Here is a 506558-nt window from a genome sequence, read left to right as displayed (position 1 = left end):
CAGTCTTTTCGAAAGCTGTCTTCAATATAAATCTTAATTGTCTCGATTGTTATTGTAAGCCAGGCCCCTGCAATACCAACGATGGCCACCAGAGACCACTGTTGTCTATACTGAAACCCCTCCTTCATAGTAGGTGAGTGGAAAATATGCAATACACCCTGATGTAGTTCAGTTTAGCAGTCTGACACACAATAGTGTTTTTTTTTTTTACATGTTATTATTTTTAATGAATGTACCTTCTCTTGAAATGACTTTACATTATTCAACTATATGTATAATATATAGTATAAGAACATTTTGGTATTAGAGAAACAGTGTAGTATCGTGAAATGTGGTAGGGTATGAAATAAATAGAAGTTGTTACCCTGCTTTACTTTTCCCATGTCAAATGATAACCTGATTTCTCTCCTGCAGGAGTCCATCTTACATTTGAAAAACAACCATCTGCTGCAGGGAAGATGCAAAAAATGACCACATCGACAGCAGCCTTGGAGGAAACCTCAGCAATCAACGTGAGTGAGACCAGTTACTCATTACATCTACCAGTGTTTAATCCCAGTTGGAATTATTATTATTATTATTTTTGCGTATTCTAACAACACTTTTCAGGTGTTGACAAAATTTACAAACGTCTCTGCTAGCAACTACATTATTTTACTGTGGACTCTTTACCTTCTGCAACGCCCCCTTGTCTATTATGTGATGACCTCCTCGCTCGCAGCGGCTCCTGACTTGTCAGTCATGTTATCTTCATTCAGAGTTCCCAGGACTGACACAGCTTCCACTTGAGATAGACCTAAGAGCCTGCTGCAGGCTCTTGTCAAAGTGGAAAAGAAATGCAGAGGAATGCTTAGCGGTTAAATAATACTCACGCTGTACAGTAGAATAATAATATCAACACCGCATCAGTGATGTGGCTGTGAGTCATCCTATTGCTCATCTTATCATGTTACAGTGCAACATAATTGCAAGTACCACTATTGTAATATTTTCTAACATGAAGTAAGTTTAAGTTAAAAGTAATATGTAATATGTGTAGTAAAAAAAATCATAAGAAATTAGATAAAATGTGATATTAACGGCACATTATCGCGGTGTATTACAATCTGTAATCTGTTTGTATTCAGAGGTCATATTTTCTAAGGTCAATTTAGTAGAATATAATTTTAGATTTAGATTTTTAGATAATGAATTTTAGATAATGTTAGAGTCTCATTAAAGATCCTCTATATCACGAGTATCTATAACTACGACCCGGGGGCCACATTCGGCCCATCAAGTGTTTGAATACGGCCCGCCTGTTATTTCCAAAGTATTTCATTTAAAGTCAACATACAACCTGGCATCATGGCTTGAGCCAACCTTTTGATGGTTGAAGTAGCTGTTTTGTCGATTTCGTTATTTGATGTTGTCTCCTGAAAAAAGGGACACAAGCACATAATAATAATAATGATGATAATAACTATGAATAATAATAATAACAGGCGGCACGGCGGACGAGTGGTTAGCGCGCAAACCTCACAGCTAGGAGACCAGGGTTCAATTCCACTCTCGGCCATCTCTGTGTGGAGTTTGCATGTTCTCCCGGTGCATGCGTGCGTTTTCTCCGGGTACTCCGGTTTCTCCCACATTCCAAAAACATGCTAGGTTAATTTAATTGGCGACTCCAAATTGTCCATAGGTATGAATGTGAGTGGGAATGGTTGTTTGTCTATATGTGCCCTGTGATTGGCTGGCCACCAGTCCAGGGTGTACCCCGCCTCTCGCCCGAAGACAGCTGGGATAGGCTCCAGCACCCCCTGCAACCCTTGTGAGGAAAAAGCGGTAGAAAATGAATGAATAATAATAATGCTCATTAATAATAATAATAATACTGATTATTATTTTTAATGATAATAGTAATAATAATTATTATTATTTTAATTTATAAGGCACTTTACATCAAATAAATGATCTGTGCACATATTTTTACAGATACAATAATTCCAGGTGAACTGTTACGTGTAAAACATATAGTCTGGTGCCCCCGTCAATTTTGTTAAATCAATGCGGCCCGCGAGTCAAAACGTTTGCCCACCCCTGCTCTATACGGTGGGTGCTCCTCTGTTTCCAAGGACCTACTGCGTAAACGCTAGTCCAAGATCCTCTAAATGACAGGAGTGCTCACCTGTTTTCACCCCTTTGTAGTCCAGGCTAAAATGTAGCTGTAGGATTTACATACGTACAGTGACAATCGTCACGCTCTGCCTGCATTGGCCACGGATACAAGGCTATGGACTCCACTGAGTTATGGAGAAGGTCCTCCTATGTAATAGTGCTCTGTTATATTATTACAAAAACAGTCAAAGATCCTGTAAATAACAGGAGTATTGTGCAAAAACACAAGTCAAAGATCCTCTGTATGAGTGGATTTGGCCCATTGGACGCCACTAGTCTAAATGTTTCCACTGAACCTTCTCCGCACCTTCAAGGTGTATTTGACTGATGATGACTGCAGGTTCTGGTGTGCATATCAGTTGAAGATGCGCCTATTACATGGATTGTCTCTCTGGCTTCCATCCCTGTAGTAAGTTTCTCCCCCTCAGTGTCCGATATTGATAAGATTGCTGGGCTTTCTCAGGCTTCCACAGCCAAAGGCCACTTGAGGAAGGACAACAGCCAACATGACTGACATTGGCCCCTCCCCCTCGTATTGCTGATGACTCAATACAGGCTGCATGTCATCTTCATCTTGGTCTTTGCCGGGTTAGCTTGGTTTTATTGTCATATCTCAATTACAGCACTGCGGCTTTTGTTTTGGAAACGGGCAGCTCATGAAGATGTTAGGAAATGCAGCAGATGTTCGAAGAAGCTTTAAATCAGCTGGAAAAGGTCCTAATTAGAGATGGAGATGTCTGCTGGGGTTAGTTGGCTAAAGTTGCTAAATGCAACGAGAAGCAGACTGTGGAGGAATTGTCACGCTGAGTAAACAGCCACAATTTGTATTACACCAACCATCTGTTACTTTTATTCCAACATCCCATTTCTCCTCCTAATTAGAAGCTCCTTACCACATTTTAACTTCCTCCTTCCTTGAGTACTTCACAGTTAAAATGCAGTTCCCATCCTTCACCACAGCAGTAAATATTTCACAATATGTCAGCTACATCCTGTCAGGTTTGGACAACTGGTGGCCGATACTTCTTATTTTTATACCGATACGATACCAAGTAAAACAGAGCTTGGTGTGATAGAACCAAGTCCCATAAAGCCCAACAGGCAGAAACAGAGACCGCTTGTTCAAGGGACCGTTTGGAACTGGCTCACGATGACATGACAAGATGTCAACCAAAAAATATACGTAAGAACACCGCCACCGGCTAGCACGTGTTACCAATAGTGCTTGAAAAGAACAGATTGAACACAAAATGTCAAACCGCATAGAAACTGTCGTAATTTTTTGTTGGGCCCAAATGAAATAACTTATTTAATAACGTACCTGAATATGTGGGCGGGTCCACACGTACAAGGCAGTCTTAATACACATTCATGTTTTTATGATAGGCTAATATTAGTAGCTAAACTTTGTCAAATTATTATATTATATTATATTATATTATATTATATTATATTATATTATATTATATTATATTATATTATATTATATTATATTATATTATATTATATATTAATTCATTCATTTTCTACCGCTTTTTCTCACGAGGGTCACGGGGGTGCTGGAGCCTATCCCAACTGTTTTCGGGCGAGAGGCGGGGTACACCCTGGACTGGTCGCCAGCCAATCTATATTATATTATATAATATTATATTATACTATATTCTACCGCTTATCCTCACGAGGGTCGCGGGGGTGCTGGAGCCTATCCCAGCTGTCTTTGGGTGAGAGGCGGGGTACACCCTGGACTGGTGGCCAGCCAATCACAGGGCACATATAGACAAACAACCATTCACACTCACACTTACATTCACATTCATATTCTATTCTATTCTATTCTCATTATATTATTATAATTATAATATTATTATATATTATATTATAGGCTGACAACAAACATAGCTATAACTCGCCTATTTTGTCAAATCCAACTTTGTTTGCGTCGCTCTTACCTCCCTCCCTCACCACAGTTAAATCTAAATGTAAAAAATAATAGTCATAATAGGAAGTATAGTAAAAGCACACACTTTGGAGTGGCCTTTTATTGTGGCCAACTTAAATCACACCCATGCAATAATCATTCTGTGTACTCAGCATCCTTGATATGGCGCTCCTGTGAGATGGATTATTAACACAGACATTCAATGTTTGTCTGTGCTAGCATCACAAAAAGACTCTGCATAAAGTCAAAGAAAAGCAAAGAAGGAAGTAGATTTGCACCGTGAACGCTAATTACGCTTGCTAATCTTCATCCTGGTCAACAATTAGAGCAGGAGGAATGCCTGCTCGGTGTTTACAAGGAGCCCCAGCCTGGGTTATTTTGGGGGATGCCGGCCCAATCAGAAAGGCCTTATAAAGGAGAGGTTCTCTGCGGGCGGGTGGAAAGTGGGTTATCAGCCACAATGGCTGACGCTCCTCCATGGAGCCAGGTCGTTTGCATCTAGTCAACACCTCCCTGTCCTTTTTACCGGCACCCATCACAAAAGGGGACGCTTGGCTTTTCCCGGCAAAGGTCAATGTAGTGTCCAATCAAAGCGACGTCTTCAACTGGTCTGTTCTTGCCACGCTTCTGTTGGCCTATGAAAATAATGTTCGATCATTATTGCGCGGAGCAGTGGAATATTTTCAGCACCAGATGGAAGGTTATTAGCCCACTTTTCTGCTCTTTTCTCTGCCCTTCTCCTCTTTCCTCGTCTGGAGGAATGTTTTCCCAGACTCTCTTTTCACCCTCTGCGAGCACTCTGTCTCTCTGTGGCCACTCACTTCATTTGTCTTCGCCAGGATCAGAGAAAACGCCGAAAATCCAAATAATCACCGCACCATGAAGTAGGAGAACTCTTTGAGACAAAGTCGGGATAACAAGATGACAAAGCTTGTTAGATGAAACTGACCACTCCGTGCATCTTACCTTTGCTAAGTCTACCAGCGTAAAATTAACTGCAGGAAAATATGACTAGTTAAAGTTACAAAAATGTACTCAAAACAAATCATTTTTTATTGGTAATTTATTAAAATTTAAATAAAGCTATTACATTAAATTAATAACCTGTACCACGGGATATTTAAATATTTATATAAATAAAATTAATATTGTAAAAAATATTTTGCCAAATTTAAGTAATCATTTTATAATAAAGTCATAATTTAATTAATTTACAGGAAATAGAGAATAGCAGTAATGGTAGTACAATAGTAGTATTACTTATGTGAGGTAAAATGGTCATTTTTATGAGGAAGATGCATTTTCTAAGAACAAATGTTTAATTTAGTCTTAAAAAATGCTTACATTTATTCCATATGTTATTTTATTAGACTTAAGTTGGATCAGTATGAGGAAAAATAACACAAATTAAGTCAGCAACATCAAAACTTCTTTTTTTTCCATTCATGAATGTAAATAATTAGTAGGTCATTTTGGTAGTCCTAATGAATTACCTGTATATATCTTGGCAGCCAAAAGATGGCGCTGCAGCCGAGGTCCAGGCTCTGCTACAGTGTAGTGCCCAAGCCAGGGGGATCCTTTTGGGGTTGAGGTTGTTCATGTTTGTCAGTGGCTTTTTAAACCATCCAATATCCAGAGTGTGAGGACAGATCTGACTTGATCGGTCTAAGCTAACCACTGTCAAATTATGCATTGTTGCCGCTACCAAGCATGCAGGTGTCCAACGAAGACCTCAAATACGTTGCGTTGAGTAACGAGACACTTAATGATCGACGGTTACAGCGACTGCAGGCATTAGGGGGGTGGGGGGTAACATGTTCCATAAGGAGAACTGGTGGCTGGGATTGAATGAAGACCATTTTCTCATCTCTCTCGCCTCCTCCCCTCCCTCTCACGCCAGACCCCGAATGGCACGCAAGGCCCCCTGACCACCAGCGCCGCAGCATGGCGCCAAGGGTGTTCAGATTGTGTGTGTGTGTGTGTGTGTGTGCACGCGTCGGGCAGCTCAGAGGGCCGGGACCCCGGATATGTTGTGGAAGTGTGTAGTGGACAGGGGCCAGACAGGACGCGACCTTCCGAAGGAAGCTCGAGCCGCCCAATAGGCCGAATGGCTATCAGTCAACACCTTTTGTCCCACCCCCATGACCGAACACTTCAAACGCACAGGAGGATTAGCCCTGTTCTATTTCGCTTTCATAAAAATCACTGAAAAATGTTCAGTAGGAAGACTCTAAACTAGGCGTGTCCAAAGTGCGGCCATTTTTGGCCCACTGCCTGTTTTTAATGAACATATTCTGAAAATAAGAGCTATGTTATTAGAGCTAACACCAGTTTGCTATGGCACCTGTCGTGTATCGCAAGATTTATGGATGCTTTGGTTTGATAGCTTAGCTGGTTGGTTTTGTCAATCGTATCAAAGTGGAAGCAATCTTTCTGTACGTGATCCTCCTGATCTACACCTCTAATGTTGGATAAGACATACTTTATCTCGCTCCCATTTAATCCCAAAATGTGCCCCAGATGTGCACCGGTCACCTGCAAAGCAGCAGGACACGATGACCCCCACTGTAATCTAGCAGGGACACTTCCATGACTCCCAGTTCATGGTACGAGCATGATCAAAGTTAACTCCCCTGCAGTCTGTCCACTGGCTACCCCGCACCCTCGGACAAATGACTCACGGGGTCAGGAGCCCAGTTCCGCTGAGGGTGGAGGCCAAGGGCCGGAGAGTGACCCCGAACTGATGCCACTGGGCTCTGAGTCTTTAGGCTTTCAGTTTCTCCTCCCTCTCACTCATGACTTATCAACATATGCCATGCGGAGGGGGGGGGGCACGGTAATGAAAATACGTATTTCTGCGGAGAAACCAGTGTCTATAAAACACCAAAAAGTTCACTTTTATTAAACAAAGTCATCTGCACGCGATGGGACGTATAACAGTTAAAGCACATAAACATGCAGTCAACGTTCCATGCAGCATTCTGCCCTTCAACACAAAGAAAGAAAATGTTTTATATGAATAATAAGCCAAAAAAAAAGCAACAAAGACAAAACCAGCTAAATTTGGAGATGCAACAAAAATAATAAATAGTTGACTTTAATAAGCATATGGTCCATTTTCAAACATCTGGACGAGACATGAAGTGATTTGGTTAAAGCACATAAACATACAGTAAATGATCCGTGCCGTATTCAGTCCTTAAAATGAAAACACATTGACACCAAAAACCAAAACGTCATTTGTTTTTATGAAGGGCATCATTTAATTTACTATTATTTTTCTCAATGTAAACATCTTTATCATGAGAATTTAGTACAGGTTGTGAAAAAAACACACAATGACCTTAAGTGTGAGCTACAATGGTGTAAAAATGTAACACAAATATAAGGATAAATATATTTGGCTGTCATTTGGATGAGAATTTAGTACCAATAGACAATAAAGTAATACTTTTATCATAAAAACATGCAACCGGAATGAGGAAAACCAAAGTCCCCTCAGACGAGCTGATAACACGCTTTAGTGTTGAGTCAATGTGCGGACTGGGAAAGAAATGGCTAAAAGGTGCAAATTAACAGAGCTGTCAGTGGTTCCTTGAAGTGAAGTGAACTTGCCGATAAGCCGAGTGGCTGGTTGAGGGAAAATGACAGGCCCCGTCGAGCCATCTGGACCTTGTTCCCCTAAAAGAGAGGCACCAAATCGGCCACGGTGACGCAATAGAAAAATAAAATAGTCATGTGATCATTTAGTCATAGTTTTGTGCTGCAATGTGGCTTTTATACATGTTCACCTTTCACTTCTTTTTGCAGGGTGCCATCTTCTGACTGACTCAACTCCCCTGGAGGGTCTTTGGAGCTCATCCCGCTTGCAGGTAATCACACATCATTCTTTCATGAGGCACTGAGTGTTCAAGGGAGGCCGTGCGGGATCTCCCCTGCTGTTTCTACCAGCGATACATCCTGCTACACGTCGGGAAACATGACAAGTGCAGTTCATTGCACCTGAACACACTCCTCTGTCCTCCTCCTGTATCTGTGTGGACATCATCACATCCTCCAATCACATCCCATGAGTACAAGATAGTCGTGCCAAGCAAATGACATCATTTTTTGGTAATGGTTTTATTTCATTTGAACATGCATCAGATCACAATTGAGTGCATCACATGATCAGTTGACAGTTCCACATGTCCAAAAGGAGTAGGAAGAAGCAAAGCTTATTAAATCCTACCCCTCCATCTGTTACTTTTACAATCAGTAACTGTTACATATGTTCACTTCCTGCCTTTCTAATATAATTTATTTTTAAAAATGTAATTTAATTTGATTTAATATTTATTTAATTTGTATTACATTTTTTTATTTTTTTTTTAAATTTTATTTAATTTTTATTTTAAGATTTATTTTATTTAATTTTTATTTTAAGATTTTATTAAATTTAATATTTTATTTTTATTATAATAAAAAAAGTAAGGTGTCAATACAAAAGTCTTATTTTCTGTTATTTTCAAAGGCTTTGTAATCAGAAATTGGCCCCGCGTCATTACCAGCATATTCATTCATGCATTTTTATTGCATTTTGTTGAAATGTAATATAACGCTCCTATTTGCATGAGAACTCCTACTTAGATGAAAGGTGTGGTTAATGTACACAAATGTGATCTACAGCAGTGTACCATACAAACCTAAGTATTAAGATATGCCTTTATTCGTCCCTCAGTGGGGAAATTTGGACATACTAGTATTAGGACATACTTGGCTTCCTGCAAACAAAAACCCACTTTTTTTGGTCTGTCCCAACATCTTTTTCATGTATACTGTGCAAAATGAATGTGCATGCGTGAGAGGGTATTATCAGTGTGGTTGCACTGGCTGAAATGATATCCAGAGCCCGGGACATCAAACACCAGAGGCCGGCTGAGTTATGGTGCATCGATCGAGGCGGAGAACAAAGCGTGGTTAAAGGGGATGGAAACAGTGGGAGAAGGAGATAGATGACGCAGCCTGCCTGCCTGGGCTCTGCATCACATTCTCTTTGGGGATATGAGGCTCTGGGGTTTATGTCAGTCAGGATCTGGAGGAAAAGTGGCTCCCCTGAGGAAAATGGAGGAAAAAGAGAGTGGGATGCGAGGGGGCGGTGGATATGTGGGGCACCAAGGCTCTGCATGATAGGTGACATGAACCAGGTGCCCCTCTGATCCAATTGAGGCACGTCTCCCGCCAAAGTGAGGGTAAATGCGTCTCTTGAGTTGCACAGAACTCGGCACACGCTGGATGTCAGTCCGATGTGTGTGTGTTTGTTGGCTTTTTCTTTGGCTTTCTGCGAGACTAAGATGTCTCTCCACCAAGATGCCACCATGTCATATACCATATGTGCTGAAACTCATGAGAACATATTCCTAAAAAATGATCACATGTGTGCATGATGTGACACAAGATTTTTGCTCTGTATCGTGGGAGCTCCGTTCAACAAGATCAAAATGACAAAATTCGATTCTCCGCTTGGACATAGGTGGCATTATGTGAGTGTGTATGGTAGTCCATCTATATGTGCCCTGCCATTGGCTGACGACCAGTCCAAAGTCAACTGGGATGGGCTCCAGCATACCCCTGCAACCCTGGAGGATAAGTGGCATAGAAAACAAGTGCATCACATAATCAGTTCACAGTTCCACATGTCCAAAAGGAGTAGGAAGAAGCAAAGCTTATTAAATCCTACCCCTCCATCTGGTACTTTTACAATCAGTAACTGTTACATTTGTTCACTTCCTGCTTTCCTAATATAGTTAAATAAATAAAAAAATGTTGTTGTATTTTTGTTTTAAATTTTTTGTGTTTTTTTTTATTTTATTTTTGTCACATACCGAAGTACGAGGTGATATGACCATCCAATGACATAATGGGTACCATAGTAACCGTCAATATAGTGATATATATAGCACATCATGACTGGTTCAAGACTCTTCATCCTTGTATTTAGCAAACATCAACTGCTTGTATTGTTTCTTGAATTGGCTCATCGTTGTGCATTGTTTGAGGTCCTTACTCAATCCATTCCATAGTTTGATTCCACATACTGAAATGCTATGGCTTTTTAACGTAACGTCCTAGCATATAAGTGTTTCAAATGTAGTTCTTCCCTGAGATCATATTTCTCCTCTCTTGTAGAGAAGTATTGGATGACATTTTTAGGTAATTGGTTATTTTTAGCCGTATGCATTATTTTAGCTGTTTGAAGATTAACTATATCAGCAAGTTGAAGTATTTGTGATTTTAGAAATAAGGAGTTAGTATGTTCTCTGTAGGCGGCATTATGAATTTTGACTTGAAACCTCACGAAAGCCCAGTCAGGCAAGCGTCAAACAATCAGCTCAATCAGTGTTTTGCTTTTTGTGTCTTTTTCTGTGACACTCCAAACAAAAGCGCGCTAGAAAGACTCCAGCATCACTTATTACTAAAGTCACGGTGCAGTTTTTTATTGTATCGAACATTTTACAGTGGTTAACTTCTGTTTTCACTGGTAAGAATGCTAATCGAGTTGAGATAGTGATCCCCTCTGTTAAGTCTCTTTCCTAATTCCGACAATTGTATGACCGTTAAGCATATTAAAGGTTTTATTATGGAGGCAGTTGGACACTGGAATGCAATATTCCTATGGGAAAAATTTGTTTTGAAATCTGAACATAGTTTAAACAGGGTCTTGAAACAGACTTTACAGGCTCCACTGTTCAGTCTAAATGTGCCTGTTTTTCTTGACGGGCACGCCCACATTCAGGTGCTTGACGTCTGTTTTTCTCAGCCTTTTACAGTGGTGTACAGGCACATGTCCTGATGGTGATGAATAACCACAGCCTCCTTGTTATCTCCACTTCCTTGAAGAGTTTCAGTCAGAGCCAGATGTAGCTATTCATCTTCATTTATCCACTCATTTTGACCAGTGGGCCATTCAAACATCTGCAGGAGAGATCATGTGAGAAAACAATCTAGATGTGTCAAGTATATTGTCACCATCACGCCTGCTCTAAGAAAAACAACGGAGAGTTCACATTATTCACGTCAGGAACGGCCCAGACGTCGCATGACAAAATACGTGCCTAAAGATTTAATTTCCTGTAGTCGTATTAATGCTAATGCATTTTAGATGTAGCTCCATGAGTGTCGAGGCTGCGGAGATCGGACCTTTGACGCCAGTGTAAATGTCCTGCCGGCCTCTTATAAAGCGACTACTCATTATATCCTGAATTATTCAACACAATCCACCAGTGGCAGTCTTTTGGAACCTCCTTGGTTAGAAAATGAAACTGCTCGCATTTGAGCAAGCATTTTATTAGAAGATATCTGTTGAAAAGGAACTTGGAAATGGTAATACCTCGTTTATTGTGGTTAATCGCTTCCAGACCCGACTGCGAAAAGTGAATTTCCACGAAGTAGGATTTCTTCATTTGTGTAGCTGGAGCATAGAAAACCTGTTTACTGCCTTCTACGGTTTTTAACATCATTAGAGACCTCTAGACATTATATAACACCCCTATAGTCACCTTTACACTTATGTTCCTTGATGTGATGTGTACTTGAAGAAGTATATAGAAGTAGGAGTATAGATTTACTGTCCCCTGAAACGGAATCAACACACAACCTTCATTGCCAGTACACCACAGTGTCAATATTTAGCATGAGCACCATTGTTATGAACATGGAATTCACCAGAGCTTCTCTGTTCCACTCCTCCATGATGACATCACAGATAGTGCTGGGGGATGTTTCACACACTGCACTCGTCCACCTTCCTTCCTTTCCAATTGAGTATTCCCCACTGGTGCTCAGTTGAGTTCAGGTCCAGAGGAGACTGACTACTTGGCCATTCCAACTTTAGCCCTTCTCATCTTAGAGGTGTGTTTGGGTTCCTCATCATGTTGGCCAACTGGCACTACTCTGAAGTATATTCTCTTAGGAAGAAATATTGTATTAAAAATGTTGGGGTGTACTAGCTGTTGAGAACATACATATACATACATATCCCCGTCAAGACATACATGCTGTATAAGGTTGCAATATGTCGACAGGAAGTGCGTTGAAGAGCAACAGTGGCATGTTCAGACTGCAGTAACGAGCAGACCAGTAAGGAAGAGAGAACCCAGTGTGCGCTGGGTGTGTGCATATGGCACACCTACCTTCACAGTTTAGCGACATTGTGCAGCACTAATTGATAATAAACAGGTCTCGGAGCAGCCGATTTTCCCTTTTATTGCTTTTCCAGTCCTGTTAATGCAGAAATGAAATACATTGGTTACTTCCTTCCTGATTTAGGTGCTAGGGCTTACTTGGCTGGTTTCAAGAACATACCTTTTGTTAACGGGCGGCAGCCCTGGCCAAGGGGGCCTTTCACGGCTGTGTCAATACCAGAGACGGAAATCAGGTCAGGTGGCGGCCCTTTTGAAGGACATTTTCATTGGAGATGATTGTATGACTGGGATCATATTGCTAGGTTCTCTTTGGTTGATGTAGTGCAGGGGTCTCAAACAGGCGGCCCCCGCCTTGATATGAAAATTTAATGTTAGTGCGGCCCGCGCAAGTTTGATATGGATGCTGTATGGTATCATGTACCCAGAAAAAATTATTAAGTTTGATTAATGTTCATGTTAAAGGTTAAATAACTGTTAATAGTTATCCTCCCTATCCGTGTGGAAGTGGTAAGTTTTTGGCTATTTAAGTTTAAAGGAAATAACTTGAAGGCTACCGTTTAGGTCGCTAGCTCTCTAATTTGCGAGTTAGCATGTGTCTCAAGACCCTGCAGTTGCGCAATATGTTGTAAATAAAAAAAGTATAAATGTGACTATAGTCGTGTTTTGTCATGTCTACAGGGCTCTAATAATGCTTTGTTAATTTTAATCTGAAAAAAATAATTTGTCTACCCACCAACTATATGTGGTTTCTTAAGTTATTATTTGCCGTTTTATTATTATTATTATATTTATTTATTTAATACTGATTGATTGATTTTCTTCATTCTTGATTTGTTTATTTATTTTTCATCTTATTTTGTGCAGAAAACTAAAAATTAACATATTTGAGAACAGTGGAATGTTTTATCAGAGCTTTTATTGTAGAAAATCGGAACCAAAGCACTGAAAAAGTTTGTATATTTTTTTGTTTTTAATAAATGCGTTGTTTTTTTTTTGGAAAACCTGATGTGGCCCAGCCTTGCCCAGACCCTAGCTCCAGTGGCCCCCAGGTAAATTGAGTTTGAGACCCCTGATGTAGTGTATTACCGTATTATGGTAAACCAGTGGAACCTTCAAAGTCAAATGCTCCTGAGGTCTAAATGAAAATTTGGGGTCAAGCCTTGAAGATCTCAGCAAGCGTCAAAAAATTAATTATACCGTACAAGATCTCAGTTCAGCAACCATCAAAGAATTAACTACATATGTTTTGCTTTTTATTTGACTCTGAACGTATAACATGTGCAGTATTCCAAATGAAGGACCGGCTCCAATTAGGAGTGTTAAGAGACGAAGAACACACACACAGGAAGTGACGTCAAGTAAGCAGGCTCACATTTGAAGCAGGTTTTACTGTTAGCAATGGTTAGCTTCTTATTAGAACAGTAAAGAGACACGAGCGCCTCATTAACCTCAATTGAGACTGCATGTTTTAAGAATAACAGTGAATAATTCAATTTTTAAATGTGACTTAAAGGAAGGAAATCCTGTTTCTGGACTTTCTTGCTCAAGAGTGACCGAGGAACATAGATTCCAACAGGAAAAAAAAGTACCAGCCATCTATCCATATATTTTCTATACCGCTTATTCTCACTAAGGTCGTGTGTATGCTGGAACCTATCCCAGCTGTCTTTGGGCGAGAGGCAGGGTGCACCCTGGACTGGTGGAAGTAGAGTACAGTCATTGTCATACAGTTTGGAGGGACTGAATGGATGCAGCACGCATGAATAAATGCAAACAATCAAATTCCCAAGCTTGAAGCGCAGTGCAGTCAACGTAATAGTGGAGACATTGAGGAAACGTATACGGTATAATATATAGCAAACCAGCAGGTGGCATTTTCTTTTTGCATTAGCCAACTAGTTTGTGTGAAATCAAGCATCCACATTGCGGCCTTTGTCTCCGGGGATAGAGGTTGGTGGGTGAAGTGCAGGAGGGAGGGCCAGGAGCGAATTCTTGTCCAAACATTCTGCACGCGGATTTGTATTCATTGCACCCCTGCTGCTATTGATATCATTACGCAGGGCGCACATGCTGAGAGGCGGGGGCTGGGACTGGCAACGGGAGGTCACGGAGCTGCAGGCCCTAACGAGAAGTGACACTGGCTCCAGGTCGGCCAAGCATCCACCGGATTTCAATGGGAGCCGCACTTTCCCAGTCAGCGAATTAGATCAAAGATCATTACCTGCTAATCAAAACACATGAGCGTAAGTAAGGGGCTTCCCTTCTGGAGGGTCGAGATAGAAGGGCAGACAAAGGAGGAGACAGAGCACCGACTACTGGACTGGATGGCCCCCATGAAAATGCTGCACGCACCCGCCCCCCCCACCCGTACTGTTCCCACTGCCTCCGGTAGGGAGAGGGTCCCAGATGAACAGAATCACGATACACAACTTAATGTTTACATCCAAGTCTGTTTGTATTTGGAACTTGTTTCACACGGCAGACTTCAGCCTTTCCCATGGCCCGTAGTCTTGTTTTGGTTGCTAGCCTTCTGATAGCTCTTTAGCCAAGACATGATGATAGGACACTTGTTCAGATGACAGCCTCGGGGTGCAGACTTGGGGTGTTTCCACACTTGAAGATGAACTGCGGTGTGTTTCCACTGGTAGTGCGGTTTGTTTGGTAAATTTGTGAGCGTGATCATCTGAAACCTGGCACCGTTTGATTTTTGTAAATATTGAAATATTTGAGTTTTTGTCAAGCTGTCCCTTACTTTATGTCACCCGCATTGTTCCATTTAAGCATCCCAGCACAAGCGGGCTAAGGGGGTGGCCACCGAAAACCGTGGCCCCCGAGGCAGAGGCCTGTCTGTCTTGAAATGTCAAAACCCCTCAACCAACGTGGGACATAGCGAGAGTGAGGCGAGTACAAAGAAGGGGGAGGGGGGTTTGAGGAGGGTATTTTGCTGCTGCTGTACTCAAGTCTCCATGGCCCATTAATCGTTTGTTTGAGTTTCCGCTCCAGCGAGCATGTCATGTCTCCATTAGAGAGGGTTTGTTTCTTCTTCCTGTCCGCCTCTTGGCAGCAGGGGGCTCTCACACATCTCATTTGGCAGCGCACTGCTGTCTGGTGCCAGGCAGACTGTCCTGGGTGGGTGTGTGTGTGCATGCGTGCTAATGTGCATGCTAACATTTCAAGGGCTACTCATCCTCTCTGCAGATGAACATTGATGCTAATCAAGTTCCTCCATTGTGATCGGTTGGCTGACGGACTTGTCAGTTGTTCAAGTCCTCTGACTTCTGCAACTTGTGGATTACCATTAATTGGATTACTTTGCTTGGTTGTGTCTGTTTGGCCGCAATTATGTTTAAAATAATGAAACCGACCTGGCATCTGTAAAGCTGAAGTTTTACAGTGGAGTTAAAAGAAAACAAACTTTCTTTCTATGAAAACTGCATTATTATTATTATTATTATAATACAGACAACTTTCCCGTCCAACATTCCAGCCAGTCTGCCAACGGACTTACCGGGCGTAGCGCCGACGTAGCTGCTGACCCTCGCTGCCATGGCCTATCTTGATGTTAGTTTGACCTTCGACCTAAGATTATGCTGTAGACATCAGCCTGCTGACCTGTCAAATGGGCCCCCCTTTATTCCCCATGACCCGCCGCTCCTTCACCTTTTAAACTGAAATATGGCCGCCTAGCCTACAGAAGCCAGCCAATTAGGGAAGAAGAAATCAGAGTGGCACAATGAGGCGAGACTAATAGAGTCCTCTTTATCTGCCGCCCGCCCGTCTGCCTGCCTGCCTGAGTGACTGACTGACTGACCGACCATGGGCCTGCAGCATTAATAACCAAGCTACTGTTTTGGAGCAAAGAAAAAATATAATTTCAACATTTAAGCTCACCAATCTATCATAATGGTTGGAGATGATCAATGTTGGCTTTCTTACTTTTATCCAATATGCTATCATTACTGAGCAGCTAAGAAGCCACTGGATGCATTTCGCATACTGTATGCAAACACTCAAATATACTGCAAATTATAAAAATGCAGTATATAATATATGTATATGTGTCACACCCTGTAACTTTAGGCTTACATGTCTGTAAAATTTGAGCAAGTTGGGTAGAAAAACATGGCCACCATCAAAGAAAATGTCATAACAATAACAACAAGAAACCATACAAGCAGTTGATGTTTGCTAAATACAAGGATGAAGAGTCTTCAACCAGTCATGATGTGCTATATATATCACTATATTGACAGTTACTATGGTACCCATTATGTCATTGTATGGTCATATCACCTCGTACTCCGGTACGTGACTAAAATTAATAAAATATAAATAAAACAAAAAAAACCCTTAAACTATATTCGGAAAGCAGGAAGTGAAGAAATGTAACAGTTATTGATTGTAAAAGTACCAGCTTTGCTTCTTCCTACTCCTTTTGGACATGTGGATTTGTGAACAGATTATGTGATGCATTCAATTGTAATCTGATGCATGTTCAAATGAAATTAAACCATTACCATTAACATACAGTATCTTAACTTTAAGTCGCTGATGTGTCCAATGATTACCTGCATAAGACCTCAAGGATGACAGTTTTACATGTTAGCGTGTATGCACTGATGACTCTATTGTTGTACATATATCATCCCCTCTTATTCCAGTCATACCTCTGCTTAAATGAGTTTGTGGACATACAAGGTGTACTTCTACTGCACTTTACCTTCCATCTTCCTCCCTGTACTTCTTTCCGGGTCCCGTCGCTTTCTCTTTCCACGTGAGCGACTCCGAGCAAGTGTTCACATCCCCTGAGCAGCATTGAGGACCATTGTCTCAGTTTAAAAACAAGGAGGACCATCTTGGAGGTGTTTCCCTCAACGATTTGCCGCACATTTCAGTTACTTGTTCGATGGCGGCATTCTCTCATCCGGCATCCCGGGGGACAGCAAAAAAGGGCCACCAAAGGCCGCAGAGTGTCCTGTTCCTCTGAAAAATGGGGACAGAATCAATAGCTCACTAGAGTGGAACTACTGTGGCCTGTAAGCTGCAATTTCTCACCTTGTCGCTCTTAAAGACAGAAAACATTTCATCTTGGGGCTGATATCTGTTTTCACTTTGTCACTAAAGTCCTGACCCATTTTCTTTGGCCATCTGATTGGATGATAAACGATTGTAATTATTCAGCTGAGCACGGCTATGGTTCTATATGCACTCGCTCATCCTCAAATGTATCTGAAATGTCAGATAAGAACATCACGCTGATGAGAAGCAGGCTCGGGGTATTTTTAACCTCAGGATCCACTTCTGTCCATTGACCAAGATAATAAAGATGGACTCCAGCAAAGATTACCAGCAGTTCCCTGGCAGCCCTCTTCATTTTTCACCACGCTCAGAGGTACTTTGTTAAGTACTTGTTAAGTGTGTTTTTCTCTGTGTACACAAACATCACCCTGGTAATGGCGCTTAATACTCACAAAATGACAAGATGTCATCTTCCGTTATGACTTAATGAAGGGTTTAATAACTGACATAACTCACTACGGACTGGAACTCACTCTTTTGTGGAATAGCGAATGACTTTTTGCTGTCCCAAGGGAGATTCCAGTTCTGTTCTTGTCATGCACCACGGGGAACTTGTGCATGACAAGTTTGCACTTTTTACTGCCACACGGCTGACATCACCTCTGCTCCTCGCTAACTTGTTTGCACGCTAGGAGACTGTTGTGATCATTTTGGCTAAATAATAGCCAAAAATAATCCTTGAGATGCCGCTCTGACCTTAAAGCTGTGATTGGTCGGCTTTATATCAAATGTGCAAAAATGTATTTAAATAATCTTACAATTGTAAAAAATCAGGCTCACTAATATTATTTAGCATCTTCTTTCTATTGTCTTATATTTTATGGATTGACGTCCGTCCATTTGGTAGCAAATGAGACCGAATGACAAAGTAAATGTGCCCTGCGATAAAACACTTTTACACTGCCAGTGAAGCCCCTCTTCAGCTAGAGTTTCATCACCTGATTCATCTCCTGCAATAAGTGCTGCCCTCCTCCTACTACTTTAAATCCTTCAGACTTTTTTTTTTCTTTTTTGATTAATTCCCCCCACCGACTGCACTTAGAGGCTCTCAAATCAAAGTGCAAGTGCTCCTAAATCAGTCATGTGACGGCGGTACTGTACGGCGGTTCCAGGGTCTTTCCTTTTGTCTCGGCCTGCCCAAACTTCAGAGTGAATTGGAAGGTCAAGAGGGAAAGTGAAAGAGTTGAAATAGTGTTACCGCTTAACCTTGACCTTGGGATTGCATTTGTCTAAATGTGTGTGTGTGTGTGTGTGTCGCTACAGCTGCCCGACTCACCACTTCATAGAGTGTTTACATTTTCCGAGAGGTCTTTATCTCCTCCAGGCTTTGTGTGAGTTTATACAGCCAGTACGCACACACACACACAATGCATGACCCAGCGTATGAGCCTCACACTGAGTCAGTAAAGGGAGAGTCCTGTCACACACTCATCCATCTCAGCTACATTCTGGGCCAAAGCTGGGCCTGAGCGTCTCCCTCCATGACAGCCTAAACACAGCAGAAGTGGGTTACCTACAGTCTGGATCAAGGGTGGGAAAAAGAATGTATAAACAATGCTAGCAAAAGTACACACACACTGTGAACATCTTGGGAAGATTCTCACTAAAGGTTGCATCGGGGAAAGCGTGTTGTTCTGCAAAACAACATAAAAAAACAGACAATGTCCCGTCTCTCATCCCCAGACCCGATTATCATGACTGGTGTCTGTCTGTTGTCCTATCAGACGGCTGAAGTCCTTGGTGTGTCCTTTCAGAGTCATCCATCTTGATAGGTTGCTCTGTTGAGATATGGAAACCATGGGGTGTCTTCCATGACTGTTACTGTCATCCAGGTCATGTGGTTCGGTACTCGGTTCTGGACCAAGGGGCTATTTGTCTTGGCCTACTGGATCTTCTAAACAGAGAATGAAGCTCAGAAGAATGACACCAGTGTTACCAACACGATTGGGTGTGTCCTTATTGGTGGTCAGAATGCTTCGGAAGACATGCTAGCACAGTGGTCCCCAAACTCTGCCATGGAGATATTTATGTGTTGTGTACAAGACGCCATATATAAACAAGGGTCCTATTAAAATGACCGCTGACGCTGTGAAGGGAGGACTACCAACAACACACTTCCTGTCTTCATATTAAAAGCGCATCACATTACACCCTGCCTGACTGCATGACCGTTTTGTTTCCCAAGTGTGAGAAAGACCGAGACCACCAGCATTATATCACTTTAGCCTCTCCTAGCTCTGACAGGCTTGCTTTCTCTCAGCCTCTCTCTCTCTTTCTAAGAGTGTGACCTTTTTCACGTGCATAGATAAAAAAGTCGTTACAAAAACCAAACAAGCTGTCAGCGATAAGATAAAAACAGACCTGATTTATTTTATGCACAAAAAGGTGTTTTTCTGTTATAGTTTCTGTGCAAACTTATCAGACTACAACTATCCATCCATTCATTTTCTTTGGGGTCTTGGGTCATGGGGGTATGCTGGTTGCCAGCCAATCTCAGGGCACGTATTGACAAACATTCACACTCACTAGTCTCAGACAACAAGTAATCATATTTTTTGTTCATGTCTTTTTTTCCTCAACATTTCTCTACAATTCATGCAATGCTGGCTACTTTTCAATCCATTTCAAAACACAAATACATCATCGAGAACCCTACTGTTGAGATATTGAGTGTTTATCCCTTCCATAGTCCAGGCGACTCATTTGGAAGCCCATCTCCAATGATGCTCTTTTATCGACGGCATCAAGCCACACGTAGACCTCTGTGGAGACGCTGGTGGCGAGGCAGATAAAGCAAAGGGCAAAGGCGGCGGCGGTGCTGCTCGGCGAGGGGGTGTACTTTATGGGTAAGCTGGCATGCAGTCGGACCGCAGAGCCTCTCAGAACATCACGCATCGCACACCTCGCATTTAGGGGGATCGATACGTACCACAAACAGCTCAGAGGGTCTCTTGAGAATCATATTGATTTTAGAGCCTTGTTCTTCTTCTCCAAGCATATATCTTTGTGATTATTAGGGGTGTAACGGTACATCTTCATCACGCTTCGGTGCGTACCTCGGTTTTAAGGTCACCTTTTGGTTCAATTTGGATACAGCAAATTGAAACCACACACAGCTTAGCTTTGTTGAATCAGCTTGAATTATTTTTAAAATGAAACTTTTAGGGCTGCACGGCGGACGAGTGGTTAGCATGCAGGCCTCACACTAAATCCCACTCTCGGCCATCTCTGTGTGGAGTTTGCATGTTCTTTCCGTGCATGCGTGGGTTTTCTCCGGGTACTCCGGTTTCCTCCCACATTCTAAAAACATGCTAGGTTAATTGGCGACTCCAAATTGTCCATAGGTATGAATGTGAGTGTGAATGGTTGTTTGTCTATATGTGCCCTGTGATTGGCTGGCCACCAGTCCAGGGTGTACCCCGCCTCTCGCCCCAAGACAGCTGGGATAGGCTCCAGCACCCCCGCAACCCTAGGGAGAATAAGCGGTAGAAAATGAATGAAACTTTTAGTCGGTAATTCTCTAACAAGTACAAATCCATCCATCCATCTTCCTCTGCGCAGGCTTCTTTTCTCCTCGGCTGCTTCGTCCAGCTCCTCCCAGTGGATCCTGAGGCTTTCCCACAGCAGTTGAGAGACACTTGTCCTGGGTCGGGTCTTTCCTGAGGTCTCCTACCAGTCAGACATGCCCCTGAGAGGAATCCTGATCAGATGCCCAAGCTACCTCATCTGGCTCCTCTCAATGCGGAGGATTCTCCCAGATGCTCCTCACGTTACATCTAAGGGAGGACCTAGCCACCCTATGGAGGAAACTTCTTTTGACACCTTGTACCCATGATCTTGTCCTTTCGGTCACCACCGAAAGCTCATGACCAATAAGTGAGGGTAGTGTTTGGTAAAGTTAAATATGGCCGCTGCCGTGTAAGGGTGGGCTAAGCTAGGTAAAACTGGCTTGAAGGGGCTCGGATTTGCTCTTGCACCCGTGTAGAAGACGAGTCCCCGAGCTGTGTATCATTCTTCTTAGTACATTAGACCAGGGATCCCCAACCGCCGGGCCGGGGACCGGTTCCGGTCCGGGGCGCATTTTCTACCAGGCCGCACAGAAATAATAAATAATTTATTAACGACTCACTGTCTCCCATCTCACCTAGATGGGACCATCTCGTCTCAACGAAACCAGCTCAGGCCTACCACTGATTCAGCGGGTGAGTTATATTTTCCCTGCACTTAACATTGTCGTCTTATTTTATATTTGCTGTATTTTCTGCCACACATTGCTGGTTCATGAAAAAAAGACCCAAATCACACCAGTCCGTGGTGCAAAAAAGGTTGGGGACCCCTGCGTTAGACTGTTGAATTTGAGTTATCGTTTCCCAGACTTATTTGGAAGCATTAAATATGACGAACCAAACAGCTACAAAAACTTTTAGTAGGAACATAGATCGACCAGTAAATTGAGAGTTTAGCAATAGATTAGCAAATCATGTACTACTACACCCGTCTTGATTATATGACCACATATGCAATGAACCTAGATTATCTGTATAAATATGTTGCTTTTTCTTAGTACAGCGCCATACGACGACATTATTTACAGCTTTCGTCATGACAATGCTGCCTAAGACGCATGCATGAAAAGTCATCTTACTGTTCCCTAATGTGATGGCCCCATACTGCTGCCTCCAGACATATTGACTCTCTATCTTGGCACGCTCTCTATAAAGGTACACTCGGGTCACGCGGCCTTGTTGCACCCTGCCCCCGGGTCCAGTTCCTCTCTGCAAGAGAGGTATTGATTTTGCTGCGGTGACAGAACTCCCCCTGTGGAGTCTTCCTCGAGAGCAGTGCTGCTGCGATGGCAGTCTAAAATTTGTATTGTGGGACGTCCTCGTACAAAGGCTGCTGTTTGGCAATCATAGTGGACATCACGCTGGGGAAAGATTTACTAATGTACCGATGAAAACTAGAAACATTATCGCCTGTACAACAAAGATAATCATAGTACACATTTTATTATGGACACAGTTTGAGCCTGAAACACATTTTTCCTATTGGAAATGTTGTTTTGGAATACAGAACAGATTGTGTTGGACTTTGAAGGCTCCAGTGTGCTCCATGTACGTGGGGGCTTGGGAAGTCATCGCTGAGTTCTTCCCATGGCCCAAGCAGGTAGAGATGTTTAAACTGAAAGAAACCAGCATCCTTTTAGATCTGACACAAGCCAAAATGTGTTCCATATGGAGAGACGTCTAACTAGGTGGACGGGAGACGGGAATAGTCCTTTTCTCTCGTTTGGCTCGGTACCCACTTGGTTTTGTACCTGTAATTCCCACAGACTGGGCCAGGAATGGATGGAGCCTGGCGAGGGTGTCTTATCAGCTCTAAGAGACAGCTGGAGGCCATTTTCCATCCGGGCCCAGCTTTGACATTGAAATACTGATCCTGCTCAGGCTGCCCGGGAGTATTAGGATGGATGGGATTTCTGCAGCGTTCACCATTTATTCATATTCGATATTATTATATTTTTATGCCATAAACTCAGGAACAGAATCTGTCAAAAATGCTGTCAGTTTGCAGCTGATGAATGCACATTTTTGCATTGAATTGGACTGGATTGGTACGGAACGATTTTTCAAGCAAGCTAGCTTGGCTTACGCTGTCATAATTTAACTTTCCTGCATGTACGTTCCCATAAATTACTGAGAAATTGATTTGGCCTCCATTCACACTTGGCTTCTCAATATTCTCTTACTACATCACTGGTATCATTTTCTTGAAGCAAACTGGCTTCCAGTCTCTGCTCTGTTCTAGCTATCTCCCTTCGGGGGAGTTTTTCCTTGCTTATGTCGCCAACATGCTTGTTGTGTGATTTTACTTTGCCGCTTAGAAGTGTTGACCGGCTGATATTTCACAGCATTAACTGTTAGTTAACATTTAGTTATTCTTGCTGTTCATTTTCCTGATCATAATGTTTCATTGAATGAGCATGTGTTATTGTATAGACCAGGGGGATTCAGGTGGCAGCCCACGATGGATGGAATCAGACCGTCTCGCCAGCTCAATTCAGTTTTGGAAGAGACAAACAACAGAGCACTCTTGTCATAAAAAGAATCTTTGACGTTTTTTTCCCAATTTTTTGCAGTAGATATATTAAAACCACAGAGCAGTCCAGTGTGCAGTAGCACTGACAGTATAGACAAGATTAAAAAGAATACGAATGTGAAAGCTAAGGACAGAGACCATCTTCACAAATCCTTCTTCATTTTTGTGGTTCCCACCCTATCAACACTGAACCATCCCCGTCTGATTCTCCTGGAAATCCCTCACCTCCGTCCAACCTCCCCTCCATCCCGGAGGACTCTGGCCAGGAGTGGTGCTGAAAGACTGAACGTGAGAGATGGAAAGGTCTTTGCTTCCATTTCAGCGCTCCCGTCCCGAAGCTGGTGTCTGCCAGCTGGTGAGGCAGGGGGCGTCGGCCCCTGTACAGATGCAGCCGTCCCATCACGTTGATGCATGTCTTTGGTGATATGGCCAGCGTCTTTACACGAAGCAGAAAAACGCTTTATCTGATGGAGTGCGCCATTCCAGACCGACTGCAAAGCCATTGGACCACAATCCCCAAGCTCAGGAATCAAACCCACACCACTGGAAATAGGCCAAATAAGTGTTTTTTGGACTTTATTGTATCTGCCAGCCAGAACAGTATTAGCATTTGCCTGCTTGTGTACTGGCCAGACGCTCTGCTGATTGAAGCCTGACTTTAAACGTCTCTATTACAAAACTTTTTATTTACCTCTTTAAGCTGAAACAGAACATTCTGTCGAGAAGGCAAAACATGCAACACTCTAACAATGGAAGCAGATGTTTTTTGGACGAGATGGATCTGATTCTTTTGAAAAAAAAAAAAAAAAAAAAAGGCTCTTTGTGCCGGGAGCTCATCCATCTGCGGTGATCCGTGTTTCAGTACATCTTAATAACGTAATCCCCCCCTCCCTCGTTTTTCTAGCCCCAGGAATGCTCTTGTTCTTGCAGTCTTCTACTTTGTCATATGGGGGGCACCCACTCTTTGACTTGTTTCGTGGCCCTGACTCATCATTTCTTTGAACCAATTTCACTTCAAACCAGGCTAGCTAGCCAACCAAAAGAAACATTAGTAATTGGAATGCTAACACTTAAGTTCAAATAAGGATTATCACATGTTTTAGAATTGCACAATTCAACATGTCCAAAAAGTTGTAGGTCGAGTTCAGCGGTTCTGAATCCCTTTCAGTGTCTCTGCAGTTTCTGATAATTCTTTCATATCCTCTGTTTAAATATTCCTTAATCGATAAATCAATCATATGAATAAATTATGACTAGGTATGTCTGATTTTGGCTTATTTGCCCAAAACCGATATTGTCCAACTCTTAATTTCCAATACAAGCCTATGTATTAAAATTGCCCCATGCATCCTTCAATTTTTCTGTATTCTTGCTGAAAAAGTCACCCGTTATTCAGGGAGACCGTGTTTATTTGTTCAATGGTTTCTATGAAGGCTGGACTCTCATTGTCCAAATAAACCAGCAATGTACCTGGGTGCAGTTCCATCCATCTTTCAGGCTTTTCATTTATTATACAACCATTAGTTTCCTTCTGGCATATCACCAGACTTTCAACTGCTGACCATGATAACTGAAGCCGTGGCCAAAGGTTCCAACTCCTCCCTTTGAAAAGATGACCCGTTCTTTAAATGTTTAAAGAGCTTATTGCATCATCGCTCCTCGCCCACACATGCATGTTTGGGGTGTCGATGGTGGTGGGGTGCGGGGGGGCTGCTTGATGCACCCGGGCTGGGAGTGCTAATACATCATGTGTTTAAGCAGTGGAGGGGAGGTGGAGGTTGTTCAGGGTTAATGACCGGCTCTTGCTCTCTTTCTCTCTTAGTGGGTCGAGCTGGCGGCTCTCGGCAGAGGATAAAACCGGCGGTGTCGGGGGCATCTGGAGCGCAAGGGGTCACGTCGCTCACTTCAAAGGAGGCTGGGAGTCTAGGTCAGTGTGTTTTTGGCCATGGGGGTGCCGGCAGAGAGCTGAGGGGTTGTTGGAGGGATTGAGAACAGGATCATGAGGAGTAAAAGAGATGAAGAGGCCCGAGTGATGGTGGGAGACAGTGGAAGACAAATAGGAGAGAGAGGGGTCAAAAGATGGGGGAGGGGAGATGGACGGTGAAATTGGAAGTTATGTTTTTTTTTTTAATATAAGTCTCTTAAGTCCCTCTTAAAACCTGCGTTGACCACTGGCTTTACAAATTAACCACAATGCAACAGGAGTGACTACAGTTCCGTCGGCCACATCAGAGAGTCACAGTCTGCCTGAAACGTGTACGCAGCAGGACTGTTCCAAGACGCTGCTTCATGTTCAAAGACTAGATAGGACAGCTCTCATCGGAGGGGATGATGCAAGATCCAAAGTATTTCACTCTTTTTTCTTGTGCAAAACAACATTCAAGACACAGTGAAGCAAACGTTTTCCAAAAAACTCCAATAGCGTTCTGAAGTAGCAGACAAAAATCGAGGATATAATATTCAAAATTTATTGGAGGTTTTCTGGTATATACAGGCATATTTACAAAGACATCCTTGTGTGCGCAAAAATCAATACATACTGAATCTCCTGTTCCAAAATTACAATGACAAAAAAAACGGGCAATAAAAAATGGAACCGTCTATCTTTGATACAAACAAGGTGATAGCTGACAAATAAATACTATTGACAAATAACATTCTACCAACGATAAGCACTTGTCCACCCGTGGTGCCCTGCTGCTCTTACAGAATCATTTATGTAGTTCGGTGAGAGAAGTGCCAGTTGGGAACACCGTTGGGAACAACCCACAACACAGTAATGGTCTCAACTAAATTATTGGACTAAACGTGCCTTTCTGTATACTGCAGTTTGTTGTTAATTGCTGGATTGCAGTGCATTGACTTTGCAGGACTACAATGTCAAACCTGGACACCGGGATGGAGTCTCTCTGTTAGCCTGGACCCTGGTTCGAAATCGGCGGTATTTGATGGCACAGTCTTCCATAATCTTGTGTGTGTTTCCCACTAGTATTTCCAGGTTAAGTTTGGTTTGGTCAGTGGCGTCATTAGGCCTGTTTTAGGGGGTTTCAGCCCCCCTAAAATCTGACAAATTTTATAAAATAGGGCAAAAGCAGGCTAATAAGCAAGCCGATAAGCAGGCTAATACTAGCTTACTACTACTACTATTAGTAGTAGTAGTAATAATCAGAAGAAGAAGAATGATGATAGTAATAATAATAGGCTAATTAATAATATAATAATGATTATTATATAATTGATCACTGTCCACTGGACAGAATGGTTGCAGAGCTTGAGCAGCGGTTTTGCAGTGTAGATTGTGTGTACTTGGGAACATTTAATGGTGGCCTAAAACAATTGAGTATCTCTACTAAATCTGTCCAAAAGTGGGAAAGGTATATCCCGGTTCTTGTTCCTTATTTGTTTTTGGGATTTTTTTTAATGTCTACTACATTCATTCATATCCTGTGCATCTCCAGGGGGCTAAGCCCCCCCTGTCCTCAGAACCTAGTGACGCCCCTGGGTTTGGTTAAGGCATGTTAATTGGAGACTCTACTGTAAATGTCAGTTTAAATGGCTGTGTGTCGATACGTGCCCCGTGATTGACTGGCCGCCAGTACAAGCTGCACCCTGCCTCTCATCCAGACGTCAGCTGGGATAGCCTCTGGCTCAAGCCCAAAATCCATCCAAACAAATGTGATGAGGTCGTTCTTTGCCGTAATTCAGTGGTTATTTTCTGTCATGCCCCCAGTGGAGGACAAAAATGTTTTTGCGCCCTCCAATTTGAAATACTATTGAGAAACTGATCATAGATCATAGATTTATTTGTACTGTACTGTTACTGACTGAATTTGAAACCGAAACCAGCATTGGCGTGTATTCAAGAGTCAAATTGCATTCGGAGTACAACAAATTCATACATGGTGGCTGGTCCGCCCCGACAGTTCACCGCACCCTCCACGGAAGTCTGCCCGACGAAAACCATTTGTGGTGCCCCCTCTGGGTTGTGCTCAAAATGCTTGGATAGGCATGCTAGCATACATGCAGTACAGATACAATCAGATATAATCATTATACAAATGGTCAGTGAATCACGGACAACTAGACATTTTAGTCAACATGTCAACCATGTTTTTCATAAATTATCCTCACGAGGGTCGCGGGGGATGCTGGAGCCTATCCCAGCTGTCTTTGGGCGAGAGGCGGGGTACATCCTGGACTGGTCGCCAGCCAATCACAGGGCGCCATGTTCTTTAACCAAGCCAAAATTTGATCGACATGTGCTTGACAGTCTCCTCCTCACCAAACGCCCTAAAGTTACGGCGCCACTGTGTGGTGTATTTGTCAGGAATATGGTTCAGTATCAGTGTCTTCGTGCATGAACTGCATGCTTTGCACTCATGCTTCATTTTGTCAACCATGGGATAAAACTGAGCCAATGTAAATTGGAGGCAATCATTTATCTAAAAAAAAAAATGTCTCAATGGTGATTCAGCTAACAACCCCAAAAGTTAGTGGCCATTTTGGAGTTTCGGAGAGTGCACTGAGCTGTGGGAGAAATTTGAAGTCAATCCGACTTTTTGGGGGTCACCCTTCAGAGTTGAATAACAGCACCTCAATTTGGTGTATTTGTCACCATAATAATAACCAAGCAACACAGGACGGGTGCACGTTTTCACACACTTAGATCGTTTTGTATCCGGCGGCTGCGGAGTAGAAGAGTTAGCTTAAACAAAGATATGCTGGAATTGGGTGGGATAGTTCACCATAGAAACCCCATTTGCTTCTGAAGTTTCACCACAAAGGAAGTTGGCAGCTTTGAAAAGAAACTGAGAACCTGGACTCATTGAACACATAAGGAAAGTCCCTCAAGACATGAATATAAAAAGCAATTTGTACAACGCTACTTTCAACATGGCGACCTTTTTTGGAGTCTTTTTGGAGTCACTTATAAGTGCAGAGAATGCCGCCATCCTATGATCACTGAAATGTACAAATATTAATAGAAACAAAAAATCCTGCTGTTTTGTTTTGGCAAGTTCTCTTGACTTCCTTTCCTAAGTGGACCCTTTAAATGCTCCCCTAGCTGTTGTCGTTCCACTCTGGCATGATGCTGACACTATGTACCGTGTGGTACTGATGTGGCGATAGCGTGCGCGGGATGCCGTGCGCGTACAGATACTCGTTCCCCTGCAGGCCAGCCGTCGGCGACTGGATCCCAGCGCCAGGACTGCACTGGCGGCCCAAAGTCTGGTGCGTCATGGAACTCTGATACATGGCTGCATGGTGACCGTCGCCCAGCTGGGGCGAGGCGTGGCTCCCCACCCCGCCGAGTCTGGACACCAGAGAGCCTGACGTGAAGTGAGCCGAGAAGTGCTGGTAGGGCAGTCGCTCCATGGGCTGCATGGTGGTCACCGAGCAGCTCCCGTAGGGCGACACTCCGGCCCAGGTGTTGCAGCTGATGTCCTCCAAGCTGGGAACAGTTTCGGAACCCTGCGAGGCGGCGGCGTACATGCAGGCCTGTCGTTGGCTGGACTCGTTTCTGTAGGGGCCGGCGCCCAGGCCCAGGCTCTGTGCGTAACCCACCGGGCGGTAGTAATGGTCGTCCTCGCTGGACGAGCTCTCCAGGTAGGATTTTTTGTAGCTGTGCTCACCCGAGTGGCAGTCGTCCTCCACTGCGGCTGGAATCACAAACACGGATGTCAAAAATCACCTCAAATAACATCAGTTTTGCGTCTTATATGCAGCTAATGTTTACCCATGGATACACAAAATAAACACAAGTTAGCATAAAATGTTACATTAGTAATCAACTAATTAGTTGGGAACCCACAAATAACCTCTATGGTACTTCATTCAAGAGTATTATAAAAATAGTATGCTCAAACTCTTTAATTTAAAAGTATAATAAATCTAAATTTAGCATATCAGTGTTTTCGTGCATTATTAGAGACCCGCTTTGTTGACATAACATGGAGAGACTTTTGCCTCTTCTAAGCTTCATATTTGTCTCTTTACTCTCTCCTGTACCTTTCCTCTTGATGCAGTGGTACTCCTGGCCGTGCTCATGGGGCAGCGGATACGAGCCAGACTGGGGCAGCATGTCCTGCGAGGTGCTCGTCACACCGTTATCACACTGGGAGTACTGGGAACTCAGGGCGCTCGGGGTGGCCAGGCCCTGGACTTCGCCGCTGAAGGGACTCTGGCTGGAGCCCACCCTTTGACGCACGGTACTTCGAGGTACGACTGGGTAGTCCTTAGTGCTACACAAAAACACATGGCATTGTCAGTGCTGAATATTCAATGTTAGAAAGTGTTTGTTATGCAAAAAAAGTCTTCCTACGGTATGGAAGGATGCAGTACTGCAAATAATCCAACTCCAGTGTTACTTAGAGTCCACTTTATATCGAATTTACTACTAAATTTACATGTGACACATTTTTATTTTTATGTTGCATTAATATATCAGTGATACATTGTGAGGTTTTCACTGCAACTGCAAGTCATGTTGCCGGCTACAGTGTCCATGTTAAAAAAAAAAAAAAAAAATTGGAAATGACCGTTTGGGTGGATTAAGATACTTTCCGGGCATTATATTTCACATGCTGTTATAGTACTTCATGTGAGTGTTTTAGATCTAAATGCACAGCCTCCATCACTCATTCAATCATTTTGTGACCCCCTTTCAAGTGTCAAGCTCCCTGACTGATTGTGTGGTCTGGACCCTGATCAAACCTTGAGTTGAAATAGAGATGAAAAGCATTTCCAATCAAATGTTCTGCTTCCCTTTCATGCTAGTGTTGTGTTATGTTAAAAAAAAACATACTGCAATCTGGCCCCTGAATTCACACATTATTTTCTACAGATCTGGACTCATTTTTTCTGTCGGTCTGTACAAATGTTATGCAAAGGGGTGCACCGCTCCTCCGATTTTTTTCATTGGCTGACCCATAATGTCTGTATTAGCTGAAGCAGGGAGGGACGGGCCTTAAGTTACAAAACCAGATTTCAGCCTTTGAAATGGTGTTTTGCACACACTCCATCTTTTATGCTAGCTGAATAATATTCAAATATGGACACTTGTGTCTATATACACGTTCTCGCACAAGTTAAAACACTGCATCTTAATGCTCATGGAAGCAAGTCGGATGTTGGTAATCACACTGGCGTACTGTTTCATTTGACATCTAAAGAAGTTGCAGAAGAATGAAGGTGATGGATGGGTCATAAAATGTTAAATCTAATGCAAATCCAAACAAAACATCTGAGAACAATGCTTAGTTTTGTTTGACATGGTGAACCACAATAATATACATATTTTATAATATGATACTCTTTGACTATGGTATTGATTATGACATGATTGTGGTGGTTACCTAATATATTGCCCTGTGTATCACAATATAATAAGTATATAATAATAATAATAATAATAATAAGACACCCACCTTTGCATTCTGGACATGCGATGGAGTTCCATATCATCACTTCCCCGAAAGCCCTTAGCAAATGGGTTGTTCTCAATTTTAAGTTGGGTTATCTAAAAAAAAAACAAAAAACAAATAAATACTCATTTAATCACTTTTTAATGCAATTTACCCATTAATAAATAAGTTGCAATAAATGATCTCTTCACATCATTACTATATTTCCTATGTCTGATGGATCGGTGCGTTGTTTTTGGCTGATTTGATTTGATTTAATAGAAATTCCCTCCAAAGGTTGAAGACCATCCCTGTGGTGTCGGGTCAGTGGTTTCTACCAGATAATTAACAGTTTCCACTTTTTCCTGACCAGACTGGAGGTTTGTCTGTACGGTGGCTGACACCTTCACCAAACCTCGTAAAACAAACAAAAACAAAACAAAACAAAAAACTCCCCTGTTACTTTTTCAGCTTAGAATTGACATTGGATACAACAATATCTATGACAGACTTTATTTTACAAAAATGAAATGCTTGTAGTGTAATGCAACAATATCATTGTGGTTTGTAATTACTGTCAAACAATTGAGAGGTGTTTCTGACATTTTGGTAACTTATCTAACCACTTGAGAGGCAGTCAGTATGGATGCAGTGCAGTTCTACACCACTGAAAACCACAATAGGGAATAAGGAAAAGAAATGCTACACTGGAAAAACTTCATTAAATACATCCTGAAAAAAGAAAAATTATAATATATTGATTTATAATTACACTATTATGTTGAGAACCTTATTATTATGAGTAGTATTAACTTAATAATGCAGGTAATTGCATGAACTTATTATTTTTAAATTCATTTCAATATATTTTCTGCATTTATTAGTTAACCAAAAAAAACACATGGAAGAAAAATGATAAAATGACTTTGATAACTTCTGATTTCTGATAATTTCTTTTTTCTCGTCCCCTAACAGAACAACACAGTTGAAGTCCACCATGAAGTAACTATCCATTGCCTGGTTGTCTGCCTTTGGGGACCTTATAGGACATTTCTATGGAGTTCATTGTAAGTACTGTAACCCATATACCATGTTAATGCACACCTATAAATTGATCCTGGAAGACGAGAGTGAAACAAACTCAGTGGCGTGGAGTTACCCCAGTGGAGCAGAGAATAAGCGAAGGCGAGTGGAAAAAACAAACAGTTTTTATCAAAACTATCCAAGTCCCGATGACAGCAGCGCCGCTACTATCAGTGCCAGCTGAGGGGAATGCAATAGATGAAGCTGAGAGGGACGCTTTTCATCACAAAGATGTGAGTATTAAAGCGGTAAACTATGTTAAATGTCGCTGACTGTTCTTACTAATTACAGTAAAAGCACCAGGAGGATTTCAAGGACTTTATCTAGTTCAGGAAATAGGACATTTTTCTCATATTCACACTTGATAGAAGATGATAAACATTTCAAATTAGAAATATTTGATGATATCCTTCATGGGACAATGCTGAAGAAATGACACTACAATGGAAAGTTTGTATTACAGTGTCCACTCAACACACATTCACAAAATAGCAGGTAGTAAATATTTGTATATACTTATGTTAAACCGCACATATACATAGTTTTTCTCCCTGGGGTCCTGTTTGTCTTTGGTGTTAGAAGGTCTAAGGTGTGAATGGGGAGCAGGTTTGTTACTTTTGGTGTTATTGCTCTCACACTTTTTCAAATACTCATTACAGAAAGTTCAACATGGCACTTTAATGAAGAATTGCTGCTCATGCTCGGTTCTGGGCTGTAAGACTTTTCACGTATACATTTTAGGAGCGTAAATTGTATTTGTGTAAGTTACAGATGTTTATTACATTTAGCACTTGTTCCGCTATACAAAAGGATACATCTGTTTAATTACATTTTTACACTCCATTTAAAAGTAAATGGCAACAGTTATGCCGATTTATTACATTTTATTTAAATATCATTTTCAAATAATGGGATCAACTTCATTTTTAAGAGCAATACACTTTAAAAAAAGAAGTTGTAATAGTGACTGAAATGTCCAAATATTAAGTCCATTCATGCAAGTTAACAGAATATAGATAATTCTTCCAACTAAATTTTTAAAGATGTTGACATTACTTGAAAATATTGATGCACATTGCTGCGTTTTTGTTGTTAAGGCAGTGTATTATTTTTAAGGGTGGCTTTAAAAATGGTCATTTCATTTCCTAAATATTAAATAATATATATATAATAATAATATAAAATAATAATAATATTAAATAAATAATAACTTAAGAATATTGATGCAAATTGCTGCGTTTTTGTTGTTGAGGCAGTGCATTATTTTTAAGGGTGGCTTTAAAAATGGTCATTTCATTTCCTAAATATTAAATAATATATATATAATAATAATATAAAATAATAATAATATTAAATAAATAACTTTAGAATATCGATGCAAGTTGCTGCGTTTTGGTTGTTGAGGCAGTGTATTATTTTTAAGAGTGGCTTTAAAAATTGTCATTTCATTCCCTAAATATTAAATAATCTGCATAAACGCACCTCATTGTTTGGGCTATGTAATATTTTGTCCAAATAAACCAAAACAATTTATAGATGAAGACAAACATCAAAGTCCGATACATATTTTACAAGAGTTATCTGCCATATTTTTCCAGATGCTGCACTTTCTGGTCACAAAAGTTCCTTGTTTAGTAATAAGGAATCCAACTTTGACCCCCCCACCACCACCCCTTTTAAAACAAGCTGGAAAAGGGGGAGTTTTTAATTACATCTGTATGCTTGTGAGCACTTTCATTAGCTGTGAAGCTTGCAGGTGAAGTGGACACATGGCAGCCTGCACCACATGACTCATTACTATTAGTGCTGTGGCAGATGTTGTTGGCCTGTGTGATTATTAGACCCGGGTATCAGAATACTCACCCTTGGGGGAGGGAAAAAATAGCCGTGGGGGTTACAGTCTGCATGAGCCCCCCCTCCCCACCACCACCTCACTATCGGTCCAATAACATCTTAGAAAAATAATGAATGGGTTCTACCGAATGCTGCTTCCTGTTCCCGGAGAAGTAAGACGGCTGCTGATTGGCTGCAGAGACGTTATGAGCCCCACAGTAAAAACACACGCGGCCACGTGTTCAAATGAGCTATAACAGACGCTGTTTACGCATATTTGTGCATTTTTTTTTTCCTCCGCATGCACATATTTGAGCAAGGTACATAAATAAGCACTGGGCTGCACGCAATCCGTCAAAAAAAAAACAACTCATGCAGTTATTTAAACTCTTAATAATGTAAATACAACATAAAATATTATCGCATGCAAAATAGCAACGAGCTATTTTATATATGACTGATGCTGCACAATTCTGAAATACTTCATTCACATGCCAGCTTGCATTTTCATACAATGTAGGCATTTTCCGAATAATAATTAAAAAACTACTAATTTAAATTACTAAATTAATAAAAATATTGGATTTCTTTCAGCCACTTCTGTCTTGAATGCATTTTTAAACAACGCCAAGCAAATAATAAATCACTAAATGATATAATAATCATAAGAAGAAACATAAGAAGCTTATTATTAGCCTTATTATTTTTTCCGTGTGCTGATTTCTTCCAGTGACTTCTTAAATGAACTCAGTTGCAACAAACCGCAACTTAAAACATTTTCTAAAGTGAAAAAAAAAACGTCAAGCAAATGGCAAATTATTAATCGAGAACCCCAAAAATAATTTTCGTTTTTTTTCAATTGTTGGTGACTTCTTTTGCATAATAGATGAGTGGGTCAGGTCGAAGCCATTTCCCATATATCCCGTTTTCTTTAATTCAAATTACGCTTGCCTTTCTTACAACAACAAAAAAAGGCCCCCAAAAAGAAGCGAGTGGGGTCGGGCTCACCTTGTGGTTCTGGTAGGACGTCACGGCAATGAAGGCCGTTTCGGGGAAGACGTGGGTGCAGAAGGCCGTGTTCTTGGAGCCGAAGCCGTTGTTCTCGTCCGCTTTGACGATGTGGATCCTGGGCTGGTACTTGTGCATGGAGTTCAAGATGATCTGGGGAACCAGAAGCGACGTTCGATTAAAAAAAACGCTTTGCACGTTTAAAGATGTGGAAAATGCGGATAGTAGTTTGATATACAATACGTGTATTGTATATGCCTAGAATCACATACAAAAATACTAATATTTATTCAGTAGTGCTGAGATAAATCGAGTCGGTCATTTAAAGCATAAATCAAGTGGATTAAATCATTAACTTATGTAACTATTTACTAAATTAATATATAAGCTTCCATTAGATTTTCTCACTTTAAACAAAATAAACAACAACTGGAAGTTTATTTGGTTTAGTACCAAAATATCCGATCCTTAATTTGATGTCAAAAGTAATAAACATATATAATTTTTATTTTTAAAAAAATGTTCAATAGTTTTTGAACTGTGACTCTATAAACATACATGGACATCTTTCTTACCATGTCAATACAACCGAGCATTATTAACTTAGCTATAGAATATAGGACTATAGAATATTGCAACGGTGGAGCCAAATATGTCTCTTTTGACCATATTAAAAAAATATTTTTATTTTTCCTGCTGACATTAAGTAAAACATTACAGAATTCACGGTGTTAAAAATAACAAAACAATAAATAAAATAAATTATTATTTTTTATTAATAAATAAATAAATTAAAATAAAAAAAAAACAACATTTTCTAGTGCACTTCATGTGGCAAGAGCCAATGCCAGCTGGCCTTCCCATAAAAAAAAATATGATGGCTCTCACGGAAATACATTTAAAAATATGTGGCTTTCACGCATGCCTCTCTTAGCCAAAAAGGTTCCCGACCCCAGTGTGTGCAGTATACGTAGAACCCACTGATGTGTGGCCAAGCTGTGACCCAGGGGCTATTTGCGTAGCCCACAGTTTGTGTTGTACTTTTATTCCAAATAACACAAAAGATTATAAATACAGCAATTTGTAGCAACTCCTTAAACACCAAAGCTGAGCTCTGCTATATTGGCTGTTTTTCCTTTTGAACATATTTGACATATATTGGACTGCTTTTAGCTTGCGTTTCGCATGTTGAGCAACCAAAGTGGATCCTGGATGCTTATTTGCAGTGGATAAAGTTGACACCATGCATTAGATGGTGCAGGCATACCTAATGAGGTGACCAGTGAATAGCAATGCTAGGTCTATATAAATACATATTTACCATTCTGTAAATGACTAAATCCACACAGAACTTATATATTTTTTACACACATGCAGTGTGCGCCTATAGAAGAAGTTGCAGGGTGTAGGCCTTGCTGTGTGTTTATATTGGAGTGGCAAAGTTGGGACTCTGATGTGGGTTGGACTGGAACGCAAAAAAAGGCAGAAGTCATCCCTTATTATCATTAAGTACCAAGGGAGTCAAAGTGGGAGGGGACCTGGAATGGAGTGTACCAGGGCCCCAAGCATCGGGGGGAAAGCCCTGCATGGGTTTTTGTAAAGTTTTGTAAAGTTGTAAAAGCTAACATTAGCCTTTTTTCAATACATTCTCCTTTCTTCTGTTGTTTATAGATGAAAGAGTTGTAACAAGAGTTGTAACAATGACACCTTCTCTTCTGCTTTTTTTTAATCCAGTACTTAGGGGGCTGGGATGGGGGTGGTCCATCAGAGGGCCTGTGTATGAGCGCCCAGAAGTTGGTGCTACGCCCCTTAGCTACTATCATTGGTATCAGGAGCAGAGGCCTTGTGGGTCTGAACCCACAGTGGGTGGTCCTGTGGAAACACACCCGGCTTCCGTGCACACTGAACTGGACACAAGGAAGCCACACTTAGCGGACCGTGCTATTTTCCCGGGGGGTGAAATGTGCATTTAGCAGTGACATCTAAATCCATGCAGCGTTCTGGTGGATGGTGGACTTGTTGCGGTTTTGGTTTGTGCCAAATATCTTTGCAAACCTCATATTAGCAGAATGCATGCACAGGAAGAGGGCTTCGAGAGCTTGGAAGCAGGAAGCAGGTTAAATATATCAGCACTTTTTTTAAAGCGACAGTACTACAAACCTATAAATGGAGTCTGGTTGTTCATTTATTTTTATGCTGGGTGGTAATAATGACGACGGTTTCATGTCTTATTGGTGGAGCAGCTGGAACATTAATGTTATTATTTCTTATTGACTCATGTCTTCCTTATAGTGGGTAAAGAAATCAACACTTGGCGCTAAACAATGCTAAATCAAGGTATTTGAACTTAGATTATACTTCACTACCAGTCCATTATTCTTAGATTTGTCATTGTTGTGTCTTTCTGAAGAAGGCCTAAAATGGCCTTAAGGATAAACTTCATAGTGCCACCTGTTGCCTTGTCACCTTCAAAGTTAATTACACTTGCCAACCATCGGGGGAGCTCTAGAGCAAATGATCTGGAAATAGTGCAGCGGTTAAGACGCAGCCTGCACGCATCTTGGCGTGATGTTTTTTCTGTCCATGGTTGCTAACTTCATTGCCCAAAGTACATGGCTGCCGCTCACAAATATCCAGTTTGTGCCCTTTGCCTGAAACTACTGCAGCATGAAATGCAATCAAGTCCAACTATAGAAATGAATAATGGAGCACTATTATATCCGTCTATGCCCTCCATGGTTCAGTCGGCCCCAAAGACAGGCTTGTGGGGTCATGTGGTGTCTGGGCCGTGCAGATGCTGGAGGGTCATGACTGCTTGTGTGTCAGTGAAAGGCAGGTACAAAAACAAGCCCTTGAGATAACAGATAGGCCCGAATACCAGCGGGAGTGAAAGGGGGGGCAGGGAGAGGCTTATAGAGAAAAGGGGGATGTTTTTATATTTAAATATAAAAAAAAAATCAAGACGTTTCCTGAGAAGCTTATGTGTGGTCCATTTTTACAATTAAAGCCATAAAAGAAGGTTTGGATGAGAGGATGAGAGGACGCCATGCAGGCCTCTGGTCATCGTCACTTAGCACAAAAGGCAAAAAGAAAGAGGCCCGGAGAGGCGACATGCTTGTGGGAATCACTTTGGAGTTACATAAGGAAAGTTTTAGGCCAGGTTTGGCAGAAAGGAGACGGATCGGGAAGGTTCAAATGAGTTCAAAAACAACATGTGGTCCAATTTAGTTTCACGAGAGAGCAAAATAGACTTGAATGGTATTTCCTTGTAGTTACCTCCACTTATAGTTAGCTTGCTAGCTGGCTGTTTGTTAGCAGTAGAAATCAAAGAGAATGCAGATTTGGTTTCAATCTGGTATTGATTTGGTAGTCCATCTGACGAATTGATATGTTTTTCAGTCATATTAATTATGATCGCTAAAGCGTTGACAACAGATTTGGATTAAATTTGGTGTGAAACCGACCTATCATAATATAGTGTAACTGAATATGAATTTATATAAATGTGTTGAGAGCCTATTTGGATTCAATTTGGTGTGAAACTGACTTATAATATTTCCATACAGTTTAACTGAATATGGATTGAGTTTTGATCATGATCTCTGGAAAGCGTTGAGAGCAGATTTGGATTCACTCTGGTGTGAAAATGACTGATCCACATTTGATTTACATGATTATATATATAATCTAGCTGAATATATTTGCTCATGATATGGGTTTATATAAATGTGTTGAGAGCCTATTTGGATTCAATTTGGTGTGAAACTGACTTATAATATTTCCATACAGTTTAATTGAATATGGATTGAGTTTTGATCATGATCTCTGGATAGTGTTGAGAGCAGATTTGGATTCACTCTGGTGTGAAACTGACTGATCCACTTTTGATTTACATGGTTTGCCATATAATCTAGCTGAATAAATTTGCTCATCAAGGTTTTTAAATCATGATATGGGTTTATATAAACGTGTTGAGAGCATATTTGGATTCAATTTGGTGTGAAACTGACAGATTGATTAACTTTTGATGACATTATTATCTGCATTCATATCGGCCGTTTGAGATAAGATTTGGATTCAGTTTGGTGTGAAACTGATTAACTCATCAACTTTTGATTGACATTATTTCTATCTAATGAACAAAATATGTTTGGTTATGTTTTTTTTTTTTTAATCCCGATCTGGATTTATAGCAGAAGTATTGAGAGGAGATTTGGATTCAAATTAGTGTGAGACTGATTTAGCTACCATTATTTTTTTATATACATACTGTAACTGTTTGATCACGTTAGTTTTGATTGTGATCTGGATTCATATCCAAAATATTGAGAGCAGATCTGGGTTAGATTTGGTGTGAAACAGACTCACTGCTCCACCATGGTTTACACTATCAGGATCTGGATTCATATTAACAAGTTTAGAGGAGATTTAGATGTGCTTCAAACTGGTCTAAAAAGATTTTTTATTGATTAAAAGGGATGTTTTTTTATGGCATACAAACTAATTCCAGAAGGAGTGGCGGACTACAAAAATTGACCCTTTTTGGTCACCCATCATAATTACAAATTTCCCCACTGAAAGACGAATAAAGGCATATCTTAATAATAATAATAATAATACTAGTCATGGTTTATTTGCTTCAAACATGAACCAGTTAGATTTAAGAAACATGATGTTTACACTTTCACAATTCATCATAGCTGAAAAGTATAAAGAGTAATATTTGGCTTTGCTAATTGAGCAATATTCATGTGAATCCACGAATCCTTGTTGCATGGAAACCATACTAAGAAGAAGAAGCCATTGCAGTGTACATGTTGTACTACACACTGCCTCCATGACTCATTGGATTAAGATGCTAAGCCTCATTGTTTCCTTGCGGCTTTGCAATAATCCCCAATGAGATCTGTGCCACTCGCCATTGCAAAAAAAAAAAAAAAGCAAACCCTAATTGGTATCCATCTACACCATGCAACTCGCTGCTCTACAGTCATTCCAAATATTCCGTCCAGCTGCACCAACACAACCCATGGAAACATATTTCCGGCCATGCTGCATGTCGTTTATGAATCCCGGAGGCCCAAGCCAGCCATGCAGGAACCAGAAAAACAAATCTCCGTCCCCAAACATTTACAACACCGCTCACATTCCACCCGAGGTGCTACGTGGATGCATGGCAGCTCACTTTTTTTTTTTGACAGAACATCAAACTTATTTGATTTTATAACGCAATCGTGGTAATGACACAAGAGCGTGACCTTTTGCTCATGGAGTTGAATCAAGTGTCAGCGTTAGCCTATGGTGCAGTGGAAGCATTGCAGCTATTTGCTGTCGCCCCCATTACTGTTGTCCCCGTAATGAGTGGCTGCTAAACTTCATATAAGCTTTGATGCCGCTCATTAGCATTGGAGAAACGGTGATGAAGTAAGTGTGTGTGTGTGTGTGTGTGTGTGTGTGTGTGTGTGTGTGTGTGTGTGTGTGTGTGTGTGTGTGTGTGTGTGTAAAAGACAGGAATTGCAGATGTTTAAGGGCCAGTTAGTTATTAGTGTGGATTAGAATAATGACTTTCTTAGGAAATGGCTAACAGGCCCACTTTTTTTTTTAAGTTTCCTCTTTCTAATGCTAGTGGACTTCAATTAAAGTCCATTTAGTGACAAAACCTGGTGATCAAGAGTTTCCACAATGTGTTAATTAGGTTTAGTTGGGGGGGGGGGGGGTATTTAAGCCTATTAACTAATGAAGTCATCTTCTGCTTTGTTAATCAAAATGCCTTTTTTTCTCCAAGACATTTTTCAATTTAAATTCAATATTAATTCAAAAGGAGTTAGAAAAATATATTATAACTCTAAATACGTTCATAGACAATTAGATCAATATATACTACAATAATATACAATAATAATTAAAAAGTGTCATCTTTATAGTGAAAGAAGAACTCCATGAGGCAGTGAAGTAATAGCAATTGGAAATCTTTTTTAAATAATTAATGTGAGACCCAACATATCCATTTCCGGTTCGGATATATAGATTACTCCATAATCATAAATATATATGGCCTAGGCACCTACGTGTCCGAACGGGTCCAGGTGGTTGTTGGTCAGCTTGAGCTTCTGGAAGGAGACCAGCTGCCGCATCCAGTGCGCCCCTGTGGCGGGTGAGTCCGGGTGCACGTAGAGCCTGCCGGGCATGGCGGGCTCGGCCTTCCCGGTCACAGACCTGGGGAGGAGGCAGAGTCACACAGTTACACATATATTGCACAGTTATGCACATAATATAACTTTATTGTAAATGTTTACATTCTAATTCTAACACACTTTAAAAATGGAAGGAGTTAAATAAAAATATATACATAATTAAAATAATTATCCTACTCAACCATAATGTAGCAGGACAGAAAAACATTTACATTATTTTGTGTGGTACATAACATATGTCAAATAATACTAATAAATAATAATAAATGATATAATAATGTATTTATTATTTATAATAATAAATAATAAAATAATAATAAATAATAATAGTCAAATATGCCTAATGTGATAAATATACATACCATTTATTATCAGCAAACTTGTACCGATGGTCGTCTGCAGGGACTACATCCATCAAGAGGATATATTTGGTTTTGGGATTCAGGCCAGTGACTTTCACTTTAAAACTGGGGAACATTCGCCTGAAAAGAGAGGGGGGGCAGTTAAATATCACACAGACAAATGTACCTGTACATTTTAGTACAAGTATTACGGTATAACATCGCTTAATCAGGGCGAAGTAAACACGTGGAAGGGAGTCCTTAAGTACTTTACGCGCATGTGCACAACATACAAATTAGAAATATTGATGGTGAAAAATACACGCCGATGAGCCACGAAGCTCTTCACCATCATCACCATCACAGTGCGTGTTCCGCAATGTGGGGGCAACCTGTGGAGTAGAGCTTGTGCGCAACAGGTTGTCGGTAGACAAAATTCCTGCTGGTGCAACAACACTTCACTTTTTCAAATTCATATCTTATAGCGAGTTCAATATGAATATGCCTTTATTTTTATTTTAATTTTTAACAAGCTACAGTTCCTGACAGAAAATATGAATTGTCTTAAATGCTCTTGAGAATAATAATCATAACGGCCACTTAATAAGGCACACTCGCACAGTCAAATATGATGTAATACAACAGCTACATCAACAAGTGTGCACATTTATCACAAACACACACGGACTGTCTTAGTACCTTGCGAGAGAGGACTTTGCAGCATCACCAAAATATTCGAAACCATTGCAAGCTACAACAATATGAAACACGACCATGCGTAATTGATGCCAAGCATCCCCAATGAAGCCATGGCTCTATTTCCTCACCTCCCAGCTTTGGTGATGATCATCTCGGTGCCCACCTCGTGGAATTTCACCCAGAGTTCCCTCTCGTGGAGGTACACTTTGATACCCTCCATGCCCTTCAAAATAAAACATGATACAATATTTATTTTGGACAGCAATTGAATTATTACATTAATGCATTAGCAAGTACCCCAAATTATGACAATATATGTTGCTTATTCAGCGTACTTTTTAAAGCACAGTATTCATTTATTACAGATGAACATGTTTGTTGAAAAATCTTCTAATTCAGTTAGTTTCCATTAAAAATCTGCTTATTTTTTTTTTACTTATTTTTATCCCCATGCAATACCAACCTGCTGGATGTAGGTCGCCTGCGAGGACGGCGACTTGCCGGACGTCCCGTTGGCTTTCTCGGCTTTCCCCTCGCTGGGAACCTCTCTGGAATCAGAACCACCGGGGGAGGAGGTTTTCAGGCCAAAAGTCTCCTCCGGCTCCGCCATGACTCGAGACCCTCAGAACCGCTGCAAAGACCACCACCATCACCACCACCACCACCCAACAAAATGAGATGCACAGGATATGTCAGCACTTGCATAGCAAACACAATAAAAGTCTTATTTTGAAAGGTAAGGCACATAACGGTCCATACATGACAAGAGGGATACTTTCCCTTCTTTTATTTCTACTGTTTCACACTTGAAGATGTCTGGTTGGGATTTAAAGGATCTCTCCAATGCATAAAAACATAAATAGTGTATCTTACCCACAAGTTATAAAAACGACGTCCTGTTGATTCCTCGCTAAAAAAAACAAACAAAAAAAACAACCCCTCAAATAATCCAAACGAGCGTGCAGCTTCTACGAGGTATCTCCATGAACTCTTTTGTTCTCATATAGAAATACTTCCAGACAGACAGCGACTCCCGGTGGACCTTGTGCCCAGTACGAAGGCTTCGCTGCACGGCTACAAAGAGCTGCCCGGTGCCTGGTGGTGCATTTTAGGGCTGGTGGCGCTCTAGTGAGCCGGGGCGACGGGTTGCATCGAGCTGCATTGGCTGCGTTGGGCTGAGTCCCCCGGGGAGAAGGTCGGTCACCTCCTTCTTTGCTTCGCTCTCCTTCCTTCGCTCTCTCTCTCCACGCTCCTCCAATGAGCGTCCAGCAGCGAGCCTGCCAAGCGGAAGTTGCATCCTCTATACGTAGACTGGGAGGGGTTAAAGGGGGGGATGATGCATGGGTGGAGGAAGAAAATGCAGATGGATATATAGATATGAATTTCATATGGACAGTTCATTAGGTACACCAATGACATTCAATACATCCAAAACTATGCTTTGGTGGTCTACGAGAGCATTTGTGGGGGGGGGGGGGGGGGTGCAGGTGTACCTAATGTTGTGGCCAATGTAGCATATCTTTCTGGTAAATATTCCAACCCTTAACTGGATGTGTTCTACAAACTCCACATAATAATAATAATAATATTATTATTCCATCAAATGCAATGCAGTGGAGTGCAAGGGATGTCACCTCCCCCCCCCAGGATTCTGATAAGGCTGAATCCACATTAAAACCTGATATCCACGTTTTTTTTAGAACCCAGAGAAAAAAGGACCCACGTTTGAATCCATTGCAGTTTAGGCAGTTTAGTCGACAATACTTATAAAAGTAAGGTGATTCACCACTTTTAATATCAGTTTTATTCATTTTTAAAACCTAATTACAAGGTGAACGTTAAAATAAGTAATGATATGGTAAATATATATGTTATTCTATGTAAATGTAAAAAGTTTTGACGCATTTAATGACTAATTTTTAAAATAGTTTAAGTTTTGAATGCAAAAAATTGTTACTAATTTAATGTGTGGCATTTGGAAGTCAATCTGCATGGAATTGCTTCATTTGGTGCAAAAAGTGGAATAACATTTTATTTTTCTGTGTACTTGTTGAGACGTTCACATGTCTGCGTGTTTTTGGTGGGGCGATGACATGCAAATTTATTTAGGTTCTATAAGAACACCTTAAATGTTCTCTGTGGGTCTGCTGAAGTACGCAAAGTAATCTGATTGAAGCATCAAAGTATTTATTTTTATTAACAAATTCAGCGTCTTGAACATAAATAATCGATCACTGATATGAAATGAAAACGTGTAGTTTATTACAATAAACGTTATTGGCTCCATAGCTGTGGGGGGAAAGTTAACTTAGTAATTTAAGGTAGCAACTAAATAAATAACCATGCTGTATTTTCTTTAATGGATGCAAAAATATTAAATAAATTTCGTTTTTTACAAAAAAAAAAAAAACTTCAGCCGCCTCGGTACACAAATTAAACTGTAACTTTTGTTTTTATTTGTTTTCCAACTTTTGCAGCTTCGAGTGACTGTGGCAAAAAATAGCGCCGTTGAACGTCTCATGACACGTGCGCGGATTTTCTTCAAACTAACAAACACACGTCAACAAAAAGTCTAATTTAAAAGTAATTTGCTACAACATCACCCTCTACAAAAAGCTACACAAAGCTTTCGCACATTTAAATGTGAGTTAAAGTCTAAATGATCATCTTATTTTTGCTGTTGCTTTTCAACAAACATCTTTAAACCAGAGAACCATTCCAAGGCCTCGTTTGTGCGCAAAACTTCATCTGTACTACTTAGCGTTTAATCCAAAACGAAAATGTGCCCGGAGGACAGTAAACGCACCACAGAAAGACCAACACATTCTGCTGACCTGTGGCCATGCAGGCCCGCCACCACACCCTCTCAGAGTACATTAAAAAAGTATATTTCACAGTTAGAACGGTCTTGAAAAGTGTGGTGTGGAAATAACAAATAAGCCTGCAACACATTGAAGCAAGTAGCCAAAATCTTGTGGTTTAATCTTGTGGTTTATATGCAACACACACACACACATACACACACACACACATACACACACACACACACACGGGTGTAAATAGGTGCTCCTACTTTGTGGCTGTCCACTGCAGACGACTGTGTGGTCAAGATTCATGGAAGAAAAGTGAGACAAACTGACATGTGGACCAATAACCTTATTCAGTGTTGTTTATCAGGTGGGGGGCTACATTTAAGAGAAAAAAACACTTAAAATGCATAAAAATTCCTAAAAAATTCTGAAACATTTTTCTGCTTCTGATAAAGGTGGCTATTTAAAGTAATAATAAATAAGAATGCCCTTTTAGCTATTTTGCCCCTATTTTCTTTAACTCTGCAGTTAAGTGTGCTGGGACTTTTTTCCTTCTAGAACTTGCAGCTGAAAGTTAAATGTGGTGGTACAAAACGGGGGATAGACCCCCCCCCCACACACACACATTTAAAGTGGTAAAAGAGAGACAAATTACCTTGACTGATAAGCTTTTCATCTATTGTTTTGCAAAAGTGAGCAGCACAATTCTTTTAAAAATGTGCAAAATTGTCAATTTTTTCCGTTCTTAATTTTGCATCATTAATGGTGGTGATACAAAATGTGAAAATAATTTTTTATTCATGTAATTTTTTCAGTTTTTTACCCTGCTATTTTAATGGTAAAATGTGAAAAATAATGCACACTTGTGTAGTAAAGTATGCAGGCGTTAAAAATGTACATTTATGACATTTTTCTCCAATTAATTAATAATTAGATATTGTGCAACAAATTGAAAAAAAAATAATTATTGTATTTGTACTCTTCTCTACTATTTAAAGTACTTCAAACTAAGGGAAATTGACATTTATGCATTTTTTTTCACTTTTTTAGCAGCCAAGTGTGGTGGTACAAAACAGACTGCAGTATTTTTTAATAGTAAATAATACATGCTTTGTAATTTATGTATTTATTTTTTAATTTAGCTCATTGACATGAATACATTTCAACTGATAATTCGTTCATATTTACAAAATTATTCCCATGAATACGTTTTATTCCTTTACATGTTCCACTACTATCCCACAAGTGTCAATTAGCATTTACAGAGCACCTTGAATACACCACCAGTCTGATTGTTTTCCTCCCCACATGGACCCCAGCCCAGCTGACCTATGACCTTCTAAGTGACTTCACCCTTGTTCTACTGGAGTAAGACCAGGATGATAAGCTATCTGTGCCTCCATGGCAACAACACATGGCACTAAGGTACACACTTACACACGTATACATGCATTTATGTGTACAAGAGGTCTACTTTTATAGGCCCGAGCCGCCGCAAGCTACAAGGCCCAGGATCGGGCTGGGAGGGCCTTTTGGCGGCGGGTGGTGAGGAGCTTGGGGCTGACATGTTCCTGCAAACAATCACATCACACACACGGGGACCCACATTCCAACTTCCTGATCAAGCCAACACCACCACCACCACACACACACACACACACACACACACACACACGCAGATGCCCTACCCCCTATTGGGCTAAGTCTATATATACTGTATATATATATATATGTTCAAAATTGATTTATGTCTACTTTTTAAAGTTAACAATTCTAAAAGGTGTAATTTTAATCAAATTGAAATTATGTAATAATATTAACAGAAAAAAATGCTACAAATTTGCACCCACGAGTCTGCGTATGTATATTTGATGTACTCTGCCGCCCTCTACTGTCAATGCTATGCAATGACAATTCCACCAATAAAGGAAGAGTCCACTTTATGACGTCTGGCAGACAGGATCAGAGCGCTAGGCTAGGATGGTTTGGCCATTTGAGCAGAAGGGATTGTGATTATATCGGTAGAAGGATGTTGGCGTTGGAGCTGCCAGGGGCAAGCAGAAGGGGAAGGCTGACCGAGGAAGACAAAAAAGGACAGGGCAAGATAGGAACACATGAACCGCTATGGCGACCTGTAACGAGAAAAGCCGAAAGTAGAAGGAGATTGAATGAACGTATTTAACCTTAATAGTCCATATTTAACTGATATTTAAGACAAAGTATTTAGGACACATTGAAAAATTAATCAGATATCAAAGATAAAGTCGTAAATTTACGCGTAATTTTGTCAGAGGGAAAATAGGTCTTGAGCTAGCAGATTAGCATGGCTAGCCCCTCTCACTTCCGCCTTTCTGCCCCGCCACATGCCCAAGGTCAAAGGTCACATAAGTTCCCCTTTTTATAGCTGTCTCAGGCAATGCCTGTATAAAAAGTTACTTAAATCTCGTAATAGTAATTTTTTTCTTGTATAAAGTCTGACATCTCAAATTATTTTAATACTACGCCGTAACAGACTAGCTGAGACAGCCATTAAATGGGACCTTTGGCTTTGGGGGCAAAGGTAATACTACTTTTCTTTTACAAGAAAAATTGTGCAGTTAGTTCTGGTAAAATTTTTTCCCGGATAATTCATTAATGCAATAATAATTGTAACATATGTGAAGTTGTCAGTATTGGAACATTTCCTTGCACATGTCATGTAACTAACATGCAGAAAACTATAGGACTGTTGGCGTGCAGTGACGCACACATGCAAAGCTAAAGACCATGGGAAGCATGTGGTGTGGTCTCCTCTGTACCTCCACAGACCTGGGGGATGCGGTGTGGGCCTGCGGGCCATCACGTCTCACCTCGCTGGGGTCAGGGTGCCTTAAACCTCAATATATTACGACTTCTCTGTCAGATCCGCAAATGTATATATGGAATGGTTTCTTTTCCTCACGTTGACGACGTCCAGGAGGGGCCTTGAAAGTGGAGAACTGGAAAATGAACTTATGGAAAAAAACGGCTTTGAATCCAGAATATCCTGTTACATCAGCGGAAAGGCGTTTTGCAGGTTACCCTAATTTCCAACTAAGAAAGTCCCTGAGATGTTTCTTCAGAGAAATACATTCATTGTGGACTATGCATCACAGCATATCATAACAGCCCTAAATTAGCTATCAAATACGCCTCCTTGTGGCGATGAGCAGAACATGCAGTGACATCAAAGCTTTATAAGTTGTGAATTTCCCTGCATCATCATTACATTTATATATTATATATTTAAAATTATATTTATATTATTATTATATTATGGGGCAATTTCTTAAATATTGTTGGATACATTCCATGAAAAATAATGAGTTGCTATCCCTTTTTGGCTCTAAACTTGACTTTTTTTCAACCAAAATCCCCATCAAAAAATAAATATGCCGTCTTTGGGCGTGGCTACCATGTCAGGGCAGCCAGAAGGCAGAATATACTGGAATTGGAATTGGAATTGGAAAGTTAGCACAGGCAACACCTTCAACAACCATTTTCAACAGAAATATAAACATATTTTACTATATATTATTAAAAAAAATAAGGTATTTTGTTACACTTCCTGTCTTGGTCTTTGTAGTCCACCTTTACTCATTCACACCTGACTCTGATTTATTTGCCCTAATTCAGTCCAGCTGGTTGGTTTGCTTCTGTTGGTTCATTGTGCTTTATGCACGTTTCCTGTTGCAATATATTTAATTTTGTTTAGTTTTAACCCTCCAAATATCAATTAGAATGTGTTTTGTTTAAAATATCCCAGTTTTGTGGTCAGATGGATGAACTTTTGAGCAACCAGGTGGCTTTTACCTGAAGTGGGAGGGGCCAAGGTCATTTGAGTGTGGCTCTGTAAGACTGTCTGACTGACACACGTGTGGCTTCTGCAGGTCATCACTCTTCATGTTGAAGAAATGATGATTCCCAAGTGGGAATATTCACTGGGTTTTTGGATTTTTTATTTTTTGCTGTTGAAACCCACCCAAAATTGAATCGAGACCATCAAGACCGCTTCATTGACAGTTCCAGCCAACCTGCAACAGGTAAGACAATACTTAGCAAACACACACTACCATGCTGCAGTGAAGTCATGCCTGGCCTACCTTTTTGGGGGGGGGGGCTGCTCACAATGTCTGCTCACTATTGACTAACATGTGACCTGTGTAGCTCATTATGTTCATATTATCAGGTCATATTATCAGAGTGTGTCTTCTGAATGTCTTATATTGGTATTTTTAGTTCATTTAGCCATTTCTATTTTATTCTTAATTTTTTATTGGGAGTGAATTGGTACATATTCGAGTTTTGTCATGCTTGACTTGTTTTGTGCTTTGGAGTGTGACCAATGTTGTGCCGCAAACTGTCTATTTTCAGAGATAATAAATAGCGCTGCTACTTATATTATTAACGTTTGCGTGCATTCAACAGATTGGTGTGGGTTTTTTTCCCCCTCAGGTCTGGGGAACTCTGCTGATGGAGTCATGTTTTTCTTTTTGAAGTAACCAAAATGTACTTTGAGTGATAGAAGTTGTGTAATGTGAGCTCAAAGAGGTGGAGTGTTTGTGTGTGGATTACTGCATTGCTCAGAAGCAGGGGTTTGTGCACCAGCATACTTACTGTATACTCTGGGAATATTTGCTCCCATCAGGGTTTCATGGTGCCGATTCTGATACCCATGATCTATATGATAGAGATTGGCCGATACCGATCACATGGATTAACTGTACATATTTCATTGTATTTATGATGTGTGTTATTGGCCAGGGCTGCTGGCAAATAGGTAATTATTACAAATAAATTTGGGGGCGGATTGCCTTGATTTTTGTACCACATGGTTTGGCTGGTCCTGTGACTTATACTCCGGAGCGACTTACTGTATACATGTTTGTATATAGCTTGTGTGCCCGTATGGGCTACGTCTTTCCTACTGAAAATTTACAGTGTAAAAATCAAGATATAAAGACAACAGCAGTTGCTTATTGCCAAAAGAACCAGTCGGCTCTGATACAGTAATCATTGTCACCTTTTTTATTCACCGTTTTGTTCCACCAATTAGAGACCAGAGTTGCATAACGTGACATGGTCATTGTCTGTATCTGTGCATGTTGGAATTGACCCATGTATTTTAAAGCTTTGCATGCATGCCGCGAACAGCGTTGGCGTGCGTCTGTCAGTGTTTTTGCATTGAGCGCTCATCTCTAATGTGCCACCGCTGGTTGTGTATGAAGTGAGGCTGATGTTGGAGACCATTAGGGTCCTTGAAAGGAGCGCTGGCTGTCTTCTCCTGCTCCACACAGCTCATTTAGACTTCCAGCCTAAAGTAGTGAGAGTAAACGCCTAAGCCCCCCGCCCTCCTTAAGAAAAAGGGGGATCCTGCGGCTGCTATTTAAGAAGCCCCAATGAGTGAAATGCACGTGAGGAGCCTGTTTAAGTGGAAGACCACCATATGCCACACATGTCGTTTTCCTGTACATCTGGCCGCCTGCTTGGAGGCCTTACAGATGTCACATGCAGATGTGGTATAATCCTGAAAAGACGTACATACATTAGCAATTGGTCTGAGTCGAAATGGGCATCAAAATTGATTAATCACTCAGTTAATCAGTAAAAATATTTTTGAAGCAATTGAGGCAGCATGGATTGCGTTACTTGCCCAAGTTTAATCAATGTTATAATGAAGCAAAATACATATGGCATCTTATATAAAAACTACTCTGAACTAAAAAAAAAATACTCACGAATATATATATTATAATAATAAACAAATAAGAGTCCAGTTTCAATTTCCGAGCCACAATGGGACGTACTACTTGTATAAATAAGTTCACAGCACACATATATAGTAAGCACAATATACTGTATAAAGTATATATTATAATATACAGTAAAGGCAGACATTTACATAGAATTAATACCTATTCCATTACACAGTAGTTTTACAAATTGAAAAAAGGTTGAATCTCCAGTAATTGCACTTAAAATATAAATAAGTTATTTATGTGTATATATTTATTATTATTAATTAATTTATTATTTATTATGTGTGTATATATGTATATATGTATATATATATATATATATATATATATATATATATATATATATATATATATATATATATATATATATACACACACAATGAATATACTGAGGAGCTAAACAAAATAATAAATTAAACATATAGCACATATTTAAGTATACTGTATAGAAAAATATTTAAAACGTTGACTGTTCAGTCATAATTATTATATACAATTAATTTCACATTGCTATAAATCCAATTTTTTCTATTAGTTATCTTATTCTGTGACCTAAAAAAAAACCCATGAAGGTAACTTCCATGGTTTTACAGGCAAATTCAAATAAAAGCAAAAGACAGCATTTTTCAAATATGTCCGTGAACATGTCAGGACGGAGCAAAGTGCTGCAGGGTACGGGGTATCATGACCAGGAAGGAGAAGAAGAAGCAGTCACTTTGACAGCAACAGCAATGGAGACATGTCACCCGGCGACGTGAGCACGTAACCTCATCCTCGCAGGGGGAATTTATCACTTTGAAACATCTCACAACACCAAAGTTGCTTTTACTCCTGCTGGGCTTGTTCCCTTCAAACAGCCAGACAGGGTGAAATGATGTTTGCACAGCACCTTGACACCTCGAGTATCGGTGTCACCGCCTGACAGCGTTGGAGGGCTTCACTTCACTTCCACTGGTGGGCGGATTGAAATATCCCAACACCCTCCTCCTTACATCATACCAGTTGCTCTCAAATTATTTCATCGATTGGTTTATTCAACTTACATTAGTGTTACTTGGGGTGTTTTGGCCCACACTTTTGCTTGTAGTAGACTTATTTGGACACTAGAGGGGGCTACCACTCCATGCAAGGCCTTGATGCTACCTTGCAGACCAGGACTGTTCATTGCATTGCTGGCTAATATAGTCGAAATTAAGTCATACTGTAAAGTCAGGAGAAAACAAAGATCGTTGATATGACATGAGGGCTTTGCTGCTTTTAAGGAACTACTTAAGATTCTCTACACACAAGACAGAATTAATTCTCATACTTTTCATAACTGCATTCAAGACTGGCATGATGGCCAGAGAGCTATGTTCCAATTATAAACTGTATAAGGTTCCTAAAATATTGTGACAGGGCAATAACATAATAGGTTATTACTTATGCCTATAAATATATTTATTTAAATCGTGCAATAAATATTTTACAATAAAAATAATATTTGCAAAATTCAATTTTTAACGACCTCTCATGGCCCACCCGCAGTACCACCACTGCCCACCAGGGGGCTGCAGCCCACACTTTGGGAATCCCTGCTCTATAGGACAGGAGTGCTGTTGTTTTTAATGAGCGACTGCCACACACAAATCAAAGATCCTCTATACGACACGAGCTCTCTACTTGTTTTAGTAATCTGTAAGGTGTTGTTAGTGTGTAGATCAGACATTAGATAACGTAACATATTTTTAACATAATCTTGCATCCTCCAGCATGTGTACAAATATGTCATCAGTATCATGAGCAGCATTTCCATCATTGAGATTATGCTGAGAATTCCGGCACTAGAGAATAACAGTATGTGTCATCAGATGTTCTCATCTTTGCGGATTCAAGTTATTTTACATTCAACATGCTGTGAGCACCGGTGGTACTGTTTAGCATCCATCTGCCCTTGGGTGCTCCTCTAATGGCGGCTCTGCTTGCTCTCATTAGAGCTGTTATCTTCTGGCACTACGGTATGTTTATCCAAGCACACATACAGGTAAACGCTGAACTAATATAACATACTGTGGTATACTGTACTATAGCATGCTACACTATACTATACTATACTATACTGTACTGTTGCTCTATGCTATGCTAAACTGTATATATATTTGATTCGTCGCCTACATACAGTGTCATGTATAATCTTGTAGTGGTACGTCCCCTTGACAGTCACGTGTTGAAAATAATTGGCATGGTTGACTCAGGCTGCCACTAGATGGCGCCACTGACCCGTCACATCCCGACTACACAACCTGTTGGACCAGATCTGGCGGGTTGGAGTCGAAACATGAAATCTGGCAGACAAACTCACTGATTTTTGTCTGCGTTTGGAATACTTGTGTATTTTTCTTGTGTGGACTTCCATTTCTGGAGTGGACCCGTGTAGTTTGTGTTGGAAATATTGGACTACATAGCACACAACATGAACAGGTGTGCATCAAGTGTCTATCTTTGGCCTTCTTTAATTAATTACATTGTAGGCCTTGGAAGCAACACTTTTGATTCCAAACATGTAGAAAGATAGTCATGCTTTCATGATATTATAATGCATCATATTGCATTCCTGGGATTATTTTACTCTTCTTGCCAGAGTCTAAATATTAGGCATATTATGGCGCAAACGACAACCGCCTCATGATTAAACACTGCACCCCCCTTGACCGTGTCAATCAAAACTCCACCGGGGGGCGCCGTGCAGGCAGACGCCCAGCCGCCCGCCGTGCAATAAAACGGCAGATATGCGCAAGGAGCGGGGCGCCAGGTGAGCAATAAGGCGGCCATCTAGCAGCGCCAGCCTCGCTGCACATTAACTAGACTGCATACAAATAAAGATGGCTACCTGATAAACTCTTGACTCCGAGGCGGAGCAATTAGGAGAGGAGCTTTTCACCTCCAACTCCTGTTTTTTTTTTTAAACTGTTTATAGCGATTTTCCCTCCTTTTTACACCAATAAACCTCCGCAGTGGTATAGTGAGATTATGACTTTGATTGTAGCAATTCATATTTGCACTGCAGTTTTTTTTTTTGCGCAAAACACTTGAATAATGACACGAACACGCACAGGTAAAAAGAGGACATTTCAATGTTTTATTGAAACTTTCAAGAACACGTTGTTGTAAACTAGACAGAAATCCGATACAACCCAAAGATAAGAAACACAAACAAACGAAACCTTCATATTTTCTTTAGAGATTATGCGGCACTTGTAACGACCAGGTTTACAAATTTCCATAAGAGGAAAAAAAATCCACTTTTTATTTTCTCCTACTTAAACACTTGTTTTGCTTTTCTAAAAAAAAAAGTTATTAAAAAAAAGGTTTTCAAGCCATTGGTGCGGTGCGTTCGTTGTCGCATTGAGAACAGTAGCACTTCACACACTCTCACGCACACACACACACACACACACACACACACACACGCGCGCGCACACACACACACTCAGGACAACAAGTGAAAAATACAATGGCACATGAGTGTGAATAACTAGCAGAGTGGATATTAAGGGAGGAATAAAATCCATATTTTAAGTTTTTTTTTAAAAAAGAAGAATGAAGTTATAAATGTAGATGGCAACAAAAAAGGATAATAGCCCACAAACTATTATTATTATTATTATTATTATTATTACACAGATATATTGACAATAAATTAACAGAACAGAACCCTAGGACAAACTACTTTTTTATTTACACACAATATGAAATAATTATACATAAATATTTTATATTTCCATATGTACATGTAGAGTCAATACTACCTTTTTAAATTTTTTTATATTTTGAATTGTCTGCTTCCCTTTGCCTGTTGAACATCATGGCCTTTTTTTTTGCCCAGAATTAAAAAGATTTAAAATATATATATTTCCAATTAAAGAGATGTATTTTTTTAATATTTTGAATTTTATAAGTTTTGTTCTTATCCAGATTTAAAAAGCTAAAAAAAAATATTCATAATCCAATTAAGCAGATGTTATTATTTTTGTAAAAAAAAAAAAAGAAATAAAACTTTAGAAAAGTTAAGTGTTGGGTTTGTTATGAAGTTGCCAATGGAGGAGATAAAGGGCATGCAACATTACCAGGCCAATTAGTCAATGGATTGTACAACAAATACAGCAGTCTCTTCAAGGTAGGTTATGTTTAGCCGTAGTGGAAATGGTGTGTAAATTCAGAGTGCATATTGGGAAGTACATAAAACAAACATTTTGTTGTGTGTCTGTGTGTGTGTGTGTGTGTGTGAAGTTAGGAGACAGCAGCAACTTAAAAAAAAAATTGTCTCATGACCACTTTTCACTTTCAATACTTGTATGGTATTCAAAATGACAGGTTAAGTGTTGTTTAATTTAAAACAAGAACAAAATACAGATGTGTATTTAAACCAAAGTGCATTTCAGAAATTAAAACAATTCCATGTTTTTTTTTCCTTTAAAAACCTGCATTCATCTGTGAAGTCCTCCTGCTCATCATCGGAGACACTTTCCAACATTTGGGACGCCTTGAAAATGAAGATAGTAACTAAAAAGTGTAGTTGAGTCAAGGGGGGGCGTCCCCCTTAAGGCGACCCGCTTCTTGACCTGTCCTGGTGCGAGTCCAGTCCACTGACCAGGCGTTGGATGCTCTGCAGCTCACTAGCACCCTCTTTCTCCGTGCAAATTTTGGGTGACACCGAGCGACTTGTGCGACTCGTCACCTCCGACGTGGAGTCCAGCGTGACCCCGCCTGCCGACACGGGGCTGGACGGGATCAGGACGTCCCCCTTTAGGTCTGCCCCGCCGGGGGCCAGGGAGGGCATGGTGGCCGTGGTGAGGAGGGTGCTGTCCGGTACCGTCATAGGGAGGGAGTAGGGGTTGTACCTGAGTCGGGGGCGCACCGCGTTCAGGAAGGGGTGCCGGTGCACTGAAGAGGACGATGAGGAGGATGAGGCGGCTGCGGCGGCGGCGGATGATGCTGCTGCGGCTGCCGCCATGTACGTGTAGGGATAGGGGAAGAGACTTCCAAAGGGCGACATGGCCAGACCCTGTGGAGGGGGGCAGACCATAAAGTACATGTTAGCACAGTCTTGGGTGGGCAGAAGAGGCATCAAATATGCTCCAGAAAAACACTTTTGGGACTGGGGGGGGGGCAATTGTATTGTGGTCTTTGAATGGAGGCCATCCTTTGAATCCCCCTGATTTATAGTACTGCAAAGTACAATAGATTACAACCAACATTGAACCATGGCATACTGGATCAGTGGTGTAGCGTTGTGTGTGACCAGCTGGTAATCGGGGGCGGGGGGGTACTACTTTTGCTACTTCATACATCTCCATTACTCGCTGTCTTTGAGAGTCGTGTGTTGTTTACCGAGAAATTCTGTCCAAAAGTGAAAGACACCCCCCTTACAAAGAGTAGTTTTGGAATCAAACTACCAACTGACAAAACCCCTAACCGCACTTTGAGCTGAGCCCCCCACCGTGGTGTATATAAGCTGTACTTGAATGCACCGTATCCTGTTGGCATCGGCACTTTTTCAGATAACCTCTTACCCTGACTTGAACTGCGTCGCTACATCTACTTCCTACAGTTCGGGGATGTTGTTGTACTTCTCCGTGATGTCTACGGTACACCACACCCTTCTGTAAAGTGTCGTGGGAATCTTGTTTCGAGTGTCATTGTGTTTGCGTACAAACCAAAAATCATAAGAATGTAATATCGGAGTGGTTATGCATCGTTCCCTCGCCCCTATTGTCCCGACGCAAACACTTTACATGTATTTCCTGTGTTTATTTCCTATGTTTGTTATTATACACGTCTTAGTGGCTGTACTGGCGGAATGACTCTGTTAGGAGTGCTAACACTCGAAGGGGTTATCGGGGGCAACACTGCAACGGTCTTGCCCCCAGGGCCTGGCAACCTGTGCTGAGCCTCCGCATGGATCAAAACAAAGCATGTGTGCCGTCTTGCGTACACAGTCACTGATTTTTTTCATCAGCACATATTAACACACCCACAGGTTAACACACAGCAAATCTGGTCCCGTAACAAAATATCATCACCCCCCCCCCCAAGCCCCAGCCCCAAAATGCACAGCAGCCTATGTGTGTAAACAGCTTTGCCTTAAGTTCAAGAATTTTCTAATGCGTATTAAAATTCCTCACGTCTGCACTCGGGAGACGCGTGGAGCGTTAAAATGGCGAGCGTTTTAGACGTTGAAGGTGACAGGGCGGTGTTTCTAATGTTTTGGTCGCAACAACAAAAACAACACAAACGTTTGGACACGCTCGGTCATTCAGGAACTCAAACTCACTCCATAATTATGAACAATTTAACCTTTCCCCCAACTTTTTCCACATGATGCCTCATCTTTACATGAAGACATAGTTTGTGGTTTTTCATCACAGGTGTACCCCATGTGTAGTAATATAGATATAGCTTTTATTGCATATGGCTCACGATGCATCGTGTGTACCCAAGGACTCGTTATTCATGTTTTATGTGAATTTCTATGAAGACAGGATGCTTTGATACCATATTGGATCTCATGGTGCAGGTGTACCATGTACGCTAGCACACCAACAGTCAAATGTTTGGACACATTCTCATTCAACAACATGACTGTGTGTGTGTGTGTGTGTATGGATTTAGTAGAATAATAGTGTGGCTTGTGATTATAAATTCTGAATATTTTCTTGTTAAAAAAAACACAGATTTTGGGAATACATGTAACGTTTTACATGACGTGTCTCGATTTCTTGATTTCCTGAACTAGCAATAGATCAGTAGCCTTACACAGGTGTACCTAATAGTGTGACCAGTGGAGGAGCCACACATTTTTCACTGGGGTGTCCAAGGTGAGACCATTACTGACATATAGGGGTGGCAATACGTTGATGCCAGTGGGGTGGCCGAGGCCACCATGTCCCCACTGGGTCTCTGATATAACCTGCCAGCCAAGGTTTGGACACTGTCCAGCTTATGACTTGCAGTGTGTGTTTATGAAGTGTCTTCATGCAAACATACAGCATAGCAGGTAGACATAATATTCATTTATGACTATAATTTCAAGATATGCATTTTTTTTTGCAGGTTTACCGCTCTATATATTTAATACAGTGCATTATTTGGCATGGACACTTGTTTGGAAACTACAAAATAATTGTGCGGTGCACCTACTGCCATAATTTCAGTATATTTTCTTGTAAAACCCCACAAATGTATTTGATAAAAATAGACGGTGCTGATGTACCTCCAATTCTGAACTTGACTATAAATCCTAGACTGCAAATGCACCCCCCCCCCCATCGGATCTAATGAGATTGTGCAGGTGTTCCTAATGTCACCCTAACCGTGAATATTAAAGCATATTTATATAAAAACATAGCAAAAAAAAAGCACGCACCCACGTGTTCTCCATGCATGCAAAATTAGCATAAGAGTACATCTGGGGGGGCTGACATGAAAGGGGAGCAGGGGGCATGGTTTACCTGCGAGGCCAAGACGTGCTGCTGCAGATGGAAGGGCAGGCCCGGAGCGCCAGCCAAGCTCTGTGGGGAGGAGGCCATGCTGCTGGTGTCCATGCTGCTCACCCCTCCCGTAGACACGGCGGCCAGTAGGGGTCCCATGCCCGCGGCCATATTCGAGAAGGCGCCCCCCATGTTGAACTGACTCGGGTGGAGGAGAAAGGGGTGCGCGCCCCCTAAGTGGTTGAAAAACTGCTGTCCCGTCAGCCCGCCCGGAAATCCGAAGTTGGGCAAGTGGCCGTGGCCCATGTGGGCACCCTCGGTCTGCACAGTCAAAGGCACGAAGGAGTCCTTGCCCAACTGCCGGCAATCGTCCTCCTTGGCCGGCTCCAAACTGGGACTCTTCACGTCTTCCCCGGAGCGAGTGGTGCTGGAGATGACAGTGATGGGGCTCTGACGGGAGTCCGCCCGGCCTCGCTCAGTCCTCGGGCTGCCGTCGCGGTTTCGCCCGATGGGGTCGCCGCCTCCTCCGCCGAACAGGTGACTCTTCACCGGGCTGGCTTCGGGGTCTTTGCCGTCCTCCGTCGTGGTGGAGATCTTGCTGGAGTCCGGGCCGTCTTTGACGTGTCCATCTTTGCTCTCGTCGTCGCTGTCGTCGTCGCTGTCACAGAAGTCTATTTAAAAAAAAAACACAAACAATTAACGATCTCTTAACACCTCGCTAAATCCCCACTAATCCAACAAGTGTAATTAGTTTAATTAGAATTACAACAGTCATCAAAAGTCATCTTCTGGGTGAAAGCCTCTCTTTTATGTCCCGTAGCGAATTCAACTTTTTCAACAACTTGTTACAATTTGACCCAGTTATTGAACGTATGAAATAATACACACCGGTTAAAGATATGCAATGTTTATCGTTTGTGTTTTGGATATCGTTAGATTGTGCAGAGGTACAAAATACCATATACGATAATACAATTCTCAACCATTGTGAAAGTGTAGCGAATATTTCAAAAACACTTTACTGAATTTTGTATTTGCGCATTTATTATGTTCATTGAAATCCTTTTTTTGTGTACAGGCCTACAATAGTGTGTGTACTTGTACTTTATATTGTACTACTACTGGAGCTTATTTGCAACGGTTTTATATATTCTGTAAGACTAAAGAATCACTGGAGTGTAAACAGTGCGCATGCGTAGCAAGGAGGACGAGCTGTAATGTGTTTAATGAACCCCCTGAACCCCCAATTCTAGCACGTCTAGCACTTAAACGTCGTAGTGGGCTACTTTTTCCAAAAGCACACCCACACGGCTGAGTACCTTTCAGGTGTGGGGGGCCCACGGTCGACACGGCGGGGGAGGAGGCCTGGCCGAAGCATTTAAAGGGGGCCTGCTCTCCCGAGGAGTCGTCTGAAGCTCCGTTCTCCTTCTTCTGCTGCTCCTCGTAGGAGCGAATGGACTGCAGGGCCAACTGTTTCCTGCACACAACATTTATTCGTCACGATTAACGCCCGAAGAGAAAGAGAGGTGTGCTGCCACTGGGACCCACGTCCATTCCCACTGCAGTGGTGGTGATGCTGATGCTTATAAAAGCCGGCTAATTAATTAAATATGCTCCATAGAACAGGAACTTTTTACAGCGAGCACCAGCATCCACACCCTCCGGGTTCATTTTGACGCTTTGACGCGTTTTTAATGCAACCAACAGGGGGATTTATTTATTTATATATTTATATATTTTACCTCTTTTCCCGCCGGCCGTTGCCTGTGTCACGGAAGCCTTTGGCAAAAGGGTTGTGGTCAATTTTAAGCTGAGTTATCTGCAAAATAGAAAAAAAATGTGTAATTTAATGTTTTAGCAGCAGTTGAAGTAATCCCCCTCACTTGCCCCCCAAAGGGGGTCACAATGTGGAACACTTTCTTTGATTTTTAGCATACTCATAAAACAAAAACAGGCACACACAAGCTCACATTTTTTCGTATGTGTGTGTGTGTGTGTGTGTGTGTGTGTGTGTGTGTGAACCTTTTTCTTTTTTATTATTTACACCCCCCATCTGAAGACGTGTTACCATTGCAAACTGGTGGAAGGAGGCGCCATCAACATTTCTCAGATATCAAAGAGTCCAGATGATTATAAAAAAAATGATTTCACATGTATCCCCACGGAAGGAGTGTGTGTGTGGGGGGGGCAACACACACACACACACACACACACATACATACACACACAATGCAACCACGCAGCGTGTAGTGTGACACGAAAAGCCTTTTCTGTTTCTCCATTCATGCATGCTCGGAGCCTTCTTCTTTTTTCCCCTTCATTTCTCAACCCCCTACTATTTTTTTACACATGCAGCAAGTGTGTGTGTGTGCGCCAAATCCCTTCCACGTGATTAAGAAAAAAAGCATGATAACCTGCATCACGTCACCTCCTGCAGGAGTATCTTTAATTTTTTATGACAACAAAACGACACTTAGTGTTGAATAGCTGCATGCAACAAGCAAAGGGGTAATTTTCTCAATATTTCCTCATTCTTACCCCCCCCTTTTTAGAATTCTCAATGATCGTCCTTACCTTGTCGTTCTGATAAGCAGTCACTGCAATGAAGTCTGTCTCCGGGAACACGTAGGTCCTAAAGGTGCTGTAGGGCAGCTTGAGGATGTCGTTGGCCCTAACGATGTGAAAGCGAGGCTGATATTTGTGCATGGAGTTCAGTATAGTCTGCAGAAACACATTACAAAAAAAACAACAAAAAAAAAAACATAAAAGCACTGCCTTTATGTCATTTAAATCACTTCCTGTTGGGTGGAATTGGAATTAAAGTCAAAAATGCATGCCACGAAAATATAAAATTACACTGGATTGCATTGCGAATTATAATATTAACCCCACAAGAAACATCAAACGGCATTTTTTTTAAACTGCCTGATATATTTTGAATCAAAATATCACATTTTGATTCCCAAAAGTTCAGCATAAAAAAGACTGCAAAAACAGCACAACATTTGTAATAAACATTTCATATTTTACCCTCTCATGCAGCAGCCAAAACATTAGAAACATCTTTCTCCATCATGCACTGCACATTTTTTTTTAGAAAAACTGCATCATATATTTTCATTAAAATTATCACATTTGACCTCCCTAACAATACCGCTAAATTAGACACCCCCAAAATATTAGAAACACCTCTCTATGATGTATTAATATGTAATATGTAATACCTAACCATGATGGAGCATGTCGGTGGATGCTGCACATGACATAAAACATTTGAATGACAATGTAGATAAAGAAGCTAAGCAAACATCGGAAATGACCCGGAAATGTGTGTAGTGAATTTCAAATTAAAACCCCAGGATACACGTGCAAAATTCCATGTCCATTTAAAAAATATTAATTGGATGTCACTGATATTATGGCTTATGGTTAAGTGTACGTTAAGTACAAAAAAATATTTGAAATTATATCTAAATAGAGCAGGTGTACCTAATATTATGGCTTGCAGGGGTAAATTGAATATACGGTATTTTTTGTAAATATTAAACACATCCATGACAATTCAAGCAGGAAAAGGCAGTTATATATGAATATATACAAGACAGTTATTATGTAAAAAATAGTAAAATTGACATACATTAGTAGAACTTACAAATCCATGCTTGTCGGAGATGTTATTGGTCAGCTTGAGCTTATGGAAGTTGACCACTTTGGACATCCACTGCTCCCCGGTGGCGGGGCTGTCCGGGTGGATGTACATCCTCTTTGGCATCTCCGGGTCCGCCTTGCCCGCCACCATCCAGCGGGAGTTGTGGAACTTGTACCTGCAGTCGTCGGCTGCCACGATGTCCATGAGGAGGATGTATTTGGCCTTCTTGTCCAGGCCTGTGCACCTCACTTTGAAGGGGGGGAACATCCTCCTGCAGGGGAGAAGCACATTTTGCAAAGCGTCAATATCAGTCCGGTGTTTTCAATTCTTTAGTGGGCCTGCAACTGCAGCCATTTTATTCGAAAGCAAAAGTAACACAGCTAACCGCTCCATTGAAAGTGCAACAACGACAGGAATGATAGGATTATCAGGAGAAAATCAGTGTGTGTACACACAGCAAAGCAGGCTTAATTACTGCAATACTCCAATATTTATTTACACTCTTATTCTAACATTTTGTCCTTTTTCTTTTGTACCTCAGAAGCAGGACATTTACTTTTTAATTGTTATGCTTTTATAAAAGCTCCCCAGCTATTTGAATTGTAGTTTTAAACCCACGGAGTTTTTGTAGGATTTGAACACCTTTTATCAAAAATAATTCCCACGGAAGACACCAAAGGAGAGAGCTTTTCACCTTCCAGATTTGGTGATCACCATTTCGGTGCCCCTCTTGTGGAAGAGCTCCCACAGCTCCTTGGCTTCCAGGTGGACTTTCGGGTCGTCCTCCACCTCCTCCTCGGGCTCCAGGCTCTTCAGAGGCCGGAGGTGCGCGGCTGCTGCGGCTGCTGCGGCTGCCTGGTGGCCCAGCGAGGAGAAGTGCAGCCCGGAGTCCGCCGCTCCTCCCATCAGCTGATCCATGATCGGCTTGCCCAAGGCGCCCGGCAGCGAGAGCGAGCCGCTGGGAGGCAGCGCCAGGGCGGGGAAGAAGGGCGGCTGGTGGCCCAGCATGGCGCTCATGGCAAAGTCCGGACCCCGGTGAGGTATAAACGGATGATATGCCATACTCGAGCCCTGGATGACTGGATCTCTCATCAGGAAGTTCATCCAAGTGCTTTGCAACCAAGTGTGGACGTGGGCTTGGACTTGGGAGAGTTTGGAATAAAACAAGAAGAAGACGAAGAAGGAGGAGGGAGGAGTGGGATATTCTGAAGAAGTCCTTCAAACTCGCAGCGATGACGATGATGAGGATGTTCTCCGGGTGGACTTTCTTAGAGTTTGACGCTCATTCGGACGCCTCCTCGCCGGTGAGTGGAATCAAACCAACTCGGGTGCGTCACGGTGCATTCTTCCCGTTCACAGCGTCGCCATTCCCGGTCACAGAAAAAAAAGAACGCGTCCCTCCCGGTCGGCTTGTCTGGCTTGGTGGATGGCTTCTCGGCGGCGCGTGGAAATATTCCCCTCCTGTAATCCTCCCTCCTTGCGGCGTCCTGCCGTTGTCCGTTTTTTCTTTTTTACGCACTGCACTCAGTCATGCACACGCCAGGCGTCCTCGCTCCTTTACTCGCATTTCTGGGAAGGACGTGCGCGGAGAAACAAGTCGTCCACGCAGCTTGAAGAGAGAGAGAGAGAGAGAGAGAGAGAGAGGGAGAGAGAGAGAGAGGGGAAGGAGAGAGAGTGTGGTAAGGTCCCGGCTCCGTGATTTTCCTAGCGCCTTCTGTGGCCCACGGGGCTCCACGCAGGATGGATGTGTTGCAGCCAACTCCCTTTGATTGGCTCTTTGACGCTTTCGGACCAATTGTGAGGCTCCATGGGGGCGGGGTTTTAACAGGTCCGGGTGCAGGAGGGTGGGGGGCAGATCAGACTTGGGACTTAAAAAAGGTGTTTGGAACCTGGAAGAAGAAGAAGAAGAAGAAGAAAAAAAAAACCCGAGAAAAATGGCTTTGCTTGTGAAACCCAGCTTCAGTCACAGTCGGCCAGCCAGTCAATCAGTCGCTCCACGCGGTGTGAATATGTCAACATGCAGCTCCGCGAGGCGTAGCGGGGCGAGGAGGCGAGCCAAGCCGGGGGAAGCGACGCTCTTTCCCGGCTGAGATGTTCTCACGTGTCCGGCTGATTCTCGGAGCCCGTCATTTATTTCCAACAGCGGTTTCGACCATGAGTTCCTATGTGTGCTTTTGCACAATTTAACCATATTTGCGCACGATATGCAGCTATTCCATGAACAAAAGCACCATTTCCTGTTGCGGAACAAATAGGAAGAGGCGCTAGATGACAAGCTATAATGCTGTCTTACTCATCATTGCATTCTGCTTGTGCATGCGAACATTTCTCCCATTTGGGCATTTTATAAATGTCACATTTATTTATTTTTTGATGTTTTTATATGCACATTTATAATTTTTAAAATAATGCATGTCAAACAAGTCATTGATTCTCCACTTGTGTGTGTGTGTGTGTGTGTGCATCAGCTATCATCTCTGGCATCAAAACGGCAACAGATATTCTGAATCATAACCAATCAATCGTGCAGGCAAATATAGAGCACTTCCCGGCACAACTGCTCTAGAACAATTCAATTTCAAGCATTGCATGGCAGCTCACAGTTCTATTTATCATGTAAGAAAAAAAACAATGTTATCTGCATGCAAATGTTGCGCTTATGTGCTGTTATTATTATAAGCGCGTCCTGCCCTGCTTTTTTCCCCCCTCCCCTCTCCCTACCCGCTTATAGTCACAATATTTATTAAAAGGTTAATCCACGGCGCGCACGGATGTGAATAGAGCCTTTAAAGATTCTAATGCATGCCGGAATAAGTCTGGAGTGAGTCTAAAATACACATACACACTATCTTCACCTCTTTAAAATGCTATTTACTCTAAATTCACAAGTAAACTAAAGAGCTGTGACCATTCGTTCACCTCGGACAAACACAGTTTAGTCTCAAACCTAAGTGCTCCCTTTTTTCCAACAATAGTGCACATTTTTTGCATGAATCTGATGAATTTATTTAACCTAAAAAAAAGCTGCAAATTCATTCCAGGATTTGTCATGTGCACCACTGTTAAGAAAATACTAAATAATAATTGTCTTAGGGAGTTGTTAAAATGTATAATAGTGTTAATGGATTTTTCATTTAGTGTAGATTTGCCATGTCATGTTTGACAAAATGACTCTTATGGAAGATTTGCACTTGTGTATGCATGCATTCATATATGTGTGTGTGTGTGTGTGTGTTTACCAGAGGTGTCCAAGGTGTGGCACTCTGATCTGGAAGCTCATTTTTATTGACACGTGGTATATTCTAATATTTAAAAGTTGTAATGTTATGAAAAAAAATAACGCTACATGATATGACACTAATAGTATTTATTTTGACAGGTTGGGTGTTTCTATGTAACTCTTTGGCTAGAGTGTGTGTTAAGTTTTTCTGTATGCCCCCATTGGAAGGGGGGGTATATTATTATTGATTTTCAGCAGAAAACATCACTATTAAAAAAAAAACAAAGAGTTACAGTTCCATGCTTAAAGTTACAATTGAAGTACATCAAGGTCACACCTGCACAATTCAACATGTCTGAAAAGAATCGTAATATTTCAACCTGCCGCTCGGTATACTGCGTGAGGTCCCAGGGTCTTCTTTTTTCCAAACACCGTCCTCCCATTAGTGGCACATTTCAATGAGGTGTCATCAAATAGGAAGGCAGTTGACAGAGCGGCAGCCTCTCAGGGCTCCGTGCAGCCTGGACTTGGCTTCATTTGCTCAGCAAGTAGAGGACGGTCAATACGCTGTATAAACTTTTACTGGGTTAGGGCTCCCAGGGACCTGGAAATGGCAATAAAAAGGCTCGCCTTGATGGGCTAACTTTGTCAGCTCTTCGCCTAAAAAAAAAAAAAAAAGTGTATTTAGATCAGAGTTGTCCAAAGTGCGGCCTGGGGGCTTCTTGTGGTATGCAGGTAGTTATATAAATGGCCTGTGGCAGTACAAAAATACTACTCGAAAGAAAAAAATGAACACGCTTTGTCACTTATAGTATAACATCTTAGCATATGTATTGCTATGTCGTTATGATGTCATGAAATGTTACCGCAGAGGTTAGCACGGTTAAAACGTTGTTTATTCCATAAACAAAAAACAGGCCAGGGCATCGTGAAAACTGACCAGGGAACCCCTGCCTTGAAAAGGCTTTCAGGAATGCAGCGGAAAACCAACGCAGTCCAAACATCTTACCAAAAAGAGCCAGCAATGACAACGATCTGGCAACTAGCAGAAACCACAGCCAAACTTAAGCGGCACGCTAATTGCCAGTGACACAGGTGTGCTCTCATTCGATTCCAAACCACAAACAGAAATGCCAAAAAGGGAACCCCAACCTAAAAGTCCAACCTGCCTGGACTAGGTGCCGATGCAAGTGGACTGAAACGGCAGAAAAAATTTGCAGAAAAAAGTGAAACTCCCAGATCCCAGATAAATGATGAAAACGCAACATCCCTGCTAGCAGTTTCCTAGCTGGATTGCCCGCATCCATATTAATTATTAGCATGGCTACGTTGGACTATCATTATTATATTTCAGTACATGGCCCTTGATGGACAAAGTTTGGACACCCCTGATTTAGGTGATCTGACTTCCAGGATTGCAACTATTCCCACTCGAGGTTTCCTAATCTGTCAATTGGGAATCCCTGTGCTGAGGTCACGGCGTTATACGGAGCCTACACACACAACGGCCATACTGTGCAGGTTCATTAAGCAAAGCTTCAAAGACATTCCTGGAATTGATCACCGAGCTGCAAGTGATGTAATGTATGCTGTCCTGTTTATTTGCAGATTGTTAATGATAAGCAAGGACAGACTCGGCGGCACCGCTCTCCAGTCTCGGAGAGAAACCCCCTTTAGCTTATTCGACTACTGTAATTGAGTCCAAACTTCCTGACTGAACACAAAGCCCCCAAAAAAGGTGGGGGACAAGTCCGATTGACGGACTAACGCAGGGGAGCTTTTTCCGACGAGGGCCGCAGCCATCAAAACTGCTAAATCAAGTCCATTGTAGGTCAATAAATGCAAAACATCCACATCCACAAATGAGTGCAATATGTAAATATTGTAATTGACAGTGAATTGTATTTTTACAATAAGCCCCCAAAAAGAGGGCACAAGCCTATAGGAATTGATCCACGGAGGCCCGAGTTGCTGCTGTGGATTGTACAATGCACTTTCCAGAATCAACACGTTTTAGTCAATTGCCTGGAGGATTGATAAACTCTTTACCTGTCGATACCTCGTCCACATGCTTTTTTTTTTTTTTTTTAAGTCAACCCTTGCTGGGGTCAACCCCTACGCTGAGCAGTTATAGCTATTGATGAAAAACAATTTTAGTTAATTAGGGGATGTGTTTATTGATGAGTACGCTGCAGCAGGCCTGAGACGGACAAGGAAAATCGTGGCGTGTCGAAGAGATCCCACGCTCGTAAGTTACCACCTCAAGAGGCCACTAAAAGGAAAAAAAAAAAAAATCACTGATGCTTCTTAGCGGGAAAACAAAATGGAGGCTTTGGAGGATGATATATAGATTTAGTTGTTTTAGCAATGTTGCGATGATCATATTTAACTTGAACTTTAAGTAGTCAAATCATGGAAAAGTGGAGCGTCGCCTTTTTTATTTGCAGATGCATCTTTGTTAGCAGGCTTCTGCTTCATTATGATTCTGGGAATTCCATCCTTATATTCCTTCTTTCCATCCATCCTAGGGTTGCGGGGGTATGCTGGAGCCTATCCCAGCTACACCCTGGACTGGTCACCAGCCAATCACAGGGCAGATATAGACAAGCATTGTTTATACCTGTGGGCAATCTAGAGTCCCCAATGATCCTAAAGTGCATGTTTTTGGGATGCGGGAGGATAACGGAGCATCCGGAGAAAACCAATGCACTCATGGAGGGAACATGCAAACTCCACACAGAGATGCGTTGAACAATCCAATAAATTTCTGTAGCTACAGCTTTATGATCCTCAATATAATTCCAAACCATATGTCAACTTTCTTCAAAATATCATTCAATTTAAAACATTTGTACGCTAATCCAGCTAACTGTCCTTCTATTGTTTTACAATGTCAAACATGACTAATGTATAAAAAAAAGGCCATTTGTCGAGTTGGGGCTTCAGGCTATCTTTAGATGAACACAACCCACTTTGTATTTGTCAATAGTCTCACAGAGACAGCATTGTCGGAACCTTCCCTATTCACATGGACCTGCAAGACAAACACTGAAGTATGCATGCCAGGCCAGTAGTGGGTGATGTCACACACAACAGAGCTGTCTCCTGCGTGACATTCATGTCATTTTAGTTGGTTAAGTACAGTAAGTAAAGCGACTCCCCTCAACACAATAGCCACGTATACATGGACCCAAATATTCCAATTCCATTCAGGTTATTTGCTCAAACGGAAAGAATGTAACCTTTGTATACACCTCATTCCGAAAGAAAAGTGCCAATCCGAATGAATATATAATCAGATTCACGGGGGTGGAATATTCCTTTCCCCAATCCGATTGAGGTATCTTGTACCCGCTCAATCGGAAAGTTGTCAGACTGTGTTCTTCTTTCTGGTGTTTTTCTTCTTCTGTTGTTTATTGGTGGTTGGCAAGCAGCTTTCGTGTGCATTAGCGCCATCTGTGGAACAGAATCTAAACCCTTCTATACGCCATTCACAAGTCCAGTTTTATTAAAAAAGAAAATACATATCTATATAAAACATGTCCCGAGTTTAATTATAAAATATTAGCAAGATTGAACTTTATCTTTTCCTGTTCCCGTGTGCGTTCTTTCAGCGAATGCTGATATATGACGTAACACGCAGCTCCAGATGTTCTTCGATTTAAAAAAATGGAGGCGAGCAATCGGCACTGGACTGCTGCGGAAAGTTTGTTTTTGATTCAAACTAAATTTCAAGACTAGACGAACGAAAAACTGTCAATACGGAATTATTCCAACAAGTGACAGGACAAACTCAAAGTCGGTATCATGTGATGTTGGTGTTTACGCTTTACTGCGCATGCCCCATTGACTATTCTGGTTGATTGTAGCGGCGCATGTAGACACGCGATTGGAATATTCCTTTTCATGTATACCATTGCTTTCGGAAAGGTCATTCGGAAAGAGAAAAACTCCTCATGTAAACATGGCTAGTGTGGTGGATTAGTACAGTATCTGTTCAGTTTTGATGGAATAATGAAGATTCGAAGTGAACTTCTGCATGATGTTGAATGGTATCGCATGTTGTCGTCGGGCTGCAGCCCGTCGCATGCGTCCTTAATGGTTTCTAGCGCACGGCTCTGCTCATTATCACCTGTTGCACCACAACGGTGGGGAATATACGGCTCGCAAAGCAAACCAGTCCAGTGGCATGCATCACCTCCACAGTGTAATGCGAGGGATTTGTCTGCTCGGCCCCCCCATAAACAGCCGCCGGCTAGAGGCGGCGAGATCGGGACTGCGAATGCCTTCAGATCTGGACCATGTGTCAAAAGTCTTTAGGGCTTTATGTGCCACCAGGAGATAAACATCACCCCTGACGCCCTCCACCTTCTCGGTACACTTTTAACAAACCAGTTTTGCATGCTAACAGGCAAAGCGTAGCAAATGAACAGCAGAGGAAGAATCCTGAGGTTATTTGTCATCAAGTTAGCGCTGTGTAAATACACCTCATGGGGAGCATCTGTGCTGGGGATGCTTTTGCTTTAGCTTGGTGCCCTCATGTGACGTTCTTTTAGTCTCCACTGGCGTCGACGAATACTATGGTCTGGCTTCTTATTCCTTAAAGTCGCTGCTCACCCCCCCTCTTTGTGCCCTTCAGTCCATCCTCTCTATCCTCTTTTAAGAGGATAGCGGTATAAAGCAGCACATTCCTCTTTGTCGTCTTCTGGGCTAAGAGGCTGGGGTGGCTTCGCTCTCTCAGGGGTTAAGTGGGATAAGTGTGTGGCTCATGTCAAGACCACTGCCCCCCAATAGTTTCGGGAAAATTTGCAACGGGGTCAGATTGGATTACTGTGTTTTGGTATTTACATGGAGACACACAGGAGCTTTGAAATGGAAAACCATAAGCGGAAAGACAAGTGCCACGCAGTCTGAAAGGCCTGGGCAAAAGAAAAGCAGCCCTGGTTTCCTCTGATGGCACAGATGAATGCGACACACAGTCATGTTTTGTTGCTAGGAGTCGTGGTTTGAGGTAAAAATGAAGCTAAAGACTCATAAAAATGAAAATTAGGTAACAAACATGAATCAGTAAAATACTTTTTTACAATTTTTACAGTGTGACCCAAAAAGCGACCCAGAATCAGGGTTCGTGTCTGGTTAATATCTGGTTAAAAACCACACATGTACAGTGGTCCCTCGCCAGATCACCGCTCTAACATCGCCCCCTCACTCTACGGTGGCTTTTCGAATATTAATTAATTAATTGCCACCGTAAGTGGTTGATTGTTTACTATCATTAGTCCAAAAATATTAAAAGACATTGTTATTGTCGTATTCCCGTCACTATGCATCAATAATGTTACATTGATGGGACATGACGTTCGATCACATTAACTTCACACTGCATGGAGTCAGCCATGACATGTCTGACATGATAGAGTGAAAAAAAAAAATTTCTCCTCCCATCCCGTGTGGAAGTGGTACGATTTTGGTGTCTTAGTTTGTCCTTTGTAGCTACTCCGTTTGAAACACTTAAAGTTAGAATAAATAAATTTGGGGTTAGTTAGATTGCTAGCATGCTATGCTAAAAGAACTAGCTGTCTTCTGTCCCTGTAGCAATCTTGTAGCCTTCACATTACAGTTACAGCAAAGTAACAGCAAAAAAAGAATAATAGTATATATAATAAGTGTATAAGTATAATAAGTGTAAAGGTGATTATAGGGGTGTTATTTCACATCTACAGGGCTCTATCTAATAATGGTAAAAAGGTATTCAGAAAGTCATAAGCATGTTTTTTTTAAAGAAAATATTGTCTTTTAATATTGAATTGTACTTCAGTAGCATCATTAAAAGTGATAAACGAGGGACGACTTGTACAGGATATTCCAGGACTCACATTTTAGCAGGATTTTTAGCTAAATATAATTAGTATAAAACTGCCATTTTGGCAAATTAGCAAAGCATCATTAAATACATTTTTCTTTAAAAACAGCAGAGCGCTTGTCACAAAGAAAATGTTTAGTGTTTTACTGCAGCAGGTTCCATATTCCATATTTCATTGTGTACACCGTAAAGCTTGGGATAGAATAGCTGCAATATTGAGACATTTTTATTCATGTATTTATTAAATAAAGCACTTTCGATCTTCTTTCTGTGCTGCAGCTTTCCATAAGTTGCCCGCTACTTTCTTTTTTCTTCCTCCCCCCCCCCCCCCCCCCCGCCTCTTGCTCCTGTTGAAACTTGACCTCCAGTTTCTGGGTGAATTAACGGTTTTGTCAGTAGCGAGAACAACAATTTTTTGAAGTGTACGCGGCGAACTCAAGCGGCGGCAAAGTTGAGTGCGGTCAATTGAATCTCCCGCATGCCTCCGCGCCACGAAGGCACCACCATCCCCCCAAACTACTTCTCGTCCCAATGAGTTAATCATAGCTTTTAAATCAAGAGGTCCGTAACTGGTGGAGTGTGGGCCATATATGGAGCATCAAAGCATTTAATCTGGTCCTATGAAATAAATCCAACCTCAGTATGACCACAAATGCTAATATCGTATACTGTATATATTTATTTTTTAATTTGTAATACTAACTGGTGGGATATCGGTTCCCCACTCAACAGGTTCACTTGGTTATGCCGTGACAAAGTACGCTTTTAACCTTTCCAACCCTCTTAATAGTCTATTAAGCGAATGGGGAATAAACCCTAGCAGATCCCCGTTATATACACCATGCACACGTTTTTAAATGTCCTTTCTTTAGATCTCTTATGAGTTAAATATGACTCACTTTCAGAGTCACCTTCTCCCCCCCCTCGTTTTTCTTTCTTCTTTACTAGCAGTGTTTAGCGTTTGCTGCTTTTTCATGTTCAAATTGCATGTCCCGTCAAGAGACTTGTGACATTTGAAATACGATGCCCGGCCGTATTTACCAAGCGAGACAATACACCAAAGCCACATGAAAATCAAAATAAGTCGGATGCGGTTAGAAGCCGTGCCCTCATTTATTGAATTCCTACACAGATGTTTTGCATAAAGACATTTTCAAGGGGGTAATGAGGAGGGGAGGAGGCTATTTGGACGTAAGCTGAACCTGGGCGCCTATTTTTTTTTTTTTTTTTGTGATTCAGGAGTGAGGGCATGGAAGAGGTTTGAATGTGTGCAGCTGCTGCATGAAGTTTTACCCCATCAAAGCGTTTTGCGTGTGATGAATTGATGGTCATTTGTGGTCATGCTCGCCTTCATGGCTCCCTTTTGGTCTCCATGCGCAACAAGCATTCACAGCAAGTTCACTTCAGTCAGTAAATCTGCACCATGGATGACATCAGATCGGCCTGCCTTTCAATTCGGATCCTGTCGTTTTGAGGATCTTTGGCTATAGTGTATTTTTACAGTAGGTCTTTAAAGCACATAGCTTTGCACTCGGTCATTAACAAAATTTGTCATATAGAGGATCTTTGATCGAGGGTGCTCTTCTTGTACAGAGCAGTGGTTCTCCATTGATTTGACTGTGGGACCCACCATCATTGTGCTCGACTTGACTCAACATTGAATGAAAAGACAGTACACTTAGTAGTAGTACACGACAATACTGTATGCCTGCACAACAATACATTTTTACACACAAATATGTATGAGGAGTCGAATCAGAGCAACAAGTTTAAAAATAATATCTCAGGAACAGACCTCGGTCGCATCTTTTCCATCACAAACCCAGAACTGAAGGAGGCTACCCGTACTTGGATGAATTAGTTTTTCAGCGTGTGGTCATGTGACCGCTTCATGCTCTCCTTTGCTGGTAGTACCTTGCTGCACACAACACACAGATGTTGTTGTTGGAGAGTTAGCTGAAGCAAGGCTACTCAGCGTATCTTCGGGTTGTAGATTCGGGTGTAGTTTTGCATGTATGTTAGTGTGTCAGCGTTATTTTGATCGGGCAGGTGTCCGTGTTGATGACTTCCTGTTTGATCGTGCCCTGTTGTCAGGAGTCGTTGGCTTGTGCCACTCAAGGTCGCCATATTGGCAAACTAGCGTTTTTGCAGTGGAGTCCAGACCCAAAAGTGGGTCACAAAAAAAAAAAAAATAACCCAATGTCCTCGAACGCACCTCATGTTCTTGTATGTGCTCTTCACCTGCTATGACGCCACAAGATGCGTGTCTAAAAGTTTGAGTTTTAAAAACAATTCGGGTCACTGTGGACGATAGGTCCCGCAGTTGAACCACTGACACACAGAATCTGTGGACCAATTAGCGCTGGCACATTTGAGTCTTTGACGAGCATCTTTCAGTCGGTCGATTAAAAAACCATCCGAGTGGGCTTTGACGTATAGAGGATCTCAAACAGCGGAGCGCTCCTGTCATAGTGAGGCTCTTCGACTCAAGTAAAACCGTACACTCCAATAAATCTTCTCGTGGGCATTTGATCTGGTTTGGTTTGAGGTTAGCTGTGGTTTGTGGAACTATAGCGGTTATAATGAAAGCAATAAAAAACATGAAAGTAGAGCCTGTTAGCTTCTGTTGCGTTGTAACCGTTTGACTAAACTTCTCTGCTCCAAAGTGTCATATCTGGCCGCGCTGTGCGCTCCGCCAAACGGAACAGGACACAAGCACTAACCAACCAATTAAAATCCGATTAGGAAACATCTTAGTTAGTGAGAAGAGAGGGGGGGAAAAGCCTGTGACCTTTTCCTGGCTGGGGTCAGCCACCTAATAAGATCCATGGCCTATAGAGAAGCTGCAGACCTTCACAAATGCTCCTGGCGACCGAGTGTGGCCCCGGAGACCTTCTTTGGCGGACATCGCGCTTTAATTGGTCACTGTATTTCAAAGAATAAGGTGGGATTCCAGTTAATTAGTTCGGGGGAGTGGACATTATATGATGCGGGGGGGGGGGGGGGGGGGCGGTTTGTTAGCACGGATTTGGAGTCCAGGATCAGCTTTTGTGCGCGCCAAATGAGAAGTGAGTAGCGCGGTGCCGATACACAGTGCGCCTGTGTGGACTGGCGACAGTCTCCATTCATGGGAAAAACTTAAAGGAGCCCCGCGTCATCACAGGACCTCATTATCTCATGTCTGCGAGCATCTTTTGGCGGCGTGCCCTAATCAAGACTGGCACAGACCTACTTTGCTGCACAACTTTTGCCACACACACCCTTTTTTCCGACTTTGCGTGATGTGAGGCGTTACACCGGGGGTCTCAAACACGCGGCCCATGGGCCAAATGTGGCCCGCAGGACACTAGTTTGAGGCCCCTGCCTTGATATGAAAGTTTAATGTTAGTGTGGCCCGCGCAAGTTTGATATGGATGCTGTATGGTATCATGTACCCAGAAAAAATTATTACGTTTGATTAATGTTCATGTTGAATGTTAAATAACTGTTAATAGTTATCCTCCCTATCCGTGTGGAAGTGGTAAGTTTTTGGCTATTTAAGTTTAAAGGAAATAATTAAGATATTTTAATTAATTAAGATATTTGAGAACAGTGGAATATTTTATCGGAGCTTTTATTGTAGAAAATCGGAACCAAAGCACTGAAAAAGTTTGTATATTTTTCTGTTTTTAATAAATGCGTTTTTGTTTTTTTTGGAAAACCTGATGCGGCCCAGCCTTGCCCAGTTGAGTTTGAGACCCCTGCGTTACACCATCATGCGCTAACCTGCATGGGATGGGGCGTATCATTGCCAGCCGACGCTACATTGTACATGAACTGTAAATAATCTTACTCTTGACCGCCATTTGGATGGCAAAATGCCATATAAAATAAATAATAAAAAAATTACAAAGCTAAATAAATTCTAAACAAACTGCTACAAATGTTGCTCTTTATGAAAATAATTTACTGTTGTTTTGTCTTAGAGTGCTAAATGCACTCATTGCACGCTGCATGTTCTTATTGCTACGTAATTAACAAATTAATGTTTACCAAGGAACCAAACTGCAAACATATCGTTAAATTTTTACTTAATTTCCTCAAGAAACATTACATAAACTGGACAAACTCCGTGCATCACCGAGCGGGGTCCATAAAACATTTATTTACCTGGAGGTGTGTGCCGCAAGGACTGCTAAGAGAGATGGCGTGGAGAGATTTACACCTGCCTCCGTGCTCCCATGGAGAAGAAGCCTATAGCCTACAGAGATGGCCCACTGGAGCCAGCTTGTCTGGGCCTCTGCTAGACAGACCCCCCCCCCCCCCACACACCCCCCTCCATCTCCACCACTCATGCTCTCACTCCCTCCCCTTTTCCTTCTTCCTCCACTTCTGTGTGGATTAAACAACGCCATAAAAAATGACCATCAACGCACACACTGTAAACAGATTACTCTGTTGGTTGCCTGTCGCACTAAACTGCAGCGCCCGGGGCCGAAAGCCATGCACCCACCATCAGGTCTCTTCCCGGGACAGTTCCTGGTCATGTCATGTCTTTTACCAGCATTTCATGTCTTGTGATGAGGTGTTTTTTTTTTAATGCCACCTCCTTGAAGTCACTTGTAGTTCTGTTTGTTTCTGTATCTGTATAGTCATGTTTTTATGATGTACTATTTCATGAAGTCATTTTTAATGATTAAAGTAGTAATAAGTCATTTATTGATTGTAGGGTTGGGGTTAGATTCCATGATTTGTAGTAGCCTTCTTCTGGGTTCCGATCCAATTTACATTTTGAATCAGTGCTGCGGATTCTGTATAATATATCAGAATGCAGTCTGGTCTTGCGGTGTAACTTTGCCCCTTTTAATGAATTGTAATCTTATAATCAAGTATAATATTTAATCATTGACTACCTTTTTAAAGGAGGGATCAAAGCAGCAAAGGTAAATGTGGTTTTACAAGAAGGAGGTTGTTCCTGTACGTGTTTACTATTCATGTATTCATCGAATATTATCCACGAGACAACAGCCCTTCACTTGCGTGGTCACGGTGAGAGCATGGAGGAGTGTCTTCATGTGGGATAAAAAAATCCCCCTCCGCTGGAACCAAAAAGTCATCTCTGCGCGCTATGATTTGTGCAAAAATAAAGTCTTCACATGGAGCCTGTTTGAACGCGGGGGCCTGCAAATCATCAGGCTGTCAGCGTGCAGATGCTGCCGCGCTCCTCGCTGACTTTTTTTGGATTTTACATAGCATTCGCTCGGCCCACAAAGCAACGAAAAAGTTGATCCTATTGGTACTTGGGTCAAAGGGGCATGCTGGAGCCTATCCCAGCTGACATTTGGCGAGAGGCGGGGTCCACCCTGGACTGGTGGCCAGCCAATCACAGGGCACATATAGACAAACAACCATTCACACTCACATTCATACCTATGGACAATTTGGAGTCGCCAATTAACCTAGCATGTTTTTGGAATGTGGGAGGAAACTGGAGATAAACCACGCATGCACGGGGAGAACATGCAAACTCCACACAGGGTGGAATCGAACTCGGGTCTTCCAGTTGTGAGGTTTGCGTGCTTACCACTCGTCCGTCATGCAGCCCTTTTTGTAAACAAAGGTGAATTATTTTCTTCTTTTTCTTGATATGCTCATAAGAAGCAACTTTTATTTTTATTTTTATTTAAATCACACATAAATGGAATTAAGTTGTACTAGATGTAAATCAATAAATGCCAAAGCGGGCTTATGAGTAACGCAATAGTAGTTTTTTTGTAGTATAATTAGAAAATATTTGAGTATCTTGATGATTTTTACTGCCGTATGTTTAGCATCTATTATAGAATTTTGTATTTTCTCCTTAGTAGTTTCCATTGCTTAATATAATAAACAATATTCATTAAAAGTTCACTAATTATTTTCCACCAAGACAATAGCGCTATGCTTTATCAACTATTATGGACCCCCCCCCCCCCCCCACCCAGAATAAGCTTCCTTTTAGCTTTAAATCCATAAAACAATCTATTCCACATATAAGAAGGAACCCAAAGTTTCAGCACACAAGCATGGCTAGCATGATTGATTCTTTGCTGAGTGAGCAGCAACAGTTAATGGAGGAGCTTTTAGCTTAAACACCGATATGTAGTTGACGTCTCCAGCTGTAAATTATCTCCAGATAGTTTTTATTTTATGATTTTGTTGTAAAAATAAAAAAAATCAGCTCATATTGATTTTCCAGTAAAGAGGCATCCTGTCGTAAACACTTTGGTAGAGAATTCAAATCATGTGCAATCATTCAGTCATGTAGCATCAACCTTTCGACATGTTGTTGTAGTAGAAGTGGGGGTGCGTGGAGGGGGGGGGCACATTTCGGAATCATACAAGAGCGCCTCCCGTCTGGTCGAGGCCTTGAGGGAATACGAAGAGGAAGCAGTGATTTCCAAAATGGCTCGGCCCATTGAATGACAATAGGCAGCCTCCTCGCCTCCCTCGCTTTTCTTTTGCTGCCTTGTGCGCCCCCCCCCCCAAAAAAAAACACAACACTGCGGACCGAGAGGAAGCGTGCAGATGTGATTTATCGTGATTTATTTCAACCCAGCTTTTGTGATTGAAATCTGGACAGAGACGGAGACAGATGAATGGTCTCCGCCAATGTGGTGCTCGTCTCATCTGATTGTGTTGTCTTTTTATCACGTTGGGTCAGGAGTTGGAATAACGGTCAGAGATCATATCGGCACAGAAACATGCTAAAGTCGACGCCCCCCCCCCCCCAAAAAAAAGATTTACCCAATGATGAGCCATAAGACACAAGGAAGACAGGCTGGCTGATGTGATGGTTTAATAGGATGTTGCAGCCAAAGTTATGATAAGTCGGAGTACATTGACACACTTTTATTATTTTTGTGTTTTGTTAGTTTTTAGATTTTTTTGGGGGGGGGGGGGGGGGTTGGGCAGGGTCAACTGCTCTTAATATTTTGAAAATGTGATATTTGAAGAAATTTTAATCAGGGGCGTCACTAGGTTCCGAGTACGGGGAGGCTTAGCCCCCTGGAGATGCACAGGATATGAATGAATGTAGTAGACATTCAAAAAAATCCAAACACTCCAAAAAAACAAACAAGGAACAAGAACCGGGATATAACTTTCCCACTTTTGGACAGATTTAGTAGAGATACTGAGTTGTTTTAGGCCACCATTAAATGTACACAAGTACACACAATCTACACTGCAAAACCGCTGCTCAAGCTCTGCAACCATTCTGTCCAGTGGACAGTGATCAATGATATAATAATCATTATTATATTATTAATTAGCCTATTATTATTACTATCATCATTATTCTTCTTCTGATTAATACTAATACTACTACTAGTAGTAGTAGGCTAGTATTAGCCTGCTTATTGGCTTGCTTATTAGCCTGCTTTTGCCCTATTATATGAAATTTGTCAGATTTTTTTTGAAAAAAAAAAAAAAAACAACAAAAAATATCAGATTATTTAGGAGGGCTTATGGACATTTTAAAGGGCCTGCTTTTGCCCTATTATATGAAAATTGTCATTTTTTAAAAAACAAAAATCAATAAAAAAACAATCAGTAAAAAATATCAGATTATTTAGGAGGGCTTATGGACATTTTAGGGGGCCTGCTTTTGCCCTATTATATGAAAATTGTCAGATTTTTTTGTAAAAAATAAAACAATAAAAAATACAAAAAAATCAATAAAAAATGTCATTATTTAGTGGGGCTTAAGACCCTCTAAAATAGGCGCCACTGCTCTAAACGTATGCATTCAATCTTCAATAATTATTCCTCCAAGAAACTAGCGCCATCTTTTATTGACTATTTTGGAGTTATTGCCCTCAAATAGTCTTCTCCTGCTTGTCGATTATTTTTTTTTTCCCCTGCTCCAATAAATAATTCATCTGGCCTCGATGGCCGGCATGCACAAATATCTCGGTTACAACCATCCTGGGAGTATAAGGCAGTACAAGAGCATCCTTAATAAACAAATAGAAGGAGCAGCTCTGGTTTCACTGGAGGGAGAACAACAACATGCTGTCTTTCTGTGGGCTCAAGCTGCATTATTACTGGTGATGCTCTGTATTAATTATTGCCCTGAACAATCACATCATTACATGTGCTTTATGACATGCATATTCAGTCTGATGAAGCACATTAATTAGACATATCGACTACATGTATGCTGGAGACGAAACATGATCCAGTTGTGATTCCATATCCCGGCTCCTGTGTGTGTGTGTGTGTGTGTGTGTACACCAAACTCCTGGAGATGTTCTTGTCCCAAAACACAAAGACCACAGTCTCTCTTATTTTTCCCAAATCGATTTCAGGGCTGTTATGAATACACTTAATCCTGTTTTGGACCTTCAACTACCGCTTCAAAAACACTTATTTTTGGTCAGTTTAGACAACAGAAAATACTTTTTTCCTGAAGTTTTGCCCCGTTGCCTACAATTAATGGTGAAATGAAGTCATTTTCCGGCTTTAGTGGCGGTATCGGAACAGTAACAGAAGTGGGATGCTGCCATATTTGGTCAGTTTAACACCCAAAACTCAACTGCTCCTGCCCTGGTGTGTTGGAAACCACTGTTGTCGTGTGTCCTGTTATCCTATCTATGTAAATGATGCTATTAGACAATGAGTATTTGCAGTATATTTCCGAAATGGATATAAGTACACGACAGTATACGAGCCTGTACGCGTACCTAAATAGCGAAAGTGTCGTATTAGCCGCATGTGGATGTTTGTGGGAGTGTTTCACTTGTAGGTGTGTTCGGGTCGTCTGTGTCTCTGCTGCAAAGACTCCCCATGTATGAAATATTCAAGGTCCGGTGAAAATTGATCTGCTGATCTGAAGTCTGTTTCCCTCTCCCAATCCAAGCAGATCCCGGCGGAGCTGTCTTAGCACAAGGAACCCGATATCACGTCAGCCAGATGACCAAGTTCAGGGCCTGCACACCTCCTCCTCCATTTTCCCTCCTCCTGCTGATGCTGGATGTCGGATCAATGGAATCCCGCTGGGATACACGGGACCACACCCACACGCTCAGTAGTGGACTCTTTGTGATTGGACGCCGTTGACCACCGCTTTGGCTTTCATGCAAATTGATGAAGGTAATTTGAGCCGATTAAGTGCAATTTGATTTGCGTTAAGAGCCCTTCCTTCCTTCTGCTCCCTTTTGGCTAATCCGAAATGGTTTTGATTAATAGTTTGGGATGCGATGAAGTCATATGATCAAGTGCACTTCAAAGGAGTGGTGGAGCAGCTGTTTGTCATTGGAGGAAGGAAGCACTGATTTCCTTCTTCGACTCGCAAGTCAGACGTGCTCCTTTTTTATGACAACTCTCCTTGACTTTAATCGATCCCACACTGTCAAACTTTGCATGGATGTACTGTCCTTTTGTCATTTGACAGCTGAACACGAGCTAATATTTAAAACTGATGCACCGAACCTTTAGTTACGCTACATCCATAGAAGATGACACTATCCTCTCTGATGGGCTTCATACTGATACTGATACTCATCATAAAACTTTGCAGAGAATAACATTCTTGCTACTGGATGACTCAACAATGTACACCATTCCTGCTTAGGTGTCACTGGCCACTTGTTGCTAGGCAGACTTCATATAGCTCAGTGTTCAAGTGTTTTTTAATATTTTTTTTTTGTCTTTGAACGTAACTTTTCCTAATAACACGGTTACAGTGTGTATCAAATGTTGTCCTACTATTACAGAGACTAGTTAGGCAGACTAATCCTTATCCTAATCCTGGCCTGTCATTATCTTTTTGTTCGTAAAAATAGGTAAAAATAGGTAAAAAAAAATGGCATATTTCACACATGGTTGCAAATGGTCATTAATCATGATTAATACACTTGAAAACAGATTAATCTGATTTAAAATGTTTTGTCATTTGACAGCCCGACATTGAAGTAAATGCAACAATAGCAACAAAGACATAGCAAGTAATAGAGAGCTCACTACTTTGTATTAAATAGAATAAATATATTGGGGGAACAATCTGAGGATATAGAATATAATGTAGAATACAATATGGAATACACTGTAGAATACAATATAGAATATAATGTAGAATACACTGTAGAATATAATGTAGAATACAATATAGAATATAATGTAGAATACAATGTAGAATACAACCCATAGACTGGATGCCGCGGGGCACTGCCTATTAAAAAGCTAAACACTGCTCTACCCACTACTGTATTAAATATAAAACACATAGGGGGAGAAGAAAAAGTCCCTTTTTGACACCCAAAAACCAAATCCAAAAACGACCTTGGCAGTCACCATTCTGTCTGACCTCGCCTCGTTGTTACGTGCCGCAGCTCGCGTCCACCAAAAACTCCACCTTACGTCTTCAGAGCGCCCGACGCTGCGGCCTGACTCAATGAAAAAACAATCTGAGGAAACGGGGAACAATCCGAGACAGGCTCCAGCGGGCCGCCATTAAAAAAAAAAAAAAAAGCCAGAGAGGCTGCCTCTCCTCCCTTCATGCCTTTTAGCTTTAAATCTACGGCTTGATGAAAGATCAATGAGCCGACCGGGCAGCCGCCTCTTGCGCTTGGTGTGGAGCGCTATATGCCAGGAAGCATGTTACAAAACACCAGGAGGAAAAAGGGGGAGAAAACCCCTTAAATGGTGCCAGTACATTGTGAGTGATTAGTGGAATTTTGTGTGTATATACGTGTGTGTGTGTGTGTGTTATCTCACAAACGGCCGGTCAAGAAACGTTGAATGTTTCCAGCCCATGGATCATATTCCAAGCTCATTTTCTCCCAAATCTCTGCTTATACCTCTTTAACAACTCCCCCCCCCCCCCCACCCCTTTCCCCCTTCCCCTTGCCTCATCCTCTGGACGCTCCTGTTCTGATGTTCTGGATCTCCTGCAGGAGTAATGGACTTTGGCGCTAACATTTTTTTTCCCCTTGTGCGAGAGACGCTGCAGCGGCAGACAAACAAATCACACTAAGTCTCGGTTGGCAGCGTGCTCAAAGAGGAGCCCTCTTGCCAGGGAGGAGAGTGCAGCCATTTTCCCAGGGAGGGGGTGAGCACCAGGGCTGGTCCTTATTGAGGCCCCGGAACGCAGACACCTCCGCCCCTCCTGGCAGGAATGCACACAGCCCCTCTGGGAGGAGGAGGAGGAGGAGAAGAAGGAGGAAACAAGCTGACGTGAAGAAGGGAAGTCAAATAGTGAGCGAGGGGGAAGAGAATGAAGGAGAGGAGTGTCTTGGCCCGCACGGAGTCGCAAACGCACCAATGGTGGCTCTCGACACACAGCTTGTAACAAAACAAACATGGCATTAGGCGGCTTAAGCGCTCTTCCAACTACACAAATGCGACGACGTGTGTTTGTGGTCACCTCCCTTCACTCAAATCCATTCCAACGTGATGATGGCTCGTGAGAGATGACAGCAAAATGTGTCATTGGATGGTAAACCATTGCGCCCATGCCAAAAAAATAGGACCCAAACTATGTATACAGTTTTCTGTTCAAGGCAGGAGTCCCTCTGGGCTAGCCCCCTATTCTAAAACTTCTAGTCACTAAAATCAGTTACATTTATTTTTTTTGTATATAATACATATATTAGCCAATGCTACACAATTCTACCTAGCAACAAGTGGCCATCCCCCCTGAATATGACAAGTAAAAAATAATCTGTTGCTGTACTTTGGTGATTTAGTGATGACTCCTAAATGGTTTGTGTGATTTACAACAGTACGGATGTAAGATAAATATGACTTAAGGCAGTCAGGACTGCTATTTTTCCTATTTAAGTGCTTTTTCCACACACAAAAAAAATCCACTGGTTCACCGTTAATTTACACACACTTCCTCCAGACCTCAACATATGTTTGGGTCAAAGCAAGTATTACATGTATCCTCAATTACCGGGGACGTGGAATATTCCTGTAGACTCTCCCATGGTCCAAATGTTTACTTTTAAGCACTCTTCTTCTTGGTCTTCTTAACGCGTCATCATTCCAGCATGCCGGCTGCCGGCTTCTTTGTGGTTGTATGTCAATGCAAATAACATAGTCTGTCAGGTGCAGATTGGGGTTCGGGGGTTCATCTGCAGTTCACTTGAGAGCATTCCACGCAATCTTTGCATTTTTATTCACCCTTGCGTGCCCCCGTTGCACTTCTTCACTTGCCATTCCATCTTTATCTTTCCGCTTTTTAAAAACAATTATTTCTTCAACGATGACACTTTGACATGCATGTTATTCCTTGCACTTTGATCAATGCCCAGAAGTGATGTTGCAGTACAATGCAAGGCACGTACTGTACCAAATATTATGATCGCTTAGCACGTAAAGGTGCAGACGGATATTTGGAAGATTTTAGCAGATGTTCCTTTGCAGCCTTAATGTATCACATTTCCTCAAAGTAGGGTCATTTTTATGTATTTATTTGAAGTAAGGCATTTAATTGAGAAGAGGCCTAGTGTCATTCTTTAAGTAATTGTAGAAACGCTAAAAAAAATCTCTTTGATGTGAGGTGTTTATTTCTTGAAGCGGGTGTCACAATAGTTGAGGCACGGCGTCTATTCAAGAGGAGGCAATTATTTGAGGAAATAACAGTCGAAATCCACCTTTTGTGGTGTCTAAAAACTGGCATGGACACACACTAGGAGGAAATGCATTTAAGGTGACGCTTGAACTCTGGAATCAGTCATTTCATATATCAATAGACAACAAAACTTAGCTTTTTTGGATAGCATACATGATCTACCTGCTTTCAGTCTTTCATGAGGGGGTGTCGCTGTGGGAGTTTAGTACTCAAAATGCTATTTTCTACTACCGTGTGATTTTAATGACTTTTATGTGACATTTTTTAAAATATATTTTTATTTATTTATTTTTTTTATGTGACATTTTTGACAAAACTTGACCAAAATAATTTAGTAAAATTCCCCAACTCTTATGCAGGCACTTGTACATTGACTTAGCCTCTCACTGGAAAAAAAGAGGTTGAATTTGAAATGGCACTGATTAATGCACATGAATAGATGATTATTTTATAGGTAGGCCTTTTCAAAGATATCCGGTTAATTATTAAAGTGGCCATCACTGCAGTAATCCACCCGACAAAAGAAATTAGGCATTTTCGAAAATTTGCGGTGCAGATACTTTATGGCATGCGGCACTCACAACGAAATCCATATTTTTATACTGATATCTACTGCAGGATAAACTTGCAGGTTTATATTCTTTGTATTTTGTATGTAATGTTGTTCATCTATGATTAGCATATTTTTCAGTTTTTTTTAAATACATAAATATTTATAATGGGACACAATGAACATACGTGCTTTTCATTGGCCTGGTGGTACTGTACAATACCAAAAGTAGACGGGAAAATTATTCACAATTTCAACATTTGACATTTACTTTTGTTCATTCATTCATGCTGGGATAGGCTCCAGCACCCCCGCGACATTTAGGTTTATTTTTAAATTTAAAAAATCCTCAATTTTGTCTAAAGAGCATTTGCCTGCTTCCATCTGTTTGTCGGATCCCAGCAGCTAAGTCCAACTTATTGCAAGCACATGTGACTCGGTGTACTGTGTGTGTAGTGTGTGTGTGTAGTGTGTGTGTGTGTGTGTGTGTGTGCATGGCCACAACCTACGCACCCCTCCAGCCCACTTAAGATAGATCCCCGCCTTCATGACTAGAGGCCCGCGAAGAGAGGACGCCTTCAGGTGTTTGCATGCTACAGACATCAGGTTTGCACCTCCATGCCCCCCCCTTTCTTACTGTAGACCCCCTTTGTATCCTTTGGGAGAGAGGATGTGATGCTGCTGTTGTCGTGGCGATGTACTTCAAAGACGTCGGGGGTTTTGGAGGGGCATTGGGGGGGCGTCAGTCATGAGTGAGCAGAGGGCAGAAGTTGGTCAATGGCGGGGATTTGTCGTCTAATAGCCCCTCTGGGGGGACTTAAGTTCTAATTTCAGAGGTGCTGAAAGTAGGATTTTATGGAGTATGCGTGTCCGAGGGGTTCCTCGTTGTTCCACATGTTTTTTTCATTACGCTGCGTCTAATTGCAGAGATAATGGAGGAATGACTTCGAGTGTGTCTTAAAAGATGAGCGTTTGTTGCCTTTAATGTCTCAATGTACGGTACTTTCTAGAAAACATAGGCTGTGTTTTTATGTATTATGAATGTTTTCTTGAGGTAAGGCATTTATTTGGGAGGTGCAGTTGATGAAACTAATTGTGGAAAACAAATTAATTGGAGGTGAGGTGTTTATTTCTATTTAAGGTGAGTCACTGCAGTTAATTGAGGCACGGCATCTATTCGAGTGGGAAAAAAATATATTCGAGGTGAGGCGTCATAGTCTAGAGCCCCGTTTTTTCTGGGTTTCTCTATAAGAAGAGTTGAGCTGAGGCGTTTAAGTGGATGCCAACTGAGTCTTATAGTTGAAATTTCTTTTTTATTGGTGGTAGGGTATTTTTCTACATTTTTTCTCTGGGTTGCTGTGCTGTATAAATTACACTTTCAAAGACGTTTGGAGGGAAATCCTGCGAGGAGGAAGTTTTACCTCTGATACAAACTCCCCCCCCCCCCCTTGTTGTATTGAAAGCAATTGTCGCCGTTTTAAGTGTTTTGAGTGCACAAATAAAGACCTTGCCTCTAATAAACTCCTAACAGAGGCATCCCCGGCTTCTAGTCACATGATTAGATTCTTTCTCCCCCATTGCAATTTGTTTATTGTCAGTGATGATGTCACCACGGTGGCACGAGTAAATCCTGTCCACGTTAATATTGACGTTCCCTCTGCTTGTCTCTCCATCAGCAATAGATTTAATGGTCACTTTCTGCATGCTTATTCAGCACCGGGAAGGGAAAGTGGGCCTGGAAAACACTCCGAGAGCCGAGAGACAAATAAATGGAATGAAGCTAATGAGATGCATTGACTAAGTTGAGAGCACATTTTGTTTTTCGCTTCAGACGTGTGGACGAGGATGAGTGCAGTGTAAGAGGCGTGAGGTCGCTTCAGCAGCGAGGCTGCTTTTTTTTTTTTTTTTGAAAGGCTTGCGGTCGGACTGGTTTGTTGAAAAGTCGCTCCTCCACTTCCTGTTTATCTTTCTTGTATCACCTCAACTTCCTCCCGGCCAGCGCATGTCCAAGTGTCTCTTCTTTGCTTACCTCTCTTAGGAAAACCTCTAATCGGAACGTTGAAATCCATCTCATGCAATTATTCACGGGACGTGTTTGCCTTGGCTGCCAACCAACACCAACCTCTCCAATTGGAGGGGTTGGTGCAAATACTGTGTGTGCGTGCGTGCAGATGTGGCGCCTAATCACAGGTTCCATCGCGCAGAACACTATTCTTTACAACCATTTCAAAGCATCCATGTGTGTCAATGTGGGGTTAAGTAACTTCAACATGCAGGTTCCACGCCGGAGTTGAATAAACACGTATTGCTGGAACAACTACCATGGGTGCTCCATGGAACGCAGACCTCCACCCAGGATGTTTTAATCTTATTGACTAAAATAATCTGTGAAAAGGTGCACCGCTTACTTTCACACTTTGATATCCTGCCGTGTTGGGATGAATCCAGCAAAATGTCGCTATGCTCACTAACAATAATAATAAACACTTGGAGATATTTAATTTCTGGCAATATTATACAATATTTTCTACATTGTATTTTCGGTCCCTGACGGCAGCGAAATGAAAAGAGAGCTAAAACATTTCATCTTGTCCTTATTTGGAGGCTTTCTGGGAAGGTATTGATTCCAGTCAATTGCAGTAATTAATAAAAGGACGCCCAAAACCTGGAAAAGATAAGTATACGGTTTCAGGTTCCCGTTAGGAAAAACACAACTTAAATGGAAACATTATAGCCCAAGCAAGCACCCTGCATAGATTTAGTTGATGTAAACAAGGGTTAAAGCTATCAATCATTGCACAATGAATATAGTTTTTTTTTTTAATTATTTAAAATAATAATTAAATTTCCATGTGAGAAAGAAAGTAAACCATAAAGTATATTATACTTGGATATAACTGTTAATTATGTTGGATATAACTGTTAATTGTATAATTATTTTTTGCAATTGATCACAATTTAAACAATACTTCTTATATTGAAATACAACAAACTAATGAAGTAAAAAATTAAAATATAGTACATAATTTTTTGTAAACAAAATATTAAAATATAAATATATATTTGAAAAAGACAAAGAATTTTTATGATATAATTATAAAATTACAGTATATAAAGTTTTTTTTTTGTCGATGCCGTTTGATTGTTGTGGTGAATACGTCACACACAGAAATAAGCTCGACTGGAAGGGTCTAGAAACGCGGAGTGCAAAGGTCTTTACGTTTGCGGGCTAGCTCAATGGAATTCTTCAAAGTCCTTCCCAGAACCTGCCCTTTGTGTTGCCAGTTATCTTGACAAATCTGTCTCATGGCCCCCGCTTGCCGAGATAAGCCTCATATCTGTGTATTGTTATAAACACACAGCAAACTGCTAGTAAGGGAAGCCCTTTCAGACCCTAATGATCTTAATGAGCCGTAGGAATGTTTGCTTGCAAGTTGAAGGATTTCTTTTGACTCACTTTCTCTTGTCCTCCATCTTTTTTTAGCCTTACTATGACAGTGTTTTCTTCAAAAGAAAACACTAAAGTGAATATATTGTGTAGTTCCTTGGACCAACAGTATTTCATCTTTGTCCGTTGTACATCATAATCCAGGGGTGGGCAAACTTTTTGACTTGTGGGCCATGTTGAGTTAACAAAATTTTCCGGGGGGCCAGAGCATATATTTAATACACATGCTTATAATTTGCATTATTTGTCTAATTCTATCTGTACAAGTGTTATACTATCAGCTGTATGTTCTCATGTCCCTTTTTTTCAGGAGTACTTTAAACATCAGTACACATCAAACTACAAAATTTAATTTTTTTTTCGGAATAAGACATCCGATTTGCAAGTCATATTGCCAGCTTGGATGTTAAAACTTGAAATACGCAACTGGCGGGCCAGATTCAAATGCTTAGTGGGCCGCATGTGGCCCCCGGGCTGTAGTTTGCACTCCCCTGTCATAATCCATATATTTAGTTCATACATGTGTCAAAAATCATTCTTTGTCATTCTCTTCTTATTCCACTCAGTCGCCACCTCCTGACACTACTTAATCAATGCCTTTATTATTATATTATTATATTATATTACAGACCGCACATCAGTTTGTTTTTGCACTAATCGCCAATTCGTCTGTAAATTTTTGGCACATCAAGCCGGACAACCTGTTTAAAAAAAAAAAAAAAAAAAAAAAAATCCAGATGATGCCATCCACTGGCGTGACGTTTTATCGTTTTTTATTGCTTTCACCCTTGAAGCATGCAATGCTCCGCATAGCAGGTGTCGTACCGTGACTGTTCAGGTGTAACCCTGCAAATTGCCCTTCATCTCCACATTCACCCTCACTTTGAACATGTCCGCTCAGCATCTACACACACACACACACTCTGGCACATTTTGGGACTGACCTATCCTGACAGGCTATCCTTATTTTATATCCCTAGCCGCGGGCAGCATACCATGCACCAGCATCAATCATACTCTAAACTCTGCTTCACCATCTTGTGCATTTGTTGTCTTTGTCGTCATAGTCCACTATGGACATTTTGTGCTTTGATTTTCGAACTCTTCTAAATCGTGACTATTGCAGCATAATACTGTGAAGTTTTCATCATTCATGCATATATTTATATATTTGGCTTTCTCAATGACTTCCACACCAAGAAACAGCCTCTTTATAACTATTCTGGTGTAAATCAGGAACAAATTGGGCTTCTTTTTCGTTAGTTTTCTAATTCTTACACTGCACTGCTCACTGTTGCGTCGTCGTATATTACCACTACCATCGTCCGTGTTTTGCTGAGAGATGAAGTCCATTTAAAGGAAAACTCAGAGAGCACGATGTGTATTCATGCGTGCGTAGGTGTACTTGTATACTAACGACTCCGAGTGTGTGTTTGTGCAGTCTTGCGTCTGGCCGGCCACGGCCACATCTGTTTGTCATGTTTGCACTTAAGCGCCTGTAGGAGCCACCATTCTAAGTGGAGACAGAGTCCTCTCTCCCTCCTAATTACATTTGTTCTTTAATCCATTTTTCTGCCCTCTTCTCTTCTCTCCTTGTTTACGTTGTCGCTCCGCCGGGCTTTGGCCTCCTCCTTTTGACCAGCAGACAGTGACCTTTCAGGGGATGCCAAAAGACTGTGTATTAAGACGGTGTTAGCCCCTCCTTCACCCTTTCACTACACACACACACACACACACACACCTCCTCTGTCCCATCGTGGCCCCCCAGTATCCCCTCAGGCCATCTCCGTCAGAGCGGCTAATGGAGTTAGCCTAATGTCTGCACAGCGCCAGTCATAAAACTGATTTGAGACTGAAGGCTTGGTGCCGAGACCACCACTCTGCTTCGGGGAAAAAAAAAAAAGAGCGATGGGAGTGAGATGTGAAGAGTGTGTCTTTAGTGGAGGAGGTTGGCGGCGGCGTGGTGCGGGCTGGCGTAGCTAAGGCAACTGCAGACAATCTAATTGGTATTGACATCCTTGTCTCGGAGGAAATTTGACATCTAAGGGCAAATCATTCTATTTAGTCGCCTGAATAGTCTGTGAGGCGGGGCACGAGGCGCACAATTGCGCCGCGGCGTTGTTCGGCTCCTCATGTCTGGGACGGCTCTGCCACGCAACAATCGATTCTAATCCGATCGTGGAGGAGCAGCAGCAGCAGCGCCAGAGAAAGGGAGTTTAAAAAACCAGCAAGAAAATCAAAAGGTCTGTTGGGATCATATTTAACAAGAGCGAGTACAATTGGGGCGGCGGTCCGTAATGCACTTGTGTTGCGCTTAATGTATAGAAAAGCCCGGCTTGGTAATGGTGCTGCAGCCAAGGTGGCCAGGCTTCAAAGAAATGTGCTTGCTTTAGCTAAAAGACCGCCAAAGACCTTCATTCTCTTAGAGCATCCAATATGGCCCCCGCTCAGGAAACACACACACACACACACACTGATTGTATTATCCTCACTCCCCTGAGAAACTCATCTCATCCTCCGTTTTCGTTTGAGTGACTGACCATCAGTGGAAGTCAAGTGAAGTGGTGCTGTCCATCAAAGGTACATTCTGCCTTGTTTTGGGGTGGGTCCAAAGTGGAGTGAAGGTCCTCCTTACGCTCCTGACTCTGGTGGCTTTGGTCCATGACATGAATGCATTGTTTGTTTTGACACAGTCGACTGGTGGCAATGGTGGCAAATGTGCATCAAACTGGAAACGTCAGCACTACTCTTGAAGGTGTCATCGTATGTCTCAGATGTCCCACAATAGTGGATTGGAATTGTGTTGACTTAAATCTAGCTTTGATGCTAAGATGCGACTGAGAACGTGCACTTGTGTGTCTCCAAGGATGGCTATTGTGACCTTTACAGGTACTCTCCCGTTTACGGCATTTCGAGTTTTGATGTTTTGTGGTTATGTAAACACTGCCATTCATTATTAATATTGTACAAGAAGAAGGAGTACTGCTAACATGAATTCGGCCGTTTAATGGTGCTGGTCACATGGGCATAAATGGGTTAAAAAAAATGACCGCTACCACCCCCGGTTTCACTTCATGTCTGATCACTGTGATAACCCATTTTAATAAACGCACCACACCAAATTTCAGCTTCTCTGCTGAAGTGAGTCTCAAACACGAGGACCCCATGCTGACCGTCTCAGCGGTCCAAGGTTGAGAGAAGAGTATCACGTAGAGGGGTCGCTACACTAAGAGGAAGGATGACCTCACTTTTGTCCTTTTTAGTTAAAGATTGAAGTTTAATCTCCAATTCTAGAGATTTCTATTTAAAATGTCTAAAAGTGGAATTGAAATTAGACATCAGACACAACGTCGGTTGCTGTGAATAAAAACATAATGATCAAACGTACAGCTCCCATGTCTTACAGACAGACAGTTACTATTTTAAGATGTGTAGTGAAGCCTGATTTAAAAAAACAAAACATAAAAAAAACCCCAAAACAGGCGGTGGGCGTACACAGGGTCATCTAGTGAGGGCTGGGTCAGAGTTGGTATCATCCATGATGTTCCTCCATCATGGGTTCATAAAAAGCAGAGCAAACAAGTGACGGAGATGATCGTTTCTCCCACGTTTGGTTCTGATAAACCACTGCAACAACATTAAAAAGCATTCAAAAGCCAAAATCAAGCTAAGTGGGTCAATTTGTTTACATTTATGACTACTGTTGCTTCATTAGCAATCCTAAAACAGCTCATGCCATGAATCAAAGACAAATAGATTAAAATATAAACTCTCCGATCTTTGGTACATGAAGAAGAAGTGTTTGCAGGTTTGGGAGGGCGTGCGTGTGCAGGAGCGTACAAGCATGTGATGAGGGCGTACAGGACGGAGCTGATGGCTGCAGATATTGTGTCCCAGACACTTAAGTCATAAAAGTGTGTCGTCTCGGAGCCCCATGGCTGTGCAGGGCCTCTTGGTGCCTGATGTTATCAGCGGTGGAACAGTGGCCACTCTATCAGGACAGCAGAGTACAGAGGCATTCCTGTAACACTGGTGGGGGGGGGCGAGGTGGAGGTTGGGGGCTGGAAAGGATGCGCAGACGGGAGCGGGAATGGGAGGCTACTGGACGTTTGATGAGTGCAGACTCAAATCTTATGCACCAATACAAAGTCAGCAGACTCACATCACCCAGAGAAGGTTAGCAGTTAATGTATCTGCATATAATATAAATAGTGAATATGCAGACAGTAATATGAGAGTATATAAGCAATATTAAGTATTGTAAAAAAACTTCAACTGACAGTAAAAAAAAAAGGCTTCACTACACATCTTAAAAATAAAGCTAAAGCTTCCAACTACTTGTTTGTCAGCTACAGCCTTGGGACTGTCATTCATTTTCTATGATGATTTCTGTATTACACGCATGCTAACATGTCTCCCCAAGTATTTGGGGGGGGGCACTAATGTCATTTATGCCACTTAGCGTCCATTAATGAATGTGTCTCTATTTTACCTGACAGCGTGTCCCCATGGATCTATTCCAAGCAGTGGCCCCCAGTAGCTTGCATACTCATTAGGTACCAGGGGTGGGGTGGGGTGGAGTTGGGGGTGGGGGGGTACAACAGAGCCATATGGAGAGCCTACAGATCTGACAGGTTACATCTTCAGTAGCAGACCGGTAGCACCTCACTATCCCATGTCGTGCCAAGGTCAAAGGTCTCATGACAAAGACTCGTCGGGGCTCGGTGGTGTGGTACTCCCCCCCCATCCCACCCCCACCCCAACACCACCCTGGCCCCTCTATGCCAGCGATTGTCTCTAGCCTGGATTAGTTTTTGTATCCTGTTACAGGCTTTTTATTCCCGTGGAGTTGGGTTCAGCGTGGCGCTGCGGGCCAGCAGGGCTGCTGAGAGCCTGTTGATTTATGTCTTGCTGAGTGAGACAAGCAGGTTCATGTCGGAGGTCTCCGGGCAGGCTAGTGGGCTGTGTGTGTGTGTATGTGTGTGTGTGTGCTAGTGTGTTTAAGTGTACAAATGTGCGTGTCCGGGGCGAGTCAAACCTCGCGGCTGGGTGCCGTTGCGGCTTGGAACGGCTTCATTTGTTTGACTTGCGTGCATGCCTGAGGGCTTTCGCCGCTTTTAAAAATAATGACGGGCTCTTGTGTCTAACGGCTGCCGCTGACTGGCCTGGAAAGGGGCGGGGTCAGCGATAGTATTTGACGACTGATTGACAGCCCGTTTTGCCAAATTCTTGGCTAAATTGATCATACCGGCTCTGGCAGCCGTGTCATGGTTATTCACACTATAGGTGGAGGATAGTGGCACGGGTGGGGTCACTTGCTATCGCCATGTTAGCCTATCATTGAATTATAATCTAATGTCAAAGGAACAACCTAAATTACATGCCAATATCAGGTAAAAAATGTGTTGTTTTTGTCCTGCAAACGTCATTTTTGCTAAAATCCCATTTGACGCTTTATTACCTGCACATCATCATTTGTATTTATTGGTATCATTTAATGACATGTGTCCTAAAGTTAAAAAAATAAAGTTGAAATATTACCAGAATATGGTTTGATTTCAACAAAAAGTTTATTATAATGTAACTATAATATCATGTTCAGGGGCGTCACTAGGTTCTGAGGACGGGGGGGCTTAGCCCTCTGGAGATGCACAGGATATGAATGAATGTAGTAGACATTCCAAAAAAATTCCAAAAACAAATAAGGAACAAGAACCGGGGTATAACTTTCCCACTTTTAGACAGATTTAGTAGAGATACTCAATTGTTTTAGGCCACCATTAAATGTACACAAGTACACACAATCTACACTGCAAAACCGCTGCTCAAGCTCTGCAACCATTCTGTCCAATGGACAGTGATCAATTATATAATAATCATTCATATATTATTAACTTATTATTATTACTATCATCATTATTTTTATTCTGATTATTACTACTACTACTAGTGGTAATAGTAGGCTAGTATTAGCCTGCTTATTGGCTTGCTTATTAGCCTGCTTTTGCTTCATTCTATAAAATTTGTCAGATTTTTTTTTGGAAAAAGTAAAAAGAAATCAATGAAAAATAAAAATAAAAATTAATAAATATATAAAATTATTTAGGAGGGCTTAAGAGCATTTTAGGGGACCTGAAGACCCCCTAAAATAGGCCTAATGACGCCACTGGTCATGTCCTTGCATTTTACAATAATAAAGTGATAATAATCCAACATGAATTGAAGTATATTAGATTAATGTTATTACTAACTTATTTACCATCCCTAATTGTAAAAGCGTTTCAGGACTCGCTTCGGTATTTTTCCAACCAATCATTTGGTTTGAAAATGAGATCCAAGCTGCACTCTGATAATCAATGTCTTAACACAGCCTGGCTTTTACTTATTCATCCATATCCATATATCCATAATCCTTTTGAAATATGATGTGGCGATGATGGAGCTGCGTTTATTCTCGACGGTACATTTTGGACGTTTTCAAAAAACCGGAGCATCTGTCCGCTGGCCGGCTTGCTGCGGCCATCTGGATACGGCGGCGACCGAGGGAGAAGATGTTAATGCACTTCATGATGAGAAAGGAGACCAACACCTCTGACCTTCCTTAGCCTTTGACCTCAGGAGCCGATATGGAGCCAGTGATGCTATGGGTTTCCTATATCTAGCATATGCTTTGGCCCGGCCCGATGCGTTAAAAGAAATTCTTCATTTGCAGCCCGCAGTTTTATATAGCCTCGGCTGTGTTGTAAAGATATTTACTTCACAAGCTTTCTATTTGATTGGAACAAAGAAATTGACATGCATATCCATACGTCGTTGGCGCTAATGCTAAACACGGATTAGCTACCTGGGCAAAGCAGTATCAGTTTGTTACGACTCATCATGGATGCCCGATGTCGCCCGCCCGCTCGCTTGTAGAACATTTGACTTTCAAACCACAGCTGCACTTCCGAGAAGAGCCACTAGGGTGAAAGAATGGCACGAATGTTGGCCCACAGGCAAAGACTGATCACTTTTCCACGCTGAGATTCAATTACAAATTAGAGTGCACATCACCTCTGACCTTCCCTTCCTGTATCGCCTTGTAGCTCGGGGCATATTTATGTGGGAAATCAGGGGGGAAAAAATCAATAAATGAGCTTGATGTGTAAAATGAAGCTTGGATGTTGACATCTTTTGAGAATCCATCTGAATTAAACGTGTGGATACTGTTCATTTTTGAATTCATATTGCTTTATTTTTGTGGTATAAACAACCACCCACACTTAAACATGTGGACTATTCCAAGTCCAATTCCATTTAATCAAGCATATATTTGGAATAAGGGAGGAAGCCAGAGTACCCAGACAGAGATGCCCAAACGGGGGCAAGAACTTACATCTTGCATGCATACCATATTACAAAAAAAAGTTGGCATATTTAGCAATTTTGTGAGAATATATGGTCTGATGTCAAGTCAAGTTTATTTATATAGCCCTTAATCACAAAAGAGCCTCAAAGGGTGAAGAAAAATTAACAAAAATCTAAACTCTATGAGCGTAGCCTTCTAATATTACAAAAAATGTCAAATTTTTAGAAAAAATAAAATCAAATAAAATTAAATATATTGTAGTATGATGAACTAGATACTAAATGTGGAATAAAAATACTTTATTTGAAGAATTTACATTAAAGACATTGACAATAAAACCGTAAAGTACAAAACAAAGTGTACACCTGGCAACCAAAATATTTATTATTCCTTCCGGTAAAGGCCTTAAAGTTGAATGTGGACCCAAATCGATGAACGTACTCTTACGTGATCACAAATTCTGCTAATGAACGTCCTTCTAAGACAGACTAGGTGACGTATATCTAGCGTGTTAGCTAAATGAAGACGTGACATCAAACGGTGATAAATAAAATAGTAAATTATCGTGACTGCTTCCGCTTCGGCACCACGCGCAAAAAAAAAAAGTCCAGGATGCATTCCCAGTCATCTGACTGCGTCCCTGTGCTAAACATTGACCTTGCGACCTCTGCTCATGACCCCTGACCTGTGATGTTGACCCCTGGTCCAGGAGGATGGCTCTCTTGTATATCTCAGCTGGCCGTCTCCATTGACTACCTGCCAGGCACCTGCTCTGAGAAATAAAGCCAAGGCGAATGTCCCTCTGGGGAGCCCTTTTTTGGTGCGGGGTGGGGTGGGTCGACAACAAGGCCCTGGCCTCATGCGGCCCCCCTCGCATGTGAATGGGCTTTGAGTGTCCTGGTAAACCAATCTCCCTAATTATCTATTGAAAGAACATTCTTTTCCTTGCTACTTATTTACCTCCATTCCCATTGGCTGAAAGTAACGTGGAGGAGTGGAAAAAGAAAACATCCAGACAGCCCGAACGTACAAAAGACTGCCGGTCTCTTCCTGGTTTCATTAAGGTTAATTGCGGGTCAAAGGGAGCAGATTGGGGATATAAATCCAGAATATGGGGTGCGGGTCAGGGCAGTGAAGAGATATTAAACATGAATGTGTGCATTATGCCGCAATCATGGCCGATGTCGGGTCACATGTTCACTTTATCATTACAGGGAAGCATGAACAGAGCACGCGTCTCACATTACATAAGATTTTTAACTGTCATGAACGTGTAACAGGAAGTTGTCATTTTGTGCTTTTTATTGCCTGAGGTCCAGGAGGTTTTCACATTATGGTTATGGTTTAATGCAGGGGTCAGCAACCCACGGCGCCAGAGCCGTATGTGGCTCTTCAGCCTCTTCGTTGTGGCTCCCTTGGCAATGCTCAAGTATTTTTTTTTAACAAAAATAAAAAATATGCATCTTTGTCATTCATTCATTTTCTACCGCTTTTCCTCACGAGAGTCACTGGGGTGCTGGAGCCTATCCCAGCTGTCTTCGAGCGAGAGGCGGGGTACACTCTGGACTGGTGGCCAGCCAATCACAGGGCACATATAGACAAACAACCATTCACACTCACATTCATACCTATGGACAATTTGGAGTGGCCAATTAACCTAGCATGTTTTTGGAATGTGGGAGGAAACCGGAGTACCCGGAGAAAACCCACGCATGCACGGGGAGAACATGCAAACTCCACACAGAGATAGCCGAGGGTGGAATTGAACCCTGGTCTCCTAGCTGTGCGGTCTGCGTGCCACTCAACCACTGTGCAGCCTTGTTAAATCTTGTTGAAATTAAAAAAGATTATAAGATATTTTTATCTAGATAGATTTTTTGAAATTACGTTTTGCGGCTCCAGTCTATTTTTCTGGAGTTAGCCAAGGGGTAATGGCTCTTTTGATAGTAAAGTTTGCCGACCCCTGGTTTAATGCATCTTGAACATGCACACAATCGCAGTCCAGTCCCAGGTTACATCATAGGGATGTGTGAATGGAGAATGCACCCCATATTTTTCGCATTTTGAACAGTCACAAGTGTAAAAAGAAGTTCACTGCTGTAACTGCGTTCTTGCTCTTTGGTATGTGAGGCCCAGGAGTTCAGTTACTTTAATCACCCACATGCGGGGGAAGTGTAGAGCTCGGCTTTTTTATATCATATTTATTCCCTCCCTAACAAAAACTGTTTAGCAATCCATTTTTACATTAACTGTGCAATAACTGTGCAATAATCCATGCAATAAACCGTGCAATAACATGCAATAATCCTGTAGCTTGATCAACATGTACCCAACTGCAAATAGTGTAATAGTGTAAATAAGTCCTTGATTTTTGCACTTTGCACATTTTGCACTTTGCCGTTTGGTGCTGTAAACCCGGAATTTTTCCTTGTGGGACTAATAAAGGTATTTTTAAAAAAATCTTATACAAGTGTAAAACGATGTTACATTTGCAATTTTGGTAATGGTTTAATTTCATTTGAACATGCATCAGATTACAACTGAATGCATCACATAATCAGTTCACAGTTCCACATGTCCAAAAGGAGTAGGAAGAAGCAAAGCTTATTAAATCCTACCCCTCCATCTGGTACTTTTACAATCAGTAACTGTTACATTTGTTCACTTCCTGCTTTCCTGCCTTTTTGTACTCACTCGTTTGACACACGAAGCCTAGGAGGTCAAACTGTTACACAAATGTAAAAAGGAAAACTCATGAAATCTTCATGCATTGCAATTTTAAGTGTAAAAATAAGCTCACCGCTCTTAATTTCATACCTTTCTTGTCATATCGGAGGCCTAGAAAATATACAGTAGGGAGAAATAGTGAAGGCATCTCCCCTTTTACTACATTAGGTTCTTCATTATGCTCTTGTTGTACTGAGCAGCCAGGATGGAGACATATTGGCTTTGTCCCTTTTATAAGCTGTCTAAAAAAATTGACCCAATTCGGGTCCCGATCTTAAATAAAGGACTTCCTGTGGTAAAGGCTCACCAAGCTGAATTCTTCGGAGATATGCTTTCTTGCATGATTTGCCGAGTACTCGTTAAAGGAACTTCAGCTGCGTTTTTTTTTTTTTTTTGTTAATGTGGAAGTTCCACAGTGCTGTTTATGCATAATGGGCCATGTTATCTCAATTAGAGGGTGTTTTTATTGGACTTGAGGTTCATCATCAACATCTTCACGTGTGCTTTTAGAAGTAGCCAAAAAAATTAGCACCGGAGCGTGAAGACGCCTTTAGAGTTATTTTCTCTGAAAGTCATTTTTTCCTCTTAGACTAAATACCATCTGTGTTTTTGCGCCTCGTTGTATCAGGAGCACCATTTCACCACACTGATGCAAATTGTCTCCGAGGGCTTTCATGCTGTGTTGCGTCCATATTTCCAGACACACGCCAGGTCAAGAGCGAGTAGATACCAACTCAAGAGGAAGGTCTGTTGGGCTCTCGGCCCGGTTCTCGCAAAGCACTTGAGGCTCGCATGCAGTCGCCATGTTGTAGCCCCCCGGGAGATAAAGTTAGACTGAAACTAAATTTAGCAACAGTCTTTAATGTCTGACGTTTGTGCTTATTAGTTTTTATTGTCTTAGCATGCAAGGCTCTGTGCATAAATCAAAAGCCATATAAATCAGCGTGTTATGATATTTACACCAAAAGAAAACATATGTTGTTCCATTCAGAATAAGTGGTTCTGCAGGGAGAACGGAACCTTTCTGCACCACGTACTGACCTCATGCATGATCTTAAATTCTATCATTATGCAGCATTCACTGAGAGATCATGGAACAATTCACAAAACACTGTAGTTTACTCAACTGCAGAGAGTACAAGGGCTTCATTAGAATGCAGTGTGTCATCGTTTCCATAGCATAAGACAAATGTATCGTCATCCCTTGTTGATCACTGTTAATTGGTTCCGGAGAGTGATGAGGTTGACACAGGAGCTGCTGTCAGCCACTCTCTACTCTGTGGTCTTCTTGTAGATGACAAAGTGGTTGGTGACAATACCGACACACTTAGAGCAATTGTTTGCGGCATTGAAGAGAAAAGTACATACTCATGCTGTTCTGTTGATATAATCATTTTTTTAAAGTATGGGTTATTTTACTCATGATTACTATTATAATTACTATTTTAAGGATTATATATTATATTATATTATATATATTATTTATATATATATTATATTATTTATTTATATTATTATTATATATTATATTATGTAATCATTAAGTAATTATAATTACTATTATAATGTATATATATTATTTATTATTATATTATGTATATATTATATTATATTATTTTTAATATTATTATTTATATATTATATTATTTTTACTTTACTTATGTATGTATACATTATATTATGTAATCATTATTTAAGTAATTATAATTATTATAATGTATATATATTATTTATTATTATATTATATATATATATATATATATATATATATATATATATATATATATATATAATATTATATTATATTATTTTTATGTTACATATATTATATTATATTATTTTTTTACTTTACTTATATTATGTATATATACATTGTCTTATATAATTATATTATTACTATTGCTAGTATTACTATTATAATTATAATTACTGCCTGCTTATTGGCTTGCTTATTAGCCTGCTTTTGCCCTATTATATGAAATTTGTCAGATTTTTTTTGTAAAATAAATAAATAAAATAAAATAAAAAAATAAATAAAAAATATTAAATTATTAAGGGGGGCTTAAGAACCGCTGAAGCCCCCCTAAAATAGGCCTAATAGCGCCACTGAATTAAATCAATGCTACTGTTGATTTTGTGTGTGCTTGCTTGTGTCCAAATGATTCACTAAGTGTTGGAATTCCGGTCAAAGTTTTTCTTTTTTTTCTTTTTCATCTTTCATGTCAGACTCACTTCTGTTGAAGAGGGATATATTTTAAAAAGCTTGATCCTCTCCATGCTTTGTCAGAGCCTTAATGAATCCCAGTCCTCTTGTGCAATATTTCAACTTTAGGAGAAAAAAAAAAGTGGATTAAAATCCATTTTCGGTATTCGGCGGCTAAGAAACACTTGAATGCACGTCACATTCCCCTTTTGCAATAAATGCATTCCAGTAGTCACCCGAAAAGTGTTTGTTATGTTTGCTCACAGGAGGAATCAGACGGTGTTATTATGCTCTCACTTTTAGCTGTGGGACACTGTCTCGCCCTTTGACCTCCTCCAAGGGCTGCATGGGGGCTTGACAGAACTTCCCTCTCCGAGTGTGTGCAGACAGAGGTGGGGTGTGAGTGATGACACTGCCGATGTAATCCCGCTGACATCTGCTTTTAATCTGCAACATGAAAAAAGTCACTGCGTTGACCCCTATAGACAAAAAAACTCATCCTCTGCTCCTTTCACCCCTGGAGACGCTGCTCTGGATCAGGTTACGGCAGGGTTTCCACGCCAGATTCACAATCAAATGTACACAAGCGTGCATGTTCATCATGAGGGGGTGAAGACTTGTTAAGGCTGCTTTTGGGTCCGTGTTGCGCTCGCATTTGAGTGTAAGTGAAACAAACCATACCAGAATTCACTCGCATTTGGCTTGTTTTTGTGCGCTTCGATTTATAGATGCTAATGTTGACGTACGAGCAGAGTAAACCCATAAGAGTTCCTTTTAACGGAACCAAACATGACAAGTGTGACTTTCCAGTGTTGTTCAGATTAGGGGTGTAAGAAAATATCGTTTCGGCGATATATTGCGATACTTCGTTCCACGATACTGTATAGATATAAGTATGATATGGATATTTTTAGGCATTTATCATAGACTGTATATGGTATTTATTCACTTGCAGACATGGCAAAGGTTCATTTCAAATTTTAATTTAAACCTCCGATCGTTAGGTGGCAGCACTTACGTAGTCAATTAACGTCTTCACGCATAAACACAGTTCAACATGGCAGAATGCGAGCACATAAAACCCGCCCCTGCGGCGTACAAGGCTGAAGTGTGGACACATTTTGGATTTCTACACAAAGTAGGGTGTGCAGAAATTGACAAAACCTATGCCGTTTGTAAAATGTGTCGTGCCCGAATAAAGTATTCGGGAAACACGACAAATCTGCGAGTCCACTTAGCGAGACACCATGACCTGCCGCTAGTAACCAATGTGAAGGTTCTTTTGTATGCTACAAAAGTAGTACTGTGATATTGCAGGTATTTTGTTTTTCAAATTGATATCGCTATTTTGTTAAATAATGGTTATTTCAAGCATCCTAAAAGGACTTTTTTACTGATGTTAGTTACTTTGTTGCACAAAAATACTATTCTATTGATGGATAAGTCAGGGACTGTATACTCTATGTATACATTTTTTCACAGCTAATAGAATGTGAACATTTGAGCAGGATCTTGAGACATCATTTAATTTATTTGTTTTTTATGGGTTTTTTTTGGTAAATTTAAAGCTGGATGTTAAAGCTTTATTCATCCAAATGCTACACTTTAAGTTTTTACAAAGGAAAGTTTGTGATACATCCTGTTCTAATGGAATAAAAATGTGTTTAGTAAGTGCATATTGCTGGTATAATTCAGTTTTTCCAGGAAATAATCTTTAACTACAAGAAAAACAAAAAAATATTGCCTTGTTAACAGTATCGTGATATATCGTATCGTGATAATCGTATCGCCAGATTCTTGCCAATACACACCATTAGTTCAGATGTACCTGTATCTCACTTTTTGCTTCATTTTGTGTTGCAGTAAAGAAAGTGCAAAGCATAAAACTGCTGGGATTTAGTAGTTAGTTAGCAGCACTAGTTTGTAGCCTTATTTCCTATTCGGACCGAACCACGCCTTTGTCCGCTTACGTATTTCAGCAGGAAAGCCAAATGTTCCCAAGCCATATACGCTGTTACACTTCCTGTCCCTCGTTTAATGTGTACCGTGCGGGGACTTGTTACGCTTCTGTACCAAACTGGATGTGCTGATCCCGTATACATGTACCGCCGCGCCCCGACCAGGAGTATTTATCCAGGAGTAATTGAGAGCAAAGCCTGGCGCACCAGGCGGATGAGCTGGAAGAAGGATGTGGGTGATTGAAACATGGCTGCAATTTGTTTTAACTGGCTGTAGGAATAAGCATGGCAGAGCTCTTTAGGGGCTGGCTAGTAGTAAATCAGCAGCCTTTGCTCCGAGTATTGTCGGTTCATAACCTCGCCTCTCACTCTTGATCTCCCGCTCACTCCCTTACACCTCCCTGGGGTGCGTTTAGCCAGGGAAATGAGCTTTTCTTCCCTTTATTTGACTTCCTTGTTTCTGGCTAACTTTGTGCAACTCTCTCTCCCGCAACCCCCCCGCCTGTCCGTCTCCCACATGTGTGCACACACACTGTCTCTCTCCTTGACCCATGTTGTGCAGGACGTGTAACTGTTGATGTGTTGGGAGGACAAGGACACAACACAGAGATGCATTAGTGAAAATCACTTCCTCCTCTCAGCCCACAAAGAGGAAGTCGTGTAATTTGTCTGCTTTCTCTCCTGGATACACATTTAAATGCATTATCTTATGGCGGCGCCACACAGGACACATGTTGTTCTTCTAGCGTGCATTCATGTCCAATGACCGAATGGTTGATTCTACAAATGTACACCTTTGGTCCAGGCTTCCTTATTTCTCAGTATATTGCTGAGTGTTCACGGTAATTGTATGAAACTTTAATTTCTGAATTGCAAGGTGCAATAGAACAAGAGATTTGCATGGATGTTATCCATGCAAATCTCAAATCCTCATGATTTGGTCTCATTGACTGCCATTTTAACCAATATTTGGATGTACTCTAATTAGGGATGTCCCATTGGCCCGATATTGCCATAAAAATGTCATGTGTAATTTAATAATTTTGTAATGAAAAGGGATATAGCCCATTTAGCGCCACAAGCAACATGACTGTTGCCGTAAGAGTCAACACGTAGCTTGTTGTTCATATTTGATGTCAACTATTTATTCTCCACATTATTATTATTTATTACAACACGGGAGCCAGGCAACAACATTTTGTTGGCAATTTCACTGCTGTGTTTTTGTGCAATGGCAATATAGGAAGTCTATCTATCCATCCATCCCTCCATCCATCCTTCCATCCATCCATCCATCCATCCATCCATCCATCCTTCCATCCATCCTTCCATCCATCCTTCCATCCATCCTTCCATCCATCCTTCCATCCATCCATCCACTTAAGCGTGTTTGGGGTGGCAGGACGAATGTAGAGGCTTTTGAAAGCACCGCTAATGGTGAGATTTATGATGTAATACATATCAAAATGGGAAATCTACAGTTGGACAATATCGTCATCGGATATTGGCAAAATAAACAAATATGGGACATCCCCAACTACCATCCTAATCGGCTCAAATATATTCATATTTTACATTTATAATAGTTTTAGGACCTATTGTTGTTCTGGAGCTTGCGTCACTTCTTGTACAATCTCACACAAACTTCTGAACAGGAAGTGAACGTATAAGGTGGAAATTAGCAGTCTGGATTATTATGTGTCATCACATGACCATTTTTTTCTTTATGTAGTTCATGAATATTTAATGATTTTAACTGGTAGTATGCGGTTTTCTTGAGTCCTCACTAATGGAGACTGTTTAATGACAATGTTTGAATTATTAAGTGTAGCCTACTTGTGTCGCATCTGGATATACAAAATACAACCAAATGTGTCTTAATGTGTAATTATTGGATGTACTAATACATTTTATGTTTGGTTGTTTTAGCGATGACATAATGACAATACACTACATGGTTGTAATGTTGCTATAGCACGCTACTTCCTGGTTCATGGGGGTATTGTTGATGCTGTAGAATGCACATACGGAATGTTGAATATAAATTCCTGTTGGATCCGCCCCTTTATCCAGACCCTCACCAAATCGGCCCTTCCTTAGTCCATGTGCCACCATTCTACAAAGTATAACACTGTCAAATGCGAAACCACCTACTGTGGTTACATCAATAGTTACTTATTAATACCCCCAGCTGTATTAATGCCATTATGATTTACTGACAATTACAGAAAAGTGTCTTAAATTGCTTTATTTGGGTATAATAATTGTGTATCCTGCTTGTGAAGGTGAGGGAACTGGGCATGTAAATAAATAGAATTTATTTATGTAAAAGGATCTAATAATGATGCTGAATAAATACAGAAGAAAAAGTAGTACCCACACAAGTGTGTACTTCATGTTCTCCATCACTTCCAATCTTCCCCTTCCTGATCTTTTACTCCCGGCGGAGGTGTGATTGGCTAGCTGAAGCATTTGCTGGTGCACACACACGCGTGTTACACACTGCTGCATCCCAAAGAGCTGTGGGTCAGTACTCCAGGGTTGGGGGTGGTGGGGTTTACACAGGGGGGGCCAAAGGTGTTAATGCTACATGCTTTAAAGGGCTACAAGATGTCTTCACTTCACCTCTAAAAGGCACCCTGGGTAAAAGCTGGAACTAATCTGAGAGAGTGAACCAGAGGAGAGCGCCATTGGTGATTGGATTCAGAGCCCGGCCATGCCTTTGTGGACCAAAACGTGGTCCATTTATTTAGATGTGGTGTTTGTTTATCAAGTGTTTACAAATAGGAGCACCTTCCACTTCCTTGCGATCAACGCAAGCCTGATAAAAGCACGAACTGTTGCACTTAAAAAAGTTCACTGGATTCTAATACCTTTATTAGTTCCTGTTTAACGCTGACCCCCTAACTGGTACACCTGTACACGATAAGATCAATGCAAGGGTGTACCATTGGCAGAGTTATTCATATATTAGCCATATATAGCCATATCTACAAAAATGGTAACATGGTGCACTTGGAACAATGGCAATTAACGAGAGAGAGATTGGGAGGGGTCTGGATCAGTAATTTGTATTGCAAATGTTGATCCAAAATTGGAGAACGTCATCAAGCCAGCAGGAAGGTTTGGGGGGGGCATTAAACAGTAATTTAATGGGCGTCTACTGTAAATAACTTTTTTCCCATTTCAGTTGGTTTCGGAACGTAATCATATTCAATATGAACTAAACCATTGCCATATCAATATGTATAACTCAGCCACTTTGAGATGAAGTGCATTTTAATTTTATTTTGACCATTTCAAAAAAAGTTAGTAAATGTACTAAAATTTTGTCCATGATTTTTATATTATTTTGTCAAAAGAAATTTTTTTTTTTTTAATACAAGCATGGTTCAACTGGTTTGCTGTCTAAGGAAGTCAAACAGGAATTTGGGTTATATTATGCACCTAGACCTCTGAGATGGGCAAGATCACTTGCCTTTGAAGCAGGAGTTCATAACATTCAAAGAGAGAATCCATTGAAAGTTGTATTGGATCTGATAGTACATCCATCCATCTTCTATGTCGCTTATCCTCACTAGGGTAGAGGGGGAATGATGGAGCCTATCCCAACTGACTTCAGACCAGAGGCGGGGTGCACCCTGGGCTCGTCACCAACCGGAGTACACGGAGAAAGCCCAGGCACGCATGGGAAGAACATGCAAACTCTACACAGAGATGGCCAATGGCGATTCAAAGGTACGGCACAGTGAGTGCTTTTCCCAGATCTGGTCTATTCTGTATCCAAAAGTAATCCATATGCACGTTTGAGAATGTTAGCTTGGTAATGAATGAAAACACGTTTGCGAGCAAATCAATTTTTACAGCCTTTGCGTGTTTATAAGATACTCTGAGGAAGAAAACCACAATAAAGTCGCGGAGGGCAGGCGATATTGCGGTGCTGCGAGGGATGCACAATGGAACGCGTCCAAACGGCTAATGTCACCTCCACAAATATTACACTTTGGGAATGGGAGTGCTGTGTTTACGAGGAATTGGTTTGATTAAAGCCAGTGGAAATGACAAAACGCTCCATTTTGAATGCATGTACACAAACATACACACACATATACACACACACACATAACATGGGCTTTGCTTCTCCAGCCGAGGGAAGTAATGAAAACAAATGGCAGAGTTCTTTTCCCGCTGGGACCCGAGGAGGAACTTAGTCATCAAGCTAATTTTATTCTTGTCTGGCCCAGAGACTCCATTTCCTCTGGGTGTTTTTACAAACGCCGGGCTGCACCACGCCACGGCCCAGTGATGGATATGAGGGCCTGATGACCGGATGGCAGATGCTGGCCCTGTAACTCAAGCTCCAAACACTCACTGATGACCCCTTGTGCTGCACACCATCCCACCCCCTGCAACCCCACCTCCCTCCGCTACACATAAGGTGTCGTCATTGCAATGTTCAGGCTTCATCCGAGGATGCACAAATACGGTTTTTAAGCAAGCATTGGCAAAAAACGCTATTGGAGTTTTTTGGAGTAGTGAGTAGGCGCTGTATTATGTCCATGTTATATAGACATAATACAATATACAGTACATACATATGGCGCCCATACTGAAAACGTATTTGGGTAATACATAGAAATTTAATGCATTTGCTTACTGCAATTTGTTCATTTTTTTCATAGAAATAAAATGAAACCACCATTAAAAAAAACGGCAAAATCGCACAAAGCTTTGGATTTAAATCTGTTTTATAAATATGAACGTGGCTTTTGCTTTTTTCTGTATGAAGCCCTCGGTGGCAAAAGTATGGCACCTATCGTTGCGATGTAACATTTCATAATTTCTAAGAGATAAGCAAAAACTATTTGCGTACCGTAAACAAAAGTATCATTCCACATGACGAAATGTCACATTCTTAGTAATACTTACTACATACGACCAATTCTTGGAATTTATGTCAAAATCTAACATAAGGCAAAGTCTTGTGCAGCCATCTTTGTGGAACACACTCCACAAACATAAGGGTCATCCTAAAAAAAAATCTCAATTCAACCACGATATATTTTGACATACATAATTGTGATAAAGTTATGATTTTTCTGCGTATCATTCATGCAGAAAGCAAGGTTTTATTTCATCATCATTTCCATGCATTAACTCCACAACTTCATAAAGTCAACTAAATAAGAGAAAAAGTCGCTTCATGTTGCTTTCTGTCCAAATCCTACATATTTGAAAGCACGCTAGCTGTATTGTCATTTCAATTTTATCATCAACGTAGAACAATGAGACTTTTCTTTGCGCAGATAAATTATGAATGCTAAACTGAGATTTTTTCCTGAAGTTGCAGCCTAAGAAGGCAAACGGGCGGGGAAAACATGTCACATTGCTTCATTTGCTTAGCTGGATTAGCTGGATCAGTGTTACATCGTGCCATCATCGCTCGCACCGCGGTCCCATCTTGCAACATGCCACAGATGGGCGCAGGGGACACTTGGGACGCGGTGCAAAGAAAGCCAAATGGCCTCTTGTTCCCGCTCCTCTGTTAGCAGCCTCCATTCCGTCGCAGCCAGCATGGATTATTCAGTGAGCGTACCCTTTTAGCCGCGGCTGTGGCCTGCGACAATAAAGAACCTTATTGTTGTTGATTTGTTAGTATGCGACAACTTCCATGAGAGGAGGCTAACATTAAAAAGCAATTAATATCCGGGAGCGCCGAGGAAAAAGGGGCCTCCGCTGGGAGCGACGTTAGCCGCGGCGTGACCTGAAAAAGCAGGAAAAACACGGAAAAGATGGCTTTTAGTGTGACTTGCACCCGTCTCCTCGGATAGATGACTGACAGCGGGGGGAGCCAGGGGTAAACAAACGCAGTTTATGATCAGCATAATCAATGTGACATCAGCACAGGAGGATAATGTGCAGCTTCTTCTTTTTCAAATAAAGCGACAACTTGTTCCTTTGCCATCCTGAAGGAGATTTTTCTTGGGCTTTTACCACCCGTCAGGAGAAGCCTTAACATCAGAGCGGGACATCAGCGGCACCCACTTTAAAAGCAATCTAGTATGCATTTAAATTGCCAAGTGACAGGTCTTCTCCTTTGCTTTATTACAAAGAAAAAGCTGCTTTGGCCTTCTGTTTCTCCACTTATGAGCTCATCATAAAACCAGGAAGTCGGGGCAGGAGATTAAAGGTATCTCACGTTACTTGAACATGAAACGACAGATAAAGTAGAATTATATGCAATGGAAAAAGCATGCCAGCATCCTCATGAGTATTAGTGTTGTTGTTTTTTTTACATGCATGAGACTCTGTATGTTCAAAAAAAGACGAGGGGTAAATTACCAGCTTTCAGCACGTGTACCAGTGGCATCATTAGGCCTAAAATGTTCTTAAGTCCCCCTAAGTACCGTATTTGTCTGACTATAAGTCACACTTTTTTTCATAGGTTGGCTGTTCCTGCAACTTATACTCCAGAGCGACTTAGAAATGAAAAAAATGTTTGTTACATACATAAACACTGGACACCTTTTCTGTTCTTGTTTATTTTTTTGTGTAGCTGAATAAGCATTGTGTTAGCATATCTTACACCTATTCAGCCTGTTCTCTATTCTTTTATTGTTAGAACTTGCCTTCCAAGAGGACGTAATGTCTGTTTTGGTCAAGTAGTTTGGAAAATAAATTACCCGCAAAAAATGCCACTCATACTCCAGTGCGACTTATGTATGTTTTTTTCTACCTAATTATAAATTTTTGGCCTTGTGCGACTTATACTCCAGAGCGACGTATAGTCCAGAAAATACGGTAATTTAATATATTTATTAATAGATTTTTATTTATTTATTATTATTATGCCTTGTGATTGGCTGGCCACCAGTCCAGGGTGTACCCCGCCTCTTGCCCGAAGACAGCTGGGATAGGCTCCAGCACTCCCCCGCGACCCTCGTGAGGATAAGCGGTAGAAAATGAATGAATGAATTATTATTTTTTTACAAAAAAAAAATCTCTGACAATTTTCATCCATTAGGGCAAAAGCAGGCTAATAAGCAAGCCAATAAGCAGGCTAATACTAGCCTACTACTACTGCTAGTAGTAGTAGTAGTAATAATCAGAAGAAGAATAATGATGATAGTAATAATAATAGGCTAATTAATAATATAATAATGATTATTATATGATTGATCACTGTCCACTGGACAGAATGGTTGCAGAGCTTGAGCAGCGGTTTTGCAGTGTAGATTGTGTGTACTTGTGTACATTTAATGGTGGCCTAAAACAATTGAGTATCTCTACTAAATCTGTCCAAAAGTGGCAAAGTTATATCCCGGTTCTTGTTCCTTATTTGGTTTTGGAATTTTTTTGAATGTCTACTATATTCATTCATATCCTGTGCATCTCCAGGGGGCTAAAACCTGAAAAAAAAAATACAGTCGTAGTACAATAACAATATCAAGAGTTGAGGCAAAACCCATTGTTTGTAGCTTCACATAAAAAATATAGTATAAAGTATAAAACAGTAGACCTGATTAACATAATCTAGCAGTAGGGTGGCCCTACGTGTCAGAGAATCATGGTAGCCACTCCCCCACTCTTTTTTTTTTGCAGTGCCCCTTGAACAGTCCACTACAAAGGATGGGTGTTTAGCAACATGTCTGAATACTTGTGTCTTCCTCCTATGCTGAGACATGGCACAGGAAGTGTGCCTTTTTTGTCCTCCTCTCAGCTCTCCATCCATTCAGCGGCCTCAAGGATAAGTAGTGGAGGAAGGCATCACTCGTTAAAAAAAAAATAAAAAAAAAGGAACCACTCAAACCTTTCATACTTCCATTACAATCAGGAAGGAGGGAAGAGGAAATCAATGATTGTTGTTTCTCTCCCCAGCTTGTAGTTGCTAACCGCCAAGGTGAGCGTGTACATCTGCAATGGTAGGCCACAAAGAATGACTAATTGTGGATTACAGAAGGGTCAAAGAAGGGGCAGCCTTGTTCATGTGAAGGGTTACCCACCGTACCATCTATTTTTTGTCCTGTCTAACCTTTAAAGCAACACTATGTAATACTATGTTGTTAAAGAGACAGCGTCAACATGTTGTTAAAGTGTAATCATGACAGTAGCATCACTATCACTGCCATGGTAACGCTGCCTTCATTATCGGTGAACCAGCCAGGATCCGTTTTGCTGTTTTGGCATTAGCATCAATGCTAACATTATAGCGCAATGATGGTGAGCCTGGGACAGATTCTATGTATTATTTTTTTATGGGCAAATGTGGTTAGGAATAGTTTCATATTGGTCTTGATGCAACTCTACATCGCTATTTCAAGAACAAAAATAGCATTATTGCTAATCTGCTGTTGGACCAGGCAGGACAACACCTGTTGTTTTGGTGTTGGCATCAGTGCTAGCGTTATTTCTCAAACTGCCGCTCATTAAAATAGTCCTGAATGTTTATTTCACGATGTTACACAACAAGAGTTCTGGTGTTGTGTTGGTGTTAGTGTCAATGCTAATCTTATTGCTCATCACCCCAAATAATATTTATTAGCTTAGCGTCCATCCAAACTCCATTCAGTGGATGAGGGTGTCCAGGTGTCATGGTAGCTACATCGTTTCTGCACTTTATCATTCGAGGAGGGCCTGTTGTGGGGGGGGTTATCTCTGGCCAGTTCACTTTGAAGCACTTGATCCTCGGTCATGTCTGCCATTTGGGGCTCATTGTGTCATGGAGGGGGGTCACTGGGAGGGCAGCATCACCGGCTGCTGCTGCTTTATCTCCTGCGCCGACGCCTTCATCGTCATATTAGAGGTTGTGGTGTGCACGCGGAATGGACGTATGGATGGATGGATGCGAGGAATTCATGTTCATAAACGGATACCTCCGTAATTGTTTGTGATGTTTGCGTTAGTGATCAATCCCTTTGGTAACCCCTCCTTGTTCCTCTCCACATCATCTCCACTTACTCCTCCAGGTCATCTCGGTGTTGTCAGCTGGCCCCAGCATATGTCTGACATCGCCGTCTGTCCCCTCTTACACTTGTGTCGCCCGCGTCGGTCGGCCGGCGGCCAGCGTCAACATGTAGCGACCACCTGATATGTTTGCACGGGGATTCTGGGGATGAACATTAGCGTGTTTGGAGAGCGGAACATCTGGTGGTGGGGGGGGATTGATGTGGAGGGGAGGGGGGAAAGGTTACAGTGTAAGGATACCATGGCGAGCCCTGTGTAGAATTCCTTCCATCAGATAAATCAAGACACTGAGCCACTGGGAGAGAGGAGAGGGATGGGGCGGGGGGTAGGAGGGGAGGGGCTGGGACTTTAATCCTGCCTGCTTGTGCAATGGTGCAATAACTGTGCTTAACTTCTTTTTACATTTTTATCATTAATATATTCAAGTTCCAATGTGTTTTACTGGAAATTGTAATATTAATTCATTCATTTTCTACCACTTTTCATCATGAGGGTTGCGGGGGTGCTGGAGCCTATCCCAGTTGTCTTCGGGTGAGAGGCGGGGTACACCCTGGACTGGTGGCCAGCCAATCACAAGGCACATACAGACAAACAACCATTCACACTCACATTCATACTTATTATTTATTGTTATTATTATTTATTAGTTATTTCCTTGTCAGATTTGCTGGTCGAATCACATGATTCATATCGAGGGTGCAGTGTTTGTTTTGCAGTGATACGACGGGAGAGAAAGTAACGCAGAGCAATCAGATTTTTTTGAGGCGACATGGTAAACCTGTACCATGTAAACATGTACCGTGTACCACACTGTGTATTGTGTAAGCAGTTAGCACAGTTAGCTTGTCTTTTGAGCCCCCAATCTCCATGAGCACATGCCCATCACCTCCACCCGTCTGTACCCTCCTCTTCCTCCTTGTGCCGCTGAGCCAGCAATGACTAAACCTCACGTCAGGATATGTAAGACGCTCTTCGGCGGAGACGTATCTCTCAGACAGAATGCTGTCAACGCCAACACCCGAGTATCAAGGGCATCCACGCAACCTCTTCCTCCTCGCTGCTGTGTTGTTTAATTATGCTGCGTGTACGATTGTCAACATCTTTGATGTGGCGCGACGGTTGGCAAGCCCAACTTTTGACTGGCTGCCCTGAAGACTGCACTGCTTCATGCGGTGTTGACGCTTTGTGTGCGCAGCTACTTTGATGATGTGGGGGGGGGGGGCGCTAGGTGGAGGTCAGATGGCAGCCACACTCAACTGGCGGCCCGTGGCCAAATCTGGTCACATAAGACCCGCCTCCAAGTTCAGTTTATACCTCATTTGCAAATAATCTGAAGCGCTTCTGGTGTAGCATTCATTCAAAGGGAAGGATGCTAACAATAAAAGATACGTAGGATGGGTACTTATCTCTTTATATTATTATATGCTCATATCAAACGTTATCCCAATGTCACCAAGCAAAATATAAATTTTTGACCTGGAATTACTATAAACTGAATGAACCAATCAATTAGCTTTAATATTTAAAGTGAATTAACATAATGAAGTTTAAGTGTACAGCAGTAGTGTAGGTGTACGCGAGTGTAGGGAACCATTGATATAGAGGATCTTTGACGTGTTAGACAATTATTTGTACATACATAATGTCAATAATAATGAAGCAAAGCGCTCTCAGTTGAAATTCCACAACATTCTACTAAAATGCCCCCCGTGCTCCATACTTGTGACCAGACATTCTGTGAAATATGTTGACTATTTTTGGTGGGGAATTTTGTATCGTCATTAGCAAGTGGAAATGATGTTGGTAGGACCCCTGGGATGGATGGCTTTGGGCGCCGGGCCTGAGAACAGTAGCTCATTCACTTCTCATTGAACAGCTGCAAGCACACACGTCTCTTATGCATTTTGATATTTTCCACTAATTACACTGCATCTTTTTTTTTTTTTTTTTGAGAAAATCCAACTGGATTCTCAAAACAGGCTTTGATACCAACATGGGATGAGCTTTTTCTTCTTCAACCCTGAAAATGTCATTTTTCTGCTAAGGCACAGTATCAATACAGACTGAAATTCTTGACTGCAGTATCATAAGAACGTGGGATTCTATGTAACTCTGGCAACTAATAAGCGTTTTCATGTCAAAATGTGAAGTACTTTATCATTTCGGCCTCTCATCCACACGGAAACGGCGTTCTGGGTACCCCGAAACAGTATTCTATGAAAACAGCATCTGGAAATGCCATCTCATAATCGAGCAATATGCTGCTGCATTACATCGATTTCGCCCAGTGAGGCGTTCCTGTCTGGATACAACTATTTCGTAATCTGGCACAGCGTACATTTTTCATAGAATACTACAAATGTTCAACTAGAAACTGCAATATTTTGAGTGAAATCCTACTAAAGTATACCGGGATCATGGTGTCTGGCTTCTGCTTATTACAGTGAAATACTTCTAGTATTTACTAATTTTACAAAATACACAACAGAATGGACGCTAATGCTGCATTCAGTCTTTCCTAAGTTAAATCAGTTTGTTAGTAATTGCGATGAGATTTTTGCACAAAATCCTTCAAAAGTCTGGTGATAAATATTTCCAAGTGAACATTAAATTATTCTTCAAAATCACACGCTTGCCACTCGGCATTATATTTTTCATACAACACTAAAACCGCATGGTTTTGACTAATTGCAGTGTAAAAATGTTCCATTATTGTTTTGTAGAAAATGTTTGTACAATATTATCATACTTGCCATAGAATCCCAACAAAATTTCTACTACAAACAACACAATTGTGTACAAGATACTAGTAGGTATAAGCTTTTCTATGTACAGGTAAACCTAATTTTTGTACGAAATGCTACCAAATTCTCATGAAAACTGGCTTTACATTACAATAATTTTTCTGTACTTGTCGGATTAAATCCCGCAAATATCTTACAAAATCCTACAAAAATCTCGTGAAAACAGTGGAAAAGCATGCATTCTTACTAATTTAGCACCAGGACGGGCATCAGGAGGCCTACTTCACACTTTTCCTCGACCAGGAAGTAGTTGACAGCTCCTCGTGCCCCAGCCCTGCTGCCGATTCCGCCGCTTCCTTCCCCGCTAGCCTAGCTTAGCATCAATCACTTGGCTAGACTCGCAGAGCTAGTGCAAACCAATTTCCTTAATGCTGATTGCGCTGTAAACTAACTCTCCTCGCCAGCTCTGGCTCTCGTTCGGTGAGGCTCATTCATTCTCGCTCGCTTCATTTCCTTCCACGGCTTCCTCTCGCCTTGATGGAGCCAAGAGTGAAGCCGCCTTGCTGGGATAGATGACCCCCAGAAGACTCAGATGGTCTACTTATAGTTCAGCCACTGCTGTTGTCAAAACCGTTATTTGTTGATGCGGATACATTCCGGCCTGATCACGCTTTCCTCAACAAGAGGAGCGTTTCATCGTTCTCCACATTGGAGGCTTTTGCTGACACAGCATAGTGAGTGGATCTGCAGAGAGCTTCAGCGAGAGACACCTCCCGCTGAGGCATGAGAAATTCCTGACATGTCTCTCAGCTCTTGGAGTCATCGTGGACGCAAGAGGAGGCCAGCTATTTCTCACCTTGGCCGTCTTTAGGCTTCAGTTCACGTCGATAGCATTTACTTGTGGGCGGTCACTGCGGACCGCCACCATTCCTCGCTTTAGCACCCCCAGTGACAATCATACAAAACTAAACATGTATTTTTTATGAAGCTTTTTTTCAAGAATCCTACTCAGATCAAATTAAAAAAATAAATGCAAAATTTTTGTACAAAATCCAAAATATTCAGAGGAACATGCTACCATGTCATATAATAGTCATAGTCATAAACCCCTAAAAATAAGTCAGTTTTCTAACAATCTTTTGTTATTTTTGTGCACTAAATTCTCATGAGAACATGCTACCATCTCAAATGAACCAATGTTTTTTCACTTCAAATTCTGCCAATAAGAGGCTAACCTGTTACATCATTTAAGTTTTTTCACGGCTATACCAATAATTTCAGTATTTTTGCACAAATTCCTGCAAAATTCTCATGAGATTTTTCATAGAACGCTACAATAAGTTGCCTTTAGACAAGTTGCAATAATTATTTTGCAAAATCCCAATAAATCCTATGAAAACAGGCTCCCATCACAAGTCGTAGGGTCGTATGGTCCTGTGTTTTTTAGTTCTTTATTTTTATTTTAATTGGTTTTATTTTTCATACATTTTTGCTGCTTTGCTTATTTGCTTATTTTTAATATTTTAATATCTATTTTACCATTTTATTTCTTATTTGATCTTTTAGTTTTGGATTAAATTAAATTTGTACCTTTATTTATTGTATTTTATTTTTACTTTTTATTTTACTGGTCTGTGCAGCACTTTGGAAACTCTGTTTATAAAATGTGCTATATAAATAAAGTGGATTGGATAGGATTGGACAATCTGCGACTTTTCATAAAATGCTAAAAATAAATGTTTTCTACTCATAACTGCAACCTTCTTTAGTGAGATCCTACAAACCTTATCATAGAAGAGGCTAACATGTCACATGTTTTTCATCCAACCCTAAAAATAAGGCAGTTTTCTACAAATGCCTGCACCATTTTTGTGTAAAAATCATACTAAATTCTCATTTCAAATAATATTTTAGAATATATTAACAGCATAAAAAGCAATAGCATTTACATGTGTGCGCCCACAACAGACAGCCCCCACTCATCCCGCCGACAACAAAACAAAAGTATACTTCCAATGTCTTCCTAAATCATTTGAATCCTTCCTCGGTAGCGTCTTGTGGAATGTCGACTTGGAGGAAGTCGTCGGGCAGCGAGACCACGGGAGCCATTTGCTCTCACCTCGGCCGTGTCAAATTATGGGGATGTTGCGCTACAAATCCTCTGCAACCACACACTTTAACACCACAAGGGGCTTTACATTAGATGCTGACAGTTACATCCTGCTCTGTTTTTAAATGGAAACACATCGTTTCTCACGCAGGCACTCGTAAGAATTCAATACAGAAAGTCTGCCTTTACCAAGATGATGCTTTAATTTATATGACATGAAATGAATGCCAAAAGAGTAAAAAAAACACTTTAATTCAATGCTGACAAACAAGATTGTTAACAAAACAACACCATTCTTCCTCGTTTGACGCCTAAGGAGCTACTTCATTACCGGATTGCGTTTATTTTGCTTCTTGCACGTTTGCATCCTTCCCTCTATTCCTCTAAATGGGTGGCAGGTCTTTCCCAGTGGAGAGATTGATGAAGTGCAGTAGGCCCGGGGGTGGTGGGGGGGGATTCGGGGGGCGGGGGGTTTCACAGAGAGGTAGTCCCCTGCTGGGACTTTTCTCTCTGGTCCACTGAGCGCCGTGCACAGCCACACAGGATACATTTGTCAATCTGCTGCTGGCTCACATACATGGAGACCGCCGCCGCCGCCGGACGACATACGGGCGCTGAAGAAATCATAGCTGCCGCATAGCTGCTCCTAATGGCTGGTACACGATGGTTCGGGTTTCAGCCTTGCTCCGGGCCCCCGCCACTGACATGCTGCTACATTATGTTTAGCCTGTGTTTTATTTGGCTCTCTTTGGTATGGTGGAGTGGAATAGGAAGTGAGGAGGAAGGAGGGGGGGGGTTATGCACAAAGCAGAAGGAGGGCCACTCCAAAACAAACAGTAGGAAGCTTGCCGTTAGTGCACACAAACTGCTGCGTTACGTGCAATCTGGGCCACAGATTGTGTGTTTTGTGCCAGTGGAAATCTCAACAGGTTCACCCCCCACACCCCCCCGTGTCATCGTTCCTAATTTGGATGTTGATGTAATGTAGAAAACCTTGCTAAATTTGTTTTTTTTCTTACCTTTAGCAAAAAAAACCAAAGTCCTACATAAGTTGCATGAAAAGCAAGAAAAATCCCACTTGTCATGGTCACCACAAAACCTGTCCTCTTCAATAGGATGGAGTCGAAAGGGTTGCCAAATGTGGTTATATTTGCTATTTTATGAAGGTAGCAGGTGGAATTAGGCACACATCGTATCAAGTTGTCGCATGTCTGCCATTGTTGAGCTCATCAAGCTTCCATGCACGTCCACCGACACCATCCAACACCACTTTATGCAGCCACGGAATGCTGACATGTGAGGGGGGGTGGGGGGGTTGATGCCTGGACTGCATGGCGACATAGTTGGAGGGATTCCATGAAGGAAAGCCCCCCCCCCCGACTCCCCAACACACACGCATGTACTCACAAAGGTATACCACCAGCAGAGGGGGGTGGGCTTGGCTTGCCCTGACAAATTACCCACATCCACGGCACTTTGGTGTCTCAGCATGGGGGGAAACTGGACGGCCCAGTAGGAGGTGGGTGGATAAGTGGAAGGTCAGGGATTTAAAGCGGAGAGGGCAACCAGAGTCCATGCTGTCTCTTGCAGGCAGACAACTTTTTCACTTCAACACCCAAATTAGACGCAAGAATGTATCATTTATTGATATTTATGACCGCAATTTTATAAAGTTTAAAGACTTTACATATAAAGTCATAATGCAGAAAAAAAAACGAGCAAACAAAAAACACTCCATGACCGTTTTTGGTCATAATTTAATGAAAAATTGTATCACTGATGATGTGGATGAGGAGGGTATTTTCTATTTTAATGAGGATTAAGCGGCATAGAAAACAAACCAATGTTGTTGCCACTTTCTCACATTCATGTTGATTTCCGATGGACTCAAACTGTCCTACCCGGGTTATTGCCCCCCCCCCCCCCCCCGATTCTGTTTCATGCCTATTCTTATGGCGACACTTATTCTTTGAGGTGTTTTAGAAGCAAAAATGTATCCCCGGGTAAGTGCAGACTCAGTCTTCATCCCCTCCATCACCACATCCTGTGCTTGATGGCAAGAGGAGCGCTTGTTTTTGTGTGTGCGGACACGCTCCTACGGAGCATCAAGAGGGCCCATTGCTCCAGACTGCCGGCGAGAGGATTAGGAGTCTGGAATGCAAGACACTCCTTGACCCCGGCGCGACCTTTCCGACTAAATCCCTTGTCCATATCTGTCCCTCATGGGTCATGATCCAATTGGTCGCCCCCTTTGAGAATGCTGACCCCCCGTGCACCTCGCCGCTCGGTCTGCGCCTTTGGTTGTTTGGTGCAGACCTACTTTCGGAGATAAATATCTCGATCTATCACTCTTGTTCTGCCTTCCCACGTGTCCGTGTACACCTGAAACATAAATGAAGCATTCCCCTCTTCTTTATCGGAGGAGTGGGTGGCGTTCCATTTGCGAGCATGTCGACCAAGAGTGACGTTAATGGAGGCGGAGAGGAACAAACACATCAGAGCGGCGGGTGAGTGGCAGTGACACTGAGCAGAAAGATGGGTGGTGGCAGTCGCTCCCGTCCCGCATGACATGGCTGCCTTGAGAGATGAGAGACAGATGGGTGTCCTGCTCGCTGTACGCAGGCCTCTTTGAATAAAATATCACACTAGTGATTAATTTATACCTCATCTGCATAGCGCCGAGCGGCAACCTTATTGTTTTCTTCTTTTTCTGTCTGTCCATCCTTCATGTCGTGCACTTGTTGGAAATGACACGCATTGTTTCATCCCTAAAAGGAATCTATCATGCTAGCTACATGCTAGGTGGCTGTGGAGCTACTGAATCATTCATCATGAATTATTTCGTTTCGAATAAAGTTAGCGTTTTTTTGTTGTTGTTTGAGCTTGATGTGTGTCAAACTCAGGAAAAAACGGTTGGCAGTTCGATCCTCGCTCCTTCCACCCAGTCACTGTCACTTTGGCTACGGATATAGTTTACCACCACGCGTGTCGGACTGGGGAGTGGCTGAATAATGGGTTCACTTCATTGTGAAGTGCTAAAATCGAATCCATTATTATTATTATTACACAATATCTGTACAAAAATAACACTTTAAAAGGGCATAAGACAGTCAAAAGCGATCATTTTAACTACCGCAAAGCATGCCGGGGAACGTGTGATCCGGCCAATGTCGATATAAAATACTGTAGCTTTTACTGGACATTTGAGAGCACAATGAAGAGGTTGCCAGATGGGATCTACTAATTCCCAGCGTCTTTTATTTCCTTTGGATTAAAGTTAGCGGTTTTTTTTGTTGTTGTTTGAGCTTGATGTGTGTCAAACTGAGGAAGAAACGGTCGGCAGTTCGATCCTCGCTCCTTCCACCCAGTCACTGTCACTTTGGCTATGGATATAGTTTACCAACACGCGTGTCGGACTGGGGAGTGGCTGAATAATGGGTTCTCTTCATTGTGAAGTGCATTGATACCCTAAAGTGCTAAAATCGAATCCATTATTATTATTATTACACAATATCTGTACAAAACTTTAAAGCAATCATTTTAACTACCGCAAAGCATGCTGGGGAACGTGTGATCCGGCCAATGTCGATATAAAATACTGTAGCTTTTACTGGACATTTGAAAGCACGATGAAGAGGTTGCCAGTTGCTGGCTGCGGAGTTAAGGTTTGAGAGATCTCACAGATCCTCCTCGATTGATTAATTATGACTTGTTTTCATGTCGTGCATGAGTGCAATCAGTCCGCCCTGAGTCGCCTTGTGTTTATGCTTTCTGTGTCTGTGGAGGGACACGCGTGCCTCCCCCAGTCAGGCGTCCAGCGTGTGCACCTGTCTCTCAGGGTCAAATAAACAGCTGTGAGGAGCCCGCCAGCTCCTTCAACGCCGGCCCTCACCTGTGTCACATCTGCCTGCCAGCGCCATCAAGGTGCGTCAAAGGTCCAATCTGGCATCTCTCCACCCGTTGGCGCCACGCTGCACCTCGGCCGGCTGGCACGCTCGCCTCCGCCGCCCACATGCTTCCACCTCTTTGCTCCTGGAGGCGTCTGCCACTCACCTGTCATTTCTTTCATCAAGTCCTCGCTCCACAACCCCCAACCCTTCACTCCCTCACTGGCCTCTTTAAAGGCAAAGGAGGGGGAATGGTGACCAATTCGGGCCAACTTTAAAGTCTGGCAACAAGTGAGGATGTTTCGTCCCTGTGCGATGTGTGGAGAGAGAGAAGAAATTGATTTGGGAGCTTGGGTGATTTAAAAGTATGAGTGTGTTTAAGATAAAAGATATAGCCGATAACGAAGAAGCGTACATCAAACACTTAAACTGTTTGTCCTTGAAGTGAAAACCCCCCAAATCAGATGATTGTGTTATTTATCGCCTCTCTGCAGGCATCATCAGTCCTCATTCCCCCCTCCCCTTTGCACAATAGACAAATTCATACTTTAATAATGATGATATTAAACATTGCTGCCTGTTTCTCCAAGCACATTTACCGTCACACTCATGCCTGCTGAAAGAAAGAAAACCTTTTGGCCCTCAGGGTTTTATGTGACCCCCACACTTCCAGCGTAGAAAATGATCAAACATCGCAAAGGTCTTCAGAGGTGAAAAACATCACTGACGACAAATTTGCTTCACTTTGCACGATTACACACAAAAGCAACAGCGTGGTTTGCTTACATTCCATCCTGGTGGTGCCGTTTCAGCACAGGAAAGCGACACTTACCTTGGAGGAGCTGTTTGTGTTATCTTTGGCCTGGTTGTCATGGCTCAGTTAAGTTTGACACGGCATGGTTTGGAACGATAAACATCGATGTGGTTCGTTTTCACTGCCGAGTGTGTTGGCAGGATGCTACAATCTGTCCATCATTGATGGAAAATAGGCGTGTTCTTGGTATTTCTATTCCATAAACCCTGCAATGTCAAGCTGTATCGTGTACCACAGTGTGCCAAAAATTGACATAGTGAGCGCCAGTTATTTTGGTAATATTTGACAATGAAAATGCAAAAAATATAATCCCTTATGGAGCTCAACCAAACTGTACTTAATGGGATAGATGGGATTATTTTTTTTTTAAATGAAGTATGACATCCTGGGTTACAATATGGGGTCCATTTTTGTTTGTTGAGGTGCAATCCACGGAAATTTACCCAAAATCAATTATTAATTAAAAAAAATAGGAATTAAGTGGTAAAAAATCTAACAAAACAATTGAGTTTCATGATAATTTTATGGTATTAAAATTATTTTTTTATGTTTTTAAGATTTAGGGTAATTTCACAAGAAGTTGAAAAAAAATGGAAATAAGGTCATACTGCGTGAATACATTCAAAAGTCATAATTTTAGAACAGCAAAGTTTGTAATTCCATCTCCTCTCCAGGGTGTCTAACTCTACCATGATCCAAGAAAAAGGGTGCGAAAATGTGTTCCAATTAGGATCAGTTAATTTGGCACCCTCTGGTTTGCAGTGGTTGGTATCCTAACGCAAGAATGTTACACAATTACTTTCCAAGCTTTTCACAGTGGGGGGGGAAAAAGTGTTCCAAACTACACAGCTTCATTGGAAATACGGCTTACGAGTCTCTCCTGCATGGCAAATCTCACAGGAGCTGTGGAGAAGCTCTTGCAGCTATCAGTGGTCACCTCAGCGGCTGAAATATTGCACAAATAACCATCAAAGCGGCTCTCTGCGCTGGCCGGCCCGAGACAGTAAATCCTGGCTGCTGAGGGCCAGACAGTGATTTTGTTTCACATTTCCGCCCAAGACACAGGCACGGAAGAAGAACATAGACTAGATGAAGAAGGAAAGAGGAGAGAGAGCCCTTGGCTGTGGCCCAGCTGTATCAGTTGGGCTTTACTGCCACGTGGCATATGGTACAAGACAAACTGTCAGCGTCCCCCCCCCCCGCCTTTGCTTTGCTTGGAGTTGACAGGAGCAGGAGCACGTTTGTGTCCCAGCAGCAGGCATCAGGCGGGCTTAGTGGTGATTTGGGAGGAAAAGGGGAGAAAGGCAAAGCATCATGCTGTGTGGCGAGCCGCTGATGGCTCCGCATGGCCGGATGAATGAGGTGGCGTGGGGTTTCATGGGGGGTGCTTACGTGGTAGCTGCAGGGGACAGCGCAGTGCCCGCGATTGTGAGGGAACTGCAAATTGATCAAATTGTGGAGGCAAGACTTTGGGCCTATTATCTGGGTCATGTCAATGTCTCTCTGGTCACCATTTGGTCACAAGGGCAAAGTGGCGGTATGACTGTGTGCGTGCTGAAGAATCCAAGCTTGAAGGCCTCAAAATAGATGTTTTTTTTTTTCCTTCAAGTGTCTTCACATGCCTGATGTTTACACCATCTCTCCTTGCACAAACACAGCCACCAAGTATCCAAACAGATTCCCCATTTGCACCCGAGTGATACATCCCAACACTTTGTTGTCAAAGTGGAGCTAGGAACCTTCACTTGTTGCCTGTTTTTTTTTTTAATATTTCTGTTTTAAAAAGTTGGTCAAACTAAAAGTAATGTTAATTTCAGACTTGCTTTATAGCGTACCGCGCCTTTACACTTGTACAATTCACCATGTTTGAACAGGATGTAGGTCGATACATAACGTATAGCATGCTACATGTAGCATATCACATAACACAGCCCATAGAGACGGCAGATACTTTAATAATCCCCTGGGGGAAATTCAGGTATCTCTGAGAAATAATACATGATAAAATCAGGCATCTAGTTCGGATGTCTCCCTGGTGGGTGTTCTGGGCATGCCCAGCCGGGAAAAGGTCCCGGGGCAGACCTAGGACACACTGGAGGGATTATGTCTCACAGCTGGCCTGGGAACGCCTTGGTGTCCTCCCAGTGGAGCTGGAGGAGGTGGCCGGGAACCGGGAAGTCTGGGCTTCCCTACTGAGACTGCTGCCCTTGCGACCCGGATCCGGATAAGCGGAGGAAAATGGATGGATGGACATCATAAAAACCAGGATGAGATAAAAAGACAAAAAGTGCCATAAAAACATATACCATAATAATAATTAATTAATTACAATAATTAACAATAATTAATTGTTAAAATAAGTGCACTTGGAAGATACTCAGAGTGCTAAACCACATCCTCCATCCCAGTCAGTGTTGCCATGTCCTTCACTCACCTTGCCTCCGGTGCAGCCCACACTGGTGAATAACGCAAATTAATCCGTGGCGGTCGGTAAAGGCCATTGGCGTGAATTGGCGTGAATTGGCAGCCGCATTTCCTTAGTCCACCCCAGGGTGGCTGTGGCTACAAATGCAGTTTACCACCACCAGTGTGGCACTGGGGAGTGGATGAACAATGGTAATGGTTTAATTTCATTTGAACATGCATCAGATTACAATTGAATGCATCACATAATCAGTTCACAGTTCCACATGTCCAAAAGGAGTAGGAAGAAGCAAAGCTTATTAAATCCTACCCCTCCATCTGGTACTTTTACAATCAGTAACTGTTACATTTGTTCACTTCCTGCTTTCCGTAATAAGTTTTTTTCAGCAGTTACTGATCACATAGCTTAGCATTTTATTACAGAAAGAAAATATATGATAGTAAAGTTAATAGTTTGTAGCTAGCTTTGAATGTTTGCATGCCGCAGTGGATGAGTTCTTGCCGATATGCATTCTGACATCTCTAACTCATCTCGACCCCCCCCCCCCCCCCCCCACCCACCCACCACGACTATCAGTAATGATCACTGAGCTGAGCCGCGATCAAACATGACTTCCGAGGCGGCGTATCGTGGCTATTAGCCTAGCATGGTGCATGATATGCGTCTTCTCCCGATCGCTGAGGGGTGCTCCGCCTTGACATTGTGGCGAAAGGGGGGAGCGGGCATGCACATGAGGCAGGGGCGCCGTCGTCGCTTGTCAGTGTGCTTCTGTCACAGCGTTTGGAGTTTGACTCGTTTCCCCGAGGTGTGCTGTCACTCTCGCTGGCTGCTAGCAGCTGGTAACCACAGACTGTCTGTGCAGCCCACCAAGCAGAACTGTTGGGTCCAGTTGTATACAGCATTGGACCAGTAGACCCCTTTCTTTGGCATACCATCCATGGTCGGAAGGTTTGTAGAGGTGGGCCTACCATGCCTCTGGGGTTGTCCAAGGGGTGACCGCCCTGGAAATGGAGACCCAACGTTCAAGGTATGCCTCAAACCCAAAAGTCCCATCCGGATTAAGGGTACTCTTTGTAAAATTCTGTGAAACATGGTATTAGAAGTGGGATGGTTCTGTATTTGTCGATTTTGCCTCTCAGTAGACCTCCCCAAAACCAGGATACTCCCCTACAAAGTTCTTCTAAGGTGTGTCATATGAATTGACCCTGCTCAACGTATGCTTGAGTTCACAGAACTCTTTGTCATGGCGTTCTGTGACAAATGTCGGACCTTTTGAGGCCTTCAGACGTTTGTCCAGTTGAAGTACTCCGAGGACAAGTGACCCTTGTGCCCTTTGACCTTGGAGATGGGATCGGCACAATGTAGGATTAGAGACACTTGCACGGCGCGGGCCATCCGAGTAGACCGATCATACGGATTGGGTACAACGGTTCTGTGGCATTTGCGTCAGAGGTGAGATCCTCAGCGATGTGTCGTTCGGAAGGACCATGGCTTTCTGGTCTTGTTTGACTGTGCAATATATATTTTTAAAATTTGCGTTGAGGGTACTCCTTGGGTTTTGTGACAAATGGTGTCGGAAGAGAGGTGGTTAGCCACCATGTGAGATTTGACACACAACAAAAGAGCAAGCAAAACCAGCTAATATTTTCAGTTGCGTTGACGGTTCCATTCTTGTGTATGTGTTTACTTCCTGGTCTGTATCCCTCACAGCTAATGTCAAACAGCTTTTGATGAAAGCAACTCCTGAGGCCAGCAACCAAACATCCCGATTCCTTGTAAATCAGCGGTCCTCATATTAGCTGTTGAAGGCTAAATGGCCATTATGGATCCTCAACACTCTGACATGTTGTGACCTGCCTCCTTTGGTGAGGTATGCGGCTCTGTGTGTGGGAAACACACACACACTCATACACACGCACACATACACGCGCACACATATACATGCATGGCGGCTAACTGCTCCGTGTGTGGGCCATGTTTGCCACCACTTAGTGACAGGTCAGACTCCCATGGTGTGATCAAACAGCAGACACAACTCTCTCCAGTTCCCACAACACTCCGCCTGGTGGAGATTGGACAATAAAAATAAAAGTGCTGGGCTTTCATCACAGGCTTTGAGCCAAAGCTCCGGCCTATTCTCGCTCACTCCCCAAATGTAAACTGTGCTCGTCTGTGCGTTCGACGTGGCGCTAAGCAGTATATACAGCCTAGACAAGAAAAAGAATATACTCTTTAATGTGTTTATGCTTCTATTTGAATCCAGATATTAATATTTTAATACATCTGGCTTTTGCTTATAATGTTTTGTGCGTCAAAGATGCTCAATGAAAAGCAAGAAACGGGACATTTGTTGGGAATTCATTTAAAATCATGAAAATGTGAAATCCCAACCTATACAATTATTTTCATAATGGGTAAAAATAATCAGTTTAATATTAAAGCTAGTATTTTTGCTATACAGTATAAATTTACAATATAGCTTTTATGTACACTTTTCTTTGTCTATACACTTTATTTTGGTAATATTATGACTTTCTTCTTGCAATTGTCGTAATTATTGTATATATACAGGGTATACTGTAGATGTATATATCCTGGAAGTAGTTGTCATGGTTACAACAATGCCAAGTTTTTAGATCTTGATGAAAATATAAATGTAATATAAAAATAAATAAATAAATAAAAATAAATATATAAAATAAAATTTATATAATATACATAATAAATAAATATAATACATACTATATAAATAATAATAATAATATAATAAATAAATAAATATAAAATATAAATACTGTATATAAATATAATGCTCCTAATGCATAAATGGGATTAATCCATGCCGCCGCCAATGTCCGATATTCCCAAATGTCACCAACAGGGCCGTTATGGAATTATACTGTCGGAGCGGAGCGCCCTCGATGACAATATTGTGTTGTGTGTCTCCCCATCATGCACTGGGAGCACATGTATTCTGATTTGTGCAAACGGTACTGATTATCCACATCAGACTTGAGGCCGGGTCGGCAGACGGCCAGTCCGCCGAGAGGTATTGTAGTGGGGAAAAGGTGGAGGCGGAGGATGGTGGAGTGAGTGGGGAAGTTGTTATCTATAGTGCCATCAGCCTCGGCCCCTGCACACCACTAATGGAATTGTCCTGCACCCCGGGCTGTGTATTACCATAGATCTGAGGATAGTCTAGTGATTTAATAACGGGCCGCTTTCTGACTCGCTTACAAACGCAAGAACATTAAGACAAGTTCAGACGTATAGCAAATAAATAAACACAGGGTTCCTGGAGGTGTGTATTCAAATAAATGCTACCTTAACTTGGGTTCTGTCTCTTTCCTGTTCTTTTATTGTTCCATACACTCCCAAATATTGTGTACTGTTATAATGATGGCAGGAAGAACGAAAATGATACATTCTTTGTTGCTCAAGGGTAACACAATTTAGACCAAGATGTCGCTGCCAACCACGGATAAGACAATCCACTGCAAACTAAAATATCTTTAAACTAAGTACTGAGTAGATAAATTAATAATCTTGAAGCAAAATATGACATTTAGCACAACATATAACACATTTTAACATAATATAATTCTCTGTAAAAGGACAAGAATTAAACCAAGCGTTGCAATAATGCATATATTGTTAAGCTATGAGGGCTGCACAGCGGTCGAGTGGTTAGCGTGCAGACCCCACAGCTAGGAGACCAGGGTTCAATTCCACCCTCCACCCTCTCTGTGTGGAGTTTGCATGTTCTCCCCGTGCATGCGTGGGTTTTCTCCGGGTACTCCGGTTTCCTCCCACATTCCAAAAACATGCTAGGTTAATTGGCGACTCCAAATTGTCCATAGGTATGAATGTGAGTGTGAATGGTTGTTTGTCTATATGTGCCCTGTGATTGGCTGGCCACCAGTCCAGGGTGTACCGAAGACAGCTGGGATAGGCTCCAGCACCCTCATGAGGATAAGCGGTAGAAAATGAATGAATGTTAAGCTATGTTTATTTTAATAATCTTGAAGGAGGCATTGAGTAAGTATTCTGCAGCAATCATAGCACAACAAAGCATAACATGTAACCTAATACCACCTCCAAAATATTAAACTAACTCGACAAAGAAGTTAAAAGTCGCTGCTAAAATGGATTTACACAGGGTTATTAAAAATACCTTATGCAAAAGTATATTATAAGGACATTATGTGTTGACATTATACAGTATGCATTATGAATCAGTGCAAATCCGACTTAATGCATCAGTCAACAACGAGGTGTTTCCACTATTGCTACCGAGGATGTTAACTTCCACCATCTACATGGAGCCTCATTGCTGTCCACTATACCTGTGTGGGCTCGGGCCGGCTGGCGGGCAGGCGACAGGCCTCTGGCTCCACATTATGAGCTCCTGGTCCATGGTGCCGTTAGCTCCACACACACCTCATGAAGTTATAGCAGGGCTGAGGCTGTTGGGGAAATGGCTCCCTGTAGATCGGACAATCTTGGCCACACACACCGACAGACAAACACACACACACACACAAGATGAAAAGGTGCATCCAGATTCAAACTCAAAGCATCATTCAATCCTCAAAGAGGGAAGAGGAGAGTCCTCCCATCCCATGCACCCTAAATTGGAGAGGTGGGCTAGATTGATGCCTTATCTGCAGCCGACTGGGTGGCTGGCTCGAGCCTTACTGTCTCTGTCGTGGTAAACACACACACACACACACACAACGTCCCTTTGACCACCCCGGAGCACTCGTTGGCTAACTCTTAAAAAGCCCAGGCAACACAATTATCTTTTATGACCTGCCAGAAAATGTTGGATGTGGGAGGCTTTGGAGGGTCCACGTTGAGGGCCTGACGGAGGAGAAGGTCACAAGGAAGTTGTCACCACAGACTCTTTGCATCACTCGGACACCTGAGTTAGTCTGTTTTTTATCGTAGTTGCTGTCGATGTGGCTTTTACGAGTTTATTTTTCATGAATATAGAATAATTAGCGATAAGACTAGCGACATAGTATTTGTTTGGTTTCACTCCTAGCCAATTCTGAGCTATAGATAATCTTATCAGCCTCGATATTAGTGGCTGATAATATTACTGTAGGAATATGGAACACTGAACGTGAAAAACACCCAACTGCTTGTGATATTCAGCATTCCTCAACTTAATGCACGTCGACTTATGTTGCTTTTGTGGGTACTGCTGTGTCGTGATACAAAGTGTTAGAATTGAGGATAATTTTAAAAAGAGCACCAGAGTCTTGGCTCTAATTTCGTAGACCTGGCGGAGGCACGGTGCACCTGCCCTGTGCTGAGCCAAAGGGGTGTGGCCAGCTCACTTTGGAATTTTCCACTAGCGTAAGTGGTAACAATGGTGCAGAGAAGGCGTTAGAGGGTTTAACACAGCCGAGTGTCCTCTTAACGAAGCAAATGAACGCCTCTCATTGCCTCGAGCGCCTGTGTCAGGTGGCCGAGTCCTCATTCATTTTGCACCAAAGTGATTTAGTTTTTCGGTGTGGTTAATTGCTAATGTCGTCAGTATGGAACCGTGTTTTTATTCCTGTTGCTAGCTGTGACCCTATAGAGAATGGAAGACACTAACAGTACATGAAACAGGTCGTTTGAACACACCTTTCCCAACCCTGAGTCAGGGTCGGCGTTTTCAAGACTCTTACCAAAATTGCTTATTCAAACCTAAACTGTAATTCTTCAGTGACTAGATGTGACGTAAACAACACAAAACACTGACATAGTGCATTTACACTGTCATAGAACCGTGACATAGCGTGTATATACAAAGTTCATGTGCTATTTAGCAAATGTACACCTATACCAAAGATGTCTATGCTTAAAAAGGATAAGACTGCAAACACTGCAAACTAAAATCAGGTAAAGTTGACAATAGGGGTGTTATATCATGTCGAGAGAGCTCTAATAATGTTCTAAAGCAGGGGTCTCAAACTCAATTTACTTGGGGGCCACTGGAGCTCGGGTCTGGGTGAGACTGGGCCGCATCAGGTTTTCCCAAAAAAAACAAACGCATTTATTAAAAACAAAAAAATTTAAAAAACTTCGCTTTGGTTCCAATTTTCGACAAGAAAAGCTCTGATAAAAACATTCCACTGTTCTCAAATATCTTACTTTTTATTTTTCTTCACAAAATAAGATGAAAAATAAATAAACAAATCAAGAATAAAGAAAATCAATCAGTAATAAATAAATAAATACAATAATAATAATAAAACGGCAAATAATAAAAACGTAATAATAAAAACCACATATAGTTGGTGGGTAGACAAATTATTTTTTTCAGATTAAAATTAACAAAGCATTATTAGAGCCCTGTAGACGTGACAAAACACGACTATAGTCACATTTATACTATTTTTATTTACAACTTATTGCGCAACTGCAGGGTCTTGAGACACATGCTAACTCGCAAACTAGAGAGCTAGCGACCTAAACGGTAGCCTTCAAGTTATTTCCTTTAAACTTAAATAGCCAAAAACGTACCACTTCCACACGGATAGGGAGGATAACTATTAACAGTTATTTAACCTTTAACATGAACATTAATAAAACGTAATAATTTTTCTGCATACATGATACCATACAGCATCCATATCAAACTTGCACGGGCCGCACTAACATTAAACTTTTATATCAAGGCGGGGGCCTCAAACTAGTGTCCTGCGGGCCACATTTGGCCCACGGGCCACATGTTTGAGACCCCTGTTCTAAAGTATATTTAGATGGCAGTAAACAGGTTTTCTATGCTCTATCTATGAAAATATTCAATTAATAAATAAGTAAGTCTACAGTGTGGACATTTGGAACTAATTAAATGTGGAAAAAGGAGGGATTACTGGTCGTAATGGTGTTGTTGTACGGCTTCCATCTAGCAACTAAGGAATCGAGAGGAAAGGGGAAGTCCTTTCCTCCCAGCCTCGCCTCAGACACCTGGGATTTCAAATTAAAAACAATACAAGAATAAAGCCAGCACCACAATATAGCATAAGCCCTGTAAAGTACACTTTAACTGAACATAAATAACCTGTAATTAAGTTAGCAATTTTTAATATCTACCGTCTATCTTACAAAAAAAAAAAACAAACAACAAAAGAAATGAAGCAGACAGTCGCTTATTGCCGTGTTCAGAATCCATTATCTGTGTTCAGACGTGTACGAGGTTGTTATTATGGAGGTGGAGCCTTTACCTCCGTTAACGTGTCCGGAGAAGCTACAAGAATGTCAACTATCAATTCCCTCCTTCCTCATCTCGTTAGACGGGAGATAGATGCAACTGCTGGCTCCATGGCGTCCATCAGAGGGCCATCAGCACGCTGTGCAGACAGCAGGAAGTCAGGCGTGCTAGAAATCCAACATTGAGGAGGACAAGGGCTGTGCAGATAAGATGACAATAACTCATAGCAGCTTTTAAGATTTGAAATCATTATTTGAAACGCTATGTGGCGAGGGATGACTCTATCGACTTATATCGATTTTAGTACCTTTTAAATTCAATCAATTATCATCCAGCTTTAAGGCAGGGGTCTCAAACATGCGGCCCGCGGGCCCAATGTGGCCCGCAGGACACTAGTTTGAGGCCCCCGCCTTGATATGAAAGTTTAATGTTAGTGCGGCCCGCGCAAGTTTGATATGCATGCTGTATGGTATCATGTACCCAGAAAAAATTATTACGTTTGATTAATGTTCATGTTAAAGGTTAAATAACTGTTAATAGTTATCCTCCCCATCCGTGTGGAAGTGGTAAGTTTTTGCCTTTTTTAAATTTAAAGGAAATAACTTGGAGGCTACCGTTTAGGTTGCTAGCTCTCTAGTTTGCGAGTTAGCATGTGTCTCAAGACCCTGCAGTTGCGCAATATGTTGTAAATAAAGAGTATAAATGTGACTATAGTCGTGTTTTGTCATGTCTACAGGGCTCTAATAATGCTTTGTTCATTTTAATCTGAAAAAAATAATTAGTCTACCCACCAACTGTATGTGGTTTCTTAAGTTTTTATTATTTGCTGTTTTATTATTATTATTATATTTATTTATTACTGATTGATTGATTTTCTTTATTGTTGATTTGTTTATTTTTCATCTTATTTTGTGCAGAAAAATAAAAAGTAAGATATTTGAGAACAGTGGAATGTTTTATCAGCGCTTTTATTGTAGAAAATCGGAACCAAAGCACTGAAAAAGTTTGTATATTTTTCTGTTTTTAATAAATGCGTTTTTTTTTGGGGGGGGGAAACCTGATGTGGCCCAGTCTCACCCAGACCCTAGCTCCAGTGGCCCCCAAGTAAATAGAGTTTGAGACCCCTGCTTTAAGGACTCTCAAAAAAAGAAATGTAAATAAAGACAAAGTCTTAACGCTACCATGAAAAGCTATTCCCAGTTTCATCCCAGTCGGACCTCCCTGTTTAACAACGAATATAATAAGAAATGGGAGCATTGTGCTGCGTTACGTGACAGTCGTGGCACAGATGCTGTCGGCGGCTTGTCATGCTGCGGCCCATTGTGTTTATCATGGTCATGATCAGCAAATGCTCCTGACCTTTAGTTGCTCTCCACTGGCGACAATCTTTCCAGATAATATCCCAGATATCAGCAAAGCCGGGGCCTTCACTGAAGGACCCTCATTGTAGTGATGTGTGCATATGGAGGCCGTACCACTGCAGGGGGAAGCGCCGGGTGCCCTCGTCGGCGTATCGCATGGGACAGGCGGTGTCACACCAGGGCCCTAACAGGCTCACTGATCGTGCCTGTAGAGCATAAAGATATAAGGGGACAGTCTGAGTCCCACGTGTCCCCGGGGTCCGAGTCTGCCCGCAGAAGCTGGTGTGCCTGTTTACCATCTTACCGGGCGCCCCCGCGGTCGGCGGAAGCGCTTCTATGCTGCACGGACTAGAAATGTCTTGTGAGAAGGGGCAAACGCGCTGTGAAGACGAGAATATGGAAGCTGACAGAAATAAACGCGAGGTTGGAGGAGGAGTGGGGGGGGTGGTGGGGGGGAAAAGGCGAGGATGCGGCGAGCGACGGGGGTCCCAAAGTGCTGAAGAGATTGTGCTGGCATGGTGGCCAGAGGCCTTTCTACTCGACGGGCAACGCCAAGCTCGCCTTCCTCCTGCTGAGGAAGATCGCTGTGTGCTGGTGCTGCGGCATCAAACACATGCATTGCTTTCACCACCAGTGTGTTTACCTGCGGTGTAGGCCTGGTGCCTTACATTACAATCCTATAGTTTATTGTCCTACTTGTCCTACCTATTAATGCCTAGTCATGCATTTTGTATGTCTTCCTGGACGGCAGGCTTAGTCTTCTGCTTAGTCGCTACACTGTCATATTTTTCCAGGTTAAGTCACAACAATAAACATCAATAAAATAATAATACATTTTATTTGTATAGCGCTTTTCAGATTACTCAAAAATGCTTTACAGTGAAGAAAAAAACTTTTTTTTTTGTCCAGCTGGTAGCTGATTCAATCTTACATCCCCGTTGACCAATCAGAAGAAGTGGGCACATGTTAGCCACACCCACTCAGGCAGGAACAGGAAGTAAAACAGCTATTATTGTATTGATAATGCAATAATAATGTAATCATTTCACATGACTAAATGACATTTGTGACTTATTTATCCATCCTTCCTTCCTTCCTTCCTTGCTTCCTTGCTTCCTTCTTTCCTTCTTTCCTTCTTTCCTTCTTTCCTTCTTTCCTTCTTTTCTTCTTTTCTTCTTTCCTTCTTTCCTTCTTTCCTTCCTTCCTTCAGTGTGTGTTGTCGTCTCTTCATCATGCAGTAGTCCAACCTTTTGAAACGTGGTAATAGTGGATAACTCAGCTACTCCATAGATCATTTTTCCTTCCTTCCTTCCTTCTTTCCTTTCTTCCTTCCTTCCTTCCGTGTGTGTTGTCGTCTCTTCATCATGCAGTAGTCCAACCATTTGAAACGTGGTAATAGTGGATAACTCAGCTACTCCATAGATCATTTTTCCTTCCTTCCTTCCTTCCTTCCTTCCTTCCTTCCTTCCTTCCTTCCTTCCTTCCTTCCTTCCTTCCTTCCTTCCTTCCTTCCTTCTTTCCTTCTTTCCTTCTTTCCTTCTTTCCTTCCTTCAGTGTGTGTTGTCGTCTCTTCATCATGCAGTAGTCCAACCTTTTGAAACGTGGTAATAGTGGATAACACAGCTACTCCATAGATCATTTTTCCTTCCTTCCTTCCTTCCTTCCTTCTTTCCTTCCTTCCTTCTTTCCTTCTTTCTTTCCTTCCTTCCTTCCTTCCTTCCTTCCTTCCTTCCTTCCTTCAGTGTGTGTTGTCGTCTCTTCATCATGCAGTAGTCCAACCTTTTGAAACGTGGTAATAGTGGATAACACAGCTACTCCATAGATCATTTTTCCTTCCTTCCTTCCTTCTTTCCTTTCTTCCTTCCTTCTTTCCTTCCTTGTTTCCTTCCTTGTTTCCTTCCTTCCTTCCTTCCTTCCTTGTGTGTTGTCGTCTCTTCATCATGCGGTAGTCCAACCTTTTGAAGCGTGGTAATAGTGGATAACACAGCTACTCCATAGATCATTTCAAATGCTGAAATAAGAAGACCGTGTCTAAGAGGAGCAGCTGGTGTCCTTCGATTACAGACAATGTATTTTTTCCATCATTCTATAGTGCAATATTATTGTCGTAATGTATATGAAAGGAAAAGCATTGAAGAAGCTTTTGTGTCTTCTCAGGTGCCAACATGCTTGCTCATGTGGGTTTTTCTTTCATGTATGACTCGCACGGTTCTTGACCCTGCTCCATGTGTAATAAAGCGTTGAGATCCTTCTACATTCTGGCGAGGCCGGGCCTACGCATGTTAGAAACAACTAACGGGAAAGAACAACAATACGATATCCACAGTCTATCCTACCATCTCCTGACATGTATTTTCACCCAATAATCGCCAAGTGTTCAAGTAGTTCTCCAGAACGGATATGTAAAGTTAAGGCCGCGTCTTAGACGGGATCAGTCTTCATTTCCTGGACTGTGAGATGTTTTCAGATGGAGGTGGAAATGAGCAGTCTTCCTAAAAGCTGAAGAAATGTCAACACATCCGGGATTAAGCGGTGTGGTGTGTTTCGGCCGCTTGCGCTCTGCAGACAGTTGTTGGTGGACACTTTTGACAATGCCGTTGCATCGCATCTGCAATGATGCTGATTTTGGTGTCTGCGTCATGTATGTTAAAGGTCCCGTTTAATATGATCAGCTATCCACATGGAAAAGGTTTCAGGTCAAAAGGGCTAAGTCGTTTGTGCACTTTGTCCGTTTTGACATATACGCTAGCCATGTATACATGGACCCAAATATTCCAATTGCATTTGGTTTATTTGCTCAAACGGAAAGAATGTAACCGTTATATACGCCTCATTCCGAAAGAAAAGTGCCAATCCGAATGAATATATAATGGGATTCACGGGGGTGGAATGTTCCTTTCCCCAATCTGATTGAGGTATCTTGTACCCGTTCAAACGGAAAGTAAACAGGGTGCATTCTTCTTTGTGGTGTTTTTCTTCTTCTGTTGTTTATTGGCGGTTGGCAAGCAGCTTTCGTGTGCATTACCGCCACCTATGGAACAGAATCTAAACCCTTCTATACTTTATTCACAAGTCCAGTTTTATTAAAAAAGAAAATATATATCATGTCCCGAGTTTAATTATAAAATATTAGCAAGATTGAATTTGATCTTTTCCTGTTTAAATTTATCCCGGGTGCGTTCTTTCAGCACATGCTCTGATAAGAGACGTTCTTCAGTTTTAAAAATGGTTTTTGATCCAAACTAAATTTCAAGACTGGATGAAGGAAACAAATTCCAACAAATGAAAGAAAAACTCACGGTATCACGTGATGTTGATGTTTACGTCTTACTGCCCCATTGACTATTCTGTTGGATTATAGCGGCGCATGTAGACGAGAGATTGGAATATTCCTTTCCATGGATACCATTGTTTTCGGAAAGGTCATTTGGAAAGATTCCATTCGGAAAGAGAAAAACTCCTCATGTTAGCACTGCTGCTAACAGTGCAGCCATGTTTTAACTGCAACTCAAGCTGACACATCTTACACCTGTAGCTAAGTGATGGATAGTTAACCACTTTATTTCAAGACGTGTAGCAAAGCCTGTTTCTGGCAAAGTTTTGGCGATACATCTGGGGCCCCAATTTATCTAGGGGTGGGTCCTAAACCACAAAGAAGGAGGTTTTCACCTTGTGACATAATGGAAACAAGGCACTTGAAAGCAGAACTCTTCCCTGGAATTTGAATTGTATTACATGAGGCTCATGGAATTTATTATATATCGCATTATTTAACATTTGCATAATCTGGGACGGGAATCTGAGTCGGTAGTGATATCTTCTTGAGCTTACCTCCATCCTCCCTACCTCCTAAGAGTTTTTAGGGGCACAGCAGAGGTTCAGGGACAGGGTTAAGGGAAAGCGCGGCGGCGCCGATGCAGTAAAGCGATTCTGATTTGTGCCCGCCACCATCAGTGTCACTCTGCTCAGCTTGTCAGTCCGCCGCAGCGTCAAAGCCGGCGTTGCGGGACTGCTGTCACTAACAGTAATAGATATCATTTCAAAAGCATCGTTCCTGCCCATTGTGTCTGGCTCACGCCACTGGCTGGGGCCCACCTTGGCCATGCTTGGATGGGCCCAGCCCCGTTTGCGACGCACACAGGGGGGGCTCCGGCGCCGGGCTTAACTGTTGGGGTCACAGCCTCGCGATATGTAGACGTGCACGGATGGTTAACTCGCTAAATGTGTTGATATGGCGAGAGAGAGAGGGGATGGTTGGAGACTCCGCGGGCCTGTCTGGTGGGGCACTTTTACATTTTAAGATATTTCTGTCTCGGTTCTTCACCGACATTGCGTGTAGGCGCCCTTCCACACATGCAAACACACTGGGTCACATTGTCCTGCCACGCCAATCAGCGCCTCTCCAAAGCCTCTAATAGCCATTAACAAGCCAGCCGGTGGTGCAAAGAATGTGACATCACAAATGTCAAAACGCATTAAGCCCACATTAAGTCAAGACTTGATTCGAGATGCCCAAGCTCTCTGGCGCTTTGTGTGTGTGTGTGTGTGCTCTTATATTCCCATGTCTGTACAAACATGTATTCAGTGTGAGAAGGCATGTTAGAAGGCAGCCTGGTTTATCCTTCAGTGTCGTCACTACACCATCCACTCCAACGCCCATCATAGAGTCTACTCGGTATGTAAACATGCCCCTCATTTATTTATTTAGCTTGTTAGCATTTTGTTAGAAACTAATGAGTGTCATACAACAATGCCTTTTATTGCAAATGTTGATCCAAAATTTGAGGATGACATCGCTGTGATGCAAGAGTTGCCATCACAGCAGTGATGTAAACACACAGCAATGGTCAAGCGCAAATTGTTTTGAGAAGCAAATCGCTTCCCAGCAAGTCGCCGGAACTATTTTCCTCCGTAACGTAAATTCGCCAGAACAAAAGTGGGGGAAAAGTCACCATTGATGGGAATGTCATACAACATCATGTCAATATATTGAAACTATCCCTTAAAATAAATCACAGCAGTGTATTTGGATAGGATGATTATGACGCTATCACAGCCCAGGTGAATAAGGTTAAATAAAGGTTTATTTTTGCCTCCTTTACAGTACAGTATATATTGTAGCTACTATACCAACATTGGTGTATAGCGATAGTACATACAGTACATACTGTCTATGTACTGTATGCAGTGATGTCCAGGATAAAACTATTATGTGTATATGATCATAAACAGAAATAATGGCAACATTTTAAAACCAAACGTCCCATACTGGACATGTCTCATCAAGTCAGACGTGCATACACCTCTGATATACGTACGCCTTTGTGTTAGCGCAGGTGTTGATGGGTTCGCCATTGGTGTGTGTGTGTCTGTGTATTCACTGGCTTATACACACGAACAAAAACATACATAACAGGTAATGTTTCACACCCAAAACCACAACATGCATTCTACTTTTTGATGAGGGCTTTAATTTGGCTTTTTAAAAAGTTGCACCTGCCGTACGCATCCGTTTCTTTTCAGCATTGTGGTACACCTATTTGCACATTGTCAGTCTTTGTCATGGAAGGGTGGGTCGTTTTCTAAAGCCTGGACATGTTTTATGCTTTGGTAATGGTGCGATTAGGATGTGTTTGGCATTGGAGACACACACACACACAGAGGCTGGTGTCAAACAAAACACACAGAAATCTGTGCACAAATACAATCTGATGGATGCAATGCCGTTTTAGTTTTTTCCATAATGTTCCGTGTATGTTTGGGTTGGTGTTCACTTCAAAACAAAAGGTGAGAATAGAAAATACATTCCTACGTCCAAATATTTATTCCAATGCGCATCGGAGGGTTTCTTGCTCTGCACATATATGTACCATCCATGCACCAAGTGTTTTGTTTTTTTCATAATCCAGCTAGCAAACTCACATACAAAGCAGCTCTTTAGCATTAAAGCTACAAGCACTTTCAAACTGTCTAAATTGATGAAGACTATGTGGACAACACATTTCAAATATACATGGCAACGCTTATGGGATCTTCACCATCAATTTTTCTACAAAAATCTTCCAAGGTTCCATAAAATGAGGTCAGGTGAGGAATTAACTTAGATTAAAATTGATAGACGGATGAGTAAGAGAGAATGGAGATCAACACGGTGCTGACAAAAAGTGCTTACGACGCAGTGCCACTTCGCCTTAGATGCCACCCCCCCCCCCACTCTGCCTCCATCCTTGCCCAGCCTCCTCCCCCCGCCCCCCTTTCCATGCTCTCGTCAGCTAATTATCCAGAATTAGAATCTTCTTTCACACCAGTGGTGTCAGGCTGCCTTAGCTTGATCTGTCAAGGCCCCTCATGACGGGGTGCTAAACTCACGACAGTTGATGAGTGCGAAGGCCCACAAAGCTAATTGTAAGTGAAAAGCTGGACAGCACTGATGGCACAAGGAGGGGAGGCGGGGGGGGTTGACTTTTTTTTTTTTTTTAAGGATAGCTGAAGGAGGGATGTTTGCAGGTGGGAAGAGGGTGATGATGTTTGATAGCCAGTCGACCATCTACTGTATATACGTCAGGAGTACTTCATTGTTTTTAAGTACCTACTACAAAAACACGAGTCAAAAGATCCTCGAAATGACAGGAGGAGGCTGCTATTTTTAAGGACTTGCTGCAAAACCACTAGTCAAAAAAATATTATAACATTGCTGTTTTATGTGTGTGGTAACAGGCAGTGTGCTAGCATGAATTTGAAGTTGTGCGCAGAACAAATATGCACATTAGCACCGAATCAATTAGCATATCAAGCCTTCATGTTAAGCATTCCCACATTGTGAGGTGAGAGACAAACAGGAAAAATACAGTATAGTAGTCTATCTGTGTAGTGGTTAGCGTTCTGGACTTTGGAGCGGACAACTCAGGTCCGAATCTCCACGAGTAAGCGTCACCGGTATTCGTCAGGAAGTGCAACCGGAATTTAAAGGGCTCCAGCCAAAATGAGTATGCGGATCAAAAAAAATTTGCTGTGGCGACTCCGTAATCATGAAAAAGCCGAAACAAACAGTCTATCCGTGCAGCATGGGAGAAAGTTAGCACATGCATACAACTATGGTGTGTTCAAGGACTGTCAGACAAAGTGGGACGGGTTGCCGCATGCCGAGACACACACTAACATTCATTCATTCATTTTCTACCGCTTATCCTCACAAAGGTTGCGGGGGGGGGGGGGGGGGTGCTGGAGCCTATCCCAGCTGTCTTCGGGCGAGAGGTGGGGTTACACCCTGGACTGGTGGCCAGCCAATCACAGAGCACATATAGACAAACAACCATTCACACTCACATTCATACCTATGGACAATTTGGAGTCGCTAATTAACCTAGCATGTTTTTGAAATGTGGGAGGAAACTGGAGTACCCGGAGAAAACCCACGCATGCACGGGGAGAACATGCAAACTCCACACAGAGATGGCCGAGGTTGGAATTGAACCCTGGTCTCCTAGCTGTGAGGTCTGCACGCTAACCACTCGATCACCGTGCAGACTACACAATAACATAAACATGCAAAATGTTTACAGAATCCCCTGTATAACAGGAGCACTCTGCTGCTTTTAAGGACCGCTACTACTAAAGCACTAGTCAGGAGGTTGGGGGTTGGGTTTGCTTTAAGGTGCCCCAGAAAAGACGTAGTCATGTGTGAAGAAAACAGGTAGGTGTGATGAAGGACAACAACAAATTCTTCCTTTCGGGGCATGTCGGCTGACATCTTCCTCATCAGTGCTCATGGCCCGGGACCACCTGACAGCGCTATTCCGTGTGTGCGTGTATGTGTGTGTTTGTACATATTTAAATAGAATGACTTGCTTGTTGAGTGTTATCACTTGCTGCAGTGTGCTTGAAGCCACTGCATGTGTGAGTACTTCCATCCCAGGAGCGGTAATATCATATTTTACAAAGCAGTGTTTATTTGTCAAAACTGAGTCAAAAAGCTTTTATTTTTTCATATATTTATTTATTAGTCTTTGTGTGCCAGCTGGCCCTAACCTCATCTTAGGTTAAACGCTCCCATGCCAGGCCAAATGAAGTGTGTCACCACCACAGCGGTGATGGCGGTAGTGGTGAGATGAGGCATGATGGTAGCTTGTCACCTGTCTCTTGGGGGCATCTGGATGTCTGAGGGTGTCACAGTCCACTCTTGTCGTGCAGTCACTCCACGCACTCGGAAAATATTTTTCCAAACACAGATGGTGTTTTGTCCAGTGATGTTAACATTGTGATATGAAACAAAAATACTGGAACGCCGTATTCACCTTCATTTGGGTAAAGACCCACATTGAAGAGCACCTTTGTGTCTCGGCAATTAAGTTCACGTTCTGTCTCAATTTACGGGTCGATCTATGTTCCCACCATCACCTATGGTCATGAGCTTTGGGTCATGACCGAAAGAATGAGATCGCGGAAACAGGCGGCTGAAATGAGTTTCCTCCGTAGGGTAGCTGGACTCACCCTAAGAGATAGTAGGGTGAGGAGCTCAGTCATCCGATTCTCCGAGATTCTATCGAGAGCAGTCAGTTGCGGTGGCTCAGGAATCTAGTCCGGATGCCTCCTGGACGCCTCCCTAGTGAGATGTTCTGGGCATGCCCAGCCGGGAAAAGGCCGGGGCAGACCTAAGACACGCTGGAGGGATTGTCTCACAGCTGGCCTGGGAACGCCTTGGTGTTCTCCCGGTGGAGCTGGAGGAAGTCTGGGCTTCCCTACTGAGACTTCTGCCCTCACGACCTGGACCCGGATAAGCTTAGTAAAATGGATGGATGGATGTTCACATTCTGTGCTTAGCTTCTTCACATATCATCTCAATCATATTCCATCCATGTGACAATGTAGCATATCAGGATCCTGATTAGATGTGCGGTTGGGGTCCAAAAACCAGTCCGTGGTGTTGATAATACATTGTTGTGTTAACGATTAAAACACTTTCTCTTATAAACCCGCTGGAGCAGTTGACCTTTCATTTATGTGTTTTTGCCGCAAAAGCTTTAAGAGGCAGACGGCAGGACTCAGCAGTCAGCCGACAGCCTCCACTCCAGCGCTACTTTGGAGTACTTGAGGACTGGAAACAGCTTTTCTCCAGCTCGTGTAGATTTGTGTTGATTAGGCAGAGGAAGAGGAGGTTTGGAGAAAGTCCATGTCGGAATAGGCCAGGAAGCTGTTTGGAATTGGACGTCCCTCTTGTCATTACCCTCCAGCCCTTCACAAAGGGCCCAAATCTCCCAGTGCCTTTGAACCTGTGTTTGAAAATGAAAGACATGTCCAATGGAGGGTCCTTTCTTATTCTTCTGTTTGCAGCAGACAAGGGTAGAGAAAGGGGGAATGGAGGATGGGGGGGGGGGGGCGTGGGGGTGAAGAGCTTTACAGCCTCATTTTCACTCGTGCTCCTTCATTTTCTTCCGGGCTTGAGACACTTGATTTTTGTTTACTACGTTATACATATATAGAATACATTATTTGTAAATATATATATAATGTTTTATTCAACAATGAGTTCTAAAAAAACAATAAAGGTGACTATAGGGGTGTTATTTAATGACTATAGGGCTCTAATAATGGTTAAAATTATATTCTGAAAGACTTGAGCATGTTTTTTATGCTCTAAATCGAAAATATTACATTTATTAACATTGAATCCTATTTTGCGGAAATTCACTTATCACAGTCGTGCCTGGAAGCAATCAACTGCGATAAACAAGGGACGACTGCCTTGAATGCAATCATACTGTACATGAGAGATATTTTATCTTTATTACAAATCTTGTTGCCACACAGGCAGATTTCTGTGGGGGAAAAAAATTCCTGGGGTTGGCAGTGGATGAGGAGGGAGGCGGGGGCAGGGGGGCAAAGCATGGCCAAAGGATAAGACGAGAAAGAAGGGCTGTCTGGAGCCAGCTGCTGGAGAGGTTAGTTGGAGATTTCCAGCCATTAACCCCGGGCCGAGCCAGCTTGGCCACTTGAGGCCGGCCCGGAGCCCCGCTTTGAAAGGGGGACAGAGGGGCTTGATCTTGTGGGGAAATTGTTTACAAGTGGTGACCCTCGACTGCACAAAAGGGGCCCGAGCACAAGAGAAGAGCGGTAGAGAAAGAGCGAAATAGTTGAGTGAAAGAGTGAAACAAATCTTCCAAAGAAAGCATGAGGGCAAAAGTGAAAGAGCGCAGAGCGAAAGTGATTAAGGATGGACCAATAGGAAGCTTTAGGCGGGTGCTGTTGATGATGGGGATGGACGGGGGGGGGGTTGGCATGCAGTGATTTTGACACAATAAGTGGAGGGCCTATTGGGATGGAGGAGGAGGAATGGGTCCGGGGGCGGAGGCTGGGGGGGGTAAGGGCAGCTCTCATTCTCTTTTCAAAGGCAGGATAAACAAGGAAATGAGTCTGTAATCATTTCCAGAGATTGCCTTCCTCCTTTGCTTCTCCTCCTCGACTCGCCGGTGTTCATTAGCGGCCACAAACCGATTAAAGACTATTTCATTTCCAGTGAAGGGACAGACACTGAATCTCCAAAGTGCGGCCCCCTCTCCCGCTTTGTGGTACCTACTTGGCTCTACTCACTGGTGACGATCATATAATTGAGGATCCACGGTTAGAAATGATGACGACGAACGCAAATGCTGTTGCTCCCCTTTTCTGCCGCCCTCAAAATCACATCTTCGATAGCACTCCACGGTCTCCACTTGGCTGCAGCGCTGTGTTTTCTTGCTGCCCTCAGTCTCCTCCTGGATAAAATAATGTCACAATGATGCCACAAGCGATCTCCGCTTTACTGTTGTGGTCCATTTTTTTGCCCCCTTCAGTCTTCCCTTGGATAAAATGCCTCTGTCCTAAGTCTAATGGGTTCATGTGTTTTACCACAGCATTTAATTTCTGCCCTCAGTCTCCTTTTGGATCATTTTTTTTGTTTCATAGTACGCCACATCCTGAATATTACTGCCCAAAAGGATTTATATTGGTAAAGTATTTAAGCAAGTTAGTTCAATAACTATTCATGGCACACAACTGGATGTAGCAGATGTTTATCTTTCACAGGAACCCGAATTGACAAGCTCTCATGGTCTGCCATTGATCGAATTCATCTTTCCTGCTGTCCACTTGGGTTAACAACATAGCTTTGTGTAGTCTTTTTTTCTTTATGAAGTAGTGTGTGTGTGTGTGTGTGTGTCCACATGAACATTGTGATAGGTGGTAATCCAGGAACCATGCGGCGCCCATTAAGAAGCAAACAATGACATTGCAGGCCCCCTGCCCTTCCTGTGAGATCATACAGCCGTTGAAGAGCGATGGTCAATGTCATTACCAGTAAAGAAAAAAAATATATAATATTATTATAGTATTATTATAATTATATAATATTATATACTATTATATTATATTTTATTATATTATATTATAATAATATAATTATATTTTTATTATATATTTTTTTATTATATTTATATTTTATATTTTTTATATTTTATTTTATTATATTATAACATGATATTATATATATATATATATATATATATTATAATTATATATTTTTTTATTATATTATAACAATATAATATAATTAATATTATATATTAATGTTATATTATAACATGATATTACATATGATATGATATTATAATTAAATCACATGTAAAATACAAGAATCTACGAGTAAAAGCTTTTCACGTTCCAATATTTAGACAAATTCAATTGAGTTTAAGTTGCAGCGCTGTTGCGTTGCGGGTGCAATTCCACACCACCCTCAAAAATAAACATATTTGATATAAAACATAATACCTTAATACCTTGCTGTGAATCTTCATCAAGGCAGTATTTACTCTGCTGTGGTTGCTGTTGGCCTCTTTCATTTAGAAAGTCAACCAGCAGCCTTTCAAATGCGCACAGAGACCAAGCATCAAGGCACAAGATAAAGGAAGAAAGGTGAATAAATCAAAAGGAGAAAAAAAAGCAAAAGGGCAAAAGGCAGTCTGGTGTGATAGAGCCCTGTGAAGAGTCTCAGCGCAGGCCCTTTTTTCCCCATCAGGGAGGAAGTTATTCAGGGTTTTATTGGTTTCATATGACACGACAGAACCTTTTTAAGATGTTGTAGACGCACTGGTAAAAAAGGCGTCTGCCCACCCCTGCATTAAGTACCCCTCTGATCTCGGCCATATTTATAGGCACTGTCTTGTGTCACATGGCTTCCATTTCTTCACTTGTTGCAGGGACCCCCTGTGGCGGCTTTTACAAGCTCAGGTATGAAAGGGTCACGGGCACCCTTGACAGTCGCCCAACCACATAAAAAGAACATAATTAAATCAAATTATATTTTTCCCCTCTGTGACTTTGTGCTAAAAAAAACATTTTTGTCAGAAATATTACCTCGGTTGTATTCTCTGTGTTCTTCACCAAATAAAACAATATTCACACAAGATTCCTCCCAGTGAATACAAATTAAATATAGAATGTTCTTATATTGGTCATGAAGTTTTTTTTGTATCAATCCACTAATGGAACACTGAAGATACATTAGATTTATTGTGCACCTCATCCACCGTCTAGACTTTATGTGTAGGTCACAATTTAATTTGGCGCATACTTGCGTGTTCGTACCAGTACTTCAGGTCTCAACATGGACACAAATGTTATATGAGGCATCCATTGCGTCGTTCACTCAGACTTTTTTATGTGCAGGTCACTGTTTTATTGGGATCTTGTTAGAATTTGCGTGTTTGTAGCAGGATTCGTGCATTCAGGGCCAGCAAAACCTTCTCTGCTGGCCTAACCATTACCAGAAGAAGTGGCCTACATTTAGCATCCCATGAAATTGTATTATTACCAATCGTATATTTTCATTTCTCGTCTGCACTGCTTCCAGTGGTGATGGTGTGCATTAGATATGTTTGTCCAGTCAGGTTTCGGTTTGTGTTGCCATATCCGTGAAGTCGGCCCAGGGACTTCAGACTCAGGAGCGCTGGTCCACATCACATACACTATTAGCGATGGGGCGGGAACTCCAAGCTCTCTTTTCATACATATGTATACTGTATGATCAGAAAGTTTGACACATTCTAGACCAGGTGTCAAGTCCCCCATTCTGTCGATCCTTCCCTCCATCTCGTCTCCCATCCATCGTCCACCGTAAGACACTGCGGTCTCCATCTTGGCCATGTGTTGCTGTGTGTTGGTTTTAGTGGGCCCTAAAAACACACTGTTAAACACACTTTAAGGGTTCCTAAAAGCATTTTTTCCCTCTTGGCGCTTTGGCACTTTAATCTACGTACTATTGGGTTTCACGTGCAGCACCTGGGGAGACAAATGAAATAAGACGTCTTCGTAGAGTCCTTGTAAAGGAGGGGGAAAAAAAAAGGAGAGGCCTAATCAGATTTATTGTTTTAATCATAGACGGGACATGTCGCCTTCTCTTTGCTGTGATCGCTTTATGACCTCTCAACTATCCAAGCAGGAGTTGCGTCTTTAGATGTGAAGGGCAGAGATTAAACCCTCAGCTGCCCTGCTTAATCTCTGCGGCTGCTGCTGCCTTTTTTTTTTTTTTTTGTAAACGCCCTTCGCCACAGTTGCTGCTCACGTCCCACAAAGTAGCGCTTATCATTGCTTCAACTTATTGATGTATTTCTTATGGTTGGCCTTAAAGCATTGTATGTATTATAGTACCATAAATAATTGAACTAAAAACCAGAGGTGAGAGAGAGAAGTAAATATGTCCAAGTCCAAGTCAAGCCTGAAGTGAAGTCCTAAGCTTGACATTTTGGAGTCCTTCCAAGCCGTTAGTATATAGTAGTGTCTCCCAAATAAAATACCATGACCTGGTAATTTGTCAATGCAAATGAAATGCGTGAGAAATGTGCTGTAAAATGTTTAAAATAAATATAAATATAAATATATAAATTCATTTCATTAATAAAAATCATTCATAAAATGTGTATAAATATACAAATAAATAATATAATAAATATAATAATATAATAAATAATATAATAAATAATAATTCATTCATTCATTCATTTTCTACCGCTTTTAAAAATAAATATATTTATAAACATGTTCCACGGTTAGGCCATTGAAAACATTTTGTCTTAAATTGTCAAAACTGTTCCACACCAGTCCTGTAGGTGGCAGTAAAAAAACCTGGATCTGTGATTTTTTTTTTTTTTTTTTTGCTTACTCTTGCCAACACACACAAAGGAATAAACTCCCTAATAATTACAAGTTGTTTTGCCCCGGTTGTCTGACTTGGACATTAGCGCTAAACCAGCTGTTGCGCATCCTTCTCTGTAGTTCAGGAGGAAGGGGGCCAGGTCACAGTCGGGTCAAATCCAAACATGACAGTCTCCGAGAGAGAGAGAGAGAGAGCTCACCCTCGCCTTCATCCGATTTGCTTGTTAAAATGATTTTTATTACAACTTCTCCACTTTTGAAGTAAAGCCAAAGGAGTAGAATTGCTCTTATCTTCTTCTTGCCCATTTCCTCCAAAAGGGAATGTTTGGTGCAAGAGTTACAGGGAATTAAGAGGTCATTTTACGTACTTTATTGGTAGACGTTTCAGTTTTGATGATGCTATTTCTCAGTCAAAGGACAGTTCGGGTCCCCTATTATAGTAAAATGGACTTTTTAATGATGTAGTAACAGTAATATGCGTCCCTAGGGCCGGTTTATGAGCACCAAACGTGAGAATAATCAGTCATCTCCTTCACTTGTTTGCTTCACTTTTGAGGGAAGAAGCACTCCAACAGTCCCAGTTGTGGCTTTTTGTTATGTCATGAAAGATAAACTTTCTTCACAGACACCCACCACTTTGTAAAAACTGTTTTTTTGGTGTAAAGCTCTGCCAAGTATGAGCAGTATGTGTTGTCATTGTTTAATATTTACATTTGTTTCATGATGTGAAACATTTAGACGTGTGAGACAGATTTCCCCCCTAAACTTAATAACTGGTAAAGTGGCAATCAAGTGTTTGCGATAACTTGCAATGAGTCTCATGCAGCGATATAGAGAGATTTTGGCCCAAAAAATTTGCAGAATTGTTTTCCAGCATGAAGCACCTTTTTAAGGTCATACCACAGCATCTCAATAAGATTCAGGTCAGGAACTTGGACTGTTTTCAATCATTGTCCTGCCGCAGTGGCTCTCACTGTGGTTTGCTGGAGTCCCAAAGTTTTAGTAATGGCTTTATAACCTTTTCCAGGTTGATAGACCTCAATTAAGCTCAGCTATGTTTTAAAGGAGGGGGAAGGACTCTTTCACAGGCCATGTAGGTTTGGATGTGATTTAAAAACCTTCTGTTGTATTGTCATTGACTAATATGTACATTTGTTTGGTGATCTGGAACATTTATGAGTGACAAGCATAAAAAAATAAAAAATCAGGAAGGGGGCAATCACTTTTTCCCAAAATAAATGTAAAATCCACAGTGCAGACAAAGCAGTTGCTATAATGACATCCTGCTATTATATTTGCAAAGGAATTGAAACACTGCTTTTTAAAAAAAAAAAAAAAAAAGGGCACCATTTTAAAAAGATTGAGGAACATTTCAATTTTGCTAGCCCAGATTGAGAAACGTCTTGAGTGGATTGTGGCTACAACATGCTAGTAATGTAGGAATACCATCCCGACAATGGAATCCAATCAACATTGACAAGCCATACTGCTGCTTTAATTTGGGGTTTGATTCATGTTGATCATCTCTCTGGTCAAGAGTGGCCACATCTGTGCTATGTCGAGCTGTAACTGTTGAGCCTTCGTGATTGGATACGGGAATCATAATACCGTGGGCACTTGACTAGTGTATGAACAACCTGTACTGCGGGGGGCCCCCCATTTCAAAAGTCCAATCAGAATCGTTTTTGGAAGCTAAATAAAAGGGGATTAATCCTCAGATGATCATTTCTAAAGATAGATTAGATGCACCGTATGGCAGGCGAAGGTAAGATTAGGCCATTTGTATTTATCTGTATTCTATTTCGTGGATGATGATACATTAATACACAGTAAATCAATTTAATTAGCGTGCGTGCAATTCCCCACACTTGATCAATATTTCTCCCCCGACAAAATGTCACCTGTTATTCTATTGAGACGTGACTGGGCAGTTTGGCGGAGGTCTCGTTTGCCTGTCAGTGATCTTTGTAGATTAGAATAGGCTTGATCAGATTAGGGATTGTTTGGGATAAACGTTCAGTATGACGCCGGAACTCATCTACGCACAAGAGAGCCTCTGGTAATCCATTACCAGTTTGTAGGACGGGTACTGACTAATATGTAGTACATGTTTTGGGTCTTGTAAAGTATCCTTGGCCACTCCGTCACCTTCAGCCTTCACATGAAGAAACCATACAAATCCATACAAAGATAATTTCACAGCTTAAAATAGTGTATGCTATAGACTGAACCAGGCAAATACTGTATATTTAATTTAATTTAATTTAATTTAATTTAATTTAATTTAATTTAATTTAATTTAATTTAATTTAATTTAATTTAATTCTATTTTAATTCATTTATTCATTCATTTTCATTTTTTTTTTAATTTATATTTATTTATTTATTTAAATGTAAACCGATTAATATATTATTATTATAGAATTGACTAGTATAGTTGACTGACGATTCGTTAGAATAGTTGACTGACTATGTACCTCGCCGTCGACTCATATCAAAATGTCACGTGATCAAAGTTGTACCATTCTGGCTCCATGGGGGGTGGCCACGGCCCTGCTGAGCAAACATTTGAGCAAAAGGATGACAGTAAATATGCCAGAATTAGCTGCAATAGGTACATTTCATCTGCCGTCCTCAGACAGGCGCCAAAAAACACCCATTTAGAAATAACACCACACATTAAACACTCATTGGCCAAAATGTGCGGGGAAGTTGGGAAGATTGGACAAAGATACAAGGCTTTTTGGGAAAGGGTTGAGTTTGTGTGAGTTGGGATGATCCATCCTGGTTTGTATAATTTATGTTTTGACTGAAAGGTTAAAGGACATGGAAAAACCCGCCATGTGTCCGCCAAAGATCACTTTCTCTCACCAGCACGAATGACGGCGGCCATGGGTAGAGCACGGATTGTTATTAGATCGCGGCGGCAAAGAGCACAATTTCCCATGAGCGTCCTTTGCTACCTGATCTGTGCTAGGAAATACAGTACTGCATGGATGGATGGATGGACCCCCCCCACCCCTCTTCCACCGCTACTGCTTCTTCTCACACGCAAAAGCACATGCACACACACTGGTATCTGTTAGCCTAGCAAGCGCCTCCATTCACATGGAAGAGGTTTGTCTTCCAACTCCAGGATGAGGTATTAGCTTTCCCCTTGTGGGAGCGTTCTAATTAGGTAATTGACTGATGCATAAAGCAGGTGCATGTATCCCTTACAGCCGGCTCGACCTGTTCATTATTAAACACTGACCCTCTCTGCCACTCGTGCCAAAGCTAACGGTGAAGGGGAGAAAGTGGCCGGGGATAAGGGACACTTCCTAATTACACCTGCCGGTTACCTGAGCACTCATGCACATTGAATGCCGCTCTAATTCCTGCCTACTCGGCTCCATGTCACCCACAAGACTATTATGAACGTTAGCTTGCAAAGGGGGTTTGGTGGGAAGTTGCGTTGAAAATAGAGTCCTGCATGACAGACCGCAGAATGTTTCATCACAACAGTTACAGGCAAATGAAATCGGAGCTACACCCGAGCGAAGGAAAGGAGAAGCTGGCCCGAGCGGGCAGCACTTCATTCTGACACTTTGACACCAGCGAACGCATCGGGTTGCCGTGAAGGCCCGTCGTAGCCCAAGTTATTCACATCACCAAGCCAAACGATACAAGATATGGATTGATAGCGGAGACAACAATTGATTCAAAATGTGTGTGTGTGTGTGTGTGTGTGTGTGTGTGTCCGTACAGGATAGCAAGCTGCAAAAACATGACCCCCATTGCCACTTTATTAAATGATGACAAAATACAGCAGTTTTATCGCATACGTCATTTTTTTTTTTGCAGTTGTGAATCAGTCGTGGTTTGGGACACCATGGACAGATTACAGCCTGGAAATCCTTTATTAATCTTCATCATTAGTCTTTGGGTGGTTTATTTGGTCATAGGGCGCACACGGAACGATGAAAAAATCTTTCTATGTCCTTTCTTTCTCCTAATAAGCAGGGAGTATGTTGCTTTGGTGAGGCATTCAAGTGCACTGTGTATTTCTGAGTGTTCTGCTGAGTGGTCAGATGCAATATATGTCACCATGGTGCCAAACAAAGTGGCAAGTGTCGGAAGTTTGACAAAGATGGTGAGAAATACTATTGGCTGTACTAGAATAGGATTTAAAGGTTCCTTTGTTAGCGCGAGTTGCAGGGGGAATGGTTTAACAGAGACACGTATGGACAAGAGTGGAGAATCTAAATTGTCCATAGGTGTGAATGGTTGTGCTCTGTGATTGGCTGGCACCAAAGTCAGCTGGGATAGGATCCAGCCTACGGGTGACTGGTTAGAAAAAAAAAATGGATGGATGTTCAATTTGCTACAGTTTAAGTTCAATTCGATACTGAGGGAAAAATATAAATAAAGGCGCACAGAAACTATTATTTAGAGCCATTTTGTGTGCATGTACTGGATGGCAATCGGCAAAAACACGACACCCCCCCCCCCCCCCCCCGCCTCCCCTGCCTGGGAATGGTCCATTTTAATTCCGCCCGATACACATTTCATTTACAAGCACGTAAGTTACCAACGCTTTTAAGACAGACGTTTGGACTCAGGCCAGCCCCGTAAAGTTTTGCCATCAAAGACCGTAAATTGCCTCATACTGTTAAAATTGACATTTCTATCATTTTAACTTGTGTTCTGTCATCCTGTGTAAATGATGGATGGATATAGATGTTGAACAATACGTCTACTGTCTTGTTGGATCTTATTTCAACATACTTAAGAAAGTTCCATTGAAGTAAATCATATACTCACGCTTCATAATCCAACATGGCCAAAAAGGAGCAGGTAGAAGCCGTGCTCATCTCTTCGACCGTTTGTTCACTTCCTGTGTTGAACATTTCATTCTCGCGAACTCCGTTCTTGTGCCATTGCGGAATAAATGAGAAGTGATCATTCAAACAAAACGATCTCAACTGGGTTCTAATGAATGAGATATCTGATGAAGACAGATTATGATAGCACACCACTTCCCGACACTGATGGTGAGAAACCAGGAGAGGGCCGGGCCGACCTTGCAATTGGAGACCAGGGGGCCGGTAAATAATACGATGGGACATTTGTGTGAGCACCGACACCACGGCTTAGCTGAGCTGAGGTAATCATGGACGCTCATCAGCTATGATTAAGTCAGATATTTTAGCCCCAGGAGGACGACTGCTTAGAAGGATGGACGGGAATGAGTGATGAAGCTCTCACTTCACAACCAGCGAGTGAGTGAGGGAGTGCTAATGTTAGCCTGTATGTCTGGAGTGGCCAAAGTGCGGCCTGGGGGATATTTACGGACCATAGCTTGTTTTTTTCTGTACTTTTACATCGTAAAGTACAGTTAAACATTAAATAAAACAAACAGCAAAAAGAGGGTCGCACGGTGGACAAATGGTTAACATGTAGACCACACAGTCAGGAGATCGGAAGACCTGGGTTCGATTCTCTGCTTGGGTTTTTATCCGGTTTTATACTCCGGTTTCCTCCCTTAATGGTTTTGCTAGCGACCAAGGATGATGAAGCAGCTTGGGTTGTTTACAAAATGAAACATCTCTATGATTGGTTGGAAAAAGTTAGAACACGCGTTTTATATGTACATTCTCATCAAGGCCCCGCCCATCATCCTCCTCAGTCACCTCCAGCATCACGACCAATGCACCAAAATCTATTTCCTATTAGGCTTATTAATAACCGCTACGGTGTAAATATCTGTACTGCGATGGGGATGGATGAGGTGAGTGATGGAAGAAAAGGGGACTGATTGAGATGGCGGCAGTCGGGGTCGAGGTCACACAACGTACATCCTCAAAATCAATTTTCACACACTCTTAGTTTATTGGGAAGCAGGATGACGGATGTGTGTGCTGGACTTCCTGTAAATTAACTAACAAGTTTTGTAAAAGAAGGCAGGCGGTGCCAACTCATTTAGGACAAAAGGCGGACTGAATTCTCAACTGATCGCCAGGTAAATGAGGAATTACGTCAAAATCAGTCCCATTCCACTTCCAAAAAATCAGCTATATGAACCATTACACTATCAGAGACCATGCTGCTTTATGATTACATTAAAGGTAACCATTTATGATAATGGTAATGGTTTAATTTCATTTGAACATGCATCAGATTACAATTGAGTGATCACATAATCAGTTCACAGTTCCACATGTCCAAAGGGAGTAGGAAGAAGCAAAGCTTAAATACTACCCCTCCATCTGGCACTTTTACAATCAGTAACTGTTACATTTGTTCACTTCCTGCTTTCCTATTTTATTTTATTTTATTTTATTTTATTTTATTTTATTTTATTTTATTTTTATTTTATTTTATTTTATTTTATTTTATTTTATTTTATTTTATTTTATTTTATTTTATTTTATTTTATTTTATTTTATTTTATTTTATTTTATTTTATTTTATTTTATTTTATTTTATTTTATTTTATTTTATTTTATTTTATTTTATTTTATTTTATTTTATTTTATTTCACGTACCGAAGAACAAGGTTAGATGACCATACTATGACATAATGGGTAACCATAGTAACCGTCAATATAGTGATATATATATATATATATATATATATATATATATATATATATATATATATATATATATATATATATATATATATAATTAGCTAAATAAAATACCTAAATAAAATCTGCTTCTGCCTACTCCTTTTCCGATGTGTTGCAGTTCACGTGAAAGTGTGTCATTTTTTTTTTCCCACGATATCTTACTAACTTCTGCTCATTCAAATGACATTAGCAGCTACTGCCATCGTCCAACTTCCACAACTTTGCATCTTATCATAACACGGCCAAAAAGGTATGAATAAATAATCATACTCATCCTGTCTAATTGCCCCCCCCCCCCACTATCCGAGTCCCAGCCCACTTCTCGCTACAGTTACCAGAAGTGTAAGACAGGAATGTGTCCTGCCTCAGCGAGAAATCCCAAAGTGCTTGGCGAGTCGGAGCTGCTAATACAGCTAATGCAGTAATGTACGGGCCCGGGCGATTAATGAGAGCGCTCCGACTCTGACATCTCAGACACCCTAATGTTGCTGCAGCGTCTCTCCGGCTGTGCTTTAATCCATCACTGGACGCCGTAACCCAATTATGGCCTGACGCTTTACTCCGAGGCACCCCCTCCTCCCCCCGGGCTGGGTCCTTCACACACGTCTGTAAAAGGGCAAACGGGCACGCGCACACACGCAATATAAAGATAAGTGGCTTGGAGTGTGATGGGACAACACAAAAAAGGATGTTTGTGTGTGTACGGATACACCTATCAGGAACAGGTACATGATACTGGGATTGTCCGACAACAACCGTGGATGAGTTCTTTGACTTGCAATTCTCTGCCAGGATACTCGGGGCAGAGTGAGCAAGCACTACTCTTATTGACTAGCTATTTAGTTCCCTGTGTAAAAACTTGTGAACAATGGTGACTGAAGCAGCATCGAGATACAGTAGTTGCTGGAGCTGGAACTCATGTTTTTTTTTATTTTTTTTTACATATTGTACAATAGAGCAATACAGCAAATAAATGAGTTTGTGTTGGTTTAGCCATAAAGGAAGCTAATATGCCAAGGATTAAGATTAAAATTAAGATATTTATATATTCGTCCCTCAGTGGGGAAATTTGTATTGCACAGCAGCAAGAGTACAGTCAGTTAAGCAGTACAAAATACACAATATAGAAAAATAAACAATATAAACAACCCAAGTATTAACAAAAATCAACAGTTTTTCCCAGAGTTATATACAATACAGTATGTAGATAATATGAAACGAGATGAGAAATATAACCAGTCTATACACTGAGATCTTGTTAGAGAGTTAATATGAGGCATTATGGAAATACATCACATAGAACTTAGTATATTGTATTTAGAGCCCTTAATATTGCACATGGAGGTTGATCAGATATTGCACAGTGAATGGGGTCTGGAGTAACTATACTGACTATAAAAAGCAAGTATTACACAGATGTACATAGTGGTGTAGAAGGATGGCGTTATCTGCAACAACTGTTCCAAAAGATAAGCAGTGCCCAGTCGAGTCTTTTGCGCTGCTTTCTGTATTCCATTTGTCATCCCTATAAAGCACTTTTCTTGTTATGATTGCAGTCATGCTAGCAAGATGCTACACTAACATGCTTCATTCCCAGAGGTCCATCAGTGTTCAGTTTTAGCTCGGGGAGGTGGGCGAGTGGAGGGATCATCGCTGCATTTTTCATAAGACCCCCGTGCAACATTTATGATTCCCCCACCGAAGCTTCTGAAACAATACTTGACTGCTTCGCCGACCGTGTCAGCCGCCCCCCCGCCCCCCTCACCCGCGACATGAGACTTACCTGCTACTGAAGGTTCTCCATTTACTGCAGGGAAAGTGGATGTCGGACGTCCACAGCCTTGCCTCTCACTTCCTGTTATGTCACACACCCAGTAACCGAGCTGTCAATCAAGAGATCTACGAGCAGGCCGTCCTCTAAATCAGGTGCATTGACTCCTGAAGAATTACTGGAGGAGCCTACTTCAATTAGCCACTCCCAACAGCAAATTAACTTAAATGTAGCCGCTCAATAAAGTTGGAGACAATCATTTGCATGTCAATGTCGCTTTTCTCTCAAGGCCAAACGTTCAGCTGACCCGTGCAAATCCCAGGATTCCATGCATTGGCTGTAGTACCAATTAGCCAGAAAGCTAACATAAAGACAAATGTGCTATTTATGGCCAAACATTCAGAACAGACGATAAATATCACGGGAACCCTTTTTGGCAACTTTATGTATTTTTGGTGTTTATTTATTGCAGCATAATATGAACTTTTTATATATATTTAGAGATGTTATATTGAATTCTACATATACAATATATTATTATGTATGATTCCATGTACTGTAATTATATTATGATTTACTGTCATAATGTATGATATTTAATTTTCTGGTAACAAAAAAATAAGATTTAGATTTACTCTTTTGTGTTTTTTTTAGATTTATATTAAGGTTACAATAATAAGGTTTCTTGTACAATATACATGTGATTAATTTATGGTTTATTATTCATTTTTTAATCAGAGAATATTTAGTTTTGTACAATTTATTGTGCATTCCTTTAAATTGTAGTAAAACTAAGTAGCTAAACAAAATATATACGTATATATTTTCTGTATTTTTATTTTAGGGAATTCCTGGTTTAAAGATGATTTTTTTTCTTTAATTGTGGGCAACTTGTTTGATAAGCTTTTTGATAATTAGTCATGAATTATCGATTACTATGTCTTTATATTTGAAGAATATTGACTTATTGTGAATGGAGAAAGTGTTTTCTATCTTTGAGTCAACGCACCAAAAATTGGAGAAAAAGCAAAGTGTTGCATTTGTATTTTGCTTTTGCATAATTTGTACAAAAAAATAATTACTATCCACAACTTCAGTTGCCTATTAATTATAGTGGAAAAATGTGCCTTTTAAGCTGTAGTGAGAATAAGTTCCCCATGCTACATGACCTTAATCAAACTCCTTGTGACTTGCCGACTATTTTTGTCGGGGATTTTTACTGTAGGGGGAAAAAACCCCGGAAAATAGGATGATCTAAGGCCTGGGAAGAGTTGAATTGTGTCAATTTGTAATTTTTTGTGGTGGGTTTTTTTCCTTGACAAAATGTGCTAACTAAAAAGGCCTTGAGGTGGAGGTCATGAGAACAGTAGACGCTGGAGAGAGCATGTGATGAGCGAAAGCTGCAGCGGGTGATAAACAATGAAAGACTCATCATTTTTTGCGTATGATGCTGCTGGAGAACATGATTAATGTTTTTCCTCTGCAGCAAATGATGGAATCTGCTTGTGGAAGATGAAGTCTACTTTCCCAACTCCACTGTCCCCATGTCCTCCACCTACCAGCCTGTCAGCCCCCGGGCGTCTTCAGCATCAGATGTCAGCTTCCTGGAGTCAAAGTAAGTCAGACAAACACGTATACTGTATGCCGGACCTCTGAGGAGTACCTTGCCGCATGCTCAAGTGCTATAAGTGCCTGGGAGTCGTCTTACAAGAAACACTTATTGCATTTTGTATTGAGCATGATGTTATGAAAAATTAATATAGGCAATGGTGTGCCTTTGTCTCCATATCCATTCGATGTGTGTGTGGACCTCTGAATCCATCTGACACATTTACATGCTTGTGAGAAGTCACGTGCAAATGCGGTTTCTGTTACTGTATCATCACATGCAACAAAAAAAAAAGGTGAGGCGTCCATCTCCAGAGACTTTTTGAGAGTCCATGCAGGATTCCCAGTGCTCGGACTTCCTTCCATTTACTGCATTTTAAGTCTCTTATTCCCAATGCCGAGGACACATATTGACTGGACTATTGGCAAAACAGTAGTGGAACAAGTAGCCAAGTAAAACAATACGGAGTGGGAGCGGAGACGGGCAGATAAAGCGTAAAGCGTTATGGTGAAGGATAACCTTGCAAATACATCAAACACTACTCTACTTGTTTGTTTACATTTGGTTCCGTTTAAGAATAAAGAACAAGAGTGGAACTTTAACAAGGGATTTGTTTGCTTGATTACTAGTATTATTAGCATTATTAAATTTCTTTTTTCATTGTATTCAGTTTAAAAAGGGCCGCACAGTGGTTAGTGGTTAGCATGTTGGCCACACAGTCAAGATGTCAAGAAGATCTGGGCTGAAATCTCAGCTGGAGAGTGGAGTTTGCATGTTCTCCCTGGGTGTTGGTTCTCTTCTGGTACCCATTCCAAAAAAATGCATGTTAGGTTAATTGGCAACTCTAAATTGGTATAGGTATGGTCTATATGTGCCCTGTGATTGGCTGGCCACCAATCCAGGGTGTACCCCAGTAAGCGGCATAGAAAATTGATGGATGGACGGCTTAAATAAAAAATAAAAACACAATTTAGAAAGGGAAATACAAATATATGTTGACAAGAATATATGGAACATAAATTAATTTTCCTTTGTGCATAAAAATAGCTTTAAAAAAAGTTAAAATAATAATATCCGATTATTTTGGTGTTTTTTTGTCAGGGTTAACTTTAAGTTCCTTCCTTCAGTCCCTTTCCCGAGCCCATTTTTACCCCTCCCGTTTCATTTCATTAATCCCAGTAATGCAAGCAACCTGTACCCTTCAAATTGTGATGGATTATTTTGAAGTAGATCAAAGAGAAAATCCCATTAAAATGGATTGTGCATGAAAACACTGTTCGAAGCAATTTTCTTAAATATCTCATATCAGAATTTTGGTTTTGGGCAAGATTAGGGGATTAGATTTCTTTTAAAACCATTTTGATCGTAAAAGAACATTTGCTGCTTAAAATTGCTGTTTTGTATGTTGTGTATTCCCCCCCCGTCCCATGACTTTAACATCTGCGACGCGCCCTATGGGTTGTGCTCAAAATGCATTGAACGACCTGCTAGCATACATATAATACAGATATTAACAAAGGTCTGTGGTCTTTAGACAATAATTAGTAGCACAGAGAATTTGCTTGATGGTAGCCATATTTTTCAATCAATCTTGCTCAAATTTCACGGATATGTGCTTGTCCATTCCCTCAAGATGTGTACCAAATTTCATTGTGATCGGTCAAAAAACCTCGAAGTTATAGTATGTTTTGCAGTGTGTGTGTGAGAAATTTCAAGTCAGTTTGTCTTACGAGTTTTAATAACAGCGCCACTGTGCAGTGTAGTTGTTGGAAAAATAATAGCACACACAACACAGCAGGGGTGGATGTTTTGGCAAATTTTCACCTTTTTCTGCACAGTGGTTCAAGAGTAGAAAAGTTGGTTTCCACAAACAAATGAATAATGCGGTATCCTAATTCCGTCATATACCTGTCATACACACACAGGACCCCAGACGACGTATCACCTGGAGACCATGATGACGGGTTTAGTAATTAAGTGTGAATTTTGAGGCATTAAAAGCAGGAATTAACAACAGGTGGATCCAACACTAAGCGGCCGCTTTGCTTAAAAGTGTGTTAGATCATTAACGACAAGGGTCAGGCCTGGAAGTGATATTGGTGTGACTCCAGGGAGCGCTGCCTCGTGACCCCGGGCGGACTCATTTGGTCCAATTTTTGGTGACCAAAACAATAAATCTTCATCCCATTCACTGGCTTCCACGGCGTCTTTGACTAAAAATAAGCATCACACCCAAAGCCTGTTGGACGTTGATGGATGGACCGTGAACTCCTGACCCTATAAAATGTAACAAGAAAGGCTACTGCAGGCACAGCATGGGGCGGGTCAGGGGTTGCGATATTGAGTTAGCAAACACAGGTTTTTGTTCTTGTTGCGCACGTGTGCGAGTGTGACTCCAGAGAAAACACGTACATGCAGACCAAAGAGTGAAGAGTGTTCATATAGGTTGGAATTGGGAATTTGGGAAATCATACAAGTGTAAAAACAAGTTAACCATTGTAAAACTGTGTCCAATCAACATAACAAATCACAATGCATATGGTGATGTTGTCATCTTTAATGTCTTTAATCCTGTGTATATTCTTCTCTTGGGCCTCAAAAAGCTAAAGAAAAAGTATATCCGGATTTCATCCCTCCATGTTGACTGAATTGTGGTTTCTGAGGTAGACTGATGATGGTATTTTGTCCTACTTTAGAGGCATATTTGGGGGCAATAAAGTATTTTTGTTTCCAGTGCATTTTAATAAGCGGTTATAATAACATCTGTTGCATTGGCCAGCTGGTGAAGCCATTTTTGTGTGGATCGATACTAAAATATCGATATTTCCAATCCCGGCTATTCATGCTGTACAACTGATTCTCAAATCAAAATATTGTTTGATACTTCAGCCATTTGAGGTAGTGTCTGTCAGAAACGTTTGTCTGCTGAAATGATGATGAATCGTAACTGGAGCCATGTGTGAAGTATGAACAAAGTTTTAATTGTTATAGTTATTAATAATGAACTCAAATTCCAGTAGTCTAGGAACAGAACTTGCTCGTAACCCAAGGACCCAAGTGAGTAGCAACATAGAGTCAAGAATGATGGTGGCAGTGTCATGGTGTGGGGATGCACGAGTGCTCCTAGCATCGGGTAGCTGCGGTTCATTGAGAATTCCAACATGTGTATCCAAGCTTCATTTCTATAGTGTTGGGCCTTAAGTGGATACACTGCAACATTTATTCATTCATTTTCTACCGCTTATCCTCACAAGGGTCGGGAGGGGTGCTGGAGCCTATCCCAGCTGTCTTCGGGCGAGAGGCGGGGTACACCCTGGACTGGTGGCCAGCCAATCACAGGGCACATATAGACAAACAACCATTCACACTCACATTCATACCTATGGATAATTTGGAGTCACCAATTAAACTAGCATGTTTTTGGAATGTGGGAGGAAACCGGAGTCCCCGGAGAAAACCCCGGAGAACATGGAAACTCCACACAGAGATAGTCGAGAGTGGGATTGAATTTGGGTCTCCTAGCTGTGAGGTCTGTGCGCTAACCACTCGTCCGCCGTGCAGCCACACTGCAACATAAGAGTTGATAAAATGTGAGGGGTGAACGTAAGGACATGGCGCCTGTCCTTACCTCTAAGACATCCGTAGACTCCTTTGGAGTAATCCTAATAACATTCTATCCTCGTCTTCTCCCTTAATGCTGTCCACTCACTACCAGGTTACTTCCACCACAGCGGACATGGCTTAAACACAGCTCCCCTTCCCACTCATTCACACCCTGAGGGTGAATGCAATAGGTCAACACCGTGTGAGTTGTAGCATCTCGCCTCTCGTTTCCTACAGTAGCGCCTCTGGCACCGGGAACACCGTCGCCTGTTCCTTCCTCGTAGGACGAGGGGGCACGTGGACAGAGGCACCCATATATAATAAACATGTTCACTGTCAGTGAGAAGACGACTGCCTGGCGTCGTCTCTGATGAGGTGTCGGGCCGACGTAACTTGGACGAGCGTCAATGTGGAGCGTAGTTTGAATATGTAAAGTGCTCCGAGGCAAGGCAGAGACTCTGCAGCATTAGCACACTCGTCTTGGCTCCGTGTCTCTGGGAAAAATGAAGCGCCGTTTTTATATTTGTATAATCACATCTAATATCCATACGTGTTGTGTTGCCGTGGAAAATGACACAGAAACGATATGTTTTTCTAATGCTATTGATTGCACATCATTGCTCACTCAAGCCTCTCAAGGCCAACATTAGCGCCACGGCTTCCTTGTTCCGTCTTTAATTGATGCTGGATATTGCTCCACTTTCCGCTCCTTGATATTAAGAATGCATATTGAACATAGCGGGGCTGCCTTTTCTATCGTTTTAACGGGTACGACTGTCCACGCCGGCACGTAGACGGCCGACTTAAGAGCTTATGGATTAAAAGAAGGAGGCTGTGTGGACCGTATGAGTGCTGCAGGAGACATTAGGAGCTCTTTGCAGCCCTACTGTAAAACATTACGATGGAAGAACATCAGCAGCAGCTTCATTTGCTAACATTCGGTATAGATCTGAAACAAAATTAGATACACGTGCGCACTTCAATGAAGCTTAGTATAAAACTTATCCTTGCAAAGGCAGTTTTTACTCTTGTATTGACTCTCACCAGTGGAGGTACCAAACCTTGTCACCTTGAACGTACACTACTGCTCAAAAGTTTGGGATCACTTGCAAATTTCTTTGTTTTCCAAAGAAAAACACATTTTCATGAATTTCACAAACAATATTTTCCATTTCACAAACATTTAAAATTAATCAGATGATTTTCAAAGGAGGATGTACATTTTTGCATAGAGGCCTACTATCAACAACTGTCAGTCCTCTGCATCAATCTCCTGGTATAAGATAAGATAAGATAAGATATGCCTTTATTCATCCCTCAGTGGGGAAATTTGCATTGCACAGCAGCAAGAGTACAGAATCAGTTAAGCAGTACAAAATACACAATATAGAAAAATAAACAATATAAACAACCCAAGTATTAACAAAATCAACAGTTTTACCCAGAGTTATATACAAATACAGTGTGCAGATGTATGGCAGTATGGCTGCTAATCCAAGTTCATCATTTTATAAGGATAAAAGATTATTAGAGAACCCATCTAAAAATCTAAACTAAAACTAAAATCTCTTACCATGCTGTTAACTACTCCCTTCAGAGAGCAGCACAAACTGGGTCTAACAAGGACAGAAAAACGATGCACAACTGTGCAAGAAGACAAATATCTGAGAGTGTGTAGTTTAAGACAAAGACGCCTCACAGGTCGTCACCTGGCAGCTGTACTAAATAGTACCCGTCAAACACCAGGGTCAGTATCAACAGTGAAGCGGCGACTTCATGATGCTGGACTTCATGGCAGGATTGCCAAGAAAAAGCCATATCACAGACTGGCCAAAAAAAAAAAAAAATCCAAGTGATCCCAAACTTTTGAGTGGTAGTGTACATGATGGAGGAACTATACACTCCAGGTCAAATTGTTAAGGCCAGGTGAAAAATTGCAACACTTTACATTCTGCACTTTTGGGTCTTAAGATTAAGATTCCAAGAGAAGAAATGAGCCTGAGACAAAAAAAGGTTTTGAGTAAGAAATATATTGTAAACAACCATTAAAATGAAAAAACGTTCATCATGTGATCAAAAGTCCAAGACCATAGCTAAAAATAAACCTGATTGGCCATTTGCCATTTGACACCCCTGCACAAACCGAACTTCCATTAGCTCCATAGAAGGGAATTGCTAATCGGATCCTCTGACTTAGGCTTTTTTTTTACTTGACTTTTTTGTTCCATAACCTTCCGGATCTTCTAAGACGTTTAAAATGACGTCTTACTGAGTCCAATCTCAGCAGCCAAACAATCCGACCACGTTCAAGCTTTTTTCCCTGCTGACTTATGAGGAGTAATCTTGAGATTGATAGGTGTTGATATCCAAGTGTCATCTGGTCATCTGTCTATGAAGTTTGTAAAAAAATATAATTTTCCAAGCCAATTTTGTATTTGATGATGTTATCTTGTGCAAGGGGGAATCTAATGTTGTATGAAGGAATCAAAAATGTCTCCTGTCCGTCTAACCCTCGCCGTCAGCTGTCCGTCAGCCGTCAGACGGGCAAGCGAAGACGAGAGGCGAGTGGACAGATGTGTGGCCCTCCGTATTGTTTGGGTTTTTATCAGCTTTTGTCCCTCAGCCCCAGCAATGATTGGAGGGACGGGTGCCGCGAGGAAGTTTAGCACATGTGGAAGACGTGTGAAAGCCTGACAGGGCCTGCAAGAGGCAACACGGACACCAGTTATGCCAGGCGCACACGTTGATGTCGCATTAGAATTGACCTCAGATGGCTCTAAGAATTCCATCCAGAATTCCAACAGTGCTTTCTGTCAATTGGAAATCCTATTTATTTGAATGTATCCCCTTTTAATTGAGGTCCTTTCCTGATCTGTTATTTTCTAATCAATACCCTTTGGGTGTCTCCCCATAATGTTTCCACAGACAAGTGTGTTGCTCTAATAAAACAGTGAAGATGCAGTGTTGTTGAGTTTTGCAAGGACTTTGAAGCAGATTCCATCCGCCTGCTTCGTGTTGCGTGCAGGATACGTCACCATTTTGGAGCATGTTTGTACCGATTTAAGGTACGTTTAAAGTACTTTAATTAAACATTGCTTTGTTGTCTAATACATTTTGGCGAACCCCCTTTCACAAGACTGACCCATCTGTCAAATGTAGCTTTGTGTTAAATAAATATAAAATGTCCTCACCTTTTTATAAAGCAACATGACCGCAGGCGCGTTGATCACACACTTCTCCGTGAAATGTGTCATCATTTTGGCCACAAATGAAATCAGGTCACCTAACTTGTTAAGTTATAATAAAGGTTGCTTGTGTGTGTCTCCAGTATACGTGATGATTTTGTGTGTGTGTGCGTGTGTGTGTGTATGTTCCTGAAGGGCATGAGTGCAGTAATGATTTACTAAATGTCAAATGAACACTAGTTGGGAGAAAACACCATGCAGAAGCCGCGTTGGCTGGAAGCTCTTTAGCATTTCACGCCCTGATTGTGAGATAGCTCCTTTTTCAACAGCAAGCAGCAGCACGCCTGTAGAATTAGTGCCCAAGGAATCAAGCCTAGCGGTCACTTTAAGCTGCAACACTTTGCTCTGAACAATGAGCTTGAGTGGATGTGAATTCCAACAAGCTGCAGTTGTTTTTTTTGTTTTTTTTTTTTAAGGCAAAAGAGCACAAACCATCTGCGCAATAATAGCTTTTATGAGTTGTGGTCTCCTGGGTCGGGCATCACTGACGGCGACAGCCTGATGTGAGGCTGAGAGCTTGGCTGTCCCTTCTCCACGCTCTCAGCCTCATCCGTGGGGTCCACAGAGACCACCAGGAGAGGCCAAGAGAAGTCTTAATCACTTTCCCCTTCCTCTTCTATCCTCTTTTGCAGCTCCAGGACTGCTATTCGCACTCTGCCCCCGACACCATCATTTATTTATCCTCCCCTTCTCAAGTGTTGTTTTCCATTCAGCGGCATGATTTTTTCACGACGTGCGAGGCGGGCGGAGGGTAAAGGGCCCAGGTGGCACCAGTGGCAATTTATTAAACCCAAAATGGAACGGGTGCCCCAGAATAGAAGACAGAAAGACGAACGGTTGTCACGCAGCGTTTGGTAACTCCTTGCTCTTACCTGCTATGACTTGACCACCGCCAAGGCGACGTCTCGTGGATCGCTGGAGACTTTATGTAAATGTGGGTTAGCATGATTGGCACTTGCTGTAAGAGGGACGCTGACAAAGGGGCGAGGGTTCATGGCTGTGTGACTTGTGTAGAAAGAAATCCAAGATGAGTGCCTGTCCCTGCTGTCTGGCAACTAGTTACAATCTAGAAGTGACAGTGGCTCTTGTTTCCGCTAATGAGAGCAACCTACGACATCCTTTCTCCTCCCTTGACACACACACACACATGTCACCATGGTCTCACCTGATTCGTCACAACAGCCTGTTGGAAGGTTGGGCTGCACGGTGGATGGAAATGCAGTTTTATCAGAATGTTTTGCATATGGCCAACTACATCAAACGGGTATTTGCGATTACAGTAATAGTTACCAGTAGACATACTCCCATCCATCAGCCACTGATCATTATTGGCCGATTTATGTGAAAAATCAGGTGGTCGGCATATGCCAATGAATGCCTTCCAACCCTGATCACACAATCTGATCAGTTGTTGTTGTTGTTTCAGCATTTGCTCTGAATGAAGGAATTTGACAGCCAAAATGGAGGACGACTGTATATACCAAACCCATCAGAAGATGGTCAGAAGGAAAGGCGGCATTTGCTTCCTAACAGATAAAAGGTAAGAACACAAAGTAATACAAATATTAAATAAGTGGGACTACAAAGTACTGCTATTTGAAAACAATTTCAAGACTTCAAAGAATTCTTTTGTAAACATTCATTCATTTTCTACTGCTTATCGTCACGAGGGTCGCGGGGGGTGAGGGAGCCTATCCCAGCTGTCTTTGGGCGAGAGGCGGGGTACAACCTGGACTAGTGGCCAGCCAATCATAGGGCACATATAGACAAACAGCCATTCACACATACCTATGGACAATTTGGAGTCGCCAATTAACCTAGCATGTTTTTGGAATGTGGGAGGAAATCGGAGTACCCGGAGAAAACCCACGCATGCACGGGGAGAACATGCAAACTCCACACAGGGTGGAATTGAACTCGGGTCTCCTCGCTGTGAGGTCTGCGCGCTAACAACTCGTCCGTCATGCAGCCATTTTTGTAAACAAAAGTGAATTATTTTCTTCTATTTTTATTTTTACTTTTATTTATTTTATTTTCATTTTCATTTTCATTTTCATTTTCATTTTCATTTTCATTTTCATTTTCATTTTCATTTTCATTTTTATTTTTATTTTTATTTTTATTTTTTTAAATCACACATAAATGGAATTAAGTCGTACTAGATATAAATCAATAAAAGTACTAGTATTGTTCGAAGATAGCCGTAACATTACTATGTTTACATGACTAGGATTATCCTGGGACTAAGAAAGAAATAGCAATAGTATCATACTAAACACTAAAATCATTTTTTTATAAAGTATACATGCACGGATACAAATGGCACTGCGTTAAATAGTGATTAGTTTCTTACTTTCGTTCACGAAATCACTGAAGATATTTCCTTCCATGTGGTTTCAATGGAAGCCACATGCTCTTACAACATCATCCAGGTGTTGAGGAACATGTCACGTTATTCCATCACTGAGCATATTTCTACTAGTGGGATGTTACCTGAGGTGTAAAATCCAGTGCTGGAATGTGGTTACATAAGACTTACTTTATATAGTCGCCTTGGGGAAGAGTTCGATTTTTTATTCTAATATCTATTTAATGGGAGTTTTCCTTCCCAAAACGCTGGCTTTGAATAGAGTGCCTTCAGCTCCTTGCAATTACCATGGATGTTAGCAGTGGGAGGAAGAGGGAGGCCGTGAAAGGCCACTGGTGATACATTGCACAACTATACTTTTTTTTTGGTTTTTATCGTTGGAAGTGAAAGAAGTCCTGCCAACATGTTTCTCTCGTGGATGTCTGAGATGAACATGAGTCATAACGCCGCATTGTAAAATCTATGCTGCAGATCTGGCTCAAGTAACATGCTAGAACTTAACTTGAACTGATTTTCCTCATTATCCCCAAGTTTTCTTACTTCCGCTATAGAAGTTGTGTTTTCATTGGCCACGATTTGTCAACGGTCTTTGATTTATGAACTTTTATTATGATTTATATCATAGATGTTATTCCAAGGATATAGCTTCTTATTGAATTTGGATGCAGAAACACTTGGTTACCTTAGTTCCTTGATTTAGCAAATATGGGTGTGCTTACAATTGAACTGTAAAAGCGGCCACCATGTTTATTCATTCATTCATTCACAACCATTCATACTCACATTCATACCTATGGACAATTTGGAGTTGCCAATTAACCTAGCATGTTTTTGGAATGGGAGGAAGGGGAGGAAACCGGAGTACCCGGAGAAAACCCACGCATGCACGGGGAGAACATGCAAACTCCACACAGAGATGGCCGAGGGTGGAATTGAACCCTGGTCTCCTAGCTGTGAGGTCTGCGCGCTAACCACTCGACCGCCGTGCCGCCACCACCATGTTTAAAAAAAAAAAAAAAAAATTAAGGCAGGCTTCTCTACTCATCTTAAAATCAAGGTCTAACAACTATCAGTCAGTCAGCTACAGACACGGAAGCTCTGCAATAGAAGTTCCTTACACAACCCACTTGCTCATATCATCTATTTTGTGACACACACACACACCGTGCTTATCTCGACTTGTGTGTACAGAAGCAGAAAGCAGACAGGTGTTCTTTGACAGTGTTGCTTTCCAGCAGTGTGTGAGTGATAAGACAATTTATCCAAAACAACTGTTGTGTAGTAAAACAAGCGCCGCGTGTGTCCATGCATGTGTGTCTCATCTTATGTTCGGAGAGGGGGCTGGAGGTTAGATTTCATCTTGATAGCAGGGGCCGCCATGGAGGAGGGCCAAACATATGTTCCGAGGGCCAGGGAACAAAAGCAATGACACGTTAGCCTTTTCACGGAGATGACCTTTCCGCCGCTGCCGATCCCAGCCCCGCCGCCTGCCGCTGTCCTTTTGTCTGCCAGCTCGCCCCGGGCCCAGCTCGAGCCCAGCGCTAGAATTTCTCCTCATCTCCCCAAATCTCCCTTGACTAAATGTCAGGATTACATATTTCTGTGCGCGCTCGCACACACACACACACACACACACACAGGGATTAAATTAGTGCGTCTATGCATGTATACACTGTGTGTGTGTGTGTTTTTATGTGTGAGAGGAGGCTAATGAATATGCATTAGTGTGTGTCACTTTGCTGTATGGATGCTTTTATGGAGCTTCCCCTTGTTGACTACACCAGATGCCTAAATATCTTTCATCTAGCTAAAATTTTGGAAAAAATGGTGTAATAAAAAGGGGGGATTTTTAGTTGGAAACGAGGGAAAAAACATTCCCAATGCTAATAATGAAAGCTAGGCTGCCATGCTAGCTAACAGCATAGGTTAGCTTAATAATGTTTCCAACCCTTGTAGTAAATGGCTGAAAAGACTAAAAACAGTGTTTTGTTTTGCTACGAGTTTTTATTTTTAAGTTTTGCACTTTCCCAATCATCTTTCTTGCTGACAATGAAAGCTAGGCTGCCATGCTAGCTAACAGCATAGGTTAGCTTAATAATGTTTCAAACCCTTGTGGTAAAAGGCTGAAAAGATTAAAAACAGTGTTGTTTTGCTACGAGAGTTTTTATTTTCAAGTTTTGCCCTTTCCCAATAAATATTAGGTGCTAATAATGCGTGCTAGCTTGCCATGCTACACTAATTTAAAAATGGCACCAACTGTTGTGTTGAACTATGAATTACAAAATTAAATAATAACTTTACAGTTTTCTTTATTTTCCCACATTATCCCACATTCCAAAAACATGCTAGGTTAATTGGCGACTCCAAATTGTCCATAGGTATGAATGTGAGTGTGAATGGTTGTTTGTCTATATGTGCCCTGTGATTGGCTGGCCACCAGTCCAGAGTGTACCCCGCCTCTCGCCCGTAGTCAGTTGGGATAGGTTCCAGCACCCCCCGCGACCCTCGTGAGGAAAAGCGGTAGAAAATGAATTAATGAATTTTCTTTATTACCAGTGATGTTTGGTGTTAATAATGCTAACTAGGTCGCCTTGCTATGCTAGCGCATACACTACTTTAAAAAGGAGGCCCACCGCAATTTTTTTTTAAAAATAATAACAGTATTTTGTGAACTGAGTGAGTGAAAACATTTTCATTTTTAAAAACACAACATTCCAATGACATTTGCCGTTATTATTGCATGCTAGGTTGCCTAGCTAACAGTTGACTCGAGCAGAACCTCTCCCACTTCTGACCAGAAATTGCACACAATTTACAACTTTGAATGTGCTAATGTCATGGCGTGTCTGCCATGACATTGGGGAAACAAAAGGATTAAGAATGTGTCACATGAAAGTAATAGCATAGCTTTTCTCAAGAACGTTAGTAGCAAATGTTGGACGATATGAAATAGCTAACTGGCTGCAAATGAGTTGCTACCGCTAATGGCGCTCTTGTTGATATAAACATCTGTGCTGATAGATGTTGCCTGTGTGCAAGCAAGAGGCCATTCTTTGTTTCTGTGTCCATAAAATTTCATTTAAATAACCGCAGGCGCGCTCTATTGTTCTAAACTGGAGTGGCTATTCCATGTCTGTGGGGGTAGTGGGGCTGATGTTAATTAGGGAACAATGATTTAATAATTCACGCATCCTGACACTGTTTTCATCAGCCTCACATCTCAACTTCACAAATCTGCATTAAGGGAAAAAAAATGTTGACACTAGTGTGGCAATACATAACACCATGAAACAAAGGTTGCTATAAATATCTAGCGGTGATGCTAACAGATATGGGGCAGCGCAGTATGATGGTGTGTGTGTGTGTGTGTGTTTGTGAAGGGACGTCACATCACACTGTCAAGACAGGCCCGTCCTTTCCCTCGTGTACTCGCCGAGGCTGGCACTTACCCAGTCCTCCACGGGCGCCAGCTCGCAGACTGGTTCTGAACTGGTTCCCTCACTTGGGGCTAGCCCGGGACCAAACCCTGCGTCTCCTCTAATTAGGGAAAGCGCCCATGCACGGGCATAACGAGCTGATGAATAATTAGAATTGGAGGAAATTGTGCAGCCAGGGTGGCAAATCTGGAGGGACAAGTGCTGAAAACAAGGCAAGCGGCATTAAGTCCACAGTCAGTCAAATCTGTGAAGTTGGCCGGCGGCGTTAACACTCGGCCTGTGTGAAGAGGAATAAAGCTCCAGCGCTGGTGGCTCGCCAAGGCCATAGTCACACCCCTAGGGCCGATTAAAGGAAACAAATAGGAAGTGGGTGATAAATGAATCCATAAATTGCCCAGTGATGAATATGAATTCTACCATGCTCTTGCCATGCGATAGCACTACGTTGTCGGGGAAAGGTGATAGAATGTTGTCTAAGGCGGCGTGTCAGACTCCTGATGAATGATTGATAGGCGTGTTTGGCTGCAGAAGATGTTCACGCTTCCAGGACTTCATGCAAAGACGACGTCTGCCTTGCGCTTTGTGGAGTTATGACATTTGGAATGACGTGAAGCTGACTAATAACAGGAAGACATTTTATAGGCTTCATCGTGATGATATAGTGCTGGTCCTATAATGCACCCCGTTATTGGCGCCTTTTGGAAATGTTTGGAGGGCAACTGTTTTGGAGTCAGCTGTTATAGGCTCTGATGGATGGGAACTGTTTTTCGGGCCACAGGAATGTACGGCAGGTCACATCATTAGCCACGTATACATGGACCCAAATATTACACTTCCATTAGGGTTATTTGCTCCTCATGTGCCAATCCGAATGAATATATAATCGGATTCACAGGGGTGGAATTATTCCTTTCCCCAATCCGATTGAGGTATCTTGTACCCGCTCAAATGGAAAGTTGTCAGACTGTGTTCTTCTTCATGGTGTTTTTCTTCTTCTGTTGTTTATTGGCCGTTGGCAAGCAGCTTTCGTGTGCATTACCGCCATCTGTGGAACAGAATCTAAACCCTTCTATACGCCATTCACAAGTCCAGTTTTATTAAAAAAGAAAATATATATCTATATAAAACATGTGCCGAGCTTAATTATAAAATATTAGCAAGATTGAACTTTATCTTTTCCTGTTCCCGGGTGCGTTCTTTCAGCGAATGCTGAGATATGATGTAACACGCAGCTTGAGACGTTCTTCGATTTAAAAAAATGGAGGCAAGCAATCGGCACTGGATTGCTGCGGAAAGTTTGTTTTTGATTCAAACTAAATTTTAAGACTGGACAAAGGAAAAACTGGCAATTCGGAGTTATTCCAACAAGTGAAAGAAAAAGTCGGAAATCGGTATCACGTGATGTTGGTGTTTACGTTTTACTGCACATGCCCCATTGACTATTCTGGTTGATTATAGCGGCGCATGTAGACACGCGATTGGAATATTCTTTTCCATGTATACCATTGCTTTCGGAAAGATTCCATTCGGAAAGAGAAAAACTCCTCATGTAAACGTGGCTATTGACTTTGGCGGAGGTACCACGGTCTCACAACCAGGTTGTAGTCTGCCTCTTGCCCTTAGGATCCAGCCTCCATGTGACTCTGAACAGGATAAGTGGTATAGAAATATTAGGGTAGGTATGTACTATATGTAATGTTATGCCATTTTGATGGTTTGATACATACTGTACACGATTCTGAGCAATACACTTTGTCTGTTTCCATATTTGCACCAAAGGCTGCCCTCTATTTGTTTACAGAGTAGATGTGTACTGTGTAGGAAATCTGATAACAAATACAAGTTGTTATACACCTAATTGGGCTTTTATGAAGGTACAGCAACCCTGACACCCCAGGGTGTAGTTTGCTTGAATAGGCTCCAGCCCAGGCTGTATGTTCTGAGGCATCCATGAGACAATGCTGACTCATCATTAGATGGAAGTGACCATTGCGGCAACGTTGTGTCGTTAGTAGGCCAACATTTTGATTGACACAGTCGGGGTTGTCCCTCACACAAACATCTCTCTCATTAGCGCGTATGGGGGGGGGGTCGAGGCTGGCGTGAGAGGTTGTGGGGGCGGGGGTTGTGAAAAGCAGTCCCCGGGCATTTCGATGGGGCGAGTGACGAGGACGTCCGAAGGGGTGAATCCAAGGACTGCACACAGTGACGATTCCCCCTGACAGCCAACATGGCCGCACAGCGTTAATTAGTGCTGGCCTTCCCCAGTCACCAAGGTTGTTGAGCACCGTGGGTCATTTGACACTCTTGCCGGCTTTGCGCTTGCTCTTTTCTCTGCCAGCTGTGCCACTTTGTTGGCAGAGTGGAATCACGCCGCATGATGACGACTGTGATGATGCCGGGGCATCAGACGTGTGACTTTCATGTTTTCACCTCATGCTTGTTGACCTGTTTGTTTCGTCATGTGCTGCCGGTACCTGCGATGAGGTGTGGAGGCGTCTCTAATCAAAATGACTTCAGCGCTCATTTGCTGCTACAATAATAACGGTGACCAAGGTTTTATTTCATTGGGATTGTGCCCTTGACGACACCTCTTTCATACAGGCTGGGCTATAAAGCTCTTGGCAAGGCAGAAGCATACAAGAAATCAAATATACAGCCATGTTACAGGCTTGAATGGGGGGAAAACAGCATTACAATAACAAAAGGCCAAGATGATTTCATAGGAATAACAATCAAGAGAGGCAAAAGTCAAAGGAAAGTGTGTGCGCAAGGTCAGTGCAGGAACAGGTTTGACAATTTGGATGCAACTCAAAGGAAAAATACAGCATTTGACAAAAATCTTCATAAATGTAAGCATTAAAGAACTCTTCAACTTTTGGTAGCGAATCAGGATGTAGGCGTCCTTAGGAATTGTAAACAAATGTGGCTTTGCTAGCAAGTACACAGGAACAGAGCTTGGCAGACGGCGGACCACTTATCTGGCGAACAATCATGCCCATATAAGGAAGTCTGGCCATCTGTGATATCACAAAAGAAGCAGTTTTACAGCACCTTTTAAAACCGAGCGTTTTGAGCCATCCCATGCTTCTCTCAGAGTTGACTTCCATATGCGCAAACCTCGTTATCTGAAACTTTGGCATGGTTTAACACCGGAATCCAATATTCTAAATACATTTATAGGTCAGAAAAGTGGGAAAGCATCATTGGACCCCTTTAAGTATGGCAAGTTGCAACACGGAAGCTACCTTTCTGCATCCTTCATTGTCAACATAGTCAGTCACATACATACGTATATTCATTCATTCATTCATTCATTCATTCATTCATTTTCTACCGCTTATCCTCACGAGGGTCGCGGGGGGCGCTGGAGCCTATCCCAGCTGTCTTCGGGCGAGAAGCGGGGTACAACCTGGACTGGTGGCCAGCCAATCACAGGGCACATATAGACAAACAACCATTCACACTCACATTCATACCTATGGACAATTTGGAGTCGCCAATTAACCTAGCATGTTTTTGGAATGTGGGAGGAAACCGGAGTACCCGGAGAAAACCCACGCATGCATGGGGAGAACATGCAAACTCCGCACAGAAATGGCCGAGGGTGGAATTGAACATACGTATATTGTATTTCCATATCAATTAACTTCTTTTTACACATTTTAGACTAGAACCTATGAACTAGAACTATGAAATAGTTTACATTAGTTTTGTATTCATTTGAATTGTAGACTGTGTTCATTAATGTAGGATTTGCCTTTACTTTCCGGTTCTCTGCTTAGCTGAGCTTATGTTTCTCAAACATCTCCATAACATGTTTATATGGAAAACGTAATAAGCGGGCAGCCGCTGTGCAATGTGAGGCAGAAAACTGGAGCAAATCATGCAACCACAAATTTGACTTTTCCTCCGTTTTTCGACCTTCCAACTCATTTGATGGCAATATCGCGTCTTCATCATTTTGATCAGCCAATATGGCCGCTGACGACGTAGGACGGGGAGGTCAAAGCTCGTTAGGTGGACCCATTAGTGCGTTTAAGGGTGTTCTTAATAGAAGCGTGCCTATTGAGGAAGGGTTTTTCAGTTTCCGTGCAGCACGTTATATCATTAGCCGCTAAAGGAGGGCCGCGCCGTGTCTCGGCATCTCTGCTCCCATCCACCTTTCCACACACATTAGTGTCCCCATGTCACATTTCATGTGTAGCGGAAGGGAGAACACGCCGGTTCCCCAGCTGAATGTGGGCTAAGGGGAAAAAAGCCCAGCCTTGGGCCATCGGCGCAAAGGAGAGTTGTGGCATTAATGGTGATGAGTAGTGATCACAGACTCTGGTCATTAGACTAATAGGACTGTATTCAAATTAGCCAGAGATGTTGTTCTTTTCTCCCCCCTTCTCCTCTTGTGTGTTAAAAAAAATACACATTCTGCTCTCTCTTCATTGTTTTAACAAAAGAACTAATTGAATGAGGCGTTCCCTCCTAATTAATAATTATTTTCCCCCTGTCAAGCGGAAGGATATGTTTTTTTCCTTCATTATTTGACATGTTGTGTTGTTTTGATTGGGCTGTTTTTTAATAGCCGGGCAAAAGAGCAAGCACATCATTCGAAAATAACGAGAGATGTAATGAAATGCTGCCAATTTAAAGCCTCCAAATCCATATGGAGCACGTCTGTAATGCAAGCGTGTGTGTAATTGAATTTATAATCATTGAAAGGAACTTGAGCTACGTATAAAATATGTAGTACATCTTAGTTAAGGACCTTTTAACAGATTTGGACTTCTTGCTCGTGTTACCATTACGTCGGAGAGAGAAATATATTTTTATCTCTAATTATCGGCCCGATATCGGCATAGAAATATGATATCGGTATCGAGATCTTCCCTTTAATGAAAGACGATGTTTGCAGAGGTCGCTGTGTTATGCAGTTAATACTGTATACTGTATATTTTAGTCCAAATATATACTATTGACTGTTAACCATCCTAAGCATTTTGCTGTGATCAATAGAGATCCAACTTGTGGCTCATTTGGGGCCCCTGACTCTCAGATTGGGAACCCTCATCTCGTAAAATCCAAGACCAAGTAGCCAAAACATGTAATAACATACATAATGATGCAAATGTACATCCAGTGGTGTCTAAAGTCCAGCTTGGGGGCCATTTTTTGTTTTTTTTGGTCTGCAGCATATTTGTATATTTTGTAAACCAAAATTAAACACAGGCTACCTCACTACATATTAATAATGGAGGATTAGAAAACATTGAAAACAAGTAATATGCCATCTACTATTGTATCGGACCCAGCAGCTAAAAAATACCAGTGTGATCACGTAAGTTGAACGCTGCCTTAAATGACCCACTGCAAATTTGCACTTCATGGACATCAACTCTCACTGAATCTTTAATGTGTTGGTAGGCTGAGTGCCTTCACTGGCATACGGTATTGATATAGCGCCCTTCTTTCCCAACAATGATAAATAAAGTCCATTTCAACCGAGAGGATATTCCGAAGTGATGGTTATCGTCTCTGCAATGCCATCAGGTTCTGTTAGGACTTCTAATGCCACACATGGCTTGTGTTACTGCAGGTAAGAGCGGCGTAAAGGTCTCCACAGTCCGTCCGTGTTTAAGCCGAGTGTGTGCCGTGATGATGGCCGACAGGACCGCCCGGCATCGGTGTTCATCAACACCGCAGTGCCCTTGGCGTGTTCTTCCCCAATCTAAACCTTTAAAGACCTGAACCAGCTCTGGATTGAGGCTCGAGGCTCTGGTGTGATTTTGCAGGCTGACAGTGACCCTGGCAGGGATGGGGTACTACCTCTCTGGTGCTCTCTTGAAATGTCCACAGGGATATGGACAAGAGGGGGGCATATGGGTAAGGGGTCAGTTTATATTGTGCCTCATTCATGCATGTGGTGACCTTGCAGGCTGCTCTGCCCACTGGGGAGCACGAGGGAAGGGGAAGCGGAGGGTCACGATCCCTGCGGTGCACGTGTTGGACGCAGATGCTAACGCAGCCTGACGAGGCTCTATTGGAAACATATTCTCCGGGCCCTCGCCACTTTTCCCCCTTTTTTCTTTTTTTCTGTTTTTTTCCTCCGCGATGGCTGACCTTTTCCCTGACACTGAATTGTTGTGCCCAGCACCATAGGATCACTGTTTACGCACCCTGGGCCAAAGCCTCGGGTGAAGAAAGCACGCTGCCTACACCGCGTAAGCACAAACAGACACACGTTTCACCCGAATCCTCTCAATATGAGCGCTCCTTTGTTTCTGCAAATTGTTATTATGCAAGGTCGCCCAGGAGACGACTGTGCAGAAATGTCTGAATACATAATCAACAATGTCTTATTGTGGTCGACCAAAGGCGGAATCGTTGTGTTTTTCAGCATCTGGGATGTGATTCTGCATCCTCCGCTTTGCTGTCTTGCACCAAAAGCCAGTGTTTGAATATGTTAGTTCTTATGTTTGTTTACAGCGGGGATATTCGGCTAAATTGTTCCGGGAGACACATTTTCAGAAAGCTCATAGCCAGCGGGGGCGGCCCTCTCTCTTCACTATTATTCTTACTTGCATGACGCTTACATAGTCAAAAATAAAGTAATGAAGCCATATTATTGGCTCTTATTAGGAAACGTAAAAATATCAATTTAAACAATTGAACATAAGTTGCAGGTCTGATGTCGCTAATGCCCGTGTTGAACAGGGCTGCTTTTCAGCGTTTTCTTTTGGGGGGGGTTAGGTGCATGAAGAGGAGTACGCAGGATGCTCCAAGCGCCTCTTTGCCGTCCCATCCTGTAATCTCCCATCTGGAATGTGTAAATCACAACTCTGTATACGCTCAACACTGCGACCCTGACAGATTTATACAGCACAAGCTTGTGTTTCTTGGGCTCTCGAGGCAAAGAAAATGTAAACTTTTTGAAACACTTTATCACAGTGACGAGCCCGCTTTCAAAGGTTGAGGATCATAAACACTTTGGGTGAGAAGTCCGGTTTGTTTTTCCGGGTTTTGGGATTCATCTTTACAAGACAGCGACGCCTAACAATAGCACAGCATTTGTTTACAGGAGATACTTTGGAGATTTTTGACACACTCAGTCCATTCTTGGCAATATTTATATGCTTTTCCACCTGCTGCTTGTCTGGTGTCTTAACCATGTTTAAAGATCTAATGCAAATGTGTCAAAGATTGTCTATGCGACAAGGGCACTGCTGTTCTGGAGGGAGTACAGATGAAATCATTAGAAAGAAAAAAAAAATGGTCACACTAAAAAGATAATTCATAATGACGCCTGCAGAGAACATACTAACTCCTTATTTCTAAAATCACAAATACTTCAACTTGCTGATATAGTTCATCTTCAAACAGCTAAAATAATGCATAAGGTTAAAAATAACCAAATACCTAAAAATGTCATCCAATACTTCTCTACAAGAGAGGAGAAATATGATCTCAGGGAAGAACTAAATTTGAAACCCTTATATGCTAGGACTACGTTAAAAAGCCATAGCATTTCAGTATGTGGAATCAAACTATGGAATGGATTGAGTAAGGACCTCAAACAATGCACAACGATGAGCCAATTCAAGAAACAATACAAGCAGTTGATGTTTGCTAAATACAATGATGAAGAGTCATGAACCAGTCATGATGTGCTATATATATCACTATATTGACACTCACTATGGTACCCATTATGTCATTGGATGGTCATATCACCTTGTACTTCGGTACGAGGTACATTATTAAAAAAAAAAAAAACTATATTAGGAAAGCAGGAAGTGAACAAATATAACAGTTACTGATAGTAAAAGTACCAGATGGAGGGGTAGGATATAATAAGCTTTGCTTCTTCCTACTCCTTTTGGACATGTGGAACTGTGAACTGATTATGTGATGCATTCAATTGTAATCTGATGCATGTTCAAATTACCATTTCAAGGACTGACTGCAACAATGCAAGTCAAAGATATACTCTATATCAGTGGTTCTCAACCGGCTTGGCAGCGGGACCCACCATCACCACTCAATGACATAAAACATCTACTTAAATGGCAGAATTGTTTTCAACTCAAACTTTTGAAATATCTTCAATTTAAAGAGAGTCCTAGCAACACAACATGAGCTGTAGCGGTGGGACGCTGTTCTCTCTTTATGTTGCGGCAGATATCTGCAGCTGTGTGTCGCTGGATGTCCTTCCCCGCCTGCTCAAGCTTGACAAAGTTGCTCATAAGCGTGGCACGCATCCCTTGGCGAGTGCATTCACGGACATTGGGTCAGTTTTTTGCCCAGGCATAGACCCGTAATCCGCTTTTGGGTCCCAACCCACCAGAAATACTCTCCGACAGGAAGACTCTACTGAATTTACTGCAAGACCCAGTTTAACGAGAGCGCCACAACAGCTCGTTTATGCGCGGTACTACATTGTAGCCGCTTTAGATGCTTTCTTCCTGCTGCTTGACTGGTGTCTTCTTGGTGTTCGAGGTCACATCTTTAAACCGGTGGTGTGTTCAGCATCAGAGCCGGCACCGCTTGACGCGTTGGTGGCAGGGGAGCTGACATGGAACATGGAGGTTAAGTGACAGGCGGGGCACAATAAGGTCAACATCGGCGTGCCGCCCTTCCAGACCTCGGCAGGAAAAGGCCCAGTCAACTGCTTGCAGATGTGTCTGGACGCATGTTTTCAGTGGCCAACGCGAGGCAGGCGCCTGCTCTCTGATGGTACCGCCGCTCACTTCTAATCTGCATCTCGCTGACAAGGGAGAACTGCAACACTCCAGTCATGACTCGTGTGTGCGTGCATGTGTGTGTGTGTGTGTGTGTAATCTCAGCAACCCCACTCAATTGGGGTTTGGACCTTGACGGGATATTTTGACTAATCTCCTGATAGTTGGCATGTTTGGTTGAACTGAGGAACTTGTGCACCCCCGGAGGTCATAAACATCCTCAATCGCTGATTGTATTGAATTATAAGAGCCATCGTTTGTTGGAAACATTGTTGGTATTTTATACTCACATCCTCAACAAAATACATAGTTTTTGTGGAAATTAATTGCTGGGTCCATCCTCAAAAAATATGCCGTATTTTCTGCACTATAGGTCGCTCCGGAGTATAAGTTGCACAAGGCCAAAAATGCATAATTAGGCAGAAAAAATACATACATAAGTCACACTGTAGCATAAGTCGCATTTTTTGCGGGTAAATTTATTTTCCAAACTACTTAGCAGTTGATGTTTGCTAAATACAAGGATGAAGAGTCTTGATGAACCAGTCATGATGTGTTATACATATCACTATATTGACACTATATTGGTACCCATCATGTCATTGGATGGTCATATCACCTCGTACTTCTGTATGTGACAAAAATAAAATGAAAAAAATAAACTAAAACTATATTAGGAAAGCAGGAAGTGAACAAATGTAACAGTTACTGATTGTAAAAGTACCAGATGGAGGGGTAGGATTTAATAAGCCTTGCTTCTTCCTACTCCTTTTGGACATGTGGAACTGTGAACTGATTATGTGATGCATTCAATTGTAATCTGATGCATGTTCAAATGAAATAAAACCATTACCATTACCATTTCTTACCAAAACAGACATTACGTCATCTTGGAAGGCAAGTTCTAAAAATAAAAGAATAGAGGACAGGCTGAATAGGTGTAAGATATGCTAACACAATGCTTATTCAGCTACATGAAAGATAAACATAAACAGTGTCCAGTGTTTATGTAACATAAACAGTTTTTTCATTTATAAGTTGCTCTGGAGTATAAGTCGCAGGAACAGCCAACCTATGAAAAAAAGTGCAACTTATAGTCCGGAAAATACAGTATACATACATTTCTACCCAATTTCACTTTGGTCACCCAGTCCCATTTTGGACACTGCTGATATTTCTACAGTATATAATGATCTCTGGATGTCTAAAGAAGACAATATGATGATTTAAGTAGTTGGGTTATGTACCTGAGTCGTGTTGTAATACATCAAATAATGTCCGCCATAATAATAGATGGCAATCCGGGTGCATTGTCGACTTAAATGTTTGGGTTCTGCCATTTCATTGCATGTTCTCTATATTTCTTCTTCAATAGATGGCAAATCTCTAGTTACATAATATGTAACATCTAATAATACATGTATTATATTGTATGTATTCTATATTGTACTATAAAACTCACCACTCACAGGCTGTTCTCTAAGCAACCCGGACCTGACAGTTGAAGCCGTCTTTTGAGGCAGTAATCACTTAACCACGTTAAACTCAATTGGACAACACCCTGCATGTGTCTCATTTGTGTTATTCTATTTACTAATAATAGTATTTACTAATAGTACAGTACTAGGAGACATGTACTGGCCTAAGGTCTCAAGTTAAGGTTTCAAGACGATTGGAATTCACCTTTATGGGTCAGATTTGCATGAAAGGTTTGAAACTAGTACACGACTTAATTCCGAATGTGATGCTTTTACATCGCTTGTTACATCGTGGCCTGCGGTCCTTTATTGGATTAATGCGGTCTACCGAAACCTGAAAGAAAGAAACAACAACATCAACTTGTTTGTTGACTCTTCAGATGTGTGTTTGTCCGCATGATGTGTCACAAAGGAGGAGAGAAAAGGAGACAAGCAAGTGTTTGTGAAAGGAGGAAGAGAAGGACGATGCTCGATTGTGCTGCCTTTGCTATCTGTGTACACGCACACATTCAGACAATAACACACACACACACACACACAAGTAACAGAGTGGATGGTGAAAGCATTACACAGTGTATTGACAAACTCCTTCCACGGAGACTCACAGAGGCTCCTCAATCCCTTCTTGAAGCACTTTAGACAATGAAGATGAAGCCAGGGAAATGGAGTGTTTGCATTGTGTGTATTTGAGTGTGTTTGTGGCTAATATTGTGCTAAGAACCACAAGGTCCACACGAGGGGGGAAAAACCTAAATCACGTACTGTTCCAAGAAAAAGGTCGTAACAATGTCCATAAAAATTAAGAACGAAATTAGTATGGAAAATGGGAGATAATATGAGGATGTTGATGCATACTTCATTTATTTTTGCCTTTTTTTTTTAAATGGCTGTATTCTTGCAATACTATGACTTAATTTCAATATACGTAATATCTTTCTGGCTAGCATTATGACTTCTTGTAGATATCTGAATTTGTCTTTTTTCCTGGAATTTATTCTCATATTTTTACAACTTTTTTATACAAATATGATTTTATTCTCATAATACTTTGACTTTATCCATTTTTAACATTATAGCTGTTTTGTTAAAATTGGACTTTATATTTTATATTGGACTTTTTTTTTTATATTGGACTTTATATTGGACTTGATATTTTATATTTTGTATTAGTTTCATAACAGCTCGTCTTTATTCTTGTTAACAGTACCAGCTTTAAAAAAAATAATTTTGCAACCTACCCCCCTCCCCTCCATACGTTGGCTTTACTCATAATTATTAAAAATACAACTATTCTCAGAAAATACTTAATTCTTAACATATATTTATATATGTGAATAACATGTATGTGTATGTATATATACGGGATACACACAAACCGTCGTGGAAAAAATAATTTGACCACTCGTTTCTTCAGTTTCTCGTAGTAAAGGTGCCGTCGTTTGGACAAATATAACGATGACAACAAAAATAGCTCATAAAACTAACATTTTTTTGAAATACAATGTTATAGTTATTCATGTAAAAATTGCTAGATATCATCTCTTGAATTAAACTCTTATTAGCTATTTATGTTATCATATGTTATCAGTATATGCATATCTTTAGTGCATTAAAGTGAAGAAACACACGCATATAGTTTAGGATATGTACTGTAAGTATATAGAATAGTATATGTGTGTGTATCATTTATTGGGGGGTGAATTTATCTTGGCGATCAATCAAATATTTTCCATTTCTTTTTTATTTACTTTATTTCATAATCCTAATAACCCTTCCTTGCCTCAAATGTGAGGAATAAAGGACTATCTTTCATTACGTTCACTGCTCCTGTCATCGTCTCCATTTTTTTCCACCATTCCAAGCCTTGTTTTCATCTGATTGTGTGCACCTATTGATTGACAAGTGGCTCCAGAGCCACTCAGGCCTCTTAAAATACCAGGCCGGGGCTTCAGGTTTCAGGCCCCGGCCTCGGGCCCCGCTATTGTCTGCGTCTGGAAGGCTGGCTCCATCGCGGCCCAGCCCAGTCAGACCCCCATTCAGCCTGCCATGCTTTTGTGTGAGCTCCAGCTTTCGCCGCCTGCTTGCCTTGCCTGCTACAGTGCTGCTGTGGGATGGATTGACAGCGGTGTCAACGCTAACACGAACATGGCAGCTGGGAAGAGAGACAGGTAGACGGCACACGGGTCCAGGCGCCTGTGATGGCAGCCCATCTCAAGTGCCTCGCCTTTCTAGCACTCATCTTTTTGTCCCCTGTGGTGTTGGCATTCTCTTCCGCTTGTTGCAGCTTCAGGGATTTGTTTACTGACAGCACCAATGGCGAGGGCTCACTTTTCTCTTGTCGTGAATGGCGCATGCAATCGAATCTCCTGCATCCTCCCCTGATGTTTGCAATGGAAGCTCTGTGGTTACACTGCTTGCTTTGTATCTGCAGGTAATTATGTACAGTTTAGCTATGATGATAGCAACCACAGCGGGATCACACCCTCGCACCTCTTTCATGTGAGCTTAGCGTCGCTTCTCGTCTCGCCTGCCCTACCTGACATTTTAATCAGGCTGAGTTGTTGCACTGCCACATCCCCTTAGCTTTAGACTCATCCGGAGAATGCATGTAATGAAATTTGCCCTAAATCATGGACATCAGGCCGGAGGTCCAAAAGGTTAAGAGGAGCACCGGGTCAGGTCCCCGTGTAACGCTCCCTGGGCAGAATTAAAAGGGAAAGGCTTCCTTTGTCCAAGCAGTCACACGGGTCAAGGAGGTCAGGAGGTCGGAGGGTCGAAAGGGACCGGAGGAAGGGGGCGTCGCCTCGGTCCGACACACTTCCCCACCAAAATCAAAGACGCCTCCTTAAAATGTGTTTATTTTAAAAGTGACACGATGGAGGAGGAGGTCGGCCATCTTTGCAAACTTTAGGTGCATTCACACTTTGTCACGTTTGGCTGCATTTGCTCTGCTTGTATGGTAATCATCAGTATTCCAAACAAAGTTTAGGTTGTAATTGAATGTAATTTTATATATAATGTACATGTATTCCAATTGCATGCCTTTTTTTTACCGAACGGCACCAGTTCACCTGCAAGCAAACCGAGCTTAGGTCGTCTCGGAGTGGCCCGAACAATTTGCCCTGGCAATGCATGTCATTTAGATGGCACGCCTAACCCGCTTGAAGACCATTTTGCACAATTTGGTGTCAGTCCATACATAACCGATGCACTTGGCACGTAATTTGTGACTGAAAATGGTGAGCATTGGCGCAAAATGCTGAGCTGCCACATGTCTTGCTTAAGCCTGAGTATTGTTTACATCCTGTTTACGACATAGCACGTGAGACACGATTTGCTGTCACATGGGTATGTAGTTGGTCCCGTGTGACACCATGCTACTACAGTACTGTTACTACTTGCCAAAGACCAGTAAAAAGCATATCATATCATAAAAATATGCCACGTATTAAACATGCATCGCATCACTTTATGTATATTTTACTGTGCAGCCATTGGTCCATGGCAAAAATACCACGTAAATACATATGTGTATAGCAAACATCCTCAACGTGCTGACTAATTATCTTGTTTTTATTCTTGGTCTGGACCAGAGAATCAAACCTCAAGTGTCCGAACGCCGCCTTAATGTCCGGCCAAACACCTGTGACATCATTGTTAGTGGCCCATGAACGCAAATGACACAGGAGAACGAGATGTTTCAGAGGACAAATTAGATTTGTGACCAAGCCCCCCCCCCCCCCCCCCCCCCTACACCCCACTCCACTCCCCTGGCCTCACTGCTCATTGATAAAGATGACAGATGCTCGCGCAGGGCACGGCGCGCCAGAGACGGACGTTAACGCGGTTAACTGTTATTTGCTAGCCGTGCTATTACTCTAAATGGCATTACGGCAGCATGCGTGGCTGCGAGACACGCCGGCGCGTGGGTGTGTGCGGGCCTTTTATGGCCCTGAAGTAGGAGACGCTGTTTTTTAAATATTGAATGAAAATGGGGGCTGATTGAGACAAATGGCGTTGATGCCTCAGGTCCCAACTGGGTCATAGCGGGCTAATGATGGTGCACACTTAAAGATGCTTAAGTGCGTATTCTGAATGATAAACCCTTACCAAAGTCATGTTTGGATTTGCCCTTCTTTACCACGCCATAGTACATAGTGGATTTCTTATTCCCCTTCAATGAACCGTAGTTCCCCAGTTGCCAGCAGCACTCACACAGCCCCGTACCATGCTGCAGTATCCAACTAATCGACAGACCGCAGTGTATCCAATCTCCACACCGTCTAGCTAGTACTGCACGGATTAAACGGGACGTTCCGACCAATCGGAAGCTCTCCAGAACATCCACTACACAGAAAAGTGTACTGCTGATAGGACCAACAAGAGAATCAATCAGATAGTCATTTGCGTCTGGTTTCGTGTCTTCGGGGTAGATCAAGAGATGTCTGCCATGTTTACACGGACTGACCCTCATTCTTCTTGTCCATCCCAAGGCCTCGCTGGCTTTCTGTCTCTCTATCTCCTTCTTATCAGACTGTCTGCGCTTGTTGACCCTACCTGAGTTGGTTAGTCATCCTCTCCAGGCGTCACTAAGGTAATTTCAGCTGTGACTGTAAATCAGCTGACAGGCGCCGCTATCAGCGACTGACACATTCAACATCTAAAGCAAAGCTTAATGGCGAGCTATAAACATTTATGGGTATACCTTTTTTTTTTTTTTTTTTTCTTTGGTGCTAGAGTGTCTTTGGAACTGGTTCCTCTTATCACATACGCTGATGTCAGAGTTACAGTCAATGGAGACAAAACAAGCTGCCGGCACCCACGTAACCTGTTTGTTAAGATCGGCGTCACTCCGTCGAAGCATTGATGTGTGTGTGTGTGTGTGGGTGTACTATATATATTCTTTTTCTTCCCTGATTGGATCGTTGAATGACTGTGGGGTCAAAAGGCGCTGATAAGAAAGCCAGAAAGGTGTGAAAACAGTGCTTGGAAAACAAGAGACACAAGGTCGGGTTTGTTCCTAGTAAGAGGAATATAATAAAAATAATCTGCCGGACCTGTTTTTACAGCACTCCCACTTTGTAAACACTTTAATCAGATAAGGGGGGGGGGGCAAGGAAAAATGTTGAGTGCTGTGTGTGGACTTCACCAGCATTACAGCTATTTAGCCCGGCTCTAAGGAGGCTCTGACCTACAATAGCAATATATAAGTCACTGACAGATAATGAAGGCGAAAGACCAAATTCGCTCAAAGCTATGAGGAGTAGTTTTCAACTTCAGATGAGCTTCTTTGGGAAAGTTCTCAGTTTGGCCCAATATTGGACTCAAAAAAGCGAAATTAGACTAACCTAAAATATTTTTCCTGGGAAAAAAAAAATACAACACAAAATTGGATATGAGCTAGGAGGGTAATACTAATAGTTAGGATTCATAAAAAGAGTAAATTAAACTAAAATGCCAATTTACTACAGAAAACTTCTAGAAATATTAGCAACTCAACTCAAAAGAGTAAGCATAACAATGTAAAGCTGTAGGAACCTACCTATTTAACAAAAAAATGAAAACTAAAATCAATTTTAAAACGATTAATCTCCAATGGCAAGGGTGGTTTATAGCAGGCATTCCACTAAATAAAACCAACATGTTTAACAAGTGTTTACTATTGCATGATTCAAGATTCAAGAGTGGTTAGACCTCACAGCTAGGAGACCAGGGTTCAATTCCACCCTCGGCCATCTCTGTGTGGAGTTTGCATGTTCTCCCCATGCATGCGTGGGTTTTCTCCGGGTACTCCGGTTTCCTCCCACATTCCAAAAATTGGCGACTCCAAATTGTCCATAGGTATGAATGTGAGTGTGAATGGTTGTTTGTCTATATGTGCCCTGTGATTGGCTGGCGACCAGTCCAGGATGGACCCCGCCTCTCGCCCGAAGACAGCTGGGATAGGCTCCAGCACCCCCCGCGACCCTCGTGAGGAAAAGCGGTAGAAAATGAATGAATGAATGATTCAAGATGTCCGAAATACAGTAGGAAGAAGCAGAGCCTACAGACTGGAATGAAAAAAAATGTCATGAAGGAATGGAACCCTAATTAATATCATCCCTAATGCTCATATTTAATTGCTGTTCTACGACGTGAACATGATTGAAGGAAGTGAAGAAGGCGAAGACCTGAGCTGCACTAATAGAATGCCTACCGTGGTATACTGTGTACTGTGTACTGTGTACTGTGTACTGTACAGTATGACATCCCAGTGCAGGACAGCAAGTTCCCTTACAGTGCAAAACAAAAGCGCTGAACAATGCAACAAAGACAAAGTTAGTATCCCGGCTGGAGAGTGGCGGCGCTGCGGCGCAGATATGACAAGGTGGCTTTAATTAGAGCATCAACACCAGCATGCGGCAGCGGCAGCCGTCTGATAAGGAGAGCAGACAGATGACAGGAGGTGTGTGAGGCCGCTTGGAGACAGTCTTATCTCGGGGCGGAGAAAGACTGCAGCCGCCCTGGCTTCCTCACGCAATGGAGGGAGGGGCGGAGAAGGAAGATGAGTGTGTTTATGGCGGAGATGGGGGGGGGGGTATATCGTATGCGATAGGCCTATTACCTGTGAGTCAGCCATGCTGCTTTCTTCCTGGCTTGCCGGCACGTGTCGCGTGGGGGTCAAAGGGTGAAGACGTTGCCGTCAATGTCTCAATGCCACCTTGTGTTCTCTTTTGTTTGCTTGAAGTAAACATTGTAGGACAACAAGGATGGTTCATTTGATAGGGCGAGGCATGTCCATGCACATGAAAAACACCCGCACAATGCCAGCTAGTTAACGACTATAATACGTATATCGTGAAATGCACGATACAAAATAATTATTTGGGTGCAATAGGAAAAATTTTACTTATCGTTACAAAAGTTGTCCATAAAAAAATTAAATAAATATAATATTATAATGATATAATAATCAATAAATAATACAAATAAAATATGCCGGAGGGGGGCATTTTAGGTTAACAGATTTTTTTTTAATAAGGTATTACTCTCATTTGCTTTGTCACCTACTGTATATTACAAACCTAGCATGCTAGCATGGTGATGTTTTGTTCAAATGGCTCATCTGTAATGCGCAAAATGTAAAAAGTAAATGATGAACTAAATTCAGGTAACACAATTGAATGGATAAAGATTTTATTAGTGATCTCAAAGGCACAAACACGCTTTTTATTGATGCACCCTGAAAAATAAAATAAAAAAAACATTAAACAAGAATTGTCTTGTATAATTAGACTATGAAACAAATGAGCTGTATGTATTAGACATTTTGTCTCTGCCCCAATCAATCCATCGCCAGGCAGTTGTTGTCCACTTGCATACATGCAGTATTGACATGGATGTACAGTAAGACCATTTTTCCCCAGGAAAAACTGATTTATAGAAGCCAGACACAGCTTTTCTTCCTATCGCTCACATTCACATGCTCATTTTGTCTTAAAGTATTTCCCTAAAAACAGATTTAGGAAAAAAGTGGTGTTGCCTTATATTCAAGGGCGTCTTATATTCACAGTAAAGTACTCTCAAAGATTACCACAGCCCAATCCACCTGTTGAGCAGTCGTGGCACCTGTAAAGCTGATGATGTACACAAAGAAGTATTGCTGTGTCACTGCTATTACTATTTATGACCATTGGACTTATAAAAGGCTATTTTTGTTCCTGCTATTTTTAGGGTCACAGGGTTTGATTTGTAGTTAGTGTTTTGAGTGCAAGTCCTTCAATCAGACAGATAGCCCCCCACACCCCCACATCATTATAATATACTAGTGTTTGATTATATGTTTAACTTTTTCATTATTTTCATTACTTTTGCTCACTGATTGACGAGAGTAATGACGTGAATTTATTATTACCTTAATAGTGTATTTGGACTTTTTGACTATTTTGACTTGAAGTCACCAAATATGGTTCCTTGCATGAGCACTATATTATATTATATACATTATATTTAAAATGTATGTTTTTGCATTTGCACCAAACTATAGTGAGGTATACAGGTAGACCCAATCTTGTGACTTTGCTAGTGTATTGGCATTGATATTCATATGCAAATTCATTTTAAAAAGTACACCCAAGTGAAATGATTTTGCAAGCAACAGCTGGCTAAAGCGTTCTGATTGGACGTTCGGGTGGAAAAACAAAGTTGATAGACTGTGTTTTCTTTCATGTTATGGAAGGAAGACATGAAATGAAGTGTGGGCAAATGGATGAGCATCTATTTGTGTTTGTGTAGGCTAACGTTTATGGGGATATTAAGTCACTGAGTGAGATGTCCATAAAACACAAATCCATATAGCCTCGCTGCTATGGCTTTAGTGTGCGTTTGCGTGTGTGTGTTTTTGTGTGGGTCCTGGTGGGAGGTGGAGGGGCCGGGTGGGTGGATGAGCGTGAGGCTCTGGCTCCTAGCTGTCTGCGCCTTGCTCCCTGCCGCTCACTGCACACCACATTATTTTTAACCCACTGCCTCCGAGAGGAAGCAGGAGACATTTGGGCCTCTGAAGTCCAGCACAATGAGGAGCACGCACACACACACACACACGTGTGCTGAAACACCTACACACACACAAACAACAGACACCGGCTTTTGTCATCTGCCAAAGCAGCTTTTTGTCATCCATCATCACACACACACCAACAGACACTGGTGCGTACTTTACACACTTTCCCCTCAGCCTAGCAGACGTCCACCTTCCGCTCTCGCTGGACAGCTTGTCGTCCGTTCGTCCGTCCCCGTTGACCCAGATCCCTCCAAGAGGGTCACACCGGGTCAGGGGGCCGCAAATGAACTGATGCTAATTACGGTAAACAGCGCAAGCAGCGTGTTGGAGTGGCCGGCCTTTGTGCATGTGTGCGTGCAAGTGAGTGTTGAGAGTGGACGTGTCTAATTCCTGGGAAAAGGGAAGGTCCCATGAGGCAATCAGCCTTGTTTCATTCCGGGTGTTGAGTGCTTCGCCTTTTTGGGCTCTTGTGTCTATTTTCTCACTTCCGCTTCCATAATCAGCAGCTCGTTGATTGAGGCTTGGAAGTGTGGTTAAATATTAGCTGATGCGACTATGCCACTGTGATAACGCCAATGGTATTGAACGCAACATCTCAAACCTTGTTGCATAGCAAACAAGTGGACCACGTGGTTTGGTTCACTTGGACCTTTGTTAAAACTCTTTGAAAGTATATTTTAGAAGCTTTTTATGAAAGATAAGATGATAAAAGGCGGCACGGCGGTTGAGTGGTTAGCGCGCAGACCTCACAGCTAGGAGACAAGGGTTCAATTCCACCCTCGGCAATCTCTGTGTGGAGTTTGCATGTTCTCCCCGTGCATGCGTGGGTTTTCTCCGGGTACTCCGGTTTCCTCCCACATTCCAAAAACATGCTAGGTTAATTGGTGACTCCAAATTGTCCATAGGTATGAATGTGAGTGTGAATGGTTGTTTGTCTATATGTGCCCTGTGATTGGCTGGCCACCAGTCCAGGGTGTACCCCGCCTCTCGCCCAAAGACAGCTGGGATAGGCTCCAGCACCCCTGCGACCCTTGGTAGAAAATAACTGATACAATAGTGAATGAATGAATGAATGAAAGATGATAAAAAGTATAAAAATAACCAACCTAGTCTCATTTTGGTTTACAATATTTGAGTTATGTCACAAAAGCTGTCCAATCAAGTCGTTACTTTATGAATATACGATATGCATATGTTCTTTACTCTGCACTTTTTAGGCCCATGCCATCGTGAAAGCTCAATGAAAAGCACCAAATGTATTAATTATGTATTAATTTCTGGTCGAGACCAGCGTACCGAACCACATGTGTGAACGCTAATTGACTTCACTGCCCAATCAAGCGCTCCTACGATGCCTCACGGGTGGGGGTGGGAAGCGACAGCCTGACTGAGTGGTGCCTTGTAAGCATTTAACCTCCTGCAGAGGGAGAACTCGAGCACACACACACACACACACACACACACACACACACGCCAAAGCGGAATATACTTGATTGACTCAACTTCTGAAGTGACATCAGATTACAAGACGAGGCGGCCTGTAAATTCCCAGAAAACCACAAACGCACCGGCCTTGGAAACATACACCTCTTCTTCTTTTTCTTCTCCACTTGAAGGGACAAGGTGATCAACGGGGAAAAGTGATGGCTGGGGGTAAATTGAGGGTAATTAAGTCCAGAAGCGCCACGTCTGAATCGATGAGATGAGAGGTCGCAGGCGCGCATCTCATGTTGCACTTCTCATGTTTTGGACTCTTTCTCAACTGTGTGTGCCTTTTTTTTACTTTTAAATAAAGCTCACTCACCGCACTTCTTAATCAATTCATCAATCAATTATAAGTTTTATCTTAATTCTTCTGACTACCGAGACATGGATGAGTCTATACTTGGATGGCTTGGTGGGGAAGACGGCAACAAAGCTAGTAGTCATTCAGGAACTTGTACAAAGTCGGTGTACAGCTAGTATATATTTACTATCCACTGAATATCACTTGACACAAAGCCATTATCGTCCAAGATAATTGGGTCTTGCCGACAACTTGGTGGAAGTGTCATGGTCCCGGGCTGCATGAGTGCCGGCTAGCTGTGACAAGTGACTTGCTAAGGAGGGTGAGGGTGAAGGTGAAGGAGTTGCCAAGTATCTCTCCTGAAGACCTCAACCCCACTGATCACCTGTGGGGCATCCTCAAGTGGAAGGAAGAAAGATGGAGGTGTGGAAGGTGTCCAAGATCCACCAGTGATGTCATCACAGAGGAGTGCAAGAGGATTCCCAGTATAAGAACTAGTACAGCTCCAGTGTTAGATAATCCGGGGGGGCGTAAAACTGGACTGTAGAAAGGACACAAATTGATCTTGCAACTCACTTGTGTTGGAATTCATGCTATCCCTTAGTGAACCACAGCTCCCCAGTGCCAGCAGCAGTTGTGCAGTCACAGACCATGATGATGCTAACATCACATGCTTGACTGTTAGCAGGACACTTTTATTTTTCAAGACAAAAATGGCTGTGTGTCGATAGCAAATCTACCCTGCTATACAATCTGCACACTGACTACTCTAAAGTATATACAAGACTACTTTGTAAAGTATTATCCCTTGAGAAGTAATCAGAAAATGTGAAGTATGTACTCACTTTTCTGAGATACTGTACTTTCCTCACTGGTCCCAATACTTTTGTCTACATAGTGCTAAATCATAACCCCCCCCCCCACTTGTCTCCACGGGGGCGGCAGTTGACATCCTGCTTCGCAGCCCATCCAGCCGCCACAGTGTGCAGCCAAACGCCCTGAAAGTGTCTGCCGCCATTGTTCTCCGCACTTGAAAGTCAGCAAAGCTTTGTCAGCGTCCTCTCGTGCGCGTCCCCCCCCCACTCCCTCCACTCGCACCCCCTAGCCTATTCACACGCTGCGTTGTATTTTTAGCTCGTCCAAGTTCGTTCCTGTTGTTCCGGCAATTCTTGAGTAATCTTTCAGACTCCCTCCCCAACCCCGCACCACCTCCTCCATTGTATTTTTAGACAAAGGTGAAAAATGGCTTAGCTGATTGTGAATTATGAAGGGCCTTCCCGTTGATGAGGGCTTTCTGGAGAGAGAGGGCGGGGGGGGAGTGTGTTTGGCTTCAGCTGTGTGAGTGGGCACCGCACAAGGACAAATATTGGCAGTGTTGATGCCATTTCTCAAATGGTGCCGCTTTACAACACTTGCAGTTTAGTTCAGATACATCAATGAAAATCAACTAATAGATTAAAAAGATTAAAAAATCAATAAAAAATCAGTCCGTGAATTTCAGTGCATTGATTCCCTCACCTTGGAGAGTGAAATGTACCCAAAATAAGGAGTGGAGGGTCATAGGCAGCAAGGTATACTTGTTATTATTATGTTTGCATTGGGTTTTTTTTTCATTTCACACAACAAACAAGGTATTTTTGATTAATTACATATTTTCATATTAGTCATTCATTCATTTTCTACCGCTTAAATCAGGGGTGGGCAAATATTTTCACTCATGGGAAGCATTGAGTTAACAAAATTGTCCAGGGCGGTCCAGAACATATATTTCACACATATACACACTATTTTATGCTTAGAATTTTCCTTGATTTTTTTGTCAAATGTTTTCTGTGTTATATTATCAGCAGTATTTTCTCATGTCCATTTTTTCAGGAGCACTTTAAAAATCAGAGCACATCAAACTATGTAATTTAATTTTACAGTTTTGTTGTTGTTGTTTTTTTTTTTTTTTTACTAAATAAGAAATCCAAGTCATGGGGGGGTGCTAGAGCCTATCCCAGCTGTCTTCGGGCGAGAGGCGAGGTACACCCTGGACTGGTGGCCAGCCAATCACAGGGCACATATAGACAAACAACCATTCACACTCACATTCATACCTATGGACAATTTGGAGTCGCCAATTAACCTAGCATGTTTTTGGAATGTGGGAGGAAACCGGAGTACCTGGAAAAAACCCACGCATGCACAGGTAGAACATGCAAACTCCACACAGAGGGTGGAATTGAACCCTGGTCTCCTAGCTGTGAGGTCTGTGTGCTAACCACTTGACCGCCGTGCCGCACATGTTGCTAGTTTGTATGTTAAAAGTTGAAATACTTAGAAAGCAACTGGCGGGCCAGATTCAAATGCTTGTTGGGCCGCATGTGGCCCCTGAGCCGTGGTTTTCCCACTCCTGGCTTAAATCCTACTAAAATCTGTTGCGAAGCGAGCAAATCAAGTGGACGTTATGATGCATTAAAGTTCAATTAGAGAAGGTACATGTGCTGTTTTGAAGCCATCTGAGTCATGTGTGTTGTTGTCGCGGGCACAAGCGTTCTGACGCCGCAATAGATGCCGGCCGATCCGGCGCATTCCATCCAGAACACTTTCCTGCGAGACTTAATTGGTTTTCTTTAAGTCGGCGGGCGCGGACAGGCCTGAAGTAGGAGAAAGTGGGTGGGGGTACTTGAAGGGGAGTGAGTCAAACCACTCCGACAATCCATGTTTGAGGCGACCGTGTTTCATTTCCTGTTGCCTGCCTCGGTTCTGCCTTAAACGGCATTACCTGTTGAAGCCAGTTAAATCACGGACAGCGTGATTAGAAGGCCACTGAGGACAGTCAGTCTGGGCCCTTGCCCTTTAATTCAATTTATCTTTACAAACACACACATCTGTGACTCATTTGCCGCAAATTTTCGGGATGTCTTTTACTGCTTTGACGGAAAAGTTTGGCCTTAACTAAAAAACACTCTCTTGTATCTGGATATTGATCATGTGGCTGGTAATAAGGTCTAAGGTAGTGAGTGCTACATGAAACAGTACATAAAAAATAGTCCAAATGGTGCGTTAATGACCGGGATCAAAAGATGACCGTATTAGCTGGGGATTGCGTAAATTCTGCGGGCCAGTCCCCGGTTAATGAGGATGTATGGTTTCCCGTGGAAATGTTATTTTGATGGATGTGTGCTATATGCTTTGTATTACATTGTGATATTTTGCAGGAATCCTCTGAGCCGTGGTCTTTGTATTTGAGACAGTCTGGACTGTGCAAGACTTGTTTTTCTTTATGCGCATGAACACATGACGAACCAAAATGGCAAATAACAACTAGCAATCAACAGTGTGTGCTCTGACGAGAACGATGCAGTCACGGCTGCAGACAGAAACACATTTTTTAAAAGCTAGTTGTGTTCAAACTAAGGTTAGCAAGTCGAGTGGACCAGATGACAGCAATCGGAGCCAAGTTGAGTAAGCCCACCTGAAAAATAAAAAAATCTCGCTGGATAAATGTTTTCATAGCGTAATGTCTTAATTAAAATGCGATATTGACATTAAAATTATTGATTAAAGTCTCTAATTAGATTAAATTAGTAATTCCGTCCCTCCGCTGACAAACAGAACAAAAACGGGAAGTTCACTGAATCATAACATGCGTCACAATGCCACAGTACCTTTAGGAACTGGAGCTAGGGTCTGGGCAAGACTGGGCCACATCAGGTTTTCCGAAAAAAAACAAAAAAAACCGCATTTATTAAAAACAGAAAAATTAATAAACTTTGCTTTGGTTTCAATTTTCTACAAGAAAAGCTCTGATAAAACATTCCACTGTTCTCAAATATCTTACTTTTTATGTTTCTACACAAAATAAGATGAAAAATAAATGAACAAATCAAGAATAAAGAAAATCAATCAATCAGTAATAAATAAATAAATATAATAATAATAATAAAACGGCAAATAATAAAAACTTAAGAAACCACATATAGTTGGTGGGTAGACAAATATTTTTTTTCAGATTAAAATGAACAAAGCATTATTAGCGCCCTGTAGACATGACAAAACACGACTAGAGTCACATTTATACCCTTTTTATTTACAACATATTGCACAACTGCAGGGTCTTGAGACACATGCTAACTCGCAAACTAGAGAGCTAGCGACCTAAACGGTAGCCTTCAAGTTATTTCCTTTAATCTTAAATAGCCAAAAACTTACCACTTCCACACGGATAGGGAGGATAACTATTAACAGGTATTTAACCTTTAACATGAACATTAATCAAACGTAATAATTTTTTCTGGGTACATGATACCATACAGCATCCATATCAAACTTACGTGGGCCGCACTAACATTAAACTTTCAAGGCGGGGGCCTCAAACTAGTGTCCTGCGGGCCACATTTGGCCCGCGGGCCGCATGTTTAAGACCCCTGCCCTAAAGTATCCTCGTTTACTTTCTATAGTATTGTCCCTCACTCTCGGGTATATTCTAATCTGCTACTATTCAAATACTGTAGTAAAAAAGCCCGCTAATGGACAAGTCCAACCTGTCCACGTGGTCTCTAATGATATCTTAATCCTGGCTTCATTGTCTAGTCCCCATATGGGATCCATGGAGGTGAAAGGAACAGATGGGTGCTCCGGGAGGACATCAGCTGGGGCCCGTTAGCCAGGGTCACCACGCTCTCTCGCCATTGTCACAAGCCTAGACTCCCGGCGTCTCGTCCACATTCCCGGGTCATGTTTTGGAAGTGCAGGGGTCGTGGCCCTTCAACCTACACACCCCCAACCCCTCACTCCTTCACCCGTTGAATTAGGATCCAAACATCATGTAATTACACCCATTTAGGCCGGGACAAACCACGGAGGGCTGACAAGTGGGACGCGGTCTGTCTCCCCAGACAAGGACGCTCCAACAAGGGCCGTGACCTACCTTTGTCTGCCGTGTTGACCTTAGACACCATGGGGTGATGCAGTAGGTCCTTAGAAACAGCAGCGTGCTCCTATCCCCGCCGGGGGTGTCCAAACATTTTCCACTGAGCTCTAGATGTTTCCTCATAATATTAAGACATTATTCCTGTGTAAAAATGTTTTTTTCACGTCAGACTACAACTTTTTTCTCTTAATATTTTGACTGTATTCTTGTCAAATTACTTTTTTTTCTTGTTAAATTTGACTTCTATAATATGCCGTGGGCCAATACAGCCCCCGGGCCACACTTTGAGCATCCCTGATATAGATGATCTTTGACTTTGTGTGTGCAGAATGACTTTAAAAGCAGTGTAGTGTTTTTTCATGTTAGACTACAACTTTTTCTCTTAATATTTTGACTGTATTCTTGTCAATTACTTTTTTTTCTTGTTAAATTCTACCTACCCCAAGTGGCTCCCGGGCCGCACTTTGAGCATCCCGATATAGGTGATCTTTGACTTGAGTGTGTGCAGAATCTTTATAAAGAGTCTTTATAAAAGCAGTGTAATGTTTTTTCATGTTAGACTACAACTTTTTTCTCTTAAGATTTTGACTGTATTCTGGTCAAATTACTTTTTTTTTCTTGTTAAATTTGACTTCTATAATATGCCGTGGGCCAATACAGCCCCCGGGCCACACTTTGAGCACCCCTGATATAGATGATCTTTGACTTGTGTGTGTGCAGAATGACTTGTAGCAGTGTAATGTTTTATCATATTAGACTACAACTTTTTTCTCTTAATATTGTGACTGTATTCTTGTCAATTACTTTTCTTGTTAAATTCTACAGGCTCCCAGGCCGCACTTTGAGCACCCCTGATATAGATGATCTTTGACCTGCGTGTGTGTAGAATGTCTTGAAAAGCATTGTAACGATTCTGTCATATAGACAATGTTTGACACGTGTTTAGTTGACGTTTGACTTTCATAGCCCCGATCAATGCCAAAACATGTCATCACAAAAAAGTGACAGCACGGTAAGCGTGCCACAAAGATCATTAGCGTGTTATCGGTGGCTGCATCAAAGGATGGGTCGAGGGAGACGTGTAACAAATCCTTTGCTGCTTAAAAAGTAAGATAAGCATCATTTATCACTCAGAGTGCTGCTGGCCCATTAACAACCACGGCTCCATTAGCGCTATCTGCAAAGCTTTTCTAATGCTTTGTCTGGCCACAGCTTGTGTACAAGGAAATCGTTAAGAGTTGTTTGTGTGAGGCGGATGCAGCTTTTAGGCTAACGGCGCGGCTATCTTCTCTGGCGTCCTGCTTCTGGTGGTTGGCGGACTGACGTGTAAAGACAGTGGAATAAGAGCTATATGTTTTTAGGCTGGAGAAGTGTGCATTATTAATTCATAAGCAGACTACTATGTAAATGCATGCCGCCTCTGAGGAAAACAGTGAATAAATACCATCATTTCAATTTATAATGTGGAAATGTAATCTTAAGCTATTGTTTACAGGCCGAATATGAAACAAATATGAATAAATAGCTTTTTTTAAATTTATTTTGTATTCCAGGTATGCATTGGTGTGCATAATGCATGCTCACACAACTTTTTAGGGAGAAATTTAACAAAATATTTAAAATAAAATAGATTTATTGTCAAATATTGACCTTAAAATCTGGATTGGCTGTAGAACACCACAATGTATCCCACCGGGCCTCTTCCAGTGGATTGACACTCTATATGTAGGTGTAGTTGTCCAACCAAACCATGATTAATGTTGAATATATGGCATGGCTACTCAACAGGTACTCATAGGTACTCATACAAGCCAAATCTGGTCCGTGAATGACAATCGACTGGCACCTCACATTGTGCCATTTTTTTTGTTTTTAGGATCCCTGGTTCACAGGAAATGTCGGGAAATGTTCGGAGTTGACAGACAGGCATCTACCGTTTACATTTCGTGGCTAATTTTATCATGACTAAAACAACCAAAACAATAAATCCATTTCTCCAGGTGGATTTATTTTATTTTATCCAGGTATGGATCAACCTTTGATTGGGTCTTACATAGATAGATAGATAGATAGATAGATAGATAGATAGATAGATAGATAGACTTTCTTTATTGTCATTGCACAATAACACAGCAGTGAAATTGCAACGAAATGTTGTCGCCTGGCTCCTGTATAATAATAAATAATAATGTGGAGAATAAATAGATGACATCAAATATGAACAATGTACAACCTAAACAGTGCTCTGCTTCAGAATGTCCATTTTCCATTTTAGAACCAGGTTTTGGCTCAGCAAACCGCAGCTTCTCCAGTTCTGGCAGCACTCATGCAGCCTGGCTAGTGACCACTCAAAAAACACAACACACACAACAACACGGCTGATTAGCTGTGCAAAATTTAAAAAGCAGCATGAATAATAATAATAATGGGGTTTATTAGCTTAAGTATAAGTAAAATAAAAACATATAATAAATCCATATGTTTACCACTAATTGTAGAGATTTATTATCACTGTGCAAACTCGTGGGAACAGGCTGAAGTAGGTATGTATACACAAAGTGGTCAGTATACATGTTCACGGCCTGTGGCATTAAAATTAGAAGATGGATGTTTACCAGGAGACAAATAGAGAGGTCACCATCATGTAAACTTTTTTCTACAATTAGCTACTTGTTGTCAGAAAGCCTTTTCCGCCTTTCAGATTGGGAGAAAAGATTCCACCCCCCCCTTGGTTTGTAATCTCGCCTCTTGTTGTGTTGAAGAAGGAGCTGAATGGGGGTTTATGGGGGGGGGGGGGGGGGTGCTGAACAGTAATTTCCATTTGACCCTATGCTCTAACTGATGTGGCCGTAGGAGGGGCGGAGGAGTTTCAAGTATGGGTGAGGGCTGGGGGATTAAGCACGGAAGGGGAGAGAGGGGAGGGGGGGCTCAGACACAAGATGAGGACAGTTATGTTTGTATGGACGGACACTGGACTTCATTGTCCTGCATGTTTCCTGTGCACCCCACCAACATGAAATGACCCCCAATCTGCCCATCTATGAATATACACACACACACACACACACACACACACATATATGAGGACACACATACCCGCACACTTCCTCTGGTGCTGATCGGGTGACATCATTAACAATCATTACTGGGACACCAGGAAGTGAACACACGATGAGATCAGGTTAGCCTGCTTTGTCGACATGAGAGATTTCAAGAGGACAGACTTTGTTTTCACCGCGGATTTCATCAACGTCAATCATCTTTGATGCGTGTTTTTGCAATGTGTCTTTTAAACACGAATGTGGGTGATTCCGAATCCGATCCAGAAGTACATAGAGACTAGACAGTCCGACTTTTCTCAAGAAAAGAGGTTACTACAAGATGTCGCGTCAGTATGTTAATGTTTCTACAGCATCGCTAACATTAATGTGCCACTAATTGTGATGGGAAAGTCATGTGACCAAGTAACGTTGGTCAGCTAGTCCAGCTCCATACTGGCCCATGTTCACTAAACCCCCGTATGAAATCCCGTTGACAGATTAAAATGCATTTCCTTTGATGGAATCAGGATTCAGGAACTCCCGTACAAGCTATTGCTAGCAAGTAAACAGAGTAGCAGATCTTGAGGGAAGGCAGACTGCTTATCTGGCTTACAGACCCGCCCATATAAGGAATGCCTCACCTCTGTGACATCACAACGGGGCAGTTATACCACGCCCTTTAAAACGGAGCATTCCTGTCAAATAGAGGATCTTGGTATTTAAAAACAGCAGTGTTCCTCTGGCAAAGAGAAAGATCTTTGACTGGTATTTTTGGAGTTGATCCCAAGTAATAGCCGAGTGCTTCAATGGTATCAAGGATCTTAGACTAGTGTTTTTGCAGTCAGTCCTTAAAAACGGTAGAGGGCCCCTGTTATATAGAGCATCTTGGATTAGCGTTTTTGCAATATGAGAGCTTCTGTCACATTGAGGATCTTTGACTAGTGTTTTTGTAGTCGGTACTTAAAACCAGCAGTGTGCTTCTGTCACATAGAATATTTTTTAATGATATTTTTACAGTCGTTCCTTGGTAACATCAGAGCATCTGTCACATGGAGAGGATCTTTGACTAATGTTTATGCAGTAGGTCCTTAAAAACAACAGAGCGCTCCTGTCAGAGTATCTTTGACTATTGAGCAACATAAAAATGATTAATTTAGCACAGAAATCCAAGCCTATTGTTTTGTTTCAAAGAATTCCTCCCCAGCACTGCTAAGCCACGTTTTCCCCTGTTGGCAGTTTGTGCAAATGAAAGACACACTTGAGGCTTTGATTGCACAACCTCATCGTTTATATTTAGGCTTCCTCTGATGTTGGCTTCTGACCACTTCAATGTGTCATGGACACAGGCTTTTTTTTTTTTTGGTACTTTGTGATTCCGCCCGGGCCTGGCCTTTTTTTTTTTTTTTGTCAGTGATGGAAAGCCTCGTTGAGCCCACTGGCGTCTCGGTAGCTGGTCTTGTGTGACGGCGACCACAGCTACCGCAAGTAAGGCAATACTGCTGTTGCTTTGGGCCGGGTGCATGCGTACCCACATCCTTGTTGGTGCTTGTGTGTGCACAATGCTGCAAACACCTTTGATGCTGTCAAGTGGCTTAATGTGTGTGTGTGTGTGTGAGGAGGAAAGAGTGACCCCTGTGACCAAGTGGATGAAATATACATTATTATACTATTTGCTATTCAATTAGCTGTATTCATACTTGTGGTTTTGTACCCTAGTCCAGACCAAAAAAAGAAAAAAACCTGGTGTGCACTTTGGTGTGGTTGGCTTAATGTGGTTCACTCTGTTATTTTTGTCGTGGGACCAAAGGCCTTATAGTAAAGAACACATGCATAAAATTCATAAAGTAAGGACTTTATTGGGCAGTTTTCATTGCATATTATGTAACATAACTCAAATATTAATTCATTCATTTTCTACCACTTATCCTCACGAGGGTCGCGGAGGGTGCTGGAGCTTATCCCAGCTGTCTTCGAGCGAGAGGCGGGGTACACCCTGGACTTGTGGCCAGCCAATCACAGGGCACATATAGACAAACAACCATTCACACTCACATTCATACCTATGGACAATTTGGAGTCGCCAATTAACCTAGCATGTTTTTGGAATGGGGGAGGAAACCAGAGTACCCGGAGAAAACCCACGCATACACGGGAAGAATATGCAAATTCCACACAGAGATGGCCGAGGGTGGAATTGAACTCTGCTATCTTAGCTGTCCCATAACTCAAATATTGCAAACCGAAATGCCATCTTCTGTGTTATAGGTTATTCTACAAGCAGACCTTGACCTATCTCTCAAGCCGTCTCGGTACACTGGTTTGTGCACACCCAAGTTTAGATGATTGTATTCACACTTGATCAAATGAACCTATACTAGCTGTATATGTGTATCATAATATGAATTTAGTCCTAATTAAATGCTTATTAGACTTCCCGATAGCATAAATGGAACCAGAAAATGTCCCTACACTATGACGAGCATCAGTTTCTGCAATCAGTAGCGTGCACTCTGACAAGAACAGGACATGACTGGGACTCAAATTGTGTTTTTAATAGTTCACTATGACTATTTATTTTGTGTATGTCATATCTTATATCGTAAAACAGTATAGTATAGTATAGTAGGTGACATGTGAAAAAAACAGAACGTAAACACACCACTAAAATCCTAATAACGAGAGGTTCATGTGGTCCATGTTGAACACTTAACTTAGCGCATATGGTTGATTTTCTGACAAAGAAGCAAGAATATATTTATTGTTGTGGTGTGGAAGTCCAACACATCATACTGGAAGCTCTTGGCTTATTCAGCTACACCAGAGGACCAAAATAAAGTTTATTATTCTGCAGTAGTAAACATACTAATGTATTGTCTAATACTGCGAGCTAAAGTAGCTATTATTATGTTTGTTAAGGCAGAATTTTTAAGTGTACCTAATGAAGTGGCCTGTGTGTACATGTGCAGAACAGAGCATGTAGATTTACTTTAGCGAATATTGTTTATGTAACTGCAGCAGGGAAAAGGGAAAAGAAAAATGTCTCCTCCGCCTTTAAGATGATGGAGCCGTCTCTCTCCCCGCAGAGACGAGGCCCTCGACCTTTCACACAATCGGCGTCCAACAATATAACATGGCCTCACCCTTGTTACACCTTCTATTGTGCTTGCAGCGAGCAGCAGCTGGGGAGAATCACATTTAGGTGTCACAGGCAACAAATGTTACTTTAATTCAAATAGTAGGCATTAGCTCATATTTCCTCCCTGCCGCTTTATGAATCCTCCTGTGTCCATTGTTTGGACGGCCGCGTTGACGTTGCCTTGGCGGACCTGGCTAATTGAGCGAGTGCGCACTTGGACTGGGTTCAAGGGGAACCAACGTCTGTTGTCCTTTATTTGTGTGCCTTTATTTTGTCTTTCTCAAGGTCGCCTGTGTGTGTGTGTGTGTGTGTGTGTGTGTGTGTGTGTGTGTGAGACTACGTGCAGAATACATACTGGCCTTAGCTGCCAAGTGATTGCTCGAATTGGACAGAGACGGTGAGGAATTATTTTATTTTTTTTTTATTTTCCATAACCGTTTTTTGAGTGATTCATCAGCCACGTGAGCTCAATCAGCAAAACAGATCTCAAAGGATCAACTAAGATTTTCTGCCTAAAAAAATACACGTTGGCAATCTAATCTATATTGGTTTATAAATATATTTGATCCATTTTAAAGGTTCTTTAGCTGAAATCTGTAGACATTATTGAGCATATATAACTTGTACATGTCATTTTAACCAGATTAACTTAACATCATGTATTAAAATTTACATATCTGCAAATACACTGAATATTTTTTTTAGTTCTAAACATTTAATATTATTCCCTGTCCATGTCGACCACAATGCGGTCATGGATTAATTCCTGATGTACTTAACAATGTTACTTTGAAGTAACAACAACGTGACATTATAAGTCTTGATGCATTTTGAAGGAGGCGTTCAAACACCATCCATTCATCAGTGAAAGCCCTTCCTTCTTATTCATACTTTGACCTGCATTGTGCCATGTTTTTCTTGATCCAGTGTTAAGATCGGGTATTAGGGATGAGATTGGTGTGTCTTTAATGCCCCTGGATTACCAGTAATCTTATCTTCTCAGATTACTCAAGAACGGGAGGCATCGAGCCAATTCGGAATTGACATGTAACTGATTTTACGTCAAATGAGGCAAGATGTTTTTCCGTGATGTTTTATATACTCCTGATCAAAATTTTAAGTGCAGTAGTGCAAAATGCAAATTGTTGCTATTTTTCACCTGATTTTTCACGTAACATTAAGATCAGGATTGTACATGAATTAATATATTTTAAGAGCTGGTGAAGCGTTCAAGTGCACTGCGTGTTTCTAAATGTTAGACTTATCGCTGTGTTTGCTTGTCTTCAATAGTATTCAGTAATTCAGTAATATTCATGTTTTATGTCATTCACCATTTATATGTAATATTTTTCTGCATGTAAAAATGTAATTATTCCTTGTCAAATGTATTTTCTATTCATATTATTGGTTGTCTGGAATGCATTAATTGGATGAACATTATTCCTAATTTCATGTTAATGTTTCGGTCTCGGCCATAACCCAGTAAATATAAAAGCATAGCATGCCATCATCTCTCATCTTGAGATGGGGCAGGTGCCGCCAGAATCCGTGTCAACCCAGGATTACACAGGATGTGTCGCTGAGGAGGAATTACTGACATAGAAAGTCAGATTATATTGGAAAATATGGAAGATTAGGAGAGGAATAAGACGCAGATAGTGCTAAATTCACAAGATAATCTGTCGGCATATCTTGATCAAAATATCCCTTACGGGGAAACATGGGAATTATGCTGTGTGTGTGTGTTGACTGAGGGTTGGTACGGGATTATTGCAAAAGGGGATGACAGTTCTGGACGTCGTCTTTCAATGACCGCCATCTTTCAGTTCTGAACAAGTTTTATAATTTTGAACGTCCTGTTTTGGTAATTAACCATAAGAGTTCCATTTTCTGTTCTATGGTTGTCATCACATTTTTTTCCTCTTCATGCTATTACTGGTACACTTCTGTGATGGGGAAGCATAAATGAAGACACACACAGAAAAGCCAAAGAAAAAGCAAAACATGCATGTAAAGTGGGGCTGTAAGGCTGTTGAGTGGTTAGCGCGCAGACCTCACAGCGAGGAGACCCGAGTTCAATCCCACCCTCGGCCATCTCTGTGTGGAGTTAGCATCTCTGGGTACTCCGGTTTCCTCCCACATTCCAAAAACATGCTAGGTTAATTGGCGACTCCAAATTGTCCATAGGTATGAATGTGAGTGTGAATGGTTGTTTGTCTATATGTGCCCTGTGATTGGCTGACCACCAGTCCAGGGTGTACCCCGCCTCTTGCCCAAAGACAGCTGGGATAGGCTCCAGCACCCCCGCGACCCTCGTGAGGATAAGCAGTAGAAAATGAATGAATGAATGCATGTAAAGTTAGTCCTTCAACGGTATGATAATTTTTTTATGTTTTGGTTTTAGTGCTTCGGGAAGCTGCAAAATGCCAACCATGATGTGTCGAAGGATAACTGTAAAACTGAAACTGTAGTAAGTCCTGATACTTTATTTTTTGTTTTTTTGTCCCTGTCGGCTGCCATAGCTCGCTAATTGCATCTGTACACACTTGCAGTCTAATGCCATTTTCATTTAGCTAATTGGCTGCCTTGTCTCCTTATGAACTGATGGCGTTATTAAGGGCCGTGCAGGCCAAGAAGGTCAATATCAACATATTACTGCGGAAAGTCACAATGAGACAGAATCAGCGAGTCAGCAGCACCTGCCACTGTTTGCATGCGGCCGTTCACAGACTACATAGACAGCGGCAGGCACAAACACACAGATGAATAAATACACAAGGACACCAGCACGTACACACTGGCGCTCCCTGCTCAGCCCCCCCGCCGCCCCCCAGGCTTAATCTAATCAAGTGCGATGGCTAGCTCGATTAATAAAGCCAGCTATTGACTTCTAATTGGCGCCGCTCTGCTCTGCTAATTTCCTGGGACGAAGTTACACTAATGCAGTTTGCCTGATGGACTACTTACAGTTGACTCCCAAGAGAGCCGGGCCTTGGAGACGGATAGATGGCAAGGTTGAAAAGAAGGGAGGGAGAGGATGTTAAAGTTTGATAAAGATCGCAGGCTGTTGTTTCAGTGCAGACCATTTTCTAATCAGCGGCCCGCCGCTGCCTTTGGAAATGTCATCCACACGGGTGTAGCTTTACCGCGCCATGACATGATGCTGGGTAGGGGTGGTGCCGCACTGCTTGAGCCCGCTGCCTTTCACCAGTGCAGTGTAACACTAGCCACCTGTACACGCACTAATGAATTCCCTGCAAAAACCACTCGCAGCTCTGAGAGTGCCCGACACACTTTTGCGGGCTCTGATCACATTAGTTCTGCTGAGCTGACCTCAAATATCTGCCCGCATATATAAAAGAGATTAAGGAATAGAAAACAAACACGCGGCTGGGAGTTTTTTTTTTCTTTCTATCACGGCCATGTGATAAGTTAAGGCCGTAATGGTACGTCATGATCACGGTTTGGTATGTACTGGTTTGAAGGTTTATTCCGGCCAAACTGTAAGACATTAATTCATTCATTCATTTCTACCGCTTTTTCCTCACAAGGGTCGCGGGGGTGCTGGAGCCTATCCCAGCTGTCTTTGGGCGAGAGGCGGGGTGTAAGACATTAATAAACATTAATAAATTGAATGTTTTCATAAGTGGAGCACTGTGATTGGCTGCGAAAAATAAGGGTGTACCCCGCCTCTCGCCCGGAGACAGCTGGGATAGGCTCCAGCATTCCCCCGTGACCCTCGTGAGGATAAGCGGCAGAAAATGAATGACTGAATGAATAAGTAGAGCATAAACATTCCTCCAAAATACGACTTTTAACATTTTAGAGCCCTGCAGACATGAAATAACACCCCTATAGTCACAATTACACTCCTATTATTCATTGTTTACACCGGATTTTACAAATATGCTACAGGGACTTGAGGCGGCCATTTGCTGGGAAGCTAATGTGCTAACAAGTTACCCTAAAATGTATTTTTTCTAAATTTAAAGGAAAACTGCACTTATGTGTAAACTGTAAGACATTAATAAACATTAAGAAATTTAATATTTTCATAAGTGGAGCATAAAAATTCTTCCTAAATACGACTTAACAATTTAGAGCCCTGCACACATGAAATAACACCCCTATTGTCACGATTACACTCCTTTTATTCATTGTTTACACTGGATTTTACAACTATGCTACAGGGACTTGAGGCGGGCATATGCTAGGAAGCTAATGTGCTAACAATTTTCCCTCAAATGTATTTTTTCTAAACTTAAAGGAAAACTGCACTTTTGGGAAATTTTGCCCATCATCCACAACCCTTAAGTGTAAACTGTAAGACATTAATAAATTGAATATTTTCACAAGTGGAGCATAAAAACTCTTCCGAAATACGACTTTTAACATTTTAGAGCCCTGCAGACATGAAATAACACCCCTATAGTCACAATTACACTCATATTATTCATTGTTTACACCGGATTTTACTACTATGCTACAGGGACTTGAGGCGGCCATTTGTTAGGAAGCTAATGTGCTAACAAGTTACCCTCAAATTTATTTTTTCTAAACTTAAAGGAAAACTGCACTTTTGGGAAATTTTGCCTATCATCCAAAATCCTTTTGTGTAACATGAACACATATTTATTTCCCTTTTCTGTAAGTTAAAATGAGCTAGCTAAAAAATGCATGTCATTGGGATCTACCTATTTCAACCTGTACAGTACACGCTGTGATCAAGCAGTAACAAGTACCTTGATAACATGTAATACTTACAGTATCTTGCTATAGTTTGATGATTTTACTGAACCTTCCTTCCTAGGCGCACTGAGGAGCCCAGGAGCTTATGCTACTTCCGTCAACAACAGCATCATAGAAACATGGACGGCACTTACTTTGTCTGCTCTCCCAAGATGGCTGTGTCTTCCAGCACAAGTCTTCTGCTCCAATCCTCAGGTAAAAAAAAAACTGCCAGCAATCTTGTAGTCCATGTAATGGTCAAAATAGTCCAAATATATTTATCGGTGCAACCAATAATGCAACAGCTACTTTATTTGCATTTTGCTGTTCAAAATAGCTCATTTGAATTTCCAATATGACATAAATTTAACTAAGATTGTGGTTATGCTAATCATTTTTCCTGCAGCAAAATGTATCCTTGTGGTTTTTTAACAACAGTGTTCACTGTGCGATAACGATCATTTGCTAGCAAGGAAGCTGTGTATCCATCATGACTTGAAACCATCACTGTAACTTGTTTGGCTATGCTACGCTAACATGGTTATTCCACTTTAGACGTGTCACACGCATACGACATGACAACGCGGTGTAGCGTGTTCCTTGAAGAACAGGTGTCGGGCATCAAATAGGCCAGACAGATTAAGACAAGTTTGGGAAGGATTGTCAGTGGAAAAGCTAAGATTTGCAGATTACACCGTGGAAAGGGGGGGGGGGGATAAATAACCAGAACGTCACTCTTGAATCCTACCAAGGGGATATACCAACTATATTCCCAGATTCATTGAATAGCGCCACCTAAGCTGCTGAATCCTCGTCTTACATTTGTATGGGAATGCTAGCAGCTTCAATTACATAGAAAACTGACTCACTTTACTCCACTTGGAAATGATGCCAAATATTTTAAAAACATATTTGGCAAAATGCAGTCCAGTGGAAGCTCCAAAGTAAAAAAAAAGTATACAATTTTTACAACATTTTTCTCCATAGCCAATAAGTGAAATAAAAATAATCGGTTCCGGAAATAATGTCAATCCAATTAATCAGTTCTCGACAGCCAAAAGTGTTAACACAAACACATATTTACTCATATTTACTCTCATTACCCTCATTGACGACGTGATTCATGAGGTGACTAAAAACAGCAAGGTTGTGGTGGTTGATCTCGCTGCCACATCGTATCTTTGGGAAGGTAAAATTAGCTTGAAATGTTCATTTAGTATTTTCATGGATATGCATTTGGAATTGTTGGTAAAATTATATAATCATGTAAAACTGAGATTACACATTATATTATTATATGTTTTGTGTTCACTCCTGGTTCTGGTTGCCATATTGTAAGCTAGCTAATTGGAATGCTATCAAGAAAGGGTGTTTTGTGATTAAAAACAAAATACATTAGGAACACAGTGGGTCATTAATCAGACAAAAAGAGGTGTACTCATGTGGTGGCCATCTGCCTCAACCAGAGAGCCAAATTAAGAACTGCTAGAATTTTTTCCCAGAATTCTGATGGAGGGAGTTCATAGTCGCCATGGTTTGATCCACTTCTTTAGTCATGTAAATAAACGGAGGGGAAAAAAGTTGTAAAAGATAATGTTTCTCTGTGCCACTGGGATTTAGTGTGTTGATGTTCCAGATGTAAAGGGAAAAATCCAAAAAAATGTTTACAACATAGGAGTGAAAGAACCACAAAATCATCAACACAACAAAGCCACATTAACGCAACACACACACACACACACACTAGGCCAATCTGTTGATCCAGCCTCCACCAGATTTCAAATCACGGCACATTGGCTCTCTTTACACCAACAACGTCCCGTGGAGATGTGCACATGCTAACTTGGTAGCCCCCAAAACAACACGGGGCTCCACTGGCCCAGAAAGCTACGCTCCCCCTGGGCTACGTCTGAGACGCTGGTGGCTAAGCTGGCCTGACAGCTACATGCTTTCACAGATGCACTTCCCCGTCCGCAGAAAACATCACTCCGGGTGCCGATATGTTAACATCAAAACCTGAGCTACAGCAGCGGAAGAAAGAAAAAAGTAAGGAAGGTTTAGTTACTAGGAGGATATCAGTGAGGTGCAATGTTGAATGAATGTGGAAAGAACTTCAAGTACAAGCTCATAATCAGATCAGCATACAACAGGAAGTGGCAAAGGTCCACGGTGCACAAATTATATACACCGGGAACTCAGCAGGTGGCTGACAATGTTGACTCATGGCCAACATGATAGACGATAGACAACAGAAATATGATCTCAGGGAAGAACTAAACTTGAAACACTTATATGCTAGGACTACGTTAAAAAGCCATAGCATTTCAGTATGTGGAATCAAACTATGGAATGGATTGAGTAAGACCCTCAAACAATGCACAACGATGAGCCAAGTCAAGAAACAATACAAGCAGTTGATGTTTGCTAAATACAAGGATGAAGAGTCTTGAACCAGTCACGATGTGCTATACATATCACTATATTGACACTTACTATGGTACCCATTATGTCATTGGATGGTCATATCACCTCGTGAAAAAAGACAAAAAAACAAAAAAAAAACTTAAACTATATTAGGTAAGCAGGAAGTGAACAAATGTAATAGTTAATTAGTTAGTTAGTTAATCGTGATTGTAAAAGTTAATAGTGATTGTAACAGTACCAGATGGAAGGGTAGGATTTAATAAGTTTTGCTTCTTCCTACACCTTTTGAACATGTGGAACTGTGAACTGATTATGTGATGCATTCAATTGTAATCTGATGCATGTTCAAATGAAATATTACCAATACTATTACCAACATTGTAACTGCATTGATTGGTCAGAAAAGTCTTTTCCTCAAAACACACAGCTAAACTAAGGAACAAATAACATTTATAGTAAATGTTGATCCAAAATCACAGGAGAATGTCAACATTAAGCTCGTCTGAGGATTTGAGGGGGTGAGGGGTGCGGGATCGACTTTTTTCCCAGAAAAGTGCAATGACATTAAAATATTGTATATTCACAAAAAACACGTACGCACCCGGCAGACAAAGTTTTTGCTGTTGCCGACCACAAATCTTCTTCTTGCATTAGTGGAATTAAGTTTGTGCCCTCTTCTCAAAATGTTCCCATCTTGGACAAAGGGCCCATTCCTTTGGCCTCCCAACAAACGACGCCATTGACTGGCCAAATCATGTGAAGCGCTGCGGAAGACGTGACCAGCCACTAACCTCCTGTCTGGGGAAATCGAGGGTGATGACTCAAAAATCGGGCATAAACAAAACCAGGCCTTAATCCAGGTCTTTTAACATGATCCTCGCGGCCCTTGTTGTTATTGCCACTTTGTGCGAGGCAGCGAGGACGTGTAAACACAGCATGAAAGGAGGCGTCATAGAGATGATCTGTCAGTGAGACTGTTTGAAGCAGATGCAAACAAAACCAAGGAAACTATTTGCAGTTTTTGTGTTTTCACTGCCTCTTCTGCTTGTCTTTATTACTCTGTGAGGCATTCAAGGCCGTGCGTGCGTGTGTGTGTGTGTGTGTGTGTGTGTTTGTGTGTGTGCATAGTGGTAGGAAAAACACCAGTAGGTGTTAGGTCTTTAAAACAGCACATTGCTCCTGTCACATAGAGGATCTTTGACTTGTGTTTTTGCAGTAGGTCATTGAAAACAGCCAAGCGCTCCTGTCATACAGAGGATCTTTGACCAGCTAGGGAAGCCCTCGTGCGCGTACGTATAAGCGTTGTAGGAAAAACGCCACTTATTAGGTGTCAGGTGACCTGTCGGGGCTCGTATCGCCACTTATCCGTCACGAGCGGCCTGTTGAGCATCTGCCGCTGAATTGCAACAGCGCACCTCGCTGCACGTATTTGCTGACGCCCCCTCCCCTTCTCAACGACACGGGGGGGGGGGTCGCCATCAAGATGACCCCGATCGTCGAATAACAACAAAATGCTAAGACTGTGCTAAGCTTTGGAAGCCCCTCAGGCTGCACGGCCAGACAACCATTATCAACAATTAGCATCTCAGCTTGAAGATGCGGAGACGGAGGTTTCACAACGTGTTTGGAAGAACTAGAAGGACCAGAAGTACACCAATTAGTACTACTGTGGTACCTCAGACAGTTTGCAATTCAACCTAGATTTTGTGCCTTAAAATGACAGTTCATTGACTTTCAAGTCATTTTGGCTGTGTTGTAGAAGTATAAGTACACCACTTTGCATTTTTATGGCTTGTTGTTAGTCGCACACTCGTCACTAGGTGTCAGTAATGCTCCTGTAATGTATGGTGAGACAGACAATCATCACCGGGACAACAAGCGTTTATTTTAGGTTTGAATGATCTCAACAGGCACAAAATGAAACTCAACTTTGAACCGCCAGCGTCTCTTCCTGTCCGCCACTCTTTCTACTCCCCCAGGGAATACAATTGTAGCATCACTCAAAAGTATGAGTGTTACGTCCCCTGCTGGGTGTGAATTCTTCTTTTGCAGAGTGGTGATGTGTCTTAAATGATGTATTCTTATTATGTCTGTTATGTTGGGTCGTCAAGTTCAATTCCACCCTCGGCCATCTCTGTGTGGAGTTTGCATGTTCTCCCCGTGCATGCCTGGGTTTTCTCCGGTTTCCTCCCACATTCCAAAAACATGCTAGTTTAATTGCCGACTCCAAATTGTCCATAGGTATGAATGTGAGTGTGAATGGTTGTTTGTCTATATGTGCCCTGTGATTTGCTGGCCACCAGTCCAGGGTTTTGCCCGAAGACGGCTGGGATAGGCTCCAGCACCCCCACGACCCTCATGAGGATAAGCGGTAGAAAATGAATGAATGAATGAATATTGTGTAGTACGCGTCCAAAGGTGATTATAGGGGTGTTAGTTCATGTCTAGAGAGCTTTAAAGTAAAAGATCCTATGTGGAAGGTTGTAAACAGTTTTTCTATGCTCTAACTGCAAAAATATTTAAATACTAAATAAGAAAGCTCGCTAAGCTAATTAGCGTTAGAAAAGGTGTTACGCAGCAGCAGGAGAAGCCATACTCCTTTTGTTTAGTGTTTTGCTGACAAAGCTGCTAGAGGCCTTTGAGAAGTGCACATAAAAACGTAAAAGTGTAGTTGGAAAGCGAAAAAACAAAACTTCTAAGGCCTTGGCTCCCTCTCCTAGCGATAAATCATGCTTGCCATGGAGGCTGGAGAAACTGGAATGCGAGAGCGTGACAGTGATGGAGGTGAGCTGCCGGGTTACAGGGCGTCAGGTAGCTGCCGCACCACGTTGATCAGCGCGGCAACACGCCAAAAGGCCTGCAACCGCCGGATGCCGTGCCGTTCAAACCGGGTTATATGAAGTCGGACGAGGATGGCGACGGAGTGACAAGAAACAGAGACTGTCAGGAAGAGGAAAAAGGCGAGGAGGACTCGAGATGTCATGTTTGCCATGTCGACCTGGCGCCGCTCTCTTTGATTGGGCCCGGCGGAGACAGCGGCCAATGGGCTCTCTGTGTGGTGATGATGTTTGCGTGCATCAAGGTCAGGGTGAAAGAAACATGAAGCAGATACTTTAAAATAACAGTAGCCTTCTTTATTTTTTTCAAGCTGCTGCATCTTGAAGTGCTCTCGTGTCTCTCCCATGGAGAGTTTGCCGGACGTTTTGAAAACCACTGGTCTATAATATTCGTGGACCCCAACCCAAACCACTACTCATTAGCTCCTCATTAGTTCTTCATTAGTTCCTCAGTGACTACTCTAAATGTATTTGCCTCGTTAGTTCTTGTTAGTCCAACAGAATCCTCGCTGTCTTCATCCAACTCCTTCTGCACTAAAACCAAAGTTGAATCGAACAGCCCCACAGTTCCCTCGCCCCCTGTCCCACCAGTCTTTCTCTCTTTTCTGGTGTTCTCGGCACCCCCCCCCCCCCCCCCCCCCCCGTCCCCGAGGCAAATCAGCCCCCGAGCCTCCAAGCCTCCATGCAGCAATCTCGGCCCCCCCAGATTCACCACCGACACTGGACCTCCCGACACCAATCCACGCTGTAGAGATCCACTGACGGACCTTAGCAAAAGGCGTTATTATCGTCAACCTGAAACCGGCATCACATGCCCGTCTTTATACGTCCTCCTTGATGAGGGCACACGAGATGTCGCAAGACCAAAATGCGGCCACAAATGAGTCGCATCCTTGTACAGGCCTCAGGGTTCAAGGCGTGGGAAAAAAAGTAGCAGCTAGTACGCCGGAAATTAGAGTAATACCAATTAATTTAAATATTTTACCACTGGCAACGTTTCACAAAAGATAATGCCACTCCTTCTGAGACATAAAAACATTTAAAAGCTTTAAGTTGATTTTTACTAGCCTGTGTGGACAGAAGGTAAAACATGGCGTACTGTCCCATGGCACCATGACTCCAGGGTGAAATAAGTTTGAGTGCAGTGCCATCAGATGCTCCATCCAACATCCTCAGCTTGATGCCCTGAGGTGGCGGCAGACGCGTGAAACTCTCCACCGATGGCGTTGGTGGAATAAAATGACGATTGTTGAAAGTGTCCCATTTATAAGGAACTGTTCAACGTGTTTCTTGTCAGGGATTCTCATGATGTTGACGAAAGTGAAAAGGATGTCTTTGTGTTGTTGGGCGTGCCCACTCAAAGGCAGCATTCAGACTTGTTTGTTGATCTCCTCGGGTGGGGGGTACCAAAATTCCCCTGATGGTACGAATGATATCGATGGGTGTCACCACAGGAAGATGAGTATAATGTCAAAAGCATATTTTCATATTGGGAGGAGCCAGTGGAGGTTGCTCCAGTATTTAGTCCGGTGCCTCAATCAGGAGGTGTTCCAGGTCAGGGGCAGACCTAGGACACCCCGGAGGGATTATGTCTGTCTGTTTTATTTGAGAATTTTATTTATTTAAAAAAAAAATCCATCTATTTATGCAAAAGCTAAGCAGTTTTATGTTTAGCATTTTCTTCATAGACTATATCCAAAATAAACTCGACCATGACCTTAAAACCAAAGTATCGTGATGAGCATAGACGTAAATTACGATTGTTGTATTTCTAAAACCTTGACTTAAATGTATTGATGGATTATCTTAACCATTCGTTCATTTTCTACCGCTTATCCTCACGAGGGTCGCGGGGGTGCTGGAGCCTATCCCAGCTGTCTTCGGGCGAGAGGCGGGGTACACCCTGGACTGGTCGCCAGCCAATCACAGGGCACATATAGACAAACAACCATTCACACTCACATTCATACCTATGGACAATTTGGAGTCGCCAATTAACCTAGCATGTTTTTGGAATGTGGGAGGAAACCGGAGTACCCGGAGAAAACCCATGCATGCACGGGGAGAACATGCAAACTCCACACAGAGATGGCCGAGGGTGGAATTGAACCCTGGTCTCTGAGCTGTGAGGTCTGTGCGCTAACCACTCCAGCCTTATCTTAACCAGTGAAAAGTATTTTCCGTGATTGATGATTTCAACATTTCTCGCGTCAAACTGTCAAGTTAGGTATGATCCCGCTACCTGTGGCCTTAAGGGAGTCGACCCTCGCACGACTGTCGGTCAAAGATAGGTGGCGTTATCAGCACCCTTCCTCAACACACGCAGTCGTCATCCAGGCCCCCGAAATGATCAACGCGCTCATGTTGAAGGTGTTTCTGTGACATCCTCTTCCAGCCTTAGATGAGAAGAAGTATTCACTGAAAAGGGACAAATAGATAATAGCGGGACTTAAGTGCTAACCTTGCCCTCCCCCAGCCTTTTCATGCCGTGCCTTTACCTAAAGCCCGTCCCGTGTTCAATAGCATGACCCAGAAGTTTAATGATAGCTGCAGGGCCCGCCTACAATCTCTTATTGGCACTCACTCATCTTTTTTTCCTCATCCTGGCCCCTGAAGGAGGAAGGGTGAAGTCACGGTCAGGACCCCTGAATAGAGGCCGACACTCTGGTCCTTGCACCAATCACAAGATGCTTATTCAGACATGCTGCTGCCAAGTCAGATGACATACAGCAGGGGCATGACACACACATGCACGCACACACACACACACAAACATAGCGCCCTGCTTACTGTACTGGCTGACGTTTTACTGCGTTGGCGTGTCAGATTTCACAATGGCCGACTCATTTTCGGCGCCGTGTGTCCAAACAGAAGCTCAAACACACGTCAGATGAGTCCGGCCATAAAAGTCTCTAAATTATTTAGATGGCTTGTTAAAATATGCATGCGGCACGCATGCATGCACAGCTTGGCAGTCGTCAGTTTAACAAAAGAATATTTTTTTTGGTGAGCTCTTCAGATGAGATTGTTTAGCCAAAAGAGTAAAAACACAACAAGAATAAAGTCAAACTAGGGGAATGAAGTCCTACTATAATGACAATGTTGTAATATTAGCAGATACATCATTTCAGTATCATAAAGTCATAATGCTTTCACAGAAAATATTTTTATAAATTGCAATATTATGAGGAAAAAATACAGACTTTCACCGGAATCAAGTCATGTCAGTTAGAAAAAGAACATAATGACAAATTTATTTATTAAGAAAATACACAATTTACCGGTAATTAGAATGTTTTTTTTTTTAGAAATAGAATTAAAACAAATAAATTGAATAATTCCATGTAAATGAAGTCATAATAACAATGGGAAATATTAAAAAAATATATATTTTCTTGAAAAAATGCTACTTTATTCTCATAAATTAGAAAAAAAAATTATTAATCCAATAATACTATACTAAATGCTATAATAAATGGACTGTGTCCGTTTGTCTGAAAAAAGGCATTTTTGTACTGGATCTCATCACATAAAACGAATGAAACTGTATGCGGTTCATGAACAAGCTTTTTTTTTTTTCATGCCCGTTGGCCTCGCCTGCATGTGAAAATGAAATCAAATGAGCGGAGGACATCTTTGTCTTGTCATGAAAGGCTGGTCCTTTCATAGATTAACTGTTGTCTCCATGTCAAACAGCGTGAACAATAATAGCACAGAGAGGGAACGCCAGGGTGAATCTGTCTGAGGGGTGGGGAGAGAGCGCTTCATGCAGTCTCAGTCAGGAGATCAATATTTACTGACACTCCTCTTCTTTAGACAGCATTCATGTCCCGATGAACAAACACGTCTCTCCCTTCCAGTACATTCTGCACTGAGACAAAGGAGAAAGGTTGACAAAAGGTGTCAGAGGATCTTTTGAGTGGTGCACAGCGGCCGCCCTCTGCATTCACCCGGCAATTATCTCCATGCAGACTTAATCCTGGCTGTTAAGTGGCCGCCTAAAAGCATGTCCACACACACACAAGGGGGCGGGAGACGGTGCACGCCGTTTATCTGCAGGCCCCGTCGCACACCTGATATATGGCCCTGCCTTCCAGGAAGCCACTTGTCATGACCTTGGTGGAGACTGCCAATGTAAACGTGTGCATTTGCACCATAGACGCTCTCAAAATCAACACAAGCTATGCCTGCTAAAGCATCACATATTGCTACTGTGCTTTCATGGACACTAAATTGACACAAACACCTTTTTTTGTACTTTACACAAGTGCTTCTTAATAATTTTATATTATATATTTATTCATTTATCTGTACCATGCAGACTGAATTTGAAACAAAATGGAGAGCATACAAGCCTATTCAATAGTCAAATTGTATGTTGAGTACAATAAATGTGTACATGTTGGTAGATCTGCATTAAAATGAAAGCCTCTCGCGAGCCCTGTGGGTGGGGGGGCCTGCCCCAGAATTTGAGAAACACTGCTTTACACTAACTGTACTTTAATACACTGCTTATGAATTGTTAGTTATTAACATATTAACATAATTTGTCACTTGGCAATACCACAGAAAGTACACTTGGATATACTCGTCATTGCCTACAAATAATTGAGTCAAGCACAGTGGTGGTAGCATCATGGTTTGGGGCTGCTTGAGTGCTGCTCAATGTGGGGAGTTTTGGTTAATTTAGAGAAAACATGAATTCTAACATGTATTAAGACTTTATGGAATGGTACTGTACATCATGGCAAGTACAAATGAAATATACTTCTGATACCAGCACTTCATGCATCCGTATTCCAATATTGATATTTTGACATGTTTTAGTGGTGATGTGTTTTGAGAGTAGCACTTGGAATTGAATCCCGTCTCTTTATCCAATTTAAGCTCCACTGTGTTGACCTTAAAACAGCTACTTAATGATATTGTGTTGGAAGGAACTCCTTTCTGTCTGCCTCTATTATGGAAATCATCCAATTCAGAGCTTTTTCAGACAGAATTAGCCCACTTGTTATTTATAATAGCGTAGCAACCTGTGTGTTTTGTCAACTTCACAATAGAAGTGTATTGCGTTAATGAACAATATAGGCCATACAGAGTAAAATTTCAAATGTCTGTAAACTTGTAGGGTTTAAGTGTCATTTTAATTTTAAAAAATAAATAATAATAATAATAATAATAATAATGGATTCAATTTATAATGCACTTTCCATTCTTCAGAATCACAAAGTGCTTCACAGGAAAAATGAATAAAAAAGAAAACAGTATTAGTATTAAAAACGTGAGGGCAAAATAAAACCCCAAGTATTAAAAACATGGGGACAAATGTGGGGTTTTGTTGGGTTTTAAGTCCTCTTTTGAAAGTGTCAGCAGACTGTGGTGGTCTGAGGTATGCAGGAAGAGCATTTTATTTAATATTAGTTTGGATAATGGTATCTGCAACACCAAGCACTGTTTTACGTGCATGGTGCCGTGCCACAATAAACTTGGAGGCATTTGGTAGCAAGCAAAAAGAAGCTTGGTATTAGCGATCCCAAGCTTTGCTATGCTTGGTATCGTTAAACCAAGCTCAATTTGACTTAATATCAGCAATATCAAACTCTGTTTTAGGAAAATCTGAGGTATGGCCTAATGTACAATGGACAGCTTCTGTTTATCTTTTGGTGTATTAAATTAACACAGCGGCATATTTTGAAAGCAGTGCATTATTATATATGAGATGTTTGATTCATAACATAAGCAGGAAATGGCAAACCACTTGATATGTGCATGGTTAAAATGAGCAAAAGCCGCCTGTAAACAACAGAGGGCTGAGTGAGGTAACTGGAGCCAGTGTGAATGGACTCATTGTTGCTTTGCCTTAATAAGGCGTGACAAGTGAGGCGTGAACAGATTCCCATCATTAGGCCCCCTGAAAATGCCCATTAGAATCAATGGGCCACACTCCGGTCAGACTTTCTGTCTACCAGCCAGTCCGCCCCCACTTTTAGCATGCAGGACACTGGATACAGTTACAGCCACCCGGCGTAGGTGAACTCATACAGCTCTGTCGCCGCAGCCCTCCAACCGGCGGCTGACGCCATGTTTGGGGGAGACAGTCATGTGGAAAAAAAGGAGCAAAAATGTTCTCAATTGGGAAAAGTAGTATGGTGCCACCTGCTGGTTTGCATGTATACACCTCAAATATAAGACAACCACTGAATATAAAATGACATCTCTTTTTTAAGACCTGTTTTGGGGGGGGAGGATAAGATGAATCTTTTTAAAATCATATGTTCAAGACATACACTTATGGCATTACTTGTTGGTTTGTATAGACCTCAAATATAAGACAACCACTGAATATAAAATGACACCTCTTTTTCAAGACCTGTTTTTGGTTGGAAAAAAACACAAAATTAATCTTTTTTAAATCATATGTTCAAGACATCTTATGGCATCACTTGTTAGTTTGCATGCATAAATCTCTAAACTCCTGAATATAAGACACACATTTTTCAATACTTAAACATTAGTGAGGTTTTGTGGAAAGTCATTTGGTGCAACCTGCCGGTTTTCCATGTATAGACCTAAAATAAAAAAAAAACAACCTTAAATTATGAAACCTTATTATGGAAAGCAGGAAGTGAACAAATGTAACAGTTACTCATTGTAAAAGTACCAGATTGAGGGGTAGGATTTAATAAGCTTTGCTTCTTCCTACTCCTTTTGGACATGTGGAACTGTGAACTGATTATGTGATGCATTCAATTGTAATCTGATGCATGTTCAAATGAAATAAAACCATTACCATTCAATTACCATTACAATATAAGACAACCACTGAATATAAAATGACACCTCTTTTTCAAGACCTCTTTTTGGGGAGAAAAAGGACAAAATTAATCTTTTTAAAATCATATGTGCAAGACATCTTATGGCATCACTTGTTAGTTTGCATGCATACATCTCTAAACTCCTGAATGAAGGCACACATTTTTCAATACTTCAACTTTAGTGAGGCTTTGCGGAAAGTCATTTGGTGCAACCTGCTGGTTTGCATGTATAGACCTCAAATATAAGACGACCACTGAATATAAAATGACACCTCTTTTTGGAGACCTTTCGAGTTTTTGGGAGATTTTTTTTTTTTTTTTCAAAGTCATTTGGTGTTCTGGTCTGTACATAAATATATAAACCTCGAAGATAAGATGAATATAGGAAATATAGGACAACCCCTGAATAAAAGGAGACTTATTTTGAGGGAAAAAAGGCTAGACCAGGTCTTTTCAAGACCAAGACAAAAGGGCCATGAAATGCAGTTCCAAACCGCCCAGCTGAAGTGAAGGGTATAGCTTAAGCTCTCACACCGGGCGACGGACGCCCCATTTAAGGGGAAAGGGCAGTCCGATGAGAGAGGTGGGGATGGTGAGTGCTAAAGTGAAAAGAACCCCCGGTGTTTACAAGAAAGTGTGTGCAGAGTGGTTGTGTATGTCCACAAGTGTAAGTGTGTAGTAGCAGACAACAGATCCAGGGAGCCGGCAACACGGTGGCTGATAAACTGCAGGGATTAGCAGCCACTTCTGGAGCCCAAGTGGCCCTATCAATACAGGAGCGGGCCCATTGATCTGTTGTCTGGACGGGTGCTGGGGCTAATTCCTGGACCTTGGCTCTGAGTGCTCCTGGCTGGGGAAGTAGGAGGCAGAGGAAGGGGGGGGTGGTGGTGAGACTGACTGGCTGCGAGTGGCGCCATCCACAGACCCTGCTGGATTTGAGGGCTCAGCGTTTAGTGTCTGAAAATAGCAGACGCAAGGGCCGATGGACAGCGCCAACATGCTAATGGTAATTCGAAAGCAGCCATGTTTGGATGCTCCGTTGTGTAATAAGGCTCGTATCATGAACGAAGCAATTATCGTGCCGATCCGTGAAATACTTCACATACTCCGCATTGTTGTATGTGTTGACAAATGTGAATTTATCTGGAATAGTCATCCAAATTAACACCTTATTACGGTCTGTCGCTAAAGAAGAGCAGAGCAGATTTAAAGGCCTAGAATCATGAGTGTGGAGATTTACCGAAGGTCAGATGCGACTGTAAAAGACAACTTGTGGTGAATGTGGTGGCCATATTAATTATGAATTAAACGTATCTTCAAATATGGAGCTACTTTAACACCCAATGGAAAAATAAATAATCGGCGAAGCACAACGTTGTTCTTTTGCCAGCATTTATCTGTCTGTCTGTGTTCAAAATAACTTGAAAACTTGGATTACATTTTCAGGAATTGTTGGAAATTGGATACGGAACAACTGACTAAAATTTGTGGATGATTCAGATCAAATATACTTGTGAGAAAATGTAAAGAATGTCTTTCAGTGAACGATTGTGATTTACTCACATGGTTTAGCCGCTAGTTTGACAGCTGCTCACAAACAATTTGACCGCTGAACGCCTGACAGAGCTGGAAAAAATTGTTTATGATGGTTCTGAAGACATTTTGACAGCAGGGGCTGTTTTTTCTGGTGTTTATCTGTCAGAGGGGGCTATGCTGCTTTCACCTTCCTGAAGACTTATGTTATGTGGCTTCAGGTGTTCTAGTTGACATTTTGTTGAGCTTTTGTCTGTTCATGCATCGGATGCACTGTGTTGTTATTTTGGTCAAAGTGTTGCATAACGCGAGCAGGAAGAATCAGATTGTACGTAAACAATTGATTACCACCTTATTCGTCATCTGTCCATGTTTTCCTACAGTTGTGGGATTGTGACATATCTTTTTGTTCGACTTTATCACAAATGCAGTCGATCTAAATGGTAAAATGATTGTACCAAATATTGATATTATGATGTGTAGTATTTTTTTTTTCCTTTTGGGTATAGGATGGACACACAAACATGAAATCCCAATGTAATGGCAGTGCATGGTCCAAGTACAGTGGATACCCAACTCCTGATTACCTTAATTGACTTAAAATGTGGAGTTCCAATAACATTTTATGGAAAAAATGTCTCAGTAGTTGTGAAAACAATTAAGTATGTTTGAATGTTGTCTAGAACATTGCCTGGAGTTAATTACATTTTAATTATGTTGATAGTTGACTAATGATCAATGTCCTACAGCCAAAGATGATGTGTTTGATGGCGGTCATGTTTTCCAACCAATCTTGTATAAATTTTACAGACATATCCTGGTCAGTGTGTACCAAATATTGCGGTGATTCGGTTAAACACCGTAAAGTTACAGTGGGTGTTTTGTGGAGACAATTTCATGTCTTATGGGGTCAAATTTGGGGGTTGAAGAACAGCTTCCTCCCAGGCCTTAATGGGTTGTCTTCATCTCTCTGTCGACTCTCATCTTTCAGACTCCCTCAAAAAAATAACTTTTCACCTCCAAAATTCTTTCCAGAGGGAGCCGTTAGCCTGTCTCAGAGAAAAGACATTCATATTTGATTGGCGTCTGAGCAGAAATGGCGGTAATGTCCCCCATCGCTCTCCCCCAACTCTCTGTAATCGCCAAGGAGTGTAATCAGGCAGGCCTCCCTGATGGCTTAACGGCTGGACGCGCACTCCGCTAGTGTGTCAGGAGTGATATTGTAGTTGGCGGCTGGGTCACTTCTTTTTTTTTTTTTTTGTCATAAAAGCTCTTTTTGATATTCAGACGAGAAGCACTTTGCATGCCGCTGACATTTGGGTCTGTTTGGCTTTTGTTTTCCATATTTCTTTGACAAAGAAAGACCACAAATGTTATTCAGTTAAGACCAACATTTCTCCAAACTTTGAAGTTATTTCAAAACTATGAAGAGTTGTGAGATTCCATATTTATAATTTTTTACAGTTTGACCAAACGTTGTGCATCAAAATCAATTTCTCAGTGTATACGATATCCAATATTAACTTATAGTCTACTGGATTTAGCTTGAAATTACTTGGAAGTTACTGGGATCCAATGGCAGCAAATGGACTGGTTTGTTAGGGACTTTTATTGTCTATACACAAGATAACCACGACAGTGTACGAAAACCCAGACATATTTTTGTCAAAAACAGAGGTGCCATTGTAATAAATAAAAATAAACAACAATAGATATATATTACGGATGTCCGCTGGTTATCGGTAGCGATAATTATCAGCCCAAATCAGCATAAAAATGCAATATCAGTTGATATCGGTGTCTGATTTTTTTTAGGGTTAGAAAACACAGGATATATGTCTTATATATGTCTTATATACATACATCTTACACATATCGGCATTGGCTGATATTGGTATCGTTAATTGAGAGATGGACAATAACGGTTTCGTTTTTTGGCAAAAGAAGCCAATATCATTTAGGCTTTGTTTTTCCACTACACTACGCTTTGTTTTCCCACTTATCAAGCCTGGCTAGGAATCGACCCAAGGCCTCTGTGAAAAGCAGAAACATTTAAATGCAATTTACTTAGAGAGAGCATTTTTATTTCATTGGAAAATATTTTTTTTAATGTATTTTTTTTTTACTATTTTTGGTAATGGTAATGGTTTAATTTCATTTGAACATGCATCAGATTACAATTGAGTGCATCACATAATCAGTTCACAGTTCCACATGTCCAAAAGGAGTAGGAAGAAGCAAAGCTTATTAAATCCTACCCCTCCATCTGGTACTTTTACAATCAGTAACTGTTACATTTGTTCACTTTCTGCCTTTCTGATATTACTTTATTTTTTCATTTGTTCATTTTTTTCATTTTTTCATTTTTTCATTTTTTTCATTTTTTTCATTTTTTGTTTTTGTATTTTTTTTGACAAATTTGTGCTAGCAAAATCAGTCGAGGCTCTGATGGTTAAGTAGACCCCACTAAAGGCCACACCAACTTCGAGGTAGAGTCATGAGACCATATGCGTTTAAGAGTGTAACCGCTCATACGTCATCATTGGGGTTCTTGATCCTCACGCCATCAAGCTATGCAGGACTTTATTTGGGGAATACCAAAACTCAACTGTCCCATCCAAAGCAGAAACTGCTACACGGTTGATAGGCCTGCACCGACTAGAGCGGAGGAAAGGAGGAAAAAAAAAAAGGTGGGGGAGGAAACGGCAACACTGAAATGGCTTTAATGTGTCATGAAATCGCGACAAGTGTGACATCAGGCGGGAATTTGATGGGCTAACCGTTGAAGCGCACTCCCCTCACACGTCAAGAGGGATATTCCATTTGGCAGCGCCGTTGCGTTTTCGTCGTAAAAAGCTTTTTTCTAAGATTTGCTGACAAAAAGGTGCTTTTGGAGGAACCCAGGCGATGCTACGCTACAGTCATTTCCTGTTGGAGGGGGTGGCAGGAGGGGGTATGGTAGGGTGCAGCCAAGTAGAGCTGACAGTAGAGTGCAGTACTTGCATCTATAAATGTTCCTGCTTTATGGGTGCTTGTTTTTCGAGTTTTCGGATCAAGTCCATGTTTACAAATGACACAAATAAAGCCTTAGACACAGTCAATTTCTTTTTAAATTTCAATTTTTCAATTTCAATTCTTATCAGATGTCATTAGTGTTGCAGAGTATGTATAGTATAGTGTATGTAGTTTGCTTTTTTTTAACTTTTGGACACACATATGGTCATAAGGCCGCGACCACCAAGACCAAACTGCACTAAAGCTGAGCAGATCCAAATTAAGCCTGAGACTCATAAATATGCCTTTGTCTCTTTTGGGGGGGGGGGTTTCGACACATGTTTAATCTTCAATGAAATGTGGATTTATGGTAAATTGGACAATTCTGTGTTGTTTCTTCGTCCTTGAACTTTGAGCCAATCCTTGTCAGCGGTGCTCCTCACTAAATTGTCATTATTCGTCACAGATGGTTTCCGATCACACAAACATGCGCCTATGACTCTTCATGCATGTGTTTTTATGGGTGCAGAGCGTCAACAAGTTCGCCATCCTCCTAATCAGGCCTGACACTCAACTGGAGGCCCCTCGTGCCCTCCGCTAATTTCAGCCTCAACCGGCAACTTCTCCACTATCCCTCCGCCATGCAGCTCCAATCAGTGTACCGCTGATGGCAAATAGCTTCCAGAGCTGTGCCAGGACCATTATTTCCTCCTCAAGCAGCCCCGCTAGCACCCGTAACTGGTGCAAGCGCTCAGGTGAAGGGTCACCCAGTGGTTGACACATTTTTGCACTCAAAGTAGCACACATCAGAGCAACAATCACGGTGACGGGCTAAGTGCAGCTGTATGCATGTGGACATAGGGCGCACACAGACATACGTACAAGTGTGGGAGGGGGGGCAAATTAAGGCCTAAACAAACTCAGGATGCCAGCAAGCGTGGGTCGTTTAAGTGCTTCCGTAAGGGATCAGGTGGCCTCTGATGATTGCAAAGTCTTGGATATCCTCCTCAAGTGTGCCAACATGATCATAGAGCTAGGACAAATCAGGCTCAGGGGGGGAAACATTACATCAGGAAGCTGTGATTAATATCAGTGAAGGTATAAACATCTCAGCATTGCTTAGATGCCTTAAATCTGCCTGTGAAGGATTGCAATCATGGCTGACTCACCTTTGGGATTCGCAGCACCTGGTCCTGCTGGGACGTGGGAAGCACAGGCTGGACCAAAGATGGGCAAACACCGAATCAGGCCGGAAAAATCAGATTAAGATCAGATTAAGTCTCTGTGCAGAGTAGTTGTATACAGTAAATGTAAATACACATTTGTCTTTTTGTACACATAAAGCCATGCCCACCAAAACTAAAATTAGGTAGTCACAAATAAAGCCTGAATCATGTATCTTCGGATGCCTCGTCGTGCATGCAGATGTGATTCTCAAGTCTGTTAGGGCCCGAGGCAACTATTGACAGAGGGCCCCTTTGCATAGCACCACTGCTGTAGAAGTTCAAAGTGTGACTGCCCTCAGGGGGCCCCCAGTTGGGTTGTGGCACTAAGAAAAAGCTTGCCTTAGCTGGTGGCAAGCAGCCCCCCTCTGAGTGTATGTATAGGGGCATCTCATTTATTTATTTAACATTTTATGAGATACAGAATTGGAGGTTTTTATTAAGTGTAAGCTAATAATCATCAACATTATTTTTAAAATGAAGACAACTTGAAGTATTTCACTGTCTTGATGTACAATATATTTTTTGTTTTGTCTTGTCTTCTTAATTTATTTCAGACATGCATACTATGTTATATTAATGTATCTCACATATACACTTACAATACAGTACACTTATAATATCTTTTTATATAATTATATACTTTTATATACTTATACACACACACATATATATACACATGCAGCATACATACACATATTCATACATATACATACACATACATATATATATATATATTAGGGTGCATCAAACTTGAATGGGAAATTTTAAATTCATAATATCAATTTGGCTGGCTAGTTAGTTAGCATCTTAGGAGAGCTGGTGGGTTGTGCTGCAAATAAGTGCCTAAAGTGCCTAAAATAATAAATGGACAAGTGTATATCAGATTATGTAGGACTACAGTACTACTCTCAATAAATATGAGGCATCAGCAATACTGTCTACTCTATATTACTGTTGTTGATGTTATGCTTGCTCAGCTATTAGCTAACTGTCATTAGCAAACTGTCGCTAGCTAATGTTAGCTACAGTAGAGGCACTGAGCACTAAATACCTATAAATATGACTACAAATCATTCAAATTACAAAGACAAAACCATAAATCTGCTAGTAATATGTAATAGGAGTATAAATACCAACAAAAACATGAAGATCACCTCAGAGTTCTTGAGCTGCAGTCTTTGCTAACCTCAAATCTCCATGGCAACCATTGAACTGTTCACCACTTTATTCCACAAATGTATATTGGAAAAATAATTTCATGTATTGGAAAAATATTTTGTATGTGTTGTTTCTACATATATTGGAACACTTTTAGTACCCAGCCATATCAAAATTCAATAATTGTGTTTTTTGATGCACCCTAATATATATACATATATACTACGTACATACATACACAACACCTCATGACTACACATGTCTGAAAAGGAGCAGGAAGAAGCATAGTTTTTAGAACTTTGAAAGTTGAAGTTTTGAACTTCCACAGAAAAAAACTAGTACTTTTTCTTCCTTGGCTACATCTCGGCACAGCTCCTTTCCACTCTTCTGCTCGGGCTGCCTTGTTCAGCGTGTCCAAGAACATATTGATGAAGAATTATGGTTTGTTTGCTTAAGTCGGAGGCAAGAGCATAGTTCACGGTGTCGCAGGTCACGAGGCAAAGTGGAATTCTATGCATAGAGGCGGAGCCGTGTGACTCTTTAAAGCTCTTTAAGTGATTCCCTCAGTGTCTTAGTCTCCCCCCGGGGGGACTGAAGCTCAGCTTGTTTCAACACATAACAAACAAAGCCTCAGAGTCATCGATCTTCGCCGCAGTGATTTTTGACGAGGTGTTTGATTAAAAGTGCAAATGCCGCAAGGGATTTTGTACATTAAACCGTGTAACTGTATTTTCAGAAAACACAAGGGATTTTTCTCCATTCGCTTAAAGCACTGGCAAGTATTTTTCAGGCCACTTGTGTAACCACAGATAGGGGAAAAAAACTACATTTGATATGTTTGCTGCACACTAATTCTAACACCAGATTTTCCTGGGTTTGATTGTGGTTTTGGTTGCCATGGCTGCAAATAACACCAGGAAGTGAAAAAGAACAGCGGCCTCATTTCTCTCATAAACACATAATTGTGTCAGGAACAAGCGCTGCATGGTTGGACTTTTAATGTAAAGTGCACACCAGAAGCAGACTGTTCTCCTCTGTGGATGAGACTCCAAAATGCACTTTATTTACTCGCAGCGGCAGCAAATTAAAATAGGACACTATGTGAATAGTAGATGATAGGAAACACAAATCATTTGATATATGAATGAAAAGCTTCTTTGAAAAAAGGTTCATGGCTATGCATTTTTTTTTTATAAATTTTTTTCTTTTAATGGGGCTGGACAGCGGACGAGTGGTTAGTGCACAGACCTCACAGCTGGGAGACTCTAGTTCAATCCCACCCTTGGCCATCTCTGTGTGGAGTTTGCATGTTCTCCCCGTGCATGCGTGGTTTTCTCCGGTTTCCTCCCACATTCCAAAAACATGCTAGGTTAATTGGCAACTCCAAATTGTCCATAGGTATGAATGTGAGTGTGAATGGTTGTTGGTCTATATGTGCCCTGTGATTGGCTGGCGACCAGTCCAGGGTGTACCCTGCCTCTCGCCCGTAGTCAGCTGGGATAGGCTCCAGCACCCCCGCGACCCTCGTGAGGATAAGCGGTAGAAAATGAATGAATGAATATTTTTTTATGTTGTTTTTAAAAAACCCAATTAAGACTGATGCTCATCTGTGTTGCTATAAATGTGAGGGGGGCGGACAGGAAGTCACGTCAGGGGTCAGAGTTGGTTTTTTTTTTAGCTCATCTTGGGTTGTGCCGGCAATAGTAGCCCATGTTTTTTTCGTGTGGGGGGGTGGTATCAGGGTGATCATTTAAACTTGCAATAAGACCCTTTTGTTCAGGTAGTACAGTACAGTACACTACACTAACATTACTGACATCTAGTGACCAGTGCAGAATACTACAGTCCATATTCACACATTTGTATTTTAGTTTATTTAGCCATTTTTATGCTTGAAAATGCTTAATTTGGGAAAAAATACAGTATGATTTATTAATTGATATATTTTGGAAAAACCGATCGAGTGAAACCATCAAAATTCAAACCCACCAAATGGTAAGGTACGACTGCAGGAAGTAATAATACATGAATAATACTCTCAAACAAAACTGAGCATTCGTACAGTGTCTCGTAAAATTGTTATATTTCAGCAAAATCTTTGACTACAGTATATCTTCTCAAGGCACAATACTACAGAAAGTAAATGCGGATACACTTCAAAGTAGTAAGTCTACAGCTTACTGTATATAGCAAAATGTAACACTCGAGCCGTGCGTTAAATGGTAGCATCGGTAGTAAATGCATCCGAGGCCTGAGGACTTTGCAGAATCCCTTGTGCCCATCTTGGCCCGGATCCAGCGAGACTCAGCTGAGTTCTCGGCCACGGGTCGAGTCAGGAAGATAATTGCTCCACTGATGACTGCATGAGGGAGATTTTGTGTTGCTAAGAACCAACAAAAACAGCCCTCACAACCCCCGTCAGTTGTTCCCACTGCACATCTCAACAGTAGAGCCTTGTGGTCAGATTTCACACGAGATTATGCGATATTTAAGAGTGTTGGCAGGGAAGGAAGGGGGAAAGGGGGGCATGTGATGGCATCCTCTCGAAGCACAATTACGCTCTTTCTTTCTGCCGTTTCTGCACTGCGTCTCCTTCACCTCATCACCTCTCTTTGTATCTGCGAGGGAAGGAATCCATGAAGAGCTGATGTGTTTAACAGGCCTTACATGAGGTGAGTGGTTTTTAGTGCGCGCACATGGGAGACAATGAATCAAAAGAAGAGCAGGAAGAGATATCGCGAATAGGGCGGCATATTTGACGTATATCACGGCCCGGGTGAAGAGGTTGGATGAGCTCCATCACACACACATGCAGTAAATATCTATCTCTACACACACACTCATATCCGTGGAGTGTGCGCCTCCTTGTCAGACAAGTGCTGGTCTGCTTTGATCTTGCAACAAGTTTTGTCTGTGCCCCCGTCTTTGATGGGCCTGAACTCAAAGATATAAACGTTTTTGTATGTACGGTGTTCCGTCATTTGTCGCCGGAGATGAGTTCCCAAAATAGCCCCTCAAAGTAGCCAACTCAATTATTGGAAATGTTTTAAGGCTGTAAAACCCGTCACTATACGCTTTTCTCAGACTGGCATTAACATCTTCTTTAATTTCTCTTTTTAACTCTCAAAGTTCAAATTAGAATTTTAATGGTTGAACACAAGCTGTTTGGTTCGGCTGTAGTGTTTTTGTATCTTTGTTAAAACATATCATACCTGCGGTTGTCTTTGTCCTTCATTTACGGTACTCCATAATGGCGCCCTACAGCCGCATAACGTCCGCCTTCCTTTCTAGTTTGCTAGCCATGACCACAACAATAGACAGCATAAAGGAGATTGATTGACAATGGTCTACAGCCAATCAGGACACGGAAGACAGTAGAGAGAGAAACCGGTGTTTGTTATCCATAACATAAATATGCGCGCCCATAGCAGAGCCCCACCGCCAAGGGCCATCTCATCCACAACGGTGACATCAGCAAACACAAACGCCATACTCCTTGTCTGCCATGTTTCCTGTACAGTGAAAGACAGGATTCATTCATGACGCCATGGAATTTGAGTATTTCCCCTCTCAAGTCAGTTATGACGACAAACTGCAGTTATGTCGAGATCCATGGTGGACAATCAGCATGCAGGGGAACTTATAGTTGTTCTGGTAGGTCTCAGATCATCTTTGAGGCAAGGATGCTGGATGTGGAGGTCTCGGACTGGTGTAGTTACACATGGTTTGCATTTGTGTGGCCGTTTGGACGAATCACCAAATTCACTGAAATGTCTTTGGAGATAAAATGAGCATTAAATTAATAGCTCTGGGGAACATTCCTGCAGTCAGTACGCTTAGTGCATGATCCCTCCATACTTTTATCTTGGTGCTGTGTGATGAAACTGCACATTTTGGAGGGGCCTTTTGTTGTAGCCAGCCTAAGGTCCACCTGTACAATAATCATGCTGTTGTGTCAGCATTGTTATATGACCCGTGAAGTGGATGGATTGTCCAGCGAAAAGAGAGGTGCTCACTAACAGATTTGTGAACAATATTTGAGAGCTACAGAGACCTTTTGTGTACATTGAACAATTTCTGGAAGCAAAAACGTAAGTGTTGCGTTTATATCTTTGTTGAGTATATATGTCCTCTCTCCCACACTTTTCCTCCCCACTCCCCATCCCTGCAGCAGCCGTCTGGATGGCTGGCTGGCTGGCTGGACAGCCTTGGGGTGTTTAGGTTCTGGAGGGATCCCAATTTCCTCTTCTAATCATGACATCATCCTCGCCTCAATAGGTTAAAGATGTGGCCAGGATATTCCCCGCTTCCTTGTTTTGCAGCCTCCCATCAAATTACACACACACACATTACACGTTGCCTGGCGCGCCAACACACTCTATTGGTGTCTGCAGGAACGGAACGCTGTGCTTTTGGTGAGGGTGATGAGCTAGGCTGGCTGGCTGGCTGGCTGGTCGCGGTGTGTGTGAATGGCGTTTCGGAAGTAATTCAATAGTCCTGTTCATCAGTAGTTGTGGAGATGGTGTCCCATGCACACTTGATTAAAGGGAAAGCTGATTAGAGGTGAGGAGTAGCTGCGACCTGCCTGGCCTGCCAATAGCTGTTAATGTCACAGACGGCCATCTTGGCTTCTCATGCACATCCCTTCAGCGAGGCACTCGGATTACAGCGGAACATTGAAAGTTGAATGCCCCAAAAAGCGGTAGAATAAATACTACAAGTGCAAAGGTGGCTATAGGCATGTTATTATTAGTGTATTAGAGTATCAGAGTATTAGAGTATTAGAGTTCTAATAATGCTATATAATAATAAGAATGTATTTAAAATAACATATCATAGCTGAAAGAAACAAACAAAAGTATTCAGAAAGTTATGCAGTAAACCTTTTTTCTATGCAGTTTCTATTTTTACCCAGTTTCTATTTTTATCAAGAAACAATACAAGCAGTTGTTTGCTAAATACAAGGATGAAGAGTATTGAACCAGTCATGATGTGCTATACATACATACTATATTGACAGTTACTATGGTACCTATTATGTCATTGTATGGTCATATCACTTCTTACTTCGGTACACGACAAAAAAAATAAGTAAATAAAATTAAATAAAAATGTATATAATAAAGGAAAAAAAATAATTATATTAGGAAAGCAGGAAGTGAACAAATGTTACAGTTATTGATTGTAAAAGTAGATGGAGGGGTAGGATTTAATAAGCTTTGCTTCTTCCTACTCCTTTTGGACATGTGGAACTGTGAACTGATTATGTGATGCATTCAATTGTAATCTGATGCATGTTCAAATTAAATTAAACCATTACCATTACCCTCCAAGTCTGAAAAGAGAGGGACTTTACAATAGACGCTAAAACAAATAAGCTTAAACATTTTAATTTGTTGTACCGTAGTTGTATTGTGATATATTAAACCATGGTTTAATATTACTCAAAGTAAAAAACGTAGAAGAAAACTAAGGTGTTCCAAATATTCTGACCTTCTATTATAAAATATTAGGAACCAAATAGGCACAATCTGCTGACATGCAGATGCCTCCACCGCCAAACTGCGTACACGTTCCATGTTCCTTTTCGACCGTTCTCCTTGCCGTTCCATTCCACCTGTTCTCCTACATGGCAAAGTCTCATGGGCTCCATTAAGATGAAGGTTCATTCAGCACCTCTCACCCAGAAACTTGAGCCTCCATTTTTTTTTAAAGTCCATCAAGGGAGGCTTTCAGGTCCCCCCAAAATGTCGCTCTTAAAAAGATTTCAATCTCTCAGGAGGCTCCATCACTCTCCTGAAGCCTTAACACTTCTGCGTTCCACCTGCTTCTCTTGAAAGTCGGGATCCTTATAATCTCCGGAATAAGGTCTGAAATCATCCTCCATTGAATATAAAAACATTTTAATATCCATCCACTGTGGGGAGGGCGTGAGAGGCAGGGAGGATTCCCTGTGTCGCTGCCAGTATGTATGAATATAGCCGTACTCAGCATGCCATGTGACTCCTGAGTACCTAGCATGCTTGTTAATTGTTTATATTTCACCAAAACAATAGAGTCAAGTATACATTTTCTTCCTACTAAAACACAAAAACATAAAAAATACAGTATGGATGGATGGACTTCCTTTGTCATTGCGAAATGTCATTGCCTGGCTCCCGTATAATAATAAATAATAATATTAATGTGGTGAATAAACAGATGACATCAAATATGAACAACAATGGTCAGCGTAAACAGTAAATTGCACAAATAATTTAAATAATTTTGAATAAATAATAGTAATTTAAAGTTTTGCGTAAAATAATAATAAAATAATAATAATAAAATATATGCCTGTGCCTATATGCCTACCACTCCCCCATCTCTATTTTTACTTGCATTAAACCCAGCCAGGCACGCAGTCATTGAAATCTATTAAAGCATCATTAGCGCTGACCTTTTCGTCTGTTACTATTGTTTCCAATTGACTTTGTTATGCAGCAGGAAATAATCAGTGCAATGCAGAGGAAGCTCAGACGTCACAAACTGGGAGGACTTTTAAAAAAAAAATGAAAAAATGGAGCCCAGCAGTGTTTGAGCATGGAAAGTCAGCGGTGTAACATTTAGTGGGCAGGCTAGCATGGAGTGTGTTTTACATTAAGAAGAGAGTGATACTGTGCTTGAACCTGGCATGTAGTAACCTTTATGGTGCTACGAGAGAAGGGGGTTGAAGTCAAACTGACACAGCCGCTTTTAATTCTCCAGACTTTTTCATCTTTGGCTCCGGCTCGCTCGGCCTCTTTTTCTCACGATTAAGATGTTGCTTTTTTTTATTTTACACCCTAACTAAATGTTACACATGTACCGGAAACTCGCAGTCACGCCGAACTTGCAAAAATACCTCACCTGACACAAGCAAAAAGACACATTACAGCGTCTGCCATTAAAGCGGCCATTGAAGTGAAACGTCAGCGTTTGTCTTTGATGACCGCTTTGCATGTATACGCGAGTGGCTTACGAGAATATCTCCCCTTTTTTTATATGCAAAGTGAGAACTGGGAATTGGATTCCTCCGAGCCTGCTGTTTCCCAGCCCGTGTGGCTGTAGACAGCTGGGCGCCCGTTACAGTTAAGATCAGAGGCCATGATAACCTGGATTCTGATTTATGGAGGAGTAAGCAGCCGCTGCAATCACCTAATGAGCTAGAGGACGCCCAGTGTTTACGTGTTTATTAGATAGCTCAATGCAGCTGGGGTGGACTAGTCCCTCCGCCCGTCTCCACCCCTGTATGCTACATATGAAAAGACAAATTATACAGTGGAAAGGTCAAACCCAAATGGCGCTGTCATTTGCAGGCACAGTAATCCAAACCAAATTTTACGACAAAATCATAGGAATAGACATAATTCCTAACATACATCATTTATGTACACTACCGCTCAAAAGTTGGAAATGTTTTTAGCCAGTCTGAGATATGGCTTTTTCTTGGCAGTCCTGCCATGAAGTCCAGCATCCTGAAGTCGCCGCTTCACTGTTGATACTGACCCTGGTGTTTGACGGGTACTATTTAGTACAGCTGCCAGGTGACGACCTGTGAGGCGTCTTGGTCTTAAACTACACACTCTCAGATATTTGTTCTCTTGCACAGTTGTGCATCGTTTTTCTGTCCTTGTTAGACCCAGTTTGTGCCGCTCTCTGACGTGAGTAGTTAACAGCATGGTAAGAGATTTTAGTTTTAGTTTAGTTTTTTAAATGGCTTTTCTAATAATCTATTAGCCTTATAAAATGATCAACCTGGATTAGCAGCCATACCAGGAGATTGATGCAGAGGACTGACAGTTGTTGATAGTAGGCCTCTATGCAAAAATGGAATCATTCTTTGAAAATCATCTGATTCATTTTAATTGTTTGTGAAATGGAAAAAAATGTTTGTGAAATGCATGAAAATGTGTTTTTCTTTGGAAAACAAAGACATTCGCAAGTGATCCCAAACTTTTGAGCGGTAGTGTAAGTTTAAGTAACAATAAGAGTAATCTTCACTTGGGTGTTTGTTGACATTTTTAGTGCACACACAAGTGTTAAAAAACACGTGTTTTATACAGCATTTTGATGATCTAGAAAAAAATCAGATACCGATATTGCATTTTTACGCTGATATCGGACAACCCTACTTTTTACACAAGTTCATGATGATTTAGAGTGCTTAACTTATTTTTACACTTGCGCGAGAATAACAGCAAACTGCTATTTATTTTGGGTGTTCCCATTATTAGAGATTTTAGTAAATGAGATTAGGACAAGGGACTACGGATTAGCATTTTTGCTAATTCTGGCATTTTAACAGAAATGGAAAATAGAAAAGTAATAAGTTATAGTTACTAGTTACTTCTTCAAAAAAGTAATTGAGTGACCGAGTTACTCCACTACAAAAGTGATTAGTTACCAGTAAAACTAACTATTGCATTACTCATCCCTGCTACACCCAGGGTGACGAAAATGGCAACGGCGTTATGCTGACAGTAGAAGTAATTAGTTAGATTAACCATGACTGAAAAAAGTAAAAACGGCATTAGTAATGTTTATTTAAACACAGTTATTCCCATCACTGGTTTTAAATGGCATAAGTCAAAGTCTTATGGACACTTCAATGTAGACTTCAACTGGAATGTTCACCAATATCCGCGAAAACAAATGCTTTTTATTCCAGGATCTTAATATAATATCAGTGATAATATTTAAAAAGAATAACATTTTTTCACAATAATATAATAGGAGCATCTACAAGACAATAGTGTGATGAATGGAGCTTCTGGTAATGTGATTATTTAGACGACATGACGTTTTACATGAGGACAGTATGCAGACAAAGCTGTCATCGCATCACGTCCACCTCCATTGCAGGACGCAGACCATCTCCCACAGCCCTCAGCAAATCAGTGGTCCTAATACAATTACCTCCCGCTCCCTTCCTGCGCATGGCCGGCTGCGAGTGTCGCCCGTCTGCCCTTCATTGTGTGCTAATTTTAGGCCCATTATTCGCCCTAACAAATGTGCCATGGGTAGAGTCACTTTCACATTAATAGTTTGCACCCAGAGGGGAAGTCGTCCCTCGCGTCGTGGATCAAAGGTCTCCTCTATTGTATCCAACTTCCTGTTTCCCTTTTAAGGCACACTGTTGCTTTATTCCCGACCTTGTATTCCTCACTCTCGACCTGGAACAAACCACTCAAGGATCTCGCAACACCGAGAAAAGACGCCCTTTGACCATCCCGGTGATGTCCGGAGGTGATTTGTGATGCGGTAGAAAATACATAAAGCTCTTGATATCATGTGTCGGCACATGGATGGAGAACAATCTGGATTGCATTGTTGGACTGTCAGTTGAGGTCTCCCGTGTGATAAAACGCCTCGTCATCGGGAATGATGGAAGGCCAAAATGGAGATTTCCGTGACAATGCTCTGTTCTAAATAATGTAACCCCCTTTGGAAAGCGAAAGAAGCGAGCTGGGCCTGTGGATTATCTTCTTGTGATCTGACCTGGCCGCAATGTGTACTTCATTTTTCACCTCCAGTGAGTAACTGCATTGGCTTGATGTAACTACGTGTCACAGGAAGCTGTACAGTGTAGGCCGGCCCATCACATGGGGATGCCTGACAGGCCATAAATAATAGGGGGAAGGTTTTACTCCCATTACGGACGAAAACTGACTCTGTCTGAAGACAAAATCAAAACAAGGTTCAAACCATTTTGCCCGTGTAATTACCAGGTTGATTCTGCACTTTGTCACCAGCACACTCAGTTTTTTTTGGGCGGTGGGGATAAGCGAGACAACTTTACTTCTGGGGTGAAAAGAACATAGGAGGTCATAATTGGGTTTGGACAGTCTTCAAAATCAATAAGATTCTTGCTTTGATGTACCAAATGATCACTGGCATTGATGAGAAGAAAGTGTCTTGAGACATCCAACTAACAAGACTACATGAGATTGGGTCCACGAGAATGAGATTAGACAAGCTTTTAGTATTATTTATGAGAAAACTACAATGAAAGGATGAGACTGGACTTTTTTTAAATATATATATAACCGAGTCACAAAACACTACAGTATCAGTTTGGAAATATTTGTCCTGTAAATTGACGCTGAACTATGTTAAAGTCATAATGTTTGACACCAAATAATACACCCTGGACTGGTGGCCAGCCAATCACAGGGCACATATAAACAAACAACCATTCACACTCACATTCATACCTATGGACAATTTGGAGTCGCCAATTAACCTAACATGTTTTTGGAATGTGGGAGGAAACCCACGCATGCACGGGGAGAACATGCAAACTCCACACAGAGATGGCCGAGGGTGGGATTGAAACTCAGGTCTCCTTGCTGTGAGGCCTGCGTGCTAACCACTCGACCACCGTGCAGGCTAATGTTATAATACATAAGCTAAAATAATGATACAATAGGAGTCAATCTAGACACCCATTAATGTGTAAATCGCTGGTAACACAAATGAGTATAGCCCTATTTTTATACTGTATAAATGCGAACCAATTAGCCATTTTCCCCAGTGTCACGTGACCCATTAGTGTTACAAAGGCTGAGGCGTGAAAGGTCAGCAGGTGTGTTAAATTTCTCTCTGGAAGTTCAACATGGCACCTCAGATGTTAGATGCTAGGCTAAAAGAAAAGAAGAAAAGGCAGACCCGCTATCACTTATTGACACTCAAAAATAGTATGGTTCTGGCTTGGAATGGAAATCACATGCACAGAACAGCTGCTATTTGTAATTTCGTGTTAAACAGACACCAGGATGTGCAAAGACTTTCCACTACACAGTCAGAGGAAGTCTCACTCTCATCCTATAATTAGGGGACCGCACAGAAGGTCAAAGGGATTGCTGATGGCGGAGGGGACCATGATTGGAGATTTGGGGGGTTGGAGGATTTAAAAAGAAATGTTTTTCTGCCGCAGCCATGGCAGTGTGTCATCATCATCATCATCATCATCATCATCTGCCCCCACTCCCACCCTTCATACACACGACGTCCCCGCCAGGCCCTCTTTGCTCATGATACTTTAAGTCAAGCATTTCCCTCCCAGCCACTGAGGCTGATGATTTCACAGGAAGTGTGTAGACGACCACAGTTAACTCACCACTAGAGGAAATATGTCTATGTATTGGAGAGGAAAGGAATGTCTTCCATCAACAATGGACGTGTGTGTGTATATGACGACGTATCGTCATGTAAACTGTTAAGGTGACGGCAACACAAACATTTCAGCGTAGGAAAGAGGAAGACAGAAACTTCACCAGCAGACAGCAGCAGATATGTTTCTTAAGTGGCACAATGCAAAATGACGCATAGCATATTGCTATGTTGTATGTTTTTAAGAGGTTGTCCAATATAAATGATGCAACTTTTAACATTTCAGGCAGCGCTGTAACAAGAAAGTCCCTTTCATACAGTATTACATGAAAACTGGACTATTTAGTGCAGGGGTCTCAAACACGCGGCCCGTGGGCCAAATGTGGCCCGCAGGACACTAGTTTGAGGCCCCCGCCTGGATGCTGTATGGTATCATGTACCCAGAAAAAAATATTACGTTTGATTAATGTTCATGTTAAAGGTTAAATAACTGTTAACTACTCTCTGTTAACTCTTTATCCGTGTGGAAGTGGTAAGTTTTGGGGGTTTTAAGTTTGGAATGTTTTATCAGAGCTTTTCTTGTAGAAAATCGGAACCAAAGCAAAGTTTATTTATGTTTTCTGTTTTTAATAAATGCGTTTTGGGTTTTTTTTTTGGAAAACCTGCTGCGCCCCAGCCTCACCCAGACCCTAGCTCCAGTGCCCCCCAGGTAAATTGAGTTTGAGACCCCTGATTTAGTGGCAACATGCGACTTACCGCACTCGTCTAAAATGATGAAACTATGCTACAGTACAGGCATTATTGTTGGATCTTTTGTACCTAATATTTTGTCCAGTGACGTCTCTTCAAGGCACGCCTTCTCCATGGAAGCACCAATGCCCCCCACCCCCCACCCCCAACATACAAGGAGCTGTTGTGGAGTGGAACAAACACAGACAAATTGACTTTATCCTCTTCTGCAAAGTTCAGGGGTCTGACAGACGGACAGACGCAGGCAGATGTGGGCGGACGTGGTGTGGGGTGGGGGGGGCATATCTCTGAGCATGTGTATGTCATGGAGTCACGGGGCACGGCAGAGCAGCTTTTCCAGGGCGAGCGGTCGTCATGGCGCTGGAGGGGCGGTGGCGGCAGAGTGGTCGTGTCGAAGAGAGTTGAGGGAGGGGGTGCAGGTCATTGTGCCTTCAGGCAGGTGGGGGTGGGCCCAGGAGTTAATTGGTAGTTTGGGCTTTGATGTTGAGCAGCCGTGACAAGTCCGTGTTGGTCAGACCCAGCGAGCCCGTGCTGCGCGGTTGCCGTGTTGCAGGGCATGGCGGCGACTGTCACAGCTTGCCATGCCACAGCGATGGAGGCGGAGAAAGGGCCAGCAGTGTGGATGAGGGCGAGAGAAACTGGAATTCAGACCTCCACCACGGCCAAACGATCATTAACACGTCCGTCCAGTCCACTTATTTGAAGAAATTCATTACTTTCGAGTGATGTTCCACTCCAGTCCTGTCGGGGGCGATAATAAAACCCACAGCAAGCATCATATTATAATGCTGTTGATCATACAGTAGATTCAAGCTATGCAGCCACATTTAGCAGATACTTATTAGTTCATGCAGCCTTGATGGAAGTGGCACAGGAGGTCGAGCCGGTCGTCCAAACGACGCAGATTGGCATTCATCGATTGAATTGGCAGCCACCTTTCTGTCAGACTACCCCAGGGCAGCAGATGTAGTTTACCACTTGATTTGGGTGCCAAAAACACTATCAAACCTGTTATTGTTATTATCAACAATGGCGACTTTGCATTGAGAGCAGAAGGTGTAGTGACCCAACAAATCCAGAAGATCTTGCTTTGTCAATGGAGGCATGCAGGCCTCACAGCTAGGAGACCTGAGTTCAATTCCACCCTCGGCCATCTCTGTGTGGAGTTTGCATGTTCTCCCCGTGCATGCATGGGTTTTCTCCGGGTACTCCGGTTTCCTCCCACATTCCAAAAACATGCTAGGTTAATTGGTGACTCCAAATTGTCCATAGGTATGAATGTGAGTGTGAATGGTTGTTTGTCTATATGTGCCCTGTGATTGGCTGGCGACCAGTCCAGGGTGTACCCCGCCTCTCGCCCGAAGACAGCTGGGATAGGCTCCAGCACCCCCGCGACCCTCGTGAGGATAAGCGGTAGAAAATGAATGAATGAATGGTGTGGTGTGTGAGTAGCACACCATACCATAGCACTTGTTGTGGTCCATGTTAATCCACTCCAGCCCACTAGGTGGCTTTGGTTCAACATGAGTGCTTCAAGGCCAGCTACAGTAGTTCGGGGACTGGGGAGGGGGGGGCTGAAGCTGGGCTGTCTCAGCAAAAGAGAGAGCGCGCGAGAGAGAGAGAGGCCCTGCTTCTAATTGTGGCCCAAGGAAAGCATTGTGAGCTGGGGTGCTGGTCAGCCGGGGCCCCAGGAAGGTTACGCTGGCCCTCTTAAACCTGTTGTTGCCCGGCACTAACATAAAAATGACACCTCGTAAATATGGACAGCTCGGGAGTTTGTGAGGCAGCACAGGGTTGGCTTACTGGAGTGAACTCTGCCCTTTGAACTTGGACTCACCTTGATCCTGCTGCCAAGTGCCTGTTAGCTTGTTAGCTTACATACTGAGGGAATGGCTGACAAACAGCTGTGGACCCACTGTTTGGACTTTGGATTGGGCGGGTCGGGTTTGGCTACCTGCCGCTTCCTCTTTTGTCGAACAGTGGCGATTGTCTATTTTGGGGTGCCTAAAGTTTTTCCACTAAATTGTTGATGCTTTTTTATTTGTAAAAAGGCTTAAAACAACAATTTCATTACAACATTTAAGGCAATACTTTACATTAGCTGTGTTATAAGTGACAAAGCATACTATTATAAGTACCTTATATTTAAAAAATATTAAAAGTTTGATAGAATATAGAATAGATAGATTCATGTCATCATATCATATCATGTTTCCACGAATAAAGTGGAAATGTTGCATGCACGCCCGGCCTAGACTCCATACATCACAACATTTCTGTGTATCATCTGTATCTAATTTCCTGCTTTCCTGCGCTCCTCGTGCTGACATTTGCAACATTTCCACCGCAGTGGGCATAATGGGCGTCCTATGATGTAAAAATATATGCGGCTGATAAGCAGTACCAGCTGTTGAATGACCTAACAATATCCATAATATGCTGATATGAGACATCGGAAGGAAGTCTTTCTACCTTTAAACATAATTCATCCTCAATTAAAAGACAATTAAACGTTATAGATTAATGGCGACTATGCACAGGGGGAGGGGGAGAGGGGTAGTGCTCCACCCGATCCAACAGATAGTGTTGTTTTGCTTTAGTTCCAATATACTATGCATTTTATATATAATACAGAGTACTGTATTGGTGGATATGGCTGCCATTTGACTTTTGCCCAGCTGACTATGGTGATAATCATTAAATATAAAGATTATTGAATGCTAATTAATGCTAGAGGGATGCTTGAAGAAAGTAGTAAGAAGTGCTAGACTACCACAGGGATGAATGCTTGTATTTACTCTTTCTATTACCGTATGTCTTTCATGTGTCCTGTGTACCGTGCGAGACTTAGGAGGTAATTTTGGTGTAATTTAGGTCAACTTCTCGCTATTTAAATGGGTGGTGTGTCAGAAAACTACCAGGTTGATGGCATTCTGTAGTAGTCTGTGTTCTTATGATGATTATTATTCTGATAATGCTAACATTATTATTATTATTATTATTGTACCTGTGTGAGCTCATTAAAACCTGCATAAAAGCCTGTTGTTTTGGCGATCAAGACTGGTGCCTGTCTCACTGAGTAACATTACTGACACCTTGTGGCCATTGTAAAATATTACATTCTCAATTTGAATGCACCTTCTGCATTAGTTTTTTAGTTAATTTAGCCATTTTGAAATAGCTTAATTTAGGCAAAAACAAAAATTAGCTTAATTCTAGATGGATCACGAGTCATGACCACGCAAAATGCACGAAAACCTTTGTATGTCTGATACCGATTCATATGTTTATTCCGCTCAAGAGGAGTCTCATTACTCTTCATCGCTTCGCCTTCTTCCTCAGCCCATTTTCTCCATCTTTGCTTCCCCAGGCACCATCGTGGTAACAATAGATGCACAATTAACATGGGCGCAGATACCGGTGAGCGAGTGTTTGATGTCGCCGTCAAGTGGCCGCCTCGCCGAGGACGGGACCACAACACCGACGTTCGGCGAAGGTTTTTATGGCTCCGTTCCTTCTCGCTTGCGAGGCCACCTCACAATATTCAAATTTCGAAACAAGCTGATGGCGGCTGCTATATGGCAGAAATAATGTTTGTGAAGCCAATGCCCTCATTATCTCCCTGAGGCCTCAAGTGGGAAGACAAAGCGTGGTATATATGGAAGGGGGTGGGGGGAATGCTTTTAGCCTCCTTTATGCTCACTTTTTGTGTGCTCCTCTTCACTCTCATGTGCCACTTCCTCTTGCAATTATTGTGAGAAGCAGCACAGACATGCTACGAATAATGACAGCATTAGCAGGAAACATTTCTTCCATATGTTGTCTTTCATTGTTCACATCAGAAGTCCATCAGAGGACCAATAATAATAATACAAGACCTTTGATGTTGCACGCATTCACACTCTAACAGGACTTTTCAATAAGAATGACTGCAAATCCTAGATTATTTACATTATTTGCATGCATATATTTCAGGGTTTGGTGGAGATATTGCTGCACTCTAGCGATAGATATTTCAAATGTGTGCCGTACACAGCAAACTCCATCTGGTGGGTCACTGCCCCCCGCTTGGCCCCGATGCAATCAGGCTGTAAAATAGAAAGGTGAATTCCAACGTAATGGATTCTTCTTGGGTTGTACGCCTCCAGTTCAGTAGAGCATTGTGCCATCTTGCTCGCTATAGTAACCAGGATGGCACTCAAGAAAACGCACACCATTTTCAACTGTAAAGGGCCAATAATAGACGTTTATTGCAAGGTTTTCAAGTAAAAACAGCAGAAAATTCTATATAATGTACATTATTTGCGGGGGGGCTGAAAATAGGCCTAATGACGCCACTGGGTATGTTCACTAACAGAGGACCAATAAGGACTAAGGCTCACATTCCATCCATCCATTTTCCATACCACTTGTCCTTGTTAGGGTCTCAGCTGACTTTAGACGAGAGGCTGGTTAGACCCTGGATGGACCGGATACTAAATACACACACCAATGGGAAATTGAGTGTCTCTAATTAGCCTAACCTGCATGTTTTGGGGGCGTAAGAGAAAGGCAGAGTACCAGGAGAATATGCAAACAGTTGCCCAGGTAGCGATATAAATGCTATCTGTGAGGTCGACATGCTAACTCGGTCACCATGTGACCCAAGTCAAGATAATCTACATAATTTGCAAGTGTATTTGTGTCTCTTGCAAGATTTTTAAAAAATCAGCTGTTTCCAGGATGTCGCAGTGGCTCTTATACGTATATACATCATTGTTCACCGTCACCAATAATAAAAAAAGATCTTTGATCACTGACTTTTAAATAATAACAGCTGCATATCCTACATTATTTACTAATACTGTGTATCATAGGGTTTTTTGGGGGTGGGGGGGGGGGTCAGCTGCTTCCAGTTGGCAGGATGTAGCAGCTCCCTGATATGATATATTTGACAATAAACTAATGGCCTATTAAGACAAACCGATGGACTACTTCCAAGTTTGTCCAAGTTAACAATGCTTGGCAGAGATCATATTCCGCACTTTTAATGTGAGGATTAAGCCATGTGACTCGCATTCAACGGGGACATCTGTCACAGTGATGTATGGAACAAAAATGCATTTTACACAAAGACGGGAAATGGTTGAACAACTGCGGTGTGTACTTTAGTCTCCTCGTCCTGATGTCTTCGTGGGGATGCAGGTGAACATTTATCAGCTTGTTAGTTAGGTGGTTCTCCCAGAAATACTTTGTTTGTACCAGGGGCGTCACTAGGTTCTGAGGACGAGGGGGGCTTAGCCCCCTGGAGATGGACAGAATATGAATGAATGACATTTAAAAAAAAAAAAAAAAACAAGAACCAGGATATAACTTTCCCACTTTTGGACAGATTTAGTAAAGATACTCAATTGTTTTAGGCCACCATTAAATGTTCCCAAGTACACACAATCTACACTGCAAAACCGCTGTTCAAGCTCTGGAACCATTCTGTCCAGTGGACAGTGATCAATGATATAATAATCATTATTATATTATTAATTAGCCTATTATTATTACTATCATCATTATTCTTCTTCTGATTACTACTACTCCTCCTTCTAGTAGTAGTAGGCTAGTATTAGTCTGCTTATTGGCTTGCTTATTAGCCTGCTTTTGCCCTATTATATAAAATTTGTAAAAAAAAAATTTTTGTAAAAAAAAAATCTATCAAAAAAATCATTATATTATTACTTAGCCTATTATTACTATCATCATTATTCTTCTTCTGATTATTACTGCTACAACTAGTAGTAGTAGTAGTAGTAGTAGTAGTAGGCTAGTATTAGCCTGCTTATTGGCTTGCTTATTAGCCTGCTTTTGCCCTATTATATACAATTTGTCAGAGATTTTTTTTGTAAAAATAAATAAATAAAAAAAATCACATTATTTAGGGGCCTAATGACACCACTGGTTTGTACTAACTAAAATGATGAGTGATCAGTGATGAGTGTTTTTGCAGCAGTTCCGTAGAGCAGAGCACTCCTGTCATCATAATGGATCTTTGTCCTCATATGGAAGCCTCAAAAAGTTGACTCAGTACGACTCTTTGCTTTGGAGAGATGCAAGCAATAAGCGCACGAGGGAACATGAGAGGGTGCAATCTTTCTTAAAATCAGATTGAAAGACCAGCCTTTGTGCTGGTATAATGGGCACTATTGGACCAAATATTGGTCAAATATTTTAGCTATTACTGCAACCACCAATGCACATATGGTTAATTGTGTGTTTCCTACCCAATATGTCCCCAAACTGGCATTGTGTCTTAATAGCGGGTCGGATATAATACGTGATATCATGAGTACATAGTGAAGTATTTGGTTCCAAGTCTTGCAGCTCCTTCCCTAATGATGTGTGTCTGGCTTTGGAGTGTGCAACAATGAGAGGAAGAACACAACACCTGTGCTAATGTGTGTACCATGTGTGCCGTAACAAGCATATAAGCACGCACACACTGAGGGAAAATGTCATCATAATGCAGCACATCGGGTGTAGTGGCGGCAGGTGCTTGTTGAACATGTCCGTCTTTGATCAGGCCCAATGCTGAGGGCCCGAGTGTGTTTTTCTTTGGGAGTCCGCCTGCGTGTCATCCGCAAACTTGTTGTTGTTTTTGTCCACCAAGCGCTGGAAATGTGAAGTGTGAGGGCTCTAATGGAGGCTCAAAGAAGTCTCGTTGAGAGCACAAATATTGTCATTCTCTGTGGCTGGGGTAGCTAAAGTACACTGGATAGATGATATTTTTATTTTTTAGTGTAACTTTTGTACTTTTGTAAGACAAAATCTTCAACATAAACCCACAAAATGGCAAGGCCAAGCTGCATGCGGCTTTTGAGGTGTTTGAGGCAAAAACTCGTGCGTGGGAGGAGTTCGGCGTGGACATGGACTACGACTTCAAAGGTTACAGTTGAAACGGGGGTCCGCTGACCTCAACCGAGGATATAGTCGGACGGCAGAAGGAATACTTTGAGGCCCTTCTCAATCCCCTTCCATATAGGAAGCATAGTCCGAACACATATGGATCCGTCACCCTGTCTGAGATATGTGGGGTAGTCGAAACACTCCCAGTGGCAACGCTCCAGAGGTGAAAGGGTTTCGCCATTAATTTTTCAAGGCTGTACACCCGTTCAGACTATGAGTTTGAGCCTCTCGACTTTTGAGGCATATTTTTGGCAAGGCTTTACTCTTTCGTGTTTCAAATCTGTTTTTTTTGTTGCACAATACTACAAAATTGTAATCATTTGGAGTATTTATCAAGGTGTTAACAGCAGAAAATAGTCAAAACAGTCAAATATTATCTACTGTAGGCATCAGCAAATGGACACATGCTCTACGTGACAAAGAGATGATGGATCACTCCGGAATATTTCAATCTCGCCACATATTCAATGAAGTGGAAGTTCATGAGGCTAGGCGGAATTAGTGACATCTTCTTATCCGTCTTCTTTTTTTTTTTATTAAAGATGATCTCCCTCTACTGTGATCAATCTCTTTAAGTGTGTCTAAGACCTTCCATTTGGCTGTCACTCTGCATTTGTGTCCTGTCTTTTAAGAGGCCTGCAAAGGCAATGGAGGTGTGCCACTCTGATGCTGAAGGATGGACCAAGTGTCACAATGGAACCGTAGCAGCTGCTGATGGCTTTTCAGAGCTGCATGCAAAAGAAGGAAGGTAAGAAAAATACATTATACCAGCCGCCCTCAATGCACAGTTTGTAGGAGATTTTTATTTAGCGCACCAAACATCACCCAAATAATGCAAACCATTCAGTTGGACTAGAAAAGGGCTCATGCATGCAGTACTGATCTCCACTAGGTGGGAGACGCAAAAGCAAAACGAAGAAGTCGGCTCACAAATATGGCACCATTGGCACCACACACATGGAAAATGGACTTAACAGAAACTGGACTACAGAATATGCAAAGCTGACAAATATGAAACGCTGACTTTAAGGAATACGACCTGCAAAGAGAGGCCGCGGTTAGCAGGATGTAGCGGCTCCCTGATATATTTGACAATAAACTAATGGCCTATCAAGGGAAACATATGGACCACTTCCAAGGTTGTGGTTAGCATGTTGGTCACACAGTCAGGAGATCGGGAAGACCTGGGTTCGAATCTCTGCTTTTTGCCATTTGTGGATAATGACTCTCACTGTGGTTTGCTACAGTCCCAAAACTTTCGAAATGGCTTTTTAACCACCACGGTATATCTATATATAGTGTATGCACACTTTAGGTATATGTACATATATGTATGTACTGTATGCATATAGTCATGGCCTGTACCAGGGGTCGGCAACCTTTACTGTGAAAAGAGCCATTTTATCCCCTTGCCCACTGAAGAAAAATAGCCTGGAGCCGTAAAACATGTATGTATGTTTAAAACAACATTGGAGGGAATTTGGGGGTATCAAAGTAGTTCAGATAAGAAAAGACGAGTTGGAGTACTCTTGCTAGTATTGGAGATAAACTTACATAAATTTATGTGTAAACTACTGTAAACTTACCGGATTTGTTTACTCTGGCGTAAACAAGTTCCCATGCCGCTGTTTTTAAATGATCTCTAATTTGTTTTTTAGATTTGTCAAATAGCTCTGAGAAAGTATTACTTATTTTCCTTCATGTTTACCATAAATAGCATCCTGTCTGCTCATCCTCATCCAATCACCGGTCAGAACTCAGTCGGGATGCATTCATGGTCTCACACAAAGTTGGATTTTTTTAAACTCATTACAAAAGACGTGCATTTTCCCCACTCGGGTGTTAAAAAAATAGGGAGCCACAACAAAGAGGCTGAAGAGCCACATGCGGCTCTGGAGCTGCAGGTTGCTGACCCCTGGCCTATACAGTGTATACAGTCATTGTGTGTGTGTCATATACCCTATGTGTATAAATACAGTATATATTCAGTACATATTTTGTACTGTAACTCAAATATTATTTTGGTATTCTGCCAGCTTACATTTCACAAAAAGCTTCTAAAATATAATTTTAAAGAGCAGCTTTCATGACATGTTACAGTACATGACATTGTCCTAACCGACTATAGTCAATGGCGTCTGGCACTCTTATGGACAAAGAACCTGTGGTGCATTTTAAGGAAGCCATTTTGAATGCACAGAGATACAGTCCATTGTTGTGCCATCCCATAATATGGGGTACCCGTGGAGCAACATGTAACAGGTCATGATCGACAACCTGAACTGCAAACGTGCAATTTGCAGTGGCCTTTTATTGTGGCCAGTTTAAGGCACACTTGTGCAATAATCATGCCGTCTAATCATTATCATTTTTGATAAGCCAATTTCTAAATATATTTGAAAGAAATGCATTTGTTAAAATGTGTACATCTTTAAGTTCAGCTAACAAAAGATGGAGCAGTGTTTATATGCTGTAGTGTCATGTGATATTCAAGCCTTTAACAACCCATTGCGGCTCTAAATGTACTTTTTACAGAGTGTAGGCTGCTGGTGAAATAGATTCCCAGCAGCAGCAGCAGACGTAGAGCTTAGTGTGGCTCTCCAATTGGGAGGGGTGTATAAATCCAAAAGTCAAAAGCCAATACTCTCCCGGCCAAATGTCTCAACCTGATGAGACGCTGGAATAATCAAATTTGGAGACGCGTTTTTTTTCTGGTGAGGGGAGCCTTGTTGTGGCCAAGTCCAAAAGTGTCGGGTGACGATGTGAGCCGTACGGACAGAACAAGGAGCGCTTTCTCCTGATGGACGGCCCCAAAACGAGGCTGTTGGAGGGGGCAACAGTTGCCGGATGATCCCTACAAGAGTGAAGGGGGGTTCGATCACAAAAGAAAGGAAAATTAGGCGCTTGCTCCAAAAAGGCAGTGCTTGTTTTTGTGGCACAGATGAGCATTGGACTGATGAATTTATCGTGGGCATTATCTGTTCGATGTGTCGTATTTACACGCTGAATGGACTGGATTTCCATATTTGGACAGCGTGGATGTGAAGAGAGTTTTAAGATATGAATCATCATGAGTGGAAGAGCCTGTTACTTGGACTTTACTGTCTGCAAGCATTTTTATCCTGCATGAAAACACAATAAAGCTGGTCACGTGGTACACTATCAGCACAGGCTGCTTTATAAAATATGATTAGAAACAGTATCATGCAAGCACAATAATACATATATTCTTAAAGTGAATATTAATTACTTTGTAAAAGTAGGATTATTCTTGAGTTCCATGTACTTTTTTATTGGATTTGAGCATTTAGTGAAAGTGTGTATTGGTTAAAAATGCAACAATCAGCGGTTTTAAAAAAAGGAATACAAAACAAATAATTTAAAAACGAATTATTCTCGTACGTGTGGCGTAAAAAGAACAATAATTATTTTATAATCACATACATGAGAGTTATAATTATATCTTTATCATTAATGCCGTTATTTTTATTGAAATGCCCGATTGTGAGCTATTGACTCTTAATGTTTTCCACTTTATTTCCACTTTATACATCCATAAACTAACAAAGGAAAATTCCTTCTATTGGAGTCAAATGTTAATCAGTAATTGTATTGTAATGTGTATTTAATTATTTTAATGTAATCTTTGTTATGGCGTGTTTAAATTATAATTCCTTATAATTAAAATTCTGGGGGAAATAAACATTTTGAACGTTTATCCTAGTCTGCTTTTGGTCTCATTTAAATCTTTTTTTAATCCTGTCTGCAAATTATCAATGCAGTAGAGGAAAGTGGTGAAAAGGGGTAAAGTTTTTCTGAAATTTTATCTTTAAAGTTTTGCTGTTTTTGACCAGAAATAAATAGAATCAAGTCATTTCCAGGCTATTAAACTGTCAGAGTCGTCAATGTTGTTGATGATCTTTGTTTTGTTTTTTTTTTTTAGTTTTTTTTATTTCCAATTTAAACGTGCTAATTGAAGCTGCTTTTGCCTGATGTATCGTGTTGTTGTTTGTTTTTAGAGCACAGACAATAAGTCAAAGATGTCCTGCAGGCCCCGAGCGCCATTCAGTGGTAGAAATAAAGCTGATCCTTCCACTCCCAAGACGAGGTAGGGATTTTATTTTCTACCACTTCAAATGATAACATTTAACTTTTACGGTTATTTACTTCATTTAAACTGCTTATTTCTTTCTTTTTCCCGAGCGCTGAAAAAATGTCAGACACTTCTTTTTTTTGTTTTTTTTAAAGCTCCCTTTGATTTGACATATTTGCACATACCATGTCAGAAAGTAAAATAAACTTACGTTTAAGTCCACTTGGATGTCAAGAATCCAAAGCCCCAAAAATCCGTTTTAGGGAGGAAAAGGCCTTAATAGCCTAATTGGGGCCGACCCAGCCAAATTGATACAATAACATCCCAAGCTTGTGTTCAAAGAGGAATCCACTTAATGACCCCCCAAGCAATTTTTACCCCAGCGCAGGAAATATTACATAGAAGACTTTGAAGACGTCATTTGTCTTTTTGGAGCACTTTTTTGTGCGCGTCGCTCCTTGAAGGGAGTTTGAAAACATGTCACCTCTCATTAGTGCTGTCCATTTTCTCCTGCCGCAAATAATCGGCTTTATTTACACTCAAATCTAATGGCTAAAAATAAAACAATCAATCCACCTCTGTGTAGTGTATATTAAAAAATATTTCCTAAGTATTTATTTATTCCAACTATTTTTTTGTTTTGTTTTTGGTTGATAGCTACTATTAAAACTACTTAGTTTTTTTATTACCAAAATTTGTTTTCTTTTTTTTAATTGTTGTAATTACAACATAAACTGTATAATATGAGACATATCTATGAAAATGTAGGCCTACTAAAAGAAAACGAATAAATAAATAAATTAGTAATGAACAAAACAATCTTTTATGTTTATGTTAGAGAGCACACATAATATTAATAATAATGAGCATACTCTACATCAATATTCCTAACAAATCATAATCATCAGAAACAAATCATAATAAAGTAACACCTCATAATAAAGTAAAAAAAACGAACAAATACATTTTATAAATCGAGATAAAAGAAGACATGTCTTTATATAACACACAATAACCTTTGAAATAAGAAATAATGCAATAATAAAGAGAACATATATTTATACTAGCAAGCTAGATATTGCATTTACATAACATGACATTAATAATAGGTCTGACATCCCTCCAAAGGCCAATGTGACAATAACAACAAATGAAGATGTGTCATATTACAGTATTGCATAAGAAGCAAGCAGCCATCCTTCTGTAGCACCACCAAAAGGTGTTTTATTCTTCTAATTAGGTTTGTTGTTGTGTTTTGCGGCTCTGAGCCGTCAGCTTACACTCTGATGGAAGGCGACAAGCCCACTGAATGAGGATCTCCAGCTCGTTGACATGAGGAAACATCTGCTGCGTCCAAATAGAGAGCGATGACTGAAATTATATGCAGACGCTGAGGCCTGCCAGCCCTTGTGGCTAATGTAATCAAAAAGGAGAGGCTCTGAACGCCCCCCCTTCTTCTAAGCCCAGAATGGGAACTTCTTAAGGCCTGTGAAGTCAGGATGTTGTCGCGTTCAACCACAACACAACATGCAATATACGGACAAAACATACACTTTCCGTCAATGACGCAGTCAGAATATGAGGAAACATGGCTGGAAGTGACACAATGAACACATTGCTAAGGTTAGCTTACCCTCCGTAGTCTCCATTTTGCTGCAGCGCTGTTTTCTGGCAACCGTCCGTCTCCTCTTAGGTAAAACGAAGGCCTCAAGCCTAGAGGAATTGAGCATATAGTGTCCGGTGCTATGCTTTCTCGCTGCCCTCAATCTCCTCTGGGATGAAACCACACCCCCAACAGGAATTGCAGTCTTGTGCTCCACAGTCTCCACTTTGCTGCAGCGCCTTTTTCATAAAACTAGTCTCTAGCAAGTCTCGTCTCTGTGTTTTATTGCTACCCTCAGTCTCTTTTTGGATAAAAGTGTGGTGTAGCTGCAGCCCTGTGTCCCAATACTTTTGCATATACAGTATATGTGTGCATGCTTGTTCGTCTCCTCATTTTCGGCCATTCAATCCGACCCCCTGCGTCTGTCCCCTGCATGGTCCCCATTGCGCCGGTCCACTTGAGTGAAAATGGAATCTTTAAAGGGGGTGGGGGCACATTTCACCTGGTCGGTTTTTACCCTACAACAGCAGCCCGATGCTTTTATGATTAGGGCCACTAAATTAGAACCAGAGGGAGCAAGGAGGGAGCAGGAGGAGGTCGGGGGACTCGCTTCTCCTGCCAAGCGACCTCAGCAAGCATCACAGGAGCCATTGAAGCGGTATTTTTTGGATGTGTGGGGGGGGGGGGGGGGGGTGAGAGATGAATGTTGTCATTGTTATTGTAAGGATAATCGCCACATAGAGGGCCGGCCCCACTCGGGAGCACCCTGTCGCTCCATAGGTGTCACTAGTTATGCTCATCAAGGCGTCCGCCATGAGAGGTCTCCACGGCAAACGTGTGCAGTTGCATGGAGATGTGACACTCATGTGGAAACAGAGAAAAATGTTGTCAGGTTCGGTCAAGGTCCTGCGTGGGAGGACCCAGTAGGCACACTCTGTCATGGCTGCAGGCCTCTGGGATTGGGGTGAAGCTTTGGAGACCACAGTGACTCCTTTTCTTTTGTCCTTTTTTTAGACAGGTGACCATGGCACAAATATACTTTGCTAATCGAGTGAATTATCTGATTTATGGATTATGAACTGGAATATTTTGGTAATGGTAATGGTTTAATTTCATTTGAACATGTATCAGATTACAATTGAATGCATCACATAATCAGTTCACAGTTCCACATGTCCAAAAGGAGTAGGAAGAAGCAAAACTTATTAAATCCTATCCCTCCATCTGGTACTTTTACAATCAGTAACTGTTTTGTTCACTTCCTGCTTTCCTAATATGTTGGTTTTTATTTTAAATTTTGTATTTTTTTGTCACTTACCGAAGTACGAGGTGATATGACATAATGGGTACTATAGTAACTGTCAATATAGTGATATGTATAGCACATCATTACTGGTTTATATTTTATTTATTGTATATATGCCTCATCCTTTATAAAGATAATAATGGTCAATTATCAGAGATAAAATGTTTATTCTGGTTATAGTTGTGAATGTCAGGGTCCAAATATCAGGAAGATCTATTGCCAAATTGGACACCACCACAAAATAATCACACAATAATCATAAACATACAGTGCCAAATGAATGAAGAGCATAATTCCTGATGTATATCATTCGGTACGTATGACAATCCATTTGGTTCTAAATGTATTTGATTGTAAGCAAAGGCTGAAGTGCTATTTGAAAAGGTCAGGACAGTATGAAGTAGATTTGCGGTGGAACTTCCTCATTAGCGCCACTGAAGCGGGCATCTGTTGAGTCACACTGACTCCTGGTGGTCATAGTGAGTATTGCATAAGCATACTGTGGCCAAGCACAATAAGCACAATACAACTATTGCCATTACTACTGGTATTATTATAGCTGTTACCTTTTACTATTAATACCTAGTATTACTACCACTACTGTTAACTATACTCCTATAACTAGTGTGTAAATACTATTTCTCCTACAACTTCAGTGACTGCTATTTTTACTCTATAAGTGCTATGACTATTACTGCAAGTGTTGTTATTACAGTGTATATATAACACTTTCACTTTGTTTGTACTGTATTAAATCAATGTTTTGTAGTTAAAATGGAGCAAGCATACCAAAATACAATATACAATATTATTCTAAAAATGCATGAAAAAGTAAACGCTTGAACTGTAGTGCTGTTGATGATTTTCTGCAATAATTATCAGTAACCACAGTGGTTGCTGATGAACAAAAGGCTAGGAAAAAACACTGTGGTTGCTAGGCGACACACAGGAGTGTATAATCACCCTGTGTGTGTGGGTGTGTGTTGTTTGACAGCTGCATCCAGCATGTCTCATCATGATAATCAGGTCAAGACAGTCATTAATGGCGTAATGAAACAATGAGCATGGAGAGGCGGTGTTTTACATGTCAGAGGCGTTGATAGGCTTCATCTCCATTGCCAAGTGGGCCTCCTTTTCACTCTGCGATGGCTCGTCGCTTCTCAAAAAAACATTTGGAGTGTGTATTATATGAAAAAGGAAAGCAGAGGAACATGTTGGTTGGATAAGTGTTTTGTTGTTTTTGGAATCATTACACGCAAAGCTAACCTCATAAGCCGGAGGTTTGCTTTCACGCATGAATATGCAACCTTTCACTGCTTTCATATGGCCGGGATGTTTTCAAAACGCAACCGCACACACAAGTAGAAAACCGGTTATTGTGACGGATCCAATATTAATACAATGGCTGCATCAAAACAGGCTTTTATGGGCATTATATTGTGTTATGTTTTGATTGACACATTGACGGAGATGTGTATTTTTATGGCTGGTTGTAGTCTAAGGGAAACTTACTCGGACTCAAGGAATTGTTTATAGAAGGATTATTTGTAATAGTCTACTACAACTCCTTTAACTATTACTCATATTACTCCTGTAGCTACAGAAACTACAGTATTACTTTTACTTTTTGTGTTATTATTATGATGGCGGCAAATTCTACCTACTACTACAACAATTTGTAACACTGCGGCACTGCAATTGCTCTAGGACTATTGCATACTGTATTGCTACTGCTGTATTGCTATAACTATTGTATTGCAATCCCTATGGTACTGCAATTACTCCTGGTGTTACCATTACGACCAGTACTACTATTGCTGACTGTTATTACTACAATTATTATGGCTCCTGCTGCAACTACTAATGCTACTACCACTACTACTATTATCAACTACATCTGTGTAATTGCTACTACTATTACTACCACTACTCTTACTGCTAGTATTACTATGACTGCAAATATTGCTGGCTATGATACCACCTACTTTTACTATTACTCCTACTACAACTCTTACTACTGCATATGGATACTACTATTATTGCTGCCAATTGTACTTTTACGAATACTACAATTTGTACTCTTATTGCTGACAGTTCCTATGATAATTATGATTGCAGTGTTCCCTGGCTACATCACAGTTTTTTTTTAAGTATAATTTTGTGTATTTTTTTTAAAATGAATGAACGTGCATTGTGTTCTGCACCCCTGTGGTGTATTACTGTGATCTAGCGGGGCTGTGTTGTATCAATTCTGACTACAGCTACCAGTAGAGGACGTTGTATACTCATATTGAAAGACAAGTGCACCTCCACCCACTCTCAGTATGTGTTGAGAACCTGTATTAGCATATTAGGAACCCACACTAGATAGTAGCCAAAACATAGAGCCACTATAGTCCTATAGCGAGAACCTGTTCATTGTGTTTTTTGTCTGCCTACTGTTAGTATTACTCCTACTACTGCAGTAGGCTGTTATCATTATTCCTACTGCTACAACTGTTACTACTCTAGTAAGATTGTTACTGTTTTTATTGGCAATATTACTACTACGATGGCTGTTACTACTACTACAGTAATAGTACTGTGATTATTGTCAGTAGTAAGAAATAAGAAAGTTTGAAATCATCGCTATTGTCTTTGTAAAGGCAGAACCTCATCAAAATGATCATGTTATTTCATAATTAAGAGCTGACAAAATAACAAATTTTCTAATGTTATTTCAGGTGTTTGTGTGGCAGACTTGCGTGATTTCTATGTCTCCTAAAAGGAATGCTAATGTGACTAGCGTAGACAACAACAGCTCTTGCAACCGCAGATCATGCATCCTTGGAGCATTGGCATTGTTTTCTTATGGGTGGTGTCTTGCTTTGCGTACAGGTGATGACGTCACTCAGAACTTCAAGGCTTTCATCTTCCCTCCCATTACTTTGGCGACAAGTGTTCAATGAGAGTTTCCCTGGCAGGTTTGAAGGGTGTGATGCCTTGCAAGCAGACATGATTGTGTTTTATGCGTGGAAGCGGAGCATGCGTGTGCTCTGCTTTGGTCTTTTTCGAAGGCCTCTTCTTGCAAATGCCACACTCTTGGAGACTAAATCAGATGTTTCCAAGCAGGGCCTCTCGTACTGAGTCGGCAGATGTTGTGTCGCTTCAGCAGCAGAGGCTTTCAAACAAAAAGCTGCTGATGTGTTTTGGAAACACATCTGAGGAGTTGTTTGGCTTTGAAGCTAAACAATAGATGTGGAAAAATGATCTGTTCCAGAGTCAAACTATCCCCATTGTTAACATTTTATTTAATATCCAGGTGTTACATGTGACATTTAACTATATTGCATGTTGCAAACCAAAGGAAATAATCATTCCTGTCTTTTATAGAAGCAACATTACCTAATCTACATTTATTAAAGGCGTGCTTAAAGGGTTAGTATGATAGTGCAAAGTGTTTATGTATGTGGTTACCATGAAAATATACCAAACTGTTAACATTAACATATTTTATGCCATTTTGGGGTGCTTCTGGTGTATTAGAAGCAAGTGTAAAAAAACAACATACCTAACCTGATTTTTTTCAGAAATCTGCGCCCTCAAGCACGAGCATTTTCTGCAGTTGAGTGTGTGTGAGGTTTCCCCTGTTTTTTTTTTTTTCCAAAAAGTGCATTAGAGGCAAGTTGGAAAAAAAAAACACATACTTTACGTTTTTTGTCAAAATCACCTCCCTCAAAATCTGGCATTTTATGCCAAAAACGTAAAAAACCTTACCTTTTTTTCCAAAAATCGACACCTCTACAAAGTGGCATTTCATGCCATTTTGGGGTCCTTCTGGGACCCGTGATGCATGTGTGAGAGGTTTCCAGTTGATTTTGGCGCAGAAAAGTGCATTTTCAGCAAGTTGAAAAAATGAAAAAAAAACACAAGGCTAACCCCTTACCTTTTTTTCAAAAATCGACACCTCTACAAAGTGGCATTTTATGCCATTTTGGGGTCCTTCTGGGGTACCCCTGATGCGTGTGTGAGAGGTTTCCAGTTGATTTTTGTGCAGAAAAGTGCATTTTCAGTAAGTTGAAAAAATGACAAAAAAATATACATTTTTTTTTCAAAAATCGACACCTCTACAACGTGGCATTTCATGCCATTTTGAGGTCCTTCTGGGACCCCCGATGAGTGTGTGAGAGGTTTCCAGTTGATTTTGGCGCAGAAAAGTGCATTTGCAGCAAGTTGAAAAAATGACAAAAAACGTAAGGCTAACCCCTTACCTTTTTTTCAAAAATCGTCACCCGTACTAAGTGGCATTTTATGCCATTTTGGGGTCCTTCTGGGACCCCTGATGCGTGTGTGAGAGGTTTCCAGTTGACTTTGGCGCAGTAAAGTGCATTTTCAGCAAGTTGAAAAAATAAAAAAAAACCTAAGACTAACCCCTTACCTTTTTTTCAAAAATCGACACCTCGACAATGTGGCATTTTATGCCATTTTCGAGTCCTTCTAGGACCCCTGATGCGTGTGTGAGAGGTTTCCAGTTGATTTTTGCGCAGAACAGTGCATTTTCAGCAAGTTGAAAAAATGAAAAAAAAAACCTTTTTCCCTTTTTTTCAAAAATCGACACCTCTACAAAGTGGCATTTTATGCCCTTTTTGGATCCTTCTGGGACCCCCGATGAGTGTGTGAGAGGTTTCCAGTTGATTTCGGCGCAGTAAAGTGCATTTTCAGCAAGTTGAAAAAATGAAAAAAAAAACGTACCCTTTTTTCAAAAATCGACACCCGTACAAAGTGGCATTTTATGCCATTTTGGGGTCCTTCTGGGACCCCCGATGCGTGTGTAAGAGGTTTCCTGTTGATTTTGGCGCAGAAAAGTGCATTTTCAGCAAGTTGAAAAAATGAAAAAAAACCTAAGACTAACCCCTTACCTTTTTTTCAAAAATCGACACCTCGACAATGTGGCATTTTATGCCATTTTCGAGTCCTTCTGGGACCCCTGATGCGTGTGTGAGAGGTTTCCAGTTGATTTTTGCGCAGAACAGTGCATTTTCAGCAAGTTGAAAAAATGAAAAAAAAAACCTTTTTCCCTTTTTTTCAAAAATCGACACCTCTACAAAGTGGCATTTTATGCCCTTTTTGGATCCTTCTGGGACCCCCGATGAGTGTGTGAGAGGTTTCCAGTTGATTTCGGCGCAGTAAAGTGCATTTTCAGCAAGTTGAAAAAATGAAAAAAAACGTACCTTTTTTTCAAAAATCGACACCCGTACAAAGTGGCATTTTATGCCATTTTGGGGTCCTTCTGGGACCCCCGATGCGTGTGTGAGAGGTTTCCTGTTGATTTTGGCGCAGAAAAGTGCATTTTCAGCAAGTTGAAAAAATGAAAAAAAACATAAGGCTAACCCCTTACCCTTTTTTCAAAAATCGACACCTCTACAAAGTGGCATTTTATGCCATTTTGGGGTCCTTCTGGGGGACCCCTGATGCGTGTGAGAGGTTTCCAGTTGATTTTTGCGCAGAAAAGTGCATTTTCAGCAAGTTGAAAAAATGAATAAAAACGTAAGTCTAACCCCTTACCTTTTTTTCAAAAATCGACACCTCTACAACATGGCATTTCATGCCATTTTGGGGTCCTTCTGGGACCTTCGATGAGCGTGTGAGAGGTTTCCAGTTGATTTTTGTGCAGAAAAGTGCATTTTCAGCAAGTTGAAAAAATGAAAAAAAACATAAGACTAACCCCTTACCTTTTTTTCAAAAATCGACACCTCTACAAAGTGGCATATTATGCCATTTTGGGGTCCTTCTGGGACCCTGGATGAGTGTGTGAGAGGTTTCCAGTTGATTTTAGCGCAGAAAAGTGCATTTTCAGCAAGTTGAAAAAATGACAAAAAACATAAGGCTAACCTTTTACCTTTTTTTCAAAAATCGACACCTCTACAAAGTGGCATTTTATGCCCTTTTTGGATCCTTCTGGGACCCCCGATGAGTGTGTGAGAGGTTTCCAGTTGATTTTTGCGCAGAAAAGTGCATTTTCAGCCAGTTGAAAAAATGAAAAAAAACATAAGGCCTTTTTTTCAAAAATCGTCACCCGTGCAAAGTGGCATTTTATGCCATTTTGGGGTCGTTCTGGGACCCCTGATGCGTGTGTGAGAGGTTTCCAGTTGATTTTGGCGCAGTAAAGTGCATTTTCAGCAAGTTGAAAAAATAAAAAAAAACCTAAGACTAACCCCTTACGTTTTTTTCAAAAATCGACACCCGTACAAAGTGGCATTTTATGCCATTTTGGGGTCCTTCTGGGACCCCTGATGCGTGTGTGAGAGGTTTCCAGTTGATTTTGGCGCAGTAAAGTGCATTTTCAGCAAGTTGAAAAAATAAAAAAAAACCTAAGACTAACCCCTTACCTTTTTTTCAAAAATCGACACCTCTACAAAGTGGCATATTATGCCATTTTGGGGTCCTTCTGGGACCCCTGATGAGTGTGTGAGAGGTTTCCAGTTGATTTTAGCGCAGAAAAGTGCATTTTCAGCAAGTTGAAAAAATGACAAAAAACATAAGGCTAACCTTTTACCTTTTTTTCAAAAATCGACACCTCTACAAAGTGGCATTTTATGCCCTTTTTGGAGCCTTCTGGGACCCCCGATGAGTGTGTGAGAGGTTTCCAGTTGATTTTTGCGCAGAAAAGTGCATTTTCAGCAAGTTGAAAAAATGAAAAAAAACATAAAGCTAACCCCTTACCTTTTTTTCAAAAATCGTCACCCGTGCAAAGTGGCATTTTATGCCATTTTGGGGTCCTTCTGGGACCCCTGATGCGTGTGTGAGAGGTTTCCAGTTGATTTTGGCGCAGTAAAGTGCATTTTCAGCAAGTTGAAAAAATAAAAAAAAAACCTAAGACTAACCCCTTACCTTTTTTTCAAAAATCGACACCCTTACAAAGTGGCATTTCATGTCATTTTTGGATCCTTCTGGGACCCCCGATGAGGGTGTGAGAGGTTTCCAGTTGATTTCGGCGCAGTAAAGTGCATTTTCAGCAAGTTGAAAAAATGACAAAAAACCCCTTTTCCCTTTTTTTCAAAAATCGACACCTCTACAAAGTGGCATTTTATGCCCTTTTTGGATCCTTCTGGGACCCCCGATGAGTGTGTGAGAGGTTTCCAGTTGATTTCGGCGCAGTAAAGTGCATTTTCAGCAAGTTGAAAAAATGAAAAAAAAACGTAAGGCTAACCCCTTACCTTTTTTTCAAAAATCGACACCCGTACAAAGTGGCATTTTATGCCATTTTGGGGTCCTTCTGGGACCCCCGATGCGTGTGTGAGAGGTTTCCTGTTGATTTTGGTGCAGAAAAGTGCATTTTCAGCAAGTTGAAAAAATGAAAAAAAACACATGGCTAACCCCTTACCCTTTTTTCAAAAATCGACACCTCTACAAAGTGGCATTTTATGCCATTTTGGGGTCCTTCTGGGGGACCCCTGATGCGTGTGAGAGGTTTCCAGTTGATTTTTGCGCAGAAAAGTGCATTTTCAGTAAGTTGAAAAAATGACAAAAAACATTTTTTTTTCAAAAATCGACACCTCTACAACGTGGCATTTCATGCCATTTTGGGGTCCTTCTGGGACCTTCGATGAGCGTGTGAGAGGTTTCCAGTTGATTTTTGCGCAGTAAAGTGCATTTTCAGCAAGTTGAAAAAATAAAAAAAAAACCTAAGACTAACCCCTTACCTTTTTTTCAAAAATCGACACCCTTACAAAGTGGCATTTCATGTCATTTTTGGATCCTTCTGGGACCCCCGATGAGGGTGTGAGAGGTTTCCAGTTGATTTCGGCGCAGTAAAGTGCATTTTCAGCAAGTTGAAAAAATGACAAAAAAACCCTTTTCCCTTTTTTTCAAAAATCGACACCTCTACAAAGTGGCATTTTATGCCCTTTTTGGATCCTTCTGGGACCCCCGATGAGTGTGTGAGAGGTTTCCAGTTGATTTCGGCGCAGTAAAGTGCATTTTCAGCAAGTTGAAAAAATGAAAAAAAAACGTAAGGCTAACCCCTTACCTTTTTTTCAAAAATCGACACCCGTACAAAGTGGCATTTTATGCCATTTTGGGGTCCTTCTGGGACCCCCGATGCGTGTGTGAGAGGTTTCCTGTTGATTTTGGTGCAGAAAAGTGCATTTTCAGCAAGTTGAAAAAATGAAAAAAAACACAAGGCTAACCCCTTACCCTTTTTTCAAAAATCGACACCTCTACAAAGTGGCATTTTATGCCATTTTGGGGTCCTTCTGGGGGACCCCTGATGCGTGTGAGAGGTTTCCAGTTGATTTTTGCGCAGAAAAGTGCATTTTCAGTAAGTTGAAAAAATGACAAAAAACATTTTTTTTTCAAAAATCGACACCTCTACAACGTGGCATTTCATGCCATTTTGGGGTCCTTCTGGGACCTTCGATGAGCGTGTGAGAGGTTTCCAGTTGATTTTTGCGCAGAAAAGTGCATTTTCAGCAAGTTGAAAAAATGAAAAAAAACGTAAGGCTAACCCCTTACCTTTTTTTCAAAAATCGACACCTCTACAAAGTGGCATTTTATGCCATTTTGGGGTCCTTCTGGGGGACCCCTGATGCGTGTGAGAGGTTTCCAGTTGATTTTTGCGCAGAAAAGTGCATTTTCAGTAAGTTGAAAAAATGACAAAAAACATTGTTTTTTTTTTTCAAAAATGAACAGCTCTACAACGTGGCATTTCATGCCATTTTGGGGTCCTTCTGGGACCTTCGATGAGCGTGTGAGAGGTTTCCAGTTGATTTTTGCGCAGAAAAGTGCATTTTCAGCAAGTTTAAAAAATGAAAAAAAACGTAAGGCTAACCCCTTACCTTTTTTTCAAAAATCGACACCTCTACAAAGTGGCATTTTATGCCATTTTGGGGTCCTTCTGGGACCCCCGATGCGTGTGTGAGAGGTTTCCAGTTGATTTTAGCGCAGAAAAGTGCATTTTCAGCAAGTTGAAAATATGAAAAAAAACATAAGGCTAACCCCTTACCTTTTTTTCAAAAATCGACACCCGTACAAAGTGGCATTTTATGCCATTTTGGGGTCCTTCTTGGACCCCTGATGCGTGTGTGAGAGGTTTCCAGTTGATTTTAGCGCAGAAAAGTGCATTTTCAGCAAGTTGAAAAAATGAAAAAAAACATAAGGCTAACCCCTTACCTTTTTTTCAAAAATCGACACCTCTACAAAGTGGCATTTTATGCCATTTTGGGGTCCTTCTGGGGGACCCCTGATGCGTGTGAGAGGTTTCCAGTTGATTTTTGCGCAGAAAAGTGCATTTTCAGTAAGTTGAAAAAATGACAAAAAACGTAAGGCTAACCTTTTACCTTTTTTTCAAAAATCGACACCTCTACAAAGTGGCATTTTCTGCCATTTTTGGGTCCTTCTGGGACCCCGGATGAGTATGTGAGAGGTTTCCAGTTGATTTTGGCGCAGAAAAGTGCATTTTCAGCAAGTTGAAAAAATGAAAAAAAACATAAGGCTAACCCCTTACCTTTTTTTAAAAAATCGACAACTCTACAAAGTGGCATTTTATGCCATTTGGGGGTCCTTCTGGGAACCCTGATGCGTGTGTGAGAGGTTTCCAGTTGATTTTAGAGCAGAAAAGTGCATTTTCAGCAAGTTGAAAAAATGAAAAAAAACATAAGGCTAACCCCTTACCTTTTTTTCAAAAATCGACACCCGTACAAAGTGGCATTTTATGCCATTTTGGGGTCCTTCTGGGACCCCTGATGCGTGTGTGAGAGGTTTCCAGTTGATTTTAGCGCAGAAAAGTGCATTTTCAGCAAGTTGAAAAAATGGAAAAAAAAACGTAAGGCTAACCCCTTACCTTTTTTTCAAAAATCGACACCCGTACAAAGTGGCATTTTATTCCATTTTGGGGTCCTTCTGGGACCCCTGATGCGTGTGTGAGAGGTTTCCAGTTGATTTTGGCGCAGTAAAGTGCATTTTCAGCAAGTTGAAAAAATAAAAAAAAACCTAAGACTAACCCCTTACCTTTTTTTCAAAAATCGACACGCATACAAAGTGGCATTTCATGTAATTTTGGGGTCCTTGTGGGACCCCCGATGAGTGTGAGAGGTTTCCAGTTGATTTTTGCGCAGAAAAGTGCATTTTCAGCAAGTTGAAAAAATGAAAAAAAACGTAAGGCTAACCCCTTACCTTTTTTTCAAAAATGGACACCTCTACAAAGTGGCATTTTATGCCATTTTGGGGTCCTTCTGGGGGACCCCTGATGCGTGTGAGAGGTTTCCAGTTGATTTTTGCGCAGAAAAGTGCATTTTCAGTAAGTTGAAAAAATGACAAAAAACATTGGTTTTTTTTTTCAAAAATGAACAGCTCTACAACGTGGCATTTCATGCCATTTTGGGGTCCTTCTGGGACCTTCGATGAGCGTGTGAGAGGTTTCCAGTTGATTTTTGCGCAGAAAAGTGCATTTTCAGCAAGTTTAAAAAATGAAAAAAAACGTAAGGCTAACCCCTTACCTTTTTTTCAAAAATCGACACCTCTACAAAGTGGCATTTTATGCCATTTTGGGGTCCTTCTGGGACCCCCGATGCGTGTGTGAGAGGTTTCCAGTTGATTTTAGCGCAGAAAAGTGCATTTTCAGCAAGTTGAAAAAATGGAAAAAAAACATAAGGCTTACCTTTTTTTCAAAAATCGACACCCGTACAAAGTGGCATTTCATGTCATTTTGGGGTCCTTCTGGGACCCCCGATGAGTGTGTGAGAGGTTTGCAGTTGATTTTTGCGCAGAAAAGTGCATTTTCAGCAAGTTGAAAAAATGACAAAAAAACCTACGGCTAACCCCTTACCTTTTTTTCAAAAATCGACAACTCTAAAAAGTGGCATTTTATGCCATTTTGGGGTCCTTCTGGGGGACCCCTGATGCGTGTGAGAGGTTTCCAGTTGATTTTTGCGCAGAAAAGTGCATTTTCAGTAAGTTGAAAAAATGACAAAAAACGTAAGGCTAACCTTTTACCTTTTTTTCAAAAATCGACACCTCTACAAAGTGGCATTTTCTGCCATTTTTGGGTCCTTCTGGGACCCCGGATGAGTATGTGAGAGGTTTCCAGTTGATTTTGGCGCAGAAAAGTGCATTTTCAGCAAGTTGAAAAAATGAAAAAAAACATAAGGCTAACCCCTTACCTTTTTTTAAAAAATCGACAACTCTACAAAGTGGCATTTTATGCCATTTGGGGGTCCTTCTGGGAACCCTGATGCGTGTGTGAGAGGTTTCCAGTTGATTTTAGAGCAGAAAAGTGCATTTTCAGCAAGTTGAAAAAATGAAAAAAAACATAAGGCTAACCCCTTACCTTTTTTTCAAAAATCGACACCTCTACAAAGTGGCATTTTCTGCCATTTTTGGGTCCTTCTGGGACCCCGGATGAGTATGTGAGAGGTTTCCAGTTGATTTTGGCGCAGAAAAGTGCATTTTCAGCAAGTTGAAAAAATGAAAAAAAACATAAGGCTAACCCCTTACCTTTTTTTAAAAAATCGACAACTCTACAAAGTGGCATTTTATGCCATTTGGGGGTCCTTCTGGGAACCCTGATGCGTGTGTGAGAGGTTTCCAGTTGATTTTAGCGCAGAAAAGTGCATTTTCAGCAAGTTGAAAAAATGGAAAAAAAAACGTAAGGCTAACCCCTTACCTTTTTTTCAAAAATCGACACCCGTACAAAGTGGCATTTTATGCCATTTTGGGGTCCTTCTGGGACCCCTGATGCGTGTGTGAGAGGTTTCCAGTTGATTTTAGCGCAGAAAAGTGCATTTTCAGCAACTTGAAAAAATGGAAAAAAACACATAAAAACATAAAAAACATAAACATACCTTTTTTCAAAAATCGACACCTCTACAAAGTGGCATTTTATGCCATTTTTGGGTCCTTCTGGGACCCCTGATGCGTGTGTGAGAGGTTTCCAGTTGATTTTAGCACAGAAAAGTGCATTTTCAGCAAGTTGAAAAAGTGGAAAAAAAAACATAAGGCTAACCCCTTACCTTTTTTTCAAAAATTAACACCTCTACAAAGTGGCATTTTATGCCATTTTCGGGTCCTTCTGGGACCCCTGATGCGTGTGTGAGAGGTTTCCAGTTGATTTTAGCGCAGAAAAGTGCATTTTCAGCAAGTTGAAAAAATGAAAAAAAACATAAGGCTAACCCCTTACCTTTTTTTCAAAAATCGACACCTCTACAAAGTGGCATTTTATGCCATTTTGGGGTCCTTCTGGGGGACCCCTGATGCGTGTGAGAGGTTTCCAGTTGATTTTTGCGCAGAAAAGTGCATTTTCAGTAAGTTGAAAAAATGACAAAAAACGTAAGGCTAACCTTTTACCTTTTTTTCAAAAATCGACACCTCTACAAAGTGGCATTTTCTGCCATTTTTGGGTCCTTCTGGGACCCCGGATGAGTATGTGAGAGGTTTCCAGTTGATTTTGGCGCAGAAAAGTGCATTTTCAGCAAGTTGAAAAAATGAAAAAAAACATAAGGCTAACCCCTTACCTTTTTTTAAAAAATCGACAACTCTACAAAGTGGCATTTTATGCCATTTGGGGGTCCTTCTGGGAACCCTGATGCGTGTGTGAGAGGTTTCCAGTTGATTTTAGAGCAGAAAAGTGCATTTTCAGCAAGTTGAAAAAATGAAAAAAAACATAAGGCTAACCCCTTACCTTTTTTTCAAAAATCGACACCCGTACAAAGTGGCATTTTATGCCATTTTGGGGTCCTTCTGGGACCCCTGATGCGTGTGTGAGAGGTTTCCAGTTGATTTTAGCGCAGAAAAGTGCATTTTCAGCAAGTTGAAAAAATGGAAAAAAAAACGTAGGACTAACCCCTTACCTTTTTTTCAAAAATCGACACGCGTACAAAGTGGCATTTCATGTCATTTTGGGGTCCTTGTGGGACCCCCGATGAGTGTGAGAGGTTTCCAGTTGATTTTTGCGCAGAAAAGTGCATTTTCAGCAAGTTGAAAAAATGAAAAAAAAACGTAAGGCTAACCCCTTACCTTTTTTTCAAAAATGGACACCTCTACAAAGTGGCATTTTATGCCATTTTGGGGTCCTTCTGGGGGACCCCTGATGCGTGTGAGAGGTTTCCAGTTGATTTTTGCGCAGAAAAGTGCATTTTCAGTAAGTTGAAAAAATGACAAAAAACATTGTTTTTTTTTTCAAAAATGAACAGCTCTACAACGTGGCATTTCATGCCATTTTGGGGTCCTTCTGGGACCTTCGATGAGCGTGTGAGAGGTTTCCAGTTGATTTTTGCGCAGAAAAGTGCATTTTCAGCAAGTTTAAAAAATGAAAAAAAACGTAAGGCTAACCCCTTACCTTTTTTTCAAAAATCGACACCTCTACAAAGTGGCATTTTATGCCATTTTGGGGTCCTTCTGGGACCCCCGATGCGTGTGTGAGAGGTTTCCAGTTGATTTTAGCGCAGAAAAGTGCATTTTCAGCAAGTTGAAAAAATGGAAAAAAAACATAAGGCTTACCTTTTTTTCAAAAATCGACACCCGTACAAAGTGGCATTTCATGTCATTTTGGGGTCCTTCTGGGACCCCCGATGAGTGTGTGAGAGGTTTGCAGTTGATTTTTGCGCAGAAAAGTGCATTTTCAGCAAGTTGAAAAAATGACAAAAAAACCTACGGCTAACCCCTTACCTTTTTTTCAAAAATCGACAACTCTACAAAGTGGCATTTTATGCCATTTTGGGGTCCTTCTGGGACCCCTGATGCGTGTGTGAGAGGTTTCCAGTTGATTTTAGCGCAGAAAAGTGCATTTTCAGCAAGTTGAAAAAATGGAAAAAAAACGTAAGGCTAACCCCTTACCTTTTTTTCAAAAATTAACACCTCTACAAAGTGGCATTTTATGCCATTTTGGGGTCCTTCTGGGACCCCTGATGCGTGTGTGAGAGGTTTCTAGTTGATTTTAGCGCAGAAAAGTGCATTTTCAGCAACTTGAAAAAATTGAAAAAAAACATAAAAACATAAAAAACATAAACATACCTTTTTTCAAAAATCGACACCTCTACAAAGTGGCATTTTATGCCATTTTTGGGTCCTTCTGGGACCCCTGATGCGTGTGTGAGAGGTTTCCAGTTGATTTTAGCACAGAAAAGTGCATTTTCAGCAAGTTGAAAAAGTGAAAAAAAAACATAAGGCTAACCCCTTACCTTTTTTTCAAAAATCGACACCTCTACAAAGTGGCATTTTATGCCATTTTGGGGTCCTTCTGGGGGACCCCTCATGCGTGTGAGAGGTTTCCAGTTGATTTTTGCGCAGAAAAGTGCATTTTCAGTAAGTTGAAAAAATGACAAAAACCTTTTTTTTTTTTTTTTTCAAAAATCGACACCTCTACAACGTGGCATTTCATGCCATTTTGGGGTCCTTCTGGGACCTTCGATGAGCGTGTGAGAGGTTTCCAGTTGATTTTAGCGCAGAAAAGTGCATTTTCAGCAAGTTGAAAAAATGAAAAAAAACCTACGGCTAACCCCTTACCTTTTTTTCAAAAATTAACACCTCTACAAAGTGGCATTTTATGCCATTTTCGGGTCCTTCTGGGACCCCTGATGCGTGTGTGAGCGGTTTCCAGTTGATTTTAGCGCAGAAAAGTGCATTTTCAGCAAGTTGAAAAAATGAAAAAAAAGGTAAGGCTAACCCCTTACCTTTTTTTCAAAAATCGACAACTCTACAAAGTGGCATTTTATGCCATTTTGGGGTCCTTCTGGGACCCCTGATGCGTGTGTGAGAGGTTTCCAGTTGATTTTAGCGCAGAAAAGTGCATTTTCAGCAAGTTGAAAATATGAAAAAAACATAAGGCTAACCCCTTACCTTTTTTTCAAAAATCGACACCCGTACAAAGTGGCATTTTATGCCATTTTGGGGTCCTTCTGGGACCCCTGATGCGTGTGTGAGAGGTTTCCAGTTGATTTTAGCGCAGAAAAGTGCATTTTCAGCAAGTTGAAAAAATGAAAAAAAACATAAGGCTAACCCCTTACCTTTTTTTCAAAAATCGACACCTCTACAAAGTGGCATTTTATGCCATTTTGGGGTCCTTCTGGGGGACCCCTGATGCGTGTGAGAGGTTTCCAGTTGATTTTTGCGCAGAAAAGTGCATTTTCAGTAAGTTGAAAAAATGACAAAAAACGTAAGGCTAACCTTTTACCTTTTTTTCAAAAATCGACAACTCTACAAAGTGGCATTTTCTGCCATTTTTGGGTCCTTCTGGGAACCCTGATGCGTGTGTGAGAGGTTTCCAGTTGATTTTAGCGCAGAAAAGTGCATTTTCAGCAAGTTGAAAAAATGGAAAAAAAAACGTAAGGCTAACCCCTTACCTTTTTTTCAAAAATCGACACCCGTACAAAGTGGCATTTTATGCCATTTTGGGGTCCTTCTGGGACCCCTGATGCGTGTGTGAGAGGTTTCCAGTTGATTTTGGCGCAGTAAAGTGCATTTTCAGCAAGTTGAAAATATGAAAAAAAACATAAGGCTAACCCCTTACCTTTTTTTCAAAAATCGACACCCGTACAAAGTGGCATTTTATGCCATTTTGGGGTCCTTCTGGGACCCCTGATGCGTGTGTGAGAGGTTTCCAGTTGATTTTAGCGCAGAAAAGTGCATTTTCAGCAAGTTGAAAAAATGAAAAAAAACATAAGGCTAACCCCTTACCTTTTTTTCAAAAATCGACACCTCTACAAAGTGGCATTTTATGCCATTTTGGGGTCCTTCTGGGGGACCCCTGATGCGTGTGAGAGGTTTCCAGTTGATTTTTGCGCAGAAAAGTGCATTTTCAGTAAGTTGAAAAAATGACAAAAAACGTAAGGCTAACCTTTTACCTTTTTTTCAAAAATCGACACCTCTACAAAGTGGCATTTTCTGCCATTTTTGGGTCCTTCTGGGACCCCGGATGAGTATGTGAGAGGTTTCCAGTTGATTTTGGCGCAGAAAAGTGCATTTTCAGCAAGTTGAAAAAATGAAAAAAAACATAAGGCTAACCCCTTACCTTTTTTTAAAAAATCGACAACTCTACAAAGTGGCATTTTATGCCATTTGGGGGTCCTTCTGGGAACCCTGATGCGTGTGTGAGAGGTTTCCAGTTGATTTTAGCGCAGAAAAGTGCATTTTCAGCAAGTTGAAAAAATTGAAAAAAAAACGTAAGGCTAACCCCTTACCTTTTTTTCAAAAATCGACACCCGTACAAAGTGGCATTTTATGCCATTTTGGGGTCCTTCTGGGACCCCTGATGCGTGTGTGAGAGGTTTCCAGTTGATTTTGGCGCAGTAAAGTGCATTTTCAGCAAGTTGAAAAAATAAAAAAAAACCTAAGACTAACCCCTTACCTTTTTTTCAAAAATCGACACGCATACAAAGTGGAATTTCATGTCATTTTGGGGTCCTTGTGGGACCCCCGATGAGTGTGAGAGGTTTCCAGTTGATTTTTGCGCAGAAAAGTGCATTTTCAGCAAGTTGAAAAAATGAAAAAAAACGTAAGGCTAACCCCTTACCTTTTTTTCAAAAATGGACACCTCTACAAAGTGGCATTTTATGCCATTTTGGGGTCCTTCTGGGGGACCCCTGATGCGTGTGAGAGGTTTCCAGTTGATTTTTGCGCAGAAAAGTGCATTTTCAGTAAGTTGAAAAAATGACAAAAAACATTGTTTTTTTTTTTCAAAAATGAACAGCTCTACAACGTGGCATTTCATGCCATTTTGGGGTCCTTCTGGGACCTTCGATGAGCGTGTGAGAGGTTTCCAGTTGATTTTTGCGCAGAAAAGTGCATTTTCAGCAAGTTTAAAAAATGAAAAAAAACGTAAGGCTAACCCCTTACCTTTTTTTCAAAAATCGACACCTCTACAAAGTGGCATTTTATGCCATTTTGGGGTCCTTCTGGGACCCCCGATGCGTGTGTGAGAGGTTTCCAGTTGATTTTAGCGCAGAAAAGTGCATTTTCAGCAAGTTGAAAAAATGGAAAAAAAACATAAGGCTTACCTTTTTTTCAAAAATCGACACCCGTACAAAGTGGCATTTCATGTCATTTTGGGGTCCTTCTGGGACCCCCGATGAGTGTGTGAGAGGTTTGCAGTTGATTTTTGCGCAGAAAAGTGCATTTTCAGCAAGTTGAAAAAATGACAAAAAAACCTACGGCTAACCCCTTACCTTTTTTTCAAAAATCGACAACTCTACAAAGTGGCATTTTATGCCATTTTGGGGTCCTTCTGGGACCCCTGATGCGTGTGTGAGAGGTTTCCAGTTGATTTTAGCGCAGAAAAGTGCATTTTCAGCAAGTTGAAAAAATGAAAAAAAACGTAAGGCTAACCCCTTACCTTTTTTTCAAAAATTAACACCTCTACAAAGTGGCATTTTATGCCATTTTCGGGTCCTTCTGGGACCCCTGATGCGTGTGTGAGAGGTTTCCAGTTGATTTTAGCGCAGAAAAGTGCATTTTCAGCAAGTTGAAAAAATGGAAAAAAAACGTAAGGCTAACCCCTTACCTTTTTTTTCAAAAATTAACACCTCTACAAAGTGGCATTTTATGCCATTTTGGGGTCCTTCTGGGACCCCTGATGCGTGTGTGAGAGGTTTCTAGTTGATTTTAGCGCAGAAAAGTGCATTTTCAGCAACTTGAAAAAATGGAAAAAAAACATAAAAACATAAAAAACATAAACATACCTTTTTTCAAAAATCGACACCTCTACAAAGTGGCATTTTATGCCATTTTTGGGTCCTTCTGGGACCCCTGATGCGTGTGTGAGAGGTTTCAAGTTGATTTTAGCACAGAAAAGTGCATTTTCAGCAAGTTGAAAAAGTGAAAAAAAAACATAAGGCTAACCCCTTACCTTTTTTTCAAAAATCGACACCCGTACAAAGTGGCATTTTATGCCAGTTTGGGGTCCTTCTGGGACCCCTGATGCGTGTGTGAGAGGTTTCCAGTTGATTTTAGCGCAGAAAAGTGCATTTTCAGCAAGTTGAAAAAATGAAAAAAAACATAAGGCCAACCCCTTACCTTTTTTTCAAAAATCGACACCTCTACAAACTGGCATTTTATGCCATTTTGGGGTCCTTCTGGGGGACCCCTGATGCGTGTGAGAGGTTTCCAGTTGATTTTTGCGCAGAAAAGTGCATTTTCAGTAAGTTGAAAAAATGACAAAAACCTTTTTTTTTTTTTTTCAAAAATCGACACCTCTACAACGTGGCATTTCATGCCATTTTGGGGTCCTTCTGGGACCTTCGATGAGCGTGTGAGAGGTTTCCAGTTGATTTTTGCGCAGAAAAGTGCATTTTCAGCAAGTTGAAAAAATGAAAAAAAACGTAAGGCTAACCTTTTACCTTTTTTTCAAAAATCGACACCTCTACAAAGTGGCATTTTATGCCATTTTTGGGTCCTTCTGGGACCCCGGATGAGTATGTGAGAGGTTTCCAGTTGATTTTGGCGCAGAAAAGTGCATTTTCAGCAAGTTGAAAAAATGAAAAAAAACATAAGGCTAACCCCTTACCTTTTTTTCAAAAATGGACACCTCTACAAAGTGGCATTTTATGCCATTTTGGGGTCCTTCTGGGGGACCCCTGATGCGTGTGAGAGGTTTCCAGTTGATTTTTGCGCAGAAAAGTGCATTTTCAGTAAGTTGAAAAAATGACAAAAAACATTTTTTTTTTTCAAAAATGAACAGCTCTACAACGTGGCATTTCATGCCATTTTGGGGTCCTTCTGGGACCTTCGATGAGCGTGTGAGAAGTTTCCAGTTGATTTTTTCGCAGAAAAGTGCATTTTCAGCAAGTTTAAAAAATGAAAAAAAACGTAAGGCTAACCCCTTACCTTTTTTTCAAAAATCGACACCTCTACAAAGTGGCATTTTATGCCATTTTGGGGTCCTTCTGGGACCCCCGATGCGTGTGTGAGAGGTTTCCAGTTGATTTTAGCGCAGAAAAGTGCATTTTCAGCAAGTTGAAAAAATGGAAAAAAAACATAAGGCTTACCTTTTTTTCAAAAATCGACACCCGTACAAAGTGGCATTTCATGTCATTTTGGGGTCCTTTTGGGACCCCCGATGAGTGTGTGAGAGGTTTGCAGTTGATTTTTGCGCAGAAAAGTGCATTTTCAGCAAGTTGAAAAAATGACAAAAAAACCTACGGCTAACCCCTTACCTTTTTTTCAAAAATCGACAACTCTACAAAGTGGCATTTTATGCCATTTTGGGGTCCTTCTGGGACCCCTGATGCGTGTGTGAGAGGTTTCCAGTTGATTTTAGCGCAGAAAAGTGCATTTTCAGCAAGTTGAAAAAATGAAAAAAAACATAAGGCTAACCCCTTACCTTTTTTTCAAAAATCGACACCTCTACAAAGTGGCATTTTATGCCATTTTGGGGTCCTTCTGGGGGACCCCTGATGCGTGTGAGAGGTTTCTAGTTGATTTTTGCGCAGAAAAGTGCATTTTCAGTAAGTTGAAAAAATGACAAAAAACTTTTTTTTTTTTTTTTTTTCAAAAATCGACACCTCTACAACGTGGCATTTCATGCCATTTTGGGGTCCTTCTGGGACCTTCGATGAGCGTGTGAGAGGTTTCCAGTTGATTTTTGCGCAGAAAAGTGCATTTTCAGCAAGTTGAAAAAATGAAAAAAAACGTAAGGCTAACCTTTTACCTTTTTTTCAAAAATCGACACCTCTGCAAAGTGGCATTTTATGCCATTTTTGGGTCCTTCTGGGACCCCGGATGAGTATGTGAGAGGTTTCCAGTTGATTTTGGCGCAGAAAAGTGCATTTTCAGCAAGTTGAAAAAATGACAAAAAAATAAGGCTAACCTTTTACCTTTTTTTCAAAAATCGACACCTCTACAAAGTGGCATTTTATGCCCTTTTTGGATCCTTCTGGGACCCCCGATGAGTGTGTGAAAGGTTTCCAGTTGATTTTGGCGCAGTAAAGTGCATTTTCAGCAAGTTTTTTTTCAAAAATCGACACCCGTACAAAGTGGCATTTCATGTCATTTTGGGGTCCTTCTGGGACCCCCGATGAGTGTGTGAGAGGTTTCCAGTTGATTTTTGCGCAGAAAAGTGCATTTTCAGCAAGTTGAAAAAATGAAAAAAAAACATAAGGCTAACCCTTACCTTTTTTTCAAAAATCGACACCCGTACAAAGTGGCATTTCATGTCATTTTGGGGTCCTTCTGGGACCCCCGATGAGTGTGTGAGAGGTTTCCAGTTGATTTTTGCGCAGAAAAGTGCATTTTCAGCAAGTTGAAAAAATGAAAAAAAACATAATGCTAACCCCTTACCTTTTTTTCAAAAATCGACACCTCTACAAAGTGGCATTTTATGCCATTTTGGGGTCCTTCTGGGGGACCCCTGATGCGTGTGAGAGGTTTCCAGTTGATTTTTGCGCAGAAAAGTGCATTTTCAGTAAGTTGAAAAAATGACAAAAAACTTTTTTTTTTTTTTTTCAAAAATCGACACCCCTACAAAGTGGCATTTTATGCCATTTTTGGGTCCTTCTGGGACCCCGGATGAGTGTGTGAGAGGTTTCCAGTTGATTTTGGCGCAGAAAAGTGCATTTTCAGCAAGTTGAAAAAATGACAAAAAACATAAGGCTAACCTTTTACCTTTTTTTCAAAAATCGACACCTCTACAAAGTGGCATTTTATGCCCTTTTTGGATCCTTCTGGGACCCCCGATGAGTGTGTGAGAGGTTTCCAGTTGATTTCGGCGCAGTAAAGTGCATTTTCAGCAAGTTTTTTTTCAAAAATCGACACCCTTACAAAGTGGCATTTCATGTCATTTTGGGGTCCTTCTGGGACCCCCGATGAGTGTGTGAGAGGTTTCCAGTTGATTTTTGCGCAGAAAAGTGCATTTTCAGCAAGTTGAAAAAATGAAAAAAAGCATAAGGCTAACCCTTACCTTTTTCTCAAAAATCGACACCTCTACAAAGTGGCATTTTATGCCATTTTGGGGTCCTTCTGGGACCCCTGATGCGTGTGTGAGAGGTTTCCAGTTGATTTTGGCGCAGAAAAGTGCATTTTCAGTAAGATGAAAAAATGACAAAAAACATTTTTTTTTTCAAAAATCGACACCTCTACAACGTGGCATTTCATGCCATTTTGGGGTCCTTCTGGGACCTTCGATGAGTGTGTGAGAGGTTTCCAGTTGATTTTAGCGCAGAAAAGTGCATTTTCAGCAAGTTGAAAAAATGAAAAAAAACATAAGGCTAACCCCTTACCTTTTTTTCAAAAATCGACACCTCTACAAAGTGGCATTTTATGCCATTTTGGGGTCCTTCTGGGGGACCCCTGATGCGTGTGAGAGGTTTCCAGTTGATTTTTGCGCAGTAAAGTGCATTTTCAGCAAGTTTTTTTTCAAAAATCGACACCCGTACAAAGTGGCATTTCATGTCATTTTGGGGTCCTTCTGGGACCCCGGATGAGTGTGTGAGAGGTTTCCAGTTGATTTTGGCGCAGAAAAGTGCATTTTCAGCAAGTTGAAAAAATGACAAAAAACATAAGGCTAACCTTTTACCTTTTTTTCAAAAATCGACACCTCTACAAAGTGGCATTTTATGCCCTTTTTGGATCCTTCTGGGACCCCCGATGAGTGTGTGAGAGGTTTCCAGTTGATTTCGGCGCAGTAAAGTGCATTTTCAGCAAGTTTTTTTTCAAAAATCGACACCCGTACAAAGTGGCATTTCATGTCATTTTGGGGTCCTTCTGGGACCCCCGATGAGTGTGTGAGAGGTTTCCAGTTGATTTTTGCGCAGAAAAGTGCATTTTCAGCAAGTTGAAAAAATGAAAAAAAGCATAAGGCTAACCCTTACCTTTTTCTCAAAAATCGACACCTCTACAAAGTGGCATTTTATGCCATTTTGGGGTCCTTCTGGGACCCCTGATGCGTGTGTGAGAGGTTTCCAGTTGATTTTGGCGCAGAAAAGTGCATTTTCAGTAAGATGAAAAAATGACAAAAAACATTTTTTTTTTCAAAAATCGACACCTCTACAACGTGGCATTTCATGCCATTTTGGGGTCCTTCTGGGACCTTCGATGAGTGTGTGAGAGGTTTCCAGTTGATTTTAGCGCAGAAAAGTGCATTTTCAGCAAGTTGAAAAAATGAAAAAAAACATAAGGCTAACCCCTTACCTTTTTTTCAAAAATCGACACCTCTACAAAGTGGCATTTTATGCCATTTTGGGGTCCTTCTGGGGGACCCCTGATGCGTGTGAGAGGTTTCCAGTTGATTTTTGCGCAGTAAAGTGCATTTTCAGCAAGTTTTTTTTCAAAAATCGACACCCATACAAAGTGGCATTTCATGTCATTTTGGGGTCCTTCTGGGACCCCGGATGAGTGTGTGAGAGGTTTCCAGTTGATTTTGGCGCAGAAAAGTGCATTTTTAGCAAGTTGAAAAAATGACAAAAAACATAAGGCTAACCTTTTACCTTTTTTTCAAAAATCGACACCTCTACAAAGTGGCATTTTATGCCCTTTTTGGATCCTTCTGGGACCCCCGATGAGTGTGTGAGAGGTTTCCAGTTGATTTCGGCGCAGTAAAGTGCATTTTCAGCAAGTTTTTTTTCAAAAATCGACACCCGTACAAAGTGGCATTTCATGTCATTTTGGGGTCCTTCTGGGACCCCCGATGAGTGTGTGAGAGGTTTCCAGTTGATTTTTGCGCAGAAAAGTGCATTTTCAGCAAGTTGAAAAAATGAAAAAAAGCATAAGGCTAACCCTTACCTTTTTCTCAAAAATCGACACCTCTACAAAGTGGCATTTTATGCCATTTTGGGGTCCTTCTGGGACCCCTGATGCGTGTGTGAGAGGTTTCCAGTTGATTTTGGCGCAGAAAAGTGCATTTTCAGTAAGATGAAAAAATGACAAAAAACATTTTTTTTTTCAAAAATCGACACCTCTACAACGTGGCATTTCATGCCATTTTGGGGTCCTTCTGGGACCTTCGATGAGTGTGTGAGAGGTTTCCAGTTGATTTTAGCGCAGAAAAGTGCATTTTTAGCAAGCTGAAAAAATGGAAAAAAAAAACGACATACCTTACCCTTACGTTTTTTTCAAAAATCACCAAATTCAAAATCTGGCATTTTATGCCATTTTTGGATGCTTCTGGGTCCCCTGTTTAGCGTGTGTGAGGTTTACACTTTTATTTTTGACAGAAAAGTGCTTTAAAAGCATGTTGAAAAAAATGAAAAAAACGACATACCCTTACTTTTTTTTCCAAAAATCACCAAATTCAAAATCTGGCATTTTATGCCATTTTTGGATGCTTCTGGGTCCCCTGTTGAGCGTGTGTGAGGTTTACACTTTTATTTTTGACAGAAAAGTGCTTTAAAAGCAAGTTGAAAAAAATGAAAAAAACGACATACTATCCCCTTATGTTTTTTTCAAAAATCACCAAATTCAAAATCTGGCATTTTATGCCATTTTTGGATGCTTCTGGGTCCCCTGTTGAGCGTGTGTGAGGTTTACACTTTTATTTTTGACAGAAAAGTGCTTTAAAAACTTCTTGAAAAAAATGAAAAAACAACATACTAATCCTTTACGTTTTTTGTCAAAAATCACCTCCCTCAAACTTTGGCCTTTTATGGCATTTTTGGATGCTTCTGGGGCCCCTGTTGAGTGTGTGTGAGGTTTCCCTTGTTTTTTTGATCAGAAAAGAGAATTAGAAACAAGTTGAAAAAAAAACAAAAAAAACGACATCCAAAGCAAGTTGAAAAAATAACAACCTGAAGTGCCAGCAGGAGCATGAGGAGATGCTTTCTCGCATGTTGGTGTGGCGTCCTGAGAAGTGTGCTGCAGGGATCAGCATCGCTCTTTATCTCTCATCTGGCATTTGATGATGGTGGTGGAGCCGGCTGTTCAACATGTCCTTACATGACTCTCCTTTAAACTGCTTTTTGCGCTCATCAAGACTTCTTTGTGAGCAAGAGGCCACGCGCGCGCGCACACACACACAGTTTTATCGCTTGTCTTTTTTTTTCGTTTGGGCTTTCGTGCTCACAAGCACACCAAACATGTCAAATAACAGGCAAAGAGCTATTTTGACATATGAGCAATGGTTGTGTATGTGTGTGTGTGTGTGTGTGTGTGTGTGTGTGACTGCAGGTGCCATTACATAAGTCGGCACTAAAGTGGAACAACGACAAATTAATTTTAGCGTCGGCTTTCTTGCATCTTGTTCCATGTTTATATTTGACACAATCCAAACGACAGCTCAATCTCTCCAACCCTCCAAGACAACAACGTTATTAGCATTGTCAAGCATTAAAATGTCAAAATTAACCGTAACACAAATCTAATGCATTCAGAAGAGGCATTCAAAGACATGATACGTTGTATTCTACACTGGTCTTTAGATGTCAGTAATGTCTTTGAATTTGTGGGCCTTAGCTTTGAAAGTAATGCTTCAAAAGTTGACAATGGAGTTAAAATCATGGTCAAATATGTTTTACTCAAACTTGTTGATTCACAAGTACAAAACATCACTCACAAACTAATGCATTTTACTGAAGTGCAATTATTGAATGATTATGTATTGTTTCTTTTGGGTTCAAACGTTTGTAGGCGGTCCCTGGGATCTGGTCTGCTGTGTTTCTACTGTCTGAGAGAAGCATGGTTTGCTGTCCAAGAAATAGACAGTGACAATGGCAGTGGTAAGATGGTAGTGCCAAAAGTCACTTGGCAGTTTTGGGGGGTTGTAGGGTTCGGGTTCAACAAGGGCTAGCGTATATTTGTTTATATGTTTTGAAATACAAAATGGGTGAATTTGCGATTGATGTTTTGTATGGCCGCGCGGTGGTTAGCATGTCGGCTTAGCAGTTGCCAAAAGCCTTTTTCATGTTGTGGAATATAATGCAGGCCAAGAGTCTCAAACATGTTATTTCACAGTGAAAAGGTAAATAACAAAACCGTGACTCAGTCTGAGTTGGTTTAGCCTTGATGGCTAGTTGAGATGAAGAATATCAAATTATTTGTAATTGGACTATAATTACTAGTTTTGGCGTAAACACCTATTATCAGGTTAATTAAAAGTTTATCATGAAAGGAATGCTACGATAATGAAGCAAGGTTTAAAGTACCGCATGCGAAAATAGTTCAGTCTGTCATTTGCATGTTCTGTTACGTGTTATGACCAAACAAATGACGGCAATCAGTCGCGTGACCTTTCACCCCGACATCTCTCACATTGTAACATACTGGTTGTAACGTGTACCACCCACAGCTTCCCAAGCCTTGAACCCTCGTTGAACCAGCACAGACGCGCCCTACCACGTCTTACACCCCACCCCTGCATCACCCCCGACTGCCATGACAGACACCAGACAGACAGAAGTGTGTCCAATGTGTGTGTGTGTGTGTGTGTGTGTTTCACTCTCTTTTCCTTGAACTTCAGAGAAAGCCTGCTATTTGCCGCCATCTCGGAGCCGGTGTGAAGCTACAGCCGCCAGCTGCCTGCACTTCAGAGGGAGGGGCCCCGGTCAAGACAGCAACACCCCTGCAGCCGTGCCGACGGGTCGACAGCTCTGGCGCCGGGTCATCTGGAGTGACAGGATGGTTGCAACACTCGACATGAAACTAACCATATACTTCAATCATTAATAAGGTATAATTATACTATAAGTTATTCTATTATATACAATAATGCTTGTTTACAAGCAGGTCAACAAAAAGTTAGTAGTGTTTTATAAATCATCACAACCTTTTTCCATTCTTTAGTCATGCGTAGTTTTTTGTATGGAAGGCAATGTAACAGCTCTTCTTCCTGTTTGTGTTTCTACTTTGCGATTCTGCCACCTAGTGGCCGTTTTTATGTTACTAAAATTGCTCTCAAGCCTAATCCATTAGTGAGGAGTTACATAAAAGTATTTTTTGTGTTTTATGGGGTTTTTTTGCGCAAAACACAAAACAAAGTGATGACGCAATTGCAAAATGGTAGAGATCTCCGTCGCTATCTTTGTTAGTTCATTCATTAATTTTCTACTGCTTATCCTCACAAGGGTCGCAGGGGGTGCTGGAGCCTATCCCAGCTGTCTTGGGGCGAGAGGCGGGGTACACCCTGGATTGGTGGCCAGCCAATCACAGGGCACATATAGACAAACAACCATTCACACTCACATTCATACCTATGGACAATTTGGAGTCGCCAATTAACCTAGCATGTTTTTGGAATGTGGGAGGAAACCGGAGTACCGGGAGAAAACTCACGCATGCACGGGGAGAACATGCAAGAATGGAATTGAACCCTGGTCTCCTAGCTGTGAGGTCTGTGCGCTAACCACTTGACCACCATGCAGCCGCTATGTTTGTTATTTTTGTATATTTCATATCAATGAAGTTGCTCGGTTTTGATTGGCGAAATTAATTACCTCTACCTCTGTCAGTTTGTGCACTTGTATATACAAACATAACTTAATATTAATAATGTCTCACCAAATGTATTGTTTAATGTATTTATTTCTTACTTTGAGGTCATTTTAATTCTGCCTGTTTTCACGCCTCCACACCTAATATTGTTGCCAGGAAGTGTACTCTATTGGATGTTACGTACTCCAGCGCATTAATGTTTAATTCATGTATTTTTAATGTCTTTTCATGACAAAAGAGCCCTTTGTTGACCCCACTGGCCCTCTTACGTCAAGCTTTTCCTCTTCTTGTTGTTCAACAACCTTGTCATGGTTTGATGTTGTTGTGGGTAGAAAAAAAAAAGGAGCTAAAACGCCGTTGACCTCCAATTATGTAGCGGTTAGTGTTGTTAATGCCGTGTCTAGAGGCAGATGCTGGCCTTCCCTGGGTTTGGACACGCCATTTGGTTGCAGGTGGATGTCCACGGCCTAATTGGGCATTTGTAGGCAACACAATGCAGTCAATTTAAGAGTTCACTTCCTCCAGTGGCCATTAGACAAGTGACCCTTCACTGGCTTTTACTCTTCAATCATCTATGCTGGGTTTTTTTTTTTAAGATGGCCGCTCCCTCAGAGTGACTTTTAGTGCCTTCTATTGAAATGTGCGACCTTGATGGTTTGAATACAGACTCTCGTCCTCATTTATTCATAATCGGCCCCCTTAAAAGAACAATGCTGTGGAGTACTTACACAAAAGTACATGTCCTGTTTTGCTGGAGTTGAACGTTAGCGGTGCAACTTTTCAACTTTTAATAACGCCAATCGTCCAACTTGAAGGCAGTGGTTTATGAGGTGCGGCCGTTTTGAATTAATTAATTAATCACGCATTTATTTGGTATCCGGGTGTTTCTATTGATTTTGTATGACCGTCGCCTCCGGATGTTGGAGTCGAGGTGCAGCATTCTTGATGTTGACTTTAAAACGAGGCGAGCGGTGTGTGTAAAGGTGCGTTTGAAAGCAGCACAGCGAGTCAAGTGTGGTCACATTGAAGAGTCTTTTTAATAATTTACTTAAAAAATAGTGTAAAAGTAACAGGTATCTGTTCCATAGTCAAACTGATGACGGATGTAACAAAGTTGCAAACTTGCATTTTTGTCTGTACAATTTATGTGACAATACACTCACTTGGCAATTCTTGGCTAGAAGTAAAATGAATTTTGCACAGTATACTGTATATGTATATATATATTATATATTATATATATTATATAATATATATAATATATATAAAAGCTCACCGCAAAAAAAAAGGATGAAATGTACAGCTTTTGAAAATTCCAACACAGCCGAGTGTATGATACAAAACATGCTGAGATTGTAATCGGACGGGCCGTTGCGTTCACTGACATCATTTATTTTCTGAAACGTTCCATTTCCACGTGATCTTCGTTCGATTGCCTTTTTTTCAGTCTGACGCAGAACATTTGCTTATAAATATCTCCTGCATAATTTTGTTTTCATTTAAATTCATTAAATAAAACCAAAAACGAAAAGAATATTTAAAATAGCTATTTTTTTAATTACAACGGATAATTCTGTGTCCACTTGTGCCCTTATCATTAAGTAAGTGCCTGTTTGGAAGAAGAGGTAATATATATTTAATAAGAAGCATATAGATATCAAATTCCATGATATGATATAATTTGTATAAATATTGCATTAAAATAACAATTATTAACATTGGGGAGGAGGCCTTATTTTAAATGATATTGTTGTAAATATTAAAAAATAAGGTTGAACTCTTTGCAAATGTTGTGAACATGCCTCACCGCATGCCTTTTTTTTGTGTGTACCGCCGTTTATGTCCACAACCTTTGGCAGGGGGGAGGGGTGGGGGGGGGGAGGTGCAAAAGCTCCTCCTTTGTACAAAAGGTAAAAAGAAAAAGCAAACATCTTTGACGCAACAAGGCCATGTGTTTGTGTTGGCATGCAGATTTGCTGGTTGTACAATATGCAGTTTCTGGAAGAGTCTTCTGCAGATGTTTTGTTAAAAAAAAATGCCACTTTTTGAAATCACTTTGAGTGATCAAAGTTCTCCCCTTAGAAAAGCACCGTGACTGCCTTTGGAACCTCGTGTGTACTGGCTTTGCATGGAGGCATCTTGTCGCTCTGATTACATTCCAGGCCCAGGAGAGTCCACTCCACGTTTGGGATCAACGTCAGGAATAGTCTCCACCGTTTTCCAGTGACCAGACGGAGGAGGAGGAGGAGAAGAAGTTGGAGGTGGTGTAGGCACACGGCTAAAGCATGTTGAGGATGGCGTTGTACATTTGGACCAGCACGGCCAAGTGGACGGGCAGGCAAGACTGGCGGTCCTGCGTCGAAGGTGTGCAGGTCAGCCAGGAGAGGGCGTTGTACTGCTCCAATACAAACCTGAGTTGAAAAAAAAGGTGACGTTTTCTTATTACTGTATTAAGATCATTCTTGTTTTCATATGTATTTACATATTATTCTAAGAACATTTGAAGACATATTGATATTGATAATACAAGTGGGGCAGCACGGCGGAGGAGACCGGGGTTCAATTCCACCCTCGGCCATCTCTGTGTGGAGTTTGCATGTTCTCCCCGTGCATGCGTGGGTTTTCTCCGGGTTTTCCGGTTTCCTCCCACATTCCAAAAACATGCTAGGTTAATTGGCGACTCCAAATTGTCCATAGGTATGAATGTGAGTGTGAATGGTTGTTTGTCTATATGTGCCCTGTGATTGTGTACCCCGCCTCATGCCCGAAGACAGCTGGGATAGGCTCCAGCAAGCCCCGCGACCCTCGTGAGGAAATGCGGTAGAAAATGAATGAATAATACAAGTGCATCGTATACTTGTACATGGAAATTACAGTACAATAGTGAAATGTAAGCACGTGTAATAGCTGAAATAGCACATGGAAGACAAACGCTATACAAATAAAATCTATTATTATTATTATTATTATATTTACCGCAGCACATCAGAGGTGGTCTTCGAATCCAGCGGGTGAGGCGTCCTCTTCGTCTTGTCTGCCACCAGCTCATCCGCCTGCACCATGGAGATGTGGTGGTGGAGCGAGGCCTGCAAAGAAGGGGAGTCAGATGTCATGTTTGTGCATCATCTCTCTTCAAGGTTTTCTGTCATTCTTTACCTTAAGGAAGAGAGGACACTGGTTCTCAGCCTGAGGACACGAGGCCCAGAACCAATGAGGGAGTCCGTTTGCCTGCGCGGTGGAGACGTAGTAGCCGAGAGCCAGCGGCTGCTGCTTCAGCTCTTCTGGAGGATTGTCCCTGGAGAGCAAGCGTTCCCCCTGGCTCTGTGGATACGTGATAAGGAAAGGTCAAAACATGAAATTAATGCTTCTGCAGTTCATTTTGTGTTGATGCATGGGGGAAATGTTTGTACCTGTGGGCCGAAATAGGGCAAGGAAACATTTGGTAACACTTCAATATGTGGAACACAGTCTCGAATCGCATACTTCCAAATTTTGCATCCCAAAGAACTAAGTGTACTAGTAAAAATATTTAAGTGCGAGATTTTGACCAGGCCTAAAATGGCTGCCACATATACTGATGTGGGACTGGAATTGCAAACGCTTGCAAATACAGTCATCCCTCGTTGATGGCAGTTCATCGGTTCCAAACCCGTAATTAATTTTGTACTCACGGCATAGAATACACGTTTATGACCTCAGATTTAACAGGATTAGAGACCTCTAGACATGACATAACATCCCTATAGTCACCGTTACATCTGTATTACAGATATTAGACACTCCAATATAGTAGATATAATCAGAGAACATAAGATAATATCAGTTCCTAGTTTTTTTTAATCTTGAAAGCCACGTCAATGGTAGCTTTAAATGTCTCAGTTTACAATATAGTACACCAAAGTACAGTAGATACCGAGGAGCTAATGAGTAGTGGTTCCTTCCTCATTAACTAGTGTCATTTTCGGTATCTTATGTTGTGTATAATGTTATATATCGTAAAAAGAAGTTAGGAGTACTAAATAGTAGTAGTCGTTTTCCTGGCCTTCCTCTGCCCTCCCATCGACTTTCATCTTCTCCCCGAGGTGAGCCATGACACCATCAAGGTGTTACAGGCACCTTTTTTCTCTCTCGACTTTGTGATTAAGCTCTCGTCCCGGTTTGTCATCACCGTGTCAGATGTTTTGGAAAGTCAACTGTCATCACGTCACCCCTGCATTCGCCTCGCAGCCAAATTCCTCCGCTCTCAGTCATGTGGTGCGGTCATGTGATGTGTGCGCGCCATTGTCAGATGTCCATCAAATTCGCCGCAGAGATATGCGCTACTCATGTGATTAAATTGTTCCGCGCCTGGACAGGTATGCGGCTAAATACCTTTGTGATGAAACATACACTACGCTCGCTTCATTAATTCATACTCAGTTTTTCCAGGTTTAAAAAAAAAAAACCTGACTGGCCTATATTTGTTTTCCGGAGCAACAAGATTAGATTTTCCACCGGTTCTAGGCTTACCCTAGTGTGTTGGAAATGCGACCCTATTCCCATTCCGGATGGAGAGCCCGGCGACGGCACAGGGGAGGTGTTGGGAGAAGGATGAAGGTTCCCTGTGATCAACATCATGTCATGGCCGATGTCGTTCTCCAGTTCATCCGGGAAAGGCAGGTCGAACATGTCATCTGGGGAATAAAACATTTAAAGTTAAGGATAATGTGGGAGGACATGGAATATTTGATTGCAACAGCTCTATTTTGGAGCAATGATGACCCCTGGTGGTGGAATTCAGACACTGACAGAAGTGAGGGAACACAATGAGTCTAATCTGTTGGTAATACTATATTTACATGGAAATATTTGCATGATATTTTATTACAACTAAACTAAAAATGACTGAAAACCAAAATTAAGGAAAATTATCTGAAAAAAGCAGCAAAAATTTAAAAATATATATTTTCTATTCATTGAATTTAATAAATTTCTGAACCAAATTTTAACAAAATAAAATGTTGACTAAATCCTCAGCTGCATACCGTTATTGTCCTCCGTGGGGTAAGAGCTGGGTGCCAGCTGGGTTGTGGCAGATGTTGGGAAGACGAGGATGTGCGTACACGAGGCATCCTGAGGCGTGTTGAGCTGTGAGGTCTGCAGGTTGAGGGCGGTGCTGCGGCCGAACACAGAGCCCATCGTCACGGCATCTGAGGGCGAAAGCAAAAAATCCAGGTTCCTCGTCATCAAATGGCGCTTCTCGACATGCGAGATGCATCAGGTGGAAACTCGCGTACGCCACACTTACCAGGCATGACCACGAGGGAGCCCTGCGGTTCCATGGCGACCAGGCAGGCACTGAGGATGGAGGGTGTGTCAGCGGCTGAAATCCCACACATGCGACAGGCCTCCCGCAGCTGGCGTCCTATCGAATGCAGCGAGTGCTCGCCGAGGAGAGAGCTCCAGTCTTTGTGGAAACAACGGCAAGATGAATAGAAGAATCGCCAGGTCGCCATTTTATTGGCGATATCATGCTTTACATAATCGAGGAAGCCAACTTTTAGCCACGGTGTGACGCCATGTAACTCACCTTTAAGCTCACCGTGCCCTAGTCTTCCTAATCGACCAATCACAATCCTCCACGGTAACGAGGTCATCTGAATGATGCCAATACACCACTCCCACAGCTTCTGCAGACCCATCTTTCGAGCAGATACTTTAGGGCGCCGAGACCTGCAGGAGGAAAATAAAGATGTGAACAGAAATCCAACTGAGGGCTCATTTGGTGTTGAAGTCAATTCCACAAACCTGTTAGGCACATCAATGTTGATGATGCTCGTCTCGAGGAGCTCTCCTTGCTGGTCAGTGCACGACACAAGGATCCAGCGCTGGTCATGTGACAGGCAGTAGCCCACAAAGAGAACGTCGTATCTGGGAGGGACTTCTGCCCATATCTCTCCAGGTTCTGGCTGCTTGGGCCGGGTCGGACCCAGTATGAAGGGGGGAGAGTAGAGATGCACTGGGCTGGGATGCTGGACGACACATTTCACAAACATGGCAAGACTTATTAACAATAAAATGCATATTAATTGTAAGGTACAGATCATTTTTACAAGAAAAATAGTTCTTACAAGAAAGTTTTGAATGAATGAATGAAGGTTTGGATATCAGATAATTTAACAATAATAATAAATACAAGATATGAAGCCCAAAAAATAATGTTGCAACTTTTAAAGAGCGCAGGTTCAGATTTTCGGATTTTCATTTTTAATAATATATCATTTATAATAATTATTTTAAATAGTTTATAATATTTCTATTTAATATATATATATTTATATTTATATTTATATTTATATTTATATTTATATTTATATTTATATTTATATTTATATTTATATTTATATTTATATAATAATATTTAATAATAATATATAATTCGTAATATTACAAGAACAAACACGTAACATAACTTAACCATTGGTATGGACCCGATACTTGCATCGTATCAGTCAAAGCAGCTAAAGCCTAAAAACAGGGGTGAGCAAACTACGGCCCGGGGGCCACAAACGGTCCACCAGGTGTTTGAATATGGCCCGCCTGTTCTTTCCAAAGTATATTTAAACTTAACATACAACCTGGCAACATGGTTTGAGCCAACCTTTTGATGGTTTAAGTAGCAGTTTTATCAATTTCGTTATTTGAAAACACGTCAAAACATTTGGAGATTAGGAGATGTTCCACTTACATCAGGACTCTTGAGGACAGAAGTGATGGTGGACACGGGCCCGAAGCCGGTCAGGGACTTGATGTGTGTGTGCTGGGGCAGCAGGCGTCTGCATTGGGAGTAGCAGGAGAAGGCCAAGGAGCGCAGGTGCTGCAGGTACAAACGGCTTTCTCCACTAGCAGGCTGCAGGAGATACTGGCATGGCACCACCTGTATAATTGAGAAGGAACCGTTGAAGATACTACAAAGTTCTAGTCTGGCCCTTGCTAGCGTGTTACCTGTAGAACGAGTGCAGGTCTTATGGCGTCGGGTAAGGTGTTTAGCATCTCTGTGTAGCAGCGAAGAAGCCCGAGCAGCCAGACACTCCCTGCTTCTACCTCGTCACAATCCTCTTCCTCCCCTCCTTCGTTCCTCGCCCCCGTAGAGCTGAAGAAAGCATCCACGATGTAAACCACTACAGCTGGGGGGTTGGTACGGCTGTCCGTTGAGTCGGCACTGGTCGGGATGCCGATTCGGGACTGCTCAGCCGTGCTGAAGGAAAAAAGGAGATGCATTTGTTCAAAGGTGTAGTGGAAGCGTCCCACCAGATGCAGCAGATGGGACTGTCCTGAGAAGGTTCAAGAGGCGTTATTGGAAACATGACGTAGGCATGTTCTTACATGTCAGGGTTTTCTGCTGGAGTGTTCCCTGCTGCCGTTGAGCCGCTAGATGATCCTTTGGATTCACCAGACCCTCCTTGGTTTATCTCCCCTGCCGTCTGACTTGAAGGTGCGCCGGTTGGGGTTGATGTGTTTGCTGTAGCCACAACTCCTGGAGGTGCTTCTGCATCGGACGTGGAAGATGCAGGTTGGGCTGACGATGAGGGGGGTTGGGCTTTGGGTGGGATGAGGAGCGAGTTGTCTAAGGGCAGGACTGACAGCTGAGGACCTGAGGAGGTGAGTGAGGGACAAAGTGAGATCCCTGCGTGGAGTTGGAAGCCGTTTATGGTTTATGGATTCCGTTCTTACCGAGCTGCCGCTTGCAGGCGTAGGCGTAGAGTTTGAGTTTACTAAGGTTGTCTGTGTGCTGCTCTCCAGCCCAGGAACCGGTCAACCACTGACCCACATCCAGCTCCTCGAGTCTTTCGGACTCCACCTCCTCCCCCACACGCATTATCCCATCCCGGGACACCTTGGCCAAAGGACGATGCTTGCCAAGACGACACGTCTACCAATGAAGTCATTCTCTCATTAGGGAATATATAGTACCTCATCAAAGTGACAAGTTTTTTTATGACACTGTATCTTCTTAAGCAACCATAAAAATGAAAATTACATATATTTTATGAAAATATATTCATATTTATGAAAATATGAGCTGGAAACCTCATATTACAAAATATACAACATAAGGTGGCCACAAATATTTCAATATTGAACAAAGCAAAATTTGTTCTCAATCAGAAATCAATCCACACTCTTTATTGCGCTCTGGTTCTACCATATCTTACTTATTGTGTGGAAATATGGGCTAATAACTATAAAAGCAATCTTCACTCGCTAAATGTACTGCAAAAAAGGTCAGTAAGGATAATTCATAATGCCGCCTACAGAGAACATACTAACTCCTTATTTCTAAAATCACAAATACTTCAACTTGCTGATATAGTTCATTTTCAAACAGCTAAAATAATGCATAAGGCTAAAAATAACCAATTACCTAAAAATGTCATCCAATACTTCTCTACAAGAGAGGAGAAATATGATCTCAGGGAAGAACTACATTTGAAACACTTATATGCTAGGACTACGTTAAAAAGCCATAGCATTTCAGTATGTGGAATCAAACTATGGAATGGATTGAGTAAGACCCTCAAACAATGCACAACGATGAGCCAATTCAAGAAACAATACAAGCAGTTGATGTTTGCTAAATACAAGGATGAAGAGTCTTGAACCAGTCATGATGTGCTATATATATCACTATATTGACACTTACTATGGTACCCATTATGTCATTGGATGGTCATATCACCTCGTATTTCGGTACCTGACTAAAATAAAATAAAATAAAAATTAAATATATATATATATATTATGAAAGCAGGAAGTGAACAAATGTAACAGTTACTGATTGTAAAAGTACCAGATGGAGGGGTGCGATTTAATAAGCTTTGCTTACCATATTTTAGAGTAGTCTGTGTACAGCTTGTATATAGATTTACTATCACCACACAGCAGAAAAAACATTATCGCCTAAATAGCCTGCAACACAAACATAATTATGTGGCTTGGTGGTGCTAGCGTCATGATACGAGTACGCATGAGTGCTGTCGGCAACTGATGAGCTATGGTCCATTAAGTGGAAACCGTGGCATTTTGAAGCTGGACCACATGTTAGGTTTCCAACATGATAAGGAGTCCAAACACCCATCCAAGATGACAAGGAGTATAAGCTGTCACCAGCTCTACCAGTGATGTCACCATGGAGGAGTGGAGGAGGATCCCAGAGACCAGCACCGCAGCTCTGGTGAATTTCAGTGGATAGTAAACTTACTTCTACACAAGCTGTACACTGACTACTCTAAAGTGCATTCAATTTTACTTCATGCTTGTTGATCTCCTACCTCGTAAACAGCGCTGAGCTCCTGAAAGAAGGCTCGAGCTGCCGCTAACAGAGAGGGACTGTTGGGACAAAGGACCACATACGCCGCATCCCGTTGTCCTCCATAAGGTTCCAGCAGAAGCTTCTCCCAGAAAGGCAAAGCCAGAGGCGACAACGCCAAGAAGTCTCGCTCTCGGTCATACCCCAGCAGCACTGTAGGGATGGGCAGAGGTTCTGGAGACTCCTCAGAACCTGGAATAACAGATGATGAGCAGATGATTCAGGATCAGGTTCATCAATATACTCAGAGATGGTTATATCTTCTCACCGTACGAGCCTCTCCCTGCCATTTTATGGAACTGCTGCCAAGTCAGAGGACCCTGAACGTGCTGGATGTTGTCCCAAGTCCGTCCTGTTCTTTTCTTCTGGATGGCGTCCTGCAGGAAGGGCTGCAGGGACAGCAGCATGCGCACCATGTCCTGGGACGACAACATGCTCATGTCCACCACTGCCGGGGGGCGAAGAGCGACACGGAAAGCGCACACAGAACAGATACACACATGTTAACAAGAGCCTGTACACCAATGAAACGTCAACAACATGGGACACATCCATACAAAGTCACACAAAGGTAGAAATGTGTAAAATGGGAAAACCCAGACCTTCATTTTCGGGTTCTTATCTGGTTTCTTACCGTTTGTGTGAGGCCAGGGGTGGAGAGCCGTGCTTCGGACGACAGCGGGATCCACTTTTCCTCCCGTGGGATTATCCACATACTGCAGCCCCTGCTCCAAAGCATTATAACACTCCACACACGTGTCACTCCCATCCGCCCACTGCTTCTCCGACATCCAGCTTTGCAGCAGCGCCCCTTTGCGGGAATAGCAAGAATAGCCGTGAGGGAGGTGCAGAGAAGCCAGGGATGATATCGGCTGCGAGCACTGCTCCTGAAGGAGGATCATGACCGATGGAGAGGCGGGTGCCGCATCCTCGGGTCTCTTTGCTCTGGGGTCGCCCAAAGTGGGGTCCCGATGGCAGAGAGCAAGTCTCCTCTCGGCTGCCCGGCCCACCTCGGAGGAGCGCCCGTAAATATCAAGCTCGTCCTCCAGGAAGAGGCCCGTCCCGTGCGCCAGCTGCCTGTTCACAATGGCGCTGAAGCCGCACATGCAGCGGTATTGATCCTCACAGGTGGAGTCGGGGATGTACACCCCGACGTCGGCGCCCTTCACATTCATGTTACAGGCGCAAATGCAGCAGCTGTCAAAGTTGCGGTCTTTGAAGACGTTGAGGACAGAGTCAGACAGGAGGAGGATCGCGTACAGGCTGTGGGTCTCAGGGAGGCAAGGACCGGGACGGGCCAGGGGCTCCACCGAGCTCAGAGGCAGGCTTGTGGACGGGGTGGAGACCGGGGAGCTCAGCTCTGTGCCGTCCTGCTTCACCGAGCCTTGGCCGGAGCTGGCTGGGTTCATGCCCCGTGGCGTACGAGGTGTCCGCGGAGTGGGCACGGAGAAACGAGGAGTAGCCGGGGATGGGAGGATGCCCATGGTGGTGCTCACTGAGGCCGTGGTGCCGCTCAGCTGGTTGTAGTCCTGGTCTGTGAGAGCGCTCACGCTGGGGATGTTTCTGAAAGAAACGCGCCATTTCACTTCATCACTGAGTTACAGTTTCAGTCTTATCACATGACTTAAGCATTTCATTCATTTATTCATTCATTTTCTACCGCTTATCCTCACGAGGGTCACCCTGGACTGGTGGCCAGCCAATCACAGGGCACATATAGACAAACAACCATTCACACTCACATTCATACCTATGGACAATTTGGAGTCACCAATTAACCTAGCATGTTTTTGGAATGTGGAAGGAAACCGGAGTACCCGGAGAAAACCCACGGGGAGAACATGCAAACTCCACACAAAGATGGCCGAGGGTGGAATCGAACTCGGGTCTCCTTGCTGTGTGGCCTGCATACTAACCACTTTTCACACCGTGCACCCCCATTTTGCGGGGGGTGCTGGAGCCTATCCCAGCTGTCTTCGGGCAGAATCGAACTCGGGGTCTTCTTGCTGTGTGGCCTGCACACTAACCACTTTCACACCGTGCAACTCCACCGTGCCTTTAATTGTAATCTACTTAATCTACGTAATCTACCTAATCTACCATCAGCATGACTCACGTGTATCCATCCCTGATGAGGGCGTTGTTCTGGCCGTGCATTACATGAGCCGGGATGTGCTCCATTTTGGGCAGGAGAGCCCACGACGGGCGGTAGTAGCACTGCTCGGGAATCTTGAGCGGGGGTAACGTCTGACTGGGGAGGCAGGAGAGGGGGGCGAACATGGAGGAGACCACCTGTGTCTGCATCAGAGAAAACAAGGATACGATTATCACAACCGTTTTACTCCACGGAGAACATTTATTGTGCTTGTCTTCACCTTGTAGTCATCTTGTCTCGGACTTGCTATGCCCTCTTCCATCTCCATCCTGAATTCTGGTAGCTGGCTGTTGGTTGCAAGCGAAAGGTGGTCGGCGGCCCCGCTGGGCGGCGGGGGCTCCTGACTGGGTGTGTCGCGGTACGTCATGATGGGAGAGAAGGCTGGATGCTGCTCCAGCGAGGGCGGCGTGGGGAACATACGCTGGAGGTCTGCTACTGCTGAGTTGGAGAGGAAAGGGTTGAGAGCTTGGCGCCATCGAGTATGACCGAACCCATCGATGGAACTCACTTGATGGATACGGTACCGCCGCTCTGCCTTCCTTCCCCAGGGGACGATCATCTGTGGATAGTGCTGGTTTGGTTGAGTGCTGGTTGGGGTACACCGTCTGTAAATGAATGCACATTTCATTTTGTATGAATAAGAAAAATGCACAATAAACTATAATTTATGTGTAGTATATAATACATAAATGATAATATCAGTCACATTGTGCAGGTATTTCTAATAAAATGAACCCAATGAACTCAAATTGTCGAGACATGCTTGCTAACGTTGACGCCACAGCTCACCCCGAGCTCTTCCTCATCTTCATCGAATATGTTGTCCAGGTCGGAAATGTTGACCACCAGGTCTTTCTCTCTGGTCAGAGAAGGATTGGCTTTGGCGGCGCCGTCGTCTTGACTGGATTCGTCTACAGGAAGACAAAAAAAAAAAAGTCAAAAGAAAATCCAAGCAGCTGCTGAGTCGTGTTTGTAATGATGCTGAAGCTCCCACCTGATTTGGGGGCGGAGTTAAAAATAGACATGGCGTCTTTTCCATCCTGCAGCGTTCCATTGCTGGTGATTTCTTCACTCTGTTGGGTGAATAGGAAGAGTTCTTCGTATTTCGCTTTTACACAAGTACTTTTCCAAGTACTGCCGCTTAAATACGAGTTGTAACCTTTCGGTACCTTTGTTCTTTTGCTGGATTCCCGTCCTTGACTCTTTAATCTCTTGGAGGAGGAGAACGTGTACTCGATGTCGCCTTCCTTAAAGTCGTAGGGATCATCTCCTGTTTCGCGTAGTGCCTCGACACCCGGCTGCTGGAGTAGGCCCAAAGTTTGGACATGGTCCCGCACCCTCTCGTCTGAGATTTTAAATCTCTTGTGGGTCTGCGTGTAAAGCCTAGGAGAGACAACAGAAAGCTCTTCAGCCAGCTTTACTGCCAACTTCTGTGGTGTCCAAAGTGTGGCCCAGGGGCCATTTGTGGCCCTTTTTGCAAAAAAGATGCTTCTAACATCTCTAGTGTTACAAAACTAACACTGCATTGTGTCTCCTACCTCTTTAGCGGCGCTCCCTCGGGGGCTGCATCCAACCCCCCATCCTCTAGTTTATCAGGGGGGACTTCTGGAGGTCGAAAGTCCATCCTATCGCTCCTGGGAGTCCTGAAACCTCTCCACCAGCCGCCCCCATTCTCCCTCTGCTTCAGCAAGGCCGTGTAGGCCACCGTCTCACTCGTCATGACCCCCATCCCCGAGGCTGCCTCCTGACATACGTGCATGTCCAGCTGCCCGTCCAGGGCGTCCGGGTCCGGCACTCTGGGGTGAGGGCTGAGCGTGGGCGGAAGCGGAGACATCGGCGACAGAAGAAGGGACTCCGGAGCTTTTCTGCCATTGGAGAGCGGTTTGGGATACTTGCAGCTTGTCATGGAGGCTAGAGGCTCCAAGGGAGGCTCCAGGGAGACCAGACTACTGAGCTGGGGACCCCCGGGTGAGTCCTGTTCCAGCGGGGTCTCCTGGGTTACAGATACACGGTGGTGGAAAGGGATCTTGGCTGGTCTTTTGGTCTGTTTGTCAGTCTTTTCTGTCTTGTCACTGCTCTTGTGTTTGGGTAAGGAGGGGGTGTATAGTGAGGATCCGGAGGATGGATTGGCACCCGTTTGGGGGTTTGTGGCGGCGGTGGTGGTCAACTTCTGCTGCTTCAACCTGAAAAGGATTATTTAGTAAATACAGAGGCTTGAATGGGTTTTCTTCCTCCACAAGATGGCAGTAGCTGCATTTGAAGTATCACGAGTGGTCAGAACCTCTGCATGCGCTTTAAAATGTTGCAACCTAGCTATTGGTGTGAAACGTGCTGTTTACAACAAACTGATGCTATGATGCTAGAATGCTGGTCCTCACCGCTATTACAACATTGGTTCTGTTGCTGCTGTGCTGTGGAACATACTTGTTCCTAAATCAGAGATTTACTTCCACCTTTACTCCAAATCATTATTAAAGCTTTGAAAACGTTTTGTCCCAAGAACCAGATTTGGCCGCCGAAGACCAGGTCGCCCAGGCACCCGAACTTGACCGCCACCCAACACACAATGCACCGGACCCTTATGCTTGCCCCAGTAGGTGGTGGGTCTACGAGGGGGAGATCCCGTGTGGCTTCTTCGTGCTGGGCTCGGCCGGGCCCCATGGGTGAAGGCCCGAATACCAGGCGCTCGCCCCAGGGTGAGGCCCCGGTATCTCCTCTTGGTTTTATTCATAAGGTCTTCTGAATCACTCTTAGTCTGTCCCGTCACCTCGGACCTGTTTGCCTTGGGAGACCCTACCAGGGGCATATAGCCCCAGACAACATAGCTCCTCGGATCACTCGGGCACTCAAACCCCTCCACCACAATAAGATGGGGATTCACGGAGGAGTTTTTTCCCAGACGCCTCCCTGGTGAGGTGTTCCGGGCATGCCGAAGCCGGGATAAGGCCCCGGCAGACCTAGGATACGCTGGAGGGTTTATGTCTCACAGCTGGCCTGGGAACACCTTGGTGTCCACCCGGTGGAGCTGGAGGAGGTGGCCGGGGCCAGGAGGTCTGGGCTTTTCTACTAAGATTGCTGCCCCAGTGACCCGGACCCGGATAAACAAAGGAAAATGGATGGATGGATGAAAAGGTTTTCAAATAATCTCCCCAATTGAAATGAATGCCGGATTTCGGTAATCTAATGCTATAATTAGAGCATTTACCGTACATTCCCTCTAAATGATTTATTTTATGGTTTGATTGCATTTCTGCGGTACCTCGAGCAGCTGCACGGCGCTCTCGTTCCTGCGTCATTGAAGTCCCACGTTGTTACTCCATTTGCCGCTTCCTTCTGAGGCGTCGCGTCAGCCGGTTGCTTTTGTCTGCAAACAGATTTAGCCTATCAGGTTGGCGTCCTTAGTGTCAAAAGCGGAGCGTCGCAGTCAGATGTCACTTACACGTAATGAGGCTGGCCGAGGTAGCACTCCCTCCACGCCTGATGGACCACTTGACATGTTAGCTTTTTCCCAGAATGCTTTGGGCTCAGGCTGGTGACGCCTATGTTGCTGTCTGGCGTCGGGATGCTGGAGGCTGATGTCACAAAGCCGCTGTCCGCTACAGAGATAAGGTGTCATGTCATGTCTCGCTTTGTGCATGAATGGCACGCTTGTGATCGTTACCCGAGCAGGGCTGCTCCGGGGATGTTGGCGGTGTGAGCGGCACGCTGCAGTGGTTCTGGTTCTCTCTGGCGAGGCCCTGAGCTGCAGGAGCAGGTGGAGGAGGCTCCGCTGGCAGCTGGCTCTGGGCGATCAGCACCAAAGCAGCCGGGTAGGTCATCCTCACGCCACCTACGGAGATAGACAAGGACGCCATGAGGATGATGCGGCCAACTTGAGTTTTACTGAAGGCTGACTGTTGTTGGATCGTGGTCGTATAACATGGTGCCTATGAAACACAGCGTAGAGCATTGATGTTGTTATGCTAGAATTATTTCCCCAAAGAAATTGCTTCCATCGGAGTTTGACTTGTAATCAGGCCAAAACAGCCCTGAGGGAGCAAACCGCCAAGCAATGAGGAAAAAGCCTGTGGAGCATTGGCTTCATCTTATCCCGTGGATTCATGAATCCCCTCCTTCCTTCAATCTTTCATCCTTTTCCACTGGTGGAAGTGAAGATGCCGGTGACGTCAGGCATACCTACAACAACCTCCACGGCCACGGGACAGTTGCGGTCGTAGGCCAGGTCATCTTTTTCCTTCTCTGCACCCCCCCCTTGCCTCCGCAGTACCATGGGGTAGAAGTAGCTCCACTCCTCCATCAGCTTGCGTGCCGCCGGGTCACTCATCTTGTAGGCCTGACCTGTCAGAGTACCGCTCAGGCCGTAGGGGCTCAGGATCACTGCGAAGAAATGCATCGGGCCACAATATTAGGTACACCTGCACAAAATTAGCTTTAGTGAGGAGTTACATGAAATAACTACAGAAGACGATGCCAGTGTACCTAACTGCGAATGCGTTACCTTGTATCGGTGCAGCAGAAGTCTGTGCCAGGCGGACATGCTGCTCCGTGATGTGGTACGCAGGCTGATGCTGGGCGATCTCCACGCTGGTGCAGACATTGCTCTCGCCGTGGAGGAAGAAGGAGAAGGAACATGATAGGTGCTCACTGAGGACACAGAAGACAGAACACAACCAAGGGAAGGGAATTATTGAAAAGTAATAATACACATGATACAGTATATTTATGTATGATACTATGGGTGTAGGGCTGCACGGCAGTATAGTGGTTAGCGTGCAGACCTCACAGCTAGGAGACCAGGGTTCAATCCCACCTTCGGCCATCTCTGTGTGGAGTTTGCATGTTCTCCCCATGCATGCGTGGGTTTTCTCCGGGTACTCCGGTTTCCTCCCACATTCCAGAAACATGCTAGGTTAATTATTCATTCATTCATTTTCTACCGCTTTTTCCTCACGAGGGTCGCGGGGGTGCTTGAGCCTATCCCAGCTGTCTTCGGGCGAGAGGCGGGGTACACCCTGGACTGGTCGCCACCCAATCACAGGGCACATATAGACAAACAACCATTCACACTCACATTCATACCTATGGACAATTTGGAGTCGCCAATTAACCTAGCATGTTTTTGGAATGTGGGAGGAAACCGGAGTACCCGGACAAAACCCACGCATGCACGGGGAGAACATGCAAACTCCACACAGAGATGGCCGAGGGTGGAATTGAACCCTGGTTTCCTGGCTGTGAGGTCTGCGCGCTAACCACTCGACCGCCGTGCCGCCCACTAGGTTAATTAGTGACTTCAAATTGTCCATAGGTATGAATGTGGTTAAGGTGTGAATGGTTGTTTGTCTATATGTGCCCTGTGATTGGCTGGCTGGCAACCCTATCAAAAGATTCCTATCAAAAGAGAAATTTTACCCCCTAAAGGAAACTAGAGCCACAAAACATACAGTAATTCAAAAACAATATCTTATAAACTTTGTTTAAAGTTTGAATCTTTCTTCATTTGACCAGTTTTAACAGCAGAATACAACAAATAGAAGAAGTACATGTGTAATGGATGCCAACTCATAGGGTGATGACAGTATCATCTTGGTTGAACGTCAATACCCGACGCCTGAAGAAATGTGCAGTGACGTGCTCACATCCAGAGCGAATTGCGAGTCTCCCACGATTTTGATTGACTGCCAGATTACTGGCAGTAGTAGTTCAGAGGAGGAAAAGCGGAGTTGATAGAATACTCTTGCTAGTATTGGATATTGCTAATATTGAATATAAATGTACTTAAATATCTGTGTAAATTTAATGTAAACTTAACTGGTTTGTTTACTCTGGCGCCAACAAGTTCGGGTGTTAAATACTTAGGGAGCCAAGTGGGTTGCTGACCCCCGGTGTAAGGGGACATGTGCTAGTGCTTTGTCACCTTTTTACCCGTGTAAACGTGTAATCTATATTTCATTGGCAGTCTCTGCTTTGGGGTCCAACATTGAGCTACACCGTACTGTTTAATGACTACTAATTACATAATCATTTAATCCTAAATGAAGCCATTATTTAAACCCAGAAATACAACTTGACTCGTCAAAATTCTTCAAACTTGTAGGCCATCCAACATCGACATCACAAAGCCTCCTTATTGCAGGTATGAATCTTCATTTGCTTAATGACCGATTGTTCTTCCTGCATGTTTACAAATGTCCGCTTTATTACACAGCCTCACACAGTCCATCATGCGTATTGTTTCTTTTCTAATCACGCAGGGCTAATCATCTGGGATTTTTTGCAATCTACGTAGCAGTGGGCGGCCTGGACATCATTAACCACCACCAAGGAGTTGTATGATGTATATTTTTAATCTATAAAGCTCCTTATCACCGTGGTTATATACATCAAGATGACAATAAAGTCAGCAGGTAGTGTGATCTACGCCTGATTACCCTGCTGCCTGTGCAATATTTCCTTTGCCCTCAAGGCACTGGACCGCCATTTGAGCAGTAATGGGTCATCAAATTCAATAAGAAAAAGAGCTAGTTCTGCCTTCATGGGCTAAAGCGGAAAGGGTTGTGTGGTACGATGTAGCCTCTAGATGGTGCTGCACGCGTCTGCAGAGACAAGGCTAATATCAGTGTATTTCTGGGCTCTGGCAACAAATATCATAAATATATGATCAAGACAAACATTCCACCTGCCGGCAGCGCGTGCTTTCCCTGTGCATTCATTGCAAGGCACCATTAAAAAAAAAAAATGCTTTCAGTGCTACTGCCCTCCAACCTCGTCCTCAGTGCATCATTAGACCAAACCAGGAGCTTAAAATAGCAACACAGGGGGAAGCAGATGCACGTCAGGAATCAAAGTTCTGCTAACCGTTCTGCATGTATTGTGTAATGTATCACACATGGATCAATGGCCTCAAAATGGATATTTTAAAGCTATCAGCAAAATACTATGAACCGGTATGCTCATTTATGTTGATGGCCAGTTATATAAAGACATAGATTAACTTCATGTTTACACTAAAAGAACTATAATTCCCATGATGCTTACAATCAGGAAGTAAATGGAAGCTAATAACTCATAATAATCATAACTCTGACAACAACAACAACGCTGTGGTAGCGGTAGAACTCCGATGTATTTAAATGAAGGTAGAATTGATGTGATAATTTCCTCTCCATTGACAGTCGGATCGTTTCATACTGTATGTGTCAACGAGACATTTCATATTGGCCAACATCTCAGTCTCAGCATGATGCCGTGCATTTCCACTGCCAACTACAATCACAATTGTCATTTAGCAAAATGAAGAAGAAATACAATCAGAAGTGAGCATGATTATCTTTGCAAAGGCAGACTTTTGGATACAGCTCCTGTAATTTTGTGGTCACAGAGTGTGAAAGGATTGCAGCAACCAAAATTGAATGTGCAGTAATTATGACGCTGCTGCTGTCACAGCAATAACAAAAGCCCAATTAAGTGCAACATGAGCTACAACACGAGCAAAAGGAGCTGAGACTGATGCCGCTCGTCCTTTAGCAAAGGGCATTTTCCTGCACTGTAAGCTGGTGCAAGCATGTGGACACACAATGCTTCCTGCATCCTCTGGGACCAGTGTGTGCGTGTGTGTGTGTGTGTGTGTGTGTGTGTGTGTGTGTGTGTGTGTGTGTGTGTGTGTGTGTGTGTGTGCAAACAGTAGTAAACAACATGTGTAGATGGGTAAAGGTACTCCGAAATGAAGCGGAGTGATTCTCACAGCTGGAAGCTGAGGAGGAGGCGGAGGAGGAGTGGGTTGAATAAATAGACAGGAAGAAGGCCTTCATTTAAAAACAGAGAAACACAATCCCTTGGTGGTTGAAAAATTAAGCAAATGCACGAGATGAAGAGAAAAGGCTGCGAGGCAAAGGAGGAGGAGGGGAGCGACCAAGAAAAGAAACATACAGTCTGAAATATAGAGTGAAAGCAAAGCTGGCCTGGGAGAAAGTGCTGCAAGTGAATAATTCAGTGACACGCACACATTGCTGCGCACATATCAATGAAATCAGAGTTTTAACGAGCGGGTGCTGAGCACGACTTGATTGGAGACGATGTCAAACAGGAGATGCCTTTAACAAGATAATAGGCATTGGATTTATCCATATGTTTATTGTTGTGGTGTGTAGTGGTTAGGACCACAAACACTGGTCTACAAGCAAAATGCTTGCGGAATAAAAGTAGTGACATTTTTCTTCCTTTAGGTCACTAATAAAGAAAAAGTAGTAGTAGCGTCAAAAGTGCAGATTGGCCATGGTTTCCAAGATATAGAAAAATAAGGCAAAAAGGGTACAGTTTCTACAAGCAACCAGTTCTATCTGAAAGCTTTTCAGTACATTAAAATACATTCATTTTAATGTCGAGAGTTTTCACATGAGATGTTTTGTTTTTATTTGCAGAAATTTCGTGGACAAGTGGACAAAATGCGGGCATGTAGAGAAATTTCATGAACGGTAGCAGAAATTGACTTTTGCATCTGAATTTCTTGGAAACATTCATTCATTTTCTACCGCTTTTCCTCACAAAAAGGGTGCTGGAGCCTATCCCAGCTGACTTCGGGCGACAGGCGGGGTACACCCTGGACTGGTGGCCAGCCAATCACAGGGCACATATAGACAAACAACCATTCACACTCACATTCATACCTATGGACAATTTGGAGTCGGTTATAATTTTATGATAAAGTCAAAATATCATGAGAAGTCATAATATTACGAGGAATAAATGTAGAAGAAGACAAAAAAAAGCAAAAATGGCACCTTGTGACACTCACATTCATACCTATGTCGCCAATTAACCTAGCATGTTTTTGGAATGTGGGAGGAAACCGGAAAACCCACGGATGCACGGGGAGAACATGCAAACCCAGCACAGAGATGGCCAAGGGTGGAATTGAACCCTGGTCTCCTAGCTATGAGGTCTAACCACTCGCCCGCCTTGCAGCCTTTTGGAAACTACAAAAACGATAATTATAAGCAGCTGGTGGCAAAACTCCTGAAGACTGAATAGCCCTCGGCTGCAAAATGTCACCGAAGATACACTTTTTGCATTCCCATCTAAATTTCTTTCCATTGAACTCTGGAGAAGGTGACTCACTCCGTTCATTCAGCTATAGAACCAACACGCCCTATCATTCTGCCTATTTGGGAGCGAGAGGGGCGGAAAACACAGGGCCAGCAAAACGATCAACTTTTTATTTGATTTCTTAGCTATACTTTGTATTTATTGTGCGAATTATTAATTGATGGACCGCCGTACCAAACCACAGCCTAAAAGCTGCTGGTTAGCCAATTAACACAGACCCAAACAACATATTGTACATGAATACCACAAAAGAGAGACAAAACTCCCTTTGTTGAATCTAATGAACTGTACCTAATAAAGCGACCATTGAGCGTATCTCTGCTTAATAGCCCATCTGCACAAACAGACATCCTAACCATGCAATAAATATGCTAATACACGTTGTTTTGAAGGTAGGAAACAGACAAGTATACAGTTTTAAGTGACATGTACGTGAGCGCTGATGCCGACGAGGAGCTCGTTTTACATGACAAGCAAGACAGCAGGGGTCCCAGCGAGGGTCCGACACGCTTCATGTACGCGTCACATTTGGACATACTGTTGTTGGAACGTCGGAAGACATTGTTGTGTAAAAACAGAAGGAAGACTACAAACTGTATGATGAAAAGATTTAGGGAGCGTCTCACAGTGTAAACCTGCTCTGATTATACTAAAACGATGACCTGAGATGATTTCTGCAGGGTCGAAGATGACCACAACATCCTGCATCCCACCTGGCATCCTCCAATTGTTTACTGCCATGTATACTGTAAACGCCCTAATTACTGTATCGTGTTTATTTCACTAAAACTGCCGTATTATGGAGGTAATTAAGTCATTTGCTAACAAAGACGTATTTATATATATTTTTTTCAACGCAACCGCTGATGTATTTTTGCACAAAGGGGTGATGATGCAACACTACAATAGAAGATGTTTACATTTTTGATGCGGTTTTAAGCCTTAAAACCGCATCAAAATGGTAAATACATGCTGCACAGCAACCAGGAAGTGAGAAGGCATCTCGCCGTGTTACGTGAAGGAGGTTACGCATTCAAAAGGTAATGTTAACACATGCACACGCCTGCACGCAGACACACAAATGCACGCACACAATATCCTGTGTGCCTTGATATATCACTCAAAATGGCCGACATCGAGAGGGACGGCTTTTAAAGAATTGAGATGGAATGAGTTCATAAAAAAAGAAGAAAAAAAACATCAGGAGGTTGCCTACAGCCACAGCTGATAATGGCAGTATTTTCTTTTATTATTTTATTCTTATTTTATTATTATTTATTATAATGTTTATTATATTATTTTTTTTATTTGCTTATGTCAACTGTAGGACACTCTGCAGTCAAACGAATGAAGTTGTTAATTGGAGCATTCCTGTTAAGGACCATAAAGGAACGACAGCACAAACTTGCCAAGCGGAGTAATTAATTCTAATGTAACTCATCTGCTTTCTCTGATGTGTCATCGCCATCGCCATCGCCACTCATCTATTTTGTTTTTTTCTGCCTTTGCTTGGGTTTACCTGCTGATATAAAGAATTATACGAGACATCTGTGGGATATCATGTCGTTTGTGTTCTGCCTCCCAAGGGAGAAGCCCGCTACACGTGTAGCAATACAAACATTTTATTTTCATTGTAGAGCGGCAATAAAAGAGCATGTTTAAAGGAGAAGGCCTTAAGTTAAATAGTGCCGTTACGCATACATAGCGGCTGTCAATGACGCTCTTAATTGTTAAATGTTGTCGATCTGACAGGGGATGATTCTCATGTGTCTCTCATGATGGATGGAGGCACATTTACGCTGACGTTTACAGGGATAGTCAAATGAATCATTGATTGACTGTTACAGAAGATACTACAACACGGTGACTGATTTGTTAGAGCTTTGCAGGAGAGGCAAGCAAATCCTGCATGCAATGAGGTCATAGAAAAACTATCAAGCATTTTGCTAGATGACAAGCTGCCTTTCTGAAGGCTAACCGTTGGACAAGTGAAGTGGTGACTCTGCTACGAAGGCTGTAAAGGGGGTGCAAGGCCCACTCATACGCTTTTCTACAAATGCTTATATTACCTGTTTTATGGTGGCAACAGTTTGACCCTGGAACAGACAGATTATACTGTATATTGTAGTGGTAGGTTACCGGGACGTAATTCACCCCGGAACGATCGATAGAGGAGGGGTTGCCACCCGGAGCGGTTGGCGCAAGGGACGGGGGGTTTTCCTCTTCCTGTTGTGTTTGCGAGACGAGGCTTTCATGTCTCACGTAGCGAAGAGTGCGAGTAAATGTTTGCAAGAAAAATTCAGTTTTCTCTCAAATTCGACACTCGGAATGCCAGGGAATTTGACAGATTCCAGTTCTTCGGCGCTTCAATATGCATGATTTATTAAAAATAAATTATATGAATTATGAATTTTTTTGTGTGTGTTTATATTAGTATGAAGACTGAAACGTCTGAGGAAAAATGACAACTGCTAAGGTGAGCTACTATTCACAGAATTAACTATAAAAATTAAAAATTAACTATAAGTATGACCAGTCCAGGGTGTACCCCGCCTCTCGCCCGAAGACAGCTGGGATAGGCTCCAGCACCCCCGCGACCCTCGTGAGGAAAAAGCGGTAGAAAATGAATGAATGAATGAATTATAAGCATTAATAATTAACTATAAGTATTACGAATTAAACAATGTGTGACTTTACAGTAGATTTTCCTTCAAATATGATACATACTGTATATATTCAACAACTTGCAATGACCAATAAACATTCAAGTACTAGGGATTGGGGACCCCCACGGGTCCATTGGGGGTTCATAATTTTATTTTATTGTTCTGCAATAAATTAATGAAGATTATGAGGTGAATAACTATCAATATGAGGCACTAGGCCAATAAAACGAACATTCCCAGCCCATAAGCTCAGTACGCAGCAAGCACCCAACCCCTGGAGGCCATCATCTTCATCAAGGGATGCAAAGGCCAAAGATGAGCTCTAAGGAGTTTGGATTATTTCATCTATTACAAATGGTAGAATTATTTTTTTTTTTTTTCCAATGGTGCCAAAAAGTTCCCCATAAAGCATTTCCACGTACGGATCAGTCGTTTTGATATCACACAAAAAAACATCTCTCTTCTGTTTTGACATTATGTGACCTTGGTCGATGGCCGGCCACCGAGCGTTGCCAAGACGACGGCTAATAGCTCAATGTCAGCACATGGGGAGGAGGGGGTAGCATCTGTGCACTATTTTATTTAGTACCATATATTGCTGAGGATATAATACAACTTTGTGCGGCGTGGAGATATTTTTCTGTCAAATATGAATGTATAAACTAGCGTACTGTATGCTATATGCTCATGAATACACATTTACAGTGCATTGTGCTTGGCATGCACAGAATGACTGAACTAATGAGAGGGACAGACTCTAATGCATCAATTCAGCCTCCTGCGCTAATGATTAATTTATGACCACCCCTTCCTTTGCTACCTCTTCCTCCCTGAAAATCTCCCATCCCTCCCTCACACGAGTGTCTGATGCAATTCGCTACCAACCCGGAGAGCTCCCTCCTCATTCCGACACAAAGAGAGCAGAAGGGAAGGGAGGGTTGGAATTCTACTCCTAGATGCGCCACTATTCGCCCCCCGAGGACACACGCCAGATAAACACCAGGGAAGCTTGACAAAGGCGGGAGGCTGAAGGAAGGGGCGGGGGGCGGTGTGTTCTCGACGCCCTCTGTTGGGGATAAAAGGCACAGCGTGGAGGTGCAGGGGAGACAAAGGAGACGCTTACAGCTGAGGCGGGAGGTCACATGACATCAGCTGAGCAATGCTCCCGAGCGGCGCCAAAGATGAAACCCGTACATTTAGAGCAACATTTGCACTCAAACAAGCATCGCGCTCGTTTGCTGCACCGATATTACCTCCTCCTGCTTTCAGGATGTTCAATAATTCAACGGCGTGAGGCAGGGAGAGGGCTGTTGTTTTCACATGTCAAAATAACGACTGGTACAACCAGGAAGTAGACACGCTTACATTATAAATAAAGACGAAAGTTTTGGGTCAAGTGGTCTTTGAAGATCAGGAATTGGAAACTGTACCGCACACAGACTATAAATGTACACGCAGCAATAATATAGTACAACATCAACGTTATCCAACAGTACACACATACAGTGTTAAAAAGGTACACAGTTTAAGGCCATGACCTTTAAAAAATAAAGTCTTGGCAAAATGGCAGATTCTATGTCACTTTCTGTCAGGTATTCACACCATCTCTCACTGCATCAGCAACACGTCACCCAGCACGCCGTTGCTGCTGACTTTGGACGCGGTAAAACAGTCATTTTAACTTCTTAAGAGATCTTGAGGGTAAAGAGTCAAGTGGTAGGCTGGTTGTCTGTCAAGACACGCGACGAGCCGACAATAAGATGGTTTTAAGAAGAAAAGGTGTCTTTGGAATGTTCCTGAGAGGACCAAACGTGGAAAGGTAGGAGACAGTTTTATTCGCTGATGAGAAAAAAAATGGAACCTTGGCGGTCCTTGTGGCTTCCAACATGGCTGGCATGACAAGGCCATCCCAAACGGAGATGTTTTTCAAGGCACAGTTAAGGGGGCGCGATCATGATCTGGGGATGGAGCTTCAGGTTGTGCAGGGGCATCAAATGGTAGATGTTGCTGGGGGGGCATCAACAGGAGTTTTTTCCAACAGGACAACGCCACGGTTCACTATGCCGGCATAAGGACTTTGTTTTTTGTGTTGGTACTGTATGTTCCTCCACAACAAATTAATCCAAAAATGCCAAAAAATTTCATAATATTATATTATATACAAACTTAATAATATTCCAAAAGTCCGCCTGATTGGCTAATTAAGTAAGACATGTCCCAATACTTTAGTCCACTTGTCTTAATCACTCCAAGTGAAATGGTGATATATAGAAAGTATATATTTTAGCTATCTTAATCTCTTTTAGACAAGGTCACTGCCTTTTTGAAATCTAATTAAAATGGGAATCCATGAAAAAACACACACAGTCACAAAGAATCCGATGAATGATTCAAAAAAAAAAGAAGAAGAAGAAGAGATGGGCGTCATCTGGAGTGGTGGCACTGGCAGCATAGAACAAAACAGCACAATTCCCAATAGGAAAGCAAATAAATTCACACTTAAATGACAGTAGTAATGTGTGATGACACCATCCTTGTGAAAACAGCTCCAACACTCTTTTGGCGTAGATTCTACAAGTGTCTGCTTTTTAATCCCCGCTCTTTTGTTTCCTTTGACAATAGTAATAGCGAATAAAGTCAATAAAAAAGCCAGTAGAATAACATTATCTACAGACGACAATACAGTCACCCTCACACTAAATCACACCAAAACAATTTGGTGACACTGCTGTGACGTCACACACAGACCATGAAGTACTGGGAATCAGATTCAAACACTAGCCATGTATATGTACATGGACCCAAATATCCAATTGCGTTCGGTTTATTTGCTCAAAGGGAAAGAATGTAACCTTTGTATACACCTCATTCCGAAAGAAAAGTGCCAATCCGAATGAATATATAATCGGATTCACGGGGGGTGGAATATTCCTTTCCCTAATCCGATTGAGGTATCTTGTACCCGCTCAAAGTTGTTCTTCTTGGTCGTGTTTTTCTTCTTCTGTTGTTTATTGGCGGTTGGCAAGCAGCTTTTGTGTGCATTAGCGCCATCTGTGGAGCAGAATCTAAACCCTTCTATACGCCATTCACAAGTCCAGTTTTATTAAAAAAGAAAATATATATCTATATTAAACATGTCCCGACTTTAATGATAAAATATTAGCAAGATTGAATTTGATCTTGTTTGAATTTATCCCGGGTGCGTTCTTTCAGCGCATGCTCAGATATGACGTAACACGCAGCTCCAGATGTTCTTCGGTTTTAAAAATGGAGGCCAGCAATCGGCACTGGACTGCTGCGGAAAGTTTGTTTTTGATCCAAACTAAATTTTGCATGCCCCATTGACTATTCTGTTGGATTATAGCAACGCATGTAGACAATTGGAATATTGGAATATTCCTTTCCATGTATACCATTGTTTTCGGAAAGGTCATTTGGAAAGAGAAAAACTCCTCATGTAAACGTGGCTACTGACAGCAGATCCAGGAAAGTGACACATTTGCAACAATAAAACAATATTAACTGATACTGTTAATGACTATAAGACTTCAGCATGTTAGGCCAGCCTAGATGAAGAACATGAAGGACCTTCACGCCAATGTGTCGCTCCCTTAAGCTACCAAATCAAGTCCAGTCCAGCCTGGTAAATCCCCCCACATGGTAGCAGAATACGTTGTGTTTGGTGCACCTACCTGCTGCCTAGAGACTTTCCCTGCAGCTCGTGTGGCTTGAAGAACCACTTCCCAACCCTCATGAAGCCCTTGTCCATCAGGCATCTGGAGAAGTCAAGAGAGGATGACAATGAAGTATTTTTCTTGGAGTATGTGTGGTCATGATTGGTAATGGTAATGGTAATGGAATGCGTGAAAGCATCACATAATCAGTTGACAGTTCCACATGTCCAAAAGGAGTAGGAAGAAGCAAAGCTTATTAAATCCTACCCCTCCATCTGGTACTTTTACAATCAGTAACTGTTACATTTGTTCACTTCCTGCTTTCCTAATATAGTTGAAGGGTTTTTTTTGTTTTGTTTTGTTTTTGTCCCGTACCGAAGTACGAGGTGATATGACCATCCAATGACATAATGGGTACCATAGTAAGTGTCAATATATTGATATGTATAGAATATCATGACTGGTTCAAGACTCTTCATCCTTGTGTCCTTGTACAAGGATGTACAAGGATCCTTGTGTGAACTTGATGGGAAATCAGTCGCATCTGGGAGGAAGGGAGATAAGAGTTTGTGCAATACTTGGCTGCAACCAGCAGAGGCGCTGTTGATTCAGTCTCAGCTAGTTTGCCATCTAAAGAAGTCAGCATTTCTGGCTACAAATGTTTTTGTTTTGAATTGGTAGTTGTTCCAGTCAGTCAGAACATCGAAAGGTATTGTTAAAATTCAAACTAAATGAAAGAAAACTATTTAATTGGAATTAATTTAATTACTTTCTTAAAAATTGCTACTTTAACTGACACTCAAAACGGTGTATCACTATTTCATAGCGAGGAGAAGGAAAGTCTTCTCCTTGAGTCTCCTCCTCAAGACATCTGCTTCCACACCAGGGCTTCCCAAATCTTTTACTTTCATCCCATCGTTTTGATGGGATGGAGCTGTTGAGTCGCCGTGCTCCTTATTTGGCTCAGCCGGCTATCTTTTCTCCTCACGTCGGCGACCTTTCTCACACACACACACAGTCTTGTCCGTCCGTGTTTCTCCCTGCCAGGGAATTCCAAAGTGGATCCTCAAATCCGGGTCACAGATTTATACAATTATTTTATGGACTCCACTCGGCAATGTAAAGCTTTCTTTAGCGTTCTTACAGGTACCTCCACCATTCCTTCTCTTACTTGCTGTACTTCCTGGACTTTAAGGAGAAATTCCACCCGCCACCAGTAGAAGGAGCCGAGGGGGGCAAACAGACCAATTGCGGTCCACAAACGCAGACCCAGAGCCGCACTTTGGACACCCCCCTTGCATTACAAAGACCTTTAGTAATTGCCCTGATCTTTGCTCTCTCTCGCAATCTGCCACCATTATTAAATTGTTCCTAATTACTCTGCTTGTGATTGTTTGATTAAGACCTTCTTAATTGACTCAAACTCACGTTCATTCGAGCAGAGCCAAAAAAGAAAATCACTTGCCTGCGACAAAGTTTATTTCCACGGCGCGCCACGGAAGAGAAAGCGATCCCTCTCTCGTGCCGGCAGAATAGTTAGCAATAAAAGGCGTTAGCTTCAAGGTAATAGGAAGGTTAATTCCGTCTGCCCCCTGTGATGATCGCTGATGCTTAACTTAATAGAGAGCAAATATGTGCTGCTTCATTTAACAGATGGCTCTGAGTCAGAAAGGAGAGTTTGGGATACTTGAGCAAATGATTCACTGCTCAGATTATTATTTTCATTGACTTGATGATGCCAGAAGGCCGGAAGGGTTGACTGACTGGGACTTTTTTTTTTTTTAGTTTGAAAAATCTTTCTGAATGACCTTAGAGTTAGACGGGAATCACTTTTAGCCCTGGTCCTCGGGTTTCAAACCAGTTCTGTTCCCAAAGATGTACGTATCTATATGCTTTTATTCAACTGTTGAATGAGTTAACATTTTGTATGAAAGTTAAAAAGTAGGTAATAAACCAGGGGTGGGCATATATTTTGACATGTGGGGCGCATTGAGTTAACAAAATTGTCTGGGGGGCCCGAACACACACACTATTTTATGGTTATAATTTTCCTGGAATTATTTGTCTAATTTTATCTGTACTAGTGTTACTGTGTACTGTGTTAAAGTGTACTATCAGCTGTATGTTCTCATGTCCCTTTTTTCAGGAGCACTTTAAACATTACCACATCAAACTATGTCATTTAATTTTACCGTTTTGTTGTTTTTTTATTTTTATTTTTTACTAAATAAGACTAAATAAGCCATGTTGCCAGTTTGTATGTTAAAAGTTGAAATACTTAGAAAGCAACTGACGGGCCGGATTCAAACGCTTGGTGGGCCACATGTGGCCCCCGAGACATAGTTTGCCCACCTCTGTAATAAACCTTTCATGATGGTGCTAGTGTGACCCCGGGAGATATTGTCATATTCCATTATTTCCTATGTCAAAAATGCATCATAACATAGAATACCTGCATACCAGTGTGTGACCATAACATCATGCAATACCAGTGTGTAACCATAACTTCATGCAATACCAGTATGTGACCATAACTTCATGCAATACGTATTTTTACCTCTCCAGCAAGTTGTGCACAGCCTTAAACAGCAGGGTCCTGCACTCGTACGACAGCCCGCACTCCCAGAGTCCCTCCTCAGCAACTGAAGGCAGAAAAAGAACACAATCATCATCAAATTATAAATCTCAATATACAGTGTTTTTACCCCGCTGCTTTATAATCCCCCCCCAACCCCCCCTCGGTGGGAATAGTAATGATGTTTTCAGAGACAGTGAAGCATCTGCACATGCCAGCTTGAGGATTATAAACACACGCACACACTCACTTGTTTATAGCACGCCTAGTCTGTCACAACATGCTGCATGTGCTGATGAAGAAACCTGCACATCATATCAGGATGGAGATATGCGTGTGTGTGTGTGTCAATGTCACTATATATATGTGTGTGTGTGTGTGTGTGTGTGTGTGTGTGTGTAGCGGTGCCCGGCAGAGCAACTGTCATGTTGGCTGCAGCGACAGGCCAGTCAAGCCCAGCGCAGTTGTCAGCCTGGCTTTAGCTGAAGAGTGGAGGTTCATGGTGACACCCGGACTTGCATGGGGTCAGGACTGAGTGCCACCTTTTACTGGAGACTCTGACTATGACATTTGTGGCAGTTTTTCTCCCGTTTTGAATATAAATGAACAATTTACAGTACTTTGATGAACACTACACAGCCCCTTGTCCTAAAAGGAGTAAGAATTTTAACCTGTTCTCTGTGTCTCAACAATTATTAATAACATTACTATTTCCTCATAAGGAAGATTTTGCAGAAAAAAGTGTTTAAAAAAAAATCAAACCCCCCCTGTTTAAATCAATTTTTAATGTCTAACTTTTTATACCTGACTGCTGTGCCCCGCCCCGCTTTTAGCCTTGTTTTTAGCTCTGAATGAATGTATGGATGTTGTATTTTATTGCATCTTTTACTCGTTTTTTACTCAACTCTATTTTTTAATTCTTTTTTTCTTCACTGTAAAGCGTCTTTGAGTACTCTGAAAAACGATATACAATTACATTATTATTATATTTATATATTATATTATAATTATAATATTATGTTATAATATTTAATTTATAATTTTAATTAATTAATAATTATAATTATTATATATATTATATTATATTTATGTATAATACATAAAGATAAAGTAAATAAATAAATATTAAAAGAAAGATAAGTCAGTTGGGATAGGCTCCAGCATACCCCCGTGACCCTACAAAAACAAGATGGATGGACAGAACAATAGTGGTCCAAACAAACATTTTTTTTTTTCACAATTCCAAATTAAACTGCATAGAAATTGTGGTAAATTCCAGTTGGACTCAAATAAAATAACTTATATCCAAAAGGTGGTCAACAATTTGCAACCAAGCTAGCGAAAGCACTGAAATAATTGGTAATGGTTTTATTTCATTTGAACATGTATCGGATTACCATTGAATGCATCACATAATCAGTTGACAGTTCCACATGTCCAAAAGGAGTAGGAAGAAGCAAAGCTTATTAAATCCTACCCCTCCATCTGGTACTTTTACAATCAGTAACTGTTACATTTGTTCACTTCCTGCTTTCCTAATATAGGTTAAGCTTATTTTTTTTAATTTTTTATTTTATTTTTTTTCAGGTACCGAAGTACGAGGTGATATGACCATACAGTGACATAAAGACACACAAACATAATTAGCACAGCTGTCAAAATGCTAGCATCGCAAAGCTATTAGCAGCTTCAGGATGGACTACGTTCTTCTGCTGTTCAACTCAATCATTGATCATTAATTGTCAGATCGAATACTACTACTGTACGCGTGTCCCATTTTTTTTCTTCTTTTTTTTTTTTGGGGGGGGGGGGGGGGGGAGGGGGGCATGCTCCCATTTCCCCCCCTCCCAGATCAACACATACATGGAGCGTCCAGTTCACAGCGCTCGTCTTTGTTCTCTGCCATATACCTGGAGGGGTTGCTGGAGTCTGGCAGGGTGTTTGCTTACAAGGTCGGGTCAGAAGGGGAAAGAAGCATCATCAGAAAGAGGCAAGAAAGGTTTATTTGGAAATCAGTTAGGTAGATGACATGTCTCAGTCGGTCACTTCCTGTGTTTAACATGTTGAATAATATGGAAAATAATGGAGAAATAATGTGTACTAATACAGTTTCTAGTCTTTGGTTTATTCAGTAATAAATACAGGAGTAAAAGCTGATGGAAATACAAACGTTACGCTGAAGCTTCCTCCTCCATCTCTGATTTATTGTGCTTTGTGTTCATATTTTCACCACTTTTAACAGAGTGAATGAAATTTCCTTACTCTCTAGAATTGCCCCATGTCGCCATGGAAACTCAGCCGGTGAGAACATGGCGTCCTGGCATTCAATTTCAACAGTGGTCCCTCCTCCTCCTCCTCCTCCTCCTCCTCCTCCTCCTTCCTCTGTTCTTTTGCTTCCAACACCCTTCCACCTCCTCCTCCTTCCTCTCCAAGCCACCCAGCCCTCATTTACTCCTGCTGGAGGGTGCAGACAGGAAGCTCGCTGGAGCCGGCTCGCTGTAACGCAGCAGAGAAGATGAGCAGAATGCCAAGTCTCTGGCAAATCCAGCTCATTAGCTCTTCTCACCGCTCTCCTGATAGCTCCCCTTTTTTTTCCCTGCAACGCTTAAAAAGACCAACTTCACACCCCCCCTCTCTGCCCACCGACACCCAATCTCCACAGGCAGCTCCGCAGGATGCCCCCAGTCTCTAATATAGATCTTTGCAAACCCTGCCATAAATCACGACCAAAAGTCAGCAGAACACAAACTAAATCAATGCAATCGTCTTCAAGACGGACCTCGCTGTTGTCCAACTTCTTCTGCTGTTAATGAATGTAAACTAAATAAAACAATCGAAAAGTCGTTAGGGGTGGTAACTAAACAGCCTTTTATATATACCTTATTTACAATTTTTTTTATTTGTAATATAAGAAGAATAAATAACCAAACAAGCAATTAGTGGTTTGGTCCGCCGCATATCAGAAATGAGGCAAATCAATTAATCATCATTTTGAGTGCACAGATAAATACATTATAGTACTGAATGTAGCATTATAAAGAAATATTGTGTAGATGACCACAATGTATCCCACTGGCCACCTTCCAGGTTCAAATAATAAGCTAAAAAAATGTAATAACATTCTCTAAATTATTTTTTGGCCCCACTTTCAGATCTGAACTTCTGTTATAAAGACACACAAACATGTAAAATAAGATAATTCAACATTTGTTTCAGGCTGACATTTAAACCCCCGTCCCCTTTCGACTAAGATGGTTGCGAGACTAAGATGCGAGACTGCAAGAAAAGCAGCAATAAAACCTTTGCTGCAGTGCTAATAGAAGACATGAGAACAGCCATTAGATGTAGCACCGTATTAATACATCGTGTGTGACACAAACATTGGCTAAGAAGATGGCGTCAAAAATCAAACAATCTGACACATGATGTATGTACACGAGAAGAAAAACACCGTGCCACTGTCACTGTAGCAACAGCGTGTCACTAAAGCCGCCACATTTTCAGATTTACTGCCTGTTAATCAGGGGGGGGTATTGAGAAAAAAAAAAAAAAAAAACAGATGGCCCGAGGGGAAAAGTGTGCTGCAGAGAAGTGAAATGTGCAGCTAGCTGAGTGCAATCGGGCTTTAATGCATCATGATCCGTCATTCATCACAGATGCAGCTAACAGCCCAGTGCGGTACGCCTGGGAGAATGTAAATGGGCTGCATGTTATCAGCCGCTGTCTCGCAATTAGATTAAACGCAGGCCTTGTCGTTTGGGCTTTTTACTGATTAGCGCAAGAAACAAGGCTGATATTCTACAGAAACAGAAACTCAGACTCTTTTAGACATTGAGAAATTGGGGATTTCAAATAGAAAAAAAATACAACAGTAGCACTTCACTTATACGTCTAGGCTTATATGTCATTATGCAAACATTATGCTAACTGTTTTTAATGAGTTTGATGCATTAAGACTTATTCAACTATGACAAATGATCACACAAGAACAGTAAAAGTCACTACCGCCTTGCCAAACGGCAAGTGCTACCGTCTGCATAATGTGTATGCATAAGTTACGCAACAGCATCTTTCCTATCATAAATGAACATACTTATTTTTGCACTACTAAAACATACACCTCACTGTTATGTACAATAATGCTTCAAACGTGCAATAAGATTCATCCAAGTGCAATACTACATTTTGTTTACTGAAATTCCACATTCGGTTACTGCAATTCTACATCTTGTTACTGTATAGGTTATTGTTTTTGACTGCAATTCTACATTTTGTTACTGTATCGGCTATTGTTTTTGATGTACATATACTTACACTTATTTTGAACAGCACCTGCCACTTTTATATTTATATTGTTATTCCTTGTTTTATTTTATCCTTATTCTTATTTTTAACTTCTACAAAATGCACCGTGGAGTGGCACTCGAATTTCGTTGTATGCAATACAATGACAATAAAGGTGATTCCGATTCTAAAATATTTAATGTTATTAATGAAATAAATGAGTTAATCTACTACGATTAAGATTTCAGTGAAATATTTTTTACAATGTTCATTAATTGATACAAAGGTATGTTTTGTATGTTACTATTCGGTCCATTTTTTTAAAAAATCAATACAAAATATTAATACATATGTACAATTTTGATATGGTTTTAATTTTCATATGTTTTTATTATTGTCATCACTTTTCTTTGCTCATTGGTTTGATTAGCAACATGTGCTACCTTGACCTCTGAAGACTGCTAAAGAAATAAATCAATAAATAAAAATGACACCACACAATATAATAATTATATTACACAATTATATAAGTTTTTTTGTGGTATATTACTTTTTCCACCTTTTAAAATTACAAATTATTTTTTTAAATATTGATACAAGTTGACAAGTCCAGGGTGTAAATGAGTTACCGCCATTAATAATAACGATTGTAGTAACAATTATGATGACTTAATGTCAGTAGACTATTTATAAAATATATTTTTACAGAAAGACATACGTACATGTAGGTATGTTTGTGTAAGCTAACCACATGGTGGCGCTGTTCATAAACTTCATAAGTTGCATTGACTTGAATATTCTCCCACACCTCATTTGTGTAAGGACTATAAAACTGTGAGGATATCTGTATTACATGCTTTGGGAGGGCGCCACAAATGTTATTTAGAAAGTGCATTATCTCCACCAGGGGGGGCAAATCCTTCGCCAAGCAAAGCAAGCAAAGCTGCTATTGATCCCAAAGCTGCCACAACGCAACACACGCCGACCTCTGGCCGCACATTTCCTTCCTTTTCTCTCCCTGGCTTGTTCATCGGTCTTGGATCAATACTGCTCAAGGACCACCAAACCCCACCACCTTCACCTTCACCCCCCCTCCCTCGAGCATGTCTCAGTAGCGACGGCAGCCCATGTGCTGTTACCTCACGGTCCACTTTACTAATTAGCTGTCCGTTCCGTCGCTCGTCATTGGAGGTATACTAAGGAAGTGGCGCAACAAAATGCAACACTAGAATGCCGAGGGGTAAGCCCCCCCGACCGACCGAGAATGCCCAGAGGCCAGCCAAATGGCTTGACTCGAGGTGGGGGGGTCGACTGTGGTGCTGTGCCACTTGAAGGCGGATGATCACCTGACTTTGTCAAGATCGGTTCTCGGCTTTGTGCTCAGTGGAGTCCGCCTGACGTCATGTTATTATATTTCTGCTGAAATCTAAGCAATCCAGGACGGCCTATTTTAAACAAAATGAGCAACTAATTATTATGGAGCGTGATGAGGAGTAGAAGAAGATGATAACTGCCAAAAGCAACATGGTCGCCGCCAATAGAGCGAGGCAGGACCGCTGGCAGAACAATCTGAGCGCATAAATTAATATCCAAACTCTACCTAACTAGTCTTTGAATTTAGAAATGCTGAACATTGCAGCAACAACTGTCTTTTTTCATATTTAATACTGGTATGTCTCATAAGGCTTCATTGACCTTTGGGGCACCAATGGTCATGCTACAGGAATTCTGCCTAGCAACAAGTGCCAGCCAATAAAAAAATAATTATCGGCTTTTAAATTACGAGATTTCAGTGAAATATTTTTTACAATGCTCATTAATTGATACAGAAATTGCATGTTTTGTACTATTCAGTCAATTTTTTTAAATTAAAAAATATTTAAATAAAAAAATATTAATACATATGTACAATTTTTATATGGTTTTAATTTTCATGTGTTTATTATTGTCATTACTTTTCTTTTGTTTATATTACACAATTATATAAGATTGTACAAACTTTTTGTAGTATACTACTTTTTCTACCTTTTAAAGTTAAATATAAAATATGAAATATTGATACAAGTTGACATGTCTAGGGTATACTATGCCTCTCACCTAAAGTCAGCTGGGATAGGCTCCAGCATACATGCAAACCCCAGTGAGGACAAGCAAGCAATGGATGGATGACACATAAGTACAGATTTTTTACTGTATTTATTTTTATGTGTTATTTATGTCATTACTTTTAATTGCTGATTGCTTTGATTAATATTAATATATTAATATGTGCTATCCTAGACCTGTAAAAGGCTTAGAAATAAATGAATAAATCAAGAAAAATAATAAAAAATTCAAAATATTTTATTAGTATATATTTTCAATTGTATTATTGTCAAAATACATTTTTAAATCCATTTAATGTTTGGTATCTATTATTATATTTATACTTTGTGAATGACACCAGACTCATGTTGCACAGATACACATGCACATCGTGTATAACATGTTACCGTGTAGTCATTATACAACATGTCATAGAAATCCGCACATAGCAGGCATTAAGACCCAGAGAGTCCTGGGGAGAAAGGAGGCGCACTGAGCAGAAGGCTTGTGGGGGGAAGTCTGGAATCAATTAGATGACTGAGCTGCAGTTTGCCTTTGCATAGTTGTGAGTGTGAGTCAGGCAAAAGAAGGGACCGGGATTGCGTGAGCTGTGCCATGTCTGGAGGTGTTTATACTGTGGAGCACAGGCACATCCACACCATTGTTGGGATCAAAAGTTCTTGGTGGACTTGTTTTTCAGACAGTATAAGACTTGAAGCCTTGCGGAGTCAAGTTGCAGCCCTGCAGAGCTCCACCTCTGCAGCGCTGAGGTCAAAGTGGAGGGTAAAAGCGGGTGGCTGGCACCCACCCAGGCCAGCTCTCTGTGTTCGCTCATACAACTTCCCCTTGTTACTGCGCTGCACTTTGCTTTCCTCTCTTGGCTCTGACAGCAGGGGAATTTGACTTTTGATGCGGGAGGGGGGGTGGAGAAAAAGAATAGCAGAAGAATTTTTGAGCAGATGTTTCGCGGGAAGGTTCTTTATATGTGGATGACTGTTACAGTACTGCATGGAGGAAACCAGAGTACCCGGAGAAAACCAATGAGTGTCTAATATTTCTTTTGGTATATACCATGTCTATATAGACATGGTATATACCAATATTGAACAAAGCAAAATTTGTTCTCAATCAGAAATCACTCCACGCTCTTTATTGCTATCTTGTTCTACCATATCTTACTTATTGTGTGGAAATATATATAATATAATATAACTATAAAAGCAATCTTCACTCGCTAAATGTACTGCAAAAAAGGTCAGTAAGGATAATTCATAATGCCGCCTACAGAGAACATACTAACTCCTTATTTCTAAAATCACAAATACTTAAACTTGATGATATAGTTCATCTTCAAACAGCTAAAATAATGCATAAGGCTAAAAATAACCAATTACCTAAAAGATACATTTACATACATACAAAAATAACATAAAAAAAAAACTTAAACTATATTAGGAAAGCAGGAAGTGAACAAATAGTTAGATAGATAATAGATAATAGATAATAGAAAAACAGTTACTGATTGTAAAAGTACCAGATGGAGGGGTAGGATTTAATAAGCTTTGCTTCTTCCTACTCCTTTTGGACATGTGGAACTGTGAACTGATTATGGGATGCACTCAATTGTAATCTGGTGCATGATCAAATGAAATTAAACCATTACCATTACCATATAGCCTTAAAAAAATCTGTCATAATGATCAAAAATGGCCGATACCGAAAGGGGCGGCTTTTGAAAAATGGTTGGAATTGAATGGGAACAATTTAATTGTTGCGAAACAAAAAAAACATGCAAGCATTGGTAACGAAGGCTGTTATTTCCTCAGTTATATAAACTCCTGACAGATAAGTAAATAATGATTTGGAGTCCATGAGAAAGTGGAAAGTAAAACACTGTAGACCATGCATCCATGTCTCCATAAATACAAGAAAAATGGCAGACACACCCTAAAACATATTGATTCAAATGTTCTTAGTTCATCAGAAAAATGCTATAATGTGCCAGAAAACATGTTCTATTTTGTCATAATTTCATATTAATCATTTCCATTTAATTTTCTACTGCTTTTCCTCACAAGGGTTGCTGGAGCCTATCCCAGCTGTCTTCGGGCGTGAGGCGGGGTAGACCCTGGACTGGTGGCCAGCCAATCACAGGGCACATATAGACAAACAACCATTCACACTCACATTCATACCTATGGACAATTTGGAGTGGCCAATTAACCTAGCATGTTTTTGGAATGTGGGAGGAAACCGGAGTACCCGGAGAAAACCCACGCATGCACGGGGAGAACATGCAAACTCAACACAGAGATGGCCGAGGGTGGAATTGAACCCTGGTCTCCTAGCTGTGAGGTCTGCGCGCTAACCACTCGACTTCATATTAATCACATAAATGTTATTTTTCAGTAAGAAAAACATTTTTTTTGTAAGAATTCCTCCTAAATATGAACTTTTCCCAGATATTAAATGGTTCATAGACGCGTATTTTTACACTGTATTAAAAAAGATGGAGAATTGTGACTACAACAAAAAATATCAAAATCAACATGGAACATTACGCTGTAAGCTTCTCCATTTCACAGACAAAGCTGCACAATTACAGCAACGAGGAGGAGGAATTGTCATGGGCATACTGTAGGGGGCAAATCAATAACTGAAAACAACACAAAATACAACAATGCAATCGTGCCATGCTAATAAAAAAAACAGCCGAAATATTTACTCATTCTCAAATCAAACATGGATGCTTTTTGCAGATTAAAAACCATCAAATAATATTTTTTCTCTTAATATAGAAGCCAGTAGACGCATAAGTTGTTTCAGTGATTATCACAGCCTAGTGATGGCATGTTGATGGAGCAAATATATCATTTACAGCATATTTCCTGCATTAATGCAGAGTGTCGTTATTTCAGAAGAAATGCTGGAGGATGGCAGGAAATGTGAGACGTTCCCCCTTCACTTACTGTATCTCTTTACACACGACACATCTTTTTGATGTTTTTAGGCTGCAGCGTGGATGGATGCAAAGTGCCGAGCGTCCTCCCTCTAAGTCGCTGCTAATGAATAAATCAACGGGGAGACGTGTCTGGGCTGTTTTTTCACACGTCGTCTGGAAACTCATCTCCGCATTCCAACACGGGCATTAATGAGTAAAACACAGCAGTATCTCCAAGATCAAACTACTTAAAGCTTGTAAATTTAAGAGTAGACCTTCAAATTTGGAAGTATGATCTGTGTTTTGCTCCTTTTTGGCTTCTTGCTGCATTTTTATACATTTTTTCCCATTTGCGTTGTATTTTTGGCTGCTATTTTAGCTTGTTATGCAAGCCGCTAACTAGTCATTTAAGACTGTTCAAAATGTATTTTCATATTGGACTAGCTAACTTATTCTTTTAAGTCTACAAACATTTAATCATTTGAAAACATTGTTCTGGAATACTGTGAATTAACCTTGGTTTAAAGAACGACAACAGGAGCCATACGTTTTAACAATGATACAAAAACGCTACAGATCGTTAAAATTCAAACAAAATTTGAACATTGGGAGTGTTTAAAAAGGGAGAAATGTGACAAAATGTTGATGCTTGTGTATAACAAGTATTTTTTTTTTTTGGCCGGGGGGGGTACAGTGTGAAAACATATAGTAATTGCAAACAAATAAAGCTAGCTACTCGGATTTCACTTATTGTGGGCTATTTTGGGAACCTAAACGAAAAAACGAGGGAAGACTGTATACGAGATGTTGCGGGATTAAAACGTGAGAAAAAATACATACATTAAAATATTTTTTTTATATATTTTTATATATATTAATATAATTTATATATAATTAAATTATTTTTTATTAATAATTAAATATAATATTTATATGTTTTTTATATTTATCATCCTGTAGTGTTGCTTTCATAAAGAAATTCATAATTTCCTAAAAATAAATAATTATGAGCAGCTTAGTTTACAGTTTCCTCTAAGATGGATGAAGTCGCAGTGCATGTATTCTTTAACCGATAAGATTATTTTTAAAAAATGCGTATCACCCTCGTCATCTGAATTTTATGACTCCTTTATGATGTTGCCTCTGGTTGAAATGTTTCCTCTCAGGTGAATCCCGTGCTTGTTTACTTCCATTTACCTGGGTGAACTTTTATTTACACTTGACTGTTAAATATATCGTTAAATCAGCGGGTGCTTCTGAGCATCGCTCCATTAACTCTATGTCATAGTGGCTTACGTCAATGCATAACGTCCAACCAAGGAAGAGAAGTGCCAACAAGTAGCATAAAACATAACAGACAACAGTACATAAGACAGTATGCAAAGCGTTTACACTACAGCATACTACATGATAACCCACAATGCATTGCGCGCCTACCCGAGGCGGAACTCTTTTAAATACATCACTTTATTGAGATTTTTTTTAAAAATCAGGCGAGAAAGTGGCCGTTTAGATCCTGACTGTGCCATTTATTTGTCCAAATACCAACCGTCAAAATTTAAGTTAGCCGAAGTGAGCAACGGTACATAACAGATAAAAAAAATCTTCTTATTGATACTGATCCTACAGACCACAACAGACCAGCTTCGTGACAAAAAAAATAGTCAGCAGAATGAGATTTGGCTTTGACTTTTGGGGGTTAATGTCTGCGCCATCACGTGAGGGCCGTGGGGTCTGTTCGGGGGCGTTTTTGGAGGGGCTGTTTAGATTGGGGCTTCAGTAAAGCGATGCTGCCTTTGATGCTTATCATTCAGTATGCAGCTGGAAGAAGTGTGGAGACGGCAAATGTCGGTAAATATAGTGGACATCACCCTCGACGTAAACTATACTATTTTTCCACAATTTCAAATAAGTCTCAGGAGGTCCCCAAATAGTGTATTGGAGATCTGTTGTTCAAAATGTAGCTGAAAAAGTCCAGTGCTTTTAGTAAGCGTTGCTATAGTTACGCCACTTTATTTGTGTGATTGTTGTTCCTACCAATACCGACGCACCATTGACACGCCATTGTTTTTCTGTCTGTGTCTATGTATTATTTAAGAACCAATCTGAGTTATAACTTGACAATCACATGTTCTTTCTCAGCCAAAGTGAAGAACACAACCGATCGTGTTCGCGGGAGTAACGGTGCCGTCCCGTTTTTTTGTGGCGTTGACCCTCATGTTAAGCCGCAGACACTTGAGCACCTCATTAGAAGTGAATGAGGCTGGAGGTGGGAGGCAGGGCAGCTATTGAGAGGCTTAGTGGGACTCCACAGGGCTCCCTAACTGCCACTAGAGTGTGGGGGGGGGGGAGCGGGGAGAGGCGGCCACAGATTGACAGTTAAGCTTTCTCCCCTCCCAAAAGGATGAGCGGGAGGGAGATGAAGAACTCTCCTGGCTTTTTCCCAGCCAGGCGGGGCCGAGATGCACTTGATTCAAGTTTGGGGGGGTACTGGTGGGGGGAGTGAAGCTGCTCGGGTCCCTGCTCAGCCTCTCGGTGTGCTTATGATCTAATGACACTGTTCTCAGTGCAGCCTCAGTCGGCAGGGGCCCTCCATTCATTCTTCATTGACCCAAACGGCGGCCTGCGGTGTTTTTTATTCCTTGTCAGGACAATTCTGCATTAACATATTCTCGTTTGCAATTACGTGCTATTACTTGTTAGCACCCCCAGCTTCCTGTTTAACTTGTTCAGCTCAACAATGTATTATTATTCAATACAAAACTTAGATGCATGCTGCATATTTAATCATTCACTTATTAAAGCTTTACTAAACCAGGCAGTCTGATTGACATCAAGATCTCTTATGGAGAGAGATCTAGGAACCATGCTTGTACTCATCAGGGTCACGCTGTATGCTGGAGCCTATCCCAGCTGACTACTGACAAGAGGGGGGTACACCCTGGACTGGTCGCCAGCCAATCGCATGCATTTTGATGACATTGGTAATAGCTTTACCTTTTTTACAAATAAATTAGGACTATCTTCCCTCTCTTTTTCTCAATGGCTGTGTTCGAAACCGTATACTTACCTACGACTCATACTGACTCTTGGAGTATGCAATGTGTTTACACTGGTAGTATGCGTAAGTTCCCGGATGTATACTGCATTCGCCAGAAATGTTGAGTATGTATCATCAGCTTACTACTCACACTCAAATTACCCAGGATGCAACGTGACATGATGTGACCGCGAAAAAAATCAAACGTTGGCTGGATGGACCAAACGGCGGTGTCAACCAGGATATATTGCGAGTTGGTTCGCTTCTTGTTTTCAAAGTAAAAGTTTTTTTTTGCATGAGAAAAGTAAGGGTGTGTATCTGAAAGTGCATTGCTCACTTCGGCTAGCTTAAATTTGGTTGGACGGTTGGTATTTGGACAAATAAATGGCACACTCGTGATCTAAACGCCACTTTCTCGCCTGATTAAATAAAAAATCTCAATAAAGTGATGTATTTAAAGAGTTCAGCCTCGGGTAGCAGCGCAATGCATTGTGGGTCATCATGTCATCACGCTCTGCATACTGTCTGATTGGTTATGCGGTATGGAGTGTAGATAGTATGGGCATGGAAGTATGTAGTAGTTAGTATGTGGTTTCAAACGCAGCCAATGTGTGAAAGACAGGATGTCAGTCGGTGCCTATGAAAATAAAAGTACTGTTACCGGGAAGGGATGATTACCAAATCCCCCCCCCCCCCGAGGGATAATTAATAATGAGCAAGGTGAGCCCTTCAACACAAACGAGCCAGTAAGCCAAATATATTCTAAAGCAGCCACATGAAAGGCGACAAAACAAACTTTCCCACCTCAAACATATCCAGTTTTCCCATCTGGGAAAAAAACTACCTTAGTATACCTATCTAACTACCTAAGTATAAACAAACCCAACAGCGCAAAATGGCGTGCATTCAAGGAAAGAACTGTTGCTGTTTATCATATGATATGCTGTTTAGCATGTCAAGAAATGCTGCAAACATTTCACAGACAGTACGAACCGCCTGATGTCACAAAGGGGCGGACGTCCTTATATGGTTCATAGTTAGGAAGCACTTTGAGGGGCTGTGGGTGGACTAAATTAAAACAGACCATTTTGGTAGGAAGCACAAATGAAAGGAAATGCAGCTGAAATAGGTGCAAAATCTATAAGGTGTTCTGTAGCTGCTCTAAGGGAGACCACGACTCAGTGCAAAGCATGGGTTCCCCTTGTGAAGTTGGGTGTCTTGTGACCCCACCAATTGTATTATTGTACAGCTTTACAGGTGCCATGTGCACCCTACAGGTGGCGTACGTATGTAAGGGAATTATCTGTCATAGCGTGGGTAAAGCAGACATTTGAGGTGAGGTGTGGACGATCCATCTATCAGAATGGAAGTCACTATTTGAGAAATACATCCAGTATACATGAAAGAGCAGTACTACAAACAAGACATTACACACAAATACTACACATGTTTATCTGATTCAGCATGCGTGTATTAATTCATCCCTACTGATTGTTTAAAATAAGCAATCGGGTAAGAAACGGAAGCATCGATTGTGCGGCTCCAGCAACAAAATCAGCTTTGGTAAGCTGATAAAAAAAAAGAAGCCAAGAAAAAAGAAAAGGCCAAGGGAGGAAAATCAATTTAGACGTAGTAGTCACTTGACGCCGGCTAAGAGGCGACACACACTGCTGCGGAGCAAATTGCACACTTTCAAATATTTACTTGTCAGCTGCGTGGAAATACAGATACAATATATGAAGTAATACTTTGAAATGGAATACTGCTTTACTTGAAAACAAGGTGCAAAATTTGTGTAATATTTTTGTCAGGATGTTATCTCGTTCGGCTTTTAGAGTCGTGATGAATGTCTTATGTCCGCTGATGATGAACAATGGTATCGTCTTATCTTCTTCTGTCAACCAGGAAGTAGCCTAATAGTAGCTAATAAACACACAAAGCAACACAAAGACATCGCTTGGTGCATTTTTCACTTTTACTCGAATAATTGATTTCCCCTTTTAGCCGTTGTTGTGGACCACGGCGGAGATCTGCTCTACTGAAATAGGTGGTTGTCTTATATTTAGGGTCGACAGTTGATGTCAATGTAAGACAGAATAATAAATAAGACTAATAAATCACTGATTTTTTTCTTTACATTTGTGTTCAACAAACGTAAAATATAAATACAAGAAATAAATATTAAAATTCCACTTCAGTGAATACAAATAGAATTTTAAATATTTTGTTTAGCTATCATAGCAGACGTCTGCACGTGACTATTATTCTACTCTCGTTCACGTCTCCCCTCCTCGTCTTGCAGACTTCACTCCGGCAGCCAATGTCACATGTCTTCTCCGATACCTCCACACTTGGAAATTCCCTCCCCTTCAAAAATCATTCCACCATCTTTTGACTTCTTTAATATTCTCTCTGTCGCTCTTTATGTCCCTCCATCCTCCCTTCAAAGACGCAAACACACACAAAGCTCTCATTCTTCCTGGCTGTGCTTGTGTTTTCTTTTTTAAAGCATGCCCCCCCTCCCCCTCCCACCTCCCGCTCTCCCGCCCTCCGAGTGCAGCTGGGAAACTTCACCCTTACATCTTGCCTTGCACACACGGGAGAGGGTCAGGAGGTCACAGGCCACGCCCCGGCAGCCCAAAAAGGGGAGGAGACCAAGACTGGAGGGAGGAGGGAAGGAAATGAGAGATTCTCAGTCCTTCCTTGCAAAATGTACAGACAAGTAAACAGGACTGAGGTCATTTTTTCCTCAGGTCTTTTCTTGGTTCTCTTTCCCCGTCACCAACACCACCCTGTCTACTTGAGCCAAAATGGAGGAAAAACACTTTCCTCCTCCATCAAGTGACTGAACATTTTGTGTGTTTGCTGTTTGGAGATGAACAGACTGGTCCTCTCTCACACATTTGAGGTGTGAAGCTCACTCTTTTTTATCCGCCAAAATGATAAAAACAAGGAGCCAAGAATGATGCCTGAAGACAAATCCCAGATGTTGTCTCCCCATTCCTTAACAAGCCTTTTCTTCTTTTTGGAAGCACCCCGCCTCCTACTCCTCCATCTCCCCCCCTTTGTCCTTCCCCTCCCTATCCTATTGCCCCCCCTCCCCTGTTTTTTATGCCCTGGTTTTCTCTTTTTTTGCTCACTTTTTTACCAGCAACAGGAAAAAAAAGAATATCATACCGCCATTCTGCCCTCTAGAAGTCTTATGGCCGCCATATGTCTCCGTACAGTAGGTCTCGCTCAAAGTCAAAAATACTCTATATGACGGTAGCGCTCTGCTGCTTTTAAGGAGCTAGTCAAAGATCCTCTAAATGACAGGAGCGCTGTGCTGTTTGTAAGGACCGACTGCAAAATTGCAGGTCAGCAATCTTCGAAATGACGGCAGAAAACTGCTGATTTTAAGAATTTGCTGTAAAGATCTTCAAAATGGAAGTAACGCAAGTCAAAAATCCTCGGTATAAGCGATACACAGCTGTTGTTAATGATCTGTTGGTCAAAGATCCTCTATAACGGAAGCACTTGGCTGTTTTTAAGAACCTACTCTATCACCAGCAAGAGGGGAAAGAGTCACCGACCTCCATTGTGACCTCTGTAAGGTTTTACAGGGACGTCAGTAGGTCTTCCTCCTTAACTCCCTATTGAAGCAGCTAGCGACCTACTTCCTGACTCAAGCGAAAAAGAAATAGCAGGCAAATTATTCATTCTGTCTGGTTTAAGTTTTGCTCCTGTGAGAGATGTTCCAAAGACAAATCCCCAGGGAATAAAAAAAAAAAAAGGAGCAGGCCTTGATTGGCACTTGTGCACCCCCCCACCTTTTTATTTGCCGAGGAGCCAAGCACGCTAACATCACAGAGAGAAGCGGCAAGAAAAACAAGAGAGGAGAGCAAAATAAAGCACAACAAAGCCTGAAAAGAGGAGGGAGAGGATGGAGAGTGGAGGGCGGAGGGGGGGCTGGAAGAGGCAGGCGTCACAGGAAAGAACTGATGCCAAGGAAAACTTGTTGACACAGAAATGCAGCTCGGGTGTTGTTTTGGATCTTGGCTAGGTTTTTTTTTTCCTTTACATCTGTACATTTTCTTCTCACAGAACACTGTTCAAAGGGGATTGGTCCAGGAACATGATGATCACCTCTATTGCTCCGGGATATCGTCCACTAATGTGGCGAACTCATAACTAGGGATAGGGATAGTATACCGCTTAACATTGATTATTACTCGAATACTACTAAATTCACTTATCACTGTCGGATCTGGAACCAATTAACCGTAATAAACTGCAAGGGTGCATATCGGCCGATATGAAACCAATCCAAAATCTACCAATATTCCATTCTGCCTTCTTGTTACGTGACAGATTTGTAGACATGTGCTCTGCTGAATATAAACATTAAAACAACAACAAGCATTCTGAATAGTCTTCCTAAAGGAAGACATTAAGTGACCTGGCTGTTTAAATCAGAGTCTTAAAACAAATGAAAAAGCAATTATAAGTCCAATGTCGACCATAACTTCAATAATTACACTGTAACTTAACATAGAAAAAAATACTAATACTTCAACATGTACCTGCCCTCTCAAGGCACTCACAAATGTAACACATTTAGTCAGGTAGTTGCCAGATTGTTCCTCAAAAAGATTAACATTGCAGCTTTCCCAGCCGTCAGTCTGCACCTCCTCTCCTGGATAATTTATGGAGGCTGTGCTGAAGGGCCTCTCGCTCGCCGCTCCTGTTGAAGGTGCACAGAAAAACCTTCCACTAAAGGCAGCGGACTGAATTACTGTTGTCGTGGCTCACCTTTCGTCTTAACACTCAGCGAGTGTAAAAAAAAAAAACCCTCTCCATACCGGTACTGTGATGCTTTTGAAAATGTTTGATCGTATTTATGGTGTTTGAGACACCCGTGTCGCACTTGGCTACTTTTCTCTTCTTTGCACGTAAAGTAACTCACACAGCCAACAAAGTGTATTACCTAGCTTACTGTGCTATAATGCATGGCAGCCACCCCCCACCCCCCTCTCTACAATATGTTGTGCATCGTTAAATGAAGCATTTATGTGATAGTCTGTTTGTTTGGATCAGGTTGGAGGGGTTTTAAGATAAGATAAGATAAAATATGCCTTTATTAGTTCCACAGGAGGAAATTACAGGTTTACAGCAGAGAAAGTACAAGAAGAGATAATGTGCAAACTCCAAAAAAAACTATGTGACACGACAGTCACACAATACGCAACTCCAACCTGCCACGAAACAACCAAACCAACAAAATGAAGCCTGAAAAAACAGCTACTGTGAACACGGTGAACAAACATGGCAGACGTCTAACCGATAACCTTCTCCAACTCGCCACCCAAACATAGAAGACCCTCATGGGGGTCCTAAAGGGGACCTTCTATTTTTATGGACTTGTGGACTCCTATAAAGCAGCTACACACCATAACCCGCACAGAATGCTTTCTAGATCTTCCAGAATCTGCACCTCCTTCTGCAATGTTTCCATGGATTTCCGGCCTTCCGCCCAAACGGTCTGTTTAATTTACTCCACCCCTGGACCCCCCTCTAGGATGCCCACTCTGCTACAATTGGTCCCAATTCTGGCAATTGTAAGAAAAACCTAGCCTGCAGAGTCACTCAAAACTTTGGTATCCGTAAACGCAAGACTACAACATCGTAACTGCGTTTATAGGTCAGAAAAGTAAACAAGGAGTAATAGGTCCCCTTTAGAGTAGGGGTGTCCAAACGGTTTCCAGCGAGGGCAGCATACTAAAAATCAGAGAATGCAGGGGACCGACAATTGATACTCAAAAAAATATATGAAATACCACAAAAATGATAAAATCAAACATACAAGCCCCAACAAACATAGTCCACAAAGATGGAGGAGCCCCAACAAGCATAGTCCACAAAGATGGAGGATCCCCAACAAACATACTCCACAAAGATGAAGGCGCCCCAACAAACATAGTCCACAAAGACGGAGGAGCCCCAACGAACATAGTCCACAAAGACGGAGAAGCCCCAACAGACACACCCCACTAAAAAGATGGAGGAGCCCCAACAAACACACCCCACTAAAAAGATGGAGGAGCCCCCAAAAAATACTCCACAAAGATGGAGGAGCCCCAACAAACATAGTCCACAAAGACGGAGGAGCCCCAACAAAAACAGTCCACAAAGACGGAGGAGCCCCAACAAACCCACCCCACAAAAAAAGATGTAGGAGCCCCAACAAACACACCCCACAAAAAAGATGGAGGAGCCCCAACAAATATAGTCCACAAAGACAGAGGAGCTCCAACAAACATAGTCCACAAAGATGGAGGAGCCCCGGCAAACATAGTCCACAAAGATGGAGGAGCCCCAACAAACACACCCCACAAAAAAGATGGAGGAGCCCCAACAAACATAGTCCACAAAGATGGAGGACTGTAAAAACCTGGCAACAAGGACCTGCCATAACACAATCCCCAAATACTCCAAAAGAGTATTCCATATGCTGCTCCCACATTGACATCACTTCCCACAATGTTTTCCTCAATTTCAAACATTATCATCAAATTAATGAATTCAGCTTTTTAACCTCTAACATAAGTCAAAGAGCGCATGATTTATTTCCACGCAATCCTAAATTCATAAGAACAAGCTCCTTTATTACATTTTTATCAGTAAACACCCTCTTCACCCCCCACTCCCCCTACCCCCACCCCCGCACAAAGCAAACAGACATGTACTCTCTGGGGCAGCTTTTGCTGCAATGAATAATAATGGCCAGTTCTCTTTTAAAAGCTTATTTTCATTGACTCTCTTTTTATTTTTAAATGACCTGTGGGTCCTTTTTGCCCTTAATCTCTGACGCCTTCCAACAAATTCATATTCAGCAATTTACTGCCGGTCGTAACCTTAAATGCGTTCTAACCAAACCTGTGCGGGGAAGAAACGACTGGCTACAAGTTAGAAAGTCTCCGGCTGACTTCGCCCTCATCTTTTGTACCGAGAAGCAAGAGCAATGCATGCTGGGAAACACGGCACCTATCGGAATTTGAGATTTCGCAGCTGCCCTTAAAGTATATTCCACCGTGCTCCCGGCTAGCGTGTTAAGAGTCGACACTTTAAAGATTGGTCCAGGCTGCTGTTCAACAAGGAGGTTAAAATGCAGCCCGGCCTTTGGTCCCTTAACAACTGCTGCTGAGGCAAAACACTTCATGCATCACTGATGCGAGGATGTGATACTGCTATTAGGTGGACAGGTGCCATTGTGCAAGTGTGTGTGTGTTTGGAGAAGGAGGGGGACGTGGCTGTAAACGCTGCATCTGTTCCACAAATCTGCCCGACAACAGCAAATTAAGTGTTTATTTGGTTACTTGCTGCCACTTTAAGTGGAGATACTTTACATGAGATGCTTACACTACACCATAGAGACTAAAGCAGGGGTCTCAAACACGCGGCCCGCGGGCCGAATGTGGCCCGCAGGACACTAGTTTGAGGCCCCCGCCTTGATATGAAAGTTTAATGTTAGTGCGGCCCGCGCAAGTTTGATGCTGTATGGTATCATGTACCCAGAAAAAATTATTACGTTTGATTAATGTTCATGTTAAAGGTTAAATAACTGTTAATAGTTATCCTCCCTGTCAGTGTGGAAGTGGTAAGTTTTTGGCTATTTAAGTTTAAAGGAAATAACTTGAAGGCTAGCACTCTAGTTTGCGAGTTAGCATGTGTCTCAAAACCCTGCAGTTGCACAATATGTTGTAAATAAAAAAAGTATAAATGTGACTATAGTCGTGTTTTGTCATGTCTACAGGGCTCCAATAATGCTTTGTTAATTTTAATCTGGAAAAAAAATTTGTCTACCCACCAACTATATGTGGTTTCGTTTTGTCGTTTTATTATTATTATATTTATTTATGACTGATTGATTGACTTTCTTTATTCTTGATTTGTTTATTTATTTTTCATCTTATTTTGTGCAGAAAAATAAAAATTAAGATATTTGAGAACAGTGGAATGTTTTATCAGAGATTTTCTTGTAGAAAATCGGAACCAAAGCACTGAAAATGTTTGTATATTTTTCTGTTTTTTGGGGGGGAACCATATGCGGCCCAGCCTTGCCCAGACCCTAGCTCCAGTGGCCCCCAGGTAAATTGAGTTTGAGACCCCTGGACTAAAGTATTGGGATGCATGGAGAAGATATGCCTGACTGTACTTGTAACTACACAACACCTACTGCAAAGATCCCCCGTATGTCAGCAGGGTTAAGGACCCACTCCAAACACAATCCTCTTTATGACAGGCAGTCAAAGATCCTCTATGTGACGGGAGTGCTCTCTTGTTAATACACTGAAAAAAACTAGTAAACCCAACTAGCAGGCAATTTGTAGATAACTTTAACTTTTATGCAAATGTATATCAATTCATGGAATATGTGCCACTTTGTTTGACAGTCCTTGAACGCACCATTGTGCATGTGCTTTCTCCCACACTGCACATAGAGTGCTGATGGACTACTATGCTGTATTTTTCTATTTAGTCTTTCACCTTGTATGCTGATATTATGTGGGAATTCATAAAGGTAAGATTTGAGGACATTATTGGGTGCAAATGTGCATATATTTTCGGTGCACAGCCTCAAGTTCATTCATGCTTGATGCCAACTAGCTGCTACCACACACATCAAACAGCAACGTTCTAATCCTCTCTGAAAAACAAACTCCGGGCTCGTTCTGGTGGGTCTGTATTCGTTTGCTACTTTCAATTTGATGTTTTCACCGTCTTAGCTTTATGCAATACCTAATAAGTAGGCAAACTAGACTGTCCCCCCCACGCCCCAGTTGGGGACCACCGCTCTATTTGACAGGAGTGGTCTTCGGGTTTTTATCTACAGATTACAAAAACACTCCTCCAAGATCTTAAACATAACAGGAGTGCTCTACTGTGTTCAAGTACCGACTGTTAAACGCTAGTCAAAGATCTTTTATGTGAGAGGAGCACTCTGGTTTACATGAATTCCACATCTGTTCGGTGCGCGGCTGACTTCCTGTTCCTGCGTTCACCTTGACCACATGCTGTCATGGCGATGCACATGCAGGAGCGTCCTGTAGCGTTACCGATGTTACATGACGACCTTTACTTTTATGGAGGAAAGTAAAATTTGACAGAGGGGCCTTCTATACACAAGTGGTCATCGACATACTTGCTCACGGTGCAACAAAACAAAAACACAACATATCCATAGCAAATTAACGTATCACATAAAACGAGTACAACTACATGGGTGTTTCACAACAACTACATAACACGTGACTTCATACAGTTATTTCCAAATGACCGCAAGACATGCCGGGTAGTCCATCTGCAACCACAATATGAACTATGAACAATAAAACTTTGGATATCCTCTTTGTTTACTTCTCAGACGAATTTTGCAATCAAGCAAAAATGCAACAAAGCATTGCAAAATGTTGGAAGAGTACCACAAGATTCCCTGCATGCCTTGCGGCGAGATACAGGTGTTGCTATATGGGCATAGATAGATGCTTGGCGGGCCTGATGTGGCCCGCAGGCCGAAGTCTGCCCACCCCTGGCTTAATTAGATTAGATTAGATTAGATTCAACTTTATTGTTATTGCTCATGTCACTTGTACAGGGCAACAAAATGCAGTTGTTAGTTGTGCTAGCCTTTTGGGTTAACACTGCTGCACTCATTGATGCTAGTTTGCTGTGAGGCTCTTTGGAAGCCTTTTCAAATTCAACTTTAGCCACTTAGCGTCGTTCTTTCAAAATCAGACGTTTAGAAATTGAAGGATTTGTGCCGCTTTAGCGTTACCTAGCCAGCCATTGATGCTGCTCTGTTGGAGTCGAGTTCGCTTAAAGACATTTCTAGCATCGGTGTGAAATGATTAATTGACTACGAGGAAGGTATTGTCGTTAGCTGAATAGCTGCTAACAGCAATGGAAATGTACATAAGTGTTCTTAATGTGTCAAACTAAATTGCTCGCCATGAAGGCATCATCGGTTCACATTTGGCATATTATGATATAGACATTATTTAAACAGGGAATATCTCTCAACTCTTTGATGAAATATTCATCCTCATTATCCAGGCTCAGGGATTCTGTTTGTGTGGCAGGTGATATTTAATGCTGCATTTGCAGGATCATCCTGGCATGATGATACCAACAATACAAATATTGTAAATGCTCATATTTATGACTTGCATCCAAGATATGTCACTTTCTCTGCTGATGATTCAGCCTGTTTGTCCTCATTAAAAAGCCACACTCCACCCATACATTTTATTTATTTATTTATTTATATATATAATTTACGTTCCATACATTTCAGGCCGTCTTAGTTAAAGACGCCACTTTAAGCAAGGGCGGCATACTGAAAAATCAAAAGATGGTTGGAACCAATTTAATGTTTTGAATTGAGTGTGAATGGTTGTTTGTCTATATGTGCCATGTGATTGGCTGGCGACCAGTCCAGGGTGTAGCCCGCCTCTCGCCCGAAGACAGCTGGGATAGGCTCCAGCACCCCCTGCGACCCTCGTGAGGAAAAGCGGTAGAAAATGAATGAATGAATGAATAAAAAAGGCTAGCCCAGTGAACCTCACTGCAGCTGTGGAATACAGCAGGGCCCCGTCCCTGGTCCCCCAAAAATTATTTTCCTTGCGCTTATTTGGGGATCTGCTTACTCTCTCATATAGAAGATGAGTCAAAAGTCAATGCATTTTGCTGTTGACATAACTGAAGTTAGGTTAGTGTGTGTGAAAAAGTTTTTTCTTTGTTTTTCTCAGGCTGCTGTGCCTCCCTTGTCACGCCTCACATTTTGAGAACCTATTTTTTTAGTTTTCTTGTTTGATTTCATTTTGAAAATGCACCAATAAAAAGACAACTGAGGGCCACAAACGGCCCCCCGGCTGTACTTTTGGATACGACCGCCTTAAAGAGCCAAAACAGGAGGTGAAGTGACGCTCGCATCCCGGCTGCATATTTCAAAAGGCATCATTTATTTCGCCTTAAGCACCACTAAAGAGATTTATCGCCTTCAAACAATAGACAAGCTCTCACATTTCAGCGCTTCTTCAAACGCGACACGCTCGGTCAGCGAGTTCACGGACGGCTTGGTGGTGACAGACGGTGTAATTACAGGATTTTTATTTATTTTTCTAGTTTCATCGTCACTGTGTTTGCAGCTTTAAGAAAGACAGGGAGGAGCGACATGAGTGTTTACAATCATGGGGTTATTTTTAAAAACCTTTAAATTAGACCGCTGGCATGCATGCTAACAATTACCCGTGCAAGTGTGTTTTGGTTTTTCTTTGGCTTTTAGCATATTTTTATAATATTAATATGGAATGGCCTTTATTGTCATTATACAAGATGTAAAACGAGATTAGAGAGCTTCTTAAAAAAGCTTAAGAAGCTTCTTAAAAAATATATGTATATATAATATATGTATATATTAATATTATTATAATATTATATTATATTATATTGATATTATTATACTGATATCATTATGATGATATTACATTGATATTACATTGGTATTATATTGATATTATATTGGTATTATATTGATATTATATTATATTGATATTATTATACTGATATCATTATATTATTATGATGATATTATGATGATACTATGATGATATTATGATGATATGGATCTGGATCTGGATCCAGATATTAATATTAATATTAATATTAATATTATTGATTGATATTAATATTAATATTATTAATTGATATTCATTATTAATATTAATCCATGTATATTATTGATATGCCGTATATTGAGGATGTCGCGGAGCTTCAGCAGTGACAACAGCGCCTCTGCTGGCAGTCAAGTAGATCGCTCAGTTGAATCAAGTGACTCATACAACAATCAGTTGTTAGCCTCCGCTATTATCACCCAGTTTAGTTCAACTAACAGTAGCCTCAGTGAAGTAATGCAAACATTTAGGAGAGCATACAATAGATTTCTCTTCCCCTGAAAGCCTCATTTGTGTCTCTGCACCACACCGCCTATTTCTCCGGCACTACCCCGCACAGTTGCAATACGCTATTAGCTGTCTGTTGGCAGTTGGGTGTCTGCAACAACAATATCAATGTACAAAAGAGCTTTCTGTATTACACACGCTTAAACAAAAGGCTCTTAGCCAACATCTGTCAAGCATCCGCATGCTGCTGCGCCTTCAAAGCTCTTTTCATGGCACATTCTCGCTATCACCACAACCTCTGCATCCACTCTTCCATCTTTTCCCTTCCTCTTGTTCTAATGAAAGCACAGCCGGAATAATATAATCCCTTCTCCTGCCTTCCCCCGCACTCTGTCTTCCTGCGGCTTAGTCGATATGTTGGATTTGGACACACATGCATGGCGAGATAATGCAAATGTTTCTATAAATAGGGGCAATAGTGCTGACAGTAGCAGTCTCTCAAGTGTGATAGCTCTGTGCGATACACACACACACACACACACAGTGCTTCATCATAGTACCCGAGTAGCATATAAACACTTGAGCTGCAGAGCAAACACATTGTAGATACGTGCTATATAGTAGGAGGCTGAAATGAAAGGACAAGTCGGCAGAAAAAAAAGCACATACACGTCTTAAGCAAACAGCACAAAGCCCGCTGAGGACTCAACAGCTCGCACGATGAGAGCCCATTGTGTGTTAGACAACAAGCACGACATCAACAGCGCAAGAGTGCATTGAGCTGCCACTAAAAGCAACACTCGCATTTCACCACTTTGCACATCATTTCACATTACAAATCTGGCGATGTGAATGTGTTATGCAGCGTGGACGTGACGCAAGGTGACAATGTGGCGTAGTAATAAACAGTACTGTGCAAAAGCCTATAGCCATCACTAGATTAATGTTGTAAAGGCCTTTTTTAACTCAATTTAATGTAGTAAACAGTAAAGGATAACAAAAGGATGAGCTGGTCAACCTCTGGATTGCTTCCTATTCATTAATAAATTCATTCATTCATTCATTTTCTACCGCTTTTCCTCACGAGGGTCGCGGGGGTGCTGGAGCCTATCCCAGCTGTCTTCTTTGGCTTTTAGTATATTTTCATAATATTAATATGGAATGGCCTTTATTGTCATTATACAAGATGTAAAACGAGATTGGAGGGCTTCTCCTTTCAGTGCAATAGTCAAGTTAAAAAATATATATATTATTATATTATATTATATTATATTATATTATATTATATTATATTATATTATTGATATTATTATATTATATTATTATTCAGGCGAGAGGTCACCAACCAATCACAGGGCACATATAGACAAATAACCATTCACACTCACATTCATACCAATGGACAATTTGGAGTCGCTAATTAATTAGGGTGGAATTGAACCCCGGTCCTCCTAGCTGTGAGGTCTGCGCGCTAACCACTTGTCCGCCGTGCCGCCCACTAATAAATTATTCCGTTAAAATATAAAAAATATTATCTGTTGATAACTTTATCTGGGACTTTAAAAATGTGTATTTTGGTTGAATTCCCCCCATTATTGTTTTGATTGCATCGGAACAAGGACACCAAGGAACACCTCGAATGGCGGTCTCAGACTGTTGCACAGTGCCGTGGATAAATGGCAAAAGAGCAGCGACTTCATCCTTCACCACATTAATGGCTTCTCCCTCCTCCTCCTTCTCCTTCTCCTCATCACGCTCACCTTCCAGCTCGTGATGGATGACATCCGACAGGTTGGGCTCGTCCCCCCACCAGAAGATCCACAGTTCCTTGGCGTCGGGCTTGATCTTGCGGCGCCACACGCACAGCAGGTTGGCCTGCACGCATCGCATGAAGCTGCGCAGTACCGGGTCGTCCTGGGCGGGCGCCGATATCACCGGCCCGTACTCGCCGCCACCGCGGAAGCTGTAGCAACGCCATTTGATGCCCGTCAAATCCGCCTGATGGAGAGAGAAAGGGTCGTTATTCAGCAGTTAGTTTTGAGCTTGCATGATGACCCAAGGAACCGGAAACGCAAACGTGACAAAAAGTGTGAACGTAGCCTAAGATTGCCCACTTGACGGCGGTGCGTTCACTGCCTGTGTGTCTACTTTCCACACGCAGCATGATCTAAAGCAGCCGCTGAGCATGAATCAATAAAGTGAGTGCAGCCAAGCTTTACACTGCTTCTGTTTCACATGAAAGAAAACATCTAAATGCAATCAATAACCGCACACAAGCCACCCAATTATGTTTGCGGACTTCCTGTTCACATGGCTATGTGCATGGAAAGAAAAAAAAACAACAACAATAGAGCTCACTGGACCAGACAGCTCCACAAGCAAGACGCAGCTTGTCTAAGGAATGACGGACGAGACGCATAAGCGGATGGTGTAGTCGTGGAAAGGTCAGAGTTTTTATAGGCAGCATTTTGTTTGTAAGCATGCAGCCTTGAGCAAGTCTAGCGTTAAATATGTAGCCATGACACCCATAACATCGTTACAGGGAATACATAACTCAGGGGGGCAGACTCAGCCTGGCAAATCAAGTAATCAAGTATTTGAACCTCAATGGTGGAATTTTTTCCTGTGACCAGGGCTCGACAATAACAATGAATATCGATTGCCCACGACAAGTTAAAACAAAATTCGGGCAAGTAAATCCAATCAGTGATATTCCCGTCGGGCAAGTTCACTTTGGCATGCCATACTGCCAAGAGTTTTTTTTTTAAAGCGGTTCTTGTTGGTGTTGGTAAAACACAGATTGCGTAATTCCGGTGGTAATTTGCAAACCAATCCTTGCAAATCTTGAAATGGACCAATCAGAATCGTTTATTTAGACCGCGGTCCGCAGTCCGCGTTTTACCCAAACCCGTTCTTGTTCGCGATCAACCAATCAGCGATCGTTTGACTAGGAAAACATCCATCATGGCGTCGCTGCCAACATCGTCTAATACTTCAACAACTTCTGATATTTTTTTTTAATTAAAAATAACAAAAAAAATCAAAAAAATTGTTAACTATAATGATGAAAATGGTAATATTAATGATGATTATAATTACGATTATAACAATAATGATAATGATAATAATAATAATAATATCACAATGATAATAATAATAGGGGAAAACAAGACAGTGGCATGAACATGATTATATCTTGCAAAAAGGGGTAGGCATTTAGAAGCTTTTGCTTCAGCCTACTCCTTTTGGACTTGGGATCAGATAGTTGAATACAAATGTAAATAATGGAAAGTTATATTTTGATTGATGTAAGAAATGCACTGTAATGCTTCATATATTTGCCCAAATAAAAAAATTAAAAAATAAAAATGAAAAAAAAAACACCAAAAAGTGATGAAACAGTGCCTCCTAAATGAGTATTTTATTAGCGGCAGCAAATCAAATGATGGCACAGGTGAGTGAATCACATTGCTGTGACAATTTGAAGTGGTCACAATGAAACACCACCCATTAGATCCAATACCAAGTGCTGATTTTGCACAAGCTACAAAATCTAGCGCTTCCATTTCTCTGTGTATTTTTCTCACCTTTGCTTCACAAATTATTGTTTGACCATTGAGCATTTTTTCTGGATTAAAAACACTTTACTAGTACACAAATGTGTCTATTCAATAATGTTTCAATGTGGTGCACAACTTAAATAAATATCACTGCTTACTACGACTACGATGTGTAAGGTAGTATGGCATGCCATGTTAACATACGTTTCAGACATTCCTCCAAATACAATCAGTACTATTATCTGATGAATTATCAGCATGTTCGGGCAAGTAGTTCTCATCTTAAGGATTCCCCATGGGCAAGTAATTTTTGTTTTTAATGTTGAGCCCTGTGTGACTTTTCGGCATATTTTTCCAGAAAATGCATAATTGTTTATTTTGGATGCGCCATAAAACAGATGCTATTCCGGGGAAACATTTCCATGCCTGTTTGCACGAGCACGCCATCGTCACGGTGCTGTATAAATCCTCCTCAGCAGAAAGTTTACACATTTTACCTTCTGTGCTTCCATCGCCACCGCATTACAGGTCACATGACCTCCCCAGCCTTTTTCTCCATCACCTCTTGATCCAGCGGCGGCAGACAACAGTGTCAAACAGTGGAAGGACTTTTGACACTGACTGGGAGCGACGAGGCAGCACGAGCAGATGTCTCTCTCTTTTTGGCTTTGCTTTGAGAGAGAAGCAGCGGCATCCTTGACCTTGGCGTGGCTAATTTTAGCGCCTGGGCTTATCACAAAGCCAATGTTTATATCTCCCATTACACGCACTGTCATTACAGGAGAGACTCGCTTGTAATTATGGCCGCGCTCAGCATGCAGCTGTGCACATGCAAGACACCGCGGTGTATTGTCACTCGTGATGAGCGGCTCTCGTGGTTACACTGGCCGTCTTCGTGTACCTGCTACTGGCCTGAATGGCTTGCTGCCCTGGCCCGCTGCCTGGCCCCAGTGTGCCAATCAAGGTCCGCACGGCTGGGCAAACACCAGGGGGCGGGGGGCATTGTGATGCAATGACACCCCTTCTAACAACAACCAAACCTCTCCTGCCCCCCGTCTGCCAAATAACCGTGCACCCTTGTGGGCTCACGTGCAGACAGTACAATTGCAATCAACAAGGCTTCAATGTAAGTTCGTCACCTGATGGATGAACGCTTGACATTTTGGATCTCAATGCAGTAGAACATCTGGCCTTAAATGCACCTGAAGTCGTGCATTTTGGATTTGGACCAACATGCATGCCTGAGACTGACAAGTGGGGGTCTCACAAGACTATATTAACAAGAAAACTATACTAAAATGACTGTGTCCTATGGCATATAGACGCATGGCATATAGAAATGTGGCATATACTAGAAGCATGGCATATAGACACTTAGCATATACTACATATAGACGCATGGCATATATCAGAAGCATGGCATATAGAAGTGTGGCATATAGACGCATGGCATATACTAGAAGCGTGGCATATACTAGAAGCGTGGCATATAGATGTGGACGGACTGTGACTTACAGCACGGCATATGGACGCACGGCATATGGACGCACGGCATATGGACGCACGGCATATAGAAGCGTGGCATATACTAGAAGCATGGCATATAGAAGCGTGGCATATAGACGCATGGCATATACTAGAAGCATAGCATATGGAAGCGTGGCATATAGAAGTGGACGGACTGTGACTTATAGCACGGCATATGGACGCACGGCATATGGACGCACGGCATATGGACGCACGGCATATAGACGCACGGCATATGGACGCACGGCATATGGACGCACGGCATATGGACGCACGGCATATGGACGCACGGCATATGAACGCACGGCATATGGACGCACGGCATATGGACGCACGGCATATACTAGAAACATGGCATATAGAAGTGTGGCATATAGACATATGGCATATACTAGAAGCATGGCATATAGAAGCGTGGCTTATACTAGAAGCGTGGCATATAGAAGTGGACGGACTGTGACTATGGACGCACGGCATATGGACGCACGGCATATGGACGCACGGCATATGGACGCACAGCATATAGAAGCGTGGCATATAGAACATATAGAAGTGGCAGTGCACAAAGCAGGATTGGAACCATATTAAATGCACACACTGTAAACCTTGCAATCCAACCTACCTCCGTGTTCCCAGCACCAAACGTCACTTGTCATAATTTTTACTTTTTATCTCATAATTTCAACTTCAGATAGAAAGTCCTAATAATAAGAAAAGATTATTTAATTTTAATTATGAGACTTTTTATCTCATAATTTGGACTTTTTATCTCGTAATTTCCAACTTTTTATCTCGTAATTGATTTATTTTTTCAGTGGCATAAACGGGCTCCCATAAGATAGTTTATGCAAGACTGTTTGTTGAGTCTTCGCTCTGTGGAGGTGAAGAACAGCATCACATCATACCGCGAGGTGAACCTCTGTAGATATTAAGTGTCAAAAATATATGAAACATTTATTAGCCATGGTGTTGTTCAGCGTGTGAGATTCCTCTGCATACTTTTAATGATACCATCGGGCTTTTATCGGAATGCAATTCACCAATTCACACTTCAAACACAAAAGGGAAAATAGGAGGGGGAACCCTGTCGACCCTGCAAATCAAATTATCAGAGAGTTGTTAAATCGGCACGTTTAAGCGGCAAATCAGCGCCGCAATCTGCCGTGCAAACAAAAGCAAACCTTTTATCATTCTCGCTTTAATCGTATCGTGGTTAATCGCCATGAGGTGGATACAGAGAAGAGAAGAAGAGACACCTCACTCACTTCCAGGGCATCAGTGATGATGATGATAATATGCAGCTTTTCTTCAGCTTTAATTCCGATGAGTACCGTAAAATACAATATTATTAATAAGCACCATGTTGATGCAAAGATCTGAGGTGGATTTTAGTCTGGGATTGTCATTCATGTCGGAATATCTCACCTTATGATATAAATGTTATCGGCAATTTCCCACAGGAAATAATGTTAATAAAAATATGAAAAAATTAAATAATAAAAATAAAAATAATGTCTGTTCCAGTGTCAAACTGTGGCATCATAAAACCTTTGGTAATAACTGTACAGACCATTTTTAACGGTCTGTAATATTTACTGTCATGCAAGTGTTGGTAGTAAAACATAAAAAACAATAAAACAGTCATTCTAGTCAAGGATTGTCATCCATGTTGGAATATCCTACCTTATGATATAAATGTTATCAGCAATTTCCCACAGGAAATAATGTTAATAAAAATTTTAAAAAAAAATTAAAAAATTAAAATAATAAAAATAATGTCTGTTCCAGTGTCAAACTGTGGTATTATAAAACCTTTGGTAATAACTGTACAGATCACTGTCATGCAAGTGTTGGTATTAAAACGTAAAAAACAATAAAACACTCAACTGTAATGGTACACACTAGTCAGCTGGGGTAGGCTCCAGCATACGTGACCCTAATGAGGATTAAGCGGCATAGAAAAGAAATTTTTAATTTTAAAAACGCCTATTTAAGCAAATGAAGCATTTTCCAGCATGAAAATGTCTAAATGAGCTAACATACAAATATAACACCTTCAGAAGATGCATTAAAAACATAATACTACGTAGTATTCCATGTTGGCCACTAGGTGTCTCTGATTATGGCGAATATGTTGGGTCGTACCAGTGGAAAGGTGACTTTAGGGGTGATATTTCATGTCTAGACAGCTTTGATATTGTTAAAAACCATACAGTCTGAAACCAGGGATTACTGTATTGGTGTGTGTGGATATAAACATACACAGTATGTATTTACTAATATGAAATGTAGCATAGATATGATATTTTTGACAGATAAGAGGGATACGTACATGGAGGCTTTGCATTCATTGAATGCTGTGATTTGGCATTGTCTGTCAAGAGAGCAAAAAGGGGCCAGTATAAATCCAGGAACAAAATATTATTTTAAGTTGTATCCACTTCCTCTCTTCAACACCGACAAACAGCAAAGAGGTCAGGGGGGAAAAAATCCAAACAAGAGCGGATATTTGTCAATAAAAGCTTCTCTTGTCTCGGTGGGTTGACTGCTTCTATTTGGGACTCGGTCCAGGACCCTAAAACAAGAGCTTTTCCTTTCCACCACTGAATCGCGACCTTCCTTTCACCTCTATTATCTTTCACCGCTTCCCCGCTCTCCCTCAGCACTCCCTCACTGTCACCCAGCGGTTTTTGGGAGCGCCCCTTTGCTCCTCCTTCAAACATCGTTTTGTTACGTAAATAAAGGTAAGACAGCACCTGTGTTCCCAAGGTTGGTGTTCTTAGAAATATGCTTTAGGAATCTAGAAGGCGAAACAAGAAGTGGAGCGTGGGCTTGGGAGTACCGTGTGTAAGAAGGTCAACCTCGGGACATCCTAATCCTCATCATCCATTACACACGACAAGAGTCTCATTTCCTTGGACTGCTGAGGTTTGTCATACTGCCGCCCTAAAGCAAGGCATTTGCAAGTGTAGATTTATAATAGATTGGAAACTTTCACTGGCCTCAACAAGAAAACATTCATTCATTTTCTACCGCTTTTTCCTCACAAGGGTCGCGGGGGTGCTGGAGCCTATCCCAGCTGTCTTCGGTACACCCTGGACTGGTCGCCAGCCAATCACAGGGCACATAAAGACAAACAACCATTCACACTCACATTCATACCTATGGACAATTTGGAGTCGCCAATTAACCTAGCATGTTTTTGGAATGTGGGAGGAAACCGGAGTACCCGGAGAAAACCCACGCATGCACGGGGAGAACATGCAAACTCCACACAGAGATGGCAGAGGGTGGAATTGAACCCTGGTCTCCTAGCTGTGAGGTCTGCGCGCTAACCACTCGACCACCGTGCCGCCCGAGTCAATAATTATGTTCTGAAATATAGAATTATTCCTTTTAAAGAAAAGGGAAAGAAATATGTGTTCATGTTTCACATAAGGATTGTGAATGATGGCCAACATTCCAAAAAAGGGCAGGTCCCCTTTAAAGACAAAAAAAATACACCAGGAGGTTGCCTACAGCCACAGCTTTTAAACGCAATATATTTCTGACCCAGTGCTGAGTCGAGACCCCATGGGGTGTTTGCTTTTGTAGACCCGCCCAGGAGTCAATAATTATGTTCTGAAGTATAGAATTATTCTTGTTTTAAAGGGAAGACCCGGATCGGGAATTTGTACCCTTTTAAGTTTTAGCAGTCTTATAATTGCGGCTAATGCGCACAGTGGGCAGCTCCATCAAAGCTGAGCATGGCCATCTAAGAGCGATGGCATTTTTTTTTTCCCCCGCTTTGTCTGAGCCTTGCGAGCTGACGGGCTGACAAAGGAGGCCCTTTAGGCAATCGAGAGTCGGCTTGTATCAGCAGTTTTACCTCGTCGGGCACAAGTGAGACACTTTTTCTGGCCGAGCGGCATCGCTTTCTCATCAGCTTCCAATCTGCTTAGACGCTTGACAATCTGCCAATATTGGAGCTTCATTCATGTGGCTTTGTGCTACATGCACGTCTTTCAGATAAGTTGGCTTTATCGGGCGATGGGACATGTCAAAGAACAAGGAGATGCGTTTGGGTATTGTGTTGTTTTTTTTTTTTAATCACTGAGTGCTTCAGTCGGCGCCGCATGATATCATTTAGGCTGAATAACAACACAGTTTATTTACCACGCTGCTACTAAAGCATGTCACAGCACTTTCTGATGTTTTTGCATATTTTTCTGACACATTTTTGTCTTTAAAAGGGGAACTGCCCTTTTTTGGAATGTTGCCCATCATTCACAATCCTTATGTGAAACATGAACACATACAGTAAACCTCGGATATATCGGAAATTCGCTCACAACGGACAGATAAAAAAGAACCGATTTTTCTGTAATGCATTTCCAATAAAAATTCATTGCATATATCGGATTTTTTATAACGGATTTTGCCTATTTCTGACAAAATCTCCAGTCCCGTTCCAATGCATTTCCATTAAATTTCCCTGGCATATATCGGATGGCCGCATCGTGGCGCTCCGATTCGCCGAATCATGACAGGCCGCTATACGACGTCATTTGCAGCGTTGCCTGCGCGATTTATGTTATTTTATTATATATAATATATAAAAGTGAGTGACGTCAATAATACTAACACAGCAGTGAATGAGATCTTAACCTCACTATTGGAAATAACGTAGGCCTGACGGGCGTAACAGGGCCTAGCTTAATTAACAATTTGTTATGCTCAGAGTCCAATAAAGTTAAATTCTCATTACCTTACGTCTCTTTTCATTGCCCAGTCCAGGTACATTGGAAACATAGTCAAGGAAGTGCCTTTTTATAACGGATAAAATCCGATTTACGCATATACCGGATATAAATCCGATATATGCGTAAAACGGACATTTTCCGGTATACGCATATAACAGATTTCGCTTATATCGGACAAAACCAGTGGGAACAATTGAATCCGATATATCCGAGGTTTACTGTATTTCTTTCCCTTTTCTGTGCTTTCTAGAGCGAGAATATGAGCTAGCTAACAATGGACGTCATGCGAAATAACTATTTTGACGCAAAAGCCCTCACAAAAACCCTAAAAAAAACACCAACAGTGTCCAATTACATAACAGACTAGTATATTAACCTCCGAACCTGGGGTGACAGAGCCTTCTCCATCGCTTCCCCCACCCTCTGGAACTCTTTTCCCTGCTTGCCCTGACCTTCCCACCTTCAAATAACTGTGTATTAACCAATGAATGTTGTATTTTGGTGTGTCTTCTATTTTGTTTACTTGCTTTATTCAACTTCACTCTTCTGTAAAGTGTCTGAGTATTTTGAAAAGCACTATACAAATAAAATGTATTATTATTATTATTATTATTATTATTAACCAAGCTACGGCGGTATCGCTAACAAAAAACTCACTGACTGAAGCGCGGATACCTAGCTCTCAATTTCGTCCCGTGCTGGAAGACGCGGCCATCCCAAGGCGAGCGGACATCGGAAGTGTTGTCGCTGTATCTATGCTGCTATTAAACGGAAGTAGCGTTAGGTAAGGCTAATTACCACGTCAACATCGGTTTCCACAGCCAGGGTGGATACTCGCCACAGTGCCTACAAGAACCTTGCCGCTAGCTGGACTGGATCAGGACCAGAAGCGGATTTTAGTGCGCTCCCATCCTTAGTGTACCATCGAACGGCAAAGTGGAGTGTGTTAAGGGAGCAGCTGATAAATGGATTTATTACATCCACGCCTTAAGTGTGGAGAATGAATGTGGACAAAAACGATAACGAAACCAGTGACGGGGGGGGGCACTCTCCCCCTTCATCAATTAGCCCACTGAAATCAAATTAACCCGCGAGGAGTGGCGCTCCCTCCAGGCGTCTTACAACACAAATGAAGAGCAATGTGCTTGTAAGGGAACGAGAGCAGTGACCCAAAAGCAGCAAACAGGTGTGGAAAGGGGGGGGGGGGGCTTTAGGAGTTGAGAGGGGGGGTGTCGAAACCCGTGGGGCTGCGGGCACTAAACAGATGCTTTTCCTCCGCTTTGCGCCGCCACCTCCGCCCGAGCCCACAAAACAAGGCAGCGTTATTTGATCTGCGTGTGCTGCATGGCGTAGCATGCAGCGGCGGGAGGTGAGCAAGCCAAGTGACCTAATTAGAGCAGCCAGAGTCCCCAGGGCTGAGTGACAGATAGAGCTGCCAATCACGCTCGATGGAGGCTCCTCACCTGACACATTAAGAGGCGGGCGGCAAACATCCACACATATAAAAAAAAAACGACACGAAGCCCCAGCATCCTGCATTACGGTGATGGTCTGAAGCCTAAATTATTGAGGTGCAAATAAATAAACCAGTGGCTGCTTCACCAGCGTCTGTGACTTAATTAACTGTGACGAGGCGCGGAGACATGAAGTAGAGACAAAGAAACAGATTCGCTGGAAAAAAAAAGCCACGGAAGACACAGAAGCACAAAAACAGTTGCTAAGCAACATACAACATCTGCAGGATTCTTCTCTTCTTGCAAACAAAGGAAAAAAGATGAAGCGAGAACAAAATATATTTGTGTCTATTTTTGGTATCGCTTTTCTTGTGTCAACAACGAGGAGCTCTGTTCTGCCGTTTGATACCCCACCACCGAACTTTGGATGTTGGAATATTAAGAAATGGCAACTTGAAACGTGTTAATTAGGTGATATTTAAAATGCTGTTGTTCTTTCGTAGATTCATCTTTTTTTAAGGAATAACAAAGGCTGGGATGTTACGGTAATTACTTTAACATGCTTAAATAAATAAATGAATGAAGCCATACACATTACAGTGCCCCCCCACACCGGGTTTCCACTGACACCGCAAAATGACTGCAGTCGGTGTGCGTTATATAAACATCACAGTTTAGAAAGGGAACCAATTACGACTGTAAAATAATCCAGAACGTCGACACCTGTGGCACACTCGCTCAAATAAAGACACGCCATATAATTACAGCCATAACTCCTCCCACCATGCGCCATCTGTACTACAATCATAGAATTGCAAGCTGTTGAGACCAAACTGACATTCATTCATTCATTCATTTTCTACCGCTTATCCTCAGGAGTGTCGCGGGGGTGCTGGAGCCTATCCCAGCTGTCTTCGGACGAGAGGCAGAGTACACCCTGAACTGGTGGCCAGCCAATCACAGGGCACATATAGACAAACAACCATTCACATTCACATTCACAATTTGGAGTGGCCAATTAACCTAGCATGTTTTTGGAATGTGGGAGGAAACCGGAGTACCCGGAGAAAACCCACGCATGCACGGGGAGAACATGCCAACTCCACACAGAGATGGCCGAGAGTGGAATTGAACCCTGGTCTCCTAGCTGTGAGGTCTGCGCCCTAATCACTCATTAAGTATTCATAAAAAAGTCATTATTCGTGCTATTCCGAATAGTGTATTTGGGTTTGGCTCCAACTCTAAAAGATAACAAAATACAATATATATACATATATTTAATATATATATATATATATATGTTATTGTATTTTATCTTGAATTTACAAAATAATTATTGGAAAATTGATATCCTGTTGGTATTACTCCCTAACATTCATTAATTTTCTCCCGCTTTTCCTCACGAGGGTTGTGGGGATGCTGGAGCCTATCCCAGCTGTCTTCAGGCAAGAGGCGGGGTACACCCTGGACTGGTGGCCAGCCAATCACAGGGCACATATAGACAAACAACCATTCACACTCACATTCATACCTATGGACAATTTGGAGTCGCTAATTAACCTCGCATGTTTTTGGAATGTGGGAAGAAACCGGAGTACTCGGAGAAAACCCACGCATGAACGGGGAGAACATGCAAACTCCACACAGAGATGGCCGAGAGTGGAATTGAACGCGGGTCTCCTAGCTGTGAGGCTAACCACACGACAACTGTGCATCCACTGAACTAACATGCTGCCATGTAAATATAATAACACAGGAAAGGGTATTTAGTTAGTAGTAATGAAAGCACAAGGTATACAGTAGTGGGGGGGGGGGGGATTGAAACTACAATACTAAATATATTTCACATTCGGACCTTCCAAGTTTACATGTAATCAAAGTACTGGATGTAATTCACAATTCAATTGAATAGGGCAATAAAGATAATTACTGTAGCTGTATACATGTTCATTCCACCACACGAGACGTGTATCTAGCTATTACTAAAATCATTTTCTATCATCTTTTCCTTCTCAGTAGCTAACTAACACTTAGTGTGATGCTACACCAACCACAGCAATAAAAAAAACAATAATACTTCAATCAGAACTGTGCTCTATTATTATTTTGTCACATATTGGATTAGCATCTCCGGTGTATAACACGCTTTATGTGTAATTGGATACTAAGTGAGGTAAAAAGCCTAAAAAAATCAGATGTGATCTAAGAAATGATTCACCGTGATCGCCCGCTAAGTGCGGCTGCCTACTAGTCGTAAATAGCGCTATTGTTGCCAATTTGGCTAACTGGAGCATAAGTGGTATGAAACATATCTAATTTGACTTGCAATCTGCTGCACTGGTTTGCTTTCAGACAACAGAGAAACGACTGGGAATGTGTTTGTCAGGACGTAGACAGGGCCGGGCCACCGACTTCACCCTGGGTAGCACCCCGGCGGTTTGGCACAGTAAAAGGTGGGTGGCTGTGTCACATGTTGTTGGATTTAACGCTCCGTTCACACTTGTGGCTCGGTACTCTTTGGTGCAGACCAAAAGTGTAAACATTTCCGATTTCGATTTCCGGGTTTCCGATTGGTCTTCACAGTAATCCCATTTAGATATGCTAAGATATAGAAAGTAAACAACCTGACACGTTCACCTCCGTCGTCTGTGATCATCACACCGCCATCTTTTCCTAACAGTCTGCACACAATATGTTTGTTCTCCTCAAGAGGCCATCTGATTGGTCACAGATCATCTCTGAGCGGAACACGAGCACATGACGATCGTTAGAATTTGCAGCAGCAAGCGAGACGGTGTGATGTCGTCCCCGTCCGTCTCTCCCCACTGGCCTGGCGGACGTACGAAGGAGGAGGAGGAGGCCCTTTTAACCTAAGTGCGATCTGGATGGCGGCCAAGTGGGATCCTGGCAGCGCTCTTTGGGGTTTGCAGGAAATATGTGGCCACTTACGAGCTTGCAAATGCAGCCTTTAAATAAAGTACATTCTCATTGTCAGCGGAGCCGTCTTTAAACGGAGTTGCCCAGAGATAAAAGACCTCCCCCAAGGCTTGTCACCTGTGAAATCAATGCCTCAGTGCTAGAGTCTGACTTTTTATTTTATTTTCTATCATATTGATCGATTTAACAATGAGATTTTGCATGAGATTGGAGAACCCTTTTGTTGTCTTTCTTTGGGCCAGCAAACTACCACACTGACCTGAATATAAAAAATGATACAGTACATGCAAAACAGAGCAAAATAGAGCAAAATAAAAATAGTCAGAGCTTTCTTTTATGCCACTCACACACAACAGGCTCAAAGGTTGGGCAAGGTAGCAACCAACAGAGGCGTTGTGATGCTAATTATAAGATAATCATGACTGGTGAATAGCCCTCAAACAACTGTCAAGTAGCTCAAAAAAATCCTATTTTATTGAAATCGATCAGTTATTTCACTGACATTAAACCAAACCTTAGTCTAACCAAGCACTTTTTCATATAAGTGATGAAAATCCAATTAATTGGTTGGAATGTTAGCAAAAAACACTTTTTATAGGTATACGATTATAGTTTTACACGCAGTATTCAAAAGGCGTGGCAAAACTGCCCCTTTGTGATATCAAACAGGAGCAGACTTCCTTATATAGGCGTATCTGTAAGCCAGATAAGCTCTCGTCTTCTCTGTTTACCTTGCTAGCAATGGTTCGTACGGGAAAGCCGCATTTGTTTCCAATTCCTAAAGACGCCGCCATCAGGCACAAGCGGTTGTAATTCCTGATTCCCTACCAGGAAAAGAAATGCTGTCGACGCCATGTCACGCTGGACTGTTGGGCTATTATGCAACTGGACTAGCCAACAAACTTGCCGAAGCCCGACGCCTTTCTAACGCTACTTGGCCGGCCGTGGGTGGAATACATTAAAACAGTTTTCGCAGGAAGCAAGAAGTCCAAAGAAATACAGCATTCCCATTGTAAAGAATCCAAATTGATATAACTTAATATAACAAGATATTGCACACAAATAAACCCACACAGATTAAAAGATCACTATAATAGCGATTATGTTTTCAGGAATTTCATCAGTGGCTTTTAAACCAGAGCACAAATCGACACACATTGAAAATGCTCTGGAAGGCAGAATAATCCATGGAGATGCGTCGGAGCCAGGTGGAGTGTCTCTGCCTGAGATAACAAGAACATCCCCCTGATGAAACATAACAGCTAAATTCATCATAAATAAGAGCAGCAGCAGCAGTGGTGGCGGCGGTGGCGGCGTGACAATGATGTGTCTAATCTATCCATCCAGGACTCTATCTGCCAGTCTTTCCCAAGCCTGCCAAGCTAACTTTCCAGGAGCCAGCTACTAGCGTCGCTCGTTGCCAATCCAGCGTTCCCTGCTCAGCCTCCTGTCGCCCCGGCCCACATGCTCCAACACCAGCGGGCACTAAGAATAGAACACAGCTGGCACTGCGGGCCTTACATATTTCACACTCCAAAATACCCATCCAGACCCAGTTTCCAACACGGGGCCCCAACGACGGCTCCTCCCTCCCAGCCTTAAGGTGTCCACTCCTGCTTTTGTGTGCCTTGGAACTCGTCTTCCCCTTTTTGGCTTTGATAAAATCCAAGAGTGCTGGAATGGCACTCGTGTAGCGCACCTTTGTTCTCCATTCAACTCCTCTATTCAGTCTCCTTGTTTACAGTGCATCCATATTGGTGGCTGGAGGCAACCAAGAGTGGTCAGTAGCCAACGTGTACAGTATGTAGCTCTGCGTGCGCTTTAAAATGTTTCTCACACTCCTCGGCTGTTGATATGAAACTGTACTCATCAATAGTTATAATGCTAGTTATAATAACAACCAATTGGCTTTTTACCACTACTACAACATTGGTTCTGTTGCGGCTGTGTTGCAAAACACTTGCTAATTGAGTCAAAGAGAGCTGTGTTTTCCTTTCTAATTTCTCATGCCCTCCAAATCATTGTTAGTTCACGTAAAAAAAAATCTAAACATTGAAAATAATCTGCCATACTCTTTGGTAATGGTAACTTAACAGTGTCTCAACAGTAGACACGTTTACATGAGGAGTTTTTCTCTTTCCGAATGGAATCTTTCCGAAAACAATGGTATCCATGGAAAGGAATATTCCAATCTCTTGTCTACATGCGTTGATATAATCCAACAGAATAGTCAATGGGGCATGCGCAGTACAACGTAAACATCAACATCACGTGATACCAACTTCCGAGTTGTTCTTTCACTTGTTGGAATAATGTCTATATGTGTCCTGTGATTGGCTGGCGACCAGTCTAGGGAGTACCCCGCCTCTCGCCAGAGGACAGCTGGGATAGGCTCCAGCATCCCCCTGTGACCCTCGTGAGAATAAGCGGTAGAAAATTAATAAATGAATGAATGTTGGAATAACTCCGAATTGCCAGTTTTTCCTTCTTCCAGTGTTGTAATTTAGTTTGGATCAAAAACAAACTTTCCGCAGCAGTCCGGTGCCGATTGCTTGCCTCCATTTTTGAAACTGAAGAACGTTTGGAGCTGCATCTTACGTCATATCTGAGTATTGCACCCCGGATAAATAAGATCAAATTCAATCTTGCTAATATTTTATCATTAAACTCAGGACATGTTTTATAAAGATATATATTTTCTTTTTTAATAAAACTGGACTTGTGAATAAAGTATAGACGGGTTTAGAGTCTGTTCCACAGGTGGCGGTAATGCACACGAAAGCTGCTTGCCAACTGCCAATAAACAACAGAAGAAGAAAAAGACGACAAAGAAGAACACACCCTGACTACTTCCCCTACTTCTCTCGGATTGGATCGGAAAGGAATATTCCACCCCTGTGAATCCGGAATAAGGTGTATACATATATCACTATATTGACAGTTACTATAGTACCCATTATGTCATTGTATGGTCATATCACCTCGTACTTCAGTACGTGACAAAAAAATAGAAATAAATAAATATAAAAATAAAAATAAATAAATGTTATATATATATATATATATATATATATATATATATATATATATATATATACACACACACACATACACACATTAGGACAGCAGGAAGTGAACAAATGTAAGTGTTACTGATTGTAAAAGTACCAGATGGAGGGGTAGGATTTAATAAGCTTTGCTTCTTCCTACTCCTTTTGGACATGTGGAACTGTCAACTGATTATGTGATGCATTCAATTGTAATCTGATGCATGTTCAAATGAAATACAACCATTACCATTCTTTCCCTTTGAGCAAATAAAGCGAATGCAATTGGAATATTTGGGTCCATGTATACGTGGTTATTGAAAACATAACTTCCTTGGCAGAGGTAACTAGAAGGCAGATTGTACTGTAAAAAAAAAACAAAAACAAACAAAACAAGCAGGAGTGAGCGAGTGAGTAATCTTGCTTCTTTTTGTTCAAACAGCCGCCCCACCCGCAACAACAAAGCCGACTCACAGTTACAGTATCCCACAACAGCCTCCATTGTGTATCGCCGCACTACAGTGACACGCGGCGTGGCGTATCGACACAGGTGAGCCTGTAGTGGCGGGTCAAGTCACCACTGTGATGACAAGAGCTTCTGGCAGCAGTGACAGGGGCAGATTAGTGGGAGGCGCCAACGGAGAGACGGCTGAAGGTGACGCCACCGCTGTGGCTGTCAACAGAGTCGCGGTAGCTCGCGAGGGCTTCGGTTTGCCAGATGGAGGCGACGCGTAAGGAAAGCCGGAGCAGCTCTGACCTTAAGTTAGAGGACGGCGCCGTGGCTTCAATGTCAGATGTCAGCTGACTGGCGTTGCTGAGAGGAAATGGATGATGTTTTTGTTTCATTTAAAAGCTCTTGACATTGAAATGTTGTTACTTGGTGGAGGTCCGCATTTTACTGAGTGCTATTGGAGTTTTAAGCATTTTAAAAATATGGCAAAGTCTAGCGTTTTCCATGCAGCCTGCCCTGCTAAATTCATTCATTCATTCATTCATTCATTCATATTTGTGTGCAATATCTTCATTCATTCATTTTCTACCGCTTTTTCCTCGCAAGGGTCGCGGAGGTGCTGGAGCCTATCCCAGCTGTCTTTGGGTGAGAGACGGGGTACACCCTGGACTGGTTGCCAGCCAATCACAGGGCACATATAGACAAACAACCATTCACACTCACATTCATACCTATGGACAATTTGGAGTCGCCAATTAACCTAGCATGTTTTTTGGAATGTGGGAGGAAACCGGAGTACCCGGAGAAAACCCACGCATGCACAGGGAGAAAATGCAAACTCCACACAGAGATGGCCGAAGGTGGAATCGAACCCTGGTCTCCTAGCTGTGAGGTCTGCGCACTAACCACTCGACCTCCGTGCTGCCCCCTGCTAAATTCTTGCTGAGGAAATAGCCAGCATTATTAATAAAAGGCAAAACGCAAACAGACACTACTCCTGATCACCTGCGTCTCCTTACAAGCCGCCGCGGCCTCTTCCGCTATAAATCAAGACACCGCCGCTAATGGCACTCCCACAGCTGCATAGCTTAGCACTTTATTTTCGGGCCGGACCATCACATCATTATTATAAAGGCGGGATCTCTATTGGAATACAGTTTGTGCTAATGATGCCTCTTAGTTGATCACATTTAGACCCCCGCTTGAGGACACTTTAATTACCAGCGGTGCACTCCGGGCCTGTTGAGAAGAGGGTGGACGCAAGACGTCCTCTAATTAAGGAGTCTGCATTCTACCTGTGTTTGCAAGAGCTGGCGTCCGTCCTTGACAGAGGGGGTGGGGGGGGGACGATTTCACAGCACCCACTCCACCCGTCCATAAAACATAGCAGCAGCGTGTACGAGCAAGTGCGGCTGGCAGATTTAGTGTGTTTCCAATATGATATACATACTGTATGTGGGTGCTTTTGAATATTTGAAGGTTGCCTTCTGGGTGGGGGGCGTTTACTACTGGCTGGTCACTTCATTAGGTACATTCGCACAGACCTCTGTAGACCTCTGTAAGAGCTGTATGTAAGATTAAGGTCACATGATATTGTATTGGAAGCGTGTTGGCTAAAATATATCCTTGATGCTAGGAATTCAGTCCGACTGGGACCCCGCCCTTTTGAGCGTCTGGAGATTTAATGCTAAGAAACCACACCTGTCTCCTACAGAGCTTGTGTGCACCTTATACACTTTGGATGTATACACTCCTGATCGCAATTTTAAGACCTAATTTTGGCTCTGAAGGAGGTTCTTAGTAGAGCTTCAAGATGCAATGAGTTGAAATGGGAAATTAGACAACAAAAAAATGGAGTCAGCAGCTTACTGCAAGCCGCTATTAAAAGGAAAATAGGCTGTCCATCAACTAAACATTATGGTTGTGCAGGGGCGTCAAACGGCATTGATTATGCGGAGATGTTGCATGGGGCATCTCGCATGACTCAAGGCTCTCGTCTGGTCTTGAGTGGTTAGGTTCAAAAGTGCAAAATAAAAAATATATATTTAAAAATATATATATATTAAATAACAACAAAATTTGCAAGAATTTTTATTTTGCACTGTTTTTTAAAAATATTTTAAATATATATACGTATATATATATTTAAAAACATATTTTTTAAAAACAGTGCAAAATTAAAAAAAATTATTTTGCACTGTTTTTTTTAAATATTTTTAAATATATATATATATATATATATATATATATATTAAATATATTTTAAAAATATTTTTAATATTGGACAACAAAATTTGCAAGAATTTTTATTTTGCACTGTTTTTAAAAAATATTTTTTTAATATATTTTATATATATATATATATTACAAATATATATATATATTTTAAAAAATAATATATATATATTAAATATATTTTTAAAAATATTTTAATATTGGACAACAACATTTGCAAGAATTTTTATTTTGCACTGTTTTTTAAAAATATGTTTTAAATATATTTAATATATATATATATATATATATATTAAAAAAGATATTTTTTAAAAAAACAGTGCAAAATAAACATTCTTGCAAATTTTGTTGTAAAATATTAAAACTATTTATGTATGTATGTGTATATATATATATATATATATACATACATACATACATACATACATACATATACACACATATATATATATATTTTTATATTTAAAAAAAACAGTGCAAAATAAAAATTCTTGCAAATTTTGTTGTCCAGTGTATGGATGGCATATTTCACATAAAACAACATAAAGTTAAAATTCTCAAAGTTAGAGCTCCCATGTCTGTTTACAAACTTGTCCTCCTATCCTACCTAGTTTAGGTTTAGCTAGGTTCGTTGTATCAACTCGTCCTTTTGGGTACCTTCTTGTAAAGGTGTAAACTATAGCCACAGCAATAAACATTATCTTTGTCAAGTATGATATTTTTGGTTGTACTGCATCGTGTGGGTGTGCCTAATGTTGTGTCACGGCAGAGTGGAGGTTCTCCTGTGTGCTCAGCCTCGTTTTTTTTTATGGTCCACGCCTTTGCTTAGCTTGAGTCACTGTTACAATAAGCCGCACATGTCCACAGACTGATGACTGCTCTCTCTCTTTTTCCCCTCTCTCTCTCTCATTATACTCCCTCGCTCTTTAATTTTCTCTCACTCTGTCTGACTCTCTCTCTCTCCCCTCCCTCCCTCTCTCTCTCTCGCTCTGCTGAGGCCAGCAGTCAGGAAATGCACATCAGTCATAATACTTTCCTAAAATGAAAACAGATTCCACTGCAGTCTCTCTCTCTCTCTTTTTCGTTGCCTCTTTGTGAAAAAAAAACCTGTCTCGTCCTCCCCCCTTTCCTCCTCCGCCGCCGCCGCCTGCCAGCTCACGTCCTACCCGCCACTCGTTTGTGTCCCGTCACAGATGGATAATCATCGACACACAAGACAGTTGTTTTGTGGCCACTGTGATGTGTGGGTGACGGATCTCAAACACTGATCTGCATTGTAAAGATCCCCGTCCCGTCTTCTTTTACCCCCTTAGTGGCTATTTCTTATGATGATGATGATGATGATGATGATGATGCAAGTGGCACATTTTAACAAGCGGTGAGCAACAAGGTTAGTGCATGCTGGAATGTCGTTAAACAGGTTGTCCGACTGCTTAGCCGGGACCTTTTTTATGTTCCGACATAGCCGAGGTCAAGAAATGGCCGATCCCTGCTTAGGAGAGTCATCCGCTTCACAGTTCACCACTTTGAACCGCATCCTAATTGCATGTGATCACTGGCGAAGACACATCCTTCCACGGCGTGTCTCTTTATAACACGACCACCAGTTCATCACTTGTCTGTTTGGTGCTCCATACCCCCCCCCCAAAGCACTGCATCACTAGCTGTCATCCATTCATCCTCTCATTAGAAGCGCGTGCACCATCCAAACACCATGATGCTCCATTTCGAGTGACACTTTAACAATGGCTTTATTTATTATTGTGGTTGCAGTCTACACCCGTCTTAATTAACGTGTCTTTCTACTATTTAGAAAACCTCAACCACAACAATAAACATGATCATTACCATTGGTATTATTACCTCCACCAAGCACGAAAACGCCAGCGTGAGAGTTATTACTAAAGCGGTTGTTATTTAGTTAGCAGGATTGCACAACAAGCGCCACAAGTCTCGCTAATCGCATTACAGTCGTCCCTCGCTACATCCCGGTTCAAATTAGACTACGGCCTATTATTACTCCAAAAATATTGAAAGATAAGTCGTATGTAGTACAATAACGTTCCAATAAAAAAGGTCCGTTTTTGGCTTCTTATTTGAAATCCTTTAAGTTTAGAATAAAAAAAACTGGAGGCTAACCAGTTAGCTTGCTAGCATGCTATACTTAAAACTGGCAGTGCAGTCTTGAGACACATGCTAACTCGCAAACTAGAGAGCTAGCGACCTAAACGGTAGCCTTCAAGTTATTTCCTTTAAACTTAAATAGCCAAAAACTTACCAGGAGGATAACTACTAACAGTTATTTAACCTTTAACGTGAACATTAATCAAACGTAATAATTTTTTCTGGGTACATGATACCATACAGCATCCATATCAAACTTGCGCAGGCCGCACTAACATTAAACTTTCATATCAAGGCGGGGGCCTCAAACTAGTGTCCTGCGGGCCACATTTGGCCCGTGGGCCGCGTGTTTGAGACCCCTGTCCGACACAGTCCTTCTTGACCTGAGAGTCAAAAAATCTAAAAGGCATAACTGCCCCCGTCCCACCTTCTCCTGAGGCATTGTGTAATTGCAGCTTCAGTTGTGACTTGCAGGGTGCAAGATCACCCAAAAAAAAGAAGCCCTCGGGACCCGAGTGTTGTTGTCTGGACTCCCGTCTACTGCATGCCTTTCCACTCGGCTGCCCCGGGGAGCAGGACAGTTAGTTTCTCTCCAAAAACATCCCAACCGCCTCCCCAATAACGTTCCGCTAAAGTCACGCAAATTTCCCCCAAAAGGACACCCCCGGCGTGTGTGTGTCGTCACCATGAACATTTTATCAGCTTTTATCTGAAAGGTTGATGGGAGGATGGAGTGGAAGGAGGAGGAGGAGGAGGAGGAGGAGTGAAAAGCTTTTGACTGCTCCTCGGCTCCCACAATCCTCTGATTTATGAGCTGGTAAGCCGTTTGTGTAGCTTGACACATTACAATATTGAAGATGAGGAAATCATTATGCCTGGGAGAAATATTTGACAGAGGCAGCCGCCACTCGGCATTGTGCAGCGGAATGATTATTTAACGGGAGGGGGGGGGGGTTGATGCTACACTGTATGAGCTTAAATGGTGCTTACCTGCAAAGAAAGCTGCTTGAACAACGCATTTGCATCATTAAGGGCTGTTTTTGTCTGCTACAGCCGCTTCTACCATTGCTGACTCTTTTTTTATTTTTTTAAGTGTGCTATAATTTATTGATGCATCATAAATATTGAGCCTAAATAAATACATCTAATAATTGCTAGAGTTATTGATTAATGATTATGTTTATTGTTGGTGTTTGCGGTGTAGCACTACAATACATCATACTAGGTCTTTGTAGTAGTACCATACCTCATGAAGGGGCGGGCCATAAGTGCAACATGACATAAGGTACCAGATCATTCTGATTCGTCCATTGGGTATCAAATGCTCTAGTGTATATTAAAAAATAATAATTATGAGTTTCTGTTTTTGCCATGCTTTGCAGGGGCTTTAGTTGACTTTTTTACAGTATGGGAGGGGGGCCATGAAGCAAAAGTACACCCACAAGGCACTGTGACGTCAGGTGTGAATTGATTTAGATTTGTGTATTGTCTATAAAAACATAACAAGCATATTAATATCAACAATGCATCTGTTTTCTTCATTCTTGCTGTGTACCTGGGATTCCAGGTACCACAAACGCTATGTATTATAAAGTATATAAAAATACTACTTTTCCTCATATTTTGTTTGGGCTGTAGCTGAGTTTTTTGTGGTACAGAGGACCTAAGAAAAGGAAGCGACACCACCAGAACATCATGATGTCAGCTTATTTAGATCGGTGTAGCAATTTGCTCTGTATTGTATAGAAAAACAAAACAGGCATTTATAGCAAACCCATGTTTGTATACTTCCTGGTTTGCAGTTTCTTTCTAGCATGAAGGGAAAGGGACACTTTCAGGACACCACGAGGTACGGTGCATTACAAAGTTTATAATGTGTTAAAAATGTAGGTTTTGACCGTCTTGTGCCTCTTTAGTTGGTGTTATTTTATACAGATATGTAATAGTTTCCAAGTGGCGGCATTTTGTCTTGTGTATTGTAAAACTATGATTACTTTTTGGGAATATGGAACCGTTACACACCAAGATTGTATCAACATTTGGCCCACAGCCTTAAGTTGGCCACCTGTTCTGTAGGGTGTCAAATTATTTTAATTTGTGCATTTGTTTTAACATTTAAATGTAATATCACATATATGTAGTATATAATTATTGAATTTAAATTATAAAATAAAATTTAAAAATACCATAAAATGCAGAATAAATATAAAAAATCAAAACAAACAACAAATGGCAAAAAGAAATGTAATGAATAAATGAAATGCATTGCATCTCCAAAAACCCACATCCAAGCCATGTGGTTTTTTTTTCCCGGGTGGGACAGAAGTAAAAGCAAAGGGTGCCCTACCAGAGAGAAGATGTTGGAGTGGCAGTCCTCAAGGCTTGCCCCGTTCGCCACCCAGTTCGTCGTTGTCGTCATAATGGTCCCAGCTTTGGTTCCGAAGCGTTGGGCATGTCGAAATCCTACATCAACACCCCGCACCAAATAAAGGGGGGTCCCGTCCGTCCTGCGTGGGTCCACTCCACACACAAAACACGCAACACGCTCACAAAAGGTAGGCTGGAAACCTCGCCAGAGGTCCGGATAAATAGGAGAAAGGCTGCCTTTAGAAGCAAATGGGCGTATTCAGACTGAAGAATGAGCCCATGATCGAGTGCAATGGGAGAATAAATCCACACGGGGATCAAAACACGATCCCAATCCAGGTCAGGCGGACACATCCACGCCATTTAGAGAAGATCAGCCTCAGATGAAGATCATAATAATAATCGTAATAATAATCCATGGCTGCAAACACCACACACACGCGCGCGATTATTAAAAAAAAAACTCCAAACTTCTTCCACGTTCGAAAAAAGTGGGGTATTCCACGCGTGTGATTGTCTCTCACGATCCCATGCACCACTTGTTATAGTTTAGTGGAAATTGCACGGAGCTATTTATAGCCGCCTTTCTTAGCACAGCCGCACAATGTAACCCAACCAGAAATGGTTTTTAATCCCTCTGTTGCTTTCAGGATTTTCCCCTTCCCATAAAACAATCCTTCCTTCGTGGCGTGGCGGTGTGGGGGAGAATCCACGATGAGAAGACAGAAAGTCTTCTTTTTTTACTCCAGCAGCAGGGGAAGCGGGGGGGAACGCCACAAGCAGGCTTCTGTGTGAGTGTGTGGAAAAAAAATCCTTCCTTCCTTTCAGTTTTGTATCATTACGACACGTCCTCTTGCGGTTGCACACACGCGTGGAACGCCGAAGGGGCGAAAATGCACCGATTTCTTGCACAAAAGCAACGCTCGTACGCGGCGATGCTGCAGACTGGCGTGGATTTGACGCTGTGTGATCGTGTCAGTAGGTTGGTAAATAAGAAGAAGTGGTGGAATGGTGTGGGGAGGTGGGGGTGGGGGCGTGCGTGGGGTCTGCGCGCGCACATCCAAAGACAACCGCCATACTCTCTCTCTCTCTCTCTCTCTCTCTCTCTCTCTCTTTCTCTTTCTCTCTCTCTCTCTCTCTCTCGCTCTCTCTCGCTCTCTCTCGCCCCCCACGCAAGGCATTGTAATGGCGCCGTCGTGCAACAAGACACCTCCCCTCTACAAAGTGTGGGATCTTGCATTGACTTATTATTGACTTCCATATGTTATGTATATTAATATTATGAATGTATTGTCACGGTGGTTACATAATGTTAGTGTGACACAGACTAGAGGTCAGACTAGCAGTTTCAAAAGACACACAAGCTCCAGTGCCATAATAGTATCACATGACAGCACCTGTCATAGTTTTAGTATGTGCACTCATTTGGCCGCGGCATCAAATAGCATCCAGTACCAAACATGTCTTGGTAAAGATAATGTACTTCTGTCGCCATGAGGCGTTCAATGACTTCCACTCCTCCATGACGACGTAGCTGGTGGATGTTAAACACCTCGTGTTCCTCCATCGTCCTTCCTTCTCAGTGAAGATGCCTCACATCGGGTCCGGATCTACGTAGGGATGGCCAATGGGGTGGGGTTCATCATGAGGCCTTTTTAAGGTCATGCCACAGCATCTCAATAGGATTCAGGTCAGGACTTGGACTAGGCCGCTCCAAAGTCTTCATTTAGTTTTTCCCTTCAGCCATTCAGAGGTGGACTTGCTGGTGTTTTGGATCATTGTCTTGGACTAGACTTGGACTAGGCCGCTCCAAAGTCTTCGTTTTGTTTTTCCTTCAGTCATTCAGAGGTGGACTTGCTGGTGTTTTGGATCATTGTCCTGCTGCAGAACCCAGGTTCCTTTCAGCTGGAGGTCAGAAATAGATGACCGGTCGGATATTCTCCTTCAGGGTTTTTTGGTAGACAGCAGAAATCATGGCTCCCTTTATCACAGCAATGTCTTCCTGGTCTTGAAGAAGCAAAACATCCCAAGACCATCACACTACCACCACCATATTTTACTGTTATATCTGGCGTTACTCTTACGCCAGATATAATGCAACACACATCTTTCCAAAACTACACAGCATTTTCCCAAAGGTCTTGGGACCATCAAGATATTTTCTGTTACTTTAAACATTTAAGTGTAAAAATAACGCATCGGGAAGGTGGCAACACCACCCGATACTAGCATTCTCTAGCCACAATGGCGTTCGGATAAAAAATGATATATAGTTTGCAATAATAAAACCGCAGCGGACAGAAAAGAGTCAGCCCATCAAACATTTGTGGCGTAATGAATCATTCATTAGAAGCACTTACAGTATGATATTGCTTTACTGTCCGTGTGTTTGGCTTCTAATGTAAAGGCAATGAGACTCCAATGATGGTTCTGTACGCACGTCAATGAAAGCAAAACGGACCCATGATTATGTTCATACATGTAAAAGACGTTTGCACGCCATTATACAATACTGCTGAGTTTTGTACACCTGTTATTTGTTTTTCATTCACTTTTTTATGAAATGGATACAGTAAAATATTTTGTTATATTGTTAATATATAAAAAAAATATATATATATATAATATATTAAAATATTTTATATTGATTCATTCATTCATTTTCTACCGCTTATCCTCACAAGGGTCTATTTTTAAATATTATTTTATATTCTCTATGTATTTATTTATGATTTATTTATTTGTAACACTTTTTTCTTTCTGTTTTTGTATTGAATTTTTTTATTTTAATATTCATTCATTCATTTTCTACCGCTTATCCTCACGAGGGTCTATTTTTAAATATTATTTTATATTCTCTATGTATTTATTTATGATTTATTTATTTGTAACACTTTTTTCTTTCTATTTTTGTATTAACATTTTTTTATTTTAATATTATTTTACATTATTTATGATTTTTTAAAAATATTTTTAGCACTTTTTTGCCTTTTCTTCACTACATAAGGTAGCTATGTCTTGTGACACATTTTTATAAACATGTTAAAAGTAAACATTCATTCATTCATTCATTTTCTACCGCTTATCCTCACATGGGTCTATTTTTAAATATTATTTTATATTCTCTATGTATTTATTTATGATTTATTTATTTGTAACACTTTTTTCTTTCTGTTTTTGTATTGACATTTTTTATTTTAATATTCATTCATTCATTTTCTACCGCTTATCCTCACGTGGGTCTATTTTTAAATATTTTATATTCTCTATGTATTTATTTATGATTTATTTATTTGTAACACTTTTTTCTTTCTGTTTTTGTATTAACATTTTTTTATTTTAATATTATTTTACATTATTTATGATTTTTTAAAAATATTTTTAGCACTTTTTTGCCTTTTCTTCACTACATAAGATAGCTATGTCTTGTGACACATTTTTATAAACATGTTTAAAGTAAACAAACTAGCAGAAATAGCTGGGACACAGAGAAGGGGTCGGCCTAAATAAGCTCTTCTTTCAGACATTTTCAACTGTGTTCCTTAACACGTCTATTCAAAACAAATACAAGCACTGCCATTAACGTGTTGATAGCGTGTTTAGATAGTAATGGTGACGTTTCCCCATTTTACGTAGGACATATTTAATTAAAGTTGATTTCACTTCAGTGACAGTCAGGAACAGATCAGGCAACATTTGAGTGAATAACAAGTCTTATTTTCAAAGCTGATATTATTTTTTCAGACATTTCTGACAAGCCGTCCAGAAGCTCGTGAAGCCTTCGAGCTGCACACACACACACAAACACACACATACACACACATACACACAACATGGCAGCAGTTTGATTTCTCTTTTATAATTAATAGCTTCCTCCAAGCCCAAAGCTCCATCCTTTCTGCTTGAGCAAGATGTTACCTTTATGTGTGAATCCAGCTGAGCTATTTATAGGCCTTTCCCTACTTTGGTGCCGCACTATCCAATCCCAGTGATATAGTGACATGTCCGATGATGATGATGATGATGATGATGCGAGTGCAGTTGTGACATGAATCATTTAATGCAGCTTTATGCACGAGAGGAAGCCTTGGTGCATGTTGCCACAGAGGAAGGAAAAAGAGCCTTAAAGTCCACTGATTCCTCTTCTATCTGCTGAGGAAAGATAGGAATCAGATGGATGAGCCGGGTACTTAGCCTGGCGGTTATTGATCCCTTTGCTCCACGAATGATCCATTCTGAGACCTTTTTTTTTGTTCAGTATATCCTTGAAGGCTTAAAAAAAAAAAAAAAGACAGGAGCACACAGTTTGGTACACTTGGTGTGCTGATGAATGAACACTGGTCATATGTATTTTGGTTCTTTTATTGACAATAAATGCATAAATGCTTGTATTCAATTAATTGCAAATAGCTACCATGGTGCCTCAGTAAAACTACAAAAAATACCTTCTGGTGGAGGTATTTTGCTAAAGCTTTATGTACCTCTACATGCGCTTTTAAGTGTTATGTGTCCCGAGGAAGAACTAGAGTATCATCTACAAATCCAATTGACCTTTTTTGGGGTTTTCAGACAATATTTCTCATATTACTTCAGGGAGCGAATGCTGCTTTCATTTACGTTGACATGGGAATTTTGACATTTCCTTATTGGACTTCTCGCAAGGTGTATTATCAGCCGTTAAACCTCACTTTTATCCGGAATTACATTACATAATATAACATTTAGGGCAGCACGGCGGTCTAGTGGTTAGCGTGCAGACCTCACAGCTGGTAGAACAGGGTTCAATTCCACCCTCGGCCATCTCTGTGGGGAGTTTGCATGTTCTCCCCGTGCATGCGTGGGTTTTCTCCGGGTACTCCGGTTTCCTCCCACATTCCAAAAACATGCTAGGTTAATCGGTGACTCCAAATTGTCCATAGGTATGAATGTGAGTGTGAATGGTTGTTTGTCTATATGTGCCCTGTGATTGGCTGGCGACCAGTCCAGGGTGTACCCCGCCTCTCGCCCGAAGACAGCTGGGATAGGCTCCAGCACCCCCGCAACCCACGTGAGGAAAAAGCGGTAGAAAATGAATGAATATAACATTTAGGCGGTATGTCAGCTAGTCGCGGATGTTTGCGTTCAATCTGACTTCCAGGACACACAAGTGAAAGAATCTGATGTATTTCCTTTCCAGTACCGGTACTCAAAGGAATGTGTTTCCAGCAACATGGGCTAGGATCGGCTGTTAGCATTTCAACCATCACTTGGTCACTATATAAATTTGTTAGCATGCATAAATGCAGAAGATGGAAATAAAATCATGCATTTACAACCGATTTGTGCTTCCTGGCGCAAGCGATCACCACATAGTTTACAAATTTTTGCAAAATAATGCAAAACTTGAACCAGATCTGGCAAAAATGTGTCTTTTTGTTTGTTTTTAGAAAAATACAAAAAAACAGCAAAATTTTGAAAAGCTAAAATGGATTGAATATTACAACAAATTAGCCCGTGTATCTTTTGATTTTACAGTATGCAACCCATATCGGGAAAATCCCGATTTAGCCATTTAAAAAATGTTTTAATTAAAATACCTCTACAAAAAAAAGGGCATAAAAGAAGACCATTGCTCTACTTAGGTCAAATTTGTCTGACCTTTAAGGCAAATTTAAGAACGGCGGGAGTTAAAATGGGGTGTAATATAGCATCATTTGCTGCTCCTTACCGCTTTATGAGGCTATCACATTCATGTGGGTAGCATGATAAGCACTCCCGCTTCATGTTTTTGCACACCACTAACTGTGGGAGTGCTCATTAATGATTCAGGATGAGTATATTTCAAGGGAATATGCACGCGTGGACACTGAAGGGTGTTCATCAGTCATACTGTGCCCTCACACACACACACACACATCAGTTATCCGAGTGGGTATCTTCATCAGTGATTGATGGCTCACCGGGCGCTAAGTTAACACACAAGCAAAGCATAGATATCAGATGAGGGTTTCTCCTCTTTGTGCAAGTGCGCCACTACCTCGCTGGCATTTCCTGGAGCGCGGCAGAGTGTGGCTGAGGAGAATAGATGGTGTGCATTATAATGAACACGGGGTGACACCGACTCATCCATCATGGCAGCCTGCAAAGTTATAGCAGTGCCTCGGTGAGAGAGAGACTTTAAATCACAGCAACGTCTGCAGGTCTAAACTTTTTTCTTTATTTATTTATAGATAGATTTTTTTAGAGCACCTGAAGTTCATTGTTGTTGTTCATCTTGGTTTGGTTGCCAGGCCAGACGCTCTCACTATTTGTCCTTACTGTCAGGGGGCTGCGTTAAGTGGGTGAACTCATTAACGCCTCTATTTAATTAACAAAAGCAAATAATCATCTTGGGGTCTAACATACGTACGTCCACATGACGTAAGGCGCTACATTAGAAGCCTCGGGCGTGATCATTCTCTTGTACATTTGCACACTTTCTTATTGTACTTATGACTTTACTCTGATCGTACTTTATTCTTGTAACATTATAACCTCCTGTTTGTTTTGTTTATTGTTTGTTAGTTTGTTAGTGTTTAATTACGACTTTTCAAAAGTAATGTCTTTATTTAATATTTCAACTTTATGCTAGTAAAATTGTTATTTTTCCGAATCATTAAATATTAAATAGAATATTGTATATTATATAGAATATATTACAATTATTATACGTATTGACAATATTCTATATATCTATTCATTCATTCATTCATTGTCTATCGCTTTTCCTCACGAGGGCCGCGGGGGTGCTGGAGCCTATTCCAGCTGTCTTACGGCGAGAGGCGGGGTACACCCTGGACTGGTGGCCAGCCAATCACAGGGCACATATAGACAAACAACCATTCACACTCACATTCATACCTATGGACAATTTGGAGTGGCCAATTAACCTAGCATGTTTTTGGAATGTGGGAGGAAACCGGAGTACCCGGAGAAAACCCATGCATGCACGGGGAGAACATGCAAACTCCACACAGAGATGGCCGAATGTGGAATTGAACCCTGGTCTCCTAGCTGTGAGGTCTGCGCGCTAACTAATATTTTATATATTTAATATTAAATATAAATATATTGTTAAATATATTTCTAAGGTGCCTCAGACCAATAAGGTTGTGGGCTCTACTTTTTTTTTTGACACTAGTACGGAGTCTTATAGTGGTATATTGTGGGGGCATTGTCCATACACGTACAGGCATTTCCATTCCAAATTGTGGCTTGGACATGCCATATGAAATATAACTGATGGGAGCACAATTTACTCGATTGATCGTGTGCCACAAATTCCGCCAAGCAACAAGTGAGCAGGCTGCAATTCGAGTTGACTGCCAATGCCAGAAGAGAAATCGCAGTTTATTAAGTCCACCAGACAGCAAAAGCTGTTGCTCATATTGATTTAATTTACATTGCAAATCTTGGAAGACATGCACAGCGGAAGCCTGAAGGTTACATCAAGGCCTTTTAACGTCCCGGCACAATTTCAACCTGCTCGTGCCAGCCTGAGACATTGTCCGAGCCGTGTGGAGAGATTACCACAGACAGTGTGCACTAAGTGACCGGCCTGCCTTTTCCACTCGGCTGCACCCTGTGATGCCACCTGAACAGAATTCACCAGGAGCCTTGGAGCTGCTCATACATTATGTATAGCCGAAGGTCTACTCCGTTTTCATGTTCCTCTAATTCGTGGCACAAAGAGAGAGAGAGAGGGACGGCACACCATAAAATATCAAATCATGATAAAGAACTGTCATGTTCCTGTTTTCCTCACATCGCTCGGATTTGCAAAATGCATTTAATAACGTAAGTGATATGTGTCATGTCTTGTTCCAGCACTCTGATCATTTTATTGGTATCCTAAATATTGTATCTGAGCTTCAATAGCTGCCTCATTTAGAGAAACAATGAGACAATTTCACAATTCTCAACATAAAAGCTGAGCCAGAAGACGTCTCTTTGCTCTTTGTCTTTCTCCGACACATATTTATTAGCTGAACGCTCGCTGACGCCATCCTGCCCTCCTTTCTTATGCCGTCTTGCTACGTTTCCTTTGTGCAATGTAGCAGGATACCCCCCCCTCCCCATTTCTCCTCCTCCTCCTCCTGAACATAAAGTCATTCATGGAAATCAATCCAAAGGTATAACCTTGTCCTCTCAAAACGTAGCCTTGTGTTGACCTCAATAAATCCACCCACAGAGTGTTAAACATTTCAGTTAGTGCCCTTAAAGTGGCCTTTCCACAAACACTGAAAGTCGGAGGGGGGGGGCTTATTGTGTGTGCTCGTCTACTTGCTTATATCCATCTGAGGAGCGTGATGCGCTTGTAGCATAATACGATTACCATCTATTGACCATAGCTAATGATCGTGTCTGTTTTTTTTTGGGGGGGGGGGGGCTCAGCTGGCTGCCGTTTAGCCTCACATTTAAAACCATTTTCAAATGAGAATTTTAAGTCATGATGTAGATATTTATGGTTATGAAAGGGTTTGTGTAATATTTATAGCTGCACATTTTTATCAAATTAATCACTTTTCCACTTAATTAATCATGATTAGTCACCATTTGCAACTATGTGACAAATATGACAATTTTTATTGTATTTTATGAACAAAAACAATACATTCATGCATATAATGGATGACAATATATTGCAACCTACTAATTTCATTTAAACTGTTATACTCTTCTGCACTCTATGTGTACGCCACCGGCCTCGCCTCCACCCACCGAGACAAAGTGTGACTGACAAAAGGACCCGCTCTGTTAATGCTGTTGTTCTATGGAACAATCGGCATAGGTTCCGAAGCGAATGCACAGAGTGAACCCTCTTCCTGCTTGGTTGGAGGCGGGAGACAAGAAATAAAAGTTATTGTTGTTATTGTGCCTTTTCCGGAAATGATTTTCTTCGCCTGGCATCTGATGCATATAGCACCATTTATTGCTTTGGAGCATTTTTCTTATGTCATACAGTATTTCCTAAAATTCTTACTAAACTGCTTTAATTAAACTGATTTTTACCATTTTAAACACTTTATCATCCACTGGGCCAACTAATACAAAATACTGACTTTATTAAGTCAGTGTAGCCTGAAAAGAAAAAGTTAATTGTATACATTTTGTAACCCTGCAGGCATACCACGCATGTCAGTATTTATGAATGATGCTGGATTGCTGTGGAGAGGTTCACATCGACAGCTACTGTATATAAAATAAAGCCAAAGTGACATTTATTTATTCATGTTTGTCCTGGGTGAGGGCTTCTTTCTTTGAATCTGGCTTCAAGGATAACAAACTGTGTTGTTGTTGTGGCGGAATAAAGAGAGAAAACATGGGAGAGACAAGAAAGAAGAATAAGGAGGCTAGAGGGAGGTCTTTGGTCCACTTGTGGCCTTCACAAGGCGGGCACCAATCATAGAGGGACGTGGCCATCGGAGTGACACATGAACAATAGGTCCATTTTGCAGCCCTCCCTGTGAACAGACCCATCCATCACAGGATTAATTCAATTCATCAGCTCTTTTGTCTCCTTGGACCCCCATAGCACCTGATATTCCTTAAAGGGGGACTTAGACTATACTAGTAAGAGTTTATGCTTGCACTATTCATGTCTGAAAAGCAGTAAGAAAGGGCACAAAATCTAGACTGATTAACATGCTTTCATACAGTATATTTGTTAACTGAATATTTTTAATAAAGTTTGAAACAACACTCCAGGAAGCTGGAGCAGCAACGTCATCTAGCGGTCATTCATCGTTTTAACTAGAGGATTTGTTTTATCAATTGCATACAGTAAATACCCTGGCCTCTGTAAAGCCTGAAAAGGTAGGACGGTTCCAACAGGTACATATGAAAGTATAGTTTTTTAAACGGAGGTGCCCAAACTTTTTCCATTTGCCACTTTGATATTTTGTATAGCAACACAGGTAGATATACGAAGAAGTTATATAACAGTTATACATTAACATCCATAAACCTGAAAATCGGCCGACACCCATTTATTTGTGATGAGTAGTACTTTCCAGGGGTGTGCATACAGACGAAAAGTCAGGACAATTCCATAAAATCACATTAATGTAGACAAAAACATATTTTACTTACGTTTTTTCTCTTCGAGAGGGTGAAACTCCTTATTTAAGGAGACTATGGCGAATCGTTTGTCTTCCACAGCTGAGAAAGGCTTCTCATCTCAATTATTTTTTGGGTAATTAGCTTAGCCTTCTGACTGCTACACACTCACAAGCTAGTGTTAGCCACATGGCTACATTAGATGCCGTGATCACTATACTCAAGTCAAGTGTCGTTCTTCAAATGCTTTTTATTAACGCTAATGTCAGATAGTTATCGCGGTATGTGTTAACAGTTAGGCTTTACAAGGAAGACAATTGGTTTTGGTTTTAGGGAAGTTGGGAAGACGACACTGCTAAACACTATTTCCAACTTTTCAGTGAGAAAAATAGCTATTGGCTGTCGTAGAAGTCGTTTGATGACGTCATCGTCTAATTTGCATATCTGCAAATGATGCTGTAAGAAAACCTAAGTGAGTAAAAACACCCCAAATACATTTAGAACTACAAGTATAGTTGATTGTCTAAAATTGTCCATCATTGCATCTAAATAAAATAATGTTTGTATTTTATCTCAGCCAGTGCCTCTCAAAGTTCTCCCATTACAGGTTGGCTGTTGAGAACTTTTTTAAATTAGCACAATTGAATAGCAAATAACAGATTTTGCTTAACTCCTTAACATTACTATTTACCTCAGTATTTGACACAAAATCATACAGAATATGTCCATGCATGTCATAGGTAATTTTTAATTGCATCAAGCATACACCTTATGAGGTTGGTAATGAATGCGACCACCCCTCCAGATACACAGATAGTAGACTGCGCTCACACATCCGGCTATAGACACCAGCAGGATGGCAGTCACTACAGCCACCATCCACACAGCCAATCCGGTGTCTTTTACATCTGAATCCCAGCACAAAAGAGACAAATTAGTGAGGAAACTCTGGAATTTGAGATTAGGGCATGTTCAATGCACACCTTGGTCCTTGAGAAGCAATGATTCCCTTGTCGTCTGCAGGTTCTGGTAGACTACAAGGGTGACGCTCTCAGCTTCCGGTGTACTCTTTGGGCTCATCATGTCGTCCTCTGAGGACTTTCTGTAAAGCTCATCTAACTCACCATCCTGTTCTGGAGGGAAGCCCCACTGGCCCAAGATGAATGGAGGAATGCCTTGGGAAATCAAATTAGTCACTAATACACAGTAGAGTAAAAATAGCCTTCTTCAGTGCACATTCAATGCAAGAACTGTATTCGAAATTCTGATATTTTATCACTCACGCAGCGGAAAAGTTAACAGAAATATGTTGGAAAACTTTTGGACACCCCTGAACTTTCACATTAAAAGAGAAAACTATTAAACAGCTCCCATTCTTTAGTATGGCGTTCTTACCAAACTGGCTTCTTGACAAGGTCAAAAGGGACAAAAGGACAAAAAAATGAAGATGCATGACGGAGACGGAGCCAGGAGCTGTTGTGTTCCTTCTATATGTGCTCCCATCATTTGGCCAATCAGTATCAGCTGAGGTTCATTGAGAAACAGCACCACTCCACCACTCCTTTAGGAGACTTCAGTTTGAAGCAATATTGCATTTATACTTAAGCGAAGATGATCAAACTCAGGTTTATTGTGGTTTTCTGTGATTTATAACGCCACTGCATTCGCTGACCTTGGGTGACTAGCTGAGCATCGAAATATTAAACACATCTCATGATATGATGTAGTGCAATTCCACACCAACAGAAAACGACAGCCACTGTACAATAACACCCACAATTTAGTGACTCATTAAGGAGAAAGACAACAAACGGACCTCATTGGTTAATTTATTTAACAGCATCGAGTTCACTTCTCTCTACAGTGTTGCACTAACAACATCATTTCGACAAGTTGAAGTTTAATGTTTAAAGATGATAAAATGTACCCTCTTGCCCACACATGTACAAACAACAATTACAATATGCAAAAAAATACCTCTATTTCTTTTTGTTGCATGCAAGTATCACATGTAAACGATGAAATGTTCAATGAAACATAAATATAGAGCCTGAGAGTTATTGCTACAACGACCTATAGACAATGAAAACACTCCCTGTGTGTACATGTATGTACAGTACCTTAATTATATGACCGTGCACGACTTGCATAGCTCATACAGTAGTTATTCCCTTTCACGTGCTGCACAGACGCAGTACAGCAAACGCTCAACTTGTAATTAAATGAAACCCAGTAGCGGCTAGCAGCGACACCGCTAATATCTGATATCACTACAGCAATTGTGCAACATTTACAGTGTCATATTGCAAAATATGATGTTCCAGTATAAACCTCAACGGCTCCCGTGAGCGAGTACATAACAGATGAGTCGAGTCAAAGTGCATCGGAGGGAGTAACAGTACCCGAAACACATCAATTCTGAGGAACAAGGTAGTTGAACCGCTGTGCTTTACTGGCTCAATGTATGGCTAAACGCACAGCCAAATGACAGCAACGTGCATCCCTGACATTTATACAGCAATACTCCTCCTGCATAGTTCGTTCATGTACTGTGCCGTAAAATCCCTTTTCTTTAATGGGGGACCTATTATGCTCATTTCCGGCGCTTTGTTTTGAGTTGTGGACCCGCACAGAACACTTTCTAGGTCTTCCAGGTTCTGCAGTGTTTCCAACTTCCCACCCAAATCCTCCTCTAGGTACGCCCATAAAAGTGGAAAGAGCATAATAGGTCCCCTTTGACCCTCTTTAGTCGTGCTTCTTGCCGTCCCCGTACACTTTCCGGAGGCTGGAGTCCAGCAGGAAGTCCACCGACCTGCAAGGTGCACAGGAAGTAAATGCACAGTATAGTATCCCAGTACCGGTAGCACTCGTGGACACCACCACCATGCTTGATTCAATTATCGCTGTACTCGCTTGTATTGACAGCCATCTAGACAATAATGGCTATGTGTTGATCTTAAATCTATACTGCATTGAAGCTGTACATTGACTACTCAAAAGTATATCCACATTTCTATAGCATCGTCCCTTGGGATCATGTATTGTGATAAAAATGATTGCTGAAATGTGAGCGTGTACTGATGTACTGTATTTTGTGCTGCCAACGCAGTACCTGTCAATAGGGGTGATGATGAAGGGGATGGTGGAGAGCCCGATGGCCGTGGTGGTCCACTTGCGTACAGGCAGGGGCCATTTGGTGGTGCGGCCCAGCAGGTGCAGCGAGGCGGCGCATACGCGGTTGATGGTGAAACCCGGGATGATCACAGAGGCCAGGGCCTGCCACACGAACGTGTCCGCCACCGCCGCTACCACACGTGTCTTCTGGCCTGGGTTGTCGCCGTGCGCCTGGACAAGTGGAGGCGACGGTTGAGTGCACTACTCGGATCAGCCAACAGAGGCGCTGTTGATTCAAGCTCAACTAGTTTGCTGTCTAAAGGACAGCGTGATGTCAGCTATGGGATGTTTAGCCCTCCATCCACACAACACTGCCATGGAAACAGAGGTTCAGAACATTCGGAGAGAGACTCTCCTGTGCCAATCCATGTGTTTAATTGATCAAGGACTTTTAGTCTAATATCTATTCTAAGTGGCGCAGACCTCACAGCTAGGAGACCAGGGTTCAATTCCACCCTCGGCCATTTCTGTGTGGAGTTTGCATGTTTTCTCCAGGTATTCCGGTTTCCTCCCACACTCCAAAAACATGCTAAGTTAATTGGTGACTGTTTTTTGTTTTTATAAAGCTGTGAAAATACTCCTAACCCTCAAACCTCTTAATTATTTTAGTGCCCACATGCCTTTTTACACAATTTCTACTCTATTTTTGTGCTTTTTTGAATGCTAAAAGTTTTGTTAAAATGATGTCTATATATTAACAGTGCTTGGCTTCTTTTTACACTTACCACAGCAGCCTTTTTCCCTTTGTCCAGAGCATCAGCAGCGACGTAGGCAGTGGCCACGGCGTAGCTGCCCCACACCAAACTGGATGGCACCAGCGCACGGAAGGCCTCCCCCACCTCATTGGCATAACCTGGGGGGGGGGTGTACAGGGTAACACGGTGGCTATCAGGCAGTGCCAACGATGTCACACAGCCTATTAAATACCGCTAGGAGCCTATTCATCATCCTCTTAATGAGGTGATCGTTGGAGGTAACTGCAGAAGCAAACATTGGCTGCCTAGCCTTTTTTTTTTTTTACATATAAGCTGCTATTTTTAAAGGTTAGTACAGTGGAACCTCAATTTGTTCAGATTTCATGTTTTTCCCATGGGAAATAATTTTCTATATTAGTTGATTTAAAGCTTGGCCAGTGTTTATTTTAAGATGCTGCTGCTCATGCATGACATCAAAGCTCTTTTTCGAATCTAATCTGTGTTACATAATCAACTATTTCCAGGAAAAAAAAGAAGAAATCTGCTTTTCTGTGTGGATAGTTTTTCGGATTCCAGTGCTCTCTTTGAAAATATAATTTTCACATGAGTTTTTAGTGATGGACAACACAGTGGCCTAGTTGTTCAGTCTCACAGTGAAAAGACCTGGGTTCAAAATCTCCACTGGAGCATCTCGATGAGGCGTTTGCATACAAATGAATGTGTGTTGGACTGACTGCAGACTCTAAATTATCCATTAGTGAACATGACAGTGATGGTTGTTTATGTGGCAACCAGGTAGGAGGCGTAAAGAGGAGGTTCATGGATGTACTGAAGGAGGACATGAGGGTAGTTGGTGTGAGAGAGACAGAGGAGCTTGGTTTGCTGTGGCGACCCCTGAAGGGAAACGCCCAAAGAGAAAGAAGAAGATTAAGCTGTAATTACACTTCTCACAGAAACTATGGTCCATTCAAGGACAGCTGAAAAACTGCGGAAAAAAAAACACTTGAAAAACTTTATCAGTGAAACACGAAGACAAAACATGTAAAAATCGTGGGCTGTACATGCACTTAGGATGAAAATGCCCATTTTCAAAAAAGCAAAAAACTCAGATATAAATCATTATTGAACCTAAAAACCATAAATGCTGACTAAGCAATAGAATGGACTTTAAATAATGGCAGTTAACATATTACAAGTTCACACAATTTGACTGTTGACGCAAAGAATGTGCTACCTGGGTAAAGTAAACAAACATTAGGTAAGCACCGCAGCTGCACAAATGTCCTTCAGAAAACTTACTGTGAGTGCTTGCATTTTATCATTTGAAAGAAAGAAAGGCAGAAAAAAGGCAGCAGTGACACACACTGAAAATATATGGGAGTGATACTGTACTGTAGCGACATGCTTGTGAGTCACTGCCTCAACTTGCTCAACTACTTTTGTCTGAGTGATCTACTGCTAACGAAGTCATTCACTTCGAACTTAAAATAAACACATAAAATACACCCAATGCGGATAAACCGTGAAAATAAAATGTGGCGACCTGTGTGTTGTTCATGACCTCCTCCACACAATGTGCCCTTCACGGTCACTAAAAATAGCCGTCCAAAAGTGCGGTTAGCAGCCGCAAGCTAAGTTAGCAAGCGAACACACGGCTACGGGGTCATTCGATTTTCGCTTTTGCTCGGTGAGAGAAAAACACACACGTTACGTACCTAAGAAGCGGACCCATGTATCGCGATAAATGTCGACCTCTTTGCTCGCTTTTTCTTCCGGAGGATCCATGCTGTCCTGTTGGTGTGGTTCACTCCATCCCATGGAGTAGTGACAAATTGTATTGGAATACCATTGCCGATGCCGACAGTCAGTCCGGATCCTGAAGGGGGCGTGGGCTTTCTTCCCAGCATCCAACTGGCTGAGTAATAACCTCCTGGACGCTAGATGGCAGTACATTTTTGTTGTCATCCATGCTAGTGATTACTATGTGTCAGGAAATACACAACCGTTTCTGATGAACATTAGCCTTTTTAAACATTAAATGAGTCCAAATACTTTATAAAGTTAGCACAGCTTAGGATAATTTTCCCAATAGCCACACCTTATGAAAAAGAACAACCACTAAAACGGATGTATTACGATTGACAGCAAAACGGACCAATGGCAATAAGCAGTGCCATAGCAGGACCCAATAGGAAAGCCATTGACTATGTTGGGCGGTGGGTGACGTTTGATCTACTATGGCTGCCGTCAGCAGGAGCAGGCACCGGAGAGATTCTAAATCAATACACATTAGAATTTCTCATCGAAAGATGACGCCTTTTAAACTCTTGTGGTGTTTAGTTTTCTTTGTTTTTGCTGTTAGCCACACTTTTGCTGACGACGAGGACGACGACCACGAAATGGAGGAATTCCTCAAACGAGAGTATTCCCTCACCAAGCCCTACCAAGGTACACCCGGGGTAGATCGTTCTAGAAGAAGAACACTATTCGCCTACATTGTATTTCGAAGCTATTTATTTACATAAAATATATATTTTTTTGTTTTTCTTGTGTATTTTAAACAGTAATGTTTCCAAGTGTTGCTGTGTCATCATATGACCATTAATCTGTACCTTGTAGGTGTGGGGTCTTTAGGCTCCTCCCACTGGGAGCTGATGGGTGATGCCATGGTAACCACCGAGCAGGTGCGCCTCACGCCTGACATGCAGAGCCGACAAGGGGCAGTATGGGCCCGGCTTGTGAGTATACAAGTAATAGGTACTATGACGATGGGGCTGTATGCAGTTGTTCCTCCAGCTGTCTAGAGGGCGCCAACTTTCAAAACATACTTCAACATTATATCCCTCTTAAAAGCCCTCTTGATGCTATAACACATACTGGATATTGGGTATAGTTCAAAAACGAGATTTCAAAAATAAGTTGGAGTGAGTTGCATATAGTTGCTTTAAACTGTCAGTATCCATTTGCAACATTACTGTCATTGAAACTGTGATTTATTCCACAGTCTCTCAAAAGTGAGCATTATTCTGATAGTTTGAAGCCAATATTTGTCTGTTTGCTGTTCAAGCCGTGCCATCTGAACGACTGGGAGATGCAGGTGCACTTTAAGATTCACGGACAAGGAAAGAAGAACCTCAATGGAGATGGGCTGGCTATTTGGTACACAAAGGAGCGCATGCAGAAAGGTAAAACATAACAGGGGGCCACCACCACTGCAGTATATTGTGCAATAGTATTGTAGTAGTATTGTAGTCCATTGCAATAAATGAATTACTAAGTCTTGAATGAATTAATTCAAAAGCTTCACCGCTATTTATCACTACTTTTGTTATGTCACACACAGGTCCTGTGTTTGGAAATAAGGACAATTTTACTGGATTGGGTGTTTTTGTGGACACGTACCCCAATGAGGAGAAACAGTTGGAGGTGAGGTGCAGGAACACTCGCATGTTTTGTGGAAGAAGGTGATACTCGGTCTAGTGTTAGCACCTGTGTGCACTGTTATGTAAAGGGGATGTCTTTGTGCTCTTTTGTGCACTCACTCACCTTGGGGGACAGGCACAAAAGAAGAGATACACTCCCCGCACACAGGTAAACCATCTTTGGAACATATGTGTTTTTAAAGGGGACCTATTACATTCGTTTTCCCGCCCTTTGTATTGAAGTGTGGAGTCCTATAGAGCAGCTACGCACAATAACCAGCACAGAAAGCTTTCTAGTTCTTCCAGAATCTGAACCTATTTAGCTGTGTTTCTTTGGATTTTGTGGGCAATCAGCACAACTTTACCATTTCACGCCATTTCAAACCAAGCGTTTTGAGCTTCAAACTTCTCTCAGGGCTCACTTCCAAATGCACAATCATTATGATCATGATCTGACACCTTGGCATGGTTTAACTCCATTTATAGGTCGGAAAAGTGTAAAAGGCGTAAAAGGTCCCCTTTCAGCAACTACTGGCCATTTGTTTGAGTCCATCAAAGCAATCGCAGTGACCAGATTCTTCGTCTAATCTATGTGACTTTCTCTCACCGACCACAAGAGGATATTCCCTTTCGTTCTCGCCATGGTGGGCAACGGCACCATCAGCTACGACCACGAGCGGGACGGCCGTCCCACGGAGCTGGGGGGCTGCAATGCCATGGTGCGCAACCTCAAGCACGACTCCTTCCTATTCATTCGCTACGTCCGCCGCAGACTGACGGTGAGAAATGAATTTTCGAGTAGTGATTTTTGTAGCCTGCTCCTGTCACGTAGAGGATCTTTGAGTAGAGTAGTAGTCCGAAAAAAAAACCCGCAATAAACCTTGATGTGCAATCTCTGTCCATCAGGTGATGATCGACATCGATGGACAACACGAGTGGAGGGACTGCTTGGACATACCCGGCGTGCGGCTGCCAAAAGGCTTTTATTTTGGAGCGTCCGCAATCACAGGCGACCTGTCAGGTAAAAGAACTCTGCTTTGATTATGTAGTATGAGATTGTGTAGTTCACACATTACACCAGCAGATGATAGCATTGTACCAAACATGCAATTAAATGAACTCTGTACCAACCTGAACTCCTAGACAACCATGACATCATCTCACTCAAACTCTACCAACTGACCGTGTTGCGGAGCAAACAGGAAGAGGAAGAGGCAGAAGAGGAAATAACCATACCCAGCGTGGACAACATGGAGCTCCTCAGATGTAAAACACCGCCACTCACCTTCGTGATTGTCGTTTCTCCCTCTGATGTTCTCTCTTCTCCTCCAGTGAGTCAGACTGAGGAAGGCATGAGCGGATTGGCCATTTTCTTCACCGTCCTCTTCTCCATGCTGGGTTGCATCTTTCTCGTCGTCATAGGGCTCTTGGTCTACAGCCATTGGAACGAAAGCCGGCGCAAGAGATTCTACTGACAAGGCGAGCGGTGAAAGAACAAAAGGAAGTCCGGGGGAGGTGGGGATGCTGTGGTCTACGGACCCTCGCTGCACTGAGACCAATTGTGGGATGATCTTCACCTTGCCATGGGTCGTCGACACAGAGCTTGACTTCTGAGCAGCTACATTTCTGAATATGACTTTCAACTGTTTACTGTTCGTGTTCAGGGTTTCTTCACCAGGCAGTAGACTTGGTGGACAATTTGAACACAACATTAGGTACACCTGCACAGTCCGACATCAATCACGAGTTTGAGAAGCATACTGGTACTCTGTAAGTGGTTCTCAACTGGTTTAGGTGTGTGGGACCCACCATCACCCCCTCAGTGGAAAGCAGCCAGTCCAAATTACAGAAATTTAAACTCAAAACGCACACATCTTATATTTAAAGGGCCAGTTTGCAACAAATTTGTAACGTGTTGCAAGCATTATATCCCACTCTCTTCCTGCTTAGGAACAATACATTTTAATCCACCAATTCTACAATTATTTGAACCAAATGTGTGTCAAGGTTTTCAGTACATCCTCTATTGAAGAGTTGAATGACAGCAACCTCCAGTTGCTCTTCTTCAACTCCTCAGATGAATAAAAAGTAAATTCAAAGATATACAGTATATAAAAATTAACTTTTTTTCTGATTAACTCAGCAGGTAATTTTAAATATAATAGTATGTCCAAGACTAGCAAGCCCACCAGTTGAGAATTACTGCTCTGTAATACTGACAGTTTTCAATGTAGTACGGTTAGTCGGTATAGAAGGCAGCAAAGGATTCTGGAAATTACATGAAGGCAACTTATTTGAATTTGTACCAACAAATGCATCATACCCAGAAACACTGTGTATATGACGCAGTGCAGTTCGATGTCTTGTGTGACCTCTCCTTTCTACTTTTTTCACAAATAATGCCCACTGAACATCCAATATGTGATCAAGTTCAATGCACTGAAGAAAAGGTGACTAGTTGTTTACCCATTCTACTTTTACAATGATAGTTTGTATGATGTATTTAATGCTGCTCCACTTTTTGGAGTACACTCCACAAGCTCTCTGTTTGCGGCTTTTGAGGTTCTCCTTGAAATCATTTTGTTGTGCGAATGACTACTTTGTGATAACCACTTACTTTCCAGCATTTTGATTTTTGTTTAACCCTTTCCCTGTTCCGATGTGCCTCATTTATCATTCAGTAGCCCAGTTTTCATATTCTATTTCATAAGCCGAAATATTTCAAGTACTGTACCTCATTAAAGTATATGTATGGATTGACTAAACACTGGACAACTTATTTGATTACTAGTAAAACAATTCCACATGAATACATAAGTCGAGTGCAAGGTTTTATTTTATTAAAAAAATAAAATACAAATGACCCAAACATCACAGCAGACATATTAAACCAAAAAAAGCAATATTATCTATCAGTCAGTGCTTTTTTTTTTCTCTTTTCCACTTGAGTCATTTTGGCGTATATGAACTAATTAGGAAAACTACACCCAAACAGTCTTTAGTTATTTGGAAAGAGGAAACAAACAAAGCCGACCACTACACCTCCCGTTTGTACGGCTGCTGCAGGTTTTGTGATGGAATCGAACAGTGACGTCCTCAAAAGAATGAGGTCTTTCATTTGAAATGACAAAATTATTCTACCTATAACGAAAGGCAGCTGTTAAATATTCAGTCTGTGTAAATGTTTAAATATGGAAAAAACACAATTACACAAAAAAACGCAACCAAAACAACTGGATGGAACTGTGATAATAAACGCACCAATCTGTGAGCACGATATACTTCCTCCTTACAACTTAAAACGCGCTAGTGGTCGAAAAGGCAGGTAAGACGTTACTTATCTGCTGAAAAAACAAATCAGAAGGGAGGCGGGGGAAGTAGAGACAAACAAAAATGGCTTTGTTTTAAGATTTACGTCCGTGTACATACATTGTTGCTGTAGCATTATTTTATTTAAAAAAAAACAAGACCACACAAAGATTACAGTACAGTGCAGAGCCACAGTACTCAGAGTCATATTGCTAGTACTGGTGCCCACATGACAGGAAGTAGAGGCAGGGGAGCGGGGATGGTTTGCAGCATAGAACAGTACGTTTTTTGCATAGCCTGGTTGAGTAAAAGTACAATATGCTATGGATGCAAAACTACCATTCAGACACAAGGATGGAAGTGACGCTTTGGCTTCATGGGGTCAGTTAAGAACAAGGATCTATTCTGCAAAGAAAAAGGCAAGCCTGTTGAACAAACATACACTGTCATATACAATCCCCTATGTTGGATAAGAAGCACCGGCACAAAGAAAACACTTTGAAGATAGAGGATTAAAGCAGTCTCATAAGTGGATGGACGATCATGACTGACATAGCCCTTAATCTCAGTAAACATGAAAGCCATGGGAAGGCCGTGACGACATTATGGGCCTCCAGCTTTAAGTCAAGGACAATCACAAAAACATCCTCGTGCTTTTATTGTTCCTTTTGTCCTGTATGCACTTTGTCGGAACCGGTATTAGCGCCATACTAAAAAGATTACAACTTTCTTGAAGAAATTACAACTTTACAAGAGTAAAGCTCTCATCTTGTAAGGTTAAAAAAAAAAGTTAATTTTGCGGAAATAAAAGTCAATAGCCGTACAAAAAAGTTGTGATGAGTGCTTAAGGAGCTTGTCCTAAACTTATTGTAACAGTACGTTTTATTTTACCCCATACTTTTTCAATTTTTCATCATAACCTTCCTACTCCGTTCTTCTAACGAGTTAGAAAAATCCAACTTTATTCTTATAACATTCCGTATTTGTTTCTAACAAGATGAATCCTTCCCTTGTTAGCATTGTTTTTTTCATCACGACTTAACATTTTTTCCTCAATATTTCAGTATTACATTTTTCTTGTTATAAACTCCAGTCGCCTCTTGTTTATCGCAGTTAATTTATCACAGACCCGACCGCGATAAGTGAATTTCCACCAAGTAGGAATCAATATTAATAAACAATACGGTTTTTAACATTAATAGAGCCCTGTAGACATAAAATAACACCCCTACAGTCACCTAGACACTCCTATTATTCTTTGTTTACACCACATTGCTCAACTGTAATGCACTAAAACGCAAAGAGTGTTTTTACATTTATGATCAACAAGCAAATAAAATGCATCTTTAACTAATGACTGCTTCAAGTCCACGCTTTGCTTCTGGGAGGGGAAAAAAATTGCTGTCTGATGGAGACCCAGGCCATTTTTAACTATAGCGACTCTTTAACAAAAGGTCATTGTGGTGTTAGTATGACGCATGTCACCTTCCAACATTTAAACAAACTGTGTGTATACCGTTTGTATAATATATACCCCTACCCCCCCCCCATCCCAAAAAACTACAACTGTAGCCACCAAAGAGCTCAGTTTCACTTTTATGGGTCAGTGAACTTGGTGGTTGGTCCATGGTTAAATCTTGTTAGGAGGCCAACATCCTTGTCAGCGTTGTGTTAATCACAGCTGAGAATAACCACAGCTCATTGGAACGGCAGAGTTAAAAATAGCCGACTTGTTGAAATGTTCACATTTACTGAACATTCGACTACATTTAACCATTTGCATTTAAAACCTGGAGCAAGGTGGGACTCTCACAGCAGGATTTTACGCTCCTAAAAGAAATGGACTGCATTAGTATGAAAGAGACATTTTGGAGGAAGTTGACATGGAAGTGTTTTCATTTCTAGCTTTAGCCGAAACTCATTTGACTTGCAGTCGTCCCTCGCAATATCACGGTTTGATTATCACACTGTTGCTATATTACGTTTTTCCAGAAATAAATGATCGCTGTTTCATTGTAGATTAGTCAAAACATATTGAAATACAAATGCTATGTAGTAATCTGGTCCCTCGGTGGCAGTAATGACAAAGCATTGATTAGACATTACCTTATATCAAGTCAGCCAGAGTAAATCTGACAAAAAGTGAAAAAAAAGGTTCTCCTCCCAATCAGTGTGGAAGTGGTGATTTTTTTTTTTTTTTACTTCTTGAGTTTAAGAAATAAATTCAATGCTATGTGGCTAGCTTGCAGGCTAGCCACCGTGTCAAGTCCCTGCAGCATAAGAGTTGCACAATTTGATGTAAATAAATCATAAGAGCAGGGAAAATGTCTTCATGTTTACAGGTCTCTTGTAATGTATTTATTAAACATGTTTTCTATGCTTTTAAATCCAAAAATATTCGATTTACCGTATTAACATTGAATCCTATATGGCAGAGACGACTGTATACACAAACCTTTTTGGCTACATTCACACTGTAGGTCAATCCTGTTCCCAGACCTGTATCGGATTTTTTCACACCAATGTGAACAGTGCAATTCAAATTTTTTTTCATGCTTTAGTCTAACTCATTAGTAGTATTATAGTAAATAGTATTTCTTATTAACAAGTCATTTTAATTTTATTTTTAGCTCAGGGCCAATAATAAAATGGCCCCTGCACAACACCATTCTAGGGAAACAATTTAGATGTTTTAGTTATTCGGATGAGGGCAGCATAGACAGAAAATGGTACAGCCCTTCTAAATGCAAATAAAAATCAGATGTCAGATCAGATGTCTGCCAATGTGACTTCGGCGTAGGGGACAGATTGGATCTACACTGTTAATTTGTCATGACAAAAGGCTAACGCTACACTGGGGCTGTGCCCTTATATGTACTGTGGAAATCCAGCCTTGGGTTTTTGGTGCATGATTTACCTGGAATGCTTTGCTTCAGGTTTTGCTTCAGGAAATTTGTCCAATATTAAAAGATAATATGACGCTGCTGAATTCCTTTTATGTGCACAACAACAAGACTTATATGGTAACAATCTTTTGGGGCTTCTCCCCCCCCCTCCCCTTCCCCTAATATTTTTGACTACACCAACTTTCTACCACTACTCTGAAGACACGCGATGCTGAGAAAAGCACAGCGTTAATCACAACAATGGATTCTGCAGCTGCAGAGCGCTGCCGGCATCCACTTCAAACTGCCCCTTTCGCTCTGCTCTGCTGCCAGTGGAAAATACCACACAAGTCACTCCCAGTGCCAAGAACTCAGGCTACAGAGAGCACCGCGCTTGTAGTCAGAAGAACAACACCGGCGCTACACGATAAGGACAACATTTTCAAGACAACGTGAGAACAAAATGGTGTAGCCGTAATGAAAACTTGTGTCAAACGCTAATCATGCAAACTACCGCTGATGTTGATTGACAGTCTGTGCCTTTATCGTCACGCAACATCCACACGCTAGCAACCCCTTTGTTACAAATAAAGGGGATTTCTATTAGAAAAGCAGAAAAACACAAAAGCAACATCCTTCAAGGCTTGTTAAAAATACTGCCAAGCCTCGTTGTGATCACAGAACGCCCGACAGGCAGGCGTGCAATGTGAGAACCACAGAGACATCGACACATGGTGGCGTGCCATTTAGAAAAACCTGATGTCTTCCTGTCTCCGCCACATGTGGAAAAAAAAAAATCCCACTCCAGAAGCATGACCACCGTAGAGCCATGCAGCTGCAATCTACATTTTGTTCTATTCCGTCACAAGATTTTTCTTTTTGACTCTTGTGCTCAGGCCGAGTGGGGACAGGATGGAAATGTACCCTGCTGGTATGCGTCTTGATGTTGATTCTGCTGATGATGAACATCCAACCGGACAGTGCTGTGTCAAACCGAACAGAACAGTGGGCGGAAATGCTCTTAAGAAACAAAAACTAGATGGCGGTGCTTGAGGAGAGAGTCCTTCACAGTTTGCTTGCTTGTCCTCTTTCTTGATTAATAGCTGTTAAACACAAAAATAACCGTGAGCAAAGCCAAAAAACAAACAAATGGTGAACCTCCTGACGTATTGAGTTATTCATCTCGCATGAAGATTAGTGATCTTCGTCATCAAGAGTGTTGCGTCTGTGTGTTAGCTCCGTGAGCTGTGAGCTAACACACAGACATTCCCCATGGTGACGATGAAGGCCACCACTACGTTGTATCACCGCCTGGGAAGTACAATATCGCACCGGGCTGGCTGGTATAGCTGACATGGTGGCTCACACCATGCTGTCTCCTGTACTGGTGCTGGTGGTTTGGCCAGCGGGCATGTCGGACGCCTTCTGTCTGAACGCCTGCTGCTGGTGCTGGGAGCAGCACTCCCCACCGCTGACCCTACACATGCGCTGCTCCTCGTCACTTTCCTCCTCCAGCCCCGAACCTTCATCCACATCTACCTGGCAAACACACACCTCTATCCCTGAGTCGCCGGTGACGTGCCGGCGCCGAGTGACAAGCTCCTCATCCTCCTCCTCCTCTTCTCCTGCCTCCTCCTTGAGAGAAGGATACTCGGCATTCTCGTGAGCCAAGAATGGCACTGATGCGGCTTCCTGGTTTGAGCATAAGGCATCGGCGGCTGACTCGGACGGCGCATCTTGCGAGGGCTGTGGCACCACGGCGAGGTCTGGTTGGATTGCTTGAGGAAGGGGAGCTGGAGCAGCTTCGGGCGGGTTTTCAGAGTAAGGTGGCGGTGGTGTCGGAGGGTGACCCACCACTTCCTCATAGTCTGGAAGCTTGCAGTCGTTCCAGAATCCTGAAAGTCAGCACACCAGCTTTTAATTTCCAATGTATCGGATTGTACATTCGGAATCTGGCCTTTCCAAATTGCATGATGTCTCGTGGGACCCCTGTTTCAAAGTTCTGGGTTTCCATGACGTCAGGAAGCCTTCCTCATGGACATGATACCACCCCTGAAAAGCCCCATGTATACACCCACCGCTTCAGGAAAAAAGAAAAGGCAGGCTTCGCTACACAACTTTAAACAAATCTGTCAGTCATGAGACATGGGAGCTGCAAATTTGATGTTTTTCTTCAGCAAATAGGCTAACCTAGCATGATGCCGCTATTAAAATGTGACTTATTCACCTATGCTAGTGTTGCTAATGTTTGCGTCCATTGTCCCAAAGTGTAACACTGTTGTATGTGATATGATACATTATGTAAAATGCAGTGCAGAGTTGTAGAGTGTCGTGTTAAAGTCCATTTATAAAAAGTGGATAAAGTGCACAATAGTATTTCTTGAGCCACATAATCTATCGAGAGACCAGTATGGACAAACAAATCATTAGCATTGCAGCTACCAACACACACAAAAGCACACAACTACTCACTTAGGTTGAGTGGTGGAGGGGAAAAGAAGGAGCTGGATGCCCCCTGGTAGGCCATTAGACTGATCTCTCGTTGACGTTGTTCCTGCTGCAACCGCATTTTAACCCTGCGGTGTCGATAGGCACAGCAGCAGCTCAGCATGATGATCAGGGTCCAAACTAGCCAGAACACTGCAGGAGACAAGGATCAATGAAATCTAATGATCATCATTAGCCTGTGAAATCAAATGAGGAAATTGCTGAATTAATCAGTAACTTACACCAGAGCTCGTAATAGTGAGTGCAGCATTCCGTCTCTCCGCAGCAGTATCCCATCTCGCATTGGTACTGTTCATTGTTTACCCCAAAACAATACTCCTTGCCCTTGAATGACAAACACAAAGGAAAATTACTGTGTATGTAAAAAGCAGAGGAATTATTTCAGAAAAAATAAAGATGGAATCCATCTTTGATGTTAAGATTAACAGGATATAACAGAGTTCACACTAGGATGCCACTCCATTAATGTCATATTGCAATTGTATTATTGTACTCCGATGCATATGTTAAAAGGGACATGTCTACATTATGACTTTAAAATGGCGATGGACGGCTAGCTGTTCCTTATGGATGCTATCGAGGAGTGGCGAGATATAAAAGAAGTGTTCGAAGGGGAAATTGAAAAGGAAGAGGTTGAAACAATGAATAAAGGCTGTTAATGCCCTTTAAAAACAGCATAAATTGACATAATTTATTTTTTCATCATATTTCCTAAAGTTCATTACGATTTTATTATCAGTAAATCACGCAAAAAATGCCATTCAACAGTCAAATCGTTCACAATTTCGCATTCAAATAACTGACAAAAGTTTTATGTGCTTTAATGTGGGTGGTTTAAGAAACTCAATCTGTGCCCATCAACTGGCTGGCTAACTAGCTAGCTGGCTAGCTAATAGGCCTAGCATGCTACAATCAACAACCTCCAATAAACACATCAAATCGCCGGCTGCCAGCTAGCAAGAGCTAATCTTGACCTCGTTCAAAATGCTTAAATTTGACACGTTAAAAAGCGCCCATTGTAGTTTTTGTATGTTTTTCTTAAGTGTCACAGCTAGAAACTATCAAAATCATCTCGAAAACTTTGAATAACTGACGTCAGAAGATGAGCGAAGTCAGTTTCCTTTGTGGAGCAGACAAAAAAGATCCGAGTCTGAGGCCTTGGCCAAGCCCAAGAGCCTCGGCCTCAACTAGGAGCATCGGCCGACTGTGCGAACGTTCGCGTCGGCTTACCTGCACCAGATAGACCCCGGTACACAGAAGCCCTACAATGGATCCCAGCACTTTCTGCGGCATCTTCCCGGGTTGTGAGCCGTCAACACGACGGGAAGCATAAAAGCAAAAGTGCGTCAAAACGAGACGCTGACGTGTCGAGGTCACTTCAGGTGGCCTGTGAGTGACGGCAGTTAACGGTTCTTCCAGTCGCCTTCAGACATGTTTATGTTGTTTCTCTGGCTCAGATGAAGAGCTGGGAGTAATATGAGAAACTACAGGGGGGCTAAGTCAACTGCAGGGGTCGCTGTTTAACCTTGTTTTCACTCAGTGGTCAACGTTTAATCGCATAATTAAAACATCTGAAATCAAGGTTAAAATGTGTTCATATTAATAAAATTCTATTTAAAAGAACCAGGCATATTTATCCTTCAGCAATATGCTTATCTTAAGAAATACACCAATCACTCAAAAGAAATTGACCAAAGCATCTACTGGTCAAATTACAATTTATCATCACTTTGTCACATCACATTTGTTTATGACATCATCATATCGCCTAAAAATTGTACAGGATGTGTGCTTTTTATTTCTGCGCAAAAATACCTTAACAGTAAAAGCAGAAAAAGTATTTTTGAACAATAATTTAATCTTATGTTGATTTGAGTTTTTGCAGTGTTTCCATTGTGTCCAGTGTTGATGACAGTGACGTCACGCAACATTACTTCCGGGAGGAGACGCTGACAGCTGGTCTTCCACATGGTCAGATGTTAATCCAGTCACCCTGAGCAAGAAGTAGCAGGGACTTCAATTCACGATAACATGGTAAGTTATTCATTTATACTTGTAAATACTTGGTCATGAGGGGTGATTGGTTTGTTATTGGCCTGTAGTTTCTATTAAGGGCATGTCATTCATGTTCAAACCAATTCAGCACAAATTACTGAACAAAATTAAAAAAAATGTGCAGCAATAGCATGTGTCAAATCAAAATGTATAGATTTGAAATAATAATAAATAATACTTGAAAAGTATGAATGCATTGCTTGACAGTTGGACATCTAACGTGTCACAGCTTTGCCGAGTGGAGTGACAGTGTTTTATTCTTAGCTGTATCCCGTGGGAAGTAAATAACTTGAGCCAAAGCCTTCCTGACTTCTTTTTGGACACAATCCAGTCACGGTGTGTGCATTCCTAATCTAAGGCCAGTGGGAGATTTCCCAAAGCAATGCAAACACACAATAGCAGCAGCGCCTGCAGTGAAACCTCTGAGGTCCAAGGAAAGCCATTTTTAGGAGTTATTAGGAGTTTTTAGGAGTGCACACCAAGTGCCACAACAAAAATGCTTCACATAAATGGTGTCATGTTATTAAAGGTTCAGTTAGTGTAAAAAGACTAACTCAAAACCGTCCTAGTTCGATAGCCAATGGCGATACAAACGTTCATGCTGGACCACAACCTCATTTTGAATGAGGTCAAGATTAGCTAGCAAGAGCTAATCTTGATTCATGATTTCCAAAATGATTCAAAAGGTCAGAAAAAAGCAAACCACAGGCCCGGTTCATCTTTTGATGCTCGTTGACTACTCATTCATTCATTCATTTTCTATGGTCGTAGGGGGTGCTGGAGCCTATCCCAGCTGTCTTCGGACTGGACTGGTTGCCAGCCAATCACAGGGCACATACAGACAAACAACCATTCACACTCACATTCATACCTATGGACAATTTGTAGTCACCAATTAACCTAGCATGTTTTTGGAATGTGGGAATGTGGGAGGAAACCCACGCATGCACGGGGAGAACATGCAAACTCCACACAGAGATGGCTGAGGGTGGGATTGAACTCGGGTCTCCTAGCTGTGAGGTCTGCGCGCTAACCACTAGACCGCCGTGCAGCCCTCGTTGACTATTACTATTATGTAAGAGCATGGGTGTCCCATATGAAAAGCGCCTTGTCATATTACATATTATCATCAATATAAGGGCTTGCTGTCCATCCTGCGGAGGCTGAAGCAGCCCCAGGACCAGGAGGTGCATTTACTGCTGCTGGGTTTGGACAACGCCGGCAAGACCACTCTGCTCAAACAGCTGGCAGCGGAAGACATCAGCCACGTCACACCCACACAAGTACAAACACAACACACATACTGTACATCATTGATGGAGGTCTGATACACATTGTGTGTGAGCAGGGCTTCAACATCAAGAGCGTTCAGTCGTCGGGCTTCAAGTTGAACGTGTGGGATATCGGAGGACAGCGTAAGATCCGCCCCTACTGGAAGAACTACTTTGAGAACACAGATGTGCTGGTAGGCATCGGTGTATACAGTATACAGTACATTGTACTGCATATTCTACATGCTGACATGCGGTGTGTTATTGTTTGTAGATCTATGTGATTGACAGCTCGGACAAAAAGCGATTTGAAGAGACCAGTATGGTATGATTACTTTTCTTATTACTAATGAAAACCAGTTTGTGTGACATTGGAGGTTGCCAGGTGGGCTGCATTGGGGTCATCTATGATGGTGCAGTTTTAATGCAATATTATTGCAATATCATTACAGTTTATGGTATTTGATGGTATATGTTTTGTCATTAATAACATTCAATTCCGCACCCAGTTCGTAGTATCATGCTATTTGGTCCTGGGGAGCGTCCACAGCTTCCTTTATGTCACAGCCCAGTCGTTTGGTCGTTGCCATCAATGATAGCTCAGTGAGCTGAAGTCGCATGGGATTTGAACTTGAACTTTGTTCAACTTTAGAGGCATATTTTCCCAGAAATCGTCCACTTTTTATGTCCGATGCCTACATGGGCTGACATAAATACTAATCCCAACCTGCTATTCTCCTTTCTTGTTATTGTAATAGATTTGTATGCATGTACTTTAAACATGAAAAAAAACACCATGTTCAAACGGTGCAACAAATATTCTGCTCCCCTGAAGGAAGAAATTACATTTCCCACAATCTGACTCAAGTTCTGCAATTGCTGTTGCTGCTGCTTTTTAATGGACTTTAACCGGAACAGGATTTTTCCTTGGCACCGTTCAAAGATTCAAAAACTTCAATCTGTAAAGCTGTCATAATTCCAGTGTACAAAGAGATACATGACATTCAATACGCCCAAATAGTCAGTATATTTGGCAGGTGTTGGACCAATAGCAATGCTGCGTATCGCATGGAGCCATCTTTCATTTAATCCCACTGTACCGCTGTTGAGTTGACAGGATTATTTACTCCAGGAGCTGTCCGAGTTGCTGGAAGAGGACGAGCTGGCCGGCGTGCCGCTGCTCATCTTCGCCAACAAGCAGGACTTGATGACAGCCATATCGGCCTCTGAGCTGGCGGAGAGCCTCAACCTGCACACCGTTCGAGACCGAATGTGGCAAGTCCAGGCCTGCTCAGCCATCACCGCTGAGGGAGTGCAAGTAAACACACCGACAGTATATGTTACATAATGAGGTATAGTCAATAGCAAGCTTTTACAATTTGTACTTTCTAAATTTGTACCCCCCACCAGGATGGCATGAGCTGGGTTTGCAGAAATATAAAGTTTCGGAAGAAATAAATCCCAGAAGATCTGCTGGATCACATTTTAGTCGACTTCCTTCATTCCACAATAGTCAGAGTGGCATTATCTGTAAAAATTATCTCAAAGCATTTTGACTGTATTGTATATAATGTAAATATTACCCTACTTTGACTGTATATAATGTTAACAAGCAAAGAAATGATGACAAGTGGCAATAAATACATAATCTGTGTATTGTGTGACTCTCCGAGTGAACGCTAGAGGGCAACCTCTCACTAGTCTTCTTCATAATACTGTAAGAAACACTACAGTCTACTTTTACCAATTATTACGGTAATCTATTACCTTATCTATTAATTTTTATTTAATGATAGACACAATGAGGTCTTGTAGAGTTGTGTTTAGAGGGGTTTGTTTTAGCAGAACTTGAAAAAAAAAAAAAAGAGAGATTTTCTTCCATTTTGGGGTGCTACCAGAGCCCTGGTATGGGTTTGGAAATGCTGTCTGTTCCTTCTGGGCTTAGGGATCCAGCCAGGACACTCCATCTTGCTCTGCGAGGTTTCCAGCAGACCTCACTGGAAATGACAAACATCATTTTTCAGCCGAACTGAAAAAAGGGCCTAATGAAAGGTCTGATTTTCTCCAATTTTAGGGTCTGGCTGAGGTCCTGGTGTGGGTTTGGATGGGTTTTCTGGTCTTCCTGGTATTTGGGGTCCAACCAGGGCGCCTAATGGAACTTGGGAGGTTCCTGGCCTAACTCGCTCAGAAAAGGAAACTGAATTTTGTCATTACAATTGAAAACTGGTCTAAAAAGTTTAGATTTTTCTGCCATTTCTAGGTCTGAACAGAGTCCGGACCCGGGTTTGAAAATTATTTTTTGTCCTTCCGGGTCTTTGGGGATCCAATCAGGGCACTTTTGGGAGGTTTTTGTCGCATATTAGTTTTAAAGCACCACTGCCCACAAACTAACATAAAGAAACAAATATGAATATCTCATTGAACGATACGCATCACTTTGCCTGTTTCCGTTTGGTCGCTTTGCAGCACATCTGCAGCAATAATCTGAACTGACCAAGTGCTCCACTGTGGTCCGACATCAGGACATTTACATAAAAACCTTTTTTCCACAACTAATAACTCCTGCACTACAATTTGCATTTATATAGGCCCCTTCGTAGCAACATGATTTGGTGCCTTTGCCCGTGATAAAATAAACCTCCTCCTTTGGCCTTGAGTTACTGGCCCCGCCGCTGCCGCCATGTAAGCTTGGCTGGTTTTAATATGGAGCCGCTTGATCTTCAACAAGTGCAGAAATCCCCAAAATTGACTTTCATGATGATTCCAGCTATGTTTTCGAGAAGGAGCATGCTTGCACTTGACCTGGGCGAGAGGTCAACATGGTAGAAACCGTTGCAAAGAAGCGCAAAAGCACAGCCGCTCATTCAAATGCACCGCTCCAAAAAGGTCTCCGAAGGAGGAGAAAGTCATGAATAAGGAAATGAAAGTCTGCCATGTGAGACTGAGAATAAAACGACCCCCGCCCCTTAATCATTAACATCAAATCCATGCAATAATCAACCAACCTCTCAGGGAAAAAAAAACAGACCCAATTACACACAAAGCTAGGCCGCCAAATCTTTTCCATTTGATATCAAACAAAAGCGTCCAATGCATTTTACTCCCAAAAGAACAGGAGTGGATTTAGCAAAGAGAGAGGTGCGGTTAACTCTTCTGGCTCAATCTCAAACGAGATGGGAGGCAGTCAGGCCTGCAGAGGGCCATAAATCACGGGACTTTCCCAGCCACTCAGCCCTGCACTGGCCTCCCACACAGGGGACGCCAAGGCCACAGTCTGATTGACTCCTGCAGGCCTCAGAGGGGCCAGAAACAGAAAAGGGGCAAGAGTGTCTTAACACTTAATTACAGCATAGACAGCCTTGCACTGATAGTGGATCATGATTGTTAATCAATAAAAAAATACAAATGTTATTTTTTTAAAAATATTTTTTGTATTTATTTTTAAATGTTGGTGTCTGTGAGTCTAAAAGTTTTGACTTTTTTTTAATATAAAAAATCCAAATTCAAATGAAAAAAATCCAAATAGTTGTTCTTTTTATAATATTTTATAATATAATATTTTTTTTAATGTAAATAAAAATATGTGAAAAAAGCTACATGTTTTTATGTTTACTTAGGCAATAGTATTTTTTAATGGTTAGTACTTGGGAAAATTAACCCAATATTACAAATAATAATGCAAAACAAACCTGGTTTCATATATTACTTTTTTATTTTCATACATTTCCCTGGTCATCTACAGTATATAAACAGTATGTTAATTACATTTTGTCAATACTAATCTTATATGCAGAAAGTACTGAGATACTGAGTTTTTGCCCCATATGTATTTATTTCCAGATAATTTAAAAACGTTCAAGCATATTTTTGGCCTAAATTAGCAGCCTAAACGCCATTGCATCAAGATGCAATTAATTGACAGTTAATTACAGACAATTCATTATGGATTATTATGATTTGGATCCCTAATTTTGACATAAAATGTGTTGTCTAAACGGTGACTTTATGTCTTCATTAAAGTACAGATGAATAATGGCTTCCAAACAGGAGGACATATAGTAATACAGGTCAGGAGTCAACAAAGCGCTTTATTAAAGTACGTCTTGCATGTTGGGTTTGATTAAAACTTATTAGGCAACACCTCTCACTAAAACGAAACGGTTCCCAGCAACAATTACACGCTTGGGGATTGTTTGTTTGGATGGCGGAGTCCCTCCTGGCTCGTTCCCGTGGACACTCCTTTTATGATGGAGCAGATAAGCGCTGGTACTGGATGATAAAACTAATAGCAAATGTCCACATTCCTCCCCTAGCTCCTTTGATGTGTTTCTCGGTGCTATAACCAAACTACAGTCAGTCATAAACACTGAGGGATGGGGGACTATAAAAATGATCAGGAGGCTCTATCAGCTTGAGTTTCGCACCAGGAGAGCGGCTCAGGGAATAGTGGGTGTCAAACGTAGGGGGGCCCGGTTGGGGGTCCACAGCCCCGTTTTGACCGAAAGAGTGCTTGTGTGGTATGAATACAGTAGTACATATGGTACACAAAAATACACCTGGAAAGTCACATGTATGTTGTGAGGCAATGCATGCTAATGCTAATGCACAGGCTGTGGGATCACTGCGGAAACACAAGCGATGGCCATGGCTTTAAACACACTAGCATGCTCGTTAGCCTCCAATGTATTTATTCTACACTAAGAAAGGGTTTCAAATGGAGGGAGGAAGAACGATGCCACATCTCAAAAACTCAAATGCTTGGCTACATAGCGTCACCTATATGTCTCCTATGTGTCACCCATATCTCACACTTATATGTCTCCTATATGTCACCTATATTTCCCATATGTTACACTTATGTGTCTCCTATATGTCACACTTATGTGTTACCTGTGTGCCACCTGTGTGTCACCTGTATGTCACCTATATGTCACCTATGTTTCCTATATGTGTCCTATTGTCTCCTATATGTCACCTATGTGTCTCCTATGTCACCCATATGTCTCCTATATGTCTCCTAGGTCTCCTATATGTCACCTATGTTTCCTATATGTCTCCTATATGTCACCTATGTCTCCTATATGTCACCTATGTTTCCTATATGTCATCTATGTTTCCTATATGTTTCCTATATGTTTCCTATATGTCACCTGTGTGTCTCCTATGTCACCCATATGTCTCCTATATGTCACCTATATGTCACCTATGTCTCCTGTTTCCTATATGTCACCTATGTCCCCTATGTTTCCTATATGTCTCCTATATGTCACCTATATGTCTCCTATGTGTCTCCTATGTGTCTCCTATGTGTCTCCTAGGTCTCCTATAAGTCTCCTAGATGTCACCTATGTTTCCTATATGTCTCCTATGTCTCCTATGAGTCTCCTATGTGTCTCCTATGTCTCCTATATGTCACCTATGTTTCGTATATGTCTCCTATATGTCACCTTAATGTATATGTGCTTCAAATTTGAGAGCAGAAGGATGAAACCTCTTGGAGGAGTTGACACTGCAAATGGAGACTTCCAGTAAAAATGGCCAACTTCCTCTAGTTTTTGTGATTTCCGTTGTCCTGGAGACCTTACCTGACGGATTTTGTGGTGGATGTTGAAACGTTTTTAAAAGGTCAAACGTGAAGAGCACATTTAAAGAGCCGTTGTGACGAATAGATTTTGTTGTCTCCTCGGCGTTAATATCACATTTAAAGTGCAACTAAGTGTGACAAAGCGACTCTGACTTAATTAAAGTGGCAAATTCCAAATGATTGGTCTCTGTTTAGTGAAAAGTGATGCACAGTGCCATAATAAGCAGATATATAGAGCATGTCAGCCATGTTACACGTACTTAGCTGCTCAAATCACTGCAACTGCAGACTCGTGTCTGATGGATAATAACACGAGTAAACTGCGACGGCCATGAATCAATGACTGCTGTCTCGCTCTTCACTTGCACAAAAGGTCACAGGTCACACTCTTGACCCCTCGTCGACCCTTGACTCCAAACTGCACCCGGGAGGAAATAACACTTTCCATCGTCCAAAACGTTTCCCCCGGATTGACTGATTACCCTTATCATGTGAGGGATTCGGTCCACTTCTCTCTCCATCACCCCCCCTGCCCAAAACAACACCCCCCTCATCCCCACTCCCGTGTCCCTGCCTGGCGCTCATAATTTGACTTTTTATCACCTCGCACTGAGAGAGAGACGCGGCGCCATTCGTCACTACGCCGCATGCTGACAACTGCTCGCACATGCATGGATTTTTACATTTGACTCAATCCTCGGGATTACTTTACTGTAACCGATTCAATATTCCGCAAATGAGGCTGACCGAGAGATGTACACCGCACGGCGGGTGGGTTGATCCTTGGAATAGCCTTCATCGATTTGCCAGCCCTCAGAGCTTGGCTAGTTTAGAACTAAGACACTATTATTCATTTGGATTGCATGATTGACACATTGGATGGCCTTACAGTCATTATAGCCGATACACAACACACATACAGTATGTACTGTACTGCTGTTAATTGGAAGGAGCCAATTAGCGTACTTATAACAAGATCTTTTTAACTTTAATAATGACCTGGAGTGCATCAATCATGCTTAATGATGAAATATATTGCAAAAGACAGCAGCAACAGAACCAATGTTGTAACAGTGATGAGGAGCAAACTGCTTGGGCAGCATGAAAGCACCGATGAGCTGATTGGACACAACAGCACATCAAGTGGTTGTACGGGTTTCACACCAATAGCTGAGTAGCAGCATTAGAAAGCGCATGCAGAGGTAGATAAAGCTGCTGGAGGCTCATGATGCTTCAAATGCAACTATTGCCATCTTGGGGCGTTAATAAAAACATACATCAGGAAGGAGCCTGTCAATGCTTGTTGACTAAGTCTGTTCATGTCGAGCGGGTGGCGGGATAGGTTCACTCCACGGGATGTTTTCTGATTTAGTTAGCCTGCGTTCAATTCTAAATCAGGGCGACATGGCTGTCGTGTGGTTAGCGTGCAGACCTCACAGCTAGGAGACGAGGGTTCAATTCCACCCTCGGCCATCTGTGTGTGGAGTTTGCATGTTCTCCCCGTGCATGCGTGGGTTTCCTCCCACATTCCCACATTCCAAAAACATGCTAGGTTAATTGGCGACTACAAATTGTCCATAGGTATGAATGTGAGTGTGAATGGTTGTTTGTCTATATGTGCCCTGTGATTGGCTGGCAACCAGTCCAGTCCGAAGACAGCTGGGATAGGCTCCAGAACCCCCGCGACCCTCGTTAGGATAAGCGGTAGAAAATGAATGAATGAATGAGTAGTCAACGAGCATCAAAAGATGAACCGGGCCTGTGGTTTGCTTTTTTTCTGACCTTTTGAATCATTTTGGAAATCATGAATCAAGATTAGCTAGCAAGAGCTAATCTTGACCTCATTCAAAATGAGGTTGTGGTCCAGCATGAACGTTTGTATCGTCATTGGCTATCGGACTAGGACGGTTTTAATGGTGTTGTTTTATCAGTTAGTCTTTTTACACTAACTGAACCTTTAATAACATGACACCATTTATGTGAAGCATTTTTGTTGTGGCAGTTTGCATGTTCTCCCCGTGCATGCGCGGGTTTTCTCCGGGTACTCCGGTTTCCTCCCACATTCCAAAAACATGCTAGGTTAATTGGCGACTCCAAATTGTCCATAGTTATGAATGTGAGTGTGAATGGTTGTTTGTCTATATGTGCCCTGTGATTGGCTGGCGACCAGTCCAGGGTGTACCCCGCCTCTCGCCTGAAGACAGCTGGGATAGACTCCAGCACCCACCGCGACCCTCGTGAAGAAAAGCGGTAGAAAATGAATGAATTCTAAATCATTTGTTTTTGTTTGCTAGCCCAAACCCAGCATGCCTTGCGGGTAAATATGTATGTATGTATGTATGTATATGTATGTATATGTATATGTATATATCTACAATATGCCCTTTATATGCCATAAAAAATTAGCTTTTTATTTTAAAGGAAAGGTCAAGTGAGGACATCTGTCAGATATCACCCCCCCCCCTCCAGAACATTCATTCATTTTCTACCGCTTTTCCTCACGAGGGTCGCTGGAGCCTATCCCAGCTGCCAATCACAGAGCACATATAGACAAACAACCATTCACACTCACATTCATACCTATGGACAATTTGGAGTCACCAATTAACCTGGCATGTTTTTGGAATGTGGGAGGAAACCGGAGTACCCTGAGAAAACCCACGCATGCACGGAGAGAACATGCAAACTCCACACAGAGATGGCTGAGGGTGGAATTGAACCCTGGTCTCCTAGCTGTGAGGTCTGCGTGCTAACCACTCGACCGCCGTGCCGCCCCCCTCCAGAACAACTAATCTTAAAATATTCAATTATTTCTTACTTTTCTGTGAAGTCCGGATTTTGACTGACATGCATCCCGGAATCTCGAGTAGCCGGAGGTTAAAGGTCATATTTTTGGTCAGTTACCCTCCTGCTAATTATTGACGGAGTACGTCTATGTTGACTGGTTCAATCAATCTAATGATAATCATCATCACAACAAATTGTATATAAAGTGTTCATGATGTAGCAACACGGATGCTGGATCTCTGCTTAGAGATGGCGATAAAGGAAGCGAGAGGGCTTTTTATTTATTTTGCACGCTGGTCGGCCTTTTACGGCGGGCGCTGTCGAGAGAGAGAGAGCGAGAGAGAGAACAAGAGGGAGAGAAAGAGAGGCTGGAGAGCGTTCTCAATTTCCTTCTAAAAAGAAAATTCATTTGCAGTTGCTAATGTAATGTCATCGTTGTGTTTACCGAGCGTGGATGATGTATAGGGGATGTTGCATTGAGTGAGACTGCTTAATGATGCATAGAATTAAGTCTGTGGCTTTCAGCTGAGCTCCCATACTCACCCCCCACACCCCCCCCCACAACACACACTCCCTCCCTTCCAACCCTTTCCCACTTGCCTCCCGTTTTACCTCCTTTCATCCAAACACGCCTCCTCCTCCTCTTCCTCCTCCAGCTCCCCCTCAGCTCAGCAACCCCTCTCTTCCTCTTCCTGTCTTGGACTGTTGCGTTGCTCTGTGCTGTCGCCTAACTCCATCCATCACTGGGGGGTGGGTGGGGGGGTTCTGTAGTAGTGATATAAAGAAGCGTATGGTTGGGGAACAATAAGCTGGATGAAAACACACACTGCTCGTAGATATTGTGGAGAGCTGACTTTAAGAGGGGGGGCAGGACAGTAAAGGTGATGAAAGAGCACCACGCTCATGATGATGATGATGATGACCACAAGGCCATGTGACTATATTTGTTTGTGTAAGCCAAGGGTGTCCAATGTGCGGCTCTGCTTGTTTTTTATTGGCTGTTTTCTTTGTAGCCTTTTGAAAAATTAACATTTAAAAATAAACCAGATTTTCAGCATGCAGGTTCTTTTTAGTTGGCCTGCCGCACATTGGTAAACAATATGATAAAAAATATATAAATACTATTTTTGTTTGGTTGACTTTTTGTCCTGTTCCTTGGTGTGTAAAAAATATTTCAGTTATTTGCCCAATAACTACTAGCCTTTTATCTTTTAAAATATAAAATAAATAATAACAAGTAGTCTTATGAATCCACAAATCCACATCAGATCATCTAGGAGTTGGAACAATAAGCATAAAATGGTGATATTCTGAAAAGACTCCTGGTACGGGACAGTGCTGTACCTGGTGGGACACTTTGTAGTCATCTACCATGCTAACAGCCACCTGGGCCCCCCTTGATGACAACGTGTGTCCATCCGGATACGGACAGCCTTGTCCTGTCCACCATGTTGTTGCCACATGATGCATGTACCCCCCCCCCTCGCCGTCATCCTTTACCATCTGTTTGTCTCCCCTCATCTCTTTCTCTCATCCTCCACCTTTGTCTGTCTTCCCCATTGTCCCCCCTCCCCACCCAGTGCCTCCCATTTCCGCTTTGCTGTCGCCCTTTGACCCCAAAGCCCTTCCTCCGCCGTCCCTCCTGCTGACGACACCGCATCCCAGCCCCCCCCGATTCCCCTCCTCTCCTCTTCTCATCCCACCGGCACCCCAAATCTTCTTGTTCTCCCCCCCCTCCGGTCTTTCTGGTGGGCTAATAACTGTTGCCACAGAATCCCAGCGTGCTCGCCATTGTGCGGCGCACAAAGGCGCACAGGCCACAAGCAACAGGGAGGCTCGGCCCGCCGGTGAGGTATGGTGAGGGTTTGGCTTCATCAAAAAAGGTGAACTCATCATTTGCTGAAGCGGTACCTCACGTCCTCCTGACTTAAATAGGAAACGAGCTGCCATTAAGCCAATAAAAACAGGGAGGTCAGGGCAGTGGGAAACAAACGCACCGCATGCATCTGCAATGCCTGCATGGTCACACTTTGATAACTGCAACATCAGAGTGACCGCTGGAGCTCGTCTTGATGCCTTGGGGTCTCCATGGAGACCAGCCAACATGGACTGGTTGCCGTTTTGTGGCACGAAACTTGAAACTTTCTGGCGACTGCTCAGTGGAAGCGTAGCACGACTTAGCACATGATGGAAATCATCATCATAAAACATCTTCTCTTTCAACATCTGTCAGTTATGGAAGTAGAAGAGCAGGTTAACCCCCAACTTCATATCTAGAATTCAACCTTATTTGATTTCAAACCCACCTTCTACCACATTCATGCGAAAACTAAAATAAAAACCAAGGACTGCTAAATTGCTAAAAAAGTGTCGCCTACAGAGACGCTAATTATTTGTAAACACGCACTATTTTAACGCCAAAGAACATTCCGCTAAATTGACTCGTGTATTTATCCACCTAACGAGCGCCTATACCGTCGTTGTCAGCAGACAATAAAGTGGAGAGAAATGCTAACGCCATAATGCTAACAGGCGTACAAAGAGATTTATTTTGGCGGGGCGACGTCCCACCGCTGCGCCGTGTTGGGGCGATTATGGATCGCCCAGGGTAACGGCGACCTAATTAGGTCTTTACTGTCGTGTAATTCTCCGCCAAGCACATTGTCAATATCTTGCTTGATGAGCTCGAAAGCCAGAATGGAATTTCGGTGACCCCGGGGTCAGCTGTTGTGGTAATGACGGACACATACACACACACACACACACACACACACACACACAGTGCTTGTAGTGTGGTGTCGATGTTGTGATATTTGCTTTTGTCCACACTGTTGATCTAAGCTGACATTATGCTCTGATGGCTATGTGTGTTACATTTGTCATCTTGCAGGAGGCCAAACAGGGTCTCGGAAGGGGGGGGGGGGGAGGCAAGGTGGGGTGGGCTATGGCAGGTGAGTGTGTGTCTATGTGTGTGTGTGCGTCACTTCCAGATCTGCTGGTGCGGAAGCGGATCTTTTCCCTCAGTGACTCTATTAATTTACCTCATTTATCTTCCTCCTCCTTCTCTCCCCCCCCCCCCCCCCCCCAAGTAAATACTGGAGACCTCAACTCCCTGTGTACGCCTGTATATATATATATATATATGTGTGTGTGTGTGTGTACAAACATTCATGTACACACACACACACTCAGCAGCTCCCCCTTTTCTATTCCCAGAGGACAAATCCGTGGCAGAAAAACTCATTTTCCTGCAAATAGTTTGTCAGCCAAGCTAGAAGGAGTGATAAATTATCACAGACGTCAGGTGAAGAAGGCAACACGCACACACCTTTAAATTTTACCCAAATTCCCTGTGATCTCTCATACACACTTGCAGATCTTCTACAGCGCGTGCACGTATGTACATGCACATACAAGCTGCATGGGTAGGTGGGTGCGGGTGGGGGGCGGCGGGGGGTGATGTCGGCCGCCCCTTACAACTCAACTGTGACTCCTCCATTCCAAATGATAAATTGATGGCCGGAGAAATGGATTTGTTTTCAGAGAAATAATAATTGTGTGTGTGTGTGTCACATGATGAATGGGTCTGATGATGGCCGACTGAGTGAGTGAGAGAAGAAGAAGAAAAAGAGAAAATCAACACAGACGAAGAAAATAATGGCAGACAGCTAACATGATTTTGGTGTAGGATTTAACAAGACTAGGATGTTCTCACGTTGTGTTTGAGACACCTTCATGCGCATGCGCACAAGCAGAACCCCAATCAAAACTTTGAACGCCAATCAAAACTTTGAACGGTACCACACAGAAACGTTTTTAGATCAAAATATTTGATGTTCCAGCCCCTCATCCACACTGGACGGGGTTCTGGGGGACCTTAAACGGCATCCAGGGGGTAAACATCTGAAAAAGCCGCTTGTTATTGACTGTAGGCTAGCATGCTAGAACTCTGACGTCACCGACCCGCTCGTCGCCAACATAATGTGAATATTTAAAGGGCCATGACTCACCTCAATGGACGGTCTCCTGATATTTTGTTGTCTTATACTCCATAATGACTCACAGATGTAATACCACTTTCCCTAAGTTGATGTATTTCTTCTTCTATGGTTAAATGTGTCACGTGGTTCCATCCAAATCCTACGTTCCATCTGAGTGCCTGCTCACAGCTCCACCTGTAGGTGTGCCTTGTGTATTACATCGTTTTCACCCAATGATACGTTCCCGTCTGGATGTGTTCCCTTCTTCCAACTTGCTTCACTTTCGGCAGACTCGCTGTTTCACAGATTTTTTGTGTAATATTAATGCTTAAATAATAATAATAATAATACAGCTTATGAACTCTGTCACTCTGTTACAATTCTTCATCAAGGGCCAAGCTGTCCCTTTAAGAACTGCATTGTGGGAGGTTGAGTCTTTTGCAGCCTGATTGGCTGAGCACCCAATCAGCGCTGAGGTGTACTCAACGTCGCCGCCATATTGGCTGCGTCAAGGCTGAAGTACATGTAAGTAAAGTGAATGTACTTATTTTCATAAAGCTCCTTTTTACAAAGAAATTGACGTAAATACCTTATTTATGCATTTGCAAGTGCACTAATATACTTGAATATACTAATATACACAAAAACAATGTATTTGATCCCGCAGGAGTAGTTGACATTACATCAGTTAGCTAATTTAGATATTAAATTAAGATTAAGATAAGATATGGGGGGAAATCCAGATTTACAGAGTACAAAAAGCACATAAGAGCATGACAAGTGCAAAATCAAGTTAATAGAAATGAAGTACTATTTACAGCTGTGTACATGTTGCTCAAGCCACAGGTTTATTGCACGTTTATTGCACCGTTTATTACAGATTTACAGAGTACAAAAAGCACACAAGAGCATAGCAAGTGCAAATTCAAGTTAATAGAAATGAAGTACTGTGTACATGTTGCTCAAGCCACAGGTTTATTGCACGGTTATTGCATATTGCAATATTGTTTATTATTGCACAGGATTTTTGGAGCATGTTATATTCTAAAGTCTGACATCTGCTGTTTCACTTATCACGGGTTATTTTGGGAACCTATCACCTGCGATAAATGAGGGAAGACTGTATATACCAATCTCGACCAAAAACCTTACCAGGACCCCGACCTTAATGCCAACCAAAACCCGAACGTGAACCCTGTCTCTAACCCAAATCTATGAATAAGATGGTAAATACTTGGAACTAGAAGTACTTGGGTACATTTCGGTGTAATGATGTCATCAATAGTGAGGCCATTATGACCTCATTATCTGCCTCATCTCGACTCACTGACCACAAACACACATGAGCCCACTTACAACATTAACCAAATTAAGTGCTCTTTTCCCCGGGAAACATTCATCTTGGGGGGGGGGGGGGGGGGGGGGGTGCTGGGGAGCGTGCACGAGCAGAGACATGAGCGCGCACCACAGACTTCAGCTTTCTCATCCGATAGTCAATAGCAGAAATATAGTATCATCTTTATTAAAATATTATTATGATTGTCTTTGTGGTTCTGGGGATGAATAAGGTGGCCGAAATATTAGGAATATCTTGTTTTTTTTTAACATGACATTACTGCATTTTAATATTGTCTTTATTTATTATTGCATTCGATGATGCAGGAACCTGATGCTGGATTCTCTTTTGCATGTTTGAAATGAATGGATGAATATACTGTACATATTTTTTACAATCAATCAATCAATTAATTAATTATAAGAACATATATTCTTCAACAAAGAACTAAATAAATAAATTTTATTTAGTTAGTGGCTAAATAAACCCCTAAATAAAACCATTTTAGAATAATAAATGACCCTTATTATAATATTTTAGTGCCATTCATATGTAAAAGGAAAACATGTTTAATGTAAATAGACATTATTGTAATTATTGATACATTTTAGCCAACCCATGCGCATTGTCAGCGAGAGAGGAGCCTTGTAATTAAAGCCAACAATAATAATAATTGTCAGTATCATCCTCATCGATAGCCATCTGCAGTTGATTTAAATCCCTTGTTAAACTCCCGCTCACCTCTTGTCATGTCAACTTGTCCCTGCAGGCCCTTCCCGTCATGTCCACTTTTCAGAGGACAGCTTGTGTTTCCATCCCTGCTATTTATTGCAACAACACGGCTCCATTGTTTTGGGAGGAAAGAAAGGACTTCAATCACTCACCTGAAGCTGCTTCTTCAACATAAATGTACACTTTGGTTGTGGGATATTCCTTGGCTTTTTTAACCAGTGAAAAAGACGGGGGTCCATATGGTTGAATGATATGAAGTCGGGGGGTCTTGTATTGCTGTCATTAGAGGTGTTTGTGTTTGTTTAACGGACTGCTGAGAACAAGCTTAACAACCTCTGCAAGTGTTGGCACCCTGCGGAGACACGACGCGAGTCCTGCAGCCTTTTTAACTTTCTGTCTTTTCACACTCAAAACCCTTTACAAAAGACAAAAAACACATAATAATTAAAAGTAACACGACAGATACATCATATGATAACATACGTTAGAATAAAATAATAATACAACAGAAAATCTCACATCCTAAATGAAATATAATGAAAAAAACAAATTTGGCTTCACTTTCATGAACTATTTTAATTATATTTACAAGGAAAAACTACAAAATGTATATTTTTTATTAAAGTAAGTTTATTTAAAGTAAGTAATTGTGTTTTAATATCAAATAATTCGCACTAAAAACATGACACAACATAAATATTATACATATATAATAAAGTATGACCTATTTTATATTTTTTTTGCAAAAAAAGGACAGAAAAGCTATATACAAAATAGATAAACTTCCTTGCAGAGAAAAACAACAGTTAGTTTTAACCCACAAAGACAACCAAAGTATAAATATATACTGCTGCAAATAAATAATATACTACAGATGCACTATATACAATACATGGAAGTAATTGTGTAAAAAAAATACAAACGTTTTGCAAGTATTTTCCGCAAGAATACCGGAGAAAATACTAATTTTGTCAAACCGGACGTAGTATTTCGAATAAAGAATTAAAAATGGAACTTTTGCATAAGAAGTGATGAGCTTTGTTGGCGTATTCATCACAATCATTCAGTCTATCGTCACCTTGGAGTCTTTCACCCTTCAAAGTTGGACATTTTTGTACATTTGATGGCCTTTTCGTGCCCAAACTTATTCCTCAGGTGTTGCTCGACCTGTCACGGATAGAAAATGGTGACGGATCGAAACAAATCACGCACTAAATTGCGTGTGAAAAAAAAAAGCGCATGCGGTCCTTAACTTGGGACAGTTTGGGAGACGGCTCTCCAAGCTGGGCGCGCACGTGCACGTGTCCCCGCCCACTCCTTGCCCTCGTCCAATGGCTGCCGGGCACGCCGCCGCTCGCATAAAAACGTGAGCGGCGCGCAGGCATCGCGCACACACACGCACGACGCCAAAAGAACCCCACGGAGGCTCGGCTCGGCTCGGCTCAGCGGCATCCTTTCGGATAATATCACCGGCGAGGAAAGCTTTATTTTGCCTTCAATCCTAAACAGGTAAGAAGACTGTTTTCAATGCGGACCGTTTTTAACAAAGTGTTTATTGGCTACCAGGATGCACCTTCTGACCTTCTGGAACATGCACATAATTCCCTATGCTTCTATGCTAAATATATAACTATTAATGAAGAATAAACATTTTTACAGCTGAAAAACACTGACATCACTGATTAATTTGAATTAAACAATGCAGTGCTCGTTTTCTTAATTTAATTGCATTGCAACTTGTTCCCAAATACAGACAATTTTTAAGAAGTTTTGTACCGTTTTTATTATAAATATATATATGTGTTTTGGTTATTAAACGTGTGTGTGTGTGTGTGTGTGTGAGCATGCCCATAAAATCAATCCACCAATTTAAATACTAAAGACATCACATTTAAAAAAAGATATCATTATGTAATTTTGTTCGTTTTAATTCTACTCGTATATTTTAAAGTCCAAAATACTATATATTTAAAGTTGATTATATTGTACTAAAATAAGAAATGAAAAACTAAGCTTGTGGTGTTTTACCATGCAAATTTATTATTTGATAGTAAAATTGTACTTTAAATACTAGATATAGTGCAAGTTTTTTTCCAAAATGATTTCATGCAGGATCTGCAATATTTGTATTATTATCCACCCATGGAGACTAATTTCAACAATTCATTTGACAAGACTATTGATAATATAGACTGTTAAAAGTGGTATTATTTATATTCTAAAAAGGTAATAAATCATTTACAAACAAATTCATTTTGGAAAAAATCTTAAAAATAAATGTATGAATTTTAACATAAAACCTGACATTGATCATAAATAATGAATGCGGGATAAAGAGCTGGAAATGTGCTTTGTGTTACAATTGTGGCCTTGCTGTGAATGTTTTGATGTGTAACTTTTTTTTTTCCAGTGCATGCTCATGTAGGTGTCATGCTGGGACGTTTCATTCCAAAATAAGCCCCCGCCATCATGTAAACGCTTCACCGTGAAGACTCATCTTTCATTGTTTTCCTTTTGTCTGCCAGTTGTCTCACATGTGTGTTTTGCATCTTCTGAACTTTATATGTATATATATATATATTTATGTACAATTGTATTTTTTCATGGTTGGGGGACACGGTTTAGCAGCTTAGCATCTTCCAGTGTGGTGCCATGCAATCAGCAACTGTTTGTTGTTCAAGCATCTCACACAGCAGCCCACACATAAAAGACAAAACACTTTGTGCTCCTGCAGCGTGCCACCAGACAGGCCACACTCATGCCCGTCGAGGCAGCCTGGGGAGGGAGAAGACTTTAAAAGAGGGGACAGTGTGGAGGAGGAGAGCGTGGTCACGTTTAGCTGGTGGACCTGCAGGGAGCGACATCTCAGGGACATGTCCACTAGCACAGCTAGAGGTAACTACACGACACTAACTCTCCTTTTCCTGTGCTGCGTCTTTGAAATCGATATTATTTCTGGGTTTTTGTCACACCTGAATCAAGTTTGCCAATTGAAAACTTGAGGTATTTTGCCGGTGGGGACAAAGTACTCCTACGCCACAGAACTGCATAATGCGGACACATAAAAACAGCCTGATAACTAAATGAATAAATGATATATCATGGTTAGTCATTAAAATAATACAAATGGTGTTTGTCTTGCAGGGGTGTTCAAACTACGGCCCCCGGGGTCATTTTCAGCCCACAGTTTGTTTTTATTGGCCCGATAAACATATTCTAAAAATACAATGAATTATATATTATTAGATATTAGACTAAAGTAAGATGTTTTGTTCACATAGCTAAGCATCCGTCATTATTTTTCTGTATGTGGCCTTCGAGGGAAAAAGTTCAGACATCCTAAACTCAACAATATGTCTTATTATTCCTATTTATTTATTATCAGAATAATTCCAGAGTATTATTGTAAGTTGTCTATGAAATGCATGCTTTGTCATTTTCCATGCGCATGCTTGTTTCCCCAGCTCCCCCCCACTCCTCTGGGGGGGGTTGCCGGACTTTAATATCCTGCAGGTTGATGAAGCTTGGCGGGGAGATTTTTTCTCCACACTCGGCTGGCAGCGTTAATAGAGAAAGCCCCCTCAGCCCAACACCCCACACCCGAAAAAGACACCCCTGCCCCCCCCCCACCCCCCTCCCCAAGCCCTACCCCACTCCCCAGCCCTCACAAGGTCTGTTTGATGTGGAAATGAAAGCTGAGAGAGAAAAAGACTCAATGGGTTCAGTCAAAAGCGATAGTGTTCGTGCAAGAGTTGCATGTTTTGTTTCATGGGCTCTGTATTGGTAGTAATCAATGATATCAATATCAATGATATCAATGATATGAGTATGTCCAATACATATCCAGATTAACATGTTTTGGGGATTTTTTTTTCATTTCTATTAGAAAATATGAACAATTTGTCGTCCTTAATTAGCAGGATAGCCTTTAATATCGATATCTTTTAGCATAATAATGGTTCCATTCGCTTTTGCTTTAAAGATGATACTGACGCATTCAGTGCAGGGTTCATTGTCATAAATGGTGCAATAGTTGGTGGATTCAAGTCAAATAATTGTGTGCATTTGTGCTGTAAATATTAAATATCATTTGTATTTTTAAGGTTATTTTATAGCCTAAAAGAAAACTTCAATGTACTTGAAAATGTCGATGCGTGTTGTTTGTATCAGGATATTGCCATGCTAGTAGTTATTATTATTATTATTTGTATTGTTAGTAAATGTTTAGGAACTAAAGGAAATGTTTCCACCCGACCCGAAGCTAAACGTGTTTGATTTTTTTGCCGTCTTGTGTTCCCCGACATTTATAAGTGTTCATCCCCCCTCCTCCCCCAGGTCATGGGGGTCTTAACCAACTAGGCGGAATGTTTGTTAATGGCCGTCCGCTCCCGGAGGTGATCCGGCAACGCATTGTGGACATGGCCCACCAGGGTGTCCGGCCTTGCGACATCTCCCGGCAGCTCCGAGTCAGCCACGGATGCGTCAGCAAGATCCTGGGACGGTGAGTTGACAGAAGAGGAAATGGTCCCGGAATTCCAGTTCTTGAGAGAGTCAATGTTGGACTTCTTCGATCGTTAGGTACTACGAGACAGGCAGCATCAAACCGGGCGTGATTGGAGGCTCTAAGCCTAAAGTGGCCACGCCGAAAGTGGTGGAGAAGATCGCGGAGTACAAGAGGCAGAATCCCACCATGTTCGCCTGGGAGATCAGGGACAGACTGCTGGCTGAAACGGTTTGCGACAGCGACACCGTGCCCAGTGTCAGCTCCATTAACAGGTTAGTTAACAACCCTTTCAGAAATGGTGCTCAAGTAAGTTGCTGTTCTTCACGCTGCTGATTTATTTCTTCCGTTTTAGGATCATTCGAACCAAGGTCCAGCAACCGTTTAATCTCCCTCTGGATGGAAAAGTTCTAAGTCCTGGACAAACTTTGAGTAAGTCTTCACTCTTTCCCTTAAGGAAGCCCTTTTGGTTCCAAGTAAATTAACCGTATATCCACGTTTCTCTCTCTAAGTTCCCAGTTCTGCCGTCACCCCGCCCGAGTCTCCGCACTCGGACTCTTTAGGGTCCACCTACTCCATCAACGGCCTGTTGGGAATCCCTCAACCAGGCAGCGAAGGCAAGAGGAGCCACGATGACAGTAAGGCTAAACAATCATAGAGAGTCTTTTCCCCCTGAAATCTGTCAACATCCGCTAATGCCAAATGCCCAGAAACCTGTCGCTCAGCAAACCCTTCCAGAAAGTTTCAGTAGTGTAACCCTGCTTGTAGCTCAGCAACAAACCATCATACCGGCAGATGAAGTCGTCAAAACATCCAACAAATACAGTACGCATCTCACAGTTCTGTAAAACCGAATACAGAATTGGTTGGTCGGTTTCAAGTCGACCTGTAAATGCAACACCAAAGATTCTCTGTTGTGTTGAAAGTAATTGTCGGGCAATTAGCGGCGAACGGTATACGAGTTGGGACAATGCACAGATAAATAAATATGGGAAAGTAATAGAATCCACCTAACAGACCACGACTTGAGGATGATCAGTTGCTACCCAATTCACATAGCGGCTATGGTGGGATTAGTTCCCAATAAACACTCCAATCACATTTGGTATTGGACCAGTCCAGGCTATAGTCCTCAGTCAGCTGGGATAGCATGGACTGTTTCATCTGAATGAAAGTATTTTCCGATAACTTCCTACTAAATTGTATTAGTAGAGGATTCCGTTGGCTTCCGTCAAGTCTTCAGTAGAATCTTCCTCCTGCTTCTCTCAGGTGACCAGGACAGTTGTCGACACAGTGTGGACTCTCAGGGCAGTGGCGGCATTCCGAGGAAAACCATGCGCCTCGACCACTTCTCGCAGCATGTCGACTGCGGCTTCGAACGTCCGCACTACCCAGCAGATTCCTTTGGCTCCGCCAACAAAACAGAACAAGTGAGCGTTCCGTGTCAAGAGTTTGGAATGCTTTCAGCTCAGTGTTGTTGTTGTAATAGCTAACGCGCATCCCTCGCCCTCAGACCTTGTACCCGTTGTCGCTAATCAGCGGCAGCCTGGAGGAGGCCAAGAGCGGCCTTGCGGCATCCAGCTCCGCCATTGGTCGCAATCTAACGGCGCATCAGAGCTATGCTATGGTGCCTGGTGAGGGTCCTATCACTCATCACTCCATGTTTTGGGGTTTCCATTGGTTTCACTTCATTCCCATCTCCACACGCACTTCATCCAGAGCCCCTCCAGTCCCTGCCGCTTTGCCTGAAGCAGGAAATGTCTCCGGAGGTCACCAGCACGAGTCCGTCCTCTCCCAACATGCCATTCGTGGAGCTGCAGAAGCCCGTTTCTGTTGGCAGCAGCTGCAGCAACCATTACCCCAACTCCTATAACTCATTCCCCCATCATGCACCGGTGTACGGCCAGTTCGGCGGCCAGTCTATCATCTCAGGTAACGCCCATTTCAGCCATGATGTCACCCAGTTAGCCATTCATCTCATGATGGTTTTGTGATGACTCTAATGTGTTAGGATTATATGTCACATACATGTGTAACATAAGTGTGTACTGTGTGTTGTGCAGGGCGAGACATGGTAAGCTCCACCCTGCCCGGGTACCCACCTCACATCCCGTCGCCCGCCCAGACAGGATACTCCTCCTCGGCTATCACTGGTGTTGTCGCAGGTACGTGTCCACCTGTTGTTGTTCTGTGTACAAAAAGGAGAGATACAAGAAAACAGAATCAGAGGCTTGTTGTAGTGTGTGTTTGAGTGTGTGTGTGTGTGCTTGTGTGTGTGCGCATGGGCCCAGGGGGTACAAGGAACAGGCTTGGGGGTTCCGCCCTGCTGCCCACATCCCCCCACCCATCCACCCAGACACCTCTGACCACACATCGCCATGGGAACCAGGGGGCCCAGGAGGGAGGTCTTTGTGATATGTGTGTGTGTGTGTACGTCAGGATGCCACACTGTGTGTGTGTGTGCATGTGTGATGTGCCGTTTTTTTTATTTTTATTTGAAGTCTGCCCTTCGAAGCGCGAAATGAGAGGGTCTGATTTATTATTTTTTCTGGTGGGCTTGCTGTGAGGGAGCGTTGATACACAATTACCTCCTATAAGGGAGGGGCGGGTTGGGAATGGTGGAAGATGTTGGGGGTTGGCATGGGGGATTCATTCCAGCTAACATAATTACCAATTAGATATTGGAATGTAAAAAAAAAAACAGAGGAAAGTGGAGGAAGTGCACGAAAAGAGGGAATTTCGAAGGTGGGAGGGGGGCATTGCAGGGAGGCATGCATGCACCGCTGAGTCGAGGGATTTCGACCCTCCACCTGCACTGTAGATTAATGGTTTACAGGCTGGGCTAAACTGCTGGTGAATGATGAGCTAACTGCAGCACAAACAGCTCACTATGGCCAGGCTTTTTTTTGGGATCATGTGACCATTTTCTTTTGCAGCAGGCGGCGACTACTCGGCGCAGTCCTACAGCCACTCGCCCTACGCCTCCTACAGTGAAGCCTGGAGGTTCACCAATTCCAGCATCCTGGGTGAGTGATGGCGGAGCGTCAGCGAGCGCTTACAACTGTAGAGCAGGGGCGTCCGGAGTGCATGTATGGCCGTCGGCTGTTTTTTTAATTGGCCCTCAGCATGTTCTGAAGATATGATTAAAAAAAGAAAACAGCAGCAAAATTTTAAAAATTTAGAGAAAAAGCCATAAATATTAGGAAAATAAAGTCATAATACTAGTCATAATAAAGTCATAATAAAGACAAAAATTGCATTTAAATGCTAAATTATTTTTAACAGTGGTGATATTATTAAAAACAAACAAAAAAATAAAGTAGCAATTTTAGGAAATTTAGGCTGGTTAAGTTATAATATGATAAAGTCAGTGAGAATATATAATATAGTGAGAATATATAATATAGTAGGCCCCGCCCCGCTTTTACTCATGTTTTAACTGTGTATTAACCAATGAATGTTGTATTTTGGTGTGTCTTCTATTCTGTTTACTTGTTTTATTCAACTTCATTCTTCTGTAAAGTGTCTTTGACTATTTTGAAAAGCGCTATACAAATAAAATGTATTATTATAGTAGGAGAAAAAATGTATAAGAAAAATTCATTCATACTACTAATAAGCCTGTTTTTTCTTTTAATCTTAAAAAACCATCACAGCATCTATAGTACATGATGTAAAAATGTTGAAAAAGTATGGACACCCCTGCCGTAGCGTCCCAAACTGTACGTGGTCATGATGGGAATTTCAAAATCATCCAAACATATCAGCATTCCCATGAAGTTAATCATAATTCCGGGCTAATTTCCTGCCCATGTTTCCATAACAACTGAGAAAGAAATCGGAAAATAAGTTCACATATTCCCTTTGAAAGCAATCTAGGGGGGGGTTCCATATTATTAACATGCAATGTATTCTCATGGAAATGTAGGACAATAGTTTCATTGATAATTGAACTATCGTCCCGCATGGCATCATTGCTCCTGCTCAAGCTGCAACAATGCAGAGAGTTTCAAAGTTATCATTTTTATAGCATTTATTTAAATGCTTAAAAAAAAGGTTTTCCAAGTCACCCATCAAAGACAGTAAAATTCAGTGCGGAAACGGTTGCATGTTAATAGTGCGTAACCCCCTTTGGTTGCTTTCAACTATTGTTCCGGTGCAAGCTCCCGTGCGCAGGAACGATGGCGTCAGTTCACAGCTAGCAAAGTTATGTTCATGTATATCATTTTTTTACTGTATTTTTAAAAAACTGTTGGTGTGTGTGGAGCTTTTGCACAGACAATAGTTGAAAGCGGTCCAGAGGTTAGAATAAATGATTTGTATAACTCTGATGAGTAACAGTATGAATAGCGTAGCTTGTACACGTGGCTATGGCAGATTTTATACGACGTATTACTACTTTGTATAATAAAATCCTACTAATCCCGTGCTTCTATCAACACGCTTCAAGAAAGCCATAGCAGCATGACAAAAATAAAGAAGAAAATGTGATCAAAAGCATTTAAAAAGGAAGAATGCCCTGTGATTGGCTGGCGACCAGTCCTGGGTGTACCCCGCCTCTCGCCCAAAGACAGCTGGGATAGGCTCCAGCACCCCCCCGCGACCCTCGTGAGGAAAAAGCGGTAGAAAATGAATGAATGTTAATTCTTTATTTTCTGCCTCCACCCCCTTCAGGCTCACCCTATTACTACAGCACGGCCTCCCGCACTGCTCCACCTTCCACGACCGCCTACGACCACCTCTAGTCCCCTTCTGGACCTTCCTACATGACTCGGACACCCAGGCAAGCACCTGGATAGCCAGAGTACTCGCAGATGAACCAGCAACCTGACTTTCTTTGTTTGTTTCTTCCATCCTCACCACTGCCTCACAGATGATTATTTATTTGATCCAGTGGCCCAGGGTAACTCATCGGCGGACATGAGAGCACGTTTACACATCTCCAGCCTCACGTCTCACATGGTGCATTTTTTCAGTACGGAGTTTTTGGCCAAAGACTTTTTTTAAACCCCCTCCCCCATCACACACCCTACAAAAAATATGCAACATCTTTCTAATGAACTATGTTTGATTGTTTAGTTTTTGTTTACAAAGCTTTGTTTGTTTGTTTTGAATCCTTTCAGCCTTGATTTGTCTGCTTGATTCTTCCATTAGGCCTCCATTTGTCTAGCAAAGTGTACATACTGTAAATGTGGAATGACCTATGAGGCCAGTTGATGCGGGGGTCGGGGGAGGGGGTGCTGATGGGACAAGAAAAGCCAAACACCGCATCCACACTTTTGTTCGGTTTGCCATCATACTCATGTACTGATGTTTGGGAAGAATTGTGACTATTTTTTATTCATATGCTGTTATTAATATTATTGCAGATGTACTGTACATAGGGAATTTCTAAAGAATTATTTTTAATTAAAGCATGGCAAAGGTGAACTTCCTTGTGTGTGGTTAATCAAATGTGTATTATTATTATTGAGAATTTTTTAAAAGTATATTTCACAACATTTTGCAGACGACACTCACTTCTCGTCATCGGTCAGTTTAGCACTGCTGCCTCACAGCAAGAAGACCCCTGGTTCGATTCCAGCCCTTAACACCTCATTTGGGGGCCATTTCTGTGTGGATTTTGCAAGTATCTCTCCAATTATTCTAATTATTATTAAGGGTGATGATAGCTGCATGATGGTCATTTCCGTCAGCGATTTTTAAAGGACGAAAGCAGCGACCCAGCAAATGCGCGTCTGCCTAATGGCGTCTTTTTATTTTCTGCTTCAGGTATTTTATGTGCAAGGTCTGCGTCCCTCTTTTTTGAGGCATCATTACTGCTGCCGTGCTAACAAGGGATCCTATGCTCCGGTGGTGCCGGGTGCCGGCCCACCTGCTACCGTGCGGCGTAACATTAAAACTACAGCATTCATGTCTTATACAATTGTTCATACGGTTCTTATAAAAGGTACACTGCTTTCAATTTAAGGGTGGGGTTCTGAGAAAGGTACACTTGAAATGAAATAAGGCCACTCGGTTTTTGTGTGCAGAGAAACATGCATGGTCGTACCCGTACATCTCACACTCCCAAATGGCTGCCAAACACCAGCACACCCAAAGCCAAAAGAGTGGAAATATATAAAGTTATAGCACATAAAGCCACACGAGCACAAGTCGTCCTCCCTCTGTGGGCCTATTAGTGAGGAGGCTTCGGGCCACAGTGCTTCTGGTAATGAGCCCACCAGCACAATATAGGCACCGGGCCGGAACAGCTGAGGGCAGACAAAGCTGGCAGGACAAGGAGGGGGACGACTGGCTGGGAGTCACTACATTTATCACAGAGCCATGCTTACACAGCATCCATATGTGTGTGTGTGTGTGTGTGTGTGTGTGCGGGGCAGAAGGCATGTGTCCATCACCATTATGCGGGAAGAACTCAAAAGACACAACGTGGGCCCCTGGAGAACGAGCTGGCAAAAAGGCAGCAAGAGGAGTGTGTGGCAATCAGTGGGATGACGGGGGCGGCGGTGGTGGTGGGGGGGCTAAAGGGTGGTCCGGTTGTCCTGCGGCAGTCATCTGGAAAGTTCGCCACTTATCTCCGGGAACTGAGACACACCGGGCTGAGCAATTCATGCCAGAAAATAAGTATTATGTATGCTGACACAATTTGTACGGCCAAATGAGCTGCAGAGCGCCGTGTCGTTATGAAACCTGAATGAGAACACTTTGGGTCTCGTTTGAACATCCAGATGATGTTCTTTTGCAGGAAAAAGCATGGCTGATTGTTGGACATTATTGTTACTGTAGAACAGGGGTCTCAAACACGCGGCCCGTGGGCCAAATGTGGCCCGCAGGACACTAGTTTGAGACCCCCGCCTTGACATGAAAGTTTAATGTTAGTGCCACCTGCGCAAGTTTGATATGGATGCTGTATGGTATCATGTACCCAGAAAAAAATTATTACGTTTGATTAATGTTCATGTTCAAGGTTAAATAACTTAATAGTTATCCTCCCTATCCGTGTGGAAGTGGTAAGTTTTTGGCTATTTAAGTTTAAAGGAAATAACTTGAAGGCTACCGTTTAGGTCGCTAGCGCTCTAGTTTGCGAGTTAGCATGTGTCTCAAGACCCTGCAGTTGCGCAATATGTTGTAAATAAAAAAAGTATAAATGTGACTATAGTGGTGTTTTTTCATGTCTACAGGGCTCTAATTTTAATTTGTTAATTTTAATCTGAAAAAAATAATTTGTCTACCCACCAACTATATGTGGTTTCTTAAGTTTTTATTATTTGCCTTTTATTATTATTATTATATTTATTTATTACTGATTGATTGATTTTCTTTATTCTTGATTTGTTTATTTATTTTTCATCTTATTTTGTGCAAAAAAATAAAAATTAAGATATTTGAGAACAGTGGAATGTTTTATCAGAGCTTTTCTTGTAGAAAATCGGAACCAAAGCACTGAAAAAGTTTGTATATTTTTATGTTTTTAATAAATGTGTTTTTTTTTTTGGAAAAAACCTGATGCGGCCCAGCCTTGCCCAGACCCTAGCTCCAGTGGCCCCCAGGTAAATTGAGTTTAAGATCCCTGCTGTAGAGCCTCTGTGGAACGTCTATCTGTTCCCATTTTGCACCCACTCCAGTGACTCTCGAGTAAAACTACCATAACTTCATTACAACTACACGTACGTATTGTGTAAAATGTAAAAACAGCTAAAAGGGCGACTTTAGAGTGTAATTTTACAGTGGAAATATAAAATCACCCCGTAAAATACGACATAACTGTAGCGTGGTTAATATAAAAGTCATTTACATAAATGTAAATTTTGTGAGGGCTGTAGCGTCAAAATAGGTACTATTTCCCATGATGTCCGTTGTTAGCTAGCTCATATTAACTTGTTTTCTGGTGTTATAATACAAACAAAAGGGAAATAATATGTGTTCATGATGGGCAAAACTCCAAAAAAAAGTGCAGTTCTCCATTCATTCATTCATTGATTTTGTACCGCTTTTTCTTTTAAACATAAAAAAACAACTCTAGAGTGCAACTTGCCAGTTCGACTTCAGAGTAAAAACGCGTGCGGTATGCTGACTTCTAATGATGTCCTTGCTCCAATTTCAAGAAGCTCTCTCATCTCCTGCACCTTTAACCACGATACACCTGGAACAAACATGCCAGTCAAGTGGCCAAACAGAGGCAGCTTCAGGATGGAGGGATGGAGGGACGGAGGGGAACACAGGTGCCCTGTTGTCACAGCGGCCTATTAAACAACACACACAGACCCCGGAGGCAGGAAGCTACTATTTGACCGGCAGACATCAAGAAAAACGCACCTTTCAAAGCACACGCACACATTGAACACCACACACGGCAAAGGTGGATAAAATCAGCCCTGGTATCAGGTACCGCCCCGAGGGAGGGTGCAGGTCGACCCGAGGGGACCGTGGGGGTGGTGAGTCACAAACAGCTTATTCACCGCCGCCACACAGCGGTGGTCGGGTTAACGATTACCATGCAGGAAACAGGTGGAATAGCTGGTGGCTTGGAAGACTGTAAGGGAGATGAAATTGAGATAAAAGAAGCCAAGTAGTTCTCAAACATTCGTTTTACTGCAGCTATTGCTTTCTTGTGTGCTGCCTCTGAAGGCCCGAGGAGTGTTTGTCTGGGGAGGGGTGCAAGGAGAGGTCATGTGTTAAGATGCCCTCCAGCTGGGTGCTTGCATTAATTCTATCAATGACCCGCTCCTTTCCCTACAAAAAGCTTACGCAAAGCTTGTTAGGGGTCGACTGAAAGGCGGAGGGAGCTTCTGGTGAGATAGTGCTTGCTATGTTTCTTCAATTTTCTGTTATTGCTACATCTTTTCCTACCGTTAGCTATCAAATGAATGAAAATCAATAATGACAACACTCCAATGTACATTAGTAAGGAATGTTCTGGAAATGGCATTTACTAATTCATTTAATAATTTTTTTGCGGGCTGCACGGCGGACAAGTGGTTAGCACGCAGACCTCACAGCTAGGAGACCAGGGTTCAATTCCACCCTCGGCCATCTCTGTGTGGAGTTTGCATGTTCTCCCCGTGCATGCGTGGGTTTTATTATCCGGGTACTCCGGTTTCCTCCCACAAAAACATGCTAGGTTAATTGTCCATAGGTATGATTGTGAGTGTGAATGGTTGTTTGTCTATATGTGCCTTGTGATTGGCTGGCCACCAGTCCAGGGTGTACCATATACCATTTAGCCATATATTTAGCCAAAATGTCAAAATAACAAAATGGTTGTTTAACAAGAAAATAACCATTTGTTTACAAATATAAAACCATCAACTATTTACAATTTAGCTTGCATTAACATTTCCCTTCAATGTGTAGCCACCTTCCCGCAACACAGCGAGATGCCTTCTTACTTCCTGGTTGCTGTGCAGGGTATTCAATAGAAGATATGCGGGCCTAGTTCTTACGAAATGCACTTCTGGCATCTTGTGGTCGTTTTTCGGCTTAAAACTGACTCAAACGTGCTCTGATATAAACGCGTCTTTGGTAGCGAATGAGTTAATGAAACTAGTTTTAGGTCAAATTTTTTTCAGCCATGTGCTATTTTTAGCTTGATTTAAATGTTCGAGATATATATATATATATATATATATATATATATATATATATATATATATATATATATATATATATATTCTAATCCTTTCTGTCAATAAAATACAGTAAAAATGGGCATATTTCAGAATGGTGATTAATCATGATTAATCCATTTCAAAACTGCGATTAATCCGATTACAAATAGTCATCATTTGACAGCCCTAGTCAGAATACATTGAGAAATGTCAACGGTATCACAATGTTAGCCTCTTCATGGCCAAAAGGCCCAAATGACACCCCCTCGTCCATCTTAAACGTCCTCAGCAGACTTTTGTCGGGATGAGGGGCTGAGAGGGCCGCTGAGAGATTTCAAGGGCCCTGGGCGACGTCATGGTGCTTGGTCAAGAGCGAGGGGGTGGATGGAGAAAGGAGTTTTTGAAGTGGAAGAGTGGGACACATGAAGTAACAAGTGGAGCGTGCGAGGCGTCAGCAGCAGATGGACAACGAGCGTCGGGAGCGCCGTTGAGTCGAGAAGAAAAAAATGTTTGTCAGTGGTGTTTATCGATGCAGCGTTTTGTGGATGTGGGCCAATAGTCTGTGTGAGTAGGAGGGGATCAGGAGGAGAAACGGACGGGAGTGACCTTATGTGGTGGAGGTTTGTAGCTTCTCAAAAAGGAGATATGTATTGGTTCGTTTGTTTGCAGTACATCTTGAAAATGAGATATTATCATGAAAGCCTGGCACACATTTTGGTGCTGATAGAGGAATTTGTTTTCATATTGTCTTCCTACCAAACCAGGAAGTAGCCTGCTAAAATGTGAATGGAAATAAACTAGCACCAGTTTTTTTTCAATTTCAATTCCCTGCCCTGTAGAATACAGAAATTGTACCATTACGTCATTATCATTATATATATCAGAAAGTAGCCTGCTAGCATATGACTGGATAAATACGGTATATATATGTTTTTTTCTCACTTTTGTGGTCATTTATTTCCTCTCTTTGTTGTTTTGAGCTCCAACGAAAGTGTTTTTTTCATGTCTGAGTCACAATGGATGCATTCCCTGCAACCCAGAATTGAAAAAAATGGTACAGTCGGTCATCTTATGTCAAGCCAAGAAGTGGGCTTTTAACATAGAGATGGAAAAACAAATTTGTTTTTAACAGTTCAACCTTGATGGAGGTCTGTGTTCCACCGAGTGTTATTCTCGTTCCCTTTGTCTTGCAAAAAGCATGCCAGACGAGTCCCTAATGATCCCAACTTGAGCTCTTGCCTTTTTAATTACCCAACCAGGCCTGACTGAGACTCACAAAGCTCTCCATCCCAGAGAATGGAGAGGCACACATGGAACAAAAAAAGCAAAAAAAACAGGACAATTCCTTGGGAAGGATGCCCTCTGAACCCGGCAGCTAATGCGGCCCCTGCTGGTCCAGCCACTCATTATTTGCCGGCCCTCCAAAACCGGGCTGGGTCCGATGGAGGAGCACGCCCTCAGCACAAGTTAGCAAACATTTCAGCTTAGATAAAGCAAGAAGACTCTAATGGCCACCTTCCTCGTGATGGAATGTTTTGTCATGTGGGGATGGCGTCACCTTTCAACGTGACTCCTGCCCCTTCAGGTCTATTGATGGCCCCCGAGCACCTGCCAGTCATGCAGCCCATCAGTCACCTTCATCTGCAGAATCTGACTTTATCTTAATGAGCGGTTGTTATGGCACTGAATGAATGGAGATGGTCTCCATTCAACGGACAGGAAAGTCCGGCATTATCACGTTAACGAAGCCCCGCAGTTCATCAAGTCATCGCCTCGTGTCCGCACGGCCACCATCAAAACACATCTCACAAGAAAGCACACCACCGTCCGGTGCCTTGATCCCATTCGGACCCCCGGACAAGTCCGGGTTGTCTTCTTGATTGTGTTTTTGCTCTTCAATGCATTTCCTATTGTGGCATCACATTCCACTGCAAAGAATGTGTGTAAGAAGTTGGGGTTTTGGAGGAGGGAGGGGGTGTCAGAGGGAGCGGGGGCCTTTATCCGAGACATCCTGTTCTTATTGTTGAGCGCTCGAGGTCGGCCACAACCCGACATGTAAGGCTGAAAGGGAACAAAATGGGGCTGTGCACACGCACACACACCCTTCTAGGGCTGCTTGTGAGGTGGCGCCAAAGAGTTCAACTGGGAAAATAAATCGTTAACGCCTTGGAATAACATGCATCGCAGATTTTGATGATTTCTTACTCGTTGGTTGTCCCTCACCACATTGCGGTTTGAATTTCATGGCGTCACTATGAGTTTTTCAAACATACTAATTCCTCAATCATGCTGTGGATGAATACAGCTTATTACTAGTGAAGAAAATATACATGTTGTATTTTTTGCCTAAAATTAAAACGATGAAGTGTTGTGAAAAAGTGTTTGCCCCTTTCCCGTTTTTTAGTTGCATATTTGCCACACTTACAGTGGATGTTTCAAATCAACTTTAAATATTAGTAAACCTACAAAAGTGATCAACTGCAATCAAGCATTTCTGATAACTTGCAATGAGTCTCTTACAGCGCTGTGGAGGAATTTTGGGTGCGCTCATCTTTGCAGAATTGTTGTTCTGCCACACTGGAGCATGAAGCCTTTTTAAGGTCATGCCACAGCATCTCAACAGGGTTCAGGTCAGAACTTGGGACTAGGCCACTCCAAAGTCTTCACTTTGTCTTTCTTCAGCCACTCAGAGGTGGACTTTGGATCATTGTCCTGCTGCAGACGTTGGTTTCAGCTTGAGTCACCAACAGACTGCCCAACAGCAGAATATCTGGTTCCATTTATCACAGCAAGTCTTCCAGGTCCTGAAACAGCCAACAGCCCCAGACCATCACACTACCACCACATATGGGACACATACGTTCCAAAAAGGTGAACCTTTTGTCTCGTCAGACCAGTTTTGCTCAGTGTCTTGTGGTGGAGTCATGTCCACTGATCTTAACTGAGACACCTGCAGTTCCTTGGATGTTGTTGTGGGGTCTTTTGTGACATCTTGCATGAGTCGTCGCTGTGCTCTTGGGGTTATTTCGGGTTGGGGTCCCACAGGGTCCCACTCCTGGGAAGGTTCACTACTGCTCCGTGTTTTCACCATTTGTGTATAATGGCTCTCACTGTGGTGTGCTGGAGTCCCAAATCTTCAGAAATGGGTTCAAGACCTTTTAGATCTCAATTACGTAATTGAGAGAAAGTCTACTTTCTCAGTTGGGATGATGTCTAACCTTTTGGTCCACTTCACTTTGTCAGGCAGGTCCTATTTAAGTGATTTCTTGAGAACAGGTGTAGCAGTAGTGTGGCTAGAGAAGTTGAACTAGAGCTATAATTGCTTTAACAGGGAGCAATCACATTTTCACACAGGGCCATGTAGGTTTGGAGGTTTTTTTTTACCTCCCTAATTCGTAAAAAGTCATTGTCATATAAACAAGTGTGACAAATATGCCAAAAGAACCTTGGAAGGGGGCTTTCATTTACACTTTTCACACCATTGTACAAATACAGTACACCGTATGATGTACAACTGCATACTCAAATGAATCAACACAATTATGCAATTGTTTGAATTGTGAGAAAAATGTGGGAAAGCTGATGTCACATACCCGCAACCAGATGAGTGATGGCAGGCCAGACGGGATATGAGCTGGGTCTTCAGGAAGCGTGAAGTTCACTGAATTTCACCCTGAAAACACAGTAAAAGGTCAAAGTTCAGGTTAATTAATTGTTGACTTTTATCAACATTACAAATATACTCACCGATCAAATAATTGCACAGTTCAAAACAAGAGATGCAGCAAACAAAAACGCAACATGCATTCGTTTGTGTTACAAGAAAAATGCACAAAGATTAAATAATGCAGTATATATTACAGAGGCATTTTAATTCACTGGTGAAAAATTACTCATTGAAGTAAAATAAAAAATCAGACCTTCATTGAATTACTTTGACACATTTTGGAAAAGGAGCCTTTTTGAGCAGAAAATTTGACGTGATTAGTATCAAAATTAACATTTACAATGTTGTTTTTTTTAACAAATTGAATAAGACAATACAAGCCCAAAGAGCTCCAGCACTGGACACATTTAAAACATGTAAAAAAGTTACCCTTCATATGAACAAGACATTTATTATAAAAAAGGACAATGACGCAAAAAAAATAACAGGATTTAAAACAAAGTGCAATTACTACCTCGTTGGCTTCAAGGTGTCCTGTACTCCAGCACCCCCTAGTGGTCACAAACCAAGTAGGCATTTTTGAACTTACTACTACACAGCACAAAGTTACAAGAGAAAAAGGTGTCTTATCAGGTCCACATATTTTTGGTCACTGCACAAATGAAAAATCAGGTTCTTCCACATCCTGAGAGAATTTGGGAATCCCTGAGATAATTTTTTCTGTCAAAGTGCACGAGGTAAAAACAAAAGGTTAAGATTTGAGGTTGGGATTAGCTTGATGCTATCAAGCATTTCAGTTCGTACCAGGAGTAAAACATTGCCAAATTGCTGTCATGCGTCTTTATTCAATCGAGGCGTGATGGTCCTACGGTAAGTCCACCTTTCTGAAATGTTGCGTTTGACTTTGATGGTGCTCGGTGGTGCCATCTCCAATTCCAGGGAGGGGCTGGAGTGTGATTTGGTCAGATGGCCTATGTCCCCATCTTCGTCCTCGTCCAGAGGGGATGCACACATGGCATTGTCAAACATGCCGAGGGCGGTGGTGATCAAAGCGCCGCCGTCACCCATCTTTTGGACGCCCTTCCAGGCCTGCAGCACACATATGTAGCTCTCGTAACGACATATCTGCAAAGCAAGGAGAAATGAGATGAGGTCACAGAGTACAGCTTCATATGCGCTCCATCATGTGTGGTTCTACCTCGTGCTGCAGGTACTCGGCCCTTGTTCGATGCTCTTCCATCTCCTTTCCTCTGCCCTTTCTGCCCTCTGGAGGATTCTGCTGGAGGTATGACAGGTCCGCTTTGAAGGACTCCAGCATTCCGGTGTGGGACTGCAGTTGGCGTTCCTGCACAGGCAACAGTTTGGTTTTTCATCCAAACTTAATAAAGATAACAGAATAAATACTGCGTACAGTAGTACTACAGTACCAGAGTGTGAGCAGATTGCGAGGCGGGAAGGATCGGCCTGCAGAACCTCCTCTGGGAGCCTACGGCTGCGGGGAACGGAGGGGAGGAGTGGAGAGCTGACACCAAGTTAATGCGGTTGATCCATGAGATCATTTCCATTTTGGATCTAATAGGGAAATAGACGACGCTAGAAACATCGCACAGACAAATGTCTCCACAGAGAATCCTGCAACTTACGAAGCTTGAAAAAGGAAAACTCTCCAGTCGGCCGTCTGCAAACGGAACACGTACGGCTTCTTGGTGTAATCGACGGCGGCCTCGGCCAGCGAGTGATGAACACTCACCACCTCCTCGTTAGCTTGCGGCTCCTTCCTACTGTGATCCTGGCACAAACACACACAAACACGCAGGTAGATCAGGTACCTCCATTTCCACATACTTTTATTTTGAGTCTACTATTTTCATATATGAGATATATGACTACAGTTTAAAGCTGAAGGTGACACTGGTGTCCCAAGAAGCTGTGATCCAAACCAACCTTCTGTAAGAAAAGGACCATTCCTTTCAACACGCCGTAGAAGGTCTTCCAGCGTCTCTTCCCCCAAGGAGCTGCAACAAAACACACACACACACAATTAATTCTGGCTCAAATTGTTTTAGTGAGCCACTTTTTTGGTCACTCACTGCGCTTCCCGTCAATGTCAGCATGGAGTTTCCTCTGAAGGAAACCCTGTTTGACAACCGGCGCCGCCTTGTCGTGGGGAACGTCCTGGAAGGGGTTGCTCTTGGACCGCAAGGGCACGTCCTCCTCCGTCAGTACCGAGGCCAGCTCCTCCTCGTCACTGTCCAATAATATTATAATAATATAATTATAGCGAGTGTGAGTTTGCGCCATGTGAGGCTTTCATGAATCACAATGATAAATACTCACACTGCCCACTGCAACGGCTCGCTCTTGATGGAGTTGTACAGACACTGAAATGTAAATACATAATATATAAAATGTCATTATCTTTCAAAAATTACAATAATTCAAGAATTTCTTACTTTCAGCAGCTCTTTGCTGAAGTTTTCTCCATCGTTCATTCCATCCAGGTTGGACACAAACTTGGAAGTGGACATGGCTTTCCCAACATTCTGTTGAACAGTTCAGTTAGGGTACAGTTACTCTCAGCCCGAGGTCAGAGGTCATTCAGCTCAGGCACACTCCTCACCTGTCCGTGCAAGTCTGTGTTGAGGAGCATGAGAGCACAAGCAAGAGCCAACACGGCCTCTGAGGAGGAAAAAAAAGAGTCAAAGAGTGGGTGTGTGTTATTGATGGAAAAGCTCAGATGAGACGGTGAAGCCCACCTGGCGAGGAGAAGGAATCTGGGTTGCACTGATGGAAGCGGCTGGTGAAATGCTGCAGTACCCGCTCCCTCTCCTGAGTCTCTCCCAGCAGGATCACCACTTTTAAGAAAGATCTGAGCGACACAAACAGACGTCAGATCATATTCAGGAGTTTTCCCATCAGCGTGTCTAGTTTAGTTCTTCCTCCACAATGCTCACCTCAGGGCTTGGTCCAGAGTTTGCCCGGTGAAATCAAAGAACCTGAGGTACTCCTCTCCAACGGCATGACTGAACGCATTACTGTAGAAACACAAGAGCAGTTAAACATAAGAAAAGAGCTAGAATAAAAGCGGTACCCAAGACCGTTGATTACTACTGAGTTATGCTCTTACTCTTTGTCGAGGTGCTTCACCACATCTACACGTTGGACCCCATCCAGCTTAAAGAGACGTTCAGCGAGGTGACACGCCATCTCCCTGTCAACGTCGTCACCATTCATGTGAGGTGGTGCATCCTCTGACGTTCCGCTTGTCCCTCCATTTGCCATGAGTACTGGTACGGATCCATTCAGGGTGCCCGTGACCTCCTGAGTCTCGTGTGGCGTCTTGGCCCGAGTAGGAGTCACGTGCTGAATCAAGGAGGTTGCATGCTGGGATGTTTTGTCCTTCTCCTGTTGCTCATCATCACAACACAACTCGGTCAAGTCCACAGGCTGGATTGAAAGCTTTTCATCAGGTAATCCATCAGTACGTTGCAGCTGTCGGACGTGGACTGAGCCTTCACAGTGTGCAGTATGGTTTGTTTGGGCCTGCTCTGGCAGTCTGATGCCCTTTGTGGGCTTATGTGGTTGTGGCTGTACCTTTACAGATGTTTCAAACATCTCTGTATTATCATCTTCAGGGAGTGAAGCTTCTTGACTTGTGGCTTCTGCAAGACGTACCTTTGTAAGTTCAAAAATTGGTCCATTATCATTAGTTGTTTGCGGCGGTGTTGGCACCTCCCTAAAACAAGTAGATGTACATGAAATCATCATCATCATCATCATCATAAAAGGCACAGACCCTAAGAACTCAATTAATCTACCACACAGTACTGTACTCGCCATTTGAGTGGTCTTAAAATAACCGCCAGGGTCATTCAAAACTGTGACACAACCTGACGTAGTTTGTTCTGCACTTTATGGCAGCAACTGCACTTCAAGTATCATGTGTGGTCAGCAATCAGCTACTGTATCTACATCTGCATGGGCTTTAAAATGTTCATTGAGCTACTCTGCCATTAGTGTGAAAGCCACGTGTTACACTTGCTGTGCTGTTGTTGACAATAAACCCATTAATGGTATTAATTCTGGTTGTCAACACAGGTTCCGTTGCTGCTGTGTTGTGGAATACGGTTGTTAGTTAATGACTATTTGGTCAAGGAGATCTACATTTTCCTGTGCACAGTGTCATTATAGTTTCAGAAATAACAGCTCTTTCATAATTATCATCAGTTTGCAGTTAACAACCCGTGATCGTTGACATAAGTCGTAGATTCCACAATCCAAGATGGCAGCTAGGGTAAAATTGTATAGTAGAGAAATGAGGCTGGAAAAATCCTTCACTTGTTCTACTGTCGTTCATGTGTTGTAGATTTAAACTCTTGGCTGTCGGAGGCACTAGTATTCTACGCAAGTCCTGTGGGTGGCACTAATGTACATGACAACGGCTAAATAAATGCTATTTTAAACGCAGCAAAAAAAAGTCAATTTTGCTGGATCTGCGATTTTGTGGATATCAACGTGGTAGCAACATTGAAATACTCACGCATTAACAGTGTCGATGAGGCATTCATCAGGACTTTTTTTGCTCCCTTCCGCCATCTTGCCGCCTTGAAATGAAGTTTGGTCGTCTCCTCCTGAGTCGGCGCATCCAGTCAGGAGAACATCCGTCTCCTCCCGTGGTTCTTCTGGGCATAAATCCACTGGTGCAACCGCATTGGATGTGACGCAGTCTTCTCCCTCCTCCTCTGAATCAGACCTCAGTGTGACGGCTGGAGCAGAAACGGATGCAAATCACCCTTTCATGTCCAACCAGCCAGGTAATAGAATATGCATTTGCAATTATCAAATAATCCTTTGCATGATGCGTACCGTTGTAGCTGATCTGTCGGCACTGATGTGTTGAATGTTCCCTTTGTTGTGTCATCGGCTCACGTCCAGCTGCAGCATCACATGGCTAAAAATTGCAACACGGGTCATCGATCATGCACAACATGTGACTGCGGGTGCAATATGAGACCCGCATCATCTATGCTATTCACCCTACATTCATCCCATCCACTATTTTTCCTTAGAATCGGAAAGGACTAAAATGGCACTTCATCACCTCTTGGAAGAGTTGTATCAAAAAAGTGTCTTTACAAATATAATGAGGGGTATTAATTAAACCGTATGTTTAATACCGTGGCTGTAGTTTGCAGCTATAAGAAGAAAACATTAGAAACATCTATTTGTGTGATGCAGTACAACCACAATGTATGCCACCAGACACATTCAGGATCCAGAACTGAGAAACTGTGTGATATTTATTTTTTTAAACCATGCATCCCACCTGGCATCCTCCAGTACATCTATCAACCCAATACTTATAATTTCATTCAATTGTTCGTACCTCTAAAAAGTCTGGACACTATTTCTTATGAGGAACTGTGTCTTAACCATGTTATGGCCACGACGGGTTAGGAACTTACCTTGATATAATTGCCCGTACACTCTGAGTTCACTGATGAGTCAAAGCCGTTTTGTTTCTCTGTGCGCTCCACTTCCTCCTCCTCCTCGTCACCATAAGGTTTGTGTAATGATGAACAAGAAGTCAGAGAGTCCAGCACGCCGGTCACATTGCTGTCAGTTGTCAAAGACCGCCTCTCTGCGGCGGCGTCAGGAATCTCCCACTGCACCGTAGCGAAGGAGAGCGTGGCGGCGGCGGTGCAGTGCAGGGCTCGCGTTGGCCATATCGTCTGCTCCCACTCGTCTGCACCCTCCTCTTTTGAATTAGCCTCTCCGTTCAAATGCTGCTCATCTTTTGAGCTCCTCGAGTGTCGCAAAGGCGGCGCCGTCAAATCCATGGAAGGAGAGCCCAGATATTTCTCTTCCATTTAAGAGACTCCCAAGGCTTTGGCGGCAGAAGCGAATGTCGGTTGCAGAGATGTGCCAGTCACAGATCTACAACACAGGACAACATGTGATGAGAGGCCCGCTAATTCAGTTAAAGAGGTTCATCATGAGCTCATCCAACGCCTCATGATTGAAAATAGTCAAGTAAATCTCCTTGAAGGGAACACGAGTTGAGCACGACAGACAAAAAGTCTATTCATCGGATTTCTATGTTGTCGAGGAGGAAATAAACAGCGGCCCTATTCATGTGACGAACAGTAATGTTGCGCAACCGAGGACAGCACATGTAAGCAAAACTGATACTAATGCACTTACAGCTAGGACCAGAAGTATTGGGGCAATTACATCTTTCACCACAATAAATTTCACACAAAAGCCGCATGCACGGGTCAGAAAGTTCTGCCATCTCTCTTCCAGGGGCTTTCATGGACTTGACATTGGTAATACCTGCCAAATATCAACTCAGTACCTAAAAATGGAGGTACGTCACCTTAAAAAAGCTGCTCATTCCTAAACGGGAGATTGCATCTTCATGTTAAACATCCAAACGAAAGCTGACATACTCAGATTTCAACATTTATGAACGGATATATTCTGAAGGGACACTACTATAGAAAATAAACTAGGATATGACACATTCACCAAACCTAAGCCAGATGTACCTATACTATGTACATTTTCAAATTGTTAGTTGGATGTGAAATAGAAATGCCATGGTTGTAATTGTTACCTTTTTAAGGTTATAGTGAAGTAAAAATCTTGGATAACGTTTAGTCTTTTCTTGATTGACAATTTAATCCTGGGTGTAGTGGAAGTCAGTATTGATGTGCTGTTTGCTAAATTATTTCTTTCAAGGCACACAGAATATTGTGCTATGTAGCTATATATACATGGAGCCTACCAAAAAATCAAAAAAAAAAGTTTGTTTCTACCTTTTTCCATTCTTTAGTGATCAGCAGTAGAACATAGTAAAGTATGTGTGTGCACGCATGTGCAGGCATGATAAAGTCAATATGTTGTTGATAGAAATAGCGGTCATGGGGATCCTGATGAGCATTTTATCTGTCTGTTTTATTATTTTATCACCACAACCCTTGCGTGAATGTTGTCACCACAAAACCAAGGGTATCTCTCCCCAAGGTCTGTGCCAGAACATCAACAAACCATGTCCAAGGGGACTTTAAACGACTCTACAGCTCTGCAGCTACATCTCTACATTTCTCCTGCAGCTTCCCCTTTACGCCTGTCTAGCATCACTGTTCGCCTCACGCAACCCACATTCAGGGGGCCAACCTTGACCGCATTTCCTGTGTGCACTCACTTCCTGCCGGGGTGCTTGGGTTGCTCAGCTGCAATTCACTGTCATACTGTGTTAGAAAAAGGAGAAGTAGGCTTTATTGATGTTGGCAGGAGGGGAATTGTAAAAATGTAGTAAAAAAATCTAAATTACACTGCTTGTATTTTTTTAATATTATATAATATATATATTATAATATAATATATTATAATATTTTTTTTTCTTACTATTTGGTTTGTCTAATGCATGTCATTCTCTATTATTTATGATGAAAACAAGGTAAAAAAATAGTACAGAAAGAGATATATTTTTCATCTTCAGGATAAAAATGATGTACACTAATGGGAGTGGCATTTAAAACATTAAATTTGAAAAATAATTTGAGAATAATCCTTATAGTGTGTCTACCTTATTCAGCAGCAAAACACAAAACATTAAAAGCAGCTATGAGTATGATAGGCTTGTCGGTTAATGACTTTATGGAAAAGACGATACAGGGTACATATTACAGCTCAAAAGTCTAATATCTATTTGTATAAACTGTTATTGCTAGTGTGTCAGAAAACATTTCTCAGAAGAGTGAAAAGCGTGACTTACTGCCCTGCGGGATCTTAAAAGTAACATCATACGATCAGCCGGCTTGTGAGCGTTTTGTCTTCAAAGAGGAAGGACGACAAAGCAGACATGCTGTCACACAGAAAAAATACAAATCAACCAGCCTTTTTTTTTACCTGCTGGGTGCCACAAACTAGCTGCACATCCGCTCCATGCTGCATTTCAGCGGGTGGTGCTCACTGCTCAGTCCTGGCACGTGGGGTCTCTGCAAGCTTTTTGGACCCCGGGTGTCCTTTACAAATAGATGACGATTAGAGAAATGTGTGCTGTCTCGCTGCCTACGAGAGGGGAAAAAAAAGCAGGAGGGAAGAGTTAGTAGGAGGGTGAAAGCTGCTCAAAGAGGAAGAAAGGACACATTGTGATTGGTAAATGACTCAGGAGCAAAGACACCTGAGAAGCTGAGTGTACACCCACAGGCCTAAAGGCATGCAGGAACACACATACATATATAAATACACACACAAGTCAGGTGAGGGGAGTGGCTCGGCTTCATTCCTTAAAATTGCACTAGTAGTAATGATGTGGTAAAACCAGAAGGTGTCTACAGATTCAATGGAAGTTCGCCTGTCATTCATCTTTGTTTGACAGATGGGTTTATTTAAAAGGCAAATACCCTCTATGAAGTAAGATATTGCGAAATATGAGCCTGTCCATTAAAATGAAAAATATTATTTTTTTTCTGCATTGTTTGCAAACGCAGTGTATGTTCACGATGAGCATTTTCGACATTTCTGCTAATGCTTTCCTTTCGCTAGCGCTGACATTCCACTTTTAATGTTTTACTTAATTGCAAGCACATTTAGCAATAATATGCTATTAACATATAAAGCGTGTGAAAATTATTATTCCATAGCGACACGGCAAACAAGCACAAGCCGATTTCAAATTGACATTACTTAGCAAAATAACTTTAGCATCATTAGCATGATTAGCATTGCGATTAAAATATTAGCATTACCTAGCATTTATGTGGGAATCCTTGCAGCTGATATCTAGCTAGCTGTTGGCTTCTGTGGCTACGTTCATGTAGGACATAGCAACTTATGGCAGACAGCTGTGATGGTAGAGGTTTTGTGTTGTTATTTTAACAACATTTATCAGCATGGTTTTAATAGTGTACAGCACAATAAACGTTAGCTATCGACGTGGCTTCACCCTCGGGATCGGCGGTAGGGGATGCTGTAGAGCTATTGCAAAGTGACGAGGGCGTTAACTTTATGACGTCACTTTTAGGCGACTACTATTGTTTACCAGTGTAAACAAAGGCGGACACAAAATGTCAATGGGGTATGTTTAAGTCATTGTATTAATATAAAAGGTCAGTGGTAACGAGACGACAATAATAGAAGAATCCTTTAGTACTTATTAATTACAAAAAAGTAACTTACTACAATAGCCATTGTTGATCAAGGGGGATTCACAATATAATACATAATGAAATATATTTTCACAATATCAGTCACATTATAATAAAATTCACTGTTTATTGATTAGGTGTTTCACATTTATGTTGTTTGTTATCAGTATATCAACTATAAATGTGTTAATTTTACCTGTGAAAGGCATTAAATCATATTTGTAATAGTTAGAGTAATTTGTGCGGAGAAAAAAAATCAAACCATCACTAACTGATTGAAATATTATTTTTTTTTAATAAACATTCAATATACCCAAGACAGGGACATCTATGCATAATGATACACTCACTAGTGACAACATAGGACCGGTTGAGGCACACAGCTTGTTTTATTTAAATAAAAGTATATGAATAAACTTGGTTTTAGCATGCTTAATCATAAAACTAACGGAGACAAACAGCAAAGTGGCCCCTGTGTCCTTCAGCTTTGGAAGAAAGTTTGGACAACATGATCTACAGCACTGAGATCTTAGTACTTAGTATAAGTTAGTATAGCTCTAATTGTTCTCTTTGCGTCTTGGAATGCATGAAAAAAAAGAGAAATGCAAGCGATATCTGGTGGGATCTTCTGTACTGGATCTCATTGGATGTCTCCAAAGACCTGATGATGGCTTTGCGACAACAGAAATGTACACATTGGACCCGCTACTGGAGGTGTGTGGAGTTGGGCTGGCAGCAGCTGGGACAGGACACCTTCTCCTTGGACAGGTAGAGCACGGGCTGGATGCTGCTGCTGAAGTCCATCAGGCCAAAGGCGACGTAGTGGATGTAGCAGCGAAAGACATCGGGCGAGAAGTAGTGCTGGAATGGAAAGAGCGCCACGGGCGGGAAGTAGTTGAACACGATGATGGCCAAAATTATGAGCACCATCTTGAAGGCCCTCTTCTTCACCGGATGCATTTCGTCTCGGCCGGGCCCTGACTGCCGCAGCACCCACAGGATGGCGATGTTGCAGAACACCATGACGGCAAAGGCGGCGAGGATCATAGCGGTGAAGACCTTCTCGAAGTTGACGATGTTGCCTATGCATTTGGCGGTGGCGTAGGCCAGCGTGATGAGCCACACCAGCATGGCGAGGCCCGCCCGGTGCTGACGGTCCTTCAGCTTGGTGAAGGTGATCGGGTGCACCACGGCCACGTAGCGGTCCAGGCAGATGCAGGAGAGGAAGAGCGGCGAGGAATCTTTCATGCCATAAAAGAAGCGCAGAACGTACCAGGTGCTGCTCGTGGTAAGGAAGACGATGTTGGCCAGCTCTAAGGGAGGGATGAGGCAGAAGAGGACATCCAGCACGGCCAAGTGCAGGATGAAGATGTCCGACGTGGACGAGTCGCCCTTGTTCTTGTGAATGAGCCACAGCACCATGATGTTGGCCGGGATGCCCAAGAACATGTTGATGAACTGCAGGCCCAGGTACCAGATGAGGACGGCCGGCATGTTCCTGCAGCCCTCGTACACCGTCTTCTCGGCCGGCGTGTTGTTGATGGGCCTGTGCTCGATGAAAAGTACCGACAAATTGAGGAAAAGAACCCCCATGACGGCGAGGTCAGAGGGTGCGCCCGCTGGAGGAACTGGAGATCACAAAACACATGAGACATTAAAAACGTTTATTCTTCTTAAATTCATCATTTCACTTTGATGATGATTTGGAGTGCATGAGAAAATGCTATGGAACATGGAGCTCTCTTGGCTCACATTCTGCACAAAGTACTGTATGATTACCCTTAACATCAGGAAACGGAATCATTACTGAAGAGGTTCTTCCCTTATGCCAGCCTCCCCCCCTTGTCCTGTCGCTTTCAAAGTCGTATGCAATTGTATGTCGCCATTGGATGTCAGCCATTGCTGATGTATTCCTGTTTGTTTCTGTTCTGTTATTGTCATTGCAATTCTTGTTGTTGCTGCTGTTCTTTTTTCTTATTTTCTATCCCCTCATTCTCTGATCCAGCCGCTCCATATTTGCATAACAACAAAACATTGAATAAAGCCAAATAATACTCCATATAACAGGGATGGTTTAGCTTCTGCTTTTCCCTGGCAGAGCAAATCGTGATTACACTATTTTTAGAAAGGTTAATTCATTAAAAGTCCAAATCCGTGAAAAGTCACCGAGTAATATATTTTTTAAAAAACAAATTAAATGAATGTCTTCAGCATTGAGGATGTAAATGTAAAACAAATTTACAAAATGCTTTTTTTCAGCATTTATCTAATTTGACTGGAGTATAAAAAGGTTAACAAAAAAGAATGAAATAATCAGAAAAATGTTAGGAAAAAACAATAAAAAATGTATAAAATGAAAAAAATAATAAAAATTTTAATGTAAAAAACAAATACAAAATCTTTAAAAATGTAAATATACCCGGAATTAAAAATGCAAGTATTTGAATGTAAAAGGTTGCTATTTAACCAGTACAAAACTTTGCAAAGAGAGACTTACCTGGTTAGCAAAAAATGCAACTAAACTTTGCAACCCATCCAAATCAGTGCGTAGACATCCTGAGCTTCTGCCTCTCAAATGCTTGGAAGACTCCTTGTGCAAGATGAACCAACACTTCAGGGATCTGCCGCTCCAGCCCATCATCCAATCAGAGCATCAGGACGAGGAGGCTGCCAATCTCCACCATCTTGTCTTTTTGGGCCTGTGCACACCCTAGCAGATAAATAACAAATACGCTTTAAAACAACGACACATAAGTGAAAGTGTGGAAAACCATCCAGGTGGAAAGAAAAAAAAAAGCTAAGGTTGGGGGTGTGTATGCAACAGGCACCATGTGGCGGGACGTGTCGTGGCAAGCCATCATCCGTTCAACACCGATTGGCAATGATGCAACCAAGCAATGGGGCCTGACGGAAAATTGGCAGTAAACAACTGATGCAACCGTCCAGAAAAATCAGTCATGATTCAATTTGCCGTAACACTTTGGAGGTTGTTACGGCAGGCTGACATGTTTTTCACGCTATGGTGGTGACACGGCTTACAGAATGACATCTCTGGTGACCTTTTACCCCAACGAGGTATTCTGCTGTGTCAGTGCAGGCACGAGAAGAGGTGCTTCAGTGGCTCACGTCTTGAAATATGACCCACGCTCATTTACCTTCCGTGCACATCTGCCTCCTGCACTTGTACTCGTCTTCTACGGGAGATACATGAGCCATGTGGAACCATAGAGGGTTCCAAAGTGTGCAAAGAACAGTTTACACATACGCAATATGCTCACAAAAGTACAAAAATCGTCATAAAGGAAGGTATTAAAGCAGACATTTTTTCCCATACATCGGGAATGTCCATAATGAAAAGCCAAAAGAGGCCGGGGCCACTTTGATTTTGTTTTTTAATTCATGGAAAAAGTCCCCAAAAATGATATACACTAGTCACAAAACGTGAGTCACTTTGAATCTAAAACCATGTCAACTTAATTTGACCTCTGAACTTATTGAGGCACATGTCCAACGTCCATTTGAGACACAGTATGTACACACGAGGATGGGGATGTCAATTTGTTTGTTTTGCTCTAATCTTTGCTGTTTTAAGTCAGAAATGTACCACAAATGGCGGCACTTTTAACACCCCTGCCATAAAGACCATCCCATTTTAGTTAGGCTGATTTATGGGCCCCATTTATTGAAGGGGCCACAAAGGATTGGGTTGGTATTCAAAGCAAGAACCCTCCTGATATTGAAGGATTTCACACGAGAGATGTTTTTTTTTCTCCTATTTTTTTCCTATTTTAGGGGTGTCCACACCTTTTCCACACAGAAGGATGAAAGATGCTGAAACCAATCCAATGTAGGTCAATACATGCTAAGTCAAAAGGTGCCAAAGCAAAGAAAAGCTCTGATCAAAAGTCCCGTATTTTGATCTAAACACAACTGAAATTAGCTTAGCATGGTAAAATCATAATTATTCTTTATTTTTCTCAGGTTGCTGCAGCTCATCCAGTGCTATAAATAAAGCCGATGTGGTTAATGTGAATAAAGAAGCACAGAAATTTGGTTACCCTGTTTGCTCTTATTTATTGTTTGACATTTCATTCAAAGTACTAGTAATAGAAAAGGGCTGGCGGGTGGTGGGGTGGGGGAGAGTTTCACTTGCGTGATGTACCTTGAGCAGCAAAAAAAGAAAACATTCAATGCTATATAACTACATTATATGCAGACCCCCCCCCCAACAGTACCATACACTTACCACAGTTGATTTGAGTTTGTTATACTGCCATCCACAAACTAGTGGTAGCTAAAGATGCAGATGGCGACGTGTTTAGCTTTAGCTTTGACGTGCTAATCATCTCTCCAGAGGACCAATACGTCACATTTAGCCCCAAAGAGTGTTTTAGCTTCTGACACCACGTCATCCCCCCACACACTTTCCTCCACGTGCAAACTTTCTAAAAGTCTCTCGTCCACCTCTGGATCGCGTTGATTGACCTCCCCCCCCCGCCATCTTGCTACAACATTGCAGAATTCATGTACAGGCTTTGTAACACAAAATATAACATGCAGCTAAAAGATCAAAACCTTCAGGGCTGAAAAGACTCAAAGTGGAGATAAGAGGACATCAACTTTAGATGCAGGAGCATATTTGTAGCCATTTAACTGTAAAAATATATACTGTATATATATATTTTTGCAAAAGTGGTAGTTTCCTATGGTGTTTGAGCAGCAGGAAGTAAGGAAAAACTTAAAGTTGGAGTGTCTCAGCCGTGCATGACGCGCTTGTGTGGAGTGGTTACAGGTTGCAGTCAAAAGGTGTGTTTGCGTGTCAAAAAGGTGCACCGCCTGGGTAAACGAGGGTTTGCTTCGACCTTACAAATGCTTGGCTCCGCCTTTCCCATGTGAGGGTCAGATGAAGGTGGAGTCCATGGTGCTGGTGTCCTGGACGCTGCGGGCGCGGGCCTCAAAGAGCTGCTTTATCAGGGCCGACTTCTCCTGCTCCAGCTGGGTGATGCGCTCGCTCTTGTCCGTCACCTCCTACGTGAAGCAGAGGGATTCAAACAACGCCAAGGCCGCACTGTGTTGATGCCGTGGGCTTTGTGAGACCTGCGTGAGAAGTCGGTTCTGGTCCTTCAATCGCTGGATGGCTTGTGGGGGGGCTGGAACTGGAGGCTGCGAGCTCGTCGCCGTCTGAGCACCGTTGGAGGGGAATGACGCCTGGGGAAACGAAGATGGAGAGTTCAAAGAAAAATGGTGTTGCCTTGGGACGTAAAGATGCTAGCCATTAGTATAGCACGTCCAGTTAGCATTTGCTATCAAATATTTCAGACGTACAAGAAATGAAATTTATTATATTAAGACAATGCAGCCGACAATGCATTTCCCGATTCATCACAAAATCATAGTTTAGTTTTCTGTTGTGGAGTTCAGGACGCCAAGATGAGCCATCATAACTAGCATAGAGTTTTTGTTCCGGGTATAGGCGTCTTACCTCCGAGTTAGCCTATCCACAATCAGAATTAGTGTGCGCCTCGAAACGCCGCAGGAACGAATCAGGAGCCGACTGATGTCATGTGACATCGACAGAGTCATGTTTAGGCCATCAACTCAAACGACTTAGTGGTCTTGTCCTTAGCTGCTAAGAAGTCACCATTCCATGTAGTATACTATAGTAGTACTGGAGGTGCTGCATTAGTAGTATAGCATAGTAATACAGTATTGTACAGGTTACAGGAATGTTAAAACTCACCAATCCTCATACTGTAGTATTAGTGTAGGGTTAAAGTAGTATACTAGTAGTATATGTTTATATTCGGATACCTGCCTTAATATAGTGTAGTGTAGTATCACACTACACTATAGTATCTGGGGTATTAGTATATAGTGTAATATTAGGGTGAGGAGCTCAGCCATCCGGGGGAGGGAGGGGCTCAGAGTAGAGCCGCTTCTCCTTCACATCGAGAGGAGTCAGTTGATGTGGCTCGGGCATCTCGTCCGGATGCCTCCCGGACACCTCCCTGGTGAGGTGTTCCAGGCAAGAAAAGGCCCCGGGGCAGACCTAGGACACGCTGGAGGAACTATATCTCACAGCTGGCCTGGGAACGCCTTGGTGTCCTCCCGGTGGAGCTGGAGGAACGGGAAGTCTGGGCTTCCTGACTAAGACTGCTGCCCCCACGACCCGGACCCGGATAAGCGGAGGAAAATGGATGGATGAATGGTAATATTAGTGCGGTCAAGTATGGGTATAGTATTTGTGTACTATAACATTGTATCATTTTAGTGCAGCATGCGTATAGTATTTGTGTCATGAAGTATTAGAACCATTACAGTCGTAGTAATAGTTTGAGTGTACTGTAGTAAAGTAGAGCAGTGAACACCAACTGTGTAAGCGGTACAAGTAGTGTATACTGTGAGTAGTTGTATATAGTGTAAGAACTGTATGGTAGGTTCATTCTCACCATTCCGGTGCAGCAAATGAGGTCGTTGAGGCAGCGGTTGACTTCTTGTAGTTTAGGAATAAGAACATTGATGCGACTCTGGTTGGCTTCGGTGAAAAGGTCCTACAAATGGATACCACGGTTGAGATGGCGGAATTACGACGCCATAAGACGGACGGAGCTGGACGCTTTACCCACCGTGCACTGGGAGCTTTGCCCAACCTGCCGCTGTCTCTCTGTGACGCTGTGGATCTGGCCCTGGTACCAGTCGCGGGCCCGCTCCACGACCTCCAGGCCCGCCAGCAGCGAGTCCTTCTCCTGCTCCAGCTCCTTCATTTGCTTCAGCTGGGACGCACAAGGAAGGAGGAAAAGCAAAGAAAAGCTGTCGTCACACGAGGGACAAAGACGGCGTCTGGACAAAAACGCAGTCCAATTGTGCTGGAATTCCCGTGCCAGACAATGTCGAGAGGAGCCGGTGTCATGGCAACCGTACAGCAACCTAAGAATGGGGTAAACAGCCAACTCACTTCAATGATGGCTGCCTCCCCCCCCTCAGTGTGTCTCTGCAAAGAGTTGTGCTGACCAGGCTGTCCGTGCATGCTGCACAGTCCTGGCCTCATCGCTGGCATTCAGCCACTTGATGGCTCACTTTTACACAAACACACACACACACACACAAACACTCCCCCATGACGCGGTTCCATCCCGTATGCAGCTGACTACAATCCCTCGCTGAGTGATGTTATTTAAACAAGTGGAAGGTTTAACTGTGATGGCGTCTAAATAAGGCAGACGTGGCAAGGTTATGGGGTGATTGGGAGCGGGGGGGACAGAAGGCTGCAAGGTGATAGAAAAGTCCACAAAAGTCCGTTGTGGGGGTTCAAGCCAGCGCCCCCCCAGCTTGTACATGAACACACACACATACAATGAATGCAACCTTTTCAAACGTTAGCCAACAAAAGAGCAGGCGGTAAATAAGCTCCGACACAAAGGAAGGAAAAAGATTACCGAGAGGAAAGTTGCTGTAAAAGTCTCCAACAACAACAACAACAAAAAAAAACAACCCTCCAACTTGTTCCTACGAACCTAATCTACTCACCCAAAGGAAAAACTGCAGAGCCTTGCCGCTGTAGAGGCTGCTGCTGAGGGGGATGAAGACTGTAGTGTACGCGGCCCAAACGGCCGTCCAAGCTGGGCCACCTCGCCCGACCGACTCCTCTACGTCCACCGGGCCCCCGGGCCCGACCCGGCTCGCTACCATCGGGGCAGCGGCGGGCCTAGTTAGCCTCAGTGGGAGGGACGGAGGGGAAGGGGGAGGAGGGGAGGAGGGGCGGGAGGGGGAGGAGGAAGAGGGGACGCGGTCAGCCTCTTAGGACGCAAAGGCCAAGCGAGGAGAGAGAGGGGAAGGAGATAACAAAAAGGAGAGAAAGAAGATTGGGCAGGCTGGACAGAAGGTGAGGAAAATAGTGAAAGCAAAAGAGGGGGGGTGGGGGGATCAGAACACAGGAAGGCATGAGCCTCAGAGGGGACGGTGGGAGGGGAAAAGGCATGGGAGGGGAATGGGGCAGCCAATAGGAAATGATGCTGGGCCTGAACCAAACCTCCTTTAAAACTGATTCAGTTCTCTGCTAGTTCCTATTGGACTCAGCAATAACATCAAGACATCAGACGCCTACAAGCTGCTCCTCAATTGCTGCAAGCCACCCCAAAGTTTGACTCCTTCTTAAGTTGAACTGACGGGGTCTTCGTCACCTTGAGGGGAGTGGCAAACGCACGTTTGTAATATTTGAACAGGATCGGTTGAAAAATATGAACACTATCAAGCGTCTTAACTAATTGCTAATATGTGGTTGAGCATTCATTTATCTAGCTATCCATCCATTTTCTATGCAGCTTATCCTCAGTAGGGTCGCCTGGGTGTGCTGGAGCCTATCCCAGCTGTCTTCAGACGAGAGGCGAGGTCGCTAGCCAATGGCAGGGCACATATAGACAATCATTCACACTCACATTCATACCTGTGGGGCATTTTTGGAATGTGGGTGGAAACCTGAGTACCCGGAGAAAACCCACGCATGGGGAGAACATTCATTCATTCATTTTCTACCGCTTTTCCTCACAAGGGTCGCTGGGGGTGCTGGAGCCTATCCCAGCTGTCTTCAGGCGAGAGGCGGGGTACACCCTGGACTGGTCGCCAGCCAATCACAGGGCACATATAGACAAACAACCATTCACACTCACATTCATACCTATGGACGGGAGAACATTCATTCATCTAATTTATCTTATAAAACTGAGGATTTAGTTTTAACCAAAATCTTGGCTTAAGGAGGGACACAACATAAAATATGATAAGACCGCCTCTTTCTGCAGGTAGAAAAGATGTAACGGACTTGAAAGTCAAAATGTGCGTATGCATGTACAATATGCACAAGGTGCCGGCTGTTGCACACCCACCATTTCGTAATCTACTCCGTTGGATATGGTGTGCCGCCGCTGCTCGTCTCGGGTGCGCCCGTGTCGCCTGGATCCTCCCGTGAATCCCGTCGCCGACTCGCTCTGGGATCTGGGCAAATTCGATTTGACGACACCTGGGACACACGAGGGAAGTAATATCGATTATTTGAGGTACTTTTGCAGGACAGAGCACCCAGCAGTTGTCAATATTCACCACACGAGGGAGCTATTTACATTGAGCCCACGTGGCTCCAGGCGGCCCTGCTTTTAAAATACATAGCTGACAAAGAAGCTTAAATGCTGTGTAATAGCATGGATGATGATGGTGTGTTGCCATTTTTCCAAAGGCAGCGTGAGGACCATGGGGGGGTTAGTGGCAGTACGTTTCTGCTGTGATTTAGCGAGGTCTGACCTGCGTGCTGTAATCTGCACTAATCCAACCGGGGTTTGGCAGCATGTGAGAGATTACAGCAGTGCACAACTGGCGCATTTGTCTGCCCACACTAAATAGCCAAAAGTGTCAAGATGTCCTAAACATGTGATCTGTGGGTAGTAGATGCCAAAGCAAAAAAAAACAAAGTCGCTGCAACATAAAGCAAAACAGTATCCAAAGCCATCCAAACCAATGCTTACTGCTGGCTGGATAAAAAAAAAAAAACTTTTCAAACAAGTGAGTGTGAGCAAGAGAGCGTGGCCTTCAGAGCTTCAGGCAATGCAAGGCTGGTGGTGCAGAGATCAGACCTTAACTCAGAGAGACTCGTCACGACGCCAGTGTGTGTGTGTGACAGCGAGCGAGGGAGAGACAGTGAGATAATGAGCTAGCAAAAGTCCATCACACCAGGGGAGAATTGAGCATCACCAGTCACGCAGATGCAGGGTCACGGCACGGGTTTCCTCGAAGGAGGGAAGATACCTCTCTGGCGTGACCTATGACCTGACCTGGATTTAACAGCGTTTAAAGATGACCCCCCCCCATTCTAGTATGTTCTTAAACCCTAAACTTGAAGTAATTTTGGGGAGAAAATAATCCTCAAAATGTATCCTTCAAGTGTGTTTAGCCACCATAAACGGGTAATAACAATGGTGTCATGATAATCATAGAATCATAGAGGGAAGAACTTAATACTCTGTGTCCTGGTTGCTCAGTACAATTTGGCAAAGAAATAAGTTGACATTAATAATCAGCTAAAGACTTGCATCCCCAATCTCACTGCATCTGTCATACGTCAAATATGACAGACATGATTGACATGTTTACGTGTCACTTTGACACGCTGCTACAACATTGGTTCTATTGCTGCTGTGTTGTGCAATATGAATGCGTGACACAACGTTGTCATGCAGTTTTGCTTGTCTGGAATACTGGGAATACTGAGGTATGTTACTATTTGCAGGAATAGATTCGGATTTGGGGCTGCACAGCGATCGAGTGGTTAGCACGCAGACCTCAGAGCTTGGAGACCAAGGTTCAATTCCACCCTCGGCCATCTCTATGTGGAGTTTGCACGTTCTCCCTGTGCATGCGTGGGTTTTTCACATTCCAAAAACTTGCTAGGTTAATTGGCGACTCCAAATTGTCCATAGGTATGAATGTGAGCGTGAATGGTTGTTTGTCTATATGTGCCCTGTGATTGGCTGGCGACCAGTCCAGGGTGTACCCCGCCTCTCGCCCGAAGACAGCTGGGATAGGCTCCAGCAACCCTCATGAGGAAAAGCGGTAGAAAATGAATGAATGATTTGCTATTAGAATGTGAATAAAAACTGCCACATGCTTGTATTAGACTTGGCTGTATGTGTACCCCAAACACATTGTATAAAAGATAACGGCTTATCCTGACGTTTAATGAGTTAAAAGTGACTTTGGTAGCACATACCTGGTCCTTGGAGCTGAGGTGATTCCAGGGCCAGAGACTCGATGGACCTGACCCGGCTCTGCTGGGGCTGTGATGCTTTGGAGACATGACCCGGCTCCACCCGGTAGCATCCACCACTACCAGTGCCCCCCTCCTGAGCGGCAGGAATCCGCTCCAAGCTCCTTCCAGGCCTCTCGTACCCGGCACCGTACCTCACCGGTCCACACGCCGGGTAGCCAGCTAATTCATCCGGCCTGGCTCGACTCATCAATGCGCGATGAGGCTGGATGTTGGTGACGTTGCTCGGCCCAAGCGGACGGACCTTGTTTTCCACCCTGGTCCCGACGTTGCATGCGGACAACGGTGCTGGTTTCTGGGTCTGCTTCGGAGCCTGCTGAGGGTGCACGGCGGCCTGGGCTTTCAGGTGGTTCTCCGGGTTGAGCATGGAGTAGCGGAGCCCCGCGACAAAACGTTCGAATGTGAGGCAGCCGTGCGGAGGTGTGACCCGGCGGAGGCAACTCAACACGCCACCGGGCAGCTCCCGGGTGTCAGCGCCCTGCCAGCGGCTTTCGATTTCGGATATGTGGACGTATCCTCTACCGCCGTCATCCAGGATGTCAAACAGGGTCCTCAGGCTGTGCAGGAACGCTTTGGGCAGTCCATCTGTTGAATATTCGCCCTCCTTCGGTTGTCCGCTCTTGGGAGCGTCCACCTTTCCGTGGAAGCCGTCTTTTCTCGGCCCTACTCGGCCATATATCACCGACGTTCCGTTCATTTTGCAGCCATGCTCCGTGGCTATCAAAGCCATTACTATCGATTACTCCCTAGCTAGCCAAAACTACCAATCGGTTAACTTTTGTTTTTGCGAGTGGGTTATCTAAAAATGGAATGTAAACAAATAAACCCTGACTTAATTTAAACACCAGGTCATAATATTCCAGGTAATACGTCATATTTTGGAATTAGTCATGTTTTTATCGCGTCGTGGTTCAGTCAGAGCTCGCCAGTGAAACTCCCTCCGAACATTCCTCCTCTGGACCTACAGCGGCAGCACCGCCCTTCAAACCGCGCTCCGAGCCCGCTGATTGGACGAGACGCGCAGGAGGTGAACGGTGATTGGTGGAGAGCTGAGGTAAGCTCCAGTTTGAGTTGTGAGCTTTTGTTTATGACTCATACTGGGACGTTATTCATATAGGGGACTTTCTCTTTAGGGTCTGCAAGTGTTGGCTTATTAGCATAGGAACTAAAAAAACATTTGCATTTTTATATAACTGATGTTGAAAATTGATGATTTTTCTCAAGCTGCTGCATCCCCCCTTGCTCTTCATTGGTATAAGATATTTTTTCACCTACGGTCCATTTTGTTTTTTCTTCATCCTCACCCATCACTTACTTACCTTACCTGCCCAGGCTTGAACACCTTGTCCCCATCTGTTTGCTGAATGACTCATTTTGGAATAACAACATGGATACCCTATATTTTGTCTCATGTCTTGCTTTTTCCTGTCAGACCACATTAAAAACAATAATAATTAATCCTTGATTGGACTTATATAGGCGTCACACTGAGAGGGAATTGATTTCCCCCGCAAAATCAATCACACGCTGGTTATAGTCAACAAATACATCTGTGAGTATTGATTATGGCTGCAGGCCAGTAGAGATCAAGTAAAGCAAATGATCCACTAGCCCATATTTTGTATAGTATTGATTTGACCCTGTGGTAGCTTTAGTGTTTGTATTGGACCTTTTTTGGGGGGGGGATCAACGCATGATCTTCTGTTATATAAGCAAAGAAAGCGAGTGACAGAAAGAGGAGGTCAGACCTCAGTGGGATGACTCTGAGTCGGACAAATGAGCACTCAACCCCGCTCTCTTCATCTTCCGCTGTCATGTCCTTGCAGTGCTGCTGCACTAAACACGCACACACGCTGTATAAAAGTTGCTGCCGGAGCTTGCCAACTATGCCGCATGCTGCTTATGTTATTCTACGCCATCTTTAATTGTCCTGTTTGTTCTGTTCCTACGCGTCTCTCTCTTAGGCGGCATCCCTGTGCATGTGACAAAGGATTGGAAGGCTCGTTCACGTGAAAAAACAATCTTAGCGCCTTCAAGTAACAGTGAAGGAACAACAAAAAAACATTCAAAGTGAAAGCCAGAAATTCCGCCTGCTTTATCTGCATTGGACAGATATTCTCCCCAAAGTGAGAGACTTTGTCCACTTCACTGTTGCCATTAAAGACACTATTGTTTGAATAGGCGGCACATAACCATATTTAGTTTGATTTGCACAAACAAGTGCATTTGAACAGCTCAAATGACTAGAGTTGATGATGTATCTGCTCCATGGTGTCAAAACGTCAGCCTTTAAAAGGCTTTGATCAACACCGTTGACACGATTACTCACCAAGCCATCAATTGTGTTGGCATGAATTCAGTTATATTTGCACATTTCCAAGGGGGGTCATTGATGATCGCTGTGTGATGTGTGTTTAAATTGTGTCACACAGCCAACAAACAAACACGACCAAAAAATAAACTAATACCAGATTACAGGCCTAACATGTGCTTCTTACAAAAAGAGCCACACTAAATCCTAACCTCCAAATTCATGTTCATCCTCTTGTTAATGCCGCTTGGACACGTGAAAGCACAGTTGATGCCTCATGCAACTCAATGCAACACAGCGTTAAAAATGTATTAGCTACATTGTGTTTTCCACTTTTTCATGCACCCCAAATCATGATAAAAGTTGTTATCTAATGCCCTGGTCTTGTCGGTTTTGGCATTTGGAGGATTCATGGTATATTCACGGTAGGTTTCATCTAACAAGTGTCCCAAAACTTTCAATCCATCACATCACCATATTTTGTCTTCCCAGTCTTTGTTGCGTCCTCTACTTCAGGCACTAAAAGACAAATTAGAGACAGAAAGTGGTAAACACCCAGCATTCGGGTTTGGACATGTGCAGTACGTAACATTCAGACCACAGAGTCTCACCCTGTGGCGATGATCTGTCTGGGACTTTGCCAGTTTCTAGTAGCAACCAGAGGTCAGAGCACTTCTGCGTTTCCCACCGTGTCACGGCATAACTGCCTACTGACGATGCGGCTGAGAAAGAAGAGGCGTGGCATTATGGAGAGGAGACACAGAAGAGGGAAAAATTTGTATTTTTATTTATTCTCACCAATGGAAATGAGGAGATTCCATTGCAGAGGATAGGGCAGTCTCTTCTGCAGAACTTTCTGGATGACGAAAAAGCCAACAGCACCTGTAAAAGATGATTCAAAACATGGAGCCTGTTAATGAAAACCCCCCCTTCTCAAAGACATAATATCACACCTGACCAGCTGCTGAATATATATATTTTTTATTAGGGACAATGCATATTTAAATCCCAGCCACGATGTATTTGCGTATAGGAAACGGTGTAAAAAAATACAGTCAACTCGTAATGAAAATACTTTTACCTACCAAACACAAACGTCCCAATCCCCTTCATGAAGGCATGAGACTGGCAGGCAGCATAACTTTCCAATCCCTAAGACAAACACACAGCAAGAAAAAAGCGTACTCCCATTAATTGTATTGGTATACATAATATATATATATATATATAATATAAACATAGTACAAGCGCGTCCTCTAAATAGACTTGACACCGCTAGACACGCTACATTAAAAAAAAGCTCACCGGATGTTTTGCCACCAACGCATCGTCCACTCTTCTCAGACCTAGATTTACCATAATTTTCACCTAAATGAAACTAAATAGTAATAAATAAAACAGTATTTTACGTAAAACAAATACACTGTCCAGATGCCGGGCAGTTATACAACTTCCGGGATACAAAACAACAACTGAGTAAAAAGCAGCTTGGCAAGCAGATTGCCTCAAACAAGGGCGACACCCACAGACCTGGAGGTGATACTGCAACTCATACATCAACACCAGGGCTTCTTCTCTGTTGTTTGCTGAGAATTTCATGAAATAAAACTTGAAATAATTACATTAAATCTGTTATTATAAATACATAAAATACAAAATGAAGTAATTTGATTTTAAAAAGAGAATTTTTCCCCCCATGAATACATACAAAGAAAATAAAGTTGCCATAAACATTGATTGAAATACAGTCCATTTGTCTAGTCCAGGCCCTTCTTTACAGTTTTTGTCCTAGACAGCACCCCCTCTGCTGACCCCCATGTCCTCCTTTGGCTGCATTGTGACACCACAATGCCCTCCAAAAAAGTGAAAAGAGGTGGCAGATGGAGGGAATGCAGCAACACGCAGGCTTCAGTTACCAGACCACGCAGGCTGGGCTGCTTTACATCTGTTACAAGAGAAAGAAGGTGGAAAGTTTATGGGAAAGTGATTAAACAGTTTGATCAACTTTTTCAAGCTGTTGTAGTAAAATTGACAGCTCTGTAAAAAGCAGTTTTGTAGTTTAATGTAAAATAGAGTAGTTATTTTTGTTTTATGACAAGAAGAACACATTTTGCTTGTTTTCCATCTCCTCCTGGCTGGTCCACTAATGTTGCAGAACACTAAATGAAGCAGGAAATCCTACTTTCACCAGAAAGTATTAATTTCACGTTTCTACACTTGAACTGAACACAAAAGGATAAACAACCTGCTCCCCTACTGTGTTGCTATTTACAAAAACATGTCTATCATTAAACCTAATTAGTGGGATTGACTTGAGATTTCTCACACAGCTCAATATGTTCTACCGAGTTTGTCAAATTACGACGAATCCGGACACAAATATTATTCATTTTTATTGATCAACATTTTACATAGGAAAAGCAATTGTGTTGTCCCCCGCCCCCTTGACTCTATCCACATATTGTAGCTCTTTATTTCTAAGTGATTCATGTTTATATTCTTACAAAAACCAACCGAAAAAAAAAAATTCAGACACGTCCAAATAAATCCCATCGACGACAAAATGTGCTAACATGGGAGCCAACCTTTTAGTGCAGTGGTGCAAACCTCTTTCTCTCTTCACGCACGTAAACATACAAATACACAATCAAGTGGCATGTGAATGCAGGGACATACATGCTCCAAAAGTGTCTGGACTCAGCGAGGACACGCCGAGCATCATTATAGAAGTTGGAAGGCAAAGATGACACAGTTTTCCTAATTAAAAATAGTCTCTGAAATAAAATATAAGCAAAAGGTTGGGAGGGAACTCAAGTCGGAGACAAGTGGAAGATTTCAGTGACAGAGTAGAAAAAAAACCTTGGAAGGGCATGACTGAGCAACAGACAATAATAATCAAGTAGTAAACCCCTTACCCAAAGTCATAATAATAAAAACAAAATGCAAAAAAGGTCCCATACTGTCCACTTCAGTTTTGCCTTCAAATATCAGGACTAAATCGGTTTTCACAATCAATATTTTAAATAAATATAGCTCCATTGATAGAATTTCTTCAGAAAAATAACCCCCCGCCCCCGAGAAACACACTCACAAAAACTCCACATGTGCACGCACATACACTCAAACAAAAAGGAATGGAGGGATTTCTTAAATTGCTTTCTTCAGTGATTAATAAGTGGCACCGTGAATTAGGGGGGAAAAAGTACCAAATATTGCCACAAGGAGATTTTAGCAAGTGGATTTTGTACCATCATGATTAAAAAAAGGGGAAAAAAATGCCACTATTCAGCAGCTACTTTACTACAAAACAGTGACTAAGTATTAAATATAAAACTTTAACTGGAATATGGCCCCTTTAAGAAGACGCATTCACTCATCCTTGGCAGAACACACATGAGCACGCGTGCACGCACACACACACACACACACACACACACACAAAATACTGTTAGTGTGATCCATTCTGATGGGGTGGTGGCAGCAACAGCAGACGGGAGGGTTGCATGAGGAGGGTGGTGGGTGTCAAAGGTGTCAATGGCCGCCACACACACCGCTGGAAGTACAGTGACAAGGTCCCGTCGCAGCGTCCCCCCCGCCCCCAGGGGTTCGACCCGTTTAGCAGAGGCTGTGTGGAGGTTCGGAACCGGATGAGGATGTCCAAAAGAAGCTATAGTCCAGTTGGTCGGCAAGACAAGTCGTCGTCTCGCCAAATGATTAGCAGCAGCAGGTCGAGCTCAGGGATGCACCCACCCCGAGACAAAAAGTTCCTGTTGTCCATGTGAGAAGCAAGCCATGGATAATTAATTGTTCTGGGAAGTGGCGGATGTCCATCTGAGAGCCCCCCCCCCACTTATTTCCTCCCAAATCCCATCATCCCATCAGTCAGGGCAAGTGACATCGTCTCTTGTGGTTGTCTCTTACTCCTAACCTTTTTTTTCCCTGCCACCGCCGCTTCCCTTCCGAGGCAACGGGAAGATCACCGCTCAGGCTCCGACTCCAAGGCGAGCACCCGTTTGCGCTCTCGACACTGCTTCTTGTGGGCGGGCCAGTCCCTCTGCTGGCACTGGGAGCCGCAGTAGCGCGCCACCTGGCATCGGCCGCAGATGTTGAACTCGCGAAGCTGTGAAGACACCAGAGGCGCCATGAATCCATGTGGACACCGACTGACAAACGGCCGGTTGGGCTCTTCAAACTCGAGACTCACCCGCCTCTCGATGAGCGAACACGGCGGGTAGTGACACTCGTAATACGTGCACGAGCACTCCTCTTCCTCCACTAGCTCGCCGTTGGCGTTATAGTAGCGTGTGCGGCTCAGCTCCAGGTACTGCTCCTCCACCGGGTCGGCCGGAACCTGCTGGATGGCCAGCCAGTAGAGTGACTGCTCCCTGGGTAAGTCAAGGAAATGTAACTAAATGAAACCCACATTGTCAGGACATGTTGAAATTCATGTTTTCCCTTAATGACCCACTTCTCCCCCTTTTCCAGCAATGGTACAATGGTACCACCACCAATTATCCTGCTGGTGTTACCAGCCATTCAAAACATAACTGTTCATCGATAGTGCAGTACAAGTTGAACACAGACTACTCTAAAAGTACATAAAATCATGCTGTTTGGTAACAGCAGAAAGGACACGCACCAGCAACTACAAATAGACGGTGTAAACATTGAAAGGGTGAAGGAAAATACATTTCTGGGGGTCACAATAGATGAAAATATGAGCTGGAAACCTCATATTACAAATATACAACATAAGGTGGCCAGAAATATTTCAATATTGAACAAAGCAAAATTTGTTCTCAATCAGAAATCACTCCACACTCTTTATTGCTCTCTGGTTCTACCATATCTTACTTATTGTGTGGAAATATGGGCTAATAACTATAAAAGCAATCTTCACTCGCGGAATGTACTGCAAAAAAGGTCAGTAAGGATAATTCATAATGCCACCTACAGAGAACATACTAACTCCTTATTTCTAAAACCACAAATACTTAAACTTGCTGATATAGTTCATTTTCAAACAGCTAAAATAATGCATAAGGCTAAAAATAACCAATTACCTAAAAATGTCATCCAATACTTCTCTACAAGAGAGGAGAAATATGATCTCAGGGAAGAACTACATTTAAAACACTTATATGCTAGGACTACGTTAAAAAGCCACAGCATTTCAGTATGTGGAATCAAACTATGGAATGGATTGAGTAAGACCCTCAAACAATGCACAACGATGAGCCAATTCAAGAAACAATACAAGCAGTTGATGTTTGCTAAATACAAGGATGAAGAGTCTTGAACCAGTCATGATGTGCTATATATATCACTATATTGACACTTACTATGGTACACATTATGTATTTGTATGGTCATATCACCTCGTACTTTGGTACGTGATATATATTTAAAAAAATATATATTAGGAAAGTAGGAAGTGAACAAATGTAACACTTACTGATTGTAAAAGTACCAGATGGAGGGGTAGGATTTAATAAGCTTTGCTTCTTCCTACTCCTTTTGGACATGTGGAACTGTGAACTGATTATGTGATGCATTCAATTGTAATCTGATGCATAAAAAATGAAATAAAACCATTACATACACGTTTCTTTTCTGTCCCTTAAGATAAACGGGCCAAAATGTTTTGCAATGCATTTTGCCATGCTTAACTTCTTTTTCCACTTGACTGACAAGAATGTTAGAAGAATGAGTTGCTTGAGGTGCATCTGCAATGCGTCACACATGCATGCTGCTGAGTTTTTATTTTTAAGATGCATTCGTGTCTCACAAGCAGCAAAACAAAAGAAAAGGTGCAGTTTTCCTTTAAGATCCAAGTTTCCCTTTCGCCTTTTTGACCCCCCAAAACGGAAAAGAAAAGAACACCACTTAGCATCACTAATAAAAGGCGTCAAACGTGAGTCTTGCCTTTGTTTGCTGGAAATCTCCTCCGGCTTGGGGCTCCAACCGACAGGCACCAGTCGTAGGTTGTCTAGCCGGTTGTCAACCGTCACAGAGTTGATGTGGATCACTTGAAAACTCGGGGCAATCCCTCCTCGGTGCTTCTCCCTGAGGACATCCAAACATGTTTGAATCATTTATTATAAAAGAAACATTACCATAGACCTCAATTACATGGTGGTTACAGACAGGAAGCGTTAATAACGCCCTAGTAGACAAAAAAAGGAAAGGTAACCTCTTATCGTTTACAAAGAGGCGACTCCCCACCCGAGATGAACTAACGACTCACCAGAGCAGCTCGTGCAACGGCCTCCCCGCCCAGCGGCCTTTGCCAATATCAAAAGCATAGGCAAAGATCTTGGCACCATTGCCATCGGCATCGACTTCCATGCGTGCCTGGAAGCACATAAAAATGAACAGTTCAGATTTTGTATTTTAATTTATGATGTCATTACTTACCTCAAAGGCATAGTTCTCCACGAGTGGGATGTCCTGCTCATCAATCAGTGTGTATTTTGTCTATGAAAAGAGAGAAAATGGATCAATTGAAACTACATTGGCACACCAATACAGTTGCTTATTGGGCAAAATGCCCGGTGGGATATATTATGGTGATCTCCAGTCATAGGTAGGTGATAGGAGGATGATACTCATCTTTTTGACCACGTGCCACACACCACAAGCACATATTGCTATCCTTATCCACATGCTAAATGCTCACTCAGATGGGTAAACATGTGACATCTGGCCACGAGAACCCCATGTTGGCATTCCGTGTGTGTGCCCCCATACACAGGGGCTGGAAACACGCAACGTGACAGTACATCACGCTCACTAGCCGGCAAACAAACGTGGCTAGCATTCCAAGCTTACACCCCTTATAACTGAAAACTAAAAAGCTGAGTTAGACATTTTAGTGCAATTTGCTTTTTAACGAACGTGTTCTTGTGCAGGATAAAAGCGTCTGACAATGGCTTCCTCTTTAGCAGACGCTGTGTAATCCAAATTACGTTGCTAATGCTAGACAAAATGCTCGCCGTCATTATAGCGGTATGAAAAGAAAAATGTTTAGCTCAAAAACTTAGCATGGCGGTGTCACAGCCATACAAAGAAATAAGTAACAACATTTAAACAACAGGCAAACGCCGACTAGCCTGCTCATGCTAGCTAGCGTTAGCATATTACAGCGAGACTGCGTGGTGCTAGCATTGAACACCTCTTTGGTCACCACTGTTTAAACGATGCTAAATTGATTAAATACAAAGTCAACGAGAAGCAGGAGATAACAAAGAGTTATTGGAGCCACATAAACTGCTTGTCTGTGATCCGGCGGGGCCCTCCCCCCACCCCCGGCCGCACATGGCAACCACAGGATGGCTGCTCACCTTCCCGGCCACACGGCCGAGCCGAACAATCCCGAGCTTGAAGTCCGACATCAGGAGAGCAGGGTACCAGTTACAACGGTTATCAGGGGTTACTGTTGTCCGGGGGAGGAAGCCCCCTAAGCCCTGCTGCGATAACCGTTCAGGTCTCCGGGTCTCTCCGGCGGCAGGTAGCCGGGCCTCGCTGGGTTGACACACCGCTGTTGGCGCAGGAAAGGAGGGCGAGATTCTAGGGGCGGGGCAAGAAACGCTTAATCCTGCTGTCCAACCAAAACGATCGTTAGTTTTTCTCAACCCACCATTTCCGGGTTCATATCCAGTAGGATTCGAGTACAGATTAAACCCGCCTATTTATATTACGTCATCACACTTGTGACCGATCCCATCCATTTTCGCGGGGAATGGTTGATAGCTGGGTGGGATTTGTTAGCGGCTTCAATGCTTTTATTTATTTTTTTACATTTTGACGCTGCAAATCATCGACTGACGTCATCTTGAATGACGTTTTGTGGGAAAAAACAGCCTTGACGCAGGCATTTGCACACATCTTGCCATAAAGGCCACTGCAGAGGAAGACAACAACACAACAGCCCCTTTATTAGGATGACAATGTAGGTTACACACACAGGAGACAATCACATATCCAGTTACCCACAGGTGCTCAATTAAGAAGCACCCCCTTCTTAAGTGATATGGATAGAAAAGGTAGTCATTAGCTTGAGACATCATTCACAATGAACATTTAGTCTTTGCAGAGTGGGCGTGTACATGCTCCTTAAACAGAATATTGCTGACATAAGCTGAATCAGCAATTTGGTACATACCTTTAGGGGCCTGACAAGTAAATAAAATATAAGCAAGATTGGTTGAAAACCATGATCGCCATCAAGCAAAATGTCAACAACAATATACAAAGCTGCAACAATATGAACTACTATGAACAATAAAATATTGCAATATCAATGGGGTATGTTGTTGACCTTGTTGACCTCCTCAACATATTTTTCCAAATCCAAATGTTGGGAGAAAGAGTACTTCCAGCTGCCCAGCATGCCTTGCGGCAGGGATGTATGGGTATTTTTTTGGCATGAGTATTGCATTTAGATATTTGTATGCCTGTGCAGTAGTATAGGTTACTTTGTGCGTCGTGTGTGTTGACGTTGCTTCTTTGTACAAGCTACAAATTGCATCTGTCTATTTTGGTGAATCAAGCGTGCCACAATAGCATCTGCGGGCCTGATGTGGCCAACCAAATGTCTTAACAGGACGTTTCTCTTGACTTTGTTGATTATTTCCAGCCAACTACTTTAGTAAAGTTTGTACAATGATTGAGCATGGCACAGACCACTGACACTAGTTAGTCATTCCAGACTTTACCTGCTGATTTCCTGGTGACTGCGGCTCTAAAATAGTTTATTCTTGTAAAATAAAGACAGGGATAATATTCATTCATCGCTAATAATAGCAACACTAACACATAGTGAAACTGGTTATTCACAAGCAAAGTTTGTAACAGCAGCATGAAGTTCTTAGACTTTATTTCCAAAGATGTATTACAGCTTAAGATGTAAGACTAGCTGTGTAAACAAACCAGCCTTAGCATTAGTGCTGACGCCTGTCTTGTTACTTCCGGCTTCCGCTCACCTGTTACACCTGTGTTATACAGCGCAAGTGCGGATCCAGCTCGCCTTGGGTGCACCTGCTGGTGCCATGACGGAGGCGCGAACGAACTGCGATTTGTACACACCGGACGACGGCGTGGAAGGGGTCTTGAGTAACGAGGATATGAGTGCGGAGCAGCCCATCTTCTCCGCACTCAGAAGCGGGGGTCCGGAAGAGGACACCGCGGTGGGACAGAAGCTAAGTCTCGGTGGGAAAAAAGCACCCGCAGCCGCCCTGTCTCCCACCACTACTTCCGACACAGAGTCCGGGATATTCTCCGTGGAGTGCGAAACATGTGTGGAGCACGAATCCGAGTTGGACTGGTTCTGTGGTACCGAGTTGAAGCTGATTTGCTCTCACTGCGCCAGTGTAGGGTCCTGCCACGGACACTCAGTGACCCCTCTGGCTGCCAGAGTCACCGCAGTTCGGGTAAGGGACTTTCCTTTCCACACCTATACGTATGCTTCAAGGTCATTTTCCACAGTAACCCAACGTACTTGGTATACGTTAGCTTACCTGGTAAGGTATCATTAGATGCAATTTGATTGAGTATTTCACTTAATATGCTCCACTTACTTACAAATATTATATCAAAAAATACTACTAAGCTTGTCAACAATACTGTGTGCATCTTTTTTTCTTTTGGTATATGTCAGAATACGCTCTACTAATTTCAAATGCTGTAAATAAACTGCATCATTAATACCTTCCATCTTATGATAATCTTCTTCTGTACATGTATTATGCAAATATATGTACTGTGTGTTATTTTACTGTAAAAATATCAACACATACCAAAGCAGCTATGAAACCCAGCAGAGGATGGCGTGGTACTTCTTGTTTACACACCCTAAATCGCTTTAAAGGGTCTGACATTGTTTATCAAAGTTTTTTTTTTAATCCCCAGTCTGATTCCTCTCCAAGACAGGATTTTCTTGTTGTATTTCCAGCCGGTTCTCATTTTTTTCCCTCTGCACCCCCCCTTAGAATCAACTGGTGGATGCATGTGAGAAAATGCAACTGCAGGCGCTGAGGATGGAAAGGTTCATCGAGCAGACGCTTAGGAGCAAGGAGCACAAACTTCAGGTTGGAGACATTTTCAGGAGGTCATAGCTAGTTATGGTTGACCTTTGAGCAATCCAAATAGGATAAGACAAGTAAAAAAAAAGCACCCAGACAGCCCCCCCATATTGTGATTTACACCATAAATGTTAGTTCTTGTGCCCTGTGATTGGCTGGCCACCAGTCCAGGGTGTACCCCGCCTCTCGCCCGAAGACAGCTGGGTTGGGCTCCAGCACCCCCTGCGACCCTTGTGAGGATAAGCGGTAGAAAATGAATGAATGAATGAATGTTAGTCCTACATTTATTTTATCTGCATATTTGGATTCAGTGACCATGAAAACTTTCAATTAGCAATTGACTTCATAATGATTTCAGTATTAGTTCAGTATTCACAAAAATCACATTTTCTGTAATGGCAGTTTTCTTCAAGCTTCATAGCTTTTGAAGATACAAGAAATCCGTTGGCATACTCCAGATTCCAGTGTCTTGGCTATACTGTGTATAATGGTGATTGTTCCATGTTTATAGCTTCATTTGTTGTCTTCCTATGATGAAAATTCAAAAGGTCCCCTATTCTGGAGTATCCGGAATTATGCTATTATCTGGATCATTTATATTTTGTAGCACCAGTCCTGTAGAACCTGTCCTGTATTTTTCCCCCCAAGTGCTCTGACCATTTTTTGTGGAGTCATATGCACAAATGCCAAAAAATGGTCCTATCTCGCAATGTTAAAAAAATTCCTGGATGCAGACGGTGATTCGGAAAAACCCCAATTTTTTTCCAAAGTTTTTCCATTTGCGACAAATCCTGACATTTTAATCCAAATCCATGCAGAACTTTTTAAGTTATTCTGAACACAAAGAAACATAACCTTGGCGGAGGTAATAAATGTAGTGGTGGCCAAACACTTTTAATAAAAGGTGACTCCAAAATGGGTCAGTTATATGGAAATAAAGCAGGCTAGTGTTATAAGAGCTGTTACTTTGTAACTGTATCACACCTGTCACCCAAAGTCAAGCTGGGATTGGCTCCAGCTCACCAAGGTCTGGTGTGAATGAATGCATGAAGTTCAAATCAGTCATTTACTGCGACAACAAACTGACATACTTCCCTCTCCACCTAGGTGGCGGCGTGCATGGCGAGGGAGCAGGTGGTGGCCCAGGTAAGCGCTGCCCGCGAGGCCCTGGAAGAGGAGGAGCAGCGCCTGCTGGAGGAGATACAACGGGAAGAGGAGCGTGTGGAGCAGTGCCTCCTCACACAGAAGGCTCACTGGAGCCAAGCGCTGGCTGGTCTGACACGCACACGCTCACGCCTGGTGCACACCCTGACGCACTCTCCGGATGCACAGCTGGTGGTGAGAGAAATGTGTGGAATGATCTATGCGGGAATGATCTATTAACTCTATGCTTCCCGTCTTCCTCTTGTAGACGAGCATTCCGGAGATTGCTGAAAGGTAATTAATGACATGACCTCCATCTTTACAATCATTGGTCAGAAAAGTAGGTACACCTTTGCTACTGCCATGTCCAGGCTGAGACTGCAATGGGTACATCCATCTTCTGATGTTTTTCCAATCAAATGAGCCAATTGAATGCACCGTAAATGTTCTAAATATAGCTGGGTTGTTTATGTACAGTGGTATGAAAAAGTATCTGAACCTTTTGGAATTTCTCACATTTCTGCATAAAATCGCCATCAAATGTGATCTGATCTTTGTCAAACTCACACAGATGAAAAAACAGCGTCTGCTAAAACCACCCAAACATTTATAGGTTTTTATATTTTATACATTCAAATATGAAAACCTATAAATGTTCGGGTGGTTTTAGTTCAAGCAGACACTGTTTTCATATTTTATACATTAAAATACGAAAACCTATAAATGTTCGGGTGGTTTTAGTTAAAGCAGACACTGTTTTTTCATCTGTGTGATTTTGACAAAGATCAGATCACATTTGATCATTAAAATATGTCTGCTTTAACTAAAACCACCCAAACATTTATAGGTTTTCATATTTTATACATTAAAATATGAAAACCTATAAATGTTCGGGTGGTTTTAGTTAAAGCAGACTCTGTTTTCATATTTCATACATTAAAATATGAAAACCTATAAATGTTCGGGTGGTTTTAGTTAAAGCAGACACTGTTTTTTTTCATCTGTGTGATTTTGACAAAGATCAGATCACATTTGATGGTGATTTTATGCAGAAATGTGAGAAATTCCAAAAGGTTCATACCACATACTTTTTCATACGACTGTACCTAAGCAGCCTGAGGATACTCCATTAGTCAGAAGCAGGCGAGAACTGGAAAGAGGCACAAGGTTGAAAACACAACCAATGTTGTATTGCTGCTGCTGGATGCTGACCACTTATGATACTTGAATCTCTCCTACAGTTCACGAAGAGAAATAAATCAGGAGGTTGCCGGCTCTTAATTACTTTGAGAATTTACAGAAAAATACCACTCTTGTGGCCTTGATAGACCGGTCCACTGTATACTGAATGCAGTTCTTACCTTTTTCCCCGTGTGGCCTGTAGAGTGGAGGAGGCGGAGGGTTTGGGTGAGCCGTGTGACACTGAGCAGCTTAACCTGAGGCCAGGTTGCACTGACAGCAAGCTTCTGAGAGGACTGTGGGCCATCGCCATGCTGCAGGGACCAAATGGTTAGCCATTATCAGACTGAGTCATTTTCAAGTAGAATACTTACTGACCCGACTTTGTTTGCAGCTTATGGTTCACCTTCTTTAAAGTTTGACGCGTGCACAGTAAGTCCCCTCCTGTCGCTCTCTGATGACCACTGCACTCTGACCTTTCTCCATAAAAAACGCCGCCAGCCGCTTCCCTACGACCCAGCACGCTTCGACAACTGGCCTAACGCCATGGGCTCGCTATCCATGTCCTCTGGTTGCCACAGCTGGGTGCTGGATGTGGGTCAGAGTGCCGCCTTTAAGGTGGGGGTCTGCTACGCCAGCCTGCAGCGCAAAGGCTCCGGAGACGATGCTCGGCTCGGACATAACGAGCAGTCGTGGGTGCTGTGCCACTACGACGGCGAGTATGCGTTCTATCACCAGGGGAAGAAGGTGCCGCTGCAGGTGGTGGTCAAACCCCAGAAGGTGGGTGTCTTGCTGGACTGGCGCAGTCAAACCCTGTTGTTTTACGAGCCAGAGTCCAGTGCTGTTTTGTACGCTGTAACAAATCACTTTAGCGCCCCCTTGCTGCCGGCCTTTGCTGTGACAGACCGAAGCATCACCATACTACACTGACAAAACCTAGCAGGACATTTTCTATGCCATTTTTTAGTACTGTGCATTTAAATTACATGTTGATCGTACTATAATTGAATACCTTTGACTGAAATGTTTTGTTACTATCCAGATAAAAACAGTTTGTCGAAAAAGTCGTCCAAATCATTTTCTGTCCAGTAAATGAGTAATTGTCTACAGCTTTTTGTCGCCCCGAGGTGCCAAAGGCTTTTAGAGACTGATACAACCACAAGGGGGCAGTACTTCCAAGGGAATAGGAGTACAATCTAGAAACTAGGTTGCTTTACAAAGATAAACCAATGAACGTTAACTGTGGTAAGAGGTAAAATAGATTTATGTTTTAGAAAATATGAATATAATAAATATACATAGAATACAGTTGATCACAGTAAGATTTTTTCCATTCATTCCCACCATGTGCATTCAGTCCATGCAAAATGTTTTTCCCACGTGCATGAAGAGACTGTCAGGATTTAGATGATTGATTATATAATGTAGGAGGAGGCTCGATGTTGAGCTCTTGCCTCAGGTCCTCTAGGCTCTGCTCCCATCGTCTCTCATAGAAGATGCTGAGGACGCAACGGGCCCGTCGGCCATTCTGCACGGCCCAGGGGCCCAAAGATGTGACCAGTGACTGCAGGCGACTAAACAAACAGAACATCAATATGATGATAAGATGATGTAGCACGAATAAATGAATTCCCAGTATGACTGATGTTTTACCTTGGGTTTAGCCGAAGTGGGCCCAACAGCGCTCCGAGGGCGCACATGGGGATCCCTGTCTGAGCGGCTTCAAACCATTTAACAGCCACTTCACCTGAGAAAATAACAACGGTGTGTTTAAACTGAGCAATCTGTTCAGAATAAATACTGTATTGACAATTTTCATTTTTAAATAGGACAAAATATAAATGCAATATCAGTGAAATGACTGGTAGATTGCAATAAAGAATATCATGCCTTAGCTGCTCGTTAGTTATTTGGGGAATCTGCTTCATTCATAACCATTACCTTAAAATGACCATCCTAGCTCCTCTTTTGTTTAACAAGCTTTTCCAGCACATCTTGTGTGAGTGCTAGGAGGAAAAGCTGACTCGCGTGGGAAGAAGTTGTTTGATGCTCCCTGTTATTTTGCATGTACAGTACGTATACACCTGACAACCCTGAATATAAGATGCCCCATCTGGTTCAGTTGAGTCTTACAGTCGGGTCAGTACGGGATCGTGAAGCCTGTCTCACCGAGCATGTTGGTGGGCATGCCCAGTAAAGTGTGCAGCAAGTCGTGGACCTCTCTGTATCTCTGCATGACATAAGCTAGCTCCTCGTTGTCCACAAACTTCACATCTGCCCTCGAGTCAGGAGTCACACTCTGAAAAGGAAACAAAAAATTAGTGAAGCTGTCAAAATCTGTAGCTTTTGTTCATACTGAGAACCACTCACGTTGTCCTCCAGAAAACGGAGGTATTCTCGTCCGAAGGACCCCTCGGGTAGCGAGGCCATCTGTCTCAAATCCAGTGTCGACAAACGGATTCTTGGCCTCTCTCTGGAGAGAGTTCAACGATGCAAAAGTGAAAGAGACATGGCGATGAGATGATGCTCTGTGTGATGGCGGCTTACGTGAGGACCGCGTATCCCTCAGGGTCATTTCTCATCCGGTACCTGAGGTTTAACAAGGCCAGGTATCCTGTTGTCTCTCCGAGCACTGCCACCATATCTGCAAGGGAGTTTTTTTGACTACGTAACACTGCAAAATCAATACCATCAACACTATACTATACTGACATTGTCAGTTTCATTTCTAGACACATTTGAGATTATATTTTTCATTTTTTAACTTTAAGTTAATTTTCTTACAATTTGGTTTGTCCTAGACCAGCATGGATTTTTAATTGCGGACACAAAACAATGGGAAAGAAACAAAACCTTACAGAGAAACAAAACCTAAAATGACAAAGTGAAAACTGCTGCTTCCTGGGACAGTTGTGCACATGAATTTAGTTTTCACAGTCAAAAGTAAAGTAAAAGAGATCAAACACCTGCTGCAGCTAAGTGTGAGATCTGACACCTGCGACATGGGTAAACCGAAAGTTTAAGGATGACTAATAACCAGCCCTCGTTTGACTTTCTTTTCTCGGTTATCGCCTCACTTGCAGAGAAAATGTAGTCGCAGTCTCACCATGCCGATAGGGATTCTGGATGGCGGCGACACCTGAGCCAACCGCCAGCAAGGTCTTCTGAACCGGAGTGGTGGGGATGTGGCCGGGATATAGTCCTTCATTGTAATTACTGTGTCTGGTGAACTTGCTTCGGTTATTTATCAGCGAGACCTCACAAACTGAAGAGACAAAAGTCAACAACACCATCAGTAAATGTTACACATATACACTACAAAAGTTTAGCATCACTGTGCAGGGGGGCTACCCGAGGATTACCCAGCACCCTCTGGAATATGCCTAGTTGGTCAGGGGTTCACCCTACAGCAAGATAAGGACCCAAAATGAAAATCGAATCTACGCCAGAACTACTAAGGGGAAAAACCCTTCTGCAATAGTTTCTAAAAAATATAATTTCCACTGAAAAAAAATTCCTTAAGTGTGAACTGTCAAAAAGTGGCTACCTGGATGAGATAATACTGTGTATTCCACTAGCCACATGTTTATTACTTTATTACTAACGAGTCTGATTCAAGCCGGTGGTCACCATTACCACAACATATAATACATGTTGTGCATTCTTTCATTCCAGACTACAATGGAACATTAAAAACGGAAATGTTGAGCAGTGTGCAGACTGGTAAATACAGCTCATTTTGACGTTGAGGGAAATTTCCTAGTGCAGTCAATTGTCTTAATAAATTGTCTTACTGCATAACATAGGAAAACAAAGTACAAGCTGAAGGTGACCGTTACTGCAGATGATCCGTAAACAGCCACTAGCATCATGCTAGTAGCATGTACAATAATGTGATGTCCTGTTTTCCCCGTGACACAACCTCGCAATACTTCGACTTTTATATAAAGTCTTTAAAACATCAATGTCGTTCTAAAACACCTTTAAGATGTCTTAATCTTACACTTCAGCAACAAACTCCTTCCAGCCGTTACCACTAAAGCAGATCCTGAGCTCAAGCGTTCAGACAGCAACCGCGACATCCCAGACGTGAGTGCGCAATGCGCATGCGTTTTAATGTGGCGCATGCTTAAAGAACCAGCTGCATATTTTTTAAAGTTATACTGTCCTATTTTTGCTTATGCATACGCACTTTCGTTTACCTGCTGCGGCGACTCAAGCATGAATGTGTATGTTAGCTTTTTGTTTAATAGTTTAGTGCCCAGAGAACCTTTCACCCACCGTGGTGAATAAAAATCAAAAATAAAACAGGAACGTGTATTAACGTGTACTAACCGAAGTTGGTGTATGACGTCACAAAGTTTCATTTACGCAACGACGACGTGTGGCTCTTCAGGGAGACATTAGAGGATAAAAACACAACAACATATCAACTCAACACTGGAAAAAGGAAAAGCAAAAAAATCAAGACTAGTTGATATGACGCAGCGTAAATGGGTGGGACCTGAAGACGGTGAGCTAACTCAAATAATCGGGGTTGGGTTTAAAAAGGGCCACTCAGACAGCCCGGGTAAGTAGTGTTATTTTTTGTTTCACACGGACAGACGCACAAAGGAGACTAAAAGGAGGGGATACTTGTGTTTAAGTTACTTTGTGACTTGGGGCAGGTTTCCTACGAAATACCTACCAACAAACAGCATAACTAGTTAGCATTGTTTTTCTTTTTCTCAAAATTTGCACCACATTCTAGTGGAATTCGACTCCTATGTCGTTTGTGTTGGTTAGCTACCATCGGTTGTCTTGGGGAGGGTGCTGGTTGATGCAAGTTTACTTGATTAAATGGCTGATGTTCACTGGATTACGCATTTTCCCCTCTGGCTGTGGCAGTTAGAGTATAATAGAATAGAACAGAATAGAATAGAATGCCTTTATTGTCACTATATACATGTACAATGAGATTGAGAACAGCTCCTTATAGTTGTGTACTATCTGGCTGCACCTGGCAACAACAGGATTGTTTGTCACTATACAAACACATGGCTAATCATGCAAACATATTAACGTTATTGACCTGTAACCTTGGCATTTGTATGACTTTTTGGTGGTCATACCAACAATATGACTACCATTTGTATGACTTATTGCTGATACATGTATCTACTAGTCTGTAATTAATTGCCATGGGAGAATTCTGATCCAATGGAAAGTCAGCCTTCAAAATCTACAGCAGATTTGATCATTAAGATGCCATTTAATTTAATGTAATTTAATGTACATTATTGTGGTGTGTTCGGGTGAGACACTGCACTGGAGGCTTTCGAATGAAACAGAAAATTAGAAACCGCTGACAAGGATCTTTGTACCATTGTAACTTTTCATTGTTTTATTTCCTCCTAATCCAGCTTCCCCTTGTTGGGATTTATGAAAGAGACCTTGTGAAAGACCAACAAAAACCCATTTAGCACCTGGGTTTAGTTGACCCAAGTCAATAGGGTAAATTCCCACTGTAGTCTTCTATTATGTGTGAAACCTTTTGCTCTTCAATTATTGCTTAGCATCCTTGGTTGCTTCATTTTTATGCACTAAACTGCAACTATGAACATCCTGTTTTTACAATATTATGTACAACACTATTTCGCCACATGACACCCTGACACAAAACATGCAAAAATTGTGCATTTTTATTTCCTCGTGACTTTGATGTGGGTTGGCCAATGGCAAGTGTAAATGCAGTGGACTCTACTACATAGTACACTGTAGTACACACTAGATGGCGGCACGCAAGCGACATTTGACCGCTTTCCACATTTATCATCATCTATTAATCACACGACATCAGACAAGATAAGATCTTTTGAAATTGCATTCTCAGCACATTTCACATGCTATGAATGCATTACATATTTCGACACCAGAGCCAGCTGGTGTGCTAAAAGTCATTGTGTGACAAAACAAAACAAATAATGCTAATAATGCTAATAACAGCCACACCAACTAGGGATGGGCATGATAATGGGAGAAGCTGAAGGTTGCCCTGAATGTACTGCAGTGCTTGGCTGTAGCCAGCAGGGGTGCTGTTGACTCATTCCCAACCAGGTACCTTGCTGTGCAGTACATTGCAACACAAGTACAAGTACAGCATGACATCAGCTACGGGGGAGTTGAGCGACACATTGAAACAGGAGTTCAGAACATCTTGTTGAAATAAATAAGTTGATATAAGACAAGCTCATAGACGGGGGTTAATAATGTAACAAAGTAAATATCCAATCAGATGGCTATGATGTCAACAAACAGCATAACTAGTTAGCTGCCTATGCACATATTAGCCTGAATGTAATATAATCATATTCTGTGTCCCTAGAGCCTGTCAATGAGCACCACACTTAACTAAATCCATCATCTACCTCACTTGGTTGCGCCACTTTAAAAAGAGAGGGTGGTCTGAAGCTGCCACCTTTGGACTTTCGGCTTTCATGACATAAAACTCGGGCTGGTATCACCTACACCAATCTGATACATGATCGCATAAGCATGCATTTCCTTCAGGTTTTCGGTTTAGAATGCGAGACCATTTGACCAGTGTAAAATACTACATTTCATCAATGTCACTGAATGTATCTACTGTATATACGTCATATTTTTGTCATGTTGACACTGGAAAATACTTAATTTAGGCAAAAAGTGTCTGTTTTCCACCACAAATAACAGCATGTCTTGACTTGTACTTGATTGGACTGATTTTCTCGCACTTATGAAAGCTACTAAAAACACATCTCCAGTACAATATTATTGGACGTCTGTGTTCCGGTTCTTATGGATGTATTTCCTTCAGGTTTTCAGTTTAGAATGCAAGAACACTTGACCAGTGTAAAATACTACATTTCATCAATGTCACTGAATGCATCTACTGTATATATATGTCATATTTTTGTCATGTTGACACTGGAAAATGCTTAATTTATGCAAAAAGTGTCTGTTTTCCACCACAAAAAACAGCATGTCTTGACTTGTACTTGATTGGACTGATTTTCTCAAAGCTACTAAAACACACTTCCAGTCCAACATATAATGTTCCGGTTCTTATTGGTGAATTGGTGATGTGCCCGCCCGCCTTCATAAAGATTTTCTAATCTGTTTTTAACAGAGACACGGACAGAAGATAAAGCAGCACTTTAATGGAAAAGAATGGCCCGAGTGTGGTTGGACTGCCCCAACTCTTTACCAGGGATCCCCCTCAGTGTGCTGTCAGTGCCCATGGAGAATAAATACAAATGTCAGCAGTGTCTCCAGGTCCTGAGGAAGCCGGTTCAGGCTCAGTGCGGCCACCGCTTCTGTGTCCACTGCTTCAAGCAGCTCACCAGGTAGACATGGAGGTCCTCTGACGTGTGACGTGTAAAGCCCTTTTGCCCCCGAATGCTTCACTGTAGCCTTCTGATCAGACATGCTTCTTCCTGTCCTTTGTGGGGATTTTCTTGTTACACTCAACTCTCTTGTGAGTTATGCAGACTCATCCGTCGCATGACTGGACTCTTGTCTGAGGTCAGAGTCACAAGGATGTTGCTCTTATGTTGACTCGTGTTAAAGGTGTTTACTTCCTTTTTCACTCTTTTTGGACTTGAATGCATCACAGAACATAAGGATTGGTATGGCATGAAAGCACCAGAACAAGACTTGTAGACTATTGCAGATTTGGCGAGTAATTAATTAAGTGGAGATGTTTACTCATATGTCAGGCATTGTCTTGTCTCCTCATATTTCCTCCAAAAGTCCCTTGGCGATAATTGCTCATGGGTTAACCTGCAGGTGTGTGCGTAGTGTTTTATGGCCTGTAATTTAGTGTTGTCAGAAGGATGGGCCTCAGACTACATTACAAGATCTAGACTTAACAGAAAACGAAAAACAGATCAGATACTAAAGCTGTATTAACCGCTTTAATCTTCTTTCTTTGACAACTCTCAGCATTCACACGCAATTTCTGAGTCTCTTTGCACATCCAACCTGCTGCAAAAACTTCTGTTTTCTGTTTAGCGGTTCTGATGGAAAACGTCGCTCTATAGCACATTTTTAGCTGGTAGCTTTTGTTGTTTTTAACCTTAAAATGTCAATCTCATTTGCTGCTGTTCTGTCAGTTCCGGTCCAAAGCCGTGTGAGGCCTGCCGCCAGGAGAAAATATATGAAGAGCCGACTTCTATCCTCAATATAAGTGAGGTAAGCTTGAAATGAATAAAAGGCCTGGAAATATAAATAATTCAAGAAAAACAGTTTAATTAGTTATTTAAATGTAAATATACATTATATTTCTTTGTGGCATATCTACATGGGGTGATTTACAAAATGTAAATATCAAAGTGGCTCATCCATTCTTTGATTTTTCAGTATGCAGCCCTCAGTGGAAAAAGTCTGGGCGCCCCCACTTTAGGGGGTTCACTCGAATCAACATGAAATTTGGTGCCCACCTTTAGGGGACTGACCCATTGTATATGTCTGTAAAGTCTGAGGAAGATTGGTTGAAAAACATGGCCGCCATCAAGCAAAACATCTTTGCAACCTTCAGTCATTGACCATTTGTCCAATATTTCTAATAATTAAAAAATGAAAGATGTATGATAGCATGTCTTCATTTTGCGCCAGGCTTTTCCGGACAATGCCGCCGGTCGAGAAATCGCGAGTCTTCCTGCAAAGTGTTTGAACGCGGGCTGCAGCTGGACTGGATCTATCAAGGACTATGAGGTAAGGCGGGGCTCGGGTGGGAGCTTTTATGGCATTTGAAAATGTATTTCTGGGTGAGGCTTATAGACATACATATATACATACAGTGAAGAAAATAAGTATTTGAACACCCTGCTATTTTGCTATTTCTCCCACTTAGAAATCATGGAGGGGTCTGAAATTTTCATCGTAGGTGCATGTCCACTGTGAGAGAGATAAACTAAAAAGAAAAATCCAGAAATCACAATGCATGATTTTTTAACAATTTATTTGTGTGATACAGCTGCAAATAAGTATTTGAACACCTGTGTATCATCTAGAATTCTGACCCTGAAAGACCTGTTAGTCTGCCCATTAGAAGTCCACCTGCACTCCATGTATCATCCTGAATCAGATGCACCTGTTTGAGGTCGTTAGCTGCATAAAGACACCTGTCCACCCCATACAATCAGTAAGACTTTAACTTGTAACATGGCGAAGACCAAAGAGCTGTCCAAAGACACCAGAGACAAAATTGTACACCTCCACAAGGCTGGAAAGGGCTACGGAGCAATTACCAAGCAGCTTGGTGAAAAAAGGTCCACTGTTGGAGCTATCATTAGAAAATGGAAGAAGCTAAACATGACGGTCAATCTCAATCGGAGTGGAGCCCCATGCAAGATATCACCTCGTGGGGTCTCAATGATTCTAAGAACGGTGAGGAATCAGCCCAGAACTACACGACAGGACTTGGTCAATGACCTGAAAAGAGCTGGGACCACCGTTTCCAAGGTTACTGTAGGTAATACACTAAGACGTCATGATGTGAAATCATGCATGGCACGAAAGGTTCCCCTGCTTAAACCAGCACATGTCAAGGCCCGTCTTAAGTTTGCATATGACCATTTGGATGATACAGAGGAGTCATGGGAGAAAGTTTTATGGTCAGATGAGACCAAAATAGAACTTTTTGGTCATAATTCCAATAAGCGTGTTTGGAGGAAGAAGAATGAAGAGTACAATCCGAAGAACACCATCCCTACTGTGAAGCATGGGGGTGGTAGCATCATGCTTTGGGGGTGTTTTTCTGCACATGGGACAGGACGAGTGCACTGCATTAAAGAGAGGATGACTGGGGCCGTGTATTGTGAGATTTTGGGGAACAACCTCCTTCCCTCTGTCAGAGCATTGAAGATGGGTCGTGGCTGGGTCTTCCAACACGACAACGACCCGAAGCACACAGCCAGGAAAACCAAGGAGTGGCTCCGTAAGAAGCATATCAAGGTTCTAGCATGGCCCAGCCAGTCTCCAGACCTGAACCCAATCGAAAATCTTTGGAGGGAGCTCAAACTCCGTGTTTCTCAGCGACAGCCCAGAAACCTGACTGATCTAGAGAAGATCTGTGTGGAGGAGTGGGCCAAGATCCCTCCTGCAGTGTGTGCAAACCTGGTGAAAAACTACAGGAAACGTTTGACCTCTGTAATAGCAAACAAAGGCTACTGTACCAAATATTAACATTCATTTTCTCAGGTGTTCAAATACTTATTTGCAGCTGTATCACACAAATAAATTGTTAAAAAATCATGCATTGTGATTTCTGGATTTTTCTTTTTAGTTTATCTCTCTCACAGTGGACATGCACCTACGATGAAAATTTCAGACCCCTCCATGATTTCTAAGTGGGAGAAATAGCAAAATAGCAGGGTGTTCAAATACTTATTTTCTTCACTGTATGTATATATATATATATATAAACATATATATTTTTTTAGAATGTTTTTATCATGAGGCTATCCAATAAAAATGACTCCCGGTGCTCCAAAAGGGTTTGCTCTATCCATTCACCTTTCAATGTGGTGCCCCCGCATCCAGGTACAAAACGGATGGATGGATTAACATGCATAGGAATATCTCATATTTGGAACGTTATGTCATGGTTATTACTTGAAGATCAAATAAATTCGCCAGGAATACCTCGGAGCCAGATGCAGTCACCAAAAGCCGGTGTTGCTAGTTGCCATTCTCAGCATAGCCAAACTCTAAGTCGTCACAGCAATACAATGCGGCCTCTCATGCGGCTGCAGGGAGCAGGAAGTGAAACTAAAGTATGCTGTGTGGAAAGTCCCACATTACACGGCACAACAACACACTCGGAAAGTACCAGGATTTGGGGTGGGGGCAACAACTGGAGGCTAACTTTTCCTGTTGATGGAAGGTCAATTAAACGTTTTAATGATATAATCAGATGCTTAGGAGTTAACCAGGGCACAATTTGTAGTAGTTGTGTGTAGTTGCATTGTGGGAATACTTGTGTTTGTACCTTGTGGGTTGAAGTGGGTTGCGGTTGAAGAGGAAAAAGGTCCTGAGAGAACAGGAACTGCCGCTTTGCAAATGCGGCTTTGCAAATGCGGCTTAGCAAAGCGTCAATTACTCTGCATGTCGCTCAGTTTGTGTGTTTATGGGCCGCCATCTTGTCCGATAAACAGTTTTATTTCTTGACGCAGAGCAAGAAATATTTAGGAAAATGCACTTTTAAAAATAAGGGAAAGGATTCACATCCATTTTGTGCGTGTGACATTTCAGAAAAAGTGTGAGAAACTTGAACTTACCTGTGATGGCTCAAGGGCGCCTTCAGTCTTGGCAGAGATCGTCATTTGTGATTCACGCTTTCGATTGGGTTAATCCCGCCTACCCTTTTTGACCCCGCCCTCTTGTGCTGGAATCCGGATTTTTCTCTGGTTTCAGATTTCATTGTTGAAGACTGAAACAGTTCAATAAAAAATATTCGCAATTGTCATTATTTTGCACAAAATTAGAACAACAGAACAATAGAACCCTCTTCTGAAATGGAGGCAAGAGAGGAGAAACACAGACAAACATGCATGCTTTTATCTAGAAGCATAAACCGTTTCCATAACTTCAACATTTGCAGATGAGATAGGCGGTTTTCGTTGCCCGTAAGCTAGCGCGCCATTTAATCGCACTTAATACATGAAAGCATGTACAGTAAAAGCAAGTTTGTTGACATTGCAGCTCTTTGTCATCCACATCTCACCTGCTAGTTAGCCTCAACACATTCCAGCCGTTGATTCGTTGGCTGTTTGGACAAAGACCTTGCACTACAGCTGCCGGACCAGTTTGACTGCTGCCTCCATGATCTACAAGGCCTGATAACTGATAACAAAGGTCTTGACAGTTGAAAGTTCAACACAGTAGTCTTTAACATACATCCATCTTCCATGCCGCTTAGCTTATCCTCACTGGGGTCGTGAGAATGTGCTGGAGCCTATCCCAGCTGATTTCCGGGCGAGAGGCGGGGTACTCCCTGGATTGAACGCCATATTGTACCGAGCAGCCGCAGTTCTATGGTTGTCCTCACATGTTTCTCTCTGGTGAGAAATGTATTCCAAAAAGCTAAAAACAAATCAAAACACATGTAGGGTTTATCCATGATGCTGGGCGTACAGCAGGGGTCTCAAACTCAATTTACCTGGGGGCCACTGGAGCTAGGGTCTGGGCAAGGCTGGGTCGCATCAGGTTTTCCAAAAAAAAAAAAAAACACATTTATTAAAAACAGAAAAATATACAAACTTTTTCAGTGCTTTGGTTCCGATTTTCTACAATAAAAGCTCTGATAAAACATAATAAATAAAAAATAATAAAAACTTAAGAAACTACATATAGTTGGTGGGTAGACAAATTATTTTTTAGAGCCCTGTAGACATGACAAAACACGACTATAGTCACATTTATACTCTTTTTATTTACAACATATTGCGCAACTGCAGGGTCTTGAGACACATGCTAACTCGCAAACTAGAGAGCTAGCGACCTAAACGGTAGCCTTCAAGTTATTTCCTTTAAACTTAAATAGACAAAAACTTACCACTTCCACACGGATAGGGAGGATAACTATTAACAGTTATTTAACCTTTAACATGAACATTAATCAAACGTAATAATTTTTTTCTGGGTACATGATACTATACAGCATCCATATCAAACTTGCGCGGGCCGCACTAACATTAAACTTTCATATCAAGCGGGGGCCTCAAACTAGTGTCATGCGGGCCACATTTGGCCGTGTGTTTGAGACCCCTGGCGTACAGTGTTGACTAGTGCGTATGTCGGAGGGCCATTTTCACGTATTTTCAAGCAAGCCTTTTCCAATATGACCCTGTTTATGTGCCCCCAAATACACAAAACAACTACACAAGTGTTAACAACATGAACACATTGGCACATCTACTATATCTACCATTCTTTGCTGTTCAAATGAAGGTAACCTCAGCATCACCCCAGTTGTGATTTACAGTGGGTGTGTTCCAATGTTGAGGTTCTGTTTTGCAATCATAACCGTCATTTCTTCCACGAAAGACAAGGTGATGCAACATGTTCCTCAGCTAAATGTCACAATGATCAGTTGGTTGGATGTTTTTATCGTGGAGACGCAATGCAACAAAGTCATTGTGTCCTCCTGTCGTTAGGACCGTTTCTATTTTACTTTTACTCCCGCACACAAAAGGGTGGACATTTGTCAAAAGGTGCACGCCCAGTGACAAACATCACAGACACGGATAGATGAGCCGGATAGACTTGAAATTTCTCACGCTGCTTCTAATTTGGTACACACCTGACAAGCACACCAGACTTTCTTTCTTTTGTACTGGACGATGTACGATAGGATGACTAATAATGAACTGGTTGCTCTTGGCATGTAGTTGGGTGCCTCAAGCTGGGTGAGGGAGGTTGGATGTGGGGTTTTTATTCTGGAATTTAAGGAATAATATATGTTTTTTTGGGATGAGGTTGGAATCTGGGTGGTTGGGGGGGTGGGACTAGATAAGTCTTGACTTCTTCCCACTCCCTTTGGAACATTCATTCATTCATTTTCTACCGCTTTTTCCTCACAAGGGTCATGGGGGGTGCTGGAGCCTATCCCAGCTCTCTTCGGGCGAGAGGCGGGGTACACCCTGGACTGGTGGCCAGCCAATCACAGGGCACATATAGAGAAACAACCATTCACTATCACATTCATACCTATGGACAATTTGGAGTGGCCAATTAACCTAGCATGTTTTTGGAATGTGGGAGGAAACCGGAGTACCCGGAGAAAACCCACACATGCACGGGGAGAACATGCAAACTCCACACAGAGAGGGTGGAATTGAACCCTGATCTCCTAGCTGTGAGGTCTGTGCGCTAACCACTCGACCACTGTACGTTTATATACATATAGGTATTTTTATTTGTATTGATTTTGGTTGGTTTGTTGTGCTTTCGATGTTTTCATGTTCAAAATAAAGAAGAAAAAAAAGACTGGTTTTCTATTGGCGACGAACCCCGCCTCTCAGCCAATAGGCAGCTGGGATAGGCTCCAGCATATGAATGTTTTATTGTACTTATTGAGCTCTATTTGGTGACCAGTCTTTCCGTGCATCCTAAGGCCCAGCACGAAGGCTTCTGCGACTACGAGAAGGTTCAGTGCGAGGCCTGCCAGGCGTTCATTCTCCGCTCGGAGAAGGAGCGACACAGCGAGCGCGAGTGCGAGTCCAGGGTGCTCAACTGCAAATACTGCAAGCTGACCTTCAACTTTAAAGACATCAAGGTGGGACCGTCGCTTATCTGTGGCGGTGACGCCAATATCCACACTGTTGCTTTTCTCCGCAGGCCCATGATGAAGTGTGCCTCAAGTTCCCCTTGCAGTGCAAAGAATGTGGCAAGAAGAAGATTCCAAGAGAAAAGGTGAGGCGGGGGCCCATGAAGTGATTAACAGATTAATCTTTAATCTTCCTCACATGATCTTTATCTGTTTTGGCCTTCAGATGAGCGACCATAGTCGGTCCTGTGCCAGGTCCAAGAGCGCCTGTCCTTTCAGCCAAGCAGGCTGCAAGTTTGTGGTGAGTCACGTTGTCCCGTATGATATGATAAAAACAACATGGCCGCCATGATTGATATTAATATGAACTCACAGACAGACAATGGCAAACTGAGCGACCACGAGCACAACAGCGTCATGGATCACCTGCGTCTGCTGCTTCCCATGGTTCTCTCCGTGGCCGGGCCCCACGCCGAGTCCCAGGGCCACGTCGACTGGCAGGAAGACTCGGGTTTGGGGTTGTACAGGGCTCCTGAGGAGGGGGCTTCACCCTCCACGCCGGCGGTGGACTTGGAAAAGAAGGTGAGTCCCAAAAAGTGGATTTAATCCTCAGGATGCAAGATCAAGTTGATCTTTTATCCCAAATCCTACACAGGTGAGTGCCTTGGAGAACATCGCCTGCGTGCTAAACCGCGAGGTAGAGCGAAGCTCGGTGACCCTGGAGGCCTTCTCACACCAGCACCGCTTGGACCAGGAGAAGATCGAGAACCTGACCAACAAGGTGAACCAGCTGGAGAGGGCGCTGGCCACCAGGGACTTCCAGCTGTCCGAAACGGAGCAGCTTGTGCGTGAGCTTCAGTTCTGCACCTACGACGGCGTCTTTGTGTGGAAGATCTCGGACTTCTCGCGCCGCAGGCTCGATGCCGTGGCGGGTCGAGCCCCTGCGATGTTCTCACCAGGTAAAAACTAGCATGATGATTGATGATGCCCTCCTGAGCAGAGGGCTGGCGTTCATCTGTTTGTTTTCAGAATGACTGGAAAAGTCGGGAATGGTTTGGATGAAATTTAGTGGTGATTGTCTTGGCGTGTGGATGCAGCCCCCTTTCCAGCCCCCTCCACCCATGTTGAATGATTTAAGACTCGAACACGTGTTCTCGTCCACAGCATTCTATTCCAGCAAGTACGGCTACAAAATGTGTCTACGGCTGTACCTGAACGGCGACGGCACAGGGCGGGGGACGCACCTGTCGCTCTTCTTTGTGGTCATGCGGGGACGCTGCGACGCGCTGCTTAAGTGGCCGTTCAGCCAGAAGGTAGGAGCACCTTAATACTCTGGATGGGGACAGTGGGGGGGTAAGTGGGGTAAAATAACAACCCCGCCCTTCCTGGTTTTGCCTCCAGGTGACGCTGATGCTCCTGGACCTGAACAACCGGGAGCACATCATCGACGCCTTCAGGCCCGATGTCACCTCCACATCTTTCCAGCGGCCCAGCAGCGAGATGAACATCGCCAGCGGCTGCCCGCTCTTCTGCCCGCTGGGCAAATTGGCCGCCAAGAGCCCCTATTTGCGAGACGACTCCATCTTCATCAAGGCCATAGTCGACCTGTCTGGCTTGTGAGGTGTTGACTGTGGAAGTTACACCAAACACCCAAAAGTGAATAGGTATCTACATAATACTATATATATATGCGTATATATATACACACATATATATGTGTGTGTGTGTTTGGGGAGCTCCAATTGATTGACCAGCGATGTGTATCGGTCGACACACACACACAGTTAGTTGTAGTACTAACTTATATATATAATTTATACCTACCATATAAAATAATAATAAAACTGTGTGTATGATATGTTTAGATTATACTGAAGAATAGAACATTTTGAGGAATTAATGAATAAAATGAATGGAGAAAAAAAAAAATATATTGAAAAATATATATACATATATGCACTACCGCTCAAAAGTTTGGGATCACTTGGAAATGTTTTTGTCAAGTCTTGAGATATGGCTTTTTTTTTGGCAATCCTGCCATGAAGTCCAGCATCCTGAAGTCCAGTATCAACACAGTTGATACTGACCCTGGTGTTTGACGGGTACTATTTAGTACAGCTTCCAGGTGAAGACCTGTGAGGAGTCTGTCTTAAACTACACACTCTCAGATATTTGTCTTCTTGCACAGTTGTGCATCGTTTTTCTGTCCTTGTTAGACCCAGTTTATTCTGCTCTCTGAAGGGAGCAGTTAACAGCATGGTAAGAGATTTTAGTCTTAGTTTAGATTTTTAAATCCAAGATGAACTTGGATTAGCAGCCATACCAGGAGATTGATGCATATGTTGATAGTAGGCCTCTAATAAATGTAATTGTTCTTTGAAAATCATCTGATTCATTTTAATTGTTTGTGAAATGGATAAAAATGTTTGTGAAATGCATGAAAATGTGCTTTTCTTTGGAAAACAAAGACATTTGCAAGTGATCCCAAACTTTTGAGCGGTAGTGTACATATGTACACATACATATACACATTCTATGAATACACTTATATAGACACATATACATGTACATATATACCTTGTCATCATTTTATTTTTTCCTATAAAAATCAGAGGCGTTGTGATCAGGAATTTGGAGAAGTACATTTTTGAATAAGTGGAGCGTATTTTGTTGAAAGGGGGTGTGGTGGATTGATTGATTGATTGATGTTGCCATTTGTTCTAATAAAAGGACGTGATCACAGCTTCTTCCAGTTATGGCAGCTTCAGTTCTTACTTTCCGGTTTAGCGGGACTCTTCTGTTTTGTTGGCGACAGCTAGGGCTGTAAACAGTGTAGTTTTAGTGTGATGATGTCATTGTACTGATGACATGGGGGGGGGGCATAACTGTTGAATTGGTGTACAGTGTCAGTAAGCACATAATTGCATTGATTTGATCTGATCTTTCATGTGGTGTATTCTGTGAATAATCTTACATTGGATGACTTGTACATTTGGGTATTTGTCCACCAAGCTATCAAGAGCTGAGGGTAAGGAGGCGTTCTGAAAGCTGGTGTCCTTTTTGATGGTTTGGCTAATAAACGGGAGGTCTGAAAGGTTTAGATTACTGCACAGGGCTTTGATGTGGAAAATAAGTGTATTCCAATGAAAGCATTGTAAGCTAGCTCAAATTAACTGGTGTTATGAAGCACAGAAAAGGGAAATAATTTTTTGTGAATGATGGGCTAAATTCCCCAAAAGTGCAGTTCCCCTTTAAATGGCTTTACAGTCCTATTACCCAATAGTGTAAACAAAATAAGAGTTAAGTAAGCCATTTAAAATGTAATACATTCACAATTAATGTTGCTTCTGCCTTGTATTTGTGTTTTAGGTCATAGTTCGTTCAGCAATAAGTAGAATTTATTTTACTAATAAATGTTGGCAATATTGAGCCATAATTTTACATAATTTCCAATTTCTCTTACTAATCTTTACTGTTAACATGCTCATGGCTATTTTCTCCTTTTTATTTATATATCACAAATAGAACATGTATTGTTGCCAAAATAATAAACAGCAAATGCATGAACAGTGTTAGCAGCCTGCTGTGTTATTAAGCAACACACACAATTGGCACAAGAACACGCTTACTATGCTTCATCTGCTGAGTCAATAAAAACCAAACCAGAAATGTCCTACAGTATAATCAACCAGACGTGAAAGGGAACCAAGCTCAGAATGTCATCTGAATGCAGCAATGTCACATTGAAAGAAGGGGAATTACATGTAAAGGTTAAATTATTCCAGTCATTGTGTTCCGACCTCAGAATAATGTCATAATTACATCAGTTGCATTATATATCATTATTCTATATATGATTTTGTTTTGGTCTGATTAATTATTCCAAGCCTGGTTGCAAAAGTGTGACATTTTTTTTTTACTTAAGAAAATATATAATTAATTTTAAAAACAAATACAAAATTTTTTTTTTAATGTGTATGATTGAATTACTAATTTAATTCTTGCCAAAACGGTGGTCCTTTTAATTGAAATCTGAATGAAATCCCTGTTGGCTTCTTCGGGTACTTTGACAAATATTCCAACAGATATGTTGCATTTGTATGAAAATTAGTGAATTTTGCAACGCTATGATTTCAAGTCAATGAAATGCAGAAGATTGACCCAAAAACAATGAGGAAACATGCCGTTTACAAGAAATGCACATTCACTTCCTTCTTTGCTTTTTATAAGCGTTTTTCACAATAAAGTGTTGTGACCGCAGTGTTCCATATGTATATTATATTTCTCAGAACATTTCCATTGTAACAAAAAAAACAATTGTGATGTGCAAAGTCATTTGCATGGACGTTTTATTAGAAATAAAAGCACAAAAGTGTGTGAGGGATCTCCGTGGTGCTGCTCCATAGATATATTTATTTTGGATATGTTATTATTGGGTCAACCTTACAGGTTCAACTGTGCACAAAAACAAAACTTTGAGGTGGTGAGTTGTAAATAAGACTAAAGGATGTACAGGTACACGAGTAGTTGAAGGAGGTTAAGGGCACGGGATTTGAACATATTCAACATATGCTATGCTAACAGGCCACATTGGGTACACCTGCAGTTAAAACAGCAGCTGTATTGAACGTTGTGTTTTTATGGTAACAATGCTCACTTTTCATCTTATTTGATCATTGATGTGGTTCACTTTGTCACAAATGAGAGCTTTTAGTCTCCATGCATCATCTTGTGTTTTTCTCCAAAACTTCATCCTCTCAGTCATGCGTCACAGAACTCCACCCACTTTAAATAATTCCACACTGATCAGTCATTTCTTGAGTGTGTTGCGATGTTAAAAAAAAAAACAAAGCTAAAATGTTTTTGTCTTTCGGGTAAAAATGAGTCCATGTCACAGCTGTCAACAGTCTGTGTTGTTGCATTGTTTGCACAATGGCGCCCGCTGGTGGCCATTGCATGTATGTGGCGCACAAAGTGGGCCAAATCAAACGGTAACAATGTAGGACACTTGCATGGAGTGTATTCATGTACCCCCCCATTCTCCACACAGGAAATACTATCACGGCTTCCCGTTGAGGCCGCCACCCGTGGAGTTCTTACTTCGGCTCAACCACGACGCCAGGAGTCCACGGGGCCTGTGCGGCCGCACGGCGCTCTGCGTGAGGCGCACCGTGCGGGGCGAGCGCCACACCTTGATGGTGGCGTCGTCGCTAGCAGAGAGCAGCAGCTCCTGGTCGGCGGGGCTGAACGCCACCGAGTTGACGACGTCATCGTGGGCCAGCCGCGCCAGGCAGATGTTGTAGTGGCGGTCCCAGATGTAGCCGTGCTTGTCCTCGGCGCCGCTGAAGCGGGGTGGAGATGGTAGGGCGGAGGTTAGGGAAAGGAAATTGGGGTCCCTTGTTTATAGCCCTTCATTGGTAACAGACCCATCCGGCCTTCTTCTTATGCTGGAGCCTATCCCAGCTGACTTTGGGCGGGAGGCGGGGCACACATACACACTCACATTCGTACTGATGGACATTTTAGAGTCGCTAATGAACCTAACATGCATGTTTTGGGATGTGGGTGGATGTTGTTTCCCAGGAAGTACAGCTTGGTGTCCTATTGCATTGTTTTGGTTTGGGCCCCGTTAGCTGTCGGTAGTGGCGGGAGAAAAATATAGCCATATTGCTGAAGCTTGGCTTATATGCAGGGCAGCTATATAAATTGAATTTTTGTGGGTTTTGGGTCTTAATAATCCAAATAGTTGTGTCCTGTTAGCTCCCACACTAGCTGTTTTTCTCTCTTTAGAAAACAGAGTAAAGGTAAAGACATGTGCGGTCATGTTTCACATTAAAAAAAAGTACCACTTCCACATGGAATGGGAGAACTTTTTTTTCTCCTCTCCATCATGTCAGAGATGCCATGGCTGACTTCATGTAGTGTTATGGTAATGTCGGTTATGTTTAGTGTCATTACTGCCACCTGCTGACCAGAATACTACACATCTCCTGTATTTCAGTAGGTGTTGACTAATAGTAAATCATAGTCTACCACGAAACGGCAATAGCGAAGGAGCGATAATCGAACCACAATATTGCGAGGGACGACTGTAATGGAGCCCTCAAGGCGGGGCTATTCAATCGGCGGCCTCCGACTACCAAACAATATACGATGAAAACACACCTGTATTGATTCTGTGTTTGCATTAGGATTATATAATAACGTCCATTTGGAAACGTCTTTGGTCAAGACAATGCATGCTATGCTGCTAGCGTCCAAGAAACCAGTCGACTAAAGAAGAGCCAAAATGTAGTGAAAAAGTATGGCTCACCTGGCAACATAGTCCCTGCTGACATCCAAGAAGATGAAGAAGCACTCGTCGTTGGGGGTGAAGGCTCGGTGGGCTCGCAGACTCCGCCTCTCCTCCCGCAGGCTCTTCAGATCAATGACGTGCAGGTCAATTTCCTCAGCGATGGGCGGCGGCGACATGGGATCGGAGATGATGCAGCCCGCCGGCCAAGCCCGGCTGTTGACGTAGAGGTACCTGTGCGGTCGACACGCCACGTCAAGGTCATGATTGTTGGAGAGAACGCTAGAGCACAGACCTCCACCAAGGCTGAGCGATGCGTTTCATACCAAATTGTGTACCTTAGAGACTTTTGAGGCATTTGCATGAATTGTGGCATTCGTGTACGAGCAGGAAGTCACATTTGAATGAGGATGTATTTCAGATGTGACGTCCATGAGTTACTGACCGATGGTCTGGAGAGAGGCCCATCCCGATGATGTGTCCGTGTATATCGATGACGTGGTCCAGGGAATCAAAAAACTCGTCTGAGCTGCGCTCTTCTCCAAGTACAGGTCCAGAAGTGGTCATCTGGTCCGGCTTGATCCTCTTAATGCCTGGACCAATCAGAAGCGATGCCATTATGAGGAGGAAGTGATACTGCCATGTGGATAATGGTACAACGGAGTGTACCTATCTGGTGAGGGGAGTACGTAAGGCTGCCAGTGGTAAACAGTAAGTAGGTCTTGTCCTCTGCCTCGGCAGCCTCGATTAGGTTTGATTCCGGGGCCTTGGTGTGGGTCCGGCCTATCATCTGGGCCACCTGGGTCTCAATGGCCAACTGGCTGGGCTCGACATTCTTACGCCGCTAACACAGAACATAAACATTAAAGCCAGATAAATAACTTTAAATGATTTCCCTTGGCTTACCTGCTTAGCGTGCTCAAAGCTGGAGATGGCGGTCTGCGTAGGGGGGCGGGCGGTGGCTCTCAGGCACGTCCCGTCCTGCTCCTGCTCCTCGTCCTCCTCCTCATCGCTGCCGGATGTTCCCAAATCAAAGAGGAGCGGCTGATGCTGCTGCTGCTGCTGTCCTTTCAGCTGTCGGGCCTGAGACTGGGCGTTGTAGTCCAGCAGCAGGTCTGGGTTGTCATGACGCCGGCAGTGGGCGACCATGACGGTACGGATGGTGCTGGCATTGATGTTTTGGATTTTGAAAAGACGCTTTACCACGTTGACATTCTCGGATTCAATATCCTGTCCAGAAAGAAAAAGAGGGAGAGGAAGAAGAGTTTCAAGTGAGTTGTTGGACCAACAGGGTTTCATATGTCCGTAAAACACTTTAAGGCAGGGGTCTCAAACACGCGGCCCGCGGGCCAAATGTGGCCCGCAGGACACTAGTTTGAGGCCCCCGCCTTGATATGAAAGTTTAATGTTAGTGCGGCTCGCGCAAGTTTGATATGGATGCTGTATGGTATCATGTACCCAGAAAAAATTATTACGTTTGATTAATGTTCTTGTTAAAGGTTAAATAACTGTTAATAGTTATCCTCCCTATCCGTGTGGAAGTGGTAAGTTTTTGGCTATTTAAGTTTAAAGGAAATAACTTGAAGGCTACCGTTTAGGTCGCTAGCTCTCGAGTTTGCGAGTTAGCATGTGTCTCAAGACCCAGCAGTTGCGCAATATGTTGTAAATAAAAAGAGTATAAATGTGACTATAGTCGTGTTTTGTCACGTCTACAGGGCTCTAATAATGCTTTGTTCATTTTAATCTGAAAAAAATAATTTGTCTACCCACCAACTATATGTGGTTTCTTAAGTTTTTATTATTTGCCGTTTTATTATTATTATTATATTTATTTATTTATTACTGATTAATTATTTTCTTTATTCTTGATTTGTTTATTTATTTTTCATCTTATTTTGTGTAGAAAAATAAAAAGTAAGATATTTGAGAACAGTGGAATGTTTTATCAGAGCTTTTCTTGTAGAAAATTGGAACCAAAGCAAAGTTTTTTAAATTTTTTTGTTTTTAATAAATGCGTTGTTTTTTTTTTGTGGAAAACCTGATGCGGCCCAGCCTTGCCCAGACCCTAGCTCCAGTGGCCCCCAGGTAAATTGAGTTTGAGAACCCTGCTTTAAGGGATTGTCACTACAGTTAATAAACATATTTATGGTGGCCACAGCTTGAGCGTGAAATAGAAGTGCTATGTGTAGCTACTAAACATGCAGAAGGGTGTCACCTGGAAGGCTTTATTGAGCCACAGCACGGAGCAGGACGTCATGTTGCCAATCCAGTGCAGGTTACCGGAGATGAGATGGGTCTCGTTGAGCCAGCAGCCGAAGACGTCGTACGGCTTGTTCCTCACTCTCGACAACAGAGTGTAGTTCTCTGCGACGTTACATTGAATTGATCTCCATCAAGATTCCTGTGAGATCAGATTTGATGGCGCAGGTGTGTTTTATATTTCCCTTACCCAGACTGAGGACGGCGATCTCCCCGGAGGAGGAGTGGTGTGGGCCCAAGTAGACGCCGGAGACGAGCAGCAGGGTGTCGTCTGCATTGAACTGGGAAAACTGGGTGTAGCCCCAGTTGAACTGACGCATGCTGGAACTGTGCACCAGCGAGATGTTGCCATCTGGACGTTCCGTGTCCCATAGCTGTACACGACACGGCACATCACATTGGGGATGGAGATAAGATGAGGGAGCTCACGGTTGGTTACACAGTGAATACACGTCTCATACAGTAGCAAGCATTCTTACATCAACACAGTCAAGTCGATCGGCATACATTTAATTTATTAAACAGGGGTAGATGGTTGCATTGTAAGGATCAACCGATACATCGGCCGGACAATATTTGCGTTCTTTACTTGAATCGGTATCGGCCGTTCGCCGATATATTTTTCCGCCGCATGGGCAGCTTTGTGTTGCCGGAAAACCCTGCAACACACGCAGTCGCGGCACCCCGCCGTCACATCATAACAAGGGTACGTTTTCAACTTCTAATTAGCCTCTAACAGTTAGGCTTAGTTGAAATATTGCCACCTGCTTTGAAATAGGTAACATGAATGCTAAATAAAAGAATAAGCTTGCTTTTTACACCATACATAGCCCTTCACATAGGCATAACAGTTTAAGTCATGGTGTGACAACAAGAAATCCCAAAAACATCACATACCAACGCAACAGACGAATAAAAGCACTCTCACTAGTTGATCAGACCAAGAATAAACAACTATGCAAATTTAACTACAAACTGACAAACTATTTACATCGACGGTGCTGCAAAGCACGCTGGCAACCAGGAAGTGCTCCCAGCGACGCTACAATATAGTTTAATTGGGGTCTGAAAACCAGGAATGCTGCTGAATGCTTCATCTTTAAAAGTGCCTACCGTTGGAATTAGGGAGCTGTTGATGTAATTGGAGGCTAATATGTACAGCTGTTACCAACACCGCTTTAATGGCAACGTTGGCAATTCAGTCACATGGTGTTTGTAGGAGTTTCATTCAGCCAACGCCGGGCTGAGGTTAAATGCGTGTCGTATTTAACGTGTCGTAAAGAATTGGAGCAGCCGTGTCTGCTTATGCGAGGTCTTTACTGTGCAAAACACCAAATTTAATGATATCTTACTAAATTGTGTCAGTGTGATGTGTTTGTGTGTGGAGGTGGGCGGGTGGGGGGGGGGCACATTGATGCTAGATAAAACTTAAACTACGACAGAAATGTTTTGCACATGGTTGAATATTTACTCCTTTTAAAATTGATAATGCCCTTTAAATGTGTGTTTAAAAAAGCTGAAATCCTACTGTGTTCAGTGTTTACATTTCAATAAATATTTGTTTAAACTTGAGACCTGTAATATTTGTTATCATTGTCATGCTGTGTCCCTTAAATTACCTTGACAGTGCAGTCTTTGGAGCAGGAGGAGAAACGGTGACCTCGGTGAGAGAAGGCCAAGTGCAATACTTGATCGCTGTGCTCCCTCAGCGTTTGAACCTCTACACAGGGAATGCAGTCAAATAGACGCTTGAACTCCCTGTACCACGACACGGAGGCTGCACAAACACACAGTTAGTTAGTCACAACTACAGAGGAGGACTAAAAGGGACTGAGAGTGCGCCCGAACCTGGGTGTCGGGGTACGTTACGGGGGATGCGGTAGTAGGAGTAGAACAGCTCCCTCCATAGGAACTCATCTCTGGAAACAGCCAGCCACTGGCGGCACGTCAGACCCGCTCTCAGCACAGCATCGTGGGGTAGACGCAGGAAGATCTCCAACACCACGCTGTCGGGCAGAAATGGGCCACACTCCATCCTAACATCCTGGGTGGGCACACAGTCGTCAACAGTCACAGGGAGACAACAATATAACTTCCAGCACATGTTACATTTAAATGAGGATACATTTAGGCACTATCTGGTGTTTTGTTTTTGTTTTACAGTCTCAATAACATTATGCTACAGTGGGAGTAAGTAGTGGATAAGACTTGATATTAATATATAAGAAGGCAGGAAATAAGAATGTCATCTCCCTTGACAAACCAGCCCGTCCACTGATTATGACCTAACATGGTAAATGTGCTTGGCAGAGGATCGAAAACTCCTGACAACACAGTATATGTTTATCAAAACGTTCCCCCACAGCGTTTAAACTATCCCACAAAACGCACACAAGCAAAAACATGAGTTCAACTTTTTTTTTGTCATATGTTCTCTCGCCAGACGTAGACAAGCTAGCCGCTGACGTTAAGCTAAGGCGAACTTGTTGCTAAACCTGCTAGCTTGCTAGCTGACGTTTAGGTTTCCAACTCTGTGCTGACGAAATTACCTTTTGACAACAGCTTCATAAACTGGCGCCTACGTTACACGACTTATCCCACTCAATGATAAATGCATTAAATACAAGGGTCAGCGAAAAGTGAGGCCAAACCTGCTGCGGGGAGAATAGCACACGGCTGTCTAGCTAGCCACCGATGACGGCTAGCCGCTTGGAAAATGACAACAATCCTTCCAAATAGCTAACGGACAAGCGGCTAGGCCGTACTAGTCGTGCACAGAGACATCGTCACCCACAGGCCAATTAATCTATTGTCGGTAGCTTGATATATTGCTCTTAGACATATAAATAAATAGCTGTTTCTTTGCTTGCTTGTTTATTTCTATGGGTGTTTATTCGTAATTAATTTGGGTAATCTAGGTTATGGATTAGGCATGAGCAAAGAACGAATAAGATATTTTTAATGTGGATCTGGTTAATTTTCCTGTGTAATGTTTAAAATCATGCACTTTGTACCTGCTATGTACAAATAGGCCACTCTTCTGCATGTGATGTCATCCCTGAAATGAATTGAAATGAATGAAAAAGCAAAACATGCACAGTAAATCCCATGACACTTGCAGAGTTGACATCTTGCCACTTTAGAGGGTCCATTTTCCCTGAAAATATTGGTGATGTTCCAAAATATATTTTGTAATAAACAATATTGTCTCAAACTCTTTTAATGGGACAAAAAAGATAAAACTGTAAATTTGCCATTCCCACAAAATAACACAACTTTTAATGTCAGAACGGCTAGCAATAAGAGTGAATACAGTCCATGTCAAAATGTACTAATTGGGCCCAATTAGTCCTTTTTTTCTCCCCAGTGTCATGTGACCTGTGCTGGGGAGCTTTAATTTGACAACTCAACAAAACCTAACTTGTACGTAATGACATATTTTGAAATTCACTTAACAATACAGAACAAAATGAACACATTCAAAACTTATTTTGCCTGATGTCCGCGAACATGTCTCGCGTGGCTAACATGGCTTCTGAGTGCTACATTAAATGAGGCCCAGCAGTTAGCATTAGCAAAATAGCAACAAGTGGACACACCATATTGAGAACAAAATGAGCCGAGTGTCCTGTTGTTTTTTTTTTGTAATCAAAATATGGTCACCCGAGGCGAACACCGAGTGGAAAGGTTTAGTAGGCGGTGACGTGATACCTTGTGGTGTCTCTCAGGTTACCTTTATCAGAAATGCTGTGTCATTGGCTTCAGTGCTCTCACATCATTCATCCGCATAGGAACAACGGGACTGAAGTGTTAAAGTGACCTGGTAAAGGGAGGGAAAAACGCAACAGAGGCACCATGTTGTGACTAATCATCTCTGGTAAGTACTCAGTGTTGTATTATTATTAAAAAAAAACATCTGATAGGGCGAAAGTCAGGTTGCCTTACTGTGTTGTGCTTTCTTTCAGCGGTGAGAAACATCGCAGAGTTTATCACTTCTTGCTGCTGCACAAAGGAGCTGAAGCCAGCTGCAGCACCAGGATGATTCAATCGGAGTAAAGGTCATTATTACTGCATCAAATGTATATATATTTTTATATATAAAATAAGATATGCAGCCTTAAAGTGTTTTGTTTTCCGTGCAGGACAACAAGTGTGGACGGTCTCAAAGGACAAAACCACACTTGTCTCCTAATTCTACTACTACTACTACTACTACTACTAGTGTTTGTTCCAATGATGACTTTTCCGGAATCTTCCTCTCAGGAAGTCGGATAATGTTTGACAACTGACAAACACAACAACACTTTCCACTGTGTTGGATAATGTAATAATTGGAAATGTAATTAATAAAAATAAACAAGTATGGTCGTCTAACGCCTCTTTTTTAACTGGGTATTTGGCGACATCGTGTGGATATAAAGATACGTGCAGAAAATGATCACAAGAGTGGAAAACCGTCCTTATTGTATTTTTTGTAAATTAAGGTTGTTAAATGACTATGTATTCGAAAGTATTATATAACTCAAATCCGTTATTTTGATTTTTTTTAAACTTTTATTAGATAGTATTTTTTAAATATAAGCAATTAGTTTAAAATTGGAATTATTGGTCAAAAGCTTTGATAAAAAAATAGATTTGAGTCTAAAAAATTGAAAATTAAAATGTGATTGACTGTCTAAATACGTATCAATAAAAGTAACATATGAATATAAAAATATCAACGTGAAAGATTTGAAGCAAATGATTGATTCACAGTACCAGAAGCAGTGCAAATATAACAATTATTAAAAAATAAAATCGAATAAAATATGGTCAAGTTTAAGTTGCAGGTACTGAATACTGTCCAATAGTTATTGAATTAACTAAAATTACTTTACTGTTAATGTGCATGCATGGAAATATACTTTGACTTACCGTTTAAGCTAATATTTGATCATTCAAACACACACATAAATTCATATGATTTATTTAGCATACAAGGACAAATGTATTTACACTCATATAAAGTCATAGCATACAGTACACTTAGCATATCTTAGCATGACACAATAATTGGCTCCGTACACGTTGAAATTTGCGTGTGAACGTTTATCATTCACTCAGTTCTTTGTATGATCAGGGCCTTCAATCAGGTTTAAAGTGACATTTTCATATTTGACAATGGAAACTTGGGATGTTTGTGTTAATGGTTGAAGGATGAAGTGTTTTTGGGGCCCTCCCCTCCCAAAAATGCTACCACAACATTTAAGAAATCCGGTTACGAGTGGAATAAATAGAAAACATGGGGTGGGGGCTTGTGACAGGCGGACCTTCAGCCTCTTTCATGCAGAGATCCTGCAAAGTAGCGGCGTAACCAACCTTGGCCTTTCACACAGAACCCTAACAAAGCAGCTCCAACCGGGCTCTACCTGAAGACCTCAGCAGAATATCTTTTCAAACAGTGGCCAACCCACTTCTGCTGGGGATGAAAAACCGCCAGAACGACTTCCTGCCATCATTCCGTGACGGTGCTGTTCATACAGAAGTTGGCTTTTACAGGCAGTTGCTCCTTTTTCACAGAATTTTCTGGCTTTTGAGATGGTGTCACTTCCTGTGACTTTGTACTTACTGTAACTCATCACCACCAAATTTGGTACATAGCTTGGGGGGGCCGACAAGCACATGTCTGTAAAAGACTGTTTGAAAAACATGGCCGCCATCATCTAATCGTCAATGATAACAGTTTGTGTCTGGTATTGTGCAGGATGTCCATGTCAAAGAGGCAATTGCGGGATGTTGATGACGTGAGAGATGAATGTTTTTACACATAAAGTCTCCTGTCATCTAAAGTGCAACGTTGTTTCGTTCGGCCGTGGTCAGAGCACCAAGGCTGGGATGTGGTGCACCATGGGAACGGGATGGTGGTGGTGGTGATGGTGGTGGTGCTGTTGGCGAACGACGGATGGCATCGGCTGGGCGGCCGTAGGAGGCGCTGCAGCAGCACTAGGAGGAGGAGGAGGAGGTGACCCCTGTGCGGCCGCCTCGGGCCCGGTGATGGCGGGTTTGTGTCGGGCGCTCTTCTGGTGCGCGCGCAGGCCGGCCAGCTGCGAGTAGGCGCTCTGGCACACGTGACACTTGTAGGGGCGCTCCCCCGTGTGCAGGCGCACGTGGTTACGCAGCGTGGACGACTGGCTGAAGCGGCGGTTGCAGAAGCGGCACACGAAGGGCTTGTCCAGCGTGTGGATGCGCATGTGCGAGCGCAGGTTGCTGCGGGAGTTGAATCCGCGGTGGCAGATGACGCAGCGCATGCGGCCTGAGGTGTGGACGGAGGAGGCGGAGGACGACGAGCACGAGGGCGGAGAGCAGATGGACTCGCAGGACTGGGAGTCATCTAAGGAAGACAGTACTGTTACTTAGGCATGTGGAGGTATTACTGACATTAATGAGGTATTATTACTGACACCAAAAATCACTCATATTCATACGTTTGAATTATTGTAATTAAAATTTAAAAAAGGCCTTAAAAACTGCAAATAGTAAAATAAAAAAAGGATTAAAAAGATGAAATAAGTAGTGTAAATACTCCCAAAAAATACCAATACTAAAAAAATATATTAAAAATATATTTAATATATTTAAAAATATATTTTAAAAAAATCTTACCATTTCTGCTCTTCTTCTGCTGCTCTTCGTCTGTTCCTGGAACTCCAGGAATTCCCAGGAATGTATTATGAGTGTTTCCGTACCACACAAGAAGCTCCTGGTCTGGTGGAATAGTCTAAATAAAGGGACAGGATTCTATTAATGCAATAATAATAATATTATTATTAATATGTATAAATGTGGGTGTTATTGCTGCTGGCGGCCCACAGAGAGTCGTGTTTTAAGGATAGAAGAATCCTACAAAAAGTTCCCTGTACCTCCACAGCTTTGTAGTAGATGCTGCTGCCAATCTGGACCACCTCCAGGTTCTGCTCTTGCTCATTGCGGGCACATTTGATGTAGGTCATCCAGCTGCGTTGGTCCTCCTGGCTGGCATCGATGAAGTACCGCACGGTGCCATCCTCGTTGAACACCTTCAAGAAGATAAAACCATTCAGATCATCCACAGGTTGGAGACCTCAGCTAGACCTCCAGGGCCACGTGAAGACCTTCAGGCTCACCTCCCACATCAGGTTGTTGTTCTTCAGTAAGTCGACGTGTTCCGGGGAGAGAACTTTGCCGGTGAATGGGCCCATCTCGGTGCCGGCCTTGATCCAGGTTTTGGAGAAGATTCCAAGACCTTCCCCTGGGATGGAACTCTGGGCGATGATGACTTCGCTGGGAAGCACCAGACTGGATAACTTCTGGACTTCTACAAAGAGACATAGATCATTAAATAATTGTTTCATTTTATTGACAAATGTTTGGCATCTTTTTTGGGGGGTATTTTATTTTGAAAATTTGCATTTAGCATTTTTTTGGCGTTTTTCTTAGAGCAGCTTTAAAAAAAACTTTTGTTTTGTACTTTTTAAAAATACATTATTTTTTTGCTCACCCCCCTCCCTCCATTTTTCATTTTTGACATTTCCATTTATGGCGCCAAACGGTCTCGTGCAGGACCGGTTCTGAATGGACGGGATCGAAACATTAAGGGACACATTATCCTCCGTTTAATTCGATTATCTGCTTCAATTCAACGTTTTTGTTGTGCGTCAAAAAACCCCCACGGAAAGCATTTTTTTATCCCCGTCGAAAAGGGTGAGAAAAAAAGACAAAAAAAAACTCCTTTAATGTCAAAATCAAAGTTTTTTTTTGTATTTCAAGCCGCAAGGGAAAAAATGCAAATAAAAGCTTTGTCCGGTGGGGGTTAAATGGTCCCCCCATTGCTGGTGTCCAGCAATTGGTCACACTTCAGATGTGATATTCATTAAAAGGTTAGCGCAAAAAAAAGAGACGGCTAATTCCAAATTCATTATCCTTTTAAGAAGTTTGTAGCAATAAATTTGCGCTGAATGAAACCGGGCCCCGTTAAAAGAGACTCGGGAATCTGGGCAAGCCAAAAAATGGAAAGGCGATTAGATGGCTGACATGCCATGAATAGCATTAGATTTAGCCTTCACGCCGCATTATGCCGCGAACAGCAACTCTTTTGGGGGAAAGAACAAGAAAAGAGAGAGCCCCACCGCGGCTGCCAAGCGCAGGAAAAGAGACTGTCCGCAGATTGATGAATGCGCGGATAAAGTTCTCCAAAAAAAAGAAAAGCCGAGCTTCTCCTTGGCGCAAAACTTTCCCAGGTCAAGCGCAAAGTTAACCAAATGCATTTAAAAAAAAGAAGGGGGGGGGGGGGGCTTTCAATCACAGGCATTCTACAATTAAATAGGGGGGTATGTGGGAAATAAAATCTGTTGACGCCGGGTTTCAATTTTAAAGACATTAAAGTAGCCGTCAGTAAATTCGACCATCAACTTGTCATGTCTGGATGTTCTTCCTTATTTGCATCTGCTTTAAGGAAAATACAACTAATTGAACCGGATTAGCTTCAGAAAGCAGCACATTCTGTGTTTGCCGGATCCTCACAGCGGACTCGAACCGATGACATCAATCAGGGTTCATTCCACGGAGGGACAAGAAGATAAACAATCAATCGGAGAAGGTGTTAATAAGAGTTCCTACCTCCAGCGAAGGACTGCGCCAACACTTCGGCGGTGAATGCGGTTCTGGTGCAGCCGGCGTGCCGCTCCTCGGCCTGCAAGTGTTCCCCCCCCTGCAGGACGTTCCTCCAGCGGCCGTACAGGAAGCTGTGCAGGACGTCCGACGTGATCACGTCCGACAGCACCGCCCGGGCAGGACACTTAAATCCAGACTTGAGGGCCAAAGCTTCTGCGGGCAGCACGGAGCCCATGTCGTCCCTGGGTCTCGGATGGCAGCTGGAAGATGACAAACTAGGAGGTGGAAGAGGAGAAGGTGGTACCCCCCTTTTTTTTCCAAAGCGAGCGAGTGAGATCTGGCCCCGCTTGGCTCTTGAGGGGCCCTTTATACCGGCGGGGGGTAGTGCCGCCCAGGCCCCAATTACTTATTAATGACACACCCCTTGCAGCGTGGGCTGCCCACGCATGCTGCTAAACTTCTACTGTTGTGGATAACCGCCGCCATTATCATCCTAAAGCAACACATTGGAATACTCCCTTTTCCTTAACAAATAAACATCATAGTTTTTGTCAGCAAAATACTGTTAAAAATACACATTTCTCACTAAAAGTCTTCTAACACGGATTCCTGCTTTATACTGCCCCCCCCCCCCATTATAATCAAAAATATACATTAGGTAACACTTTATGATAAGGTACACTAATGACAGCAGTTGATAACAAACTACCTAAAAATAACTACTACTCATTAGTTCCTTAGTAACTACGCAGTTCATTAGCTCCTCAGTAACTACTCTACTCATAGTTAATTAGCGCCTCAGTAACTACTCGTAGTTCATTAGCTCATCAGTAACCACTCTACTCATAACTCATTAGCTCCTCAGTAACTACTCTACTCCACTCGTAGTTCATTAGCTCATCAGTAACCACTTGACTCATAATTCATTAGCTCCACAGTAACTACTCTACTCTGTTCATTAGTTAATCAGTAACCACTCTACTCATAGTTCATTAGCTCCCCAGTATACTCTACTCATAGTTCATTAGTTCCTCAGTAACTACTCATTAGTTCATTAGCTCCTCAGTAACTACTCATTAGGTCATTAGCTCCCCAGTAACTACGCTCTACTCATAGTTAATTAGCTCCTCAGTAACTACTCTAACTACATCCTCTGTAACTATTCTAAATGTACAGTGGTCATCAGTTCCTCAATAGCTACTTCGAATGTACGTTTCACAGTAACTACTCTAAATGTATGTGCCTTAGCTCCCCAGTAACTAATCTACTCAGAAGCTCCTGTGTAACTACTCTAAATGTATGTGCCTTAGTTCCTCAGTAACTAATCTACTCAGAAGCTCCTGTGTAACTACTCTAAATGAATGTGCCTTAATTCCCCACTACACTAACTACATCACTCATTAGCTCATCATTAGTTCATTAGCTCTGAGTAACTACTCTAAATGTGCATTCGTCATTAGTTCCTTAGTAAGTACTCTAAATGTATGTGCCTTAGTTCCTGGGGGGGGGGGGGGGGGGTACAATAGGGTTGATGCCGGGTGGCAAAACAGCTTCTGCAGCGCTCTTCCTGTGGAATGAGACAATCTTTGGGGGAGAGGTGTTAGGACACGGCTAGAAATAGAAGCTAGGTAAACGAAAGCAACATTTGGGCATGGTTGTCCTCAAAGGAATGCCCTCCTTTTTGGACGCCCCCGGGCCTGGAGAGGCTACTCTCTGGTGGTGTAATAGGTTTGTGGAACTGCTGGGGGGGGGGGTCATTCCGCAGAGTTTCTCATCCTCACATTTTTTCTCAAAGTATGACTTTCCCTTGTACTTTTTTCTCAATGGTTATTTCCCCAAAGTACAGTACAGTACTGTTTCCCCGGAAAACAATAGTCTCATACCCACTTTAAAAAATGTCACAATGACTTTCATATCCTGACTTTTGCCTCATGTTTTTCTTCATTTTATTTGGAAAATTTATCAATAAGTAATTTTTTTCTTGTAAACAAAACAGCTTATAGGATTCTCATATTGACTTTCTCATCTTAACTTTTCATTTTCCCCCCTCATTCTTTCTCATATGACCGTTTCTCATACGATAAACCTTTCTCTCAGAAAATGACCATTAGATTGAGTATTTTCTCATGACTTTTTTTCTCATGACATTTTTACTTTCGCATCCTGACTTTTTATCATATTGACATTTTTCTCAAAAATGCTGACCATTGTCATTACATTGATTTTTTAATTGAAAATACAAATTCTCAGTTTTTTTTTCTCATTCTGGCCTTTTTCACCCATGACTGTCAGAAAATGACCATTACATTGAGTATATTCTCATGACATTTTTACTTTCTCATACTGACTTCTTTCTCGCCAACCATTACCATGAGATTGACTTTTCTTGAAAAAAACCCAACAAATTCTCATAGGTTCATTTTGTCATACAGACTTTTTCTCATTAGATTTATTTTCTCATACAGACTTTGTCATTTTGACCTTTTTCTCAAATGCTTGACCTTTTTTATTTAAAAAAAAAAAAACAAATTCTCAAGTTTTTTCCACCTCATTCTGGCCTTTTTCATGTTACTTGTTTTTTGTCAGAAAATGACCATTACATTGAGTATATTGTCATGACATTTTTACTTTCTCATACTGACTTTTCTCATGCCTCATGCCTCAATGCTGACCATTTTCATGAGATTGACTTTTCTTGGGGGAAAAAAAAAATTCATAGGTTTTTTTATTTTCTCATACAGACTTCGTTATATTGACCTTTTTCTCAAAACCGTTTAATCAGTAACTTTTTTTTCTTGGAAAAAAATACAAATTCTCAGTTTAATTTTCTCACATTTACTTTTTTACAATCATTTTGACATTTTTTCTCCCAAATATCAACTTTTCCTAAGGCAACTTTTTCCTCACAGCCCCCCCCCCCCCCCCAAAAAAAAGAAATAATGACTATTACATCGCAATGTTCATCATGGCTACTTTTCTCATGGATGAACCCCAAGCTGCACGTGAGATAGAAAAATCCAATAAAAGGTAAGAAGTGGGAGCCATTGTCGTGCCGAGTGCATTTGCTATTCATGTGCCTGTAATGTTATTTAATGAGAGGACTAAGCGCGGGAATGACATGAATAGAAACACGCTCATGTGCTTTTTTTTTTAATATATTTTTTTATGCTGGGAGGGGGGGGTGTTTTACAGCATTGTTCCCATGCAAAGCTGCTTTGACGGGCTGCACTTTTTCAAGGCATGGTTGAGGTAAAGCAGTTTAATATTCATGGGTGTTGTTGTGCTGCACCCCCCCCCCCCCCTCCCTAGTATTAGATGAGTATATACCCTTTTGGCTATTTTTCCAGCTTGATGGAGTGCAGCTAAATGGGCAGTTTTCCTTCTTTATTTAGGACATCTTTATTCCACGGCTGCTTTTCCCCCCATTGAGCTCCTCCCTTTATTCCCCCCGCCTCCCTCAAAGTGATGTCAAGGCCCCTGAAAAGTGTCGCAAATCAATCTTTCATGGGGGGTTTTGAGGGCAATTTGACATCCATGCACGCCTCTTTTCACTCCAACAACTACAAGAAGGATCGGGAGTGGAAAAAATAGGCATTTTTTTTTTCCAAGGGAGGGGGGGGTCGGAGGAGTGGAGCAGGGGGTAAATATGGCAAAAGAAGGTATACATGGCAAGCAGATCCCAAAAGGCAAGGTGAGTGACAGGGCACGTAAAAAGATTACTGCGCAAACAGCTGCTTTTTATGAGCCGGGCTTTTTTTTCCCAGATGAAATTCGGCAGCCCCCGTTCTTTCCTCCCCTCTTCCCTTTCTCATCTAGATTGATTTACATTTATGGCATTCATCAGGCAAAATCCGAGGTAAATGGCGGGACAGGGGGGCGGGGCTCGGCTCTTTATTAAAGAGGAATTAAAATGGAGTGAATTGGGGTAACGCATGGATTTGATTTGCTTATTTATGCATTAACCTTATAGGGGGGTTTATTGGGGGGGGAGCTGGTAAAGGCGCGGGCATGTCAGCCGCGCCACATCATCCCTGCTTAGCCGGGCCATTGTAAAGCCATTTGGGCCATTATTGTGGCCATTTAAAGCCTATCAATTTCGTGTGGATGATTGACAATTATTGCACAAAGACGCACGCTAATTGTTGTCGTTTCAAAGAGCTGCTGGGAAAGCTATCAAAGAAAGCCCGCATAAGGAGATATAGAAAACATGTTAGAATGCATTGGAACACTCAATGAATAATAATGACAGGCACACCTGCACCGCCTGCCTGCTCTATTATATATTATATATAGATATACATATATTACATTCGCTCTGCACAATTCATCACTTTCTCCAAATAATCATCATTATGTGGTTAATAATCATTAATTGATTCTCAAAATTTACAGCTTCTAACACTTTTTTCCATAGAAAACGTTGCCTTTCACACACTCCCGTTTTTCTTACTCTATCTCAAAGACGATTCTCACTTTCATCAAAAAAAATATGGCTTCTCATAACTTACTCATGACTTTTCTTGAAAAATACAAAAAAAAAAAATTCTCTGATGCCGCCTTTTGGCCCTCAAATTTACCTTACAACTTTTTCCCTCAACAAAAAAACAACAAAAAAAAACAAACAAAACTTGATTTCATGGGTTTCTTACACGGACTTCATAACTTATTTATTTTTTCTCACAAAAACACCGCCTTGTGTCAGAAAAAATTAACTCCATTACTTTTTTGCCTTGAAAAATTACTTTTTCATTCATTTTTTCTTCATCACATTTTTAAAAAACAATAGATTTTACTAAAGAAAGGCTTCTTTTAAGGCTCCACTCACTCTTAAGACTCATTACATTGACCCCCACCCCCCCAAAAATGTTGTCTTGATTAAAAAAAAAGTGACTATTCTTTTTATAGACGCCCCCCCTCATAAAATGTTACTTTTTTTTCTCCATCTTTCTAAAAAACAAAAAAACAGATTTCTTCCTCTTTTACTAAAGGGCTATGACTATTCTCATTACACTTTTGTCCAATAAAAAAATGATTTTTTTTTAATACTGCATCTCACAAGAGCCTTTTTGGCCCTCAAAAATTAACCTCAGAACTTTTCCCCTCAAACAAACATACATTTCTCATGGCTGTCTCACACTAACTTAACTACTTTTTTTTTTTTAATTATGCTTCTCACAATTATACTGCCTTTTTTGTCCTAAAAAAATTAACCTGTTTTTTACCCCTCGAAAAATATGGCTTCTCTTTCATTTTTTTCCCTCATAACTTTTTATAAAAAAAAGACTTGATTCTGATTACATTGACTTTTTGTCCTCATCAAAAGGACTTGCCTATACACTTTCTTGAAAAACTATTCACATAAAGACAAAGTTTTTCTGCCATGATTCAAGTCTCATACCATTGGAACACACCATGTTCTAAGAATGTGTCATATTATGGCAGAAACCCCATTTTCAGATAAAAACACCAAAAGATGGGACGTCAAGACATGGGCCGCATACACACACACGCTGGACAAGCGAGTGGTCATTAAAATGAGATTAAGCTGCCGTCGAGAGTACCACGGCATGCGGGATGGCGAAGAGCAGCTAATCTGACGCAAAAGGTGAACGCAGAGGCGCACCCCCCTCCCATTCTTTTTTGTCACATGACACCTGCCCGCCTCGACGGGTGGCTGCACATGCACAGAAACATGAAAAGGTGATTAAATCATCCATGCTCGGTGATCAGACAGTCAAAAGCACACTGACTGATTGCCAGCTTGAGACGAGTCAATAAAGCTTCATGATGGGAGCGATGGCGTCTTCCCACCAGTCAAGCCAGCTACATGCTGTCCAGTTACAGACACAACAGGCAAATATAAGGAAAAGCTCGTACTGTGACTATTGGACAATATTTCATGATTACAGAGTCTTTTTTATGGACTTATGGATGCATCCATTTCATAAAGATTATTTTTACTGTGTCATCTGTGTGTAGTGATATTCATTGATATGGATTATTCATACAATATTTGTCCTCCCACTGCACCATTTACCATCAGAAAAATTACCACTCATGACATTGCTACTTTTCATTCAATATGATTTAAAGTTCTTTTTTGGGGGGGTGAAAAAAAAATCTTCCCACTCATAACTCATTAAGTTTTCTTTAATTACCGACGAACTACTGTTGGATGTCTTTCTGGTAGGAAAACAAACTTTTTGCTGAAAATATATCTTGTAGTACTGTGGTCTTGAATTTTTTTTTCACAACCCAAGTAGCAACAATTGTCAGAATAGATCAGCTGTTGTGACTTATTTTGTCCACAAATCATTTTTTTGGAGAAAACTAATTTTCACATCCCCACAATTTCATAGTTAATATTGACAGAATATTGTGTTTTTCCAAAAATAATGATCGCAGTTTCGTGGTAGACTGGTCTATTAGTCGAAACATTGAATTCCAAGTGGTATGTAGTATCCTGGTCATTAGGGGGCAGTAATGACAAAACATTGATGAGACATTACCTTACAAACAATGCATAAAGTCAGTCAGGGCATGTCCAACTTGATTGTGGGGAAAAAAAATCCTCCCAATTTGTGTGGAAGTGGTAAATTTTTGGCTGCTTAAGTTTTAAGTCACGTCTGTAACCAAATGACTGCTATAAATAGGGGACAACTGTAAATCTGTTTTCCAGAAAAACAACAATCCGGATTTTTTTTTGGAATACCAATTACTAAAAACTGACTATAGTCCACATTTCTTTGCAGCGTAAAGATTTTTCTTCAGAGAAAAAAAAACGCATTGCGACAATACGGCTTTCCAGAAAAAATGTATCCAATTTTTTTGGTTCCTCAAGAGAAAAAACTTTTAAACTTAAAAAAAAAAAACAACAACCTTATTTTAAGCTTATTACCATAACTTTTTTTTTCAGTATACTTAGTTTTACCATTTGAATAGTAATGAATATATTGTCCCCCCCACCCCACCCCACGCTCCAGGATACTAAGCAGCCATCAGATGATGTTGCAGATAAGCAAACAGAGAATTAATGATAATGAATGCCAACCACAATAAAAGGCCGGTCTGGGAATGAGCCTGGAACAAGCGCGTTATTAGCCTGCAACAATGGGACCACCGGGTCATTAGTGTCCACGGGGACGGCGCACTAAAAGAGGAAGAGGATCAAAATCAAGGGCTGGATTTGGAAACAGCTGCAGTGTATCAATGCGGGGGCCGGTATGGGGCTGCTCAGGGGCCAGTGTGGCAGGAGCCCCCCTGCCGGGCGCAAACATGTGCACTGACAGAGCGGGGAGGGGGTGGAGAGGAGGAACATGTCACCAGAAACGCAGCCCGAGGGCGACATGCTGCTACGATTATTATTACCATTATTGTCACCATTTTGAAACCATACGCATGAATTATGTCGGCCTGAATTTCTACACACACATCCACCACGGGGACCTAAATGGAGGTCAATCACAAAAGAGGCTTGCGGAAAATTTATTTGGACTTTGAGAACTGTCAACAGGCTATATAGAAAATAGATTTTCTGCTAATAAAACATACAGTCGGTGTATAATTCTCCATATCAGTTTGTATTTACACTCTAGAACTGTCAGGAACCAAAAACAGCTTATATAACAGTACACAAAGGTAGTCTGGATGTTTGTTTTAATACATGGTTAACTGTACACCAAAAAAGGAAAAGTAAACCCACCATAATTCGACATTTCTGAAATTATATCCCTTTTAATTAAGAAATGACGTTAATACAAGAATCGATTCTCCGTAATGACGCATCATTTATATTTATATTAGATCACACAAAGAAATAAAAAAATAATTAAAAAGTTATTAGCATTGGACTGAGAAGCGGGGAGGTACCGAAGGAGACAGTTTTGATCATAATACTTAACATAAAACAAAACAAAAAACAAAACGGCTTAGCAGTCTTGAATAAGTCACGGATACAGAACATACACAAAATCATTCCATAGCACGTTTTCTTCTTCATAACAAGATGCAACATCCAATTTCAATGACATTCACAATCTGAACATTTTCAGCATAAAAAAAAAAAAAAAAAAAAAAGAGGGACTTTTTCCTACAATACTGGTAAAGCAGGAAAAATAATTTCTATATATCTATATATATGAAACATATATATCTTTAAATTAACAGTCAAATACATGAGCATATGTACAGTTTTACAAGGTAGCAAAGGCAACAAAGCTATTTGCAACATCCCTCTACGTCTTAGATATCAGATCAATGTAATAAATTATCCTCGACATTTCCATTGGTGAAAACAAAAGAACACATCTTAAAACTACAAGTTAAAAGTCGGACAAAAATATTAGCGAACCCATCTTTGTTTCAAAAAGTGAAAGAAGATATTGCACCTTTATTTTCTTTTTTTTTTTTTAATAAATCGTGTGTGTTTAAACCAGAGCACAATAAAATGACAATGAAAAACAGCATACAATGCACAAGAGGAATTAAATTAGAACTATATTGCCACCGCAGGCTGACGTATAGCCTCTTTTTTTTTTTAAACTCTTTAAACCATGTAACAAGAAAAAAAACCCAAAACACATTTCCTGTAACAAAACATCACAGTTTCATTTCACTGAATTATGTAAAAATAATGACAAACAGAATCAGCTCAACACGCTCTTTAAACATCTTATGACGTGACAAAAAAAAACAACAAAAAAAAAAACAAAAACACTTATTCAAGACTGCTAAGCGGAATCAACATGGTGCCATCGGAAACAGAACTACAAAAAAATAGATCATATATTGCCTTTTTGAAATGTTACACACGCAAGTCTCAGGGGAAGGGGGGGGGGGGGGGGGGGGAGAGGTCATTTTGGCGGTACAATCCGAGTCACGACGGGAAAACGAGAACAAAAAGGAAAGAAACTTGCTCAAGTCCAAAAAGAGATCCCAGATACGCTCTATTCAAAAACAACAGTGTACATAAGCATTTAGTAACAAATAAAGGTTTGCTGATTTTTAGAAATATATTTATCATGTCATTCTACAGCTAGTGTTTCCCACTAAGAAAAGTCTTCAAGGCGATGCGAGTCTAGAACCCTCTGTTTAAAAAAAAGAAAAAAAGAAAGAAAGAAAAACAAATGAAAGGGTCGTCTCCGTCCTCAGTGATGAGACCTTCTTTAGTGATCCTGCAGGACGACACACACACATACACACCGCTAACTTAGTCCCGCCACACTCATCCAAGCGCTGAGAGGTCCAAATTGATTGTGAGACACCTTTTTATTCATACAGGACATGCTGCTAATTTAAGACGTCTGTTAGATTGACTTATCCAAGACTGAGGGTGTCAACATGGGGGGGGGGAACATAGACGTCATCCTCTCCATGTAGCTCCATTCCACCACAATAACACCTCCACATTTGTCTGAGCTCCTGTATTGATTGTGCAGGTGTAGCTAATGGAACGTCCCGTGACGTAATGTATTGTAAATGCTGAAACCCGCAGCCGGGAGCATTTATTTACTTCACCCAGGAGGGGGGTGGAGAGGTTGTTACTTCTCGTCCATGAAAACTCATTTTATAGGATGTAATATTCTCATTTTTAAAACGTTTGAGTGCACGGCAAAGTGGAAAGGCCCTCTCTGACCACACAATTATAGTGCATCACAGCAGCAACACAACCAATGTTGCAATGATAAGGCGCAAACTGCTCAGCCAGCATAAACGGTACTCGTGAGCTCATGCGCATGTTTCACACCCCAAGAGTGTAGCTCCACCAACATTTTCACGTGGATGGGAGATGCAGAGGTGACCAACAAGCCACAGTTGTAGGGTTTATTTGGTTGGTTATCTGTAGGAGACTTGTGGGTCCACCGAATAGAGGAAATAATTTGAGCATTCACAGGTGGGGTCCCAAACCTTTTTTTGCACCACGAACCGGTGTGATTCGGCTCATTTTTTTTTTCACACGGACCAGCAATGTGTGGCAGAAAAATACAGCAAATATAAAATACGACGGGGCTAAAAACAAATGTTAAGCGCAGGGAAAATATAACTCGCTGGCTAAATCAGTGGGAGGCCTGAGCTTGCTTCGTTGAGACGAGATGGTCCCATAGGTGTGATGGGAGACAGTGAGTTAAATTATTATTTCTGTGCGGTAGCAAATGCGCCACGGACCGGTACCAGTCCTCAGCCCGGCGGTTGGGGACCCCTAAAATACAGTATATCCACAACCTTTTATCAAGATTGGCTTCAGCACAGGGATCTACAGTGGGGCAGCTCTAGTTTTAAGATGAATGTAAAGGTAATTCTGCAGGTGTACCTAAAGAATAGTCTCGTGAGTGGTGGCGTTGGAGAAAGGATGTCAACCATGAAGTAATTTTAGATTTTTTTTATAGCCAGCTAGTCTTTTAAAACTAGTGCAAGTCTTACCTGAAGGCCCGGGGCTTGAGTCTGCTGAGCGCCCTGGTTGAAGTAGGCCATGGGCTGCCTGTAGAAGTCCACCCAGGTGCTGAAGTCAGGATTGGAGGTCTGCTGGTTTCCAGGAGCAGATGTTTGACCTGATGAGTGAGGTGGGTGAGAGAACAACCATGAGGACAAACTACAGATGAGAGGAATGGGGTGTCGTATGTCATCAATGTGTGCTCACCCCAAGCTTTGTTGTATTCCGGAGCGGCACTCTGGGCCTGCTGACCCTGCTGACCTGCAGCAGACAACAGCCATTTTTATTCCATGTGCACAAACTGACTGTAACATGTGAATTGTTGTGTATGTCAGAAAAGGAGGTGTGCAGCGGTTTAGTGGGCTTGCCTAGCTTTTTGTAATACTGCTCCCAGTCCATCTGGCCCGTCTGGGATCCATTGTGACCTGAAAGCAGACGCGCACAGTGTCAGCTTCTCATCTGCAATTCTCTTTCCTAATCATTTCCATGGAGGGTAATTGAAAGTATGTCTGGACAGGAAAGAGGTGGTTAGCATCATCATGGCTCAAAACCATCCTGTCTGATTCCACACTGTCATAAATACACTTTCCATTCCACTCTGTCATTTCGAGCTCTGACAGCATTCATTAGATCATGTGACTTCTGTCAGGTCACATGACTCGTGAGCCTGGTGGTCTAACTCACTGTGGTCCTGCTGGCCTGGAGGCTGCCAGATCTGGAAGGTTGTGCCCCATCCGCCAGTCATGAACGTCTGAGGTCCACTGGGAGAAGGCAATGTCGGTTCAGAACATGCTCATGTGTTTTTGAGCTACAAACAAATGTAAAACTGAAAATATTACTGCTGAGGAGGAGTGGCTGCTCCTTGGTTGTAGGGATTCATGCCAAAGCTGCCGTTTCCTCCCATCCCTGGAGCCTGCAGCGGACAGAGGGAAGAGGCCAGTGAGGGAGAGAGACCACACTTGTGTTTAAAAGGAAGCCAACAGACAAGGTCAGAGGGCACGGCCGGGCACTGATGCACTCCATTAAGTCCATTTGATGGATTCTTGGTGTGTAACCTCTGGTGTCATCCCAGTGACCACCGGGGGCCACTGCCACCAGTGCAACCCCCCCAACCACACACACACCCTCACTCTTGCTGGCAGCGACATGTGTGCTCATGAATATAAGCCAAGACAATAAGGCAAGGGAGGTGCCAGACCACCTACCCCAATTCTCTCATCGATCAGCTGGCGAGCCTTTTCCAACTGCTGCGGGGTGCCTCGGATGGAGAAGATGCGCACGTTGGGGTCAGTGTTGGGCGGCGGATTTCTCTGCAGCTCCACGTGAGCGCGAGACTGCTCTTTGATGTTCTTGATGGTCTCGCCGCCTGCAAATGCATCAAGCACCTCCGTATGAACATCTCTCAAAATAATTCTGGACCTGCAGGAATAATCAACTGTTGGTTATGTTGCTAAGCACCCGGTTGCCGTGATGCAGTGTCGGCGAAAAGAAACCAACTGGTTGTCAATGTGTCACGTTAAATAGAGGTGTGGAACAATTTTGAACTGCAAATTCAGTTTTTCACAGTCAACATCGTTATCGGCTGCAGAGTTGTGGAAAGTGAATGGCTGGTGACACGTTGGCTGCTGCAATCTGAAGAGATCATATGAAAATCTTGAGATTTAAAATCAGAAGGGTGTGGATGTGGTTCCATGTTTTACATTCAATGGCACTGACAGTGGCTCTTTATGGACTTTGGGAACTACAGAAGCTAGGCATCGTCCGGCGGCCACCTCAGCCTCGACCCCCGCTACTGCGCTGCAACCGCAGATAAAGCGCCCCAGGCAGTGTGAGAGGAATCACAGGAATCCGGCCTCGGCTAACTGCTAACCCTGTTTTCCATAGATCATCATGGTGAATGTTCTTTCCCCAGTAAACCAAATGACGATGTCCGCCTTTTAAAATCAAGGCGATGGACTGTGAGAGAATGCTGTGTTTATGTACTCTGGGGAACTTGGCTTGATGGCGACATCCCAGACTCGGCCATTGAGCTACAATAACATGGGGGATGTTATAGTGGGGGACAAGAGGCAAGACCCACAGTGACAATGTCTGTGTTTATATCAGTGGCGGTTTTGTGATGGCTTACCGAGTTATAAAAAGAATAGTTTCGTTTGTATCTAACTTTTTTTTTTTATTACACATTTTGTATCTTAACATTCTCATATTTATTTAGTTTCATAATTTGAAGAAGTAGTATTTCATATCCATTCAATATTCAATTTTTTTAAAATAAATTTTTATACCCAAAAAAAATCAAATCCAGATGGTGTCAGGAGACCAGGGCAATTTCCACAATTCTGCTGCATAATCCGGACGGTGTGTTTTGCAGAATTGCTCAAAAGCTGCCGTTTCTTTACAAAGTCGCTTGAAGCAAAGTTGAGCATAGAAAGAGGCCCCCCATCTGTCATGATTACCTCTCGCGTGAGAACAGCGTACAGACAATCGGAGGCATCTCGTCTTTGGCATCGTGTCGGGTCACACGACAGAACGTTATGCCGCCATGCTACCTTACGCCAACCGGCATGTGTCTCGCCGCTTTGCTACTATTCTAATGGTAACATCCGTGCAAATCGAGGAAACAAAAGGGGGACATCTTCTTGCACACCCCCCCTCCTCGGCATGAGATGCCAGCTTCCCGACGTGTGGGGAGAGCAATTACACCAGCAGGGAGAAATGAAACATAGCTGGCAGAAGAAAGGGGCCAAAATTGAAGCGTATCCTCCTCCTGGGATATCGTTTGTCTCTTTTTAGCCTTTTCATTCTTGACTCTGTGTTGTCCTCTGTGATGAGAGCAAGGAGTGAATGAAGTTGTGGTGGTGGGGGGCAAACAACTGCCACCACCCCACTTTCTTTCTCGGAGATCTCAAGGAAAAAGGCTGAGGGTGCTTCCCGGGGGGACACCGGGGCTGTCCCGACATCAATTACACATTTGTTCACTTGTGGCTGACACTCTGATGACCCGGGCTGACCCCTGAATGAAAACGCTCATCAAAAACCTCTCCTCCTCCCGAAGCCTTCTCCGTGCTGGCAACAGACTGCACATGGGCCATTAAGGCATTGTCAAGCAAATGAAACTTCTGCCTTAATGAAGCCATTATGAGCTCTTCCAGTCAGACGGCAGAGAGCAATGAAGAGACTGACTATTCATTTCATGGACTGGCCTCAAGTCAGGACAGATAATACAGGTCTTATTAATGAGACTGGTTTAGTGAGATGGAGAAAAGGAGGGGGACAAAAGTGAAACTGGTGACGGTATTCAGAAGGTCTGGTTAGTGGCTGGTGCTGAAGGGGGGGTTGGGACGACGCAGAGAACACCCTTGCGTGAGCAAGAAACATCTTTTTGGAGGTGCTTCTAAACTGTACCTTCCACTGTGTAGTATTCATATGCTGGCCTCTCACAGACAACATGGCGATATATTTGAATTAATGAAAATATAAGCACAACAAATGTTTATACTTGTATATTGCTGTTACAGGAATACTTTAGTCTTGTTTCAGACCAATTTACAAGCCATCGTTTTGTGCAAAAACAAATCTTGCTCACAAAATAACTTATGTAAAAAAATGCAGTCTGTAATAAAAGAGTGCATTTATATTTGCAAATATTTAACTTAAACAACAGGGACTGTCACCTAATTGCCTAGGCGAGACAAGCTACATTTTTATTTAAATGTACGGATACTATCTTTACATGGAGTTTCCTAATCTGTATTAGTAGCCATTATATGGATGACTGGGTGGACTATGGAGCTGTGAGAGTGACATTTTATGGTTATCACTTCAATGTTTGTTATGGCGGGCAATTAATACACGTTCAGATTTTATTATCGTCTTGAAGTAAACATTTTCCAGTGTTAACGCTCACTTGGTAGCTTTTCAGTTACTGTAACAGATCCAACTTGCGTTGAGGGGAAAACACAAGTTAATGTGCAGTTTGGTCCAAAACGGTCCCGTCAAAGCTGGTGCAATGAATTTAACCCCGTTTTAATGTGGGAGTGGACTGGTGGGTGGCTTGATCCATCAAGAGGCGTTGAGCGACAGTGTGTGTGCATGAGCCGGTGTGTGTGCAGGGGGTCAAAAGCAGGGGGCAACGGGCTACATATGGCATCGTAAAGATATTAATCACTGCACCTTTTAAGGGTCGGCTGACAGCACCCAGACCCACCGCAACCTCGACCATATTGACCCACTTCATATGCTAATGCGCGGAGAGGGGGGGACGCAACGCCCAGGTTTATTTGTTTCCCTTGCCCCGCTACATGCACAAAAGCCACTTGACATTTCTATTGCCATGTTTTTATCTTAGGTAAAGAGGCCCCCTTCGACCCCTCCCACCATCGCCTGCATGCACACACGCGCGCACACACACTCACACCAAGCAGACATGTGTGTGCACACCCGCGCGCACACACACACACACACACACACACACACACACACACACACACACACACACACACACACCTCCTTCCAATGCAATGGTCAATGACTTTTAAATAGCTGGCAATAGAGTGGGCATGAATAGCCAATAAGCTAATTCCTTCTATTCATTCCCTCGCTGCACTCTATTGGGCTTAAAGAGGCTCATTAGATGCCAGGCAGCCTTCCACATGATTGAGGGCTGTTATTATGCACCTTCAACAATTAATGTCACATTACACGCATTATCCCCATCATTAAGCCCTTAGTGAAGCCAATGAATGCCACTTGTGCTATATACATGAGGCCGGCAGAGAGAAAAGAGGGTGGTCACTCACCCCTCATCGGTTTTACTCAAGGGAAGAATGGCAAACGGTACTCATTTATTCAAAAGGTAGGTGGCGGTGGTGGTGGTGGTTGGGGGGGTGCAATCTGTTGAGTTCTACTAACTGCATTGATGAACTGTGCTCGCACTTTGCAGAAGATTCTTTTTAGATGTTTTATATATATATTTTTTATTTACCTTTACCAATCACCAGGCCACACTTGTCAGCAGGGACGGCATACGTCACTTCCTGCAGTCCTCCGGGACCACCCATGTTACAGTCACCTCGGCTTCTGCGCCCCATCACCCCACCAAAGCCATCTCGCTCCTGAAGAGGAAGAAGCCGTGACTTAAGAGAGCTAGAAAAAATGTGTCTAAAAATCGTTGGCTACTTGGTGGTGTCGCACATGCCTGAGCAGTTTGAACCAGTTCATTGATGAGGTGCACAGCATGGTGGCAGTGGTCAGGCTGGCCCATGACCTGGGCAACACGGTCTGGGCTGACTCCATCATCTGGAGGTCCAATCAAAAGTAGGGAAATTAATGGATTACCAAACTACAGACTGAAACACTAATATTTTTACCTTGTTTGAACTGGATCCTGACCCCGGCATCATTCTGAATCTTCTTGATCATCTCTCCATTCCTGCCAATGATGATGCCAACTGCAAATCTGGGTACCACCACCTGTCCATTAGGTCATTAAGTGAGGAAAATTGTAATTATACATCAAACGTTGAGTTCAAGAGTCACAAACAATAAGACTTGAAGTGTGAAATACAGATAAGCAGGCACTTACATCCAGACTGCTTCCACCCATTTTGGATCCAAAGTCAACCCTGCCGGCCCTAAAATCTCCCTGGTCCTTATCCCGGATTAGCCTCACCACAAGTTCACGGGCTTGCTGTTAAAACAAACAAACAGTGAAGCCAAAACAAAAAAGAGTACCTACAATGAAATACTAGAGCAGAAGCGGGGCCGGACCTGCACTTTGTGGGGGTCCCCAGTTATTCTTAGGGGCTTGTCTGCACCGGTGGGCATGGGGTCATCCTGAATCATGATCATCTGCACTCCTGTTCTCTCCTACACAGCAAGCAACACGTGAAGACAGTGTAATGAAAGCAACGTTTTCACTCAATTTCTTTCATTTGTTAGTGTGGCAAAACGACCTCACCTGTAGCTGCTTGATGGTTTCTCCTCCCTTGCCGATCACCAGGCCCACTTTATTGGCAGGTATGAGGATCTGTTGAATGGCACCGTTGCCATCCATCTCGCAGTGGAAGCCCGGCCCGTACCGACACTGCTCCACAATCTCGCTCAACAGTCTCTTCGCCTGCCTGTGAGGGTGGGGGGATAGCGGTAGCCAGTGTTAATTTTGACAGGACTTTTAAAATTGTGCTTCAGTCAACTACTGTATGATGTAATAAATCGACTGGGCATCAAAAATGCAACTATTCTTTCCCAACCATAAAATCAGCAGTAAAGATATGAAAATGCTAAGATCCCTAGAGAAATGGTCACTTTGCTTCACTTTTCAGGATGACTCCCATGAAGATGTCGCTTCTCGTTACTCTAACTTTTTTTAATTGCACCATGTGGTTTACCGTGTCTTGTTCTCCACACGGTCCAACGTGAAATGTGTCCACATGTCAACTCTTCTCCTTTTCTCAAGCGAGACATATTGCAGCGCACGTTAACAGCATTTGCAGTTGAAAGCCTCACAAAGATTAGTTCTGAATAGTAGTTCTGTAGGACTGATGTCCTCCGTACCGCTGTATACCCCATCCCTTCCCCATATGCAGTAAAAATGGCTGTGATTGGATATATTCCTAACCTGTCCCCCAGGTATACAAAAATGCAATTAGATATGATTGGATTACACTTGTCAACATTTTCATCTTTTTATTTGTCGATTAAATTCTTCATAGATTTGTCAGCATGCATTTGTTTTTAGTAGTTATTGTCTTGTGTTAGCATAAGTCACCAAAAATAGTTTTTTGCTTAGTCAAATTTGTCTTTGTCCAAAGAGAGAAAGGGGTGTTAAGGACTGAAAGAGGGGAACATGGAAGGAGACGTGGGTTCGTGCCCTCCACCGCTCAACAATGGACACACGTTCACACAACGCACAGCCCAGTTTTTTTTTTTTTAAGTAAATCAGTCAAAGTGGCGAGGACTCACTCAATGTTCTCAGGGCTCCCGGTCAGAGTGCAGGGCCTGTCCAACATGCCTCCACTGTCTAAAAGGAAAAAAAAAATCACATATGAACACTATTGAACTTTTCATTTCTTCTTTACATTGTCATGCTGTGAAAGATTAAGCTTTTTTTTTTTTTTAAATTTTTTTTGCTAAGAAGCCTTGTGATATGCAGACCACATTACTTGTGACTTACAATCAGCTTACGTCTAGTGCACGACAATAATACACGCAACGCACATTGCAGCTGCATGAGTATGCATTGTCATCACGTCACGTATCCGTGAAGCAGTTGTGGAATTACTTGGTCCCCCATGACGCTAGGCAACACCAGGCATCATCCTTAGCTGCATTAGTTCCTCTATTTGCAATGGACCTGCAAGATGTTGAACTCCGGAGAAGCAGCTAATGCAAAAAAGGAAGCCAAATCTATATTTTCTCACAGTTGCAGATAGAGAATGTGCTAAGAGCAGGAAGGAGGCAATAAACAAGAAAACAAAAGTGGCATTTACAATGAGGGAACTGCTGACTAGAAGACGTCGCTTTGGCCATTATGCCCACTTAACAGGAATTCATAAGGAAGATCCAAGAGACTAGAGAAATGACTTGAGAATTCAGACTTGCTGCAAGAGGTGGTGGAAAAGTTCATCCATTCATGTGAATGAGACAAGCAGAGGCACGCTGTGATACGCGCTGCCCGCACTGTTTGAGCATAGGTTGCCGTGTGTTCACAATTAATCCACAACTGGTTCACGGGAATTATGCGTGCCACAGTTTTTGAACATTTCAAAATTTTCTTTGCCCACTTGCACACAGCCCCGCATAGTTTACCACCAATTTACTAATTGGCATGCCATTTTGGGGATAAGAATGTGCAGGTTTAAACGAGGCTGAACACAGGAAGTATGCCTATCAAAATTATTTTTCACAGTGAAAATAGCAAGATTAACATGCGTTTTTCAAAATGAGCGCTTAAGTTCTGTTACGGGCGGCACGGTGGTCTAGGGGTTAGCGCACAGACCTCACAGCTAGGAGACCAGGGTTCAATTCCACCCTCGGGCATCTCTGTGTGGAGTTTGCATGTTCTCCCCGTGCATGCGTGGGTTTTCTCCGGGTACTCCGGTTTCCTCCCACATTCCAAAAACATGCTAGGTTAATTGGCGACTCCAAATTGTCCATAGGTATGAATGTGAGTGTGAATGGTTGTTTGTCTATATGTGCCCTGTGATTGGCTGGCGACCAGTCTAGGGTGTACCCCGCCTTACGCCCGAAGACAGCTGGGATAGGCTCCAGCACCCCCCGCGACCCTCGTGAGGAAAAGCGGTAGAAAATGAATGAATGAAGTTCTGTTACAGTTGAAAAGAATAATTTTAAAATCCAAATTGAAGGAGAGATTGGATGCATGTGTGAATGCTACTTGGACTCACCAGATGCTATCTGGATCTTACAACCAGATTCGAGCTGGATTCTTGAAATCTGCTCGCCTCCTTTTCCAATAACTGTGGGAGGAGGAGGAGTTTTAAAAAATATATCATTTAGACTGGGACCTATGCGGTGACCCAACAGCTGAGTAGAATGTCAATACTGGTGATTACATGTGGAACATTAGCAGCGACTGTAATGAACTCAAAACCTACTTACTGAATCCCACCATCTTATCAGGCACTTTGAAGTCTTCTGTCGTAAGAGCCCTGTGAGACAATCAATACATAGTGTCTGAGCGGGTTGGGGAAAATACAAAAATGAGCAGAATCAGAAATGATGCTCACCTTTGATGTACCATTGCGCCAAGGTGGTTCCCTACTAAGACAATACAGAAGACAGAACACAAGTTAGCATGTAAGAAAGTGATAAAATGGGACATAACTGAGGAAGAACTGTTTCAGGAGATGGGTAATAAAAAGTATTTGCCAATCCACAGTATCATGCCTGTCGTGTTCAGGGCTCCCAATCGCCCTGATTTTGTGAATTTTCTGCACACCGGCAGGATGTTGGGTGCACCAGAGAGTATTTCAGTCAGAAAAATGACTAGGGTGGGAGGTGGGCCTGTGGGTGCTGGTGCACAATTGAATTTTGACAGGTAGCACAGAGCAAGGGTCCTGCAGGGGTCACTGGAGGATGTGCCGTCATGGATGTAAACACCCACATTGCGGTGAGTTCAATCGATTTTCTGGTGGTTTGCACTGACTTCACTTCCTCTGGTAATGCACCGAAGTGAGGCTGGAGGTAGGGGGGCTGCTATGAATATCTAAAAAATAAGTCACAAGGAGGTAAAATTTTTGCAACTGCTACATTTGATAACCGAATGCTGAGACTGTTGCACAGTGTAACTCTATGTGGAGTGATACAACCTTGAATGAAGGTAACCAAGTGTCAAAAAAGAAAGCTAAGGCTAAATTGTGTGTAATTAATTTGTGCATTGAGGGCTGCACTTTTCGCAAAAAAAAAAAAAAAAAAACACTGACAAGATTAAATGGCTATCGTGTTTCCACTTCATGGGCTGTATGAAATGACAAGAACAACATTTGCCCGATGTGAGTAAACACATCTCGCAACACGAGATGTAAAAAGTAGGGATGCAACATGCATTCGTAGCTTTCAGTTTGGTACAGATGCATACCAATTTTCCACACAGAACACATTTGAAATGAGGAACATGAAGTATACATCCGGCGTTGCCATGGATCTCCACAAGCCTAGATAGTATGCCAAAAAGTGGTCAAAAACATGTGAAAGTGGAGATTTAAGCTGCGGCCTTACAAAATGCATGCCTGTATTTCCATTTTAAATGTATTAGAATTCCGTTTACCGTTTGTACTTTATCACTAAATAGTGCTTTTTCAAGAGCAAATATGTTTGTTAAGTAAATGCAAGAATCCTTACACTTATTGATGCAATACATCATTGGACAACTTTGGCCAGTATTTCATAAACGGGTGTACCTTTGCTAACTTGTCTAATGGGAAGTCAGCCTCTGCACACATTGCAACAAACTAATGTCACGGTACAAAGCCAATTGTGTTATTAATGCAAGATATTTTTTTATGAGACCCCTATTTTTGATTACACAATTAGACGGGCTGTGGCGAACAGCCCTTATTCTGAAGGCTGGTAGTGCATTTCTGATGATGATAATTGACAGGAGCTGGGTGCAAGAATAACCACACCATCTCATCCTAATTTTACTCAACTTGCATGTGAGTGGGCATCATCAACACAACACTGTGTGACACAAATTTTCAACAATATGTCTCAGAATCATGTACTGAAAGTTAGTAAACCTTGTGAAGACTTCTCATAACTACAAGATCCTAAACTAAATTATAACCATGTTTGGATAAGAGAATATGCATTTGCAGATGCATTGTAATGGGTTTATTAAGGTAAGATATTTTTAAGATGCCCTTATTTTATTACCACTATCAGTCAGGATGTACAACGCTCCTATTTTGAAGGCCGGAACTGTGGTGCGAGTAGAAAATTTGTGACTGTTGCTAGGCGAGCCACCTAGCCGAGTGCCTCTTGCAGCTGTGGCTGTCGTCCTTATTTCACACACACACACACACACAACGTGCATGAGTCAGCGGCCATCCTAAAATGTTGGGTCACTAAAGCACAAGTCATACGGCCCGAGTGGCACACACAAACACAGCTGCACTAGCATGCGCTGCTAAACTAAGCTAATCCAGCCACCTTACGCTGGCTATTGCTGTAAGTCAGCTCACGCTCGGTGACAAAAGTTTCAAAGTTTTTTTCGCCGATGTTTCCAGTTGCCGCCTCGACATGTTTAGTTCAGGAGGGGGCTGATTAGTATTTTGAGGACATGCCACTATGAACGAGCGGTCCGCCTCCCAATTACAGCATTACATTCACACGGTCAATTTCCACAAGATTCCACATTTAACAGTAAATTTACTTTTTATTGGCCAATTCCACGGGGGGGGCACATCTAAGTAGGGGCTGCATCATGTCCAGAGGAAGGAGGTTTTTCCTTCATGACATCTCTCAAAATTAGAGGGAGATAATACATTATTCCTCATGTGGACACATATTACCATATAACAGTTAAAAAATGTCCATTTTGCATAATGCAGGATTTGTAAGTAGCAAGACATTGCAGCTAATCAAGAGGGACAACATGAAAACAACAACACTACCTTAAAAAAAAAAAAAAAGGGTGGCCTGGTTGGCAACGTGACCTCTACAGGTTGGTTGGTGCATGATACAACCAGAGTCGGCATATTTCTAATGCAGATTTAACAAATATATGCAGAATGGCACAAGGCTGTATACAAGAGACTTGCCTCCATTGTCAAGCGCACGTTTCTGGCCTCCAAAGCCGTAGAGAGAAGGGTCAATGACGGGAGAGGGGCTGTGCATGTTGGGCATCTGGTCTCCTCCCATCTTGGCGGCCATCTGGAGCCAAATCACAGAAAGACACTGTCAATGAGGGCTTTTTTTCTTCAACTTTTAGGATCAAGTGTGTTTAGCATCGTCTTTAGCTTATTTTTGTGATGCCAATGACAGAGGAAATGCATGCTGATGACTACGCATGTTCAGATTTCATATAGATATTGGGCCGATATCCGCATCTGTGGTGATTATGATTATTAACCCGGAAGAGAAGGAATCGCATCATGACATGTTTGCGTTCCATTCAACAAATTGCATTTGCGGAAACATGCCTAGTAGAAATGGGTTATATAAACAATAAAAACCATATAAATGTGGCTTGGATTTGAATTCTACATCAATGTATGTTGACATGACTTAGCCGTTTCCTGCTATTTCCCATGGGACGAAAAAAATCATAAGCTATTACAGAAAAAAGCGAGCCCGTCGGTGTTTCGTATACTCAGGTTTGAACATTTCATTGAGCACCTCAAACCTTGCTATATTATCCCTGGCTGCCACCACATGCATAAAGACACAAATGGGTGAGCTCACCTTCACAGACGCAATTTTTTATAGCATTACAGTCAAAAGACTGGGTTCACTATGTCATTTGATCGCTTGAGAAAGTGTCCAATATTTTGACTGGTATTGTAAACCGAGGATATTCATTCAGGGCACACCCATACTGCTCCACAGCATTTGAGCTTCGACCCACTCGCCGTCACTTAACCATGCAATGGTGACTTTGTCACCCTTGTGAAGTTTACATCGGTTGTGCGAGGCGGTGATTATGATTATTAACCAGGAGGAGAAGGGATCGCATAATGACATGTTTGCGTTCCATTCATCAAATTGCATTTGCTGAAACGTGCCAAGTAGAAATGGGTTATATAAACAGTAGAAACCATATCAATTTGGTAAATTGAGAGCAGTAAGCCACAACAAGTGATCAATGTAATGTCGTATGTGTGGAGGTGCTCCTCTCAATTACTAATCATCACCTCCATGGCGGCAAACATTTAACCAAGAATCATTATCACTAAACCAGGGAGAGGAATACCAAATCTAAAACAGAGAAACGATACCAACAGCTAAGCCAACTTGAATGTAAGGTTGCGCAAGGAAATAGAGGATAGAGGAAAAATGCTCACAGCTGATCACCGTAATCTATCTGAAATTAATCACTATCATATACCATTGTGATTTTGCCTGAGCCCCTTGAGTTCATCCTTCTTGTAGAGAACTGCTGTTTGGCAGTCCTGGACACTTTAACCTAACCTTTCCAGGGTTCTTTTTTGAAAATCCCCAGGAATTTTGTTTTATAAATCCCCTCGTTTTGTATCCTACTTGCTTTGTATTTTACCTACTTTCACTTTAAGAACCTGTCCTATTGTCACCTGTGTGTTTACATGATATCAATGTAACAATATACCACTTCTCCCATAATCATCAACCACCAAACTACCCTGAACTTCAAGGTGCTGTGGAAATACAAACCATAAAGATTAGAGAGAATTATTTTCACAGAGTAAAACAGTTGTTGGTAAGTTTCAGGTAAAGGTGGTGGAAAAGGGGCAAGAGCCACTTGCTAATAATAAGGTATTATTATACACTGGGCCATGACTTGTTTTTGTTGTATAGCACCCCTGAAAGTTAGTAACTGGCTAACAGTTTTCACTAGACACACATTCACCTAATAAAAACAAGTAGTTAACCAAGTTAGTCAGCTTAACTCTGGCAGCCATGTTTATTGTGGTCAATGTCTGACGTAAGGCAGAATTTGAAGGAAACCTGATATGCTTGTTGGTTTACATTGAAATAATTAGATTGACATTGAATGTGCTGCAAATAAAAACGTTAACTGTGCAACAGCATACGCAGTTGGAGGGGATGACGCTACATTATGACTTGGCCTAACTCCAACAGATACTACCAAACAAGCTAGCTCGCCCAGCTTAGTTAGCCGTGCTAGCTTTGTGGTGTTTACTACCACGAGCCAAGTACGACACAAGTTCAACGAATTAGCACTGCTTTCAGTTAAAAACGACGAAGCCCTACGTTGGTTCCTGGTAGTGACTGCCAAATTGGCTGTCGTGTTGTTTGTTTACTGGTCCAACAGCAGCTTTTTACGAAAGCTAACTAAACAAAACTAGCGTAGCTAACTTTCTGACAGCGTGTCAAGGCTGTCAGTGTTGGTGAGCTAGCACGCTAAGGCTAATCGCCAACTTCTGAGACTTGACAACAGGTTGCCGTGCGTCGACGTAACTTGACAAAGTTGCACAAAACTTTCAATATCATACTTAGTCCTCTGTGTCTTGCGTTAGAAATCAGTCGCCCGTTGGTGTCGATGGCTGTGGCCGACGCAGTGACCACGTAGTCGGTGTCTGCTGGAAACTAATCTGTTGGCTCAGCTATGCTTACCAGGCTAGTCGCTGTTAGCTCGCATGCTAGCTAGCTGACTGGGTGCATGAGGACTGTTTGTGGTTGGGGAGGGGGGGCGAGGGGGTGTGGGTCTTGGGTGCTACCAAAAGCGCCCCACGTGAGCAGGTTTACCTGTCGAACCCGGCGTATTGTGTCTGCGAAGTCATCTTTCGTTCCGGGCTGAGCCACCGAGGCCTGTCCCTGAACCAGCTCCGCCATCATCATCACTCGCCTCGGCAGCTGAGAGGTTCACTTGATGGGGGGGAGGAAAAAAAAGAGCACGTGTGCCAAGCCCAAGTTTCGAGAGCAGAGGGATCTCGCGAGATGATAAAACCACGGCTTCAAAAACACACAAAATGCTAAATATATTTGTTATATTCAGGTGCTAGTTAAAACACAAATAAACGCAAATAATTTATGCGTCAACAAAAACATCTATAGATAATAATACACAAGTAAATCACACCTGTTAAATTGTAGAATAAATCAAGGAAACGCTTCAATTCAGCTGCTAATGCTAAGCTGTAATATTTTGTAACAAATATAAATAGGTTCAAATTAAATGTATACAGCATATACAATAACATTTGCACATTTCAAAATGTCAACATTGCATATGCACATTTTCTAAATTCTGTTTGTTGACAGAAACAGTTGGATGGTGAGTGAATACAAATACTCAACAATAAATGTAGCGTTAGTAGGAAGTACACAAGTGATGTAAAATTGCATTCTTTACTCTGTTCCACAACTGAAAATAATACTAGCTTTCATGACTTTACAGATATCTTTAATGCATAGGTTGAACACTTTGGGTCCCAGTATTTACCCCTAGGGGTACACCGCACAACATACAG

At 42.0% G+C, this 506558-nt stretch overlaps 20 protein-coding genes and 3 long non-coding RNA genes across 50 annotated transcripts; 7 read left to right on the top strand and 16 right to left on the bottom strand.

The window, feature by feature from the left end:
* Window positions 1-25917: 25917 nt before the first annotated feature.
* Window positions 25918-43194, bottom strand: tbx5a (T-box transcription factor 5a). 2 transcript variants are annotated; one of them, XM_058064337.1, is made up of 9 exons: window positions 42892-43194; window positions 42482-42649; window positions 42147-42241; window positions 41341-41460; window positions 40853-41000; window positions 34785-34937; window positions 30885-30976; window positions 29467-29699; window positions 25918-29117 (listed from the first exon to the last, which is right to left on the bottom strand). In XM_058064337.1, exons 2-9 carry the CDS (start codon window positions 42626-42628, stop codon window positions 28519-28521), a joined length of 1587 nt encoding a protein of 528 aa, XP_057920320.1. In that variant the 5' UTR covers window positions 42629-42649; window positions 42892-43194; the 3' UTR covers window positions 25918-28518. The 2 variants fall into 2 exon arrangements, with proteins under 2 accessions (XP_057920320.1, XP_057920321.1); XM_058064338.1 differs by lacking the exon at window positions 42892-43194 and having other exon boundaries at window positions 42482-42690.
* A 3425-nt stretch (window positions 43195-46619) lies between these two features.
* Window positions 46620-281613, top strand: LOC131114699 (uncharacterized). 3 transcript variants are annotated; one of them, XR_009122017.1, is made up of 14 exons: window positions 46620-47883; window positions 48737-48889; window positions 79691-79920; window positions 105220-105376; window positions 155209-155337; window positions 163606-163719; window positions 202019-202084; window positions 204425-204558; window positions 242781-242896; window positions 246168-246256; window positions 273673-273761; window positions 274502-274711; window positions 277635-277900; window positions 278454-281610. XR_009122017.1 is itself a non-coding variant. In XM_058064339.1 (11 exons), the coding sequence occupies exons 3-9, from the start codon at window positions 79915-79917 to the stop codon at window positions 274705-274707; spliced, it is 837 nt and encodes a 278-aa protein (XP_057920322.1). In that variant the 5' UTR covers window positions 46620-47388; window positions 48737-48889; window positions 79691-79914; the 3' UTR covers window positions 274708-274711; window positions 277635-277900; window positions 278454-281613. The 3 variants fall into 3 exon arrangements, 1 of the variants encoding a protein (XP_057920322.1); XM_058064339.1 differs by lacking the exons at window positions 163606-163719; window positions 202019-202084; window positions 273673-273761 and having other exon boundaries at window positions 46620-47388; window positions 278454-281613; XR_009122023.1 differs by lacking the exons at window positions 46620-47883; window positions 48737-48889; window positions 79691-79920; ... (1 more) ...; window positions 155209-155337; window positions 163606-163719 and adding an exon at window positions 197868-197963 and having other exon boundaries at window positions 278454-281613.
* tbx3a (T-box transcription factor 3a) lies at window positions 53719-63445 on the bottom strand. Of its 2 annotated transcripts, none has more exons than XM_058064334.1 (7): window positions 62418-63445; window positions 61712-61994; window positions 60649-60795; window positions 59817-59893; window positions 59394-59551; window positions 58096-58745; window positions 53719-55649 (listed from the first exon to the last, which is right to left on the bottom strand). In XM_058064334.1, exons 1-7 carry the CDS (start codon window positions 62825-62827, stop codon window positions 55185-55187), a joined length of 2190 nt encoding a protein of 729 aa, XP_057920317.1. In that variant the 5' UTR covers window positions 62828-63445; the 3' UTR covers window positions 53719-55184. The 2 variants fall into 2 exon arrangements, with proteins under 2 accessions (XP_057920317.1, XP_057920319.1); XM_058064336.1 differs by having other exon boundaries at window positions 61727-61994.
* On the bottom strand, window positions 276693-354742 carry LOC131114605 (mediator of RNA polymerase II transcription subunit 13-like). 2 transcript variants are annotated; one of them, XM_058064331.1, is made up of 31 exons: window positions 353710-354742; window positions 331046-331283; window positions 304979-305063; window positions 302440-302523; window positions 291475-291620; window positions 291153-291353; window positions 290638-290805; window positions 290416-290572; window positions 290236-290340; window positions 288515-289159; window positions 288146-288359; window positions 287971-288049; window positions 287766-287887; window positions 287485-287581; window positions 287197-287414; window positions 286938-287119; window positions 285456-286384; window positions 285090-285269; window positions 284784-285013; window positions 283186-283384; window positions 282838-283105; window positions 282457-282709; window positions 282200-282388; window positions 281260-281483; window positions 281042-281184; window positions 280760-280918; window positions 280497-280661; window positions 279982-280145; window positions 278629-278793; window positions 278449-278558; window positions 276693-277883 (listed from the first exon to the last, which is right to left on the bottom strand). In XM_058064331.1, the coding sequence occupies exons 1-31, from the start codon at window positions 353779-353781 to the stop codon at window positions 277751-277753; spliced, it is 6324 nt and encodes a 2107-aa protein (XP_057920314.1). In that variant the 5' UTR covers window positions 353782-354742; the 3' UTR covers window positions 276693-277750. The 2 variants fall into 2 exon arrangements, with proteins under 2 accessions (XP_057920314.1, XP_057920315.1); XM_058064332.1 differs by having other exon boundaries at window positions 287197-287411.
* An 8204-nt stretch (window positions 354743-362946) lies between these two features.
* Window positions 362947-365369, bottom strand: LOC131108189 (uncharacterized). Its single transcript, XR_009120426.1, has 4 exons — window positions 365202-365369; window positions 364790-364981; window positions 363840-364714; window positions 362947-363211 (listed from the first exon to the last, which is right to left on the bottom strand). It is a non-coding gene; the product is annotated as an uncharacterized LOC131108189 (long non-coding RNA).
* Window positions 365370-365619: 250 nt separating this feature from the next.
* Window positions 365620-369596, bottom strand: mtfp1 (mitochondrial fission process 1). The gene is made up of 4 exons (XM_058059008.1): window positions 369391-369596; window positions 367706-367833; window positions 366919-367151; window positions 365620-366618 (listed from the first exon to the last, which is right to left on the bottom strand). Exons 1-4 carry the CDS (start codon window positions 369491-369493, stop codon window positions 366552-366554), a joined length of 531 nt encoding a protein of 176 aa, XP_057914991.1. The 5' UTR covers window positions 369494-369596; the 3' UTR covers window positions 365620-366551.
* A 97-nt stretch (window positions 369597-369693) lies between these two features.
* On the top strand, window positions 369694-373923 carry lman2la (lectin, mannose-binding 2-like a). 2 transcript variants are annotated; one of them, XM_058058982.1, is made up of 9 exons: window positions 369694-370123; window positions 370295-370413; window positions 370743-370860; window positions 371019-371101; window positions 371234-371266; window positions 371715-371876; window positions 372004-372118; window positions 372241-372363; window positions 372430-373923. In XM_058058982.1, the coding sequence occupies exons 1-9, from the start codon at window positions 369913-369915 to the stop codon at window positions 372570-372572; spliced, it is 1107 nt and encodes a 368-aa protein (XP_057914965.1). In that variant the 5' UTR covers window positions 369694-369912; the 3' UTR covers window positions 372573-373923. The 2 variants fall into 2 exon arrangements, with proteins under 2 accessions (XP_057914965.1, XP_057914973.1); XM_058058990.1 differs by lacking the exon at window positions 371234-371266 and having other exon boundaries at window positions 369698-370123; window positions 372430-373922.
* wbp1 (WW domain binding protein 1) lies at window positions 373916-381303 on the bottom strand. The gene is made up of 4 exons (XM_058059000.1): window positions 381030-381303; window positions 380021-380123; window positions 379764-379931; window positions 373916-379186 (listed from the first exon to the last, which is right to left on the bottom strand). Exons 1-4 carry the CDS (start codon window positions 381090-381092, stop codon window positions 378654-378656), a joined length of 867 nt encoding a protein of 288 aa, XP_057914983.1. The 5' UTR covers window positions 381093-381303; the 3' UTR covers window positions 373916-378653.
* LOC131108183 (ADP-ribosylation factor-like protein 3) lies at window positions 380745-384773 on the top strand. Its single transcript, XM_058059019.1, has 6 exons — window positions 380745-381833; window positions 382994-383137; window positions 383203-383319; window positions 383400-383450; window positions 384258-384443; window positions 384536-384773. The coding sequence occupies exons 1-6, from the start codon at window positions 381831-381833 to the stop codon at window positions 384581-384583; spliced, it is 549 nt and encodes a 182-aa protein (XP_057915002.1). The 5' UTR covers window positions 380745-381830; the 3' UTR covers window positions 384584-384773.
* LOC131108194 (uncharacterized) lies at window positions 383633-395596 on the bottom strand. Its single transcript, XR_009120427.1, has 3 exons — window positions 395507-395596; window positions 392109-392261; window positions 383633-384429 (listed from the first exon to the last, which is right to left on the bottom strand). It is a non-coding gene; the product is annotated as an uncharacterized LOC131108194 (long non-coding RNA).
* Window positions 395597-398958: 3362 nt separating this feature from the next.
* On the top strand, window positions 398959-407459 carry pax8 (paired box 8). 3 transcript variants are annotated; one of them, XM_058057459.1, is made up of 12 exons: window positions 398959-399053; window positions 400279-400439; window positions 401880-402045; window positions 402123-402320; window positions 402401-402477; window positions 402558-402683; window positions 403315-403475; window positions 403559-403679; window positions 403765-403977; window positions 404109-404210; window positions 404985-405071; window positions 406720-407459. In XM_058057459.1, exons 2-12 carry the CDS (start codon window positions 400418-400420, stop codon window positions 406788-406790), a joined length of 1344 nt encoding a protein of 447 aa, XP_057913442.1. In that variant the 5' UTR covers window positions 398959-399053; window positions 400279-400417; the 3' UTR covers window positions 406791-407459. The 3 variants fall into 3 exon arrangements, with proteins under 3 accessions (XP_057913442.1, XP_057913431.1, XP_057913421.1); XM_058057448.1 differs by having other exon boundaries at window positions 404982-405071; XM_058057438.1 differs by lacking the exon at window positions 398959-399053 and having other exon boundaries at window positions 400300-400439; window positions 404982-405071; window positions 406720-406828; window positions 406919-407459.
* Window positions 407460-415212: 7753 nt separating this feature from the next.
* LOC131107052 (PH and SEC7 domain-containing protein 2) lies at window positions 415213-424288 on the bottom strand. 4 transcript variants are annotated; one of them, XM_058056715.1, is made up of 19 exons: window positions 424083-424288; window positions 423241-423402; window positions 423107-423164; window positions 422534-422579; window positions 420789-421260; window positions 420190-420274; window positions 419864-420089; window positions 418451-419059; window positions 418278-418358; window positions 418080-418192; window positions 417944-418002; window positions 417777-417866; window positions 417661-417704; window positions 417414-417571; window positions 417268-417338; window positions 416967-417112; window positions 416751-416895; window positions 416522-416668; window positions 415218-416448 (listed from the first exon to the last, which is right to left on the bottom strand). In XM_058056715.1, the coding sequence occupies exons 5-19, from the start codon at window positions 421191-421193 to the stop codon at window positions 416155-416157; spliced, it is 2673 nt and encodes an 890-aa protein (XP_057912698.1). In that variant the 5' UTR covers window positions 421194-421260; window positions 422534-422579; window positions 423107-423164; window positions 423241-423402; window positions 424083-424288; the 3' UTR covers window positions 415218-416154. The 4 variants fall into 4 exon arrangements, with proteins under 4 accessions (XP_057912708.1, XP_057912698.1, XP_057912689.1 ...); XM_058056725.1 differs by lacking the exons at window positions 422534-422579; window positions 423107-423164 and having other exon boundaries at window positions 415213-416448; window positions 418451-418917; window positions 418999-419059; XM_058056706.1 differs by lacking the exon at window positions 422534-422579.
* A 512-nt stretch (window positions 424289-424800) lies between these two features.
* LOC131111825 (proteinase-activated receptor 3) lies at window positions 424801-427055 on the bottom strand. The gene is made up of 2 exons (XM_058064130.1): window positions 426979-427055; window positions 424801-426109 (listed from the first exon to the last, which is right to left on the bottom strand). The coding sequence occupies exon 2, from the start codon at window positions 426072-426074 to the stop codon at window positions 425187-425189; it is 888 nt and encodes a 295-aa protein (XP_057920113.1). The 5' UTR covers window positions 426075-426109; window positions 426979-427055; the 3' UTR covers window positions 424801-425186.
* Window positions 427056-428530: 1475 nt separating this feature from the next.
* sapcd2 (suppressor APC domain containing 2) lies at window positions 428531-436315 on the bottom strand. Its single transcript, XM_058064768.1, has 6 exons — window positions 435238-436315; window positions 433364-433497; window positions 431108-431254; window positions 430931-431032; window positions 429579-429689; window positions 428531-429509 (listed from the first exon to the last, which is right to left on the bottom strand). Exons 1-6 carry the CDS (start codon window positions 436022-436024, stop codon window positions 429381-429383), a joined length of 1410 nt encoding a protein of 469 aa, XP_057920751.1. The 5' UTR covers window positions 436025-436315; the 3' UTR covers window positions 428531-429380.
* A 611-nt stretch (window positions 436316-436926) lies between these two features.
* On the bottom strand, window positions 436927-439069 carry tmem141 (transmembrane protein 141). The gene is made up of 5 exons (XM_058064769.1): window positions 438911-439069; window positions 438691-438757; window positions 438404-438487; window positions 438217-438327; window positions 436927-438124 (listed from the first exon to the last, which is right to left on the bottom strand). The coding sequence occupies exons 1-5, from the start codon at window positions 438962-438964 to the stop codon at window positions 438063-438065; spliced, it is 378 nt and encodes a 125-aa protein (XP_057920752.1). The 5' UTR covers window positions 438965-439069; the 3' UTR covers window positions 436927-438062.
* Window positions 439070-439980: 911 nt separating this feature from the next.
* zmynd19 (zinc finger, MYND-type containing 19) lies at window positions 439981-445197 on the bottom strand. Its single transcript, XM_058060580.1, has 6 exons — window positions 444949-445197; window positions 444023-444082; window positions 443853-443959; window positions 443531-443671; window positions 441810-441990; window positions 439981-441725 (listed from the first exon to the last, which is right to left on the bottom strand). The coding sequence occupies exons 1-6, from the start codon at window positions 444997-444999 to the stop codon at window positions 441582-441584; spliced, it is 684 nt and encodes a 227-aa protein (XP_057916563.1). The 5' UTR covers window positions 445000-445197; the 3' UTR covers window positions 439981-441581.
* Window positions 445198-446597: 1400 nt separating this feature from the next.
* bspry (B-box and SPRY domain containing) lies at window positions 446598-451182 on the top strand. Of its 2 annotated transcripts, XM_058057279.1 has the most exons (7): window positions 446598-447036; window positions 447595-447693; window positions 448795-449025; window positions 449099-449124; window positions 450215-450339; window positions 450404-450441; window positions 450511-451182. In XM_058057279.1, exons 1-7 carry the CDS (start codon window positions 446656-446658, stop codon window positions 450937-450939), a joined length of 1329 nt encoding a protein of 442 aa, XP_057913262.1. In that variant the 5' UTR covers window positions 446598-446655; the 3' UTR covers window positions 450940-451182. The 2 variants fall into 2 exon arrangements, with proteins under 2 accessions (XP_057913262.1, XP_057913253.1); XM_058057270.1 differs by having other exon boundaries at window positions 450404-451182.
* coq4 (coenzyme Q4 homolog (S. cerevisiae)) lies at window positions 451040-454125 on the bottom strand. Its single transcript, XM_058057290.1, has 7 exons — window positions 454013-454125; window positions 453116-453274; window positions 452557-452653; window positions 452380-452482; window positions 452179-452308; window positions 451663-451756; window positions 451040-451583 (listed from the first exon to the last, which is right to left on the bottom strand). Exons 1-7 carry the CDS (start codon window positions 454089-454091, stop codon window positions 451406-451408), a joined length of 840 nt encoding a protein of 279 aa, XP_057913273.1. The 5' UTR covers window positions 454092-454125; the 3' UTR covers window positions 451040-451405.
* A 105-nt stretch (window positions 454126-454230) lies between these two features.
* Window positions 454231-468226, top strand: traf2b (Tnf receptor-associated factor 2b). Of its 7 annotated transcripts, none has more exons than XM_058057258.1 (12): window positions 454232-454522; window positions 455412-455502; window positions 457157-457373; window positions 458142-458220; window positions 458644-458742; window positions 464147-464308; window positions 464371-464445; window positions 464526-464600; window positions 464675-464881; window positions 464955-465258; window positions 465464-465612; window positions 465701-468226. In XM_058057258.1, the coding sequence occupies exons 3-12, from the start codon at window positions 457198-457200 to the stop codon at window positions 465917-465919; spliced, it is 1545 nt and encodes a 514-aa protein (XP_057913241.1). In that variant the 5' UTR covers window positions 454232-454522; window positions 455412-455502; window positions 457157-457197; the 3' UTR covers window positions 465920-468226. The 7 variants fall into 7 exon arrangements, with proteins under 7 accessions (XP_057913215.1, XP_057913241.1, XP_057913232.1 ...); XM_058057249.1 differs by having other exon boundaries at window positions 454232-454579; XM_058057217.1 differs by having other exon boundaries at window positions 454232-454714.
* Window positions 468227-468631: 405 nt separating this feature from the next.
* fbxw5 (F-box and WD repeat domain containing 5) lies at window positions 468632-476836 on the bottom strand. Of its 6 annotated transcripts, XM_058057164.1 has the most exons (12): window positions 476796-476814; window positions 476584-476670; window positions 475865-475908; window positions 474699-474894; window positions 474470-474627; window positions 473041-473224; window positions 472807-472955; window positions 471498-471821; window positions 471261-471435; window positions 471037-471184; window positions 470613-470825; window positions 468632-469641 (listed from the first exon to the last, which is right to left on the bottom strand). In XM_058057164.1, the coding sequence occupies exons 4-12, from the start codon at window positions 474883-474885 to the stop codon at window positions 469359-469361; spliced, it is 1821 nt and encodes a 606-aa protein (XP_057913147.1). In that variant the 5' UTR covers window positions 474886-474894; window positions 475865-475908; window positions 476584-476670; window positions 476796-476814; the 3' UTR covers window positions 468632-469358. The 6 variants fall into 6 exon arrangements, with proteins under 6 accessions (XP_057913147.1, XP_057913166.1, XP_057913157.1 ...); XM_058057183.1 differs by lacking the exon at window positions 475865-475908 and having other exon boundaries at window positions 476796-476836; XM_058057174.1 differs by lacking the exon at window positions 476796-476814 and having other exon boundaries at window positions 476562-476620.
* On the top strand, window positions 476222-477212 carry LOC131107359 (uncharacterized). Of its 2 annotated transcripts, XR_009120249.1 has the most exons (4): window positions 476222-476273; window positions 476642-476727; window positions 476816-476908; window positions 476993-477212. It is a non-coding gene; the product is annotated as an uncharacterized LOC131107359 (long non-coding RNA). The 2 variants fall into 2 exon arrangements; XR_009120248.1 differs by lacking the exon at window positions 476222-476273 and having other exon boundaries at window positions 476380-476727.
* A 658-nt stretch (window positions 477213-477870) lies between these two features.
* On the bottom strand, window positions 477871-482069 carry LOC131111326 (PR domain zinc finger protein 12-like). Its single transcript, XM_058064093.1, has 5 exons — window positions 481485-482069; window positions 479993-480183; window positions 479750-479905; window positions 479493-479607; window positions 477871-479220 (listed from the first exon to the last, which is right to left on the bottom strand). Exons 1-5 carry the CDS (start codon window positions 481711-481713, stop codon window positions 478706-478708), a joined length of 1206 nt encoding a protein of 401 aa, XP_057920076.1. The 5' UTR covers window positions 481714-482069; the 3' UTR covers window positions 477871-478705.
* Window positions 482070-489870: 7801 nt separating this feature from the next.
* Window positions 489871-506002, bottom strand: fubp3 (far upstream element (FUSE) binding protein 3). 4 transcript variants are annotated; one of them, XM_058064195.1, is made up of 19 exons: window positions 505834-506002; window positions 503190-503301; window positions 500655-500688; window positions 500527-500576; window positions 500313-500384; window positions 498871-498928; window positions 497867-498029; window positions 497677-497775; window positions 497492-497596; window positions 497277-497379; window positions 497105-497205; window positions 496892-497021; window positions 493113-493273; window positions 492747-492820; window positions 492592-492668; window positions 492276-492332; window positions 492115-492168; window positions 491898-492025; window positions 489871-490651 (listed from the first exon to the last, which is right to left on the bottom strand). In XM_058064195.1, the coding sequence occupies exons 1-19, from the start codon at window positions 505924-505926 to the stop codon at window positions 490643-490645; spliced, it is 1680 nt and encodes a 559-aa protein (XP_057920178.1). In that variant the 5' UTR covers window positions 505927-506002; the 3' UTR covers window positions 489871-490642. The 4 variants fall into 4 exon arrangements, with proteins under 4 accessions (XP_057920178.1, XP_057920179.1, XP_057920180.1 ...); XM_058064196.1 differs by having other exon boundaries at window positions 500655-500685; XM_058064197.1 differs by lacking the exon at window positions 505834-506002 and adding an exon at window positions 505581-505738.
* Between the last annotated feature and the right edge of the window lie 556 nt (window positions 506003-506558).

The sequence above is a fragment of the Doryrhamphus excisus genome, chromosome 2, assembly GCF_030265055.1.
Source record: "Doryrhamphus excisus isolate RoL2022-K1 chromosome 2, RoL_Dexc_1.0, whole genome shotgun sequence".
Taxonomy (NCBI): Eukaryota; Metazoa; Chordata; class Actinopteri; order Syngnathiformes; family Syngnathidae; genus Doryrhamphus; species Doryrhamphus excisus.
Note: the sequence above shows the minus strand (reverse complement) of the source record. Positions and strands in the feature narration are given on the sequence as shown.

Bases quoted from the DNA above. Each gene is read 5' to 3' on its own strand.
- LOC131114699 (XM_058064339.1), top strand. The intron at 242,897-246,167 runs GTAAGAAAAATA...GTTTGTTTTTAG, and splicing joins CTGCATGCAAAAGAAGGAAG to AGCACAGACAATAAGTCAAA. The intron at 246,257-274,501 runs GTAGGGATTTTA...CTTGAACTTCAG, and splicing joins CCTTCCACTCCCAAGACGAG to AGAAAGCCTGCTATTTGCCG.
- coq4 (XM_058057290.1), bottom strand. From the start codon at position 454,091: ATGTCGCGGTTGCTGTCTGAACGCTTGAGCTCAGGATCTGCTTTAGTG. The intron at 452,309-452,379 runs GTGAGTGGTTCT...TTTCCTTTTCAG, and splicing joins TCCGTTTTCTGGAGGACAAC to AGTGTGACTCCTGACTCGAG. The intron at 451,757-452,178 runs GTGAGACAGGCT...TTATTTTCTCAG, and splicing joins CATGCCCACCAACATGCTCG to GTGAAGTGGCTGTTAAATGG.
- LOC131108183 (XM_058059019.1), top strand. The intron at 383,451-384,257 runs GTATGATTACTT...TATTTACTCCAG, and splicing joins GATTTGAAGAGACCAGTATG to GAGCTGTCCGAGTTGCTGGA. The intron at 384,444-384,535 runs GTAAACACACCG...ACCCCCCACCAG, and splicing joins TCACCGCTGAGGGAGTGCAA to GATGGCATGAGCTGGGTTTG.
- bspry (XM_058057270.1), top strand. From the start codon at position 446,656: ATGACGGAGGCGCGAACGAACTGCGATTTGTACACACCGGACGACGGC. The intron at 449,026-449,098 runs GTGAGAGAAATG...TTCCTCTTGTAG, and splicing joins CTCCGGATGCACAGCTGGTG to ACGAGCATTCCGGAGATTGC. The intron at 450,340-450,403 runs GTTAGCCATTAT...CTTTGTTTGCAG, and splicing joins CATGCTGCAGGGACCAAATG to CTTATGGTTCACCTTCTTTA.
- fbxw5 (XM_058057183.1), bottom strand. From the start codon at position 474,885: ATGGAGTGTGGCCCATTTCTGCCCGACAGCGTGGTGTTGGAGATCTTC. The intron at 473,225-474,469 runs GTAATTTAAGGG...TGTCGTGTACAG, and splicing joins CCAAAGACTGCACTGTCAAG to CTATGGGACACGGAACGTCC. The intron at 471,185-471,260 runs GTACACTCCGTT...TGATTGGTCCAG, and splicing joins GTACTCCCCTCACCAGATAG to GCATTAAGAGGATCAAGCCG.
- tbx3a (XM_058064334.1), bottom strand. From the start codon at position 62,827: ATGAACTTCCTGATGAGAGATCCAGTCATCCAGGGCTCGAGTATGGCA. The intron at 59,894-60,648 runs GTAAGGACGATC...TCTATTTTGCAG, and splicing joins CTGCTTATCAGAACGACAAG to ATAACTCAGCTTAAAATTGA. The intron at 55,650-58,095 runs GTAAACCATGCC...CCCCCTCCACAG, and splicing joins AGCACGTCTTGGCCTCGCAG to GGTCTGGCCATGTCGCCCTT.
- tbx5a (XM_058064337.1), bottom strand. From the start codon at position 42,628: ATGGCGGAGCCGGAGGAGACTTTTGGCCTGAAAACCTCCTCCCCCGGT. The intron at 41,001-41,340 runs GTATGTATATTT...CCTCCTCCCCAG, and splicing joins AAGTTTGCTGATAATAAATG to GTCTGTGACCGGGAAGGCCG. The intron at 29,118-29,466 runs GTACAGGAGAGA...TTGTGATTCCAG, and splicing joins CCACTGCATCAAGAGGAAAG to CCGCAGTGGAGGACGACTGC.
- tmem141 (XM_058064769.1), bottom strand. From the start codon at position 438,964: ATGGTAAATCTAGGTCTGAGAAGAGTGGACGATGCGTTGGTGGCAAAA. The intron at 438,758-438,910 runs GTGAGCTTTTTT...TGTTTGTCTTAG, and splicing joins CGTTGGTGGCAAAACATCCG to GGATTGGAAAGTTATGCTGC. The intron at 438,125-438,216 runs GTGAGACTCTGT...TTTGTCTTTTAG, and splicing joins AGACAGATCATCGCCACAGG to TGCCTGAAGTAGAGGACGCA.
- pax8 (XM_058057448.1), top strand. From the start codon at position 400,418: ATGTCCACTAGCACAGCTAGAG. The intron at 402,478-402,557 runs GTAAGTCTTCAC...TCTCTCTCTAAG, and splicing joins AAGTCCTGGACAAACTTTGA to TTCCCAGTTCTGCCGTCACC. The intron at 403,978-404,108 runs GTAACGCCCATT...TGTGTTGTGCAG, and splicing joins CGGCCAGTCTATCATCTCAG to GGCGAGACATGGTAAGCTCC.
- wbp1 (XM_058059000.1), bottom strand. From the start codon at position 381,092: ATGCCGCAGAAAGTGCTGGGATCCATTGTAGGGCTTCTGTGTACCGGG. The intron at 380,124-381,029 runs GTAAGCCGACGC...TTGTCATTCAAG, and splicing joins CCGGGGTCTATCTGGTGCAG to GGCAAGGAGTATTGTTTTGG. The intron at 379,187-379,763 runs GTGAGTAGTTGT...GCTGACTTTCAG, and splicing joins CCCTCCACCACTCAACCTAA to GATTCTGGAACGACTGCAAG.
- lman2la (XM_058058982.1), top strand. From the start codon at position 369,913: ATGGCTGCCGTCAGCAGGAGCAGGCACCGGAGAGATTCTAAATCAATA. The intron at 370,861-371,018 runs GTAAAACATAAC...TGTCACACACAG, and splicing joins AAAGGAGCGCATGCAGAAAG to GTCCTGTGTTTGGAAATAAG. The intron at 371,102-371,233 runs GTGAGGTGCAGG...CTTGGGGGACAG, and splicing joins ATGAGGAGAAACAGTTGGAG to GCACAAAAGAAGAGATACAC.
- LOC131107052 (XM_058056715.1), bottom strand. From the start codon at position 421,193: ATGGAAGAGAAATATCTGGGCTCTCCTTCCATGGATTTGACGGCGCCG. The intron at 418,359-418,450 runs GTAAGAGCATAA...GTGTTTCTACAG, and splicing joins GTGAAGCACCTCGACAAAGA to TAATGCGTTCAGTCATGCCG. The intron at 417,339-417,413 runs GTGAGTGACCAA...GTTTTGTTGCAG, and splicing joins TGACATTGACGGGAAGCGCA to CTCCTTGGGGGAAGAGACGC.
- LOC131111326 (XM_058064093.1), bottom strand. From the start codon at position 481,713: ATGGGCTCCGTGCTGCCCGCAGAAGCTTTGGCCCTCAAGTCTGGATTT. The intron at 479,608-479,749 runs GTACAGGGAACT...CCCTTTATTTAG, and splicing joins TCTACTACAAAGCTGTGGAG to ACTATTCCACCAGACCAGGA. The intron at 479,221-479,492 runs GTAAGATTTTTT...TGTCTTCCTTAG, and splicing joins GCAGAAGAAGAGCAGAAATG to ATGACTCCCAGTCCTGCGAG.
- traf2b (XM_058057232.1), top strand. From the start codon at position 457,198: ATGGCCCGAGTGTGGTTGGACTGCCCCAACTCTTTACCAGGGATCCCC. The intron at 457,374-458,141 runs GTAGACATGGAG...CTGTTCTGTCAG, and splicing joins TGCTTCAAGCAGCTCACCAG to TTCCGGTCCAAAGCCGTGTG. The intron at 458,743-464,146 runs GTAAGGCGGGGC...GTGCATCCTAAG, and splicing joins GATCTATCAAGGACTATGAG to GCCCAGCACGAAGGCTTCTG.
- fubp3 (XM_058064195.1), bottom strand. From the start codon at position 505,926: ATGATGATGGCGGAGCTGGTTCAGGGACAGGCCTCGGTGGCTCAGCCC. The intron at 497,776-497,866 runs GTGAGGTCGTTT...CTTGCTGTGTAG, and splicing joins AAACCATCAAGCAGCTACAG to GAGAGAACAGGAGTGCAGAT. The intron at 497,206-497,276 runs GTAAAAATATTA...TTGGACCTCCAG, and splicing joins CAGGATCCAGTTCAAACAAG to ATGATGGAGTCAGCCCAGAC.
- sapcd2 (XM_058064768.1), bottom strand. From the start codon at position 436,024: ATGGCTTTGATAGCCACGGAGCATGGCTGCAAAATGAACGGAACGTCG. The intron at 431,033-431,107 runs GTGGGTAAAGCG...ATCCATTTGTAG, and splicing joins GGCAAAGCTCCCAGTGCACG to GACCTTTTCACCGAAGCCAA. The intron at 429,690-430,930 runs GTGAGAATGAAC...TCGTTTCCCCAG, and splicing joins TCATTTGCTGCACCGGAATG to GCGTCATTCCCCTCCAACGG.
- LOC131111825 (XM_058064130.1), bottom strand. From the start codon at position 426,074: ATGGGGGTTCTTTTCCTCAATTTGTCGGTACTTTTCATCGAGCACAGG.
- LOC131114605 (XM_058064331.1), bottom strand. From the start codon at position 353,781: ATGACGACAACGACGAACTGGGTGGCGAACGGGGCAAGCCTTGAGGAC. The intron at 291,354-291,474 runs GTAACGCATTCG...ATTTCTTCGCAG, and splicing joins TTCTGCTGCACCGATACAAG to TGATCCTGAGCCCCTACGGC. The intron at 281,484-282,199 runs GTAAGTGGAACA...TGTGTCGTCCAG, and splicing joins CTGTCCTCAAGAGTCCTGAT to CATCCCAGCCCAGTGCATCT.
- mtfp1 (XM_058059008.1), bottom strand. From the start codon at position 369,493: ATGGGATGGAGTGAACCACACCAACAGGACAGCATGGATCCTCCGGAA. The intron at 367,834-369,390 runs GTACGTAACGTG...CCCCCCCCCCAG, and splicing joins TACATGGGTCCGCTTCTTAG to GTTATGCCAATGAGGTGGGG. The intron at 367,152-367,705 runs GTAAGTGTAAAA...CCACTTGTCCAG, and splicing joins AAGGGAAAAAGGCTGCTGTG to GCGCACGGCGACAACCCAGG.
- zmynd19 (XM_058060580.1), bottom strand. From the start codon at position 444,999: ATGTCGGACTTCAAGCTCGGGATTGTTCGGCTCGGCCGTGTGGCCGGG. The intron at 444,083-444,948 runs GTGAGCAGCCAT...CTCTTTTCATAG, and splicing joins TCGGCCGTGTGGCCGGGAAG to ACAAAATACACACTGATTGA. The intron at 441,991-443,530 runs GCAAGACTCACG...TGACTTACCCAG, and splicing joins GAGATTTCCAGCAAACAAAG to GGAGCAGTCACTCTACTGGC.